Genomic DNA, 576,716 nt, shown 5'->3' on the forward strand with positions numbered 1-576,716 from the left:
TCACTCCCATATGAGGTCCTGCATATTCTTCACCAATGTACTACAGGGACCATTAGCAGAAAACTGAAGCTATTTATGGAAGTCTGTATTCTGTCAATACTATTGGCAGGTTGTTGCAATACACTGAACAGTCACTACATTAGGAACACCTACTCAATAATGGGTCGGTCTACTTTTTGGGTGTTAACAGCTTTCAGATACCAGGGAACAGATTTCACAAGGTGAAGAATATATTTCATACTCAACTTGACCAATGCCCACTGCAGCAGCTCCGTCAGTTGGTGCATATTTGGGGGATAAGTGGGAGCAAATTTCATAGCCATTTTTAGCATATCCCAAACATGTTTACTGGGGTTACAGTCTGGTGGGTTTGTGGGCCATGGCAGTGTAGATAATTCATTGTTGTGTTCCTCCAACCACTCCCTAGTGATCTGAAATTACAAACCCTGCTTAATATTGAGGTGGGTGGCTGCTTAGTGTTTATTCCTGCACAGAAAAGTAGATACAGGGTGTTAGAGCACATGGTATATGTAGTGTACCATGCAGGCTTACAACCTATTAGTGACGCCTTTTCTGAAACCAGTGGGTTGCCCTGCACCACAAAGGTGAACCACACTAGGCTTCCGCAGCATTCAAAGCCGCAGTGCATGTTATAGGGACCCACAATAAGCAAGAACCCGTAACAAGGGTTGTGGGCTCACGTATTTTGGCCAGAATATCAACTAATACCTCACATTTATAAGTATTTTCTGTGGATGTCTGTCCATGGTTTAACAAGTCTTGATGCACTCTTGATACCGTGGTTCAGGTATAGTCAACAAACAAGTGTGACTGAGGCAGCATACCTCCGGGCACCAACAATCTGCCAGTGGTCAATCACCTTACGAACCTTTGCCTAAAAGCAGAGTTATTGCCTCGATAAAGGCGGCCCCACTGTCTTCTTCTACTGACCTGACTATCCCTGATCAGGGAGCTGGAGAGATGCACTAAATACAAACAAGGGAACCTAAAATAGAATTCAGACTGGACATGCTGACGTAAACACCAACTGGACAGAGAACTGCATACTGTGGACTGGACTCACGGACAGACATAATATAGGAAAAATGGCCAAAAGACTCACCAAACATCCCCGCATATAAAAACGAGGGATGCGTTTGTACATTGGCCAATGAACTTTAGCCGCAAGGCCGCGATCAAGGCTTCTCATGTCTGGTGGTCCCTACTCTAACAAGACACATGATCCAGCAGCACCAGACACAGTTCACACAGCAAGCTGGAAAAGTACAGGCAACAGGATACAAGTCACATAGCAAGCTGCAACACAGAAGGAAACATGACTGCTCACCCTGGAGACCAAACAGACACTGACAGGAGCTTGGTATATATGTGAGCAAAGACCCAGGGGATTGGCTAGCAGGAGGTCACCACACCCAGCCAGCATAATCATGCCACACCTGTGGAAATGTGCTCCTAGAAACCATAGTACTACAGGTCCCAGCAGCACAACCTAACAGTTACCTTATATCAAATATATCATTATTTTGGTGGAGTTTCATTTTCACGGTCCTATGTAGATAATGGAAAATAACAAGGAGTTAGGGAGGGGGAGTATAATTCATTGCACTTACCAACTGGCCTTATATTTAGGACACAGCACAATTAGACAGCGTTGGATTGCTGCTAGAGTATCAATCTGGACCAGTAGCAGGGATAGTGGAGGGAAGAACAAACTGGTATACAATATTGCTGACTCAACAAATGTAGAATCAATTGAAGGATCCAGATACTGGTGTTCATAGAAGAATATTTTTACTCAAGAGTGACCACTGTGCATTTCCAAACTTTGGCCGTCTTCACAGGATTATATGCACAATTGCGCACACCTTAGCGCATTTTGTTCTGCTATGAACAAGGCTTTTTTGCAGGTGTGTTGATGTATTTCACTGTACTTTTTTGGCCTGCAGAGCATGCTTTTTGTGCGCGGGACATAAAAACACACTGATTGAAATGACTATTTCCTCTAATGAGTTTCAGGTTTTTTTCATGCGCAATTACGCAGTGTTTTACACATCTTGTTGTGTATTGCACGCAGATTTGCACACCCCTCATTGACTACTATAGGAACCTTTGGTGCACAAATATGGAGAAAGATAGGGCATGTTCTATCTTTTCTGGCGTGACCAAAAAGCGCTAGCTGAAATATGCAAATGTGAACAAATCTATTGAAATGAATGGTTTCTATTCTCTGCGTATTGCGCCTGCAAATACGTCCGTGCGAAGCCGCCCTTAGGGTTCCTTCACACGGGCATATGCGCATTTCCCAAACCTCAGCGCAGAGTTTTTGCAAAACGAGGCTTTATTTTCTGTATGTATCGGAGTATTTTACTGTACTTTTTCGCCTACGACTCGTGTTCATTTGGGCGCAGAAAACAAGATGCGCCACTTGAAATGCTGATTAGTCCCAGATGTGTTATTTCTCCAGTCGAATTACACAGCGTTCTCATTTGTGCACCTCCCACTGACTTCTAGTTGCACCTTTGGTGCCCAAATGCTCTGGAGAATAGAGCATACTGGGTGGAGGGTTTTTTTGCGCGACTGTAATGTGCAGGAAAACACCCGCATGTGAAGGTACCTACTGAAATCCATGGGTCCTATTCTTTGTATATTGTGGCATAAATTTTACGTATGCAAATATGCCTGTGTGGAGGAGCCCTTAGGGCGGTTTCAGACGGCCATATGCGCAATTACGCTCGCCGGTATAGGACGTAGTTGTGCATAAACAATGTTTTTTTTTCCTTCCTGGGCTTTTTAAACTCCGGACCACAGCGCAGGAGTTTAAAAAAAACTGCGGGAATATAGGTGCTGCCCTATGTTTCCCACAAGTAGTTAATACTAGATAGGGCAGGTCCTATCTTTTCTCACTTGTAGTGTTAACCGGCAAGAATGCCGATAGTGAAAAAAAAACACTGAAATCCATTGAAATCAATGGTTTCGTTTTGTCCCGTTATGCGGTTATCGGTATTACGGTCACGTAATGGGAGAAAATACTCCCGTCTGTTTAAGCAATAAAAGGAAGCTATGTCATGAAAAAAATATACCTTCTTTCACATGACTACAATGCTACAGCATATTTTGTGCCCATGGAATACAGTGTGCCAATTTGCTGATCACACATATTGCGCAAAAGAAAAGTGCAATAAAGATCATAGTATGTTTGTCTGGTTTATATTATGCGTGCACACATGAAAATGGTGCATGACAATCGGAGGCTGTGACATGCAGTGAATTATGCTCGTGTGCAGCTCGCCACAGGGCTCCTTCAGACAAGGATAGTAGCAGACACGTTCACGATAGTGCGACTTTTTGCACTGTGAAAGTTTCGCTATCGCATGCATATCTATGCTGTTTACTTACTTGCTGTGCTGCCGGGAACTGTTTTGCAATTTTGCGCGGATCGGATTTGCGCACCGCCATAGACAACTATAGAGCCTTTGGGCTCCAGAACACGGGCGCATTTGTGTGCATATTTGCAGCTGCAAAATCTGCAAAAGTGAGAATAAACCCACTAAAAAAAGTGGGTTCTATTCTCTACGCAACGCACGCGCATATTTTACATGTGCAAACTTACTTGTGTGATTCAGCCCTTAAAGGGGCAGTCCCAGTTGACAAAGTTCATTTACAAATACCTTATTAGGCCGGTTTCACATAAGTCTATTGTAGTCCATTATATTAATGTGTTTCGGATGAAACTGGAAGTTATCAGTATTTGATTTGTATTTGCTGTCATTGGCTTTATTTTCTATCATGCAAATACCAATCCATATTCGCCCAACTAAAATATTACCATGTAATACAATATTACCATTGAGCTTATTCAGACAACCGCATTTACGCAGGCATTTCGCTGCGTAAAAGAAAAAAATCACCTTAAAACGCAACCAATGCGAAGCATTAGATTCCAATGGGTTCATTCAGACAAACCTTTTTTTGCCGCATAAAAAAGTTGTGCCTGGAAAGATACGACATACGTGACCATTTTCGGTTGCCTTTTTTAGATGGCATGTGAAAAGATAAGTCTTGCCCTATCTTTCGCCGAATACGTAGCAAACTTCCATAGACTTCAATGGGAGCTGCAAAAAAGGGAGGGGAAGGGAGCTTCCCTGTGTACAACGCAGGAAAAAAAAAGACATTAGGCATTTCATTGCCATTCTAATCCATGGGAAGGGTGTTACATGCCAGCGGACGAATAGGCATTTTGATTGCCAAAATCGGCACGTGACTCTAGATTCTCCCATGATCAGATCAGCAGAGACAAGGGTACTTGCATTCTACCAGTAGGCCATTTAAAGGGGTTGTCTGAGACTTTTTTGATTTTTTTGTATTAATGACCAGCTCGGATCCCTGCTGATTAGATGATTACCAACACTACTGTCACTATGGAAAGTGCAGAAAGCACATTGCGCCAACCATTGTACAGTGGCCAGGTGCAGCTCCCATTAAATTCATTGGGAAATACGCATGCAATACCAACCTGGGCTGCAATTCAATGTTAGCTATGCCTGTAATACCAACCTGAGCTACTCTGCAATGCACTTCTTGCCTTTTTGCATAGTGATAGCAGCACCAGTAAGTAGTCAGCTGATCAGTGGGGATCCAAGTGGCAGAGCCCCACCGATCAACTATTGATGACCTGTGATGAAGTCATCAGTAAAAAAGAGGGCAGATAACCCCTTTAACTGCTTCAATTTATACTGGACAAGTTGGTGATGTGTAATCACTAAGTACCTGCTTTGTTCTCTTGCTTTACGTTAGCATTTTTATACTATATTTCAATACAACCTTTGGTTGGCATTACCAGCCATGGCATGTGCCATCAAGTGCCTTAACTTTTTCCATTTGATAATGCTCTCTGTACTGCTTAAGATTTCTGTTAGCATAATTGGAAATCTAAACTGTATCAGGCTTCTAACTAGACACTAGCAAGATAAATCTCTTCTGTAGCTAAAAGTAGCAAGCAAGTCTCGTATCATAATGACCTTTTAATTCTTCAGTGCTCGCAAGCTATTTGTCCTGTGCGAAGAACAGCAAAAAGTGTCTGAGAGCTTGTGCAGAATGCATCCACCACTTGCAAATTTCAGACACTTGAGTCTATACTTATCGGTGTCTTGCACAGGTGTTATTGGCTCCTCCATTTGGTAGTCAGCTACCTGCATGGTGAGAGGAGGATGCATCTATATGCACTCCTCAGTCAGTAAGTAACGGCCATTTTTCTGTGATTGTTTTTAATTCTTGATTTCCCCTTCTGTGATGCATATACTGTACAAGAGCATTGCACCTTTGAAGATGATTGAATGTCTGCAAAACTTCCTTACATCAATTTTAAATATTAGTTAATAGTATGCGTAAATTAGGGACAGTGAAAAAGAGAGAAAACGGAAAAAATGAAGAGAGAAAACAACTCCACAACCAACACTGTACAACTCTACATTTAATCAACTAATTGGAGGGAATGCCTCGCCATGCCCTGAAAAGCATATAGATGTCATAGAGGGAAGTCTCCCCCAACCCGATTTAGGCTTCCTTCTAAGTGCCAGAATGGAAAGTACAAACGGATCACAGGTGTTAAAGTAATCACTTAATTTAGGTGATACTCAAGGGGTATCATAGCCTTAGTAATCAGCTATGCCTAATTATTATTCGATGCATCAGAGTGAAAATGTGAAACGATCGAGTGATGTTTTCAAGCTCTTCTGTTTTATTGTCGCAGTGCAAGAGGTTATACAGTGTGGCATCCCCCCAAAAATCATCAAGTCAGCAATTCAAAGTCTACAGCATGTGTGATACTTCTCTCTTAGTATAATATTACAAAGGTTAATTATGACAAAGCTGCATGCTCAGCGTCTGAGACCCTGTTAGTGAAATTTCACTACAATGCGTCTTTTGCATGCATATTTCTTGCTATGCGTACGACACAAATATTATGTACAGATCTAAGTTAACCTTAAAATACACTAGCCTACCAAAAGTATTTGGAAACCCCTATCAGTAGAATGGATTATGTCTTATTAGCATGTCACATGTCCTAAACCATGATGCAGACCCTTGGATGTGTCAACCATAGTTTGTGTTGGGAACCACATACTATTGGTTATACAGGTTATGTCATTGCACACAAGCCATCCATCATGAAGTACAATGTATCAGTGTATCTACAGTGTTGTAAGAAGCGTCATTGGAGAGTTGAGTAATGGAAGTACGTGCTATGCAGTGATGAATCACGCTCCTCCATCTTCAAATCAGATGGATTCCTGGGTGTGAAGGAGCCTGGGGAACGTCTTTTGCCTGAGTGTGTTATGCCAACAGTTAAGTATATTGTAGTTTCCATTATGGTCTGGGGATGTTTTACGTGGCATGGTCTTGGTCCGTTGGTTGTAATGTAAAGAAGCATAGAGGAGTATTTTGACATTCTAGACAATAATGTGCTGCTGACAATGTGGCAATACTCTGGGAATGGTCATTACTACTAATTCCAACAAGACAATGTGCCTGGTAATAAATCCAATGTTGTTTTACATTAGTTTGAGTATATGAATGCTCCATGATTAGACTGCTCTGCAGAGAGACCCAACCAGAACCCTAATGAACATCTTTGGGAGAACATTGAGTCAGAAAATATGAACATCATCCAACCTATTTGAGATAACTCAAGACATTTGCAGGATGAATGGAGGGAAATACCAACTGAAGTGTATCACACATTAGTAGAAAGTATACTACAGAGAGTATCAGATGTCATTAGGGCCAAAGGAGGCACCTGTAACTATTAACACATTTAAATAAATACTACTTCTGATTCCCCACTCTGGTGTCCAATTACCTTTTGTAGGCTAGTGTATATCTTTAAGACAAAGTACAATCTACATAGGCTGCTCTGCATCATGCCGAGTTGCCTTGTTTATTTTGCTCTTGGCAATAAATGTAAGCTCATATTGGCGTGAAAGCAATCCGGTGTCCTTCCTGAGAGAGGGAGATCGATCTGATCATCTATTATCAGCAGCCTCTGTGTAGGAGAATCTGTATATTATATCACTTTGGAGTAGACAGCAGACGCCTCTCTGTATGCACAAAGCTGATTGTTAATTGCATATGTGTAATTGTCTTCCAATAAACCTACTTCCCTATGGGATAGAGGATGAAACATACCCTGGCTTTCCTGTTCCTCCCATGATAAGAGCAAGCCCTCAGACAATGCACACACAAGGCGGCCTTTGCCTTTATTGTACAGCAGCAGCTCAGTATTAGCACTATGCATAGTATTCCTCCTCCTCATTCATCTCCTAAAGGGTTAATAAAAAAATTTCCATTACATATAAAAAACACGCATTACAATTGGACAAATTCTACAATGGTGTGATACTTACTACAAAATACATTTTCCAGCATGCAGATCACATTAGCTTTATGCTAATATTTTATACAGTAGTAAGATTATTTTAGTCTTCGATAATCCCGCTCTGGAGGGAGATCATACAGCTACTTACAGTAAAAGCCATACACTGCATGCACTCTGAGCCAGGAGATGTCCATGGTGCTGAAAGCATGAGTGGCCGGTGGCTGCCTAGCACCTACAAATAACCTAAAACTTAAAGGGGTTGTCCATTTATAAACTATCGATGGTCAATCCTCAGGGTAGGTCATCAATAGTAGATCAGGGTTCTGGCACCTGGAATCTCCAGCGATCAGTTGTTTGCCCGGCCAGTGCGTTCGTGGACTCTGATTTATGCAGGAAGCAGATAGTGCTGTTCTCATTGCAGTGGCCCGACTTGGTATTACAGGCACAGCCCTTATTGAAATGAATAGGAACTTAGCCTGCAATGACATGCCTGGCCACTGTGGGGGAAACAGAGCTGTTTATTTCTTGCAGAAATCAGCTTAGTGCATGAATGCACTGGCGTGGCAAATGGCTGATTGGTGGAAATTCCTGGTGACAGAACCTCACTGATCTACTATTGATGACATATAATGAGGATAGGCCATTGATAGTTTACAAATGCAAAACCTCTTTAACTGAAGATGTCTCACTGGGTCCCCTGTGGTGTAAAATAACAAAGCAGCAGAAACGCACCTCTGCCCAATCTTCAATTTTCCCCCACCACTGGCGTATCCACTGTGTTTGTTTACAGGCTGCCTATGAAGGCAATGACAATCTCAGCAATCAGTGATGTTGGTCTTCTATTCCTCCAATCCACTGGTTTCAGGCCTTCTAACTACTAATGCACACTGTACACTGCTGTCTGATGGCCAGTGCTGATCACATAAACAGCGCTGACCAATAAGAATGTAGTGCACATGTATTGGATTAAGTAGTTGGAAGATTATGGCAGACATCTTGAATAATGGAAAACGGGGTGCATAACCAGCGATTGGGAGCCTGGATTGCAGTAGTCTGGCTTGAAGACTGAGTGTCACATCTATCCAGACCTTTCAAGGTAACCAACCAACAGATACAGAAACAGAGGTCAGAGGCAGGCTGAATGACGTGTAGAACAAGGGGGGGGGGGGGGTTGGGTTGCTGGAAGTCCGAGACAAAAAAACAATAGTGGTACAAAAAGAGAAAATGTCTAAAATCTTTCCCTTATCTGCTAGAACAAGTAGACCTAACAGGAAAGCGGAGCACTCACCCTGAGAATAGGAAACCCCACTTCTGGTACCTCCCTAGGTGTAGTATGGAGGAAAGTCACTGGCGTAACTATAGAGGATGCAGGGGATGCAGTTGCACCCGGCCCCAGGAGCCTTAGGGGGCCCATAAGGCCTCCCTTCTCCATCTAGGGAGCCTAGTACTATGAATAAAGCATTATAGTTGGGGGCCCGGTGACAGGTTTTGCATAGGGCCCAGGAGCTTTAAGTTACGCCTATGAGGAGAGTGTATATACGAGGACAGAGCAGGTTGGAACTGACAAGTAAAGCAGCCGAGGTCAGAGTTTGAGAGCGACACAAATCAGAGAGTGAGGCTTTATTCACACGAGCGCATATACGCACCTATGTCGTTGCGTTTTCACGCCCGCCCAATATATGCGACCATCTGAGCCAATGGCTTCTAATGCATTTGTTTACATGAGCGAATTTACATTAAAATGTTGCACCGTGAAAAAATAGAACATACGCAACCGAAATACGCACCAGCTATTATACGCTGGGTAAAACGATAGTTCTGGTTCTGTCTCTTGACCAATGTACAGTGGCAGCTCTCATAGATTCCTATAGGAGCTGCGGAAAAAGGGAGGGGAAGGGAGTTTAGTAGCGTCAAATGCTGCGAAAAGCTTACAAATGCCTCTATTTAGGCTTTTGAAGTCATTCCAAGGATTTATGCTGAGCAAGGGATTCCCGGGCAGCAACATATTTTTCGCTTAAACATCGCGCCCGGCCATAATTTCTGGCTGTCATTGCGTAAAATCGTCCATTAATGCGAATTTATGGCACGGACAACAGAACATAAAAACGCATACGCTCGTGTGAAGGAGCCCTGAAGAAAACAGACAAAGTCTGGAGTCAAAAGGAAGGCACTGAAAGAAACTGCAAATACCCAAAACAAGCCCCTGATAGGCTGGCTGGACAAACGGCAGCTTAGCTAGCCTATCAGAGCTACAATAGGACAGAAATGTTCTCCCTCAGCGTCCAGCGACAAATGCCTCTGTAGACACATTATATGTACCTTGCGGGTTCAGGGAATCACTTGTATACTATTCTGTGTTGTCCCATTTTGGGTAGAGCAAATACTAGATGAATAATCAGGTAATGAAGCAGATCTCTTCATCTGGTCGCAGTTAAAGGCCACTCCCGTGAAAGCACATTTTTCCATGCCTGCCCCTCTCACCCATTTGCCTGTCACACAGGTCACCTCTGTGTACTGCAGCCACTTCCATGCAGTGCAGCCTCCTTTCTGATGCTTATCAGGTACCATCTTGAGACTCGGATTTTTTAACTTTTAGTTTCACATCTATCCCATCATGCATCACCACAGCATTAGCTGAAGCTATACCATTTTTCTCTGCAGGGATGATAGTTTTAATTATCATTTCCTTGTATATCCATCTAAATAAGCTATGAACCATAATTATACAATCAAGAGGCTAAGCTGTGATCTCCTCTATTATACCTGTTTGTCATGAGCTATGTGATCATCCGTAACTGTGACAGGTATACCTGTGTCCTCCTCTAGGATGTTTATGTGGTAGGGTTCATGTAACAGCATCACACAGACTGAGAAACTGACTAGAAAATGAATCCATGTACAGTAGATGTGAGCTGGTCAGAACGGAGATCACATGACCATCTGAGGAGAAAGAGACTGGAGGCTTCAGATACACAGGAATAACTAACCAAGGTAAGACTAGCCCATATATATATATATATATATATATATATATATATATATATATATATATATACTGGTGGGATAGTTACATGGTGAATGAATTTTAAAAAGTCACTGGAGTGACCCTTTAAGACCGGGCATAATCTTAGGACCCCTATGAATATATCTTAAATATTTTATTATCATTAAGGAGCGTTCCACTTGTAATATGTGGGAGCTTCGGGAATAGAAAGGTCCTGTCTATAAAATAGTAGGGCATTATAATTGTAGGTTCATATTGCCAACTCCCTTTGTTGGCAGTGGAGGTGGTGAGAGAAGTGATCGGGGCAGAGTTAATCCTGGGTCATGCCATGTGTAATGCTGCCATATTCTGCACTGATAGGGTGAGATAATTAGTTATCGATCAATAAAACGGATTCCACCTTTTGTTATTCCAGCCTTGGGGCTTATTCACACGACCGCATTTACGCAGGTATTTCACCGCGACATAAAATAATCGCTCCGAGAAAAATAGAACATAAGTGACCGTTTTTGGTCACTGCTTTTATATGCCGCGTGAAAAGATAGCTCTTTTGACGTGATGCGAAGCAAACTCCCATACACTTCTATGGAAGCTGGAAACAAGGGAGGGAGAGGGAGTTACTCTGTGTACAACGCTGGAAAAAGAAGACAGCTGGCCCTAATTAAGCATTATTGGTCATTCCGAGGATTTTCCACGGATCATTGCTTGCCATCGCTTCTGCATATTTTTTAACATTCACGCAACGGCGCCCCGTGTAAATGGCTTGAAATACGTGACTAAAGATTGGGAGATGAGCGCGTCAAATCTTCATTCATGCGAATATACGGTGCGTATGGGTGAACATAAAAACACATACGGTTGTGTGAAGGAGGCCTTAGAGTCACCATTACAAACTCGCCTTCTGTACACATAGCACTGCTTGTCTCGCACATGTAGCAGAGCTGATATGATCAGTGCTCGGCTTCCTTCCTGCATGTGATGACTCCTTAGTCCCAGTTTCATATGCAATCTTATGAAAGAGCACATACTGTAATACTAAGGCCAGATTCACACGAGTGTATGCATATTTGCACATGCATGAGCGTAGCGTTTTTGTGAAACGAACAATGCTTTTATGCACGCATCCGCGTACTTTACTGTCATTTTTTCACGCGCAAGGCATGTGCATTTGCGCGCGGCAAAAAAATTTGCACTGATTGAAATGGCTAGGTAGCCTAATGAATACCTGCGCAGGCACCAGTCATTCACGTGGGAGGGGTAATTACTGTGCCCTGATTTAAATGGCTTATTTGACTAATGTGGTGCGGTGATCGAGCATACCCGTGTGTGCAGATGTTTTGTACATACCATTGCATGCAGATGTGCAGGTTTGTGCACCTCCCATAGACCTCTATAGGGCTCTTTGGTGCTCAAATACACACACATTGGGTCAGTCCTATTTTTTTGTGCCCACAACAATCAGTAACTCATGTTGCTAGCACTGGTTAATCAAAGCAGGTGTAGTGTCTTAAGGTACCTTTACATGGGACGACTGTCAGGCGTATAAGTGCCCAACAGCCATCGCATGGACTGCCGCCAAACTATCGCTCCTGTGATTAAACAGAGGTGATAGTCATTCACATTAATGGACGCAGAAAGATCCATTCATGGTAGACAGGAGTCGCTCAAGCATTGAGCAGTTCCTGTTTACACTGGAAGATAGTCGCTTAGTTTTAAGCTTTCTTAAAAATCAAGACTTTGACAAGAGAGAGATTTCTCATTCAGAGCCGTGTTGGTGGCCACATGCACACGAGATGATTATCACCTGTTTTCGCTGTTTCTCGCAATATTTCGGGCAATGATCGTTCAAAGTGCCCATTAGGTTAGTGATGCATACTAATGAAAAATGCGCATCTGGTAGTCAGAGAAGCATCAACAAGCCCAAAGGTTTGGTACACAACAACTTTGGGCTTGCCAAGCATCACATTATAGCCCTGCAGCACTGCAAACTACTAGAAGTGAATGTGGCCGCGTTGCACGTTTTACTGTAAGTTGCTTCAACCATGACCTGACAGCTGCTAGAAGCCTAAACTGGCTGGACTTCTTGCAATTGTCAGGTTGCATTCGCAGCAACTTGCAAGTCCCAAAGTGACTGCATTCACTTACAACAATACTGCGATCTTTGGCTGCATGACCTGTGTCTTGGCCGAAGGTCAGCCTTAGCCTAAATCGGAATGCCTAGACTGCCCCGTAGTCTATCAATGTGTATTACAATGCAGAGCCCTGTGCCTGTTGAGGCATTCATAGTGCCACCCTAGATATCAAACATTTCCCACCCACAGAGTGATTCTAATAACTGCACCACTTTGAGGCATTGCCAGTCAAGCAATTGTCTAATATACACTGGTAGCGGTTATAATTATTCCCATTATCAAAATGTATAACGTGATTGCAATTTATAGAAATATCTCATTATTTTATGGCCCATGTATAAGAAAAAATAATGCAATCATTTCTATAAAGTTATAACTCCTGCAGAACATCTTTGACTAGAACATTCGTTAAGCATGGTAACTTCTTGCACTTGCCAGGTTGCAACTGGGCAGTCACATTGCAATAATGGCATGCACATAGCTAACCCCTTGTCAGATTGCCTTTTAGATGGCATTTTCCTCACTATGCTAAGAATGAGATGTGCCAGCTGCACACAAGGGGATCTCATATAGAGGAGGGGGCTGCTGCAATAAGGGAGCCATGCTCTTCCCGCTGCCATGGTGCCTCCTATAGAGGCTGCGCTGTGCCTGCCTCTCCCCTCCTCCTCCTCCTCCTCCTCTCATAACATCACAAGCTGTGCCTGAGGCTCTGGAGGTGAGGAGGGGAAGGACAGAGACCCTCACAGTCCCTGCTTCAGGGGGGAGGGGGGGCTCCAACACCTGCATGTGTACTAGGGTCCCACCACTCCAGGACCCCCTTGTGCAGCATCCCTGGACTCCATTGTTCAGTACAGAATGCTTGGTGGAGAAGAAGAGATGCTTCACATGATGCAGTGACAGCTCAGGAGACAGCATTGTGCACAGTTGGGAAACTGAATTCCACTCAGTTCCAAAAATGCCTGTAAGAAGAGGACATGTGGCCCCACAAAACACATTTCTGGGAACCATTATCAGGAAATTTGAAGGGCAGAGTGAGTATATTTTTCCTTGTACATTATAAGCTTATTACAGGCTAGTGTGTTATTCCATGTGCATCATCTGCTACTGTTACCAAAACACAATATAGGGACGTATACTGTTACTTGGGGGCACAGTGAGGCTTTTATGCTACATTGATATCTTGCATGGAGCTTTAGAAGATACAATGTGTCAACTTTATAATGACACTTTAGGACACACATGACAACATGCAAGACACTGTAGATACAGTACTATATGTGCACGTTGTAATTGTAGCAGCCAGTAGAGGAGTGGGATTTGCTGTGTTATATGTATATATTCATATAGGTGATTACCTTGGCTTTGAAGTCTTTTCTCAAGTATTGCAGGTCCATGAATGAATGAGGAAGGTGGTGTATATACTGTACCGTATACATTGTACTCCAGGTGTGCTCAGCAGAAGTGTAATGTAATATACAGTACTGTAGCATCCCTGTTGCATGGGTTATGTAATGATGCACTAGGAGAAATCTACAGAATATTTATTTGTCTATTTATATTTACACTTAGTTATTTATAAATACATTTATATATATATATATATATATATATATATATATATAAATAAATAAATATATATTTATACACACATACATGTAAATATAAACAGCATATATTTATATACACAGTATATATTTATTATTACTTTTAGCCATCTCCAAAGTACTGGAATTACCAGAAGTCACCTATCTCAGGTCAGGTTAAGATGGCTTAGAATGTGTATTTGACCTTTTGATAAGATCCTGCAAATTCAAAGCCTACAGGTTCGGGTATAATTACAAGGGTGATTTTCACGCACCATTTCTGCGCGCTGTGAAAAATCGCACATGAAAAGAAACCGTTATTTTAAAAGGGTTCATTTACATGTGCAAATTTTCTATGAGACCGAGAGTCCGAGATGGAAAAATTGCAGCATGTCCTCTTATGGAGCGATATATAACCCATTATTTTCTATGGAACTGAAAAGAAAATTGCATCACATTCGATGTGCGTGCAAGTACGATGCGATTTTTCTATTTCTTATTGTTGAAGCAACGTGCAAAAATCACATGTGCAGCAATGTGATTCATTTTTCTGGCAAGACGCATCAAACTCACATAATAAAAATGGCAGCTTTGCAAGTGTGATATCGGTCTAAGTTTCTCGGACCGATATCGCAGTAACCCGTGCAAGTACAGCCTTGCCTGAGAGTAACACTATATTAAGCCCATGTATATGCAAAAGGAACATATGAGTTGTAGCAATAGCAGAGCTGAGTTTGTAAAATGTAGCAAAGTTGGGTATATTCTATGGAATAGTTTATTACAGTATCACAATATTTTGTTATCTGCGGACTCGGCATAAACTTTGCCAAATTCAGCCTTACTACTTCTTAATGTGTAAGGGTACATTCACACAAATATTTTTTTTTGTTTCGCTTTTTGGAATTCTTCTAAATGGCTATATTCACACTGGTGATATTTTAATTGGATGAACAGTCAGGGCAAGAATACAATTGCAGTGTGCCTTATTTTGTTGCGACCTTCGCATGAAAATCGGTTATTCAAGTCCGTGGGTGCGTTTACCAAAAAATAGTTTGCACTCATTTGATGTGATTGTGATCTGTTTTTATCGCATGTAACCATGGCAACCTTAAAAAAATGTACAGAACCAGGAAGTGGGCAGAACCTACAGTGTGTTTTTATTTATACCTATAAAAATTAGATGCAAGACATGTCAAAAGAAATCGCCGAAACACGTAAAGATCGCATAAAAACTGGTCCAGTTTATCAAGGCTAAGAAAAGAAAAAAAAAACACCCGCATAATATGCCCTTAATTTTATTGACACACTATAGTGGCCAGTATAAAGTAACCCAGCAGATAAAAGCTCCAGATGAGGCAGACCTGATAGTCAACATACAAAGCCCATAAATACAAGCACTAGTGGCTTTTTCCAGAGGGATGCTGTGCTAAAAAGTCACTGAGCAATTGGATGTCTTCAAAGACAGGTTTCAAGATTAGGAGATTCCAGGCAGCATCCAGCAGTGTCTGTGTATAGGTCATTAAAGAGCAGTGTATGTCACATACAATACGGGGACTTCATAGAAGTTTGCATTACAATAGGTTATGTTTTTTTAAATGCCATGTAAATAACACTCAGGTACTTGTGACAGCAGCATCTTATAAGAGCTCCACTCCTGCAGAACAGCACAGGCCTGACACATTTTACATTAATTAGGCTTCAGGTAATTATGTACTGTATGTCTCATTAATTTTATGAAATTGTCTTAATTGTTAAGTTGCTGAGTACTATCACTTCATCATATATTGCCACATACTGGAACTAATGAATGGGCAGAAACACAGTATGAAATAAAAAGGCACTTATTTTCACCAACTTATCTCTGGGTGTCAAATTATCAAATATTCTGGAAGTCATGGAAATGCATATGAGACTTGTTTGTAAAGGTAGAGAAGAAAGATGCAAAAATTGTATCATGAATTTTGCTAAAAACTATGCTTGTTTCACTTTTCCTCCTTAATTATACAGTATATTGAAAATTATAGAAATGACAGAATATCTATCTATTCATTTTCTATCTATCTTAAAGCTATATCCTGTATATTTCATATCTATTTATCTAATATCATCTATCTCCTATCCATCTATCTATCTCTTATCTATCTATCTATCTATCTATCTATCTATCTATCTATCTATCTATCTATCTATCTATCTATCTATCTATCTATCTATCTCATATCTACCCATTTATCTATTTCATATCTATCTATCTATCTATCATCTCATATCTGCACATTTATCTATCTCATATCTATCTATCCATCTATCTCATATCTACCCATTTATCTATCTCACATCTATCTATCTATCTCATATCTACGCATTTATCTATCTCATATCTGTCCATCTATCTTCTATCTATCTATCTATCTATCTATCTATCTATCTCATATCTACCAATTTATCTATATCATATCTATCCATCTATCTCATATCTATCTATCTATCTATCTATCTATCTATCTATCTATCTTATATCTACCCATTTATCTATCTCATATCTACCCATTTATCTATCTCATATCTACGCATTTATCTATCTCATATCTGTACATCTATCTTCTATCTATCTATCTCATATCTGTCCATCTATCTTCTATCTATCTATCTTATATCTACCCATTTATCTATCTCATATCTATCCATCTATCTATCTATCTTCTATCTATCTATCTATCTATCTATCTATCTATCTATCTATCTATCTATCTTCTATCTATCTATCTATCTATCTATCTATCTATCTATCTATCTATCTTTCTTTCTCATATCTATCTATCTCATATCTATATATCTGTCTGTCTATCTATCCATATTCTAAACATATTCATATATCACCAATGTTTTTTATATCTGTGTTCTTTAACATATCACAGAAGAATTCACATAAAACTACCCCAAGACTGTGATCTAAAGGCCCCAAATGCTATACCGCTGATAATAGTAGTGCCAGACAACTCTCTAATGTGTATAAGGCAGGCTTAGCTCTCCCCTGTCAGATAATGTCAGGAAAAAGTAGGATCGGGGGTCATTAAATTTCAAATTCCTTTTGTTCTTCGGGACATAAGCTGCCACCAAAGGTGTCCAACTGCAGCTTAAAGGAAACCTGTCACCTCCTATAAGCACTATAAACTAGGTTCTGGAGTTTACAAGCTGAGTGTCATGGAATCCGGGGCTGTAATTTTTATACTTACCCGGCTCCCCACTCCCACACTGTCACCCCAGCAAGTCTGCATGTAGTCTTTCAGCATTCTCCATGGATGCCAAACTCCCGGGGTGACGGGGAGTCCTTCAAGTATAGCAGGACCTGTCCTGTAAGCACCATAACTATTCTACCTTTATAGTGTTCTCTTAAAGGTGCAGCATGAGCACAGATTGAGTATGTTGCGTAAGCGAGCTACTGAGGTAATGAGCTGCACTGAGCCTTCAAGAATGGCGCTGCTACATGTATACCAGGCTACAGATTACCACCAGTAACGTGGACTCCAAGTACAGTAATATATATATATGACTCAGAGCCTAGATAGTCAATGCTACCCTGCATATTTATCAGTGATTAGCAGATTGTTTTCTGTTCTACAGTGCGTAGATTGTTGGAATTTTTTAAAAAAATGCTATTTAAATCCAAGATGTAGTCTGTGCTACTGTAATAGACCAAATAAAGAGGTTATAGTCCCACCTTTTGCTGGTCAGCTTCTCCCAGTTCCATTCACAGGTATACTCACAAGTAGTTATCTGTGATCAAGCACATTTTTTACTAATAAAACAGGATTTGTGCACTCAAGTATTTTGTTCTCGATCATGGATTTATCTCGTAATACACCAAAGCCTTGGAGCCTTAAAGAGAATATATCACCATTTTGTTTAATTAGCTAAAAAAAACCTGATGGAATGGAAGCAAACAGAAGCCTTTTGGGTTTTTTTAAAAATCCCATTGAAATCAACAGCATTCATCATTTTATATGAGTTTCTCTCCTTCAAAATCAGAACAGAGGGAAGAAAAGCCTGAACTGCGCCGTAATGCAGTCTATATCTGTGAGGGGCTAACGCAGGTGTAAAAGCAGCCTAATCCTACCTGTGATGTTATGGAAAGCTGGTAGTAGTGTAATATGTCGCCACCAAAAGAATAGGTGAGGACATGGGTTGGCCGGCCTCAGTTAAAGGGAACGCCCACAGCTGCTGATTGGTTGCACGAGACATTCAGCACTTGGCACTAACCCTGGTTAGCTGCTGAGCTGCCTCTCCTGCCACTGCGTCTGACACGGCTTGCGCTCTCCACAAGCTGCATCCCTGCGCCCCTGGCCAGCTAGCTGGCCGAGGGTCCTCCCACACGCCCCCGTTGCTGCCACCAGACATGAACACATACCGCTGAAAGTGGCTGCAACTCATGGCTGGCCAGCTCCTAGAATTGGCTCCCTCCGGCAGTCCTGCTGTGCCCACTCCTGCTCCTAGTTGCCCAGCTCTTGGAAGCACCTCTGACAGTCCCACTGCGGCCACTCCTGCTCCTAGCCGCCCAGCTCCTGGAAGTGCTTCCGGCAGTCCCACTGCGCCCACTCCTGCTCCTAGCCGCCCAGCTCCAGGAAGCATCTCCCTTCAGCAATCCCACTGTGGTTGCTCCTGCTCCTACTCCTAGCTGTCCAGCTCCTGGAAGCGCTTCCGGCAGTCCCACTGCGCCCGCTCCTGCTCTTAGCCCCCCCCCCAGCTCCTGGAAGCGGCTTCATCCGGCAGGCCCACTATGACCGATCTTGCTCCTACTCACCCAGCTCCTGGAAGCGGCTCCCTCCGGCAGTCCCACTATGACTGCTCTTGCTCTTTTACTCGCCCAGCTCCTCCAGCTATGGGACTCCCCACCGCCGACGAACACATACTGCTGGAAAGCTCCTTCTCCTCTCAACCCTCACCGCTGACAGACGGGAGCCAATCCGGAGCTGTTGGGCATTACCAGGACTAACTGTAACTCAGTAGGTCTCCACCCATACTTCCGGTGGAGACATATTGCACTAATTACCTGCAAAGCTTTCTCTACAGATCAGGAAGTGGCAGACTGGTATTGGGCTTTGTGGTCAGTGTGAAAAATGCTAAATTCTAGGATTTTTTAAAATACAGATTGTGACTAAAATGTAGAAAAAAAAATTACTAAAAATTCTAAAAAAAATATGTTGAACACAAAAATGTGATTTATATAATACGTCATTTTCTGATGACACATTCCCTTTAAATTTAGCATGAAATTTCACATGCAAAACCGACCCTGAAACACCGTGCTGGTTACACATGATAACCGCCAGAGCGCTGTAAAGTTGGTTATTCACAGCTCATCACTGTATTTGTGCACATTCTTGAGTGCATACAATTTGTGTGCATATTGCGCAGAGAATAGAACACATTGTTTTCAATGGCCTAGTTTTCACTTCTGCTTATGTGCCTGCAAAAAAAACCCCGCAACATCCTTCATAGGAAGAACCAAAGGCACCATTGGAGTCTTTGGAGGTCGTGCACACGACCCCCGCAAAATTGCGCAATTAACTACACAATTTTGTGGGGAAATTAATAACACCATTGACTTCTGAGGCTGCACAGTCTTTTAAATGTGAACAATCCCCGGTACCGCAGAAAGTCCAGTATACAACGCTGATAGGCGAGTGATAGCTCGACCTTCACAGCGCAAAAATTCACGCTACCACGAGCGTTTTTGTGCTTTTGCTCGTCCGAAGCTGCTGGTATACTGGGAGACTGCAAGGATTTCTAGCAGAGCCAGATTTAAAGAGAGAGTGACTTCCGTGGGAACCACCGTACGGTGCCGTATAGGAAACGGCGGTGCACAGTGGATATATTTATGTGAACACGCCGTGATGCTACATAATCAAGTTGTCAAAACATCATCTACGAATAAGTGTTTCTGCTTCATGAAACGGAAGTGGATTAAGCTGTTTTTATCATTTGTGTCATTAGGAGGCTATCTTTGCACGAGTTACTATTAACATGTCTACTCTTCTAATATCTATTTCTATGTCACCTCACTCAGACATATCATATTGGTTTGTACCTGACCGCCGAGACCCCCACCGATGATGCCTCTGTTTAAAGTGATAGGCGGTCATGCATGCACATTGCCTTGAAGTAATATGAGATCATTTTTGGGTTTGTGTAACATTCCACGGATTTCGATAACAAGAGAACTTAAATACATGGTGAGCCCTACACAATGAGGACTACACCCCATCAAACTGCTGTCGCCGGCCCCATTGAAAACATTGGGTGATATTGCAAAAAGAAAGGACATGCTGATTTTTTTGCTGCAAAGTTGTGCGCAATATGCAAGGAGATGTGCAATACCCTGCGCAATTCCACTGGAAAAAAAACACATTTGGAACTCATTAGACTAAATAGCCATATATGTCGGGGTGTTTTGTCTGCCACGCACAAAGGAACATGCTCTGCAGGTGCAAAGAGTGCAATAAAATGCACCAATACGTGTGCAAAAAAAATCATCATTCCTTCCGCAAAAATGCAGCTGAGGTGCTTGCAAATACGTGTACGGTAAAACGTGAAAGAGCGCTTACAGTTGGTTGTCTCACTTAGTGCATTTATCACGTATATACATAATAGGTTATAGATGTGTGATTGCTGGTAGCCCAACCACCGGGAACCCAAGAGATGATGAGAACGGTACACCCTAGTGAGTAGAGCGGCAGTGCGCAGACATGACCGCCAGTCCGGTCACTTGTGTGGGACTGACAAAGATAGCCAAATGCCTTGCTCACCATCTCCATATACAGTGAATGGATTAGTGGTTATACATACACATTGCACCATTCACTGGGGTGGGGTGGGGGTGCTGTTGTCATGGGGGTCCCAGTGCTCAGATTCCCAGTGATCGCACTTGTCCTGTGTACAGGTGATGAATGTGTTGAGTAGGAAAACTTATCGACCCTCACCAGTTTGCCATATCTAACATTTCAGACGGATACGCCGTGTATGAAGCTTCGAAGAAAACATCTTTAATTATTCAAGATCTTCCTCCACCTTTGAACACATTTTCCGGCTTGCATACACTGTAGATATAGTTTACATAAAAAGTAGAGTAACTTTGCATACAATTTGCTTTACTGGCTGTATACTGATCCTTAGTTACAGCCCATTTTCCTCCAAAGTCACATTCACAAAGCTACAGTACCAGCTGTTTAGTGCCCGTGTAATGCCAATCTTTAAAGTGGCACATATATACCTGATGTAGTTAAAACTAACTCTTCCTTGCCTGGCTTGGGAAGGGCTATTATTACGGCTTTTACATTTTCTTCTGGGATCGTGCCTTTAGTCATAGCCGGGTTGAAAAAAATGCATATATGTGGGAGTAGAAAACAGAGTGGAATGATCTCATGTACTCATTAGAAAGTCCATCAGGACGTGGGGCCTTCTCTAGTTTTGACTTCTGGATAGCCAAGATATTTCTTGTTCGGAGATTGGCTTATTGAGTGACTGTAGTTGCGTTTGTGTTAGGCTAGGAAGGTTTAACCCTTTATTAATGCCCGACACCTCAAACCTGGTTAAAGCCAACTTTCCTCACCTAATAAATCCAATACAACAAGAACTGGACAGACTAGCTTCCTTGGAGTTGGGATTGATGAGCAGGATTATACTATATAAGATGCTTAAACTCCCTAAAATCCTCTACTTTCTAAGGACTCTCCCTAAAACCATCCCGATCACAATCTTTGCCTCCCTCCACAAACAGGTGAACTCGTTTATCTGGCAAAAAGCAATATCCCGAGTAGACTTCTCTGCTATGACCAAAAATAAAAAACACGGTGGCCTAAGTGTACCTAACCTCCAAAACTACCATTACTCATTTTTGATAGATCAAATTAAACACCTATGTGCTACTCATCCCGACAAAGCATGGCCATCACTAGATCCTCACTCTACACAAAGCTCAGACTGGCCCTCTCTAGCCTCCCCACTCACTTGTCCTCTCCATACACTCTCCCACAGCGGGCGACCATACCAGGATGGAGAGCTTGCTTCAAAAAAGACCTCCTTTTCCAAGATAGTCAGATCACTCCAATCTCCCTATCAACATGACAATTGTTCATCCCTGAAATCTCCCTCGATGTATGGTCAAACACTGGGATTAAATCGGTAGCAGACTTTTACTATAACCGACAACTGCTACCATTCTCTTCAATTCAGGAAAATTATAAAATTCCCTCTTCTGAGTTTTATATATTCCTCCAAGCAAGAAAACATCTTCGTATGCACCCAGCGAAGTAAATCAATACTCCAACAATATTAAGACCAAGTATCTAATACCCTTAAAGGGGTTTTGTCATTGAAAAAAAAATCAATACTTACATATTGCTTCCCCGTCAGTCTTCTTACCGGATCTTTTCCTCCCCGTTCTTCTACTGTCTCCTGCAGTCATCCAAGTCACCTCACCACAAGCTGTCCGGATCCTCTTCTTCCTGTTTTGGAGCATCCACTAGCTGCAGTTCACTTTCTGCAGGGCAGTGAACTCTATGAGTGAAGTAGTGTTCACTGCCTAGCAGGAAATGCCAAAATCCCAGCAGCATGCTTTAGCACGCATGTGCGATATCTTGCTTCTAGTTTTGATATAATATATGAAACACTAGCAACGAGACATCGCGCATGCGCAGTCACCCTAAGACAGGCTGCTGAGGATTCGGCATTCCCTGCTAGGCAGTGAACGCTAGTGACTGGGTGCCTTGACCTGCAGGAAGCAGAATGCCGGCAATGTACGCTTTATCACAGGAAGAAGAGGATCCGGACAGCTGGAGGTGACATGACCCGGGGGACTGGAGGAGCCAGGAGAAGATCGGCGGGGAGAAGATACGGTAAGAAGACTGCCAGGGGAGGAATAGGTAAGTATAGAATTTTTTTTTTAATGACAGAACCCCTTTAACCAATACAAGAATCATACTAAACAAATCTATGAATTTTTATCTGACGACATTTTTTTAAAAACAACACTACAGTTCCTGAAATGGAAAACAGACCTCTTAAGTCAATTCTCCTTACAAGCATGGTAAGCTGCCCTAAAATGGGCCGTAAAATCGACATCATGCGCATCCCACCACGAACAGTACTATACATTATTGGTTACATGGTACTATACTCCATTAAGACTCTCATACATCTATAGCAGCGCATCCCCTAAATGTTAGAGAAACTGCGGACAAATGGGGTAATTGCTCTATATTTTCTGGTGTCGGCCCCCTAATCGCCACAAATGCTAAAAATACTGCACCCCTTCGCAACTAAAAACAAACCTGGTTTGGCGCTTCTACTGTTAGGGATAGATCATTTCCTATTGGAAGTTATCTGCCATATACTACACACAACCTGTCTTACAATAGCACGCAACTGGAACAGCTCTGAAGTCTCTTCCCTATAAGAAATAGTCTCATCTAACTGCACCTATAAAAAATGCTGGCAGTCCAAAATGGAATATTTGATCCCTTTATATCCAAATGGAACATTTGGCTGACAAATCATCCCTCAATTAACTAACATACAAATTCCTTCACAAACCAACCTTCCAAATATCTCCATGTCTTAAACCCTCCTCCTTTCCCTAACAGATCCTTGCCATAAGGTAAAAGCCTTCAAGTGGCACAAATAAGTTTCTAGTTTCTGGTTCCTAGTTGATATCAAGTACTCAAGTGATGAACTGCATTAACCTGGCAACTATTTCCTTTTTTTGTAAGAAGGTACATTAGTGTCTTTACTATTCAACAACGCATTGCATGTTTAAGATATTCGTGTCACAACACAGACATTGTATTCTAACACCACAAATATGTCAACTTTGTTATTCGTTGTTTACTGGAAAATCCAATAAAATTACTGAGAAAAAATAAATAAACTAACTAACTCATCACAATGCACCTCGGTTTGACCCTGACCAATCACAACATCTTTATAGAGTTCCTATGGATTTCATACTCCAAAAACATACTGATAGGTTAACCCCTTAGTGACAGGTCTATTTTTTACCTTAAGGATGAAGCACTTTTCATTGTTGCATTGCAAGAGCCATAACTCGTTGGTATAGCCGTAGGATGGCTTGCTTCCCGTGGGACGAGTTGTATTTTTCAATGGCAACACTCTGGGGCACAAATGATGCGTTGTAGAAGTTTTATATTTTTTTTTTGGATATGAGATGGAAAGAAATGCCACAGAAATTCTACCATTTTTGTGTGTGTGCGGAGGGGCGGGGGGGGGGGGGGGGAGGGGAAGGAGACAAACAAAAGAAAAATAGCAATTCTGGTGTTAGTTTTTTTTTTATAATTTTCTGACGTTTACCATTGTCTGGGTCATTGCAGATGCGGTAATACCTATTATGTATTGCTTTTAGGAAATTTTATTTTATCCATTAAAAAAGAGGTAAAAATTTCTATTTTTGACTTAAACTAGATTTTATTTCTTTCAACTATATTTTATTGAACTTTTTATGCTATTTTTTAGTCCCTCAAGGGAATTTGAAGATGCCATTGTTCGATAGCTAGGATAGTACACTGCATTACCTATGTATTGTATTATACTAAGCCTATGATAGCAGCCTATTAGACTGTGCTGGAGGCAGGGTCTAATAGGCTGAGTTACATGGCAGATGCAGAGACCTTTGTGAGGCTTTGGCTGCCATGGGAACCCATTGGTACCTTGCAATCACACTATGGGCTGACAAAGCGTGATAGAGTGCATTGCTAATTTTTGTGATTCATAAAACATTTCTATAATATTCTGCATACATTAGAGATGCACATAGCCCGAGTTAGGTTATCCAATATTTCTGTAGTATCTTCTTACTGCTTATCTATTTATGGAAGCTTCTTTTCCCAACTTATTTGCTATGAGATAGATAGATAGATAGATAGATAGATAGATAGATAGATAGATAGATAGATAGATAGATAGATAGATAGATAGATAGATTTGTAAGCCTGGTGTCCACATTGTACTCTGGTTTTATGTCGCCTGCCTATACTGCAACACATTAATGATATGGTCTTTTTAGAGTATGCTACAGATGATTTTCTCTCACTTTCTGTGTTTCGTGTAATAGACCTCATTAGCTTACAGAGTCAATTCGGTTGCAGAGAGGGTAAATAGGGCAATTGTCCCAGTGCTTAACCCAGTGATGCCTTCACCACCTCCTATTTAAATATAATTCCAAATTACTTAGACTATAATGGTGCCAAAATGTTATTTATTTTCATTATTTAATGTTCTTCAAATGAGAAGCCCTGGCCTACAGATATATTAATGTTTATATTCCCATCTCTTTTCTTACAATGAGGGCGGGTCCCATCTAAGGCTTTGACCAGGGGCCTCTACCAAGGGCTGGCATTTAGGGGTGTCAGTAATTGCCCAAGGCCTCCATTATCTAGCCGACCCCCAAGGATTAGAACCTCAGAAATAATATAAAACCACCCAGAATTATTTAGCAGTACATAGTAGTATTATTTCAAAATATAATTGCAGTATTATGTGAGAAGTATATGGCAGTACTGTGTGGCTCTTAAGTGAGTAGTATTATTATGATGGTATATTTTGGTAGTATTATAGTATTAGCACTGTATAGTTGGTATTATTTGGGATGAAATTATGAGAACAATTAGGACCAGGCACAGTAAATATACGGCACCTGGACCCAGGTTAAAGCCCAGCCGTCTGTAAAATTACGACAAGGATTTAAGCCTCCTGCTCTGCCATCAATCAGTAACAGCTGATAACCCGCAGGAGAAGGCAGGAGGGGTTTTTAACCCTTTCTGCCTTTTCCTTCCCCGAGTACACAGTGCTCATTGAGCACTGTGTACTGAAAAGTGAAAGTGTAACTTTCACTACGAGAGCTGGGGGGGTCATGTGACCGCTGGGATTCCCTGCTATAGCAGAGCTGCAGGTTCGTACTAGACCCTGACCAGCTCTGTTAGTGACTAATGTGGATGCCCCAGGTACAGTGGGAAATAAAAACATGTGAATGTCCCCTAGAGGGCTTCCATGATGTCATGGGGAACATAGTAAAAAAAAATCAGTACATAATTAAATAAAACAAAATAACAGAATAAAACAATATATACATAAGAAAGAAAATAACCCCAAACCGTGCCCTGTAATCCAAAACGATACATATTATATATCAAAACGTCCTAAACAAAATGAGGAACCCATTGCCATACTTTATTTTAGCGTAAATATGCTAATTTAAAGAAAAAAAATTTGAAATGTAAAAAAAAAATCATTTTTTTAGCTTTTTACACCCAATAAAAACTAAAAAACTGAAAAAAAAAGTCTGTGAAAAAGATATTTAAAAAATAGTCCTATATGCCAAGGAAAAAAAAAACTGAAAAAATAATTTTGGTAGCTAAAGGAAAAAAAATAGGGCAGTAAAACCCCCACATGGGTAAAATCCATAAAAAGTATCTGGTCCATAAGTTACAAAATAGCCTGGTCCTTGAGGGGTTAAAAATGGCAAATGGAGACCCTACGTTGCTTGTCAAACTTGTCCTGATGAGAACTCAGGATATTTCATTGTGTTTAGTGTGAATAAAGATTCTTTTATGCATTACTTTCTGGACGTATGTATTGAATTGAACATGTGTTCATGGAAATTACATTGTCACAGAGGTTAAAAAAGAGCATGGGTCCATCAAGTACAACCTTTTTGATACATTCTACATCAAAAAATTAATTAGAATTCTCCATATCATTTGTTTCTATACTAGTATATAGTTCTTTTTTTAAATGCTGACATATTATCTGCCATTAGTACCTTTTCAGGTAGGGCATTCCTTGTTTCTTGAAATGGATAGCCATCATCACTTTTGTCCTGTGTAATGAGTGAGTGTGTGTGTGTGTATCACGTTTCATTCATTGAACTATACAGGAGTTTTCAATTAACCTTACATTCAGTACAACGTCCCCTGACTCCAGAGTATCATGTACATGGCAGGGCCTATACACTATCCTATTAAAAGTTATTGGACACCTGAGCAAGATTCAAAAGTAGTATTTATTTACATATGTTAATACTTAATGGAGCTCCTTTGGCCCTAAGGATACTCTCCATGGCATACTTTCTACCAATGTCTGTTATACTTCAGCTGGTATTTCCGTCCATACATCCTGCAAACGTCTGGAGAGTTCTCTCAAAGAAGATGGATGCTGTTAATGTTTCCTGACCTGACGTTCCAGTTCCTCCCACAGATGTTCAGTAGGTTCAGGTCGGGACACTGTGCAGCCGGTGGAGTCGTGGAACATCCTTACCTCAAACTAACATGAAATAGTGTTGAATTTGGGAAAAGGCGCGTTGTCTTGTTGGACGTACTGCTGACTATTCCCAGAGTATTGCCACGTTGTCAGCAGCACATTAGTGTCTGGAATGTTAGGGTACACCGCTGTCTTCATGGTGCTTACCACTACAACCAACGGACCGAGACCATGCCATGTAAAATATCCTCAGACTATAATAGAACTCCCGCCTCACTTAACTGTTGGCGCAACACACTCAGGTAAAAGGTGTTCACCAGGTATCTGCCCCATCCACGTACAGCCATCTGATTTGAAGATGGAATAGTGTGATTCGTCTCTCCATAAAACATTCTTCCATTGGTCAACAGTCCAATGACGATGGTCCTTGCACCATTGTAGAAGAAACTATACTTAGTGCTTTGTGATGGACGGCTTGTGTGCAGCGGCATAACCCGTGTATCCAGTAGCGTGCAATTCCCATCACAAGTGTCTGTATCTTATGTAGCATGGTTAACGACACGTGGTATGCTAATACAGCACCATTCATTCTACTGATAAGGGTGTCCAAACACCTATAGTAGGGAAGTGTATATGTTGGCACACCAAATCCCTATATCTCTATACCACACAGCTGTTTATACCTATATTACAAATACAAGGCTGGAGCCTTTAAACACAGCCAGACTGACGCAATGGATAGCACCCATGAAGTAGACCACAACTTAAAGGGATATTCCGGTTCAATTAGGTTTAATTTTCCCCCTCTCCAAAAGTTATAAAACTCACCAATGTAATCCACACTAATATTACGTAACTCTCTGTTCTCTAGGGAGCACGACAAGACATATTTGGTGATGCGCAAGCGCATCTCCGCTCCACCACCGACGCAGCGAGTGAGGCGGAGGAGGAGTGGGTGCACATGCCTCCCCAAACGGGCAGACACGTGAGGGCAGACATTAATGCTGCAGTTATTAAGCTAGCAGGGATACCCGGCGTTGCCTGGAATTAAAACTTGAATGAAAGACACATTAACATGGATTGAGATTTTAAAGAAAATCTCTGTTGCCTGTAGCAACCAATCACAGCACAGCATTAAGTATACCCCAGCAGTATCAGAAATACCAACCAATCACAGCGCAGCTTTTATTTTACCTCCGCTGTGTAAAAAATGGTTTCTTTTTGATAATCGTAATTCCTTTCTATTTTTTGGTCTTCTTCTAATATGCCGTGAGAGTCAGATCTAGCGCATCACTCTAGCAGAGCTTCAGCTGCGAAGATGACTGGAACCCAAGAATCTGATGACCCCACTGAAGCAAGAAGGCATCAAGAAGCTGAAAGACAAGCTGCTCTTAGAGCAGTAGAGACCTCGGAGCGGCCTGAGGCCCGTCGGACTTTAGATTATGAGCGTCACGCGTCTTTTAAAGCTACAGAGACATTGGAGCAGTCTCAGGTCCGCCGAACCCTCGATGCTGACCGTTAATATACAGCAAAACACAGATTAGATTAAAAAAATACAAATTTCGTGCGGCTAAAGCCGCGGCTAATAAGTTAGTTAACTATAAGTTTTCCATGAGTCCTCTAAAAACTCTGTACCTTCTACGTGCACTTTGCTAATTGTTACCTTCTCTCTTCTGTTGGTTCCGTGGCCCGCACAGTTGTTCAGTAGCCCCAGTGTATAACATGCTTTATGCATTGGATCAAACATGCATATTTGGCTTAATTGCTCTGCTAAGGTGCCTTCACACCTACCAGAATTTTCTGCAAAACGCTGCGGAATATTCCATAGTGCGGAAAAATCCTCATGTCTACCATTTCTGCATAAAAATCTACATTTAAGCCGGCTTCACAGAAATGTATCGTATTTGCGCGTACCTGAGCACTATGTTTTAGCGAAGCGAATATTGCTTTTTTGCGCACGCATCGGCGTATTTTACTGTACCTTTTGCGCTTACGAGTTGTGTGAAATTGCACGTACAAAAAAAATACTCACCGGTGCTCCTAGCCATTGAAATGGCTAATTAGTCGAATCAGTTGTGTTCTTCTTCTTGCGCAATTATGTAGCGCTTCATGCATCTCTTAGCTTATTAAGCACACATTTGCGCACTGCCACGTTTGTTTGTGTTTTTTTGCCATTCAAACTCTGTGCCATAGCGCAAGTTTTAAAAAACAACTGCGGGAAATAGGTCCTGACTAGAGATGAGCGAGCGTACTCGGAAAAGCACTACTCGCTCGAGTAATTTGCTTTATCCGAGTATCGCTGTGCTCGTCCCTGAAGATTCGGGTGCCGGCACGGAGCGGGGAGCTGCAGGGGAGAGCGGGGAGGAACGGAGGTAAGATCTTTCTCTCCTTCTCTCCCGCCCGCTCTCCCCTGCTCCCCGCTCGACTCACCTGTCAGCCGCAGCGGCACCCGAATCTTCAGGGACGAGCACAGCGATACTCGGATAAAGCAAATTACTCGAGCGAGTAGTGCTTTTCCGAGTACGCTCGCTCATCCCTAGTCCTGACCTATCTTTCCCACACGTAGCATTAACTATTTGCTGGTAAGATAGGGCAAGTCCTATCTTTTTTTGCTCGGGCAACAATACCGCCAACGAAAATGAAAACATTGAAATCAATGCGTTTTTGCAGTTCCGCTCATCTGAAGGAGCCCTTTGACAGGTGGATTTGGGGATGGACAGCAGTATATCCCACAGCATCTTGCTGCATATTTTGGTACATGTGAAGGAACCCTTACAATTGAGAATTTACAGCAGAGAATTCTGAGACTTGCAGTATATAGTCACGCGGCCGCTGCTAGAACGCACGCCACTATCTCGCCAGAGTAGAGAATAGAGGACTGCGGGCGCCGGATATTTCCTTTATGTTATTTTACTTCTTTTTGGAATTATAATAATTTTATTTAAGAAGAAAAAATGTTTTACCTACTTTTGTAACAGAACAGAATGACTCTGCCAAAGTGATTTATATCTATTGACACAGTGAAGAAGCGAGAACAAGCCCGCTGATTGTGATAGAACATTACAATTATTCATATGGAAATTGATCCATTCTATTGTGGAGCGTAGAAACTTTATCACAGTCTTGATTCTATTCCAGCACAACCTGGCGACTGCGACAATCACTAATTCTCTCGCTAAGTCATATTAACACAAGTGACATTGGAAAATGAATGCAGACAGATGATCTAATTAGCTTTATATAACCAAATGCATTGGGGAAAGACTATTTATTTTAATAAACGAGCAGCAAGAAAATCTTTCTGGGAAAATATTCTATGAGGTTATTTATCAGCAAAGTCGAATTCCTGAGGCTACATTCGCAAGAGCGCAAATCTTGCGCGAGTTCTGTGCCTTTTGCGAGACGCACAGAATTTGTCACTTGAGTGATGTTTTTCCCCACAGGGTAAAAAATCACTGCATGTCCTATTTTTTGTGTCCCTTGAAAAGCATCCCCCCTTGTTTTCAATGGGACAGAAAAAAAACAACATTGTATGCTGGTGATATTCACGCGAGTTCGATGTTATTCCTCCCATTGAAATCAATGGGAAACAATTTCTGCTCTCTGACGCGAGTGACGCAAAAAGTGATGCGAGGCAGTTTTACATGAGGAGCGCCTCGCATACGCAGGTAAAATACAGATTTCTCGGACAGATATCGCGCTCGCCCATGTGAATGTAGCCTTACAAACAAAAGAAAAAAATCCCCGAAACAGTTTATCAGTTAACCTTTTATTTATGGGGGAAAGTTACGTAATGCTGCCATCACAACATCCGTGGGAGTTGGAAGAGGTGAATATAAGTTTATTTGTTATGTTACTGTATTGTAAATGCATTTGTTACATCTGTTTCTTACATGAACTGCAAAAACTGCAAAACAGACTCGATCCATGTGGACAGACATAAACCAATGATTGACAAATGCTCAAAACACTCACCTGCATATCTGCACACATAGTCAGATGGCATAACTGTTAGATGTACAAGGTATTCGCTTGTATTTTGGCCAAGATACTTAAGCCCACATGCCCACTTCAAGGGTCCTCATTGTCTCACGGATCTCTACTCTAATGAGCCAACTAACCGCAGGAAACCTGCCTGCAAGCAGGCTGATCGTCCCAATGGGGACAGCCCCGTGCTGGAACCTAAGGACCTAACTCGTCCTAGATGGTATATCATTCAAGCAGCACAGGACATAGTTCACACTAACACAGCATGAAATGCATACACAACTGAACAGGACTGTTCACACCACATATCTGGAAACCAGCTCAGTCACACAGAACACATTGCAGCTCACACCTACAGGGCAACAAGCATGAATGCAAACACAGGAATACCAGTTCCCTCCAGCCAAAGGGCTGATATTTGTATGCAAAAGAACGGTGATGATTGGCTGGCAGGAGAGCACCACACCCAGCCAGCTCAATCATGCCACACTTGTGGAAATGTGCTCCAGGAAACAGGTCCCAGAAGCACAACGAAACAGGATTATACACAGAATCTATAACTTGGGCAACCCCTTTAATAATTATGATACCACACATCAAATTTTGTCTACTATCATGCAGTAAGACACAGTGGTATGTCATACTCTTGATTTGTGACTCATAGTTAGAGATAGGTGGTACCAAAATTTGATTTGCTCATCACTAATCCTGAACACTGGTGTAGAACACAGTCTAAGACCCATGGAAGCCCTATATAATACTCTAAATGTGTTATACAGGACTTGTATGACTCATAGACAATGTTATACACTAGTTTTAGGAGTTTTGTTGAACTTCCAGTTGAGTTTCAGCTAATTCTGACAGAGCTGATCTTTTTGCAAAAGTTTAGCAAACTGGCCTAACCCAACTTTTCAAAAGTTCACTCACCATTATTCTTCAGGATTGGCAGTTTTATGGGTGCTGTGTATCTCTACAAGCACCCTACAGCCTGTTATGCTGCATTTAGATGTAACATAATTATCGTTCAAACAATTGTTAAAACCAGCGATTTTGGAATGTGAAACATTAAACGAGAAGTGAATAATTCTCAACAATGATCTGGCTGTCTAAACAGGCCAAACAAGTGTGAATGATCTAGCAGTGATATCACTCACTTATTCGCTTGTTCAAATGAGAATTGGCTCATCTAAAAGTGGCATTAGTGTTCAGCGAAGGGTGGGTTGCATAGTATCACCTCCCTTGTTTACACCCGTGAGTAGAGAGGCAGTTCTGCTGATTCCATTGTTTGTTGGTAGGGTGTGTAGAGTAAAATGATACTACAGAAGATGGATACTGGTGTATCTTATCTCCACTGGAAGAATGGGTGGAGACATGGGTTGGCCTGGTTGAGTTGTAGGGAAGGGCTTGTTGACGCCCACCACAGCAGTTCCATCTCCCCTGTCAAAGATGCTGCTTTCAGTGTCTCGCCTCCCAACTGCCATGCCTACCCCACGTTATCCTGCTGCTGCTGTGAGTCTCCTGTGTCAAACCTGCTGCCTGTGCTCCCTGGGCCATGGTAACTTCAGCTGCCATCGGCTGTCTATCGCTTCCTCTGCCCTGGTGTCCCCACTCGCATCTCCATTGTCACTATGATCCTCCACCACCGCCCCGCTGTCAATCTATCCCACATCGCCATGTGACGATGCCACACTCCTTAACTGTCCTCCCCTCCGTGCTTCCGGCTACACTGTCAGTGTCCTCCCTGGTCGCCACTGCCAGTCTCCTCTCCAGGCGCCCGCACTTCCTCCTCACTCTGCTCTGGCGCTCTGTGCATCCAGCTGCCACCCGCTATCAGTCTCCTCTCCGGGAACTGCACTAAGGCAGAGAGCGGGGCCACCTTCTGGGGTGTGAGGACGGCATGCCATATTGCAGGGAGGCCAGTGGCAGTACAATTACAGCCGGGCCCATTGTAGGGAGGCCGTCGGAGAAGCCGCTTGAAGCTGAGACCGGAGGTTATCGCACAGCCCAGCCAATAAGCAGCTGTGGTTGTACCCTATACCTCCCACAGCACAATCCTAGGTCTCCACTCATTTTTGTGGTGGAGACAAGATACACCAGTACCCAGAAGATGTCGTTTAACCAAATTTTAATTGTATTCAACAATGTTAAATTCCTTCTAACTGTAATCTATGTTCCTTTTACAGATAAAAAATTCATTATTGCAAATGCCAGAGTGCAGAACTGTGCGATTATTTACTGCAATGACGGATTCTGCGAGATGACAGGATTCTCAAGGCCAGATGTCATGCAGAAACCATGCACTTGTGACTTCTTACACGGTCCGGAGACCAAAAGACACGACATTGCCCAAATAGCTCAAGCCTTGCTTGGGTCAGAGGAACGGAAAGTCGAGCTCACCTATTATCATAAAGATGGTAAGGCCTGCAAACAAGATTTCTTAAGTCAACATCTATATTTAGAATCCTATTGATCAATCTATATAAATCTGTCATTAGCTTCTTCCAGCAATGTGTTTTAATGTGCCTTTTATGGCTGTTGTGTTTAAAGTCATCCTGAGGGACTGACTATAGGACAGGATTTAAGGGAAGCGTATCTATAGAGGTCAAATTACTTTGAGCGCATTATTTATTAGGACTAGGAAGGGTTTCAAAAATGTTTGTTGCACCTAACTGAGGTCTGTGCCGCAACTTTGTACATATAACGCTTTTCCCATTGCATGTGAACATTGAACAGCAATTGTATGTTGCGTCCATGGTATGATTTTACTACTTCAAGAAGTATTGCCCGATTCTCCGCCCCAAAGGGTCCCATGAAAACAAGCTGATGAAAGGTTCTCCTACTGCTGGGACCTCCAGCTATGAGTTATTATCTTTGTGGGGGATTGTTTAAGAGTTCAGTTTCTCCACACTGCCACCACAGGCCAAAAGATAAATTACACTTTACTTATTGAAATCAATTGTGTATCTTTGTGTTGACCCCTCCAAGTTTCTTTTGTATTCTGATATTGTCTTTATTGTTTTTGTGTTAGCAAAATTCTCTTGAAAATGACATAATTGGGTCAATTATGCAGGACTGTTCATTCTATATTGTAAAGTATGTATTTTTGCTGCAGCTACATAATATTAAAGGATGCATTCTTAATTGTTAATTTTCAATATTCTCTTGTGTGGTGACATGTGCATTCATAACCATTATGTCATGATGCCACTGGCTGCTTCCAGGTTTCGGGGGCTAGTCCTGGATAAGATCACAATGCCAGCTCTGAACCATGTGATGCTCTGAGGGAGTAACAGCTCCCTTTGGGTGTAGCACTGATAGGCTGGCTGAGTTGATGGATAGCTCAGTCAACCAGTGTCACTTTTGTGGCATTTAAACTGATTGCTTCTTGCAGAGGATGCCAGTTATACTATGTGTATACTGCTCAGTGGTTCGTGCTGTGAGCTATATGTACTTTGTGTAACTAGGTTATGGACTGTAGTGTCTCAGGGTGTGATTTGTCTTTAGTTTTGCTATCTTCTATTAGTTTGTTTTCCTGCATTTCTGTTATGTTCCTCTCTGACTTTGGTCCTTGCTGCTTTCAAGCAGTGAGATTGCCCTTTTCAGGGCGGGTGCTCCACTTTGAGGCAGATCCAGTCAGTGTTGTTCAAGGGGAATTGTTAAGTATTACATTTGGCTGTTTATCCCTGTTAGGGTGACATTTCTTTCGTCCAACTATTATAAATTCCCCATTCACACGTTACCCTGTCTGTCTCTGTCGTGGTATCTAGTTCCATAGGTTTTGCCACTGTTACGCTGACAGACCAGGGCACACAATAATTAGATAGGACAGAGATGGAAATACTAATGTGGTGTTAAGAGAAAATAAGACCACTACAAAATCAAGTTTGGTAGTTTAACTGGCCAAGCAAAACTAGTCCATTAGTAGGGTAGTTTAGTGGTTAGTACCGTTGCTCATAGTGCTGGGGTCATCAGTTCAAATCCAATGGAGGGCAACATCTGCATAGATTTCATATGCTCCCCCATGTCTACATTAGGGTTACAAAAACATACTGATAGGTTAATTGATTTTTAATGAAATTGTTCCTAGTGCGTATTTATGTTTCTGAGAACTTTTACGTGATTTCAAGATGGAACTTCACATTAAATAGGAACTCTTAGATGTAACATATTTTGGAGCTAAGTTTAAAAAGGTTTATCAACTACATTATAATCATTGGTGGTTATAGATATGTCATTAATGTTTTAACCATCAGGGCCCTTAGCAATACCTGGAGCAAATCATACGCCACCCCTTTGTTCTAGCCATCGGTATGCGCTCCAACAGTCAGATCCCTATCATGTAGTCCAAGGGTGGCCATACATGTTAGATCTAAATCAGCTGAACCCACCAATTTAAGCATGACTGGATAATCATATAATATATATAGCAGTCTCATGATTCTTCCTCTATGGCAGATGTTGGGGGAGATGAGAATCAGGTAGTTGGATTGCAGCTGCCATAAGGATCCGACAGCAACTTCCTTCCCTGTCTGCATTAAGAACACATGCACATTCAGCTGAGCTGAGCATGTGTACAGATGTAGCAAACATTAGCTTGACATGTAACAAGTTGTGATAGCTTAGAGGGTGTTTTTCAGGCAATTGTTATTGATGAGCTATCCTCAGGATAGGTCATCCATAGTTTATCACCTAGGAACCACTGTCTGGGACCCCAAACAATCACTTCTTCGTGTGACTACTGTGAATGCCACAAATACACAGGGTATGGAGCTCCAACCCTTGCGTAGTGGCTGGCACTGGTAATTGCAGATATAGCTCCTATTAAAGTCAATGAGAGCTGCGCTTGCATTTACCAGCGCTAACCACTACACGGGTCAGAGCAATCTGCTTCCTCTCCGTATCCAGTGTTTTGTCTGTGACAGTGGGCGTCCAAACAGCTGGTCGGTTGGGGTCACAGTCAATCAGCTCTTGATGACCTATCCTGAGGAAAGCTCATCAGTAACAATTGCCAGGAAGACCCTTACTACAGTGTACTCCACTGCTATAAATTAAGTTATCATGTTGCACCAGTCATCGTAACAATTACTACAGCTCTTCAGGGGTTCGGAGAAATAGCCGTTGGCCAACAGTTGTCTAACAAGAAAGGGCAGCCCAAGACCTGGTTCCCCATCTGCGTTGGAACCTCCAGTTGGAGGTTACATCACAGATCTGGCTCAAAATACCTGAGTGGAAACCGAATGGTCTCCATTATAATCAATGGGGTCCCTTCATCACTGTTTGGTTCCATCCTGAGACAGAGCCATTTGGCCGCAGGGATTTCCATTTCCTGCTCCACTAACAGAGGAGGAAAGCAGAACCCCAAGCGCAGATGTGAAACCACCACAAGTCCATCAATGTCTAGCGTATGGTGAAAAACCTCTTCAATACTTTCTACTGACTTTGTAAACTCATTTAACTGGAGGTGTCATATTTAGATGAGTCCGGTATGCCTTATAATAAATTATTTGCAGAATGATTTATAGATTTGGAAAATGATGGTAATTTATAACTCGGCGGTAGAAAAAAAATACTTATATTTGTTAAATCAAGAGCTGCTTTAATGTGAGCCCCAGGCAGTATTTTCCTCTGGAGATCTCAATGGTAATCTAGCTTTGCTGACTAATCACTTAACAAAATTTGACACAGTGGACTTTGTGTTGTTCGTGTTTGCTATTCTGCCTCTGCGCTTTCATTTTTCTCTGTGGCTATTTTTTAAACCCGACATTATAATAATTCTTACGTAAAATATATTGTGTTGTCAAATATCTAGTTCACGGCACGGAAATAAATGGAGCACTTTGTGTCAGTTTAATATTTCCTTTATATCGAACAATGATGCTTAAAACAGAATTGCCTATTTATTCAAGTAGTGGTAATAGCTCAAATCTGTTCCTATGTAGAGCTACCAAGTGCGTTAGCTTTACTAAGAGTGCTGTAAGTGAGTCTAGTGAAGGCAAACAGCTGACTGGGTGACAAGGAAATTTAAAGGGGTTGTCTAGGAATAGAAATAAAGGGGTTTTTTTTCCCCAAAAGCAGCACATTTGCCCATGGGCCATATATGATATGATTCAAGTGAATGGGGCTGCACTGCAATACCAGAAAAAGTCTATAAGACAGATTTGGCGCTGTTTCCAGGGGGGAAAAAGCACACAGTTTTTGCTGTTTTTGAACAACCCCTTTAAATTTCTGTCCCTCAACCATGACCACTCATACATTAAAGGGTTTTTCTAGGAAAATCAACTGGGGTCCACCACTTGGGACTCCGGACGATCAGCTGTTCGGGCACCCACTGTCAGCGCCACAACACAGAGTAGGAAGCGGAAGCAGCACGCTCCGACCTTTGTGTAGTGGCAGGCACTGGTAATTGCAGGCACAGCTCTTACTGATTTTAATGGGAGCTCGGTCTGCAATTGCCAGCGTTGAATACTACACAAGGGTCAGAGCTTTCTGCTTTCACTTCATACTATGTGTTGTGGAGCTAAAAGCAGAAACCTGGTGTCCCAGGTGGTGGACCCCTGCCGATCAATTATTGATGACCTATCCAAAAGATAGGTCATCAATAGTATATGCCCAGAAAACGTTTAAAGGTGTTGTCTCAAGTTTTAAACTTCTCAAACTTTTTCACAGCTTAGGAGAAAAGTGTCTGATCAGTCGGTGTATGGCTGTTGGTATCCCCATCGATCATGACAGTGGGAGTCCTGTGTTTCCTCAAATGACTAGAGTTGCGGCCGAGCATGTGCACTTTGGGCTGCAGTAGATATCTGAACCCTGTGCTCGGCTTCTCTTTAGCAGTCCTATAGACAGAGCGCGTTCTTAGCAACCATTATTCCTGTTTCCAGCTAGGGAGAGTCAGGGTCACCCTAGGTTTCTGACATGGGGTTGCCCTCATCAGCGCGAGGGTTCCACTATATATTCATCCCTTTGGGACAATATTTTACGTCCGAACCAGATGAGGTGTTTTCCTTCCAGCTCAGATGTAACATTTCTATTTGATTTCAGGCTAATGAATGAGTTGGCACATGAAGAAGAAATTACCTGCATAAGTCATTCACAATCTGCTCCCAGGTTCTTGCCTGCTAACACTGAAGATAGTAGTAGCATGGAGGCATGGAGCCGATAAGCGTAAGATTGGTACGATGGACTCCACAGTTAGTCTAGTTCTGCCAGGACTACTGGAAATATTGGTCTACTGTAAAGCTGAGGTCATGGGTGTTCAGATAGTGTTGAGACTATGGGCACTTACATTAGTATCTTTTAGTCAACCAGTGTTGTCTGTAGGGCATAACCAAGAAAGTGCCCGGATCGTGCATGTAAAAATAGATCCAGGCAATTAGTATAAGGCTGACATCTCTTTGTGCATGTCTTCTATAAATTCATATTTTATAAGCTGCCATGGAAAAGTAAAGTTCTAATTCGATGCATGTTGTTTAGCATTGATGGGAAGATGAAAGCTTTGTGACTTGTTAGTTTGGACATGTGAGCTGCTTGACATTTTACACCATAAGTAAAAAAGGAAAACTCCATTTTCTTAACCCATCCTAGCAGCTATATATAGCTCCGGCAGAACAATCTTTGGCATGGCATGCTGGATCTATTTTTAATTAAATATGTCAAAGCCAGCTGGGGAAATCTGTTAAGCTAATCTTTAATTAACAAATATTGCCATAAATGCATCAGTGCTGGAGGCAAAAAAATGCTACCCGGCTATTTCTGTTCCTAGATGACTCTTGGCTTTTCTTCTGGCATATGGTGCGGATGTCAGATTTTGCAACCTGACTTGTCAACGTAGTCTACACAAGGCAGCAAAGTACAAATACACAGTGTTGTTTTATGGTGTCTACACGTGATACGCGGTTGATCTTGTCAGATGAGTTTTCCGTCAATATAACATTGGACATTATTACAGACTAGCAATAAAGCCTGTTGGGCTCCAGAAAAATGGTGTTGGCCATTTATTTAATTTTTTAATGAAATATTACTAGAGATGAGCGAGCATACTCGCTAAGGACAATTACTCGATCGAGCATTGTCCTTAGCGAGTATTTTCCCGCTCGGAAAAAAAGGTTCGGCTGCCGGCGCGGGTGAGAGGTGAGTTGCGGCAGTGAGCTGGGGGGAGAGTGGGGGAGAAAGGGAGAGAGAGATCTCCCCTCAGTTCCTCCCCCCTCTACCCCGCAGCTCCCCGCCTGCCGCCGGCAGCCGAATCTTTTCTTCCGAGCGGGCAGGTACTCGCTAAGGGCAATGCTCGATCATCTCTAAATATTAACCCTTTAGGGACACGGCCTATTTTGGCCATAGAGACGCCACATTTTTTCAGGTGATTTTTATCTCCACTTTTTAAGAGCCATAACTTTTTTATTTTTCTGTCGACACATGGCCATATGAGGGCTTGTTTTTGCGTGGCGAGCTGTAGTTTTTTTTTTACTGGTACAACTTTTGGTACATATAATGTATTGTAAAACTTTTCTTAATTTTTTTGGAGGGCAGAGAGAAAACACATCAATTCTGCTATTGTTTGTTTTGTTTTTTTACAGCATAAATGACATGATACATTCTTTCTGTGGGTTCGTATAATTACGACAATACCAAAAATATTATTTTTTTAGATTTTGCACAATAAGCATTTTTTTTGGAGCTTAGTATTTTTTTTTTAATTGTTGCATTCAACATCCCATATCTTTTTTAATTTTTCCATGGGCGGAGCTCTGTGAGGGATTGTTTTTTGCAAGATGAGCTGTAGTTTTTATTGATATCATTTTGGGGTACATACATCTATTTTGATCACTTTTATAGCATTTTTCGGTTGGCAAAATGAACAGAATAAGCATTTTTTTTCCTTTGTTTTTTTAGGGGATTTTTTTACATGTTTTTTTTCTTGATAGGATATGTAAAGAAAAATGTTTTTTTAACACTATTTTTATATTGTCCTTGTAGGGAACTTAAACCATAAAACTCTGATTGCTGTGATAATGCATTGAAGTACTTCTGTACTGCAATGCCTTATCGCTTACAATAATGATCACAATGTATGGCCATCGGCCTTTCATGATTACTTTAGCCTCTGTGAACCCTTTACATGCCATGATGTAGATTGATCATGGCATGGAAGCAGTTAACATTGGGGATCACTCTTCTCCTCTATCAAGCTGCTATCAGTCACAGCCGGTGATCAATGGTTTCTACGGCTATGATCTTTGGGGCTCCTGCGAAAGGCCTTTAATTACACGTCAAAATGAATCTCCCTGGCCGGCATGTATCATGGTAAATCTCATTTGCTCTTCCTCATTGGATTTACTTTATACAGCCAGCAAGATAAACCAGGATACACTTTGAAATGTGCGACGTTATGTTCCTACTCATGAGTGGCAGCTCCATGGGCCCAGAACTCAATCGGAGAAGCTTCACGTTACATCACCCTTGTATCTTGACGTTCAACTACATGTTCTTACATTACTCGCTTCCTAGAAATAGTCCTCTCGAGTGTCATGTTTACATCTTCGGTATAGCCGAACGCCTGCATCTGATCACAATTACCCCACAAAGTCAAAGTTTACAGGGGCTAAATGTCTTAAATTTGCAGTATGACCCGAGTAATAGAAGCTTTAACAGTTCATTGGAAATATCCCATCTCCGTGCAGGTGTAATTCAGCCGTTTCAGTTTCTTCTTCCCCGGGGTATATTTTTAATCTGAGCATCATTCTGTCCTGAACTTTATTCTGAATTGAGGTAGATATCAATTAACGTATAGTATAATTTTCTTAACTTCATTATTTATAAAAGCTGTACCGTGGTTGATTCTTTCATTCTTAAGAAGGTCATGTAATATTGTGATATCAAGTGTTTATGGTGAAAGTATATTTTTTTAACTGTAAACTGCAAAATTCTGCACTTGTTTAAATTTCTAATATATCTTTATAGTGGTCATAGCTATGATTTTCTGGTACAGAGTTCAAAATAGCATGAAATGAGATGATTCAGACTGCTGGCAGCTGCCACTAAGGGGAGATTAGGAGTTTACTGCATACAGTTTTATTATCAAGTTCAGTGTAAATGGTGTCAATAAATTCCTAAACTCCATCTAGACAATCATGGACCTGGAAAAAGGAAGTAGAAGTACTCCGTTAATAATGGGTATAGTTAAAACATGAGCTTTAACATGTCCAAGGTTAAAACAAAATCTGGACTACCCGAAAGAGGGAAAAAAATGAACCCAGGCCTTCTACAGATGGGTGATTTTGCACGCAATTTTAAATGCAGAAAATTGGCTGTGGAAACCACAACCATTAAAACTAGAGATGAGCGAACACCAAAATGTTCGGGTGTTCGTTATTCGTAACGAACTTCCCGTGATGCTCGAGGGTTCGTTTCGAACAACGAACCCCATTGAAGTCAATGGGCGACCAGAACATTTTTGTATTTCGCCGATGCTCGCTAAGGTTTTCATGTGTGAAAATCTGGGCAATTCAGGAAAGTGATGGGAATGACACAGTGACGGATAGGGCAGGCGAGGGGCTACATGTTGGGCTGCATCTCAAGTTCACAGGTCCCACTATTAAGCCACAATAGCGGCAAGAGTGGGCCCCCCCCCCCCCAACAACTTTTACTTCTGAAAAGCCCTCATTAGCATGGCATACCTTTGCTAAGCACCACACTACCTCCAACAAAGCACAATCACTGCCTGCATGACACTCCACTGACACTTCTCCTGTGTTACATGCTGCCCAACCGCCCCCCCTCCCCCCCACAGCGCACACCAAACTGTCCCTGCGCAGCCTTCAGCTGCCCTCATGCCACACCACCCTCATGTCTATTTAGAAGTGCGTCTGCCACGACGAGGGACCGCAGGCACACACTGCACAGGGTTGGCACGGCTAGGTAGCGACCCTCTTTAATAGGGGCGGGGCGATAGCCCACAATGCTGTACAGAAGCAATGAGAAATAGAATCCTGTGCCACCGCCATCAGGAGCTGCACACGTGGGCATAGCAATGGGGAACCTATGTGCCACACACTATTCATTCTGTCAAGGTGTCTGCATGCCCCAGTCAGACTGGTTATATGCACCTTAACAGTAACCGCGTTGGTGGTAATGTGGTGGTGACTGCGGACCTAGTACCACGGTTGTATTTTGTTGGTTTTCGGAATGTGGCCAGGATTAAGTGGGCCGTGGCGGGGGGATGGTGGGGGGGCTCTCTTGTAGTGTCGGTAAAGGTGAAATTCTTGGACTGCCACCAGACGAACCAATGCAAAGGCATTTGCCAACAATGTTTTCCCTGTTGGAGGAGGAGGGGGATGTTTTTGAGGCACTACGTGTCCTCTCCACGTGTCCGTGGTTATATGCACCTTAACAGTAACCGCGTTGGTGGTAATGTGGTGGTGACTGCGGACCTAGTACCACGGTTGTATTTTGTTGGTTTTCGGAATGTGGCCAGGATTAAGTGGGCCGTGGCGGGGGGATGGTGGGGGGGCTCTCTTGTAGTGTCGGTAAAGGTGAAATTCTTGGACTGCCACCAGACGAACCAATGCAAAGGCATTTGCCAACAATGTTTTCCCTGTTGGAGGAGGAGGGGGATGTTTTTGAGGCACTACGTGTCCTCTCCACGTGTCCGTTCCATGTCAGCAATAGTAGCACTCAAGACAGGCCCCAGTAACAATTCTGAAGCAGCAGTATAGCGGGAGCGCAGTCTTCGTTCCATGTAAGCAATAGTAGCACTCAAGACAGGCCCCAGTAACAATTCTGAAGCAGCAGTATAGCGGGAGCGCAGTCTTCGTTCCATGTAAGCAATAGTAGCACTCAAGACAGGCCCCAGTAACAATTCTGAAGCAGCAGTATAGCGGGAGCGCAGTCTTCGTTCCATGTAAGCAATAGTAGCACTCAAGACAGGCCCCAGTAACAATTCTGAAGCAGCAGTATAGCGGGAGCGCAGTCTTCGTTCCATGTAAGCAATAGTAGCACTCAAGACAGGCCCCAGTAACAATTCTGAAGCAGCAGTATAGCGGGAGCGCAGTCTTCGTTCCATGTAAGCAATGGTTAATGTGGCTTAAGTGGTAACTAGGCCTGTAGGCAGCCCAGTGTAACGAAAAATTGGTTCAAGTTAAAGTTCCAACGCTTTTAAGCGCATTGAAACTTATAAAAATTGTTAAGAAAAATTATTTGAGTGAGCCTTGTGGCCCTAAGAAAAATTGCCCGTTCAGCGTGATTACGTGAGGTTTCAGGAGGAGGAGCAGGAGGAGGAGGAGGAATATTAGACACAGATTGATGAAGCAGAAATGTCCCCGTTTTGGATGGTGAGAGAGAACGTAGCTTCCATCCGCGGGTGCAGCCTACGTATTGCTTACGTATCGCTGCTGTCCGCTGGTGGAGAACAGAAGTCTGGGGAAATCCAGCCTTTGTTCATCTTGATGAGTGTTAGCCTGTCGGCACTGTTGGTTGACAAGCGGCTACGCTTATCTGTGATGATTCCCCCAGCCGCACTAAACACCCTTTCCGACAAGACGCTAGCCGCAGGACAAGCAAGCACCTCCAGGGCATACAGCGCGAGTTCAGGCCACGTGTCCAGCTTCGACACCCAGTAGTTGTAGGGGGCAGAGGCGTCACCAAGGATGGTCGTGCGATCCGCTACGTACTCCCTCACCATCCTTTTACAGTGCTCCCGCCGACTCAGCCGTGACTGGGCAGCGGTGACATAGTCTTGGTGGGGAGCCGTAAAGCTGGCCAGGCCCTTAAAGACTGTTGCACTGCCTGGGATGTACATGCTGCTAGATCTCCGCACCTCCCCTGCTACCTTGCCCTCGGTACTGCGCCTTCTGCCACTAGCGCTGTCGGCTGGGAATTTTACCATCAGCTTGTCCGCAAGGGTCCTGTGGTATAGCAACACTCTCGAACCCCTTTCCTCTTCGGGAATCAGAGTGGGCAGGTTCTCCTTATACCGTGGATCGAGCAGTGTGTACACCCAGTAATCCGTCGTGGCCAGAATGCGTGCAACGCGAGGGTCACGAGAAAGGCATCCTAACATGAAGTCAGCCATGTGTGCCAGGGTACCTGTACGCAACACATGGCTGTCTTCACTAGGAAGATCACTTTCAGGATCCTCCTCCTCCTCCTCCTCCTCCTCCTCAGGCCATACACGCTGAAAGGATGACAGGCAATCAGCCGGTGTACCGTCAGCAGCGGCCCAAGCTGTCTCTTCCCCCTCCTCCTCATCTTCCTCATGCTCCTCCTCCTCCTCCTGTACGCGCTGAGAAATAGACAGGAGGGTGCCCTGACTATCCAGCGGCATACTGTCTTCCCCCGCCCCCGTTTCCGAGCGCAAAGCAGCTGCCTTTATGGTTTGCAGGGAATTTCTCAAGATGCATAGCAGAGGAATGGTGACGCTAATGATTGTAGCATCGCCGCTCACCACCTGGGTAGACTCCTCAAAATTACCAAGGACATGGCAGATGTCTGCCAACCAGGCCCACTCTTCTGAAAGGAATTGAGGAGGCTGACTCCCACTGCGCCGGCCATGTTGGAGTTGGTATTCGACTATAGCTCTACGTTGTTCATAGAGCCTGGCCAACATGTGGAGCGTAGAGTTCCACCGTGTGGGCACGTCGCACAGCAGTCGGTGCACTGGCAGCTTAAAGTGATGTTGCAGGGTGCGCAGGGTGGCAGCGTCCGTGTGGGACTTGCGGAAATGTGCGCAGAGCCGGCGCGCCTTTACGAGCAGGTCTGACAAGCGTGGGTAGCTTTTCAGAAAGCGCTGAACCACCAAATTAAAGACGTGGGCCAGGCATGGCACGTGCGTGAGGCTGCCGAGCTGCAGAGCCGCCACCAGGTTACGGCCGTTGTCACACACGACCATGCCCGGTTGGAGGCTCAGCGGCGCAAGCCAGCGGTCGGTCTGCTGTGTCAGACCCTGCAGCAGTTCGTGGGCCGTGTGCCTCTTATCGCCTAAGCTGAGTAGTTTCAGCACGGCCTGCTGACGCTTGCCCACCGCTGTGCTGCCACACCGCGCGACACCGACTGCTGGCGACATGCTGCTGCTAACACATCTTGATTGCGAGACAGAGGAGGAGGAGGAGGAGGGTGCTTTAGTGGAGGAAGCATACACCTCCGCAGATACCAGCACCGAGCTGGGGCCCGCAATTCTGGGGGTGGGTAGGACGTGAGCGGTCCCAGGCTCTGACTCTGTCCCAGCCTCCACTAAATTCACCCAATGTGCCGTCAGGGAGATGTAGTGGCCCTGCCCGCCTGTGCTTGTCCACGTGTCCGTAGTTAAGTGGACCGTGGCAGTAACCGCGTTGGTGAGGGCGCGTACAATGTTGCGGGAGACGTGGTCGTGCAGGGCTGGGACGGCACATCGGGAAAAGTAGTGGCGACTGGGAACTGAGTAGCGCGGGGCCGCCGCCTCCATGATACTTTTGAAGGACTCCGTTTCCACAACCCTATACGGCAGCATCTCAAGGCTGATGAATTTTGCGATGCGGACGGTTAACGTTTGAGCGTGCGGGTGCGTGGCGGCGTACTTGCGCTTGCGCTCCAACAGTTGCGCTAGCGACGGCTGGACTGTGCGGTGCGAGACATTGGAGGATGGGGCCGAGGACAGCGGAGGTGAGGGTGTGGGTGCAGGCCATGAGACGGTCGTGCCTGTGTCCTGAGAGGGGGTTGCATCTCAGTGGCAGGTTGGGGCACAGGGGGAGAGGCAGGGGTGCAAACCGGAGGCGGTGAACGGCCTTCGTCCCACCTTGTGGGGTGCTTGGCCATCATATGCCTGCGCATGGTGGTGGTGGTGAGGCTGTTGGTGTTGGCTCCCCGGCTGAGCTTTGCGCGACAAAGGTTGCACACCACAGTTCGTCGGTCGTCAGGCGTCTCTGTGAAAAACTGCCAGACCTTAGAGCACCTCGGCCTCTGCAGGGTGGCATGGCGCGAGGGGGCGCTTTGGGAAACACTTGGTGGATTATTCGGTCTGGCCCTGCCTCTACCCCTGGCCACCGCACTGCCTCTTGCAACCTGCCCTGCTGATGCCCTTGACTCCCCCTCTGAAGACCTGTCCTCCTGAGTAAGCGTTGCACACCAGGTGGGGTCAGTCACCTCATCGTCCTGCTGCTCTTCCTCCGAATCCTCTGTGCGCTGCTCCCTCGGACTTACTGCCCTTACTACTACCTCACTGCAAGACAACTGTGTCTGATCGTCATCGTCCTCCTCACCCACAGAAAGTTGTTGAGACAGTTGGCGGAAGTCCCCAGCCTCATCCCCCGGACCCCGGGAACTTTCGAATGGTTGGGCATCAGTGACTATAAACTCCTCTGGTGGGAGAGGAACCGCTGCTGCCCAATCTGAGCAGGGGCCCGAGAACAGTTCCTGGGAGTGTTCCCGCTCCTGAGCAGGTGTCATTGTAGTGGAGTGAGGAGGCTGGGAGGAAGGAGGAGCAGCAGACAGAGGATTCGGATTTGCAGCAGTGGACAGCGCAGAACTGCGTGTTGACGATAGGTTGCTCGAAGCACTTTCTGCCATCCAGGACAGGACCTGCTCACACTGCTCATTTTCTAATAACCGTCTCCCGCGTGGACCCATTAATTGGGCGATGAATGTGGGGACGCCAGAAACGTGCCTCTCTCCTAATCGCGCAGCAGTCGGCTGCGACACACCGGGATCCGGAGCTCGGCCTGTGCCCACACCCTGACTTGGCCCTCCGCGTCCTCGGCCGCGTCCACGTCCTCTAGGCCTACCCCTACCCCTCAGCATGCTGTATTACCAGTGATTTGATTTCACAGGCAGGAAATAAATTGGCGCAAGACTGCAGGCCAAATATTATTTTTGCACTTTTTGGAAAACGAACGGCCCCACTGCCTTTAGTGAATGAATAATCTAAGTTTAATAACTGTGCTGTGTCCCTGCTAATGTGTCACAGAACGTGAGGGTAGCAGAGTTATTATAACTCTGGCAGAGCAGGTATTTTTTTTCCCAATTAAGGAAAGCAAATGGCGAAGCCAGCAGTAAAGCGTAGCTGGGTGCGTATGATTTAGCACTGTTCTTCACGCAGCTCACACGTCTCCACCGCCCGTAAGGACGGACAGAGGCTGGACAAATAGATTTGTTTTCAGTTTTTTCCCACCAAAAGGCAGCACTGCGTATATTCAATGAACATGAGAAGTTTAATAACTGTGCTGTGTCCCTGCTTATGTGTCACAGAACGTGAGGGTAGCAGAGTTATTATAACTCTGGCAGAGCAGGTATTTTTTTTCCCAATTAAGGAAAGCAAATGGCGAAGCCAGCAGTAAAGCGTAGCTGGGTGCGTATGATTTAGCACTGTTCTTCACGCAGCTCACACGTCTCCACCGCCCGTAAGGACGGACAGAGGCTGGACAAATAGATTTGTTTTCAGTTTTTTCCCACCAAAAGGCAGCACTGCGTATATTCAATGAACATGAGAAGTTTAATAACTGTGCTGTGTCCCTGCTTATGTGTCACAGAACGTGAGGGTAGCAGAGTTATTATAACTCTGGCAGAGCAGGTATTTTTTTTCCCAATTAAGGAAAGCAAATGGCGAAGCCAGCAGTAAAGCGTAGCTGGGTGCGTATGATTTAGCACTGTTCTTCACGCAGCTCACACGTCTCCACCGCCCGTAAGGACGGACAGAGGCTGGACAAATAGATTTGTTTTCAGTTTTTTCCCACCAAAAGGCAGCACTGCGTATATTCAATGAACATGAGAAGTTTAATAACTGTGCTGTGTCCCTGCTTATGTGTCACAGAACGTGAGGGTAGCAGAGTTATTATAACTCTGGCAGAGCAGGTATTTTTTTTCCCAATTAAGGAAAGCAAATGGCGAAGCCAGCAGTAAAGCGTAGCTGGGTGCGTATGATTTAGCACTGTTCTTCACGCAGCTCACACGTCTCCACCGCCCGTAAGGACGGACAGAGGCTGGACAAATAGATTTGTTTTCAGTTTTTTCCCACCAAAAGGCAGCACTGCGTATATTCAATGAACATGAGAAGTTTAATAACTGTGCTGTGTCCCTGCTTATGTGTCACAGAACGTGAGGGTAGCAGAGTTATTATAACTCTGGCAGAGCAGGTATTTTTTTTTCCCAATTAAGGAAAGCAAATGGCGAAGCCAGCAGTAAAGCGTAGCTGGGTGCGTATGATTTAGCAATGTTTTTCACGCAGCTCACACGTGTCCACAGGCGTTAGGACGGACAGAGGCTGGACAAATTGATTTGTTTTCAGTTTTTTCCCACCAAAAGGCAGCACTGCGTATATTCTATGAATAATAACTGTGTTGTGGCCCTGCCTATACAATTCTTTCCCTGCAGTATCAATGGAGGGTGGAATGCTCTGCAGAGGCGATTTTGAGAAGCCCAAAAAAAATGCAGCACAGCCAACAGCAGCCTGGACAGTACTGCACACGGATAAATATGGCCCTAGAAAGGACCGTTGAGGTTCTTGAAGGCTACACTCACTCCTAACACTCTCCCTGCCTATGCAGCACTTCTGTCCCTAATGCCAGGTGCAACGGTCTGCAGAGGCGATTTTGAGAAAAAAAAAAATGCCACTGCTAACAGCAGCCAACACACAGCTATCAGTGGCCCTAATAAGGACCTTTGGGGGGTCTTGAAGCCTACACTAACTACCAATTCTTTCCCTACAGCAGCTCCGGTATAAACAGCACTGTCCCTCATCTAACTCACACCGCATCTGAGGCGAGCCGCGGGAGGGGCCGACTTTTATATTAGGCGAACACCTGATCTCCCCAGCCACTCACAGCAGGGGGGTGGTATAGGGCTTAAACGTTGCAGGGGGAAGTTGTAATGCCTTCCCTGTCTTTCAATTGGCCAGAAAAGCGCGCAAACGTCTCAGGGAAGGAAGTGAAAGTAACCAGAACACCGCATGGTGTTCGTTACGAATAACGAACATCCCGAACACCCTAATATTCGCACGAATATCAAGCTCGGACGAACGCGTTCGCTCATCTCTAATTAAAACCCATTGGTTTCAATGGGTTCCCTCACATGGAGCATTTGTGCGCCAACATTTCTGGTGAGCTTAAAAAAAACGCAACATGCTTTATTTTTCTGTGCATTTGCACAGCCAAGGCTCAATAGGATTTTTTGGGCCAGCTTTGTGATAATTAACCTTTGTAATATTTTACTAAGAGAGAAGTATCCCACATGCTGTAGACTTTGAATTGTTGACTTTGTGGGGGATGCTATACTATATAACCTCTTGCACTGGAACAATAAAACAGAAAACCTTGGAAACATCACTTGAGTGTTTCTCCTTTTCTTCTCCGATGCATCTAATAATACTTAGGCATACCTGATTACTAAGGCTATGATAACCCTTGAGTATCACCTAAATTAAGTGATTACTTCAACACTTATGATGAAACCTAATGGATCCCCAATGACCATAATGGAGTCTGTGCAACTTCTGGCCAGCAGTCTGGCATTTTGCCGGAAGCTGCAGGACTAAATAATGCAGCTTTCTGCGCTATTTTGGCTCGTATTCTAGCGCAAATTAGCGACAGAGGTTCCGAATGGAACCTCTAACGCTGATGTGAACAAGACCTAAGACCAGAAAGTCATACAGAAAAGTAGATCATTAACTTGGATAAAACACATTTTGCAGCCGCACAAGCTCTTTCATCAGGTATCTGGCACGACTCCAAAATGCGATGTTTGACCATTTACACAAAGAGATCTACTTTTCTAAGTGACTGCCTCGCCCTGTATTCTTCTCGGGAGCAGTGTCTTTATTGTGATCTCTTATTTTTAGTGTCTATCAGCTTTTGTCAAGGTTTAATTCCCAGCAGGTGTCTTTTCTTTACCGACTTCTAGATAATGTCATATCTTTTGCCAGCAGATTTGTATATTTAAGAAATAGACTATCTGAACTCCATGGCTGGTATTTGCATGTGTTTGCTTTGTGATGGAAGGCTGAAGAAGAACCTTATTCAACAAGTGTCATGTGTCACAGACAATATAGCAGACAATTCCATGTTTTGCTAAAGAGCCATTCAGCATATAAGTGAATGCTTGAGGATGTTAGATGTCCGTAGTGATGATGTCTATGAATCATCCATGCCCCGTGCAAATCCATCTCTCTCTGGTGCCTCCTATAATATCCCTTGGATTGCATCTGAAGACAGAATACGCCGTTCCTTTCAGATTGATACAGATCATGTTTTTCAATGAACTGTAAAACTACTAGTAGCTTCAAGTGAGGAAAACTACACATAATTACATAGTGGGAGCAATTCATCAAATGCTGTGCGGGTTCAGTGCTACTGCATCATTCATTGTACCTGTTTCTCTATACTGAACATTGCCCTGACAAGGAACATCAAGAGCGTTTCCTTGCAAATAAAAAAATCACCACTAAATCTAAGTTCTTGTTCTCCTTTCTGACACAGTGTTCACTTCCCTCTTCAGATATTTCTTATGTAGCTCTAAGATAGCTTGTTGATAACTAATATAGTGACCAATACATCTCCTGGGGTGGTTGTCAGTCTCCCAATTTTCTCCATGTCCTACATGACAGTTCAGCTAGTTTTGCAAACCTCCAATTAATTAAAAGGGTTTCCAGGCATTTACTGTTCATGACCTATAGTCTAGTCTACTGTTCAGGATCCTTGTCAATCCTTCGACCTGCTATCAGTACAGCCAAGCTGGATGATTGCATTAGGCTCAGAGCCAGAAGTGTAATAGAATGCTTTACTCCCATTGAAATCACTGGGAATCAAGCCTTCTATTACACGTCTAGTTCCAACCCCGATAAGGGTGTCCAGCTTTGCTGCACAGACAGTGAGCCCAAGAATCAGCATTCCAGATCCCGAGCAATGGAACCCTGTTGACCAACTATTGATGACCTATCCTGAGAATTGGTGATAATAGTAAATGTCCCGAAACCCCCTTTAAAGAAACCTGCTAATGAAGAGTCATTGCCTGTGTTGGAGCCTTAGTGCCCATTCAGACAGGCATATATGAGTTGCATCTAAGATTCCATGTGCTGTCCGAGAGGTGGGGTAGTGGACAATGCATTACTCTCATCTGTGAGCAAACCAAGACAAGTTCACGACAGCAAAGAACATGCTTCGGATTAGTTAAGGGTGGTTTCACATCTACAGCAGGGATTCGTCTTTTCTGCCCCATTCAGGAAGCGACAGAACCGAAAAACATTACACAGACCCCATTGACTATAATGGGGTCCATCTGCTTTCCGTCTAGCTGCCTGAATTTTCAACAAAAGAAAAGGTATTTTCAGCCAAATCTGGGACGGAATCTCCGGCCAGAGGTTTCGATACAGATGTGAAACGGGCCTAAATATGTGCAGGTTAATTCACCTCATACATTTCTCCAGATGTATGTTACATGTAGATTTAGACTTGATCCATGGCAAACCCATGGCAAATTTGCATCAAAATCCACATGTAACACACATGGATTTTGCAGCCCCTCCTCTCAGAGGATGTCGGTTATTCCTCTGTAAGGTGGAGATCTGGCCTGGTCCATGGACTTCTATTCTTCCCTCTATCAAGATAAGTCCCCAATCTTTATATTGTGTACTGGGTGTTATACATCTGCTACCTAGTTCTGCTCTGATTATTACTATTTGCATGTGTACTTTGACAATCCCTTGTACAGTTTAGGAAGCGCCTGGGTTCCGAAAGTGGGACCACCCTCATCAGAGTGATCAGTCTGCTTTTAGGCACCGTTTTTCCTGTTTTTAGACCGCTTTCACACGGGCGACAAAATCGCGCAATGTTCTCGCAGTGCGACAGCGCTACAAATTCCATGTATGTGAAGCCCATGCTCTCTAATGGTTCCTTCACATTAGCAATGTTTTGTAGGCCGCTATATTGCGAGTTAAAAAATATTGCATCATGCTGAATATTGCCATGATTTGCTCTGTTTTGTAGCCCATGTTTTTCTATGGAGCCTTCGTTTGTGCTGCATCGCATTGCACGAAATTGCAGTATTTGTGTTGTGCGATGCAACTTTTACAGTAGGAAGTCCTACTGTTTGTCCCTAAAATAAGCCCTAGCTACATTAAAAAAAACCCAAAACAATACATTACCTAACAGGTGCTGTCCACTCCGCCGCACCTCTCCTCGGGCAGCTCTGACGCACTTGCTTGTAGTCTTTAGCTGACGCATCCCGGTCAGGGGGTTCAAAAACTCCGCCTCCAGGAAGCACTGACTCTGATTTGCTCTCAAATGCTGCAGTGATTGGCTGAGACACAGTATTTAAAAAACCAATCAGAGCCAGCGCTTTCTGGAGGCAGAATTTTTTTAACCCCCTGACCAGGAAGCACTGGCTGAAGACTGCAGACAAGTGTGCCGGATGAGTCAATCACAGCCATTCAATGAATGACATAATTAAATGGCTGTGATCGGCTCATTGAGCAATGGCTTTGATTGTCTGAGGCCGCAATCCTGAGCCAATCACATTAATCTCTTGCTGGAGGCGGCGTATTCAACCCATGTTACCAGGAAGAGAATGCTCTGTCACATTGAGGATGACACGGAAGACTGACGGAGTGCCTGGAGAACAGCGAGAGGTAACGGGACAGCATTTGTGAGGTTTTTTTTTTTCATGTAGTGTAGCTAGGGTTTAATTTTGGGGGAGGGCTTTTATATCAAGCTCCGAAAATCAGGGTAGGACTTACGGGAATAGGTTTTATTTTCGGGTAAACACGATAGCAGCCTACAAAACATCATTAATGTGAAGGAACCCATTGGAGAGCATGGGCTTCACATATATGTGATTTGTAGCACTGACGCATCGCAAGAAAATCGCACGATTTTGTCGCCCATGTGAAAGCGGTCTAATAGTTTTGTTATTTTAACTATGTGTATATCAGTCCTTTTAAACAAGTATTACATCTGATCCAGATGAGGCGATTTGGTGCCCGTCTGAGAAGTAACACCATCTGAATGAGGTTTAGGCCTCATGTCCACGGGGAAAATCAGATCCGCTGCAGATTCTACATGTAGAATCTGCAGCGGGTCCCTCCTGCCCCGCGGACATGAGCGCTGAAAATAGCAATTTAAAAGCATTTACCTATCCGTAGCGGGCGGCGAAGCTCTGCTCTTCCTCACGGCCGGATCTTCATTTTCGGCCGGCGGATGAATTCCTGACGCCGGCGGCACGTCGCCGGCACGTCGTCGACGTGCCGCGCGCATGCGCCGGGCACATCCGCCGAGCCGAAGCAAGGGAGATGCGGCCGTGAGGAAGAGCAGAGCTTCGCGGCCCGCTGTGGGTGAGTAAATGCTTTAAATTCCTATTTTAGGTCTCCCGCGGATCCGGACGGCTTCCATAGGCTTCAATAGAAGCCCGCGGGAGCCGTCCCCGCGGGAGACCCGCATGAAAATGGAGCATGGTCCAGATTTTTTCATGCTCCATTTTTTTTAAAATCACTTTTATTGACGATCCGCGGGTATTTATCTACCCGCGGGTGGTCAATGCATCCCTATGGGGTGCGGATCCGCGCGCGGGAGATCCGCTGCGGATTTTAAATCTCATTTTGCCCGTGGACATGAGCCCTTAAGGGTTACTGAAAGACCCCCTAATAAATGATTACAATGGGAAACTCCAGCTTTCACCAGCAGATAGAATACCTCAGTATTAAATAGACTGCAGCCTGTTGATGTATTGAGAGCTATAGACACTGGAAATGTCATGACCAATAATAGTAATGCCCTGCTTCACAATGAGCTGATAAGCAGCTTCCTATTTAATATTACTGAAGCCCACATATTAGCTGCTTCTTTTGTGCATTTTACCGACATGGGTTTGTTTGATCTGTCATAATATTTCATACTCTATAATATTATAATGTATTATTCCATTTTATATAACTTCAAAATTGCTGCGAACGTGCGTGACTCATCGCTACATTGCTACCATATAGGAGAAATGCAAAATAAAAATATCATTCCATTGCAATCTGCAGTGAGATATGATCCCCGCTGCTTGTCGCCTCCTGATCTGTACTTGTTTTATGACGTGGAAAATATGAACTTAAATTGCTTTATGGTAATCATCACGAGAAAGCTATAAAACAAGTACTTAATATAAATGATCAGAGCTTATTCTTGTCTCATTGTTTCCAAGTGTTATTAGTTTCAATGGCGTTTTAAATGAAATCTTACCATCTAAATAAAAGTGATATTATGAAATGGACTATAAGTCATAAAGCGCTATCAGAGCTAGCCTTAGATTGGATGCTCTACCATCTATTGATACTCTCCTCTTGGAGTGTATTACATCATTGCCAAATTGTTCCATCATACACTGTACACATAGACATACCAAATAATGTCCAAATAACATTGCTGTAAGGTGCTTAATGCTGTTGAGCGAACTGAACCAGTAGAACCCTATTTCGAGTTGAACATTGCCTAAAGTTTGGTGCAGCACAAACCAAACTTTGAGCAAAGTTCTACACTAAACAGGGTTCTGCTAGGTCAGTTTGCTCAAAACTAGTCCTGAACACTGGTAGAGTGGATATAAAAAGTCTACACACCCCTGTTAAAATGTTTTTGGCATCCTAACAATTCTCACAGAGATGAATCATTTCGGGTTTATTTCCACCTTTATCTGTACAGCTCCATTGAAAGACAAACTGAAATCAGTTAGGTTGGAAAAATAACCAAACTAAAATATTGTGGTTGCATAAATAGACACACCCTAAAACTAATTCGTTGTTGACTTTATGACAGCATTCAGTCTGCTTGGGTAGTTGTCTACCAGCATGGCACATCTTGACTTGGCCATCTTTGCCCACTGTTCCCTGTAAAAGTGTTCCAAATCTGTTAAATTGCGAGGGCATCTCATGTGTAGCGCCCTCTTCAGGTCACTCACAGATCTTAAATGGGAGGGATTCAGGTCTGGGCTCTGGCTGGGCCATTCCAAAACTTTAATCTTCTTCTGGTGAAGCTAAGCTTTTGTTGATTTGGAGGTGGGCTTTGAGTCGTTGTTCTGCTGAAAGGTCTTCATCTTCAGCTTTTTAGCGGAGACCTGAAGGTTTTGTACTACAATGGACTGATATTTGGAACTGTTCATAATTCTCTCCACCTTGACGAAAGCCCCAGTTGCAGCAGCAGAAAAACAGCCCTAAGGCACAATGCTGCCTCCATCTTCATTGGGGATATGGGGTCCTTTTGGTGATGCGCAGTGTTGGCTTTGTGCCAAACATACCTTTTGGAATTATAGTAAAAAACCTGGTCTCATTAGTCCATAACAGGTTCTCCACAGACTTTTGGCAGACTTGATGTAGGTTTTGGCAAAACATAGCTGGGCTCGGATGTGCTTTTTTGTTAGAAAAGGCTTCCATCTTGCTCCCTACTCCACAGTCCAGACATATGTAAAATAGGGGAGATAGTTGTCACATGCACTACACAACCAGTACTTGCCATAAACTCCTGCAGCTCCTTTAGTGTTGCTGTCAGGCTCTTGGGAGCCTCCAGCAACACGGAACAATTTTTTTCTGGTCTTCTCATTAATTTTTAAGGGACGTCCATTTCTTGGTAATGTCACTGTTGTGCCAGATTTAATCCACTGCCACTGCCTTCACTGAGATTAGGTGGGAGATGAATGGAGAAGATAGGCTGTGGCCTGGAGATTACGTGATATGGGGAGGTATCAGGGAATCAGGTCAGCAATGTATGGACGGAACAGGTTATGGATGGGCTTCTAGGTTAATATTAATATTTTGAACTGTGTTCTTTGGGCAATGAGTAGCAAGTGAAGGGATAGGTGGAAGCTAGAGACAAAGGAGTAACAAAAGGAAAGCTGGATTAGCCAAACAGCAGAGTTCATTGTAGGGTTGCAAGAGCATTAAATTTGGGGCCGTGATGAGAGCATGCACTAACATTTTTGTTGACTAGAAATTGTGGTAAAACTGGATTTGAGAAATGTTTTTGAGTTGGATGTTGCAAAAGGTAGTATTAAATTATATGAAAATCTTTACTACGTGTGCAAATTAGATACCATTAGGGTCGGAATTGCCCACCAGGGTACCATTAAGTCCTCCTTTGGCATTCAGGTTCTGATGCAATATTGAGTCTTAAAGTTCAACAGAAGAAATGGCTTTTGTGATGTTGATGGAGAAAATCACTAGCCACTAGGGTCTATTTCTTATGAGTTGAATCAGAAATGACCTATACCAATAATCTAAGTTTATAATGCAATTAAAGTAGACCTGAACATATACTGCATTGATTGGGGCTCGGAATTATTTCCTCTAGTGGACCAAAGGAACCCCAATCCAGCATTGCAGACCATTTCATTTTTTATTGAAGTGTCATCCTTTGCCAAATAAAACCCAAAGTATCTCGTAGTGGAAGTTTGTTTAGTGCAGAAGATGATAACAGGCTGGGAAGTGAGAGTCACAGCTTCAGAAAGCAATGCCTTTACCAATGGTGAATTAAGTACATCTCGGGCTCTTTGCAGAACTTGGCTCCCCGTAACTTTGCCTGCCCCTAAGGTAAGAGCCTGTGCTGTGCCCACACAACGTAATAGAGCCCACACTGTCCTATCACAAGTTAATAGAGCTTCTGCTCTCACCCGCTATATAATGGAGCCCACGCTGTGCCCACACAAAGTTACAAATAGTGAGGACACAGAATGGACTGTAACACAGCCCCTCTGTGCTCCCACAATGCTATACCATCTCCCCTATACTTCCTCCACTTTCACAGCCCTTCTCTGCCTCCTCAATTCCACAGCCTGGGGAGCCCACACCTCCTAAATTCAAGCCAGTACTTCAAGATAAACCTCCCTCCAGATGCTGTAGTCTCATTGCATCTGGTCCATGTAGAGCCTGCTCCTCCGTCTCCTGCTGCACATTCTCTACTGAGATAAGAAAGGGAAGGAGTGGGCTCTGCAAGGACCAACTGTTAAGAGACTGCAGTGTCTGGAGTTATATGGCCTTCTGAAATTTTTGTAAAGAGGTGGTCAGTTTGGCCAGCCACAGGTCCTCCGGGAACCTTGGGCCCAAGGCAGTCACTAAAGTTGTCCTTATGATAATCTACCATTGTTTCTTACGTGTCTCTATTTGGATATACGTAGTAGAGCTGCTGATTGTTAGTGGTGCTTGGATTCAGCTGAGAAAAACTCACTGGGTAGAAACTCTCACCTGGGGATGTTCTATTCCTTTGTGTAGTCATGTAAATGCCATGATTACTGAAATTTATTGTTCAATTACTAATGTTTATCATGCAACTGTGTAAGATGGTTGTTATTATAGGTACTGCTGTGGCCGACTTATGGCCATTATGTGTGTGGTCTCAATACCAATCACTTTGGGCATTCTAAGGTTTCCATAAGCAGTCACTATGCTGGCATGTATGTCTGTTGATGAATGGAAGGGCACTTCTGATCCCACATGAATGTGCATGTGTTTGGTATAAATGGCAGGGTATGGCATAAGTGTAATCTATGGCCTTATAGCAGAGCAAGGCCAAGTAAAGTTGGCCATTGTAGTGAAGTGCACCACCAAAATGAAGTGGGCCACAGAGCTAAAGTGAACCACCAAGTAAAGTTAGCTGCTGTAGTCGAATAAACTGCTGTGAAAAGTGAACAGCTGAATCAAGTGCATCATTGTGTCAAGTAAGCGACTCTACCAGATTTTGTAAAAGGGGATGGGTATAAACAAAAATTAGCAGAGTGAGCTTTTGTACCAAAGAGACTGTGAGTTCATATGTTCTGTGTGCCTTATGTTTATTCCCCAAGCGCAATAAGAGACCAGCTGTGTTCTAAAAGAGACAGTAACTTCACTCCTTACAGGCGGAAAGGCTATTACTGCTTTGCCAAGTTCTAAAGACTGTGCACCAAATTTGAAAAACTTTGTTACCAAGTTTGGAAGACTGTGCTGCCACTCAGCTGCTCGAATAAAGACTGCTTACTGCAACTTGTACTTCCTCGTCTCATTATCTACCTGCCTGTGGGGGTCCCACAAATCTTCTATAACTTTTGGGTCATTTACATTGTTTATAAAATTCCTCCTCATAATTTTCGCTTTAAGAATCAAGGCTTTGTCTTTAAACATTCCCCACTGGCTAGGGCAGTTTTTAGAAACAGTATGACACTTACTCCATGGCATCCATGGATTCTAAGAAAAATTGATGGACTGTATTATTACAAACGGATGCGTCTACGGTATGTAGGCGACAAGTGCAGGTTTTTGCAGCTCGCAACCCTACTGACTTTGAAATTGCTTCTTTTCATTTTCAGGGGTTTTATAAAGCATTCTTAGGAAGTACAATACTTTTGTTAAAACTTTCACTTAGGAAACTGAAAACCGGTGTGCACAGCTTGCCCTGTCAAGATTTACTGGCTACCTAATTACTCAAGAACTGACATTCTTTTCTCCTTCAGCTTGCTTTATATATTAAAACTACATTATTACACTCATCTAGTGTCAATTCTATTTAACAGGAAACTGAACTTTAGATAAACGGTATTCTCACATGTAGCTGATACGATATGGATTTCTGACTGAATTTGGAAGCGAAAAATCTGCAACATATTACAGTAGTAGCAAAGTGGGAGAGTTTTTTTTAACAAATCATTACAGATTTAGCTGACAATTCATAACTAGAGATGAGCGAGCACGCTCGAATAATGCAGGTACTTGAGCGGGCATCGCTCTTCTCGAGTAACTGCATTCTCGTCCGAGCAGGCTCAGGGGGGTGGCGGTGGATAGCAAGGGGGGGGGGGGGGGGGACGGGGAGAGAGACCTCTCACACTTTCCCCCCGCTCCCACCCGCTACCCCCCGCTACCTCCCAGAGCCTGCTCGGTCGAGAATGCAGTTATTCATTAGACCACGGGGTATTTGGGTGTTGCAGACATTATAAGGACCCTAAATTGCAACTGTATTACAGCTCTGTTAAACCAGCTCGAGGGTATGTACACAACTACTGTACTAATTTTCAATTGGGAATTTTGTTTTGAATAGAGATGAGTGAGCACTCTCGGATAATGCAGGTACTCGAGCGAGCATCGCTCTTCTCGAGTAACTGCATTTTCATCCGAGCAGGCTCGGGGGGGGGGGAGGGGGGGCGGCGGTGAGTAGTGGGGGGGGGGGAGAGGGAGACCTCTCTCATTCTCCCCCCCGTTCCCACCCGCCACCCCCCTGAGCCTGCTCGGTTTAACAGAGTTGTAATACAGTTGCAATTTAGGGTCCTTATAATGTCTGCAACACCCAAATACCCCGTGGTCTAATGAACTGAACTTAGATCACCATAAGGTTCTTTGGTAATTAGAAACTAATGGTGGCCATACATGTAAAAGAGCAGTTGACTGACAGCTATCTCACCCAACACCCTAATACACATGACCACTTGGGTTAGCCAAACTGATTTCATATGAACTTTTGGGGTATATAGTTAGGATAATAGTATAATAAATTGTTAAAAATGAGAGTACAGTGCACCCTATCTGCTACTAATTGTGTTGAAGGCATTTCCAGCTGTATGCTGTTGATAACCTATTCCTAGGCATAGTGTTCAGTGAACCGAACCAGTAGAACCCTATTTCGGATAGAACTTGGTTTGGTTTAGCATGAACACAAACCAAGCTTTTAGTAAAGTTCTGCCTGAAACAGGGTTCTGTTGGTTCTAGTCCTGAACACTGGTGTATAACACTGTCTAAAAGACATAACACCTTGTATGACACTGTGAGAGTGTTATAAATGACTTTTACGGCTTTTGGGCAGTGCTGTACATGAGTTGTGTTTTTTTTTTTGTGAACTTCGGTTCAGTGGACTAGCCAAAGTAAACTTTTCAAAAGTTTGTTCATCACTATTTAAGATAGGTCATCAATAGTTGATTGGCAGATGTCAACCCCCACCGATCAGCTGATTGCCTTGCCACTATGTTAGCATACAGAGACCATGTGTTGCTGGAAACACACAGCTCCATGCACACTGAAGCAGTCCGTTATAGTATTGCAGGCAGTTCTCATTCACTTGGGAATGCTGCCTACAATATTATGTCGAACTACTGCAGAATGTACAGAGCTGTGTGTTTCCAGTAACACATCGGCTCCCATATGGCCCACTGATCAACTCAGGATAGGTCATCAATAGTGTAGAGCTGGAAAGCCCCTCTAACTATTTTGCGTCTTTTGTAATAGTGCACCATGATCTCCAATTTCAGTGGGATAGAGCTCTTTGATTTTTGGCTGTAAGACCTTGTGTACATGAATTATTGTAATGCCATATGAACAGGTTTCTGCATAAATGCATCCTTGATGAGATGTGTGGAGTCATTTAAGTGTTATTTGTACAAAGAGGAGCCACTAATGGAGAGAGATAATCTGATTCAGCTGTCATAACAAATCAGGAGTTTGCATAGAAAGAAGGATGATTGATTTTTGACTGGATATAGAAGCTAAATAAGTAAAAGTGCTATTGGGAAAATACGCATCTACTGGGACTGATCGAGTTCTATGGTACTTAGGAGAACTGGAAAAAAAGCAACTGGAGGAGATGATTCTGAGGGTCAACTTCCATCTGTACAGAACCTGTGCACATCTACTGTTTATTACAATGTAAACTTTGCTGCTACCATTGTACACACAGGGCATATCATCAGAAAATCTTTGTCATGTGTCCTGGACTGCTGACAAAACCATGGGGTGATTTGGTACCGAAGTAGTCAGGACTCGTGGGGCACTCTGAACCCCTGTGGCAGAACCCCCCTCAAAGCAGAGCACCCGTCCCAAAAGGGACAACCCCACTACTTGCATGAAGCCAGGTCCAGAGTCAGAGGACAACCGGAATACAGAAACCAGGAACAAAGAGTAACATAACAAATAAAAATCGAGAATACATAGGATACAAAACAAACAGGAACAAAGGGAACTAACCATAAGACAGGAGCCAGAAACAGACAGGAGAACTGAGCAAGATGACTTGACCAGAAATACTAGAATATAACCTGCACTTCCAGACAGGAAGAGCTGGATTATATAGGATAAGGGGAGAACAGAGAGTGAAGAGGAGCTAAATGCAGTACTGACGAGACTAGGGTCGGGGCTAGTCTGGGATTGGGAGGTTATTTCCTGCCGGATGTCATCAATTTTCTTTTTGAAGTACGCAGACAGCTCTTCAGCACTGAGATCTGTCACTGGGTCTGCAGTTTTGGGCTGAGAAGGCAGTGGAAATGGACTGTAGTGGCAAGTAATGAGCTGTAATTATTTTCTGCTGGACCCTTGGGTTTATGTCATATTAGGAGCCCATTATTATTTTATCCCCATGTATATGTTATAGAAAAAGAAATGGGATTGGATACAGTTATTCAAAATAAGGGCGATAAGAAAATAATTTCTATGACTGGCTGTTGTATATTTGCACTTTCAGTCAATGAAAGTCTTGGGTTGTCTTCCACTATTTCTGGTTTATAGAGCAATGGGTCAAGAGGGTCCAGGACTATTTCATGTTCCCTTCTTTTATGCATGATAAAAGAAAAGGGCAGTATGACCTTTGCACCAGTTATTTTCCCCTATTAAGAAATAGGTGGCGAAGACATGAACTATTACTCTTTTAAATAATGGAGAATTATAAGAGGGGAATGTTGGGTGTCTGCCCAGAGCCTGACAGTCCCCGGGGGATCCATGGCAACCCAAACCACAACTCTATCTTTATAGGCTACCAGTCACTCACACATGAAGAGCTGTACTCCAGACACTGCAATCTCATTACAGAGTATCCACAGCAAGGTGCAGGCTGTATATGAGGGACTTTGTAATGAGAAAGCCGCATTAGAAAGGACTGGGAAGGGGCTGTGGATTGGAGGCCAGACAGAGGCGGCTGTATTACTTTGGTGGCACAGAGGGGGTTCAACTACTTAGTTGGGGTACAGAAGAGATTGTATTACTTTTGGGGGGCACAGAGGAGACTATTACTTTGTGGGGGCACAGAGGGGACTTTATAACTTTATGGGGGCAAAGAGAGGGTTCTATTACTTTGTGGGACTCGGAGGCAGCTGTATTACTTTATTGATGGCACAAAAGTGGCTATATTACTTTGTTGCTTGACAGAGAAGGGCTTTATTACTTTGTGGTGGCATTAAGAGGCCACGTATTACTTTCTCGAGGCAGGTAGGAGGCTCTACTACTTTGTGGGGGCATCGATAGCGATTTGTAACTTTGTGGGGGCACATAATGGGCTCTATTACTTATCCAGGGCAAGCAGAAAGCATTGCTACCTTGTGAAGGAGGCTCAAAGGTGAATTATGTGAATTACTGTACGTGAAATGGCACTATTACTGTGGAACACAAAGGAGGCATTATTTCTTGTTGCAGACACTATGGGGGAATTATTACTGTGTGGGTGTACTATAACCTTAAGTGGTGTTAGGGCACTTTGGGGCACAAAGGGGAGCACTGTTATTACTGTGGGAAGGCACTGAGAGGAGTAGTGTGAGGAGCAGCTGCATGAGAAAAGTGTGCAGAGATAAGTCAAGCAAGGAGGACCAGAGCAGCTGGGCACAGAAAAAGTGGCGTCGCTGACTATAGTTATGGGTCATGCGTAGTGGTGGTGGGGGACACGTTTTGTGCATACACAGGGCCTAAGGTCTTCTTAATCTGCCACTGCTCTTAAAAAGAAAAATATAATGATGCCTATTTTAAGTCCAGTGTGAATTTAATTTCCCATGGGGAAGGGAATGGGACAAACTGAAGGAGACTTTTATGGGAGCCTTTTCATCAAATGCTGGAAAAACAACAGATTCCCTTTTTGTTATGTAGCAGCTTGATAACTATCATACCACTTATACTGTATAACAGTCACATGTCAGCAGTTGATGGGAGAAATGTTCTAGGAAAGTTCAAAAACGCGCAACGCAATCTCGATACAATTTGTACTAATGACTAATGTCACATGTACCTTCACAGTTTCAGTGATAGACATAAGTGTTGCAGTAAACTTTTTCTCTCTTTAATTTCCTTATTTTTAAACTCTCCACTTTCTCATTTTTCTTGTCTTCATTTATTTTCTTCTGATTATACATATGTCATTGGAATGGGAATGTATAAAGAATATGTTATTTTAAACGAGATGTCCAGTTGTAATCTTTTGATGGCCTATGTTACTATACTGATTTCTGCACAAAGACGACAGCTCTGTACCCAATGCAATGGCCCAACTTGATATTAAAGGTAAAGTTCACACTAAAAGGGATGAAAACTCCGCCTGAAATACCATATTCGGCCAATGCAGTGAAAATGGAACTGTATGCTTCTAAATAAATCAGCTCAGTGCACAAGTGCAGCTACCCAGAGAATGACTGATGGGCCATGGGTCCTGACTGTGGACCCAACCAGTCTGCAATATAAGACCTGTCAGGAGGAGACATTTAAAAAAATCTAATGAAATTTGTTTTTTTTAAATTCACAGTAATCTTGCCTCCAAAATTATTTCTATAACTACCATAATACAAAATTAATGAAATGATTATTGCAAGGGCATACAAGCCATAAAAGAAGACCATGCAACTACCATTGTAGATAAAGTGCCCACTTAGCCCTGATTAGTATCATCTCCTTTATTACTGCCTTATAAGAGCATATGCTGAATACCCCACTACAGTGGAAGTGCATGGTTGTCAAAGAGGTGGCAGATTGGGCAATGGATATAGAATGGATAAAAGCATAGAGATGAAAACAAACACCAGACCCTTCTGTGTTCAGTGACAAAACCCAACAGAATAATGAGACATTTTTGCTAGAGACGAGCAGACTGAACCTGTAGAACCTGAATTCAGGTCAAACTTTGCTAAATTTTTGGTTAATCGACAAACCAAACTTTAGGCAGTTTATTTCTGCTGAACCAGAAGGTCATAAAAGCCACTGAAACTAGTATTGAACACTGTGTAAGTGCCCTGAAACTGTAGTGGTGGTTGTGGTGGTTCAATGGATGTAGTTCAGTGGATGGCACTGTTGCCTTGCAGTGATGGAGTCCTAGGTTAAAATCTTACTTTTTCCAATTCAATTCAGATGTTGTCCTTTGTCAGATTTGAGAACACTGCTAACCGCCAAGCTACATCCATACCATTCTCCCCAGTCAGTGTTCTATACTATTTTTAGGGGTTTTCATGAACTTTCAGTGCGGTTTGAACTGATTTTGACCGAACTGAACTTTTTGATGAAATTCAGTAGATTGCCATAACCAAACTTTTGAAAAGGCTCTTCATTTCTATTCATTGCTATTAGGCCTTTTCTATTCTATAATAACCCATGGTGGTCGGTTCGGTTGAAAGATCATTGAAATAACTGATATCACTGTATTACAATGACTAGTATGCTGAGCAGCTGATTCTAATTACAGTAGGAGAAAACATTTCTGATCTTGTTTGTGCAAAATACACCTGCAGATGGGCGGAAATTCTGCGGCGGGATTTCCTGCGGGATTTCCGCCACTGAAAGCCTGCATAAGATTGCGTTAACAAACGCAGTCCTATGCAGACGGCCGCGGTTTGGTCACGCGAAATCTCGCGCGGCAACCAAACTGTGGCATGTCGAGCCCCGCACAGAAACGTCACTCACCCGCCGCCGGCTCCAGACGGCCTTTGGTAGAGGGGTGAAAAATATGTGCATACAATGCGGTATAAAGGAATTATATTGTTATTAAAGACATAGATGAGTGCTAATAAAGTGTTCCTTCAAGATTGTGTCTATATCAGAACTAATCGGTTGTTTGAAGAGCCCATGGAACAAAGCTGTCATATTCAGCACAACCAATTCCAAATGTACAACAGGCTTACAGAACAATATAAACAATGAAGAGGCCGCAGTATTCGCCCAAGTATGATAGGCCTTCAAAAAGCTGATCAGAGGTCAGAACCCCATCATTCTGATTTCGATGGCCTACTTTAAAAAGATACAATCAGTTTTATTACCAAAATCCATACCAATTTGCACAACGTGTGACCACACCCTTAAAGTGGCTGTCCTTGATTAGAAAAATTTGGCAATTTTTTCAAAAGCAGTTATACATGGCCACAGTTTTGTTTGGTAGAGTAACAAAGCTCCATTCACTTCAATGTAGCTGAGCTACAATACAGACACAAACCATGGACAGCAGCCATTTTTTCTAATCCCAAATAAGGGAGATGGAATAATACCTCCACAGTGCCAACGATTGGAAGGCAGCATCCCTTGAAGTCAAAGTTAGACTCTTTATACAACCCCTGTAACAATGACCAGGAATTGAAAGCAAAGCCAGACTTCAAGGAATGCTGCCTTCCAATAGGTGGCACTGTTGAGGTATTATTCCATCTCCCTTATTTGCATATTACCCAGAGGAGCATAAATGACCTTTTGAGTCTCCTCACTCACCATCTAGATGCTCTCCCTGAGGAGAAAAGATAGTGTTTCTAATCCTAAACACCCCTCCTAAGGGTTTATGGGATGTGGCAAAGCAACTATAAATGCCCTATATCTACTATCATATTCTTCTACAGTTTGTTGACTGATTATAGGAGAACTACTTCAACGTTTTAATATCAAAGGATATACAACCTGTATACCGATTTACCCTTACCGCATTATATTTCCCAGCTATTAGTAGTAACATTTGTACACACTGAACATACGTAAACATTTGTACATACTGAAGATACGTCGTCTATATATCTATTGCTTAGTTCTATTTTTTACATTTAGAAATAAATGAAAAGAAACTTGTCTGGTAGAACAAGTACAGAGATCTGCTTTAAGAAGATTAGCTATATCTTAAACGTTCAGCAGGAAACCTCTCATGTGATAACAGTTAAATCTTTAAGCAATTTGGTTTAGCAGAGGAAGCAGTGACAAATGTAGTTATCCCGGTGAAGAGTAATATAAAAGAATCAGACGCAGGACTAAAGCGCTTGTTATGTGGTGTGGGAGAGTGTGAGATGAGAACTTAATATTACATTTTATCTCATTGCGTATAGCAAATATTAATCAAGTCATCACACTGTTTGTAACTGTGTCACCTCAAGCCGATGACAAACCACACTGATCTACAAAGAATAGGCCATAGCATTCTTCACTCATTCAGGCCATTGAAACATCACTTGTCACAGCTATTTGCGGAATCAAATTTGGATACTTTAGACTACCCTAATAATGTTGACGATGAGCATTCATAGGTGGCGACCCCATAGTCATGTATAACGTTTACTGACTTTGATAGAAGCTTTTAATATCATCTCTCCTTGTAAATCTTTTTGTTGTTCTTTGTTTCTTTTAGTACTTTGTTATTCTGCTTTTATTGCAAAATGAAGATTGTTAGATGAGCTGTTTTTGCACAGACAAAACATGTGGTGTTGTGATCAAGGGTCTTCTACTGTGGAGACATCTCCTTCCCAAACTAGTGAAGTACTTTACCACCACAATTAGGCCTCATGTCCACGGCTGGGTCGGATTCCGACTGCGAAATCTCGCAGAGGAACCAGACTTAGTGCCAGCTAGAGACCCTATACTCACCTGTCTGGATCTGCGCGAGTGTCTCACCTGACGCGCATGCGCAGTGCAGGGCATGATGCTGCCGGAGCGCCAGCGATGATGCGGATCCGCAGCGACTTAAAAATTGACATTTTGGAATCGCTGCAAATAGAGATGAGCGAGCGTACTCGCTAAGGGCAAATACTCGAGCGAGTATTGCCTTTTGCAAGTACCTGCCCGCTCGTCTCAAAAGATTCAGGTACCGGCGGGGGTGATCGGTGAGTTGCGGGAGTGAGCAAGTAGGAGCAGGGAGGAAGGTGGGGTGGGGGGAAAGAAAGAGAAAGATCTCCCGCTCGTTCCTCCTCCGCCCCCTTCCGGCACCTGAATCTTTTGAGACGAGTGGGCAGGTACTCGCAAAAGGCAATACTCGCTCGAGTATTTGCCCTTAGCGAGTACGCTTGCTCATCTCTAGCTGCAAATCAGATGGCTTCCATTGACTACAACGGAAGCCGTCCATGTGATTTTCCGCACACAATAAAGATTGCTGCGATTCTTCCCCGCGAGTAGAAAATCGCATTGATTTCCGCTCATGGCCATGGAAAAATCTTTCAACATGGCATGCTATGGACACTGCTGTGGAATTTACGTCTGGCTGCGAATTCTGCAGTGATAATCCGTCCGTGGCCATTGAGACTTAGGTATGCCATTCAATTGTGTTCTTTAGCAGCAAACTTGTGATTCATAAGTTGCATTGTCAAACTTAAAAGAGGTCAATTATAATATTGATGATTAGCCCTTAGGATAGGTCAGCAGTATCAGATCAGTGGGAGACCAATTTATGACACCCCATCAATCAATTGACTGAAGGGCACTTGAGCTCGGCTCTCTCCATCAGTGCCATAGAAGTGCTTGTATGTGTACTAACAATCCATTCATGCAGGAAACACAAAGACTATCATTCTCTTGAACAGTGGGGTCTTAAGATGCTTTTACACGGAGCAAATATCATTCAAAACAATTTTTGAAAATGCAGGATTTTTTGAATTTGAACAATAATTGAATGAACAATGAACAATAATTTCTTAATAATTTGTTAATTATTTGTTAAAAATGATTGTTGGCTCATTTGCTAATGATTTGGTTTAAGCCCCGGTTGTTCAGACTTTCTCATTCACTGGTGCAGCAGACTGAACAATCTTGTTTAAAAAAAGAAAAAAAAAACGATTTATCTTTGTGTTTAAACTGACTGCCCAAGCGAACAAAACAAACTGTGTCAGGTGAACGATTTCTCACTACGTGTAAAAGTACCCTTAGCGGTCAGACCCCCACAGATGATACATTTATGACTTAACCTGTGGATAGATGATAAATGTTGTTTATGGCTAAATCTCATTAATACATCAGCAGCAGCTGTAGGCATCTCTCTGCTTGTTTGCTACAATGTATCAAACTGCAGTCCAAGCATTAGTTGAATTGATACAATTACATCCACTTCTCAGCAGAGAGCAGGACTAGGTATGTGCAGGGTTTACTGAATGTAAACGAGAGTGTTCTCATTCAAGGACATACAGATGTAGCAACATCATCCTTGAAGGATGGCGGGCTACATTTCTAGTGTAGATCCCCAGCCATCACAATTAGTGCAAGCCACAATTGCATTTTTCAGCAGCACGGTAACACGAGCAGCATTAACACGCTTCCCGAAAATAAGACCCTGTCTTATATAAATTTTTACTACAAAAGAAGCACTGAGTCTTATTTTCGGGGGATATCTTATAACAGCAGCAATTTTACTTTCGGCTTTGGAGGCAGCGTTCCTGCCTCTGACAGCGGCTTTAGAACACCCCTTTCATTGATGAGGTGCACTAAACGCAAAAAATAGAACAGACGGCGCTCAAAAATCGTGTTTGAGCGCATGTCTGCGAGGCTTCCATTGAAATTAATGGGAGAGTTATACCACAATGACCACGATGTTCAATACTCAGCGGGGGAAAAAAAGTCTGTGTGCTACTTACTTAGCACCGTCCGGGTCCCTCCCTCTGGTCTACAGAGTATCAGCAGCTTGCTTGCAGTCGCCGATAGAACATCGCTTCCTGGTAATGGAGTTCATAAACCCCGCCTCTGGGAAGCGATGTCTCTGATTGGTTCTTGAGCGCCGCAGCTCAGTCAGTTAATGCAGCGCTTGATGGACCAATCACAACCATGGCATTGAATGGCTGTGATTGGTTAATCGAGCGCTGTATGGATTGTCTTAGCCTCAGTGCTCGAGAACCAATCAGAGCCATCACTTTGTAGAGGCAGGGTTTACGAACTTGATTATCAGGAAGCAATGTTTTATCGGCTGCTGAGGACTACAAGTAAGCTGCCAGAACTCCGCAGAGCGGCGTGAGGGACCCGGACGGCACCTGTTAGATAAGTATTGCTTTTCTTTCTCGTGTAGTGTAGCTACGTATTATTTTCAGAGCAGGTCTTATTTTCGGGGAAACACAGTAGCACTGCTGCATCAGTATCAAGAAAATAGAGAAGAATTGAAACAAAGTATATCAAAAACTTTCAGAACTTTTCATTTTATAGTGATTATTAAGCCTTATTTGCCACACAGAAAGCTTCTTTTTCTACCTTCAATCAACCAGAAGAGGTTTTCTTGAGCTATAGAGAACAACACACAGGTACTTTTAATAGCATACTCACCTGCTCATTTACTTAGAAATCTAGCATCAAAGCTCCAGTGGTCCCCTACCGATTTCTGTTAATAAGCGGACAGCAATGATGTTTCTTACTGGCTGGGACCACTTCAGCTAATCCATGACCTCAGTGGTCATGCACTGTACTTTTGGCATCGTGGCCTTTATTGCTGAGCATTGATGCCAGTAGTAAGGCACGTGACTACTGATACCACTGATTGGTTACAGCAGCCACATGCTGCCCGCTTGTAAATAAAGTGTGGGAGAACCTCTGTAGTGTCAGAGTTGGATTGGCCAGGATAAAGAAGTGGCGAATAGTATTCCTTTTTATGCCTTAGAAGATTTAGCGATGTTGTTTTACATTGTCATAACACCTTTAACTCTACTGCAGTCATTACATATGCAGGAAATATCAGTTGGGGTATAATATTTTTTATCCTAACTCTAAAAATAATTGATAATTACCAGCACCTGGATCACTTCATCATGTCAGAGCCTGGGCCTAATTATGAATCCTTTGGTCCACTTCACCATTGTTGGACTACGGCATAACCTTATGGTGAAAGTCAACTCAGACAAGAGTCAATAGTGTACATAAGAACAATGGGTGAACATATAGTAATATGATTAGCATTCTGGTCCAAAGAAGCAGAATAAGAAGAGACCCTGATGGGCCAGCAGTGGAGATTCCAATGGCTGAAGGTCAGGAGATTTGGGATGTATCCCTGAGGAGGTGTGTTTTTAAGACGCGTCTGAAATTTTGTGCATCGGGAAGTGCATTATATCCATGTTCAGTACTATACAATATGTCTGTTCAATGAGCAGGAAATTCACACATGCAGAGGTGTACAACGTATAGTTGTGTTGTGGCTATTTTCAATCAGACATTTATTTTACCTGTACTGTATGTGCTTGGGTAGTCCTAAGCAATGAATGGATCGCAGCACACGTGTCACCTGTCAAACTGCAGGGAAGATATTCCTCTCCAGGGGGTGCTCGCTCTTGCAGGTCCTGGATCCTGGACCGTATTCCAATAGCGAAAAAAGAGTAAGCAAGAGCAGCACTCAGGGGTTGATTCCAAAAAACCAAAACTTTATTGCCCACAACGTTTCAACTCTTGCTCAGAGAGTCTTTGTCAAGTGCTTGAGCACTTGACAAAGACTCTCTGAGCAAGAGTTGAAACGTTGTGGGCAATAAAGTTTTGGTTTTTTGGAATCAACCCCTGAGTGCTGCTCTTGCTTACTCTTTTTTCGTATGTGCTTGGGTAGTTATGCTTTCTTCACCAAGTACTCCATGTACCATTGGTAAGTTCATAATGTTAGATGTAAACCAGCTTGTGATTCAAATCATACAGAATCAATGTTGCTGCAGAAAACTTCCAAAGCAAATTACAGTATAGCACCTAATGTTAGCTTGTGACTTTCAAAATAGGACATTAAGGTATCCTGTCTGCTAGCAGAGTCTTGCCATAATGGATAGAGGTCATATGGGCTGCCAGTTTAGAAGCTTGTAAGGACTATTGATGTGCCTCATCTACACAAGTTGCTTTTTATGCCTTATATCATTTGTAGATGTGGTTTTACATTTTTCTCATTTCTCGGATAGCCCATTTAACTCTACCGCAGTCATTACATATGCAGGAAATAACGGTAGGGACTAATATTTTTTTATATTAACTCTAAAAAAAGTGATAAATACCAGCACCTGAATCACTTCACCATGTCAAAGCCTGGGCCCAATGATGAATCCTCTAGTTTCCTACTTCAATCCTGATGAAGAGGAAATTAAAATGCTAGGACAATGGTGCGACCTTTTGGTGATTGTTGACAGTTGTACATAAAATCAATAATGTCTTATTTAAAACCAGCGGTAAGGCATTCTAAGGTTCAGAGACCGCTTCACCAGACAGCTGGGTGAGCAGGGCCCTTTTACACATGCTGATAACCATGTGATCCAATGAGAATCTGAACAGTTATCGTCCATTGTAAACGCATTCCCAGACTGAACGTTGAGAAAGAAAACGCAGCCCTGGAATCAGTAAAGAGTTGGCTGAAAAGGTATGCGGGTGTGAGAGGACATATGACAGATACTTTTTAAGGGATTTGCAGGTTTAAAGAACCTACTCTCCTTTCAGTACGACCGTATGTGTATTGCATCCAAGGCGATCAGGCGCAACTTGCATCAAACAGCACACAAACCCCCATCCATGTGCTTTCCAATCTTCACTGACCCTGTACATTGTATATCCTAGTCTAGTCTGTAAAAATTGGAGGAGAATATGACATGTAGTCATTTTTACCACGTGGCCATGTGAATAGGCTGTTATGGGATCATGTGCTGTTTGTGCAGTACATGGACAGCATATGGCCCAAATATAAAGTAGTGTGAAGGTGTCTTTAATAGTGGGATCCCTCATTCAGAAGCTTCATCAATTAGACAGGGTAGAAGGTCGCTAAAATAGCAACTCTCTATCTCTGCATAGCACAGACAGTCTATAGATTTCAATGCTTTTTCATTGTGGTAAGACTGCAGGTTATTAAGGCAGTTGCTACTGGGTGCTACCACAGCTTACACCTGAATATTAGGGTATGCTCTGTGATCAGCATATTTTTGTGGGACTTTTCTAACAAAAAGAGGATGTAAAAAGTAGATAAACCTACTTTTACATTGTTCTCCATTTTATAGAAAACTCTTCTTCTCAATACCTTGTGGTTTAACTATAAAAGTAGATGTGTGTAACATAGTATTTAGGGCTGAAAAAAGACACACATACACCCAGTTCAGCCTATTACCCTCCAATATTGATACAGAGGAAGGCAAATAACGGCAATGAGGAAAAGGCCAATTTTCCCCATTTAAGGAAAAAAAATCCTTCCCGACTCCATTCTGGCAATTGGAATAATCCCCGGATCACCGACCCTTCTGAAGTAATTAGGGATTATAACATATAATATTGTAACGCTCAAGAAAGGCATCCAAGACCCTCTTGTACTCTTTTATCGAATTCACCATCAGCACATCCTCAGGCAGAGAGTTCATAGTCTCACTGCTCTTACAGTAAAGAACCCCCTTCTATGTCAGTGTAGAAACCTTCTTTCCTCTAGACGTAGAGGGCATCCCCTTGTTACAGTCACAGTCCTGGGTATAAATAGTAGGCTCTAATATCTGCTATTAACCACTTAATGATTACTCTACGCTTTCTAAAGACCTATTAATTCCTATAAATTCCCTCTAGAGCATGATGGCTGCCTCCTGTATATAGAAGTGGTTGCAGATCATTTCCCTTGTGCAGCAAGGCTCGCTGTGCGCTGGATTTCAGGTGGTGTTTCTCAGTGGATCTGTTCACGCGATGTTCTTATGATGTGTATGGGATTTCCCGGAGGACCAGCAATATTTTTTCTTGCTCTGCTTCACTGAAGACTGTTCGGAGATATGTTTCTCAGGCACTCTGACTACTTTATTAGTTGTTACTAGCGAGGCTATTGTTCATTTGTCAGTAGAAGAGCAGAATTATCGGAGAGGGGATTCTACTTGTTATTTCTGACATTCGCAGCAGGAAGTAATGGAAACAGATTGATCGCTGTGACTTTTACTTGTCGGCCTGTGAGGTTTTAAGGGGGTAATGATAAGACATAGAATGCCCCTCCTTATTTCAATACAATTAATTGAATAATTATTTCTACTTAACTCTTTAAGTACCATAATTGATTCAGTTGAATTTAGGGGCAGTTTAATACTATGAGGAAATATGTCCCTTATGTTTTATTCTCATTTGCAATGTTTTCAATGTAATCTCGCATTGCAAAGAAGAATGGGCGATATCGCCCATTGGTGTCAATGGGGCCAGCGGCAGCAGTGCTAGCCCCATTGAAAACATAGGGAGAACATTGCGCTCCCCTGACACAGCTGTGACAGCTATGGCAGGGGATTCCTTCACCCCCTGCCGGGACCGTGGGGATGAAGAAATCCTCTGCCTCAGCTATCACAGCTGTGGCAGAAGCACGTAATGCATTTCTTTCAATGGGGCTGGGCCGGCACAGCGCTCAGCCAATCAGAGGCTGTACTCAGCTGTCATTCAATGGCGGCTGGGCACTGCCTCTGATTGGCCACAGCGCTCAGCCAATCAGAGGCAGCGCTTTCCGGTGGCGGGAATATTTCGATTCCGGAGCTCCAGAACAGAGAAGAAGACTGCCGGGGCTGGAGAGAAGAGCCGGATGGCTCTACTAGGTGAGTTAAACTTTTTTTTTTACAGCTTGCTATGATTTTCAGGGAAGAACTTATATTTCAAGCCCTTCAACGAAAATCATTGCTGCAAACCCACTGCTTTCAATGGGGCTGCAGCAGTGCTGACCCCAGTGAAAGAAATGGGATAGCATCACAGGCTTCTGCCACAGCTGTGGCAGAGGATTGCTTCATCCCTGCGGTCTCCGCAGGGGTGAAGGAATCCCCTGCCATAGCTGTCACAGCTGTTTCAGGGGAGCGCAATGTTCTTCCTATGTTTTCAATGGGGCTAGCGCTGCTGCTGCTGGCCCCATTGAAAGCAATGAGCAATATCGCTGATTCTTCTTTGCGATGCGAGGTTACATTGAAAACATCGAAAATGAGAATGAAACCATTGAAAATCATTGGTTTCATTATCATGAATTTTCACTCACTCTCGCATCGCAAGGCTATCGTATAGCAAGTGGGTGTCCACCCTACGTCCTCAAAAGGGTAAACCTGCTACCCTCATCATTTTCAATACAGGTGGAGGAGACTGTAGTATATAAACTGGTATGTATTTGAACACATATGTGTTAGATTTAGAGATTTAAATGAATATAGGACTTAAAGGGATTGTACCAGGATCACAAGTTTTTCCCTATGCACAGGGTAGGGGATTACTTGTTGATCAGTGAAGTTCCAAAGCAATCTTAAGAACAGGGCTCCCATGTCCCCTGTCTTGGTGGGGGGGCAATAACCCCACAGTGAGGAATAGACTAAATGAAAAATTGGTCATGCAAACATGCTGGAGCTCTATTCACTTTCAATGGGACTGTTGGAGATAGCCAGATGACAAACGCTCGGGTATTTCCAGTTTCCCCATTAAATTGAATGTAGCGCTGACCGTGCATGTTCAACCAGTACTCATTCATAATGATGGCACTGCAGGGGAGGAATTAACCACAAAGTGACAGGCAGAGGGAACAAGGACCAATATTCTCGACTTCAGCAGGGATCCCAGCAGTAAGACCCCCACGATCACCAAATGATCTCATTTCCTGTGGATAGGGTATAACTTGTAATCCTAGTACAACTGCTTTGAAACAATTGCCAGACAATATTTAAAGCTTAGGTGCAAATACCCTGCTTCCCCAGAAAATAGGACAGTGTCTTATAATAATTTATGACCCAAAAGATTTCACTTTTTTACATGTATAGCTGCCTGGAGACTATTTAAATTGCCTTTTTTTATTAACTGTAACTAGGGCTTAATTTTGGAGCAGGGCTTATTGTTCAAGCATTCTCAAAACTCCTGAAAAATCATTCTGCATCCTCCAAAATCCTGAAAATCTGTACTAGAGCTTATTTTCAGGGAAACAGGGTATGTTAAAATAACAAACGCAGCAGTATTTACCCGTCCTCTTCACCAGCGATGCTATCTTGCAGTCCTGCCGTTGTGCTGGGCTTTACTTAGGAATGGATACCAGTCAGAGGCCGCAGTGGTCAGATCTCGTTCTCCTGGCTTCATGGCTCCTAGCATTTGAGTAGTGATGCCAGGAGAATAGCACCTGACAGCTGCGGCCTCTGATTGGCTGCAGTGGTCAGGTGCTACCTGTATCTAAGCAAAGACAACGGAGCTGCAGCGCTGGGTCACTGGGTAAGAGGACTGGTAATTACCACTGCATTTGCTATTTTAACAAGTTTGCAGCTATGCGTTAAAAATCATCCGGAAACTGAACAACCCCTTTAAAAGAGTAAACAAAGTAATATAGTATGCAAGGCTGAAAAAATACAAATGTCCATCCAGTTCATCCTGTTTCCACCCCCCATGTTGATCCAGAGGAAGGCAAAAAAATCCCAATGAGGTAGAAGCCAATTTACCCCATTTTAGGGGGAAAAAATCTTTCCTGACTCCATAATGGCAGTCAGAATAATCCCTGGATCAACGCTCTTCAGAGAAAAGTTCCTTCATGACTCCAAGTCCTGCAGTCGGAATATCCCCAGATCCACAACCCTCCTGACTATTTAATGTCTATATCCTGTAATATCATGGTGCTCTAGAAAGACATCTAGTCCCCTCTTAAACTCCTCTATGGATTTTTTCATCACCACGTCCTCAGGCAGAGAGTTCCACAGTCTCACTGCTCTTACAGTAAAGAACCCCCTTCAGTGTTGGTGATGAAACCTTTATGTAGTTATACACAGTTATTTGGCCACCCCTTAACTGGTATCCTCATCTTAGTTCTTTATGGTGTGTCCACAGGATATGTCACGAATGTCTGATAGGTCTCACCTCTTGGAGACTCCTACCTATGGGAGAATTGGAGTTGGTGAAATAAACAGATGAATGGAGGGGTGATGGTTTGGATCTCTTCACTCACACCCATAGAAGTTGTGGAAACAGTATAATCGTGGGTATGGTTATAGTTGGACCACTAGATCTTTTCAAACTAAATCCTATGTTTCATGACCATAGACTGAACTATAGAGATCACAGCCCCACCCTGATCTAAATGGTTATAAAGCCTAATGAGGTCCCGGTGTGTTATGTTCCTGACGTGTTTACGCAGCATATTGCACTTCACACTGTGTATTGTGTGTGCATTTGCAGACCTCCTATAGACTTCTATGGGGTCCTTTGCTGTGCAATACATAGAAAGATAGAGCAGGTCTTATTTTTTTGCACACGCATGAAATGTGCACGCAAAATATGTTCATGAGAATGAATCCATTGACATAAAACATGCGCAAATACGGCCATCAGAAGAAGCCCTTAGGTGCATCTTGCAGAAATATTCTGTATGTGTGAAAGGTCCCGAAAATTCCAAAATCAATCGAACAATTTATTATCTGAGCTTCTCATAAAACCTCCATAGACCGCCGCACAGTGGCAATCGCTGTGTCTAATGCATGAAGACAGAGCAATCATACATGTCTTATCGGTACACAGAATGGAATATTGACCACTTTTTGCTTTGCCTAAAATGTGATTTTTCTCCCGGAATCATTCAGCCATCTGTATTGAGCACTTTAGCTTTGCCTGTGTCATCCCTCATTTGCCTGCTATTACCCAAAATCTTATGCAAAGCAGGCAACGCTGTTCATTATGAAAATGTAGTGAGAGATTGATCTCATGGTCTGCCTGAAGTAAGCAAATGAGAACATGGTGCGTTTCACTGTGTTTGTAAAGTGGAGGCCATTTGTCACTTTTATCATCTGCATTGCTACTTCTGATGTGACTGATTTAATCCATTTAACTGACTTCACAAATAAGAGGGTGAAGTTATTACAGTGAGTGATTTCTCCTTTGAGACTACATATTTGCATATATTAACTAACCAGTCGTTGCCACATTGTAAATACTGCTCACCATGTAAATATGGGAAGAAATTGATTTTATGCCCAGCACTTACCATGTAAATCAGCCGCTCTCGCACGCCATGTACGCTGCAAGTGCTGATAATTTTCCTACTGTAGGTTGGAAATGTAGAAACTATATAAAAAGTGGGACTAATGCTAAGTACTAGGAACATAGTAATGTAGCATGCTATACCGAAGAAAGAATACGTCCATTCAGTTCAGCTTATTACCCCTCAATGTTGATCCAGAGGAAGACAAAAAAAAAAACAATGATGTAGAAGCCAATTTTCCCCATTTAAGGAAAAAAATTCCTTCCCGTCTCTATTCTGGCAATTGGAATAATCCCTGGATCATCAAGCGGTACTATTGTATCTTGTCACCACCAGGAAGCTATGGGTTTGACAGGGCTTGCATGGAGGAACGCTCCTGTCATGACCCTAGCTCACGATTGGCTGATTTCGTGAAGGTCCTTGAAGGTCCTAGCAGCATCTACATTGATTTTAGCCTGGGCGGAAGGGTTAGGGTTAGTTTTCCAGTTAGGCTTACATTATTAGCTGTAAATGCTGCCATGTTACACCTGTAACATGGAAGCATTTATAGCAAATAATCTAAGATCCTGGCCTCTTTTTCCTCGGATTGAAATGTGATCACAATTCTAACCAGCTTAGTTCTACTTGGGGTTATGCTATCTGAAAATAGTCAATTTCACAGTCTGTGCAATGCTATTACATGGAACCTACCATAGAAACTACCTAAAGGGGGACATAGACCCTGTCACAGTTACTGATAATCATAACACAGTTCCTGTCACACAGGTATAATAGAGGAGATCACAGCTCATCCTCCTGAATGTATATTTATGGTGTACTTATTAAGGTTAATATAGAAGATAATGATAATAAAACTGTCCCCTACGCACGGGGCAGAAATGATATCAGCATGTAGTTATGCTATGCTGATGCGTCATGGGATAGATTTAAGGCCTTAGTCACACGGGCGTTTTTTCACGCGATTTGCGGATCGCATGACGGATGCGCATCCGCAAATCGCGTTACCGGTGCGCGCAAGTCGCCCGCAAATCGCCCGAAAATCTGCTCCTAGCCGCGTTTCATTAGAAACGGGCCGGAGCTGTCCAGCGCATTGCATTCAATGGAAACGGCAATAGAGCCGGCTCCATTTAAAGCAATGCGCTGCGGGCGAGCCCGGGATGAATTGTCGGGAAGGGCTTAAATATATAAGCCCTTCCCTGCAGTTCATCCTAAAATGTGTAAAAATAAAAAATATATATATACTTACCTTCTCCCGGCAGCCGGAGCTCCGCGCGGCCGTCCTGCAGTGGGTGTGAAGGGGGTGTGAGTCAGACCTGCCCCCTGATTGGCTCAGCGCTGAGCCAATCAGAGGCATGTCTCACTCACACCCATTCATGAATTCATGAATGGATGTGAGTCAGACCTGCCCCTGATTGGCTCAGCGCTGAGAGGCAGCAGTCACTCACCCATTCATGAATTCATGAATGGGTGTGTGAGTGAAACCTGCCTCTGATTGGTCAGGGCTGTGACCAATCAGAGGCAGATCATTCAGCAGGCGGGGATTTTAAAGCCCCGCCGGCTGAATGGTACCGAGAAGCAGTTCAGGAGAACTGACAGCGGCCGCGGCTGGACTCCGGCTGCAGCGGAAAGGTGAGTATACAATTTTTTTTTATTTTAACACATTTTAGGATGAATTGCAGGGAAGGGCTTATATATTTAAGCCCTTCCCGACAATTCACCCCGCGCACGCCGGCAGCCCATTGCTTTCAATGGAGCGGCTGTATTGCCGGCTCCATTGAATTCAATGGGAAAACATCGTTCTTCTCTGTCACAGCTGTTACAGCTGTGGCAGAGAAGAATGATTTGTCTTCTATATGTTCTCAATGGGGTCGGCGCTGCTGCCGCCGGCCCCATTGAGCGCATATAGAGAAGAGAACAGGAATCGCAGATCGCACATAGGTGCGATCTGCGATTTCTGTTCTATAATTTATCGGACGAGCGCATAAAAAGCGCTCATGTGTCCGATACCATTGCAAAGCAATGGTTTTATAAAATCGCGGCTAAAAACGCCCGTCTGACTAAGGCCTAAAAGTGAAAGTTAAATCACTCTCAAAATGGTTTCTGATAAATATCAGACTGCACTGCATGGAAGTGGCTACAATACACAGAGGAGACCTCCAGATTGTGACAGGCAGTCAGGTTAGGGAGCCAGGCTTGGAAAAATGTGTTTTCGCTAGAGTGGCCCTTTAATGTTCAAATTCATTTTTTCACACCCCCTTTGACTTCAATGGGAGTTTTAAATTACATCAGTTGGGTCACCTTTTATTTTTCTTGATGCTTGTAAAAAAACAGATGATACTTGGATGCAGTTGTATGAAAGTGAACAAATAAAATAAAAATAAAAAGTGAACAAAAACTGATGTAATGGCACATTCAAATGGGCATATTACCCATCTGTGTGCTGTCTCTTTCATGGCCCCCAATGACCCATGTTAAAAAAAACGCAGCATGTCCTATTCTGGCCTATAGTATGGACAAAAATCAGATATGCTTTACCCACTGAACCAAGGGCTTAGATGGCACACGGACATGTGTTTGTTGTCTTTCTGATATTGATGTGCTATCTTAAGGATAGATTGTCAATATTACAGTGCAGAAAAACCCCTCTAATGACAGTTATTGACCCATAGAAACATTGTTTCTAGGAGAGAACATTGTGTTTTATGGAGGCATCATTAGTGGTACAAGAATTGCCTATGGCTTCATAATTTGCAGTCATAGAGCCTCTCCTTGCCACCATACAGGCTTCATACATAGGGCTATGTGCATTAGACCTTATTCTCCAGGCTAAAACCCTAACTGATCATATGTATATATATATATATATATATATATATATATATATATATATATATATATATATATATATTATATATGGTACGGCTGGTATGACCCACTCATCTTATGTGGCACAGTGCTCAGAAGGAGACTAGCATTTCTTCTTGAGACTTTGATCTTCTAGTTCCATGGTCCCAAACCAGTAGCTCAGGGGCAACATGTTGGGTTACCTGCTTTTATTCTAGGTGTGTGGCTAAATTTTTGAGCCCTGAGTTAGAACCGTATTGGCTATGATGTAACATTCTCATTGGTATTTTAAGCTCCGAACAGTGACTATTAGATAGTATAATACCAGGTTTCTATATGTACTACCAAGTTGATTAACCCTAAACTTCAGTCCTAATATTTTATTCAATGGTCTATACAGAATATAACGGCGGACCAGTAAAGCTCACATACAATCTTATCCAGGAACATTAGGGTTATTTATTAAGATAACTTTCCACGCCATTTTTTTGCCTTTTTACAATAGATTTTCAATGGCTTAAGAGTTGCAGAAAGTTATCACGATGAAGTTAAAGTTTGCTACATCTGTACTGCCAGACCTATCATTCTTCATATCACTGTGCAGTAGCCAACCCAATACTCCCGATAGTGTTAATGAACCCAGACTCAAGCACGTCACAAGGATCGAGGCTGATCTGGCTGAGGGTTAATGCTCAGTTCCATTTAAGTCGCAGCGTCACTGATGTTCTGTAGTGGAACGCATATGCATTCCATCAGGAGAAAAGAATGGAACACATGATTACGTGTTGCGTCATCAGCAAACGCCCCGACATATTGATGATGTGGGTTATTTTGCCCTCATAGTGACGAAAGGAAGGACGTGGTGCCCTTAACATCACTACATTCTCAGATAGAACGCATAATGCGTTCCATTGGAAGGGAAGGACGTCACATGTGAGACACGTGTGTCGTCATCAATAGACACCCCGGTCCCGAAACTCTGATGAGACATGCCTTTGAATTCCGCCCGGTACCTAATTAAGATGTATGTGTGTATATATACACAATGGTCTCTTTTTTCAGTATGAAAGAGGCTTTATGTAAGCCAAAACGCGTTGCAAGAGTGTTTGAATGAAAGGACTTGTTTTTGAACTCTGTGAAGTCTGCTACCATCTCGTATGCCGTCTACTCTCAGGTGGATATTAGGGTGTTACTAAATTAGGGGTGCCCTCATCTAAGGCACTCCTGTGAAGTAAGTTCTTCACCTCTCACGCTAAATTATATGATCTGGAGCAGTGGGGTTTTTATAGGTTTTACCTATTCTATTATGTTTATTCTTCTTCCGATAATTCTGGCTTCGGATTCCCATTGATGATCTCCCAAGTGGATGTAGTGTGGACCAGTACATACAATAAATTTACCTGCCTACCAGGATTGGGGATGTACCAGAGCATCCTCACCCAAGGGTGACTCTGTTAATCCGGGTGAGTCCAACTAATATCGTTACACCTCTAATTATATCATCTAATTTCTGGGGCGCTCCATTTAGATTTTATTACTGCCAGACTTAGCTTCAGTGGCAGTAAATCTGGACTGATGACTGACCTCAGTGGGCATAATGGCTCATAATAATGAAGACTAGTATGATATGGGGTAGACATGGGACTCACTGTGATTCTTACCCACCTACACCTAGAAATGGCTCTGCCTACTACAATACAAGTCCTAACAACCCACCAAAAATACTGTAATCCAGATACTGTAGGGTTAATTCATTTATTACATTAGAGAGCAATTTACCAAAAGTTTGATGTTTGTAGGTTCAATGACTTTGTATTTCCTAATAACATAGATATATTATCTGCTCATTATAACAGTATTTAAAGGTCACAAGTAATATCTTCAGGCAAATACACTATATATTGTGGTATATATTCCTGTCTGCTTCAGCCTTTATGACTATGTGGCGCTAAGCAAAGGACTAATTAGTTGGTCTTGGAAAATGTTATTTCAGTGTTGTACAATATAGTTTACTTCTAATACAAAGTACTGATTTACTGTATTATAGGCTGTTCTTCAGCTTGTAGGCTGTTGAATAATATAATAGCTTTCTGCAGGACTAATAAAACATTTATTATAAAATGTATTTATTATAGTGTAAATTATTATATATTTGTCTTTTTTAAATTTTATGTATGATTTACCATATACATACTGTAAAATCGTCAAATATGTCTTCCTTACTAGCGACTAGAGCACACACAATAGGCTGACATCTCCTGTTTTCAGTTTCAACTTTTTTAGCTTTACCGTGTAGACTGAGTTTAAAACAGAGTTTTTTCATTATCATAAAATGGCAAAGACTCTATTGAGAGCTTTTCTATATGGCTGGAGAAATAGATAAAAAAGGAAATCAACACTATGTATATTACACATAGATATGCCATATCATAGTCTTTAAAGGAGGGACCAAACTCTATTACTTCCTAGCGGTTGTTTCACTAACCATTAATTTCCATTCACTGTTTCATTAAAAATAAAAATTACTTGAATATTGTTTCTCTTTATCATATTTACATAAAAAGGACAACTCCTTAAAAAAAATAAACATTTTCCATTCTATCCCCCACTCCCACACTTGTCTGTTACACTCTGATTGTCTCTGATTGAAGTCACTTCCATGCCTCTTGTCTGATGCTTATCAGGCACCATCTTAATGTTGCTTTCACTTTGACTATTTTGTGCTATCAATTCCATGATGTGTCAGCACAGCATTACATGATCAGCTAGAGGGCTCTTTCCCACGAGCGTGTATCGACCACCATTTTCGTGGCCAGCCAATATACACTACGATCTGATGCATTGGATTCCAATGCATCAGATCACATGGCCAATATTCCCGCGGCTTAAAAGCGCCCGGCCGGGTCAATATAGTGCCGAGCGCTTTCACGCCGTGCTGGAGAGATGGTCCTGGAACTATCTTTCTGGACGCAATACGTCAGCCACTGCATGAGCTCTTATGGGAGCCAATGACAGCGGCTGGAGAAGGGAGGTAGTTTAGCAGCGTGACTGCTAAACTCCCTCCCTCTTGTCTCCTCCTCTCTCCTCCCCTCCAGCTGTTTGCAATGAGAGAGAGCAGGATGGGGCGGGGCTAAGCTGTCTGTGGACAAGGGGCAGGGAGGGGTGGGTGCTTAGCTCTGCCCCATCCCGCCCACTCTCTTTGCAAACAGGTTGAGGGAAGGAGAGAGGAGGTAAGCCGACGAGGGGTAGGGAAGGGAAGTCAATGGCATTGCAGCCTCAGTGTATATGCGCTGGGGCCCATGCCGTTTGAACAGGTGCACAAACATTAGATTTGTGCGCCCATCCACGCGTTTTTACAATGCCAGCAGGCACATGTAAAAACGCCTATGGCCATGTGAAAGAGGCCAGAGGCTGTACCAATGCTATCTTGCAGAGAGGACAATTTGATAATCACCTTCTATATTCTTCTAATGAAGCTACAGACATAATATATGGTCAGGAGGATGAGCTGTGATATCGTTCATCATAACTCTGTGACAGGAGCTGTGTGGTCATCATCAGTAACTGTGATAGGAGGGTCCATGTCCCTCTCTGAAGAGCATGTGTGGTAGATTCCATCACAGGGATTATGCTTACTGGAAACTGACTAGTTAGAGAATACATGAACCCAAGTAAATTTGAGCTTGTCAGTATTGAGATCACATGACTCATGTGAGGGAAGGACTCCAGGAGTTTTAGATAAGAAGGAATAATTAACTAAAAGAGTGCAAAAATTGGATTCCACTTAATGAAAAAACATTGACTGCTCTGATGGATCCAGATTTTTGTTGCACCGTGCAGTTTTTGGAACAAGCAGCATAAATCAATCATGAATCCTGTTGGGTATCAACAGTTATGGGTCCTCTGATACCTGTGGATGGCCCTTACAGCAAATCGCTGTGGTTCTGAAGGCCAAAGGAGGTTAAACACGCTACTAGATGGGTTAGTCCAATAAAGTGGCCATTAACTGTTTATATAGTATATTTATATGATGCATACTTAAACAATAGCCTTTATGACTTTGAGCTGTTACAACTGTATACAAGTGCATTTATGGGCTAATGCTATAAAGGAGAAGCTCTTGTAATAGACTTTTTTTGTTGGGCGATTAGGAGGCATCATAGCGAATTCCAATAATACTCATTAAATTTTCATCCTAATTCTAGTTGACTCGTTATTTTATTTCCCCCACACCTGAATCTTGATCTAATTATTTACTTTCACATTTCCTGAACACTTTCCTTCTACATTTGTACCAGATCCAAGTATTGATTTCATGTTAATGAAGCCTTGATGACCTTTTCAAATATAATAACGCTAAATGCTTAAGTTATGTTCCATGCTGTAAATTCAAGTGTGCAAAAATTAACAACAACATTTCATTTTCGACGTGACAGAAATTATGAACTGTAAAACTCTACAGAAGGACCTGACAGGGAGAAATATTAGATGACGAAGAGCATGCTGGTTCATGTAAGGTAACAAGGCGACTTCTGCAGTAAAGTCCTCTGTCGCTATCCACTTCTCTTTGGGAAGAAGTAACCTATTTCTTTCAAGAGTATACATTTATGTTAGAGTAATTCGATTTTTATGTAAATATGCTACACTGGCTGGGATTTAATTCTCTTAAAGTAAGTCTGCGATATAATATCTACATTCACAGAATTCCAGGTGAGCATGCATTGCTGCAATAGGGTTGACTTTGGAAACAGAGTTCAATTCTTCTCTTGCTCACTAAGGGCTGACACCCACTGACATTTTTTTCTTCATTGCGCTGCGAGAGCAAATGAAAACACTCGCCTCGCAGCGCAAGAAAAAAGCTGAGATAATGACGGGATATCGCCAGCCTTTTCAATGGGGCCAGCGGCAGCAGTGCCAGCCCCATTGAAAAGATAGGGAGAATACCGCGGACTTCTGCCACAGATGTGACAGCTATGGCAGAAGTGCAGCATGCTATCCCATTGCATTCAATGGGATCGGCACTCCTGCCACTCCCATTGAAAAAAGTGGTTTGTGGCAAACCCTGCAGTATGATTTTCAGGTAAGGGCTTGAAATATAAGCCCTTCCCTGAAAATCATCATTAAGTGATAAAAAAAGAAAAAAAAATTCTCACCTCTCTGCCGCTCAGACGCGTACTCCGGCTGGCTCCCCGACACTGCTGTCCAGTACTTTCAGCAGGTGGAGATTTAAAAATCCCCGCCTCCTGATAGGGCTGTGCTGATTGGCTGAGCGCTCAGCCAATTACAGCTAGTGCTTAGCTATTCATGAAGAGCAGCACAGCCCTTTTAGGAGATGGGGATTTTTAAATCCCTGACTACTGAAAGTGCTGGACAGCAGTGTCGGGGAGCCAGTCAGAGGACGTGTCTGAGCGGCGGAGAAGTGAGTAATTTTTTTTCTTTTTTTACCACTTAATGATGATTTTCAGGGAAGGGCTTATATTTCAATCCTTTCCCCGAAAATTGTACTGCAGGGTTTGCCACAAACCACTGCTTTTAATGGGAGTGGCAGCAGTGCCGATCCCATTGAAAGCAATGGGATAGCATGCTGCTCTTCTACCACAGCTGTAGCAGAGGATTCCTTCATTCCTGCGGTCCCCGTGGGGATGAAGGAAACTCCTGCCACAGCTGTGACAGCTGTGGCAGAAGTCTGCGGTATTCTCTCTATCTTTTCAATGGGGCTGGCGCTGCTGCCGCTGGCCCCATTGAAAAGACTGGTGATATCCTGGCATCATCCCGGCTTTTTTCTCGCACTGCGAGGCGAGTGTTTTCACTTGCTCTCGCAGCGCAATAGAGAAAAAAACGCCAGTGGGTGTCAGCTCTAAGGTTGGTTAAACATCTGCTCTCGCACCTGTGTGTCGAGGTTCCATCACTGATCTGGCACAAAATACCGGAAGAAAAAGTGCTACATTCTGCGCTTTTTCTTCTGGTGAAAGTCTGGGCAATTGAGGGGATACCAAACGGACCCCAATATAGTCAATGGGTCTATTTCATGCTGTTTGGTTCCGTCATAAGATGGATCTGTTCGGCCAAAGGATTCCCCTTTCCTGTTCCTCGAATGAAGCAGGAAAATGATAGCCCTGAGTGCAGGTCTGAAAGCAGCCTGAGGGCTCCTTCACTTGGGCATATTTGTGCACACAGTAATAGAACTCATTTATTTCAATGGGTTCATTCATATGCGCATATTTTGACTGTTCATTTACAGGCACGCAAAAAAAGATAGAGCATTCTCTATTTTTCTGCACATTTGGGAAAAAACGGTTCCCACAGAAGTCAATGGGGGGCACACAAATGTGTTTTGAATATGCAAGGAGATGCATGAAACATTGCGGAATTCTGCTGGAAAAAGAATACATTGGGAACTAAATAGCTTCTTCAATCGGTGCATATGTTTGCACAAATGAACACAGCCTGCGAGCAGAAAAAGTACAATAAAGTAAAATACACCAATACATGAGCAATAAAGCCTCGTTCATAGCGCTAAATAGTTACGCTAAGGCATGCGCAATTGTGCTTACACCCGTGTGAAGCCGACCTATTGAACTATGTCAGTCTGTGTAGGGACGCACCCACAACTGGTAATACTCAGTTGTCAAGTTATTCATACTTTTCTAGGAGGAATAACAGAGGAATGGAATATTTAAAGGAGGTTGTATGGTTAGAAAATCACTTTTTAAATTTAATGCCAAATCATGTAAAACAGCAAAAGAAACAGGTACTTACCCCCTCAGCCCTGGCTATCTAGCAAGGCACCCCCACTGTTCTCTCAAACTCTGTTGAAAGCAGAAGTTAGGTGACCACTACCTTCCATTCAGGGGCAACAGCGTCACCACCCATTCTCCTGGCATCTGCACTCACATCCTGGGCGCCATGATGCTAGGAGTTCCAAACGGTGGTGCTGTGGCCTCTGATTGTCCAGCAGTGGTCACCTAACTTCTGCTGTGAACAAAGACTGGGTGTATTGGAGGGCTGCAATGCAGGATTGCTGGGGCTGATGAGAGTAAATACCCATTTGTTTCGATGTTTTAATTTATTTGGCTCTATGTTTAAAATTTGATTTACTAACTAGACCACCCCTTTAAGAAAAGATGCTCCAGCATTGTTATATTATAGGGAATGCAAATATTTACTAAAACGGACACGTCAGAAGACTTGATAGTTCCTCTGTAATAAAGGTAATCCCCTGCTCAGAAACCTCATTTATGATCCAACCTCAATTCCAACAAAGTTGGGGCACTGTGTAAAATGTAAAGAAAAAAGAATGCAACGATTTTGAAATCTCATATAACCATATTTTATTCACAATAGAACATAGAACATATATCAGAAGGTGAAAGTGATACATTTTCCATTTCATTTAAAAAAATGAACTCGTTTAGAAATTGATGGCAGCAACACATCTCACAAAAGTTAGTACAGGGGTGGCAAAAAGCCAGGAAAGTAAGTGGTCCTAATGGAAACTAGCTGGAAGGTTAATTTTCTACTAAGTCACATGACTGTATATAAAAAGAGCATGATGAAGAGGCAGAGTCTCTCGGAAGCAAAGATGGTCAGAGGTTCACCGATCTGTGAGAGACTGCATCTAAAAATTGTGGAACAATTTCAGAAAAATGTTCCTCAATGTAAAATTGAGAAAACTTTAAATATCCCACCATCTACAGTGCAGAATATCATCAAAAAATTCTGAGAAACTGAGAAAATGCATGTGCACAAGGGACAAAGACAATAGTCAGTTGGATGTTTGAGATCTACAAGTCCCCAGGCAGCACTGCATTAAAAACAGGCATGATTGTGTAATTCAAATCATTGCATGAGATCAGAAACACTTCCAGAAATCATTGTCTGTGAAGATAGTTCGCCATGCAATGCACAAATACAAGTTAAAAGTGCATCATGTAAAGAAGAAGCCATGTATCAACAGAATCCAGAAACACCAGCATCTTCTCTGGGCCAAAGCTCATTTAAAATGGACTGAAGCAAAATGGAAAACTATTCTGTAGTCAGATGCATTGAAATTTGTTCAAAACCCTGCATCTCTGATGGTATGGGGTTGCATTATTGCCTTTTGCATGAGCAGTAACGTATCTTGACAGGCACTATCAATGCTAATCAGTATATAAAGGTTTTAGAACATATGTTCCCATCCAGACAATGTTTTTCAGGGAAGGCCTTGCATATTTCAGCAAGACAGTGCTAAACCACATACTGCATCCATCACAACAGTATGGCTTCGTAGAAGTAGAGTCCGGGTGCTGGATTGCCCACCTGCAGTCAAGACCTTCCACTAATAGAAAACATTATGAAATGAAAACTCCAAAAAAGACGACCCAGGACTGCTGAGCAACTAGAATCTGACATCAGACAAGAATGGGACAACATTCCTCTCCCAAGTCTCTAGGAATTCACTTCCCAGATGTTTACAGACTGTTGTAAAAAGAAGAGGAGATGCTACACAATGGTAGGCACGGCCCTGCCCTAACTTTTTTGAGATGTGTTGCTGCCATCAATTTCCAAATGAGTTAATGTTTTCAAATGAAATGGAAAAATGTCTGCCTTTCACCTTCTGATGTGTTCTATTGTGACTAAACTATGGTCATATGAGATTTCCAAATCATTGCATTGATTTTTTCTTAACATGTATTTACATTTTACGCAGCATCCCAACTTTTTTAGAATTGGGGTTGTAAAAGACAGCTTTAATTTGGAATTTTCCAGGAGTATTTATGAATGGTTTATACTTTAAAGAAACCTGTCATTTTGTATGTGCAATCCTATCTGTAGGCATCATGTTATAGAGCAGGATTTGCTGAGCAGATTGCTAAATAGTTTTATGGATAAGATTTGGTAGAACTTATTTTATTCATGTAAATCCTTGCTCTTTCTATGCTTAAAAGCTCAGTGGGCGGTCCCACCCAGGAGTTCAGTGGGCGGTCCGAGTTAGTGATTGACTGCTTCCTCTGGACAGGTATAGAAGAAGGGATGTCAATCCAGGATGTTAAAGTAGGCTGTGTGGGCCCAAGTAAGCAGTCTCAAGTAACTAAATGGCTCAAATGTGTCACTTATTGATCACATCATGTAATCATACTGACCATGCCATATATTCTGTATCTGCCCTTCAGTTGATTATTGGGTATAGTCCCTTTAAATAACAGTTCTAAAGTCAACGTTTTTGAGTTAGAAGAATTTGTTCAAAATATGTTTCCTTGGAACAAGTTAATAACAACTGTTACATCAAATGCTTCTGATATTATCACACTTGAACTTTAGAGAAAACAGCTCTCTGCTATCAGATCAGTATGTAATCGAGGAAATGTGAACATTAAGCCCAAGATGTTTAGAGATGTAACTGTCAGAAAAGCTAAAAAGCCAGAATTCAGGAAGTTGTCTGGGGTTAAAGAAAAGTTCTTATTTCCCTCAACAAGTAGAATATAGAAATATATTATACCTCCCAATATTTGAATCTCCATTTACAGGACATTTTAAGCCCCACAACACTGATCCAACCAGGAACACTCATGAAGCCTCCTTGAAATGTCAATATTGGTACATTTGCATAATCCTCCCTTCCTTTGACATCTGTATACACTAGGCTGGCATCAGCAACCATCAACCCCGGGCAGGTGCCAGGGCCCAAAGAGCCTTGGGGAGGAAGTCCACTCAGGGGTAGGATAAATCCAGAACTAGTTCTTTTAAATTAATTACCTTTGTGTTCTAAAGATGTGGACACAATTGACTATGACAACGGCAATGCGGGAAGCCATCTGGTGCCTTCTGTATCACATGTGGCACAATGAGGCCATTGCACTGCCTGTATTTTTCCACCGATCATGGCCAGAAGAGGCCAAGACAGAGGATGAAGGATGTTTGGGGGCACAATGGAGGTAAGTGAATGTATTATTTTATTTCGATGGTGAGGGATTAAACTGGTGAATATGTAGTGACCTGAAGTGTAGCACTACAGTATAAAAGTACTTAACTGCAAGTCAAGAGCAATTGTCCTAATTCCAGCTCATCAGAGATCTTCCAGATGCACAGAGTGGGTACTGGAGAACTTTAGCGCGTGTTTCAGGTTGGAAAAAAATCTTAGTAGGGTCGATAGGGGTTTTCATTTCTCGTCAGTCTCTCTGTAGCTTCCTTTATTTCAGGTGCTGCCTCCTCAGGGCTTATCTAACCATGTATCGAGGTTTAAATTGTGTTTATGCAAGTTCTACTGTCTAAAATGTTTGCGGACTGCCACGTTCTACAGTAAATGGAGTGCCTGCAGTTTACTCAAATTCATGTGCTAGTCTTATTTCTCTACCAAGACCTTTTAAGTCAGGCACTGGCATCACATTCAGTTAATTCCATTAGTCGTCCATATCCTGTTGTTTACCTTCATCTGTGCGCAAGATTACACAGAGCATGCTGTACTTATCACCACTGTGAGACTCGGCTCCACATCTACCCCAGAGAGTGCGGACCTTTTCCCCAATATAGATTCTTTTTTTTTTACTCTTAGAACATTTCCTGCCAAAAAAAAGTTATCTCAAACAAACCTCTTAATGTAATTCTGTGGCAACATGATTGAGTTGTCACAATGTTAACAGATAGATACTCAATGTGCCATACAACTGTAGCATTGTTCCTCATACTGCCAACTTTGCATACTGGGTTTCTTTCACATCTGCATTTCCCTATTCTGTTGTTCAGCTCCATAGTAGAAGCCGGACAAGGAGAATAGCAGAAATGCCAGATCTTGCACATACCAGACCTGAACAGTCCCCGATGGACCCCACTGACTACAAAGGGGATCGTTGGGCTTCCAGAAAGCCATCAAGCATTTTCCCAGATGAAATAGTGAGTGCAACATGCTGCTTTATTTCATCCAGGGTTCTGCGGCCTAACACATAGAAAGAATAAGCTCTGTACTCAATCCTCAAATAGCTTCAACAAAGCTGCCTGATGTGAATATACAGCCGTTCTTTAAGTAATCACCATGTATTTCATATGTACTTGCTACGTAACTGAAAACCGTGTTGCAAAAGCAGTGCAATTTGGTGTAAAAGCATATGCGATTTTGTCCACATGGCAAAAAACACTACATGTACAGGCACCCTACGCTGCTAAAACACTCAGAGTCTGAATATTACTATTCATCAGCAGCCCTCTCTAATTGATTGTTTTCCTGTTTTGATGGCTTCACTGGATGCAAGGTCAAACTAAACCCTGTCAAATAATCAAACTCTTGTCAATGGGGCAATGTAATACTGACCAGAGCTAAGAAATAACAGTCACCTAAAAATTACTCTCCACTTCCTTAACTTCTTCAAGTCTGGAAATAATAATCAAACATCAATATATTAGTAGTGAGGTAGGAGGACGTGTGTGTATATATATATATATATATATATATATATATATATATATTATAGGGTTTTAGAATCATCATTAGTCTTTTAAATCTAGAAATCTAGAATCAAGGACATAAAGGAAGATTTGGGAGCAGAGGAGACAGAAGATTAATCGAGAAATTTATAATCCTAAATTTTCTAATTTTGGCTTGAAGGATCAATATTTATCACCTATCCTGGGACCCTCACCAACCATGAGAATGGGTGTCCTGTCGAAAGTGAGGAGGAGCTTGAATGGAGGGATCGAGAAAGTGTCTGCTCCTGTCCATTCAGCTCTATGCGACTGTTACTGTAGGGTTCAGGTCCAGGAATAGGCTCAGGAATTGGCTCCATTTAGCCCGTGGTGACGGGCCTACCTATGGTGCTGGAATGTGCAGGGGTCTACAGCCAGCCGGAATCCACATATGCTCCCTCGGTGGAAGCAGTATTCTTTGCTCCCTCACCTGAACCTCGACCTCCGCAGTAGGGTGAAGGAACCCACACAGGTTCCACATCTTTACTTCAATGTATTTATTAGAACTTTTTTCTATTATGAACAACTACAATTTCGGTTGAATTCACTGGGGCGTTACTCTTTAAATGGGGGAACAGGTCGTTGCAAACAATAAAAGTCTTTAGTGTAAATAGCTCTGGTTTAGGGTGACTACCCACTACAGTTTTTTTTGTAATGTTAAAATCGCGATCACGCAAAATCACAATTTACCACGATTTTAACATTACAAGTCCCATAGACCCTTGCAGAAAAAAAAATGCTGCGAATTTCGCAGTGAAAAAAAACTGTAGTGGGTAGTCACCCTTAGGCCAGTTTCATATCTGCGTCGGAACCTCCAGTCATAGGTTCCATCACAGATCTGGCTCAAAATACTGGAAGAAAAAGTGCTACATGTAGCGCTTTTTTTTCATCTAAAAGCTGGGCCACTGAGCAGAAATTTGAATAGACCCCATTATAGTCAACGTGGTCCGTTGAGTGCTGTTTGGTTCCATCCTAAGATTGAGCCGTTCGCCCACGGGGATTCCCCTTTCCTACTCTCCTGACGGAGCAGGAATGTAGAACCCTGGGTGCAGGTGTGAAACCATCCTTAGCTTACTGGAAGAAAAGTTCAGTCTTTCCTTGAAGAAGACACACCAAGGCACAGGAGTGCGGAAAAAGAGTGACTGATTGCCCTTTCTAATCCATCTATCTGCCATTGCTCTTCTCTTCTTTGCAGCACAGACTGAGTCCACTTGTTGACATATCTGCCCCATAGAAGCAGCTGAGACTCACACTACTATAAATTAGTGCTCACTCCAATTCTGTTTCCTCCGCATCCAGGGTTCCCTCCCCACTTAAAGCACATATAGTAAAATACCAAAACATTATTAAAAGAACAATATCATATGGAAAGCCCCAGTATGCGTACCCTATATGACTGCCATTGGAACAGCAAAGCTGTAAACACATTTCCAATATAGACATCCCACTTTTAATGTCATGCCCTTTGTATGTCTCCCATCTTGTCTTTGTTTTCTTCATTAAATGTAAATTAACCACTTAGGTATTCATTGTTATGAGCTTGAAAAGTTCACTTATTTCATTAACCATCCATTACAGGGGTTTCCTGCATTCAGTATTTCGATTGCTCTGAAAACACTTAACAATTACAATAGGAGGCTGTTAAAACACGAGGTGCTGGATCCCAGTCTAATGCATTTGGAATCAGTTCTTATTACATAAGAGGCTGCATCGGTAATGATTTTAGTTTTGGTCAATATGACATTATAGAATTTTCTACTCTTTCAAGGCCATTATCCTCTCGAAGGAAAAAGAAAACCAGCTGTGTTTCAAAATTAGCCATTTTTGTAACCCGAAGAATTTCAAAATGCATGTTGGGGCAATGCTATATTGAAAATTACGCTTCTCTAAAGATCAGCCCATAATGCACCTAATAAGGCTGTGTTCGAATCAGAGAAATGGGCTTCCAATTATATCAGAAGGCATGGTGTGTTGCTAGATGCACCTTATTGACTTATAATGGGGTCTTTTGGAGTTTCATCAAGGTGTCCATGGGCTTAATGGTAAGAATAGAACTGCATGCTGGGACATAACCTCTGTAGGGTTATTTATGAATTGTAACCCATCCTAGTCTCTTTTATATGGAATAATATGGGCTTTCTATATCATTATTTGTTCTCTATAGTCAAAATGACAATATGATAGTCCACCAATCAACAGTGTTATTTCTAAAACACTATGATAGTTATCATGACTTGGGTTTCTAATATATTTATTATTTTTCATTTTCTTGACAAATTATAGGCTATTAGGACATATAGAAGGTAACAGAATGCATGGAGATACTGAGTACTCCAGAGTGAGAACTGCTCTTTGTAACCCTCTTGCCAATACATGAGGATGCTCAATTGGAGAAGAAAGAATCTGGGGTAGCTTCCTTTGGTCTCAGTCACACGGGCTAAATATTGTCAAATGTACTTTGGATTTTTCTGACATGGATCTGAGGTTCAGTCTCAGAGTTCTGGAATGGAGTTTAAATTGGATCAACATGTATGTTTAGCCCCAGTCAATGGAGCAAATCCATGTGTGGCCACCCGATGCCGTCTCCTCACAGATTTCACATAGAATCAACATCAAGAATTTTTTTTTCATGGAAAGCAGATTTCAGAATTTGCATGTGGATAAATCTGTACCATCTGAACTACAGCACTGATTTTCAAAGCATTCAATAAAATGTTAAAATGATGCAGATTTGGATACAAAATCTAAGCCTAAAACCATGGCAACACTCTGCCATGTGAACAAGGGCTTACAGGTATCCCAATGACACAAATTAGATAATAGAAAAAACTTTCTGACAGTGAGGGTGATCAATGAGTGGAACAGGTTACCACAGGAGGTGGTGAGTTCTCCTTCAATGGACGTGTTCAAACAAAGGCTGGACAGACATCTGTTTGGGATGATTTAGTGAATCCTGCACTGAGCAGAGGATTGGACCCGATGACCCTGGAGGTCCATTCCATCTCTACCATTCTATGATTTTATGACTCCTGTGATTCATAAATGACATAACATATGAACATAGATAAGCAAACTTTTGAAAAATTTAGTTCTGCCAGTTTTGTCAAAAAGTTTAGTTCTGTCCGTCAAATTATTTTGAACCAAACTGGAAGTTCTTAAGAATGTGGTGGTACAATGGTTGTGGCTCAGTGGTTAGCACTGCTGCTGTGGAGTACTGGGGTCCTAGGTTCAAATATGACGAAGGACAAGATCTGTATGGAGTCTTTATTTTCTCCCTGTGTTTATTCTTCTTATTGTTGTTCTCATCCTCCTCCAGAGGAGGAAGGAGGAGGAAGACGAAGCAGAAAGCAACAGAAGCATGGTGGTTCTGCATGGTTGCCCTGTAGTGCTGGAGTCCTAACTTCAAATCTGGCTTAAGACAACATCTGTATGGAGTCTATATGTTCTATTTGTGTTTCTTGTTCTTCTCCCCCTCCGGAGAAAGAAAAACAAGTGTGGTGACTCCATGCAGATGTTGTCCTTGGTAGGATGTGAAACTAGGACCACAGCGATGCATAGCTGCAGTTCTAACCACTGAGTTACATGCATTTTAGGGCCACCACCGACCTCCCTCTCTAAAACCAGTTCACTACTTGCAGGTCGCCTGAGGTTCATGTTCTTGCCAAACCAAAGTTTTAGCAAAGTTTGACCTGAATTTGCATTCTGCAGGTCTCACATGACTGGATTTGAATTGTGGATTCCGCAATTATCGTCCGCAAGGATGATCCGTCTATCCCTTTGCCCCAAAAGAGGAGACAAAAACTGTCACTGAGATATAATTGGAGGCTTCATTACTAAATTTGCATTGGGAGCAGTTTGCATTCACCTTTGCTTTACACCCTTGGAAAGATAACTACATATGTTGTTTTAATGGTTTTTTAGTAGTAGTGAAATTTGAGAATGTTCTACGGTAGAAGAGTGACAATGTCTGATCTGCGGGATATCATAAGGATCTACCAATGTACGGTATTTAAAACCTCTCAGTATAAAGCTATGTAATTGCATTTTTGCAGCATAATTATGCAGATTTGGATGTGTTGTAGTAGTTATAGAGTCCTACTGTGACAAACAGTGTTTTCATTGTGATTATGAACTGAGAGTTTGGAAAATCATTTCCATGCCTGTTTATCTAACTCATACACTAATTATCTTTGCTGCGCTAAATGCTTTCTGTTTAATCTGCTTTGTTTGCGTTGTTTGTAAGTATATATAACTTGATATAATGGATGAATACGTTTATGGTGGTGGCTGCCGAGAGCGCTATTCTTTACATGTATGACTCATTTATAGCCATTCCAGATATTGTATACAGCAGAATGACATGGGAAGATTGGAGGACTGTCTTACACAATGAGATTTGCACTCAAGGCGGTGATACTCATATGTTTGGCAGTTCTTCTTTATTTTCTTTAACAATTGTTACTTTGTGTCAAGTGCTCCCTGAGATATTGCAATTATTATGCATTCATTGGTGGAACTACTAGGCAAGCAGGTATAGACCCAGCGCCTGTTTTATGGCAGTTTTAGTGCCTTTTTTGTTTGCGCCAAAGCCAGTAATGGATATATAAAGGATGGGAAATATGAGGGAAGGACTTCCACTTTTTCCAGTTTGTGTTTTCAGCCTAACTCTCATGTTGTCAAAGGAATTTAATAGACACCATAGAATATGTGTGAACCAAAAATATAACAGATGAGCAGGCTAAGTGGCTCAACAGATCACAGTAACAGCTTTTAGCTGCCACTGCCAGCCGGTGACTTAAATGGTTGAAATGTTGCCATGGAGTTGGACTATGGCTTGTGCCAAAAAATTATGCCAAATTTTGACGCATTGGAAGTGAGCATGCTCAGTAGGAACCTTTAAGAGATTAGAGGCTTGGTTATAAAAGGGATCTTTTTGTGATGAGTCACAGTAGTGAGACAGTGCCGAGCAAAGTGAGCTGGAGGCGCTGCTGAAGCTGGACTTGAGAGAGCTGAGGAGCTGCTTTCTGTGAGGGGAAGCTGCTGTAGAGTTACTGAACATTGCCTTTTTCTAAAAGAGAGAGAGAGAGAGAGAGAGAGAGAGAGAGAAAGCCAGTATTGTATTTTGCAGGCCAGCAGGACAGTAAAAAAGATCTATGGAAACTGTGGAGTCTGGGTCAGTCAAAGTGAGTGCTCACATGTGACTTATTGTAAGTGAGCCCAGCCTCAATCTGACAATAAATGTGCACACCAAAGAAAAGGTTAAAGGGGTTGTCCAGTTACATGACTTCCTTTTTATGGGGCGTTCAGCATTAAAATAACAAACAGAGCATTACTTACCTCTCCTCTGCTGCAAGGATCTAGCGCTGTGGTCCAGGCACTTGTTTTGACAGTGGCTGTCAGAGTAAGTCAGGTGACTACTGCAGCTAATTAGAGGCTGTTGGTATTTTAATTCTAGACAACCCCTTTTATGACTCTGTGTTAGAAGGTCTGCTGTAGGAGATAGGGCCCATATTGTGGACATTAACATCGTGCAATTTTCCAGCACTCAAACTGGGTTTATGAACTGTGTAATTTAAAGGGACATTCTATATGATATTGATCTGAGAAACTCGGACCGATACAATGCTTGTAAAATTGTGATTCTGAATGCAAGCACAATGCGTTTTTGCTTATAAAAAGCATGCCATTTATGTAATTGCGATTTTCACGTGTGTGAATAAATTGTAGTTACTTCCAATAGTTTTCAATGGTAATCGTATCTTGCTCGCATGTGAATCCCATAGCATGTGAGTCCGATGCAATTTCTTTTTTTAAAGATCCCATAGGAAATAACGAGCGATTCCTTAACAGCTCAGCTGTTTCCCAGTAGGCTGAAGACAGATGAGTATGATCTCTTTATTTTATGGCATGCCCAGCTATTTTTTTTTTTGGGGGGGGGGGGGAGGAATCTCCTTTAATATGGTTCTTAAAAAAAAAAGTAATAGAAGAAAGGCTCATCACTGGTTATATATTCAACTAAAACACCTTGCTGCACTCACTTCCACATATGAGATTGCTCACTTACTGAAGTGCATCTAAAGTGAATTAGGTACAATAAAATTGATCATAAGCCAGTAAAACTTTCAGAAGGGATCAGGAATAACCACTTTTCATGTAGAATATACTGTACATTTAGAAGTAACTTCATCTGTGGTGCTAATGGATATACTATTGGTAATCGTTCCAGCAAGTGAATCACAAGTTCATGAAACCTTTTTCGACTCTGAGTTTTATGTACTGAACTGCATGTACTTAATATTTTACAAGGAGTGAGGATGCGCCACGTTTTATGAATGTTATTTGAAAGCTTCTGGGTAATTATGTTCTGTGCAGTCTACAAAATCATGTTAGATTTTAAGCTAGACACAAGCAATATCTTCCTTGGCTGTCTAACATGTAATATTTTGTGCAGGATTAATCAATTCTGTAAAGGTTGCCAGTTACTTATGGGAGGTTTAAATCAAGTACCTTGAAAGAGATGTTTTTTTGCAAAACTTGGCATGCAGTTAGATCTCAGGTAGATATACAAGTGATTAGAGTTGTGGTGTGATTAGATGAACGGTCTTGCTACCTGAAGCCCTAAAAGTGGTGCCACCCTTGACCTACAAAAAGACTCCTAGATGCTACTTGTGTGGAGTGATCCCTTTGTGTAGAGCTTGTTGACCACTAGACGCCTCTATGATGCAATTGAAGAACTTATGCCCAGTTACAGAGTTTAAGAGGAGGAGCAATATTGGAATGTGATTAGCTAGCGATTATTAGCCGTCCCCTTGACCATTCAGACTAGACTGTTAGAAAGTGTTTGGACCAGTGGATGCATGAAGGCACACAAGGTGACCGGGCTTAGGATGCACTTGACAAACCACCAGTAGAGAAGATCATCTGATCGTCCGACAAGAACGAGCAGCGGAGACTGTTTCATTGTCCATACAGTGATAGGTGGTGCCATCGTTACAGGCCCAAGTGTCTGTCAGAACCATTTCCAGGTGCTTGGGTTTAGAACATTTGGTCTCACAGTGCCCATTAAGTACTACTTTTAACACCCACCCACCATTGCATCCATTTGCAGTGGTGTTGTGAGCGTTGAAACTGACCTGCTTTGGAATGGAAACTGGTTGTCTTCAGTGACAAACCCAGTATAGTTTGGGCACTCACAATGGCCGTGTTCATATCTGAAGACCTAAGAGTGAGCGCCTCAATCCTGCCTTTGCTGCGGAGCAGCACACTGCCCCCACTGCTGGTGTGATGGTCTGGAGGTCCATCGTATATGACAGTTAGTCGCCCTTAGTAGTGGTGCGAGGGACAATGACAGCACAGTGATATGTTCAGGAGATCCTGTAGACTTATGTGTTCCTCTCATGGCAGCTTCCAAGAGGCATTTTCAGCAGGATAATGCTCAGCCGCACACAACAGGGGTGTCTCCCAACATTGTCACACTTCTGTGGCTACCCGGTCGCGAGATTACCATCAATAGAACATGTATGGGACCATTTGGGATGCCACCTTCGACAACCTACAAGTTTGCACAATCTATAGGCTCAGTTACAGCAAATGTGGAGCGATATACCACAGGATAACATATGTGACCTGTCTGCTTTCCTCTCATATCATATCTTGTATCCCATCTTGTCTTCAAGCTATCCTCCCCTCAGCTTCAAGTTATGCCTCTGCGTTAAAGTGTTTAAGAGAAGTTGGGGGGACTCAAGATAAACTTTTGCACCCGGGCCCATGAGCCTCTAGCTACGACCCTGTGTGAGCCCACAACCCACGTCACGGGTCCTCGCTTCTTGTGGCCTGCATGGTGCACTACAGGTATCATCTGGTGTGACATCCTGTATTGACTTTCTTGTGCAGAAATTTACACTTAGCAACCACTCCCCTCATCATAAAAAGGGTTTGTGAGTGGTTGTCTCATCAGTGTCCTCACATGTGTCTGTTTTTTGCTCTTCCATATAGCAGTCTAGCCCCTGTATGTTTGAGGAATATGTGATTCATATGCCTGCCCTCTTGTATCAGTAAATATGGCCGCTTTCTGTGATTTTTGTCCATGTAAATGCTATGAATGCACATCAGCGTGTTTACATAACATAAGCACTTGCCACGTTCTCACTCATTAACAATGCAAAGACTATACATTATGCCGTTAACACACGTCAGTATCTGTTAACAAGTCCCAGGCAGATGGAAGCTGCATCCAAATGGGATTGCTCTTTTTAGCTTTTCCATTTGACTGCTAACTTAATCAACTTTATATCAATTGTTTTGCATTGCGTCTGGGGGATGATTTACCCTTAGCTGACAACAGGCACAGCTTCTGCTTTGGGTGAATAGGTGAAATAATGATTTGATAAAGTCATAGGCTGTTCTCTTTGTGGTCCTTTAATGAATGGAGATTGTGCTTATGAAGGGTGATTCAAATAGAATGGTGCAAAAGTTCAGCTGTTAAGCTGATTTCTTCATACATTAAGTGACATAAAGCAACCAGAATAACGTGAAAAGATAAAGAACTCTTCAAGCTTTTATTGCACCTTACAGATGTTTGATGTGCGCCATTGTTGACACTGAACAACTTAAAACAACGCATCTCCACGGCAGTGGAATTGATAGCAAAGGATATGTCAAGATTAGAGATGAGCGAACGCGCTTCTTTAGAGCAATTACTCCATCGAGCATCGCTTTTTTTGAGTAACTGCCTAATGGGGCGGTAAGTTTCGGGGGGCGCCAGGGGTGAGCAGGGGGTTGCGGGGGAGAGTGGGGGGTTAAAAGAGAGAGAGAGCTCCCCCCTGCTACGCCACGCTCCACCCCGCTGCCCCCGGCGTCCCCCGAATCTTTTTGCCCGATTAGGCAGTTACTCGAAAAAAGTGATGCTCGATCTAGTAATTGTCCTAAACGAGCACGTTCGCTCATCTCTAGTCAAGATGTGTCTGGTTAGAACTGGACTACCAACTTGAGAACTGCCGTGTCACCAATGGCACCCACATCGAACGTCTGTAAGTTGCAGTAAAGACTTGAAGAGTTCTTCTGTTTGTTAATGTCATTCTGGCTGTTGTATGTCACTTCATGTATGAAGAAATCAGCGTTGCTTTCCACCATTCGTTTTGAAGCACTCTGTACTTCAGGAAACTACTCTTCTGCTGGGAAGATATGGCATAGCTTGGCTTTTGGTAAAATATATATTTGATATAGTATGAGTTATAATCCCATTTAATTTAAAGCAGGCATTTTGTATGGTGTTTCCATATTTTTGTCCACCCCTGTACATCATTATTCCATTGGATTGGCATAGTTTCTTTGCTCCATCATCCCTTATGTAATTATGCCTAGTAGAGATGGACAGTTTCGAGACATGGATGAACTCATTCGCTTTGCGCCATATGATGTGTTATTTTCTGCTGTATCAAAATAGGGGATTTTAGTTTCGCAGACATCTCCAACAGCACCTTATGCTTTACTGATTGTGTTTGTGGCATTGCAAGAGAAAAAAAAAACAACAGCCCGTACTTGACAATCTGTTCGCAAGTGTGGATATCTCCGCAAGATCCCAACATGCTGCTTCCCTCAGTGATGCGCGGAGTTACCAGAAGACGCTTGTTGGATACGGATTTAGGATTTAACGCAAAATCAGATATTCCTTCCCACTCGATTGGCTCTGACTCGGGAAAGCAGTCATGCAGACATTATCCTAGATGCTATTATTATTAATACAATGTGCTGCCAAGATGGTTTTGACTCCTGGCGACCGCATGAATACAGCATCTTCAGATTACCGTTTCTTCTGTTTAGTCGTTAAGGTTTCCCAATGACATGGTCATGATTTCCGTCATTATCTCCATCCACTTTGTCTCTGGTCGTCCTACTCCTTTTGTGATTGAATGAGATGTTCATATAATATATCCAAAATTACATAAAGCCTGAGTTCTTCACTTAGGGGGGAAGTTAAAGGGCTTTCCAGGATTAGAAAAAATGGTCTCTTTCTAGAAGCAGTGCCCCTTCTGTCAATGGCTTTGTCTAGTATTGCAACTCATTCTTATTTAGCCGCTTAACTCAACTTCACAGAATGTACAGTTATATCATGGGAGTTTTTAGTTATACTTGTGGTGGCAAACCTATGGCACACATACCAGAGGAGGCCTCCTTTCAGTGGGCACAAGCTCTGTCGCCTCAGCACAGACGACAGTCAGGTAAATGACTGCATGCTCGCTGACATCACTGCTAAGCGATAATCGTCCCATGCAAATGGTCGTTTTGGCACTTTGCAATGAATACGTGGATTTTGGGTTGCAGTTTGGGCAACTGGCCGTGTGTGGAGCGAGCTTGGTCACAATCCCGCTGGGGTGCAAAGAGGATACAAAACAACTTAATGCCGATAATATACATTTCAGTCTACTGGGGAAAAGTCCCAAAGACAGGCATTTGTATGCCAGGCATTAGTAACAGTAGACTCACGCATGATGCGTCAAATGTATTAAGAGCCACAAGAAATGTGGCGCACCTCCAGTCAGTCCGTGAGCCAAAGCTAGCATAGATTTACAGTATAATTTACTCCAGTTTCTAGTGTAAATGATAGTAAATCTCTTGTGTTTTAAGAGGCCATGTCCCCCCAGCTAAGTGCGCCCACTTTTCATTAAAGTGGCGAGCTCCGAGCAAAAAGAAATAAGTCACAAATGTTGTGCAAATGCTGCATGCTATGAAATTGGCAACTTTTTTCCACCCGAATTCTGGCACAGATGTGTAAATAGATTCCCTCTCTGTTTTTTATTTTCATTTATTCATTTTCTGTAAGCAAATTTATTTCTATTGCCCCAGTGTGTCTAGTTTGCAAATAGGCATGACATTTGTTTCTACAGCTCCTATGCAGTCCTGTGCATCTCCATGGTAACAGACAACAAACAAACCCTTTGTAGCCTGATTTTGTAGCCACACTCTCATTCATTTGGCAAGTCCTATCTTTTCTTGTGTCTAATATTAATGCACAAGAATCCCAATAGTCAAAACAAAACAATTGAAATCAATGGTTTTGTTTCATCTGATTTTGCAGCCGTGATTTCCACTGCCGCATAATGGGACTAAAACACGTCCATGTGTTTAATGCCTTCTATGTGGGCAGTATATGCCCGAGTGAGTGAGCCCTTACTAAGCTACCAAATAGTGAGCAAAATGTATGGGGTAGATAAAAGAGCCCGCATGGAATCCGACCCTGCCTGCGGCTAGCGACCTTGCTTACCTGTCTGGGTCTTCTTTTTTCTGTACTGCGGATATTTGCGGAAGCGACAGCCGGCATGCTGGCACACATGTGCAGTAGAGGATTTTTTTTTTCAAACTCCTGCATTCCCTTGGAATCTGTGGCCCATCCGCAATGTCATTTGCGGACGGGCCACGGATCAGACGGCTTCCATTGACTTCAATGGAAGCCGTCCGTGCGAGAACCGCAGCGAAATGGATCATGCTGGGATTTGTTTTCTGCGCCAAGAGGTCCACAAAACAAATCTGCATGCTTTAGTTCAACTGTGGGCACCCATACTTCCCTATGGGTGGCTTGAGTTTCAGGGCACCCACGCGGATTTTGCATATACATTTATGGAATATCCACAGAATTGGATTTGACCAGTATAAATTTCTTTTTTGTATCCTGACACTTCAAAGAGTACAAGTGCCTGGCTATCTCCGGCTCCAGTTGATCTCTGCGGTTGCAGTGAGACCGCAGTGACAAGGAGAGAAAGACACAGGGCTCCTGTTCCTAGGATAAGTGGGGGGTCTCGGTGGAGAGACCGCTACCAATCAGACTGTTATCACCTATCCTATGGATAATTGATAAAAGTTGATTTTGGTACAACTCCCTTAAAAAAAAGGGTATTCCAGTTTCAGCCAATCAAGCTAATTCCTTGTGTAATTACAAAATATACCCTTTTTCATTATACTTTTTGTATCAATTTATTAAAAGTGTTTCAGACAAACCCCCTTGCAGAAATTGGCACCCAGGAAGAGCAACCGATTGTCCTGGGACCTACTCCAGGTACCCGTGGCAAACAGTTGATCTTGCCAGGGAAAACTGGGGTCAGCCTGACCTTTATATTGCATAACAGGGCATATGGATACAGGTTGACTTATTGGCTCAACTCCTCTAAGGGTTTTTAATATCTCTGCTTGCTATCATGTAGAAATACTACAGGGTGTTTCAAAAACATGCATCCACTTTCAAATCAGTATACTTCATGATTGGAACATGTTATGACACAAAACAAGGAGGAGGAATTTGGTGGCTCAGTGGTTAGCACTTTTTCTTGCTGAGCTGCGATTGTAGGTTCAAATCTGATAAACGTCAACATCTGCATGGAATTCATATGTCTTGTTTGTATATCTTCTTGTCCTTCTCCTCCTCAGAAGGAGGAAGAGCTAGCATGGTGGCTCAGTTGTTAGGGATGTTTCCTTGCAGCATTGGCGTTCTAGGTTCAGATGTTGTCCTTGGTCAGATTTGAACCTAGGACCCCAGCACTGCAAGGCAGCAGTGCTAACCACTGAGCCACATTCATTGAAGAGGCACCACCAATTGTGGTGCAGAAGGGCAACATCTACTGTTGGGTTTGCTCATCTCTACCAGACTGCACAAGAAAATGGATCCTTTTTCAATACTGTGACAAGGAAATAAATAAAAAGTATTCTATCCAGTTTTTGGATAGATCTGTTTTATAAATCCGCCAAAATTACGAAAGAAATGCTTCCTGTTTTGCTGTCATCCATTTTTAGTAATGCTGGATCAGTCAACATGATGCTAGTGTTACCGCAACCTTATCAAGTTCTACTAACCATTTTATAACTGTTCTATGTGCCCACCACCTGCTGTTTGTTAGAGGTATAGCGCTTTCAGGGCTTAAACACACAGGCGTGATTTTGTCCCGTCATGCAGCCGTGAAAATCACAGCCGCATAACAGGACAAAATGAAACCATTGATTGAAATGGTTTTGTTTCCACTATCCGGATTCTCGGGTGTTAACCCTTTGCAATCCAATTTTGGATTCAAGGGGTTTTCTCTTTCTGCCATTATACAATGGCGTCATCTGCTGGCTAGAGCCATTACTGCGGTATGGGACATGCTGGAGAGGCCCCCCGACAACAGAGGGCCAGTAATATACAATAAGAATACCCTGCGGGACGTCTTCTGACATCGGAGCTGTACAGCCTTCAATCAGAATGTCTGAAGATGTCAGACAGTGGATTGGAAGGGGTTAATACTATGCATGATAAAGATAGGGCAGGACCTATCTTCCTATTTTTTTTTTCAAACTTGCACGGAATAGCGTGGAGTATGAAGGGTTAAAAAAAAAAAGATATTTTTACCTTCTTCATGCGCAACTACACTCTGTAGAGGGGAGCATAGTTGCGCATACGCCCGTGTGAAGGAGCTCTCTAATTGGGTCCATCTTTTTGAGACACCCTGCATTATCAGAGCTCTGGCTTGTATGTGATGGATCTTAGCTGTTATACCGCATGAATCAAAACGTGCAGATACATTCAAAGTACAGTAGAAATCAGCCGTCAATTGAAAGCAGCTTTGGATGCAAACTAAAGTCTCAGACATCACATAACTCATCAGTGTAAAATAAGTAACGCCATTACCCTTTTTTATCTTGGTAAATGTGGCGGTGTCCTTTAAGTCTCCTACAGGATGTGTGTTCGTAAATGAGCATCTTTTTCCAGCAAACCTTAGGCAGCCCACCCTTTTGTGTGAATTGTTGGGGTGTGCACATCAGCACCACCTTTACCAAATGTAGAAGTTGTTTTTTACGGAATTGGATCCAGCGGTATTTTCAGACGTTGACTCAGTATGTAGATAACTTACTATTTTTGTTGTTGTGTTACTAGCTATGGTTACCGTTTGGCAGGAAATTATACACTGTGCCCGCTCGGCTCGTGACTCCCAGCGTGTGCAATCTGTACAAGTACACAGTTATTGCAAATGAACTTCCTGATTTGAAACACTCAAAGCTCACTTTAATGACACTCAGATACATGTATTTGATATCACTGGAAACAGAAACTCAAAAAGTTTTGTTGCACAACATCAAAAATGTTTTCCGCATCAGAGGCGATCACTGCGACCCCCTTTGTCAAGCTTATAGTCAAGTTCCTGCCATACATGTTGTAGCGTATCACAACTGACTGATGCAATGGCTTTTGTGATGCGTATTCACAGATCACACATGGTGGGTGGTAAGGGGGCATGTAGACGCATGTACCCCAGGATCAGGGATAGCTTGCTGATCGACCCCTGCCGATCTCAAGAACGGAGGTCTCATGTCTCCTATCCTCCTGACTGCAAGTTTACTGCACCCCCTGCAGTGAAGAGGAGACAGACTTAAGTGTCGGTCGTGCAAGTACACCAGCGCGCCATTCTCTTTCAGTGGGACTGGCAAAATTTCCATCAGCCCTACTGAAATGAATGGAGTGCTGACCGCACATGTACAGCCATCACTCCATTCAGCGTGACCTCACTGAGAGATGAGAAACGACATCCGCAGTAACAGGACTTCCATTCTCAAGATCTGTGTGGGTCTCAGCAGAGGCTCTGAGACGCAGCTTCCCACTGTTCACCCATTATATGTTGCGATCTATGTTGATCATGACATGTACAAGAGTGCTCCTTCTGTAACATCATCGGCTCTGGCAACTGGACTTTAGTCAGTGGTGTTTGGATCTGCCATGGCTTGCAATAGGGCAGGAAGGCACTGGTGCATCTTGTTTCCACTATAAGAGGTGGAGACATGGGTTGGGCTGGATCAGAGACAGGGAGTGAGGATGCCATCCACCCAGCTGTGGTAGGGAATTCTTTATTCCCCGCAGGGATGAAGAATTCTTTTGCCGCATCTGTCACAGATGTGGTAGGTGCAACAGGGAATTCTTTTTCCATGCGGCAAATGTGTTCTTCATCCCCTGCTGACTCAGCAGTGGCAGACAGGTAAGTATTTTTTTTTGTACACTAAAATTCGTGTTTTTCAGGGAAGGGCTTATATGTTAAGCTCTTCCCTGAAAAACAATTCAGGAGTGTCAGCAGACCATTGCCTTCAATGGAACCGCCGGCAGCAGCCATGGGGCTCATTGAAGACAATGCGTGCATTCCCTATGGTGCACGTATGTCCTATCTTTACAGGCACGCACCTGTAAAACGTGAACACACCATAGGAAATGCATTGGTTGTGAAGCCCCCTTACATATTATGTTATATAGCCGCAGGCTGTACTGAGCTATGAAGAAAAACAGCAGATTGTTATAAGTCCATTGTACTCGTGAGGGGAGCACTTTAAGACCCTGCGTAAACCCATCAATCACATTTCTGAACAGAAGGTAAATCTAAATCCTCTATGTCATGCTCGTTCATATGCAATGGCTTCAGTTCCCTTTTTCGTACAATTGTTCTCTAGCGTAACATGTGGCATTCACAGAATTTCTTGCTCATCAAAAAAAGTGCTGTCACCTTGAAATTCCCTAAGTGATTTACAAATCTTTTTTTACAAGGCTAAGATGAAATGGCATCTACAGCGGATGTGAGATCTGTGCACCACGCTGCAAGTAGGAAAAAGCATCAAAGAAAATACAAGGCGCTGTCATTGTGCTGAGACTCCCTGGCACCTTCCTTTGGAAAACACCAGCAGAACATTCCAGTATCTAATGATACTAATGATATTTTTATTGAGGGATTGACTATTTCTAACGTGGCCTGGGATCTCAGAAGTCCAGTAAGATCAGATCATGATGTCCCTTCTGATTTATTTTTGAATTAGTTGAAATGGCAGCAAAAATTGTTTTTGAAATGTCTAAATATTAACCCTTTCCAATCCAATTTGTATTCTGGTTTTCCTAGGGGGCCTACTCTTTTTTTGTTGTTATACAATGGCGCTATATGCTGGCTAAAGCCAGTACTGCATGAGGTGACACGTTGGATAGGCTCTGACAGCAGGGAGACTGGCAATATACAGTAAGAGAACGCCGACGGACATCTTCCAACATCGGAGCTGTACAGCCTTAAATCATAATGTCTTTAGACGTCAGACAGTGGATTGGAGAGGGTTAAGGCCAGCTTCACATGGGCAATCCTCATAAACCCTTGAGGGGAGTAAAACTGTGCTATCGCATTAGTTTGAAAGCCATTCCAACCCCAACGTAGCACTTGATGCGATAGCCAACCCATTCTCCCTTATTTGCTAATTATAATATGAATTGCTTGTCAAGGGTTTCTAGTCTTTACCATCCTTTAAGCATCTAAAAGTCATTTAAAAAGCAAATTGATGTTTGATAGTACTGTAGGGTAATTCAAAATGGCCGCCATGTACTGTTTGATTATCAGAGCCTAATATGGACCTCATACTCAGTTTATTTTGGTAAATTGCCTTGAACTCTTCATATTGCAGGTTAATAGATCTGCGGCCTTTCTCAGTCCCAGTGCACCTCACATACTAAAACTGAATTTTCTACTTAAGAATAAAGAAATTGTACATTAGGCTTTGCCAATAAGAAAAAAATAACAAATAGCCTCCAGTGTAAGAAAGTCCCCAAATATAAAAGTTCTCATGTAAGAGAAATGTGCAGAACATTACATAGTCCTGGGCCCCCGGCGATGGCGGAATGATTACACTATGAAGTGAATGGGACAATGGGGGAAAGATTCAGGGAGGAGAAGCAATCAGAAGGTTCTCTATTCTGTTATCTGCTTTGGTGCTGAAGCTTTTTCAGCTTTTAATGGTTTTATTTATACAGAGAAGATACAGGAACATGACTGATGTTGGGATTTAGCAAATTCACTGTATAATGTACACCAGTTTGTGCAAAAAGGGCATAGAATAATATAGCATGCAAAATCAAAATGTTCCTCCATGCAACCCACTGCACATTTGTGCAAAATAATAGGTTGATTCATTTCTTAACTCAACTTTATAAAGTTATGTTTTTCTTGCAAAAAAAGTGCCAAATATGAGCCTCTGTCAAGCCAAATCTATAAGGTGCAAAAGCCCTTTCTTTTAGGTAGCAGATATACTTAAAGGAGTTTTCCTAAAATTAAACGACCACTGAGACCCCCACCAATCATGATAAGAGGGCCTCATGTCACGTATATATAAGGAGCAGCGATGAATCAACTTTAAAGCAACCCTCCGGCTTTGGGAAAAAATTTTGTTCTGGGACTCGTAGGGTATATTACCTGCAGTTGTTCTTCTCTGCCGCCCCTTAAATCTACCGTTATAAGGCTCAGTTGTTAGCCATCCAAGATGGCTTCAGCAGTTTTTTAAGTACCTGAAACACACAGTACACTGCTCTCTGATTGGCCAGTGCGGATCACATGAGCAGATCTGGCCAATCATAGAGCAGGCATAGTGCATTGGTTGTCTGTGATTAGGTAGTCTGAAGATTGGGTCAGCCATCTTGGATAGCCAATAGCAGGACCTTGAACCAAAGGATCAGAGGGACAACAGAGAAAATTAACTGCAGGTGATATACCCCCCCACCCCACCCCACCTTTAGTCCCAGGACAGAATTTTGTCCTGAAACCGAAAAGGTCACTTTAAATTTTGTGATAACCCTACAATACATAATACAGTTGAGCAGTAGCTTCCTGTGAACATTAGGACAAGCACCATATGCATCCCTCAGTCTTGTCAGTAGTGTCACGGTGAATAAAACAACTTCCTTATGTTGTATATGGTAAATAGCACTTTTTTGACACTTTAACAACATTCATATATCATCATGAGGAAGAGCTGGAAATAATATACCAAAAATACTGGAAGATGAATCACCATCCCAAGAGTTTACTTATTTAGGTCAAGGCACCAGTCCAGAATACGTGAGCAATTATATCACAGAATTGTTTTGTTACACTTAGTGGGTCTCATGTATCAAAACTGTCTGGGAGAAAAAACGGTGTTGCCCATAGCATGCTGTACTGTATATGCTTAACTTTTCCAGTTCACCTTCGGAAGCAAAAGTTGATGTTTTGCCAGATCTCCTGCTGTCTTTGTGATAGAGATCTGAAACAAGCCGGCGTTACATGGAGAGACAGTATCTGGTCTAGCAATCAGAACTTTTCAATTTATGTACAGTATATAACTGCATTTGCTTAAAGGCTATGGACACATTTTAGGGAGCATTTTTTTCACTTATATACATGTATTTTGGGCCAATAATTGTGTTTTCAATAGGGTTTGATAAAGAATTTTGCACCATTTATCTTCTGCAGCTTCTGCCTACTACTGTATATAGACACTAAAGTCTAAGTCTCAATAGGAATCATAGAATGGTAGATTTGGAAGAGACTTCCAGGGTCATCTGGTCCAAATCCCTGCTCAATCCAGGATCACTAAATCATCCCAGACAGATGTCTGTCCAGTCTCTGTTTGAAGACTTCCATTGAAGGACAACTCACCACCTCCCGTGGAAACCTGTTCCACTCATTGATCTCCCTTACTGTTTAATATCAAATCTGTGCCTCCTCCCTTCCAGTTTCATCCCATTGCTTCTAGTCTTTCCTTGTTCTAGGTCTATTAGTGTGCTGGACTAACTGCTTAAGGTGCCTTTTACACAGAGCGAATATGACCCGATTTATCACTGGAAACAGCCAATTTGGGCAATAGTCATTCTGTGTATAAGTGGCCAGCGACAGGGCTCTGTGCGAGAAATCGCTCATTTGTCAGTAGCTTACTTTTTAGCTCACTATCAAGCCATGTAAACAGGAGTCGTTTAATCTCAGAGCAACTATATTTTTACTGTGAATGTAGGCGAGCGGGTTGGAAAAATTCTTTACTGTGGTCATAAGTTAGCTAATGAGAACATACAGGAGAGGAGTGAGCAGATGGAAACTAAGGGCACTTTTACACAGGTTGACAGACTCTTGAGTAATCGCTAAAAAGAGCGATTAAATGCGACTGTGGTCCCATGTGAACACGGGACCAGACAGGGTAGGTGAGTGAGAGTCGCTCATTTGTCAGAGTTGATTGGATTTCAGTTCACCTAAAAACCAAGCGACTGTTGGCCTGTTTAAACAGACAGTCATTCATTTATTGTTGACTGCCTGTATACTTTAGATGGAGGCAGACGGCAGGAAAAGATCTCCAGCGCACTCTGTTTCCATTCGTGAACGATCGTCACTTCAGGAACGCTAATTACTGGAACTACTGTCGGGTGCTAAAGTGTAAAGAGTGTACAGTGCTGTGCCTGGTATAGACTGAAGTGGCGGCGGCACTCACCTGATCGCCACTGTCACTTCAATCAGATGATTGGTGGGGATCCTGATCGGCGGTTACCCACTGATCAATGGTTTACACCTGGAAAAGTTAGATGAAGGTTTAAAGTGTACCTCTTGTCAAAACAGAAAATGAATCCTTAGACAAATACCCAGAATGGGGTTTTGTTTGGCCCAGATCTCTTGAAATGCACTTCGAGTTCTCCTTAAGAAGCCACAGAGCTGCCTTGTAGTAACATGGATATGAAACAGATATAATTATTCTGGAAATTATTTTCCAGTTCACAGTGTTGCTGATCCAAATACTTAAGCAAGTTGAACAACTGTTGTGTGTATTGATTTTCTTATATAACAAGCCTACTAGAGCTGAATGGAAGCAAGATGGACCGAAGATAAAATATCATTATTTCCAATGACTCAATAAAAAGTACTTTCTGCTTCTCCATTTGCAAACCTAATCCACTCATTGTAACAGGGCTGATTCTTCTTGCGATAATTTAGTGTTTGTAGGCTTTGTCATACTGGATTTATGTATATAACTATGGCTCTTGGCTTCTGAATTATTGCTTAATCTATTTTATGTTACATATGGCTCTCTAGCTGAGTTTTGTAACATTTCCAAATCTACTAATTAAGTATAATAAGTGAATATCCGGCCTCTTAATGTGGTCATTGTTCCTACTCCTTCTTGTCAATCATTTTTACCTAGCTATGCATTCAAGTGCTTCAAAAGAAAAACTTAATGTTAATACATGGAATTTTCATCTCACAAGTCATGAAAACAGTGTAGCTCGCAGCGCTAAACTGTGCATGTAACTCCCATTCACTTGTATGGTAGTTACAGGGACAGAGTACTATAGCCTATGTAGGAGGGTGGCAGGCTGCCTCTGCTTCAATAAGTGTAAAACTAGACCTATCAACATCAATTGACAGACTGCAGTATTAAAGTTGGCCATTAGTTGGAGCTCCAATACGGGCAATGACTTTGGTCAATTGCAATTAATTGAGACATTATATTCTATGGAGCTTACAGAGCATTCTCAATAGGAATGTGCTGGAGTGGACATATCCAGAAGAAGGATCTGAGGAACTATGTAAGGAGGCTGAGTAGAGTGGTTGTGGTTGTTGCTGGTGGAGAGTTCAGGGAAGACAGTTCTGCAGTGCTAATTGAGCTATAGCTGGTTGGTTTAATAAGATGATGGATTCTGAGTTGTTTGCCTACTACAGAAGGCGACTCCTGGTAACTACCCATGAGGGTAGTAATCAGGTTGAGGCCGGCAATTAAGAGACTGGTCTCTGACAAGCTAGTGTGCGCACATTAATAGAAACGATTACTTTATGGACTTTCACATAAGGGATCTCATTACTCTGGACTGAGACAAGTTAGCGGAGTAGCTCCTCAAAAAACTGTAGCTAACATACTGATTGAACTGCGAACTGTGTTATTTGTGGCCACTAATACTACACTTAGACGTAATATCATTCAAAAAAATTATTCAAATGAGCGAAATTGAGAAATTGAACGGGAATAGTTTGTTTTAACCCTTTCCAATTCCACTGTCTGACTTCTGATTGAAGTCTGTACAGCTCCGATGTCGGAAGACGTCCAGCAGGGTATTCTTACTGTAGATTACTGGTTGTTCTGCTGTCGGGGGCCTCTTCAGCATGTCATATAGTGCAGTACTGGCTGTAGCCAGCAGATAGCGACATTGTATAATGGCAAAAAGAGAAAGCCCCCTAGGAAACCCTAAATCCAAAATTGGATTGCAAAGGGTTAAAAGTGAGCCAACGAATGAACAACGAACGAGAATCATTCACTTTCCGTTGGTCGGTAATTTTATGCAGGCATAAAAATCATTGTTGGCTCGTTCGCTTTTCGTTCGGTTAAAACAGTAATTCTGAACAATTCTCATTTAAACAAGCCAACAATGCCTCTGCGTGTCTAAATAGAATGAGGCAGCGGTGACATCACTCACCTGTTCAAACGAGAATTGGCTCCTCTAAAAGGAGCATAAGTTGCAGACTTAGGGCGCCCACCCACTGGCGTTTTTTTACCTGCGTTTTGCGTTTTGCGTTTTTCCTGCACAGGCATAGAGATAACATGTGTTCCTGTCCACTGGCGTTTTTTTTGCGTTGCGTTTGCGTTTTTAACATAGGAACTGTCAGTTGCATATGTGTCCTTATTTTTCTCCTAATGCACCCATGAATGTCAATGGAAATTAACGGAAAAGCCGTGAAAACGCTGCGAAAAACGCGCGGTAAACGCGGCGAAAACGCTGCGTTTTTTCCCGCGGAAAAAGCAAACGCCAGTGGGTGGGCGCCCTTACTCAGCAATTTAATAGTTATTATGTTGATATATTTAATTTCTATGTTGATGTTTTGATGTGTGACATTTGTTTGTGAATACAATACCCATTGTTAATGTGAGGTTATTGCTGAGTCTAGAGTCAAGGCCCTTTTAAACCCTGGACGATTATAGTTAGTTGCTCCTCAAAACCCTGCGCTCCCGTGAAGTTTTGGACGATAGTTGTCCCATGTAAATGCATGCAGAGGCTGAGCAAGAGTCATCCAGTCATTCAGTTTCAGCATTCTTGAAAACCGAACGACAAGTCGTTCAGTGTTAACCGCAGTCGTTCAGTACTGAAGGACTGCGGCTTACAGTGAATGGAGGCGGGCAGAAGAAGAGCACTCTCCGACCGCGCCGGCTCCATGCTGGCCGCACTGTGAAAGATCCAGCAATACTCACTCCTGTGTAACAGTGCAGGAGCGAGCATCACAGGGATGAGTGTCGGGCATCATTTGCCCATTACTCGTTCCATGTAAATGGGCCTTTAGAGAGATGTACCAGTAGCTGGTAGTCAGTAAACTGAATTAGTCATACTATTTGTTTATTTCGTTGGTGTGAACTGTTCCCTACTGTCTATTCTCAAGTAAATACATTTTTATTTGGTTCCTATGTCTCCTTATTGCATGTCGTATCCTGAAGGGACCCAGGTGCCTTACCTATAACACCCGTTCAGCTGTTTTCATAATCCCAGCCATTTCAAACAGCTTAGGTGAGATAGGACAGGTAAGGAGAGAAGAGCAGATTTAGGGATTATTCACAGGAGTGCTCATTGCGCACAAAATAGCGCCCAATGTTTTCAGTAGGTTCATTTCCACTATCGCTTTTGCATGCACAAAAAAACATGGTATTCTCTACACCCAAATGCACACCCGTTCCTATAAAATTCCGCAATTTTGCAGTGAAATCATTAACACCGGGGACTAATTAGGATGCAGAGTCTTTTCAATCATGGCACAGGTGTGTCCCTCGTCGATGTGAACAGTCCTTGGCAGCACCGAAAGTATGGTTAAAAGCACCGATAGAGTGACATTCACAGCGCAGAAAGTCACACTAACGCGGGCGTATCTACGCCTATGCTCATTTTAGGAGAGATAAGTGTGGATCCCCGAGGATGGACTCATATCTATCAGACAATTATGACATATCCTGTATGTCATAAATATTTGAGTTGGGAATAACTCTTTAATTTAGTGTTACCATATAGTCCCAGCCTTAAAGGGTCTTTTTACCTCTGAACTACTGACAACTTATCCTTAGGTTTGGTCACCAGTTGATCAGCGGAGGTCTGCCGTCTGTGACCCTAGCCGAAAAGCTGTTTTTCCAGTTGATATTGTAGTGTACTGAGCTAATCTGTTACAGGAAGCTCAAAACTCCATCCTCCTTGCAGTGGTCAGATTTGGTATTGCGGGCAAAGTTCCCATTGAAGCGAACAGGAACTTGACCTGCAATATCAAACCGGCTGTATGTTTCCTGAGACATATCAACTCCATACATTGATAGTGCACTCAGCAAGTAGCTGATTGGCCGGGGTCCCAGGGGTAAAATGCGTCATAGAGGTTTATTGCTATATCCACTTTAGTCCTTTCGGTAAACTCTTTGGATTAAGTATCCATTGCTTTCCTCTTTACCCATGAAGTGGGTCTACAAGTGATCCTGGAATACAGGGTGGGTGATGGGGGCCATCTTGTGCTCCCACGTACCACCCTGGCGAAATAAGTGTTTTGTCTTATGCTATACACATTATACTATTGTTGGTCTCAGGATATCCCTAGAACTCTATCTATTTCTCTTCTGTCCTTCTGGTTTAAATGTACTTTGGCACTGAAGGTAATTGCTGTGATTTGCAATGGAAATGATTCAGATCATATATAGTTAATATTTTTATGCAATCTTTGGATCTTCCTTAATGTACTTGGAAAAGCAAAAACGTCAAACTTTCTAGTGTTGTGATTTCTCTTCTCCAGTCCCGGTGAGTTACCGTTGACCTTGTCATCCACCAGTGTTACTTTCTGTCATCAAAACTGAAAATTCATTTTATAGTACAATATCTGCCAAACGCATGGGAAGTTGTCTATCAGGAAAGCTCTATGTATTTGTGCCATTAGGACAAAGCTACCCAGGGGAGATATACGTGGAGATCTCAGGATCACACTTTACTTTTTGCAAACCACTCATATTTTTGGATAGAAGAAAATGCTGCTGAAAATGGAAATATATCTCTGTTCCCTTGACAACTGGGTAAAAAATAAACATTGTGTCGATAACAATTTAAATGAATGTAACATGTTCAGAAGTGGAGTTCTATTTGTAGAGGAAACAAATGAAAGAATGTTTCATACCAAGAAATGTAGGCTATGCTCACTTCTATGCTAAGAACCTCCATTAGGAGGTTCCATCACAGATTCGGCATAAAATCCCGGACAAAAAAGTCCTGCGTGAAGGACTTTTTGGTTGGTAAATTGTTGGATTTTTGAACAGAAATTGAAGACACCACAATATAGTTCATTGAGGTGGAGCACAATGGAGATCTCTTCTGGCCGCCCACCTTCTTTTGGAGTAAACAGGTAGTAGTTAGATGAACAACTAATTATCATTCATTGTTCACATGTTTGTTGTGTTTGCACTAAACGATTTATCATTCTGTTTTACATCATCCAGCAATTAACTGAATGATAATGGCCCTGCGTAAAAGGGCTGTGAGGGTATGCTCAGACAGCTGAAACCATGTCAGGTGATGAGTCTAATCAGTATGGGTCATTGAGGCCCCCACTGATCCAATGAACGGGGGTCCTGTGTCTTCCTCTTTTCCTCACTGTGGGCTAATTGCACCCACCCATAGTGACATCAGATTGAATGGAGCAATGGTCATACATGGGTGGGGCTGCCTCATTCAGTTCATTCGGGCTGACAAAAATAGCCAAGTACAAGCACTTGGCTGTCTCTGGCATTTCCATTGAAGATGAATGGAGTGGCACTGTGCATGCACAACCGCCACTCTATTCAGTCTCCTCTTCACTGTGGGACGTACAGTGAGCCTACAGTGAAGAGGAGAGGGTGACACAGGACCCCCGTTCTCAGGATCGGTGGGGGTTTTAGCAGTGAGACTCCCATTAATCAAACTTTTATCACCATCATCATATGGATAGGTAATAAAATTGTATTCTAGTTGTTGTTAGCTGTTTAGTAATCCACGACCCTCAGTGACCCTAAAGGCGAGCTCCCTCCATGTTTTTCGGTTTTGCACTGCTTCTTTCAGTTGTGTGATATCCATGCCAGTATCCGCTCTGACAGTATCAGTTGTCGTGTCCTTTGGTGGACGGGTCTTCTTTTGCCACTAATCTGTCCAAGCATTATAGATTTTTCTATTGACTCTGCTCGCATTACATGGCCAAAATACGTGAGTCTGAGTTTGGCTATCTTCCCCTCCAGTAATATATCGGGTCTTATACGGCTCAGGACTTCTCTCTTTGTTACTCTTGCCATCCAGGGTATACGCAGCAGCTTTCACCAGCACCACAGCTCAAACGCATCAATCCTCCTATCAGCTTTTTTCGCAGTCCAGCTTTCACATCCATACATGGCTATGGGGAAAAGGGTGGTTTGTACTATACTGCATTTAGTTGCTATATCAATATCCCTACTTTTCCAGATTTTGCCCATGTTTAGCATCACGATTCACCCCAATGATGTCCTATGATTTATGTTTGGCATTGATTCTCCAGTCTGTTCCATTTTCAAACCAAGGAAGATGAAGTCTCGCATGCATTCTATGACCTCATTGTCAATTTAGATTTGAATTTGGTGCAATCCTTTTAACTGTTACTGAGTAAGAAAGCCTAGCAGGAAATGAGGCCAGACTTTTTTGAGAGTCGTGGAGTGTTATTTTTGCAGCAACCATTTCTCATGAAATGTCTAACAAATCTAGTTTGACAGGTGACTCGGCATTCTTTAGCTGTATTATGGGAATCATAAATATTATAGAACGAGTCACTTGACTGGCAGAAATGATAAAGATTTAGAGGCCGACAAATAGTGGATTAAATATTCTTTACCCCTCAAACTTTTTGAAAAAAAAAAAGTTAACCCAACACGACTCCCATTTGGTTTTCTGTTAAGAGAAAGAGTTCCAGCCAAACGTAAGGTCAAGATATGTTTTGCTCAAAACACTTACCCGAAGCACATGGACCCCAAAAGAAAACTCAGAACCTTGTTTATTGACCCATATATCAATATGTCTTTTCTTTTCAGTATAACTATGGTAGTTTCAAGTCAGCAGTTCTAGGCAGTAATTTCTGAATCAGTAGGCAGACTCGTGCTGCACTTATACGTGTCATAACATTTAACTGTATTACCGCACGCAGTGTCAATGCACAGGCAGTATTGTATTGCTGTAGGTTATAATGTTCTTTTTTCTCTATACGAATTGAAACACCCTCGAGAACTTATTATTATCTTTTTCCTTTTTGCCTTTCTGCATTAGTCTGTGCGCTGAGTGAATAAGGGCTCGTTCACATCAGCATTTTTATTTTCCGTTCCGCTGTTCCATTAGAGGAGTTGCCAGACAGAATAAACATTGTTCTGTTTTATTTCCCTTTGATTTCCGTGGGATTTTCTGAGCTTCAGTTATGTTAAGTTTGGTTACTTTCTTTGTGCTTTTTTTTTTTTTTCAAATAGAAAAAAAAATGTACTTTTTTTTCTGCTGAAAAAGCAAAAAGCTAACAAAAATGTTCTTTACTTCTTTTTTTAAAAAATTATTGTCAATAGGCGACGGAACTGAATGGAAGGGTTTCCATTGGGTTCTGTTTTTATTGTTAATTTAATAGATCAATTTTTAAATGAGCATTAGTAGAAGGGAAGAAGGACAAAAGAAGACAAAATGGTACCATTAAAAATGAATACAAAACAAAGCAATATAGAAACAAACTGATAAAAATGGTCATTTTTTTTAGATGCCCAGATCTGTATACTAGATCAGTTAAAAAAAAACTGAAATTACTGATTGGTTTTGGTTTATTTCTGTTTTAATTACATTTTGCTATACATTTCATTGAAAAAAAAATAATGATCCTGCGCCATACTATTATTTTATTTCACAGCAGGAAGTTATCCCTGCAAAGCAATTTAATTCTATGTTGATGGGGGCTCAGGAGTCTTGGAGCCCACACGAATGTCTCTGATCGAGGATAACTCTGATCCCAGCTAGAGATGAGCGAGTATACTCGCTAAGGCACATTACTCGAGCGAGTAGTGCCTTAGCCGAGTATCTCCCTGCTCGTCTCTAAAGATTCGGGGGCCGGTGGCGGGCGGGGAGCGGCGTGGGAGAAATGGAGGGGAGATCTCTCTCCCTCCCTTCCCCTGCTCGCCCCTGCTCCCTGCTGCAACTCACCTGTCACCCGCGCTGGCCCCCGAATCTTTAGAGACGAGCGGGAAGATACTCGGCTAAGGCACTACTCGCTCGAGTAATGTGCCTTAGCGAGTATACTCGCTCATCTCTAATCCCAGCATTTAGGCCTTTAAATGCTGCAGTCAGTGCTGACCACAGCAGCTAAGGGATTAACAGGGGAATGTAACTCCCTCTGTCATCCCATTGGCCCCCTGCATTGCCATCTCAGAAGGCATATGGGTTGCCATGGCAACCCAAGTCCTCACAGTGGCCTGCAGCCCTGCCATGGTTGTCAAAAGTAAAAGAATAAATACATCAAAACAAAGCCAAAAAGCAGTTTTTGTTTGTCCACTTCCAAAAAACGCAATAAAAAGAGTTCACAAAGTCCTGAAAAAAACATCAATTGACAATACAAATTGGCCTGCAAAAACAAAGCTCTCACACAGCTCCCTGGACGGAAAAATAAAACGTTATGCATCCTTGAATGCAAAGATGCCAAAAATAAACTATTTTTCAATCTAAAGGTTTTTGCTGTGCACAAATAGAAAAACCTAAAAAACATTATCCAATTTTGTAATCGTAAGCTGAACTATCCGCAGAAAATAGTAATTGTGGTATTTATTCTGCATGAGGAGCGCCGTTCAAGAAAAAAAAAAAACAATGGTGGAATTTCTGTGTTCTTCCACCCCACCACTGCCCCCCCCCCTCCCTCTGAAAAAATAAGAAAAGTTATGCAGTACATTATATGTACCTCATAATTGTTCCATTAAAACTACAGCTCACTCTGCAAAAAACAAGCCCTCATATGGGTAAGCCAATGGAAAAATAAAAGCTACGGCTTTTGAAATGATAACAAAACTAGATCGCGTCATTAGGGTGTTAAAGAAATAAAACGGCAGTCATTGAGTGTGTGGGACTGCAGAGGCAGGATGATTAAGAGAAGGCACACATATTGCGATAAAAAGTAACAGTCTTTACCTGGCAGCAGAATTAGCGGTCTTTGTAACTTGGCACACAGTTTCAGAGCTTTGCAACACCATTCCTGAACTTGGCAACACTATCACATTCTTCCAGCCCTTGCGAGAACAAGTTTCAGTCTCTTTAAATACACAGAAGACCTGGCGTGGCTCTAAATACACACTTGATAGTTCACATAGTAGGCACTCACAGTCTCTATCTTGTATACTCTTCAACTCTCTTAGCAATAATGCATTGGTCAATGATGCAGAGGATCTAGAGCTCTCTCTTAGCTCTATGCTTTCCACTGCAACCAATCTTTCAGGCTCCACAGATTTTTTAGTGCTCATGACTACAGGCCGCACCCAACTGCTTTTATAGACCACTTATACTTGCTTACGCACTTCACCACAGTGACAACTACTCCTTGTGTGCAACAGTGCATCGTTTGCACCACATGCATTCATCACTCTACATATGAGACGTGCCCTACCTTACATTTGATAGGCTCACATGTCCCATCCAGTACAGTGACCAATTATGTAGAATGGCCAATGAACGAGGACCAAAACCGCACACAACATACAAAAGGGTCCACATCAGTGTCTGTTACACTTATCCGATCAAACAGTAGCTATTATACAATAAACCTCACTAGCTATTGCATTTACCCAACTACACAAACTTAATATTTTCATTCCCCTTACAAGTGGACATTCACTTTAAAGGGGCATTCCAATTAAAAGATGTTTTTTCATGCTTTTACTCATTCATTAAATGGGTGAAAACTGATATATCAGTGGGGCCAACTGTCATGATCCCCACCAGTCCCAAGAATGTAGGACCTATTTTCCCATTTTCCTCACCACAGCTCCCACAGACAGGAGAAGAGTGAATGGAGTGGCGGTCACGCATGCATAGTTCCACTCCATTCATTTTCAATGGGACTGCTGGAGATAGCCAAGTGCAAAGTCCTTGGCTATTTCCATCAGCCTAATCAAAATGAATAGAGCAGCAACCGTGCAAGGGGAAATGGGACCCATGTTCTCAGGGTCAATTGAGGTCCCAGCTGCAGAACTGGTAGATGGGTGAACGCTTGAAAAGATGTTCCATAATCAGAATATTCTTTTAAGCCTTACCTCTGCATCTTATGTTGGCAGTTTCCTGTATGAATCTCTACATTCATTTGAATGCAGAATAGAAACCAAGTACTGTGTATTTTTATAAAAACATTTTTGGCACTCAGCACTTCCACCGGCAAACTCCACAAATCTGCAAACTTTGAGGTTAAGTCTTAGAATACATATAGTAAGAATGTAACGATTCCTATTTCATTTAGCATACAAGTAGGGTTACAGGTACATGCATTACTGGAGATACCGTAAGACTTGAGAGCATACCAGGGTTAATATTAATGCAACTTTGCAAAAGACTTGTATCCTATGCAGGGTTATGTCTAAGTAATTTCCATTTGACATTTGTAATAGCGAGTGCAGCATCAGTGAAAGCGCAGGAATACGGTGTAGGCTTCGGTGAACATCAGATTGGCTTAGAAAAAGCTGAGTCATACAGAAGGTTGCAGATTTTGGAACGAATTGCTAAAAGCTGGGAGGATTTTTAATGGATTTTTTAGTAGTGTGAAGTTATCTGTGGTTAGAGTATTAGCTGTAAGAATCCCGATACTTTGATGCTTGTAATATTAGCACAGAAGCAGGAAATCTTCTTAAGGCTTTTGGCTCGTTGTACAGAGGGGTTTGTGACAGACTTGGACTTTGTAACGTTTGGTTCAATATAAATGCGTCGTACATGTAAATGTAAAGAAATTTTCATTAAAGCAATAGTAGTGTATGTGCCACGTCCACCCAGGACGTACTGGATCCGTAACTCGCAGATCTCACACAAAAACACACAAACTGTGTCAAAACAATAATAAACTAAAACAAGGGAACTCTTTCCCTATCTAAATAACCTCAGGGATGGAGACCGGCCTACACACAGGCAATTCACCCTGACAAGGACGTACTTGATGTCATATCTTGGTTCTTAGTTAAACTTATGTGGGACAGGGGAATAACATAAGAAACACAAACTTAGCTTTCCGATACAGCAGGCAAATGATAGGTCCAGAACCAATCTCTGACTGAGACCACAGTCAGAGCTAGACTGAAGATTCAACAGCAATTCAGTCCAGCATCAGCCAGACTAAATAGCTGTGACAATTATCCAAAGGTGTAGTTAAGCATGTCTCACCTAATACCACACCCACCAGGGCCAGAAGATAGAGAACCGCATGCAAAACCTGTGCAAGGCTATCAGCATGGCAGCAATCCCAGAACTGCTGCAGTAGTATGTCAGTTTAAATCTGTGGATGGCCAAAGTATTATGGGCGCGGCACCCAGAATGTCACGTTTAAGGTCAACATTGAAGATAAAAGATGCAGGGGGTAAAAGTTGAGACTCCCACAAGATGCACGGAGAGATAGAGGGAAGAGCAATAAATCAACAATCGATACCTAGACAAGTAAGAGTGGACCCTGCGTGCCACCTCACAAAACAACTGATTACTGCTGAAGCTGTTCTGTTCCATATAAACGTGTTAAGCTGCGGCAGAGGGTTAATTTTCCTGCTGCATTCAGGGTGCAGGAAAGGAGAATCCACTGGACGAACAGATTTGTCTTAGAATGGAACCAAATAGCACTGAACGGACCCCATTGACTATAATGGGGTCCGTCTGGTTTAGGCTTAGCTGCCCGGCATTTTATTCAGCACTATTTCTATTTCTGTGGCGTGCCGCGATTTTCCGCAATGAACCTATCATTAATGCGGAAATCCACTGCGGAATAAATGCTACGCCTGTGGACAGGGGGCCTTAATCACTACCAGATTTACATGTTGGAAATCTGTTGCCATAAATTGGTGCCTTAACATGCCCATACCCTTTCAATAACTGCCTGGTGATGGTTCATTCAATACCTGTTTCCCCTGCCCCTTCCCCATACACATAAACAGTCAACTCAGCTGAACATTCATGTGTTTAGGGGGGTAAGCTGCAGCCAAACATCTCTGATGGTTGCCTATCCCCCAGGAAACAAAAGAGTTGGACATTGAAATTCAGTGTCCCCGTTCGTTCTTTCCCCCAACATCAACAATTAGGGAAAAGTTGAAGAGACCGCATACAAATTGGAGAGTTGTCCAGCCCTGCTCTTATCGGTGGGTTCAGGGGATTAAATTCTAATATGTATGGGGGCCTAAGACTCTGCACATGAGTACCTTGGCCATACCTTAAAGGGCTTGTGCCAAGGTTGAAAGCTATCACCCTATCCACAAAATAGAGGCTAACTATCTGGTGGGACCCAACTACTAGTTTGACCACTGATCACGACAACAGGGTTTGCTGGGTGTTCCTCTGTGTGAATGGAGTGGCAGTGGAGTATAAGCACTGTCACTTATTTCAGTGGGATTGCAGAATATACAATATTTAGGTGCTTGAACTAAGCTATCTCTGGCAGTCCTATTGAAATAATGGACTGCAGCATGCATACTCAACTGCTGCTTCACTCATTGATTTTCATGATCAATGAAGGTCCCAGTGATCAAATATGCCTATAGATATGGGATAACTTTTAATTTTGACACAATCCACTAGTTATGGCACACTGGCCACAACTCAGAATCGGGCCCAGGGCGACGTCATGACTTCAGCCCCAGCCCATGTGATCGTAGCGCAGCTGCAAGTGCCCTGTGTTTTAGCACTGGGCGCCATCATGAACACTAATATCTGCTGGTGTGGAGTATGGTTTGTTGACAGGGAGGTGGTCCCCCTAGCCTGCCAATCAACCATTATTGTAGTGTATGTATTACAGTCTCTTCTCTCAGAGGATTCCTGGTGGAGTTCTGGTCAGCAAAAAGTCCTCCTAGTGTTAGCATACCACCAGAGAAATCTGCAGTATTCTAGCTCATTGTTTGGTTTGGTTACTTCAGTTCCATTTTGCTGCTATGTTAATTGTTATCACCTAGGTTCATTCAAATTTGCCCCTGGTTCCGGACATAGGTCCGCTTTCGTCAGGGCGATCACCCTGCTCTTAGGTAGGGTTTCCTCCTATTAGTCTGTGAGGGCAAGCTTTTCCTCCCCCCCCCCCCCCTTTTTAGTTTTGTTATTTCATACTTTTGTACTCCACATTATTGTGTGTGAGGTTGTCCATTTAGGACAATTGTTACGTCCGATCTGAGCGAGGTGTTTGACTTCCTGCTCAGACATAAGACACTTAAAGTTATTTAGGGCTTTAAAATGTCTGTCTTTCCAGGTTCCAGCAAAAGTGTGGGTTGAGGGGTCCAAGCTCCAAATGACAAGTTCATTAGAGGCAGAGGTGCCCTCTCCATGACTGACAAGCACTGTGCCCTCATACAGGTCGTACACCCCAAAGGCCACTCCTGTGCACATCCATTACTCATTAACGAGATTCCAAATCATGCATAGTGAATGCCTTCGTCTTGCTACATCATCTATAGTAATTTAGCATGTCTTTAAGTCTTGCTCGACTAGAACATCAGCAGCATTTGTCACTTGGGTTGATATGTTTTGAATTATTTAGGCCACTGTTGGAGTTTGCTTTTTTTCTGCAGCGGCTGATGTTGTAAAACCTACATCAAATGCACACTTATTTACCAAACCGATCTGTCAATCATTTCTTCTTCTTCTTGAATCTAAGACCCTTAAAAATATAACTTGAGGAAGTAAAATAAAACTTTGGCTGCTTCTCTAGAATAAAGTAGACAAAACATGTATACAGATAAGGTGGGGGCATCACCAGTTCAGGACAACCTCCTATCTAGATAACAATCCGCTCTTGCTCTATCAGACTTGTTTTGGCAATCTATGATACGGTTGCCCATACTATGACCACTGCAGGGGAAATTTATGGTTGGCCACAACTTTTTTTGCTGATATCAAATGTTTACTGGAGAAGTGAAATCTGGACCTGCACTGATCGTTTGGTTTCTGGGTTGGTTTCATTGTGAGAGAATTCCTTTAATCTTGAGTTTCTCTTTGATGTAATTTGGGCAATCCTCTTATGTTCTATACCTGCTTTATCAAATATTCCCAGTTTCAGAACCTGAACTATCTGAATGCAGTTTCAAGGTAGCTGCAAGGGTGCAAAAGCCCTTCCTTGGTCCGTGTCCTTCAAGGTGTAGACTGTCGGCAGCGGTTTACTTCAGCTTTTCATTGACTGATACAGTAACAATAACAGACACTGTAGTTTGACTAAGGGGCTATTACAGCAAATACAGTCCTATTTTAATCAGTGCTAACAGTAAAATTATGCAACACACATTAAAATTATTCAAACCTCATTACTATTTCAACATCCTCCCTTCCCCATACTCCAACAGCTTGTGGTTCGATACTATACATGGTTTTGCTAGAGGTGACAATGACTTTATGTGTTTTTTGTTGTATATTCCATAAAAAACCCATTTCATATATCCATAATACTGCTGCATTTTAGAGTCTGTATTATGAATGCAACATCTGAACTCCCCTAGTTCAGTAGAACCAAGCTTGGATCACCATAAGGGGTATATGGGAACTGTCGGTATTGTAATAATAACTTCAGATGTTACATGGACATTAACTTTTCAAGATACTTGTGGTTATATGATAGCCAATGTGATAAGCAAAAATGTTATTTACTTTATTTACCTAAAATAACATTTTTGGGCTGAACAATCACTCTGAAGTGCTGTCTCCTTTCCCCTTACCTTGCTGCCCATTGTCTGCTTTCACATGATTGACAGGGAATGGTAAGACCACAGAGCAGGGGATGTGTAATCCTGCTCATTAAACTGTACACAGAGAGGAGGGGAAGGGAGAGACAATTACACACACAGACGTGAATGCTAGAGCTAATGCTGAGATATCTGCATCTCTTTATAAACATGTACACTACTAAATCTTGCTGTACACTCCTAAATGATGATGCATTGTGTGAGTGTGTGTAACAGATAGAGACCAGAATCTCTGCAGTTCTCTGTGTACAGTCTACAGAACACAGCACAGCTGCCAGTCTCCTCCCACCAGTTCTGTGAGGAATGAGAATCAGATGTACACCCTGCAGACAGAAAAATGGGGTAAAATACAGACTACTAGTCTTATAATGGCCAGAAAGAATGTTATTCCTCATGAAAACACATGGCAGCTGATTCTGAAAAGTCATCTAAAAACTCAGGGACTCGTTAAATGCAGCAGTACTAGGGTTTGTGACCAGCCTTAGGTTTAGTTTGCACGTACTTTGTACTCCATGCTGAAATGAACATAAAATCAATATAAAATTCTCATTCCATCCCTCTCAATGGGAATGTGTACCATAATTCAAACAGCAGAATTTTTTTCACCATGGGTTTTAAAATCCACATTGCAGAAATCACGGTACGGGAAAAAGTGACATGTTGCTTCTTTGACGTGGATTTCACAAGTCTTCCACATGAAATTAGAACTCCTAGCAGAATCCATGGAAAATCCACATGTTAAAAAATAAAAAAACCTGCCTTAAAAAACCATGGTTAAATGTCTGGATTTATGACTCTGAATTTCCTTCAAATTTTGGCCGCATGAACATACATTAAGTGTAAGTTCACACGGTACAAGTTCGCTGTGGATTTTTCATGCGGAATTTCCGGGTTGGAAATCTGTATAGTAGCAGTAAAATGGAGAAGATATAAACAAATCTAATCTACATGCTGTAGAAAAAAATCAGAAGTGTAGAAATTGACACGCGGTATGGATTTTAGATTTGCGACATAGATTTTCACTGTGAATTTCACCTTTTGCAAAGCCAAAGCTGAAATCGGCAGAATGTTTGTAGCATTTATGCAACAAAATCTAAAAATTCCATACTTGGTACAAATTTTTAGTCAGCAGACCCATCTGGTGTGGACCTACCCTTAGGCCTTGCTCACACAGGTGGATGATCTACAGTAAAACGCGAAAATTGAAAGGCACGCATTTTCGATCTTTCTGTTCATACTCGCAGATATGAATTGCGTATCCCACATGGGGAAGAAAAATCACAGCATGCTCTGCTTTGCTGGGGAATCTATGGGGATGGCCTCAATTGATGTCAATGGAGGAGTTCGGTCTACAGCCCATATGCAATTAACATTGCGTATGGGCTACGGTACCCGCGTCATTGCTAAGTAACTGCGCAGGAAATACACATACACTACCGTTCAAAAGTTTGGGGTCACCCAAACAATTTTGTGTTTTCCATGAAAAGTCACACTTATTCACCACCATGCGTTGTGAAATGAATAGAAAATAGAGTCAAGACATTGACAAGGTTAGAAATAATGATTTGTATTTGAAATAACATTGTTTTTACATCAAACTTTGCTTTCGTCAAAGAATCCTCCTTTTGCAGCAATTACAGCATTGCACACCTTTGACATTCTAGCTGTTAATTTGTTGAGGTAAGCTTGAGAACTTGCACCCCACGCTTCTAGAAGCATCTCCCACAAGTTGGATTGGTTGGATGGGCACTTCTGGCGTACCATACGGTCAAGCTGCTCCCACAACAGCTCAATGGGGTTCAGATCTGGTGACTGCGCTGGCCACTCCATTACCGATAGAATACCAGCTGCCTGCTTCTGCTGTAAATAGTTCTTGCACAATTTGGAGGTGTGTTTAGGGTCATTGTCCTGTTGTAGGATGAAATTGGTTCCAATCAAGCGCTGTCCACTGGGTATGGCATGGCGTTGCAAAATGGAGTGATAGCCTTCCTTATTCAGAATCCCTTTTACCCTGTACAAATCTCCCACCTTACCAGCACCAAAGCAACCCCAGACCATCACATTACCTCCACCATGCTTAATAGATGGCGTCAGGCATTCTTCCAGCATCTTTTCATTTGTTCTGCATCTCACAAACGTTCTTCTTTGTGATCCAAACACCTCAAACTTGGATTCATCCGTCCACAACACTTTTTTCCAGTCTTCCTCTGTCCAATGTCTGTGTTCTTTTGCCCATCTTAATCTTTTTCTTTTATTGGCCAGTCTCAGATATGGCTTTTTCTTTGCCACTCTGCCCTGAAGCCCAAAATCCCGCAGCCGCCTCTTCACTGTAGATGTTGACACTGGTGTTTTGCGGGTACTATTTAATGAAGATGCCAGTTGGGTACCTGTGAGGCGTCTGTTTCTCAAACTAGAGACTCTAATGTGCTTATCTTCTTGCTTAGTTGTGCAACGCGGCCTCCCACTTCTTTTTCTACTCTGGTTAGAGCCTGTTTGTGCTGTCCTCTGAAGGGAGTAGTACACACCGTTGTAGGAAATCTTCAATTTCTTAGCAATTTCTCGCATGGAATAGCCTTCATTTCTAAGAACAAGAATAGACTGTCGAGTTTCAGATGAAAGTTCTCTTTTTCTGGCCATTTTGAGCATTTAATTGACCCCACAAATGTGATGCTCCAGAAACTCAATCTGCTCACAGGAAGGTCAGTTTTGTAGCTTCTGTAACGAGCTAGACTGTTTTCAGATGTGTGAACATGATTGCACAAGGGTTTTCTAATCATCAATTAGCCTTCTGAGCCAATGAGCAAACACATTGTACCATTAGAACACTGGAGTGATAGTTGCTGGAAATGGGCCTCTATACACCTTTGTAGATATTGCACAAAAAACCAGACATTTGCAGCTAGAATAGTCATTTACCACATTAGCAATGTATAGAGTGCATTTGTTTAAAGTTAGGACTAGTTTAAAGTTATCTTCATTGAAAAGTACAGTGCTTTTCCTTCAAAAATAAGGACATTTCAATGTGACCCCAAACTTTTGAACGGTAGTGTATATGAAAAAAAAAGTACTGCGCATGACCACCTTTGAGCCTCTGCAGTCATCCACAGTACAATTATAGAAGGTACGCAGGGTCACTGGCCAGGCTCACATCTGGAATCCGCTGTGGGCCACCCGCATGCGAAATCCGACCCGCTCGTATGAGCCCGGCCTTATACTGAATATCACTAAAACTTCCAGCCTGCTTCTCAGCATCAGTCAGTAAGTGTTTTACGTAAGCCTACCCATCGGCAGTGGATGATAGGTTGCACATCAGATCCAAGAAGGTAAACTTTGTATGCAGTGTACTGTCCAAGGTGCTGAACAAATAATAAAAGGCTCGCTAATGTGTTGCCATTAAACATTTGTCTTAGGAAACCCCTTTAAATGGTTGCTTTGAGAGTGATGCAACAGAAAATAAATGTATTCTATTGACCGTATGCGTTCAATGTAATAGAGTCTAATAGAAAGGAAATGTAGTTAAGTTTTCCGTTGAAATAGTTAACCTACAAAAAAGGGATTGTTGTCTTATAGAAGCAATTACAGTGGCGCTGGTGCCATGTAATGAATAGCTTGTACATTTTTTTCCATTTTAATGAGGATTTTTGGAAATACGGTGTGTGATTGGTCGATGTCATTTAAAAGTACTTTGCTGATACAAGCATAATGCGCTAAGCTACATTACCCACTGGGATGCACCAAGTTCCAAAACAAACTTAATTTTCCAGCAGCTGGGAAAGAAATGATTTTGCTTGCTGACAGTCTGTTGACTTTCCTTCCTTCAATATCAAAAGCTTTATATCCAAATGCAAGTACTGCAGGTTGGTTTGGGAAAGCCAATGTATAGACAGGATCAATGTCCGACTCCTTGGAATGGAGTTTTGGCAAAGCACCACATGGATAATGCAAAAGCATTTAAGTGATTGTTGATTGGATGACAACAGGAGTGGTGGAATTGTGAAATGTTAAGGATGAGTCGGTCTTTTATGTACTGGAAGATGAATTGGAATGTCAAGAGTAATGAACAATGTATGCGGCTATTTGAATAAACTGCACTTTTATAAGATGTTCTTTACAAATTACCTATTGAAACAGTAAGCTGGCACTTAGCACCACCAACTCAAACTACATAGACTTACCAGTCTTTGGTTAAAGTTAGTGCATTCCACCAAGATGATGGAGCAGAGGTAAGGATTAACCTTTCCAATCCACTGTCTGATGTCTAAAGACATTCTGACTGTAGGCTGTACAGCTCCGATGTCGTAAGACGTCCAGCAGGGTATTCTTACTGTATATTACTGGCCGATGTGTTGTCGGGGGCTCTCCAGCATGTCCCATACAGCAGTACTGGCTCTAGCCAGCAGATGGCGCCATTGTGTAATGGCAGAAAGAGAAAGCCCCCTAGGAAACCCTGAATCCAAAATTGGATTGCAAAGGATTAATATGTAGCTGTCTATTTATTGGTCATAATCTAAGGAAGCCATGGATCGTCTTTACAGAATGTGAATATAGGCTTTACCTTTAAAGATCAAACTACATAGAGTTGGCAGTCTACCTCGTTGGTTAAAGTTAGTGCATGTCACCAAGATGATGGAGCAGAGGTAAGGATTAACATGTAGCCGTCTATTTGTTGGACATAACCCAAGGAAGCCATGTATCATCTCTACAAAATGTGAATATAGGCTTTACCTTTAAAGATTAGATGTGCTGTATGGTCAGTGCGCAAACTACAAATGTATTCACTTCTAGTTTGAACCGAACCAAAACTTCACCAATATCCCTAAAATAAAACTTCTAGCCAAATGGTGGTGGCTCAGTGGTTAGCACTGTTGTCTTGCAGTGTTGGGGTCCTAGGTTTAAATCCAACAACATCTGCATGGAGTTTATTTGGTCTCCCTGTCTATCATAACCATCACCTTTATTTATACAGCACATACATATTACGCAGAGCCTTACTTGACTTAATAGTTTCTGTCTTCATTTGGATTCACAATCTATATTCACGTATTAGTATGTTTTCAGAGTGTGGGAGGAAACCCACATACAGACAAGGAAAACATGTAAACTCTAGAGATGAGCGAGCGTACTCGGAAAAGCACTACTCGCTCGAGTAATTTGCTTTATCCGAGTATCGCTGTGCTCGTCCCTGAAGATTCGGGTGCCGGCACGGAGCGGGGAGCTGCAGGGGAGAGCGGGGAGGAACGGAGGGGAGATCTTTCTCTCCCTCTCTCCCGCCCGCTCTCCCCTGCTCCCCGCTGCGACTCACCTGTCAGCCGCAGCGGCACCCGAATCTTCAGGGACGAGCACAGCGATACTTGGATAAAGCAAATTACTCGAGCGAGTAGTGCTTTTCCGAGTACGCTCGCTCATCTCTAGTAAACTCCATATAAATGTTGTCTTTGGTCAGATTTGAACCCAGGAACCCAGTGCTACAGTGCTAACCACTGAGCCACCATTATTCCTCCTCATCATCCTTCTCCTCTCCCTCATGATGCAAATCTGCACCAAGAGGCTGATGAATTACAAATGTAGATGTACCCTACTTTGTGATGGGAGTGCATCCTTGCTGACAGATTCTATCAGAGAAATTAATTTTTTGGGTCCTTAGGAAAATATTTGCATAATCTCCATTAATGTAGGTGTTGATCACAGAAGTGAAGAGATCAGGAGAAAAAACCTCTCTCTCTCTCTCTCTCTCTCTCTCTCTCTCTCTCTCTCTCTCTCTCTCTCTCTCTCTCATATATATATATATAGCCTATTTGTCAAGGTGTGAGTAATCTTTCCTGGAAAGATAGTATCTCTATAGTAATTGAGTTTCATTTTACACTCTTTGCAAAGAAAAGAAAATCACACCCCTAGAAGAAGTTGTTGGTTTGCTGCAAAACTCGGCAATCGGTTACATCTCAGGCAGATATGAAAATTATTAGACTTGTGGAATGATGAGATGAACGAACTTGTCCACACTTGGCCTATAAAGAGAATCCCAGAGGCTACTTCTGTGCAGTGGACTCCTTCTTCCGCTTGTGTAGAGCTTGTTGACCACTAGACGCCTCTACGACACAATTAAAGAAATTTCGCCCAGTAAACAGAGTCTGAAATGGGGCGTAATATTGGAATGCGAGAAGCTGCATGGTCGTAAAGACAAATTGCTTGCAACTTGGACCATTCTGACCAGACTATTAGGTGGTGTTGGGACCAGTGAAGTGAGGGCACACAAACAGGGCAAATGGGACCACCAGTAGAGAAGATCGTCTGATCGTCCAACAAGCACGAGCAGCTCCAAATGTTTCATTGTCCGCCATCCAATGTCACAATGACAAAGAGAGTTTCATTCGATTCTGACAACTCCTTCTAGGGAGGGATTGCTTTGACAATGAGTGTATATGTACATTACTATTATAATTATCAAGTGGTGATTTCCTAAATCTTATTCAGTTTGTCACCTAACACTGTAAAGGCCAGACTTTGTATACCGTCTGATAAAACCAATGGAACAATAATGTTCAGTCAAAAATCAGATGCGTCTTGGGCCCCTGCTTGTATATATTTTATGTAAGAGATGAGTGTATTTTTGCATGGAAGAGATCCTCTGAAGATCAAAAAGTTTTTTTTTTATTTTAGACATCAAGCACAGCTTTGAAATATTTTCCTGTAACATAGCACATTTTTTGTGACTGCAAACAAGTAAAGCCAAATAAAGAAGTTTTGATCAGAGTGAACTTTACTCCAGATAACCCAAAACACAAATAAAGCATGCACAAAACTAATGTTTGGCTCGCTAAATACACTTATTTAATGATATTTGCGTCACCATGGACATATAATTACTGCTGGACTTTGCAAATTGCGGAGGTATGGGACATTCACAACATAACACACCGCAAAATGATATCTTAGAAGTGCTAGATCTCTACTAAAACATAAATGAACAATGATACAAAGGACATACTTAGCCTAAATAACATTATTTTACCCTAAAAGTATAAATAACAGTCTGAATAGGTAAGACAGACCTTGCAGATACCTATATATCGTCTTTATCAGTAGTTTGAGGTTGTGGTTGGTGTCACATGGGCCTACGCACATTTACGCATGTATTTGTGCTGTGGGGTTGTGCCATGGGCATTGTATATTTGCGCGCACAAGTGCGTGTTTTACTGTACTTTTTGTGTGTGCAAATTGTGTGCATTTGCACAAGCAAAAAACACACAAGAATGCAGAGGAAAATAGAGCATGCTGTCCATTTTTCTTTCACACAAAGCAAATTTACGCGCAAAATACTCATGTGCGAACGAACCAAACAATGGGCTCTATTCACTGTGTATTGGGCGCGTAAATACGTTCGTGTGACACAGGCCTTATAAGATGTACAATTGTAAGAAACTGTAGCAAGTGTCCATCAGCTTTCTACATGGCAGAAGAGCCTCTTCTCCCGTTAGAATATCTAGGAAGATGGCCTCCACACAGAGTCCCGAGCCGATGTCCATCAGCTGCCTTCATGGGTTCAGGATCTGGCCTCAGCATTAGATCCTGGAACCTTCTGCTTACTTCAGCTACCTCACCCAGCCATAAGTGCTTTGTCTTCTCACAACCCCCTCCCTAACGAACAGCAAAATGGACAGGCATAGACAAACAGTGCAGGCAGGTCCATGACGCCCTATGCCGTGCCACACACGGTAAATGGTTTTGACTCATGTCAGTCTGCCAGGGCTATTCATTTAGTAAGTCTACAACAATGCCACAACCGCTCCCGCGTTGACCGTATGCCCGGAGAGTAAGATGAGGACAATAGTGAATCATGGTGTGAAGAACGGGGCAGACACTCCGAGTGTAGTAGATGGAGGGAAAACATAGCATCAATCAAATAACAGATCTGTAATAGTAATAAAATGAACATAAAGCATCATCACAACCTCTCCTCTCCTATAATAAGTGAGACGCCCATGTGGCCTAGACAAACTTCTGGCCATCTCACTAGCAGTCCAGAAGTAATGTTTCTTCCTTTGTTTAGGTATGGACCTGTAACATTACTTACTACAAAGTCACAAAGACATTCCGCACCAGATAGAGTTTCATCGTTGTCTATATGGGACAAAAATGTCCCATTGACTATTTTAAGTATTACCATTTTTATTAAACTATGCATTTGAGTGTGGCGATTTTTCTTCCAAAATGGACTATTCAAAGAAATATTAAAAGTAAGAAACCCACTCTTTCCCCCAAAAAAAATTAAAAGAGAGGCGTTTAACTTTTGAAATAGGCAAAAATGTCATGTTGGCCCTTTTTAAATGGGTTATGCAGGCAAAAAAAATACTTTGATACTGCTCACTATGGTAGAAAAACATTAAAGAAGACATACTTTACCTGATCCCCTTCTGACTTTGCCCAATACACCGAGGCTCTTGATTATTTGCTACGTAACTTATGATGGCCCAAAAACTGGGCACATGACTGCTGCAGGAAATCACTGCTCAAGGTGATCCAGTGCTTGGCTGCAATAGTCATATGTCTCTGGTGTCGGTGAAGTAATCACTACTGCAAGAAGTGGAGAGCAATGAGGAACCCGGCACCAGCTGGAGCAGCGGGAGATCAAGTCAGGTGAGTATGCCTCTTTTATGTTGTTCTACCACGGTAGAACCTTTCGATTTTTTTGTTTGCCTGGATAACCCCAACTTTGTATGGTGGCTCAAAGTATTGCGGGCAACACTTAGGTCCTGGGTTTGAATCTAATTAAGTGCAACATTTGCATGAAGTTTGTATGTACATTTAATGTGGGTTTCCCCCAAAACCTCAAAAACAAACTTAGGGTTCATTCAAATGTAGTGGATTTTGGTGTTGATACACACCAAAATCGGCACCATTTGGTGCCGATTATGGTGCAGACTTTGGCACAGATCCACAGAAGATTTCACCCTTCCAGTGGAAAGAATAAAGTCTTCTGCGGATCTACATCAAAATCCCCACCAGATTTTGTAGTACTTTTTGCTGGTGCAAGTCTTCTACTATGGAAAATCTGCTACTTGCGAACGAACCCTTATAGGTTAATTGGTGTGCCCAATGGGAGGCAGGGAGTGATGTGAATGGTGACAGTCTCTGTGCCGCGCTGTAGAATATGTTGTTGTTTTATACCAATGAGCAATAAATACTAATCTAATATTCTGAGCACTCCACAATGTCACTAGATTGGTTTTTCCTCTTTTTTGTTTTTTTGGTTGGCCACCCGTAACGTGTCTGCCTTTATTATGTATAAGTAATGGGAACGATAAAAGAATTTACGGATTAGTTTCTCTTTGCACGGGAGAATAACTCATACATCAGCTACCAAACTGTGGCTCCAGCTGGCACCTGAAAGCTGTTTTAAATATAGAAGGAAATGCTATGCTTGATTTGAAAGTCAGATGTAACATTTTAACATAGCGAATAATTCACTTGGAACTTCTGCCGTTGTGTTAAGTGCCAGAAGGATATTAGCTCATGTCTTCTTACTTACATAGAACATTTATACGGATGTGAAAAGGTATCGCAGAAATCTGGTCTAAGGGCTTAATCACACATCGGTAAGCCAAAACCAGGAGTGGGTCCAAAATACGGAAAAAATGCAAATTTTCACATTATTCTTTCTCTCCTGGTTTTGGCTTACAAAATACTGATGAAAAATACCAATGTGTGATGGAGCCCTTAACCAGGCTCATATGGGAGGACGATTACCGCGTATTACACGTGCGCCGTACGCCCGTGTGATACGAGGTAACTCATAGGCAATCAATTACATCGCCTTATGCTGTTCCGATCACATTAGTGTGTCAGAGTTGCGTAATATGCGAGTGCAAAAAAGAATGCTGCATGTTCTATTTTGCCGCGCATATATGCGAGATAGAGCCCATTGTTCTCTGTGGGCACCCATGTGCAATTACAATGTGTATGCGCTATTTGGAAATATAAACAAAAAAATTACAGGAGTACTGTGCATGACAGCATGCATGAGATACACTGTCATGTGCAGTACAATTTCACCGCCATACGTAACAGTATGTTGGGTCACCACCGGCTCCAAAGCTGTAAAAAGTTGCGTGAGCCCCGTAGTGTTTTACACATACGGCCATGTGAGTCTGGCCTATGGGTGAGACTTGGCAGATCGAAACCTTTTACACTTGGCATCGATAACATGCTAAAATGCAGATAATGTTGCGGTTTCTTCATCGACATTTCTGATTGTATCAAGATGCTAAAACTGACTGTAGTGATGACAGCCGGCTTTTTCCTGGGGGATCTATTAACGTCTATAAACATGCATGATTGCCTCTATTACTGGCTTGTTTCTCATGTTTCGGAAGATGGTATTGTGACACAGATATAAGATATGATGCAGCAGGAGGCACAAAACAATACAATATTTATGAACAAAGACATGAAAATTAGTAATACACTCTTCGTCACAAAAAATCAAGATCCTAGAAGTTGTCATTTTGCTGCAAAACTCGGCATGCAGGTACATCTGGTCGTATTGACAAATTGCTCACCACCTGGGCCGTTCTGACCAAACTGTTAGAAAGTGTTGGGACCAGTGGATGTGTAAGGGCACACAAGGCGACCGGGCTCAGGATTCCCTCGACAGACCATCAGGAGAGAGGATTGTCTGTTCCAACTGTCTCATTGTCCGCCATCCAGAGAAAGGTGGCACCATCGTTACAGCCCCCCTATATCTATCCGAACCATTTACAGGTGCTTGGCTGAAGGACATTTGGTCTAATAGCGTGCATTACATGTACTGTCTTTGGCACCCATGCACCATTGTCTCTGTTTGCAGTGGTATCATGAACAACTAAACTGGACTGCTACAGAGTGGAAGCAGGTTGTCTTCAGTGACTAATCCAGGTTCAGATTGGGCACTAACGACGGCTGTGTTTATGTCTTGAGACATCGGGGTGAGTGCCGCAATCCTATCTGTCATGCAAAGAGGCACAATGCCCCCACTGCCGGTGTAGACTAGAGAAGCCATCGCATACAAGAGTTAGTCACCCCTAGTAGTGGTACGAGGGACAATGACAGCTCAGCGATATGTTCAGGACATCTTGCAGCCACATGTCTTCCTTTCATCGCAGCTTTCAAGAGGCATTTTCCAGCAAAATAATGCTCGGCTGCACATAGCAAGGGTGACACAGGAATGTCTCTACAACATTACCATACTTCCATGGCTGCCCGGTCACCAGATTAATTTCCAATAAAACATGTATGGGACCATTTGGGATTCTAATTTCGACAGTATGCGAGTTTGCACGATCTAGGACAAAATTCCCCAGAACACAATATGGAACCTGTATGCATCCATGCCCATCCGTATCACATCTTGCTTCCAAGCTAGAGGCGATACAACAGGGTACAAGAGCCTCCATGCCCATCTGTATCACATCTTGTATCCAAGCTAGAGGCTGTACAACAGGGTACAAGAGCCTCCATTCCCGTCTGTATCACATCTTGTATCCAACTTAGAGGTGGTACAACAGGGTACTAGAGCCTTCATGCTCGCCTGTATCACATCTTGTTTCCAACCTAGAGGTGGTACAACAGGGTACTAGAGCCTCCATGCCTGCCTATATTATGACTTGTATCCAAGCTAGAGGTGGTACAACAGAGTACTTGAGCCTTCATGCCTGCCTGTATCACAACTTCTAACCAAGCTAGATGCAGTTCAACAGGGTACTAGAGCCTCCATGCCCACCCGTATCACTTTTTGTATCCAAGCTAGAGGCGGTACAACAGGGTACTAGAGCCTCCATGCCTGCCCGTATCACAACTTCTAACCAAGCTAGAGGCGGTACAACAGGGTACTAGAGCCTCCATGTTGCCCGCATCACATCTTGTACCCAATCTAGAGGCAATACAACAGGCTACTAGAGTCTCCCTTCAAGTGTTCAGTTTTCCACAATAAATTCTCCTTTTGCTCTGATATTGTAATCACTTCCTCATGTCAGCATTACAATCACACAGAGAAAGTTTCATTCAATTATGAGAACTCCTTTTAGGGGAGGGATTGCTTTTTTTTACAATGAGTGAACAATAACATCCCGTTTAACTTTTACCGTTCATTTTCTTAATCCTAACTCCGGCTAACTAAATCCCAGGATTAATACTTTATGAACAACAAGACAAAATAATACTTTGGCTACCATTTGCATGTATAAATCACTTTCTATTACAGACTAATAAAGTATACTGTTACAAAATATATGAAGGACATTTCAATCACTTTACAAGTGGATACAAGCAGTACTCACGGGACCCTATTAACCTAATAAAAATCCATTGGACTCCAGCAAGGTTTCTGTTATTTTTACAAGAAAAATATCTCTGAGTCTCTGATATATGTGAGCGGAGCCTAACGAACCCACATAGTAAATAGAAAACATTGAATTCATCAGTAGTATTCAGTAATGTCCTCAGCATCCTCTGTACAGATCATAAGGCTATGTGATAACCTGCAGTCTGACACTATCTACGAAATCACAATAGTCATTTACATGTACAAAAATAGACAATTCTTAGTAAGATCGCTCAAAGATCTTCATCTATCAATCACAAAACCCCGTAACCCACATTCACAAAGCAGGACAAGATGCTTTGTTACTATGGAGACCATTCAAGTATAGTATATAATTAATCACACTACCGCCGCATAGAGTACAGGTGAGCGAGAATTAATCAGTGGTAGAAATAGACAGTGATACAAGACTGGTCCAATTAAGGCAAGAAAACGTAACACAGTGAACAGATATTTTACAATTAGCTTTTATACATCAGAACCATTATGTTTAAGGTCATGTAAAACCTGACTAATGTTAATATAATGCTGTAGTGACCAAGATTTTTAGCCATTATGTTGTTAGTGAATGTGCTTTCAATGTACGGGTCTGTAATATGTTGCCTATTGCTTGCAATTTACCCCTACTATACTTCTGATTTTAAACAAAAAGACACAATGGATTTTTCCAGCAGTATGTTCCAACAGATGAGGTGTTTTTTTTCCACTAGGTGCATTTTTTTTTTTTGTCGAGAATATAGTGCCTTATACAGAGGCACACACGGTGCCTATTGGTCCATAATACAGACCTATAGAGACTCAACTACAATAAAGATTGTCTACATGACCCTAAAGGCCCCTATAAACATTCAACAAAAGTCTTCCAAACCTGCATGATGGGTCATCAGTCAGATATAAATGGGGGCCTCCCAACTTTTCCCCGAAAGATGACCAAGCACGTCAGATTTCAATGCCCCATCCTTTCATTCTTCCTGGAGATAAGTTGTCACCAGGAGTATCTGGTGTCGTGTCTGTTCACTCCTGTCAAGGAAACTAGCCAACAAATTCAGAACACCGGGGGAAGGGGGGGGGGGGGTAGGTTGCTAGACATATGAGACAACATAACTGATGGTGGTAGAAATGGAGGTAAGGCCTAGGATCTTTTCCTGGACCTGCCAAGAAAATATGGCACCCACCTTGCAAAAGGGCAATACCACAGCTGGGACCTAAAAAGTTTTGCTATACATCCTTGGGTGTGATTTAGAGAAACAGGAATATATGAGGACAGGGTCAGATGGATGGCTGTGAGGTACAATAATCATGCACTGGATCATAGACAGGGCGAGGCTTTTATAGAGCAGGGAGGAGCCAAGACAGGGAACTGGATCAGGGATACGGAAACCAGGCTAAGGTCCAGCAAGGGAGCTGTCCAGAAGGTTCAATGACTCAGCAGGGAGAGCTGCCGACTGGAGTACAGGAGGTCTTGGGTTTGATCCCTGACACCCTTTCTTAGATTAGCATAACATAGTAGTGTTATGTCTGAGCTGGATGCAAAACATTTTGTCCGGATCAGATGTATTTGTTGTCCTTAAAGCACAGATATAAACACTATATACTAACTTAGAGAACACAAAATGTATAACAAAATCAAAGAGTGGGCCAATGAGACATACTAATGCAATGAGATCTACCTAAAAATGGAGCACTCACCTTGATGAAGGTGACGTTATGACATCTTCCAGAACCCGATCTGACATAACTGGCAAACTTTGATAGGCTCATTTTAAACAATATGGTGCTCAATTAATGTCACAACTGCAATTAAAAACTCAAATAAAATAATATTATATATCATTTAATTTAATTATTCAAAGACGCAACTAGCATTTTGCTTAGAAAAATACTATCTCGGAATGTGAGAGCTTTTCTTCAGTGTATTTACAGTCTCTTCATCATCAGTGCACAGTGTAAAAGAGTGTCAAACATTGATATATTGTGTTAAATGGCTGTTTTGGATGGTTTCTGCAATTAGAGACACTATATTAAATGTATGCATCCATTTTTACCAAAGGGCGCAGTGTGCAATACATTATATTTATCTCATAGGGACTAAAGATATTAAAAGTGAAGAATTGTTTTTCCTGGACTTACATGGTTCAGTGTCTTGAGAGTCAGTAGAAGTCAATAAAAAGTACTGGGGATTACTAATCATTTTATTGTTGACAAGTTTGCCCTAATTAGCTGGGATTGGATGCCTGTTTAATATAACTGTGGAATATCAGTTTCGGTATATATATAACATTTGTACAATGGAAGCAACTCATGACAACAGTGTAGATATTTGTTTTAATTGACTGGCCTTGCAAAAGACCAATTAAAGCTGGAGACAGATTGGCTGGACACAAGAGCAGGAACTAATAACAGTGATGGAAACATTTGCTCCAGTTCACAGCTATGGATATATCTTTAAAAGAGCAATTTCACCTTGGATTTTAATTGTAGACCTTTTCCCAATGTAAAGGGTGTAATTTGCAGCAATCCTGTGCTAATTGCGCAACCATTCTGCATACATAACTTCATGTAAAACAGTCAGATTTTGTGTCTGGTTTGTTGGTGTCGGTTTTTATGAGACTTTCTAATAAATAATTACAGTGGGAAAATGTAGTTGTCTCTAAACTTCCACTTAAAGGTTACCTGTCTGTATGTAAATGCTGTTCAACCTGCAGGCATCATGTTATAGAGCAGGAGGAGCTGAGCGGATTGATATATAGGTTTATGGGGAAAGATTCAGTATAACTTGTGTTTTGTTCATTTCTATCTCTGCACATGGTGAGCTGAACAGTCCAATGGGCGGAGCTAACAGTGATTGACTACAATCTAAATGAGTGTACATACAGGAGTAGCTATCAATCACTCATAGAACCGCCCATTGGAAGCTCAAACTGAGCAGAGATGTAATTGAGTAAAACACAAGTTATACTGAACCTTTCCCTATAAAACTATATATCAGTCTGCTCAGCTCCTCCCACTCTATAACATGATGCCTGCAGTTTGGTCAGGATTTTCAAGCCCTTTACATGGTCACCACACTTTGAGACAACTTGTGTTAATGTGATAATTAAGGGCCTTGTGTGGCACAGAGTGTTAGGGCAGCAGAAATGCCATCCTAAGCTCTCACTCATGACCTGAAGGTTGTGGGTACAATCTCCCTGTGGTTCAGATAGCTGATGATACCCTAGGAGCCAGTCATGACTCGGTGCTTGCACCAGGGTACTTTACCTTTACCTATGTGATAATTAGCAAAAGTGCAAATCACTTTACCTAAAATGACTTTTTTTTTAATCCCCTATAAAGTGCTGGTGATTAACGATCTCTCTTCCTTCTAATTTACTGTTCACTGCCTGTTGTCAAATAAAATCCGTCTTTAGTAACAGAGACACGAAGACGGCTAACTTGATGAGAAGCAGATACACAGACATGGCTGCTGCAGCTAGCTGCCTAATCACTTACCGTACAGCTGCTGAAATCACATCTCTAATTCTCAGCACTTCTGTAGCTTTGCACCTTCCTAGACAGACGTTAATACTTCACGTATCTTTCAAAAGTAGTTGCACAACAATTGTCATGTATGTCATCATACTTTTAAGTACTCAATACAGTTTTGTTGTAATAAAAGAAATTAAATTCATAGCACTCTGGTGGCAGCAGTTAGAAACTTTTGAACGTTTTCCCCTATGGTAGTATTCCAGAGCTAGTGTCCTTCGTGATGTTCTTGTTTATGTGTGTATGTTATAGAGTGGTAAAGAGAAGAATCTGTTCTTTTCTCCATGTTCAATGTATAGAACACATCATAGCAGTAGTTTCCTCCAATCAGCTAAGAGAAAATTAAAAATCAAATACACATCCTGCGGAAGGGAAAACTGCAGGATACAAGTTATATAATGCCAGAAATAGTGTTGTCCCTCATGTGCCCACACACACCAGCTTATTCTGAAACGTCAAATGAAAGTGTTGGTATGCTTTAGGGCCCATTCACGTGGACGTTTTTCCTGTCCATATTCTGTCTGTATTTTTACCTCACTGAACACGGACAGCATATGGACCTATTCAAGTAATTTGGTCTAATTACACAGGCATTTTTTACGTGGACTGATGTTCAGTGTAGAAAAAAAATTGCAGCATTTCCTATTCTGGTCCCAGACCAGAATCCACCATGAAAATCTATGGGAATTTTTAGAAAATTCAGTGAATATAGATGTTACATGCATGTGTGCTGCATTTTTTGCGCATGTTGCTGGGATACAGGTAAGAAAATGTGACATTAATTGGGCTGCAATATACAATACACATACACACAGTAAAATCAGTACTTTTTCCATGGACTGATATAGCATACACCAATATGATTGAGTCCTTAAAGGGAACCCGTCACGTACTCAAAGCACCATAAATTAAGTTATGGTGCTGTTAGGGGACATAACAGGAAGCAGGGTGATTTATTGTTTATACTTACCCACTCCTTGGATCTAGCGGTGTCCCCTTCTGAAGTTTGCACCAGCACTACAAAGCTGACTCTTTTCGTAGCACCATGCGTGCGCTTTTCTATACAAGTCTATGGGAAAGCACACGTGGCACGGCAAATAGCTCCGCAAACAGTGTTCTGTGAATAAGCACTAAGAATGCTCCTCGTGCTTCATCCTTAAACCCTGCAAGCAGGGTTTATGGTTAGATTCCCAGGTCAAAGTATCCTGAATAGGCAACTATTGGTGGCAGTAGAGCTGGTGAAGCAGTAGCAAAGTTAGGAAAGAAGTCAAAGGTCATCACCAGGATAGTGCTGAGGATGTGACAAAATAAAGGACAAGATGGGAACATAGTTAGGAGGCAAGGGGTCAAAGCAGAGCCAGGAGTAGAGCAGTTACCAGATGAACAGTACAAACGCAACACAGGTGAGATATCCATGAACAATGTCGAAGTCAACATCAGGGTAGGGTCAATACAGCAAAAGTTAATAAATTAAGACAACCTTACAGTCCCGGGACAAAATTTTCTCCCAAGACCGGAGGGGAGTAGTTTTATATTACCTACCATTGATCCTCTGTGCAGTTGGCCCTCTGATCCACCAGTCCTGGGCCCTATTTTGATTCTTCAAAGATAGCCATCACAAATTTCAGATCATCTAATGCACAATGCACATTGATTTCTGATTGGCCAGTTCTGACCAAGTAAGTAGTGCTGATCTTTCATGTAGAAGAACGTAGGTATTAAATTGTCTGAAGATTGTGTCAGCAATCTTGGATGACCAAAAACAAGACCCAGAACTGGCCGCTTAGAGTGACAATGGCATAGAAGACCAACAACAGATAATATAACTGTCCACTGCCAACTGGAGGGTCGTTTTAATCTGCAAGCAAGGCATAGCAGACCAATTCTGTTTCAAATGCATCTTCAGGCCTAACATCATCTGAGGGCACTGGTTGCCTCTGTAACCCAATGTCACTAGCTTTGATGAGGCGGAGAGTCATGGCTAAACACAGGATCGGAGGAGGAAGCATCTGGTTCCAAACATGGTCAACGGCTTGAGCCACAGGTGGGACTCATCACAGAAGGTGGGTGAAGTGAGTGTAACATTAATTATGCTTCCATATCGCTGTAATTTACATTTCATTTAGGTAACCCTAGAAAGAGTAGCTGGTAATATGGAAACATAATGTAAACTTGACTGAGCTCTGTCACCCAGAATACGCTGACAGGTCTGGGGACTGTTGGTACCAACTGGTAAACCAGCCTTTGGCTAACGTCAGAAATCATGCAATGCTCCTAGGCTGAATTTTACTGCAGGCAATGTTTCAGGCGCTTAAGAGACATCTTATTAACCCTGCTAATCATACGTCTGACATGACTTGAGTCAGGTCCTATGTATGAAATCTTCACATGGTTTATGAGATTACACTATTACAGAGAGTTGAGCTCCATGCCTCTTTAATTATATTATCCTCCTCTAGGAATAAACAATGTTGGAAAATGTAATTTCTCTATTAACATGGATATATAGCTTATTTCATCTGACATACTGAAAGAAAGCAGTAGTAGATGTGTCTCTTCGAAAACATTTATCTGCACTGCTACTTTAGAATGTGAATCGTCCCATTTCCCAACAACACAGAACACATTGACAATGATGTTTGGTTAAATCAGGAGGATCAGAGCTGTAATGTTGGAATATAATTTCCATATTTAAAAAGTTGTATTAGTATTATTTAGCTGGGAGGAAAATATTTTGCGATATACAGAAAATTAGGAAGAGTCTCTTGCCAAATGTAATTGTTAATGAGGAGTATAAATAGCAGAATGTGCATGTTTAATGATAAATATGGGAAGTAGAAGAGATTAATGCAAATTCTAAGAATATATATATATATATATATATATATATATATATATATATATATATCTTACTGCTGATGAATTAATAAGGCTGTAGTAGATTCCTCACTCTCCCAATAATGTCATCATTGCTTTTTGATAGCTAAGGTTTGCTCACGGTCTTTGGTGGTTTCTATATCTTTTAACATCAAGAAAAGAGTTGTTTTATAGCCATAAACACCAGAATTCTGATAAATAGCTGAAAGACCCCAAGTCAGTGGGTCTATCTGGATTCATTGCGATATGTTTATGGAAAGGTCCATCATACCAATCGTGGTGCAGTTAAGAATAGAAGCCATGTCAGTAAAGTGAAGAGAGTCTGAAGGCTCCCATGCATATTAGACCTTAGTCATCCAAAAACATCAATAACGGTTAGGCCGGACAATTCTCTGATGAGTATGGGAGTGGCTCACCTTTCTTTCATGTCACTCTATTTTTGCGTCTCTCCTGTTAGCAGAGATATGGTTGAGTGCCACCTTTCCTTCTACCTGACATCTTACGCTCCATTCACCCTACGCTTGGTCTCCTCCGCTCCCTCTCTTTTCTTCACCAGTAGGATACGTGCTCCATATGACAGGGTCGCGCTTCTGCCCCCTTTCCGAAATGACCAGCATGCTCTTACTAATTCTGTCTCCCATCAATCTCTACACATCTATTGCTATATATGGCACTGTCCCCCTATGGAGGATGCCTATGCAGTTTGGTCTTATACAGCTGATTGTGACAAAGCCCTAATTTGTGTATGTCCTGGTTATGACTCTTTCCTGACTCCAGACTATTCTGACTTCTATGCTTCCTGCCCCAAGCTTTGTATTCTGTACTTTGTTATTGCCTGAAGCCTGTCCTGACCTACAGTCTAGACCTTGTTAATGCTCCTGTGTCGCCAGCCCTGAGTCAAGGCGGTCTTTCAGCTGTTCTTCTGATCAGACCATCAGATAGCACACCCCTGCCTAGTGCAATATCAGAAACAACACTACCGGGACTATTTGGATGGGTAACAGCCTGGGGGACCACACAGCAAAGACCATATCCCACTTGGAGGGTTCAAGGGTGAAAACTGGGGTACCCCAAGTGTTGCCTCCTCAAAGTCAAAGTGGAGTGTTGCAAGGTGAATCCACATCTGCCTGTCTGACCCTTTCCCCTGACAAATATCAGGGAAAATAAGGATTAGGAATGTTGAAATTCAACACCTTCTCTGGGAGATAAACTGGCGTCAGTGGTGTCTGGTTGCAAGTTACCTCCCTAAACACATGAATGGTCATGTGTGTTAAATGTTTATGTGTATGGGGCAGCCAGGAAAGAAAAGGGCTGTTAGATGAACAATCGTTTATCTGACAGTTGATGGTGTATGGGCATCATTACATTGGTTTATACAGAAACCTATGATGTATTCACCAGTCCCAGTGGCTTGTGGCCAGTCTGCAGTGACCCATGCAAATAGTGTCCAGTTCATGATCTTAGTACAGTTGTCTTCGATATCCTAGCAATGTAATGTCTATCTCACTCATACATAGTGGTGTATATAATGACTCCAGTCTTTGAGAACATAGTGGTAAAATGACCCAGTGGTAAATGCTAGACCCACTTTCTAGTAACCCAATGGTATAGCATTTGGGGCACAGGACTTTACTCACTGTGCACTTTGACAAATTATGTCATGAATGTCTTGAACTGATGGGAATGTCAAATGAATTTTGGCTGGGGATTGTGTGCACCTAGTAAAAATAATATTTCTGCAACGTTAATGTGGGCCTTATTTTGCCTAACTGTGATTATATAATGGTTAGGACTAGAGATGAGCGAATCTACTTGGTTCGGGTGGTTTTGAACTCGAGCACCACTTTTTCCGAGTAACTCACTACTCGGACGAAAAGATTCGGGGGGTGCCGGGAATGAGCGGGGGGTTGCAGAGGGGAGTGGGAGAGAGAGAGCTCCCCCCTGTTCCCCACTGCTACCCCCCGCTCCACCACGCCGCCCCCCGAATCTTTTCGTCCGAGTAGTGAGTTACTCAGAAAAAGCAGTGCTCGAGTTCAAAAACACCCGAACCGAGTACGCTCGCTCATCTCTAGTTAGGACCCTATCCGAGCACCCCGAAAGCAGCGCCACTTTTTCTTTTGTTTATTTTTCTACTCACTCTCCATTCTCAAATGATTCGGTAGTATAGTGTCAAAACTGTAGTGATCTAGAAATATAGGGGGAAATAAATCTAGACTAGTATTTAAAGATACCTTTACACAACACGATCATTGCGCGCATAATCGCTGAAAACCAATAGTGCAGTGAGCAAGAAATCTCTCACTTGTTGGAGTTACTCAGTTTTTAGCTCACCTAAAAACCAAGCAACTATTGACTTGCGTAAGCAGGGTCATTGGTCTATGTATGACTGCCTGTTTGCAGGGAATGAAGGTGGGTGGCCGGAAAAGATCTCCGGCACATGCTGTTACCATTCACTGAAGCACCGAAAGCATATGAGCAATAGTTATTGGGACGGCTGTCGGGTGCTGATATACCGGACCGTCATCCTGTGTAAAGGTACTTTTATACAGCGGCCTAAGTAAACAATGCCTCAGGGTGAAGCGCAACAAGTTTATTAAATATTAAAATGAACCATTATGATCACCACTGCAATTTCAAATGTACTTGTAATGGGCTGGAGTCAAAATAACTGTAACAGTTCTGGGTCGTAAGAGGCAGAGGTCAGTAATGGAGGGACTAGACAAAGTTCGGTACACGACTCCTTTCAAACAACAGTCTGCAGTGTTCCGTCCAAAGTTTTTGTCCGGAGGACCTTCAGCAAAGACCTTGGATACATACTGTTGATGGGTGCTACTCAATGGCGTCCATTATCTATTGGGTGCCAACATTAAGAGAGTAAACCACATGGTACATGTTTATTCTACTGGATGCTTTTGTTTGAAATAGTGCAGAATACTGCGCTATTCCATGCAGTTAATACAAAGCGGTATTCCACACATACTGGAATACTCTGTTGGCATCCAACAGTATAATGGGAGCATATGGGTATGTTAAGTAAACACACCAGCAACTTTCCTGGCACATACGGCAAATGTTCAGGCAAAACATTGTATGAGAGGAACCTTATGTGATTCCAAGCATTGTAAAACAAAGCTAATAGTTTCTTCTCTGTAAAAGAGGCTTAACTTTAGTGCAACTCTCAGCAGTTTAAGTAATTGATAATAAAGTCAGTTGACTGTTCATTGAGTTTCTTAGTGGCCTTAGTGCAGGAATTACCTCCCTATTGGGCCATTATTTCCCCCTGAGAAACATCTGTAACTAATGAAACCATAATCTTTTCTTGTATTGCAACCCCCCAGCCATCTACTGGAGGCTTGGCTTATACCCAGCATTGGCCATCATCATCACCCTATTGTATTTACTTGCTAAAAACTAGAGAGAAACTTTCGGATACCTTTTCCTTATTTTACTCCCATTCTGAGATTTCAAAAATACAGCAACATCGAGGACCACAAGAATTCCTTTGCATATTTAGGAAATTTGATTGCCTTCATGCATTAAAGATGAACTGTTATGAGATGAACTCAGTGGGTCTGGCTGCATGGCTCTACAGCTGTGGCCCTCCTGACTCTATCTCCGATTTATGCTCTCTTTGCCTGTATGGGATTTTTTAGGTTTGCCCCCAGAGTTCTCAATGTGCCAAATGCGCAGTCCTCACTACTAACTCTCAATGGGTGATGTCAAACTGTCAACCAGGTCTAATGTCACCCACTGAGATTGAGCAGTGATGACTACCCACTTGATACATTGAGAGCGCCTAGAATACATTAAGAGCATGCTGGAGCTAAGAAGAGCTCATCCAGGAATGGGGAGGTAAGCATGGAAAAAAAACTGGCTCTAGGTCAGCAGGACTGTGGCTGCAGCTCCATTTGACTTTATCCAATGACAGGTCCTCTTTAAGTTTGCAAAAACTTAAAAGGGGTTTTCCCACTATAAAAAAAATTCTAAAAGCTTGCAAGGTATAAAATAAAAAATACACAATACTCACATCTCTTCAGGCCCCCAGGGAACAGGTGTATGACCCCAACAGCTCTGGATCCCATTATGTACATCCGATTCAAGTCAGATGACTGCTGCAGCAAATCTGAGGCTGCCGCATTACCATCCAAACTCCTAGCATCAGCATCACCTAAAATATTGCTGCTAACGAAAGTTTAAATTGCTTTCTATAGATTTTAATCTGGGATTAAAAAAAGGCATTGTCATAGAGCACTCATTGTTCCCTAGGCAGCTGTCTACTATGCCTACACATCATTCCTGCTGTGATGTAAGTAATAGTACTCCTTCCAGGCTACTGCAGAAATGAATGTGGCACCGTGAGTGGCCTAACAGGTGTAATTGCATTTTCAGATGACTCTTCAGTATAAGGTGCTAAATATCTGTATATGAACAATACTATTCCTGGCCATTATATAACTTGTATCCTGCATTTATCTTTAGTTTTCCGGTTTGCAGGCTGTATCTGTAGTTTTTAATTAGCTCTAGCAGCACATCTGTATGTGTTACTGCCTCTCTCTCTCTTCCTTCCCCCCTCCTCTGCTCTACATAGATGTCTATGGGCAACATGAGTCATGACCTTGCTTCAATTCTTATGTTCCATCTTGTTATGTCTATTACTAGAGACAGATTTCAAGTGTCAACAGGCAGTGAACAACAAATTAGAAGGAAGGGAGACTCCAAGTGGTCAGTACTTTGTAAGGATTTTTTCAGCAGATAAAACAACATTTTAGGTAAATAAACGAAAAAAGGAGAGTGTTTTGGTAAAATTGCTAAATACAAAATGCCTGGCAAGACATTTATATAAATATAGATAGAAAAACCGTGAATTACAGTGCAGAGATCCAAAAAGATCGATGTAACTGTGATCCATAGCAATCAGGAACCGGAATTTTTCCAATCGTATTGTTGTTTTTTCTTAATTGATCAAGGAAAATAAATAGGACAAACGTCCACAAACAAAACCCAAATGGGATTAGAAAAACTCTGCTGATTCCTGTTTACTACGGATCACAGTTACCTTGGTCTTTTTGGATTACTGCACTAGTATTCCCAATGTTCAACATTCCTGCATTTCACAATTGTGTTTAATCTTTTATCCTGAGGGTTTGGGTGCCTTTAGGTAAATAAAGGGATTTACAAGTTTTCCTGTTATCACATTGACTGTCAAAATTAACATAAATTGTCTCAAAATACAGTGACCATTTAAGTAGAGTTGTGCCGATCCCAGACTGAGTTCTTCCAGTACTGTAGTAAGGTTTACAGTAGCTTTATTTGTAAGCATTACTATTGTCATACTATGTATTTGCATTGAAGAAACGACAATTGATTGCACTGGTCCCCCCAGGGAAATTAAAGTCTCCACTGTCATCCACGCTGGAAAAAAGCGGAAGTTGCTACGGTAACAAGTATTGATTTAAAAGGGAAGAAATACATATCCCAGCAGATTATAGGATTACTGCTGGAGACCATGTAGAGACTCGAGTCATTTGTTACAGAATGAGATTTCAGGACCCAACTATTGTAGCGATCATAACATCAGAAGTCATGGAAAATGTTTGAAGATTCAGTCAGTGATGCAAGGTATAAGTAGAGCTAAAAAGGAAGAAACAAAACAAATTACAATTATTATAATTAATATGCAAATCTATATATACTGTATATACAGTGCTTTGCAAAAGTATTCAATCCCTGAAAATTATTGCAAAGCAGTGCCGTCCTTACATAGATTGGACGCTTTACCGGGTGGCCTTACAAGTGTGCGTTTGGGCGGACTCACACGGGCGTGATTGTGCGCATATTTGTGAGCGCAATACGCCGAGAATAGAACCCATTGATTGTAATCGGTTCGCTTAGACTACTCATTTTTGCGTGCATTAAGAAAAACGCAACATTCTCTATTTTAAGTGCACATTTGCACACAAAGAAGTTCATGGGAGGTTTGTAAATGCACACTTAATACCCATGTGATTGCGCAATATGTTGCGCAATTTCACAGGGAAAAGAACACATCTGGAAGTTATTAGGCTAATTAGCCAGAGTGCGGCTGTGTCCTGTACCCATGGGAAAAGGCCCTGCAAACACAAAAAGTACAGTTATATGGACAAAAACGCATGCAAAAGCGTGTCGTTCACAACGCAAACTCGCTGCGATTATGTGAGCGCTTTTGCATATATGCTTACCAGAAGCACAGAAGCGTATTTTTAGTCCATGTGCTGTCCAAATCTGCAATGGACTAGACTCGTATAGCACACGGACCCATATTAGTCAATGTGCCAAATCACACACAACATGTTTTCACACGGACTCTAATTTTATTTCCAATGGACTCATATGGATTCTTTCCGCTGCCTCGCTCTTCTCAGACGGGAGCTGTTCGCTGCATTGTGAGCATATGCTTATTGTTAACATTGGAAGCGGTTTCTCTTCTATTATCTGAATCTAAAATTTCCAATAAAAGTGTCAGTTGGAAAAAAAGCAGCTATACTGATCCGATTGGCAGATGAGACTCTCCCATTCAAGTCAATGATCAAGAAGAAGTAGAAGGCAGCTTCCAAAATATGGTATCAAAAGAGCATGATGCTCGGAAAGGCTACGTTCAGCCGGAACATCGCACCTGCTTTAATGCTCTTTTGATATCACATTTTGGAAGTTACCTTCTATCTGATGATCTAGGAGGCGTGCATCCATGCTCTTCATACGTTTGACATGCTGTTCGGCTTGTTTTATGGATCCATTCAAGTCAATGGGGATGCAAAAAAAGGTGGCATAACTTAATTGCCATCTGTGTGTATCCATATTTGAAGAATCTGTTGCTGAGAAATGCAGAAAAAAATAGGGACTATTTTATTTTTTTCATTTTTTTTACAAACCTGGATGAAATTGGGCACATGAACCACGTACAAATTCTATATGGAACTGCACTAGGTTGAAAAAATAGTCTGTTTTTTGCCGATGCAACATGAATGAGTTTTTATATGCTCACGTGTCTTTGGCATTAAAGGGTTGTACCACAACAGACTTTTTTATCCTATCCTTAGGATAGGGGATACAAATTGATCTGAGAGGGTGTCACCGCTAAGATCCCTCCCAATCCTGAGAACAGGGGTCCTCTGTCCCACTCTCACTGCAAGCAACCGCAAAGACGTAAAATTGAATGGACTGGTTGTTGCGTATGCACCGTGCTGCTTCATTCAATTCAGTGGGGCTAACAGAAATGGCCGACTAACTGCCATTTTAAATGAACAGAGCAGGACCGCATTTCCATACAATCTCTTCCTCACTGCAGGGGTTGCAGAAGTTGCAGTGAGAAGAAGAAGGGGAGATGGACCCCCATCCTCAGGATCAGCAGGGGTCTCAGACTTTTATCACCTATCCTATGTTCCAGAGTCTCTGCAGCCTTTGATGTAGTGGCTCTTTCCGGCAATACTTGAAATTGGACTTCACACTCTTCCATTGTTTCTGGTGGCCTTGACGCACTGGCTCTTCCCTTCTCTTTTTGAATTTGAATCTCATAATGTTCTAAGTTCTCTGCAGGCTTTAATGTTCTGGCTCTTTCCCTCTCTTTTTGAATTCGGACCTCATACTGTTCTGAGGTCTCTGAAGCCCTTGATGTCCTGGCTCTTTCCTACTGATTCTTAAGTGATTGGTCATGCTGTTCGCTGTTTTCATTTACTCACAGTGATTTTGCTTTCTTTGGTTTTGGCTGGACTTGTCCAATGGGTTTCTGTTTTTTCACAGGCATTCAGGATCCACCACACACCACACTGAATTACACAGTATCTTATTTTACAATAAATTATACATTTGGCCTCATTTATTGAAACTGTGTAAAAATCTGTGTTTATTGCACATAACAACCAATTATAATTCCTTAAGCTGCTCTAGTAAAAGGAAATCTGTGTTGTGATTGCTTGTTATAAGCAGCAAACAGGTAAAACCCTTCAGTATTTTTAGTGGAATCATGGAGAGTATGTGTGCCAAATTGGCAATTGAGAACCATCAAGGCATTTCGGAGGCTATGAAAAACAAACTAATATACAAACTAATTTTCACACACACAAATCAAAGTATTAATAACCACTTGTCTATGAGTGAGTGTCTTACATGCTCCGCCCCTGATCACATGACACTGATGTCATGAAAGGTCCTTCATTGAGAGAGTAAGTTACATGCTCTGCCCTGACTACATAGTGCTGATGTCATCATAGGTCCTTCATCTCAGCCACAATTTCACCACAGTAAGCAGCTGAATCACTATAGCTCTGAGCTCTACCGCTGATCACATGTTGGTGACAGCATCACAGGTCCTTCAGTATTTTGACCAACTCCAACTGTCATTGCAGGTCCTTCAGTGAGTTACATGTGATGATGTCATTTACTATATTTATTATATTATAAGCGGCACATTATGCCTCCAGAAACACTGGTACTATAAATAATACTAATGACAAGTGTATATATATATATATATATATAGATAGATAGATAGATAGATAGATAGATAGATAGATAGATAGATAGATATCTGTGACTCTATAGCTAGAAGGAACCTGCAGCTTTAGGCCTTAGTCAGACGGGCGTTTTTAGCCGCGATTTGCGCATGCGCATGCGTCCGGCGATTTTATAAAACCATTGCTTCGCAATGGTATCGGACACATGAGCGCTTTTTATGCACTCGTCCGATAAATTATAGAACAAAAAATCGCAGATCGCACCTATCTGCAATCTGCGATTCCTGTTCTCTTCTCTATATGCGCTCAATGGGGCCGGCGGTAGCAGCGCCGACCCCATTGAGAACATATAGAAGACAAATCATTCTTCTCTGCCACAGCTGAAACAGCTGTGACAGAGAAGAACGATGTTTGCCCATTGAATTCAATGGAGCGGCAATACAGCCGCTCCATTGAAAGCAATGGGCTGCCGGCATGCGCGGGGTAAATTGTCGGGAAGGGGTTAAATATATAAACCCTTCCCTGCAATTCATCCTAAAATGTGTTAAAATAAAAAAAAAATTGTATTCTCACCTTTCCGCTGCAGCCGGTGTCCAGCCGCGGCCGCTGTCAGTTCTCCTGAACTGCTTCTTGGCACTATTCAGCCGGCGGGGCTTTAAAATCCCCGCCTGCTGAATGGTCTGCCTCTGATTGGTCACAGCCCTGACCAATCAGAGGCAGGTTTCACTCACACACCCATTCATGAATTCATGAATGGGTGAGTGACTGCTGCCTCTCAGCGCTGAGCCAATCAGGGGCAGGTCTGACTCACATCCATTCATGAATTCATGAATGGGTGTAAGTGAGGCATGCCTCTGATTGGCTCAGCGCTGAGCCAATCAGGGGGCAGGTCTTACTCACACCCCCTTCACACCCACTGCAGGACGGCCGCACGGAGCTCCGGCTGCCGGCAGAAGGTGAGTATACAATTTTTTTTTATTTTAACACATTTTAGGATGCATTGCAGGGAAGGGCTTATATATTTAAGCCCTTACCGACAATTCATCCCGGGCTCGCCCGCAGCGCATTGCTTTAAATGGAGTCGGCTCTATTGCCGTCTCCATTGAATGCAATGCGCTGGACAGCTCCGGCCCGTTTCTAATGAAACGCGGCTAGGAGCAGATTTTCGGGCGATTTGCGAGCGACTTGCGCATCCGTCATGCGATCCGCAAATCGCGCGAAAAATCGCCCGTCTGACTAAGGCCTCAGTCAGTTACAACACTCCTACATACATTTAGAAGCACTGATATATATATATATATAAATATATATATATATATATAAATAAATATATATATATATATATATATATATATATATATATATATATATATATACACACACACACACTGTATATGTGTTACGGATTAGAGCATTGACTAATGTGCTCTACAGATTTACCAGTCTGCATCCCTGGAGGCTACCCTTCCAACACCTGCTCCATAGCACTGTCCTAAGTAATAATGAAAGAAAAGGCCAAGTCATTACATTCGTGCAAGCCAAGGGAGCAATTGCCCTCTGTCACCACCAGCTATCATAGACGGCAAGGTCCAAATTACAGTAAGGAATGATGATAACTAAACTTATGAAGCCTTCATAAATTTAAATTGACAGTGAAGACCCTAATACTCAACCGTATATGTGAATAATGAGGTGTATTATAATAAGGTCATATGAATTTCTATCTGGGTGCTTTAAAAATTTAAAGCAGTGATGGGGCCCTGTGATCATCAGTTATTCTGCCATGTAGAGGACTTTGAAAGTCATCAACGCAACACTGAGCTGTGTTATTAATAGCCGAGCTTTACATTTCTGAAGACATTGCCTTGATTCGCAGCATAACTAGAGGAGGCCTTCTGCAGGTTTTTAGAGCATATGTTAAAAAATATGTATCACAAATATGACACCTGGTTAGTTTGAAGTGCATGTCCACCTTCAGATGTTTCCCTTATCTAAATAGGTCAAAAATTATGTTTCGATTAATTCAATTGGACCTTAAAAAAACTCAGTGGTCATGTGTGCATGACCACTAAGGCCAGTGATGAAGTGCACATGTGCGTAATGAATGTGACATCATTGCTTCTTCTTTAGTGGGCACCGTAGCGGAAAAGATAAGGTTAGTAGTGCTGGGCTAAAGGCACAGTAACAAAGAAGGATGGGCGCAAAAAAACAATACGTGGAATGCAACCACAGAGTGTCTGAAAATCAATTGCTATACCCATAAATCAAGACCGACCCACAAAAAACATGGCACACTCTCAAATAAAGACAATGGACAAAAATATTCTACTAAATATTCATAAGACACAAAAACATTTAGGATAGAGTAAAAAACATTTAAAATATACAAACAAACAACTCAACTCCTAAAATAATGGGTGTAGGGGAACAACAATACTCAGGTTCAATACTTCATAAGGGATGGTGACAATAACTGCAAATATAGTGGTCAAGAACTCAAAGTCCTATAATATAAACATACCCTAATGCTGTCATGCCATAAAACAAGCAATGTGATATGTGGAGCAGTGGACAGAAAAAGAGGTGGAAGACCAAGACAAAAAGCAGAAAGTCAGAAAAAAATCATTACGCAGAAATACACCCATCCATGGTATTGTGTAAGAGGAATACACAGGTATTCTGGGTATGGTTGATTTCCTACACCCCATTATTGTGGGGGTTGGATTGGTTTTTATATATTTTAAAATGTTTTTAATTTGACTTTTATGTTTCTGTCTAATGAATGTTTCAAAAAATATTGCCTATTGTCTACATTTGGGAGTACATCAAATTTTTTGTAGATATGTCTTGATTTTTGGGTGAGACCGAAGGCACAGTGTGAGGCCTTAGTCAGACGGGCGTTTTTAGCCGCGATTTGCGCATGCGTCCGGCGATTTTTTAAAACCATTGCTTTGCAATGGTATCGGACACATGAGCGCTTTTTATGCGCTCGTCCTATAAATTATAGAACAAAAAATCGCAGATCGCACCTATCTGCGATCTGCGATTCCTGTTCTCTTCTGTATATGCGCTCAATGGGGCCGGCGGCAGCAGCGCCGACCCCATTGAGAACATATAGCAGACAAATCATTCTTCTCTGCCACAGCTGTAACAGCTGTGGCAGAGAAGAACAATGTTTGCCCATTGAATTCAATGGAGCTGGCAATACAGCCGCTCCATTGAAAGCAATGGGCTGCCGGCGTGCGCGGGGTGAATTGTCGGGAAGGGGTTAAATATATAAGCCGTTCCCTGCAATTCATCCTAAAATGTGTTAAAATAAAAAAAAATTGTATACTCACCTTTCCGCTGCAGCCGGAGTCCAGCCGCGGCCGCTGTCAGTTCTCCTGAACTGCTTCTTGGCACTATTCAGCCTGCGGGGCTTTAAAATCCCCGCCTGCTGAATGATCTGCCTCTGATTGGTCACAGCCCTGACCAATCAGAGGCTGAAAATACTCACACACCCATTCATGAATGGGTGAGTGACTGCTGCCTCTCAGCGCTGAGCCAATCAGGGGCAGGTCTGACTCACATCCATTCATGAATTCATGAATGGGTGTGAGTGAGGCATGCCTCTGATTGGCTCAGCGCTGAGCCAATCAGGGGGCAGGTCTGACTCACACCCCCTTCACACCCACTGCAGGACGGCCGTGCGGATCTCCGGCTGCCGGGAGAAGGTGAGTACATATATATTTTTTATTTTTACACATTTTAGGATGAATTGCAGGAAAGGGCTTATATATTTAAGCCCTTACCGACAATTCATCCCGGGCTCGCCCGCAGCGCATTGCTTTCAATGGAGACGGCTGTATTGCCGTCTCCATTGAATGCAATGCGCTGGACAGCTCCGGCCCGTTTCTAATGAAACGCGGCTAGGAGCAGATTTTCGGGCGATTTGCGGGCGACTTGCGCGCACCGGTCACGCGATTTGCGGATGCGCATCCGTCATGCGATCCGCAAATCGCGCGAAAAAACGCCCGTCTGACTAAGGCCTTAGGGTGAGTAACGGTTATTCTATCTTTTCATGCTATTCTCTACCCATGGGCAAATTTTTTCTTAAAGGCCAGAAACCCCCTTTTATGTAATTTTATATAATAGATTCTTCTTTTTCTAATACTGATCTTCAAATCCTGTGTATAGCCATAAAATTGAAATTTTAGCTACCTCCATTCACTACTATGGGGTGCTCAGGAGCTAACTACATATTGTTCATATCATATATTGAGCTCAATAATAAAATATCAGGAATCTCTTGAGGAGGGGTGGGATCTAGCTGGTTCTCCTCACTTTGGATGACTTGGCTGTTGAAATCACCAGCGGTTCACCGAATCGGGGAGAAGCAGTTCTGGTCCTGTTGTAACTGTTGAGAGCAGTGCATTGCCATCTGGTACCGCTCCCGTCCGTGCTGTTGTGACGCTCATTCAGTGAGGAGAGGAAACAGTGTGGAGTATGCAACTAGACTGTCTCCTCCTCCTCCCAAGGCTTTGCATGGTCACCACCATATGTTGTACTAGTATGGCCCCTTTCAATAGGGAAAGCCAGTTGTTGATGGAAATTTGAATCCCACCACTTCTCCTAGGTTCCTTCTACTGTTGGTCTCATTGCAGTATTCTTTGTCATATAGAACATCATAAGATACAATCTTAAGGCCAGAATGTTCACAACTGTGGTCTTCCCCTTTATTTATGTCTGATGTATGTAGTCTACTTTATTGCAACCATGGTAGCACATATGGCAAGTGTCAGCTTTGCAACCTGTATTCATGAGCTGAATTAGCAGAATCCTAACGAGAAAAAAAGTTTTGTGAAACACATTTCTGTTAGTATTGTGTTGGCTTGCCAGTTAGATGTTAGAAGACATAAAGAACAGGCTTTGATCTGCTAAATTTACACAGGTATATAAAAACAGATAAACATTATGTGAAATAAGTGTAAGAAATATTGAGGGTCATTTTTATTCACTTTATGACCCTGAAGTACTCTACAACTGGTAGAATATTAAGCGGCAGATTGCATAATCTATTATAACATTAGTAAATACCCATCCTTCGGCAACCCTGATGTAACTGAGCTTGTTGGTATGCACGTTGTTATTCTTCTCAACAGCTAGAAAAGAAAAGAGTGCATGGTGTTAGCTAGATAAAAGATAAAGTCCCCTGGTGCAAGCATCGAGTTGTAACCGACTCCTAGGGTGACATCATATCGTGACGTTTTCGTGGGGTGGTTTGCCATTGCCTTCCCCAGTCATCTTTACCCCTCTACCCTATCTTTGGAATATATGATTATAGATGTTCGGTCTCTCTTTTTTTCTTTACTTTGTGGAGCAATATTTTGTTCTTACTTATATACTGTATCTACATGTACTTCATGGCCTTTCGTGTGATTGTACTCAGTAAGAGAAACCAAATAATCTTGTAGATATGATACCTTTTAATGGCTAACAAAAATACATGATGTTATAGCAAGCTTTCGAACCTGCACAGAGTTCTACCTCAGGCTTATAATGGAACAAATCTTAAGACATATTTACTGTAACACATAATCACATGGGTGGGCACGAACATGGTGATCTTAATTTGCACTAGATAAATACCTGGGACAGAGGGTAAGAGGGCACAGACATGTTGGGATAAATAGCATTTAGATAAATACCAGGGAGGGATGACCATAACAGTAAATAATTAGTCTAGTAACAAGGAATGTGAAAGGAATGTGAATCTCTACTTTAGACCTGCAAACAAGGGAAATGGAACAATAACTCTGTAGGGTCACCTATTTGATGGCATCATTCCTTCAAATTAATATATGAGTTTTTACAAAGTCTGTAAAACAATGATTGGGAATAGCACCCCCTCTGGGTGCTCTCCTTAGGGAGAGACAATGCTAGACAATCCCTCAGCCCACTCAGCTCCCAGGTGTCTCCACCCACTTTGAGGTTCATTCCATTCTAGAGGGTATCAAAAATGGCCATAAATTTATATCCTACTTGATTTATCTTACTGAGAACAATCACATTTTGCTCTACTGGCTAACATGATACCAATCCACCCCCCCCACCCCCACCCCCGTCCCCCTTTTTTCACCTTATGGCCTTTCTACACACTGCCATTCTCTTTCTTTTCAAGAATGAAATCAGTTGACATAGTAGGTAAAAATGATCAATTTCATGAAGTCAGGGTTCCAATTACAAATTAGTTAATATTCCAAGTAAAAATTCATTTTGATGACTTTTTTGTTGTAAAAACTGTTTGAAAAATTCTTATTTTAAGGCATAGAATAGGAGCAACTGTGACTGTGAACTCTACTTCTGGTCTTCTGTTCACAATGATTCTTTTCCACAAGTATAGCAGAATTAATAGAAAGGCCCCATGTCTACTTCTGGATAAAAAGAAGAGTCTTTTTATAACTCTGGACGACCACATTAAGCTACAGAAACTCATCAGAAGAATGTGTTTTAACTTCTTTGGACACTTAATGGTGTATTAAATTGGATGAGGGAGATATCCCTCAAAACACCAGATTCCATTTTCTAATTTCTATGTCTAGCTTTGTTAAGAGAGAAATTTGAACTTTGTTTGCTACAACTTTCTTGACAGTGAAGTTGACTTTCAAGGGGAAGATATTACAGAAATCCTCTGCCGATGTGGATCTGGGAGTTTTATGATCACATAGATACTGTGCCTAAATGTGTTACAAACTGATAGATACAGTGGAAAAATCCATTCTCTTTCTAACCTGTGGCACCATGTACAAAACTGACAATACAAACGCATATACAGTGTAACGAGATAAAGGGACAACCGCTGTAAAGGAACTGGTCCTCTGAGATTGCTGAAGACAATAGGAGCAAGGACACAAATCAATGAGGACAGAGAATTTAGACAAGTGCACAAACCTCGGCTAAAGCATTAATATGTTTGGAGAGTATAATAAACAATTCGGAAGAAGCTCAATGCGTTTCAGGCACAGAAATAAATCTGAAAGAAAATGGTGTCTCCGGGCGACGGCTTTACAATTATTTTAACACTTTATTTATTACAGGCTGGGATAAATAGTTTTTTTTTTACTGAGGTTAAAAATTGCTCAGAAGATTTGTTAGGCACCTATGGTAAGGGCAGGCTATAAAACTGTTCATTGGGGGAATACAGATTGTTCCATAGCAGCTGTTCTCTATTGGTTGATGCGTCATTTTACAATATAGTTATATCAAATTAAGATATTAAACATTCGCAAAGTGTGAACAGTTTAGACCTGCAGAAAGAGTAACGATGAATGTTTCTTGCTTTTTTTCTTTTTACACTTTAATCCTTGGGCGGTAAAGGTTGTACATGTATGCCCTTCGCCGGGTTCTATAGCGCAAGCACAGCCCCTACATAGTGGATGCTAGTTGACTTTGACAGCTGACACCCACACGCGACATCTACGATCAACATTCACGTTGATCGTGACTGTTAGCCCTTTAAATGCAGCTATCAATTCTGACAGTGGCATTTCAATGCCCCATTTTAAGTTAGGGGGTCCTAAATGGCCCATGCACAATGAGATGGCAAGATGCTGTTTGGTTGTCATATCAGTTCAGGGCCTCCTGAAGACCCCCATGGCTGCCTTGTATTTCTGCCTATTAAGATTGCTATTGTTAATTTAGATTAACTGTTTTTATTCAATGTCTGCAAAAATACCATATACTGCAATGCTGAAATATTGCAGTGTATGGTATAAGCAATTAAGCGAACACCAAGTCAAGTGGCCAATGAAGACTAAAATAAAAGGGAAGACACAAATAATTTTTAAAAAGTTTATTTTTTGTTATTTTAAAAAAATCAAGGATATTAAAAGTCAAATAAACTTTTCTCATATTTATAATGAAAAAACATATTTGGTATCACAGCACAAAACCGCGCGCCCACGTACGTGCACAAACATGCGTGAATGCAGGTCCATGCCTATTGCCTTCAATCGGGGCCGCGGCTGCTGCCGGCGGTCCCATTGAAAGTAATGGGATGCCGGCAACCCCTGCATTGATTTTTGAGGAAGGGCTTGCAGTATAAGACCTTCCCTGAAAATTATTCCTGGTTTGTGTAAAAAAAAAAAAAAAATATATATATATATATATATATATATACACACACACACACACACTCACCTCCGCCGCTGCCGTGCAGATATTCCCCACGGGAAGTCTCCTTGTCACTGAACACTGTGACAGCACTCGGAAGTGACTGGGGAGTGACGAGGGGACTCCCCGCGGGGCTGAAGAATTCTCCTTGCACAGCTGTGACAGTTGTGGCAGCTGTGGCAGAGGATCACGATATTCTCCCATTGCTTTCAATGGGATGGCGCTTCTGCAGCCCCATTGAAAGGAATGGGCTGCCGGCAAGTCCTGCAGAGATTTTCGGGGTAGGGCTTTAAATATAAGCCTTTCCCTCCTGCTGGGGAATATTGACGTGCACCACCTATGGTGCACGCATGTCCTATGTTATGCAGGTACGCACGTTTGCACGCCCGTAAAATATGGGCATGTGAATACACCATAGGGAGCCAATGGTTAAAATAGACGTGTGGTTTTGTGCTCACCTATTTACGCTCGTCTGAAAGCACGCTAAAAGTCCAATCTGTTAAATAACACATTATTTATCTTCCACGGTGAATATCATCAGAGAAAAAGAAAACACAGTCCCAGAATTGCGATTTTTTTGGTTTCCCCTTCTCCACCAAAAAAAAAAATAATAAAAAGCAAATAAAAAGTTGTATGTACTCCAAAATAGTACCAATGGAAACCACAGTTGGTCCCACGAGGAACAAGCGCCCATACAGCGTCATCAACGGAAAGATAAAAATGTTATTGCAGTTAGAAGATGGCAACAGAAAATTATTTTTTTAAAGCTATTTTATATTCTAAAAGTAGTACAGCAAAAACAAACTAAATACATTTGGTATGATTGTAATTGTGACTCACAGAATAAAGTTATCATGTCATTTTTGCTGTAGTGTGTACACCGTAAAAACAATACCTTCCCAAAAATGGCAAAATTGTATTTTTTTGCTATTTCACACCACTTTAGAATTTTTTTCCGTACATTATTTGGTACATTAACTAGTATCATAATAAGAAAAACACAATTCGTCCTGTAAAAAAACAAACTCTCAGACAGTTACATCGATGGATAAATAAGAGAGTTATAATTTTTTGTAAGTGGAGAGAAAAGCAAAAATACAAAAAAAAGGGCCACATCCTTAAGGGGTTAATATTTAGAGTTGGCACCAATGGTTACCCTTGGAAACAGATGACATTAATTGCAGCAGAATTTTTTTTCTTTTTAGTTAAAGGGGTTGTTTCATCTAGACAACCTCTTTATAATTGAAGCCTTCCAAGTTTTCATCTGATTGCTATGGCTTTGTCTTCGCAAACTACCGATGATCAGCTAATATTGTCAGCCGGCCAATCCACAGCAGTAGCTGATTTAAATCAAAAGTTGGCCTCTTAATACATATATGACTGGATGTGCCAGAGTAAGAGCTGCATGGAAGAGCAAAATGCACGTGACTGAAGCTCATGCCACTGGAGCAACTGTGCTTGTAGAAGCGCAGCTGCTCCACGAAGGTCCCTTCATCACTGAGCAGTGTTCAGTGATGAGGGGACTGCAGCGGGGACGAAAGATTCTCCTGCCACAGCTGTGGTAGAGGATCGCGATGTTCTCCCATTGCTTTCAATGGGGCCGGGGCTGCTGCATGTCCTATTTTTGGACGAGTCTCACATGAGAATAGTACATACAAACAAGTGGTGTCCTACATATTGTACAAAACACAGACGCGGAGAATCTCAGACTCAACTCTCTATCAGTCGTGTAAATACAGTCTTGTTTTTTTATTGACTCGTAAAAATCTTTTAAATATTCAGCTACAGCATAAGGGATTTCCATCTTTGTACAAAATAATGGTCTATCAAAAATATACATTTTCTAGTGGCTTATAGACAGTGTACATTTCCAGTCCATTACTAGATGTAATGTGCATACTTTATAGAGCCATACCCTATTGACTCTATAACTATCAGGCCCTTAGATTCACTTCGCTTCTCTGCCTTCACACCGTCGTGAGGATCGCTCCGCTTCCACTCACAACAAACAGGCAGTTTTTCATAGATGAACGACTGCCTGTTTACACAGGCCGATCATTGTTTGATTTTTATGTCTGCAGCAACTGAGCAATGAACAAACAAATTGTTTGTTGTTCAGTCACTGCCAGCATTTCTACTGAACGATCAGGTTCCCACGTTTCAGCAAGAATCTGTAGGATTATCCTTTAGTGTAAAAAGGCCCTTACTCATGCATTTCCAGGAAGAATAACAGAGGACCTGCACAATACAGAGTTCTTAGAAAAGACACCTTGTAGTCGAAGGCATCATTGTAACATTTAGAATTGCATTGCAGATAGTACCAGCAACTTAAAGTAAACTTGTCATGTCGGCTGCATAACTTTTTGCTCTGTCTTTTTTTTACACCCCCATTTTTCCCTATTGTTTCTACTTAGATTTGCCTCAGGTGCCCTGATCAAGTGGGATGTTCCCAAAGCTTACTGCCAATGATCGAGGTCAGATTTGATTGACAGTAAGTAGTAGAGACCGCTCACTCGACACATTCAGAGCTCTGGTAGCCAAATCTAAGAAGAGCCCAATGGTCCAATAAAGTCATCTTTGGGAATTACTCCAAAGTTAGTTTTATTAGACCATTTCCTGTTCAATATCCATCAAAGATCATACAGGAGAATGGCGGAGAGCATAAAGAAAAGAAATATATTGTTAGAGCCAGCTGGGCTGTTATGTAGCTGGCCCACTGACATAGGGCATGAGAGGTCCACTTAAACAGCATTTCCTAGTCTGTAATGTAGACTTACTGAGCACGGCAAGCCTTCTTGATTTTACATTTTGACCAAATCGGGAGGAACACTTAAAGCTAGTTAGAAGAAAGATGACTTCATAATGACTCTTATCTCTCCTTTTGCTGGTCCCAGTGTTGTGATTATATTGAAATGATGTCTCTTTGCCTTATAAAGTGTGACTGGAAGGAGAAAAGGGAAAGACTTCTAAGGGCACTTACAGTTATATTATTTTTATGATATTCCTGCTTATCTCTTGTGCAATAAAATGATATCACCATTAGCTGAAATGTACAATGTTGTGTATCTGTAGGAGAACATTAAATTAACTAAACGCGAAAGAAAGCAGATGGAAGCATTTCTTATTAGTTACCCTTCACCAACTCAGAATTCTTTCATAAAGTACTACACTAATATGTTGTAATATGAACATGCCCTACAGAGAAAACAGACCAGCCGCAATCAATTAGCTTGGTACTGAATAGGACAGGGTTTTCGTATTTATACTTAATTTAGGGGTTGGAATGTAGATTTTGCGCTTATTAACGAAGCCACGATACTGTGACAGATGTCCAAGTGGTCACTGGTAGACCCCATTGATGTTAATGGGGTCTGATGGGGTTTTAATATTAATTTAATAGTATTGTAATAGTCCATAGGAAATGTGTTTCTGAAGTATATTGCGTTAAAGGGCTTGTACTAGGATTTCAAGTTATTTCCTATCCACAGCGGTGAGACCCTGACTAATCAGCAAGTTATCATTAATCCACAACAGTAGTAGGGATCACTCACTTGACACATTCAGAGCTTCAGTAGCCAAATCTAAGAAGACAGTTATCACTAATCCACAGCAGTGGGGCCCCAACTGATCAGCACATTATCACCTATCCTATGGATAGGGGATAACTTGAAATTTTGTACAACCCCTTTAAATCAGCAGTGCCCGATCCTCTGCCACTCTCTACTTCCTGTTGCAATGATGACATCACCAACACTAGGGACACATGACGGCTGTAGCTAATTCCTGACCAATTTCAGCTAGAGAATAGCTGCAGAATTCACACGTCTTCTTGTCAAGACATCACAATTGCTTCAGCGAAAAGTAGAGATGAAAGCCGGACGCCGGCCCCGTGTCCGCTGGCCCCATGTCTGCGGGCAGAGAATCATTGCATATCTCCGCTCGCGGCCAGCAATTTGCAGCATGCTGCGAATTGCCCCGATTCTCCACGGTCAGCCTATCTGTCAGATAGGCTGACCTGCAGAAAACCGTCTGCGGGCTCCGGCTCCTGGACGGCAACTCCTGCGGCGGAGATCTGCCGCAGGATACCGCAACGCCTGTTGACAGGGGGCCTAAGGGAGGTGAGAATTACTGAGTATTGTTTCTTTTATGTTTCTCCGCTACCCTGAGCAGATTTTTTTTTTAAATTGGGGGCCCAGATAACTCCTTTAAATGAAAAAGTTTTTACTGCATGCTGCGACCATTAGATGAAACTTAGTACATATTTATTATTGAGTTTAGTGTATAAACAGTAAGTTCCTAAGTAGTGATGAGTGAACTTTTGAAGAGTTCAGGTTCTGCTAATTCGCCGAACTTTTGCCTAATTAGTTTGAATTGAATCGGAAGTTCACCAAAACCCCTAAAACTGGCGTATAACACTGTTTAAGAGCCATAAAAGTCCTGTATAATATTCTGAGAGTAATATACAGAGCTTTTAGGGCTCTTAGACAGCATTATACACTAATGCTGAGGACTTTGGTGTTGAGTAGAGATGAGCGAACGTACTCGGATAAGCACTACTCGTCCGAGTAATGTGCTTTATCCGAGTACCGCTGTACTCGGGGCTAAAGATTCGGGGAGCGCCGCTGCTGACAGGTGAGTTGCGGCGGGGAGCAGGGGAGAGCGGGCGGGAGAGAAGGAGAGAAAGATCTCCCCTCCGTTCCTTCCCGCTCTCCCCTGCAGCTCCCCGCTCCGCGGCGCTCCCCGAATCTTTAGCCCCGAGTACAGCGATACTCGGATAAAGCACATTACTCGGACGAGTAGTGCTTATCCGAGTACGTTCGCTCATCTCTAGTGTTGAGTGAACCAAACCAGTAGAACCCTGTTTTGTGTAGAACTTTTGCTAAAAGCTCGGTTTGGGTTTGTAACAAATAGAGATTAGCAAGTGTACTCGCTAAGGCACATTACTCGATCGAGTAGTACCTTAGCCGAGCATCTCCCCACTCGTCTCTAAAGATTCGGGGGCCGGCGGGGGGCGGGAAGCGGCGGGGGAGAGCGGAGAGTAACGGAGGGGAGATCTCCCGCCCGCTCCCCCCGCCCCCCGCCGCAACTCACCTGTCACCCGCGGCGGCCCCCGAATCTTTAGAGACAAGCGGGGAGATACTCGGCTAAGGCACTACTCGCTCAAGTAATGGGCCTTAGCGCGTATACTCGCTCATCTCTAGTAACAAACCAAACTTTTAGAAAAGTTGAAACAAGGTTTTATTGGTTCGGTTTACTCAACAAACCGAACCAATAGAATCAACAGCTCCGCCTAGTGGTTGCTGCTTACAGACAGAATTTCTTCTTTTACTCTTATGCCTATGTATAGGGGGCATGGGATTAGAAAGAAGAGCTGCGACCACTATGAAGATAAATATATATAAATATATATATATATATATAGATAGATATAGTGTGTGTGTAAGAGAAGATGATAATTACTTTTACATAACTAACATAAGTTGATTTTTGTGTAATTATTCAAAAGGTTGCTTTATTGGACCATTTCCTGTTCAATATCCATCAAACTTGGGGCCTGTTAACCTGTACCAAGAGAACAGTGCAAGTTATTTGACCACTAAAATCAATTAACTAGTGTAGAAATAGACCAGAAGAACCAATCGATACAGCATATATGAAAATGGAAAATGATGCCAAACTCTGCATCTACAGTAAAGTTAGCTTTCTGTGTCCCTTAACCCCTTAAGGACCAGGGTGTTTTGGTCTTAAAGGACCAAACACTTTTTAGGAATTTTACCCATGTGCGGGTTTTACTCCCCTATGTTTTTTACTTATTTTTGTAACTATTTTTCTAACATCTGTGTCCCCCATGATGTCATATAATACCTGTAGGGGTCATTCATATTGTTTCGTTTTTCTTTTTAATTTCACACTTTTTAACTGTATATGGGGCATCCACAGGAGTCCCAGTTACAGGGGCAAACACCCCCCTGTAGGGAGAGTAGTCACTAACAGAGCTCCTCTGGGTCTGATAGGCCCCCTACAGCTCTGCCATGGCAGGTCACGTGATTGCCAGGTCAAATAGCAGAAGTGACACTTCCACTTTCTCTCTTCACTAAATAGTGCTCATTAAGCTCCTTCTCCTTTGTGACTAACAGCCGAGCACCTAACCTGCTCCTGCTACATTGTAAAAGCTTTAATCCAGTGCCATATTTTTACCATCAGCTGGGGTTAAAGCCCAGGACCGTAAATTTATGATGCTTGGTCCTTAAGTGGTTAAAGGGAATCTGTCACCCGGAAAACGCTGTCCAAACTGCAAGCAGAATGTTAGAGAGCAGGAAGAGATGAGCAGAGTGATATTTAGTTTTAGGGCTCATTCACACAAGGGACCTAATCGCACAAAAATTCTATGTGCAAAAAATCGCGTGAAAGGACAATTTTACTCGATCGAGTCCCAAGCCTCATTAGCATGAAAATTGCTCATGCTCACGATCTGGAGCTGCATGTTGCAGAAAAAAAGCGCTGCTGTTCTGAATTTCCTCGGTCGGTAGAAATCCTCCTTATGAGGATTTAAATACAGGCACCTGTCTTCTTTTCCGGGTGCTGAACGCAGCTGAACTACCTTCCCCTTCCTTTTTTTGCAGCTCCTATAGGAGTCAATGGATACTTCTGCGCATCGCGCACCAAAAATAGGTCAAGTTCTATATTTTCATGCAGCAAGGAATTTCAGTCACTAATGTCCTTTGTTTTAGGTGCCTCTTTTTATTTGTGCGCCTAAAATTCCGTAGTCTGAATGTTTCCATAGGAAACCATTGGTTCTAATAGATGTGATTTTTTTTTTTTTGCGGCTAATTTAGCTGCGCAAATTCCCTCATGTGAACAAGCCCTTATGGGGAAAAATTTTGTATAACTTGTATTTTATTCATTTAACCTTCTGCACATTCTGAGCTGAACAGTCCAATGGGCGGAGCTATCTGTGATGGACAACATTGGACTGTTCAGCTCAGAATAAGAAGAGGTTTAAATGAAGATCTACTGAATCTTTCCTCATAAAACTATATAACAATCAGCTCCTCCTGCTCTATACCATGATGCTTGAACTTCACATAGCATGTTCAAACTGACAGAATCCCTTTAAGGCCTCGGTCAGGCGAGGAATTTTTTAGCGCATGAATAGCCACTCTGAAAAAAGAAATCACACATCACATGTAGAAAAATCGGTGAACGTGCTGAAGAAAATTGCTTGTCTTACCGAGCCCTAAGGCCACATTCAGACGAGCATGTGTTTTGCGCATGCATAATGCACGCTTCTAAAAGAAGCAATGGGTTCCTATAGGAGCGTTCATATGCGTGGAATTTGAAGTGCAAAACACACCAAAAAAAAGATAGGACATCCGTGTGCATTTTGCAAGAGTTTCCATTGACTCCTATGGGAGCAGGAGTTAATGAAAACTTCTGGCCAGAAGCACCTTTTAATTGTCCCGCTGTTAACCCTTTAGTCCCTGCAGGTTCCATTAATCTCCATGGGGAGTCTCCTCATCACTGAACACTGTGACAGCATTGTCCCAGCGTTCAGTGATGAGGGGACTGCAGCAGGAATAAAAGAATCCCCTGCCACAGCTGTGGCAGAGAACTGCGATGCTATCCCATTGCTTTCAATGAGGCTGGTGCTTCATTGAAAGCAATGGGATGAAGGCAACCCCCGCAATGATGATTTTCGGGGGGTGGCTGAAATATAAGCCTTACCCCGAAAATCATCCCTAGCTGTAGCAGAAAAAAAAAGTTAACTCACCTAGAAGCACTGTCCAGCTCTTCTCCCCATCTCCAGTAGTCTTCTGTATTTCTGGTGGGCAGGAATTGAAAAATCCCCGCCTCCAGAAAGTGCTACCTCTGATTGGTCACAGCGCTCAGCCAATCAGAGGCAGTGCTCAGCCATTTATTGCCGGGGACGGGGAGGAGAGCTGGACAGTGCTTCTAGGTGAGTTCACTTTTTTTTCTACAGCTAGTGATGATTTTCGGGGTAGGGCTGTAATTTCAACACCCGCCCTCCCCCTCCAAAAAAAAGTAATCGCTGCGGGGGTTGCCTTCATCCCATTGCATTCAATGGGGTGGCAGCAGTGGCAGGGGATTCTTTCATGCCTGTGGGGAGTCCCATCACCAATGAACACTCTGACAATGCTGTCACAGTGTTCAGTGAGGAAGGGACCTTCATGAAGCAGCTACTCCAGTGAACAGGCAAAGTTTCATGCACCAACATTGCCCATTCACGTGTTTTCCGCATAAGCGAGGAGTGCATTTTTTCCCGTGCAATAGGCTCCCAAAAAACAGGCTCGTCTGAATAAGGTCTTAGGGCTCAATCAGATGAGTGGGTTTTTTTGAGCACCTATATGCGTAAACAAAAAGCGCTCCATGGATGTGCAAGATGCGTGTGACCAAAGCTCTGTGCTCTGTGTGACCAAAGCTCTGCTCAAAATAGTGTGTGCAAAGTTGCAGATGTCCGTTGACCAGAGCAGCTGTGCTTGTAGAAGCACAGCTGCTCCACAAAGGTCCCCTCATCACTGAACGCTGTGACAGTACTGTCAGCATTTAGTAATGATGGGACTCCCCGGGGGGATGAAGGAATCCCCTTCCACAGCTGTCACAGCTGTGGCAGAGGACCGCAATGCTATCCCATTGCTTTCAATGGTACCAGCATTGCTGCCGCCCCTCATCCCCGCTGCAGAGGGAGGGAGTGTAGTGACATAGTAGGATCACATGACTACAGTTGCCGAGGGGACGGACGCCTCCAATCCAAGCACCGAATACCACAAGCCAGAAAGCATGTCTATGGTACAAGCGTCAGGTCCACGTGACCGCGGTTGCTGAGGAGACAGATGCCTATGATGCATGCTTGGATCCATCAAGCCAGTCATGTGACTTGGTCACATGACCTTACATCATGTCATGAATCACATGTTCTCCGTTGGAACATGGTATAGTCCCACGGGGTCTACGTAGCTTTGGCAGAGGACCGCAATGCTATCCCATTGCTTTCATTGGTACCGGTGTTGCTGCCGCCCCTCATCCCCACTGCAGAACCCTCATCACTGAACACGATGTCTTTATGCACAGCCCGGACCTTACTGGTGTGCATTATAGGCATGCATGTCCTATCTTTTGCAGGTGCGAGTATTCTGCTACTCTAAAAAAAAACACGTGAGCATCTCATAGGAAACCAATGGTTCTAATAGACGCATTTTTTTTTTGCGCATAGAGGCACACAAAAATAATTGCTTGTCTGACTGCGGCCTTACAGTAAAAAAAAAATCACTTGTGCATATGATACATATTGTACATTACTTTACATCACTTGATATTATGGGTCCTGTCCCAGTTGGGACTCACAATTTTTTAAAATTCACCTATTAGTATGAAACAAACCAGAGCACCCAAAGGAAACCTCAGCAAACACAGGAAGAACATGCAAACATCATGCCAATGTTGTCTTTCAATCTAGCACCCCAACACGTTAAGGCAACAGTGCTAACCACTGAACCACCATGCTACCCAGCCCAGGCAAAAAAAAACATGTTGTTTTTAGCTAGCCCAACAGTATTTATATTTTATGCTTTTACAAACATAAAATACGGCATATTCATTTAGCAATAAGCGGTTTATGAGATTTGAGCTTATACCAGTGGCAAGTGCCAATAGAAGACTTAATTCATTGATTCCTAGTTGTTATGGTGCCAATGTTGGTTGCCACCCAGCCCTTATAACTGAAAAATGGCCAAGTAGAATTTAGGAACTTGTCACAAGAACTGGGACTCTACTGCCAACCAACCTCACCATAAATTGGTTTGGGTATGGAAAATTAAAATATTGTCATTCACTGTTCATATTCATTGAAGCAGCAATCACATAATGTGAACCGGACGAATAAGTCTAAGTTTTGATCTGTATGTTTGGAAGATCTTTTCATTGCATTTATATGATTCCATTTTCATTCGTATTGTTTAAACTTGACAAAATGCCCGATGTGGGCACAAAACCTATTGTTTTTTTGCTAGCACAAAGACATTTTATATGTTATGCTTTTACATGGAATATTCATATAGCAAAAAGTGATTCCAAACTTTCTTGTGGCCATTGTGGTTTCCACTCAGCCATAAAGAGAACTAAATATGGCCAAGTAGAATTTTTGAACTTGATCAAAGAGGAGGACAGAATAACCTTCATTTCATGGTAATTATTTAACATTTATGCTTATACGCTGGGATACGCTTATTCCTGGTCTGTAACAGGATGGTATCACATATTTCTATCTCTAATATTGTTTTCCTTGTTTAAAACTTTTTCCCAATAGGACCTCTAAAAAATATTGTGTTCAAGATTGGGTTATACCATTAAAACTTCTCAAGAGTATAATTTCATTAGATTGCTGGTTGTTCACTGAAAAAAAAATGTCCATATTTAATTAGGGTTTATTCCACGTCTTTGCTTCATCTCATTAAAGGTTGCATATGGTAAGTATTTTCTGAGATTAGTATAACTGTATCTTACTGCTGTCATTTTATGCCGGGTAATGAAGACCATTCTCTAGACAATTAAATTGTGCCCATTTTGGTTATGTTTTCCATTTGATTCCTTTTATATTACCCTTCGGTATGGCTCCTGCGTTGGCAATTTCATGATTTGTACGGTAATTAAAACTCATAATTTTAATAAAATATATGGGAAAGTTGTGACTCCTGCTTTATTGTAGAAATAAGATGGCAACTTTTTCTAGACTTCAGCATTAAAGTGTAATGTAATTGCGTTCTCATCAGAGTTTCTGGAAGAAGATATCTCAGTAAAAATATTTTACGTTTTTATGTGTCTCTGGAGGTTTGATTATAAACTGTATTTGTATATTTTCTATGTTTTCCATTAGTGCTTACCATCTGAGCAGAGAAAACAACAAAGTAACATTGAAACCATTTTTAATTGATGGGTTTGCAGTGTACTAGTACGTCACTGGCAATAGCTACCAGCAATTGGAGGCTAAACTCTATAATGGCATTGGCCACTATTATTTCTATATTATAGATTGTTCTTGGTTGAATAAGGCTGGTTTCAAAACAAGCGTATTTTAGCTGCATTTATGCATCTGTTAAATGGAAGACTGTACCAGCCTGACCACAGGTGTAGTGACCTAAACAGAGAACATCATATGGATCTATGAGGGTCTGAGTTTGGGTCACTAGACTTCTTGTTGGGCTGGGACACCCACCCATATTACGGATGCATAAATGAAACCAGCCTGAGGGATCCAAAGCTTTGGATCAGAAAAACAAAAAAACTCTGACTATTCTAAGGATATAATAAAAGGTTAAACAGTACAATACTTTGGACCCATTTACATTTAAAAAATTAAAGCATACACACATTTTCAGGTGACTTTAAAGAAATAACCCTATACCTGGCCATTAGTTGAACTCTATTCAGCATTTTTAACCAGTTTTCCCCTCTGCAGGCTATATCTATAAATCTCAGTCTTCCCTGAGCCGGTGAGTGGAGACTAGCATCTACTGTGCACACAGAAGGGCAGAATTTCTTCTCTAACATAAGTATCAGAATCAGAGAGGACATAATGCAGCACTACTGAGCAGTGAAGATGTGATTCCAGTAGCTGTAAGACATCAATCACTTATGAGCTGATGATTTTTTGAGAAATAAGAAATAACATTATATCTGGGAATTAAATGACTTGCATTCTGCATTTTTTTACTAGTTTTTCCCTCTGCAGGCTGTATCTATAATTCTCAGTCTTCCCTGAACTGGTGGGTGTAGACTAGATATGGTGAACAGAGAAGAGTATCTTCTTTAACTATTTGTAGCATACCCATTTAAGTATCACCATTAGGTAGTACAGTATCAGCAGTACTGAGCAGTATAGATGTGATTCCAATAGCTGTAAGCAGTAAAGATTTACTAATTAGCTGATGACTTTTAACAAACAAGAAATAACACTATATCTAGGCATTATAGGTCTTCCATTCTAAATTTTTCACTGGTTTTCCCCTCTGCAGGTTGTGTCTATAATTTTCAGTTTTTAGACTAGGTGCTATGATGGCTCCAGATGCTGTGCACAGATAAGAGCAGAGTTTCTTCTTCTTTAACTATACGTACCATGCTCTCATAAGTATCAGATTTTTTTTTGTAACTGTGTAGCACACGCTCATAAGTATCAACATTAAGGAAGATATTATACAGCAATACTGAGTAGTGTAGATGTGATTCCAGTAGTTGTAAGACAGTAAACACTTACTAGTTAGCTTCTTCAGCACATCTGTGTGAGTCTCTCTGACTCTCTTCCTCTTCCAGCAAGTTTCTTTCTCCTCTCCATAGACATCTATGGGCAGTATAAGACTACCCCACCTCCACTTAGTGTGATCCCTCTTGTTATCTCTGTTATTAGAGACAGATTTCAGTTGACACCAGCTAATAGGCAGCAAATTAGATGGAAATAGGACCCCTAGTAGCCAGCACATTAGATTAATATTTCAGCAGAAAAATGTCATTTTAAGTAAAGGGATTTGTGCTTTTTCTTGTTATCATAGCACCAGTTGTGTCAAAGTGCAGTGACCAGTTAATGGTTTCCAAGGATGAGCATTCAGTTTAAATGCTGCAGCCCCATTGAAATGAATGGAGCGCTGACTGCGCATGCTCAGCAAGCTCTCCATTCACAGTGAGATCACTGCAGGGGGAGAAGTGACCCTCGCAATGACAGGCAGAGTGGGGCACGGGAGTCCTGTTCTTGGGATCGGCAGAGGTCTTAATAGTGAGACCCCTACCAATCAGCAAGTTATCACCTATTCTTTGGATGACACCAGTTGTCTCAAAGTGCAGTGACCATTTAATGGTGTCCAAGGATGGTATTCAGATTAAAGGGGTTGCACCACAATTACAAGTTATCCCCTTTAATGTAAAGCTCCAGAATTGAACTCAGCTTGTTTTTTCTCTCTTTAGCATCAGGACTGTTTTTAGCAAGACAATTCCAATTGTATTAAAGGGGTTTTCTGGATAGAACCTCAAGACAGGTCATCAATGGTTGTTTGGAGGTGGCCTGCTGATCAGGATCCCCGTCAATCAGCTGATCCTTCGGCTGCTGCCAGTGCAGCCAAGCTAGCGTCCACATCAGTAGTCAGAACCAGAAGTAAAATAGAAAGGCTTTTCTCACATTAAAATCAATGGGAGTGATGCCTTCCATTACACTTCTGGCTCCTCATTGCGGTCAGAACCTGAAGTATAATAGAAGGCATCATTTACATTGATTTCAATGGGAGTAAAGCCTTTCTATCACACTTCTAGCTCTGACCACCAATGTGGACATCCAGCTTGACCACACTGACAGCAACCAGGGGATCAGCTGAGTGGCAGGGATCCCAAGCAGTAGACTCCCGCCAATCAACTATTGAAGATCTAGCACAAGGATCGGTCATCAATAGTATATGCCTGCAAAACCCCTTTAATTAAAAGGGGAACTGTAATCAAATTGTTGTTGATCATGTTTTTGGAGTCTGTAATCTCAACCCCCCCTGATTTCCAGAATGAAAAGTTTCTCTAAAGCTAAAATCTATTTGGTACTGCCTATAGCATTCACTTTTATCATGGATAGCCAAATGTAGTATTATACGGTGGGGTTTAATTCTGATGGGATCACCCCTTTAAATCATTTTGCCCGGCATCTCTGTATAGTTGCATAATGTATAATAAAAAATTTCCATTATTTCAGCATTCAATCTGCAGTAACTTTTATTCCACTGTCACTTTGCTTCGTCTGGGTCGTTTTTGTGACACATTACACAAATAATACAAAGGCTTTTTTTTCAGCAGCAGCAAATTGTACATCCTACTCATCGCTCTACTTACATTGGGCGATCGCTGCTATTCCAACAGAAGTTTTAGAGCTGATGTGTTAACATGCTCTCCTTATTACTGTATAAATAAATGATGCAGTGGATGGAATATTTTAATGTGTCCAACAGCTTGTAATGTCACAAATGCAAAGGGACCAGGAGAAATGTCTCATTGGGGGAGATCAACATGAATCAACATTTGGCTATGAAAGGAAATATAAATATTATACACGAATGCTGATTTTTTGGCACGTGTTTCTTGGCACACGTCACATTTTGCAGATTCAGATATACTACTGAAACACAGAGTACATCATAATATTAATGCTTTTTGACAGTTTCTAAAATTATCTCCCTACTGTACAGATGCAGCAAAGGTTAACTTGACATTTAACATGTTATGACAACTGCAATATACTACAATGCTGTAAATCAACTGATCACAAAGTACCAGTCATGTTATCAACTGCTACATTTGTGAGTTACAAGGTTAGCAGAAGTCACAGAGGAGCTTCATGTATATATACTATATGTACAGGTCATGGAACTCCAAAATGACTTCTCAGATTCTTTAGCAATGATAATACATTAAGCCTTATAAAACACATTTCGGCTGCTGCAGAACCCATTTTTCAAGATGAAGGGGAAATTCCATCAGTTAATAAGTGTTTGGCACAGAAGAAGCAACTTCCCAAAAAATAATCTTCTACAGACATCTACTGCAGGAAGAGATATGTAATTCCTTATCGGGTTTGCCCTCAGGCATGGCCTGATAGGCAGATGCCTCTAGCGGACCTGGGGGCCTTTGCATGCTGACAGAGGGAGCCGCCTCTCTCTGTCAAAACACTGAACTGATGTAGTCGCTATTGACTACGGTATCTGATGGGTTAAATGGCAAGGTAACACCAAACCTGGCTTTTCCAGCTGAATGTTGGATGTATATTAGAGCTGGAACGCAAGTTGTGCCCATGCCATCCACTAGACGCCATCTACTGGACATGCCATTACTTCCTATTGTGGTAGGAATATTGTATGGACATAAAAATAAGTCAATTTGTATAAGGGGGTATTTAGGAGAAAACTAAAGTTTTTTCAAGTTTTCACCCATCCGCTGGACCCCAACCGATCCTGAGAATAGGGGTCTGGTTGGACTCCAACGAAACAAAGGTTGCAGAAGTGCACAGAAACTTCATATTAATATCATTGAAGGACAGTTTAGGGTTGTTTTATTCTACTTGGCAAAAAGTCTCTCTGTCTCCATCTTTGCTGCTTTTTACACATTATTTTTTTTTTCCTTATAGGTTTTTAGTGCTTTTTTGCTGCCTTCTTGTTTTAGTAGTTGAAATGCTTTCTTTTTGCTGTTTATTACACACACTACATCTTTATTAAGCCACATTGGTTTTCTCCTATTCCTAATTCCTTTATTCCTGTAAAGTATGAAATGCTCACAGTAAGTATTTAAGATGTTTTTTAAAATGTCCAATTTACTGTCTGTAGGTTTTGGGCTGTTTTTTAAGGACATTGCCCCAAGTCAATAAGGTTAAGGGCGTCTCTGGTCTGTTGGTTTATATTAAAGGTTTTTTGTTTTTTTTTCAACCCCCCCCCCCCCCGTTCGGCACGAGACAACCCCGATGCAGGGACGTAAAAAAAAAACCGCTCAGCGCTTACCTTAATCCCCGCGCTCCGGTGACTTCTTACTTACCGGTTGAAGATGGCCGCCGGGATCCTCTTCCTCCGTGGACCGCAGGGCTTCTGTGCGGTCCATTGCCGATTCCAGCCTCCTGATTGGCTGGAATCGGCACGTGACGGGGCGGAGCTACACGGAGCCGGCATTCTGCACGAGCGGCCCCATTGAAGACAGGAGAAGACCCGGACTGCGCAAGCGCGGCTAATTTGGCCTTTGGAGGGCGAAAATTAGTCGGCTCCATGGGAACGAGGACGCCAGCAACGGAGCAGGTAAGTAAAAAACTTTTTATAACTTCTGTATGGCTCATAATTAATGCACAATGTACATTACAAAGTGCATTAATATGGCCATACAGAAGTGTATAGACCCACTTGCTGCCGCGGGACAACCCCTTTAAGTTCAAATTGGCCGTCCCTCTAGTTTGGTCCTGTACAAGTTGGGTAAGGTAATTCTTTAGTTATTGATGGAAACTTTTTACCTTTCTGAGATCTACAGGTTTCAGCTTCACAGTTTATAGTTAAAGTCCCTCATAATAACGACCTCATTGTAATTTACTGCTTCATCTATATGCTTTGGTTATAGATTTTCAGTAGCTTCTGTTATATTTTGTGGCCTAAAGAGAATTCCTATTAGTATTTTAATATTGTTTTTCCATCCATGTATTTCTACCCATATAGACTACACATGTTCATCTGCCTCACGTATATCTTCCAGTAATGTGGGCTTTCAACAGGATTTTATGTAAAAACAAACCCCTCCCCCTTTCTGTTTTTTCTTTACAATCCCTTTTGAACAGACTGTAACTGTTTAAGATCACCACCCAGTCACAGTTTTCATCCAACCAGGTTTCCAGTATTCCTGCTATATCATAGTTTTTCTCAGAGATTTTTACTTCCAGTTCATCAACCTTATTGTAGCAGATTGCCATGTCTGTCCCCCTTATAATTGAATCTCCCACTACCAGGACCTGTCTGTCCTGCCCTACGCTCCTATTCCCCTTCTTACTAGAGCAGATATCCCCCTGGCAGTCAGTGACCATGTTGTGCTGCAGTAGTGCTAATCCTGTAATGTTGTTGGGTCTGCCAGTTCAGAACTAGCCTCCCTGGATCTCTTTCCTCTACCCCAGCTAGCTGTCTGATCATCCTTCACTTCTAAACTATCATCTACCCCCACATCTACCACGCTGAGTGCCTGCTCAGTGAGCAGCAAATTCCTTTCCATGTTGTTAATGGATCTCAGTGTTGCAAACTCCGCATTTAGATCCAGTATCTGGGTTTCCAAATGCACAACGTACTCGCATCTCGCACAGAAGTGTGCACCCTTAGACCACTGTTCAAGGACAGCATACATGGCACAAGATGTACACTGGACGGCATTGTCAATCATGGAGGACATTCTGAATGGGGATCATACAGATAGATTAGATAAAAGTAATATACCGTATATACTCAAGTATAAGCCGAGTTTTTCACACTAAGAAAAAGTGCTGAAAAAGCCCCCTTCAGCTGATTCTCGAGTGAGGTAAAAAAAAAACAAAAAAAACTCAATACTCACCTATCAGCCGGCGTCTGTGTCCCTGGCGCGATGCTCTCCCCGGCGGTGCGGCCAGCTGCTGCAGTCTTCTCCCCGCTATTTTCTTCCTGGCTTGCTTTTGAAATCCCCGCCGTTAGCGCTGTGATTGGGAAAGGTCCGACATGGATTAAAATGCTGCCGCTGCTGAACTGCTGTGAATTCCATTTATGTATGCTATTGGAACCACAATGGTTTAAAGTTCCTTTTTATGCAAAAATCTGCCGTTGATGCTGCCTCTGACTTTATGGACTATCTAGCGCTGTGATTGGATCAAGCACCGGCCAGTCACAGCCGGCGCTCGATAACCCAATCACAGCTATTCAAAATGACATCACTGAATGATGTCATTTTGAATGGCTGTGATTGGTTTATTGAGCGCCGGTTGTGATTGGCTGGCGCTTGATCCAATCACAGTGCTGACGGCGGGGATTTCAAAAGCAAGCCAGGGAGAAGACAGCGGGGAGAAGACTGCAGCAGCTGGCCGCACCGCCGGGGAGAGGATCGTGCCGGGGACACAGACGCCGGCTGATAGGTGAGTATTGTTTTTTGTTTTTTTACCTACTATATACTCAAGTATAGCTCAGCTTATACTTGAGTCAATAAGTTTTACCAATTTTTTGTGGTAAAATATATTGACTCGGCTTATACTCGGGTCGGCTAATACTCAAATATATACAGTATGTAAAAATTAAAATAGATAAGCAGTAAATAAGTACAAGTGACTCTTCCAAAGTACCTGAATCTAAAGTCACTAATCCCAAGTCACACACTTAAGAAACAGCACACTTATAATACAGACACACTCGTTCAACTCTCTCACTTATGTTTGCTTTATATAGCTCTTACCTGTAATTCTTCTGCTCCTACTCCTCTCATTCATTTCATTTCATTTCATTTCCAGAAAAGTCCTTTGAGTTATATACTATAGATGTTTTCCACTAGTAAGGGTCCTTTTAATCAAAATTACTCTCAAGGTAAAGGATTGCTAATGTTCATTATTGTGTTAATAATATTTTCTAGAACTTTGTACAAAAAGCTTAACCCCTTAAGGAACAAGTGCGTTAAATATATGGCGCTTCGTATTTGGGCTTTAATCCCCACCAATAGCAAAAATATGGCGCAGGATTAAAACCTCTGGTCCTGCAATCAAGTAGAAGCAGGTCAGGTTCTCAACTGTTAGTCACAGCTGAAAACGCAGAGGAGAAAGGAGAAGCGGTTTTTAACCGCTTCTACCTTCTCCTTTTCTTAGGTACATAGCGCTCAATGCGCTTCTTTAAAGAAATACGTAAAAAAAAATTACAGAATAAAATAAAAATATATACATGAAAAAGAAAATGACCCGACGCCAAGCAAAACCATCGCTATATGCACCCTCTAATCCAAAATATACATATTGTATATCAAAACATCCGAACAAAATTAGGAACCCGTTCCCATACTTTATTTTAGCGTAAATATACTAATTTTAAAAAATGTAAGATAATTTTTTTCAGCTTTTTAAAACTAAGAAACAAAACAAGGCAGTGAAAAAATATATTAAAAAATATCTCTATATGTTACAGAAAAAAAAAACTGCAACAATAATTTTGGTAGCGGAAGGAAAAAAAATAGGGTAGTAACCACCACAAGGGTAAAATCCCTAAAAAGTGTCTGTTTTTTTAGGTACAAAACAGCCTGGTCCTTAAGGGGTTAAAGAGAACTTGTCAGCTATCTGGACATGCTTGTTGTAGTAAACAGTTACATTCCCCATGAAATAATTCTGGAGGATGTTTTCTTAGAGTGCTGTGTACTGCTCATTATTATTGGAATACCATTTAAAGGGGTTTCCAGGGAAATACCATTAATGACCTTTTCTCAGGATCATCAATAGTTGCATCAATACTTGATCAGCTGTCCTCTACCGCTCAGGACTCCAGCTGATCAGTTGTTTGGGTGCCCGCTGTCAGTGCCACAACACATAGTGTAGGAAGCGGAAGCCGTTAGCTCTGACCCCTGTGTATCGGTTGGTGTTCGGAACTGCAGGTGCAGTTCTCATTAAAATCAGTGAGCTGTGCCTGCAATTATGAGTTCCGGTCACTACACAGGAGTCAGTTGGAGCTGACTACTTCTGTGCTATATACTTTGTGACTGTGGATGCCTGATCAGCTGATCGGTCCAGAGTTCTGAGCAGTAAACCGCAGCTAATCAACTATTGATGACATATCTTAAGGACAGATTATCAACAGTATCTGTGCAGTATTTGCCTAGAAAACACCTTAAATGTATCAAATAATGTACTGAAGAACTTTTTAAGTGGAGTGAAATGGGAAAAGAATGCAATTGCACCATTATTCTTTGGGTAAAGTTCTTATGATGTTCCTGGTTCAGTAAAAATGACTTGTCAACTTTTTTCTGTGGGTCAATATGACAACAGTGATACCAAATTTATATCCCTTTTTTGTTTTACTACTTTTTATTTTTCTGTCAATGGGGTTGCTTGTTTTTCTGTGGATCAAGCTGTAGTTTCTGTTGGTACCATTTTGGGGAATGTACATGGGAGCCCTAGCATGAGGCAACCTGAGACTGCTGCCTCAGGCAACAGTTTGCAGGACTTCAGAGGGGCAGCAGGTTGACACCCAGCTAGTAATTATTTTTGACTGGCCATAATGGTGGTCACTACTACTGGGGCTACTATGGGGGTCACTATTAGTGGCACAACAATTAGGGACACTATTACTACTGGGGCAATTATAAGGGTCACTAATATTACTGGAGCTACTATGGGGGACACTATTACTACTGGGGCCACTATGGGAGACATGAATATTACTGGGGCTCTTAATGGGGTCACTATTTGTACTGAGGCCACTGTGGGGGTCACTATTACTACTAGGGCTACTAATGGGGTCACTATTTATACTGGGGCTACTAACGGGTCACTATTAATGCTAGGGCCACTAACGGGGTCACTATTACTATTGAGGTCACTAATAGGGCACTATTACTACTGGGACCACTATGGTATTTACTATTACTATTAGGGCCACTAAGGATTTCACTATTACTACTGAGACCACTATGGTGGTCATTATTACTACTGGGACCACTATGGAGGTCATTATTACTACTACGACCACTATGGTGATCATTATTACTACTGAGACCACTATGGGGGTCATTATTACTACTACGACCACTATGGGGGTCACTAATACTACTGGGACCACTAACAGGGTCACTAATACTACCAGGGCTATTAAGGAGGGTACTATTACTATTGGGGACACTACTAGGGGCACTATTATTCTGGCACTGCAGCCCTAGGTATATAAGACACTTTGATAACTTTATTACATTTTTTTTAGTATGTATGACCAAAAAATACAATTCTTGCATTCTGTATTCTTTTTCTTTTGCTGCATTCACCGCCCGGCATAAGCAATGTTGTATTTTAAAAGCTTGGACTTTTACAGATCCAGTGATACCAACTATCTTTACATTATTCGTTGTTTACATTTTTTGGGCAAAACAAAAAATATTAATAAAGAGTACTTCTGTGTCTTCATGTCTGCAACGGCCAGCTGGATAGCTTTGCAGGCACGGCCCTGCTGACTCCATCGATGTATTTCTTTCATTTATGCTTACCCCATTCCCTGCTAAGTCTCTTCTTTTAAGTCCTCTGCTGTGGATATGTCAGGTGGTGCGTCCTACCGCTCTCTGTCAATCACGTCTGACATCACCTATTAACAATGAGCAGTGGAGACCACTCACTTAACACATGAACAGCACCGGAAGCGAGCTGGTGCATAGGAGAAGGGGTGAGTATAAGCAAAAGAAAGACATATTTGCAGTCAGTAGGGCCTTGGCTGCGAAACCTTGCCGCTAGTCTTGCTGATATTAAGACATGACAGTTTGTCTTAAATTTAAAATGTTTACCCTTTTTCCCACTAGGGGACTTGAGCATGTGATCATTTGATTGCTTGCATAATATACTGCAATACACCTGCATTGCATTATATACAGCTTTTCAAGCTAGCAGATTGCCACAGCTTACATCTACAGGGTACAAAGCGGACTTGGCTTCTGAGGGTGTACATGATAATAATATGGGGTTAATAATAATATGTTTCTACCCAATATGTGTACATTCCTATTAGAGTTATGTGCCCAAAGGTTATAACATTTATGTCCCATTTCCAGTTAATTTTAATTAAAGAAGTCACTCTTGCCTTTAATGTCTTGTCTTCTGTCATTTGTTGTAGTCACTAAAGAAGCTCTCGGCAGTGGATAAATAATGCCTTAAGCCTAATACTGACCCATATACTATGTGCATTCATGTGATTCATGCAGCCCAAGATGGTAAATTGAGATCTCCTTTCTAATTACAGTTGAAGATTGTATAGGGCATCTCTGGTGTTGGCGAAAAGTAAGCAAAAAATTAAAAAGTTGGACCGTCTTAAGAAGAGAAAGCAAAAAGTTCTAAATCAGTGTAATGTACTGGAAAAATGCAGCAACACTGCAGTGACATTAGATAACTGCTCTCGTACTACATTGAAGGACTTCTAAGCTTTAAACAGGCCCTTTTTGTTAGAAGGGTTCCCCCTAAAAATAAAATGATCTCAAGGTGTTGTCTTGCAGGGGCTCCTGCCTCCTAATGATCAGCTGTAACCTGGCAGCCAGTGTTAGACGATAAAAGTCTGATCAATGGGGGTCTCACCACTAAGACTCCCACTGATCCAGAGAATGGGAGTCCTATGTCACTGCAGGGTTACTTCACCACCCGCAGTGACATCAGAATGGTGACGCACGTCTGCCTCTCCATTCATTTCAATGGGACTGACGGAAATACCCAAGCGCTTGTACTCACTATCTCCAGCAGGCCTATTAAAAATAAATGAAGCAGCACCAAACATGCGCAGTCACAGCTCCAATCACTCTCCGTCTCACTGTTGGGGGGTAAACGAACCTACAGAGAGGAGGATTGAGAAACGGGACCCCTGTCTTCTTGATCAGTGGGGGGCTCAGCAGTGAGACCCCCACCAATCAGGCTTTAACTCCTTAAGGACACGGCCCTTTTTTTTCTCCATTTTTGTTTTTTCCTCTGCCCTTTTAAAATATCGTAACTCCTTTATTTATCCATTGATGTAGCTGTAGGAGGGCTTGTATTTTTGCAGGACGAGTTGTATTTCTCAATGATACTATTTAATGTACCTTATAATGTACTGAAAAACTTAAAGAAAATTCTAAGTGGAGTAAAATGAAGGAAAACAATGACATTCCGACATCTTTCAATGCGTCTTGTTTCTACAGCGCACAAACTGCAACAACAATGACCTGATAACTTTATTTTATCGGTCAGTACAATTACTACGATACCAAACTTGAGTAGTTTTTTTGCTTTTGCTGTACTACTTTTTTTTTTTTCAAAGACATTTAATATATAAAGTTATCTTTTGCCGCCATATCTGCGCACAATAACTTTTTTATTTTTCCATCTACGTAGTTGTGCGCGGGCTCATTTTTTGCAAGGGTATTTGAAAATGGATTTCCTAAAACACACAGTGAATTTTATTTCCAAGTCGCTTTGAGGTTAAACTTCTTCAGCTGATTCATATAATAATATACATTTTCTCTAAAGGTCAGAGTTCTGGTCTTCTGATCCAGAACTCTAAATCGAGTTATATACACATTATAATTAAAAAATCCTCGCCGCTTGCAGTCAACACCATGGAGACCTTAAAAGTTGACGGAATACTATTTAAGTTTTTTTACTTAACCCTTTAACTATCTGACTTTTTTTTTTAATTTTTGCTTTTGTTTTTTTTACTCTTACCTTTCATGAGACATAACTGTAGGGGAACGTGTTCTGGTCTGATGACACCAATGTTGAGCTTTTTAGCATTAATTCCAAAAGGTATGTTTGGTGCCAAGCCAACACTGCGCATCAGAAGACCACCAACCCGCAGTGAGGATGATGGAGGCAGCATTATACTTTGGGGCTGTTTTTCTGCTGCTGGAACTGACACTTCAGTGAAAGTGGTGGGAGCTATGAACAGTTCCAAATATCAGTCCATTTTGGCACCAAACCTTTAGGGCTCTGCTAAAAAGCTGAAGAGGAATTTCACCTTTGAGCACAACAATGACTCAAAGTATATCTCCAAAGCAACAAAAGACACACTTCGCCAGAAGAAGATCAAAGTTTAGGAATGGCCCTGCCAGATCTCAGACTCGAGTCCCACTGAAGATCCTGGGGTAACCTGAAGAGGGTGCTACACATGAGATGCCCTCGCAAAGATTACCAAGTCAAGATGTGCCATGCTGATAGACACTTGCCCAAAAAGACTGAATGCTGTCATAAAGTCAAAACATATATCAACCAAGCATTAGCTTTATGGTGTGTATATTTATGCAACCGCATTATTTGAGGTTTCTATATCAATTTTTCCACTTTTAAACTTTTAATTGTTTTTTCAATGGAATTGTACAGATAACGGGTCACACTGAAGGTGGAAATCAATCAGAAATGATTCATTTCGGCTGAATTTTTTAACATAACAAAAGCATGGCATTTTAACAGGGGGGTGTAGACTATTTTTTAATAACTATTTCTTTATTGAAAATATTTTGAAATGATTAACATAGCAAAACAAACTTGAGCAGTAACAGCCCCGGGTCTAAAACAAAGGCTCAGTAGGCATATTACAATATGGGAACAATGGGTGATAAAGAGAATGAGTAAAGATTAAAAATATTAATAATAGGTGTTAAGTGTCCACCACCACTGAGTACCATAGAAAGGAGAAAGAAACAGAAAGAAGCAGGGGTTGAACAGATCATAAGAAAACAATAGACCTTATTGTCTCCCATGGCATACAGGCCTGGCAAAGGCAATCTCTGAAAAAAGAAAAATGTTGGTAATATGTACATTATGGGGGTGGGGAGTAGCCAAATATTACATCCTAGGTGGCCAAGGAGAAAATGAGGAGGTTTAGTAACATTTCTATAAGAATATAGTTCTTTCAAATGATATGTAGGATTAATGGAATTAATAATTTCGTAATTTCATTCAAACAAGGTGCATCTGAAGATTACCATTTTTTGCCAATTGCCAGGCAAGATGCAAAAAGATATGGGAGATAATAACTAAATAAAAAGACGGAGGTTTATCTGTAGACAATATGTGAATATACATACGGTTTTTTGTTTCTAAAAACAGTGCCACTCTTGTCCACAGGCTGTGTCTGGTATTGCATCTCAGCCTGATTAAAAACTTTTTCTAACCTGAACCCCCCCCCTAAAACATAATTCTTTCCTTTTCTGAGCATGATACCCTTTAGGGTGTAAGCTTTAACTGTCATCTGTGTACATTTATGTATCAGTTACCCAACAACTCTATTTATAATGTAGATGCTTTTATTCTGTAACTTTATCCCCACAAATTATACTCGTTATGTAAACTTTGACGAGAAGTATATTTAATTAAATTGTACCTATGCATTCATTATAGTTTAAAAAGCAAGGTTCAATTTTCCCAAGGTAGCTATGATACGGCAATAGCCTTTTTACTGCTTCTCTTGATGGAAAATGCTGTTGTCTTTGCCATCTGCTACAGAATACCCTTCAACTTAATGTCCCCTATATAAGTATTCAGAGATTCCCTCTTGACACACTGGTGTAAAATAAATGTACCGATATAAACAGCTTATGACTTCTTCGTGATGTAATATTTGCAAGATCCTCAGCCTAGCGGCTTTATTTCACCATTACCGATTTATCACCTCAGAATCTACAATTTGTACTATTTACCACTCCGAACAATGGCCGTCTAAAAATATACACGCATCACTGTAAAAAAGGTAAATTGGCCAAAAAAGAGACTTTAATCAAAAGGGGCCTAATGGGACATAAAATTTAGGCTGTATGGGGTTAAAACATGAAATAATAAAAATGACTATATACCTACCTTAGTGATTACCTACCTTATAATGCCATCTCTTGCTACCAGTACTAGTTTCTCCCTATTTACAAACTGAACACAGTGACAAAATAATTCTAATCCCATGAATAGGTAAAATTTTTAATACAGTTCCCCCTTCATTAAAGGGGTCTTGCCATCACAGAAAGTGTCGGCATATTGCTAAGACTGTCGAGACCGAAATCGATCTTGGGAATGTGGCAGCATTGCAACCTCTTCAAAGTTCTTTCCCATACTACATCACTCCAGGCCACCGGCTGTGTAGTGTATTGCACTGTAACCCCTTTACTCTTAGGATCAGTGTTTATTTCGGCAGTTGGAACTACACCAATCAGAAAGTGATTCAGTATGCTAATGATGTGCCACTATTTTCTATGGTGGGAGAGTGCATCTTAAGAAAAGATGTTCTGTCATAACTACTTTGAGAAATATGATGTTTAGGTAGACTGTAAAATTTATGTAGCCCTTGCTCCAATTTTGGGGGGAAAAGTTTTAGAGTGTGTCTCATTTCTATGAATTTTCCAATACTTTTCTACCATAGATGAATCTATTCAACACTCCACTATGGGAGTGACTGACACAAAATAGGGATCATATTTTTAAATTTCGCCAAATTAGTTTTATCTCAATTACCTCCAATTCTGTAATGCGGGTTTTAAAAGAACAATTATTTGGTACTGGGGCAATAAGGTAGTGCACCAGTCAATAGAATAGATTGCATTCCACCCCAATAATGGCTTTTAACATTTAGTAACAATGACTCCTCACACCGAATGGCATCATCAGTGTGTGGTGACATCACCAGGGCTAGTGGTAGGCATGTGTGTCCTCCGATTGGCTGATTTGTAGAGTGCATCATCTGTCACAACTGAAGGGTTTGGGCACATAAAACTTGCTTCCCCCATTCTCACACTTCAAGGAATAAAAATATCCAGTACTGAAGAGATCTTTTAATGTCAAATATATTTTTTATTGGGCAGCTTAAAAGTCTACACATGGGTCACGCTGCACCTTTCTACTTACACATTTCATATTTAAAGAGTCACTCCACTGAAATGTTTTTTTTTTTATACATTATGTAGTTAGCCCCCAAATTTAAGTCTGCTAGTATTACCTTGTTTAGATTTTTCTTTCTATCTGAAACTCCTAGAGTCCTTTTCCTCATGTCAGGATTATGTGATCTCATTCTGCACACCCGAGATTTACTTGGCTTCATGTTCTCTCAAAAAAGTCAGTTTTTCAGTCAGCTTAATTCCTGTGTGATGGACCCTACTACATAAGCTAGAAAGAAACATATCTTATAGTTACTGCTGCTGATTAGAGGCTCCTGTCACACAGTTATAATGAAGTAGATGATAGTTCAGCCTCCTGACTGTGTACTTATGGTCTCTAGTTTATTTAGAAGAATATACAGACTAGTGAAAATCACACTATCCTCCCTGCAGGCAGAGATGGTGCAGGCTCTAGCTGCTCATGTGATGCTGTGTTGACACAGCAAGTGATCGATAGTACAGAATAGTGAAATTGAAAGCAGGGAGAAATTTCAGCATCAAGATTAGTGGCTGATAAGTATCATATAGATGGCCGCACTGCATGGAAGTCACTGCTATATACATAGGAGACATTCAGTGTGTGACAGACAATCATGTGAGGAGGAACAGGGATGGAAAAATGCATTTTTGTCTTAGTGGCCCCTTAAAGGGATTTTCCATCAGAGACAAGCCCTTTCAGAATGTGGCTCCCAAGGTGATCAACTCATTACCCTGGGTTCCTTCTCAGCTAATTTTCCTGGGGTAAAGCCAATGATCGCCAGACATTTCCGAAAATGTAGTATTACATGACACCCATTTCAATGACTGGCTATTCTTGCAATAAAAGGGTGGCTCAAAGTCCACCAGAACAGAAGATATATGGAATGTGTATTCACTGGACCAACCAACCAAGTTGAGACCTATCCTAGAGTGGTAGGCAGCTGACTCCTCAGGTAAAGGGACTGTAGCCAGGAATTCAAAACAAACTCAGATACAGGAATAAAGATAGAACTCAGACCACATATAAAGAACGCAGAGAGCGGGACAGAACTGAGACAGCACAAACAGAGCTAAAACAGAAGCAGTATACAGACAGAACTCAGAACAGAGAGACGGGTTACATACTTGCAGACAGACAGCCAGAAACCCAAAACACTCACCAGCACACCCACATGAATAAACAGATGGAATTACTATAATAAGTATAAGGAATTAGTTTGTGGATTGGCCAAGTCACTTAAGCCGCAAGCCTACTTCAAGGGTCCTTGTTGTCTTGCAGTCCCTACTCTAACGAGACAACTAACCTCAGGATACCTGCCTGCAAGCAGGGTGATTGCCCTGATATGGATGACCCTGCAGTAGAACCTAAGGACCTAAGTTGCCCTAGATGGTAAATGATCCAAGAAGCACAGGACACAGTTCACATTAAGACAGAGCAACAATACAGACACAGAATCAGAACTGATAATGTGTGAAAATGCTAGTACAGGCAGATCAGAAGGCCTACAACAGACCCAGCACAGAGACACATACAGATATGGAAACAAAACTGGCAACCATGCCAGCATAGACAGATCAGAAAGCCTAAAAGAAGCAGGAACACTAGACTGCTCACACTGCAAGAGGAAAACTAGTAGACACTGACCAAGGAGATGGTATACATAAACAACAGACCTGAGAGGTTGGCTCACTGGAGCAAACCACACTGAGCCAGCACAATAAACCACTCCTGTGAAGCTGAGCTGCTGGGAAAACATGTAGAATGACAGATCCTAGCAGCAAACTCTAACAGTACCTCCCCCTTAAAGGGGTCCCTCTGGAGAGAAGGGCACCTAACACACAGTGGTCTGGAGCAAAAGGACAGACATAAGAACAGGAATCAGACAGAACCAAACGAAACTGGCAAAACTCAAGATACGGAAAATATAGACAGACTACGGAAAATGAGAAACAGACTTCACACACAGGGGTCTGGAGCAAAGGGTAGAAATGCAGAACACGAAAATACTGCGACTAGAAGACTAGATACCGGGACTGACCACGGAACAGATTGTGAACAGCACCAGAAGGCTAGACGCAGAACTAACAGACAACTGAACAACAAGGCTGACAAAAGACATATAGGACTTATCCATATGGGCCTAGCACTGCACCAGAGGACACACCGGAGCATGCACACAGCACACAGCGAATGTACATACAGCACACAGTGAATAAGCATACAACGAATATGAATGACAGATAAGAGAGGGAACAGAACTAAGGCACAACTCACACACAGGGAAGCAAAACAAATGCTCTGATGAAACACATCTCCTACCTAAGTCGTATTCGCTCTGTTATGTCTTTCTCAGACAAGGAGATCAGCGGGATCCATGGGCTTAGAATACTGTTATGGATTATACAGAATGTGTATCCACTGAACCAACCAACCAGGCTGAGACCTGTCCTGGAGTGGTTGGCAGCTGACTCCGTGGATAGAAGGATTGTTGCCAGGAAAAGGGAGACTGACTCTTGGCTGCAGAAAGAACAGCAGACCCCTATGTACATGTGAGGCGATCGCCCTGATAAGGATGGCCCTGCGCTGGAGCCTCGGGTCTGACTTTCAATGATAGGGTAGCAAACGCAAGGACTGGCAGCAGACAAAGGAGCACACAGATGCAGGACAGAGTAAGGGCAAACCATAAATAGGAATGGGAACTGACAGAAAACAAATGTACAGACAGATCAGATATGCAAGAAGTCTCAGATAAAGTAGAAGGCCTGAAACAGACCTAACACAGGGAGGCTGACAAGACACAGATCAGACAGAACTCAGAGAACAGGGCAGAACTGCGACAGAACAGGCAGTACTCAGACAGAAGCAGATGACCAAAGAAAGCAGAGTGTCAGAACCTAAGACACACCTATTCTGAGGCAAAGGGGAAGTGCCACAACCCACCTTGAATAGAGGAGTAATGCCTATTAATCCCACAGGTGAGGTGAGAGCCAGAGACCTAGTTAACCCCCTCAGATCCAGATAAAAGTAGACAGGGAGAGCAGAGGGACGCTTGCAACTGCCCAGAACCGCATGAGGGTGGTAGACACGAGTAACGACCTTACAAGTAGACCCTACTCTATGATGTCCATATGCCCTAGCAGGAGTTGTCTTCTTAGGACAACCTCTTTTATTGTCCATATTCATAGTATATGAATATAATTATAGTAAGTTAACCTGTTCTCACACTTGGTGTCCAAACCCATGGAAAGGCAGCTATATTCTCTTGTTTCTTCATTGAACAGTGCTGTTTTGGATAATGTACAGTAATGCTATTTGAGCACCGAAAGTGGATTGTACATGCTTCTTTGTCACAGTTTTAAGAAAAAAAAAAGGAGCAGATATGCCGCAGTGCACCGTATTTTCTCATGTGAGACAGCAGTCTAGGCTTAACAAAGGTGAAATGTACACCTAGCAGCCTCCGTTATACAGCAACAGAACAGACTGTGCTCAATTGTATTTTAATGAACAGATGCTTTCCATAGTCGGCTGTGGTGAGCATGCATCTTGGCTAAGGGAGCGCAATAATGAAGGCAGTGGGGTTTCCCTATTTTGGCTTACTTTTCCCATATCAGGTTATAAAGGTCATACACACGCAGACTGGAACTGTAGGACATAGGAGATTTTGACAGTGAATCATGAACCGGAGCCAGCAAGCTATAAACAGATGGCACAAAAGTGCTGACAATACAAAGAAATTGAATATTTAGAAAAATGAAATGTCATACGGCAGGCAGAGGCATAGCAAAATTCTTGAAAAGGTAACGCTATTTAAGTGTGGAAATTTCTCAAGTGGTAAATGCTGTTCAGCTTGCTTAGAAAATGAATTGGGAACATTTCGGTCCCGCTTTGTGTATCTTTGGAAAACACATTTCCAGTGGGATTAATAGATTTGTTACGATTTTGTTCATTGCCGGATATTTACCAAAACTGTAAAATCACTATCCACATGAATGGGCTTAGATGCTGTAAACCTAGCATAGGAAAACACGCACTAAATCCGTACAAACCCAAGCAAGTGCCCTGCTAAAGCATTAAGAAGCACATGTAACAAGATAGCAGCATACAATATCCGTGGCAGTGGTGTTGTTGAAGGTGTATTCCTATGTTAAATGTATGTTGTTAGGTTATGCCATAATGTTCTAATGGATGGGATCCGACTTTTGGGACCCCCATGATCCATAAAATTAAGTGAAAGATTACTTACTGCAATTATCTTGCATAGTACCCAAGTGAATGGATCTGTATAGTATCCAGGCCTGTGGAGTTAGATTCTCTTTTGGGCAAAGTCGGAATCAGTAAAATCGACTCCAACTCCAAAATAAAAATAATAAATATTATGTATGCCATGATGTTGCCTTTCTAGCACAGTAAACGTATTATTATTATTATTATTATTATACGTGAGCTATTATGAGGTAGTCAGAGTCAAAGTGTAGAAAAATAGAGAAGTCAGAAGTTTAACTTACCAACTTCACAGCCCTGGTAGTAGGACTGTGTACAGGCAATAGCCAAGAGTGTCACCATGCAGAGAAAATCACTGAAAGAGTTTAAAGGGGTTAACTGAGTTTTTTAAAATCGATGGCCTATCCTCAAAACAGGCCATCAAAATCTTATTGGTGGCAGTCCGCTGCATAGAAAAAGTGCATAGTGCAGGTTGAAGGCCCACATCAGCAGTACAGAGCAAATAGAGAGGCAGCAGTACTTAAAGCCACCACCTTCAGTACAGGACTTGAAAACCTGGATTGTAAATTACTTTTGCTTTCATCATCTGTAGGCTGAATAAAAGTGGGCTCTTTTCCACTGGTGGTATCACATTAGATGGATACATCACAGCAGGGAGCTAAGACCAGCTCTTACCCCAATCTTTCACTGTAGGGTAACCGGGTGGGAGAGGAATGTATACCATAACTGCCACTGTGAACATTACCTCCCATCCGGGCACACTACATTAGAAGAGAAATAAATACTAGCAGAAGAGAATAAATGCTGGCAGGTGCTGATTCATGTAGAGAGATTTTCTTTGCTAAACAAGAACATTTTAGCTTTTTTTTAAAGCCTCCCGTGCCCAGACTGGTAAACAACAATGCTACCTGCATTCCTTTTTCCATTAAAACACAAGACGGTCGCTGTAGGTGAATGTTGTCTGGTACCATTTGAGAAGGCCGTTAAATAATTAACCATAAGACGATCAAATAAAACACAAGCTACTGCGGCTCGACCACTGAGGCACATCCCTGATAGCTCCAACGTGTTCACCCAATCCTCTGACTTATATTTTTTTAATGGTTTTGCAAAGTTCATTTGTGTAAAAGGTCAACGCAGAACAGCATTGCAGGTTGTGGTCCATTTACGTATGTTGATGGAAGATAAGATGCGCTGGCTGTTTTACATGGCTTCCATTACCACTCTTGACAGATGCTAATCATGCGTGAGTATAAGGTTCTCGTTGCTGAGCTTCGCAATGTTTGCATAGCGAGAGGGAATGTCATCACTTATATATCACATATCTAGTGACACAAGCAGTGAAACTGTATTTACAGCGACTGTGGACACTGTGAATGAATATTCAGTGTATTCCAATTACTAAGTCTATTTTTTCCTGACTACTCGCTTCCTACTTCAACATTTCTTTCTTAACCCTTTGAAGCCAGGCTAGTTTGGGCCTTACCGGAGTTATCAAGTTTCGAAAATCCATTTTAATGTATGCAGTTAGGGAAATCTCAGTTAAAGGGGTTGTACCACAATTGCAAGTTAGGAGATAACTTGCTGATCAGAGGGGCTCTCACCCCTGAGACCTCTGCTGATTTCAAGAACAGGGTTCCAGTGCCCCCACTTCTCCCTATTTCAAGGGTACTGCACCCCTCTCCCCTGCTCTGCCCACCAGAGTGAGGAGGAGACTGAATGGAGCACTCAATTCACTTTCAATGGACTGCAGAGATACCCAAGTGGGGGCCACTTGGCTATTTCCGTCAGCCCCAATAAAATGAATGGACCGCTGACTGGGCATGCTCACCCGCTCCCACGATCTGGTAGTGTCCTCCTCTGAAGTCGCTGTGCGGCACAAAAATGTGACTCTTTTCTGAGTCCCGTGCACACGTTTTGCAGTAGACTTGTATAGACTCATTGATGTGGTTCATTTTAAACAAGTTGTCTACTTATTAGAAGTGTCCCATGACACTAAGCTGATTATAAAGTGTCCCCTTACTAGGATAAATGATCCAAAAAACATAAATAATGTAACAGATTTATAAAACAAGTTACACCACAGCATTCCTACTCGCAAAATGCAGGCAGAGAAATGCTGATTGTGGTCAGCTTTCAAATTTGTCACAGCGATAGAACTGATGAGTCGAGGTGCCGGCTGCAATCAGCGTAGTTCTGCTTGTGTTTTGCAGATGCTGCATGTAATAGCAGCCAGTGGGCCATTTCACACCTGCGTTATGGTTCAGTTCAGGGTTTCCATGTCTCTGCTCCGTTTTGGGGGGATATAAAACTGAAATGAACTGATCAGTTTTTTCCCAATTGATTTCAATGGGTTTTCCAAAAAAATTGAAGGCTTTCAGTTTGCTTCAGTTCTGTTTTGCTTTAGTTTTTTTGTCTGGAACAAGGATGCAGACATCCAAACGTTGCGTACACAATACGCAGAGACTAGAAGCTATAGATATCAATGAGTTCATTGACATTTACGTATTTTGTATGTGCATATCACTTGCGCCAAAAAAATAATAGAACATGCTCTATTTTTCTGCATACTTATGCACTAAATAAGAAGTGAATGGGGTTGCAATAAGTAAAGACATGCATGGAACCCTGTGTCATTTCACAGGAAAAAGAATTTGGAACTAATTCCCCATTTCAGTCGGTCCCGTGTGCAGATGAGCATGCCTTGGGGGCACTAAAAGTACAGTAAAATACATTGATACGCACATAAAAAAGTGTTGTTCATTCCATAATTACGCAGTGCTTAGGTACGTGCAAATGAGCTTATGCCTGTGTGAAGTCAGCATTAGGGCTTATTCAGACGAACGTATATAGGCCGTGTATTCACGCCGGCCGATATATGGCATCCCTTTCTGCAGCGGGAGGAGGCTGCACTATCTCCGCCCCTCTGCACTATTTGCAATGAGGGGAGGCGGGACAGAGGGTGGAGCTAATTCCCGAAACTTAGCCCAGTCCCTGTCCCGCCTCCTCTCATTGCAAATAGTGCAGAGGGGCGGAGAGGGAGTGGAGAGGAGGCAGGAGCTCAGAGCTTTGCTCCCGACTCTTCCAGCCTCCTTCCCCTGCAGAGAGAGACGCCGTATATCGGCCGGTGTGAATACCCGGCCGATATAGGGTCGTCTGAATAAGCCCTGTGGGTGCATTTACACTAGTCATTTTAACGCACAATTTCTGTGTGTTGCAAGATGCCTAGAAATTGCCCATGGAAAAAAAAATATTATTTTAAAGGGATTATTTAGATGAGTGATATTTCCCTCGCAGCATTGCTGTGAGATAGAGATTGCAGCACGTCCAATTTTTAGATGATTCTGTTCAAGAATCGGCCATTATTCCCTATGGAAGCAAAAGAAAAATCACATTGCACTTGCATGTAAATGTGAGTTTCACGCAACTGCAATGCAATTTTCTGTTTATGCTATTGGAACATCACGTGATGTGATTCCACTTATGTTTTTCACATGCCTGACCATCGCAAGTGCAAGGATGCAAGTCATTTTTCTTGCAAAGTGCATCGCAACTTATAAGTGCGATCGAGTAAATGGTGATTCCAACACAGTATGTGTCTATTATTTGTTGGTTTGTAACCCTTGTATAATAAATAATGTGTGAAATGTAAAAATATTGTTCATATTTATTTATTTACTTTGGTCGGTTATTTTAATCATTTTTAACATTTTTTTCCTAGGTTTGGATATAGCTCGGATCATAGGGTATCTGTGAGATGCAATCATAGGCAGATCCACTTTGCTTTTCTCTTGTATGCAGCAACCAGTTTTGATTGCAGCACAGCAGCATACAAGATCAGAGGTTTCACTGTCGTTAAGACCGCTTTCAGACGAGCGCATTTGTACTCCATATTTGGTCTGTGTTTTACGGACTGCAGTATGGAGCTAATATAAATCTATGAGTCTATTCACATAACTGTAATATTTATGGGCGTGTTTTAAGAACGCAGCGGGCTCTTCTTTTTTCCGTTTTTGCCTCTAGATTTGCGTTCATTGCTATTACTTTCTACTGGACAAGCACAGGTAAGTATTTACCCCGTAGAAAATAAAACCAAGTTAATCAATACACATACCGATCAATCAATGCTGAAATACTGATGAGGTACAGTTGTAAGGTCATCTGTAATACCCCGTGTTATAGATCCATATTACAGACATGTAACAATCTTCTCACGTCAAACTTGCCTGAGGCGTCCCGCACACAGACGATTTTTTCAGCTAAACGCTGTCAGAGCCTTCCATTGTTCTCAATGGAGCCGCTCAGGCAGCCACTCGAAAGCGCCGCAATTTTCGAGCGGAGTCTGTTCAAGTATCAGTAATGAGGAGTGCTAAAAGCTGGTGTCTGCCCAGCGATGCTGCGGCCGAAAACTTGAGTAAAATGCGGCAAAGTGCCGCGATTTAAATTCTGACTCTTTGCTGCGTTCATAATTTTTATTGGGCTTTGTAATAAACAAAGAATAACAGAATAAAGTCTGCTTTCAAACAGTGAGGCATATTTATTCAAAGCTCTATTCTGGCTATGGGACTTTTTTTCAGTTTTTACCCTACCACCGGATGGATAAAAACTGATAGATTGGTGGGGGTCCGACAGCTCGGACCCCCACTCATCTCGAGAATGTGACTCCATTCCCCACTACACTACACTACAGAAATGTGAGACGGTAACTCCAACTATAATATAGAGAAGACATGGGTTCTCCATTCTTGGGATCGGTGAGGGTCTCAGCAGCTGGACCCCCACTGATCTAACAGTTTTTACCCATCTAGTAGATGGGTGAAAACTGAAAAAAAGTCCCATCGCTAAAATACCGCCATTTTATACACCAATCTAAGTAAAGGTTGCACTGGCAAGACGTGCGACTTTTTAAGGCTAAAATTCTGGTACAAGCTTGATAATAAATGTACCCCAATGTTTTTGTTTTTCATGGAGTTTCTTATGGAGTTTTTCGTTAATCAAAAATACTGCGGCCAGATGCTGCTTTAAGGCTGCGTTCACACGGAACTGAAATCCCATGGAATGACTGCACGGAAATACAGTAAGATTTTCACAGGAGAAATGCAGCTTTCAAAACCCGCTGCCTTTTTACCGTGGATTTTGGAGCGGCTTCGTCGCCTGCATTCTACTGCCTGCATTCTACTGCCATCTCTCCACATAGAGAGTTCAATCTCGTCCACTTTGCTGGCTAATCCCGGGGGTTAAAGTTGCAGGCGGAATTTCCGTGCAGAAAGTGTGCACGGAAATTCCGTGGCAATTATGCCCCGTGTGAACCCAGCCTAACTCTTCAATTGATTGTTCTCAGTAAGAGAAACCAAGTAATCTTGTAGATATGATAGCTTTTAATTGCTAACAAAAATAGAACCCTCAGTAGGTTGGAAAGCTCACATTAACATCATGTATTTTTGTTAGCCATTAAAAGGTATCATATCTACAAGATTACTTGGTTTCTCTTACTGAGAACAATCACATTTGTCTCTACTGGCTAACACCGTACCAAACGTTTTGTTTTCACCCTTCAGTGACTGCTTATTTTATGACTTAAAGACCAAGTTATTTTCTTAGTTCTTTCATCATCATATTGAAAGTGCTGAAACTTAGGGGAATACTATAAATACCTACAAATTCATCATTTCTTGGTTCCCCACAAACCCTCAGTGTTTTGTGGTTACCTGCATATATTTAAGATGTTTTCAAGAGGAATCAAAGGGTTGAAACCTATATATACTTTACTCCATGACCGTGGAAAACGTATCCATTAGGAGAATGGGAGAGGCAGTTAGCACAAGAAGCTATTGATGGGGAGAAGAAGCAAACTTTTCACTTGCCACATAAAGCTCTCAAATGTTGTTCACATGTCGAGACAATAATGAAAATAATGTTGTGATGGCATTACACATCAGTTCGTTTAGCCCAAATGTACCCTAATTGTGAGGCTGACTGTTGGAGGAGTTGCGCTAGCCGAAGTACATTGCTTCATATACTGTGGAGCTGCCCCATTCTTCAGCAGTATTGGGACTATATTGTTTCTGCTCTTGTCCTCTTTGGTTAGATATTATTTATTTATTTATATTTAGCCTGGGAATGTAAACAAACAATAAAAAACTTCTATCCTTAGGCCTTGATGAATATAGGGTCACGTGTAATTCCATCGAAATATTGAATTTGGAGACTTAATAGCTGTCTACAAATATCTGAAGGGCTGTCACAGTGCAGAGGGATCAGCCCTATTCTCATTTGTACAAGGAAAGACTAGAAGCAATGAGAGGAAACTGAAAGGGAGGAGACAGATTAGATATTAAAAAGTGAGGGTGATCAATGAGTGGAACAGGTCACTACAGGAGGTGGTGAGTTCCCCTTCAATGGAAGTCTTCAGAGGCTGGACAGACATTTGTCTGGGATGACTCAGTGAATCCTGCATTAAGCACAGGGTTGGACCCGATGACCCTGGAGGTCCCTTCCAACTCTACCATTCTTGGATTCTATTGGGATTCTATAAGTGTACACATTCCCAATGTAGGAGAAACGATAATTCTGATAAATCAGACTTAAAGTTATAAGAAAATGTTCCCATTAATGACTTTACTCTTTCTAAATGTAACCCTATACGGTCAGCTTAGACATCTAGTAGCTACTGCATATCGAGACGATTGTATATCCCTGTTTTCACTGTGCGACCTCTATTCAATTGACAACTACTTAGAGCTTTGACTGACTGTTTCAACTTTTCTGATTATCTGGTAATTACCTCCCACTTTTTATCTGTTTTAAAGTTTATTGGTAAAGTACCTTTTATTACATTACTCCATCATTGTAGGATTCGTACTTATGCCAGTTAATGTGCTATAATGGTCTAATCTATGAACATGCCGGATGAGCACTCAATCCACTGTATCTTGTTTTGAAAATAAAAAACCCAATAAAACCATTAAAACAAAAGAAAGTGCCTAACTTTTTTATTTCTTTTTTGTTGACATAGCTATATGAGGGCTTGTTTTTTTTGTGGGATAAGTTATATTTTTTATTAGCACCACTTTGTGGTGTGTATAATGTATAGTAAAAGTTTTGCTCATTTTTTTGGGGGGGGGGGGCTGTAAAAAAAAAAGCTGACGTTTCAACATTTATTTTTGGGTTATGTTTTATTGCGTTTACTGCGCATGATAATGGCGATTCCAAGTTGATGTAGTTTTTTTTATATGCTACTACTTTTGCTTACTAAAAACATTTAGAAAACAAAATACAATTGTTACTGTGTTGCCGCATCACCACAAGACCCAGAACATTTTTATTTCTTCATCAAAAGAGATGTATGAGGCCTCGATCCGCCGAAAAATCTGCAGCTAGCAGCGTTTTCGGCAAAACGGCCCAGCGCTGCCCGCTATCCTCTGCCATCGTTGTGTCCTATAATTTATCGCACATCCGCATAAAAAACGGAAGCATTGGGTCTATATATGCGCAGATCCCTTGCACAAATCGCGGGAAAAACGCCCGTCTGATCGAGGCCTAAGGCTGCCTTCACACGGGCGTCAGAATTGTGTGAGATTTGTACGTTGTAATATGTACCCCATTCTTTTGAATGGGATCATTCATACACATGCGATGCAATGCAGGAAACAAATCGCAGCATGTTCTATCTTAGGCGTGCTCTCGCATCACAGCGCTCATTGTTTTTAATGGAGTCGACGGCAGCATTGCACCATGTTGAAGCAGTGGGAGAAACTACGTGTCACCCGCGGCGGAGGATCCCTTCTTCCTCGAAATGATGCAAGGCTATTTTGATAAAGAAACGCCTCACATTCTCTGGGATTTCACATGGATGGCAAGCATGATATGGAGGCGGAATTTGCGGCCCCATATCGCGCTCACCAGTGTGAAGTTAGCCTCAAGGCTTATTTTTTGTGAGAAAACCAACCAATGACTTTTTGAACACTTTTTATTCTGCTCTTTGGGAGGTAATGGTAACAAAAACAGCAATTCTAGAATACATTTTTAGTTATTTTTTTTTCTTTTATGGCATTTACTGCGTGGCATAAGCAATCTTTTCCCTTCATTCTGCAGGTCAAAACGATTATAGGGATAGCAAATTTATGTAGTTGTTAAATAATTTTTACTACTTTTACTCAATAAAACATTTTTTTTAATTAAAATTGAATTTGCATTGCCGCATACCAAGTCCCATAACATTTTTATTTTTCTACCTCTAGAGCCATGTCAGGTCTTGTTTTATGCAAGAAGAGTTGTACTTCTCATTCTTCTGAGGTACATGCAGCTTTTTGATCTCTTCTTTGTTTTTTTTTGCAAGGTGAACTGATAAAAAATATCAATTCTGACATTTTTGAATGATTTTTTTACATTGTTCACCATGTGGGATGAATAACTAAATATTTCAATTATTTGGATTGTTATGGGTGTGGCAGTACCTATTCTGTGTATTTTTTTATTGTTTTGTGCTGGATAAATGTTTTTTTTTATTTTACAGTTGATTGTTTTCTACTAAATTCTGTGATACTTTTTGGGACATTATTTTTTGATAGCTCGAGTAGTTACTTCACTTCTGTACTACGAATATTCCATCAGCCTATCAGACTCTGCCAGAGGAAGGGTCTGAGAAGTTGAGATACCTGGCAGACTAGTAAGCCTTTGTCTGGACTCTTTCTGCCATGGTAACCTATCAGCACCTCACAATCACATTACCGATGGGTAACAAGGGAATCCCCCACTTCCATGCCACAATAGCTATTGATTGAGACATGGTAGGGGAGATGCAGTTGGGAACAGAGGTTTTTTCACTCCCAGCAGTTACAGTAGGAACTTGGCTGTCATCAGCTGACCACCCAACCTGCTCATGCTAGATTGTAGGATCAGGAACTCCAAACCCAGGCCATACATTTACTATAGCGTGCGTCTAAAAGCCTAAGACCAAGCGTTCACTAAAGGGTTAAAGTATATAGAGAACTATAAAACTTACTGCACACAAAATGTTTTGGTTTGTGGCATTTTTTGGTCCAGTGGTATTGTGGTACGAGGACTGTCGTATAACAGTGTTTTTTTTACTGGCATTTTTCCCATAGACTTCTTTAGAGGAAGAGAATAATGTCAGGGAAAGTGCCTGTAACTAAAATTTTTAATAAAAGTGCCACCAAAAACATGAAAAACACTGTAAAAAAATGCCATGAAAAATTCAAGGTGCTTTTCAAAAATGCTAAAAAAAGTTGTGTGTGTAAGGAGTCCTAAAACAGGACTGCTCCTGATCATATGGGCACAGTGGCAGTGCCCATGTGAGCAGCGTTATATAGTACTATGCCACAGGACCTGAGAAGCTGTCCTGCCTTGGCGGTACGGTTACAGCACAGCTTCTCAAAGGATTCCTTATGAGAAAGGTGGAGAGGAGAAAGTGTTTCTGGTTGGAAAACCCCTCATTACTGTACAATAAAAGTGGATTTCTGATTGGTTACTAAGGGCAGCGACTCCAAGACTATTCTGCTACATAAGAGCGATTGTGTTTTGTCTTCGCGGTTCGGCGCGTTCTTGATAAATTTGCATGATTTATTTATTTATTTTTAGCCTGGGAATGTAAACAAACAATAGAAAAGCCATTTATAAACGCTGACGCCAGCACAAGAGGCGAAATATCACGGCTGTACGTTTGGATGAAAAATCCTCTCTCCGCTAAGACAGCTTTATGGAACATTATTCATTTGCCTAAAGACTGCTATTCTCCGATGGTGAAAGCTATAGTGCTTATTTAATAAGTCTGAGCCGGCCGAGCTGCCTGTCCCACAGCACGGCTATTTTTAGTATTTGTGGAACAATCCTAAATTGCTTATTTTCTGTTTACTAAAGTCATTTTGTTTGTTTCCATGGGAACTAAAGCGAGTGCCGTGGTGTAACTGTTTCAGGAGAAGCTTTGAAGACACAATGGATAAAACTTCAACGGTGCGATCATAACAAATTGATGAGGCATACTGAACGAGAGGAAGTCACAGGCTGTTAAAGGGGGTATAGACTGTGGAAAAACACATTTTCATTTTAATATACTTTTCCTAGCTTATTTGTGACAATAATGTCCTGGTAGGGGCAGACGACAAAGGAATCGGAATGAAGTTGACACCCAGTTTACAAAAATGTATATTTTTTATTTGATTAAATAAACTTGGAGATTAGATAATTTAACTGGCAGGCCTGAGTTTAAGTCACTACCCGTGTGCACACGTCGGGCCTTTTTCTGAGGGCCAACCTCACTTACCTAACATATCTCCAGCGTTTTCGATACTGTAATGTAGGTGATGCGTCTTTGGACGTCTGTTGGGGGACCCTGATTTGCAGAGCTGCAGGATGGTGAATCCTTTATAGAAGTCTTTCTAACTGTATTCCTTGCAGCTTTGTTCTCTCAGTCTTGTCTGTTCTGATGTATTATGGAGCTGCGCTTTTCAAACAATCGCTGCCCCCTTTCTTATGCTATTGTCCCTCTAACAAGCACAGATTCTCCAGGGTACGTTCTCCATGGCTCCACAAGTCCTCACTTGTTTGGCAGCTCCCTCTCTCGGCAATGAAGTCTCTTTTAAGGCTCAGTACCACTGGATTTGCTCTTCAGTTTGCAGAGTTCTTTAATATCAAGTCCTCCAGATCTCCCACCTGACCTCTGCAGCCAATGGGAAGTTGAATACAACACTCCAAAGAGAAATACACAATACTGTAATAATGTATAACAGCCAAAAGAGGTTACCCTTATACCATCTAAATTTCATAACGGTGGGAAACATGATAGAGCTTGTTACAGCACAAACTCAAACCTGGGCTCCCTCCTTACAATAACACATTTAGTGGGGAAGGGGCAGTATGTTTTTTGGTAAGGAAGAGATTATCTTGGGCTCAAAGACATTCATATTAGAGAGGTGCCCCAGAGGAAAGCTCAAACTAGGCCGTCCATTATGCTGCTGGGTTTCACCACCCTTCATAGAAGGATGTACTGTGTTGTCTCTTCCACATGCTTTCCATGAGCCTTAGGCTTATAATGTAGTTGCTCTAAAAATGGGAGTCCTGCAGATGTTCTCATCCCCCAATAGAAATGGCAATGGGGCCAACCTACTATGGGCACTCTGTTTCCATAGATCGTCGAACCATCTAGGTGTGACGAAATTAAGAAAGTATGAAAGAGGCCGGAGAACTAGAAAGATGCTAAAAATGTCTATACCTATCCTCGTTAACTGATTTTACAGGTGTGTCCTAAATATGACTTTTCTGAAATAAATGACACCTGTCATAAAAGGCTGATCAGTGGTGACCTGCCTTATTAAGATCAGATACATGAACAGACCAATTTCAGTCATTCCTTTCAGTGGTCAGGAATGCTATATGGGAGTCATTCTTCACTGAAATAAATGGGGGTTAAAGGGATTTTCTAGTTTTGAAAACTCATTATCATATTCCCTATTTAAGAATTAATGACAGAGATCCTCTGTGTAGGACCCTTATCTCTAGGCGAAAGTGGAGAGCTGCTACAAAAAGCATCTCTAGCTCTGGAAGACCTGTGCTGTCCTGCATTACAGACAGATCATTGATTTCAAGGAGTTCTGTGTAATGCTTAAAGGAGTATTTCCATAATGGGACTTTTTCAAGTTTTCATCATCCACTGGATGTGAGAAAACTAATAGATCAGTGGGGGTCTAACTGCTGGGACCCCCATCAACCCTAAGAACAGGGAGTTCCGTTTGCCCCACTTCTGGTCACAGTAGTATCACTGCTCCAACTGGAGTGAATGGAGAGCTGGCCGCACATTGCCACTGCACTCATTTCAATAGGGCTGATGGCAAAAGCAGAGTGCTATACTCAGCTATTTCAGCAGCCCCTTTGAAATGTATGGAGTGGCATGTGCAGCCATTCAAAGTGATGTCACTCTGGTCATAGCTGCGAGGCAGAAGCAGCCGGAGTGAGGCAAATGGGACCCTCATTCTCCCGATTGGTGGTGGTCCCAGTGGTCAGACCCCCACTAATAGATAGTTGTCCCAAATCCTGCGTTACCAGAATACCCCTTGAATTTCCCTTGTGATAGTGCTGCAAGGAAATTGAAAGTTTACCGCCACTTGTAAAGGAAAAAATCACCGCGCTCTGGAATCCAGAAGGATCACCCATAGACCCGTATGTTCTTAGGGTTGGTTTATCCATGCAACGCGTTTCGGCAATCACAACTTGCCTTTCTCAAGCATATAATACATAAAACACATAAAACATATCTATCTATCTATCTATCTATATATATATATATATATATATATATATATATATATATATATATATATATATGAATTATAATCCACTCACATATCCCTGGCTCGTGGTGGACGCCGCTGCAGGGGCAATCCCAGCATCATCAAGTGGGAAGTGCTTCCTACTCAGGTGACTGAATATGTCATTCTCTTCTCACGATGGAACGTAATGTGCATTTCATCACCCTTTTCATATATAAAACCAACTTCTACTACAGCGGATTATATGCTGTCATTATGAGTGCAAACATCATTTTATCACTGCAGCGGCTTCCACATAATTTCTCAAAAGGAGAATTAATAGAATCTAAAAGTAATGATTACTAGAACTGGTGATAAAATGTAGAGACGTTTATATATAAAATGAAGCGATATAACTATTTATTCTACAGATATGATTTCTTTCTTTTAAAATTATGAGTATTTCATGTTTTAAAGTGGATTGTTGATAAAAATGAACATTTTAATGTGTTTTAATATTTCTTGAACGATATGAATTAATACTATGCATATATGTGCTAAATGAGTTTTAGATTGTAGAAATGATGTGGAAGCCATTGCAGTGATCACATGATGTCTGCACCCATAATGACAGCATATAATCCACTTGATGATGCTGGGATTGCCCCTGCACCGGTGTCCACCACGAGCTAGGGAGATGTGAGTGGATTATTATATACATATATATATATATATATATATATATATATATATATATATATATATATATATGTGTGTGTGTGTTATATATTATATGCTTGAGAAAGGCAAGTTGTGATTGCCGAAACGCGTTGCATGAATAAACCAACACTAAGAACAAACAGGTCTATGGGTGATCCTTCTGGATTCCAGAGCGCGGGGATTTTTTCCTTTACAAGTTGTACTAGTTCCAGCCCCCAGCAGGATGCATTCCCCAATACAACTCTCCAGGGAGCTACGTTCTGAACCAGAGGTGGATGATTAAGGAGATCGGGGATACAGGTACCGGTGGATTCTCCATCCAGAGAAGTCCACCAAGCACCAGGTTAGTGCATAGATATTCATTCACCATTTTTTGTAATTTTTATCCGAATGAGGCACTGATCAATTCAAATGTTTACCGTCAAAGTCTCCCAACAATTTAACTTGTTTTCAAATGAAACTAACAAGTAGAGATTGTCCAAAGTGGATGACCCTTAAGGAAACCTTAAAGGGGTTGTCTGATTTCTAGGCCCAGTGTAAAACCCATTCCTCAGACAGTAACATAACAAATAGGCGTATACTCACCTCTGACCAGTCCGCAATCAATCACTGAGCTCTGTTATTGGCTGCAGCACTAGTGACACCCTCTAAACAGGTTGGGGCAGCCTCTAAATATGTCGTCAGAGGGGAGACCCAGAGCAGTGCCATGGGACACAGCAGTAGCGGGAGAGGTGAGTATTAGCCTATTTGTTATATTACTGCCTGGGGAATGGGTTTTACACTGGATCTAGGACTCGGACAACCCCTCTAATTAAAAAGAGAGTCATGGGGGGGCGTGGCCTGACCGATGGAGGGTTAAGACGTGTGTTGCCCGCGCTCCGTCTTCCCCGCGGCAAATAAAGCCATAAAAAGAGGCATCCAACCACTTGAAGACTCCCCAAACGCAGCCATGGGAAGGAGAAGAGGGGGAACCAGCACTAGCAGGTCCAGGGAGGAAGATTTCGGGCCCCTGGACCGCTACATGACCGCCGGCGGCGAGTGCCGCATGAAGAGGGGAGAGGGAGCGATCGCAATAGACCCAGAAGGAGCCGCGGAAGAGAGGGGGAGAAGACGCCGAACAGAAGATGCGGCAGGTCGGGACGTAGAGGACGGCTCCCCATCAAGAGGAGAAGATCCCACAAGCCCACAACGTACAGCGGACCGAGCGGTGGGAACGGAGGAAGGCAAGATGGCGCCGGAAGAAAGCGCGCGAACACCCCGCGCGCCAGGTACACAGGCAGACCCGGGGACCCTCCCGGCAGTGACTCCAGACCTCCGCCCACATCCGGAGTTTCACCTACCAGCAGCGGAGAAGAACCGGGAGCCGAAGCCGAGAGAGCGGAGAGCCGCGCCGGAAGTCAGGGTCCGGCGGCCATCTTCCATAACCTCCGAACCGGAAGTGGAGGTTCACAGAGGCCTGCAGACGCGGAGAGACGCGGCGGGAGCCCAGGAGTCACGGTGGGGGACAGAAAGCAATACAGGTACTGGGGAGGGACCGCATATTAGCCCCCCCACCACCAGAAAGGCCAGCCCAAGACCCCACAGTGCAAGGGGGGGATAAAGAGGGTAGTACAGAAAGGTCACCCTCACCCAGGGACCATACCTGGGAGGAAGAGGAGGAGTGGGCAACCACACCTGGACCCTCACCCATACCCCCTGGAAGGGGAGAGAATAAAGGCAAGATAAGCCCCCAGGCCACCACACAAAGCCCAATGAGGCAGCCAGATTCCCCAGCCAGGGGCCCATCAAGAGGGGCAGAAAAGAGCAACAGCCCACCGCAACCAAGCAGGCGCAACATAGATAAAGATAAACACAGCTATGCCAAACTTCCAGCTGATGCCAAGAACCCACAAAGCACACAGAAAACAGACACACAGACTCCAATTATGAACCAAGACCAGGCAGAGAAGAGAAATCCCAAACAAACTAAAGAAAACACCACAGATGAATGGGACTGGAAGGAACACCTCAGATCAATCCCCACCAAGGCGGACCTAGACAATCACTTTGCACAGTTCGCTTCCTCACAAAGGACCGCGCTGGAATCCTTGCAGAAAGAAATTCAGCATATGGGCCATCGCCTGCAGGAAACGGAAGAAACACAAGAACAAATGTTTCAATATATAAATGAACACCACGATATTTTAAGCGAACACGCCAACCAAATTGCAGAACTAGCTACCCAGCTAGACGATATTGAGAACCGTCACAGACGAAATAATATTAGAATCCGAGGTTTAAGTGAAGAAATTGAAAATAAACATCTTGAGAACTGGGCTACCAAATGCTTCGGTGAACTCCTTAGCAGACCCCTGAACGATATAATAGAAATCGGTAGGATCCACAGGGCCTTGAGCCCAAAATCCATAGACCCAGGGAAGCCACGAGACGTGGTTTGCCGAATCCATTTTTTCAAAGAGAAAGAGGAGATATTACGTCAGATCAGAAACAATGGACTGATCAAATTCCGCGGAAGAAATCTGCTGTTTCTATCCGACCTCTCCAGAAAAACGTTACAGCAACGCAGAGCTCTTAGACCATTGCTCGCACTCCTAAAAGAGAGGGAGATTCCCTACCGCTGGGGATATCCATTCCAACTAGTCGCGGGAAGAGGAAGTGAGACAGCCACCTTCAGATCTCTTGGAGACCTCCCTAAATTCCTTACGGTCCTCAAACTGCCAATGGTCACACTTCCGGAATGGCAGAAAACGAGTCACCCCACAATCACCCCACCTAAGGGGCAGTGGCAAGTGGTGGACACTAACCGCAGAAGACCAAGTGAGACCGACAGAGACCAACAACCAAGAGCCCACAGACAATGTACCCCAAACAGGATACTCCCCGAATAGAGAAAGCAAACAGGACACGAAACAACCTAAAGGAAAGCAGAGAATCACCGACTCACTATCCCACGATGGACTCAATCCTAAGATAACTTAAAAGATTTCCGATCGGACCCAAAGACCAAGAGACCCATTACGGGAATAGAAGGTCCTCTAAGAGCAAGGTGTCCCCGATAAAACACGGACATTTTACTCCCGAAATCTACACTGCATCGCCTTCCGTGTCTCCGGAACCGGGCACAGATTCCAACTGACAAAGTGGGGCGCCCGCCCCTCTCTCTGCTCTTAATTCGCCCCTCTCATCTATATCCCCTATATTTTTCCCTCTCCCCCCCCCCCTCTTCTTCTTCTCTCTTTTACCCTCATGCTACCTAAGTGATTTATAGGATTGGATGCCCTACACCCTCCGTGGGGAGGGTGGACGAGGCCCGGACCCAGACCCGACCGGACTCAGTCACTCCCCCGCTAGGGACCGCAGCAATGCGTTGCTGCAAAGACATTAGTTGAATGTTGAGAGCTAGTTTAGAACCACACGTTATGCCAGAAATGACAAGATTTCAAAATGTTACAAGTGGATATATGTTCCCCTTATCTTCCCCCTCCCCCTTACCCTCGTGTTTGACCCTTCCTCCCCCCCAATCTAGGTTGTGTCCCGAAAGAAGAAGATTCCAACCAGGGGTACTCGCTGACCCACAATACCACCTCCCCACATGACAGGATGGAGAGAATAAACGTATGCTCCTTTAACACAAAGGGGCTCAACAGTCCTAACAAAAGGAACCAGGTGCTGTACAGGCTCCACAGGAAACGGGTCACGATAGCCATGCTGCAAGAAACACACTTCCCACGTACTGGAACTCCGGAATGTGGAAAAAACAAATTCTACCCCTTATGGGTTCATGCCACACACCCGGAGAATAAAACCTGTGGAGTCTCCATAGCATTTCACAAATCCATAACACCTGTCATCCTATCTCAAGAGATAGGAACAGATGGGAGATATATATTTCTTAAGATATCAATCGATAACAGGATTCTCACAATTGCTAACTTTTATTTTCCTAATCAAGGACAGGTGGCTTTTGCCTCCAGAGCTCTTCGGGGACTAGCGGACTTCGCAGAGGGGACCCAGATTATACTGGGAGGTGATTTCAACATGTGTATGGACCCCCGACTAGACTCCTCCACGGGACGCTCGGCACTCACCAGATCAGCCATCCGTAGGGTTCAGAAAACGTTAGTGAGTATGAACCTGATTGACCTGTGGCGCACTCTCCACCCGGGTAAGCGCGATTACAGTTTCCATTCCATGGCACACAATTCTTACAGTAGAATTGATTACATATTTGTATCACATAGTTTACTCGACAGGGACCCTCAGTGTTCCTTAGACATAGCTCTATGGTCAGATCACTCCTCGGTGTTTGCATCCATGGGTCCTAGGGGTATAGAAAAGAAGCTACCCACATGGCGCCTTAACGATCATTTGCTTAAAGACACGGCCTGCCTAAACGAAATAAAACAAACAATAGAAAATTTCAAGCTAGACCATGCCAACGACCCCACATCCGCCCCGATAAAATGGGAAACTCTGAAATGCGTGTTGAGAGGGGTGTTCATATCTCATCGAGCGAGAATCAAAAAAGACCAGACAGCAAGACTGACCCAGCTAATAAAGGACCTAAATGCTAAGGAAACGTCAAATAAGTCCCAAGCGACCCTGGCCCTACAAACAGAAATATCAGAACTCCGGCATAAAATATTAGACATCTTGGATCAAAAAGCCCTAGATAGAAGAGATAGAATCAAAGCCGGCTACTATGAATATGGTGACAAAAGCGGCAGATGGCTGGTCAGAGCATTACACCCTAGATCGGCCCCTCCACACATACATTCCATCAATTCCTCATCAGGGAAACGAATCCAATCCCCACGGGAAATAATGGAGGAATTCCGTCTATTTTACTCCACACTGTATAACATCCCCGAAGCACAGAGGGAATCAGACATCCAACATAAACGAAAGATAGAGGAGTACCTAGGGCTCCATGTAACGAGACACCTTTCTACGGAGGAGTCCCAGGCCATGGAGGGGGATTTTGAGGAGGAAGAGCTCACTCAGGTACTGAAAGGAATCAAAAAGGGGAAGAGCCCAGGTCCGGACGGGTTCTCCCCGGGATTCTATAAGGCATGTGGGAGCTTGGTCTCTGACATGATCTTGAGGGCCTTCAATGCGGTGTCTCAGAGCTGCCCCTTCCCTCCACAGGCCCTGCAAGCACACATAGTCCTAATCCCCAAACCGGGAAAAGACCCACTAGCGTGTGGCAACTACCGCCCGATATCGCTCATAGACTGCGACTTAAAAATTTTCTCCAAAATCATAGCAAACAGGCTGAGCACCTTGATACCCCGACTTATACACAAGGATCAGGTTGGCTTCGTACCGGGAAGGGAGGCAAGAGACAACGCCGTCAGGACCTTGTCCCTGATAGATTGGGCAAAGAGAAGGAAAACACCACTATGCTTGCTCTCTGTTGACGCAGAAAAAGCGTTTGACAGGGTAAACTGGAGATTCTTGGAGGCGACACTCCAGAAAGTTGGAATGGGACCCAGGACATTAGCTTGGATTATGGCACTATATAGAGGCCCCTCGGCACAGGTCAGGGTCAATGGTAACCTATCTGACCCCTTTGAGATCAAGAACGGTACGCGCCAGGGGTGCCCCCTGTCCCCTACCCTTTATATATTAGTGATGGAAACACTAGCTAATGCCATCGGGAGCAATCCGTCGATTAAAGGAATAAGGGTGGGAGGGGAAGAACACAAAACCTAACTTTTTGCGGACGACCTCCTAATCTACGTGGCCGAACCCCGAATAGGCCTTCCAAACATCATGCAGGAATTTACAATATTTGGCAAACTCAGCAACTATAAAATCAATGCTCAGAAGTCAGTGATACTCAACATAACGATTCCCGGAAGGGAGCCTAGCGGCGGGTTTCCCATTCCTCTGGAAATACAAGTCATTCAAATACCAGGGGGTCCATATCCCATCAGATCTATCCCAGATATATGAGCTTAACTATAAATCTATTCTAACAACCCTGAAAGGGGATCTGGAGAGATGGACGGGTGCCCCTTTATCATGGTTTGGCAGAATGAACAAAATTAAGATGGATATTCTTCCAAGATTGCTATATATCTTCCAAACTGCACCATGTAACCCCCCGAGTAGCTTCTTCAACAGCCTGAGAAGTCAACTGCTCAGGTTCATATTGAAGGGAGGGTCCAAAAGACTCAGTTACAAGAGTCTCACAAAACAGAAGGGAAAAGGGGGGGTGGGACTCCCAGACTTGCGCTTATACCATAAAGCGACCATAGGCACCTTAATTCTAGATTTATTCCACCACAAGACAGACAAACTCTGGGTGCAGATAGAGACTGAAAACAATATTGTTGAGATAAGGGGGGTTTTCTGGATTCCAGGAAATACTAATTGGGAGAAGGCAGACGCATCAAGCATGATACGAACAATGCTGGGAGCGTGGAGGGGAGGATGCAGGATGGTGGTTCCGGGGCCTCTCACACCATTAGTTGGGAACCCTCAACTCCCGGCGACACTATCAACGCGCAGACTGGGGTTCACACCAGTAGGAAGTGAGGCTAGGGTGGGAGAAGTGGTAGAGCCCGGAGGCATGCGAGATCTAGTGTCCATGGGGGGAACACGGGGGGTCCCCCCGGGCTCATGGATGCAATACCTTCAAATACGTAGCTACCTAATAAAGATTAAACCGAGCTCGGGATGGAACACGAGCTATACTCCCTTCGAGAAACTATGCTGTGCCACGGAAACCCCTAGACACACAGTCTCAATACTCTACAATCAGTTACTGGATGAGAACCTGGAAAGTCATCAACCCAGGTGGATAAGAGCCTGGGAGGAGACGCTGGGCAGGCCGGTCCCCGAGGAGCTCTGGGGCAGGGCATTCCAACGCACACATAAAATGTCTGTCTCCAGTAGGCTTCAAGAGCTAAATTTTAAGATCATATCACGATGGTACATGACTCCAGAGGAGCTACTTGCATTGCTCCCCTCATCCCCGAACGTATGCTGGCGTTGCCGGGCAGGAGCCGGCTCAATGTTACACATTTGGTGGGAGTGCCCTATGGTGGCACCCATTTGGCAAGACATGGAGCGCCTGTTCGTAGCAGTAAGCAGAGAACCACTCACATTAACACCTAAACTGGCGCTTCTATCCATTTCATCAGGTGACGCTCCATCACTCCAAAAAGGTTTATTGAGATTCTTCATCATGGCTATAAGGCAAGTGATACCGAGATTCTGGAAACAGAGCTCAGGTATGCCCAGAAGCGCTTGGGTGGGGGCGATGGATGAGATAGAACGCATGGAGAGACTTAGGCTAGCGGAGGAGGTGACAGGATATGACCAGTTCTACCGAACGTGGGCAGCTTGGATAGATATACGCAACACGCCTAGATTCCTGAGGTGGCTAAATACGGGTTCATGTGAGTGACAAGGATAAACCATGAGTACCTACGACAAAACAACGTACACAACCTAGTGCCCCGGCACTAACCCTGGCCTCCCCCTGTTTGTCTTCCCCTCTCCCTCCTACCCCACTAACCCCGTCCCCTATTGCAAAAGTTAACTACAAGTTACAACACAGACGAAAGAAATTGGATGTTATAGAAAGTTTATTATTTGAAGCATACAGGTATACTGCAGTTTAATCTTCATAAATTGTATTTTCATAGCGGTATCCAAGTCATGACGATATTTGAAATAATTGTATAAGTGATGTTAACAAAAAAGCAATTAAAATACTTTGAAAGAAAAATAAAAAAAAATAAAAAAGAGTCATGCCACAGAGCTCACTTTGTTTGCCCAGTGACTGCCAGATTAGTTGTGTTTTTACTCCTTAGGGCGCCCACCCACTGGCGATTTTTTTTCCCTGCAAAATTCGCAGCATTTTTTTCTCTGCAGGGGTCTATGGGACTTGTAATGTTAATGTTAAAATCGCGATCGCGCAAAATCGCAATTTACCGCGAAATTTTGCGCGATCGCGATTTTAACATTACAAGTCCCATAGACCCCTGCAGAGAAAAAAATGCTGCGAATTTCGCAGGGAAAAAAAAATCGCCAGTGGGTGGGCGCCCTTAAGCGTCTTCTATTACATGATTTTTTTTTCCCTCCAGTTTGACAGTCTTTCAGATATGCAGGAAATCATTCTTAGTCAGCAAAAATGCCTTACCTCTGTAAAGAAGCTTTGTAAATTAACTAGAGCATCTGCACTGTCTATTAATGCACTAATCAATATGAGAAGATTTACCGTTACACATTAAAGGCGAAGCTAAAAGTAGAAGCTACAGAACTTTTAATTAAGCATTACAGTAGTTATATTTTTAACTTTCTATTAGACTATGCATGTAAATTAGGATCAGGCTGCTTGTCGCACAGCAGTAGGGAAATTTAATATAGAAATTCTTCTGTTCATGCATAAAGTTCCATGGGACTTTTTATGTTTATTCTTCTAATATTTTTTTCTATTTTATGATAACTGTTTTATATTATGATTATACTTTAGAGATAAAATATAGCTTGAAGCTTTGGCATGCCAATGCTAAATTTGTAACCGGGCCACTGACAAAAGAAAATAATGTACTAAGAAGGAATTGTTGGACTCACATGAAACTTCATATGTGTGAATGTAACGATGATATAAATACGTGATAACGATATCTGAGCAGAAGGATACATTTATTGGAGAAAACTGTACAGTTCAAAGGAGGCTCTAGTACCCTGTTAGGCCATTTCTAGCCTGGATACATGATGAGATATGGTCGAGCATGGAGGCATACAGGCTAAGTATGTTACCCTGTGGCACATTTGCCCACAAATGTTGCAACATGACCCCTAGATCCTGCACACTTATAGGCACCAAAGTTGGTCCCATAATTGCTTGATCGTCGATAAATCTGCCAACTGTGCAGGTCAACCAGGTGGAAGCATTGCTTGGAAACCTTTTTCGTGTGTGGGATTGCATTATCCTGTTGGAAAATGCTTGTTGGAAGCCCTACCATGAGAGACAAACATGTTACAGATCTGTTAGTGTCCCTATCATATGCGATGGCTCCCTAGATCATCATACCAGCAGTTGGGCAGTGTGTCACTCCACAACAAAGGCAGGATTGAAGCGCTCACCCCGAGGTCTCCATACTCAAATACGAGTTGTTGGCTCCAAAAAAGAAATTGGATTAATTGCTAAAGATGATACAGTTCAAGTCGTACAAGTTTTTAATTCACTGTAATGAAGGTGCCCCTTGTGTCTGGATGGTTGACAAAAACTGTTGGATCTGTTCATACTTATCAGTGTATCGAACAATCATGCCACTGGTGGTCTGTCTGGGCCATTCTGAGTCATGTGGTAGAATAAAGATAGAAGAAAAAGCTCTGCGTTCTGGGACTAAAAATGATTTCCAAAGCGGGAACTTTGATTGTAAGTTACCTATAGAAATGTGCTTGAAAAAGGCGCTTGAAGTGCTCCGAAACGCGTTGCATTAGTAAATCTAATGAAGTAAGGTTATTATAGCAATTAGGTTTTGAAATCACTCTTAGTCCCGGAGTGCAGAGCTTTTTCTTCTATCTTTATTCTACTGTATGGCTGTAAGCTCTTGGATGCCAGAGAGCTTCTAATCTCCGAGATGTCTCTCCCGAATCTGGATAGAGGACCGAGGGTGATATTGACACATGAATTTGGACATTAGGTACCAGTGGGATTCCTTCATAGGAGCCCCACCGCGTACCAGGTAAGTGTCCTTTATTTATATTTAGCAAAACTATGGGGCGTTGGCATATGTCTACATACTCTTCTTGCATTCTGAGTCATGTGTGCATGTTCTCACGTAACCACTGCTCCAAACACCTCCTAACAGCTCGGCTGGAATGGCCTAGATAGCGGGCAATTTATTGATACAATGATCCTGCTTCTTGGATTCCAGTAATGCACCCTCTTTCAAAGTCTGTTAAAAGAAGTCTGTCAGGAGAAATTAGCCCTACTAACTACTAACTGTGCCAGATCAGCACTCAGATGTGTGGGGGCACCATGCCATGACTTCTTCTGGTAACAAGTCTTTCATAAAAAAATCTTTGCTGTATGCAAATGAGCCTGAGACCATCCGATGGGCTCGGCTCAGACTCTTCGCATGCTTCTAGAAGCCCTTGGTCTTCCTCAGCCCCTTCCCTTGCTTAATGGTTGAAAACTTCGTTCTATAACAGCAGAGAAGATAAGCACAGGACAAGTCTGAGCTGAGAGGCCTGCTCAATGTTCTTGAGCTCTTTTGCATACAGTGTGCGGGGCAAAACAATGAAGAATTCTCCATGATGGAAGTGCTACCAGAAGAAATTAATGGTATGATGCGCCTCATATCTGAGCGCTGATCTAGCAGTTCTAAGAGTTAGTAGGGCTAATTTCACCTGACAGTCTTCCTTAACTGGGCAAAATGACTTTAAGTACATCTTAAGACATGTCTAGTGGTCAATGATCTCTTAAGAAGTACACTACACAAAAGTAGCTTCTGAGAGCCTTTTTATAGGGCAAAGGAGAAAGCACGTTTACAGCTCCAGGTGACACGACCTGGTGTCTAATCAGACCACAAATGTAATCTTTTACATATCTTCCGGAGACATAACGGCAGGCCAGGTTTTGCAGTAATCAAACATTTTTATCTATGTGCATTTTTTTGTCAATGAGTGTACTTGTGTTTTCTTATGTGGCAGTGGAGTCTTTAAGCTGCACCACAGCTGAATGTGTTTCACTATCTCTGCACCCCCTGTGGTTACACCCCCTGAAATATACCCAACGTGTTTGTTCTTTTTATTTAGGTTGAAGTGAAACCTAACAATCCTCTAGGTCAGTGGTGGCGAACCTATGGCACGCGTGCCAGAGGCGGCACGCAGAGCCCTCCCTGCTGGCACCCGTCACCATTGGCTGCTCACCACATTAGTGAATGCCAGCAGAGGCCGCGGCTCCCCTGCTGGCATTCACTCAGCAGCGCTGCTATCTGCGCTGATCCGTCGCACACTTACGTCAGTGGCAGCCGGGATCCTGCTCCTCCGACGTCTCCTATTTGGTTCCGCGAGAGCAGGGGGAGGAGGCGTCCGGCAGGCATATTAACTTTTCTTCTGCACTTCTGCCCTAATCAGCAATTCCAGCAACCTGATTGGTTGTTTGGGTTGACTGATTCACCAAACAAACAAACAATCAGGTTGCTGGAATTGCTGATTAGGGCAGAAGTGGGAAAGCAAAAAGTTAATATGCGTCCGGCAGCACACTGACTGCAGTGTGCACCAGTGATCAGGCAGAAGAGGAGCGGCATTTCTAAGGAGGAGGGGTAAGTATGTGGGTCTCGGGGGGGGGGGGGCGGGGGTGAAATTATTACTGCCTGGAGCCGTCACTATTATTACTGCTGGGGGGACCGCCGGCGGTGTCACTATTATTACTGCTGGGGGGTGTCACTATTATAACTGCTGGGGGGGGGCGCTCTGGGGGGGTGTCACTATTATTACTGCTGTGGGGGCCGCTCTGGGGAGGTGTCACTATTATTACTGCTGGGGGGGGGGGCGCTCTGGGGGGGTGTCACTATTATTACTGCTGGGTGGCCGCTCTGGGGGAGGTGTCACTATTATTACTGCTGGGCGGGTCACTATTATACTGGGGGCCACTGTGGGATGTCACTATTATCGCTGGGGGGTGACTATTATCACTGGGTGGTCACTATTATCATTGGGGCTGCTGTGGGGTGTCACTATTACACTGGGGCCGCTGGAGGGGGTCACTATTATCTTTGGGGGGTGTCACTATTATCGTTGGGGGGGTGTCACTATTATCGCCGGTGTATGTTTACATGTGGTGGAAATGGGCAGGGCTGTTTCAAAATACACAGGGTACAGATTTTGACAACTTTTTGGATGCGGAAATGCTGCAGAATTTTCCAGATAAATTTCCGCTGAGGACATTCTGCAGTATTTCCGCATCTAAAAAGCAGTCAAAATCTGCACCCTTCTATTTTGAAGCGGCCCTGTCCTTTTTACAATGATGGGGGTAAAATCATACGTCGTGACTCGTGACATGTTGGCACTTTGCGATAAGTAAGTGGGTTTTGGGTTTCAGTTTGGGCACTCTGTCTCTAAAAGGTTCGCCATCACTGCTCTAGGTAGTGAGAAGCCTATGTATAGATTCTCTCACTCCATCCCAAGTTGAAACACAATTTAACCAATGCCAACTACCCTCCTAAGATCTATGTGTTGTAGGAATTAAAAAATGAAAATTGATATGAATGTTAAGAGTAATATGTTGAATTGATTAATTTTAGTTATTTTTCTTTTTTCCAGGATCAACGTTCATCTGCAGCACACATGTCATACCAGTAAAGAACCAGGAAGGTGTAGCAATGATGTTTATCATTAATTTCGAGCACATGACAAAGGTTGAAAGCCCAAGTTCCCCGGATAAATTAAGCCAAATTCTTCCGATAAGGGCAGAAAATCGTAAGTTAATAATGAAGCTTTAGTAATGTTCTCACTAGCATGACTTCTTCAAAGCCACCTTCAAGTCCCTGAACCGAATTTGTCCCAAGACTGGAGGTGGAAGACTAATATTACCTGGTCCTCTTCCTTTGCACCTTTGTCCCTCAAATCTGCCAGTTCCAATCAATAAGAGGCATGTCGCGCTATTCTGATTGGTCAGCACTGTTCACGTGACCAGTGCTGGCCAATCAGAGCAGCACATAGGGTCTAAGATTACTAGTGCACCACCAGCACATTGGCTAGTCTAAAAAGCTATCTTGAATTAAACAAAGATGGGCACTGGGAAACAGTAGATCTGAGGGACAACAGCACAAAAGAAAAGTGCCATGTAATATTACTTTCCCCTATTTTTCTGGGACTAGGGGGCTATCTTTAAGCAGCTTTGTAAATTTATGTTGCCTACTGTGGGTGTGTAAATATGAAGTATGCACATATAGCAAACTCAGAAAAGTAAGCATGAAATTAAATACTTTCTTTGAAGTTTTGGGAAACTTTGTGGGATCAGCTTATCTTTAGAGGAGCCTTCTAAAAAAAACAATGTCAGAAACTAAAACTGTTTAGCGTAGTATTTGAAGTATAGGGTTCCAGTAACTCATTGGAAATGTTATTGTAAATTGTCTGAAGAACAAATAATGCATATCTGCATTTCTCCATTATTCCATTCATGTTTTTAGCTTATTAGTGAAGTCCTTGCTTGCACTTAGTATGGTGTTAATTTCATGGTGTTGTACCTTAGAGGTTGACCTATATTTGCACTTGCTGCTTGGTTTGAGTACAGGCATTGTTAGACAGAATTCTGGTTTCTTTGTTCTCTATGCTTCCAATTACTAGTTTTTATGTAAGATCAGCATGCACTTTACAGTATATCTTGCAGTCAAAATTATTTCCAAGTGAATGTCAATTGCTGACAGAGCACTTTTTCATTTTAACACATCTGACTATGCAGCGTACAGATGATTTTTCTTCCTCAAGTGTCCAGGACAAACCGAGAACTGGTTGTTTGTATGGGTGCCACTTGTGTGTCTTGATGATTCTTTTGACAGTTGGCTGACTTATACAATGCTTCTGGTGCTTTTCTGTGGACTCTTCGTAAAAACCACTAGCACAGCTGTCGACATCTGAAACACTGCCTGGACAATCAGTTCTTAGTTTGTCCTGGATGCTAGCAGTTTCTCTGAACTTCTGAATCTATTTCTTGATAGTTTTTGCACCCACTGGCTGTCTACCTGGGTGGACGTGATTGAAAAATATTGGGGATCTAGATACACTATCCAAAATTGTAATCACCACCAAGGTACACATACAAAAACTGAAGTGGTGGTAGGTTACACAATTAAAACAAAGCTTTTGTAAGGATAATTAGAATAAGAGTACCATTGTAGTTCAGTAAGTGATGTGCATGCATAAATACCTGGCCTGAAAAAACAGAGCTGATTCTGCAGGCAAAGCACACAACGGAGAGAAATCTCAAGAGTGAAATAATAGAATCATTAAATGGTGGAGTTGGAAGGGACCTCCAGGGTCGTTGAGTCCAACCCCCATGCTCAATGCAGGATCACTAAATCATCCCACACAGATATTTGTCCAGCCTTTGGACTTTCATTGAAGGAGAACTCACAACCTCCCGTGGAAGCCTGTTCTACTCATTGATCACCCTCACTGGCAAAACGTTTTTTCAAGTAACTACTCTCTGTCTCCTCCCTTACAGTTTCATTCCATTGCTTCTATTCTTTCCTTGTGCAAATGAGAATAGGGCTGATCCCTCTGCACTGTGACAGCCATTCAGATATTTGTAGACAGCCATTAAGTGTCATCTCAGCCTTCTTTTTTGCAAGCTAAACATTCCCAGATCCTTTAACCATTCCTCATAGAACATGATTTGCAGACCGCTCACCATCCTAGTAGCTCTTCTCTGAACTTGCTCCAGTTTTTCAATGTCTTTTTTAAATTGGGGTGCCCAGAACTGGACACAGTATTCCAGATGAGGTCTGACCAATGAAGAGTAAAGGGGAATATTTACCTCACGTGATCTAGACTTTATGATTCTCTTAATACATCCCAGAATTGTGTTTGCCTTTTTTGCTGCTGCATCACATTGTTGACTCATGTTCAGTCTGTGATCTATTAGTATACCCAAGTTTTTTTCACATGTGCTGCTACTTCACCCAACTCCTCCCATTCTGTATGTGTTTTTTATTCATTTTTCTTGTTCAGATGTAGGACATTGAATTTGCCCCTGTTAAATACCATTCTGTTAGTCGCCACCCACTGTTCAAGCTTGTCAAGATCTTTTTGAATCCTCTCTGTTCTTCAGTATTAGCTATCCCTTCTAACTTTGTGTCATCTATACATTTGATCATTTGCCCCTTGATTCCTTAATCAAGATCATTCCTAAAAATGTTGAACACCACTGGGCCCATGACAGAGACTTGTGGTACCCCACTTAAGACATTCTTCAAATTGTATGTGCAGCCATTTATGACCACTCTTTAAGTATAATCACTCATCCAATTGTGAATCGACCTAACAGTTGTCTTGTCAATCCCATATTTGGTAATTTTTTTCAATGAGGTTGGTATGAGATACTTTGTCAAATGTTTTACTAAAGTCAAGATATACTGGACCAGATTCCACGGAAAGACGAAAGTGACTGCCGCAGGGATAACCATAGGAGCATCTGGATACCTAGTTTTGGCTGTGGCTGGTCGTGAGTAAAACCGTACTGCAATACCTCAGCTTCTTGGATAGAGAATGACCCATAAAGGACAGTGTCCATCCTCAGGCATTGTGTCTGCATGTTAGTGTGTGGATAAGGGCTATCCCTAAGGAGATCATATATACATGCTAAGAGTTAGGAAGTTACTATACTGACAGCATCTACTAGGAACTGCTTAAGGTGACAGCAGAGACTTTAGGAGCATACCGCTAGTATACTAAAGGAGCTACCCATCAAAGGAAATTTGGATTCAGTATATCTTACTATACCTGTCCTGGGTGGATATATTGGCCATTATTACATGATGGTGCACACCTATTATTGCAGGTACCTACTTTTAAAGGAATTATTCTTAAAGGGAGTTTTTGAAATATTTCATTTCAGCACTAGAAAACTGTTCACATTGTTTGTAATTGTGAGTGTACAAGTAATTTTTGATATTGCTTCATTATCCAATTTTCAGTTAAAATGCCAGTCCAGTGATTTTTTTTATTCATGAAGTAGTTATCCCCTCAATATATATAAGTTGTCTAGTGTTACCCTGGTTACTTATTCCTTTCCATCTGAAACTCTTGGTCTCCTTCTCCTCAGATGGTCATGTGATCTCAATTCTGACCAGTTCAGATTTACTTGGGTTTATGTGTTTAGTTTTAAGTCACTTTCTCAGCTGTGTAATACTACTACATGGACCCTACCACAGAAACTGTGTAGAGGGGGACACAGACACTCTTATTACAGTTACTGATGATGATCGCACAGCTGTATAATTATAATCTGTAGTTTATTTTGGTATATATAGAAGGTAATGATAATTACACTGTCCCCCTATCATGAAGAAATGGTAGAGCCTCTAGTTAATTCTGAGCTTACGTGTCATGGGGTTGATGTGAGAGCAAAACTCTTACTGTCCAGATGGTGCCTGATAAGCATCCAACAGGGGGCTGCACTGCATGGAAGAGACTGCAAATACATAGCTGGCCTCCACAGTAGGACAAGCAATCCGGTGGGGGGCAGGGATGGAAAAATGTGTTTTCGCCAGAGGGCCCTTTAAGTATTGTCATTGTTATAAACCTGTGTGAAGTCGTTCTATAAATTTACACCGCTCCTTTTTTTTTTTAAACCTGGAAAATTCCTTTAACATAATGCAGTATCATTTTGTTTCTTTTAAAACATGCTGTCTGAAACAGCAGCTTTAGTTTGTCTCAGTAGGAAAATTAAGTCATCTAACAATGTAAATGTTTGCAGGTTCCAGATAGAAATACAGAGAAGATGCAGTTGAATATGTGCTTGTGACATTCTGAACCTCACGCTACAGTCAGGGTGCAGGAATAGCAGCTTTGTGACCTTATGTGGGAGGTGTGATTACATTGCTATACAGTGTATGCAGCTTCTATGCTAACACTTCAGAAGAAACAGAGAATCTAAACAAACAATACAAGAACCTGCGACCTCCAGGAATGAAACACTGGTTTATAAAGCCTAATAAAGAATGAATGCTATCCCGCTACTTGCCCCTGTTATGAATGCCTATTTACTGTGCTAGACTGAAGCTGGTCGTATGATAGTGATTTCTGAACACTTTGTAGCAAGGTCGGCTCCAGGTTTACATGGGCCCTTGGGAGACAGACTCTCAGCGGGACCCTTTTCAGTGTGTCACAACACATGCAGCAGTAAATCTGCAGCAATGCATACAGTGACTATATAAAGATAGATACCAGCTCTACACAGATGTCTTACAGACTAAGGAACTACAGTACAGTTATATCCAGTAATTACAGGTGATGTCCTCTCTGACTGGAGTCATTCAGTTTTCCTTTTCTTCTGTATCCAGCCCAGACTGCTATGACCACTTCTCCCGGCCTCAACTTGCCTCTGCTGAATTTGACACACAATTATATCCTCTTTTGAGTGCAGATACAATGTTATTGTTACGTCCACTGGGCGCACTATAGCACCACTCCTCAGCATGGACGCAAGATTGCGTCTATTTAAAACCGCAAACGCTCTCACAGCATTTGCACTGACAAAACTAAACCTCTCCAGGCAATGATGCAAGGACTCCTGTCTAGAGATGAGCGAGCCTACTCGGTAAGACAGTTACTCGAGAGAGCATCGCTCTTCTCAAGTAACTTCTTAGTTATCCGAGCAGGCTCGGGTAGGCTGCGGGGGTGAGCGAGGGAGAGCGGAGGGAAGCAGGGGTAAGAGAGAGAGATCTCTCTCGCTCAAGTAACTGCCTTACCGAGTAGGCTTGCTCATCTCTACTCCTGTCCCTTACTAATCAGGGAAAGTGGGGAACCAGTGCCCAAAATTGGGGTACTCATTCTGATAAGATCGGCCCCACTGTCTTCATCTGGGACCTAGCTACCGCTGATCAGAAACCTGGAGAGATGCACTAAACATGGGACAGGACTGCACATGTAGCACATGTCTGGCCACTTCCACAGACAAACAAAACACATCGCTGTTCAAACCAACATACAGAGTATTGCACACCACACAGAACAAGGCTGCACATAAAGCACATGTCTGGCCACCTGTACAGACATACCACACACGTCGCTGTTCACACCTACATACCAGGTTGTGCATGCAACATATAACGTGTACCCCACCCAGAGCTCACATGCATACATATGTTAAATCATAGCCAGTCCGTGTGTCCTTTCACCAGGGGAATAGAGAGTCAGCCACCGTGCTGACATGGGGAACAGTGTCAGGCATCACCCATCTGACACATACATGACAAAAGACGTCTGGGGCCACACCTGCCCAGGGATAGGGAGAAACCTGTGGACTGCCTGCACCTGTGTGGTCACCGTACCAAACTTTACACAATGCATGCACCCCAGAACATAAAGAGGGGAGGGACAACAGGTGTCCAGACTGTCCTCAGAGGAGGAAAGAGACACACTACAGACAAGCATGCAACCACGAACTCTGAGTGGGATTTACACAAAGATACAATGAAGCACTAAAATGACCAGTAATCTCTCACAAGAGTTTGCTGCTATTTATCTGCAGCAGATGAGGGGGATTGGCTGGTGGAGAATATCACACCCAGCCAGCTGAATTGGCCCCTACCTGTGAAGGTGTGCACAAGGAAACCTGTAGAACAACAGGTCCCAGAAGCACAACCTTAACAACTATGATTTTGACACACAGACATCTTTGGCTACTTGCTTTTCAATAGCCCTTCCTACACTATCTACATCTTTACACAATTCCCCCTCTTCTACCTCCACTTGGTATTAATGCCCCTTAGTCCTCATTTACTTATAATACCCCTTTTTATAAATAATGCCCCCCTTTGCCCCTTTTCAGAAATAATGCATGTTTGCCTCTTTTTAAAAAATAATGCTGCTTTTCAGAAAAACATGCTCTCAATGACCCCCTGTATTTAATAAAATAACTAACAGTCCATACTCACTTCCTGTGTTGCCCCACAGCAGCTGTAAAGGGCGCCGTTGTCCCCCGCTAACGTCTTCTGCATTGTGCAATCGTGATGACATTCCCCTGACTCAACTAAGGCTGCTTCCACATGGAGAAAATCACAGCAATATCGGACTTTTGGTCCATGCAATATTGCTGTATTTTCTCGCAGCGATATCGCGATTTTGTATCACTACAAAGTCTCATGAAGTGCTACAAAGTTGCGCAACTTTGTAGTACCACGTGTGAGGATTTTGTTTTTTGGGGGGGAGGTGGGGGTGTGCTTGAAATATAAGCCCTACCCCAAAAATAAGCCCTAGCTGCATAAAAAAAACTACGAAAAAAACATACATCACATAAAAAGCGCTGTCAGCTCCGCCATGTCTTCTTCCTGGTCCTCGGGAGTTGTCTTCGGGCATCAATTCTGATCTGGGATTGGAAAATCACCACCTCCAGGAAGAGCTGCCATGGTGCTCAGCCAATCAGAGCCAGTGCTTGATGAACCAATCACAGGCATTCAATGAATCAATGGCTGTGATTGGTTCATTGAGTGCTGCCTCTGATTGGCTGAGCCACGGCGCTCGAGAACCAATCACAGCCCGTCCTTCTTGGAGGCAGGAATTTGGATCCTCCAATCCAGGAGGACAAGTACCGGAAGTGAAGAAGAGATGTGCGCCGGAGATGACAGGTGCCTCTTAGGTGATGTATTATTTTTTGTTGTTTTTTATACAGCTAGGGCTTAGTTTAGGGCTTTTACAGTAGGATTTCATACTGTAAAAGTTGCATTGCAATGCACAAAAACCGCGATTTTGTGTGATGTGATACAACAGAGAGGAAGGCTCCATAGGGAAACATGGGCTACAAAAAAAGAAAAAACGCAAATCGCGGCTGTATAGAGCATGCCATGATTTTGTAGTCTTGCAATGTCACAGGCTACAAAACATCGGTCGTGTGGAAGAACCCATAGGAAAGCATGGGCTCTACATACATGCGACTTGTAGCACTGTCACATCGCGACAAAATCGTGCGCTGAAGTCGCCCATGTGGAAGCGCCCTAATGCTGAAGATGGGAATCGGCTACAGTAATCATGTTATTGTCACATGGTTGCATAATACGGAGCTAAAAGTCGGCAGGAGACAACAGTGCCTTTTCTCAGCTGCCGGGGAGTGACACAGGGGATAAGTACGGTATAAAAGTTTTTTTTATTAAACCCACTTTAAATTACAATCATAGGGGACTGACTGTTGGGTTGGACCCCGCAGCCCGGACCTCAGTGACCCATCTCTTGTCAGCAAGTGGGACCCGCTCTGGTTTAGTGCACCCTGGCATTTGCCCGAGTTTGCTGGGTGCTGACGCTGGGTCTGTTTAGTGGGGTATTACAGTTGCAGCAAATAAAGCTTATATAGTACATTATATAGTAAAAAGTTATACAATTTTCCAGTATACTTTCTTTATGAGTTTCTCGCAGTTTGCTAGATCTCTGCTTACAGTCATTGAAATAGGTTTTAATGAAATAGGACTTAGGCATTTCAAAAAGGCATTTCTGGAATTATTTGTGGATGTTCCTGAAAGGATCCACTTTGGCTTTCAGTGACCTACAGGCGGGGATTCAACGTCTGGAGGTTATGCTTTTCATAGTACATTGAAAAATAATTTTTACTACAGCTATAATACCTCTTCAAGCAATAAGTGAGGTAATGTAATGATTGTTGCAGTTTTCTCTCTCCTTCTATCATCTTACATTCTATCTTTATTGATTGCTCAAACAGTGGGAATAGGAGCCTTTAGCTGCTAGGCGCTATAACAGTTCCCAGGCCTGTATCCAAGGGAGGCTGGTGGAGCTTATACCATAGGGTGCCAGGAGCAGTGCCAACACATCACTCTGCCTTCGCCAATGTATTTAGATACAGAGTAAAGACAGAGAACTAAATCTTTGCCAAGGGTGAAGTGAAACCTTGCTATGACCCTGGCAATTGCTATGCTTGCTACGTTTCTTGTTGCCTATCTATCTATCTATCTATCTATCTATCTATCTATCTAGGGGCCTAGCTAAAGGTTCATGGGCCTGGGTGCAAAAGTTTATCTTCGGGCCCTCCAACATCTCTTAACCCCTTAACACAGAGGCGTAACTTGAAGCTTCTGGGCCCCAATGCAAAACTTGTAACAGGGCCCCCAACTATAATGCTTTATTCATAGTACTGGGCTCCCTATGTGGAGAAGAGAGTCCTTATGGGCGCCCTAAGGCTCCTGGGCCTGGGTGCAACTGGATAGCCTATAGTTACGCCATTCTATCTATCTATCTGTGTATAGTATATAATAAATTACAATAATTAGCAGAGATGGTAAAGCTTCTTGTCCTCCTTTGCAGGGCGCACTGACAACTACTGCATTATAAATGTATAAAAGTGACAGTTCAGATATCAAAGACTTATCTGATAAACAGAAAAGAAAAAACTGCAGCAGAGATAAAAGGCGCAGTTATAGCCGGATGATACTTCAGTGATTTGTGACGATCTTAGGAAAAGAAAGTCTTCTCTGGACTGTTTTTGAAGATTTGAGGGAAGGAACTATCACATCCTGTATCTTACTGAAAGCGAGAGATCTTCTCTTTGATTGCCTGTGAAAGGCAGTGACTGGAGCCAGTGTAATTTCTGCAGTAGTCTCTCTTTTAAAGCTTGAGTGAATACCATCTGGTTGTGTAGAGTTAGTAAATTACGCCCTCGGGATTGCTAAAATGTTTTCTTTTCAATGGTCTGGTAAATGGCTCCCAGTGCATTAGGTTTTGACACTGCCTCTTAAATAGTAAAAACGACATCCCTGAAGGCTGCATCTTGAGTATTGCAAGCAGTCTTTGCCTACAGCTCAGAATGTCACTGTTGTAAAATGCCGTATTACAGTATTCCTTGTTATGTCACTTTAACATTTAAAGATGTAGTACTGCTTAAAGCGACTCTCCGGTCCTGGACAAATAAAGATGGCTGAATCGCGTCTTTGACTACCTGATGCACACAGTGTATTAGTATACATCATTAGTAAAAGATGCTACACGAAGCTTTGATTGGCCAATGCTGTCCGCATGAGCAGTGTTGGACAGTCAGAGCAGTTTGTAGTATCTACTGATGTATGCCATGCACAGTGTGCATCACTTAGTCACAGAAACGGTGCAGCCATCTTTGTTTGTCCAAGCCTAGAGGGTCATAGAATCATAGGATCGTAGAGTTGGAAGGGACTCCAAGGTCATCTGGTCAAACCCCCTTTCTCAATGCAGGATTCATTAAATCATTCCAGACAAATGTCTGTCCAGCCTCTGTGTGAAGACTTCCATTGAAGGAGAACTCACCACCTCCCGTGGTAACCTGTTCCACTTATTGATCACCCTCGCTGTCTAATATCTAATCTGTGTCTCCTCCCTTTCAGTTTCATTCCATTGCTTCTATTCTTTTCTTGTGCAAATGAGAATAGGGCTGATCCCTCTGCACTGCGACTGCCCTTCAGATATTTGTAGATGGCTATTGAGTCTCCTCTGAGGCTTCTGTTTTCCAAGCTAAACATTCCTAGATCCTTTAACTATCCTCATAACTTTTCTCTGAACTTGCTCTAGTTTGTCTATGTGTTTTTTAAATTGTGGTGCCCAGAACTGGACACAGTATTCCAGATGAGGTCTGACTAAGGAAGAGTAGAGGGGAATAATTACCTCATGTGATCTAGACTCTATGCTTCTCCTAATACATCCCAGAATTGTGTTTGCCTTTTTGGCTGCTGCATCACATTGTGGACAAATGTTCAGTCTGTGATCTATTAGTATACCCGAGTCTTTCACATGTGCTGCTTCTTAGTTCAACTCCTCCTATTCTGTATGTGATTTTTTTCATTTTTCTTGCCCAGATGTAGGACTTTGTATTTCTCCTTGTAAGTAGCCACCTGCTGTTCAAGCTTTTCTAGATCATTTTTATCTTCTCTGTTCTGCAGTCTTCGCTATTCCTCCTAGCTTTGTGTCATCTTCAAACTTCATCTGTTTCCCTTCAATTACCTCCTCCAGATCATATATAAAGATGTTGAACAACACCGGGTTTAGGACAGAGCCTTGTGGTACCCCACTTGACACATTCTTCCACTTGGATGTGCGGCCATTTATGACCACTCTTTGAATACGACCACTCAGCCAGTTGTGAATCCACCTAACAGTTGCCTTGTCAATCCCATATTTGGTCATTCTTCCAATAAGCATTGTATGAGATACTTTGTCAAATGCTTTACAAAAGCATTTTCCTGATCAACCCAGTTGGTGATTCTGTCATAGAAGTAAATTAGATTACTCTGCCATGACTTGTTTGTTAAAAACCCATGTTGGCTCTGGTTAATTATTCCATTCTCATCCAAGTACTTATATATATGCTATTTAATAATTTCCCGGTATGGAAGTGGATCCACCTTCTTCCCTTTGTCAGGATAGAGACAATATTTGCCTTTTTCCAATCTTCTGGGACTTTTCCTGTTCTCCAACAATTTTTAAAGATTATGGTGAGTGGTTCAGAAATAACCTCTGCTGTTTCCTTTAGTATCCAATGATGTAATTCATCTAGACCTAGAGACTTGAATTTTAAGCTAGCCAAGTGTTCCCTCAGCATCTCTGCTTATAGATAGCTTGCAATTTTGTACTCTTTCAATAGAACAGGGAAGATCCGTTGATGTTCCATCTACTTTCTGAGAAAAAAAAGATACAAAACAGGAATGTAAAAGTTTGGCCTTCTCAATATTATTCTTAGCCAATTTACCATTTCCATCCTGTAAATATCCTATTGCAGCTTTGACCTTTCTTGGTCTTTCTTGCAAGCCTCAATTCATTATTAGTTTTTCTGACAGTTGCCCTACATTTTCTGCATTATATTCTCTTTTTTAGATATTCCCCCCTCTTTCCATTGGATAAGCATAGTTTTCTTCCTTTTTAGCGTGTATATCATCCATCCTGGTCACTTTAAATGCTGCCCATTCTTCCTTCTTTTAGGGATTGTTAACGATTGTGATTTGAGAATCTCATTTCGTAATATTTCCAACCTTCTTGGACATTTCTGTCATTAAGAACATCCAGCCATTGGACCCTTTCTACTCTTTTTCTTGGTTCATTAAAATGTGTTTCTGAAATCCAACCTTGAGGTCTAAGTTTTCTCAGATCTTCCTGACTTTTTTATCCAGAATTTAAGGATAGCATGATCACTGCCTCCTAAGGACCCAGACACTCTTACTTCCTCAACCATTTCCTTCTTATTGGTAAAGGTCCTACTCGCAAAGATAATCTTTCAAAAGGCCTAAAGATTGAAAGATTTAGTGATTTATTGGCATAATGTGTTAATGGTTTTAATGGATATTAACACTTTAGTTATTTTCATTTTCAAGCAAAAGGACATTATTTTCCCTTAAGGAGTTGTTTGCTGAGCTGGACAAGTGTTTAAACACATGCCCAGCTAAGTAAACATCTGCTGGCAGATTCCATTGTTCTCCTCCTGGCAGAGTACACAGTGTACTGATTATGTATGCATAGCAAAATACAATGAATACACTGTGTACCCTGCAGTCTTTTGAAGGATGAGTAAAATGCATTCAAATGGAATGTATTTGGTCAGTCTTTCAGTAGCTGAATGATGGATTTTATGCAGAGCTAAAATCTATCATTCAAACAAAAAGTGCACAATGCCAGTGTTTACATATAACAAAATTATCACTCATTTCCGGCTGTTTGGATAGATTTTGAGCGATAATCATTGCATATATAAGGGCCTTAAGTATTACGTCCAAGATAGCAGATTTACTTGTTTTCTCTTTTTACCTTTTGGAAGATAAAGTTGTCTGCAAGAGCAGATAAGAATTTGTTCAACCCATCACTTTTGCCTGAAAGAGATTCCCAACAAATGTCTAGAAATCTAAAATCTTCCATAATGACTGTCATGCTTTTTTGAGAACTCGGCCATCTGATGTAGTAAGAGTTCATCCATATCTTCTGCTCGTCCAGGTGGCCTATAATAAATGCCCACAATAATGTCCTTTCTGTTCTTCTCTCCTTGTATTCTTACCCAAACAGTTTCTACAGAACTATCATATTCTGAAGCTTGAATCTCTGTGGAGATGTATGCTTTTCTAACATACAACGCAATACCTCCTCCCATTTTATTAGGTCTGTTTCTTATAAAAAGGTTATATCCTTCAAGCCTTGTATTCCAATTATGTGTATCATTCCACCATGTTTCCGTGATGTCTATGACATCATATTTCTCTTGTTTGTTTCCCATGCTCTGTGCATTTGTGCAGAAACATTTTAGTTTGTGATCGGTGTCTCTTGCTCCTTCACTTTCCTTCTGATTTTTTGTCTCTGTTCTTTCTTTTCACTTCCAATATCAAGGTTCTCAAGTGTATTAATTAGCTGTATATTTTTAACTGGCCTTTCACTTCCCTTTCCATATTGTTCTAGTTTAAAGGTCTCCTAATGAGTTAAGCAAGGCGCCCACCAAATATATGCTTACCTGTCTTTGTAAGGTGCAATCCGTCCCTAGCAAGCAGTCCATCATAAAGGTAATTCACTCCATGGTCTAGAAATCCAAATATTTGCTGATGGCACCATAAACGTAGCGAGTTGTTCACTTCTAGAATCCTGTTCCATCTTCTTATTCCATGGCCATCCACTTGAAGGATGGATGAGAAGACCACCTGTGCTCCTAGTTTCTTCACCTTCTTTGAGTTTTTCAAAGTCTCTGCAGATAGTTGCAAGGTCCTTTTTTACAGTGTCATTGGTCTCTACATGTATTAGTTGGCATGGGTCGTGTTCTGTAGGTCTGAAGAGTCTTGACAACCTATCAGACACATCTTTGATTTGTGTCCCTGGAAGACAACACACCTCTCATGACGTGTCGGGACTGCAGACGGCGGCCTCTGTTTCTCTCAATAGGGAATCCCCCACAACCACCACTCTCCTCCTCTTCTTTATAACAGCACTTTTTCTCCATCCAAGAGGATTCGGAGTGCTTACTACACTGTACTTTGTGGGTAGAGTCATTTCTTGCTGTACCTTTTTTGTTGTTCTCCTGTGTGAGAACCTGATACTGATTCCTGAGCAGTATAGGTGCTGACTGACTCCTGATCCTCCTGCTTCTTTGGGTCACATGCTTCCATTCCTCGGCTTCTGCAGGTACACTGAAAATTTATTTTTCTTCAATATTCTGAAGAGTCATTTCTGCCCTGTCAAGGAAATCCTCATCTTCCCTAATGAGTTTCTATGTAGCTATTCTAACTAGAGATGAGCGAGCACCAAAATGCTCGGGTGCTCGTTGCTCGAGTCGAACTTTCCGCGATGCTCGAGGGTTCGTTTCGAGTAACGAACCCCATTGAAGTCAATGGGCGACTCGAGCATTTTTGTATATCGCCGATGCTCGCTAAGGTTTTCATTTGTGAAAATCTGGGAAATTCAAGAAAGTGATGGGAACGACACAGAAACGGATAGGGCAGACGAGGGGCTACATGTTGGGCTGCATCTCAAGTTCCCAGGTCCCACTATTAAGCCACAATAGCGGCAAGAGTGGGCCCCCCCCCCCCCCCCAACAATTTTTACTTCTGAAAAACCCTCATTAGCAAGGCATACCTTAGCTAAGCACCACACTACCTCCAACAAAGCACAATCACTGCCTGCATGACACTCCGCTGCCACTTCTCCTGGGTTACATGCTGCCCAACCCCCCCCCCCCCCGTACGACCCAGTGTCCACAGCGCACACCAAAGTGTCCCTGCGCAGCCTTCAGCTGCCCTCATGCCGCACGCTGGCCTCATATTTTTATAAATAGTCACAGGCAGGAACAACTCCGCAATGGGAATTCCGTGTGCACCCACAGCATGGGTGGGTCCCAGAAAGCCGCCGGCGGTACATAAATAATTCCCATTACATTGCCCAGCACAGCTGAGGTAACTTCAGATGAAATGCATGTGGGCTTCGGCCCACACTGCATGCCCCAGTCAGACCGGGGTTTTTTATAAATAGTCACAGGCAGGTACAACTCCGCAATGGGAATTACGTGTGCACCCACAGCATGGGTGGCTCCCTGGAACCCACCGGCGGTACATAAACAAATCCCATTGTAGTGCCCAGCACAGCTGTGGTAACGTCACATTAAGTGCAGGTGGACTTCGGCCCACACTGCATGCCCCAGTCAGACTGGGGTTCTTTATAAGTAGACACATGCAGTTACAACTCCGTGTGGACCGACAGCATAGCTGGGTCCCAGGAAGCCACCGGCGGTACATAAATAATTCCCATTGCATTGCCCAGGACAGCTGAGGTAACGTCAGATGAAATGCAGGTGGGCTTTGGCCCACACTGCATGCCCCACTCAGACTGGGGTTCTTTATAAGTAGACACATGCAGTTACAACTCCGTGTGGACCGACAGCATAGGTGGGTCCAAGGAAGCCACCGGCGTTACATAAATAAATCCCATTGCATTACCCAGCACAGCTGAGGTAACATCAGATTAAATGCAGGTGGGCTTCGGCCCACACTGCATGTCCCAGTCTGACCGGGGATTTTAATACATAGACACTGGCAGGTACAAATCACTAATGTGAAGTCCCTGTGGACCCACAGCATGGGTGGCTCCCTGGAACCCATCGGCGGTACATAAATGTATCCCATTGCAGTGCCCTGCTCAGCAGAGCTAACATCACATACAATACAGGTGGGCTTCGGCCCACAGTGCATGCCCCAGTCAGACTGGTAATATGTACCTTAACAGTAACCGCGTTCGTGGGAAATGGCCTCGCCACCATCATGTCTTTGGGAAGCCTCCGTTTCCACACCACAGTAACATAGCATTAGCAGCGGTATAGTCAGAGCCCAGAATTAGTAACATTTCAGCGGTAGCATTAGGGACAGGCCCCAGTAACATATCACTAGCAGCAGTATAGGGGGAGCACAGTCTTAGTTCCATTTCAGTAGTAGTAGCAGTCAAGACAGGCCACAGTAACTTTCCCGTTGCAGCAGTTTAGGGAGATAACAGTCTCTTTCACATTTCAGTAGTAGCAGTATAGACAAGGCCCCAGTTACATTTATGTAGCAAAAGTGTAGGCCAACCCCACACACCTTGCTGTACCATGAGTGCAGGTGAAGCCCATAAAAATTACTAGGATTACACTGTAAGCGAGGGCCCAAAAAAATTGGTGTACCAACAGTACTAATGTACCTCAGAAAAATTGCCCATGCCCAACCAAGAGGGCAGGTGAAACCCATTAATCGCTTTGGTTACTGTGGCTTAATTTGTAACTAGGCCTGGAGGCAGCCCAGTTAAAATAAAAATTGGTTCAGGTGCAAGTTTCAACGCTTTAATGAGAATTGAAACGTATAAACATTGTTTACAAAAGTTATATGACTGAGCCTTGTGGGCCTAAGAAAAATTGCCCATTCGGCGTGATTACGTGAGGTTTCAGGAGGAGGAGGATGAATAGAATACACAGATTGATGAAGCTAAAAGGTCCCCGTTTTTTATGGTGATAGAGAACTATGCTTCCATCCGCGGGTGCAGCCTATGTATTGTTTAGGTACTGCTGCTGTCCGCTGGTGGAGAAGAGAAGTCTAGGGAAATCCAGGCTTTGTTCATCTTTATGAGTGTAAGCCTCTCGGCACTGTTAGTTGACAGGCGGCTACGCTTATACATGTTGATTCCCCCAGCCGCACTAAACACCCTCTCTGACAAGACGCTGACGGAGCGGTGACACAGTCTTGCTGGGGAGACATAAAGCTGGCAAAGGTCTTGGAGAGTGTTCCCCTGCCTGCGCTGTACATGCTGCCTGATCTCCGCGCCTCCCCTGCTACCTGGCCCTCGGAACTGTGCCTTCTGCCACTAGCGCTGTCGGATGGGAATTTTACCATCAGTTTGTCCACCAGGGTCCTGTGGTATAGCATCACTCTCGAACCCCTTTCCTCTTCGGGTATGAGAGTGGAAAGGTTCTCCTTATACCGTGGGTCAAGCAGTGTGTACACCCAGTAATCCGTAGTGGCCAGAATGCGTGTAATGCGAGGGTCACGAGAAAGGCATCCTAACATGAAGTCCGCCATGTGTGCCAGGGTACCTGTACGCAACACATGACTGTCCTCACTAGGAAGATCACTTTCAGGATCCTCCTCCTCCTCCTCTGCCCATACACGCTGAAAGGATGACAGGCAAGCAGCATGGGTACCCTCAGCAGTGGGCCAAGCTGTCTCTTCCCCCTCCTCCTCATACTCCTCCCCCTCCTCCTCAACGAGCTGAGATATAGACATGAGGGTGCTCTGACTATCCAGCGACATACTGTCTTCCCCCGCCTTCGTTTCTGAGCGCAAAGCGTCTGCCTGTATGCTTTGCAGGGAACTTCTCAAGAGGCATAGCAGAGGAATGGTGACACTAATGATTGCAGCATCGCCGCTCTTCATCTGGGTATACTCCTCAAAGTTTCCAAGGACCTGGCAGATGTCTGCCAACCAGGCCCACTCTTCTGTAAAGAATTGAGGAGCCTGACTCCCACTACGCCGCCCATGTTCCACTATAGCTCTACGCTGCTCATAGAGCCTGGCCAACATGTGGAGCGTAGAGTTCCACCGTGTGGGCACGTCGCACAGCAGTCGGTGCACTGGCAGATTATACCGATGTTGCAGGGTTCGCAGGGTGGCAGCGTCTGTGTTGGACTTGCGGAAATGTGCACTGACCCGGCGCATCTTTCTGAGCAGGTCTGACAAGCATGGGTAGCTTTTCAGAAACTGCTGAACCACCAAATTAAAGACGTGGGCCAGGCATGGCATGTGCGTGAGGCTGCCGAGCTGCAGAGCCGCCACCAGGTTACGGCCGTTGTCACACATGACCATGCCCGGTTGGAGGCTCAGTGGCAAAAGCCAGCGGTCGGTCTGCTCTGTCAGACCCTGCAGCAGTTCGTGGGCCGTGTGCCTCTTATCTCCTAAGCTGAGTAGTTTCAGCACGGCCTGCTGACGCTTGCCCACCGCTGTGCTGCCGTGCCGCATGACACCGACTGCTGGCGACGTGCTGCTGCTGACACATCTTGATTGCGAGACAGAGGATGCATAGGAGGAGGAGGAGGAGGAGGGTGGTTTAGTGGAGGAAGCATACACCGCCGCAGATACCACCACCGAGCTGGGCCCCGCAATTCTGGGGGTAGGTAGGACGTGAGCGGTCCCAGGCTCTGACTCTGTCCCAGCCTCCACTAAATTCACCCAATGTGAATTTCGTGAGGTGAAAAACCAGAGACACCACATGCTACTGTTTCCCTGTGGCGGGATGACGGCGGTCATGTAACGGGCGCAGCAGAGCCAGGAAACAATTATGCGCAAGCCTGTAGTCAGACCTAGGTGCATATGACTCAGCTGCTGCAATTCACAGCGCAGAACCGGTGAAGTGGACAAAGCCCAGTGGTCGGCCTTAAGTATTTTGCCTCAATTTTTTAAAATGGTGAGGTGAAAAACCAGAGACACCGCATGCAGCGGATATAATGTGTACTGTTTCCCTGTGGCGGGATGACGGCGGTCATGTAACGGGCGCTGCAGAGCCAGGAAACAATTATGCGCAAGCCTGCTGTAACGCTTAGCTGGGTATTAATTAGCAACTACTACCCCCAGCAGACACGCAGTAAATTGAAGACAGTCATAGGCAGCCCATATATAGTATTTTTCCCCAATTTTTTTGAAAAAGCCCACTGCCTATATAGCCAGTATACCTCTTTCCCTGTACCACTGTCCCTGCCTCACCAGTACTGCCCCTATACTGAGTAAAATGACTGCAGACTGAGGACGCTATGGTCTGCACGCCCGATATACAAAAAAGAAATAAAAAGTGCAACACTGCGAAAAGCAGCCTAAACAGTACTGCACACGGTCAGATGTGGCCCTAAGAAGGACCGTTGGGGTTCTTGAAGACGAATATAACACCTAACACTCTCCCTATAGCAGCTACAGAAAGACAGCACTTTCCCTGATCTCTCTCAGCGTGCATCTGTGGTGAGCCGCGGGCGGGGCAGATTTAAATACTCCGGTGTCATCTGATCTCCCAGCCACTCACTGCAGGGGGGTGGGATAGGGCTGGAACTTCACAGGAGGAAGTTGTAATGCCTTCTCTGTGCTTCTTTTGGCCAGAAAAGCACGCAAATTTATCAGGGAAGGAAATGTAAAGGAGTCGAGCACCGCGTGGTGCTCGTCTCGAGTAACGAGCATCTCGAACACCCTAATACTCGAACGAGTATCAAGCTCAGACGAGTACGCTCGCTCATCTCTAATTCTAACTGAAGACTTTTCATCTTTTCTTCCAATAGAGACACAAGCTTGCATTTCTGGCAGGTGAAGTTTGACTTTTCCTCTGGTAGATCTGTAAACATACAGCATACATTGCAGTTCATCATATGGCTACTCCTTCCTTCCATGTTTATGCCCACTTCCAAACTTCTAAAAATCCTAAATTTTTGTGATGATACTAAGTGTAAAACTTGACAGCGCGTGGTCTGGCTATGTGCTCTGAGCATCTAGACCTGGCTTCCATACATTGTGCAGTGGTCCAAGTTGGTACTGCAGACTGAGTCCTATAGAAATGAATGGAGGCAAAAAGCAAAATCCAGGTTATGCTGCATTTTTAAAAAATAGCTGTTGAAAATACCACTATGTGAAGAGCCGGTACAAAAAATGCTGCTATACATATCTGTTCTTGATTAGTGAACATCATCATTCATTTTTTTCCAACACATACAATACTGTGCAAAGTTTTTAGGCATGTGCTGCAAAGTAAGAATGCTTTCAAAAATAGAAGCTAGCTCTTAATTAGAGATGAGCGAACACCAAAATGTTCGGGTGTTCGTTATTCGAAACGAACTTCCCGCGATGTTCGAGGGTTCGTTTCGAATAACGAACCCCATTGAAGTCAATGGGCGACCAGAGCATTTTTGTATTTCGCCGATGCTCGCTAAGGTTTTCATGTGTGAAAATCTGGGCAATTCAACAAAGTGATGGGAACGACACAGCAACGGATAGGGCAGGCGAGGGGCTACGTGTTGGGCTGCATCTCAAGTTCACAGGTCCCACTATTAAGCCACAAACTTTTACTTCTGAAAAGCCCTCATTAGCATGGCATACCTTTGCTAAGCACCACACTAGCTACAACAAAGCACAATCACTGCCTGGATGACACTCCGCTGCCACTTCTCCTGGGTTACATGCTGACCAACCGCCCCCCTCCCCCCCACAGCGCACACCAAAGTGTCCCTGCGCAGCCTTCAGCTGCCCTCATGCCACACCACGCTCATGTCTATTTAGAAGTGCGTCTGCCATGAGGAGGAACCGCAGGCACACACTGCAGAGGGTTGGCACGGCTAGGCAGCGACCCTCTTTAAAAGGGGCGGGGCGATAGCCCACAATGCTGTACAGAAGCAATGAGAAATAGAATCCTGTGCCACCGCCATCAGGAGCTGCACACGTGGGCATAGCAATGGGGAACCAATGTGCCACACACTATTCATTCTGTCAAGGTGTCTGCATGCCCCAGTCAGACTGGTAATATGTACCTTAACAGTAACCGCGTTGGTGGTAATGTGGTGGTGACTGCGGACCTAGTAGCGCGGTTTTATTTTGTTGGTTTTCGGAATGTGGCCAGGATTAAGTGGGCCGTGGCGGGGGGATGGTGGGGGGGCTCTCTTGTAGTGTCGGTAAAGGTGAAATTCTTGGACTGCCACCAGACGAACCAATGCAAAGGCATTTGCCAAGAATGTTTTCCCTGTTGGAGGAGGAGGGGGATGTTTTTGAGGCACTACGTGTCCTCTCCACATGTCCGTGGTTATATGCACCTTAACAGTAACCGCGTTGGTGGGAAATGGCCTCGCCGCCATCATGTCTTTGGGAAGCCTCTGTTACCACACCCCAGAGACATACCATTAGCAGCGGTATAGGCAGAGCCCAGAATTCGTAACATTTCAGCCGTAGCATTAGGACAGGCCCCACTAACATATCACTAGCAGCATTATAGGAGGAGCGCAGTCTTCGTTCCATGTCAGCAATAGTAGCACTCAAGACAGGCCCCAGTAACAATTCCGAAGCAGCAGTATAGCGGAAGCGCAGTCTTCGTTCCATGTCAGCAATAGTAGCACTCAAGACAGGCCCCAGTAACAATTCCGAAGCAGCAGTATAGCGGGAGCGTAGTCTTCGTTCCATGTCAGCAATAGTAGCACTCAAGACAGGCCCATTAATCACTTTGGTTAATGTGGCTTAAGTGGTAACTAGGCCTGGAGGCAGCCCAGTTTAACGAAAAATTGGTTCAAGTTAAAGTTTCAACGCTTTTAAGAGCATTGAAACATATAAAAATTGTTTAGAAAAATTAGATGAGTGAGCCTTGTGGCCCTAAGAAAAATTGCCTGTTCAGCGTGATTACGTGAGGTTTCAGGAGGAGGAGCAGGAGGAGGAGGAGGAATATTAGACACAGATTGATGAAGCAGAAATGTCCCCGTTTTGGATGGTGAGAGAGAACGTAGCTTCCATCCGCGGGTGCAGCCTACGTAATGCTTACGTATCGCTGCTGTCCGCTGGTGGAGAAGAGAAGTCTGGGGAAATCCAGGCTTTGTTCATCTTGATGAGTGTTAGCCTGTCGGCACTGTCGGTTGACAGGCGGGTACGCTTATCTGTGATGATTCCCCCAGCCGCACTAAACACCCTTTCCGACAAGACGCTAGCCGCAGGACAAGCAAGCACCTCCAGGGCATACAGCGCTAGTTCAGGCCACGTGTCCAGCTTCGACACCCAGTAGTTGTAGGTGGCAGAGGCGTCACGGAGGACGGTCGTGCGATCGGCTACGTACTCCCTCACCATCCTTTTACAGTGCTCCCGCCGACTCAGCCTTGACTGGGGAGTGGTGACACAGTCTTGGTGGGGAGCCATAAAGCTGTCCAGGCCCTTAAAGACTGTTGCACTGCCTGGGATGTACATGCTGCTCGATCTCCGCACCTCCCCTGCTACCTTGCCCTCGGTACTGCGCCTTCTGCCACTAGCGCTGTCGGCTGGGAATTTTACCATCAGCTTGTCCGCAAGGGTCCTGTGGTATAGCAACACTCTCGAACCCCTTTCCTCTTCGGGAATGAGAGTGGGCAGGTTCTCCTTATAGCGTGGGTCGAGCAGTGTGTACACCCAGTAATCCGTTGTGGCCAGAATGCGTGCAACGCGAGGGTCACGAGAAAGGCATCCTAACATGAAGTCAGCCATGTGTGCCAGGGTACCAGTACGCAACACATGGCTGTCTTCACTAGGAAGATCACTTTCAGGATCCTCCTCCTCCTCCTCCTCCTCCTCAGGCCATACACGCTGAAAGGATGACAGGCAATCAGCCGGTGTACCGTCAGCAGCGGGCCAAGCTGTCTCTTCCCCCTCCTCCTCATCCTCCTCATGCTCCTCCTCCTCCTCCTGTACGCGCTGAGAAATAGACAGGAGGGTGCCCTGACTATCCAGCGGCATACTGTCTTCCACAGCCCCCGTTTCCGAGCGCAAAGCAGCTGCCTTTATGCTTTGCAGGGAATTTCTCAAGATGCATAGCAGAGGAATGGTGACGCTAATGATTGTAGCATCGCCGCTAACCACCTGGGTAGACTCCTCAAAATTACCAAGGACATGGCAGATGTCTGCCAACCAGGCCCACTCTTCTGAAAGGAATTGAGGAGGCTGACTCCCACTGCGCCGCCCATGTTGGAGTTGGTATTCGACTATAGCTCTACGCTGTTCATAGAGCCTGGCCAACATGTGGAGCGTAGAGTTCCACCGTGTGGGCACGTCGCACAGCAGTCGGTGCACTGGCAGCTTAAAGTGATGTTGCAGGGTGCGCAGGGTGGCAGCGTCCGTGTGGGACTTGCGGAAATGTGCGCAGAGCCGGCGTGCCTTTACGAGCAGGTCTGACAAGCGTGGGTAGCTTTTCATAAAGCGCTGAACCACCAAATTAAAGACGTGGGCCAGGCATGGCACGTGCGTGAGGCTGCCGAGCTGCAGAGCCGCCACCAGGTTACGGCCGTTGTCACACACGACCATGCCCGGTTGGAGGCTCAGCGGCGCAAGCCAACGGTCGGTCTGCTGTGTCAGACCCTGCAGCAGTTCGTGGGCCGTGTGCCTCTTATCGCCTAAGCTGAGTAGTTTCAGCACGGCCTGCTGACACTTGCCCACCGCTGTGCTGCCACACCGCGCGACACCGACTGCTGGCGACATGCTGCTGCTAACACATCTTGATTGCGAGACAGAGGAGGAGGAGGAGGAGGGTGCTTTAGTGGAGGAAGCATACACCTCCGCAGATACCACCACCGAGCTGGGGCCCGCAATTCTGGGGGTGGGTAGGACGTGAGCGGTCCCAGGCTCTGACTCTGTCCCAGCCTCCACTAAATTCACCCAATGTGCCGTCAGGGAGATGTAGTGGCCCTGCCCGCCTGTGCTTGTCCACGTGTCCGTTGTTAAGTGGACCGTGGCAGTAACCGCGTTGGTGAGGGTGCGTACAATGTTGCGGGAGACGTGGTCGTGCAGGGCTGGGACGGCACATCGGGAAAAGTAGTGGCGACTGGGAACTGAGTAGCGCGGGGCCGCCGCCTCCATGATACTTTTGAAGGACTCAGTTTCCACAACCCTATACGGCAGCATCTCAAGGCTGATGAATTTTGCTATGCGGACGGTTAACGTTTGAGCGTGCGGGTGCGTGGCGGCGTACTTGCGCTTGCGCTCCAACAGTTGCGCAAGCGACGGCTGGACGGTGCGCTGAACTACACTGCTGGATGGGGCCGAGGACAGCGGAGATGAGGGTGTGGGTGCAGGCCATGAGGCGGTAGTGCCTGTGTCCTGAGAGGGGGGTTGCATCTCAGTGGCAGGTTGGGGCACAGGGGGAGAGGCAGGGGTGCAAACCGGAGGCGCTGAACGGCCTTCGTCCCACCTTGTGGGGTGCTTGGCCATCATATGTCTGCGCATGGTGGTGGTGGTGAGGCTGTTGGTGTTGGCTCCCCGGCTGAGCTTTGCTCGACAAAGGTTGCACACCACTGTTCGTCGGTCGTCAGGCGTCTCTGTGAAAAACTGCCAGACCTTAGAGCACCTCGGCCTCTGCAGGGTGGCATGGCGCGAGGGGGCGCTTTGGGAAACAGTTGGTGGATTATTCGGTCTGGCCCTGCCTCTACCCCTGGCCACCGCACTGCCTCTTGCAACCTGCCCTGCTGCTGCCCGTGCCTCCCCCTCTGAAGACCTGTCCTGTGTAGGCGTTGCACACCAGGTGGGGTCAGTCACCTCATCGTCCTGCTGCTCTTCCTCCGAATCCTCTGTGCGCTGCTCCCTCGGACTTACTGCCCTTACTACTACCTCACTGCAAGACAACTGTGTCTGATCGTCATCGTCCTCCTCACCCACAGAAAGTTGTTGAGACAGTTGGCGGAAGTCCCCAGCCTCTTCCCCCGGACCCCGGGAACTTTCGAATGGTTGGGCATCAGTGACGATAAACTCCTCTGGTGGGAGAGGAACCGCTGCTGCCCAATCTAAGCAGGGGCCCGAGAACAGTTCCTGGGAGTGTTCCCGCTCCTGAGCAGGTGTCATTGTAGTGGAGTGAGGAGGCTGGGAGGAAGGAGGAGCAGCAGACAGAGGATTCGGATTTGCAGCAGTGGACGGCGCAGAACTGCGTGTTGACGATAGGTTGCTCGAAGCACTTTCTGCCATCCAGGACAGGACCTGCTCACACTGCTCATTTTCTAATAACCGTCTCCCGCGTGGACCCATTAATTGGGCGATGAATGTGGGGACGCCAGAAACGTGCCTCTCTCCTAATCGCGCAGCAGTCGGCTGCGACACACCTGGATCAGGAGCTCGGCCTGTGCCCACACCCTGACTTGGCCCTCCGCGTCCTCGGCCGCGTCCACGTCCTCTAGGCCTACCCCTACCCCTCAGCATGCTGTATTACCAGTGATTTGATTTCACAGGCAGGAAATAAATTGGCGCAAGACTGCAGGCCAAATATAATTTTTTCCCTTTTTTGAAAACGAAAGGCCCCACTGCCTCTAGTGAATGAATAATCTAAGTTTAATAACTGTGCTGTGGCCCTGCTAATGTGTCACAGAACGTGAGGGTAGCAGAGTTATTATAACTCTGGCAGAGCAGGTATTTTTTTTCCAAATTAAGGAAAGCAAATGGCGAAGCCAGGAGTAAAACGTAGCTGGGTGCGTCTGATTTTTAAACGTTGCACACGCAGCCGACACGTGTCCACCGCCCTTAGGATGGACAGAGGCAGGACAAATAGAATTTTTTTCAGTTTTTTTCCACCAAAAGGCAGCACTGCGTATATTCAATGAACATGAGAAGTTTAATAACTGTGCTGTGGCCCTGCTAATGTGGCACAGAACTTGAGGGTAGCAGAGTTATTAACTCTGGCAGAGCAGGTATTTTTTTTCCCAATTAAGGAAAGCAAATGGCGAAGCCAGCAGTAAACCGTAGCTGGGTGCGTCTGATTTTTAAACGTTGCACACGCAGCCGACACGTGTCCACCGCCCTTAGGATGGACAGAGGCAGGACAAATAGAATTTTTTTCAGTTTTTTTCCACCAAAAGGCAGCACTGCGTATATTCAATGAACATGAGAAGTTTAATAACTGTGCTGTGGCCCTGCTAATGTGGCACAGAACTTGAGGGTAGCAGAGTTATTAACTCTGGCAGAGCAGGTAATTTTTTTCCCAATTAAGGAAAGCAAATGGCGAAGCCAGCAGTAAACCGTAGCTGGGTGCGTCTGATTTTTAAACGTTGCACACGCAGCCGACACGTACACACAGCCCTTAGGACGGACAGAGGCAGGTCAAATAGAATTTTTTTCACTTGTTTTACAAGCAAAAGGCCGCACTGCGTATTTTCAATGAATAATAACTGTGTTGTGGCCCTGCCTACACAATTCTTTCCCTGCAGTATCAATGGAGGGTGCAATGCTCTGCAGAGGCGATTTTGAGAAGAAAAAAAATATGCAGCACAGCTAACAGCAGCCAGCACAGTACTGCACACGGTTAAACACTCTCCCTGCCTATGCAACACTTCTGTCCCTAATGCCGGGTGCAACGCTCTGCAGAGGCGATTTTGAGAAAAAAAAAAATTGCCACTGCTAACAGCAGCCAACACACAGCTATCAGTGGCCCTAATAAGGACCTTTGGGGGTCTTGAAGCCTACACTAACTACAAATTTGTTCCCTACAGCAGCTCCGGTACAAACAGCACTGTCCCTCATCTAACTCACAAGGCATCTGAGGCGAGCCGCGGGAGGGGCCGACTTTTATATTCGGCGGACACCTGATCTCGCCAGCCACTCACAGCAGGGGGGTGGTATAGGGCTGGAACAACACAGGAGGAAGTTGTAATGCCTTCCCTGTCTTTCAATTGGCCAGAAAAGCGCACTAACGTCTCAGGGAAGGAAATGAAAGTAACCCGAACACCGCATGGTGTTCGTTACGAATAACGAACATCCCGAACACCCTAATATCCGCACGGATATCAAGCTCGGAAGAACACGTTCGCTCATCTCTACTCTTAATGTATGTTTGGGGTCATTGTTCTGCTGCAGAATAAATATTGAGCCAATCAGACGCCTCCTTAATGGCATCGCATGATGGATAATTATCTGCATGTATTTCTCAGCCTTGAGGATACCTCTAAGGCTTTAGTATGACGAGCGCATAACGGCCCTCATTTTCACGGCTGGCCGATATATGCTACATTGGGAGTGGAAAATCTGGTGAACGGGCGCACAAATCAAATGTTTGTGTCCATTTAGATGGCCTAGTGAGCCCAGCGCAAATGCGCCGAGCTCACCAGGGCATCACCCATTTCCGCTCCCTCCCCATCGCAGGCTCACCTCTGTTCCTCCTCGCTCCTTCTGTGCAATAGGAGGGGGCGGGAGGGGTGGAGCTAAGCACCGGTCTGCCCCGCCTCCTCCCATTGATGGCTACGAACAAGGGGTGGGGAGATGGTGGGTGTTTAGCTCCGCCCATGTCCCGCCCCTTGTACATAGCCATCAATGAGAGGAGGTGGGGTGGGTTGACGCTTAGCTCCACCCCGTTCCGCCACCTCCCATTGCACAGAATACATCACAGAAGGGGAAATATAAAAACAAAAACAATCACAGAAAACGGCCATATACTTACTGACCAAGGATTGCATATAGCTGCATCCTCTCACCATGCAGGTAGCAGACTACCAATTGAGGGAGCGAATTACACCTGTGAGGGACACCGATGAGACAGCCACTCACACAGCCTCTTAATATAGAGGGGGTTAGCTGCTTGGTGTATACTCCCACAGAGAGTGGATACAGAGTGGCAGACCTTCTGATACATTTAGTGCACCATGCAGGCCAGCAACCTATTAATGATGCCACAATAGTTCAGTGGGTTGACCTGCACTTCAAATAGTAAACCACATTGGCACTGCCACCCTGGGCTCCCCCTGGAGTTTTAGAGCCACACTGCATGTAAATGATAGATAATAAATGCAATGCAGTAGTTGGATTTTGGCCAAGATAAATGAGCCCACTAACCACGTCAAGGTTTCTTGCATGTAGTGGGTCCCTATACTGCTATAAATACATCACAGAAGGGGAAATATAAAAACATAAAAACAATCACAGAAAACAGCCATATACTTACTGACTAAGGATTGCATATAAATACACCCATGTGATCTGATGCATTGGAATCCAATGCATCAGATCACAGCGCATATCGGCCGACCACCATGATTCACTACTGCCTGCAGACACGCATTATAGTAGCGCTCTCCACCATGCTTCACTGTTCCCTGCAGACACTCATTTTACCGCTCTCCACCATACTTTACTGTTGCCTGTAGATGCTCACTATTGTGCCACGCTCCATTATGCTTTACTGTTCCCTGTAGACATGAGCTGAACTTTTGCACCCGGGCCCCTGAGCCTTTAGGTATGTCCCTGCTTTGAATGGATACTGTGTAAAGCTTGATTTCCCCTGTGGTGGCACTGCAGGGAAATTGAACACTTACTACTATGTGCTGTGATCTGATGCATTGGGTGCCAATGCATCAGATCACATGGGCGTATTTCTGAGACGTAAAAACACATGGGCAAGCCAATATAGCGCCGGGCATTTTTACGACGAGCCCAAAACATATTCCTGGAATTGTTTTGGGCCGAGAATATTCAGCCAATGCATGGGTTCCTATGGGAGCCCATGGCAGCGGCCGTAGGTGGGAGGGAGTTAAGCAGCGTGGCTGCTAAACTCACTCCCTCTGTTCGCCTTTCTCCCTCCACACCGACCCCCCGTGCAGGTTCCCCTCCGTTCCTCCCCACTCGTTCTGTGCAATGGGAGGGGGTGGTACGTGGGCAGAGCTAAGTGCCCACCCTCTTCCTGGCCCTTGTCCATAGCCATCAATGGGAGGAGGTGGGGTGGACCGGCGCTTAGCTTCACCCACTCCCATTGCACAGAACGAGCGGGGAGGAACAAAAGATTAGCGTGCGATCGGGAGGGAGGGGAAATCAGCGATGGCCTGGTAGGCTCGGCGCATTTACGTCGGCCTCACCAGGTCATATGAACTGGTGCCCGAATATTTGATTTGTGCGCCCGTTCACCAGGTTTTTCACCAACAACGTAGCGTATATCGTCCGGCTGTGAAAACGGCCGGCCGATATGCGCTCGTATTAAAGAAGCCTTATACTGCTTTCAAAGAGGGGTGCAACAAGATGTTGACATAGTCATTTTTAACAGAACGGAGGCCAAAACTAATCTCAACTGATAAAATTTAGCAAATTGATGACTTTTTACATTTTATGAGTAGAAAAGTACAAAATCTACATATTTTATTGTATCAGACACTAAGCTTACGCCACGGCATACAAACTCTGCCATCACTGAAGATGGATGAATAAGAGCATGCTAAAGAGTTAACAGCCCTCCATCGCTAGCAATAACGGGATGACCTAGTAAAAAACTGTCTGAAACTTTCAGCGGTAATTTCCTATTCTTTCTTGATGGCGCAGGTATGTCTCTAGTGAGATAACTTTAGCGTTTCCATGGTTACAATTCATACAAGAAGGCTGACTTGTATTGTTGCAAAGTTCCAGCATAGGAGTTTGGTGCTATACAAACAACCTATTTCAGCTGCACACAAGCACTTGATACATTTTCAATTCCATTGAAAATTGCAGATATGGCAGCAAATAAGATCCTACCGAGAATATTTCCACTGTAATGCCTTTGGGTGCCTTATGTGTCGTACAGACGGCTTGGGAAGCTTTTATATCAGGACTCAGGAGTTGCATTTCAATCACATCAGCGCGCAGAGAATGTTGCCTAGATGCCAACTTTTTATGATTTCCAGGTACTGTGCCATGTTTTACAGATTGGTTCTTGCTGGACATGATTGACCTTGATTAGACTAATTTCATTATTGATTGAACATATGGTCTAATGCCTAATATTTTGCAGGATTTCACAATGCGGGCTTTGATCACACTAGTGTCATGACTTCCATGTATACCGGAGTCGTGAGAGTGGTCGGATCCATTTTCAAACAGATATTGATAAACGTAGATGGACTCTATTGAGTTTAATGGGGTCCTTTGCAGTTTTGCTATTTTTGACAGCCAGGATGTGTACTGTGTTTCTCTGAAAATAAGACAGTGTTTTATATATTTTTTTGCCCCAAAAGAGGCACCGTGTCTTACTTTCTGGGGGTGTCTTATACTTACCTTCACACTGGTCTCCATCGCTATGGCAGGCTGCTATGTTCTCTTTGCTGACAGTATTCTCTTCCTGGTAACTAATGGGGCTTTGAATGCCCTACCTCCAGCAGGCGAGTGCTGTGATTGGATCATGAGCGCCGCTGGTTCAGCCAATCAGAGCCAGCACTCGATCATTTACAGCCTTTCATTGAATGACATCACTGAATGGCGGTGATTGGTTCATTGAGTGCCGGCTCTGATTGGCTGAGCCAGCAGCGCTCGTGATCCAATCACAGCACTCGCTTGCTGGAGGCAGAGTATTCAAAGCCCCATTACCAGGAAAAAAAGTGCTGTCAGCGCAGAGGACACAGCAGCCTGCCATAGCGCCGGAGACCAGCGTTAGGGACCGGGATGCGGCCGGCTAGGTGAGTATTGCTGTTTTCCTTTTTTTTTAATCCAGTGTAGCTAGGGCTTATTTTCAGGGAATGTCTTATATTTCAAGCCCCCCTGAGTTCTGGAAGCTCATGTGATTCAGCCATGTGCCAGCCTTCTCTGAGATATGGCATGTACTGTGGGGCTGTAATTGGCTGGATGGGGTGAGACCATATTCTGCCACTTTCTTGCTGCAGTAACTTAAAGGGGTTGTCTCGCGGCAGCAAGTGGGGTTATACACTTCTGTATGGCCATATTAATGCACTTTGTAATATACATCGTGCATTAAATATGAGCCATACAGAAGTTATTCACTTACCTGCTCCGTTGCTAGCGTCCCCGTCGCCATGGATCCGTCTAATTCTGATGCCTGCTTGCTTTTTTAGACGCGCTTGCGCTGTGCGGTCTTCTTCCTGGTGAATGGGGACGCTCGTGCCGGAGAGCTGGACCTCGTAGCTCCGCCCCGTCACGTGTGCCGATTCCAGCCAATCAGGAGACTGGAATCGGCAATGGACCGCACAGAGCCCACGGTGCACCATGGGAGAAGACCCGCGGTGCATCGTGGGTGAAGATCCCGGCAGCCATCTTGGTGAAGGAAGAAGAAGGAAGAAGGAAGACGTCGCAGAGCGGGGATTCGGGTAATAAAATTTTTTTTTTTTTAACACATCCTTTGGGGTTGTCCTGCGCCGAACGGGGGGCCTATGGAAAAAAAAAACGTTTCGGCGCGAGACAACCCCTTTAACTTTTATTTTCTTCCACTGGAAATGGACAGCTCCTTGTTCAACAGCTGCCCTCCCACAAGTGAAGAGAACTGGTTCACGGCACAGCTGCAGTGTCCCAGCATTTGGTACAACTCACGGCTTCTAATACTCAGTGATTCAAGACTAGCCTTCATTTTCCAATGTCTGAAACAAGTATAGCTCATCATCAGTTTCATACACACTCATCATTCTCTACTTGTAGCGTTTGTCTGCAACTCTCCCTCCCACTTTGATCATGCCTAAATGGGGCTTATATAACCTCTTGACTCCTCTTTGCTTGCGAGAGTCCAGTTGCCCATGGTGCACCATTTTTCCTAACCCCTTAAAGAAGACACAGCATCCATAACAGGAACACATCTTCCAAATAAAAGTTTGATAACTCAGAAAACACTCTATGAACACTCACCCTTAGGGCGCCTACCCACTGGCGTTTTTTTTTCCTTTGCGTTTTGCGTTTTTTCTGAAGAGCAATTAGTATAGAATGTGTTCTTGTCCACTTGCGTTTTTTTTTTCAATCCGTTGCAATTTTTCACATAGGAACTGTCAGTTGCATATGTGTCCTTATTTTTCTCTTAATGCACCCATGAATGTCAATGGAAATTAACGGAAAACGCACAAAAAAGCCGCAAAAAACGACGCGGAAAACGCGCTGTTTTTCACGCACCAAAATCGGCAACGCCAGTGGATAGGCGCCCTAACTAATAGTACTGCAAAGTGCATTATGGTTGCCATGAAAATACTGAAAAAAAGCCAATAGAGAATCCAACGGTGCTGAAGTGTGCTGCCAAACATAAGCTCTAGGTATATGAAACTGTATGAAACTATGTATGCATTTGTCAGCCATTAACGCTGATGTTAACTGCATGGTAAATGGGTTTTTTTGCATTATCCACGTCAATTTGGCTTTAGGCTAGATCAGCACCTGGGGGCTGCTGGTTTTCACCTTTTAACCCCCGCAATGTGGATCTGGTCTTTGCTGCAGGGGATTCCAGACTCTTACTCCAGAGGTGGTCTTGGTGTGAAGCAAACTGGTCAGGGTTATTGTGACATGGCACCAAAGGAGGAAATAGAGATGTGGTCATAGAACAACATTAAAGTTAGGGCATGTGGAGTTCTTGCATAACAATTAATGAGGTCAAGGGTGTGGGCAGGCAGTGGAACAAGTCAAGGTCAGGAGTGGAGAAGATGGGAAAGTTGAGTGAAACTAGTACAGATCAAAATCAGGAAAGCAGTCAGGACAATATAACACCTTTGCATACTAGAGATACTAATTACTCAGATACCCTATAGTGGGAAAGGTAGCCTTAAATAGAGTAGGACTTGTCAGGATTGGCTGGGGATTATTATTTACAGTGGTAAAGGTACCCTTAAATACAGTAGGACTTGTCAGGATTGGCTGGGGATTAGAAAGCTGGGTTTGTGCACTGGCCCTTAAAGAAGTGGGAAGTGCATGGAAATCCTATGGGCGGCAGTGACAGATAGCCTGTATTGGAGGAAGATGAGTCATTTACTGCCTGTGATGAGTAGGATAGGGACCGCCAGAGGTAGTAGGTATGGTAAAATGACGACTGTGGTCCCAATTCCATACATTTTCCCTTCACTTGCTAATTAATGCCCAGCGAACTCATCCCAAAATGCTGATAATGACATACAAGACTGTTTACAACATATGTTCTACATACACCTCTGCCCTATTCTCCTGATACCTCCCCATAAATAATCTTAGGCCTTTGCAAAATCTTTTCAGCTATCCTCTTGTCTGCTCCTCGCATCATCATGTTAAAGATTTCTCCAGTTTATTCCCCATACTTCAGAATTTGGTACCCCTTTCAGGAGTGATACCATACAGATAACGAGGACTGTAGGGCCAGTGTCATCCTGTGTCTCCTCCCCGACCTCTAATCTACTGTTCTGCTTGCATTGGTGTGTATTAATTTGTATGCTGAAGAGTTTCAAGTAAAGTTTTGCCAGGCCCAGACTATTCCCAGGGACTGAGGTACTAAAGTTAATCATGTGTGTGGATTTGCTTCATTACCTTGCCGAAGATCATTCTGGTGTGTAGGTAATGGTGGTGTCACATGTGACATGTCTACAACCCACCACACATTTATAGGCCATCCCTGTTCCAGGGGTGTCCAGAAGAGGCCTAGTGGTACTTGGGCCGAGATTGCGTGTATCCCTCTGGGGAGAAGTCTGGTAAGCACCACCATGACAAGTGACAGCTCTACGCTCCCAGCTCCTCTGTGTGGGCCTCATGTCCTGAGGGGCCCTCTGGGTCACCATATTACTTCCACCTATTCCACCTTTTTTCTCCCCTGATTATAAGCTGGCATGGTGCATTCTCCCTCTGTACTAGTTTGTCACTCAGTAAATTGTTGTCCCCGGCCAGCTCCTTAGTCACTTATAACCCCATCTGTGCATCCTTAGTTATTTATAGGCCTCATTGTGCCCTTGACCAATTAATAAGGCCCACTGTGACATCTAAGTCATTTATAGGCCCCACTGTGCCCCTCAGCAATTAATATGGCCCTGCGGTGCCCTCTGAGTCATTAACAAGCCCACTGTGCCCTCTGTGTCATTTGTTTGTCCCTTTGTGCCCCATAACAATTAATAAAGTCCCAATGCACCCACTGAGTTATTTCTATGCCCCACTATACCCTAGAAGAATTAGTAATGCCCCATTATGCCCTGGCAATAAAATGAAATAGTAAACTCACTCACCTCCATGACTCTCCCATGGCATTGTTCATTGTTTGCCTTGCTTCTTCTGGCCAGGATTGTTCAGAATAGCGCAAGCGCCGCATTGACATCACTTCGTCTGCGTAATAGAAAAGGCACTGAACATAAGAAATGTCCATGTCTACGTGGAATGCTGCTGTCACAGTGAATTGTAAGCTTTGAGGTGAGGATACAATTGATTTCAAAGAATGAGGTCGATTCCATCCCCAGGCTCAGTGGACCTCGCCACCTACCCAGGTTTGGTGGGTGCTTATGTTGGCCCAGCTGCTGTCTATTATACATATTGTCTCATGTGTAAGCAGGATCCAACAACAAGTATACTTTCACGTTAGGAAGTCAGGCGGCAGCAGAGGCAGATGACGGTAATACAGGGTGGTTTATTGCCAAACTCTCAATCATAAACATAAACAGGCTTTCTCGAGCAAGATAATGTCCATAAGTCACACAAAATAACAGTCCTTGTAACTCTATACAGGGATTCTCATCCAACCCTTCTCCTTAGGGCTTAGCTTCCTTCCACTCTCCAGGTTAATTCCACCTGGCTTTCCAGGGGCTCTGCACAAAGTCTGTCCTCACTCTCTCACTCTGTTCTGGCTGACCACACTCTGCCACCATCTCTCTATTACTGAGCTTTTGCCTGCTACTTTCCCATTAAGGTTTCAGCCGTGCTCCAGGTTCAGGTACTTCCTGGATTGGAGTATACGCGTGACCGGGACAGCCCCTGTCTCATGCAAACTCTGGAGTTATATCCTGGAGTTTAGCAATCTCCGTGGTATATACACACCATCCAGGACTTGACCCCTTACTTCACTACACATGTTATATACTTAAACCCCTCCATTTTTGTTCCGCACAGAGCCAAGGAAGTTAATAGCACTGTTGAAGTTAAGAAAGTTAAAAACTTTTTGGGTTTATCTGGCCATTAAATTACTGTATACGGATATATCGGCATATAGGTCAGGGGCACTGAGGGCAGAGCTCAGGAGCAGTGTGAACACAGCCCTAACCCTTGTGTTACCCGGAAAGACTTTTACAGTTTGAATGAATTCATGAGATTCCTAACATTCATACACCAATTATAATGTCATTTGTCATATATTAATGGTGACAATCTCTTAATGAGAATAAATGAGGTTGTCACACCTCCCCACCCTTGCTTTCATACCTTCACTTAAAGCCAAGCTCCTTTTTAATATTATATTAGAGAATTGTATTATGAAGATTATAATGTTATGGCTGGGATTACTACAGTATAAGGGGCAATTTTGGTAATACGCTTGCATGGCTTGGGGAAATCAGATTTTTCCTCTCTGGCCTGTAGATGATGGCAGGTGTCATTTACAGAAGCTTGAAATGTTAATGTTCTCAGTAAGAGAAGCAAAGTAATGTCGATATGATATATTTTAATGGCTTACAAAAAGGAATGGACGCCACCAATAGAATTCAGAACAACTCAACACAAACATCTCTGTACAGAAAACCTCAAATGGGATAGCTTCCACCCAAAGTACATTAGTCCATTCTGTACAGCCAACCGGATCTGTTCCATGAACATCTATACAATCTCAAATGGACATTTTTTAAATTAGGGCTACCATTCCACCTCAATTGATGATCAAAGTATAAGAGCCACCAGGATACCCAGAAGTCAACTACTCCAAGAAGAAAACAATTGTGCACTTCTGATGGTGACCTACAATCGACAGATAGAGGTTCTAAGGAGAACAGCAAAGAAACCATCATATTTTATATCTTTTTTGAGATACAAAGTTCAAGTTTAAACTCCATTATACCCTACACAAGAATGACTGTCTGAAAACCATATTCCTCATCCTCCCCCCCCCCCCCCCCACACACACACCTTCTGTGTTACAGGCAACCTCCAAGTTTGTGGAACTTTATAGTCAGGAGTGCATTGTCCTCCGACACACAAAAAGGGACTTATCCCTGTATTGTAAGGAGCAGCAAGACCAATCACACATATAAGATTTCATTCGATTCTGACAACTTCTTCTAGGTGCTTGAATTTTTTTTTTAACTATAATTATATGATCCTTTAGATCTACAGTATCTTGTTAGAATCTTGGTGACGAGTCCTAAGTAGTTCTAAAGCTTGCTACGTATAACATCATTATTTTTTGTTAGCCATTGAAAGGTATTAAATCATCAAGATTACATTGCTTCTCTTAGGCCGCCTGCACATAGGTGGATTTGCATTGCGAAATCCGGAACAGGCGTCCACCTCCGAATTCCACAGCAATTGCCGCCAGTAGCATGCAATGGCAAAATACAATATATTGCCCACGAGCGGAAATTGATTGCGATTTTCCACTCACGGAGGAGAAATCGCAGCATGTTGTGATTCTGTGTGGCTTCTGTGTGGACGACTTCCATTGAAGTCAATGGAAGACGTCCACCCTGCGACCCTTCCGCAATCATCATTGCGGAAAGGTCACGGCATCCGCATCATTGCTAGGCGACGGCGTGGTATTATCTGTACTGCACATGTGCACTGACACGCCAGCCGCAGCACAGATATGAAGACGGTGGACCGGTACGTGGGGATCAACAAGTGGGCACAGGGTTGGATTCCGCTGCGGGCAGCCTTACTGAGAATAACATTTTACTCTACTGACTAACACAGTGCCAAACTTTTTTCTTTTACAGAAGCGTAAGTGCGTTGATCTTGCAGGCTGCTGCAAGCTGCTGAACGGTGACAGAATTTTGTGATTTCCCATATTTCTTAAGGGTGATGGCTTTGTATAAAAGCTACTATAGGCCTAAGATCATTGATTGTCACATCATATCCACCAACGTACCTGCAGTATATGATGAGAGAACTTGTCACCAGGACGAATCCCTTTAAATTAGAAATCCTAAATGTTATTATAGAGTTGCTCTTTTGTGCTATTGGAATGTTTTGATCATACAGCATGACAGTCAAGAGAATCAAAATGTTCTACAGCTTACATTTCTGATCATCAGCATAAATCATGTTATATGTTTTTCACAAGTCTATATATTTTCAGATAACTCTTGCTGCTGAAAAGAGTGGTTTTTATGGCAATTTGACAGCAAGTTGAGGAAATGTTATTTTAAGCGTACCTGTACTATTAAGTGGCTTTTCGTAGTAAGCTGCTGTTTGTGTGTACACAAAGATTAATTTTTTGCCATAATATAACTCATACTATGTATGTATCAGTAGTTTTCATTCTCTGCAGGCTCTAGATCAAATTTTCAATTTTCCTGAAACTGGTAGATATAGACTAGCTGCTATGATGTCTCTCATATACTTTGTACACATAGAGGGGAGAAGATTCTGCTCCCCTGATTTCATATATCTCTCATATATACAGAAGTGACAACATTATGGAGGATATTATACAGCAGTACTAAACAGTAGCTATAAGACAGTAAACCACTTACTATTAGCTGCAGCAGCATCTTTGTGTTTCTGTCTGCTTCTCTCTCACTCTGCTTCTCCTTCCCTCTCTTCTCTCCATAAACTACTAGAGATTTTTAGCAATGTTTGAGAGTGAGTGGACAGTTTAGGAGGTAAGAGGGAGGAGGAAAATAACCTGATAAGTGAAGAAAAAGAATTTTTCTCTAATAAAGTGTATTGCAAGGTTTCTTCTTGCATAATTTGCACTATTGTATATGTAAAGTTTGTTAAAAACTCATTGTCCATTATACTTAAATCTAACTTCTAGAATACAGTTACTCTGTGGATCAGCAGACTGCCATGTGTTCAGCTGCTCAAAACTCTGCAACCTACCTCCAGCTTATCAAAAGTAAGACTTCAATACCTTTTCAGGCCAATATCTGATCAAGAGATTGCCTTGGCTACCCAGGGATTGAAACTGAGAAAGTCTCTGGTCCTGACAAACTTTCTAATGAATATATCAAATCTTCCAGCCCAATTCTTCTTCCACACATCTGTGACTTTTAAATCTAGCAATGACCAGAGGCATGTTCCCAGAAGAAAACTTAAAAGCCATAATTGTAGCTCTCCCTAAGCGAGTCAAAGAACCAAACACTCCAAATAATTTTCACCCTATGTACCTTTTGAATTAAGACTTAAAACTTTACGCTAAAATACTAGTAAACAGATTGTCCCTCTTGATGCCCAGCTTGATAAAAGACGACCAGGTGGGCTTCATTATGGGCCAGCCAGCCTCAGACGGCACTAGACACTTAATAGATCTTTTGGACATGGCTGCAAGTCGAAGAATGCTTTCTTTGCTCTTATCTCTAAAGAGAAAGCATTCAACGGGGTTCACTGGAGTTATCTGTTTTAAATGTTACTCTCTTCCCCTTCAGCAACGGTGCTGATCAATGGTCTCACATCGAAACTATTTACCAAATCCAACGGAACAAGACAGGGATGCCCTTTATCACCCCTGATATTTTCCTAAGTCATGGAACCATTGGCAGAGCTTATTAGAAATGACCCAAATATCGAAGGCATAGATGAGGGTTCAACGACACACAAGATAGATCTCTTCACAGACAATGTTATACTAACATTCACAAATCCGGAGCCCTCATTAAAAGTCATCCGTAAACTACTAGACAAATTTGGCCTATAACGCTTTTACAAAGTCAACTGCGCAAAGTCTTTGATAATGGCAGTCAATGTAACAATAGAAATACAACAAATCTTGTCCTCCACATATTCCATTCTAGTGGTCTCCGCGTTCAGTTCCTTACCTAGGTGTATTATTAACCCTGGAAACATCTAATTTAGTAACATTTTTAATCAATTCAAAAAGGACTGGATAGGTTAGCTTCTTTAGAACTGAGATGGATGGGCAGGATCATCCTTTACAAGATGCTTGTACTCCCTAAACTCCTTTATTATTAAGGACACTCCCAATCCCCATACCACCCGTAACTTTCCTTTCCTTCCATAGGCAAAGGAAATTCTTTATCTGGCAAAATGCAAAACCTCGCATTGCCTTTACGATCATGACGAAAAACAGTGGCTCAAGCCTGCCTAATCTCCAAAATTACGATAATGCATTCTTGTTAGATCAAATTAAATTTCTCTGTGCTACAAATTCTGATAAAACATGTCCTTCACTTGAATCCTACCATTCACGCACATTAGATTGGTAGTCATATTCTATGGCTCTATCGAGCCATCTACCCTGTCTACACTCTCCCCCATTTCAGGCGACCATAACAGCATGAAAATCCTGCTTCACAAGAGGTCTTATGTTTCAAGATTTCCAGAGGCCTCCAATCCCAGTGTCAAGACAGTCGGTTGAACACTGATATTAAGCTAATTGCAGAATTTTATCATAATGGACAACTATTGCCATTCTCCACTATTCATAAAAAAATTCAAAATCCCTCGCACCGAGTTTTATACATTCCATCAAATCAGAAAATTCCTTTGCACAAATTCAGCTACATATGCCCAATTTCCATCAATCTTAAAAGATAAATACCTAGAACTCTCAGCCAACACATAAACCACACAAAACCAATCTACGCATTCCTCGCTATTGACCTGCACTTTAAAAAACTGCTCAATTTTTAAAATGGGAGGCTGACTCCCCAAATTCCCTTAAAGGAATGGCAGGTTGCTTTAAACTGAGCCATGAAGCCCACAGTATAAGCCTCTCACTAGAAACGATACTATAAATGACTAGTTAGATGGTACTATACCCCTTTAGAACTTTTACATATCTATACTAACACATCTCCAAACTGATAAAAAAAAATTGCGGCCATATAGGGTCTCCGCTTCATATTTTCTGGAACTGTCCCCATATCTCTACTGTCTAGAAACCTGTGTTCCAACTAGCAAAAAAAATTCCTTTACAACTCAAAACAAGTCCGGTCTTGCTCTCTTATTGTTGGGGATAGATGGTTTCCTGAGGGATTGCAGAACCATTATATGCCACATACTACATGCAACCCGCCTCTCAATCGCTCATAACTGGAAAGGTTCAAAGATTTCATCCATAGAACAAATAATCTCTACAGTATCAACAAACTGCATATATAAAAAGCGGTTGCAATCCAAAACGGAAAATTGAATTCTTATATATCCAAGTGGAATCTATGGCTAAGGGCTCATGTGCACGGGCAGGTTTGAATTGCGGAATCCGCGTCGTGTGCCCATGCGGATGATCCGCAAGTCAAGCTGCCTATAGACAATCATAGGCGCCCATAGCTTAATTAAAGCATGCAGATTTGTTCTACGGACCTTCTGCGGATCCCGCAGGGATGGCTTTCATTGAAGTCAATGAAATCTGTTCGATCTGTGGCACACCCACAACTGTCACTGTAGGCATGCCGCAGATACCATGAGAAAGCAGGAGATTTAGAAAAATACTACATTCCGTATATTCGGGAACATGCCAACTGGCAGGCCCGCCCACATGCCCGAGCACCCACTCACATCCACGAAGGAGAAGACGGATAACCCGCATGGCCACCCAGAGGAACTGAAATGATAAGTAATGTACTGATGCCGCGGGCAGGGTGGAATTCCGTGACCGGGCTCCCACGCACAAAATCTGACCCACCCGTTGACATGAGGCTTAACATGTTTTCCCTTGCCTATATAATACACAACCCCCACCCCCCATCAGTCCTCTCCTTCAAATTTATCCTTGTCTCAAATGTTCCACTCATCTCGAACAATTTTGAACTTCCCTATAGACCTTAAGGTTTTAAAATATGTATTGTATAGTGGTGATTCTAGTTACGGTTTTATACACAAATGACCGCCACTTGTTTATTATTAATTATTGCCAATTTTCTACCGGATCTGAATATATCTATTAGCTCATCCAGATCCAACAAGGTAGCATATGTTCAATAATGGTACAGCATTCTGCTAAACTCGCCTTTTATTATAATTTGTCATTTATTCTGGGTTTTTTTCTGCTGTCTCTTAATTTTTTTTTTCTCTAAATCAATAAAAAATTAATTGAAGGAAACCCCTGCAACCTGCTTAAAGCATATGGACAACAACACATTTCCCCTTCAGCAAAAATATAGCTTTGCATGACACCCAGTGAGATGGATGAACAACAGTGTCATATATAGTTACACCAGGGGGCATATTGCAGTTTGGTCAACTCTGTAGGAAGAATTTCAATTTATTTTAAGTGTCTTTTTTCTTACTGTTCAGTAAGTGCTCACAATAGGCTGACACTTGTTTTGTAGAGATCACTTTGCAGCTTGTATGCTGGATAAAGTCATAACTTGAAACTACTGAGCCCCAATGCAAAATCTTTAACAGGGCTCCCAGATATAATGCTTAATTCATAGTTCTGGTCTCCTCCTATGGGGAAGAGAAACCTTGTGGGCACCCTAAAGTTCCAGGGCTCAGGTGTGACCGCATCCACTAGAGTTATGCCCCTCACGCTGGGGACAAGGTCAGCAGCCATCAAATTATCATCAGAAGGCAAGAGTACAAAATAGTATAACATCTGTCATCAATTTGAAGGCAGATAACACAGAATGACCTCATTGACATTAGGTAATACATGAAGACAGTTGCCTCCTCCCCCTCGCGACACAGTAATCTCTGTAGATGTCATAGAGCATGCTGACAACATTTTCTCATAGATGTTTTAGAAGGGTAGTACACAAAATGGGCTGTATGGGGGGAAACAGGGAGGAGTAGACAGGCATTTGGGTATCTGAAAGGAGGGAAAACACCTCTGAGTGTGGCAGGAAGTAAGATAAAAGTATTAGTTCCTGCCGCACTCAGTGGGAAGCTAGCTGCCTGCCAGAGAGAGAGGCTGCAGGAGCAACATCAGAAAATAGGAGCCTGATGTCCAGCGCGGACCAATTTGGGACCATCACTAGGTCTCATAGAGAAGGACGGCCTCTAGACAGCCTGGATTGGGGATAGTGACAGAGACCCTGCACATGCATGTTCCACACAAATGTTTGCTGTGTATGGGAAATAAAGCTGGTGGAAGCCAGAAGTTCAAGTGATCCAAGTCTCTGGAGCCTTTATACACGTGGTGCCCATTCCCGCTGAAAGGCAAAGATGGCGATCCTATAAGCGAGTAACCCCCAGGCTGCCACAATGTCAATACGTTATTTTCTGATTGTAAATCATATCTCTTGCATTCCTAATAAAATGAAAGATATAGTCAGTTAGTAAAAAAAATTGTATGGCCTTAGAAAAGTATATAAACTTACTTTACAAAGCCCAAGATACAGGTCTTTTATAAAATATTCACCAACTGCTGCACTTTTTTCTTTTTAATTAATCAGAAAATGTTATAATTGCTTCTCTGCCCAGTCTTCCATGTCTGCTTTTGGAAGATTCAGAACATCTTGCAGTTTGCAATTTTACTGTATTTTCATAGAATGAAATGAAGAAATTATAGATTGTTGTCCACATGGTCATTTCAGATGCATGTTTCTCAGTGTGCACTTACTAATGTGCTTTTGAAATGCTGCAGCACGTGGATTAAATGCATGAAAGCTCGTGACTAATTTGCCTCTCATTACAATGTGTTAATGCAGCCAGAAATGATTGATGAAAGCAATACCTCATTGAATGGGAGTTTACACTAGAACAAAACAATTACATAAATACAATGGGTATAAAAAGTCTACACACCCTGTTAAAATGTCATGTTTTTGTCATGTTAAGAAATCTGACAAAGATGAATCATTTCAGATGTATTTCCACCTACAATGTGACCCGTTATCTGTACAATTCCACTGAAAAACAAACTGGAATTTTTTAGGGTGAAAAAATAAGCTAAAATAATGTGTTTACATAAATATACAAACCCTAAGGCCTCATGCCCAGGGCCATGACGGACTCCGCCAGCGGAATATCACACCAGAGTCTGTCACGGCACCTCCCAAAGACCCCATACTCACCTCTCTGGATCCGCGGCTCGAGTCCCACCCACCCCTGGCGCGCATGCACAGCGCATGACGCGCTGGAGGTGGGCGGTGACGTGTAATCACGCGATACTTCTGCTGTGCTCACAGCGAAAGTATTGCGTGACGCCCGTCTTCCGTTGACTACAATGGAAGCTGGCCGCATGTTTTTCTGTGGCAATTAGAACATGCCACGGTTTCTTTAAGGCTGTGGAATCCGCTGTAGAATTCCGCAGCGTGAACATTAAACTATTAGGTTCAATAGAGCCTAATAGCTGCGGGATAATGCAGTGGATTTCCACCGTGTTTCACGTAACAGAAATCCATCCGTGGGCATTAGCCCTAAGGCCTCCTTTGAAAGAGCTCATGTGTATTTGCGTGTGACCAATCACCGGCAGCACTCAGCTGTCATTCAATGAATGGCTGAGCGCTGCCTGTGATTGACTGAGCACCCAGCCAATCAGACTCAGCCCTTTCAGGAGGTGGGGATTTTTAAATTCCCAGCCAGCTGAAATAGATTCAGAGCAGTGCCGACAGGCAAGGAGAAGATGCGTCAGAGCTGTACAGCAGCGGAGAGGTGATGTATATATAATTTTTATTTTTTCCAGCAACTAGGGATGATTTTCAGGGAAGGTCTTATATTTCAAGCCCTTCACTGAAAATCACTGTGGGGGTTGCCTGCATCCCATTGCTTTCAATGGGGCTGGCTCTACTGCAATAGTATGGCATCATGGTCCTTTGCCACAGCTGTGGCAGGGGATTCCTTCATCCCTGCGGGGAGTCCCCTTGTCACTGAACACTGGGACAGTGCTATCACAGTGTTCAGTGATGAGGGGACTCCCTGCGGGGAAACTTTTCATGCAGCATGGACCTTCCCGGAGCATGGATGTCCTATCTTTTGCAGGTGCGAATATTTTGCTCCTGTAAAAGACGGACATGTGAACACTACATAGGAAATCAATGGTTCTATCAGACGTGCTTTTTTTGGTGCACATAGGTGCGCACGAAAAAACACTCATCTGACTTTACCATAAAAATGATAATAATTGATGTGTGGACTGAAGTCTAGAATTGCAATTGCCAACTAAAAAGTCTCTTTCATATTGGATTAATATCTTATTTTTCCTTCTCTTTCAGGTAAATTGTTTGGGTTCCGGTTACCATCGCTGAGACTTTTAAGTTACAGAAAACAGTCCTTACCACAGGAAGATCCAGATGCCGTCATAGTGGACTCGTCCAAGCACAGTGATGACTCTATGGCTATGAAGCACTTTAAATCCCCTACAAAGGAAAGTTGCAGCCCATCGGAAGCAGATGACACAAAAGCGCTGATTGATTCTAACAAGTGTTCACCTTTGGTTAATTTAACTGGACCTCTGGACCATTCTTCACCGAAACGACAATGGGACCAGTTATTTCCAGACGTGATGCATGCAGGGTCTCACTTGTCTCATTCACGGTCCAGAGAAAGCATTTGTAGCATGAGACGAGCATCTTCAGTGCATGATATTGAAGGATTTAGCATTCACCCCAAAAGTGTTTTCAGAGACCGACATGCAAGTGAAGGTATGACGCCCTCTTATTAAACAAGACAACACAGGCTTTACAATCTTAAGATAAGCATGTAGCCAAAATAGCCATTTTCGGAAGGGAAAATGAACGTTAACAGTTTAATCTCAGATCGGGGATCTTCAAGCCATGCTCCTGTTCCAATGGGAATACTCAAAAACAACTTAGGAGTGCTTCTTTTATGCAGATATGATTAACCCCTCCTCTCTGGTGAAGGCAGTATGCTTTACAATTGAAAATCCTTAAAGAGGTTGTGCTGAGATTGAACGTTATCTCCTACTCATCTGATTGGTGAAGATCCTTGAGAATGGGAGTTTTAATTGCCCATCAATGAATGGAGTGTCAGTCAAGCATGTGTATTGCTGCTCTGGTCATTTAAATGGGAGTGCTGGAGATACACTAGTGGAGCTCTTGGCTACATCCAGATGCCTTATTGAAATGAGGTCATCATGCATGCTTGACCTCTGCTCTATTCACACAATGGGAGAGTGGACCCCTTCCGCCCATTGGTAGCATTCCCATCGGTCAGACCCCTACCAATCAAATAATTATCTTCTATCCTGTAGATGGGGGATAACTTTCAATCCTGGCGCAACCCCTTCAAGTTGTTATTATCTGTGAAGATTCAAAAAAGTCAACTGGACATTTCTAAATTATTTCTTTCCAATTTATTATACCCTTACATCCATTTCTGGGAAAGCTTGGTGACAACCATATTACCAGGGTTGCCTGTAATTAGTTATGCAGCAGTAAATGCAATGGGGGGTGTATTACGACTTAATGTTACAGATTTTTTAATTCAAGAGCCTGGGAAAGCTAGTTCACAATATCTTTGAGAGCTGTAATAGCAGATATATTGGTTACTCACTAACAGATTCAGATATACTATAGTGTTTTGAAAACTTGACAAAAAAAGAACAACTGAGCCTGTGGTGATTGGATCTTACAATTACTTTTAGAATTCCCAATATATTATTATTATTAGACCAGGACTGTTTGAGCCCTTACACGGCCTCAACGCCAAAATAGGCCATGTCATTAAGGGGTTAAAGGAGCACTACATCTAGAAATGAATGATAAAAGTAAGCAGAATATACAGGGTGTAGTCAAAAATATAATCCAATGCTATATATCTCAATAACTGCTGACCTATTTTGAATTACAATAGCTGACTTAAATAGAAAGACATGCATGCGCTTCGCAATGGTACGACTCATGAGTACCTGTAGACCCCAAAACATGGATTTAAATTTTGTGTTGTCGCCCCAGTAAAAAAAAGAGCGTAAAAAACAATTGCAAAGTTGAAGAATAGCATGTGAAAAGCATAAATCTGCTTTCCGCATCTCTCAAAGTCTTGTGGGAGCACTGCTATGTCTAAAATAAGGAAACATAAGTTCAAGTAGAACGGCCTATCCGAAAGTGTGCTCAAAGGAGACCCAACATGGATCAGAACCTGAATCTCCTGCAGACAACAGTGGATGACTTCCTGGATGATCTGCCCCTATCGTAGTAAAATGAGGCAACTTCGAGTACACTTTCTTTTTGACTACACCCTCTATACTTGCTCAGATAGTTTGTCAGTCATCAGAATTTTTCCCACCTCTTGGAACAATTTTTCCTAACTCTTCGTGAAATCTTGTAGAGTACAGGGTTCAGTTTCCTCCTAGTCTCTTCCATCCTCAGTTGTCAGACATCTGCGGGGGCTGGATTTAGCAAAGGGGCAGATCTTGACATTGTTAGAAAGAAGGCCATGGCTGATCGACCAGAATACATATAGAAGAATTATATATTTCTGAATTTTGACTACAATATGAGACTAAATAGAATCAGAAGAAATTCGGATCCTAAGGGAGCAGGTGTGGAATTTTTTAAATTTTTGTGCAATTTCTAAGTTTAGTTCCTTTAAATTTGTCCTTCTGTACAAATGATCTGTTGCTGCTCTACACAACACAGCTTGTAGTAGGTAGATGGGGCTATTATAAAGCTCCTTATATATATAGTCTACAATGGGACGTGGGGATAATTTAAAGTAACCTGACTGCTCTGTCCGATTTTCAGATTGCTCCAACCTCAGAAGTTTTGCTTATAAAGTCACCTAATACTTTAGGTAGACCAGAGATGCACTTGAGTTGATGCGCAAATACGCAGGAAAATAGAGGAGGTGCTATTTCGACAGCAATGGCTTCTATTCTCTATGCACATACGATCATCTGAAACCACATTTAGGCTGGATTCACACGAACATATATCGGCTCAGTTTTCACACCGAGCCGATATACGTCGTCTCTTTCTGCGGGGGGGGGGGGGGCTGGAAGAGCCAGGAGCAGGAACTGAGCTCCCGCCCCCTCTCTGCCTCCTCTCCGCCCCTCTCCACTATTGGCAATGGGGAGAGGCAGGACGGGGGCGGGGATAATTTGCGGAACTTAGCCCCGCCCTGTCCCACCTCCTTTCATTGCAAATACTGCAGAGGGGTGGAGAGGGGGTGGAGAGGAGGCAGAGAGGGGGGCGGGAGCTCAGTTCCTGCTCCTGGCTCTTCCATCCTTCCCCCCTGCAGATGAGGACGACGTATATCGGCTCGGTGTGAAAACCCAGCCAATATACGGTCGTGTGAATCCAGCCTTAGGAAGATGTTGGGGAATAATAGAGGGGAGTATGACTGCAGAATCAGACTACATACAGATTGTTTATTGTCTGTTACCATAGAAACACATAGATTTGCGTAGCAGCTGTAAACACAACACAGTAGGAAATGTTTAATAAATACTATTTTCCAGAGTTTAGTTTATTTTGAAAAAATTCCAAATAATGTACTGGTAGGGGCACTTTGGAGCATTATGTTGGTCTTGTTGGCTCAGATGGTATACAAATGGGTAGGTTTCAGGCTTGTTTAATTGACGTTCGTGTGTCTATGTGAAGTTGGAAAACGTATGCCATTAATAACCCAAATAAAAGAGGTGTTCAAATTAAGATATATCACCTAAAATTGTAAAACAGACAACATCAGAAGTATCAATATTGAATACGATGTAAAAGGTTGTATTAGCAGCACTGTTGTAAGGAGTTATTGAAAAAGCCAGAGTCGGAGATGAAGACATCGCAATTTGGAACAGATATTTTTATTGATCGCTTGATCTTAGCTGTGTGCTAGTCAGGGCATCTTTCCAAAACACTTCGCTCCCAAGTGTCTTGCAGAGTTCTGCATTGTATTCCCTTCGAGGTGAGATGAGTAGCAGCAATAATAGATAGTGACCTTAAAACTGAAACTTTTGTATGTCTGTACAACTTTCACTGTTTCCTGCCAGCGTTCATAGTAAGACAGTTAGAGAGTCAATACAATTTACTACAGTCACTGCCAGATCAAACCCTGTGGAGGCTTCTAGGTAGTTGAAATCTCAGGGCCCACTGCGCAAATTATCTGCTAATACAACCAATAATTTTAATAAGGCTGCTTTCACATCTGGGCTACAACCTCCATTCGCAGATCTGGCACGAATCGCGGGAAGAAAAAATCCTGCATGCAGAACTTTTTGGTCCAGTAAAATGATGGTCAGCTGTATGGAAACTGAACGGACTCCATTACAGTCAATGCGGTCCATTCGGCGCTGTTTGGTTTCATCATAAGATGCATCCATTCGGCCATGAGATTCCCCTTTCCTGCTACCCGAACAGAACAGGAAGGAGTTTTATCATTACAAAAAAAAAGTTCCAAGCAGCCGGGCCCATGGTAAAATAAAGAAAAGAGCATACTCACCTCTCCTTGGTTCCCCAGGATGCAGCTGAGTGGCTTTCTCGGCCCTAGCACCGGATTCCTGATATACAGACTGAAGGAAGTCTGGTAACTGCTGCAATCAATCAGGGGCTACAGCGTCACAGTCCTAAACTCCTGGTATCATGGCACCCAGGATGTGAGTGCTGATGCCAGGAGTTCAAACTGTGATGTCGCACCCTCTGATTGGTCATGGCGGTCACTTGACTTTCGTTAGGCTGTACACTAGGAAGCTGTCCCAGGCCCATGGGAGCCACTCAGCTACACCCCAGAGGGCTGAGGACAGGTGAGTATACTTTATTTTGTATTTGAACCCTTGACTTGGCTGCTTGGAATTTGTTTTTTGTAATGATAAAACCCCTTTAAATAAAAAATTTTAAATATTAAACAATATTACACAATTATCAAAAATAGTACTTCTACTCATGAATACTCAACAAAAATCAAGAGGTAACAGAAACTCACAACACACTAACTCACGGAAAGCTTAGTTTCTTGAGGTTTCTCGAGTGTGCTCTAGTAGGATAACACTAAAGTAGTGTAGTGTGCAAATCGGTCGCAAGATGGAGATGACCAGCACTACTGTACTTTACATGTGTGAAGGTTGCACCAAAATTTTATACACACTGACAGCCTACAGAGGATGAGCTTTTAATAGATTAACTGTATTATCAAACTGATATGTTTATATCCTTTTACCCTTCCATGACCAAGGGTCATTGATGTTCAGGTCACGTTCTTCATTTTGAGTATTCCCACTTTCAAAAAATCTCAACTTTTTTACTTTTCGGGTGACATATCTACATACAAGGGCTCGTTTTTTGCGGCACAAGTTATGTTTTTCAATGTTACCATTCAACATAACATATAATGCATTGGAAGACTTTTCTGGAGTTTGTAAAAAATTTCTAATTAGGGCAAAGTGGGAAAAAAACACAATTGCACCATTTTGGGTGTGGTTTATTTTTATGGCATTCATGATGCAGTAAAAATGTCACTGTGATCACAGTAAACTGTATAGGAAAAAAACTGGATATCGCGCTCCTTAGGAAATGCACACCCCGGTCAGCAAGTTGTTCTGTTCCACTACCTTTAATCCTGTACAACGCGTTTCGTCTAGCGACTTTTTCAAGTACATAATAATCATTTAAAACACTGCATCTATATATACATGACAAGCATTGCTGGTTATTACCTTAGCTGATTGCATTCTCGTGGCTCCCGTCCTCCTCCGGCGTCCAGCGGCGTCCCGCCCCCATACACTGCGTACCTGTGTTGAGGGAACATGTGATCCTGACGTCGCAGTGTATGGGGGCGGGACGCCGCTGGACGCCGGAGGAGGACGGGAGCCACGAGAATGCAATCAGCTAAGGTAATAACCAGCAATGCTTGTCATGTATATATAGATGCAGTGTTTTAAATGATTATTATGTACTTGAAAAAGTCGCTAGACGAAACGCGTTGTACAGGATTAAAGGTAGTGGAACAGAACAACTTGCTGACCGGGGTGTGCATTTCCTAAGGAGCGCGATATCCAGTTTTTTTCCTATACAGTTTACTTGATTATTCAGCGGCTCTCTGGATAGAGAGACGGCAGGATTCGCATAGCTCTCCCACAGTCTAGCCCAGTGGGATATAAAGGACCTCCGGCAGGACTTATTTCTCTACAGGCTCAACTGGATCTGGGGTGTTAGTGGAGATCTTAGCCAAGGTCTCTGCTATACACCGGGTAAGTGGAAACACCATCTTAAAGTGCACTTATAACAAGCTGTGTGCATAAGCCTAATTCTCAGGAGCGCCACCCTAATTTTTTCTTTTATTAACTGTGATCACAGTGATACAAAATTTATATATTTTTTATAAAGTAATACCTAAAAAAATAAAAAAATAAAAAAAAGAATTGCGTTGTGCCACCATCTTTTGACACCCCTTAAATTTTTAAAATTTTCATCAGGGTTATATGAAGGCTTGTTTGTTGCGGGGCGACCTGTAGATTGCATTGGTACTCTTTTTAAAAAGTAATGCCCAAAACTAGACTGCAATGGTGCTTAGTAAGTAGCAAAATCGATTAAGTGGTGACATAATACTATCTATTCAAGCCATTCCCTCTCTATCGCATGACGATATTTTGCTAACCTTTGATGCAGCAGGTTGGCATTACATACTGTAAGTTAGTTTATCCTCAGTAATTATCATTATAGTCCTTTCATTGACTTACAGACATGGATGCTACTTCTTATAAACACACATTGACTTAAAAACATGTATATCATATATCACATTTTCCACCATCGGCAACATTTGACTCCATACGTGGTCCCTTTGCAAGCTTAAGGTGGTTGTCACACCAATAGCAGTTTTCTCTTATCCGTAAAATAGGGTATAAACTACAAATCCTTGGAAACTACCACAATGGCAAAAACGGGAGTCTTAAAGCTCCCTGAATAAATTGAGCGATGGCTAAACATGCGTACCCCCACTCCATTCATTTCAGTGCAACTGCCATTGATAACTGAGTTCAAGCACTTGAATATCTCCAGCACTTCTGTTTAAATCAATGAAACCGCAACACCCATGTGCGGCTGCATCTCCCTTCATTCTTGGACACACCAAACCCCTGTTTTTAGTACAAGTGAGGGTCCCAGCAGTTAGATCCCTAGCAATCTGCAAGTCATCCCATATCCAGTGAATAGGGGTTAGCTTTTATAGGTGGAACAACCCCTTTAAAATATGAGGTCAAATGTCAATGGCATAATTTGAAAGTCACAATAAAAGAAGTTACCGTGAAGGATGTTGTCATAACTATTTTTCCGATCGTATTATCCAATATGAAATTACTTGCTTTGATGACTTTTTGCAAACTTTTCTGCATGCCTGATTCAAATGTTATGAGGGTAATCTTTTGGTACAACATGGGGGGGGGGAGTCAGAGTGGATATTACATTGGTTTGATTTTTAAAGCCCAATTAATTAAGTTAGCACAGGAAACTGTCATCGGGTCGCCCATGCCTTAAAGTAAAAAAAAAATCAGTAGTTACTCACCTCTTCCCGCCTCCCCCTTTTTGAGCTTGTCTACAAACAAGCTGCAGCAGCCAATGACAGCTCTCAGCAATCAAGGTTGAGTGTTGTCATTGGCTGCTACAGCAGGTTTATGGAACGTCACAGCTGCCTGTAAACAGACAATGGAGACAGAATGGTGGAACAGGGAGAAGGGGCTGCTGATTTTTATTGTAAGTCATGGGGGACCCAGTGAAAGGAGTTTCCATAACTCGGTCAACCCCTTTAAGTTAAAACTAAGACAAAAATGTAAAAAAAATATTTCCCTCAAGAAATTAATAAAATCAAGTTCTCATATTCTGTCCATCAAGTCATTCAATAGTCGCCTATGAGTAGCATGCAGACAAATTCTAATCCTGAGTCATGGCTTCTAAGAGGGTGTGGTTAGGGGGCCCAAATATTTGAAACTTTATGTGACTTTTTTATTGTTTGATTTTCTTTACCTTTAACCAACAACAGTCCATTTTGTATTTTTGTCTTTTTTAAGTCCAAACCATTTAGAATATTCTCTTTTATATTTCCTTTTGTTCTGCTGAATATCAGACAATGGTCGCGATATCAAAGGTAATGTGTGATTAACAAATGTTTTCTTTGATGCTTAAGCGTGCCACTTTGCCCGGCATGTTAATTTGCCTGTTGCATGACCTATAAAATACGGTGCCCTCTGCTGGCCTGATAATGACCTGGTGCATTATTGAATCTGTGAAATGTGTCTAGCGGCAGCAAACAGTATGGATAAGGCAGATCGAGAATAATACTTGTCAGTATGAAAAAGAAGTCATGCATCTAACCAAAACGTAACTGAACTTCTAACCGCTGATGTATTTATTTTTTAATTTTACAGGGTTGGAGGTACAGTAATGAGATCTAGTAAACTCCTTTGCTGCCAGACACATCGTTATTTATTGCAATATTCATCCTCTGGTAGCAAAGAGGTAAATTTGAAAGAAGCAAAAATTGCATCATATTTTCTTCATTCACTCCTCTTTTGTCTCCTTAAAACTAGTTTCACATTCCTGGATGGCAGGGGGTATGGTTTATTTTTTTAAGTTTAGATATTCATGCATGCCTTATGAACCATGATACCCACAGGAATGGTTTGCCCTGTGCATTTTTGTATTCATTAAGTATATCCAAGCAGGGATCCCCAAACCTCAATTATTTCGGACAGACTGACAATCAAAGAAATAGCTGAATTAGGTTGAAGATACTTTATATGGGGTCCGAGAATGAGAGAACCAGCCATTAAGGAGAAAAACCACTAATGGTTTCCCATTGGTAAAGACACCAAAAAGCTGTTTTCCCATGGCCAGGGCCTTTAGATGTAGGGGTAAAACCGAAAATGGAAACTTTAATCCAGCGGTTGGACTCTAACTTCCTACAACAAGTTCTCCCCTAACCATGAGGCCGTACTGGCACAACATGTGACTGTAGCCACCAGAGAAACTGGTAGGACAGGAGGCAGTCTAGTAACGTACTCTAGTCTGTGTCTTTTCATCACTGAATGGGCGGCAGAGCAGCAGGGAGGAGAATGGGACCAGATTGCAATGCACCACTTGTGCAGTTGCAATGGGATCGGCACTGATTTTCCTTTGACTGTGATTTCAACAACTGGTTCAACCAAAATGTGGAGAACCAGCTAGACTCCAGGTGAAGAAAAGCCTAGCTATAACTCTTAATTAGTTCATGTAAAGTAAAAGCTGATCTGCTAGGTTAAGTGTTCTTCCACATTGTGGAACAGGAAGCTTAGGCCGGCTTTACATGACCGGGTTGGGAACCCACAGTGGATTCAGTCTGTGAAGCCGGCGATCCTGCGTACCTGTGATTTCTGTATTGTGGATGATTGCGGCGGCTCGCCATCGGTCATGCGCAGTACATATTTTTTTTTCAATATTTCTTATTTCTTGCACCATTGCTAAGCAATGATGTGGCTAACCACAGCTTATATGCAGTGTTAATTGCATATGGGCTGCGGGTTGGATGGCCTCCATTGACTTCAATAGAGGTCGTCCGTGTGATGTCCGCAGCAAAATAGAGCATGGACTATTTTTCCTTCTCTTTATTTGTATAGTGCTAACTTATTACGCTGCACTAATACTTAGTGGGGCTCCTAGTAACATCAGATACTCTCCATGGCATACTTTCTACCAATGTCTGATACACTTGAACTGGCATCTCCTTTGGCTCATCATTCAAGTTCTCTCAAAGAAGATGTATTGACCCCAAATGGTGCAAGGAGCATTGTCACATGACAGTTGAGCAATGGAAGAATGTTCTATGGAGTGACGACTCAAGCATCTTCAAATCAGATGAAGATCAATTCAATTCAAACAATTCAAAATCTTTGACAAAAGGTGTTCCTGGGGAATGTACAGTTAAGTACAGTGGAGGTTCTGGGGATGTTCGACATGACATCTCTGCCCATTGCTTGTAGTGTCAAGAAGGAAAGGAATTTGTTATTTGTATAACTTTACTCCACAGGTAATTTATTTATTACCCCCCAGCATGCTGGGTACTCATTTTACTGACTTCAGCAGGATGGAACCCTGAACCTTGCGGGAATTGAGCTCCCAACCTTCAGGTTGTGAGTGAGAGCTTAGGACTGCATACTGCTGCCTTAACACTCTGTGCCTCACAAGGACCCTGAACACTGAGGTGTACCCTGACATTCTAGGCAATAATGTGCTTTTGACAATGTGACATTACTCTGGGAATGGTCGGCAATACTTTCAACAAGACAATGTGCCTTGTCACACATCCAACAATGTTTTATGCTAGTTTGAGGATATGGATGTTCCATGTTTGGACTGGCTACACAGGTTCCAGACCTGAACCCTACTGGACAACTTTGGGATGAAATGGAATGTTGGGTCAAGAGATATGAACAGTGTCCATCTTCCTTGAGCGAACTCACTAGATATTTACAGGATGAATGGAGGGAAATACCAGCTGAGGTATAACAGGCTTATTATTAAAAAGTATGCCACAGAGAGTGTCTAATGTCATTAGGGCCAAAGGAGGTTCCACTCGGTATTAAGATATGTAAATAAATACTCTTTTGATTCTTGCTCAGGTGTCCAATTATTTTCGGTAAAATAGTGTATACCTAACCCTAATAGATGGGTGGCGTAACCTAGAGTTCAAAACCTTTTTGTTTGCTAAGATTCTAAGGTATGTGGAGAGAAGAAACCTTGTGCTTGTCTACAAAACTATGGGGGTCAGTTCCAACCTGACATAAGGGCACTTTTACAATGAACAATTATCATTCAGATCATGCAGGCACAACAATCAAACGACGATCGGCCTGTGTAAATGGGCAGACTGCCTGTTTACTAAGAATGGAGCTGGATGGCGGTAGCGATCTTCGGCGAGCCTCATCTCCATTCATTGAGCAATCGTCGCTCCTATGTAAAACCACAGAAGTGATCATCCCCAGGAGGGCTGTCAGGTGTAGAAGCGCCTGACAGTTATCCCGTGTAAAAGGGCACTGAGCCCAGGAATTCAACTGTTAGAACTACTGTAGTGGATCTTTCTTAAAGCAGAGATTTAAAGGGGTTGTCTACTTTTTTACAGTTTTACAGTTTTTTTTTATAGTTAGTTATACTTAGGTATAGAACAGGAACATCTGTCATGTAACCCACCAATCATAACGAAAAGCTGCTGTGGTAATACTGTATAAAGTCTGTTCTTCAGCAAAATGCTATTCACCTATTAGAAGTCTAATCAGTGTCAGTTGAATATCAAGGTGTTATATGACATGTCTGGTCAAATAGTAATAGTGCCCCCTCTCAGTGGCCCCAATAGTAATAGCGTCCGCCTTCAGTGGTCCCATTGATAATAATGCCCTCTTTAGTGCCCCCAGCAATAATAGGTCCCTCCTTAGCGACCCAACAGTATTAGTGCCCCCTCTTGGTACCCTCCTCTGAACCTCCGCCGGGGCAGCAACCCTGTTATAAAGCGCTATATCTCACAGTCAAGCTTTGGTTGGGATAGGACGCTACTACAGCTCACAGAAGATCCTCACTCCTTTCCCCAGAATCCATGTTCCTGCTTGCACTGTACTCAGCATAGATGCCACAAGGAGTGAAAATCTTTTCTGAGCTGCAGCTCTCGATTTGACTGTGAATTATAGTGCTTTATCACCGCTTGCTGCCTGCTCACACCAGGAGATTATTTGTTACCTTACATTAATATGGCTAATAAAAACTAAATACTGGCACCAGCCTCTAGAGTAAATTACCGGCTGAGCTGGTGGTCAACCGGCTAGGTGGCAACCCTACTGGTAATAAATGTCCTTTTGACATAGCACTTAATTTAGAATATTGAAGATTACCATTAAGATGAAGTCCCTCATATAAAATCTCCTACTTGAATTTGCAGTTGAAGAGAGCAATGATGAAAATTTCAGATTCCCCATAGCTGCTTTTCTGCATAGTAAGAGCTTTATATCCCAGCATGGCCAAACCTAAATCTATAGAATCACATTCTAGAAACCAGTTATATACAAAGCTGCCGGTAACATATACATATAAGTTAATGCAGCTCTGGGGCTCTTTTTTTACGGTGTTGATGTCAATTAATGCCTGCGGCAAACTATTCAGTGTGGTATTTGAGTGCAAAATTGCTGGCTTGCATGCTGTGTATGATTATTATGCTGTAACACATGGTATGCCTACTAACCATTGTGAGTATTTGTTTATTGTTCTCATGGAGTTACTAATCTTCTAAGTGAATGTTTAATGATATGAGACGTGCGTTTTATCCACATGATATGCCGAATCCCCTGTTGTACTACTGAGTGTTAATTTTGACTTATGTGTTTTCCCTGGAGTACTTATCACTCAGATTGTGTACTGTATTTTCTGTATGTAGTATGTGTTTTGTTTTATTTTATTGAGTATTTAGCACTATTATTGTTAATAGATTTTAGCGTTTTAATAACATTAATATTAACTACTTACACAGCGATATGTACACCAAAGTATAAATTCCGTCAGTATGGATTTAAAGGAATTGTCTTATCAAAGCAACCCATGTCCATATGAATTATTAGGACATATGGACATCATTAGGGGTTCCCTCCACTCAGGAGCCCCTTCTATAAGCCCCAATGGAAAGTGATAATTAGTACCGGCTCCAGCTTTGCTACACATAGCTTGGCCATGTATTTTATGGTTGACCTTTTAGTGCAGTCATAACCATATAATACTATATTTTCACTATAGCAGAAATATGTAGCCATATCAGCAATATCAGTTAGCTTTGCGGGGTTCCAGGACTACCCATTCTGTCAACATAGTTTGTGAGGCTCAAGGGGGATGCCAGGTTCGCTTTAAGGTCTAGAAACTCTAAGTAATCTCAAATTTAGTGAAACCTCTTTAAAACAACCATCCCAAATTGTATTGACAAATGATCTTCTAAAGGGGTGTTCCTTGCGAAATAGATGGCATATGAACATATTGTATGATGAAAATGTGAGAATTCTGGACTGGATAAAGGAGGGTCTTCAAGAGGTTTCATTGTAAATGACTACAAATATTATCCTATTTGTTAAAGAGAATTTCTACCCAAAACAGAAAAGTGCAAATATGTTACTAAGTCTTAAGTTAGAGTAATATCCAAGGTTTGATAATTGCGTGCTCTTGACTTACAGACATATTAGCATTTTTCTGTTTTGCTATGAAGGTTATTTTGGAAAAGAGACAAGGACGTGTAGCCATATTTGTTGTCACCTTTGGACAAGCTTCTCAGAAAATGATGGTAAACCAAAATTATTTCAATATGTTCAACCAACAAAGAGACAGTTTTATCATCAGTTTATGGGGAGCTAATTCAAAGGTGACAGCTCATATTGGTATACTTCCTGTTGTCACTTTTTTCACAATGGGCACTACAATAAAACAGAAAAATGACAGTATTTTCTTTGACCCCTTAACACTAAATAGCACACATGTACACCCTCCATTGGGGAGGTTTTTATGCATTTTGATGCTATTGTTAAATTTGACAGTGGCATGTAAATGTCCCGATAGAGGAAGCAAATGTCCTCTGTCGCTCGAACAACCACCATGCAATGAGATAGTTGGGTACCGTTCAGGTGTCATGGCAGCCCAGGGCTTTATGAAGACCCCCATAGCTGCCATATATTTCTACCCATTAAGATGTGCATGTGGCATGTCTTCATGGAATCCTTGTAGAAATATGATAAATTGCAATACTAAAGTACTGCAGTATATTGTATAAGTGATGAGATGATCACCATTTCAGTGACTTAAAAAAAAGGGTAAAAATAAGTTGAATAAAGTTCTTTTTAATTATTACAAAAATATTAAAAATGTTAAATACTCCTTTTACCCTTTTTAACAAAAAAACATTTTTGACATCAATGTGTTCATAAAAGTCTGGTCTATTAAAATAATGCATTATTTATCCTGCACGATGAACACCATAGTAAAAAAGACAATGCCAAAATGTAGCTTTTTGGTCACCCTGTTTCCAAGAAAAAATAGCATAAAAAGCTTTTAAAAAATCATGTAGCATGTGCCACAAAATGAGGACAATAGAAAATACAGGTTTTCCTGCAAAAAAATAAATAACCCTTCACACAACCCGATTAAGGAACAAATAAAAATTTATAGTGGTCAGAAGATGATGACAGAAAGTATTGTAATGTTTTTTTTTTAAAAAACTATTTTATTTTTGAAAGTAGTAGAAGAAGAAAAAATCAGGAATTCGGTATTGCTGTAATTATCCTGACCTACAAAATGAAGTTAATATGCAATTTTTGCTGTACAGTGTATGCTGTAAAAACAAGGCCCCTCTCTCTCCACAAAAATTGAGTTATTTTTCCTTTTTATCCAACTTTTTTTAGTACATTACATAGTACATTAAATGGTGCCATTGAAAAATACAACTTATTGTAATACTATGTATTACAAATCTGTAGGATTGGGGGTTCCACTTCTAGAAAACCCATCAATCATGAAAACAGGGGTTCTGAGTTCCCCATATGAATGGAGTGGCAATCATGAAGGTGCACTACTTCTCCATTTACCTCTATCACACTGCTGGAGATAGCATAGTACAGCACTTGGCCATCTCTTGTGACCGCAGCTCCATTCATATGGGGTACTTGGGATCTCCATTCTCATGATTTGATGTAGTTCCAGAAGTGGTACTCCAAGAAATCAGATACTTATCACCTATCCTGTGGCCAACCCCTTTAAGACACTATTTTACTTAGTAGAATAATAGACTTCCATATGCACAAAGGAAACTGGTCAAAAGTTATTGTTTTTTTCGCACATCGTCTTGAATAATGTTAAGTGAACCAAAACAATAGAACTCTCATTTGGGTCAAACTTTGCTAACAGTCCAGTTCAGCAAGAGCCCAAACCTTGGGTGGTTAGTCTCAGCCGAACCCGCTGAAAGAAGAAGAAAAAGGAAAGAGAAGGAAAAAAGAAGATGGAAAAAGAAAAGAAAGAATAAGAAGCAAAAAGAAGAAAAAAAAGATGGAAAAAGAATCTTTCCTTTTTTTCTTTCTTTTTCTTCGTTAATTTTTCTTTTAAAATTGCTCAAAAGTACTAACATGCACTCCTAGGTGTCCTAAAAGTGTTTTAGAGTGCTTTTATGGCTCTTGGTGTTATACACCAGCTTTAGGGGAAATGGTGAAGTTCCACTTAGGTTCAAACTAATTTCAACCGAACCAACCTTTTTATAAAATTAGGCAAACTGGCCAAATTGAACTTTTCCAAAGTTCGCTCCTCACCAGTCATCAGGACCAACATAATCTTGTCCCATCTGGACAATAAATGTTTCTAGTAAACAATCATTTAGTCAGGACCTTTTATCTGGAAAACCAATGGAACATTCAGGACCCCCTTCTAGTTATGGTTCCTAGATAAGACCCTTATTTTTCTAGCAAGACAGCATTCTAAAACACAAGACCTTAACATGAACCTGTAAATGTTTTATTCATTCAGATTGATGCTACTAAAATCATTTACACATCTGTACCAATCAATTAGACAAATCTCCACTTCTTCAGGATCAATACAACCACAGCTCTTAAATAACGGCTTTCATTGTCAGCTTCAATGTCTTCAATATTTGGTTACGCAAAGTTTTTCGTTTTCCGGCTAATGAAATGTATCCTTCAATTCAATATTTCCATCTAGCTCCAAGACTGATCAAATTGGTGATTTTAGTGAGTCATAAAATTACTCAGAGGGATAGTAATGCTAGATAATTGCAGGGTCTGCACTGTTCGAGTGGAATAAAGCAAACGATCTTTCATACTTCAGGAACATTCTATCTTTTATACGCTTATTGGATTAAATAGAGCACACTGCATCACATGTCAATGACAAGCCGGTTTGAGCAGCCGTAATGTAGTTATTCTTGTTTTCCAAGTTGATCATTTATCCATTTTTTTCTAAAACGCAAAAACAAATAAAAAGAAAAAAATGTAAAAACTCACCATGCGGAGAAATGATAAATTGACAAATGATCATAGCACCTGTTGCATTCAATTCAGTATCCTATGCTTACAGCACATTTTTTTGATAAAAATAATATGAAAAACACAAATTTCTATGAATGATTAATTGATATCAATGGACAAATATGGCTCTGTGACCCCTTTGAATATCCCTTGTGTCATAGATTTAACTGATAGGTCAACTTAGGGTTTGTATGGATTTGTAATACAGTACTTTAAGACGTCTGTGGGACCATACTGTACCTTCATCTGCCAACAATTTCATCTGGAGGTACACAGAGGGTTAAATAGAAAGAAAAATTGTGGCATGTTCCATTTGTGGCCACATTATAATGGCATTTTCCCCATGAACCATAATAAAGTGCTATATGTGGGGATCAAATACAGAGGGGTAACTTGAAGCCCTTGTGTCCTATTGCAAAATCAGTAACTGGGGACTTCACTATCAAGCGTCACTCATATGGGACAGAAGGACCTACTGAGTGCCTACAGCTTCTTAGCACAGAACAGCTGGGGCTATGTAAGGCTTTATGCACTTAGCTGTACATTGTGTATGTGGTCTTACAGTATTTAGATTTATTTTGTCTACTTATATCATAAAGTTAACACTATAGAAGCTCTTGGGTTGACTTATAGCTCCGCAGGGGTGGGGCCACATTCTGTCTCCCATTTCTATGCTTGAGTATTATCAGGTATCACACATTATTTATTATATTGGATACAAAGCTGTCTTATACCAGCCATTAACTTACTTATATTACTAATACACAACTAAGAACTTTGTTGGTCATTTCTATTTGTCATTTAACCTATGGAAGAATCTGTTCTTAGGCACTTATAATCATTTGGTGTTATTGCCATCAACGTGTATTATATTTGTACATTGCTAACTTGTGTTTTTAACTACTTCCAGGCCCTTTTAATCATATCAAATCCAGTCTTTTGGGTTCTACATCAGATTCAAACCTGAACAAATACAGCACAATCAACAAAATTCCACAACTCACTTTGAACTTTTCAGACGTAAAAAGTGAAAAAAAGGCATCATCGCCTCCTTCTTCAGAAAAGGCCATTATAGCACCCAAGGTTAAAGAGCGAACACACAATGTTACAGAAAAAGTTACACAGGTAAGAAAAACTTAGAGAGAACCTATCATATCCTCATGTTAGCAGGGTCGGATGCATAGCTTTGCTGCCATGGCCCTTCAGTCTCCAACAATGTTTATATTTTCCTTCAACTATCTTCTATTTCCCCGTACGAGCTTTTCTTACTAGTGCTGTGAATTTATTAGGTGGGTAATTCCTACTGCCCACTGCCAATCAAGTCTGAGATCACCCATTGACAGTAAACAATTGGGACTTCCCACTAGACACATTCACAGCTGTAGGAACTGAAAGTAAAAACAAACTTTATGGTAGAATAGTAGATGGAAAAGAGTGACATTGTTGCAGTCAGCAGGATTGGAGCTGCAAAGCTATTCAGCCAGCCACGCTGACATGAGGACATAACAGGTCCTCTTTATCAATTTATGTTTTCCATTTTCATTGCAAAATTGCTGAATTGATTGTTGTAGACGATTTGATTGTTTTTTTAATATTGCTGTTATCCGTTTAGCCGTTCACGACCCTAAAGAAGAGCTCCCTGCATATTTTTCGGTTTTGCACTGCTTCTTTTAGTTGTGTGATATCCATGCCAGTATCAGCTTTGACAGTATCAGCCATTGTGTCCTTTGGCGGCCATGTCTTCTTTTACCTCTGATCTGTCCCAGCATTCTAGATTTTTCTAGCGACTCTGCTTGCATTACATGGCCAATATCTGTGAGTCTGAATCTGGTCATCTTGCCCTCCAGTAATATATTGGGTCTTATACAAGTGCATCAAGTGCATCAGACCAGCTTCTGTTTCTGCAAGCAGAGTTATGTCATCTGCGTAACGGAGATTGTTGATGTTTCTGACACCTATTCTCACCCCGGTTTCCAATTCATCTAGGTCCATTTTCCACATGATCACTTCTGCATATAGGTTAAACAAGAAGGGTGAGCGGATGCAGCCCTGTCGGTAACCAATCTGTGTCCCCATACTGTGTTATCACAATGGCTTCTTGATGGGTATAAAGTGATTTTATCAGCTTGACTAGATGTGTCAATATGCTCAGCATTTGTAGGGCCTGCCATAGCTAGTCATGGCCAATGCAATCGAAGGCCATGATGTAGTTGATGAAGCAGATGTAAATATTTTGTTGGTATTGTCGAGCTTTTTCCATGGTCCATTGCAGGTTTGCAATATGGTCTCGGGTGCCGTGCCTACACCGGAATCCTGCCTGCGCATCAGGGAGTGCCGCTTCAACTACTGGTCTCAGTCTTTCCTGTATCATTTTGAGAAGAATCTTGCTTGCATGTGGGATATCGTTCAGTAGTTGGGACAATTCTGGTAGTTGCCTTTCTTTGGTAGAGGGATGAAGACAGATCTTTTCCAGTCCTGTGGCCATTGTGTGGATGCCCATATTGCCTGGCACAGCGCTGTGATGGTTTTCACTGGTACTAACAGCAATAGCTCTGCCGGTATGTTATCAGTGTCTGGCGCTTTATTTTTGGCTAGTATATAATACAATGGATGGAAATGACAATGACAGAAGCATGCATCTTCACATTTGCAGTCTATGCTGTCAAGAAGAGCCACACCTGCTAGATGAGAAACGTAGTATAACATGCAACCATTAATGTGAATAGACAGCTGAAATCCATTAGATTGTGATCCACTGTCCGCTGGGGGTTCTGTTCTCTAGCTTATGAAGGGAGACCCTGTGAGGGAAACCTCTTTTTGTGATGCCCATATGATTTACTAGGGTGCATAGACAGGAGGGTATCCTGATGGGTCAACCCCTTTAGCATAAACTGTAATATATTACAGACTGATTTCATAGAATGGTAGAGTTGGAAGGGACCTCCAGGGTCATCTGATCCAACCCCCAGTTCAGTGCAAGATTCACTAAATCAATATCTAATTTGTGTCTCCTACCTTTCTACACATTTATTATTCAACCAAACCTAATTGTTAAAACTATAGAATTTCTTAAATATAGCTCAGTCTTAAATATCTTAACTTTTTAAATATATTGCCCGGTAACCAGTATTAGCAGCAAACTCAACCTTGTCATCATCTGTAGTTTACATAACTTACAGAAGTCTTGTAGCCAAGAACTTGATGTCCTCCCACTTTCTCGACTTCATTTCATTATTTTTTTTTATGGCCAAATAATTATGTCCGTACTATTTTTGTAGGATAAATCTTCACCAAAAATCTAAAGTTCACATTTGTGTAATTGGTATATTTAAAATGTTATGCTTTATTCAAATGTCACGAGTGGAGATGTAACAACACAGAATTCAAGATACAGCGCAGCAGATGCAGTAACCAAAGTGAACAATATTTATTCAAGAACACTGAAATAAAAAAATGAAAAATTGAGTAATAATTAGTAAAAAAATGGAATTATTGCCTTTGATCATCTAGACACAATCTACTGTTAATTAGAATGTAATAATACCTTATGAACAATATTGATAACACTCTAATACACTCTGTATATGCGAGAGCAGATCTGCTGGGTTCTTAGTACCTGTCCTTATCGGTGTGCACATATAGCCTCTCCTGAGGCTAGCCTCACTTACGGATTGATGCATTGGAATTGCTTCTTCAACTGAGTCCAGTTCCCCAGCAGTGTTTACCGAGGTCAGGAGCGCTACTCTCCACTCCTCTTTCTCAGTGGTTCTGGTTGCAGTTGCAGCAGTTCACTCACTCCTAGCTCATGGGGTGACTTCTCCTCTCTGTTCTGAGTAGCACCATCTCCAGCTTCCTCAGCGCCAGTCCAGCAGCAGCTACCTCAGTCTTCATTACAGTCCCTGCACAGCCTACTATGCAACAAGTAGGTCAGGGCAGCATCCAATCAACCATTGTCCAGTGAGCATACTTAGTTCTGTTGCATAAAAAATTGGCACAAATTTTGGCGCATGCAGCAACTTCAGTGCAGTTTTTGCTGCATTTCGCTAGTGCATCTCAACATTTACCCCTTGTGGTGAGTCACACACATAAAAAATAGTCCAGCTAAGTTGATATTAAGATACTATGTTTCATAAATGCCAGCCTAAAAACATCTTATATGTAGTCTACCCTTTCATCACCGGGGGTACTATATTTTGAGCCTTGATGTCTATAGTATTCTAAAGGTGATTTTTTTTTCTTTTTCATTTCACAGTGTAACCCAAAATTTTTGTATTTTTTTGTGGTACACATAGGACATAATTTAAAAATAAAGTTGGTATCAATAATTTTGTAGGTCTATTCAGAAAAAAAATGATCAGATAGAGTTTGTTCAATGAATAATATTTATCACAAAATCTATCCTTTAATTTTCTTGTGCGTTTTTTTTTTCTTTACAACATTGACATAGTGGAAATATATAGATTTTTTTAAAGAAAAAAATTATTCCCTTCCCTACAAACCCATGCTATCTGTGGGGGGAAAAAAAACAAAAATGTAATTTATCATTATTCAATATTGATTTTTCACTCCAAAATATAATAAATTATTTTTTGGCACCATCAGAATGATTCCATGTCCAGGGGCTTCATGTTGGTAGAACTCCTTTACTTTCCTGTCTCCTGTTCCTTTGGCTCAAAGTTTTTCAAATATGATTATATTATTCACCTTACTCTTGTCTAAATCCATTAGTTATATTGGGAAAATGTTGGACTCTTATATGACATCCAATTTTTTGTAATAACCTTCTCAACCACCAATAACATTCCTAGAATCGTCATTATTTCCCAGGGGCCTCCCTCTAAATCTGTTGTGAATCCTAAGGTACAGGCAAGTGGTTTTACATCCAGAATATAATTATATATTCTATATATAATACCACATTATATCCTCCAAATTCCTCTTTAATTTTAGGAACCACCTTAACAAATGAATAAATCCACATTTTATACTTGGGGCACTTGTCATTTTCCCTTCTCTTCGTTTTAAATAGAATATCGGGAGTGTATGCCAGATCATGAACTGAGTAATGTTATATGATGTGAACATTTTCATTGTAGCATGATTATTGAATGCGTCTATACATTGTGAAACCAATGAAACCTATGTTCCCTTTCCATTTAGATTTAATTTGCCTCAACTTTATGCCATCCAGCCAATCTTTATTTAGTTATGCATAAAGTTTTAAGATAAGACCTTTTCTAGTTTTTACTATTACTAAGAGTGGCCATACATGAGATGGAGATCAGTCAAACCCACCCATTTCAATAGATCTGGCAAATCATCTAATATATATGGCGACCTCTCAACTCTCCCTTGATGTCAGAAATGTGGTTGGATTTCAGCTATCCAATACATTTGTTCTTGGAAGATAAGCCACTGCTAGAGTGTCTGGTGGTGCCTTTCTTCCCTTACTACATATGAAACTAACACACACTTTGCCGAACTTGCATGTGTATAGGAAACTTTGGATAGATAGCTGTTGGCCTACAGTCATCTTGAGTGTGTTCAACCTAACTATTCTAATAAATCTCATTTACTATTTGCTGCATCCTGCTATTTCTCTGCTATTTATGCATAGTGAAGCTGATAATATGTAAATTCATGACTATCAGGGCTCTTCCACATGAGTGTAGGCAATTTTCGTCTGGTCGTGTAACAGCCACAGCACGGCTGAAAATCACGTGAACATGCGTTAAAACTCTGCTGACCATTGGGCAGGGGCAGACAATTTAGCTGTGCTAAACTGCCTCCCACTTTCCGCCCCCACCCCAGCTCTTGGCATGGGAACAGGGCGGGAGCTAGCGTGCTAAGCTCCCGTCCCCTCTCTGACCCTTGTTGGCTGCCAGCAATGTGAGGGGGTGGAGAAGAGGAGGGAAGGGGGTAGGAGTTCAGCAGATATGCTGCTAAACTCCATCCCACCTCCCTTCTCTGGCAGCTCCCATAGGCTCCCATAGGAGTCTATGGGAGAGCCGCTACCTTGTTACGGCTGAAAAATAGCTCCTTATATTAACAGTTCTAGTATCTTTTCTGGCCGGCGTAAGAACGTCTGACCGAAATGCGCATAGTATGTGCTATCTTTGTCGGCCAGGCGTTTTTACACCACGGGAATACGCCCTTCTGAACTGATGCATTGTAAACCAGTGCATTAGATGGGCAGCATATATCGGCCAGGGGTGAAAGCGCGGGTGATATATGTTCACGTGAAAGAGCCCTCAGTCAGTGCAAAAGTGTTTTTCAGAGTAGTCAAAAATTTTCGGTTTGTCATCTTCCAACATTTGACATAGTCTCGTTATCTCCCTAGCAATTCTAAATAGTTTAACTGCTATTTTCTTTCCTCACAGGAGTGACATACTGTGTCAACGTGGTACAAAATCTGTAGAATTCATTTTTTGCTGTGTTTTTACTAAACAACAACCTTTATTTAACATGTAGCTAGTAGAAAATTCATAATCTATCAAAGCATCTAATTCAAAAACATCACTAAATCTCTTTTCCGACCAGCTTTATAACAAAAAACAAGAAACGTAATTGGCGTTCTGAAATCCAGAGTGGTCTATTACCAAAACAGTATAGAACTTTTGTAAAACAATCATTTTTGATACTGATAAAAGTCACAAATTTTGTTCACAATAGCTTTTTGTAACTTTTTTTGACAGAAAAATGGCTCAAGTACCTGGACAAATTCCATCCATCTGTCAATCTGTCAATCTGATTTAAATCATTACAAGCCTATGCTATAAAAACTACTACGCCCAACTTATTATTTGAGTGCTTCCCATCATTGCTCAGTTTCTTGAACCAGTGTGTCTAGTCTAATAAATATTCATTGACATATCATATAATCACACATCTAAAGTCACTGCTCTTCTTTCTGGTAAAAAGTAAACATTGCTAATATATTCAGAATTTAATTGGTTTGCATGATAACATTTAGAAAATGTGGCTTTGCATTTGAATGGGGATTAAAATATATTGCGTGGACTTCTACTTAATAAGTGAGGATACAGAAATAATTAACTCAACCTCCAGTTTTGGGACAAAATTTTGGCCCGATTAAAAAGGCAAGGAGATATATTACCTGCAGTAGTTCTTTTCTGCTAACCCTTCGATCTACTGGTTTTGGGCATCTAAGATGGCTGAAGTAATTTTCTAACTATCTAACTAATGCACTCTGTGCATTGTTTTCTGATCAGCCAGTGCTGATCACATGATCAGCTTCGGCCAATCAGAGCATTAGTATAGTGCATTAGGAGTCCAACACTACCAGTGCACAATGCAGATTAGGTGGTCTGAAGATTGTATCGGCCATCTATGAAAGCCAAAAATAGGACTCAGAAATGGTGGATTGCAGGGACGACAGAAAAGAACAACTACAGGTAATATATCCTTCTCCCCCTCCAGTCCTGGAGCAGAATTTTGTCCCGACACCGGAGGGTTGCTTTAACCTATTTTTAGTACAGCGTACTAAGATAAATAAAACTTAATGGCAGAATATATCACTTCACTATGTTAGACTGAGTTAATTTACAATTATGTCTTTCACTACCCTAGTGTTATATCTTTTGCTTCTAGTTCCTTTGTAAACTAGGGAACTGCACACATGGAACATCAAAAGCAAATGAACTGTGAACTGGACTCAGAGGGAAGACATAACAATGACTGTCAAATGCCCAAAACACTCACCTAGGAATCCCAGCATGCATACACAGATGGAATAAATTAGGTATGAGGTATTGGTTCGTGTTTTGGCCTAAACACTTAAACCCGCGAGCCAGCAACAAGGGTCCTCATTGTCTTGCAGGTCCCTACTCTAACAAGAAAACTAACTCCAGGAAACCTGCCTGCAAGTGGGGCGATTGTCCGAATAGGAACACCTCCACGCTGGAACCAAAGGACCTACCTCACTCTAGATGGTAAATGGTCCAAGCAGCACAGGACACAGTTAACACCACACCAACACACCAGAGATTGCATACCACACAGAACACCATTTACACTGAACAGGACTGTTCATCTCCCATGTCCAGCCACCTGCACGGATACTTAGAACGTATCGCTGTACACACCTTCACAACAACATTCTTTAATGCAAACACCAAGGTAGTAGGAAACCAGCATCCTCTAGACAGAAGGCCTGGTATTTATGTGCAGCAGACCAGTGGGAATTGGCTGGCTGGAGAACACCACACCAGCTCAATTGTCCCACACCTGTTGAAGTGTGCACCTGGAAACCCATAGAATTACAGGTCCCAGCAGCACAACCTGACACCCAGATCACCAGGTATTTTGAAATGTCACAAAAAACTATCTAAGGACTCGTTCATATGGTACTAAATCTAGTTAAGAAAAATCTGTTAGATTTCTGCCACAGATTTGCATTTGCATATGTTACAGATCTGCAAGTGTCTTTCCTGACCCAGATATTCTGCATGAAATTGTGCAGGATAGAAATCTATCCTAAAGTCCAGATTGGAATCCACGTGTTTGTTGCATTACATTAAGTTCAATTAAAATCTGTCCCACATTTCCTACTATTGACATTTTCATGGAATTTGTGATTATGTGAATGAGTCTTAATTGGCAATCAGAAGCCTACATCATGGCTGTACAGGTCACCTTTTTTCAAAAAAGACATTGTTTTTAATATAAACTCTGGAATGCATCAAAATCTATGGCTATTACTTCCATTCTTTTGCCACGCTGCCCACTATATAATACTGTATAGTGCCCAAATAATGCTACCATAGTCTCCCCAAATAATAGTGACGTATATTGCCTAAACAATACCATCATGTAATGCTCACATAATACTGCTATAAAGGCCTAAATAATATTATATAGTCCAAATAATACTGACCTGTAGAGCCTAAATGATGCTACCATATAGTGCCCATATAATACTGACATGTAATACCTACATGTACTGGCATATGGTGCCTAATTAATACTGCCATTATGTGCCTAAAAATACCACTACACAATACTCATGTTCGGTTGGTTTCACATCTGCGTCTGTCCCTCAGTCTTTGTTTTCCATTTTTTTAAATAAAAAAACTGAAGCAAACTGGACCCATTAAGAGCAATACATTTTTTTGCTCTCAGTTTGGGTTCAGCTTGACTTTGTTCCGTTCACTGTCAGTTTTTCTGAATGAAAAAAAAGAACGCAACTTGTAGTGTTATTGTTCCCATCTAAAAAACAGCAAGCGAACAGAAAGCACCTTTCTGTTATGTTCTTTGCATTAAAGTCTATGACAGAGAAAAACAAACTGAGGAGCTTCCATCTGACTTCAGTGTTGAATGAATCCTTTTTATCAGTACACAATAGGTGAAGGGAGAGGAAAGGGAAGAGAAGAGAAAAGAGTCAAAGCCCTGAAAGAGGAGGGGAAGAGAGAAGGAGAAGCCCTGGGAGGAGGAGGGGAGGGAGAAGCCCAGCCAGCACCCACCAGCCAGGAGTGTGCATTGTATGCATTGTGCTGGCTTGGAGAAAGAGCTCTAGCAGACCTCCCAGAGTAAAACCTATGGAATGTGCAAAGACCTGCATATTGAATACTCAGCTGCTCCCCCCCCCCCCCTTCCAAAAGGTATTTGCATGCATGCATCAGTTCTGCTTTAGTTTGTACAGTTCTACATTCAGTTAAAAACTGATCAGTTTTAAAAAGGACTCCAAATGCAGGTGTGAAACCACCCTAATACTGCCATACAGAGCCCACATAATAGTGCTCTGTAGCACACACATATCAGTGCCTAAGTAACAGTGTTGTAGAGTACCTAAATAATATGACAACTGGGACATGATAAAGATTTACGATGACCCCCACTTAGGGAAATTGTGTGTGGGCCATAAGGCCTAAATGATGGAGATAATGACGTAATCAGTTGGTTATCCAAGCAATTTTCAACAGAAACTTTCAAAAAAGTCCAGGTATGTAAATAAAAAATAAGAAGAAGTAATAACTGAAATGTGTATAAAGAGTCAATTTTCTCCCAAACTACAATTTGTCAAGGTAATTCTGCCAAGACGTACAGACTTTCCTTGTCTGTAAGACAGTGATTGTGCCCGAACAACAGCAGGCATAGTGGCAGAACAATCACCAAGAGAAATGGGCACAGTGATTACAGTCATGTAAAAGTCATTCTTTGTCCACACAGGGCATTCAGCGCTTCTCCTAAGGATATAAATGTTTAATGCGCTCTCCTAAAAATAGCAAATCCTTGTATTTATCATCACCCTAATGAATGGCTTCATCATTTCCACCTTCAGAACGTATTGTATAGCGATATTTATATTTTATGTTTTATCTATAGACTATAAGAAATGTGTTACTTTATATATTCACTTACATCGCTTATTAGATTTACTACAATGGTTCATTTTGTACACAGTAAAGATGGCCACAGGTGGCAAGAAGTTTATCAACAGAGACATTGGCCCATTCCCTCACCCCCTCCTATAGTCCTGGCAATGTGGCAGTATTCTGTTCCTTCCTTTTTTTATGAGAGCATGAAAGGATTGTTATTTTCTCTAGTAGATTTACTGCACATTGTAAATGTCCCTTGGGTCACAACAATTACTTTTGATATTTACAAGTGTTCATTAGCACCACCTATAAAGCATGCTTGTTGGATCTGGCAGAAATATTGTCCCAATATTCACCAATGATCATGAGTAGTGTTGAGTGTACCGAAACAGTCATACCCTGTTCCAGGTCGAACTTTGCTTAAAGTTCGGTTCGCCACTAACCCTAACCTCGGGTGGTTAGGGTTAGTGTCAAAACAGTCAAACCCTGTTTCAGGTTGAACTTCGGGTGGTTTGTCTCAGCCAAACCCACTAAAATGGCTTCTTTTTCTTTTTATTCTTGTTCTTCTGTTACATATTAGTTTGAGGGGTATTAGTGAAGTTCAGATTCAGTTCGAAGTAATTCAGACCAAACGCACTTTTGCCCACATTCGGTGAACGAGCCAAACTGAACTTTTGAAAAGTTCCCTCATCACTAATTCTAAGCATCAAAGGCAGTGTCTAATTTAATTCCTTACCACAAAACAGGTCGTTCAACAAAGAACTGATTTTGGGGTCCCACTACTGGTATCCCTTCACAATCAGCAGTAACATTCGGGGAAAGTGGCTTGTGCCATTTATTTTCCCCTGTAAAGCTCAGATGAGCGAAGTCCTAAGAAGGTGAGACACTCTTTATAGAAATGTAACATTAGTCCAATGACAGGCTAGAGTAGATTCACACTGTGTTAAAGCTCTATGTTGAGCTTTCCGACTGGGGGTCCATTTGAATATCCTAAAACGGTATTTAAACAGAGCCCACAAGGTAACTGTTGACTTTAATGAGAAAATTGGGGCCTTAATGTGCAAAGGTGGGATCTCTGTTTGACCTAGTTTCTGTTAATTTCAGACATTTATAAAGAACACAATAATGTAGCCAACTGCATTCTTGTGTGCTCCAAAAGAAGATGGAAACAAATGGAGAGCAGGTCAAATGGAGTCAAAAATGTACACCTTTCAACTCAACTGTTTGTCTCATTAAAGTCAATGATTGTGGGTCCTGTTTAAATACTGTATCCAATGGAAAGGAGAAGATTACCAGAATAATTGTTGAAGTTTCCTTCATTTTGTATGTCCTGTGTATATTTAGTGTTTCACGTCCTTCTGGTGTTTCACTGGTAGTTTTTTTTCTTAGTCATTTACTTCCCTGGGCCTATGATTATAGTACAACTGCTAACCATTATCAATAATGTTGTTATACACTTATTTATGACTAATATGAATGAGGTCATTTTAGAATGAATGACTATGTCCAACCATTCACATTAGCTACTGTTCCAGAACAGAAGGACGTCTACAACGTCCTCCCCCATTGAAGGCAATAGTGATTGATGTAGGCATGAGCGTTTTATCACTGCATCACATCACAAATGAATTTCACACTTTCATGCACATTTGGTTGTTCATTTTCCTCAAGGTTCTCCATGTGACAGTTCTTTCAACATGACAATTAATTCAACCAATGCAGAACGTTCTCATTAAAGTTGTCATGTCAATTAATTAGATATGGCTTCTAATTAGCATATTGTCACAACTGGCTATCAGATCTTCTCTAATATTGTTTAACTAAAGTTTCCTAGGAAGTAATAGAACATTTAGGGTTTGTCCACACTGGATGTAAATTCAATGGGAACATGTGCAGATTTAGCTGTGTATTCTGGATTTTATCCCCAGTCATTGAGGGCTCATTCAGACGGGCGTGTTTGCGCATGGTTTTGCGAACACAAATACTGAATTATACAGCTATTTCTTCCTTTCTCAGAGCAGAAAATAACAGCACTATCTGGAGCACCAATCAGCAGCTGATTAACATACAGTAAGGGCTTAAACAGACAAATGCATATGCACATGTTTTTGCATGAGTGAAATTCATGCCTGTAAAACATGACAAATCAAACCCATTGATTTCAATTCCTCAATTCGATTCCTGCATGTGAGAAAAGATAGGACTTGCCCTATCTTTCTGTGTTTTACAGAAAGATATGGCAAGGTTATGGCAGGTTAAAAAAAAGTAAGGGGAAGGAGTGACTGACGGACAACACAGGTAAAAGAAGACAGCTTATTAGGCTTTAACTAGCTATTCTATTCCATGGAAAGAAAGTATTATGCGTGCGTGTGAGCTGACACTGCGAGCGCGAAATTTACAGTACTATGTGCTGACACGGGTGTATCTGCCTGATTATTGCCCTCTCAAAACCTAGCTCATATGCGAATACGCTCCTTTGCAGCGAGCTTAATTGTACATACATTTGTCTGTCAAAGCCCTAAATCAGCTACTTCTAAACACAGCCCACTCATTTAAGACCATCTTACATAGAGCAATTAATGTTCAAAAAAATCGATCAACCCCTTAATGATGAAGCCTGTTTGCGCCTTAGTGACTGAACCAAATTTGGAAATCTGACGTGTCTCTTTAACATAGAATAACCCTATAAAGGTTTTGCATATCCAAGTGATTCTGACATTATTTTTTCACCACATATTGTAATTCATTTAGGCAATAAAAGTAGACCAATAGAATTTGTGTATATTTATAAAAACACCAAAATTGGGAAAAATTTTGAAAAAAATTGTCATTTTTTTCACATTTTTAATTGCAATATCTCAAATATGTGCAAACATACTGTACAAATTTTTGTTAAGATATATATTTCCATCTGTTTACTTTATTCTGGATGCACATTCGAAAAACTTTAGCTTTTTTGTTAACCATTTAGGAGACATAAAAATGGAACATTGATTATTAACATTTCGAGGAACATTTTGTTTTCCTACACCAAGCCAAGATAGCAAAGACTCGTAGGTGTCAGAATGATAAATACCCCCACAAAGTGGCTTTAATTCCCCCAGCAAGCGTGTGAGGATTGAAGTCTAGCAAGCCGGGATGTAAAAAGGCCATGGGGCTGTCACGAAGGGGTTAAATGAGCAAAAATGAATGGTAAGGGTACAGTGTAAACAAAGCCAATTTGTCAGCTTATCATTCATCGTTAATACAACATGCAAGAAAGATAGGCCAGGACGGTCTTCCCACTTTTGTTTCAAACTCACGCAGAATAGCACAGAGTTTGAAAGATAAAAAAAAATGCTTTACCTCATTCATGTACATATGTGCATATGCTTGTGTGATGAAGCCCTTATATAGTGAGTGTAAATGACTGGACGATTTCTCATTTGAACGAGCCAACGATGTATCTGCCGATATAAACAGGCTGAACAAGCGACCCCCGACATCTTTCGCTCGTTCAATCGATATATCATTTGGTGTAAACGAATCCTAACATACTCTGCATTTTGTAAGGTTAGCCAGAACAGGACAGATACTAGAGAATATGACTGCAGGGTCAGACTACGCTGTGGTATTTGTTGTCTGTTACCATAGAAACACATAGGTCTGTATTTAAGCTATAGAGAAATAAAAAATTTTTAAATTAAAGGGGTTGTCCCGCGAAAGCAAGTGGGGTTCAGCACTTCTGTATGGCCATATTAATGCACTTTGTAATGTACATCGTGCATTAATTATGAGCCATGCAGAAGTTATTCACTTACCTGTTCCGTTGCTAGCGTCCTCGTCTCCATGGTGCCGTCTAATTTCAGCGTCTAATCGCCCGATTAGACGCGCTTGCGCAGTCCGGTCTTCTCCCTTCTAAATGGGGCCGCTCGTGCCGGAGAGCTGCTCCTCGTAGCTCCGCCCCGTCACGTGTGCCGATTCCAGCCAATCAGGAGGCTGGAATCGGCAATGGAACGCACAGAGCCCACGGTGCACCATGGGAGAAGACCTGCGGTCCACCGTGGGTGAAGATCCCGGCGGCCATCTTCGCAAGGTAAGTAAGAAGTCACCGGAGCGCGGGGATTCGGGTAAGTACTATCCTGTTTTTTTTTTTAAACCCCTGCATCGGGTTTGTCTCGCGCCGAACGGGGGGGCTATTGAAAAAAAAAAACCCATTTCGGCGCGGGACAACCCCTTTAAGACTTATTGAAAAACTGCTTCACTTTTCTTTTTAGATTTATTGGGACAATATAAAAGGTCATTTGCGAAGTTGTACGTAGTCTTTAACTTCAAATGGCAAGTCAATTGAAAATGCACAAAGTTTATCCGAGAGAATGATAGGTACGATAATAAAGTAGCAATGCACAAGGGATAAACCTTAAGATGCTAACTTGTTTCTCAGTTTTGAAAGTCATTTAACTTGACTTTGTAACAAAACTCGAGAAAAGAAATTATTCCAGGAGTGTTCAAGGACGGAGGTTTCATTGAACATCAGTTACTTGCTGTATCTAATAACTGAATATTCAGTGTGCCGCATTCCCATCCTGGGACTATTAGGATGCTTGCCATATATTATTTGTCTTGAACATTTTTTATTGGCCCGGAGGGGCATCCAATGTATAACTTTTTGAATGTACCAACTATTGTTCATATACTTTGGATACATTAGAAAGACATTACATCTATTTTGTCAATGTTCCAGTCCACTGAGCTGACCAGTGCCAAATGTCTTATGAAACACTTGTTCGTACCCCTGCTAGGTTCTGGCCAGATTTCAACTAGAAGTGGACAAAGTCCAAGGTACACTTACAGACAAGCTATTTAATAGATTTTTTTTCTCATTGTATCAATGGTTGCCTCTTGACTACAGCATAAAGAAAAATGTGTTGAACGTGGCTGAACAGTACAGATGACCTTGTAATGGGGCAGCTACAGAAATATAAAGACATTTTCCTCTATAAGATGAATAAACCTTTTGCTTCTGTCAAAGGGCATTGAGCAAAACCAGAATAATAAAGAACAATAATGAAAAAGAATCATGCACATCAGTATATATTTAGGTACTTTTTTGTTTTATTGGTTATTAATGTGTTAGAAGCTAAATAGGCGCAGGAGAAGATCTTTGGTTACCACATAATAAAAGCAAGTTAAAGGGGTTGCACCAAAATTACAAATTATCCACTATTCACAGGATAAGGCATAGCTTTTGGATTGGTGGGGGATCACCTCTGGGACGAGCACTGATCTCGAGAACGGGACTCCTGTGTCTTGCTCTGCCTGTCACTGCAAGGGTCCTTGAAAGTGAATAGCGCACCAGTGCACCTGCGAGCCCAGTGCTCCATTCATTTCAGAAGGGCTGATGGAAATACCCGAGTGCAATATCCCATTGGGCATCCCATTGAAAGTGAATGGCGCACTAGTGCACCTGCGAGCCCAGTACTCCATTCAATCTCCACCTCACTGTGGGGGATCCAGTAAGTCCACAGTGAGGAGGACGGAAGACACTGGACCCCAGTTCTTTAGATCGGTGGGGTGAGACCCCAAACTGATCAGACTGATCAGCAAGTCGTCCTCCATCCTGTGGATAGGGGTAACTTGTAATCTTGGTAAATCCCTTTAAGTCTACCACTGTCTCCTCTCTGGCATCTATAGCAGCCATTAATCACTGGTGGAAGAGACAATAGTTAGTTTGTAGAGGCAGAGGGAATCCAGTGTATTTTTTACTAGGCTGTATTGGCCAAATGGCACAATATTTTTGCACTGTTTGACCTAAAAATAAAGTGGACTTGCCCATTTAATGTGTTGCCCTTAAAGAGCACCTATTAGGGCGAGCACCCACTGGCGATTGCGTTTTCCGCGTTTTCGCCGCGTTTCCCGCGATTTTTCCGTGCGTTTTTCGCGGCGTTTTTGCGGCTTTTCCGTTAATTTCCATTGACATTCATGGGTGCATTAGGAGAAAAATAAGGACACATATGCAACTGACAGTTCCTATGTTAAAAACGCAAACGCAACGCAAAAAAAACGCCAGTGGACAGGAACACATGTTATCTCTATGCCTGTGCAGGAAAAACGCAAAACGCAGGTAAAAAAACGCCAGTGGGTGCTCGCCCTTATAGTGTAAAGTTAGCAGGGCTGGCTGCATAGCTTTGCAGCCATGGCCCTGTTGTCTCTATTCCCGATTGTTGTTTATACTCACCTCCGTTTAATGGGCTTTTCTTGAGTCCAGCTCTCTGCACTGTCAATGTGTCATATGGGTGGTCTCCACTGTTCACTCTCAATGGATGACGTTGGACTTAATTGACAGTCCGACTTCACCCATTGACAGTGACGCAACATGTCTAGTTTATTATTTTTATTAGATCATTGTCTTCTTAGTCATCAGATGTGATCATCTCACAACACAGTAGCTAAGGGATGTATTTAGTATGAAAGAATGTGAGATGAGATTGCTGGTCAATAGGCATACTATTGATGCAAAGAAGGTGGGAAGGTGGCATCTAAAGTCCTTTGATTCACATGAAGTTTAGGTCACTAGTTGACAGGTTATAATAAACAATAGTGACTTTTAAAGGGCCATAATTAGCATTTATAGACATTTCATAGACATTGTTAACCTCCATGATGGACAATCCATTGGATTTGCATGTTTGAGCTCTGTATTATATTTATCATAGGGCCTGAGGGGCAATGCATAAAAAAGGGATTCTGTCTTTGATTTTCTTTAAATCCCATTGTTACATACTGCCCCCTCTGGCACAGCACTAGTCATAAGTTTCGCTTAGGCTATTCCATCAATAGCCTGGGTAGAGGAAAAAAGCATTAGAAGTGCACCCCGTGTACTAGGTACAAGAAAAGAAACAATTTTATATTAAAGGGACTCCGTCACCTACTTTTAGCCCTATGAGCTAAGCTTATAGACTGGAAGTAGGTGACCTGCTGACTCCAGGGAAGTAAATTGTATACTTACTTTCTCCCTCATTCGCCTGGTGTCAGCACTGAAAGCTACCACTACCATGCATTGAACAGCGCTGCTAAGTAGACTGCCCATTATAAAATGACCCAGTGGACTGCTTAGCAGCACAGCTCAATGCAGTGGGGGAATAACAGGGAAGGTAAGTATAAAACTTACATCCACGGACTTCACGGATCACCCACTTTAGCTTAGCTTATAGGGTTAAAGTAGGTGAAAGACTTCCTTTAACATCTTTGTACTTTTATACCTACAGTTATTGCTGACATGCATAATTGTAGCCTAATATTTGGCCACTTCATGCTTTGCTGTATAACACAGTGTACATTTAGGAGTGTGCTTTACAGCAAACGCTAACCTACTGGAAAAAAGCCCTTTAAATCAGTTATATAGTTTGGCGGTTAGCGTAACAATGGGAAATTGTTGTAGTAATTTTAGATCCATTGCTGTTTCATGGAGCACTAACCACAAAGTACGTTCCATGAGATAATACATGTTTTCACTTCAAACTCATTTTGCCGTCGGTGTTCCTAACAAATGGCGTTTGCACTCAGCTATTTTATTGTTGTAGGCACATAATTTTAGAAGTTATGCGTTCTACATTTTATATTTTATCATGCAATCTAGAGGTATAAACACTACCAAACACTCTGCAATTTGTTAAAAGCTTACCTTAAGAAGGTCCTTTTCCAGGAACATACACCTGGAAAGAGGTTTAAATGAAAATTTTAACCCTACCCTGTTGGCCTCACATCATTTCCCAAGAACATATTAGGGCTTACTGATAGAGATGAGCGAGCACCAAAATGCTCGGGTGCTCGTTACTCGAGACGAACTTTTCGCGATGCTCGAGGGTTCATTTCGAATAACGAACCCCATTGAAGTCAATGGGCGACCCGAGCATTTTTGTATATCGCCGATGCTCGCTCAGGTTTTCGTTTGTGAAAATCTGGGCAATTCAAGAAAGTGATGGGAACGACACAGCAACAGATAGGGCAGGCGAGGGGCTACATGTTGGGCTGCATCTCAAGTTCCCAGGTCCCACTATTAAGCCACAATAGCGGCAAGAGAGGCCCCCCCCCTCCCAACAACTTTTACTTCTGAAAAGCCCTCATTAGCAATGCATACCTTAGCTAAGCACCACACTACCTCCAACAAAGCACAATCACTGCCTGCATGACACTCCGCTGCCACTTCTCCTGGGTTACATGCTGCCCAACCCCCCCCCCCCACGACCCAGTGTCCACAGCGCACACCAAACTGTCCCTGCCCAGCCTTCAGCTGCCCTCATGCCACGCCACCCTCATGTCTATTTATAAGTGCGTCTGCCAGAGGAACCGCAGGCACACACTGCAGAGGGTTGGCACGGCTAGGCAGCGACCCTCTTTAAAAGGGGCGGGTCGATACTCCACAATGCTGTACATAAGCAATGAGAAATCCAATCCTGTGCCACCTCCATCTGGAGCTGCACACGTGGGCATAGCAATGGGGAACCTATGTGCCACACACTATTCATTCTGTCAAGGTGTCTGCATGCCCCAGTCAGACCGCGGTTTTTTATAAATAGTCACAGGCAGGTACAACTCCGCAATGGGAATTCCGTGTGCACCCACAGCATGGGTGGCTCCCTGGAACCCACCAGCTGTACATAAATGAATCCCATTGCAGTGCCGTGGACAGCAGAGCTAACGTCAGATTAAATGCAGGTGGGCTTCAGCCCACACTGCATGCCCCAACCTGACCGGGGTTTTTAATTCATAGACACAGGCAGGTACAACTCCCTATTGTGAAGTCCCTGTGGACCGACAGCATGGGTGGGTGCCAGGAAGCCACCGGCAGTACATAAATATATCCCATTGCATTGCCCATCACAGCTGAGGTAATGTCATGTTTAATGCAGGTGGGCTTCGGCCCACACTGCATGCCCCAGTCAGACTGGGGTTCTTTAGAAGTGGACACATGCAGTTACAACTCCCTGTGGACCCACAGCATGGGTGGCTCCCTGGAACCCACCGGCGGTACATAAATATATCCCATTGCATTGCCCATCACAGCTGAGGTAATGTAATGTTTAATGCAGGTGGGCTTCGGCCCACACTGCATGCCCCAGTCAGACTGGGGTTCTTTAGAAGTGGACACATGCAGTTACAACTCCCTGTGGACCCACAGCATGGGTGGGTGCCAGGAAGCCACCGGCGGTACATAAATATATCCCATTGCAGTGCCCAACACAGCTGATGTAACGTCAGCTGTAATGCAGGTGGGCTAAAAATTAATTGGATTACACTGTAGGCGAGGGCCCCCAAAAATTGGTGTACCAACAGTACTAATGTACCTGAGAAAAATTGCCCATGCCCAACCAAGAGGGCAGGTGAAACCCATTAATCGCTTTGGTTAATGTGGCTTAATTGGTAACTAGGCCTGGAGGCAGCCCAGTAAAAATAAAAATTGGTTGAGGTGAAAGTTTCAACGCTTTAATGAGCATTGAAACGTATAAAAATTGTTTAGAAAAGTTATATGACTGAGCCTTGTGGGCCTAAGAAAAATTGCCCGTTCGGCGTGATTATGTGAGGTTTCAGGAGGAGGAGCAGGCGGAGGAGGAGGAATATTATACACAGATTGATGAAACAAAAAGGTCCCCGTTTTGGATGGTGATAGAGAACGATGCTTCCATCCGCGGGTGAAGCCTACGTATTGTTTAGGTATCGCTGCTGTCCGCTTGTGGAGAAGAGAAGTCTGGGGAAATCCAGGCTTTGTTCATCTTGATGAGTGTAAGCCTGTCGGCACTGTCGGTTGACAGGTGGGTACGCTTATCCGTGATGATTCCCCCAGCCACACTAAACACACTCTCTGACAAGACACTAGCCGCAGGACAAGCAAGCACCTCCAGGGCATACAGCGCGAGTTCAGGCCACGCGTCCAGCTTCGACACCCAGTAGTTGTAGGGGGCAGAGGCGTCACCGAGGACGGTCGTGCGATCGGCTACGTACTCCCTCACCATCCTTTTACAGTGCTCCCGCCAACTCAGCCTTGACTGGGGACCGGTGACACAGTCTTGCTGGGGAGCCAGAAAGCTGGCAAAGGCCTTGGATAATGGTCCCCTGCCTGCGCTGTACATGCTGCCTGATCTCTGCGCCTCCCCTGCTACCTTGGCCGCGGAAATGCACCTTCGGCCACTAGCGCTGTCGGATGGGAAGTTTACCATCAGTTTGTCCACCAGCGCCCTGTGGTATAGCATCATTCTCGAACCCCTTTCCTCTTCGGGAATGAGAGTGGAAAGGCTCTCCTTATACCGTGGGTCGAGCAGTGTGTACACCCAGTAATCCGTAGTGGCCAGAATGCGTGTAACGCGAGGGTCACGAGAAAGGCATCCTAACATGAAGTCAGCCATGTGTGCCAGGGTACCTGTACGCAACACATGGCTGTCCTCACTCGGAAGATCACTTTCAGGATCCTCCTAGTCCTCCTCCTCTGGCCATACACTCTGAAAGGTTGACAGGCAAGCAGCATGTGTACCCTCAGCAGTGGGCCAAGCTGTCTCTTCCCCCTCCTCCTCATGCTCCTCCCCCTCCTCCTCCTCCTCCTCTGGCCATACACGCTGAAAGGATGACAGGCAAGCAGCATCTGTACCCTCAGCAGTGGGCCAAGCTGTCTCTTCCCCCTCCTCCTCATGCTCCTCCCCCTCCTCCTCCTCCTCAACGCGCTGAGATATAGACATGAGGGTGCTCTGACTATCCAGCAACATACTGTCTTCCCCTGCCTCCGTTTCCGAGTGCAAAGCGTCTGCCTTTATGCTTTGCAGGGAACTTCTCAAGAGGCATAGCAGAGGAATGGTGACGCTAATGATTGCAGCATCCCCGCTCAGCATCTGGGTAGACTCCTCAAAGTTTCCAAGGACCTGGCAGATGGCTGCCAACCAGGCCCACTCTTCTGTAAATAATTGAGGAGGCTGACTCCCACTACGCCGCCCATGTTGGAGTTGGTATTCCGCAATAGCTCTACGCTGCTCATAGAGCCTGGCCCACATGTGGAGCGTAGAGTTCCACTGTATGGGCACGTTGCACAGCAATCGGTGCACTGGCAGATGAAACCGATGTTGCACGGTCCGCAGGGTGGCAGCGTCCGTCTTGGAGTTGCGGAAATGTGCGCTGACCCGGCGCACCTTTCCGAGCAGGTATGAAAAGTGTGGGTAGCTTTTCAGAAAGCGCTGAACCACCAAATTAAAGACATGGGCCAGGCATGGCACGTGCGTGAGGCTGCCGAGCTGCCGAGCCGCCACCAGGTTACGGCCGTTGTCACACACGACCATGCCCGGTTGGAGGCTCAGCGGCGCAAGCCAGCGGTCTGTCTGCTCTGTCAGACGCTGCAGCAGTTCGTGGGCCGTCTGACTCTTCTCTCCTAAGCTGAGTAGTTTCAGCACGGCCTGCTGACGCTTGCCCACCGCTGTGCTGCCACGCCGCGCGACACCGACTGCTGGCGACGTGCTGCTGCTGACACATCTTGATTGCGAGACAGAGGTTGCGTAGGAGGAGGAGGGTGGTTTAGTGGAGGAAGCATACACCGCCGCAGATACCACCACCGAGCTGGGGCACGCAATTCGGGGGGTGGGTAGGACGTGAGCGGTCCCAGGCTCTGACTCTGTCCCAGCCTCCACTAAATTCACCCAATGTGCCGTCAGGGAGATATAGTGGCCCTGCCCGCCTGTGCTTGTCCACGTGTCTGTTGTTAAGTGGACCTTGGCAGTAACCGCGTTGGTGAGGGTGCGTACAATGTTGCGGGAGACGTGGTCGTGCAGGCCTGGGACGGCACATCGGGAAAAGTAGTGGCGACTGGGAACCGAGTAGCGCGGGGCTGCCGCCGCCATCATGCTTTTGAAAGCCTCCGTTTCCACAAGCCTATACGGCAGCATCTCCAGGCTGATCAATTTGGCAATGTGCACGTTTAACGCTTGAGCGTGCGGGTGCGTGGCGGCGTACTTGCGCTCGCGCTCAAACAGTGGCGCTAGCGACGTCTGGACGCTGCGCTGAGAGACATTGCTGGATGGGGCCGAGGACAGCGGAGGTGAGGGTGTGGGTGCAGGCCAGGAGACGGTAGTGCCTGTGTCCTCAGAGGGGGGTTGGATCTCAGTGGCAGGTTGGGGCACAGGGGGAGAGGCAGTGGTGCAAACCGGAGGCGGTGAATGGCCTTCGTCCCACCTTGTGGGGTGCTTGACCATCATATGCCTGCGCTTGCTGGTGGTGGTGCCTCCCCAACTGATCTTGGCGCGACAAAGGTTGCACACCACTGTTCGTCGGTCGTCAGGCGTCTCTGTGAAAAACTGCCACACCGTAGAGCACCTTGACCTCTGCAGGGTGGCATGGCGCGAGGGGGCGCTTTGGGAAACAGTTGGTGGATTATTCGGTCTGGCCCTGCCTCTACCCCGGGCCACCGCACTGGCTCGGCCTGTGCCCACACCCTGACTTGGGCCTCCGCGTCCTCGCCCGTGTCCATGTCCTCTAGGCCTACCCCTACCCATCAGCATGGTGTATTACCAGTAGTGCAGAAACAGAACGCTGTAATTAAATGTGCCGCTTATTGGCCTGTGGTTGGAGGCTGACTTCCCTTACGGAACGCCAGGAAATAATTTTGCGCAAGCCTGCTGTAACACTTAGCTGGCTGCGTATGAATTTGGAGAACTACTACACCCAGCAGAGACCCAGAACACCGAGGACACTCACAGGCAGCCCAAATAGATTTTTTTCCCCAAATTTTTTTGCAAAGGCCCACTGCCTATATTCAATCAATAATCAATATGTCTTCTGTCCCTGCCTAAGCGCTTCTGGCCCTGGAGTATGTCAAAGAACTGCAGAGTGTTGCACTGTGAACTGCAATACAGCGGTGATTTCACAGCCCAGACAGAGCCAGGAAATAATTTTGCGCAAGCCTGCTGTAACACTTAGCTGGCTGCGTATGAATTTGGAGAACTACTACACCCAGCACAGACCCAGAACACTGAGGACAGTGACAGGCAGCCCAAATAGATTTTTTCCCCCAAATTTGTTTGCAAAGGCCCACTGCCTATATTCAATCAATATGTCTTCTGTCCCTGCCTAAGCGCTTCTGGCCCTGGAGTATTACTGCAGGGCGCAATGCTCTGCACGGCCGATATACCAAAAAAAAAAATGTGCAACACTGCAAAAAGCAGCCTCCACAGTACTGCACACGGTTAGATGTGGCCCTAAGAAGGACCGTTGGGGTTTTTGAAGCCTAAAATACTCCTAACACTCTCCCTATAGCAGCTCCACCAAGATACCACTTTCCCTCCTCTATGTCAGAACGCATCTGTGGCGAGCCGCGGGAGGGGCCGATTTTTATACTCGGGTGACACCTGATCTCGCCAGCCACTCACTGCAGGGGGGTGGTATAGGGCTTGAACGTCGCAGGGGGAAATTGTAATGCCTTCCCTGTCTTTCAATTGGCCAGAAAAGCACGCTAACGTCTCAGAGATGAAAGTGAAAGTAACCCAAACATTGCGTGGTACTCGTTACGAGTAACGAGCATCTCGAACACGCTAATACTCGAACGAGTATCGAGCTCGGACGAGTACGTTCGCTCATCTCTACTTACTGACCTTATCTCATGGTGTCACTCTTCTGAAACTGTCCATAGTACAACAGCCAAAACTCCTCTTAATCACTATCTATTTGCATGTGTTAAAGGGGTTGTACCAGGATCACAAGTGGATAAGAGATAACTTGCTGATCGATGGGGGTCTCACTACTGAAATCACCGCCAATATCAAGAACGGGAGTTTCCACAGTGAGGATGAGACTGAAAGGGGGCGCTAGTCATGAAAGCATGCTGACACTCTATTAGCTTTCAATGGAACTGAGGTGATAGCCAAGTGGCAAGGGTTCGGGTATCTCCATCAGCCTCAATGAAATACATGGAGTATCGACTGCGCATGCTCAGCCCACGCTCTATTCATTCTGACATCATCGTGACCAGAGATTGGAGGTCCTGGAAAGTAATTTGCATATTCCTGGTGCATACTAGGAAGATCGAAGAGTCACCGTGAGTGGGACGATTGCTGGGTTTAGCCATGTCTAGCTGCTCAGAGGACATCGCCAGACTGCGCACCGTTTTACACTTAGTAGCATCTTATAGGTTATATACCGTCACAAGAATTCTTGACTTGTAGAGATTCCAAAGTGGATATAAAGAAGGAGGGGGAGAGGAGCCGTATGGTGAGTTGCAATCTATCCTACATGTTTACAGACCTACCAGAGGAAAAGTCAAACTTCACCTGCCAAAAATGCAAGCTTGTGTCTCTACTGGAGGAAAAGGTGCAAAGTCTTCAGGAGAGAATAGCTACATTGAAACTAATTGAGGAAGGTGAGGATTTCCTTGACAGAGTAGAAGAAAGTCTTCAGAATATTGAAGAAAAAGAAATTTTCGGTGTACCTGCAGAAGCAGAGGCATGGGCACATGTGACCCAAAGAAGCAGGAGGATCAGGAGTCAGCCAGCACCCATACTGCTCAGGAACCAGTACTAGGTTCTCATGCAGGAAAATAATGGATAGGTACGTTAAGAAATGACTTTGCCCACAAAGAACAGTCTAGTAAGCACTCGGAATCCTCTTGGATGGAGAAAAAGAAGTGCTGTTGTGAAGAAGAAAAGGAGAGCAATGGTTGTGGGGGATTCCCTATTGAGAGGAACAGAGGCAGCTATCTGCAGACCTGACATAACCTCATGAGAGGTGTGCCGTCTTCCAGGGGCACAAATCAAAGATGTGTCTGGTAGGCTATCACGACTCTTCAGTCCTACAGAACACCACCCAAATGACACTGCAAAAAAGTACCTTGCAACTATCTGCAGAGACTCTGAAGACTTCGGCAGGAAAGTGAAGGAACTAGGAGAACAGGTGGTCTTCCCTTCCATGCTCCCAGTGGATGGCCATGGAATAAGGAGATGAAGCAGGATTCTAGAGGTGAACAACTGGCTACGTTGATGGTGCAGTCAGCAAAAATTTGAATTTTAACATCATTGAGTGAACTACCTATATGATGGCCTCCTTGCTAGAGATGGATTGCACCATCGGGTAAGCATATATTTGGCAGGTACCTTTCTGCACCCCTCAGGAGAGCTTTAAAATAGAACAATATGTGAAGGAAAGTAAAAGGCCATGCAAAGATATACAATTGAGAACCTTGCTATTAGAAGTGGAAAGAAAGATCAAATAAAAACAATTCAGAAGGAAGGTAGAGGAGTTACTATAGAAGATATGGATTTTTTACATCAGATGGCCAAGTTCTAAAAAAAAGAACAACATAGCGATCATGGGAAATAGTAACTATCCAGACATTTGTTGGTAATCGCTTTCAGGCAAAAGTAATGGGTCCAACAAATTCTTAAGCCCCATTTACACGGGACGAATGTCGGGCTGCTGCACAGGAGCAAGTATCATTGGCTCTCTGACAGAGCATCCAGCAGGGAGGCTACTATTTACACTCATCCTTCGGGATCATTGCGCATCGTTTAGGCTGCAAAAACCTCCTGAACGATGAACGATGAGTGTAAATAGCAGCCTTTTAGTACTAAATGGCCACTATGTTAAGTGAATGGAGAGGGGCAGGGGAGAGCGGGGAGAGAAATTTCCTCCAGGCTCCCCACTGTGAGCCAACGATACTTGCTCCTGTGAAACAGCACGGGAGTAAGTACATGCGGGGATGAGTATCGGGCATCATTTCCCTGACATTCGTCCCGTGTAAATGGGGCTTTATCCTCTCTTGCTAGGTAGAAAAGAAAACAAGGGGATCTGTTATCTTAGACCTAATTCTTGCCAATTGCTGAGGAAATAGTTTAGGACATATGGGTGGCTGGGACCTTAGGAAGCAGTGATCTACAGATTTTAATGAACTCAGAAAGAGGGTAGAAAGAATCCAATGGCTAGATGTTCTTAAGGACAGAAATGTCCAAGAAAGTTGGGAAATGTTGCAAAATGAGATTTTCAAAGCAGAATCATTAACAATCCCTAAAAGAAGGAAAAATTGATGCATTTAAAGAGACCAGGATGGATGAACACCGAATTTAAATACATGCTAAAAAGGGGGAAAATATGTTCATCAAATGGAAAAATGGAAAGAGAGGGGGAATCTCTAAAGAAGTATGTAATCTGCAGAAACTGCAGGGCAAGTGTCAGAAATGCTAAAGCTGATAATTAATTGAGGTTTGCAACATAGGCCAAAAGCAATAAAAAAAAGGATTTTGGGGGTATATCAAAAGCAAAAGTAAAGTCAAAGATGCTATAGGATGCTTACATGATGAAAATGGTGAATTGGTTAAAAATGATGTTGAGAAGGACCAACATTTAAATTCCTATTTTGTATCTGTTCTCTCTCAGAAAGTAAATATAACGTCAACTGATCTTCCCTGTGCTATAGAAGAAATAAAATAATGCAGGCTATCTATAAGCAGAGAGATGGTGAGGGAACACTTAGCTAACTTACATGAATTCAAGTCTCTAGATTCAGATGAATTAAATCCTAGGATACTAAAGAAAGCACAGAGGTAATTGCTGAACCACTCGCCATAATCTTTGAAAACTCCTGGAGAACAGGAGAACTCCCAGAAGATTGGAGAAAAGCAAATGTCCCTAGCTTCAAAAAAAGGAAAGATGGTGGATCCAGGAAGCTACAGGCCTGTGAGCCTGACTTCTATACTGGGAAAGATCTTTAAACAAAATGGTATGTATGTAAGTGCTTGGATGAGAATGGAGTAATTAACCAGAGCCAGGATGGGTTTGTAACAAAAAAGTCATGGTAGACCAACCTAATTTCCCTCTATGACAGAATCACGGACTGGGTTGATCAGGGAAATGCAGTAGATATAGCATATCTTGACTTTAATAAAGCATTTGACAAAGTATCTCATACCATCCTTATTGAAAAAATGACCAAATATGGGATTGACAACTATTAGGTGGATTCACAACTGGCTGAGCGATCATACTCAAAGAGTGGTCATAAATGGCTGCACATCCAAGTTGAAGAATGTCTCAAATGGGATACCACAAGGCTCTGTTCTGAGCCCAGTGTTCTTCAACATTTGTATAAATGATCTAGAGGATGGAATTAAGGGGGAACTGATCAAGTTTGCCAAATACACAAAGCTAGAAGAGATGGCTAACACTGGCGAAGAGAGAGCATTCAAAAAGATCTGGACAAATTTGAACAGTAAGTGGCCACTAACAGAATGGTATTAAGCAAGGAGAAATGCAAAGTACTGTATCTGGTCAAAAAGAAAGAAAAATTACATAAAGAACGGGGTGAATTCACTTAAGCAGCAGCACATGTGAAAAATACTTAGGTATACTAATAGATCACAGACTGAACATGAGTCAACAGTGTGATGCAATAGCAAAAGAGGCAAACACAATTCTGGGATGTATCAATAGAAGCATATAGTCTGGATTATGTGATGAAATTGTCCCCCTCTACTCCTGCTTGGTCAGACCTCATCCGGAATATTTTGTCCTGCTCTGGGCACTCCAACTTGAAAAACACATCAGAGAAGAGTTAACAAGATGGTCAGTGGTCTGCAAACCATGTTCCACGAGGAACGGTTAAAAGATTTGGGAATGTTTAGCTTGTAGAAAAGAAGACTGAGATGAGATTTAACAGCCATCTAGAAATATCTGAAGGGCTGTCACAGTGCAGAGGGATCATTCTAATTCTCATTTGCAGAAAGAAAGACTAGAAGCAATGGGATGAAACTGAAAGGGAGGAAACACAGATTAGATATTAGAAAGAACTTTCTGACAGTGAGGCTTCTTTCCCACAAGCATATATCGTCCAGCTGCTTTCACAGCCAATATACGCTGTGATCTGATGCATTGGATTCCATACATCAGATCACATGGCTGTATTCCTGAGACATAAAAGCACCCAGCCAGGCCAACAGGGCGTTTTTACGTCGGGCCCAAAAGATAGTCCTGGAACTATCTTTTTGTCCGGAATATATTGGCTGCTACATGGGCTCCTATGGGAGCCTATGACAGCGGCCGGAGGTAGGAGGGAGTTTAGCAGCGTGGCTGCTAAACTCCCTCCCTCTGCTCTCCTCCTCGCTCGCTCTTTACAATGGGAGGGGGTGGAATGGGGCAGCGGTAAGCTCTGCCCCATCCTATTGCAAAGAGCGAGTGGAGAGGAGAGGAGAGGAGAGGTGAGCCTGCGAGGGGAAGGGAGAGGAAAGGAGCAATGGCATGGTGACCTCGACGTATATGCGCCAGGCCCATGCTGTGTGAACGGTCGCACAAACATTACATTTGTGCGCCCATTCAGGAGCTTTAACTCCCCAGATGGTAGCATATATTGGCTGACCATGAAAACGGCGTCCGGTATACGCTCAAGGGAATATAGTCTGAGGGTGATCAATGAGTGAACAGGTTGCCACAGGAGGTGGTGAGTTCTCTTTCAATGGTAGTGTTCAAACAAAGGCTGGACAAATATCTGTCTGGGTGATCCTGCATTGAACAGGATGTTGGATCCGATGACAGTGGAGGTTCCTTCCAACTCTACCATTCTATGATTTTATTCTATGATTCTATGGAGACTGCTACCACTTGACCGCTGCTGCTATTCAGAGGCTGCAGTGGTCAGATACCATTCTACTTTATAGGTATGTTAACTCTTCAGGAACACGGCCTATTTTGGAGTTGAGGACCAAACGATTTTTAGTAGATTTTCATCTCCATTTTTCAAAAGCCATAACTTTTTCATTTTTCCGTCGATGCGGCTGTATAAGGACTTGTATTTTGCGTGGCGATCTGTAGCTTTTATTGGTTTCATTTTGCGGTACATAGACTATATTGTAAAACTTTTATTATTTTTTTTATGATCGTAGGGAGAGAAAACGCATCAATTCTGCCATAGATTTTTTTTTTAAAGCGTTAATTATTCAGCATAAATGACACTACATTTTTTTCTGCCAGCCGGTACGGTTACAATGATACCAAAATTCTTCTATTTTTTTTAGGTTTTTCCACTTTTGGAAAAAAAATTTTTCTAAATCGCTGCATTCAAAGTCCTATAACTTTTTTATTTTTCCATGGATGGAACTCTGTGATAGCTTATTTTTTGAAAGACGAGCTGAAGTTTTTATTGGTATGATTTTGGGGTACATACTTTTTAAATCACTTTTATCGCGGATGTTGGGAGGCAAAATGATAAAAATTAGCATTTTGCCTCAGTTTTTTAGCATTTTTTTTACACTTTTTGCCACGCAGGATAAAAAGGGATTTTTTTATTTATTTTATGCTAATATGAGAAAAAGCATAAAAAGGGTTTTTTTAAACATTTTTTTACATTTTTTTTTGTACATTATTTTGCTTTTTTTTACACCATCTGTGTCCCTCTGGGGGACTTACACTGTAGCATCGATGATCGCTATGATAAGGCATTGCAGGACTTCTGTCCTGCCATGCCTCATCACTTATACAGCAATCACAGGCTCTCGCAATACAGGACGCCGGTATCTGGCCATAGCAACTAGTCAGGCTCTCTCCGATAACATCGCAAGAGCCGGCTGAAGTCACAGAGGGAGTGCGCTTCCTCTGTGAACCCTTTCATTGCAGCAAGGAAGGGGTTACCAGCAGGGGGCACATCTACGATGCACCCCTGCTGTTGCAGCAGGAGGCCAGCTATCAGTGACAGCCAGCTTCCACTGCCGGATAGTGCGAGATCTGTCATGATCTCGTGCTATCCCTATGACATAAGGGTATGTCATTTTGCGGGAAGTACCCCACTCCCATGAAGTACCCTTACATCATGGGGAGGGAAGGGGTTAAAGGGCGTCTTCTGAGACTAAGATATTGATGACCTATTCTCACTATACGCCAACAATATCAGATGAGTGGGGGTCCACCACTTGAAATCCCCATCGGTTAGCTATTAAAGGCTGCCATGGCACTTAGTTCAGTACTGTGGCCGCTTCAGTGCATACCAAGCATAGTGACTTATGTTGTAGCGCCTCTGTGCCTGGTGGAACAGTTCAATTCTATTCACTTCAATAGAACTGAAGGCCATGTGACTGATGAACACAATGTCATTGCCTGAAAAGAGGCCATGGCACTCCCATTAGCGCTGCGGCCTCTTCACACAGCTGATCAGTCCTGACCCCAAGGATCTGATATTGATGACCTATCCTAAGTCATCAATATTTTAGTCCCGAAGAACCTCTTTAATTCTATATTTGAAGTCACTCATATATCTAGAAGCAAAAACACCTAGATGTCTTAAGACATCTATATTTTGAATATGAGAGACATGAGGAAGCAATAATGGGAAGCAAGGGAGATGTACACAGAGGCTCAGGAAGGGGTCTTTGACCTCTAACAGGATACCTTCAGGACCGATTGATCACTGCCGGCTGACTGATGCAACTATTCTGTATTTTTCCTGTAATTTCTACAAGCTTCATGAAGACTGCAATAAATCTCCATATTTATAAGACATTAATGTGATCTTCCTATTATAACCTGAACAAGATACATTTTACCATCAAACTCGGTGGCTTTGTGATGTGAAGCAGAGGATTCAGAAAAATGGAAATTTAATGACTGTATAGATGTATTAGAAAATAAATGCTACAATGATTATTAGACATGATGTTACAAGTTGGGCACTTTAAGTATGGGGAGGTGTTACCGAGTTTTTAGATATTCAAGATGGGGCAGTATACAGTATGTAAAGTCAACACTTTATGAAGAAGTTTTGTAGCACAACATTCCAGTCTTAAGGGGAGCCTGTCATGTCCCCATAGCACCATAAAGCACCATCAAGTTCTGATGTTGTTAGGAGACATGATAGGGAGTCGGATGATGTATTTTTTATACTCACCTGCCCCCACAATTCAGCAGTGTTCCCCTCTGAAGGTGGCGTGCATTCCATAGAATTCCATAGACTTGCATAGGAGAGCGCATGCCACGTGACGACTTCAGAGGGTGACATCACTGGATCGCTTGAGCGAGTGAGTATAAAAAATACACCACCTAGCTCCCTGTCACATTCCCTAACAGCACCATAACTTACTTCATGATGCTGTGGGCACATGACAAGTTCCCTTTAACTATTGAGCTTAAGTAGCAGTGTTGCGATACATGGTCATACTGTGAGCTGCAAGCAGCTGAGAGCACTTCAAAAAGTTGCAAGTATCACTCACTAGTTAAAGCTGGAAAGTCATGCTATAAAAGTCCCCATGTAGCCCAAGCCTTAAAGAGGTTTTGCTATATGACTTTCGAAGACTGAGGTCCACTGCTTGGGACTCCCTTCTATGAGCTGGCATTGACAGCTGGTCTGTAAGAGTGACTCAAATTCTGGCAAACTTTGAGGCATCCTTTTAATAACTAATATGCTGGTCAAAATCAGGAAACACTGACTGAAAAAGAAACCCCTTCAGACAGAGAGTCAGACAAAACCCAGAATGAAGACAACTAGAAGTATAACCAGCATCCTCTGTGAGGAGGAGCTAGAATAAATACAGACAATGGTGATTGGCTGGTTGGGCTGTCCTACCTCTCAGCCAACCAGTCTTCCCATAAACAGCAGGAGATGTGTCCCTGTCGGCGCCCAGCACTGTAATGACAGTGAATATGCGCTGATGGGATGACATTGTGGATCAGGGTTGGTGGCCTGGCGTCACCCTGGATCTGATCCTCACACCGCAGCTAGTGTCCATAAGAATATGTAATTATTTCAGATATTATCTGAGCAACACATTAACATTATCATGCGGTTGAGCCCGACACAGAGTAGATACATTGCCCATGTATTCAGGTGGATTTCCTGAAGGAATTCTTGGTTGACCAAGACTACAAAATTCTAAAAAAAACTTCAGAAAAACGTTTTGCTTGTTCATTCCACTGACAGCATCGAATAAGATTGCAAAATACGTTTCCTATTAAGAGCTGTGAAATTTACCAGTGATATAGTACAATGAGTAATAAAAAAGCCTGGTTTTATGGTATTACAAGGCGATACATCTTTACTAATTGTCATCTTCAATGATGTGTCTCCACAGGTCCTGTCATTGGGAGCAGATGTCTTGCCGGAATACAAACTTCAAACACCTCGTATGAATAAGTTTACTATATTGCACTATAGTCCGTTCAAAGCCGTATGGGACTGGTTAATTTTGTTGCTTGTTATATACACTGCCATTTTCACACCCTATTCAGCTGCCTTCCTACTTAACGACATAGAAGAGCAGAAGAGGCGTGCGTGTGGATATTCCTGCAACCCTCTGAATGTTGTAGACCTAATTGTAGATATCATGTTTATTATCGATATACTCATAAACTTTCGGACCACGTATGTCAATCGGAATGAAGAAGTCGTCAGCGATCCTGCAAAAATAGCAATTCATTACTTCAAAGGCTGGTTCCTAATAGACATGGTCGCAGCAATACCCTTCGATCTTTTGATTTTTGGATCTGGCTCGGATGAGGTAAGTAAAATTCATCTGAATTCCTAAAGGTATAAAGTTGTTTTATATTTTTTTAAGTCTTGGAAAATGTTAACACTTTGTCCAACCAGGTCAACCCACTTTCATTAGACAGCTCTAATTGGGATCAGTGTTGAAAGCTACAGGTTTCGGTAGTTTGAATATTTTCTGTGTCCTCATGGGTAATGCCCTGGCAAAACCTGATTATATTAATTGGCTTTGTTAATGAGTATTTCTCGTATATGTAAATGAACAAGTATGGGCTTAGACCCCCAAGAACCTCACATTCAGGAGATCTGCTCTCAAGTATTTTTTTGTTAAAATGGAGGATGACTGTTACATGGGCCTGTATTTGCAGCTCAAGCTCCCCTAGGTACTAGGCCTGAATACACCCCTGTTAAAGTCTGAGACTTGATAACACCACCATACCGTGACTGCTAACACTGGCATATCATGATTACTGGGATTGGATAACATCACTATAGAGTGAATACATAAATGCCCCCACACCGTGGCTCTGTACTACCAACATACTCCAAAAAATACTCTAAGAAATCCAAAAGTATTACCATACTGTAAATTAATATTCCCTCCATGCTCCTGGCCCCCTGCCCGAGCAATGAGGGTCTCTCCATGCCCCTAACCCCTCCCCAAGTATTGGTGGTCTCTCCATTCCCCTCACTCCCTCCTAAAGTAAAGGTGGTCCCTCGATGTACTGACCCTGAACCCCTTGTTTTAACCCTCTCCCCACTGGACTTCCTATCAAAATGTTGGTGAGGTGGGGAGACGGTTTGCACAGGTCACATCCACGCTAACATTCACTATCTGTATATTACAGTTTTTCTAATCATTGTGTGCAATTGGATTCCTCCTCCTATCTCCTCCACTCCAACACGCCCCTGAGTTCTGGAGGAACTAATCAGCAGAGTTTAGGCGAGGAGGTATCCAGGTGCATATACTGCGTTCTCCTGCAGCAATGACGGGCTCTTTACAGAAGAGATTAGAAGACCTGTAAGGTACAGATAATGAATGTGTTATGTCCGCTCAGCGCACTATAGCGCCATGCCTCAGTAGGGACGCAAGATGGTGTTCTAATAAAACTGCAAAAACCATCCATAGTATTTGCACTGACAAACTACACCTCTCCAGGCAATGATGAAAAGACACCTGTCCCTTACTTATCAGGCAAAGTAGAGAACCCCTGCCTAAAAGCAGGGTGATTGTCCAGACAAGTATAACCCCACTGTCTTCATCTGGGACCTGGCTATCCCTGATTAGGAACCTGGAGATATGTACAAAACACAGGACACAACACTGGTCACACACACTGAACACAGAACATGACAGTTCACACCTCATGTCTGACCACCTGGACAGACATTCAAAACACATAGCTGTTCACACCAACACACAAGGTTATACATACCATATAGAACAGGACTGCGCATACACCTCATGTCTGGCCACCTGTACAGACATACAGAACATGTCACTGTTCAAACCAACACACAAGGTTTTGCATTCCACATAGAGCAGAAACTCCACCCAGAACTGACATGCATCCAGATAGTAAACTATAGCTAGTCTAAGTGTACTCATTCCCAGGGGATAGAAAGTCGGCCACCATGCTGAGATACAGGGAACAGTTTCAGGCATCACCCACATGACACACACACAAGACACTAGATGTCTGGAGGCCGGACCTGCCAAGGGATAGGGAGAAACCTGTGGATGCATGCACCTGCACGGTCACCGTACCACACACTACTCAGTGTACGCACCCCAGGACGCAAGGAGGGGAGGGACAACAGGTGTCCAGACCATCCTCAGGGAAGGTGAGAGAGACTAACATGCACACACCAGCCCTGAGTGGGATTACAGCAGAGTAAAACAGTGAAGCACTAAAATGACCAGTATCTACTACCAAGAGATGCTGGTATTTATATGCAGCAGGCCAGAGGGGATTGGCTGGAGAAACACCACACCCAGCCAGCTCAATTAACCCTCACCTGTGAAGCTGTGCTCATGACAACCTGTAGAACCACAGTTCCCAGGTGCACAACCTAACAGAATGTTAGCCGTGATCAGTGAAACCAACCCCACCATCCCCACATACTCCACCAAAAATTTTGCTTGGAAGTTGGGCGGAGAGGGGGTTAAAATAAAAAGGAAAAAAATATTTTAAATTAGCTAGCTGGGAGCTGCCCCCTGAAAGGAGCCGTCCTAACTCTATGGGTATATATGGCCCTGGCGCTATGTCTGCGCCGAAGCACACCTAAAAGCTGTCCCAAAGGACAGATATACACACAGTAAAAACTATTAAAGGGGTTGTCCCGCGCCGAAACGGTTTTGTTTTTTTTTAACACCCCCCCCCCCCCCCCCCCGTTCGGCGCGAGACAACCCCGATGCAGGGGTTAAAAAAACAAACCGGGTAGTACTTACCCGAATCCCGGCGGTCCGGCGTCTTCATACTCACCTGCTGAAGATGGCCGCCGGGATCCTCTCTCTCTGTGGACCGCAGGGCTTCTGTGCGGTCCATTGCCGATTCCAGCCTCCTGATTGGCTGGAATCGGCACGTGACGGGGCGGAGCTACACGGAGGCGGCATTCTGCACGAGCGGTCCCATTGAAGACAGCAGAAGACCCGGACTGCGCAAGCGCGGCTAATTTGGCCATTAGAGGCCGAAAATTAGTCGGCTCCATGGAGACGAGGACGCCAGCAACGGAGCAGGTAAGTATAAAACTTTTGATAACTTCTGTATGGCTCATAATTAATGCACAATGTACATTACAAAGTGCATTAATATGGCCATACAGAAGTGTATAGACCCACTTGCTGCCGCGGGACAACCCCTTTAATAATTAGAGATGAGCGAACGTACTCGTCCGAGCTTGATGCTCGGGCGAATATTAGCGTGTTCGGGATGCTCGTTACTCGTAACGAGTACCACGCGATGTTCCGGTTACTTTCAGTTTCCTCTCTGAGACGTTAGCGCGCTTTTCTGGCCAATTGAAAGACAGGGAAGGCATTACAACTTCCCCCTGTGACGTTCAAGCCCTATACCACCAGCCTGCTGTGAGTGGCTGGGGAGATCAGATGTCACCCGAGTATAAAAGTCGGCCCCTCCCGCGGCTCGGCTCAGATGCCTTGTGAGTTAGCTGAGGGACAGTGCTGCTGGTGCCGGAGCTGCTGTAGGGAGAGTGTTAGGAGTGAGTGTAGGCTTCAAGAACCCCAACGGTCCTTCTTAGGGCCACATCTATCTGTGTGCAGTACTGTGGAGGCTGCTGTTAGCAGTGTTGCACTTTTTTTTTTTTTTTTCAAAATCGGCTGTCTGCAGAGCATTGCGCCCTGCAGTAATAGTCCAGGGACAGAAGTGGTGGTTAGGCAGGGAGAGTGTTAGGAGTGAGTGTAGGCTTCAAGAACCCCAACGGTCCTTCTTAGGGCTACATTTAACCGTGTGCAGTACTGTGCAGGCTGCTGTTAGCAGTGTTGCATTTTTTTTTTTTCAAAATCGGCTGTGCAGAGCATTGCGCCCTGCAGTAATACTACAGGGACAGAATTGCTCAGCTGTAGTTAATAACTCTGCAACACTAAAGTTCTGTGACACATTTGCAGGGGCACAACACAGTTATTAAACTTATTATTCATTGAATAGACGCAGTGGGTCTTTCCTTTTAAAAAAAAGGGAAAAAAGTATATTTGGCCTGCCTCTGACAGTCCTCGGGGCTCTGGGTACGTGTGTGCTGCGTGGAGAACGTAAAAAAATCAGACGCAACCAGCTACGTTTTACAGCAGGCTTGCGCCACATTCTTTCCTGCCTGTGAAATTCCTTGCTCAGCTGTAGTTAATAACTCTGCAACACTAAAGTTCTGTGACACATTTGCAGGGGCACAACACAGTTATTAAACTTATTATTCATTGAATAGACGCAGTGGGCCTTTCCTTTAAAAAAAAAAGGGAAAAAAGTATATTTGGCCTGCCTCTGACAGTCCTCGGGGCTCTGGGTACGTGTGTGCTGCGTGGAGAACGTAAAAAAATAAGACGCAACCAGCTACGTTTTACAGCAGGCTTGCGCCACTTTCTTTCCTGCCTGGGAAATCAAATCACTGGTAATACACCATGCTGAGGGGTAGGGGTAGGCCTATAGGACGCGGGTGAGGACGCGGAGGCCCAAGTCAGGGTGTGGGCACAGGCCGAGCCAGTGCGGTGGCCAGGGGTAGAGGCAGGGCCAGACCGAATAATCCACCAACTGGTTCCCAAAGCGCCCCCTCGCGCCATGCCACCCTGCACAGGTCAAGGTGCTCTACGGTGTGGCAGTTTTTCACAGAGACGCCTGACGACCGACGAACAGTGGTGTGCAACCTTTGTCGCGCCAAGATCAGCTGGGGAGGCACCACCAACAGCATGCGCAGGCATATGATGGCCAAGCACCCCACAAGGTGGGACGATGCCCGTTCACCGCCTCCGGTTTGCACCACTGCCTCTCCCCCTGTGCCCCAACCTGCCACTGAGATCCAACCCCCCTCTGAGGACACAGGCACTACCGTCTCCTGGCCTGCACCCACACCCTCACCTCCGCTGTCCTCGGCCCCATCCAGCAATGTCTCTCAGCGTAGCGTCCAGACGTCGCTAGCGCCACAGTTTGAGCGCAAGCGCAAGTACGACGCCACGCACCCGCACGCTCAAGCGTTAAACGTGCACATTGCAAAATTGATCAGCCTAGAGATGCTGCCGTATACGCTTGTGGAAACGGAGGCTTTCAAAAGCATGATGGCGGCAGCGGCCCCGCGCTACTCGGTTCCCAGTCGCCACTACTTTTCCCGATGTGCCGTCCCAGGCCTGCACGACCACGTCTCCCGCAACATTGTACGCGCCCTCACCAACGCGATTACTGCCAAGGTCCACTTAACAACAGACACATGGACAAGCACAGGCGGGCAGGGCCACTATATCTCCCTGACGGCACATTGGGTGAATTTAGTGGAGGCTGGGACAGAGTCAGAGCCTGGGACCGCTCACGTCCTACCCACCCCCCGAATTGCGTGCCCCAGCTCGGTGGTGGTATCTGCGGGGGTGTATGCTTCCTCCACTAAACCACCCTCCTCCTACGCAACCTCTGTCTCGCAATCAAGATGTGTCAGCAGCAGCAGCACGTCACCAGCAGTCGGTGTCACGCGGCTTGGCAGCACAGCGGTGGGCAAGCGTCAGCAGGCCGTGCTGAAACTACTCAGCTTAGGAGAGAAGAGGCACACGGCCCACGAACTGCTGCAGGGTCTGACAGAGCAGACCGACCGCTGGCTTGCGCCGCTGAGCCTCCAACCGGGCATGGTCGTGTGTGACAACGGCCGTAAGCTGGTGGCGGCTCTGCAGCTCGGCAGCCTCACGCACGTGCCATGCCTGGCCCATGTGTTTAATTTGGTGGTTCAGCGCTTTCTGAAAAGCTACCCCCACTTGTCATACCTGCTCGGAAAGGTGCGCCGGATCTGCGCACATTTCCGCAAATCACACACGCACGCTGCCACCCTGCGGACCCTGCAACATCGGTTTAATCTGCCAGTGCACCGACTGCTGTGCGACGTGCCCACACAGTGGAACTCTACGCTCCACATGTTGGCCAGACTCTATGAGCAGCGTAGAGCTATACCAACTTGCGCGGCGCAGTGGGAGTCAGCCTCCTCAATTATTTACAGAAGAGTGGGCCTGGTTGGCAGCCATCTGCCAGGTCCTTGGAAAATTTGAGGAGTCTACCCAGGTGGTGAGTGGCGATGCTGCAATCATTAGCGTCACCATTCCTCTGCTATGCATCTTGAGAAGTTCCCTGCAAAGCATAAAGGCAGACGCTTTGCGCTCGGAAACAGAGCCGGAGGAAGACAGTATGTCAGAGCACCCTCCTGTCTATATCTCAGCGCGTTCAGGAGGAGGAGGAGGAGCATGAGGAGGATGAGGAGGAGGGGGAAGAGACAGCTTGGCCCACTGCTGACGGTACCCATGCTGCTTGCCTGTCATCCTTTCAGCGTGTATGGCCTGAGGAGGAGGAAGAGGAGGAGGAGGAGGATCCTGAAAATGATCTTCCTAGTGAAGACAGCCATGTGTTGCGTACAGGTACCCTGGCACACATGGCTGACTTCATGTTAGGATGACTTTCTCGTGACCCTCGCGTTACACGCATTCTGGCCACTACAGATTACTGGGTGTACACACTGCTCGATCCACGGTATAAGGAGAGCCTTTGCACTCTCATTCCCGAAGAGGAAAGGGGTTCGAGAATGATGCTATACCACAGGGCGCTGGTGGACAAACTGATGGTAAACTTCCCATCCGACAGCGCTAGTGGCAGAAGGCGCAGTTCCGAGGGCCAGGTAGCAGGGGAGGCGCAGAGATCAGGCAGCATGTACAGCGCAGGCAGGGGAACATTCTCCAAGGCCTTTGCCAGCTTTATGGCTCCCCAGCAAGACTGTGTCACCGCTCCCCAGTCAAGGCTGAGTCGGCGGGAGCACTGTAAAAGGATGGTGAGGGAGTACGTAGCCGATCGCACGACCGTCCTCCGTGACGCCTCTGCCACCTACAACTACTGGGTGTCGAAGCTGGACACGTGGCCTGAACTCGCGCTGTATGCCCTGGAGGTGCTTGCTTGTCCTGCGGCTAGCGTCTTGTCAGAGAGTGTGTTTAGTGTGGCTGGGGGAATCATCACGGATAAGCATACCCACCTGTCAAACGACAGTGCCGACAGGCTTACACTCATCAAGATGAACAAAGCCTGGATTTCCCCAGACTTCTCTTCTCCACCAGCGGACAGCAGCGATACCTAAGCAATACGTAGGCTGCACCCGCGGATGGAAGCATCGTTCTCTATCACCATCCAAAACGGGGACATTTCTGCTTCATCAATTTGTGTATAATATTCCTCCTCCTCCTCCTCCTCCTGCTCCTCCTCCTGAAACCTCACGTAATCACGCCGAACGGGCAATTTTTCTTAGGCCCACAAGGCTCACTCATATAATTTTTCTAAACAATTTTTATAAGTTTCAATGCTCTTAAAAGCGTTGAAACTTTAAATTGAAACAATTTTTCGTTAAACTGGCCTGCCTCCAGGCCTAGTTACCACTTAAGCCACATTAACCAAAGCGATTAATGGGTTTCACCTGCCCTCTTGGTTGGCCATGGCCAATTTTTTGGATGTACATTAGTACTGTTGATACAGCAATTTTTGTGGGCCCTCGCCTACAGTGTAATCAAATGAATTTTTAGCCCACCTGCATTACAGCTGACGTTACATCCACTGTGTTGGGCAATGCAATGGGATATATTTATGTACCGCCGGTGGCTTCCTGGCACCCACCCATGCTGTGGGTCCACAGAGAATTATAAATGCATCTGAAACCACATCTAAAGAACCCCAGTCAGACTGGGGCATGCAGTGTGGGCCGAAGCCCACCTGCATTAAGCACGACATTACTACCTCAGCTGTGTTGGGCAATGCAATGGGATATTTTTATGTACCGCCGGTGGGTTCCAGGGAGCCACCCATGCTGTCGGTCCACAGGGACTTCACAATAGGGAGTTGTACCTGCCTGTGTCTATGAATTAAAAACCGCGGTCTGACTGGGGCATGCAGACACCTTGACAGAATGAATAGTGTGTGGCACATAGGTTCCCCATTGCTATGCCCACGTGTGCAGCTCCTGATGGCGGTGGCACAGGATTATATTTCTCATTGCTTCTGTACAGCATTGTGGGCTATCGCCCCGCCCCTTTTAAAGAGGGTCGCTGCCTAGCCGTGCCAACCCTCTGCAGTGTGTGCCTGCGGTTCCTCGTCATGGCAGACGCACTTATAAATAGACATGAGGGTGGTGTGGCATGAGGGCAGCTGAAGGCTGCGCAGGGACACTTTTGTGTGCGCTGTGGACACTGGGTCGTGCAGGGGGGGTTGGGCAGCATGTAACCCAGGAGAAGTGGCAGCGGAGTGTCATGCAGGCAGTGATTGTGCTTTGTTGGAGGTAGTGTGGTGCTTAGCTAAGGTATCCATTGCTAATGAGGGCTTTTCAGAAGTAAAAGTTGTTGGGGGGGGGCCCACTCTTGCCGCTATTGTGGCTTAATAGTGGGACCTGTGAACTTGAGATGCAGCCCACCATGTAGCCCCTCGCCTGCCCTATCCGTTGCTGTGTCGTTCCCATCACTTTCTTGAATTGCCCAGATTTTCACACATGAAAACCTTAGCGAGCATCGGCGATATACAAAAATGCTCGGGTCGCCCATTGACTTCAATGGGGTTCGTTACTCGAAACGAACCCTCGAGCATCGCGATAATTTCGTCCCGAGTAACGAGCACCCGAGCATTTTGGTGCTCGCTCATCTCTATTAATAATGTAAGCACAGATTGAGAAAGGGAAATCTAACCCTAACTAATATGGGACGAGGACCGCCCCACGTCTGGAACATGGAGTCTACCAATACAATCCCTAGGTGAAACGGAGGTAACAAATGTAAAACAATATCCACAGCAGCACTAGGCAGCAGATGTTACACCAAACTAATATGAAGGAGCACCTGACTTATCTGGCAATCAGTAAGTAGCAGAACTCCAGCATAAGGGCTCCTTCACACGGGCACCGCGACCCTTGGTCGGTCGTGTCATAGCTGGAAATCGCATGAGTGTAAGGCAGCCATGACCGGGAATACTGCCGGGCAGAGGGAGAGAGTTTAACTCTACTAAACTTCCTTTCCTCCCTCTCTCCGCCCCTTGCCGGCTGTCAGCAATGGGAGGCGGCAGGAGCTAGTGTGCTAATCTCCCATCGAGTCCCGCCCCCTCCCTTTGCCAACAGCTGGCAAGGGGTCGAGAAGGGGAAGGAAGGGTGAGGGAGTTTAGCAGAGACGCTGATCAACTCCCTTCCACCTCTCTTTCTCAGCAGCCATTATAGGCTCCCATAGGAGTCCATGGGACCAGCCAGCGTATTCTGGTCGAAAAGACCAGTCCAAAACTATCTTTTGTGTCCGGCATAAAAACGGCCAACTTGAATGTGCACCATATGTGCCATCTTTTCCGGAAGACCGTTTTTACACACCCGAAAATCAGCCATCTGAACTGACACATTGGAATCCAATGCATCAGATGGTCGCGTATACTGGCCAGCCGTGAAGATGGGGCTGATATACGCTCGTGTGAATGAGTCCTGAGAGAAATAAATGGTGCCGGAATTTATATACAACAATAAAGGCTGATTGGCCGGTTGAGGAAACAAACTGCCTGCCGACCAATCAAACCTCACAGTGTAAGAGGGGTGTTTGCACATCGGCGCTTAGCGAGAGTTATATATATTCCTTTAGCAGTATCTGGTTTGCTGAATATCCACAAGGAACCATTTTTATGATCCTCAATCCCTGAATGACTAAAATTTTTACTGCAAGGAAATGAATAGTGGAAATAAAATAATGATATGTATAGAGCTATTTCCTGAAAGTATATAAAGAAACCCAGGGCTATATCACTGGTGCTCTACCCTCCACAGTTATTATGTAAAATTGTGATTTAGCATGAGATTTTCATGTTTAAATATGGATGATGGAGTCTCGAGAGATATATTTCATTTCTCATCATTTTTACTCAGTGTATAATTAACAGAAAATATTTAATGTAATACTTTATTTTTAGCCATAACTAAAAATACACTATACATCATAATTCATCTAAAAATTCTGAGTGAAATGTTCTCTAACTGTCTAATATATCTTTTCAATCCTTCATTATTTTTCAAGATCTCTGCTTGCTATCAGTGAATGGAAACCCATAGAACTTTTTACAGCTAAGAGTTTTCTGAAATTGTATCCAATGTAGGCCATCCTCCTTAAGGGTTTATTCAGACGTCCGTATATTGGCCGGGTTTTCACGCCTGGCCGATATATGGTGTCCCTCTCTGCAGGGGAGGATGCTGGAAGGGCCGTGAGCAGTGCACTAAGCTTCTGCACCCTCTCTACCCCTCACCACTATTTGCAATAGGAGGGGTGGAGCTAATTTCTAGACCTTAGCTCCGCCCCTGTCCAGCTCCCTCCTATTGCAAATAGTGACAAGGGACGGGGAGGGGGCGGAAACTCAGTGCACTGCACCTGGCCCTTCCAGCATCCCTCCCCTGCAAAGAGGGACACCGTATATCGGCCGGGCGTGAAAACCCAGCCAATATACGGATGTCTGAAAAGGCCCTGAAGGCTGTGAATACCTTTCACACTGAAAAAGTAATCTGCACATGTTAGTGGTTACCTTGAGTTAAAAAAGTATTGCACTAAGTTTCAATCTGCAGTCTTCATTCCTTCATTCATTTTCAGTGTCCCTGAAGTGCAATTCGCAGTTTACTTCTAGTCTCATACCTTTCTCTTACAACACATGCAGGATGTGTGATCTGTGTGTGGAGGATGCTACTGCCTTCACTAGCTCTCGTATTAGCACAGCTTTATTCTTGTATTGATTTCCACTTCTGAGCCCATGAGAGATGTCTACTTCTTTGTGCTGATAGATACTAATGCTGAGGATAATGTGATCCTTCCCCTTGCCCTTCTCTGCAGAGTTTGCCACAGGTGCTCTACTTTCTCTCTACACCTCTTCACAACCCACGTATTCTTCTCTCACTGCCTTGTATGTGATCTCCTCCCTATCTACAGTCTTAGTGATCTGCCCCTCCTGAAAACTTGGATTCTTTCACCATTTCCACACTCTGACCTACCATTTGCAAATTCTTCCCCATTTTTACTCCTATCTCCAACATTGAGAGAAGGGAGGTGTAAAGTAAAAAGAGGCAACAAGCCAGAACAGCACACTATCCTATCTATGTTAGATTTAGTAGAACAACCAGCTAAGTGGAGGAGTTACCCAGATTCCACAGAAGCAAAATATTTTGAGGTAGACTATTTAAAAAGTTGCTTAATTTTGCATCTAGGAAGCAAATAAATAGTAAAAGTAATTTCAGTGCAAAAGTGTCCATTGCCTTTAAACTAATTAAACTGTCTGCATACTGTCTTAGGCCACTTGCACATCGGTGATGGGATTTCCGTTTTCCTGCCCCATTTGGGGAGCAGAAAAGGGGAATCCCCTGGTTGAATGGATCTGTCTTATTACGGAAACGAATGGCACGGAACAGATTACATTGACTGTAATGGGGTCTGTTTGGTTTCTGCTCAGTGATATTTCTTCCAGTATTTCATGCCAGATGTTAAGGCAGCCATTTCACATCTGTATCGAAAACCTCCGTTTGGAGGTTGTGTCACAGATCTGGCACAAAATACTGGAAGAAAATATTCCACATGCAGCACTTTTTCTTCCATCTAAAAGCCAAGAAGCTGGGTGGAAAGCAGACGGACACCGTTATAGTCAATGGGGTCTGTCCATCACTTTCTGTTCCGTCCAGAGATGGAGGCGTTTGGCCGCAAGGGATTCCCCTTTCCTGCTCTCTAAGTAGCAGGAAAGCGGAATCCCCAGCGCAGGTGTGAAACCACTCTTACCTGTCCGGAGTGTTTGCCTTAATATATCAGTGTTGGGAAAATGTATCAGTCTGGAGCCAAGACTATTTAGCTCACAGCTGATTGCCTAGATACAATTGTAACAAACTGTCACATAACGAAAATTATTACATATGTATCAGTATTCAGTATCTCAATATAAAGAATATTCTTTATTTATTCAGTAACAGTAAATAGTGATCTTGAAAATGGTACAGAATTGAAACAAATGATTGGAATTTTGTATAAGTTTTCATTCTAACATTATTAATGTAATTGCGGCTTATTTACTATTGAAAATTCGACAGTTTTTTTGGGACAAACTGTGCAAGAAAACTGTCAAACATGCTTTACGTCACATTTACTGTGTGTTTTAGATATTTTTTTGCTGTATATGACAAAGGGATGTTCCTTTGTAGAAAAGGGGATGTGGCCTTAATGCAACACCATGTGCCAAAAATGTACCAAAAATGGCACTTTTTTTAACGTAAACTAAGCAAACTAAAAGTAGTATAATGTCAGACTACACAACTTATTATTCAGCAGAGCCATTGTAATAAATCTGTTGCAATATAAGACTTTCTAGTCTAACTTAGACCATATCAGTATATAAGCCCCGTTGTCTCCTGAAGAGATTCCCTTTCCATATGCCCAATTAGGGCTTATGTTCATCATAGAGGAGGGTCTTCCACTCAAGAACTTCATTTATGAGACAGAGCTCTATAGCAGGGTTCCCCAACTCCAGTCCTCAGGGACCACCAACAGGTCATGTTCAGGATCTCCTATAGTAAGAACACCTGTGGCAATGTCTGAGGCATCGACAATAATTACATCACCTGTGCAACACTGAGGACATCCTGAAAACATGACCTGTTAGTGGTCCCTGAGGACTGGATTTGGGGAACACTGCTCTAGAGGACTTGAGCCGTCCATATATAGTTTTATAAAGGACCATTTGCTATATTGTACAAACTGCTATATCAAAAGATAATTAAAACCTGGATGAGAGCAACCTGGAAAGGATTTTCTGTCTCCATTGACCCTAATATAACCCATATTAACCGTCTCTATGGTCTGTATGCCCCAGGAGCTCATAAATTGAGCAACCTCATTCTTCATCATTTCTGTACTGATCAGCATTCTGTATCAGCGGACATCTAACACAACACGTATTCTTGTTATTCCTTACAAAATTAGTCATGTAATCAGAATGTGGGACATGCCTCTGTATAACCCATATCAGCAATAACCACCTTGATCTGAATGAGGACATATAATGAACGGCAGGCATTCTATGGTGTCAGCGTAATGCTGGTACTAAATATGCCGACTACAGCATTTAACCTATCATTAAAAAATAGAAATGCTTTTCTGGTTTCTGGCGTCTTGAGGAGTCGTGATTAAAATACTACTTATTCCTTATATAGCCCTAGAAAGCAGTGTGATAGAGGAAGGTTTCTTCCTAATTAGGGCGCCCACCCACTGGCGATTTTTTTTCCCTGCGAAATTCGCAGCATTTTTTTCTCTGCAGGGGTCTATGGGACTTGTAATGTTAAAATCGCGATCGCGCAAAATCGCGATTTCGCGGTAAATTGCGATTTTGCGCGATCGCGATTTTAACATTCCCATAGACCCCTGCAGAGAAAAAAATGCTGCGAATTTCGCAGGGAAAAAAATCGCCAGTGGGTGGGCGCCCTTAGTCAGGCTGTGTCTATGGCATTTAACAGCTCCCATCTACCTCCTCATTTCAGTCACTTCAGGTTCAGGGCTCTTTCACACGGCTGTGTGCGTTTTTCTGTTTTCTTTGTCGCGCCGTAAAATTGCATGAACCTTTGTTTTTCTCACCCATTCAAATGACCGGGAGCAACATTTTTTAGCGAAAAAATAAGTCGCACCCTGGAAATCCATCGCTCTGCCAAAATCCTCAGGGCGCCTTCCAATGCCTACAAGACTTACCTGTAAGCTTTTTGCAGCATTGGATGCTGCTAAAATGCCTCCTCCTCCCTTTCTTTGTCCAGCTCCCATAGGAGTCTCTGGGAGCCACCGCCATAAATCGGTTCCAGCGCTATCTTTTTGCTCACCGTATATGCGTCGGCACATATTTTGGTCACGTATGTTCCATTTTTCACGGTCCAACGTATTTATGCACAGTATATTCGCCTGTATGAATTGATGCATTGGAAACCAATTATTTAACCGCGCGGATATTGCTCGGCCGTAAAAATGCACCGTTTATGCACTTGTGTGAAAGAGCCCTTATACTGCAAGCATGTAGAATAGATACCTTCAAGTCTCCCTAAAAAATCATCTTTCCCTATACAGTATGCACAGATCCTTCATTTTTGCAGCATTGTAAGCCCTGCCAGCTTCACGCAAAATTTGTGTGTATAGTACCCATAGAGTAAAACCTTTTTATTGCAATGGGTTCGTTCTCATTCCATTTTTTTGCACGTGCAAAACAATAGAACTCTTCTCTATCTTTCTGTGCATTTGCATACCAAAGGTCCCCATTGAAGTCTATGGGGGGTGCGCAAATATGAAGCGGGATGTGCAGTACACAGCGCAATTCCATGAAAAAAAGAACACAGTTGGAACGCATTAGGTAAATAGCCATTTAAGGCTGCCTGTCCACGGGCATTACAGTATCCCGCGGTGGAGATCCGTGGGAGCAGGAGCTGGCAGACGGATCTCTGCTGTTAGCCTATCTGACAGATAGCCTGACCATGGAGAATCACAGCAAATTGCAGCATGCTGCGATTTTCCGGCCGCAAGCGGAAAATCGCAATGATTCTCCGCTCATGGACAGGGGGGAAGCGCTCTCCATAGCAACGCTGTGGAGAGCTTTCACTGCGTTCCCTGCGGCCGGATTATCACTGCGGGGAACGCAATTCAAATCCGCCAGTGGACAAGCAGCCTTAATCAGAGCATGATGGTCTGTTGAATGAGCATGCCCTGCATGCGCAAAAAGTACAATTAAATGTGCTGCTGTGCGCACGAAAATCCTCGTACATATTTGAAATATGTTGCGCTGAGATGAGCACAAAAATACTTACATTCGTGTGAAGGAGCCCTTATATCAAAGTCAGTATACTGTAACATAGTTACCCACAATTCTTTTCCCATGAGTTGGCGTATACTAACTTGTTGTCTCCATAGGCCAGTTGGGAAGTAAAGGCTCCAACTCCCATTGGCGCATGCATACTGCTCTTCACTTTCACAAGGGGAATCCCTGCGGCTGAACTGTTCCGTCTTTGGATAGAACCAAACAGCGTCGACTGTTTGGCTGAAATGCAGCATTTTTTCTTCCAGAGGTTCTAATGCAGATTTGAACCCAGCCTACGAGAAGGGAAGGGGTAGCTATATCATAGGTGCAACAGGTGCTTTAGCGAGCATGATTTTGGGCCGAGTTATCAAGCTTTACAGCCAGTTACCACAAATTGACGAGGATTTATGATGGGTTTTTTGGCCACACAGCTTCTACATCAGAAACAAATTCTTTCAGTTGGTATCACCTGTTGTGTGAGCCTCTTTTACAGGCTATTACAGATTAAGGAATGGCCTGTGTGCCGAACTGTTGCTGTTTTGTGCCTATGCATTGCACAGTAAGGCAATGGAAACCTTGTCTAACGGCACCTTGGACCCTTCTTGTGCATTGAACTTTTTAGTTGGAACAAGGCAGAATTCCTTTACCAAACCTTCGACACATATAATCCAGGATGAAGTTTTGCCGTATGCTGCGCTGTCTCATTTAGAAAAATTCTGGGCAATTTGCCAGAAGCCAGATGGACCCCATTATAGTCAATGAGATTTGCCTGGCGTCATTGAGGGTCAGCATATGTCAGATTTGGCACTTCTAGTTTCTCTGTTGTTTGAGTCCTAGGATAGAGCCAAACCATGGATAGACATAGTCCTGGTGTGAACCCACTCTTAGCTCTCCTCAACCTTACCTGGTAGATTATAATGCAAGATTCTGTAAAAATGGTAGCCATGATATTAGTGTGAACAGACCTCTAGGAAGAAGAATATCCAAAATCATAGTAGAAAAAAACCTTAATATCATAACTAGCGTTGAGCAATCCGGTCCGGCGCAAACCTGAACCAAACTATTAGCCATGTTCCGCCTGAAACATGAGTTCTACTGGCTCTGTTTCCTCAACACTAGTCCTGAACACTGGAGTATAACCCTGTCTAAGAGCCCTAAAAGACCTATACATGGGCGAGTTTCTCATACGAGTTCCATCCGATTGTGATACGGACGAAACTCAGACCAAACCAAAAATTTGGCCAACTGGCCGAACCAAACTTTTCAAAAGTTCGCTCGTAACCATTCATACTGATAGAACTAGTTGTGTAGAGTATTTGTACAGCGTATCCATAAATAAATTGTGTAACTCAGTATGTTTATCTTCACAGACCACCACTCTTATTGGACTTTTAAAGACGGCAAGGTTACTCCGTTTGGTCAGAGTTGCGAGAAAATTGGACAGATATTCAGAATACGGTGCTGCAGTCCTAATGCTGCTCATGTGCATTTTTGCATTAATTGCGCACTGGCTCGCTTGCATCTGGTATGCAATTGGCAACGTGGAACGACCTTACTTAATTCACAAGATTAGTTGGCTGGATGCTTTAGGAGATCAAATAAAGAAACCGTACAACTACAGCGATCCCAGTTCTGGCCCGTCTATCAAGGACAAGTATGTGACAGCCCTTTACTTTACATTCAGCAGTCTGACAAGCGTGGGCTTTGGAAATGTGTCACCCAACACCAACTCGGAGAAAATCTTTTCCATTTGTGTTATGTTGATTGGCTGTAAGTACAAAGAAATCGGCTTATCTGTAATGACTTATTGAAGACAATTAGGGAGGTGCAAAGCGAATACATAGTCCACTGCACCATGTCGGGATGGGGTTATGGAGGGGTTTTGTTTCACACTGAATGGCCACCATCAATTTCTTCTCCATTCATTGAAGCCTGGGCTTCAAATTTCCAGTATTTCTGGCTTTTTTTCACGCCATGTGCAGTTTAAATAATATGTCATCTCTTTTGCATGGATTGTTACAAGTGCTGTGATAAAATATATTTTTTATGATGAGAATTTTTATTTATTTAATGGCTACATTTATTTTATTAAATTTTATTTCACTTATTTTAATGGGTTTTCTGGGCTTTTTCGAAATTGTGACCTGTCTTCCAACCGTTTGGGACCACCATCCATCAGCTGATCATCTAGCCCACTGTCCAGTGCAGCGGGCCAGACATTGTCATCGGTGGACATGGGAGGAAGTGGGGGCACTGGCTTCACTTACATTGAAATCAATGGGAGTGCTGCACTGCTATTCCTCTTCCTGCTCCTGTTACTGACATCCTGTCCTGGGCAGGAAGTGGAATAGCAGCATGACACTCCCATTGATTTCAATAGGAGTGAAGCCGATGCTCCCACTTCCTCCTCTGTCCGCTGATGACAACATCCAGCCTGCTGCACTGGACAACGAACTGGACAATCAGCTGATGGACGGGGGTCCTGAGTGGCGGAAGGATAGGTCACTGGTTGAAATTAGCCCAAACAACCCCTTTAAATTAAGTTAGATAAAATGCAATAAAATATTTGTACCCCTGTCCATGAACTACTGATGGCCTATCCAGAGGATAGGTCATCAGTTGAAAAGAGCCAAGGTAACACCTTTAACTTCTTTTGTCCCCTAAGGGACTAGAAGCTAAGATTCTTTTATACCTTATATAATGCTTTGAAATACTTAATTCCAAAGTATAGTTGCCAGGCAGTGTAAAGAAGACAGGTGAAATATAAGGCCATGCCTCTAGAATGCCTAGTACGCACATGTCTCTGGTAGACTTGGATGTCTTTGTCAAGCCCTTGGCTATCATGGAAACCCAACGGCACAAGGCTGAGGTCAGACGTACAATGGGATACCAGCTGTATATGACAGACAATATCCAATGCTGATGGCATGGGCTTATCTCCTGGGAGAAAGGGGTTAAATAAAAGTGAATAAATCAAACCAACAAAAAAATCCCATAAAAATATACACGTATTTGGTATCCCCTTACTCATAATGACCTAATAAGAGGTGTTTAGAGAAAAAAAATAAAAGTGTTCAGCTGGCTGTACAAACATAAGAAGGCATACTCACCTACCATGTTCTCCCAATGCTCCCCTGTCTCCTTGCTACAGAGCTGATGTCTGGACATGAGGTCACTGCTGTTAATCACTGGCCGAAGCGAGCCGTGATTGGTTGCAGGGCTCACGTGTCTGTGATGTGGGGTAAGTGGAGAATAGTGGTGATCGGGCACAGTTGGAATGTGAGCAGCAGTTTGAGCAGTATTCTTTTCTTTTCCCTCTAGACATCCCCCTAGTGATGTAATATTAGCAAAGTTGTGTTATTTATTAAGACAGAGATTCTTTTTAACACATTCAAACAAATTAAATTCTACGTATAAATGTACTCAAAAATTATGCCTAAGGCCGGTCCCACATGGGCAGATTTGAATAGTGGAATCCACGGTTGGCATCCACACGGATGATCTGAAGCAAACGGCATGCATTGAAAAGTATGTAAAAATCGCTTTATCCTTCACATTCGCGAAAACGAAATGCGATTTCCACTAGCGGAGGAAAAATCGCTGCATGCTCTATTTTGCTGTGGACTCCGCGGGGACGGCCTCCATTGAAATCAATGGAGGCTGTCCAACCCACAGCCCATCCACAATTGACATGGCGGATAGACCGCAAGTACCCTGTTATCACATAGCGATGGCACGGGAAAAACAATTCATTAAAAAAAAATTCTGGACTGCGCATGACCGACGGCGAGTATCCATGGTCATCCACAGTACAGGAAAATAAAGTACACACGGTCACAGCGAGATCACAACCAGATTCTGCTACTGGAACCCACAAATCTAGATCATCCGTGTGAGACCAGCATAAAAGTGAAAAACTTGTAATGCAGAAGAAACAAAAGCTCAAAAAGTTGCCAATGCAAAAAGGAAGCAAAAAAAAATAAAAAATCCTTAAAGGATAAGAGAATGTTCACATGGCAGAATTTTCTGAGCAGATTCCATGTCTAAAAGCATAGCATATATCTGCGTTTATTTTGTCGCTGACTTTGCGTTGCATCCTCTGGTGGACTTAGCCCTATTAGGCCTCAGTCACACGGGCGCATCGGCACCCATACACCGGCACCGATGCGCCCGTGTGACTGCAGGAAGGAGACGGCCGTACCTTAAGACGGACGTCTCTCTGCAGCGCTGATAAAAGAACACATGACCGGCAATGAAGCTGGTCACATGTTCTTTCCTCCAGCGCTGCAGAGAGACGGCCGTCTGCAGGTACGTCCGTCTGCTGGTGTCAGTCACACGGGCGCATCGGCGGTGCCCGTGACTGAGGCCTCAATGTGTAAAATGCACATGCAGAATTTCCAACGCGTTTCCACACGGAATTCTTTTATCAATCCTCTGCACAGATGTTGTTATTGACGAGGCTAAATCCTCAAACGGATCAAAAGTAAAATCCGCTGTAGAATAGCCACAGATTTCTGTCGCTGTACGGTTAAGGTGCAGTGGGAAAATTCTACATGAATTCTGCATCTTTTTGATGCATGTGGAATTTACCCTGTTCGGCCACTTTTACATTGGGAGCTAGGCGCGCAAAAATCACGCGGCTGTTGGAACCAATGAAGGCATCTGAATATTCCCATAGGAAACTATTAATTCTAATAGCTCTGTGTTTTTTAAGCACGGGATTTTTGGCGCCTAGCTCCCCGTGTGAAAGAGCCCTTAATGGACAAAATCCATGAGTGGAATTTCAACGTGGAAAATATCATTTCCATGCGTTTCCACATCAAGAAGTGACAGGTACACGTTGTTTCTGCTTCGAAAGTCTACGTGCGGATATTGTCCATTGACAGGGCAAATTCTGCTTGTGGAAACACGTGAAAATCCACTTAAAAAAGAACGAATTTTACCCTTGGGGTATGTTCAGACTGAATTTTCCACCTGTAAGGGCTTTTACCCACTAGCGTTTCTTTTTTCGCTGCGATTTCGATGTTTGCTCTGCGGTCTCTCTCCCCTCTAAAGGGAGAGATGGCCGCAGCAGAATAAGCCAAGCCAAATGTCTCGGCACTTCAGCTACAGAAATCTCACAGAATTTCCAAGCGGCCCCACTGCGGACATTCAACAAGATTTCCGTCCTGTGTGAACTCAGCCTTAAAACCACAGCAAAATCCACAGCATTTTACCAGATTTGTTTTTGGCGCAGGATTCAGCATGTGAAATTCTGTTGTAGGAATGAGCATTTCAGCATCAAGAAGTGATGTCACTTCTTGGCACGGAAACATGTAGAAATGCAGTTTTCCGTCCCACATGTTGCTTTTGACCATTGACAGGGCTAAATCCAGGGGCTTAACTATAGAGGATGCAGGGGATGCGGTTGCACCCAGGCCCAGGAGCCTTAGGGGGCCCATAAGGCCTCTCTTCCCCATAAAGGGAGCCCAGTACTATGAATAAAGCATTATAGTTGGGGGCCCACCTACAGATTTTACATTGCGGCCCAGTAGCTTCAAGTTACGCCTCTGGCTAAATCTGTTCTCGTATACATGGTGAAAACCTCTGCAAATTGCCGCTGATACTGGCACAGTTTTTATAGGTGGAATTCGCACTGAATATTCCGCCATGTGAACTTGCCCTAAGAGGCAGAAAAATCCACAATGGATTTTGCTGTGTTAACTTACCCTAAAATTACCATAGTCTTTAAGGAGTGAAAAGGGTTTTACCATCTTGCTAAGCAATGGTCTATCACTTGGATATGCTACGGTATCACTTGCCAAGACTCCTTCAGTAGTTTAGCCTGCTCTATTCAAGGGCTTTGCAGAGACCTGCAGCAAGTTATAGTACCATAGTAACATAGTATGTTAGGCTGAAAGGAGACAATGTCCATCTAATTTAGCCTGTTTCCTTCCCCCATTGTTGATCCAGAGGAAGGCAAAAAAAAAACAATTAGGTAGAAGCCAACTTAGCCCTTTTGGGGAAAAAAATTCTTTCTTGACTCCATAATGGCAGTCAGAATAATCCCTGGATCAATATTTGAAAGTTCCTACCTGACTCCAAGACCCGTATCAACAACTCCGCTAGTTATTTAATGTCTATATCCTGTAATATGCTTGCACTCTTGAAAGGCATCTAGTCCCCTCTTAAACTCCTCTATGGATTTTACCAGTAAAGTACGACTTCCATCCAGGAGCCACAGTCCTTCACAAAGCTCCACAGCCCCTTCGTTATAGTAATTGATTGGAGCCCCAGTATAGTAGATGACTGGGTAATAAATACCTTTTTGCTGCCTAGTTCCATTTTTACTTTACATTCAAAAGGGGGGGCATAACATTGATCGGGTGAGTTAGCATTTAACTAGACAGTTGGAACTGAGAAGAAGACAAGTCAATACCGTAATAAAGTACTACAACATTGATTTTCATCCATGTCATTTTGGACAGGAAATTAATTGCAATGGAAGGTTCTGAAACAAGCCCAGAACTCCCACTTTTCTCATTAAAGACTATCAAATTGAAACCAGTTGGCTTCTATCCTTTCAGCGCTTTACAGACTTGTGATGACATCCAACCTTGATAATTGTTGCTTAAGTACAAGAGGGTGATCTATAATTCTCCCCAGTGAGACCTTTAAACCAACTGCTAATTAGCTCTGTCGGGTTTTTAAGGTCTTCATGTCTCTGAAGGTAACTTGCAATGACTAACGATCTAGAAATAGGTTTCATTAGTATAAATATTAGGAGAATAGTACATGTTATACCATAAAAGTTGACATGAGCTTCAGGGAAGATCACACACTGTACACTGAATGTCACAAACAGTTCTACTCTTTGATAAATGTGGATTTGATGTGGTCTAAGCTTTTTCTAAATTCAGTAGAGGAGACTGAGAAGGGTTTTCTCATCTTGTAAGATGATGCCGTATCGCTAAGTTATGCCATCACTTTGTGATTGTGTGGGTACCACCTCCTGAGAATGAAGGGAGTGTTGCATTGGCGTAACACTACGTTCCCTTCAATGTGATTCCATTCACATTAACGCTCCAGCCATGGGTTGTTCATGGAAGTACAGGCCAGTTCTATTTAAGAGGCTGAGCTGGGGAGCTGGGAGTACTGTGCTGGGAAAACTCAGAACGGGGTGCAGTATTAGCCTGATGCAGTTCCTTCATTCTCAAGATCAGTGGAGTTTTCAGAGGTCAGACCTCCACCGGTTATAAAGTGATGACATATCTTAGTAAACATTACAAAATGGGAATGTCATTTAAAGAAGGGATCCTACAGGCTTTGAGGAACAAAGATGGCTAAACTGCTTCTCTGGCTACCTGATGCATGCTGTGTTTTAGTATGCAGCATTAGTCTAAGGACTACACCTCCTTTGATTGACCAGTGCCGCCCTTGTGAACAGCACTAACCAATAGGAGAAGCATGTATTGCCTTAGACTACCGATACATACTGTGCACAATGTGCATCAATGGTAGGAAACAACTTTGGCCACGCTTGTCAAAGCCCAAAAGGGTCACTTTAAAGAAAGTGTATAGTCGGAAAATTATGTATTATTTAAAACAGATTTATATTGACTTTTTTTGACATCATGTTTGGTGGTTTTATTGTGGTTTTTAGCTAATGTTCCCTGTTTCCTGCAAGTTACTTACCAGCTATGCTATGTACACTGGGAACTGGTCAGCAGAGACATCTCAGGGATTCAATGATAGTTGACAGCTCTACTGCACTAATGGAGACACTAAAAAGGCAGTATGGAAGGATACACACCGATAAGGCTCTGTATATAGCTCATCTACCACCCCTTGGTCTCTGGGGAAGGAGTAATATTCAATCCCTCCCTGCAGGCTGTATTAGTGTATGAATACCTCTCTGTCCATAAACTCCTATTTGTCACAGCTGACATCAAGCAAAAAGCCCCAGCTCCTGCTATATACCATTGCCTCCAAATCTATCTACCTATAGATATATCTGAAAAATCCTGAAAAAATATGCTAGGGCTTATTTTTAGGGTAGGTCTTATTTTCAGGGAAACAGGGTGTATATATATATATATATATATACATATATATATATATAGAGAGAGAGATAATAAACTCATGATGCATCCCCTACAGTGATGTACATAGGTTGTGTAGAGTATATATAAGAAAATATTCAATCTTTCATTTTTCATAATTAATTTTTTCAGGTAAGTGTTTCTTTTATCTTATATCTCCAACTTTTTTGTTAGGATATATTAGCATTTATTTGTTGACCTAATATCGTTTTTGTTCTTTTGTTTGTTTGTTTTTTCAATCCAGCATTAATGTATGCAAGTATTTTTGGAAATGTGTCTGCAATAATCCAAAGATTATATTCAGGAACAGCCCGGTACCACATGCAAATGCTCCGAGTAAAAGAATTCATAAGATTTCACCAAATTCCTAATCCTTTACGCCAGAGACTTGAAGAATACTTTCAGCACGCGTGGACCTACACCAATGGAATTGACATGAATATGGTATGCTACTAATCTTTACCGAGTGCAGAACCCAATATTACTCTAATATTGTACTGTATGGTTAGATTACATAGAAGGTTATGATGGCTATTATACTGAAATTGTTTTGTTACATTTTTTACGATAGTTTTACACTGAATGAATGGATTGTTCAAACCTCCCAGAATGTTATGAGACCGTAAACAGCTATTGGAATGTAATGGCATCTGTCTTTGTGAGGCGACCTCTTTAATTTTATATATGGTGACTAAATGCTAGTAAGGAGCTGTTATAATTTTAATTATTTTTAAACTAGGGCAGAGAGCAGGCTGACCATTTGGGTATTGAGGCAATGTCTAGGGTTCTTGGCTATAATGGGCCTACAGATCCTGTGTCAGCCACAACACTCAAAAAACCTGCAAAATATGCAAAAATATTTGAAGTGATAAGTGTGTTTTTTTACATTCAGCTTCATAACCCTAGTCAAGCATATCATGGTTCTACTACTACTATGACTTTCTGTGCTAAGGCTCCATAACCAAGCTTCACCTACTCATACATATTAGATAGAGGTCAACTGAATGCTCATTAGGCTAACAGTTGTCTTGCCCTACACCCTCATACTCAAGCATGCTCAGCTGAGTGTGCATGTGTTCTGAATACAAAGAGGGGAGTATGCCACTGCCATATTGGCCTATCTTCCCAAGTACAAAAAGATCAGGCAGTCGAAACCCAATTGCCTGATCCCTACTTTCCCCAACATTTGTCGTCAGGGCAGAGTCAAGAGGCCCCCATAGACATTAGATGATCGGCCAGATCTGCTAAAATTAATGGGTTCAGCCAATCTACATCTAATGTGCATAGCCAGTCATAGTCTTCCAGTGACGTGAGGCAATGATGCACTTTTTTCAAGCACCAAATTCAGTAACCCATCTGGACATCAAATATTGTGCACAAAGCAGTTTTACTCTTCCGCAGTTTCAGCTGTTTCTTGGGGCAGTGCAGTTAAGAAACCAGAGGTAATATAAAATTTCCTTTTAATCACCATGCTCCTGCAGATTCCTTACATCACTAAACATTACATATTATGTAATTGTGGGATCAATCCTAAAAAATTATGTTTTCTTTCATCTGCATAGTCAAATTTTCAAGTTTAGAGTGTTGTGCAATTGGCTTTCTGTAACAGTTAGAGAATGCCTAACATGATACTAGTGCAAAAGTAGCTGTTTTTTAAGATGATCTTTGTTGTCTTTCCCTCGTTCAAGTTGTTTCTTGTGTATTATAAAGTTGTATTGGGCTGGTTTCACACTTGGCAGATTTGCTGTGGATCATAGCCTCCATCAGAAGCCACCATTAGAGATTCCATTATAGTTCATGTCAAGAATAGCACCATGGCAGAACCCAACAAACCCCATTATTAGGCAGCATCTTTGGTTTCTGTTATACGATGGACATGGGTGTTATTTTATTATTTTCTGCTCTTTTGACAAAGCACATAAAAGGAAAACTTGCCAGAAATGTCAATAGAGCCTTACTTAGAAAGTGATGACCATGTATGAGATGTTCCTAATAAAACATCTAGATTGTAGGCTACTAGAGATGAGCGAGCATACTCGATAAGGCAAACTACTCGAGCGAGTAGTGCCTTATTCGAGTACCTGCCCGCTCGTCTTTAAAGATTCAGGTGCCGGCAGGGGGCGGGGAGCGGCGGGGGAGAGCGGGGAGGAACGGAGGGGAGATCTCTCTCTCCCCCCCGCTCCCCCCTGCTCACCGCCATAACTCACCTCTCACCTGCGCCGGCAGCCGAATCTTTAGAGACAAGCAGGCAGGTACTTGAATAAGGCACTACTTGCTCGAGTAGTTTGCTTTATTAAGTATGCTCGCTCATCTCTATAGGCTACATATGCCTAAAAGACATAATATTGGTTCATAGGGTGCACATATTTATTATTATTATCCTCATATATTAGCATAATGTTTGGACACCTTTTTTGTGGGCAACAGTCCAATATTACTGCAATTCTAAATAGTTTTTATAACAATATAGGTCAAGTCTGTCTACCTATATAGGCCGCAGTGGTCTGACTATGCACTCTGCTTTGTACAGTCTTTGGGGCTCCTGTTCTTCTCCCTTGCCTCATGGAGGGTTGGATTTGGATGCAAGAACACCCCTGATTACATCGACAGAGTGACCCCCAACCACTGAGCAAACAGGAAGAGCGTGGAATAGGAGGATGTCAGAGAACAAGCCAGGCATCATTACAGAGTAATCAAAGTGTAGTGAATTCAGGCACTAAGGTGGATCCTCAGGTGTAATATCCACATGTCTGGAGGGTAGTCAGGGATGAGCCAGGAGTCAGTAATGGAAGGTCTCAGTTTACAGTACAAATCAATGAGGTGGGTAATGTAGTCAGATGGAAAACCAGAGGTCAGCAACGGGAGGTCTCTGTTTAAAGTACAAATGGATGAAGTGGGTAATGTAGTCAGATGAAAAGCCAGAAGTTGGTATCAGAAGGTCTTGTCAAAATAGCAGAGGAGCAGGCAGAAGTGGAGATAGATCAATCAATGCCGGGGAGCAGAATAATCACGCACTGAGGGAGTTGCAGGTCCAGGCTTTTATAGGAAAACAAAAATAAAGGAACAGGGAGGGGCCAATTGGGAACCAGGAGCTAGGGACAAAAACAAGGTTATGCCGGTAAACTTGTACACCAACCTAGAAAGCTCACTTGGAAGAGCTACTGACTGGAGTACAGGAGGTCAAGGGTTGGAGCCCTGACACAGAGGAAAATGCCAAAGTCAAGAATATACAGGAGACAGAATCTGGCAGAAACCAGGTTCACAATCGGGAGAACAACGAAGCACAGCATAGAAGGCAGAAATCCAAAATCAGTCCAAAACAGGCAGAATCAGAAGCACGGATGAGCAAAATAGATCACACCAAATACTAGCAACAGCTGACACCAATGGCAAAGCTATAAGGCCAGGTAGATTAGTAAAGGGTATACAGCTGAAACCTTTGGTGTGTGTGTTAAAGCAGATGATCTAGCACAGCTGATAATTGCTGATTGGTGCATGGTATCTATCTTTTAACCAAAATATGGATTAATAAATCTGAAGAAGCCATGTGGAAGCAACTAACTATAACTAATTGTCATGGGAAAATTCAAGAAATAATAATTAAAGCATGTAAACTGATGCAAGAGCCAGTCCTGCTGATTGACTTTAACTCCAATAACTAACAGGAATGTTATCCACCTTGGCAATAATTGCAGGTGGTCAAAAAGAAAAAGGTGGGACATCTATGTAAAATCCTTAGGTTAAACCTGGCTTGGTTAATTCACTTTATAATGAATTAATTTCATCATATCTGAGAGCAAAGAGGCATAATCCAAGTTTTTACAGACAAATTTAGATTTTTCAGAATTCAGAGTTCAGTCTATATCGAATAAACATCTTCCATATGTAAAGATATATTCCTCTAAAATAAAAATAAATGTTTGGATATATAAGTCAATGAGTTCTGTTTAATTGTTAAGTGAGTTGTCTGAATTTTTATTTTTCAAAAACATATTCCCCATGCAACATCTACTTACCTCTCCCAGCTCCCTGAATTTGCTGCACCACTGCTCGATCCTCCGTGCTTGGTGTTTGTTTACAGGCTGTAGTTAGCTTGTGTGTTGGAAGTCACAGACTGCCGCAGCCAGTTACAGAGTTCAGCGATCAAGCGCTGGGCCCTTTCATTGGCTGCAGCAGCCTGTGATGTTGCATAAACAGGCTGCTGCAGTCACAATTGGAGACCCGGGGCTGTGGCGCTGGACATAGCGGGGAGTCGGGAGAGGTGAGTATATGACTGTTTGTTATCTTGTTGCATGGGGAACATGTTTTAAAAAGAATAAACATCTTAGACAACCCCTTTAAATATTCTACAGCACTTCTGAGCTGTCTTGATCTCCAACATGGAGAACTTAATAATTAACTTACTATCAGTCAACAATGTGATAAATCAAACATAGGTTTGCACCATCTTTAGGCCGCCTGCACAACTGCAGGTCAGTCCCCGCATGCGGAGTTCGACCTGGCCGGTGACCCCTGCGTACTTGTCCGGTGTCTTCTTTCTGCACTACGGATGTGCCAGTAGGCGCCGTCGCTAGGCGATGACGCGGATCCTGCAACCCTTCTGCAGTGCTCACTGTGGAAGTGCCGCTGGATGGACGGCTTCCATTGACTTCAATGGAAGCTGTCTGTGCGTAGCTGGCACAAAATCGCAGGATGCCGATGTCAAACCTTCTAGACTAAGGTAGCTGCAATTAGTGCTTGTTGCTCAGCCATGTGGAAGAAGAGGATCAATAGTCGAATCGCAGAAGACATGTCAAGGACTTGTATCTCTAATTTTAATTTATGGGGAAACATTAACACTGTAATGTTTGGTATAAAAAATAACCCCACCAGCACCATGTTTTTCATAGCATGCCTGTGCTTTGCATGTATATTGACACGTTAGTAGCTATATATGACTAATAAGTGGTCACAAACTAATTTGCATTCTCTTCTATCTTATAGAGGTATAGCTATTTAGAGATGTTTGTGTTGCCTTTATTCTAACATACTTATAATGGATTTATCTCTTTTCTGCCTGCCTCAACCCCTGTCTCCTGGACTAACAACACCACTGGTAAGAACAGGAGGTACTTCATATAACTTTCCTTTAAGTATAATCTTTTTGTGTTTTATTTAAGGGAGGGGGTGATGTGTTATACGGGGTATTTTGCTTCATATTTTTGCATGATCTGGAGTTGTAGAACACAGAAGTAGATTATTTTGAGACTACATTTGAAATATAAAAAAGTCAATAACTTTCTAGGGGCCAGCAGAGCATGGTGGGTGGTGTAGTTCCATGACAACTAAAAGGATTATATAACCATAGCACAGAAAAATAGCTTATTGCTTGCTGCAGTCAGAAATTCTAAATGCACTTTTTGACATGTCAAAGCGACTTTGTTTTTATCAGTGGGGGTCCAGATGCTGAAACCAGGGTTGATCACTGAAATGAAGGGTCTGCAGTGCTCAATCGAGTGCTATACCTTTTTGGCTCTCTTCGTTGCCTATCGATTCCTCTCAGCAGCTCAAGACAGGCGTACATATGTCTATAGAAGTCTATGCCTATGTTTTCAGCTGCTGAGAGGAGACTACATGCAACGAAGGCAGCCAAAGAGACATACTGCTCGAGTGAGCGCTACAGCTCTTTAATTTCAGCGATCAGCGTGGTCTCAGCACCCAGACCTCCACTGATCAAAAAGTTTGACATGTCAAAAGTTTTTTTTTAAAATGCAGCTACTCTTTAACCATGATTTGTACTATGCAATGCCTGGCGCAAATGTGTCTCAAATTCATAGTTTGACTAACCTGTAGAATGAGTCATGTGACTGTCATTGGATGGTTGCACTATAGCTGTATGACTGCATTGAATCGTATGGAGGGCAGTTGTTACAATCCAGAAGTTTGAAAATGCTTAACAGCGGAGACGTAGTTTGAAGCTCCTGCACTCTAATTCTAGATCTGCAAAGGTGCCTTCACACAAACCTTAAATGCTGCAGAATTTCCATGGTGGAAAATTGGCAGCAAATACTTAGCTAATCCACAGTGGCCAAATCTGCACCTAAATGGTGCAACTTTTGGTGTGGATTTGATGCAGGGCTTAGCCTTTGCATTGCAAAGTTTGAAATCTGTAATCAAAATCTGCAGCCTACTGATGGAGGGTATCAGGGTTGAGGTGTGACTGCTACTTCTGCACCCTCTATAGCTAACCCCCCGTCAAAAAGTTGCAATCAACTGTTGTATAGAGTTGCATTGCTGCAATGCAATGCTCTGTTGCATTGCTCAATGCAAGCCTATTGATTAGGCCATACCCACAGTCATGTATGGTTTTAAAATATGTTTCCACTTTTATAGTGTAGAGGGGAATATTGCAGTGCATGTATCATAACATGTAGTAATCTGCAGCCTTCCCTTGCCCTTCCCTGGGGGTCTTCAAATGCTGCTTTTGGATTCCCGATGATCAACTGATGCTCCGACCTCCTGTCAGTTCAGTCAAGGTGACCAGATATTCTCAAGGTCAAAGCAGGACAGAGGGGTGTTGTCAGGGGGTGCAGCATCCGAGGAGCAGGCCCTCAGCTGAAGAGACAGCGGAGTAGAGATGTTAACCTTGTCACGGGGCTCTACCATTTCCTCCCTAAGGGTAGCTCGGGACCCGACCTCGTTACTGCTGGGGGAGATCACAGGGATAGTAACTGGGGGCTACCTTAAGTAGAGGTCACAGCAATGGCTGGAGCAGTCAAATCTCCCTTCTCCATAGCAGGGCAGGACTCCGCAGTTCTCATATCCTCTCTTCAGGTACAGGGGAAGCAGAAGAAATTGTAGGCAGCAAGTCCGGCAGCTCCGGCTCGTCACCCCAGTAGAATCATGGCCTTGGTGGCGGGTACCCAGCCGGAATCCCCTTCAGCACTCCTGTCACCATTTCGCATGCAGGAGTGCTCTCGCTGGTCTTTCGGGTGGCTTCTGGCATCTCCCTCACCAGCACGAGTAGCCCCCCCTGGGTGGCATATCATCGTGACGTATGATTTTACCTCTGTCCTTATAAAAAGTACAGGGCTGGTTCAAAAAAGACAGGGCGCAAATTCCGACGCATTTTTGCATCCAAAAAGTAGTCAAAATCTGTACCATTGCTGCGAACTGTGACTGGAAATCAGCCGCACACCAACAGCTGATTTCATACTATGCGGCCCCCCCCCCCCCCCCCCCCCCAGATTTTGGCAGGTTTTTTAGATGTGGAATTTGCTACGGACATTTTGCAGCATTTCCACCACCATGTGTAAATATCTCCTAGGTCAGCTTGAGGTATGTTACCACATGCGCAGTGGCCCCAGTAGTAATAGTGACCCCAGAAAGTGGCCCCATTAGTAATAGTGCTCCTTTATACCAGCCCCAGCAATAATAGTGACCCCTGCAGTTGCTCCAATAGTATTAGAGCTTCTCTCTACCAGCCCAGCAATAATAGTGACTCCCACAGTAGCCCCATAGTATTAGCGCTCCCCTATTTCAGCACAGCAATAGTAGTGCCCCCCACAGTAGCCCCAGAGTATTATTGCTCCCCTATACCAGCCAAGCAATAATAATGCTCCCCACAGTAGCAGTAGTAGTATTAGTGCTTACCTCTACCAGCCCAGCAATAAAAGTGGCCCCCACAGTAGCCCCATATTATAGTGCTTCCCTCTACCAGCCCAGCAATAATAGTGACCCCCATAGTAGCCTCATTATATTAGTGCTCCCTTCTACCAGCCCAGCAATAATAGTGACTCCCCAGGATCAGCTGATTAGCGGGGATCCTGAATGGCAGACCCCCACCAATCAACTATCGATGATGTATCCGAGGATAGATCATCAATAGTAAATGCCCAGAATACCCCATTAATGCACATTTATGTAGGCATACATTTACCATAAAACTTGACACGCAGCAGGACACTGCAGATTTTTTATATGCAGCATCTGCATAGAAAATTGTGACGTTGTCCATATTCTCCATCAGAAACTCTTTATCAGTGCTTTTGTTGGAAAATATGGTATAATATAGGCATGACTGCAAATGTTTGTATACACCAGACCACAAAATGGGTGGAGTTTATGCAAGTTTTTTTTAGAAGGGTATTCTGAGGAAATTACAATAGGGGTGGAGCTTAAAAACCACCAATATTTGTTGTTTTTTTTATATTGGCAAGCCTATATGGGTGGCTTCACACAGGCATATTGGCGAGCGTTTTCACCTAAACAAAATTTGCAAGCACATTACGCAGATAATAGAAATAATTGATTTCAGTGGGTTTGTAGACATTTCCGAATTTGAAGCGCGCGGAAAAAACACAGCATGCCCTATTTTTATGCACATTTGCGCACCAAAGGCCTCCATAGAAGTCCATGTGGGGGGTGCGCAAAAGCATGAATGAAAAACAAAATAATTTCGTTGGAAAAAGAACACATCTGAAACTCATTGGGCTAAATGCCATTTAAATCAGGGTGTGGTTGTGTCCTGTGTGTAAAAAACCATGTCTTGCGGGCGCAAAAAGTACAAAGAAATCTGCTGATTTGCATGTGGAAAAGCCTTGTTCGTAGTGCAAATACGTTGCACTGATTCACATGCAATTGCGCATATGCCATGTGAAGGTGCCCTATATGGTACACAAAACTAACCCATATGGACTCCAATACAGTGCATGCGGCCTATAAGAACTGTTTGACCGGCTGCTCATACAGACACATTGCTGTTTTCTGTGCGCTAGACTTTTTAACTATCCCTCTCCTTTATGGCTGCCAATATCGCATCTACAATTACCAATCACTGTCAGTCATTTACGCCCCCAAACATGGTACAAATCTAATGTATTCTGTCACTCAACATTGTGAGTGGTTTCCCAGCGCAAAAGTGAAGAATGGACTTGATTTCTTCTCCCTCATCTAAACCTAATCTAAAGCTTTCATCACCGCGTGGGTAGAAATGACCATTATATCCATTCATAAAACGAGACGCAAATTGCAGAGACCATATTTATAATGAATCTCTGATATAGACCACTTTATTATTGCACATGCTACGTTGCACACCCTGCTGCATGATATATGAGACCATGGAGAAATTAAAATACAAGCTTTATAATAAAATAGATAGATAGATAGATAGATAGATAGATAGATAGATAGATAGATAGATACAAGATAAATAGATAGATATGAGATAGATAGATAGATAGATAGATAGATAGATAGATAGATAGGAGATTGATAGATAGATAGATAGAAAGATAGATAGATATGAGATAGATAGATAGATAGATAGATAGATAGATAGATAGATAGATAGATAGATAGATAGATAGGAGATTGATGGATATGAGATAGATAAATATACGTTAAATAGATAGATAGATATGAGATAGATAGATAGATAGATAGATAGATAGATAGATAGATAGATAGATAGATATGAGATAGATAGATAGACAGATATAATAGATATGAGATAGATTGATAGATAGATCAATAGATAGATATGAGATAGACATGAGATAGATAGATATGAGACAGATAAATAGATAAATAGATGTGAGATAAATAGATAGAAGATAAATAGATAGATCGATAGATATAAAAGATAGATAGATATGAGATAGATAGGAGATTAGAATCTACGCAGTGAAAAAGATAGATATGAGATTGACAGATATGATAGAATATGAGATAGATATGTGATACATAGATAGATAGATAGATATGAGATAGATAGATAGATAGATAGATAGATAGATAGATAGATAGATAGATAGATAGATAGATATGAGATAGATAAATAGATATGACATAAATAGATAGATAGATATGAGATAGATAGATAGATAGATATGAGATAGATAGATAGATAGATAGATATGAGATAGATAGATAGATAGATAGATAGATAGATAGATAGATAGATATGAGATAGATAGATAGACAGATATAATAGATATGAGATAGATAGATAGATATGAGATAGATAGATAGATAGATAGATAGATAGATAGATAGATAGATAGATAGATAGATATGAGATAGATAGGTAGATAGATAGATATTAGATAGATAGATAGATAAATACAAGATAAATATATAGATATGAGATAGATAGATAGATATGAGATAGATACATAGATAGATAGATAGATAGATAGATAGATAGATAGATAGATAGATAGATAGATAGATATGGGATAGATAGATAGATATGAGATAGATAGATAGATAGATAGATAGATAGATAGATAGATAGATAGATAGATAGATATGGGATAGATAGATAGATATGAGATAGATAGATAGATAGATAGATAGATAGATAGATAGATAGATAGATAGGAGATAGATAGATAGATAGATAGATAGATAGATAGATAGATAGATAGATAGATAGAAAAAATAAAAACAAGATAGCTGAACCAAAATGATCAGGGTATCTGGACTAGAATGCATAATACTGTACATAAACTCAAACAAGAGCACAACTTGAGACTTGTGGTCAAAGAAATTGGAACTTTGTTAACCTACTGTCACTGTTGCACTAAAGCAGGTAGCGGTAAGGGTATATGTCCTAAGATTTGATTGTGATGCCATTAAAAGTTGAGCTCAGCTTTTGTAGGTGTTATATCTCTATGTGACATAGTTGTTTTCTTTTCCCCCTCCGCAAAATGTTATTATTATAGAATATAATGTTATTAGAATATTACCTGTCAGCAGACATTTTACCGGGGTTGTAATTCTGATTCATGCATCATTAATGAAGCTGAACAAATAGAAGTACAAGTAACTAAGCTCCAGATAAAATAACTATGTCTGTGCTTCAGATCTACTCTCCTAATTATGGAGCTTAGCTGCAAAGATCATTGTAACCTTTGCTGGCATTGTATTGTATAGATTCATTCAACCAAGAGAATTGAAAATACCATTGTAGATGTTTATGCTAAGACAGTTATTTCCCATTCCTGTAACATCAAGGCTTTTGTAAAATGGCCATTTTATTTTATTTTTATATATATATATATTTTTAAGAAGGTTAAGGGTGACCGAATTGCTGTGTACAACTATATCATTGGTTAATACGGAAATCTTCCTAATGAGATTTTATAAAGATGACAAGCAGGCATCCATTACGTCTAGACTGAAGAAGGATTCACCTTTAAGATGGAAGGGACTTTTACTGTAAGAGCAGTGGCACTCTCTGAAAGATGATGTGATGGTTGAGTAATGATTTTTAAGTGATTTTCCATCATGTAGCCCTTAGATTCATCCTTTCCTGCTAATTATTTTATTATATATTTATCCGAGGGTCATGCTGAAATTAAAGGGGTTTTCCAGTTAAAAATACTATTGATAACCTATCAGGATAGGTCATCAATAGTTGATCAGCCAGGATTCACTGCTCACAACCCCAACCGATCAGCTGTTCGGGCACAAGCTGTCAGCGCCGCAATAACAAAGGTTGGAGCGGAAGCGGGGACCCGCTTCTGCTCCAACCTCTCTGTATTTGGAGCAGAAGTCTCTGCGCTGACCTCCCATGCAGTGGCCGCACTGGTAACTGCAGGCATGCCTCTTATTAAAATCAATGAGAGTCGTGCCTGCACTCACAAGTGCCGGTCACTACATGGGTGGTTGGTGCGGAGACCTGGAGTGGAAGCAGGCCCCCGCTTCCGCTCCAACCTCTGTTATTGTGGTGCTGACAGCTTGCGCCTGCACAGCTGATCAGTCGGGGTCTCAAGCGTTGGACCCTGGCCGATCAACTATTGATGACCTATCCTGATGATTATCAATAGTATTTTTGACTGGAAAACCCTTTAAATGCAAAAGTGGTCACAACTTTTTTATTACATGACATAGGTCATTCAAATTGCACATGTTGGTAGAGGAACTCTACCTGTATAGAATAGTATAATAGCACTTTATTGATAGTATAGTATAATAGCACTTCATTGCTGGTAGATAATGGATTCCAAGAAAAGAAAAATGTTGTCATTGAGTTCTTGATGTAGTAAGGGTGCAGGCTGTCTAGAATTCACAGAGGGTTACAAAATGTCTACCCATTTGACACCATTTCCAAGAGTGATCTGCACAGATAGATGAAGAAATTTAAAGAAGAGGAGAATCCAGTATTGAAAACGAACCACATAGCAGGAGACCATCAACTGTGACCACTGACGGAATCATCAGCAAGTGGACGAATTGATTCACACCATGAGATGAGTCACAATCCATGAGCTGGTTGCACAACTGGACTGTGGTCACAATGCTATACAAAGGATGGTGGAAAGCTTAGGTATCGGAAAGTATGTGAAAAGTGGGTACCTCGGCAGATGACATGTTATTTGAAGGAGAGAAGAAATGTGGAAATCTGTTCTGATCTGCAGGAAGCATTTGAAGTCAACGTAGATGCTTTTTTTTTGGACCCAGTGACAGGGTTAAATGTAAGTGTAACTTTATGATATAGAGATAAAGAATAAATCAATGGAACTGTGTCACACCTCTTCTCCAAGGCTTAAGAAGTGCAAGAGCCAGCAATCAGCACAGAAAGTCACGATGACTATTTTTTGGGATGGCAAGGTTGTAATTTTTCTTGATTTTTGGAACATGGATATACTATGACCAGCGAGCAGTATACTGAGACATTCAATAAGTTTACAGAAGCTATAAGAAGGAAGAAAACAAACAAGAATCTGAAAAGAATCCATAATCACCATCACAATGAGCAACCAAACACATTTTTGGCAACAAATCAGGCATTTGCCAAATTGGACTGCTCAATGGCCCCACTTCCACTGTATTGTCCGGATCTGGGACACCCTTACTTCCACCTGTTTGGTCAAAGGGAGGACAGTCTTCACAGACAACGATTTGATGACACAAACAAGGTAAAAGTAGCTGTGAAGAAGTGGGTACAGTGGTGCACACTTGAATTTTTTTCGAGGAGGATTCGTGAGTTGAGTTCAACAATTGCTTAAATGCATCACTTGAGATGGAGTAGTATTCTTGTATAGTAGAAGAGCTCTTATACCAACATATGCAATTTGAATGAGCTATGTCATGTAATAAATAAGTTCTAACCACTTTTGAATTCTTTTCGATACCACCTTGTAGCAATTGGAGCTCTACTTTTCTAAGCTTCCAATTGCCCTCCATCGTTATAGAGTTACATGGGTTGTTTCATTTCTAAATGCTGATGAGTTATCAAAGCTAGGTCACCATTAGCAAAACAGCAGGAGTCCGCCACCAGGGACCTCACAAATCAGATGTTCCCATAGACTACTTTTCACTGTTGTAGTGTACTAGACTGCTATGTTGCTAGAAACGACATTGTGCAGTGGCCCGGAGTTATGCTGTAGGCTGAGTCCCTTTAAAAGTGAATGGAAGTCAGTCTACAGTACCACTTTGGGACACTGCAAACGTATGGAGCTGTCATCTGAGGATAGGTCATCAAGAGTTAGAAATGTGAAAATCCCTTTAAATGATAGCATTACAGCTGCCTACAGCCACCATTAAAGGCTGATTACTGCATACTTTTATTATTGAGTGCTGTAGAGTACATTCAATAAGTGCCTAAGCTTCCTATATTGGCAACTGTGTAGTTCTGTACCAGAAAAAAGAGCTCCAGCCATCATTAAAAAAGAACAATTGAGTGCTCAACCAAGCATTTCCTAAGACATTAATCAGTTTAGAATGTAGCCTGGGAGTTATTTGTAATATATTGTTTGACATGGTTAATAAGCCAGAGATTTATTCTGATTGCTCAGTTAGAACGGAGAATATGATAGGAGGCAATTGACAACTTCCTCATGGGATTGTTTTATGCCTTCCTCAGGATCAACAGTGCAGAATATTAGGTTGAACTTGATGAACTTATAATGTATTTTACTATGTTACTATTTAAGATGCACATAAAAATGTTGAAGGGAACTTTTAAGGAGGCGTCTCATCAAGACAACCTCTGTCTATATGTCTTATTAGGGCATATGAGCATCATAGAGGAAATACGCAGCTTCAATTCTGGTTGTCTCAAGCCAATATTTTACAAATTCATCTGTATGGTTGCCATGTTATACAACCTTACCTTGGATAAATCAGCTGTTTTTCAGGGGTTCTGGAAGTGGAACCTGGGGTCATCAACTGTTCGGTCCAGGTAACGCGTTCATCTATTTAAAGGTGCTCATAGATGAAAAATATATTGGCCAATCCATCCTATGACAAGTGACCTTCTTATATTAATCTTGGCTAATTGTCATAACCAATCAGTGCTTAGCGTTGCTGCCTTGCAGCGCTGGGATCCTAGGTTCAAATCCAGCCAATGGAGTTTGCATGTTCTCCCCGTTTTTGTCTAAGCTTCCTCTGGATGCTTTGGTTTTCTCCCATGCTACAAAAACAGACAAATAGGTTATTTTGGATTTTACATTGTGAGCTGTGATGAATAAGGGCCAACATAAGTGACAATCTGAATATAGTGTTGTGCAATATGTGTATACTATATGAGGGTGAAAAAAAAAACACTTGCGATTTTCTCGCACATTTTTTTCACGCGATTGTCAATGGGACTTTCTAATGTTGAAAATGCATCGCAAGTTGGTACTTTGCAATTTTTGTGCCATGCGTGCAATGAAAAAAACGCACCTATAGCGCGTGAAAAAATGCGCAAGAAAAACGCAAGTGTGCAGGAGACCTGTAAACCAATGCGATTTTTACGTTTCAGAACCATTTTCCTATTGTACCATATATCTTTGCATTTATTTACTTTATGCACATCTAATTGTGGACAAATCTTTTTGCATAACTAATACTATTATTATTTGTTATTTTACTGCATGGGGAAGGAATTGCCCCGAGATCTTAGAACTCCGCCAACTCCTTTAATTAACTAACCATCAGACATCAGATTACATTTCTCACTTAGACCATTATTCATATAGCACATACATATTCCGCAGCACTTTCTAAGCACATGCTAAAGGTTTTGTTGCAATGTCCATTTTGCAGAAATACAGGTTAGCATATTAAAGAATAGAAATGAGTGAACTTTTCAAAAGTTCGGTTCAGCTGGCTTGCCGAATTTCATCAAGAAGTTCAGTTCAGCCCAAATTAGTTTGAACCAAACCAGAAGTTCATAAAGAACTCTAAAATTAGTATTAAATACTGCCAAAAAGTGTGGTTTAGTGATGGTTCAATGGTTAGCACTGTTGCCTTGCAGCACTGGGGTTCAAAATTGACCAAGGATAACATCGGCATGGATTTCATAAAACGTGCAAGGCAACAGTCCTAACCACTGAGCCACCATGTTGCTTCTCCCTTCTCCAGAGGAGAAGAAGAACAAGAAACACAAAGAGAACATACAAACTCTAATCAAAAGTCCTTGGTCAGATTTTAACCTAGGACCCCAGATTGCAAGGTAACAATGCTAATCTCTGAACCACCGAGCTCATTCCTTCTTCTGTTCCTTCTTCTGGAGGAGGAGAAGAAAGAGAACGAGAAAAAGAAAATCTTCGTCTCCCCTTCTCCTTTATCGCTTTCATTTTCTTCTTCTTCTCCTTATCCTCCTCTGGAAGAAGGAAGGAAAAAGAAGCATGGTGACTGAGTGACTACACTTTTGCCTTCCAGTGCTGGGATCTTAGATCCAAATCTTACCAAGGACAACCTCTGCATTGAGTTCACCTGTTCTTTTGTATTTCTTCTAATCTTATTCCTCCTCCTCCTCCAAAGTAGTAAGAAGCAACATGGTGGCTCAGTGATTAGCATTCAGTTCTACAAAGTCCATGGAGATGTTGTCCTTGGTCAGATTTGAACCTACGACCCCAGAGCTGTAAGGCAACAGTCGTTACCACCACTGGGCTCTCAGACAGTGTTCAAAACTAGTTTTATGGGTTTTTATGAACTTCCAATTAGCCTAAAATAAACCACCCAAGGTTTCGACTCTCGTTGAATCAAACATCTAACATGGTTCGACTGGTTCGGTTCACGCAACACTATTAAAGAATTATAGTATCACTAAAGTGCTTAAGTGATGAAATAATGGGACTTGATCTTCTGGATTCTCACATGTTCTTTATTACTAGATGGTTATGTACCGTATGTAAAACTTACTGGTAAAAAGGGACACAAACCCTTTAGATAGACAACCCCAAAATGAAAAGTTCATCTAAATTCTTTGAGCCATCTACAAACTATTGGCCACCATTTGCATAGTTTATATTGTGCCTTTGGGAACAGGAACAATTTAGATAGTGGAATTCTGTTAGAGAACTTATGAATCTCTACGTGGATAATAATGATATTAAATCAATTACATTTTGTTCTGCAGGCTTGAATTGTTCTATCATTAAATGGTATAATTATTCTCTGTTGAGTAACACACTCTGCCAGGCTGTGCTGAAAAAATAAAAGAAGTTAATAGATTGCTAAGGTGAGAATTGTGAGGGAAGATTCAGTCCCTCGTGACATTGATATCTCATATTTAAAGACTATGAGGACACGTCAGGCGCTCTGATAATCTTCTCAGCGATGACTTCAATTCAGAAGATATAAGGAAATCTTTCATTTCGAATGTCCCAAAAGGCGAGCAGATTGTCTGCTACAAGTGTAGTAGTAACCTCAGCAGATGCTCCGTCACAGATCGTTGTTTTTCAGGATAACACAAGGGAAACTCTAACTATTGTTTAGGCATACAGCTATTCAGATTTATATATTTATGTCTTGGCCACCAGCCGTGACCAGCGGGGGCTCCTCTCACCTGTCACTGATCGTTGCCCTCAGCATCCCTGTCTGTTGTTTGGCTAGCGCCACATCATCTCTCCTGTCTCTGCCCGGACCCGTAGGGCGCATGTATGCTCATCCTATCTCTTAAGGGCCAGTTTGTGCACCCAGCTTTCATGTCAGCAACCTATGCCGGGTGGCTGAGCAAAAGGTTCTTAGTGTTCTACACTTCAGTACCTTTTGGCCACTTGAGTCAGCTGTCACCACACTGAGACTTCTCCAGGTGAAATAACTTTGGTGTCCCTTGCAGCAAAAATAATCCTCTCTCTAAAGAAAATGGTTTGTCCCCAATACAGCTTCATCATTGTTGGCAGCACACTCCCCTTTCACACTAGGAATTGTTCCAACGACAACGATGATTTTTTTCGTGATACATAAAAAATGTGATCAAATCGATGAATGAGTGCCTGCATGGTCATCAGATGATCTGCAGCACCTTCATGTGGCCAAATGAATCTAAGAATTTTCTTGCCCAATCATCAGACCATGTAAAATACCCTTTTGAAAAGGACTTAACCCTTTGCAATCCAATTTTTGATTCAGGGTTTCCTAGGGGGCTTACTCTTTCTGCCATTATACAATGGCGCCATCTGCTGGCTAGAGCCAGCACTGCAGTATGGGACATGCTGGAGAGGCCCACGACAACAGAGCGGCCAGTAATCTACAGTAATACCACCCTGTCGGACGTCTTCCGACATCGGAGCTGTACAGCCTTCAATCAGAATGTCTTTAGACGTCAGACAGTGGATTGAAAAGGGTTAACATATGATGGTCTGATTGGACAGAAATTGTTCAGATATATGTAATGATGTAATATGACAATCAGCAATCGTTTAAGGGCCCTTTACTCTGGGAAATTGTCGGGAAACTAAAGGCCCACTTACACACAAAGATAATCTTTCAAATGATTGAAAGATTGAAAGTTTTAGAGATCTTAATGCATAAAGTGTTAATGACCATTAACACTTTATCAACTGCATTTGCATATAAAAGGGCACACAGCTGCATTGTTCTCCTTGCATCTGCCTTCAAATTACAATGTAATCTCCCGACTTCCGCGGAGAACACAGCATGCGGTCTATTGGGAGACACTTTAATTCTCTGAGGTTGAATGATAGATTTTAAGTTCAACTTTAAAAAATCATCGTTCAGACGAAAAGTGCACCATGGCAGCGTTTACACGTAACGATTATCACTCATTTTCGGTCATTTGCACGAATTTTGAGCGATAATTGTTACATGTAAATGGGCCTTAAGGGTTGCATGAAAGACCATTCACAACTTGTTAGCGCACCTGTTGGTTTTCAATATTCTTTACACGAGGGGATGAGCTGTCAACAGGTGGTAATTTGTATTTCTGTCTAAAAGATGTAGACAAACTAATTATTATTGTTTATTGTTGGATTGCTTGTCATGTTTACGTTGGGCAGTTATCAGAAATGACTGTCTGTATAAACAGTTGTTTGCCTGATAAATGTCCCATGTAGAAGGTCTTTAGACTAGGCCATTGATTTTAAAGTCCTGGAAACCCCTTTAAGGCCGCCTGCAGACGGCCGGGTCGGATCCGGCTGCGAGAATTCTCGCAGCGGGACCCGACCCGAGCGTCTGCAGAGAGCAGCGTGACACTCCTCTGCTCCCGCGGCCCCGGCTCTTTCATGTGCATGCGCAGAGTGGAGCCAGCGGCCGGCGAGTGACGTTTCTGTGCGGGGCTCTGTGAGTCCCGCACAGAAATAGAGCATGCCGCGATTTGTTTGCCGCGAGAGATTTTGCGCAGCCAAATCGCTGCCGTCTGCATATGATTGTGTTTGTTAACGCAATCCTATGGCTGCTTCCAGGGGCGGAAATTCCGCGGGAAATCCGCCCGTCTGCAGGTGGCCTAATCCAACATTGTCATTTGTGATCGGTTGCTATGTTTGAGGTTATTAGGACTTGTTAGAAATTGTTAGACAGGCAGATGTAGAACCACCCTGCCATACACCAATTTGACCTTGGACTATTAATGGAGGCATCACCTGGGAAACCCCTCCAGGCGAGATTTGGTCTTTATTGCAGATTCACCAAGCTGTTACTTACAGAAATAGTCTCGGTTGTGTGGCTGCTGACACGGCACAACGCCAAGGTGTGGTACCTGCTGATGTGAACAGAGTCTTGTCTGTCTAACTGTCAGTGGTCAGGGCTGGCAGTACAACTTCAGCAAGAATATCCAGGCATAGGTCAGGGCAGGCAGCGGGCAAATAATGAAGTCCAGTAATGTAGCCAAGGTCAGGAGCACAGAAGTCATGATAGCCAGAAGAATGGGTAGCGGTCAGAACCAGAAAACAACACTAACAGGGGCTTCGTCACAATGGGTAGGAACCAAGTGATTAGGCATCCACCCTAGGGTGTGGATACCTAATATAGCAGGTGCTGTGGAAAGATTGGAGGGGAGACACAAGACAGTCGGCAGGGAACGTAGCACAGTGTACAGCGCGTGGATGACGGTAACGCCCGACCTCAGTCCCAACAGCAAGTGACCTAAGTGGGCGGCGATAGTGCGCCATGACAAAAATTATATATTTTTTATAAATATAATTATTGATTATTTTTTAATTCAAGATAATTATTGATCGTTATTATATAAGATTATGTTGTATCAAAAGATGTTCTACAAAGCAACGTGTGAACAGAGCCCTGCAGTGACATGTATTGGGTAATCTGATGAGTTACATTGACCAAATTGGTTTGGGATTTTCAGTAGACAATCAGTTGATCACAAAGAGTGACACAAGGCAGAAATATTTGGAATCTTGCTATATAATTAGTAACTGTTTATCATGCATTGTTCCCTTTATTGCATTAGCATAATACATGCAAAACAAGAAGTGGTAAAAGCACATAATACGAGGCTCAAATCTACTGTCTATCGAAATGTTCAGAGTTGTTTAACACCCCACACTATAACTTGTTTTACAGATACTTTTAAAAATAGTTAGTAACTTCTAAAATGATTGCATTTGCAAAGAAATTAGCAAAATGAAGCTACGATCTGTGTTAACTGGCTTGTAAAAATAAAAAGTTTATGCAGCAATAGTAACAAAGTGTAAGTAGAAGTTTCCATGGTTCCTGCACAGAATGAATATTTGTTCTCATCTCAAATAATTATATAAAAAGATTGAAATAACTACTTGTCCTAAAAATGGATGGAACATGTACATGAGAATATGGGTGAAGGTCAGCATGTCTGTGTGGGGCACCACAGTATGGTATGTAGTGCTGGGTGAGGTGGTTGGCTGTAAAGAAGGTGTAGGAATGAAGGCAGTTGATGACACAGTGAAGACGTTATTGAGTATCCATGGTCAGAAAAAAAAAATCTACTTTTTTCTTCTACAGACAGCGCCACTCTTGTCCATTGGGCGTGTCTGGTATTGCAGCTTAGTTTCATCGACTTTTATTGGGGAAAAACAGCAGACCATATTTCATATCTGTGTGCAGAGATATGGCCATCAAGAGTGGAGGGGTAGCAGTTGCATTCGGGCCCTGGTGCCTGAGGAGATACAAGAAGGCCATGTTATAGAATTTGCCTAGGAGCTTAGAAGCTTTAAGTTCTGTCTCTGATTATGTATATCCAGTTTGGAAGTTTAAAGGGGTTGTCCAATTGTAAACTATTGAAGACCTATCCACAGGATGTCATCAAAAGTATATTACCAAAGGTCTTCTGCCTGGGACTTTTCTGATCAGCTGTTCACTAGGCCAGTGAGTTTGTGCATTGAGCTGATTTCTGAAGATTGCAGACAGCTCCATTCCCACTGCAGTAGCCAGGTTTGATATTACAAGCATTGAAGTGAATGGAAACTTTGCCTGTAATGCCAAGCCAGTCCACTGCAGTGAGAACGGAGCTGCTTGCTTCCTGCAAAAATCAGGTCAGTGCGTGAGCACAATGGCCCGGTGAACAGCTGATCAGTAAAGGTCCTGGATGGTGAACCCCTGCCTTTTTACTATTGATGACCTATCCTGAGAATAGGCCATCAGTACTTTACAACTGGATAATTCCTTTAAGGGACTATGCAATAAGCTCTGTGACTAGAGTAAGGCAGTTGTAACTTCTCTGCAGCTGCACCCCATAAGCAAGCTATAAAACTTCATGAATGTCAGTCTATAGTGATTAACAACTGTTGGGGTACCATAGGGTAATCTGGTTTCACCACATTACTATGAGTTCCATGATTAAAAGTAAAACATAAGCACACCTCCTACCCCCTTGGATTATGGTAGACTGCCTTGGGCCATGCAGGAAGAAGTGACACACTGGTGAAAAAATTTTTTTGTTTTGACATCTTCATAAACGAAAACGGAATTGAGCTGGACTCAATCACTAATGTGAATATAACCTTTAAAGGGGTTCCAGGAAAATACTACTAATGACCTACCCCCCGTTGGTCGGCTGGGGTCCATCGCTTGGAACCCCGACCGATCAGCTGATTGTGCGCGTGCTGACAGCGCCACAAATACACAGAGGTCAGATTGGAAGCAGCAAAAGTCTCCTCGCCGACCTCTGTGTAGTGGCCGGGGCTTGTAACTGCAGGCATGACTCTCATTGAAAGCAATGCAAGCCTTGCCTATAGGTACAAGTGCCAGCCTTACCCGAGAGACAGACCCTAGCCGATCAACTATTGGTGATCAATAGACTTCTCCCTGGAAAATCCCATTAAGCTGGCCATAGACATGAGCTATCTGCAGACTATTGACAGATCCAGATAAATCTGTTAAGAATCTTATGACTTTGGGTGGCTTTACATGGGACAACTGTCAGGCGTACAAGCGCCCAAAAGTCATCCCAAGACTTATTGTTTCTGTGATTTCACACAAGAGCAATAAATGGAGGGGGAGTGGGCAAGAGATCTCTTCTGGCCATCCACCTCCATTCACTGTGAACAGGTAGTCCCATAAAGATGAATGACTGCCTGTTTACACCGAGTGAGAACTCGCTCACTAGTCACATTGTATCAGTGAGATGAAATTAAGCCACTATAGACTACTGAGCAATTTTCCTTTCGGTCCCTTGTCGGGTCCCTTTTTGAGAAATTCTCGTCTGATAGTTGTCCCGTGTAAAGTTACTCTATGGTGGTCACACAAATAAGATTAACAGCAGCTGTTACTGAATTACCGTAGATCTGTTGGTGATCTGCAGATAAACATCACAGGTCTATGGTGAGCTTTAGACTTTCAGCTTTCCCAGCATAGGGGTCTTGGTATGATTGGTTTAGACTATTTAGACCCCCAACGTTCACTACATTTGTAACATAAAATCCATGAAAATATTCATGACATTTCATCACCTTAAATCCTTAAGTGACCCTTTGGGCATGGACAGTCAAAGATGGCCGCACTGTTTCTCTGACAAGCTGATCCACACTGTGCAGTAATATGCATTGGTAGTCTAAGACACTACATGCTGTTCCTATTAGCAAGTGCTTCTCACATGGGCAGCACTGGTTAATCACAGCAGGTATAGTGTCTTAGACTACCAATACATACTAATACACAGTGTCCACCAGGTAGTCAGAGGAACGGTGCGGCCATCTTTGTTTGCCAAGCCCGGAGGGTAACTTTCACTCCCTGCCAGTGACAAGTAGTTTATTTTGTTGGTTAGCAAATTGCAAGTAGGCATTACTGGACCACTTTGGAGAATCATTAGAACTACACCAATAAGTTTATTGCCAAGTAACAAGAATATGGGTCTTTTTTCAGGGCAATGCATTAGCAGTCTTATTGACAGTATATCATCAATTACAATTTGATGGGCCAACACCTTTACTAGTTAAGTAAAAGTTAGGAGCGGGACTTTGCAAGTGCTATGTTCTTTAAAAGACCCCCCAAAACATCAAGTTGTCCATCATGTCTTAACTTGGGGGGGAGGGGGACAGGATCTTGTCCTGCTTGATAAGAGGTAGGAATGGAGTAGCTTGTCTGAGTTTTTGATTTTCTTGAAATGTTTTGGAGAGTGGGGGATTAACTGTAATGAGGCATTTAAGAGAATTTGGCAGGCAGAAGTGATGGGAGTTAAAGGAGGTGGTTAAAGGAGTTTTTCCAAGACATTAAAAAAATCTAGGGACTTAAAATTCATAAAATAAAGAAAAAATGAATGCTCACCTATTTCAACAGCTCCCAGTCCAGCGCTGCAGTCCTGGTGGCCACCACAAAGAACCTGGAAGAAGCAGCAGGCAGTCATGTGCATTCAGTGTGCACAGGACAGCTGATCCAATCACAGGCTGAAGCAGTAATTCTTTTATGGCCACTGAAGCCCTTGACTGGCTGAGTGGTCAAATGCACAATGAACGGCATGTGACCATCCACCACTTTTTCCGAGTGGCAGGCATCTGGGCTGCAGTGCTGGATGGGAGCCACCAGAATAGGCGACTTTTCATTATTTACACGATTTTAAGCCCCTAGAATATTTTTTTTCTAATGTCCAAGAAAAAAACTTTAATAAAGAGCAATGTTTGTGCCTAGAATCATCAAGATTGTGCTTGGGATAGCTTATACGGGTTAGTGAATGTATGAAGGAGCCAGGTTATAGAGCTTTTTAAGTTGTTGCTAAAGTTTACCTAACTTTTCAGGTGACTTTTCAGAATAAGCTGCTATGTGTGTACCTGAGGAATAACACTATTTCTGCCCATTATGTGACTTGTAACCTATTTTATTTGTCCTGTATTTTGTAAAACTGTCATAATTTTTTCAGTTATTCAAACTTTATAATTATTCCTCTACATGCTGATAGACTATTAGGAAGGTATTGGCTGTGCTGATGGGTGCAGACTAGCTTTATTATTAGCACCCAGCAGCTAACGTACTTCGAGGCCTGTCATCTATCCGTCAAAGAGCTGGAGATAAAACTATGGCTCATACCAGGAAGACGTTGTGTTACCCACAGAGAAAAAAAACATGACCTTATCCAGGTTGACAGGCAGATCCACTATTGGATTTCTATAGTTGCTACAGGAAGATCTGCTTCATTTCCTTTTTATTACATACTAGCTTCTATGCTGTTTCCCTGCACTGCAGACATAGAGAAAATATGATTCTGCTCCTCTATCTCTCTGTAGCACACACTAAGAAGGAGCAGCACCATGGGAAACATTACACAGCAGTACTGAGCAGTGCAGCTGTGAATCCAGCACTGGAATGATAACACTTACTGTTAGTTGCAGCCACATCTTTGTGTGAGTCTCTGCCTTTGTCTTCCTCTAGCAACTCCCTCCTGCTCCCTCCTCTTCATAGAGTTCTATGCATGAAGCAGTAACAGGCAAAGACCTGAAAACCACTTCTTCTGTTTCGGCTCAGTTTTTTTGTTACTTGATACAGATTTCACACACCAACAGGCAGTGGACAGCAAGTTAGAAGGAACTAAAATCCTTTGTGCCTAGAACTTTAGGGTGATTTTTTAGCACAAAAAGAGCATTTTAGACAAATGAAGTGATTCACACTTTTACTAGTTATCACATTAACTATTACATGGGCAGGAGAAACGAATGTCACCAATATACACTAAATGGGGTACTGCTAGGGAAAAGTGATATGGAAAAAGACCTGGGGGTATTAGTGGATTGTAGACTAAACGGGAGTAACCAATGCCAGTAAGCTCCTGCAAAAGCAAATAAAGTCTTGGGGTGCATTAAAAGAGGCATAGGGGCGAAGGACAAGAACATTATTCTACCGCTATATAAGGCCCTTGTCAGGCCTCACATGGAATACTGCGTACAGTTCTGGACATCAGTGCTCAGGAAAGATGTTGCAGTGCTTGAGGGGGTTCCAAGAAGGGCACCCAAATTAATAAACAGAATGGGAGGACTGGAATACCCAGAGAGGCTATCAAAATTGGGATTATTTACCCTGGAAAAATGACGGTTATGGGGTGACCAAATAACTATGTATCAATACATGAGGGGACAATACAAGGATCTCTCCCATGATATGTTTATACCCAGGACTGCGACGGTAACGAGAGGGCATCCGCTACGTCTAAAAGAAAGCAGGTTTTATCACCAACACAGAAGGGGTTCTTTACTGTAAGAGCAGTGAGAAGCAGTTCCACAGTGAGTGTGGAACTCTCTGCCTGAGGACGTAGTGATGGCAAAATCGATAGAGGAGTTTAAGAGGGGACTAGACATCTTTCTAGAGCGCTATTACATTGCAGGATATAGACATTAAATAACCAGCGGGGTTGTTGATCCAGGTCTTGGTGTCAGGTAGGAACTATCAAACATTGATCCAGGGATTATTCTGACTGCCATTATGGAGCCAAATGGGCTACGTTGGCTTCTGCCTCATTGGTTTTTTCTCCCTTTCTCTGGATCAACAAGGGGGGGGGGGGCTGGAAACATGCTGAACTAAATAGACATTGTTGCCTTTAGCCTAACATACTATGTTACTATGTTAAGAACAAATGTGTTGAAAACTTAGTTTAATGTTATGAACTGTAGATGTTGGGTAATTAGCAGTATGTAGAGGAAGTGACAGAAAAGGAACCTGAAGAGCTATAAGACAAGTGTATATTAGTCATGCAAAAGAGACACATATGGATGGAGTAGTGCCACTGCGTCTGATGGCGGACCCCAGAAGATGTTGAAATCTTCCACTTGAAATATAATAATGCAGTAGTATTTTAGTAATATCAGAGGTACAGAAAGGGTGATCCAAATAAATGCTTTTCAAGCTGTAGTTGGCAGCTGGTGGGTAGTGACTGGAGGGGATTATTGTGATACTGTCAATAGTAATTGTTAGACATAGTTCTGCTTAGGAGGCACAGGCGACGGGAAAGTTTCAATCATGATTTGCAGATCTGCTTCCTTTTTAGATGCATTGTGGGCAATAAAGATTAATCGGATGTCAAGATGGAGTCATACTTTAAATCATTGCATAGAAAACATTTTAAAGTTTGAAGGCTCCTTTAACAATATCTTTTTTACAAATGCCAGTTTATTAACTAAAGTCTGATGTTTTTAGATTACTTTTTTAAAACTTGTTTTTATGTATTTGTCAGAAAGACAAATGACATCATGTGCAGAGTAATTGAATTTGGAATTTTATGTATCTAATTGTTTACTGAAGCAAGAAGCAGCAGAAATCGTTATTTCTTTAGGCATTAGGCTATTTTTTCAGCATTGGTAATTGGTACTCTACATTAATCTTTTATTTCTGAAATGTTGTTCCTGCCAATTATTGTGAAATTATGCAGCAATTATCACACTCTATGGTTACATATAATTAAAGGACTGCAGGGAACTTGCTTTAAACTTGCATGTTAGCTGCTAATTTTAAAGGCTATGGACACCTTTGGGGAGCATTTTTTTCACTTAAATGCATGAACTTTGGGCTGATAATCATTTTTTGTGATGGGGTTTAATTAAAAACATTTCACATTTAGTGTACTGCAGCTTCTGCATGCTGCTGACTATAGACACTGCAGTCCAAGGCTGTTTGTTACACGGCCCGATAGTAGGAAGTGATTATAGGTGACTGTCGTCCTGTGTGAACGTGGGACTTGGCAAGTGTGCAAGAATCACGAACTTGTTAGGCCCAATGTTTATTGGTGGGTTTAATTTGCGGAATCTGCAAATCAAGCCGTTCATAGGGAAGATGGGCGTTCGCAAATGATATAAAACATGCAGATCTGATTTGCGGACCTTCTGGTCTGGAAACACATCGCAGTATGCTCCATTTCAGTGCAGATTCTGCATGGATAGCTTCATTGAAGCCAATGGAAGCCGCCCAATCTGTGGCCATTTGCTATTGAATTGTGGATGGGCCGTGGATTCCGCGGGAAAGCAGGAGTTACCAAAAAAAAGAACTGCACATGTGTGCTGGTCAGTGCTTCCACACGCAACAGCAGACCAGGAAATAGAAGACCCGGACAGCATGTAGAAGATCTGAACAAGTAACAGAGAGTCTTTGGACGTGGGCAGGGTCGGATTCCACTGTGGGCTCTTGCATGCGGAATCCGATCCGCCAGTGGACATGAGGCCTTAGAGTTGCTTGCTTTTTAGCTCACCTAAAAATCAAGCAACTTTGGGCTCTTTAAACAGGCAGTCGTTTCTCCATGAATGACTGCCTGTTTACTCTGAATGGAGATGGGCAGCCAGAAGAGATCCCAGCATGCTTCACTAGCACTGAGTGAGCGATCAGCAGCAGCAGCGATAGGATGGTCGTTGCCCGACAGTCGTCCTATGTAGAAGTGCCCTACGTTTCAGTAAGAGATCTGTCAGTGAGGCTGGACTGATGAGTTGATTATATCGCCTCTTCTGCACCTTGTCAGCTAATTTATGACCAGGACAAAGTGTATCATTCGTTGTCCTAAATTAGCTGATAAAAGTGTGGGAGAGGATAAATAATCAGCCCGTCAGTCCAGCCTCACCGACAGATCTCCTACGCAGTCTGGTCTCACACGAATGGGTTGGATTCCGCACGCGGATTTCCGCAGCAAAAGACCTGAGATCATTCATGGAAAGTAATTGCGAATGTTTGCAGAAGATTGTGAATGTGTGCATTTTTCTTGCGGATGTACGCGTATGCCCAGTGTATCATCCGCATGGAAGAAAGATCTCACTCCTCCAGCTGACATTTTGGCTTTTCTATCTATTTTCCTCTAAAGTTGCGAAAGTTTCCAATGCTCATATGCCATGTCAATAGCAAATGAGCGACGGTACACTCGCATCCATTGACATCAATGGTGGCCGTCCACGCTAAAATAGGGCATGCTGCAATTTTTCTTCTGCTCATGGAATATGCATTTTGGACCTACGAGTGGGAATAAAAAATTGAAAATACATGCCTTCCAATGCCCGGGTTTTACAGCGGATCTTGTGGTCACGGATTCCGCAATTAAAATCCGTTCAGGTGCCCTTCCCCTCTGAGACTTATGTGCTTTTTAAATTGGCCAAGTAAGGGGCTCTAACATTTTTACGCTTGTTCATCTGCTAGTCGTATCATTTAGGCAAGCATAAAAATGCTCGCTGGTTTGCTGCACTTCTATCCATGAAAACGAGCAGTCATGCAGCTGATCAATGACGGTTGTAGGGTGACGAATGTTCATATTATAATTGATTGTCCTCATAGAACAGATAATATGCCCACATACTTAAACATGCCCATCGTTAGTCAGTGGTCATGAGCATGGACAGATTATCTGCCCGTCTAAAAGGACCTTTAACTACAGTGTCTATATATAGTGATATGTAGAAGCTGCCGAAGACAAAGGGTGCAACATTTTTAATTACACCCTATTACAAAAATAATTGTTAGCCCAAAATACCTGTTCATGCATTTCAGTGAAAAAAAAGCCCCCCTCCCCCCCCCCCCCCCCCACCCCTTCCCAAAGGAGTCACAGCCTTTACGTTCCTACCAGACTTAACAATGCTCCCTAGCATTGTTGTTGGTTTGGTTCTGGCAAAATCAAGATGAGAAGTCTAAGGAATCCCTTCGCCATCACCCTGCAAAGTGCTTTAGACGTTGTAGCAATATTGTTAGTGATGCCTGAGAGAAGGGAACTGGAGAAGAAGGACCAGGACTGAACCAGCAGACAGGAACAGAACTAAATGGCATGATCAGTCCTCAGAAGAGCAACCAGCTTGGATTTTGATGCAAAATGTAACATTTTTGTAGTGTATTAGCTGGTGAGCAAGTTGGGAGCCAATGGTTGCCACAACAATGGTCACAAGAGCATCAGTAATTCTAGCCAGGTGCTGGTACACAGTACAGTAGAGTCAACAGATCGATCTTTTAATTAGCAGGAGGTAATTATCAATAGTGAAACTGTCAAGACAGAAAGCACTGAGAGATGAGGTGCCAGCCTTCAGATAACCTATGTTTCACCATATCAATACTGTCTTGGGTTGGAATCATTACTCAAGTCAATGACCCTGATTAACAATTACACCTATATTTTTACTACTAGCAAACATGCGTGTGAATAATCCGAGTTCTTCTTCTTTCCGTTACCTACTTTTTCATTATTTCACAAACTGTGTTTAATCTAAGACTTTCAGTATATAATGGTTGAATCCATATCTAGAGATGCGTACATGAACTTTGTTTTACTAATTTTTCAATTAGTTCTGCTAATTTTTCAACTGCATGTTTTTATGGTTCAGTATCTAGTTACATCTAGCTATAAATCCCTATTTACACTGAAAGATGATCGCTCAAAAATTGCTCAAACAATAGTTTGAGTGACAGTTTTGAGCGATCATGTTTGCATAAACTCTTAAGTAGCTAATTAGCTACTTTAGAGTGAAATAAAGATGAGCGAACGTGTCCGTTACGGACACATCCGCACCCGGACACCGGCTTTGCCGAACACTGCAGTGTTTGCGCGTAAAGGTCCGGGTGCCGCCGGGGGGCGGGGAGATGCGCGGCGGCGCGGGCGGCAGTAGCGGAGAACAGGGGGGAGCCCTCTCTCTCTCCCTCTCCCCCCCACTCCCCGCCGCACCCCCCCGCGCTGCCACGGCGGCCCCCGAACTTTTTCGCCCGAACACTGAAGTGTTCGCAAAGTTCGGTGTTCGGGCGAAAAAGGGGCTGGGCCGAACGTGTTCGCTCATCTCTAGAGTGAAATGAAGGCAGAGCGGGATACCGCTGAAAGCTCCAAGAACAGCAGGTGCTTTGTATATGCAAACAGCTGCTTTGTTCTCGGAGCTTTCAGCTGGTATCCTGCTGAGAAGTCCGAGCGGGATATCAGCTGAAAGAATGCTGAGAACTGGGCATGTGGCGCTGAAAACAGTCATCGCTGACTTTTAGCTTGCTAAAAATGAGCAATAAACGAATAGTGCACGATGGCAGCTCTTTTAGACGCAACGGTTATCGCTCAAAAGATGGCTTTTGAGCGAATTTTGAGCGACAATCGTTGTGTCTAAATATGCCTTTAGTCCAGTGTTTCTCATCCAGGTTTCCTAGGCTCTAATAAGGCAACAAAAAGACCTACGGAAGGCTAATTTATTTCAGGCTGCTTTAAGATGCTTTGCATAGTAAACCTAAGGCCCTTTCTTGAATCTAATAATATTACTTTAGAGTCACTGATTACTTCAGAAGGGTTGTTGATCGAGGGATTTCTTCTGATTGCCAGATTTGGAATCGGAAAGGATTTTTTTCCCCCTAAAATTAGGAACATTTGATCAACATTGCAAGATAATAGACTGAACTGGATGGACATATGTCTTTTTTTTCTGTCTTTCATACTGCGTTACTATGTAACCATATGTTACTATCTGAGGCATATTACAGAATGTACATGAATTATAGAAAGCTTCACCTAGCCCTGTACCAAGCTTCTTCCAGACAGGAATTGTACTAAGCATTCCCCAGAAGTGAACTAGTTTTTCGGAGGTTCCCTTCTGGTAATAAGGTTGGGCATCACTGTATCAGGCCCACAATGGGTGTTATTGATGGACCACAGAGCAGGACACGGAAATGTAAAATTGTCATGTCAATGGGCCAGCAAATAAGAACAAGATCAAAGGCATGCCATTTGTAATTGGTAAAGTCCCCTGGTTCAAGCACCGAGTCATGACTCCTTGGGTGATTTAACATTGTGACATTTTCTAGGCAGACTGTTTTTGTGGAGTGGTTTGCCATTGCCTTCCCCAGTCAACTTTTTACCCCCCAGCAAGCTGGGTACTCATTTTACCAACCTTGGAAGGATGAGTTAACCTTGAGCCAGCTACCTGAACCACACAGGGATTGAACCTGCAACTTGCAAGTCGAGAGCGAGAGCTTAGGACCACATTTCTGCTGCCTTAACACTCTGCACACAAAGCCATTTGTAATTAGAACCTCTTCAAGACATGGAGTACAGCTGATGGAGCTGATATGGAAAGCACCTATGGTTTGTATGGCAGAGGGTGTTTGGTAATATGAATCAATACCAGGAGGATAGCCCAATTTCTATTCATTGTTAGCTTTGTATAATTGCACTAAAGGGAGGACATATTAAAGGCATATTCCAGACATTTACTCTTAATAAACTTTCCTCGGGATAGGTCATCAATAGTTAATTGGCAGAAGTCCAGCCCGCTATCAGTGCAGTGAAGTCGGACATTCGTGTCAGAGTGAGATGTCCACATCGGTGCTCAGAGTCGGAAGTGTTATAGAAAGGCTTAACACCCATTGAAATCAATGGAGGTGATGCCTTCTATTACACTTCAGCTCTAACCGCAATGAGGAGCCAGAAGTGTAATGGAAGACATTACTCCCATTGATTTAAATAGGAGAGAAGCCTTTTGATTACACCTCCAACTCTGACCAATAATGCGGATGTCCGGCTCTGCCGCACTGACAACGGACTGGAGGATCAGCTGAGCAGTGGGGATCTTGAGTTGCAGACCCCTGCCAATCAACTACTGAAGACCTATTCTGAGGATTCAAGCCATTAATAGTAAATGCCTGGAAATACTCCTTTATTTCCACACAATAACAAAAAAGCACGCTATTAAAATTGTTAATATTCCGTAATATTTGCAAAACTTAAGAGTTTCAAAACTCCCCTCTCCTTGACCACATTTATGCTTATACAACTTAGCTTTGAAGCGTAGGCTGTACAACAGCATTGGGCCAGAAAACCAGCTCTGCAACAGCTGTTCCATCCTACAGGGAATCAACAGTGAGAGGCTGGTATCTGAGCACCGATGTTAATATTATCCGCTGTTACATCTCTCTTCTAGACTCCTCACATTTATACTGACGTTCTTTTTGGATTTTAATATCAACCTGCTATTGCTTCAACATGGGTGGTCTCTAGAAGTTTTCTAAACATGTCTGCTGTCAACTACTCAAACTAATAGTGAATTCCTTTTTGACTACTTGCCAATAGTTTCCTGTTCCCAAGTGAACCTGCTTCTATGAAGCCAGGAATAAACATATTTCCCAAAGTAAATCCAGGCAGCTTTACATCTTGGAACCTTCTTATAGCTCATGTCTGAAGTTGACTGTTCTCTCATGAGACTGTCTAAAAAAGTATCAATCTGTTTGATCAGTCCAGTTTCCTTATGTCAAGGAAAAGAATGATATAATGCTTTCCGAATCACTGAGAAGCTTAAAAAGTACTTTGAGGGAGGTAGAATAAATATGGCTGCCACTAAAGTGTAGAAATGCAACATTCTGCTTACCCTTCCGACATTCTATGTTTCTCCCAGGTTGTTGAATAATTACTCCTGGAGTCAACTTAGTTTCTGCCCAAGTGCTGCGGAATATGTTGGCGCTATATAAGAAAAGATCATTATTAATGTTATTAACATAAATGTGTTTTTATTGAGTACAGTTAAAGGGGTTGTCTGATCATTTTGTCACCGATAGTCTATCCTCTGGATAAGTTATTAGTAGTTGATGGACAGAGTTCCACCGCTCGTGCCTCTTGTCCATCAGCTGATTGTCCGGCCCATTGTCTAGACATTGACATAAGTGGACAGTGGAGGAAGTTCCAGCATCGGCTTCACTCACATTGAAAGCAATGTGATCTCCTAACCAGGATAGAAGCAGGAAGTGGCCGGAGCAACGTAGCTCTCCCATTGATTTCAATGGGAGTGAAGCCGGTACCAGCACTTCTTCATCTGTCTGCTTATGACAATGTCCAGCTCACTGCACTGGACAGTGGGACAGACGATCAGCTGATGGACAGAACTCCCAAGAGGCAGACCCACAATAATCAACTACTGATGACCTCTTCTAGGTTATCAGTAAAAAAAATGGGCATACAACCCCTTTAATTTCTTAAAACATTTATTAAAGGGAGATGGAGAATGGATGGGAGGGATCAGGGAGGTGAGATTCAGAAAGCAAGAGGAAGGATCAGATAAGTTACATGTCCCGACACAGCCAGAGGTATCTCAGGACAAGCCCTCTGGGCCTCTTCCAGTAGTAATCCATTAAAATGTGCAGGACAATAGTTGCAAGTAGTTGCTTTCAAAAATTGTACAAATATAAATAGTTTGAAAATTCCCAGAAGTCTTGTTAAGACGTTACATTTATCTACTATGGTAACTTGGGTGGTTAGTTATACTCCAACCGTCATCTTTTCCACATTAGATAGGTGGCAGCACAATAGGAACTCACATCTGCAACATAGCTTTTCTTTAAAAACCTGGATTCGGCAGCATTTATTGCTTCACTTTAGCACATCAGAGCAATATTCACACTATTTTACAGTGCATGTCTTACGATTGTGTGAGCATCTAAGCACGGGGCCCATGCGATTGTGACCAAAAGATACACACAAGGGTTTCAGACAACTAGCCCTGAACTACAGGGAGGATGACATGGCCCTAACTAAGCAGGGACATCGCCCCAATAAAGGGCGGCCCAGCAGTCTTCGGAACTGGCCCCTAGCTGCTCCTAGAAACCACGCCACCAGAACAGGTCACACAAACATGCCACATGACAGGGACAAGGGGACAGAACAAGAAGACACACAGAGCCAGAAAACACCACATACAACAGCCAAAATGCAAACACTAATAGCAGATAGTAAAGCTGATTATAAATGCCAAGTATTAGTTGACATTTTGATCAAAATATGGAAGCTAGCGGGCCACGTCACGGCTCCTGGCTATACTGCTAGTCCCTACACTAACCAGGAGTCCAGCGGCACCGCACACAGTTCACACCGTAAGCTGCAACAGCACAGACAACAGGACAAAAGTCACACTGCAAGCTGCAACAGGACCTTTCATGCAGGCACCACACATACTGTAGACAGAGACAACATCAATAAAAAGTAAACATTTGGGAATAAGGCATACCCCGAGAAACATACAAATGCATAGTTACATTAGTTCGATTTCTGTGTTTATTGGTTAACAGCAGAAGTCAAATAAGGGCTTGTATAAAGAGTCTAACACTAACTTGCAGGAATTCTGCCTTCCAATAGGGGACGCTGCAGAGATATTGTTCCATCTTCCATATTTGCACATTATCCAGAAGAGCATGAATGGCCTTATAAGTCTCCTCACTCACTCAGCTTCTTCTAGGTGCTCTCCCTAAGGAGAAAAGATAGCGTTCCTCTACCAGCAGTCTAACGTGTTTCAAGGTGAACCATACTTCTTTATCAGTAATTTCTGGGAACATATACCAGGTGGATCTGCAGCACCTGGACGTAGATTCATGGGAGCAGAGAAGTTGGGAAGTCATACCGTAAAGGTGTCAGCATAAAAGGTGTCCTGCCCTGTCATGCTTCTTGGCAGACATCGTTCATCTCTCTAGATCGCCAGATCACGATGGACTCAGAGCTGAGAAACTCAGCAGTTTTTCTCTAAAAGGCACACTTTACCTCCTAATTAATGTACAGATCCAGCCTTTACCTGCCAGACATACTTTTAACCACTCTGTCATCAAGCCCCCTAGTGGCCACTCATATAACTGCTCTCCTACCTTACCTATTTAAAACTTATTATCAGCAAGTCTAGAACCATATACAAAAAGCAAGAAAATAGTAATTCTTATACATACTCGAAATTAAATTCAGCAAAAACATGAGATACTAAGCAAAGCAACAGAGTCAGTAGACATTCTCATCCAAGTCTGTATACCAAGATCAGACTCCCCCGTAGCGGGCCTGCAAAGCCTCCATACACCGAATGCACCAAGAAGAAGAGCTAGCGTGTTGGGCCCACTAAACTAGAAGACACGGTTCTTCTGGAATGTCGAATTCTTTATTGACTGGGCAACAAGTTTCAGTGCTGAATCAGCACCTTTATCTGGTCATTCAAACAAAGTACAGATTTAATGCAGATTTAAAAAGTTGCAGAAAAAGCGGTATAATATTTATGATCAATGGTGGTCTCAACTGAAAAGTAGGGTCGCTTGTCCTCCTCTTCTTGTCACTGCAGGGTCACTTTTACCACCCACATGTCATACTGAATGGAGTGCTGACCACTCATGCACAGCCATTACTCCAGTCATTTCAGTGGGGCTCACAGAAACTGTTGAGCCCTTTGTATTTGGTTGTCTCCAGCAGTCCTATTGAAAATGAATGAAGAAACAAAACACATACCCAACTGCCATTTTATTCAATCTCCTCATCACTTGGGGGGTACAGTAAACCCACAAGGAGGAGGAAGGAGGACATGGGACCACCGTTATCAAGATTGGTGCGAGTCTCATTGGTGAGAAACCCACCAATCATAAAGTTATCTCCTATCCTGTGAATAACTCTTTTGACCAGTCCTCCATATACAAGAGCCAATTATAAGTGGCCATCAAAGAACTACAGAGCCAGTCCATCAAGGGTTTTGACCAAACAGTCCTGAAGCATGGAGTGGATGCTAGAGCTGTGTAAGGACATGCAGACCCCGATATTATATGTGATTACCTTACCATTGCACTTCAAGCAATGCCTAAGGGTTTGGGAGGTTGTGTGTAGTGTTAATTGGTCTAGTGTAAATGATTGCTCCAGAAACCATGATAAAGCAAGTATATTGTTGAATAATGTGTGCGAGTAGGAAGGTATTTTGATTTTTCTTGTAACCTGTGCTCATTCTGAAGGGTATGCTCTCTTTGAATTTACCCCTTCTGTGAGACCATTGGTCCCAAACTTTGTCTAGATTGGAGTAGTCATCAGATATAAGGAAATAGGTGCAATCATTCCAGAACATCTGAATTGTCGGCAATGTGGATACATGCAGATATACATGCTGTGCTAAATGAAATAAGCCCCAGACCTGCTTTCTTTCAGGACACTTGTTTGGATGCCAACATTTGGACCCCGTTAGTGTTACCTTCTGTCATGCTCAAATATTAGAAGTAGAAAACCTCTTAATTCCATGGATTGATGTTAACATCTTAATGACTTAACTGAGTTACAATGGCAGCTCAGTGGCTAGTAATGCTTCCTTTGAGTACTGAGACCATGGTTTCACATCTAGCAAGGGCAAGATCTGCATAGAGTTGGTTGTTTATGGAGTTTTCTTCTAGGTGTTCCAATCACCTCTCACATCTACTGACGAGAGGCAAGAACGTCGAAACAGAAGGCTGTCTCTGCTTTTGGAGGAGTCTTTGATTTGGCTGATTTATGATAGTTTTCTTCCTTCTGGAGTAGAGCTTATTACATCCTTTTTTCTGTTGACAATAATTTTTTTGGCTGCAGAGGAGAACCGATCAGTATCAGATTTGGGGCACCTTTACATGACCCAATGATCAGGCAAGCAAACATTCATACGAGTGTTCATACCCAACCATTGGACTGTGTAAAAGGGTCTTAAGTCTCCTGAACCTCCTTAGTGATAGTCAGTCTCCTTCTAAGCCTATCACATTCCAAAACAAGCTTGGGTTAATTAGCTTAATGGAAGTGTCTGAGGTAAAATTGTGAGCTCAAGTGAGAACAAGCGCTGCCTGAAATATATTCTGAGTTGGCACTATAGTTGCATTAACAACATTCACTTGATTTGATGCATTTTGTTCTCAGTCCTTCTGAAATAGACACTACAAATGGACGTGGAGGCTGCTGTCTGTTGGGTTATATAAACACCTGACACTTAAGCCAAAGCCAGTAGAAGTAAAATATGTTTTATTTATCATCAGCATATATATCTATATATATATATTCCTTAGCGGGTCACAATGCCTAAAATGCAACTTCATCAAATATGAAAATGCATCTTGTAAAATTCATGAATAAAGAGACTTTGTAAAATTTTAATTAAGTCTTCTTATCTGGGTTTTGCTGACTTATTATAAAATTGTCTATACTACATGGTCCTTTAAAAACCTTCCCATAACTCCAGAAAACCTCTAAAAATGTTGTTGTGTTTTCAATTAACCCCAATATCCTTCTTCCCTTCTACCACAACTCCTGTACAAAGGTCAAGGAGTTATTGGGTGTTTGGTAGGGTTGTCATTGTCAGGACTGGTGGCTCGCGGGTCCTCCGTGCCCTTGCCGCTGGTCCTTTCACTTAGGTAGCTGCCGTGCGGCGCTGGGGAGCCCCGCTCATCGTTACCTCGCCTGGGCGCTGGGCTTCTCCTCTCTGCCGGGTTGCTAGGGACGCGCCACGTCCTCGGCACCATGGCAACCCGGCACGCCTCTCCTACTCTGCCTTCTGCAGGGCTGGGGGTAGGTTCCCCAGCACTGTTGGCTGTACCTGGCCCCTGTCAGACTCCCTGCCCCAATCAGCTGCTGGGGTGGGAGTTCTGACAGGATTTAAACCTGCCTGTGTCTGCAGACCAGTGTTAGTTTGGTTTTCCCCGCTACACCCGCGTACTTCGTGTTTTGCCTCCTGATATTGACTCCCTGCTTTTGGACCCGATGTTGCCTTGCCTGACCCTCTTGTAGTGCGTACCTTCTCATTGCCGACCCAGATAGTCTGACTCGCCTTGGTGTTGTTTGTTCCAGTGTCTGTCTGTTCGTTAGTCTTAGTGTTCCCCTTCCTTAGTGAGTGTAGGGTCCGTCGCCTAGTTGTCGCCCTGGGGCTTAGCCCAGGGGGGCAAGTAGGTAGGGACAGGATTTATGGGTTTTTCAGGGACCTCCAGTTTCCCAGATCCCGAGTCCTGACAGTCACACTGTAATGCTCTTTTAGGTCTTGAAGTAGAGTTTGTCTTGTGCTTCTGTGTAATAATCCTTCTTGGATTGTTTAGGTCAGTCATTGTTCACAAGCTGAAGCTCAAATTACCAATTTGTGGGCCACCGTGTTTACAAAGCAATAATCCTAAAGTTTTTAAACTGCTTCTCGGTTACAAAATATATGACTAGTGAGTGAGGAAACCAGACCTCCGCACTCTTGTGGGTATTTAGAAATATCACCTACATTAATATGTCCTGTAGTAATGTGCGAGCCTATGAAGTTTGGTTAGGCCAGTTCGCCGAATGAAAGCAAAAAGTTTGGTTTGTACTGAATTAGCTAGAGCCAAACCGGAACTTCATCAGTACCGCTAAAACTGGTGTATAACTCTGTCTATAAACGATAACAACTCTGTATAACACTCTTAGGTCACCTTAGGTAACCCTGTCTAAAAACCATAGCACTTTTAGGTCACCTAGGAGTGCATCTAACTACTTTTGGCCTATTTTGAGGCAAAGTTAAGGAAGAAAAAGAAGAAAAGAGGAGGAAAAAGAATAAAAAATAGAAAAGGAAGGAGAAAAATGAGTATAAGAAAAAAGAAGGGAAAATATTATTATTCATTTTTTTTCCCTTCTTTTTTCTTATTTTTCCTCTTCTTCTATTTTCATCTTCTTTTCCTTTTTCCTTCTTTTTCTTTTAGCTGGTTCAGCAAGGATGACCTGCCCAAGTTTCAGATTCTCACCAAACTTTTAGCAAAGTCTGAACCAAAACAAGGTTCTACTATTTTGGCTGGCTCGACGCTAATGTCCTGCATGTCTGGTAGTAGCTGTTAGCTAGCTGAAAATGGTGGACCCGTCACCACTGATGAAAGGGAACTTAATATGTCTCACTATAGAAGTGTATCTTATGGGCTCTTACATAACCTACCAGAATAAGTAATAGTCAAGATATCTACATTACAGAAGTCAAGTATGGAAAAGCTCAGCACAGTAATAATATTGCTATCTAGAGGGGAGATCAAAGGCCAGGCATAATTCTAGGGCTCGAATTACCAATTATAATATGAAAAAAGTGGTACCCGATATACCCGTTGTGCCAGTCTAGGAGCAATATTGCAAAATGTAGCCTAGGGATATTATAATTTTATCAGTAGCAAATCACCAGTATCCTCAGGGTTCAGGCAACTAAGTAAGGTCCATGAGGCACGACGTGTAATACAACTGGTTTTTACATAGATAATGCCCTGTATTCCTTGAAGAAATATTTATATTGACAGTAATGCGTTCTCTATATATCAGCAACCTGTACTGGGGCAAATTATACATTTCTGCAATATGTAGTATGCTAATTAGTGAAGCTGAGAGTAGTAATTACTAAAAAATGCTTATCTGTATAATATAAACAGCGCCCCCTACGATTCAAAAAATTGTGCACCGCATGATTTGTTTAAATGCTGCCAATATGTGGAACTGTTCAATCACTTACTTACAAATGATATTCTAGTTTACACTACTATTTGAAAATCAGTTGTTTTACCCCCAGTTGTCCTGTCACTAGTTGCATCCTGACGTAGCATGTCTGTCTAAGCCATGAAGTTATTACTATTATACGTTATTGCTATTATACATTTTATGTATTCCCAGGTACTCAAGGGATTTCCAGAATGCCTGCAAGCAGATATTTGTCTGCATCTCAATCAAACATTGCTACAGAACTGCAAGGCATTCCAAGGAGCGAGTAAAGGATGTCTACGAGCCTTAGCTATGAAGTTTAAAACCACACATGCGCCCCCTGGAGATACTCTCGTTCATTCAGGAGATGTACTCACGGCATTGTATTTTTTGTCAAGGGGCTCTATTGAGATTCTCAAAGATGATATAGTAGTAGCAATTTTAGGTAAGCTTTTTCTAGGTTTTGTGTGAATCCAGTCAAAATGAGAACAACTAGTATATTTTTTTTAGCAAATTGTCAAGGCAAACGGTAGGACGATCAAACCATCTTATACATTCTTATGGTCCTTGTAGAACACCACCAGTATCTGCTACAGTAAATAAGTTCATCTTTCTCTCTTCTCTTGCTGCATATTTAAAACAGATGAGGATAATGTCTTATTTTCAGGGGTGTCTTATACTTACCTAGCCGGCAGCATCCCAGGCCCTCACGCTTGTCTCCATGCAGACAGCATTCTCTTCCTGGTACCAAACGGGACTTTGAATACCCTGCCTCAAGCAAGCGAGTGCTGTGATTGGATCAGGAACACCACTGGCTCAGCCAATCAGAGCCGGCGCTCGATGAACCAATCACAGCTATTCAGTGATGTCATTCACTGAATTGCTGTAAATGATTGATCACCGGCTGCGATTGGCTGAGCCAGTGGCGCTCAGGATCCAATCACAGCACTCGCTTGCTGGAGGCGGAATATTCAAAGCCCCTTTACCAGGAAGAGAATGCTGTCAGCACGGAGCATACGGCAGCCTGCCGCAGCACCAGAATCCAGCACGAGGGACCGGGATGCCCAGTTGAGTATTGCTGTTTTTTTTTAAATCTATTGTAGCTAGGGCCTATTTTTTGGAGGAGGGCTTATATTTCAAGCCCACCCCACCACCCCTCAAAGAAATCAGGGTAGATCTTAATATTGTTGTAGGCCTTATTTTGGGGGAAACACTGTATATGCAATCAACAGTTTCCTATATGGTGTCCATATCTAGATATCCAGCTTTATAATGTCTGTTTTTTGCATTCCACATTCAACCTTGGTGATCTAGTGGTGATCAGTATTGGTCCATTGATTTAGCTGAATTCCTGGTGGTCTACAGGAATTTCACATTAGGGTTATTTTATTATGTTAATTGTTTTCCTGGGCATTTATATAGCTGTTTTATGATAGAAAATGTAGTCTAAGTGGATTTGATGACCTCGACAACATGCTTGGTGACACATTGTTCATTCACCCTGGTGGGCCAGTGGCCATCTATATTTTTCAATTGGTTTAGTGGATTTATTTTGTAATCTAGTAGTATTTGATATTAGGTTTTAGTCGTTATCCATATCCAGATATCGTGTGGTGTAGTAACTACACATGTTCGACCTTAGTGACCTAGTGGAGATCAATATTGGTCCATGGATTTAGTGGAACTTCCTAGTGATCTAGGAGTATTTCATATTAGTTATTTTAGTATGTTAATCTTTTCACTTGATGTCTAAGTAGCCATTTTATGACTGAACCAAAATGTAGTCTCCCACCTGACTTATTGACTTAGTTGACATGCTTGGTAGTCCACTGGTCATCTATAATGGTCCATTGCTGTAGTAGAATTTCTTGGTAATCTAGTGGTATTTCATCTTATAATTATTATTTCATCTTAAGAATTATTATTTTAAGCATTATTTATTATGTTAACCTTTATACTGAGCATTTTGGTATATACAGTATACATTGATTTTATAACTACGTTACTAGTTACATCACAGAGGAACTGAGTGAATAGGTTGTATACACAAGTACAGTGTTTCAGCTTACAGAATAGTTGAAACCCCAGGTATAACATATAGTGAAGGTATCACATATAGTGCTGCCTTTTAAAAAACTTGTTTTTCTCACCTCAGGAAAGAATGATATTTTTGGAGAGATGGTTCACCTTTACGCCAAACCTGGAAAATCAAATGCTGACGTACGAGCTCTGACGTATTGTGACATGCACAAAATCCAAAGAGAGGACCTTTTGGAAGTTTTGGATATGTATCCAGAATTTTCAGATCAATTTCTCACAAATCTGGAGTTGACTTTTAATTTAAGAGATGAAAGCACAAAGGTTTGTATTGTCTCTTCATTATTAGTAGTAGTTAGAGATGAGCGAGCATACTCATTAAGGGACAATACTCGAGCGAGTATCGTCCTTTTCGAGTACCTGCCTGCTCGTCAGAAAAGATTGCCGGCGGGGGTGAGCGGTGGGTTGCGGGAGTGAGTAGGGGGGAGAGAGAGATCCCCAACCCTGTTCCCCCCCGCACTCCTCGGCCCCCCTCGCCCCCCCCCCCCCCCGCCACCACCCGAATCTTTTCTAACGAGCAGGCAGGTACTCGAAAAGGACGATACTCGCTCGAGTTTTGTCCCTTAACGAGTATGATCGCTCATCTCTATTAGTAGTACTATATCATTATTTTAGTTATATCGGAAATGTATTTCAAATTATCTTTAGAGTTTAGAATAGGATCTCATGCCTTTGATTCGCCAGCAACATCTATCCTTGACCCAACCTATCCAGTAGTCAGTGCTGAGCTAAAGAACTGTGATGCTTGATGATACTGTCAAACCAGTTGCCTATACACACCGTAGATTGGTCAAAAATAGTAAAAAGCCAATACAGGAGACAAGTCTGGTTAAGCTTAGTCTAAAGGGTTATTGATTGGGTTCTCTGGGATTAGAAAAAATGGAACGGGTCTGCTAATGTTTCCAGATCCAGCACTACCATACCCATGGGCTACAGGTCTAATATTGCAGCTTAACCTTATGCAAGTAGATGGCATTGAACTGCCATACCAGCCTGAGACAGTCTATGGATAAGGATGGTGCTGTTTCTGTAAAATCTTGGTCAGTCGTTTTAGCCCACTGGTCCCCTTTCTGTCATTATATACTACAGACATGTTTATTAAACTACTTATTTGCTGGCCATTTGTAGTCTTTTATATACAGTAGTAATCTTATTATGATTCTGAAGCCCATTTCAATATTTAGGCTGAAATTGGCCCAAGAGGAAGGTTAATGAAAGCAATTGCACCAGTTTTAAAGGTCTTGCAACATTTGATAGGACATTTGTCCTTTGTGTTAATAAAATGTGGCATGGCTTTCAAGTCACATCTTGTGAGGATGATTTATTAAAGAGGTTTTCTGGTTTGGACAACCCCTGCCCATGTGAGTAGTTTCCTAATGATGTGCTGATGGCAGGAGTTTGCTCAGCTGCTATTATCTAAGGAAACTGATAGTGAAGATGAATAATTACACAATGGCCACTCAAATGCAATAAAATTGCACTTTGCCTAAGAGTGCCTCTTTTAGCCAGACTGCATTTTTTTAAAGTTCAGCAGGGGTGTAACTGGAGGAGGGACTGGTAGAAAGTGTGTCAAAGGGGTGGTGCTAACAAGCTATTTTGCCTTGTTTGGGGTATTTAGATACAGGACTAGGGAAGTGAACCTAAAGGGGTTATCCTACTTCTAGCTAATGAAGACTTATCCTCAGGATAGATCATCACTAACAAATCAGCAGGGGTTTATTGCTAAGGACCGTAAGCGATCAGCTGTTTTCCCTGTCTGGTGTTTTTGTGTACTGATCTGTTTTTCTGCAGTACATTGTGCAGTGACCTGGGTTAACACTGCAGGATGAGTCCTACTGAAGTGAATGGAACTCAGCCTGCAATACCAATCAAGGCCAATATGGAAACTATGGAGCTATCTGCTTCCTGCAGGAAAACAGTTCAGTACACAAAGACACCAGCCTGGGAAAACAGCTGATCCTTGGGGGCTCCAGTTGGCAGAATGATGACCTATTCTAAGGATAGGTCATCATTAGTTAGAAATGGGACCACCCCTTCAATGTTAACCCTCAGTGTAGGCAGGTCTATCTACAACTTTGGGGTTCAACGTGAGGACCCCCCATCCATTATACCTAGATGCTTCATTTAAAAAACAGTTGTCTTGAGCATCAGCTTTCCAACATCTTTCTAGTCAGAAAAAATACACATACTAGGCAGAGTACAGCCTGGCATTAGTAACTAGCACAAACCATATTTCACTTTGTACTGCACTGCTGTTTCACACTGATGTACTGATTGAGGGCTTTTGATGGAAGCGCTCATTAAGGTGCACAGAAATTTCCCATGTGAGTACCAGTTACATTGTGTAATAAGTCATGTGTTGATGAGCTACATGCATGCAATGGGTTTACTGGTACCATAACATGCTTTCCATTGATAACATAGCTGTACCTATGAGTCATTATCACATGTTTCCTCAACCAGGCTGCACTCCTAAGGTCTCAAGCAGATGCTAACTATGGCCGAGAGAGCTGCAAACTGCGAAGAAGGAAATTGTCTTTTAAAGGAAAATCAGATGAAGGTAATTGCATTTGCTCCAGTTATTAATGTAGACTCGTTTCAGGTTTATGTCTGTTATTCAATCCCATTATTATCCATTTATGGCTTTATATTGATTGGCTGTGACTTCCTGAATAAACGTGATCTAGTATTTGCTATTCAGGCATCGATAGGGTCTAGGTTGGGCTTCGGCTGCATAGTATATCTTGGTAGCCAAATTCATGTGACCTATTAAACCCCATAGTCTGATGGGGACTGAACATTTGCCAGGAGTATTATACTAAACAGAAATCGATGCAATCGTTTTACAGTACGCACATAGACTTCTGTTGGAAAGCCAATCAAGAATATTAAGGCTGGATGGATCATGCTAACTATTCCCAAGGTCAAGCATTTAATAATGTGTCAACCTGGCCATCATTTGCATTAGCTCCTCAGGATGGATGGCCATGTCTACATTGCAGCCTGTTTTCATGCTCAGAAGTTACCATAAAAAAGATTCAAAGGAGATTTTCTGTTAATTGTCTTAATGTTGTATAGTTACAGAATTGTTGCTTTCATCTTGATTGGCGTTTTCACTTGTCAGCATGGGACATCTGAACTCCAGCCAATGGAAGCAGAGACTGGTGAGGGACTATGGACCAACTGATGGGTTATTCCCATCTTGTAAACAGATAGTATTTCACAAGGATATGCCATCACTTTATACTTTACGAAACAGTGAATGGGATGCTGTGCTAAACTAGCACTGCAATACCTTCATTCTCAGGATTGTGGGGGTCACAGAGGTTGGAGCCCCACTGCAAAAATGTTGGGTCTCAGGTCTGGAATTTCAGTGAAGGAGCATCCATAGTCAGATATAACCAGAATTCAGTACACAAAATTGGAGCTCAGTTGTAGTCAGGTATTAGCAGAGTATGGTACACAGTATTGGAGCTCAGTGGTAGTCAGATATAAGCAGACTTTCATGCACAGGGTTGAAGATCAGTCATAGTCAAGTATAATCAGAGTTTCGAGATCAGGAGTAGTCAGATATAAGCAGAGATCAGCAGGGGAGGAGCTAAAGGCTCATGGGCCCTGGTGCAAAAATTTATCTTAGGGGCCATCAACTTCTCTTAACCCCCTTAATGCAGAGGCATAACTTGAAGCTCCTGTGCCCCAATGAAAAACCTGTAACAGGGCCCCCAACTATAATGCTTTATTCATAGTACTGGGCTCCTTATATGGAGAAGAGAGGCCTTATGGGCCCCCTAAGGCTCCTGGGCCCAGGTGCAACCACATCCCCTGCAACCTCTATAGTTATGCCAGTGAAGATTAGTACATAGGGATTGAAGGTCAGTATAATGGTGTTAGGATACGCAAAGCATATAGCTAAAGAAGGCTTTGGATAGCATGATGGTCAAACCTATAACAGAGAAGATCAGGGTTCATCAGTTCCCATCAGCCACCGATCATAAAGTGATAATGTATTCTAGCAATATGCCATCAGTTTTACCAGATGGGAAAACCTCTTTAAGTCATCATTTCATAAGCTATCTCCATCAGTCTAAGGGCTCACACCCACTTGCGTTTTTTTAACGCTGCCATATCGCTGCGTTTATTTAACACAATTGTCAATTTGACTTTCTAATGTTAAAAACGCATCGCACAAAAATTGCAAAGCACAAACTTGCAATGCGTTTTTAACATTAGAAAGTCCCATTGACAATCGCGTTAAAAACTTTTGACTGTTCTTCCATTTATATGGGGGACACAGGACCCCAGTTTTTGTATTTTAAATGGTCGATCCAGACTGAACAGACACATCCTCTATCCTGTGGATACATTTTACATTTGGCACAACCCCCTTCAGCTCCATCTAGTGGCCAATGCAACCAGACAGAATTTTATCATGTAGCTCTAAATCTAAATAGGGGGATTTGGAGTTCTGTATTTAAAAAAAAACTGAGCTTTGACCACCTGAAAACTTTGCAAAAGTTGACCACGTGTGGATGGTTTAAAGTACTACACCGTGGCAGGGAACACTTAGCATAAAAATTCTACTTATAAATTTGTTGTTGAAGAGAAAATAAGCGCTAAAAGGCAGAAGACAGTGAGAAAAGTGCAGTAAAAGCATATCTATTGTAGCCGAGTTTAGATTTCAGCCATATCTCATTATCCATGACCGTTATACACGCAGTGTACCACTCCCTTGACGACTGAAATGTGTCCACTGGTGCTGAAAACTAGAATTCCTGCACATGTTGTGTCACTTTTTATCATCTTTTCCTCTTTTGAGAGAGATGCTGAGAAAAATGTTTAATTAACAACTTGCTGGGTTCTTTTGCTGACCTTTCTCTGGCAGATCCAATGATAGGATTTAGATAGATTTCAGGTGGCATAGCCTCTAGGGTTTTCAATCCACCGGTAAAGCCAAGAATGTATATGATGATGGAACAAGAATGAGGCACCTGCAAGTAATTAGTAACAGAACATAATTGTAGTGTACACATACCTGTATTCTAGAGCTGAACTGTTGATATGAAGACTCGTCAGTAGTTGCTTTAGTTGCTTGTGGTGCAGGATATGAACTGATCCAACTAAAAAGCAATTTCCTAGCATGTATGATATCTAATATTCAGATAACTTCCTCTGTAAGAAATGTGTGAAATAATGTATTAGCATGTTATTGATTTAGTGTAGCACCCACATATTCCACAGCACTGTACAGAGTCATCTATCCCATTGGGGCTCACAATCTAAGTACCAAATTAAAGTGACCCTCTGGTTCTGGGACAGAGGGGTGGAGGCTGTATTGCCTGCAGTTAGTCTACTCTGCCATCATTTTGATCTACCGATTCCTGGTCCTGTTTTGGCCATTTAAGATAGTTGCTGCAATTTTCTAACTACCTACTACATACTGTGCACTGCTCTGATTGGCTAGCACTGATCACATGAGCAGCTCTGACTAATCAGAGAGAAGGTATAAGGCATTAGTAGTCTAACACTACCAATGCACTGTAGGGATTACGTAGTCTAAAGATTGAGTTGGCCATCTTGGTCAGCTATAAACAGGACCCTAAACCAGCAGATCGGAAGACCGGCAGAGAAGAACAACTGCAGTTAATTTATGGCTTCTGAGGAATGTTGGCCAAAAGTTGGAGGGCCAATTTATCAGTATGTTTTTGGAGTGTGGGAGGAAATAAGGCAAACTTTATGCAGATTTCACCCTTGGCCAGAATTGAACTTCAGCACTGTAAGCCACTAGTACTAACCATGGAGCCACTTTGCTGTACATTCACTTTAGCTTGTCTCTAAAGTCATCATATCCTGAAATTTATGGCATGAGATGTTAATCAAAGATGAAGAAAAAATGTCTACGCCCACAAGATGCCTTTATGGATGACAGTAATCAGAATCCATCACCCATCCATTGCTCTTAGGTTCCAATATGTTTCTAACTCGTTGGCTTTGATGGATGTCTCTAACGGATGCCATCCATTGACCATAGAAATAGCACTTAAATACCTCCTGTGTCCATACTACAGCATGAAGATAAATTCTCCTCTCTACTTAACACTTCAACCTGGATAAACACTGGCTGGCACTATGAGAGCAGGAAAAGAAGGATCCACGGAAAAGTAAAATCCATTGTTTATTCAGATGTATTAAAAACATGGAGGTCGTTAGACCCCAAATTTCATAGGATTCAGCGCGTTTTGAACTAGTCATGGCATAAATGTAGTAATGCGATAAAGAACCTATCAAAAATTGGACATTTAGATTATTTTAACATTTAACCCTTGCAGGTCTGAATGGTGAAGTAGATTACAGTAGATAAGTGAAACTCATAGGTACTTGATTTTTGCATCACTGAATACAGACAAATAGTCAAGCACACCCTGCAATTTACAGCTTCCTAGCTCAATTTTCTCTCGGTAAGGTTTAGTACTTATCAGCACCCCATCGTAGATCAGTGCAGGAGATGATGAGGGCTGTGAAGCCGTAACAGGAAAAACTAAGTTTTCCGCCAGAGTTCCAGGTGTCAAGTCATCGAGTGCACCCTTGACAAAGTCAACCCTAGGTTGGATGGTCTCCTGTATGATACCTCTGATGCCCCTTTCTTTTATGATGTATCTGCATGGCGGACTCCTCACATCACACGTTCTTCAGAGGCCGTTCCTGACATGGAAACCTTCAGGATACCTCTCCTCTTCTTCCATCACTTCACCACATGAGGGTTGGAGGTTTCCCATGTGGCCGGCACTCTCATTTCTTTCTCAACCGTTGAAGATGACAGAAAACCACACCTAACTCTCAAGCACTCATACATATAGGGCACAGACATCACATGACTAGACAGCTATTGATACATTTCCAGACATATCCCAGCTACTTTCAGACAGTAACCTCTCATATGCTGCAGCTGTGCAATACACATAACAGCAGACAAGACACTTTGCACAGTGCATCCACTTTAAAGACATGACATGTATGACATTTATGGACGGGCCAGATATATACACTTCGGGCCCCTACAGTCCCGCTACTCATAAGATGATGAGCAATATTCCATCACTTTACAAAATGCGGATGCCCCTTTAGGTTGCTGTTGTAAGTTTACATCAAGACAAACATATTCAATCCTGTTGGGTGTTTTTTCTCTGCTTCACTATTTATATGCTCGCAGTTTGTTGAATTGATAACATATGGTGTTCAACTCAAGAAAAAACTTCTTCTTGGGTTTGTGCAAAATACGATACATTTTATTTTGCTAGATGATGTTAAAAATATCAGGAGAAGATAACAGTCATCTTAGTCATATCTGGAAGAGATATCGCTTTAATCATCTACAATATCAGCAGAAAATGAGTAAAAATGTGAATTCTAAAAATGTTCTTTGAATGCAAATGAATAAGTAGCATATGGAAGGCAGCCGCTGAAATCTGCTACCTGTCCCAGCAAGAAGCGCTAATAATCTGCCAAATGGTACTGGCTTCTGTTAGCACACTGCCACCTGGAGGCTGACACAGAAAAGGTGTCTTTAAATCTAAAAGCCAATGGGGCACATGTACCAAAGCACTATTGTTGCCGCTTTTTAGCAATTTGTGGCTTGGTGGAGCAATAATAGGGCTAGGATGGATATGCCTGACAGGTTGTGACTAGGCTTCCTTTACCTAAAAATATCAATGTGAAAAGTCAATGTTTTTAGCTGGTACGTATGTTTTTACAGGCATTTTGGGATGCTTTTTTATTGATACTTTTTTATGTTTTATGAGAGTATGCTCACACAGGCACAAGGGATTACTCAGAAGTCAAGCTGACAGCTCAATCCGTGGCAAAAGTCCGACACTCAGGCATGGATTTTCATGTGGATTCGAGTCTATGGGGCAGATCCATGTGTGGCCACCTGACGAAGCTTCTGCATGAAAACGTCACCAAGAATTCATATCTGCATATGGAAAAATCATCAGCGTAGTTCATATAGCAAGGATTTGCATAGCATTCATTAGAATGCTAAAATGATGCGGATTTTGCTGTAGATTTGGGTGCGGAATCTGATGAGATTCTACCACCCTGGAAAAAAGATGGCTATGGGGCGACCAAATAACTATGTATAAATACATGAGGGGACGATACAAGGATCTCTCCCAGGATCTGTTTATACCCAGGACTGCGACAGTAACAAGAGGGCATCCTCTACGTCTAGAAAAAAAGCAGGTTTCATCACCAACACAGAAGGGGGGTTCTTTACTGTAAGAGCAGTGAGACTGTGGAACTCTCTGCCTGAAGACGTGGTGATAGCAAAATCAATAGAGTTTAAGAGGGGACTAGACGTCTTTCTCGAGCGGAAAGGTATTACAGGATATAGACATTAGGTGAGCAGCGGGTTTGTAGTTCCAGGTCTTACAATCGGGTAATAACTATCAAAGGTTGATCCAGGGATTATTCTGATTGCCATTACGGAATCGGGAAGGAATTTTCCCCCAAGTGGGCTATTTGGCTTCTGCCTCTTGGGGTTTTTGCCTTCCTCTGGATCAACTAGGGTGTTGAAACAGGCTGAACTAGATGGATATTGTCTTCATTCAGCCTGACATACTATGTAACTATATTACCATGTGAATGAGACCTAAGGAAACCTATGCAAAATGCCAGTAAAATGCCAAATCCACAGCCTGCCTCGAATGCAATAAAAGACAAAAAAATACATGACAAGTAAAAAAAACACCAACTGCCCTACAGCTTATATCTGGCTGCAGCATTATTTTCTTATAAGCAACATAGCAAAAAAAAAAACAACAACAAAGAAATGCCACAATAAAAACACAGCTTTTTTACCTAAGAACACCAGATTTATGAAAACTGTTTAACAGGAAGACTGTCTTTGTTGCCCATAGCAACCAATCATAATTCAGTTTTCATTTCTGCTCTGGAAAAATGAAAGCTGAGCACTGGGTGGTTGCTATGAGCAACAAGGACAGTCTTACTGTTAGAGGGTTTTAATAAATGAGGCCAACTCTGTGTGAAATGCTGCAACAACGCCCCCTTGAGTTGTCTCATGCACAGAGGCGACATTTATTAAATGATTTATGACAGAATTCTAGAGTAGAAAAGTCACACATTTTTGCAACTTTCCTGCTTTCTGCGATGGCCTTGCCACTCTTCTAGAAAGTAGGCAGAGCTTGTTGGGAGGGGCATAGCCATCCAGACCAACAGGTTTATAATGTATGTCAGAAACTGGTATAAATTATGCCAGTCAGACCTGGCATATATTTCCATGTAGGCACATGGAGGCGCCGACATACATCTAGTTCATGATGTGGCGTGTGCCTGGGGAATGTATAGTAAGACCGGTGCTGTAGGTCAGTAGGGAAATATTAAATGTGCAAATTGGAAGATGGAACAATGCCTCTACTGCACCACCTATTGGAAGGCAGCATTGCTGCAAGTCAATGTCAGGCCTTTTAACAAGCCTTGTAACAATGACTGGGAATTACGAGCCAAAACCAGTCTTTCCTCCAGAAGGCGAATACAACCATTGTTACAAGACCTGCTAAGAGGTCTGACATTGATTTACAGGAATGCTGCCTTCCAATAGGTGGTGCTAAGGTGGCATTGTTCCATCTTCCTATTTGCATATTTCCCAGAGGAGCATAGAATGCCTTATAAGTCTCCTCACACCTTCTAGGTGCTCTCCCTAAGGAGAAAAAAAAACCTTATGGACCTACACAAATATGAAATGCACTACAAACAATGCATTTTTCTGGTGGCATGTTTTTTTTTTTCATTTGTTGTGCATTTTAAGTCCCAACAGTTACATTCAGGAAGCCCTCAAAAATGTGAAGAAATGCGACAGTTTCATAGAACTTAGCATAAACCCACCCCCTGTAACTGTCCAGTTCATGGTACTGCCCCTCAAAAACCCTGACTGTTGGTAAGTATACTCCATATAAGTGTGATCACAGTGCAGATTCAGACACCGTAGAAGATTTGCATCTGCTACAAGCTCACAATATATATACTATAATATGTACCTCGATGGTTCATCTGTTTTCCTTTGATTTTGTAGATATCAGTAAAGACAACAGCCAAAATGGTTCAAGCAATTCAATAGATAATCTCAGAAACTATTCCTATAACAAGACAAATGCAGATAAAAGGAGAAGTGGATCATCTTCATTGGTCTCCTCAGTCAATGAGCAGAAGCCATTATTTGTGGAACTTGGTGGCTTTAACTCTACTTTCCCTAAACCTTCAACACCTCAGTTTGAAGAAGCTGTGTGTCCTTCTGATAAGATAACCCTTACAAAAAGAAGTCTGTCTTATCGAGGTGAGAAATATTTCTATACATATAACTTGTAATACATTATATAGTAGTGGAAGATACATTTACCTAACACGTCCTCTGTGTATCAGTGAGATTCTTTCTTCTTATAGGACCATTCTATAAAAATGTGCAGTGGTTGTCTATGTCTGGCCAGTAGCAATGTGTGAACTTTGGAAAAGTTTGGTTTGGTCCAAATTAGTTTGAACCAAACGGGAAGTTCACCCAAACCCCTAAAACTTGTGTATAACACTGACTAAGAGCCATAAAAGCCCTGTATAACGCTCAGAGTTATAAAAGGCTTTTATTGCTCTTACACAGTGCGATACGCCAGTATTCAAGACTAGTGTTGAATGAACTGAAACAGTAGAACCCTATTTCAGGTAGAACTTTGCCAAAAGTCTAGTTTGGGTTCATGCTGAACCAAATTTTAAGCAAAGTTTGACCAGAAACAGGGTTCTACTGGTTCAGTTTGCTCCACACCAATTGCCAGGACAAGATGAAACCAAATATATTACGTTGCACTTTTATTCATTTGTTTCCCCTACATGCAAAATTAAACACTTTTCTAAATAGTCTTTATTAAACATTTCCTATCATTTTCGGTTGTAGAGTGTGTGTAACTCCTTCACCTAACTGGCTTTCCCGCTGAATGTGACATAGAACCTATGTGGCCTCTTTGTAATCTGACCCTTTATCTAGCAGTTATGTACCTGGATTTTGTTCCTCTTGTAGTTGCCCGCAGACAGTTTTGTGCTTATGGAGCTACTGTATCATTTACTCACAAAATCATCCAGATTCATACATATACATAAATCTTGCTCTCTTTTGTTCAATTTATTTGATATCAGTTTTAGGGCTCAGTCAGACGAGCGTGGTTTACACGCTGCTAAGCAACATGTAAACCACGCTGCTGAGATGCAGGGATTGTGCGTGTGAACGGGCTGCCTCTAGCTCCGTGGAGCAGCCCATTTACATGTCTGTGGTGCAGGCAGCCTGCTTCTACAGCTCCCATAGGAGCCAGTGGTAAGCACCCTGGACAGCACGCACCACGGAGCTGACAGGCAAGTCGGCCCTCCCTGTCCATTCTTTTTTAGAAGTGCAGATTCTGCGCTTCCAAAAAGGGTCCATGTGAGCGCTTCCATAGCAACCTATTGGTTGATATAGGAGCATGGTTTTACACACTGCTGTAGCAGCGTGTAAAACACGCTCGTCTCCCTGAGCACTTAGAGTGGTTTCAGATGGCTGTATGCACAACTACACTAGCTGGTATGTAGCGTAGTTGTGCATGAATGAGTTTTTTTTATTCCTCTCCGGCTGTTCAGATTCCCGGCTATAGCGCAGGAGTTTGAAAAAAATTGCAGGAAGATAGTTCTTGCCCTATCTTTCCCGTACATAGTTCCTCCTATGTGTGGGAAAGATAGGGCAGGTCCTATCTTTTCTCGCCTCTACAATTAACAGGCAAGAATCCCAATAGTGAAAATAAAACTACTGAAATTAATTGAAATCTATGGTTTTGTTTTGCCCCATTATGTGGCTACATAATGGGACTAAATCATGTTTGTCCGTTTAGGCCTTTAGGGTGTAGATGGTGTTTTTGACATCTTATGTCTGCATTACCATGTATGCCATACAGACCTTTCATGGTTTGCCTCATGACAATAGCCCCTGACCAAATGCTCTATCATTATGACACATGGAAGTTATAGAGGGGCATTTAGCTTTGGCACCCCCTTCCATCCCTTTAAAAGCTCTTTCCTGGAATACACATTGGGGGTCTATTTTTTGGATAGACCATTAATTTTTTTTTTACCTCTGGGACTCCCATGATCAAGAGAATCAAAGGCTTCCTAAAACATCTTCTCTGGCATAGTGCTATAACTGTACATTTGAGGGAACATGGCCAGAATTCTGACCCATATTGCTCATTCATTGATGGGATGGCCTATTCTATGTATAGACTATCAATGTGTATTCCCAGAATACCCCATAAGCATGGCTTCACACACAGCATTTATTGGACAGACTCTGACATTTTTTGAGCCAAAGCCAGAAGTGGATTCAAGAGGAATTGGAAATAAGAAAGAAGGACTTATTGCTCAATCTAATTCTACCTTTGCTCACAAAACTTCATAAGAAACTGCAGTGGTATTTTTGCAAAAATCTGTGTGAAATCAGGCTGGAAACAGATATCCAAGTTTTTTAAACCAACCCCAGAAATGGATCTAGCGGGCAGGAGAAATATACGTTTTTCCTCTATACTTCTACTTAATTCATTTCTGGGTTTGGCTAAAAAAAATTGCATGAAAAACTGCAAGTGTGACAGTAGCCTTAAACAACAGCCTGTATTCTGCTAATTACATTGTCTTTTGATAGTGTTTCCAACTTTTTATCCTTAGAGCACCCCTAGGATTTTTTTTAGCCTTGAGGGACACTTACCAAATATTTTTTTTTACAAAAAACAACTAAAACCCCCTCTCCCTTGCAGTATAATTACATTTTGAGCTTCATCATCCCTCCCCATTAGAATCCATCCAGCACTTCAACAACTCTCAAACCTCTCTCTTCCCCACCGTAACATACGTGTATGTGTGGCCAAGTATATATGTGGCCAAACCTTGTCCCTCCCATCCTCTGCAATATATGTTTGCTAAAACCCCTCTCCCTCCCCAGAGAGAGGTTTGAGCTTCAGTAAGCAGACATGTCAACTCACTCAGTTTTACAGGGAATCACCATATTTTTCACCAAGTCACTCAGTAGTATATAGTTTTCAACCAGAAGGAGGCCAAACACTGAGGTACCACTAGGGGGTCGCAATTGCAACCCGGACGTTTAGTGAACAGAGGCCCACGGGCCCTTTACCATATGCAGTTTCACTGCCGCGGCCGACAAGTTATCTGTGGGTGGCACTGAAGGAGGGGAGGGCCATTACTGGGGAGCTGCCAGCCAATTACAGGCTGCAGATTCCCGAGTGTGTGCTCCTACTTTCCATTGAGAAACTGCAGTTGTGATTGGTCCCTGCTAGCCGCGTGATTTTCTCCCATTGGAAGTTTCTACCTTTGCTTTTGAAAACAATGGGCGATGCGAAGGCACACCCAAAGATAGAATCTTTCTTTCTTTCTCTTTCTTTCTTTCTTTCTTTCTTTCTTTCTTTCTTTCTTTCTTTCTTTCTTTCTTTCTCTCTTTCTTTCCCTCATCTTTTTTCTTAATTTCCATTTCTCTTTCTTTCTTTTCCTTTTTTTCTCTCTTATTCCTTATTTCTTTTTTACTCTTGTTCTCTTTCTTTCTCTTTTTTCTCTTTCTGTCTTTCTCTCTCTCTCTCTCTCTCTCTCTCTCTCTCTCTTTCTCCCTCTCTCGCAAGAGCTTCTTTTTCCAAACTTGTCATGAACGACTTTTCCAACTGAAAGATTTCTTTGCAGGGACTTATTCAGGATGAAGCTTTTTGTGTCCCTGCAGCCATAGCAACTCTTACCAAGGCAACCCACTGCAGATTTTAGTCTGTGCTAAATTTAGAAAGTCTGCAAAAAAAGTCAGCATTTTCATCAAGTCTGTGGATGATCCAAATCTGTCTTTTTGTAATATGCGGCATGTTTTATTTATGTTTTTTTTTTTGCTTTCCGATTTAAAAACTACGTCTGGGCAGAATACATAAATTCAAGACCTGATAATAGCCAAATAATACAATAAAGCTTAACATAGACGACTTTCATTGAAACACGATGAGGATTTATTTTTGGCTGAAGTCTCTTAGTAAATTGTATGCTTCTAGTCTAATGCTATCGATTGCTTTATATAGTAGAGGAATCCAATTACAGCAAGTCTGAAGTTGTTATCAGATTTATAATTATTGTATTCCTTGAGAAGCTTCTAAGCACAAAGAGAAAACAGTTTCTTATTGGTAAAAATGTGTCCCCTGTGACTTAATAACGGCGTGCTCAGAGAATCGTATAATAACCGTGGAAAACATAATTATTCTTATCAAGTCTAGACATATAGATCCGAGAGAAAGAGAGTGTCTTCTTCCTTGTTTCATCAAGCAATTCCTGGAAAATATGTCAAACACGAGAAAGATCATATCCCACTTACATATCGCACAACACTACTATTTTCTTAATAGAATTGCCCAAAATAGCGCAATTTGCCGTTTCGAAGGTTTCTGTTGCGTTCATGCAGGATGCAAGTACGACAACCCTCATGGACATCACCAACATGTCAAACCAAGATGTGATTATGTCCATAATAGACCAACTCATTCATGCATTTTAACACCTAAACAAGGGAAACACAAATATAGGGGAGGGAGCACTACACCTATCCTTGTCCGGCTTGGCGGAACCTGCCTAAACGCAGGGTGATCGCCCAGATAGGGATGGCCTCACATCTTGAACCTAAGAAATATAGTCCACACCTAGATGGAAGATAGGGAAGGATATACATTTAGCTGATGGAAATGCTAAAAGGGCTAGACAAAGGAACATAAGTAATAGGAGACCGCTGCCACATCAAGCAACATAGACAGACAAGGGTATAGGTATCCGACAAACGATTGGATTGAGGGGAACTATGCAGGATGGTTCAGGTGTCCAGGGAATAGGAAGGACTAGACCCAGGCATCCAACCACCATTAGATTGGTGGTTCAAACAAGATACAACTAAGGCATCCAATCACCATTGGAGGGGTGACTCAAACAGGACAGGACTAAGATCAAACAAATGGAGCTCCACCCAGCATGTATGCACACAAGAGAATAACCAGCACCCAAGTGAGGCCGGGACCGGAATAAATACACACCAGTTACGGCTGATTGGTTGCATAGGGGAAACACTTCCCTGTCAGCCAATTAGTCCACGCACCACAGGAGAAGTTGAAAGAGCGAAAAGTAGGAGGGAACTGGCTTTCCAGGTGGACAGCAAGGGAACTGAGAGATAGGTGAGTATAAAAAGCAAACCCCTGACCTCAGTAGCCTCGATCTTATGAGCACATACATTTAGTTTATGAAGCTCATAGGTCCTGACAGGTTCCCTTTAACAGTATGATAACCCATCAGATTAAAATCCAATATGTATTTTGCAGCAGAAATCCTAGGCTGACCCACAGATTTTTGCCATTGATGTGTAGTTTGCGAATCTGGACAATGATCAGCCTCATTAGGATTCGCTGGAACCAAATCTATAGCTATAAATACTGCCGTATACTATTTATTTTCATGGCAGATATTTTTTCTGAAGTAGTGCCAATTATATGCACAGAAGTGTTTTTTTGCATATGAACACAGTTGCGAAAATCACATTCACATGTGTGGGATGTGGATTGTCATCACATAAACGTGAACTTCCCCTTAACTTGTAAGAGGATCATATACACTCAATGACAAAAGAATAATGCACCAAGAAGTAGTTGTCAGAATTGAATGAAACTACACATGTGTGATTGTAATGAGGATGTAAGTGAGTACAATATGAAAGCTAATGGAAAAGTTAAGGGAAAACTGTGCAATACAAAGGAGGCGCTAGTACCCTGTTGGGCCGCCTCTAGCCTAAATACATGATGAGATACGGTCAGGCATGGAGGCATACAGGTTCTTATTCTGCGGCACCATATCACTGAGCTGTTATGCCTGGTTTAGACACAACGATTCTCACTCAAAAGACATCATTTGAGCGATAATCGTTGTGTGCATTTACACGGCAAGATGAACACTCAAAATTTGCTCAAACGACTGTTTGAGTGACAGTTTTCAGTGTTCACTTTATGAAGGCTCACGCTGTATGTAGAAGACAAGCAGGACCGCTATCTTCTGCCTACAGCTGTTGTCTTCTCGGAGCGCTCAGCTGGTATACAGCTGAACGCTCCGAGCAGGATATGCAGAAGACAAGCTGGGCCGCTTGTCTTTTGTATACAGCTGCTGTGTTCTCGGAGCGCTCAGCTGGTATACAACTGTGCACTCCGTGCGAGGTATGCAGAACACAGCTGTAATGCTGTGTTCTTCATACTCCGGCTGTGTTCACGGAGCAGGATACCAGCTGAAACAATAGTATTAATGGTATCGCGCTGTGAACTCAGTGCGCAGCACTGATAAGGCTCATCATTCTCTTTCAGCTAGCTGAAAGACAACGATGGACAACTCGTTAACGAAAACTGCACGATGTCCATGCAGTTAGACCCAACGATTCTCACTCAAAAGATGGCTTTGAGTGATTTTTGAGTGAGAATCATTGAGTCTAAATGGGCCTTTAGGCCTCATGTCCACTTGAAAAATACAATCCCCGCAGAATCTGCCGCGGATTTCCGCAGCGGATTCCGCGCGAATTTGCTTTAAATGGTATTTTTTTTGCATGCAGATATCCGCACACATTGCTATCAATGTGATAGCAATGTTGCCGATCCGCCGCAGATTGGAGCATGCTGCGTTTTTTTCTCCCGCACGTGAAAAACACAATTCTTTTAAAATGCCATCCGTGGGTGCAAAAATCAATTTAATGGACCGCGGATGGCCAATGATTCCCTATGGGTAAAATCCGCTGTGGATTCCACGGCGGGAATCTGCAATTCCATTTAGCTAGTGGACATGAGGCCTTAGTGTCCCTTGATCACTACTAGGGGTTACCAACTGTTTTATGGGATAGCTCTCTTGATCATCATTGGGGCATGGTTTTGCTCCACAGCAAAAGCAGGATTGAAGCGCTCGCCACAAGGTCTCCATACTCATTGTCAGCTCCCAAACAGAAGCTGGATTCATTGCTAAAGACAATACGGTTCCAGTCCATAGTAGTTCTAGTTTCTTGCTCACAACACCAGTGTTAATGACAGGACATGTAGTGAACACCAGATTTCCTTCCTGTTATGCACCTGGAAAATGTTCAGGCAGAGACAGGGGTCTGTAATGAAGGTGCCTCCTGTGTCTGGATGGTGGACAATGAAACTGTTGGATCTCCTCATGCTTGTTGGCAGATCAAACAATCCTCTCTACTGATGATCTGTCTGGGCCGTGCGGAGACTGATCACCATGTGCCTTCTCTTCCATAACCACTGCTTCCTAAGAGCTTGGTCAGAACAGCCCAGATGGCGGGAAATTCGTCAAAAGGACCATCCTGCTCCTCTCATTCCAATGATGCACCCCTCTCAAAGTCTATTAACTAGGCAAAATCTTTTCAAGGCATGTCTAGCCAGCAACAATCTCTCAGAAAGAGGTAGTCTAAACAAAAGTAGATTCTGAGAGCCTTTTTATAGGGGGAAGCACTTTTACGGCCTCTGATAGACTCAATGTCTATTCAGACCACAACTGTAGCAATCTTGCAGCAATCCGACATTTATATCTATTTGCATTATTCTTTTGTCATTGACTTTACCAACCCCACCGTGGTCGACATGTACATCAGGTGTCTTCTGCATTGTTACTTCGGAACTGTATAAGCCTTCTTATTGAGCACCAAATAACACTTACCGTGGCACTGTATGGCACTATAGGACAGTTTAGTGTGAGGACTGAAATTTAGTGCTATTTTGCACTTATAGCAGCATTATTTAGGCACTGGACTATTATTATTAGCATTATGCCACTATTATTCTATATTTCCTATCCTGTTAAAAACCACGGCAGTTGCTATGTTTGCTCTTTGGTCACAGATTTTGATCCAACCTTGCTTGTTCTTTCTCATATGTTGCAGATTTGATACACTGATTTATGCAGTTGTTCCATAGATCTGAATCGGGTTTGTTACAAATGCTGCAAAAACAACCCATTCGGATACATTGAATTGACTTTCAGGTGCTGAATTTGTCCACAACAAATTTGCCACGTGTGAATATACCCTTAGGCCTAATGCACACGTCCAGAGTTCCGTGGCGTGTCACTGCAGCTATTAGGTTCTATTGAACCTAATAGCTCAATGTATATGCTGCGGAATTCCACCGCGGAATGTCCTATTTGCTGCGGGTATACGCGCTGACAGCTTCCATTGTAGTCAATGGAAGCCGCCCGTCATATTATACTTCAGCTGTAGCACAGCGGAAGTATAGCGTGAATATGCACCGCGCCCACCGCAGGCGCATCATATGACGCAGCCGGTGGGTTATGTGACACTGCCGGTATATCATGAGCTGTACTGCAAATGCGCGCCGGAGCATCATGCGGGACTTCGGGCAGCGGATCAGGAGGTAAGTATTGGGTCTTTGGGGGGGGGGGGGGCGCTTGTAGACCCCATCACGGCCGTGTGCATAAGGCCTTAGACTATTTCGTTTGTTGAGGCAGCAGTTTGTGCTCCAGAGCTGTGTAGCTTAGTATAAATTAGGGAAAGAAGCTACAATGACTTTAGCTTTTTTGGTGTCTATGGGTAGTTGTTTTAGGTCACTGAACATGCATACAAGTGTGCACAGACTGTTCATTCTGCTTCCCTTCACTGTCCATGTCTACCATTTATGTGTATGTTACTTCCATCAGTATACCCCTGTGCCTGTTTGGAACAGTAATAAGATATGGTAAGACATTCAAGTAAATATATGTATCTATAGTAGGAGTACTCAACTGGTGGGACACGGCCTGAATCCATGCCGTAAACTCCCACTGTGCATACCCTGTAATGCATCTATGTCAGCATGTCTGCCATGAGAAACTACCCTCACACCTGTTAGTGTCAGGACCTTGTGTGTGGCGAAGCCTGGAAGTGAAGCCGACCAGGGATGGATAAGTATTAATGCGTTCTGATTAATTCTAGCAGTCTAGTCTGGAGTCTGACTTAATTTTATGGGTCTGGTCTGGAGTCTGAGACCAAATCCCAGTTACATAGTAACATAGTATGTAAGGCCGAAAAAAGACATATGTCCATCCAGTTAACCCTAGCCCCCCACCCCCATGTTGATCTAGAGGGAGGCAAAAAAAACCAATGAGGTAGAAGCCGATTCTTGCCATTTATGGGGAAAAAATTCCTTCCTGACTCCAATCTGGCAGTGAAAATAATCCCTAGATCAACAACCCTTCTGAAGTTATTAATGACTATAACATATAATATTGTATGGCTCAAGAAAGAGCGATTCTTGTATCAAATTTGCCATCACCACATCCTCAGGCTGAGAGTTCCATTGTCTCACTGCTCTAACTGTAAAGAACCCCCTTCTATGTCGGTGTAGAAACCTTCATTCCTCTAGACGTAGAGGGCACCCACTTATTACAGTCCTGGATATAATAGATGATGGTAGAGATCTTTGTATTGTCTCCTGATGTATTTATACATAGCTATTAGGTCGCCCCTCAGACGTCTTTTTTCCAAACTAAATAATCCCAATTTTGATAACCTCTCTGGGTATTGTAGTCATTTGGAGGAGTTAAAGATGTAAAACAGGTGTTACGTCTGCGTGTGTGGAACCATTGTGTTGGCCCTCCAGGCAGGTGGAAAACACCCAGCAGATGCTCACTTCTCAGTGCATGGCTTGGTATGAGACAAAATAGAACTGAGCTAGCCCTAAGCTGGTGAGGAATAGGAAGTCCCTGCCTAACATAAGCAGAGCAATTGTCCTGACAAGGACGGCCCAAAGCAGGAACCTGGGCGCTGAATAACCCTGTCCAAGCCCTACAACAGGGGAAGCTATATAGTGGAGTGAATGGCAAACAGCCTTCAGGTGGGTGGAGGAGTAAGGAAGTGTTAACTCCGTATATGCTGGAGTAAAATAAATGCAAACTCAGATAACAGACAGGGCAGAGCAGCAGACCTGTCTGCTATAGCTATCAACAGCGTTACCCAAATACTGTCTCCTCAGATAGGCCAAAGTCAAACCAGTGTGTGGCAAGGCAGATCCACATCTACCTGCTTGACAAGTTTATTTTAGATCTAAACTGGGGTCTAAAATAATTTTAGACATCAGGGTTGTGGTCTGAAATAAGGATTGAGGTAAAGAGTCAGAAGATATTTTAGGGGTCTGATTTTAGATCTAAATAAATGTAGGGGCTTGATCTGGGGTCTTACTAAGTTTAGGAATTGGGGTCTTAATTAATTTTGGGGTCTGGCCTGAATTAATGTACGGGTCCTAATGTGGTTTCCAACTGAAAGAAAACTTTAAAGTGAATCTGTCATTTGGTTAAGCAAGCGGGACTGGCTGCATAGCTCTGCAACTGCGGATCTACTGATTTTATCGCTACATCTCTTGATACTCATCCCCATTGACCTGTATGACCTTTTCTTAAATCAGGCTCCTGATACTGTATATGTGTCAAGTGCGTGGTCCCAACCACTCACTGTCAATGGGTGATGTCTGATTTGATTGACAGTCTGTCCTCACCCATTGACAATGAGTGGTGGGGATGACTCACATGATAGATTCACAATGCTGGATCTATTACGAGTCCTTTCATGTTAACAGGGGTGAGTAACAAGAAAAATGGTGATAGAGTTAGTAAAGTTGCAGCTGCAGAGCTATGCAGCCAGACCCAATGAATTTACCACAGCACAGATCCACTTTCATGGAGCTTTCCTGGGAAATATTATTAATGACCTAGCTTCAGGATAGGCCATCAATAGTTGATCAGCTGGGGCCCGCTGCTTGGGAGCCTGGCTGATCAGCTGATCCGTACTCGCTGTCAGTGCCACAACACACAGGGGTACAGAGCTGAAGCTGTTGCTCCGACCCCTATATAGTGGCCGCACTTGTAACTGCAGGCGCATCTCTCATTGTTGTTAATGAGATCTGTGCCTGCAATTACAGGTGTCAGACACTACACATGGGTCTAAGCAGTAGCTTCCACTCCATATCCCTGTGTATTGCAGTGCTGACAATGAGCCCCTATGAGCTGATCAGCCAGGCTCCCAAGCGTCGGACCCCAGCCAATAGATAATGACTTATCCTGGACATAGGTCATCAATAGTATTTCCCTGGAAAACCCCTTTAAGTAAATACTTCTAGAAAGTTTCAGAGATATCACCAAGATGACCTTTTCAAACTTTAGTGCTTAAACTTTTATGTGAGCGCAGAACTAGGTAAAGGGAAGCTTGCTTAAACTAGTTGAGAAGCTCAGAGCTAGTGTTTTATTAGTGCACTGAAACTAATAACTCTATATAAAGTAATATGTGTACTTTGGGTTTTATTAAATAATACAAGATTGAGATACTCTATGATAATCTTCAATGAGGCACTTCCATGTATTACTGCCGTCTGCCCTGGGAACATTCGAGGACTGGCGCTTTGACACCCTTTGAGAATATCTCAGAGCTTCTCTTACTTAACGCAGCCAAATAAGGCCCCTGATGGTTACATTGATGCCCTCTCTTTGCAGACTGCTGTTGCTCTGTGTTCAGGTCTTGCTGGGACCTGTCTTGATTTCTCTATAGTCTTTGCAAGTTTAGGCTTGAATAGAGAATCCCTAATCTGTAATAATGGTAATAGGCAATAGACAAAGCTGTAACCCTACACCTTGACAGGTTGGATGGATCGCGCTTTCCATTAGTGTGATAAACACCCCAGATGATCAACCCAAGACTTTGCAGTTACGGTACATAATACTGGAGATACACAATGTACACAGCCACCTGCCTCCAAGCTTCTTATATCAATACCAGTTTTGTTTTATTAGTGCTCTTTGTAGATTTAAGATGGCATCAAAGGAATCACTTCTTGCGTCTGTCTGGTAACCAGCCTGCTCCGCATACTAACTGAGGAAATTAGGCCATGGGGAAAAGTATATACTAAGAGGGTAAATTGAAAGGTGCCCCGGGCACCAGTGTTAATCGGGGCAGACATCGTAATGGGACTACTGAATGTTCAACTTGTCTACTTGTCCTTTTTTTCAGCCAACCTGGCCATACATGGGTCAAGTTATCATCTGTCCAACTGACTTTCCGATATTTTAAACTAGTAGTATGCTGGGCATTAAATGGGCATACATTTCATGTGGCATCAGATAAGACCATTGGTTGGAACCACTTGTTATAACTTGATAAGTATAAGGATAATTGCTGCCAGCGTTATTTTACAGAACGGTCAGATTGTTCTCTTCTGGTCATTTGTTTATGGCTAGCTACTGATGTAGTCAAGCCAAGTTCACTTGTCTCGGGCATTTCTGTAGAAAACCACCAATATCATTGATAAGCACTTTTCAGCAGCTATCTGCCCTTGCTAATAGAAGAGCGGCTACACAACAGTCTAGATTTGTAGTCTCGAGTCTGTGTGTAGTTTGACCCTGTTGTCCTGTGTTACTATGTCACTTCTGCCATGTCTTTGTTAGTTAGCAAGTAAAAAGAGCAGAAGTCAGAGTAACTTGTGACAGTGAAATGGGTTGCAGATGCGGAATATGATGCCAGTTATGGAGAGGTTTCAGTTAAACAAACAATACTCTGCTGAATGTATGGTAAAGGATAATATGGCAATAACACACAATGGTATTATTTGGATACAATGCAGACAGTTTACTAATATTCAATTTATACTTTAAATGCACTTGGTCCATACCCTACGAATGAGGTATGCTTATTGTGTATGCAATATAGAATTATCACAGTCAATAAATGATTTACCCTGACCAGGGGCAAATAGCTCTACAGATGATGGTTGAAAATAGGAGTCACTGTACCCTGACTAAATTATTAGCACAGGACCTTTGGGGGGCTGCACAGGAATGAAATTAGAATAATCCGTTTTACTTGTGAAGATCATAGGTGATGGTACTCACAACTACACACCACTGAAACCTAAGCATCCAGATACTGTCTGTCACTCTATCTGATCTTGCTGGTGGTCTTTCTCACAGTGACGGCTCTGCACTTGCCATCAGTAATTGCAGCTGACGTTTCTTTGGATAATTGGTAGCTCCCTCCAGGAAACCGAGTTGTGTTCTTTCTCTCTTGTACAGGAAAACTTAGGCTCTCCAGCAGCAATGGGGCCGCTCACTCCTCTCAAGGCTCTCGGCAAAAGCTGCTGAGTCACATCAAGACCTGCCTAGCCCATCAGTCAATCAATGAGCAGCTCATTACCTGTTAATCGGCAGCAGCAGAGTTAGAGTAAAAAAAAATTGTGAAGGTTCTAGAAAGAACATATATAAAGACCAGCAATTATATATGTGTGTGTATTTAAATGCTTACAGCTGCAGAAAACTGATTATACAGAGTTTATTTGTGGTCAGCAAGCATGGAGACACATAAAACCGCACGGGAGTTGTATAAACAAAACATTATATTTTTAATCAAGATTGTCTAAAAACTTGCTTCATTTTTTTCTTCTGTCTCCATTGGAACAATGCTGCAGTGTTTCAGTATATTCAGTATGGTTCTGGAAATATTCTGCTGTGAGCTCTGTTATCAGTATGTCCCAAAATGTACTCTAGGTGACATGTCCATTGCAGCAGTGTCACTACAAACCCCAGCTATATCTAGGACAAAGATTAATGTACTAACATTTTTTTCTTTTTGTGACAGATATAGCAAATCCAAGATGCTGGGAGAGAGAAAGCGTCAGGATACACCAGAATGTAACCAATGATGCAGCACTGAACAGCGTAGCCTGGGGAATCAGTGAGGGCGACAATGAACTGACGTATGGAGAAGTGGAGCACAGGTTAGATCTAATGCAGGAGCAGATGAACAGGTAAGAGAAGTGGCTCAAATGTAATTAATGGGGACACACATCTCCAGCAAGTTCTCATCCCTGTGCAAACTGCTTCTCTTGTATAAAACTGTAGATAAGTATATTCAGATCAGGGACATATATAAATCACTGAGCAACACATCTGGCTGAGAACTGGCATTCATAGACTGTAATGAATGCAGTGCATTGCTTATGACTAATACTTATTCAGATCACATTTTCATTCACCTTTCCATGAGTCCTCTCACAATTTTCCAGTAGAAATATATATATATATAACTTTGTTCATCCTGAGCCTCTTGGTTCATGAATAAATATTAGAAACACAGATTTGCTAGAACTATTTTGATGCTCACAAGCTGAGTGATGGGGTAGAGGTTGTAACCTTGCATAACAATGCAGTTATAGTACTCACCATTTAGTCTGGGGAATGCTTGGTGGCATCACCTATTCAGCAGTCACTATACAGCAGCCACCACTAGGGGGAGCACAGGAACTTACTGCATGCTATTTATATGCTAAACTCAATAATAACAGTATACAGTAAAGTCTTAAGCTCCCTCTAGTGGTGACTGTAGGCAGCCAGAATTTCATGATTAAAAGGGGTTTTTCAGTGGCACAAAACTAATCAACATTGATTTTATTACATGAAAACAAAGCACTTACTAATTTAGTTGTTGTCATGGTTTGCCGTCGTGTCAGAGGATTGGGACAGGAGTGATAACACAGCATCAGGTCCTGGTCCACATGATCCTTACGCTGGCACATGCTGTCATTTTGGTACTGAACGCTGACAAGAACACTTCAGCATTATTATGCATACAATTATGCTGGCTCCTCCTCACAGAGGGCACTGGTCATACTCCCAGTTTGTAGGTGTTTCTAGTCCAGTTGGAGGCTCACAGTTTTAGCCCATTGTGATAAGTTTATCTGGAGTCATGTATTTTTGGGGTGTTGTTGTATCTTGTTCCCTGTATCTCTGTGCTTCTTATTTTTGTATAACATTTAAGTGTTTCCACATTCCCTCTTGCCATCTTAGGGAGAGTCAGGGTTGCCTCATGTTCCTGATGTGGGGTTGCCCTTATCAGGGTGAGTACTTTGTTTTAGGTATGGATTCCTCCTATCAGTAGATTAGGGTCAGTTTCCCTGTTCTTTCTAGTTTCCTTATAAATATTTATTGTTCTCCATGTTTGTACCAAGTGTATATAAGCATTCTTCATGGAACCAAGTTTACGTTCAGCTCGGATGCAACAGTTATGTTGTGAAAAATGTGCAGATTCACCGTTCCACTGCTCAGTCTTGTGGTAAAGGAATTTCTGTAGTTTCTTCCCACTGTTAGGTTGTGCATCTGGGACCTGTTGTTCTAAAGGTTCTCTTGTGCATACCTTTACAAGTGGGCATTAATTGAGCTGGCCGTGTGTGGTATTCTCCACCAGCTAATCCCCTTTAGTCTGCAGCATATAAAAATCAGCATGTCTCAGTAGCTGATGCTGGTTTTACTGCTTGGATATAACTGTCTTGTGCCCACTCAGAGCTGTGTTTGCATGTCTGTCTGTGTCTCTCTGCTTCCCTAAAGACAGTTTGGACACCTATAGTCCTTGTCTGTAGCATATGCAGACCCCTCTTCCCTTCCCCTGACAGTTGTGGCCTCCAGACGTCTGATGTCTCGTTTGTGTGCCAGATGGTTGAGGGCTGACTCAGTTCCCTATGTCATCATGGTGGCTGACTGTCTATCCCCCTGGTGTGAGGACACTTAGACTTGCTGTGGTATCTCATCTGTTTGCATGTGAGCTCCGTGTGGGGTTCCTGTTGTATGCACTATCTGTGGTACGATTGGTGTGAACAGCGACGTGTTTGATGTGTCTGTGCTGGTTGCCAGACATGTTCCGTATGTCCAGTCCTGTTCTGTGTTTGGTGTGTCAGTGCAGTGTTGGGTCCTGTGTGTCTGTTTAATGCATCTCTCCAGCTCACTGATCAGGGATAGCCAGGTCACTAGAAGATGACAGTGGGGCCACCTTTATCGAGACGATAACATCGCTTTTAGGCAGGGATGCCCCTCTTTCCCTAATCAGTTAGGGACAGTTGTCCATTCAGTTTCCTGGTGAAATGCAATTGGTCCGTACAAGTATTATATGTGTGTGCTTGCGGTTTTTGTTTGCATCCCACCTGTGGAGTGGCACTTTAGTGTGCCCAGCGGACGTAACACCCGATCTATGACGTATCGACACAGTTCTGTCTCCCCTTTCCAATACAAATCAGCACATCACATGTGACCAAAAGGGGGTTGAATAGAGTGAGACTTACAGTCACATGATTGCTGATGTGGCAAGATAGGTTAGTGGGAGAAGGCCAGGAGTCTGCTTGAAGGTAACAACTGAGATGCCAAAGAAAAAGGAGATTGGAAATCAGCATATCATCACTGCAAGTACATGTGATGATATACTGACATTCAATCTCCTTTTTCTATGGTGCTATGAAGGCCTTGTTCACACGGGCGACAAAGCATTGCCGCAAGAAAATCACAGCGATATCACATCTCTGGTGTGTGCGATATCACTGCGGTTTCTCGCCGTGATTCTGCGACTTTGTAGCACTACATGCAAGGATTTTCAGGGGGGGGGGGGGGCTTGAAATATAAGCCCTTCCCCGAAAATAAGCTATAGCTAAAGAAGAAAAAAATAAAAAATACACATACATCACCTTAGAAGCGCTGTCAGCCTGGCCGCATCTTCTCCCCGGGTCCCCGGCACCGATTTTTTTCTCTTCTGGCCAGGGATTGAAAAATCCCCGCCTCCTTGAAGCACTGGCTGTGATTGGCTGACTCCTGGAGCTGCAAGCTGGATTAGTGGGATGCCTGTAGGGATGCTGTCCCTATTACTATTGGGGTCACTATTACTACTGAGACCACTATGGGGGTCACTATTATTATACAGTCTTACAATTACAATCAGCCCTTTGAAGGCAAGCATAAGGCTGATGTGGCCCTCGGTGACAATGAGTTTGACACTTCTGGGCTAGGAGATGAACAAGGAAGAGACAGTGACAGAGGCTAGATTGGGTAGGAAAGATGTGCAGACAGGAAAGAAGGGTATATTGAAGATCCCGTTTTGAAGTGGTTTTGACATATGATCTGTAACTGCAAGTCCCAAACTTAGAGGTGGAAATAAAAGAGATGATTCACAGCAATCTCGGGTGTCAGTGAGTAACAGAAAAAGTGAATTTTTGTAAGGTGTATAAAACTACTTTGAGTTTTGTTTTCTATTTTGTGCTACTGGAGCCTCTGCTCATTCATCTCCATTCAATAAGACCACTAGACATAGCCAAGTACTTGAACTCAGCAGCCTCTAGTTTGGATACAAGATGTGATACAGGTAGGCATGGAGGCTCTAATACCCTATTGTACCACCTCTAGCTTGGATACAAAATCTGATATGGGCGGGCATGGAGGCTCTAGTACCCTGTTGGTCTGCCACTAGCTTGGATACAAGATGTGATACGGGCGGGCATGGAGGCTCTAGTATCCTGTTGAGCTGCCTCTAGCTTGGATACAAGATGTGATACGGGTGAGCAGGGGGCTATAGTACCCTGTTGGGCAGCTTCTAGCTTGGATACAAGATATGATATGGGTAGGCATGGAGGCTCCAGTATCCTGTTAGGCTGCCTCTAGCTTGGATACAAGCTGTGATACGGGTGGGCATGGAGGCTATAGTATCCTGTTGCGCTGCCACTAGCTCGGATGTAATATGTGATACGGGCAGACTTGGAGGCTCTAGTACCCTGTTCAGCCACCTCTAGCTTGGATACAAGATGTGGTACGGGTGGGCATGGAGGCTCTAGTACCCTGTTGTACTGCCTCTAGCTTGTATACAAGATGTGGTACGGGTGGGCATGGAGGGATACAGTTTCCGTATGGTATCCTGCGGCAAATCACTCCACATTTGCTGTAACTGAGCCTCTAGATCAGTAATAATGAATCTTTTAGAGACCGAGTGCCCAAACTGCAAGCCAAAACCCACATATTTATCACAAAGTGCCAACATGTCAGGGGGCGGGGCTTATCACGACATATGATTTAACCCCCGTCCTAAAAAGGACAGGGCAGCTTCAAAATAGACCGGGTGCAGATTTTGACTGCTTTTTGGATGCGGAAATGCTGCAGAATGTCCTCAGCGGAACTTTCTGTGGAAAATTCTGCAGGATTTCCCCATCCAAAAAGCAGTCAAAACCTGCATGCTGTCTATTTTGAAGCAGCCCCCAGTATAATAGCGACATGCCACAGTGGCCCCAGTGTAATAGCGACAACCCACAGCGGCCCCCAGTGTAATAGTGACACCCCACAGCGGCCCCCTGTGTAATAGTGAAATCCCACAGCAGCCTCCAGTGTACAAGCAGCCCCACGTAGTAATAGGGACATCCCATAGCGGCCCCCAGTAGTAATAGGGACATCCCATAGCGGCCCCCAGTAGTTATAGTGACATCCCATAGCAGCCCCCAGTAGTAGTAGGGACATCCCATAGCGGCCCCCAGTAGTAAGAGTGACATCCCATAGCAGCCCCCAGTAGTAATAGTGACATCCCATAGCGGCCCCCAGTAGTAATAGTGACATCCCATAGCGGCCCCCAGTAGTAATAGTGACATCCCATAGTGGCCCCCTCTCACTCACTCACCCACAGCCTTGCCGCAGTCCTCCTCCCCCAGCCAATCAGAAGCTGGGGGCGTGAATCACTTGGGTGACAGGTGTATTATGTCGCCACTCCTTACTTCTGGTGGCGACATAATACACCAGTACCAAGAAGACATCGGGGGAGGAGGATCCCGGCTGCACACTGACGTCACAGTGTGCGCCAGGACTGGCGCTGCTAGCACCACAACTGAGTGAATGCTGGTAGGGGAGCCGCGGCCCCTACCCACATTCACATGTGGTGAGCGGCCTATGGCGTGCGTGCCAGTAGGGAGGGCTCTGCGTGCCATAGGTTCGCCACCACTGCTCTACATCATGCAAACTCATAGGCTGTTGAAATTGGCATCCGAGATGGTCCCATACATGTTCTACTAGTGATAAATATGGTACCCGGGTAGGCTACGGAAGTGTGACAATATTGTGTAGGCATTCCTTAGCTGCCTCCTGTGTGCGGCTGAACATTATCCTGCTGAATAATGCCTCTTGGAAGCCGCCATAAGAGGAGCACATGTGGATGCAAGATGTCCTGCACATATTGCTGAGCTGTCATTGTCCCTCGTACCACTACTAAGGGTGATCAATTGTCGTATTGATGGCACCCCAGACCATCACACCAGCAGTGGGCAGTGTACCGCTCCACAGCAAAATAAGGATTGAGGTGCTCATTCCTAGGTCTCCTCATATGAACACAGCTGACATCAGTGCCCAAACTAACCCTGGATTAATTGCTCAAGATAACCCGGCACCATGAGATTAAATGTTCTTTAACCAAGTGCCTGAAAATGGTTCCAACAGACACAGGGCCTGTAACAATGGTGCCACTTGTCTCTGAATGGTGGACACTGAAACTGTCGAAGCTGCTCGTGCTTGTCGGACGATCAGAGGCTCCCTCTACTAGTGGTCTGTTGAGGACGTCCTGAGCCCGGTCGCCTTATATGCCCTCACACATCCACTGGTCCCATCACCTCCTAACAGTCTGGTCAGAACGGCCCAGGTGGTGGCAATTCGTCAATACGACCATCCAGCTTCTTACATTCCAATTATGCGCCCTTCCAAAACTCTGCTAACGGGGTGAAATCTCTTGAATTGGATTGTAGAGGCGTCAAGTGGTCAACAAGCTCTACACAAGTGTAAAAAGAGGTCACTATGAACAAGGAGCCTCTGTGAGCCTTTTTTTTAGGCCAAGTGAGGAACCACTTCTATGCCCTCAGGTGGCAGGACCTTTCATCTAATTATACCACAACTCAAATAATTATAATTCTATAATTATAATTTGCATATCTGTCTGACATCTAACCTAGCATACCTTTTAGGGGCTTGATGTAGATTTTTAAAAAAAGTTTTACTACTTTAGCACAATAAAGTATTTCTTTTGAAAGAAAATGCATCAGATCACATGGGCATATTCCTGTGGTGTAAAAGCGCCCGGCCACCAATATAGCGCCAGGCACACTTACGCCAGCCAGGGAAGATAGTCCTGGAACTATCTTTCTGGCCGGAATACGTTGGCGGCTGCATACACTCCTATGGGAGCCTATGGAAGCTGCCAGAGAAAGGAGGTGGGAGGGAGTTTAGTAGCGTAACTGCTAAACTCCCACCACCTTCCCTCCTCCTCTCCGCCCCTTGCTGGCTTTATTGCAATGGGAAGGGCGGGGCTAGTTGCTAAGCTCCCGCCTCCCCTCACATTGTTGGCTGCTGACAAGAGGCGGTGAGAGGGTGGGAGCTTAGAGCTGGCGAGGGGGAGGGAAGGGGAAGACAGCTTAGCAGAGCTAAACTGTCTGCTTTCCACCAACGCATTGCGGGCTCGCTGTATATGCGCCGGGCCCTGGCCATCCGAAGGACGCACGAATATTAAGTCCGTTCTTTTGAATGGACTTATTCACATGATCATTTTCTTTCCCCTCACAGGGATGCTGCGAGGTTAAAAATCGCTGCATGTCCTATCTTTTAACGTTCCCTCGGAACACATCATCCATTGTTTTCAATGGAACCTAAAGACATTACATGGCACTTGCGATGTGCATGCCAGTGTTATGTTTCTTGTTGAAATTGGCACACACTGGAGGATCGCAATTTCACAGAAGTGATGCGAGGAGTTTTTGAATGAAAAACGCCTCATATCGGTGTGTAAAACACATGTCGGAAAGCAGGATATTGGGCCAAGTTTTTTGGCCCGATATCTCCTTTGCCACGTGAATGTAGCCTAAGCCTATGACACAAACATATTAAACTTTGCAGCAGGCAGGGTCTAATAGGCTGAGTTACATGGCATTCACGGAGGCCTTTGTCAGACCTCTGGCTACCAAGGGAACCCATTGATATCTTACAATCACGTTGTGGGTTGCTGATGGGTGACAAAAGGAGCCCTTTCCCCATTATTTGCTATTGATTATGGGATGTAAGGAGTTAAGCGTCCAGGATCTAAGGTTTCTTCACTACTGATGGTTAGAGACAGAGTCTGGCTGTCAGTAGTCAGCTAAGCCATGGCCTTTAAAAGATGCATGTGCAGGTTTGAAGGCAGTAAAAAGGTGCATTGGCCGTCACTGAGGGCTTAAGAAATGAATTGGCACAAAATGTTAGATCTAAAGAGGTCATGGTGGTAAAAAGTGGACATCCACTTGCTATGAAAGCTATATATCTTGTGTTCCAATCATAAGACCTCATGCACACAGCTGTCGTATAGCTCTGTGTTGTAAATATCGGTAATACGTATCTCTTAGTCTTCTATGGGCCCATATTGTACAATGCATGCCTCCGATTCTACATGGATTCCATATGAACCGTCAAGAAAAGACTTGGCGCACTCCTTGATGTGGCGCATAGTAGAAATCTTGCTTCTCATGCTCTTGCAGCGATGTCCTGCCGAGCGGTCTCCATTTTTTGGTGTGATGAGCTTGAGGGGGTTTGCCTTGTCTGTATGATAGTGGCTAATGCTCCATGTGACTATGTACTTTACCACCCAGCTCTAGCTGGCCACAAGCCTCGGCGGGCGCCTTGGGCCTTCATTTTGGAGCTGGATTTTAAAAAAAAGAAGCGAAGAATGTCATATACATGGACGATTATCTCAAGTGGCGAGAGTTAGAGAAAATGGGACAATGTCACCTTAGATTTTCTGCCTCACATGATGACTGCAGAAATAATTGAATCTGGAAGAAATTGCCAGAACTTTTCTTTAAGAGACCTAATTACTTCTCTTATTCATAACTGAACATCCTCCAAGTATCTCACTAATACCGAACGCGTTCTTAATCGTCTCTGTACTAATAATACTGCCTTGTATCCGGTATGAGTTTGTCATTGTAGAAGAGCCAAGGTTTAGCGTAGTTATTTTAAAGGGATTGTCTGAGATTGGCCATCAGTATAGAATCATCAGTGGGGTGCTGTGTAGAGGGCTGAGCTATTGTAATAAGCAGAGCCACACACACAATTATGGCGCCGAGCATAGATAAACAGTGCAATTACTTTATTCTACTGACTGGTGGTGTTCCTGGAAGCCAGATCTGCTCCGATCATACATTGATCGTCAATGATAAGGATAGACCATCACGTGAAAGTGCTGGAAAACTCATTTAACCCACGAGTTAATCTTAAACCAAGAAGAGGCTGTTAAAAGAGAAACTTAAAGGGGATCTGGCATTAAAAAAAAAAAATTCTATACTTACTTATTCTTCCCCCGTCAGTCTACTTACCAGAGCTTCACCTCACTGATCTTCTCCTGTCTCCTGCAGTCCTTGGGGATGTCACCTCACCTCCAGCTGGCTAATTCCTCTCCTTCCTGTGACGTTACATACATTGGTTGGCAATCGCTTTCCTGTCAGCCAATTTACATTACATCACAGCTCACAAGCCAGCAGGGGGAGTGCCGATCTACTTCAAAGACTGCTCATGCAAGCTGTCTCGGCAATAGATTAGAATTCCTTCCTAGCCAGTGAACGCTACAGCACAGAACCTGACCTTCACTGACTCAGCTGGAAGGAATGTGAGGAATGCCAGCTTCATAACAAGCCAGGCCAGCTTGTGGTAAGCTGACCCGGGGCACTACAGAAGGTCAGCCAGTAGAAGATGCGGTAAGGAGACTAACGGGGAAGAAATAGGGGAGTATAATATGTTTTTTTTATGACAAAACCCCTTTAAGTCTACAAGATAGATAGATATTAGATAGCTATGAGATAGATATGAGATTGATATTAGATAGATAGATAGATAGATAGATATGAGATAGATAGATAGATATGAGATAGATAGATAGATAGATAGATATGAGATTGATATTAGATAGATAGATGGATAGATATGAGATTGATATTGGATAGATAGATAGATAACAAAAAGTAATTGGATACCTGACAAGAATAAAGAGTAGCACTTACTTCCATATGGTAATACCTAGTGGGGCTCCTTTGGCTCTAATAACATCAGATACTCTCTGTGGAATACTTTCTACTAATGTCTGATACACTTCAGCTAGTATTTCCCTCCATTCATCCTGTAAACATCTAGTGAATTCTGTCAAAAAAAGGATGCTGTTCACATTTCCTGACCCAACATTCCAGTTCCTCCCAGAGATGTTCAGTAGGTTCAGGTCAGGACTCTGTGCAGCCGGTCCAATCATGGCGCATTCATATCCTCAAACCAATGTAAAACAGCATTGGATTTGTGACGAGGTATGTTGTCTTGTTGGAAGTATGGCCGACCATTCCCAGAGTATTGCCACATTGTCAGCAGCACATTATTTTATAAGTTGTCCGGGTCATCTCCGTGTTCATGGTTCTTGCCACTACAACCAATGGACCGAGACCATGCCATGTAAAACATCCCCAGACCATAACGGAACCTCCGCTGTACTTAACACAGGGTGTACCTGGGTGTAGGTGTAGCCTGGCACCACACACTCAGGCAGAAGGTGTTTCCCAGGCTCCTCTACACCCAGGTACACCCATCTGATTGGAAGGTAGAGTAGTGTGATTCATGACTCAATAGAATGTTCTTCCACTGCTCAACTATCCAATGATGTTGCTCTTTGCCCCATTGTATACGGGCTGATCATAGACATACCATTAGGGGTTGCAATGGTGACCGGGCCCCTGTGGTGAGGGGGCCTGGAGCCATATACATATTCACAATCAGTGCATTACCGGTTGGTCGCACTGTCGGCAGCACCGCACCGATCACGCAGCCCACAGTGCGACCAGCCGGAGAGGAAGCATAGAAGAGGAATCAGGAGGAGTGAGGCAGCCGCACGACCTGGCACGGTGTGGAGCAAGATGATTATGTCACAATCGTACTGCTCCTGCCTCCTGCTGTACGGCGGCTTCGGCTGCCAGCCCTGCTGCACTTCCCACACGGAAAAGTGCTCCGGGCCCTGGGGTATGTATGTGTGTGTGTATGTATGTGTAATTATGTATATATGTGTGTATGTATGTATGTGGCCGATGCATTACACTTCGTGATGGATGGCTTGTGTGCAGCAAAATAACCCCTATATCCAGTAGCGTGCAGTTCCCATCACAAACTATGGATGACACCTTCAAGAGTCTACATCTTATGTTGCATGGTTTAGAACACAATCCATTTTATTAATAGAGATGTCCAAATGCTTCTGGTGGGACAGGATAGATAGATAGATAGATAGATAGATAGATAGATAGATAGATAGATAGATAGATAGATAGATAGATAGATAGATAGATAGATAGATAGATAGATAGATAGATAGATAGATAGATAGATAGATAGATAGATAGATAGATAGATAGATAGGAGATAGATATGAGATAGCTAGATAGATATGATAGATGAGATAGATGAGATAGATAGATAGATAGATAGATAGATAGATAGATAGATAGATAGATAGATAGATAGATAGATAGATAGATAGATAGATAGATAGTAGAGATGAGCGAACGCGTTCGTCCGAGCTTGCTATTCGTGCGAATATTAGGGTGTTCGGGATGTTCGTTATTCGTAACGAACACCATGCGGTGTTCTGGTAAATTAAACTTTCTTCCCTGAGACGTTAGCGCTTTTTTTTGGCCAATATAAAGACAGGGAAGGCATTACAACTTCCCCCTGCAACGTTTAAGCCCTATACCACCCCCCTGCTGTGAGTGGCTGGGGAGATAAGGTGTCACCCGAGTATTGAAATCTGCCCCTCCCGCTGCTCGCTATGGATGCATTCTATATGCGCTCAATGGGGCCAGCGGCAGCAGCGCTGACCCCATTGAGAACATATAGAAGACAAATCCTTCTTCTCTGGCACAGCTGTAACAGCTGTAGCAGAGAAGAACGATGTTTGCCCATTGAATTCAATGGAACCGGCAATACAGCCGACTCCACTGAATGCAATGGGCTGCCGGCGATCGCAGGATGAATGGTCGGAAAGGGGTTAAATATATAACCCCTTTCCTGCAATTCATCCAGAAATGTGTTACACTAAAAATATATACCGGCGTATAAGGCGACCGGGCGTATAAGACGACCCCCCCAACTGTCACCTTATACGCCGGTAATACAGTGGAGCAAAGAATAAAAAGCATTACTTACGTTTTTAGATGATCTGCGGCGCTCCTGCAGGCTGTCACTCCCTCCTGGTCCACGGCAGACAAGCTTTCTCCACGAAAGACTTTAAATCCCTGCCTCCAGAAGCACATGTGCCTTCAGCCAATCACAGCCAATGACAATGATGTCATTGAATGGCTGTGATTGGCTGTGTTTCTGGAGGCGGGGATTTCAAGCCTTGAAATCCCCGCCTCCAGAAACACAGCCAATCACAGCCATTCAATGACATCATTGTCATTGGCTGTGATTGGCTGAAGGCACATGTGCTTCTGGAGGCAGGGATTTAAAGTCTTTCGTGGAGAAAGCTTGTCTGCCGTGGACCAGGAGGGAGTGACAGCCTGCAGGAGCGCCGCAGATCATCTAAAAACGTAAGTAATGCTTTTTATTCTTTGCTCCACTGTATTACCGGCGTATAAGGTGACAGTTGGGGGGTCGTCTTATACGCCCGGTCGCCTTATACGCCGGTATATATTTTTAGTGTAACACATTTCTGGATGAATTGCAGGAAAGGGGGTTATATATTTAACCCCTTTCCGACCATTCATCCTGCGATCGCCGGCAGCCCATTGCATTCAGTGGAACATGCTGTATTGCCGCTCCATTGAATTCAATGGGCAAACATCGTTCTTCTCTGCTACAGCTGTTACAGCTGTGCCAGAGGAGGACGATCTTTATGCTGACAGTGGGGGGGGGGGGGGGGGCACTCTTGCCGCTATTGTGGCTTAATAGTGGGACCTGTGAACTTGAGATGCAGCCCACCATGTAGCCCCTCGCCTGCCCTATCCGTCACTGTGTCATTCCCATCACTTTCCTGAATTGCCCAGATTTTCACACATGAAAACCTTAGCGAGCATCGGCGAAATACAAAAATGTTCCGGTCGCCCATTGACTTCAATGGGGTTCGTTGTTCGAAACGAACCCTCGAGCATCACGGGAAGTTCGTTACGAATAACGAACACCCGAACATTTTGGTGTTCGCTCATCTCTAATAGATAGATATAGATTTGAGACAGGTGACTACATAAATATTACTCTGCAGCTTTGTTCAAGTACTATCAAACATGACTTGCAATAGAAGCAAATCATATTACTTTGTCTACACTGATTTCTCACGTCATATGAAATTTATACATTTGCTAAAGAGCCTGCAAACCTAATTTTCCCAATATTAATTTAAAACTTAATACACAGAGCCGAATGGTGATGCTTCTTGTTTCTGATCCAGGAGTTAGATAACGGCTAGAGGTGCAAAGTGCTATGCAAGTTCGCCCTCTGCTGGACGTTAGAGGAACAATCTGGAAAAGTTTTGTCATGCTCTGAAGTTTCTTGAAGAGCTATTTCCTCCTATAATAAAGTAAATGTACCTCCGGGTTCTCTGTTACCACTTTTTCCATGGTCTCATTCAACGCGATCTTGCAGGCTATTGCCGTGGTTATGCCACCTGAATAATATTATTAATATTTATGTTTTGAAGAAATAAAAAGAGCTTATGAAATAATTAGTGGTTTTTTTATGCATATGTATAGGTGAAACATTTCTGAAACTAATTTTTAAAAATGGTGACAGATAACCCATAGGTCCACAAGTAAAAAATCATTGATTTGTCCTCACATGTGAAGCTTGCTAATATTCTGGTTCTCTTTAGGGTGCAATTACGTGTCACTGTAGTTTTACCAGTCCATGATTTGATTTTCAGCCACACGGCTTGATCAGGTGATTTCATGCTTTCATATGTACAAGCTGAATGGTTTAAAGCCACATTGCAAATCTGCAGCAATTCGCTTTAAGACCTTACGTGGTTTTGTTGCATGCTTACTGGTTGTGTGGCACGTTGTACTTAGAAATGTACTTTTTAAAATTTTCTAACATATTTTCTTGGGTTTGGAGTTTTATCTTTCACTCATACAGCTCAAAATCTCCTGCAGATAATAGATGTAAAACTTTGGATTCCTATAGTTACCACTAGGGGGAGCTCTGCATACATGGATCGATATCGGCTGCTCTAGAACTCGGTGAAAACTGTCCACATCTCTTTGCAGTGACCTCCCTCTGGTGGTTTCAGGAATGCTCTGCCCCTATGCTAACCACTGATGTCCCCACTTTATTATTACCCATTAGGCTTACAGCCTGAAGGTGGCCCAGCATGCAGCTCTCTGATAACCCTATTTTAATGAGATATGGGCCAAGATAAAAAGTGAGAATAATAACTGCTGGAATAAGACAAACTTCTCCAGCATCTTCGCTGAGGATAATAAAAACTGTAGATGATTTTTACCATCTGCATTAATTTATCGTTAATTTCTAATTGCAGGTTAGAATCACAAATGACTGCTGATATCCAAGCTATTCTTCAACTCCTGCAGAGATCGTCGTCACTCGTCCCGCCAGCCTACAGCATGGTAACCGCCAATACAGAATATCAAAGGCCGGCGGTCAGGCAAGTGCAGAGTCAACATCCCCGAGCATCTATCAAAACCGACCGGAGCTTTTCCCCATCATCACAGGCAAGTGCATCGCCGAAACATGGTGCAAAGACGTGTAATCTGCGTCCAGACATGTAATAATCGTATTTAATTACATAACGACAACATATCCCGCAGCAAATGGGAGGATACACGTACAGACAGGAATCGGCTAGATGAGGGAATATGGTAGGCTTCCCTAAAGAAATGTTTTTAGGGCATGCTTAAGGCAAGCCTCCGGTCCTGGACAAACAAAGATGGGCGCACCAGCTTCTTTGACTACCTGAAGCACACCGTGCATTAGTATGCATCATTAGCCTTAGACACTACGTGCTGATCCGACTGGCCAGAAATGCTTGTGTGGGCAGTACTGGTCAGTCGTAGCTGGTACATTCACAATGCGTCTTTACGGTGGTAGCATCGCAGGAGAAAATCGCATCAAAGAAGAATAGCTGCGATCAAGTCTCCAAAAATATGCTGCAGCACTGCATCCTGTCGGTTGGCAGAAATCCTCGGAATGACTGCTAATGCTTAACTAAAGCCAGCTGTCTTCTTTCACAGGTAAACTCTCACCCCTCCCTTTTTCTTCAGCCAGCGTTTTTCGTCAAAAGATAGGGCAAGACCTATCGCCCATGTGACCAGAGGTGTCAAACGCATTTTCACCAACGATCTTGAGCTTGACATCTGTGGACTAGACCTCATTTTGGGGTTCATAACAAAGAGGGTGAATACATATGAACTCAAATTTTCAGTTTTTTCTTTTATAAGCAAGATACTTTGTTTCGTTCCACTGTAACAATTTGGACAGTTTTGTCAGGTCCATTACATACAATCTAAATTAAAGTCCATTTTAATTCCAGGTTGTAATGCAATAAAACACCAAGAGGGTGAATACTTTTGCAAGGCAGTGAATATAATACTTCAACATGGCAGTATACATTGTTACATATAGCAGTGTACCATGTTCCCCTCAAAATAAGACAGCGTCTTTATTCATTTTTGGCCCAACAGATGTGCTAGGGCTTATTTTCAGGGAATGTCTTATTTTCATGCAGGTCAGCCGATTCCTTTACCCAGCAGTCTCGGTCCAGGTCCTTCACGCTGCTGTCCAGAGCCCGGAGCGGTTCCCACAGTCTTCACCCACCAAACAGGATCACTTGCTGGTTACGGAATTCATAAATCCCGCCTACACAAAACAATGACTGTGATTGGTTCTTCAGATGCTGCATTGTTTGGCTAAGCAGCGCTTGAAGAACCAATCACACCTTCGTGGAGGTGGGATTTATGAATTGTCTGAGTTGAGGCTGTGATTGATTCTTCGAGCGTTGCTCAGCCAATCAATGCAGAGCTTAAAGTACCAATCACAGTCATCGCTTTGTGGAGGTGGGATTTATGAATCCTGTAACCAGCAAGTGATCCTGTGTGGGCAGCTGAGGACTGTGGGATCTGCGCCGGGGAGAGCAGTGGGGAGGACCTGTACTGAGCTTGCTGGGTAAGTGACTTGGTTGACCTGCGTGAAAAGCGTTGTAAAAATGCAGCAATTATGTTTTTTCAGCCCTTCTCACTCACCTAATGCATTCCTATTGACTTTTTAAAAAAAATAAAACTAGGGCTTATTTTGGGGATGAGCTTACATTTCAAGCCTCCCCAAAAATCTTGAAAAATTGTGCTAGGGCTTATTTTCGGGGTAGGTCTTATTTTTAGGGAATCATGCTACTAAAAATAGCAATAGAAGCCAAAATTAATCCAATCAATACTCACATGTCAAGGTGAGGGCCGCCAAGGAGTGTTCCTCGACACGCGTTCCAGTCAAAGAATGTCAGATTGTAATATACAATAATTCTTTTTCTACAGAGCCCTGAATTTGTAGACTTTGAAAAGCCCACACCAAAACCCAAAGAATCCGTCTCTAGTGCAATCCATCTCAACGCCGCATCTGAGGACAACCTGACGTCACTCCTGGATCCCGAGCACCAGTCCCCTCCGCTAGAGCTACAGCCGCGGCAATGTACATCATATCTCAACCCAATGAGACATACATCTCTACCAGATTCTTCCATGCACCACAAAGGGAATATGTCCCTGCACAGACACGAATCTGACCCTGGTCTTCCTGGAAAGTAATCCAAAAGCGTTCATTTTATAAGTACCTTCAAATAAATTGTAAGTGCTTTTAATGGCTGTTTTCCTCTTTGTATGTAAAATCCTCTTTACTTGACTCAGGGGCAAAAAAATGGATATCTAATATGCAAAAGTACTGTATATTTTGATACATTTGACGCTTATTAAAAGGTACGTTTGAGAAGTCATGATGTAATATCATGTATAGACTGTATGCTTCAAAACATAAAACTGCCAGCATCACAAGGCACCTTATATTTTTTTATTTTCGATTTTTTTAACACTCGCATGTTACAAAGTCGTTTTTTTATCGCATGAAGAATGACATTAAATTATTTCTCAAGAGACGTAATATTATCGTGTGAATACTTTTCAACTGGACAGAAATCAGAGACACCGTTTTTAATTCTTCCAGATTGTATGATGTTTAAAGCCTAAGTAACTGCACACACATTGTAACATTAGCATTCCATACTATGGCATAGCCTGAGTTATTACTCCGCTCGCTGTACTCTGCAGGTTGTGGTAGGTCAGGTTGCATAGCATCCACTTGTCTTCCTGTCGGAGTGATCACTGTTTCAGTATATACGCTGCATGTCATGAACTGATCGCAGGAAGCTGTATAGGAGACTGCTACTGAGTACTGCACAGACTTGTTCTAACTCCCATCTACTAAGGAAACAGGAGAACGCACCAAAAGAAATCAAGCACAAAGTTTATGTGCTCTGTTATGTGTTGAGTTGTGTTAAAAGTGACATAGGCTTTAAAGTGAAGTTGCACCCTTAAGTATCATTTATTAATCTTAAAAGGGTAAACTATTGATGGCTTATCAGCAGGATAGGTCATCAATAGTAGATTTGCAGGGGTCTTTTGTATGGTACCCCTGCCAATCAGCTCTTTGCTGGGTCTGTGTGCTCCTGCACAGAGCTGATTTCTGCAGGAAGCAGACAACTCCGTTCTCACTGCAGTGGCCAGGTTTGATATTGCAGGCCAAGCTTGCATTGAAGTAAATGGAAACTTAGCCTGCAATACCAAGCCTTGCCACTGCTGAGAGAACGGAGCTGTCTGCTTCCTGCAGAAATCAGCTCATTGTACGAACACACTGCCCCGGCAAACAGCTGATCGGCAGGGATCCCTGGCGGCAGACCCCCGCCAATCTATTATTAATGGATTATTCTACGGATAGGTCATAAGTAGTTTACAACTGGACAACCCCTTTATCGGTTCAGATAAACAAGGAGTAGACACCATGGATTTTACGCAGCAGAATTTCATGCAAAAAAATTTTGCAGTGTTTCAACAAATCCAGTTGACATGCTGCACGGAATCTGCAGCAACACTGACCTGCAGTGCGGATTTTAAATTCACATGTCAATTGTTTGGGTTTTACACTATGAAATTGACTCCTCTCCATGAGCAGGGTGAAGCCCACTGAAAATCTGCAGCAAAATTCACATGTAGAATTAGAGCTTTTTCACACAGCCGTATTGCATATTTCAGTGCGTGAATACGCAGCGCATTCACAGACTGAAATACGCTGATTCCATACCTGCACAGTACTTCGGAACTTTTTGCCCTTTCTGCATTGTCTTGTCACTTTCCCAGAGAGGTTAGGAAATATGACCTCCTGCATTTAGTCTAATTTACTCTGGAAACTTGTGTAAACTATAGAGCAAACCTACATCAGCTTATAGATTTGCATTTTGGCGCATAGACAACCAGAGATACACCAAATTAATTAAGGGGCGTGTACCTCTTTACAAATATGTTACATCTCTACCCTGCTTACCGTTAAAAACTGGAGTAAGATCACCAGTGTTCAGGAAATACCCCCGAAGAATGAAATAATAACATTTTAGATGCCTGTTGCCACCACTAGGGGGAGTTACGAGTCTACTGCATACTGCTTATATAAGGGCTTGGTAGCTCTGTATGGAAAATAATAAAACTACAACCAATACAAAAATGCATAAAACAAGTAACCAGCACAGAACGTTAGGACAAAAAAAAAACATGGTATTAAAAGGTGGACATTCCCTTTAAAGAGGTTACCACCAACTCCCCTTTAATTGGCTTCTGTATTAAAATAATAAAGTGAACTATACTTACCACTCCATGGCTACCGGGACTCAGTTCTGTATCACCCGCTGTGATCTTGTTGTGACAGATAATGTGACATGAAATCATGTGACTACTTTAGCCAATCAGAGGCTGCAGATTCACATTCCCAAACTACTGATATTATGGAGCTCAGGATGTGAGTGCCAATACCTGGAGAACAAGCGGTGCTGCTGCAGGCTCTCATTGACTGTAGTGGTCACCTTATTTCCTGTGACATCATTTGTCACAACAATCAATGGGACCACAGCGGGATTGCAGCGCTGGATCCCAACTGCCATGGAGGGGTGAGTATATCTCAGTTTATTATTTTAATGCAGGCAGCCCTATTGGAGCTAGTATGTCTGGTTACAGGACAATCCCTTTTAGATACATATGTAGTACCAACTGCTGCTATTGCAAGTAGAGGAGTATATCTCCATACATTTCCCACTAGTCAGTTGAATTGCATTAGCATGATGGGAGAAGTAGGCCCAGTGATAATGCTACAGGTTGTCTATGATTTGACTAGACCAAGCAAAGTCATGCTGGGTCAACTACGTGTTACAGAACTACCGCTGCCACCATAGGCTTCTGTTCTGAACCGCTACAGATCGTCTACCTCAGCCAAATATTCTAAACTCTCAGCCATTACCCCATAGTAGCATCAAAGTAACATTCGTGATTGAGAGCAGAAAGTGAATTGGTTTGGTAAACCCTCATAACATCATTTGCTCGTTTGTATGCAATAACGGTTGGTTAGTGCATAGCTGATATTCATATCCTCAGCATCAAGTGACTAGACTAGAAGCAGACTTCTGCTAAACTTATCTCTAGACAATATATGGTTAAAGGTTTTCTCCACTTTGGACAATCCCTATTTGTTAGAAGGGTCCCTTGAGCATAAGCTGATCACAAAGTATCCCTCCCCCACACCCCGTGCTCAGCTGTATTTATGCAGAAGCCTGACCTTAAGTGTTTAATTTTCCTGCAGCGCCACCACAGGGGAAATAAAGCATTGCACAGAACCCATTCATAGCAATGGTTTGTCTGTACAATGCAGGACAGGACAGGTCCTCCAGAGTGAGAGACACTCTTTGTTAACCGTTCTGACCAATAGAGAAGGTCCCATATGCTAGAATAGAAGGTATTTGTGAGACCCCTTAAAAATATCGTGCATGTTTATTAAAGTTTTTCCACCAGTTTCTGGCATTAAAAAGTTGCAAATTTTTGTGCAAACGTGTGCAATTTTCTCCTGCCTGTGCCGATCCTGCCACTTTTTTAAAAAGTGGGCAGGGCTTATTAGGAGGTGGTGCCCAGACCGCCAGATTTCTTAATACTTTACACGCCTAGGTACATGGAGCTGCTGGGGAAATTGGCATGCACCTCTTCATGTATTCAGCGCACCATGCGTCCAAGGAAATCGTACTAAGCCCGGCGCAGGAAATGCAGGCTTAGTAATTTTTTGGTCCATGTTTTCAAAGGCATGTCCATAAATCTTCAGTGTTTTTATATGTTTTTTTATACTTCTAGGTAAGAACTAGTGACTTTCTGATTGGAGCGACGGAGTGACTAACTTTTGGGTTCCTTACAACAATCAGGTCATAAGGCAGTATTCTCCTGCAGAGCTGTGTTAGCCTCTGCAGAGTGATTGGCAAGTCTCAGTTTTCCTTCCTCTTCCCTGTACTTTCAGTCCCCGGGGCAATTAGTAGGTTTCCAGAACATTTTCTTCTGTTAATTCTCGGCGCGGAGAGTCCTGAGTATTTGCATACAGATGAGCAGCACCTGAGGGAACATGCGGAATATAGCTGCCTAGTGACTAGAATATCCCTTTACAAATCTGTATGGCAAAGTAAGCAAATATTTCTGTTGTGATTGGCGTAATTACCTGCACGGATAACTTACTGCTGAAGGAATAAACTGACAAACTATGGGACCCTTTTGCACGGAACATCGTTAAAAAAAATCGTTGGATCGTGCCAATTTGAACGATAACCGTAAACACGGCCAATGAACGTGCGACAAATGAGAATTCGTTAACTTTTTGCTCGTCCTTCATTTTATGCAGGCATTAAAATAATCGTTCGCACATCGTTGAATGAGAATTGCGATCATTTAGTCATTCACCGCTACAGGGAATATGAATAATGGAATGGTATGCGAACGCATTTGCGAACTATATTTCTGCCTGTATAAATGGGCATCGTTTGGTTTTGTGAACTCTGTCATCGCTCCGTGTAAAAGCAGGCTGACTGGTACCACTAGGGGGCGGTTGCAGTGACTACTGTATATCACATTGTAGGGCCCTTTTACATGGGATGACCTGTTTGGCGCAGATGTCCAGTAGGTTGTCCCAGCGATAATCGTTCCTGGCTTCTACACAGCAACGAGCTCAGTGAGTGGAGGCGGAGTGGGCCAGGGATCGTTCTAGTCCACCCATCTTCATTCACAGTAAGCAGGCAGTTGTTTGTAAGTGAATGGTGGCCTGTTTACACGGTCGATTCGTCATTCAGTTTTCTGCATGCGGAAACTGAATGAGAAGCAAATTAATTCATGCATTTGCACCAGATGATAATCATTCAGATTCTCACGGGGTGTTGGAACCTGACCGATTTATCGGCCCGTGTAAAAGGGCCATTAGGTTAAATGGTCAGTGATACGTTACCATAAATAATCAGCATAACCACGCCCACTCAATACTACACAGCTATTACTCATCCTCTCCTTGAGTAGCTACAGAACTGTTCCCCCTTACTGCTGATGAAAGCAAAAAAATTCATCAAGAGTGAATTACAGCCCTCTGTAATAGTAGCTTTCTCTGCTCTGATCTCCGCCATCCCCCCAGCACTGTCATACAGCCCTCTGTAATAGTAGCTTTCTCTGCTCTGTTCTCCGCCATCCCCCCAGCACTGTCATACAGCCCTCTGTAATAGTAGCTTTCTCTGCTCTGATCTCCGCCATCCCCCCAGCACTGTCATACAGCTCTCTGTAATAGTAGCTTTCATTGCTCTTTGTCTTCCTGATCTCCTCCACTATCTCTGTCGCTTTTATAGTTCCTTCTGTAATAGTAGTTTTCTCTGCTCTCTATCCTGCTCCTCTCCACCATCCCTGTTGTTTTTATGCAGCCCTCTGTAATAGCTCAGTGGAAAGACATTGAGTGCAGGCTCACAACAGGGGATGTGGCCAGGGAAGGAGCTGAGAATCAACCAGTCAGTTTACACTGACTGACAGAATTTGTTGAGGTTTTCAGTCCTCCAGCCTGCAGTGCCTTGGAAAACATACAAGCCTAGAAGTTAAACAATCAGAAATTGCTAATGCAAACCAATTACAAAATGTCTTCAATTCCAAAAACACATTTATTAAAATGAAAAATATACATAAATGTGTACATGGTCGTTAAGTTGCATCTTTGCATAAGGTGGTGGACTAAGATTTCCATAAGGAGAGCTTCTTGCCCATTAGGACCTGTAACATGCTATCCCATTCTTCAGTTCAGTCGTACAATATGGTTCAGTATGGATGCATGTAAAGTATAAAACACAGCCATCACAGTGGGGAGGTAACACCAGTCGTCATGGGTAATTGTGGCCCCTGTACTGTATCTACATCCAAAAATATAGCGAACACCATTGTCATCTCATTCCATAGAGCTTCATCATGAAAACCTGGGATGAGTCGGGAAGGGTATCCTTAAGGAGAGTACCCAAAAGCTGTGTGAGGAGACTTATAAGGCCATCCATGCTCCTCTGGGAAATATGCAGATAAGGAAGATGGGACAATACCTCTGCAGCGCCAACTATTGGAAGAGAGCATTCCTGCAAGTCAATGTGAGACTCTTTATACAGGTCTTTATAACAATGATTGTGAATTGAAAACCAAGTCAGAATCCATACACAGACAGCTGTTTCTGGGTTTTTGCCCTTAATCAGTCTGCTGTAGGTTTCTGGCTTGGTTAGTGAGAGGCCTGTGACGTGGGTTGGAGAAATGATACCCTTCCCGGCCCACATCATGGGTCTCTCACTAACCACAAAACCCCAAATCTGTGCATGTATTCTGTCTTGGTTTTCAATCCCCAGTTATTATTATAAGTCTTATCTAACATTGATTTGCAGGAATGCTGCTTTCCAATAGGTGGCGCTGCAGAGGTATTGTTCCATACTGTTTATTTGCTTAATTTGGGATAAGTATTATCAATCCCTAAATCTGCCGCACCTGTCCATGATATGTAAGGCACCTGTTATACAGTCTGCAGTGGTCACACGGACTCTGTATGCAGAATAACACATAGCCCGATTATAACTAATATTTAAATGTTCATTTATATTTTTGAGTTTATTTTTTGAGATTTTATACCTATACACATGACCAAGCACATTAAATGTAAGTGCCGAGGAATGCCTGTAGATGGATTGTGGTGCTGTGATGTGATAGAAACAATAACAATTTGAAAGCAATATTTATGTATTTGCATGGAGTTTTATGCCGAGTGAAATAGGGACATTTATGTTCTTCATGTTCGTTCCAAGCAGGATTCTGCGGCCACTAGGGGCAGTACTACTAAAGTTCAAGTTACTTTACTGAAAGGAGGAAAAACATGGCGGCTTTCTTCATAACAGCACCACTCCTGTTAATGGGTTGTGCCTGGTATTGCAGATCAGCTCCAGTAAGGTGAATGGGGTAAAGCTGCCGATGTCCACGTACGCTGCGGATAGGTGTGCTGCTGTTTTTGGAATAAAGCAAACATGTTTGTCTTATGCCATATTCACATGAGCGTATGTGCATTTGCGCCACATTTTTGCGCATCGGGCATTGCTTATTTGCGTACGCAACAGTGTTTTTACTGTACTTTTTGCACGTGCAAGTCGTGCACAATTGTGTGCGCAAAAAAACATTTACCAATGCACTCAGACATTGAAATGGCCAATTAGTATAAAGAGTTCAAGATCGGTTATTTTTCTGGTAGCATGCTTTCGCCCTAAGAGGTTTTGCGGAATCAATTATGCTTTTTTTTTGCACGTGCATCAGTGTATTTTATAGCACCTTTTGCGCCTGCACGGCATGGTCATGTGCACGTGGCAAACAGAGACGTACCCATTGAAATGGCTAATTAGTTCCAGACGTGTTCTTTTTCCAGCAAAATTACACCGTGTTTGACGCATCCACTTGCGTATTGTGCGCACATTTGCACACCCCACATTGATTTTTTTATGGTGCACAAATACGCAAAAAAATAGAACCCCTTCTATTTATTTTTTTTGCGCGATTGAAATGCAAGCGCAAAATATGGAAATGTGAATTCACCCATTGTAAAGCCGACCTTAAGGTACCTTTACATATACGCCGTTCCACAGACTATCGCTCCTGTGCTCTTATAAAGGAATGATGGACATCCAGAGTAGGCTTCTATAGGTCTAGTACAGCAATGGCCGCCTTTCTAGACTACTTGCTAGGTTCCATCTAGGTGGCAGTCTGATTGGATATTAATATCTCCGATGGTATATAGTTGGGATTCGCCACCCACAGCTGTTCATACACTACACTATTGTGCTCAGTAGGCTCAGATATCACGGCATCCTTTGAAATGACTGTTTGCAGTTAGCTATCATGTGACCTGTCACTGTCCCTTTAAATGTGGGTGCTGATCCAGAAATGTCCCTGTTAAGTAGGGAGTGCAGTCAGGCGTAATCACTGCTGCATTCAGAAGTTCCTGCTGACCAGACAAGTCATTGTGCCATTCACAATCACGCCTATTGTGCTGTAATGAGACGCTATACCTGCCCGCTCCGCTAATGGCTTATTTTCCAACTATATATTTCCATTCATATATCTGGCCTTCGCTATAAATAATGAGTTGGAATCTATCACTATCTAATTAACAGCAACACCGCCCAGGAGGACATTTACAGAATTCTGCTGTAGAAAAGTTGTAAATGTTTGCACAAGTTCCACTTGCACAAAAAATGTTGCAACTTTGTTCTTTCGGCACCGCCCCATTCCTTTTGTTAAAAAAAAGTAGGAGGGGCTTCTAGGAGGGGGCATGGCCTGACACGTTCTATGCATTATTTATACCAGAAAATGACAAATTTGACCAGAAATCTACGATAGCTCCTAGGTGGCGTCGATTTCTGTGTCGGCACATAGAGATGCCGAGATGTGCCTAATATAGGAAGAGTCGTGCGCCTCTTCATATATTAGTCGCATCTTGTGTCGGGGGAAATTATAATAATACCGCTATTTGAAACGTCGGGTTTAGTAAATGGTCGCCCAAGTATCAAAATTAAGGTACCATGCACACAGCCGTGCCGTCTGCCTGCGCCTGTACAACCTCCATCGGCCGTGGCTTGGGGTGTGCCATTCATCCTATTCCGTCCCGTGTGAAAGGTCCCTAAAAGTATTACAAAACCGGTTCTAAAGTAGAAAGTAAGATAATAATCAAGCTCATCCAGAGATCTGAAGCTGATAAGACAGTCCAAAGATCTCCGAGGTGTGGTGGCCCACGCAGTCACATTTCTTCTGGTCATAAAAGCCATAAAGGTTTACGGGGTGTTGTTCCTTCTTACATTGCAGTACTTGGTAGACTAAGGCTGGTGACACTACCGTGTTACGGCCGCTAATCCGCATCTGTAATATGGAAGTGCGTTCCGGCCTGACCACGATTCGCCTCACCCAAACTCTTGAGCATTAGACATTTATATGATGCTCAGGGTTCGGATCAGACCGGCGGTCAGGATGCACGTCTATATTATAGAAGCAGAAACGTTGCAGTGTGACCTGCTTTAGTCCGGATCCACAGGGGTGTAATGAGGCTGCATCTTAGACTGCAGGCTGTAAGATGATGATGAGCTGTGCCGAGCGCCAAACTCCACTTTCCCTATGAGACAGAAGAATATCCCTTCTAGAATCAGGCAGTTTAGTGGTTATTCACAGCAGACAATGCCTTTTTGTGTTGAAGGATCCCCTGAGATTAAACTGATCACAGGGAATCCCACCAAGCAGCAGAATTTGTGGAGGAATCCACCAAAAAGTCTTCCATTTCCCTGCAGGACCACCACAGGAAAAATTAGGTATTACGGAGATCTCACTTAAAGCAATGGACTGTCCAATGCATGTTGGGGCCCTTGGAAAGCAATGTGATGTTTGAAGCCACTCTCCCCTCTCTGCCCAATCTGCTTTTTATTGCGGCTGCTTACAATTTTTATAGTACACACGTCCGGGTCTTAAAAGGTTCACCAGGTTCATAAAGTTGGACTCTGATCTGAGCTCTGAATCATGGAGATGGGCCATGCTGGCTTCACCCTGCTCACATCAGGCAGACTGACAGCTCTCTCCTCTTTTTATGTATAGGGAGCGCTGTCACTCTACATGCTGCGGGAGGGTAGGTGGAGCTGCCACCTCTGCGACTCAGAGCTCAACTCAGAGTCTAACTTCATGAGACTAATGACAGAATCTCTTCAAACCAAACTTTCTACTTAAAACTGCCTAACACCCGAATGTATGTTTAGGTTGCGAAAATTCTACAAATCTGCGCATGCGTGATGAATCTATTTATGCTTTAAAGCTTCTAATTTATTTAAATATATTTCTTTATGGCTTTTAGGTCAAATCCATCGATATAATGTGTATTTGACTCATAAATTTGGGTAAATGTTCGGTGTAGTTTTCATCCTTTTCCAAATATCTTATTTATCAAACCTATTGGGAAGAATTGGTCTTGCTGCCCCTAGCAACCAATTAGAGCTCAGCTTTCAAAATAAAAGATGTCCTTGGTTGCTATGGGCAACAAAGCTAGTTTTGATAAATGAGGCCTGCTGTCCCCGTCGCCCCAAAGCAATCCCAGTGCAGCTTTCATTTTTCAGGGCAGTTTGGAGGGGTTGTATATACATAGACATCATCGAGGGGCGGGGGAATCCCTGTTTAGAACCTCTTCTCTATGAGGTGGTAAAGAAAGTCATTGTGCTAGAGCACCATCTATTTTGATGTTCTGATGCTTGAGAAATAATATGTTGCCCCCACAGCGCCATTGTAGGGGAAAACTCTGGCTGATGACAGCAGCAGCTGCTTATTTTTAAAAGTAGTCTCTGCTGAGGCCGCCCCTTTAAGGCTTTGTGCACACTATGTATTTTCACGCAGATTTTGTCATAGAATTTGCACCCCCACTTTTCTTTTTAAGGGCTCATTCACATGAGTTTTAGTTGTGCAAATACAGAGTTTTTTTGTGCGCGCAAATAAACCACATATTTGGCCACAGAGAAAGGTATGCAGGTTTTCTATACTTCATGTGCATTTACGCATGCCTATTGCTTTCAATGGGCTCTTGTGGTGCGCCAATCACATGAAAATATACGCTCAGGTGAACACACCTGATGTAATCAATGGATTCTATTCATTGGGTAATATGCTCTGAAAATACGACCATGTGAACGAGCCCTTAATCATACTGCATAGATTTTACCCCTGTGGGTTTCTGCATTCCACATTAGATAATGGGCTGCAGTTGGGGGGGGGGGGGGGGGGGGGGGTGTAAAAAAATAAAAATAAAAAATAAAAAAAAAAAACCATAAAAAAGTGCAGCCAATGTGAGAAAGGGGAAGAAGAGGAGAGGGGGAAAAAAAAAAAGCAGTACATTTTATAACTGCCCATTTCACTTTTACTACCCCCTTTCCGTTTTCCTAAAAAACAGTAGGGCACAGTAACTATCCAAAATCCATCAGTCTTCTAGCGCAAAATGTACCAAAAAATAATCTTGCATGCTTTGTACCACATATACTACATTTGCAGGCACTTTGAAACTTTGTTTTGCCCAAAAAGAAGGGCTTAATTTGTCCCGAAAATTGCACCAAAATTTTAATGCAATTTTTAGTGTCAACTAGATCAACTAATGGTATAAACTTAGTCCTAAAGTTAGACAGATTTACCATGCGGAATCTGGCGCCTTTTAAAACTAACATTTAGACCGTATTAGTCGCCCGTGTGCGAAACCACCCCAAGGTGACAGCTGAGCCACGAATGGTCGCTACGGGCAACATAGGCAGTTTTCCCCCAACAAACCGTTTTGACCGCGGTTTTAGCTCACGCATTTTATTAGTCCCATTTGAGAGTTTCTGGTTCACTTTTTCAATAGAAAAATCTGTCACCGTCCCACAAATCAAAAACAGCCGCGTCACGTTTTCTACTGGACACACACGGACCGCAGAAACATAATCATGTGATTAGTGTGCGCATGTTTAGCAACCATGTAAGGAATCCACATGTAATGTATATTTTGTAGGGTAATTTACCCAAGCTGCGGGCGAGTCCCGCCTGGGTACGGACGGCATGCACTTGATTTTACAAGTATATAACTGTATGTACATATTGTAAAGTAGCACATTTTAGTGAATGTATACGTTATAAATAGCCCCCCCGAAAAATAAGTTAGGATTTCTATATTGCTTGCGGTATAAAATTTTGAAAACATTTTACAATGTGTAAATATGGAAATGTATAATTCACTGTAAAATATTTGCAAAATGATTTAGTATTTAGAAAAAAATATATGCATTGTTATGATAATAAAAACAGTAGTTTCTACAATATTAAAGGCCTGCTTCCTTATTGTGTGCAAATAAAGAATATTTTTATAAAGGCGCAAACATTTGAATCTTTGTGTGAGAGGTGGGGCCCATTTGGGGTCAATACAGAGGAAAAAAAAAATGTCTTCTTGATCTCTAGCCCTTTTTTTAGTATTCAAAGTCACTTCTAACCATATTTTAATGAGTGCTATAATTAAAAAAGTTTATTATGTACAACATACAGCCCATGGGCAAGCATGGCGCCGGTACAGGCAACAGGAGAAATAAAAATAAAAGTTTGACTCCTTCCACGGTCAGTAAAATGAGTACCCAGCTTGGTGGTGGATAAATAAGCTGGCACTATATAAATAAGATTTGATTTTCTGCTCCTTGACAATCACATGCACGCATCCTTTAGAACTTTTTTTATTTTTTTTTTATTTTGTCTATTTTTTTGTTAAAACATTTTTCCTTTGGCTCCCTCCCCTCTATATAAAAAAAAAATTTAAAAAAATCCTAGCTGCGATTGACAAAGAATACCATTACATGGTAAAGGCTTATTTCATATGCCCATATATCAGCTGGGTTTTTACGCCTGGACGATATACGGTTTCCCATTCTGCAAGGGGAGGAGGCAGGGCGGAAGCAGAGCACTGAGCTCTCACCCCCTCTCCGCCCCTCACCACTGTTTGCAATTGGAGGGGTGGGAGAGGCAGAGCTAAGTTCCACCCCCATCCTGCCCCCTCCCATTGCAAATAGTATCAAGGGGCAGAGAGTGTGTCAAGGGGCGGAGAGTGTGTGGGAACTCAGTGCACTGCTCCCGGCCCACCTCCTCCCCCTGCAGAAAGGAACGCTGTATATCGGCCGGGTGTGAAAACCTGGCCGATATATGGACGTGTGAAAGGCATAAAAACACCCCAGTGAGGTAGAAGCCAATTATCCTTATTTAAGGGGGAAAAAAAAATCCTTCCTGACTCCAGTCTGGCAATTGGAATAATCCCTGAATCAACAACCCTACTGAAGTAATATTGTAACGCTCAAGAAAGGGCTCCAGACCCATCTTAAACTCTTATTAAACTTGCCATCACCATGTCCTCTAAAAAACATTGACCCCCCAAAAACACAGTAATGGAAGAGTGGGGAAAACAAAAACATTTCCCTAATTTTTGTAGGGAGATTCGTAATTTATGATCTATAGCAAACATCTAGGACGCATACCAGGGGGGAAAAAAAAAAACTTGACAAAAAAAAAAAAAAAATGCAGCGAAATAAGAATGCTTTCAAAAATAGACCCATAATAGTGTTAATAGTTTACTTTTCTCAATGACAAAAAAGGGCCTTCCACAGTCATATCCATTAAACGTACTTTGTCCAGAGATTAATGGAAACGTTGTGTTTCATGGATCCATAGGTTATAACTGTTTGACTCTGTTTAACCTAGCTCTTTTTTTCCCAATGCTACAGGGAAAAAAAACAAAAACGTATCATACTAGGTTCTTTTGTCCCACAAAGAGTTTGTTTGTAATTACAGAAAATTTAAAAAAAAAAAAAAACTCGCCTACCCCACCCCCATGTACACTTTCCGCATACATGAAAGTACCAGTGAGGACGGCCCCAACAAAAAACGCACAGTGAATGAACAAAAAATAAATCTAAAAATCAAAATATTTGGAGTGGCAGCCCTTTGTCTCCAAAACTGTATCAGTTCTTCCAGGTATACTGGCACCAATTCAGGAATTTAGTAGGATTATAGTCAGATGTATTAACCTATTATACCACACAGGTAATTGTATATCCACCTACATATGGAAATGATGATCACAATCATTAACTGAAACAGCTGTGTAGGAGGCTTAAAACTGGGTCAAGAACAGCCAAACTGTTATAGAAGAGGAGGTTGTGGAAGACCGTTTGTTACAGGTCAAACACCACAGCAAGACTGAGCAAAATAAAAAAATAAAAAAAAGCACAAACATCAGAAGTCACCTCTTAGGTTTTTACTCTCCCTTCTTTACAAACCGAATACAATGATCTGTATAGATGACCACCAGACAGGTATTGTTAGTCCCACACAGATTCACTACCCACAAAAAGAATAAATAAATATAAACACACACACCCCCCCTCCCTCCTCCTCCTTTCTCCAAAAAGCAGAGCTTATGCTATCTCCAGCTCTACAGATTGAAGAATCGCTGTGGTTAGTCTCCTTATATAGCATTGAGGGCTTATTTACATAAGCGTATAGCCAACCGGCCTTTTTTCACAGGCCGGCCGATATACACTTCGGAGCAGTTTCCTCCTTCCCTCCCCCTCTTTGGCTGTCTGCCTCTCTCCTCCAATCCGGCGTTTGCAATGGGTCGGGGCAGGGCTAAGCTGCACTCAGGGAGGGGGTGGGAGCTTAGCTCCACCCCTGTCCCATCCACTCCCATTGAAAAGAGTCGGAGGGGAGGAGAGAGCCAGTGAGGGGGGGATAGAAGGGACGGACAACTGCTCAGATCGAAGCGTATGTCGGCAGGCCGTGAAAACGTCGACCGATATACGCTCGTGTAAATAAGCCCTAAGCCTAACAAAAATTATCCTCCTCCAACATCAAGCAATAGATCCTACTCCCTTATGAGCCCTGTGTGGTTTAACCACCCTTTCCTCAACTGTCTCGTTAGCAGCATAAAGCAGGATAAAGCAGAGAAAAAGACAACGTCCAGCCCTGACGGTGGACTAAGGACCATAGGAGAGATGTGCAGGGCTGAAGATAGCATAAACTTTACTTTTGGAGAAACAGAGGTGTTTAGGCTGCCTGTCCACGGGCATAGGGATACCCTGCGGCAGATCTTTGCCGCGGGAGCCGCCGCCGGGGAGCGCTGACGGTTCTCCGAACGGAGCCTGACAGATAGGCTCACCGTGGAGAATCGCAGCAAATTACAGCATGATGCGATTCACCTCCCGCGAGCAGAGAATCACTACGATTCTCTGCTTGCTGACAGGAGGGCTGCACTTTCCATAGCAATGCTATGGAAAGCGTTCACTGCTTTCCCTACGGCCGGATTATCGCCACGAGGAATGCAATGAAAATTCACCCGTGGACAGGCAGCCTTAGTTTTTCTATTTTTTTCGTGGACAGGCAATCTGTGGAGAACTATTCATACTAGTAGGTTAGTTGGCTCAAAAAAAAGTGTGAAGCTATCCTGAGAGTCCTTTATGATGGAAAGCTTCACAATGGACAAATGCCATGTCTAACAGGTGGATTTTGCTAAGGAACTGCTAAGGGCGAAAAATGTAAGACATGCAGATTTTTTTAGTGGCGGAATATTCTGCCATGTCTGAAAGGACCCTACGGCCCCATAAGGCCTACAGGTTACACTGTCCCTACTCTAAACAGACATTAGTTCTGGTTTTGCAATGATGAGTGCTACCAATATCTAAAAAGTTGTATACAAAATTATGGAAGCCATTTTTGAAATTCACTAGCTTTATTTATACAAACAATGGTGTTAACAAAAAAACCTAAATAATAAAATACATGGACTTGATAGCACAAGTACAAACGTATGTATGTATGGTTCTTGCAAAATAACTTGGAAGGTTAAAATATGAAATGGAGTAACCAGTAAAGATTCACAGTATATAGTGCAGTATGGCAAGAAATGTACAGACAAGCAGAAGGTTGATTATATCATAAGCCGGGACTGGGAAGCAATTCCTACTCATTTGGCAAATATCTGTAGAAAAAAAAAAAAAAAGCATTTGAAATGTTCAAAAGGCAAGTGCTTGTCGGTAAAGCCTGGTTTACATTGGGCAAGTAACTGGGCCCAGTTAATAAGGTCAATTTGTGTCTTGCCCTCATATTCCTGCTTGCGTTTGCATTTGTCAGGTAATTGGCCCTAGTGAACTGGGCCCAGAAAAAAAAAAACAAAAAAAAAAACGACAACACACACTCCATCCTTCTGCTGCTACTCTACTTACCTACACACTGTTCTGTGCACTTTCCAGTCTGTTTCCACAAGGAGAGTGTACAGCAGAGTTGGGGAGTCGAGGGCAAGTAACTGTCGTCTGCTCTACCATCAACTCTCCCCAGTGCTTGGCTGTTTACTGCCTGCGCCACCAAAGTGTTTACACTGGTCATGCTTTTACTAGCACACACAACCATCTACTAGATCAATGTAAATCAGGCCTAAGGCCTAGTATACATTATTTAATTAACTTGATTTAGTTAACTAGGTCCAGTAACGGGTCAGTATTCAACTTGCCATCAAATTTTTCTGTAAAGTGTTTCCATTAGTCATGTAACTTGGCCTACACAGGAGGAGTGGCAATAGAGTTCATAGTAGAGCGGTGGAAGGGGAGGGCAAGTGGTCAATCTGCTATGCAGTCCACTCTACCCACTTGGTCAAACAGTACAGTAAACGGGTTGCAATGGTCAAGTGTGCACACGCTTCCTGACTTGCCTCTCTACTTGATCATTTACTAGGCTAATGTAAACTAGGCCTTACAGCTGGGGCTTTCTTAAAGGGCATGTTCACAAAGCTGTGTGCAGGAGGCTGTATGAAGTCCCTATGACTCTGTACTATGAAGACCTAGGCATTCTGTGTGCTTCTGAATGATGCCACCACTTGGCTGGTTGAAAGCCAATATGGCTGCCAAAAGGTTTGTTAACTGTCTTTACCAAAGTCAGGGGTCAAACCTGGTTCCTTACGCAGCAATGTGACATAAATCACTTTGGAATAATGCAGATTTAGGGCTCATTCATACAGGCGTATTTTCAGTCCCACTAATTTGCAATTTGCAGTCAAATATGTGGAGTTTATTTATTTATTTTAATTTTATGAACATTTAAAAATATAATAAATGAATAATAATGGAAAAAAAATCTCAGCATGTCCTATATTGGTCTGTATTTGCAAACCAAAAATCACCCATTAAAGTGATCGCGCATAAAACCCCCCCCCCAAAACACAGTTGCCTGTGTATTCACTGTGTTTTTACGCATGATGGCAGTAGACAGTTTAAAAAAAATTGGGACTTCTTGCGTAGGTTTTCTTTTTGCGCGTCGCAAAACCCACCCCTCAAAAAAAAAAAGAAACGCCACATACGCTTCAAACATGCATATGTACATGCAGTAAAAACGCTGCGCATTTCACAGACCAAAATACCCATAAGCCCGTGCGAATGAGCCCTTAATGCGAACGCAGGAATGGCTCCTCCAGAAAAGGCTGGCCTTGTTGTAAACGGCAACTAATCGCAGAGCAGCTTTGACTCCTCCACGTAGAAGTAGATCTCCCGGTTTGAAAATTTTCACAACTGAGGGCCACCATGTTGTCATAAAGGTGAAAACACCTAAAAAAAATGATACTTTTTTTTTTTTATTAGCAGAATTTATTAGTTCTATTGAAGGGCTGTCTATCAGTTTGTCAATACATAGATAAAAAAAAATATAGGAGAAGAGAAAAAAAAAACAAAACCGACACACCCCAATAGAAAAGGAGGGATGTGACTTGGCGGCAATTTCCCTTCTACTCTAATGAGAGAACTACATTGGTTGCATAACGTATTACAAGCAGGCACTTTATATGCTTAAAATAGATTAAATGGCTTTTATACCCATCACGGGAAGAGGAGGGGAAAAAAAAAAAAAAAAAGATCTGCAAGGTTGACATTACGTTTTATTACAGTGACCCCTGTATCCTAGTATACAAATACAAAATAAGTTAATGCATTAGGCTTCAGCACTTAAGTCATATAGAAGTAATTGGCTTGATTGGTAAAACAGAGCTACTAAATTATACAACAGATACACTTGCTTCCTTCCTAGTAGAATTCACATGTTGGGTTTTGTGTTGATGTTCTTCATGGAAATTCAGATGGCCATGGTGCACTGCAAAAACTGCCGGAGAGAGGAGGACAAACATCAAAGGTAACGAAGAACCGGAGGAAAAGTCAAGCAGCGCAGAAGTAACTGGTCCCTCGGACAGGAGGCTGGTAGAAGCGGATAATTAAAGGGCCTCCGTCATCATCTCTTGGCCTGTAGACTACGTTACGGGGCTCAAATTGTCAAAGGTGGGGGGATGGAGAGCTACTTTGTCTCCTTACTGGGTGCCCTGGTAACTTTTCATAAAGTTGTGTGCGTGCGCCGATTCCTCGGCTGGAACAAAGCATTTGGCGAGTATAAAAAGCAGCTCCCCAGACCCGTCCCCTCACCTTGGATCCTCATAATGTAGTTTAAGTCTCCACTAAACATATACACTGAGGTGTACATGTTAAGCGGATGGCATTCAGCGGCGTCTGCAACAAATGGGGTTCTACGTTTAATGTATACTTTTTGCTGGATACCGCTGCATGGAATAGAGCAGCCTACTGAACGATTCCATTCTGTTCCTAATGGTAAACGGACATACACCGACCAGACGGAGGCCAAAAGTACATTCGCTTGGTCTCCGGCAGCCTAAAATAACCCTATGGACATTTTTAGCTTGTACCTCCCGAATTTTCCCTGCGCGAGTGCCAAGCATACATGATAGTAGTGTTGGGAACCTAGTCTAGGCCTTCCACTCCTGGGACCAGTTTCTGTTTTTGACAAGCACAAATATTTTTAATTTTAGAATATGAGCGGGAATGTTATGCAATTTATATTATTTTTAATCAATTTTATATCGCACATTCGAACAACACTTTAGGGCAATTTTACACACAAACCCGAATATTTTGCAAGACGCTGCGGAATGTTCCGCTGTGCAAAAAGATCCACAAGTCTGACTTGCAGATCTTGGCACAGAAATGAAAATGGTTTAATTCTGCTGGCAACTTCACATCAAAATCTGCATTTACAAATGTGAATCTGACAGCGAAATATTGCGCAATGCACTGCGGAAGATTCTGGTGTGTGAAAGCTCGCTCACAGGCGGACGCCTTCAAGGACTTTTGCATAAAAGTGTAACAGCTGATCACACTGGCTTTATTTGGACATAGGGGTCGTCTTTCTAAGACAACACCCTTAAAGGGCCACTCTGGCGAAAACACATTTTTCCATCCCTGCGCCCGCACCTCATCGTCTGTCACACTTTGGAGATCTTCTGTGTGTTGCAGCCCCCTGTCTGATATTAAGTAGGGACCAGTTTCAAGGGGAGATGTTTTTATTTTCACATCTATCCCATGAAGCAGCAGCACCACATAAGCTGAGGCTGTACCATTTCTGCCTGCTGGGTGTACAGTTTAATCCTCATTAGCTCTTATATTCGCCTAAATAGGCTATAGACCATAGTATACAGTCAGGAGAATGAGCTGTGATTTCCTCCATTATGGCTGTACGATCATCAGTAGTAACTGACAGGAGTGCCTGTGTCCCCCTCTAGGCTGTTTGTGTGATGCTGTTACATGGAACCCACCGCATAGACTAGAAATTAAACACATAACCCCAAGTAGATGTGAGCTGGTGAGAACAGAGATCAAATGACCATCTGAAGAGGAAAAGGCAGAGAGTTTCCTATAGAAAGGAATAACTAACCAAGGTAACACTAGCCCACTTATATATAAACCGAGGGATAGCTACATAGTGAATGAAAAAAAAGATGATCATCAATAACTGGAGTGGCCCTTTAATAATTGGTTACCAATTTGTAACTATTTTAAATCAACTTGGACTAAAGATATCAAAGGTTTACAGTACAGATACTTACATCATCATACATGAAGTTCACTATTCCCTGCTGCATACTGTCTCTTCGCCGAAAGACATCTGTGTGGACAAGGATAAAAAAAACAGGTTCATTGTTAGTGAACTCAATTCTTCAAATTATAAATCTAAGAAAAATTACAGATACACCATTGTTTACAGAGAAGGTTGCCTGAGGTCCAGTCATTTGCCTAATCGTTGGGCTGTGTAAAGGGGCCAACAACCAGCTGACAAACAAGCCAACGGTCGTCCGGTCATCGGCTTGTTAATGAAAGCTGGTTGGCTGCATATCTTCCCATGTGAACAGCAGGAGGAGACTGAGAATTGTGTGTGATGATCGATCACATTCACGATTGTTCCCCCCTATACTGCAAATAATCTTCGAGTATTAAAAGAAATACTAAAGAAACGGAATAAGTGCTGACCGACATGTTCATTAGCACAGGCAGACCATCTGCCCATATAAAAGGGGGGAAAGAAACAAACAAAACAAATACACACTTGGGTTCCAAATTCTAAACATTTTCATGTTTCACATGTACTTATACCCAGATCCACTACAGTCAGGCAGTATAATCCTAGAATAGTAGAGTTGGAAGGGACCTCCAGGGTCATCGGGTGCAACCCCCTGCTCAGTGCAGGATTCACTAAATCATCCCACACAGATGTCTGTCCAGCCTTTGTTTGAACACTTCAATTGAAGGAGAACTCACCACCACCCGTGGCAACCTGTTCCACTCATTGATCACCCTCACTGTCTAATACCTAATCTGTGTCCCCTCCCTTTCACTAGCCATGGAACCCCATGGTATCAGCAATGACATCACAGGGATTTCTATCATCATTTACACCAGTCTGAAGTGTAAAAGCTACCTTTACATGAGATTACTGACAGGCGCTTGCCATCCCAGGGATTCTCTCTTCTGCACTTTCACACAGGAGTGATCGTCGGTCTGTGAATGGAGGTGGACTGGCCAGACTCTTCCAGCTACCCTCCTCCATTAACGGCAAACAGTCTGTTTTTAGATTAGCAAAAAAACAAGGGATTCCAACAAGTGAGTGATTTGTCAATCAGTAGCCCGTCTGTGGCCGGGGTCCAACCATCACCTAAACTTGCTGTTTCCAGCGATTGGGGTGACATTTGTCCCGTGTAAAGATACATTAAATCCTAGTAAACCAGATGGGCAGTAGGAGGTGTGTCTGTGTTTTGTGTATGGATACAGAGTCCAGTTTTCCATGTGATGACAGTCAGTGTATAGATGACTACTGGTGAGGATTAGGCAAGAGTCCTGTCACTCGAGTATGGATGGTGCTGAGATATCATGGGATTGATAGTATAGCACAGAAGGGACAGGATGACATTAACGATCGCATCTGATGAAACGAGGACAGGATGCTGGACTGCAGGTAAAAAAGTTCCAATGATAAACTGATCACTAGGTCTCCTGCTGCTGGGACTCACTCGGATTAGCCGTAATCTGCAGTAAGTATTAGTTTTCCCTACAGTGCCCCACAGGTGAAATTAGGTATTGCGCTGAGACCACCAATTTCAGTAGTCTTGTAATGTAGACTCTCACCAGAATGAAGGATACCCCTCTAAAATTTTGAAGTCCCTAAAAGGGAAAAATTACCAGTAGTAAATTATATTAAAGGGCTTGTACCACAATTGCAACTTTTTCCCTAACCATTCAGTCTCCCCCTCACAGCTGGAGAGGCAATAACCCCACAGTGAAGAAGTGGACAGGAAAATGGTCTGAAGATTGGGAACTCGGGACCCCCACCGATCAGCACTATGGGTATGGATAACCTGCAACTGTGGTACAACCCCTTTAATATTTTACAAGTGGTTTAATGAATGCATTAATCCTTACCTGTTAAAGCCCGGAGCTTGACACAGCATGCGACATAGTCGTCAAAGTATATCCGGCCGCTCTTACTGTAACGCTTCACTATAGCACTCAAGGTGGATGGGTTTAACCTGTACCCTAGAATAAAAGGGACAAAGATCTGTAAACCAAGGTCACTTTTTTAGATTTCATACTGAAGGAGTAGGTTCACACATACAGGCACCACAGAACACATACATAACTCTCGGGGTTGTCTTCACTAACAGCACCTGGCCATCATTCTGTGCAGAAAAGACCTGTGACCTTTCACACAGGATTTCATCTTTCTGTAACCTGCAGTGAAGTTCGCCGCTGCAGAAATCTGCACTAAAGTCTACGGTTTAGACTGGTGGATTTTAATGCGTCATTTTTTTGCAGTACGGCAAATTCCGCTGTGCCCTTTGGAACAAGTCTGTCCGGTGTGAAAGGTCCCTTTAGTTTATCTGTAGGAGACAGGGGCATTGTACGAGCCGGATACCAGAATATACCTCAACCAGAAGCATTGAGAAAGGACGGACGTTACCAGCCCAAAACCTGCAATGCACTCTGGGAAATACTTCAACACGCTTCCTCTTTAACCCTGTGTGGATCGTAGGGCAGCCTCAGTTTTTGAGTTGTAACTTCAAGTTCCAGCATAGAAGATATTAAAAGTGTTTTTCAGGACTACATGACTGATGATGTATCCCCCAGGATAGGTCACAAGACAATCGGCGGGGGTTGGATGGTCAGAACCAACCCCCGAGCCCCCGATCAGCTGACTGAAGCGACAGCACTCAGGTGAGCGCCACCATCTCTTCAGTCCATACATTGTATCATATGGCAGCACAGTCCCGTTCCCTTGTAACAGCTGAATGTGACATTACAGGCCTGGGCAGAGGCTGCCGTGCTCAACCAAATGTGATGGACCCCGACTTTTAAATATGGAGGACCTATCCCGAGGTTAAACCATTAATATTTTAGCCTCTGCAAACCCCTTTACATTTTTTCTTTTGTACACTAATAGCCCTTCTGGTCACTCAGACATGTTTCAATGCAGTTTACAACTGCTCTGAGGAAATGACACATGGGATTTCTGCTGTGCTATCATCAGTCAACTGCAATTCAAAAAAAAAAAAAAACTCCAGTGACTTTTTTGCCATCGGTCACGCAGTTGCGGTGCAGCTCTGTCACACCATATAGTACCTGTGCAACCACTCCTAAGAGGACTCCGCACAGGCTACAAGATCTGTACATTTCCATAAATAAGACTGACCAGAGGATTCTTATCTACTAGGGGTTGTCGGCCCTCTTTATCTTAAGGGATAGCCTATCCTCTAGATGGATCATCAGTAGTTGGACGGGTCCCGGGGGCAGTCTCTGGGGACCCCAGCTGATCGTCCAGCTCGTTGCAGATGTCATAAGCAGACAGAACTGGAAGTGCAGGTGTAGTCTTCACGGCTATTGAAATCAGTGGGAGAACAGCGCTGCTGCAGAGAAGCAGGAGGTACAGCAGGTCAGATGTCACATCCAGTCCTGACCAGGAGAGGAGCAGGAAGTGCCATTGATTTCAATAGCAGTGAAGGTGCAACCGCAGTTCCTCCGTCTGCTTAAGACAACATCCAGCCTTCTGAACTGAGGTCCTAAACGGCGGACCCCCTTGTCCAACTACTGAGGATCTAATCCAGAGGATAGGACAAAATTAAGAGGGGGGGGGGGGGGGGGGGGGGGAGACACAAAAACCCCTCAATACAATCAATAAAAGTCATAACTAAAAATACTGATATCAGGTTACTGTTTATTTTCATATTTGGCTTATAACAGGCATGACTGATGAGTAACCGGCCCAAACACAAGCTGTTTATAACGGTTGGTCTCCACACTGCAGACACTGGTTGTTGTGATGTCCTGATCAAAAAAGCATTGAAAGCCTACAAGCTGCTGTAAATAACAGTCTGTATTCTGACGACAACCCCCAAAAGCCCATATACACGTAACGACTATCGCTCAAAATTTGAGTGATAATAGTTCAGTGTAATGCAAGAGAAAAACAAGAAGAAAAAAAAAAAAGGAAGAAGAATTTAAAAAATGCTCACTATTCGTTCGTGGTTGTTTATAGCCGACTAAGTCAGCAAAAAAAAAACAAAAAAAAAAACTGTCGCTGGCTTCTCGTTCCGTGTAAACGCTCCCCCCTCAGCGCTTCACATAGAAGGTGAAGTGCTGAGCAAGAAGCTAGTAATGTCTTTCAGTCTACAAAAACTGCTGATGACTTTAGCGGTGAGGTCAGCGCTCATGCAGTTGTTTAAACAACTGTTGGCCCGAGAAAAAGGGCCAAAAGACTCTGCAGGTTGTAATCTGATAGACCTGGCTTGCAAAAAGTGGAGATTTTTCACAGTAACTTTATACAAAAAAGGAGTTGCTAATCTTTAAAAGGGATTACCCCAATACATTAACTTTTCTACTATTCACATGATATGGGATAGTTGTCCTGATTGGTGGAGTCATGAGAGTGGGGGTCCCGTGTCCCACAGTATAAATGAAATGGCAGTGGAGCATGCACCCACTGCTGGTCCATTCATCTCTATAGGACTGCCAGAGATTGCCAAGTACTGCACTGGTTCAGTCCCATTAAGATGAATGGAGGAAGAACAGCAGTGAATATACTCAGCTGCTGCTCCATTCACAGACGTGGGATCCCCATTTTCATGACTGTTAGAGTGTCCCAGCTGTTGGATCCCCATTTTCATGCACTTATATGTTAATGTCTTAGGGTTTCACATTAAACAGTCACTTACCCATAGACAGAATAGCCTGATTCATCTCATGAGGCTCCACAGTTCCACTTCTGTCACGATCAATTGCACAGAAGTTTTGTTTCCAGGCGCTCAATGCAGCCCAGAGCTCTTTAAATTCATTGAATCCCATTTTGCCAGTATAGTCCATCTGGTTTTGGTTTGTGAAGGAGTTGGTCAGACACTTAATCTTACAATATACTTTAAGGGCACAAAATAATTCACTAATAGGCCTGACTGCATACACCGCAAAGGCATTAGACACTCCTCCAGGTCTTCCGCTATTGTTTTAGTTTATTCCTGCTGCTAACTAAAGAAATGCAGATAATCGCTCCTTCAGGTCGTAGTCACACTGCAGCATTTATTGCGGATTTTTAGAATGGATTTAATAGGGATTTTCTGAAACATTTCTGCAGATCCCCACTCCCCCAGATTTGTTGCAATGTAATGTGTGTGGGTTCAATTATTTCAAGGCTACAGGTCCCAATAAGGAAAGTCCATGCGTAATGGAATCTGCAACAAATACATAACAATGCAAGTGAATGAGACTCAACAAGTCCCATTCACTCACAGCGGAAGGAACCTGCAGGAGAAACCACCAGAAATAAGATCAAAAGTTGATCAAAAGTCGTTTGGCGAAAAGTCAGTTGTTCATATGGGAATGAATTTGCATGGAGGTCCTCTATGAAGGATATCTCTGCAAACAACTAAAGAACAATCATCGCGCCATGTAAAAGCCAACGAATGACTGTTGTTCTGACCCTTAAACGACTTTTCAGTGCGAATAGCTGAAAGACAGTTGTTCTCTGTAAAGATACCTTTACAAGGGACGACTGGCACATAAGCAGCCAACACCAATTATAACTCAAAGCCTTCACACAGGAGCGATAGGAGAATGGAGACAAAGCGGCCATGGATCTCTTCCGGCCTCCATCCACTCAGATGAATGGCTGTCTGTCACACGGGACGATCAGCGCTTGTTTTTTTTAATTTAGTTGAGCTTAATACCAAGCTACACCGACAAGTGAGCAATTTCTCGCCCAGTGCCCCGTCAGTTGCCCAAATGTGCTGTTTCCAGTAAATAGTCTGACGACAATCGCCCCATGTAACGGTACCTTAACAATACACTGCGCTGCTACTACTAGAGTACTACTGTGAGGCCATGGCTGGAGCAGCTCTTCTCCCAGGCTTCCTGTGATACCAAGCTCTTGACTAAGCCATGTTCTAACCTTGTAGTATGCCTTTAATAGTTATAAGTGTGTTGCAGTGAGATTTATGGCCGTACACGGAGATTCCTTTCTCACAGCATCTGCCAATCCCAAGTCTCTAGACCTTCAATATGAACACTGCAGTGGATGAATGGTCAAGAACCTTCGTGTCACTTCTCATTTTATGTAACATTTTGCCTTTTCCAAAGGATACATCCAACATACCAATCATAACCCGACACGTCTCTAGGCTGAAGGCTAAAAGAAAGAAAATGTAAAAAAAGTTAAATATAAAACATTACAGTTAGTAGATTTACTTCAATAAACACACACACTCTAACCTATCCAACTGGTTTCCCATGATTTCAGAAACAATATTACATTTACAGATGTGACAATCGTTACATTTCACCTCTACTGTATTTTCAGCTGTTTCCTTGATTTTCAGGACACGAGGCTTTATTATTATTTACATTGGAGGGGATATTCATTTTCTATTAATATTTACCCCCAAAATTAATCCTCTAGTTCTGCCGTGTATAACATTACATACATGTACATTGCAGAATGGAGGATGTTGCAATAGTGGCAACCATAGAAACCCTATTGTAGGCATTTAACTTCCTTTTCTTAGGCCAGGCTCACACGGCTGTACGCAGAATCGGCGTGCGGAGGCCCGCAGCAGGGCCCAGCCGAGAGCCCGTCTGTGACCCTGCGATTGCATATCGGCTGCGGGTATATCTGCGACCACAGAAAACAATGAGCTTCATGTCAGATATCCGTGCCAAAATAGAACATGCTGTGTTCTATCGTCCGTGAGCGGATAATGCTATTGTGAATCGCTAATGTGAGTGGAATTGTGTAATCCAATGTATTTGATTGTGGGTTTCCCCAAGCAATTCCTATCTGGTCATGTAAAACAGGCCTTAGTTTTAGTCACAGCCTCATGGAATCATCCATGTATAGGAATAAATTTTGGTATGCAAGATTGGAGAGGTGTTTTTTTTTTTTACCCCATTTAGGAGGAAGGCAACATTTTTTGTACATTTTCCATCTTTCTTATATTTTAGTTTAATTTAAATTTTTTTCTTCTCTTTTTCATTATGGTGGAACAAGTTAGCAAGCAGCACATTACCTATGTGTTCCCCACTGTCCCCACATACAGATCTGTAGTCACAGATTCCTTCTGCATGCCTGCAAGCCCCGGTGTGCAGAAGGAATCTCTGGGGTATCATTGCTGACGTTACAGGGATTTCCTAGCAACCACTGGAATAAGGGAGCGGCACTTCCTCATTCAGGAGTTTAGGTCAGACTTATCCCACGCTGCAGGAACAACGCGATCGGTGCGTCCCTGCAGCACAAAAGCCATCATCAGCGGTCACAATAAGTAACAGTGAGAACAGGTCCCAATGTTATTGTGACAGCTGATCACTCCTGCGCTGCAAGGACCTGGCGATCGTAGTGTTCTTGCAGCATGGGATGAGTTAAACCACGTGTTCAACCCCCAGCCTGCATGCGACCCAGAATGGCTTTGAACGGAGTCCAAAAGGGAGGTCCTCACTGTTCCTATGGAGTATGGAGGTGAGGGCTAGAGATTGTGGTCTCATCTTTGCCAGCGAACACTGCGTGCTCCTCTCCTGGAAACTGACCCGGGGCCACGAACTGCATGGGAGCCTGGGTAGGTATCGGTGTCCAACCTCGCATGCAGGACTCCAGTCTGGAGACCATATGGCAAGGCGGCAGGACGTATTTGAAAGATCATGGGGATTTTTTTAGAGGACTGGGAAGGACAATGCTCAACAACATTAGTGTCTGTGTATTTAACGTGTGGCCAAAGACAACTCCTCTTCTTCCAATGTGGGCCAAAGACACCAAAAGGTTGGACATCCCTGGGTTCTGTTGGAGGAGCCCCAATCAGGTCTGACCAGAGGCGGTTAGTTACAGCCATAGCTGGAACTTGCATGAAGCCAGCTGTAGGTGTGTTTGGACGAAACGATTGTCGCTCAAAAATAGTTAAAATGAACAAAAAGAATTAGAATCAATCATTCCGTTTAAACACAAGTGGAATGATGAATGAGAAAGGTCCACTTCTCGTTAGTCATTCAGGTTCAGCCGACTGTCAATGAATCGGCCAGTCTAAGCAGGCTGCCCGAGTGCAAATGAGCCAAAGACTGTCACCGTCTCATTCGCTATGGCTGAGGACCGTAAATGTATAGCACTACAGCAAACTGTCACTGCTGGCTGCTGTATATTTACTTGAGACAGTCATTAAGGGGTTAATTGCTACATCTGTACATGGAGGTAATTGTACGTATTGTAAGTACACCCGCCGTACTCCTAAACCAGCGCACATTATTATCTCTGTCAACAATTTTAAAGGGAAAGTGTACAAAGACACAAAGTTCTCGATTTCAGAAGGTGGCGAGATCGGTAATGAATGCCTCTGACATGCAGATAACCCGAGACCCCAGTGCCTACTGCTTACTAGTGCTTTACAGACCTTCCTTAGACAGTCACCTCCACCCTGTTCAAGTGTTACATTAATCGCTAACCATGATGAGTGTCACTAGCGCCATCAGATGGGTGGATAGAGTACATAACATACAGATAAAAGCAACGGGGTGGACTTAACATGTAATTCTGGCAGCAAAGTGCCGCAATCTTGACGAAAGTGTCAAAATTGTAACCAAATATGTTGTGCATGCCACCTTTTCAAAGTGTGGGTGGCACCTCTTTGGGGGCATGTCCACGTGAAGATCACCACTTTTACTAGAACCAAAACCCTATTCCAGCTCCTAGTTGGCGCACAGAAGAGCTGCCACATGAAACAAGATGTATAATGATGCTTATTACATCATCGCTGACAGACGGGTGCAGGACTTAGACTGGGGTGTAAAACACTGACCTCCGTAAATCTGCCAGCCAACTACACAGGGGTCGGAAGCAGGCTGCATCCACTCCCAACCCTGGTGGATTGTGGCACTGACAGCAGACTCCCAATTAGCTGACCGGCCGGGGTCTTAAGCTGCAGACCCTAACCGCAGCCACCACTAGGGGGACAGATACTGTGCGCGCTCCATGGTGGTGGCTGCAGTCGCCAGGGTTAGATCCTTTTACTCTAAGCTTGTGTGAAGGGAAGCAGGAAGGGACTGAAGAGTTTTGATCCTGTAAAGATACATTATCAGGTTAAATTGGAATAGAATTTCAGATCCATTAAGAAATAAATGGTGCACTTTACAATAGAAGATTTATTCTCCATTTATAAAAACCGGAAGTGCTGCCTCGTGCGCTCGCCATACCGGAGTCTCGTAAGTTATAATAGTCTCAGGATGCAATATTTTTAGCATAAGTCTTTCCTGTAATTTGAAGCCAGATTCAGCGTACACTGTAATGTCACCGACAGTCCGGCAATATACTTTACTGGAAAATCCAGCCAATTGGCATGTCACTGGTGCATTACTGAGGTTCCTGCACTGACTGTCTAGTGGCGCCTCCTACAGTATCCAGTATGGTACTACACGTTCTGTACTGCCCTTTACCTGTACCAGGAGGAGTGGATTCTTTGGACCCAGCTGAGGGCGGCTCCATCTTATTTTTCTGATACACCGTACATTCTGTACAGGCCCTAAAAAGGTTCCTGTCTTCTACTTAGGAAGTGATTTACAGTTTCCCGCAGCCATTTCTAACCTTTTTATATGACTGGCTTCATCCGTATTAAGCCAGTTGTAGATGAGCACACGGTCACAAGTCCATAATACGGACGTGTTACAGACGACATTACACCAAATGTCATCAGTATTTTATTTCATCTATATTTGCCGCCATTGGTTTTATTTTCTACTGGGCAAATACCGATGCATTTTCGCCCAACAGAAAATAACGCCAATGAATGCAAATATAGAGGCAAAAATCAGATGAAAGTAACGCAACATGCTTTGTTTTTACAGCACAGCTGTGAAAAATATGGCCATGTGAACAGATATGTAGACATACATTAACAGTAAGATAAACTAAACATGGAGCTGATAGGACCGCCCGTTGGACTGTTCAGCTAACAACGTGTAGAATACTGAATCTTTCCCCATATAACTCTATAAACAATCTGCTCAGCTCCTCCTGCTCTACAACACGATGCCTGTGGCTTTGATACCATGGGTGAGCTGACATGACACATGTATAAACAGAGTACTGGGATAGAACGGACTTACGTGTATAGGTCCCGTGGATGCCAGCCTGTGTTAAACATCTCTGTAGTTCTTCAGCATCTATTTCCCCATCCTGCAGAACAGCAGTTATTTACTACACATACAGAAAGTACCAGCTAAATACTAGCTTATTAAATACATCTGATCATCTAAAGCGGAAGAATAAAGAGTTTCTTTTCAGACATTTCCAATCTGCATCCGTTGCAAGAAAAGCTGGTCAGAAACCAACTCTGATTCTAAAGGCCCCTTAAAGGGGTTGTCCCGCGGCAGCAAGTGGGTCTATACACTTCTGTATGGCCATATTAATGCACTTTGTAATATACATTGTGCATTAATTATGAGCCATACAGAAGTTATAAAAAGTTTTATACTTACCTGCTCCGTTGCTGGCGTCCTCGTCTCCATGGTGCCGACTAATTTTCGGCCTCTGATGGCCAAATTAGCCGCGCTTGCGCAGTCCGGGTCTTCTGCTTTCTTCTATGGAGCCTCTCGTGCAGGATGCCGGCTCCGTGTAGCTCCACCAATCAGGAGGCTGGAATCGGCAATGGACCGCACAGAAGAGCTGCGGTCCACGGAGGAAGAGGATCCCGGCGGCCATCTTCACCGGTAAGTATAGAAGTCACCGGAGCGTGGGGATTAAGGTAAGCGCTCCGGTAAGCTTTCTTTACGTCCCTGCATCGGTGTTGTCTCGCGCCGAACGGGGGGGGGGGTTTGAAAAAAAAAAACAAAAACCGTTTCGGCGCGGGACAACCCCTTTAACACGGCTAGATGCAGTGGACGGAGCATGCGATGAGCGGTGATCGCATATCGTTCACTTGGCAGGCATTTACACTGAAATCAGGTAGTTTTGATGGTTCGTTGGAACAGAACCGCCTCTCGTCAACCATCTACTCTGCTTTCTATTCAGCAAAGAGTTATGATGGCCATTTACACAGAAGCATTTGCAGCAGACAAACGATTTTTAGGTCTGCATGAAAGATCCAATGAGTGATAATCTAATGATTTCACCGCTGATCGTTTGGTTGCTGCACACATTTTCTAACAATTATCATGCAAACAATTTGATCTAACGATTTGCATAATAATTGTATCACGTAGAAGGGCCTTAAAGCTTTGCAGGAGTTACAGTGGCAGCCATGTTTGTTGTCTATTGGCTAAATTCTATAGGAAGTTGGGGCTATTTTTTTGTTCTGCCTAGTGCAGAGCCTAAAGAAGAGCGGTTCCTACCTTTAAAGCAACCCATCGGTCCCAGGGCAAAATGCTTTCCAAAGACAGGAGGGGAATGTTAGATTATTCGCCGTTGGCATTTGGACAGACGTTTTGTGGATCCTTAGGTTCTGGCCCCCGTTTTCAGTCACCTAAAGTGATCATGCTTCGCCATGTTTTGACTGCCTAATCCATTGGTAGTGCGTTAAGACTACGGGTGCACTATGCCTGTGCGGCTTGTGTCAGCGCTGGCGAGTCGGAGAGCAGCATGGAATGCCTCAGACTACCGATGCACAGTGAACATAAGGTAGTCATAAAATTGCGATGGCCATCTTGAAGGAGGTGTGAAAAACAAGATCTGTGCAACATTGGTGCAGAAGACCAGCAGCATGTAATATACCAAACACCAGAGGGTCGGTTTTTGCATCTGAGTCATGGTCCGCAGGCCTTGCAGCAGGCATCGGCTTGTCCTACAGATCTCATGTGTAATGCACTTACGGTAAGGTGCTTTGAGCAACACTACAATTTCCTCACATAGGAAATGCTGTAATAACGTTACACTGGTTATCAGTTAGCAGCACAGGAATTTCCATTGTAAAAGTTTAAAAAATAAATAAAACACACGACGACTCTGGATTCTTGTGAAAGGATATAATAGATAGAACCGGATCAGGTCGGCTTTAACAGGAACTAAAATACACTGCACCAAAGCTTCTACAATGGGAGTGCAGACAGGTTTAGGGAACCGGTCACGTAATACCGTAATTCCCCATTGTGAAGTTCCTAGCAGAACTGCTCTAAGTCTGGAGCAGGGGAGACAGAAAACTCCTGCAGCCTCCAACTGTGTAGAAAGCGTCAATTCTAGCCAGAAAAACAAACAAAACAGCATTTCCTAAGGGAGCTGTCAGTAGGACAGAGATAGGTTGTGCAGTCCACTTACCTGGCCAGCCACCGCTGTGAAGTATCCCCACATGGGGTCTCCTGCAGCATACTGGGGTTGTCCATAGAAGCCTCCATGTAGATTTGGTGCCATGCTCTGCCCCATCATGGGCATCTGTGGATTCATGTTTCCGTACGGCTGCAAAAGGGGGGAGAAAAGCAACAAAAAAAAAAAAAATTATTCCAATTGATTTTAACTTTTGTAACTGTATAAACAACAAACTAGCGACTCCCCAACTATTACCACCACTGGCACCCATCATGTAACAGCGCCCAGATACCGTTAGACGGAGGGGATATTTACAGGGGTGGTTTTATAGCAGGAGTTGTGTGTTGCCAGCATATTCCCTATCGAAACATTCAATCTTAATACGAGTGAACAATCAGGTGTACCGCGAGGAGTTTACAAGCACAACGTTCATCACTAAGGCCTCCTTCCCACGAGCGTGACGGGCTCCGCAGCGTAATATTCCGCTGTGAAGCCCGTCACGGCGCCCCCCAGAGCCCCTATACTTACCTGCGGGAGATAGCGTGAAATCGCTTCCCCGCCCACCACCGCCGCGTCACCGCTCGTCACCGCTCGTCACCGCCCACCGCTCTCGCGTCACCAGCCGTGTCACGTGACGCGGCCGGACCGCGTCATTTGGCGTCATATGACGCTCGGCGGTGGGCGGGAAAGCGTTTTTTCACGCTATCTCCCGCTGGTTACAGCGGGAGATAGCGTGAATGGACGGCTTCCATTGACTGCAATGGAAGCCGTCAGTGCGTACAGCCCGTCCTCACCCGCAGAAAATAGAGCATGCTGCGGGTGAGGACGGGAGAAATCGCGGTGCGTAATTCCGCGGTGGAATTACGCATCGTGAGCATGGAGCTATTAGGTTCAATAGAACCTAATAGCTGCGTGCAACGCAGCGGATTTTCGCCGCGAATTACGCGGCGGAAATCCGTTCGTGGGAAGGAGGCCTAAGACAGATATCGCGCTCGCCTGGGGAAATCTGGCCTCAATTAGACAAAAACGGACTGTTTCAACTGAAACAATCGGTCGCCGAGTGAACTATAACGACGAACGATTGTTTCAGCCGACTGATGGCAGCACGTCACTAACTGGAAATAAGACAGCTTGGACACCAGATGATTGGCGCTCACGAGGGCAGCGAGGCTCACAAGAACGTATTTGCATTGCATATTAAGTCAAGTCAGTGGCAGTACCTTGTCGTTCATCGTTCCACTCACACTTGTGTTTATTGCATATATTATGCATTACAAAAAAAAAAAAAAGCCGACAGAATGTTTTATTTTACCGTGCATTAGGCACGTAAAAACCCTATGCTCTATGGGTGCGTTCAAAACGATTACATTGCATATGTGCGGCGTCTTTTTCACGCAATTTGCTAGGAGATAGAAACCATGAAGCCGGTGCAGGACATTATAAAATACACTGTCCATGCACAGGCTTATGCAAGTAAAAACGTGGCACTACGTGGTTCCCTATGCCGGTAAAACACAGTGATGTTCACGCAGCGTATTACCGTACGGTCGCGGGAGCCCGAATTACACTATTCTGTGGCATCAGATATTTTGTATGGCATTTGGAAGGGCCGTTTCAGACAGTTACAGACTGGAGTTGGTGGAAAGGACACAAATGTTGATGTTTTTGTAACCTGAAACAAAAAGTTGATTGACTTGAGGAAGCAGCCCGGCGGGCGCTACAAGAGCGGCGCAGCCTGTGACTATATAGACGGCCGCAGGCGACATGGACTGTTATTTTTAGTATACAGATAAAGTTGTAGCTGCCGGAAGGGACGACGCATCCGTGATGCAAGGAAGGTCATATAAGGAGAACTCAAGTGTGACGACCAGAGTACAAGTGGGCAAGTCCTGCAATGTGTCACGCTGGAGGGACCACGCCTTGGAGGCAGTAACAAGAAAACACAAGCACCGCAGAACCAAATTAGGGCTCACCTGGTGTAGACGGCCGGGCCCGGGGGACTGCAGTCCATTATACCCAACAGGCAGCCAGAACCCAGGAGAGATCAGGGAGGTCCAAAACCCACAGAGCAAGTTCAGAATAAAAGAACAGATGTGTTTGTAAGAAGAATCCTGCGCTCACAAGAACGTGCAAACTGAACAGTACAACGGCGCTTACTGGAAGGGGGGCCAGACAAAATTATAAAAAGTCACCTGGAATTCTTAAAAAAATATGTTTAAAGGCCCATTTAGACAACGATTATCGCTCAAAATTTGTTCAAAAGCCGCCTTCTGAGCGATAATCATTGTGTCTAACTGCACTGCAATCTTGCAGTTTTCGTTAGGACCCTGTCCACGGCAGTGATTCCGCCGGTGGTAAACCGCCGGCGAGTCCCGCCGGCTGAAGCTTTCCATAGCATTGCTATGGAAAGCGCCGGCCCGTGTCCATGAGCGGAGAATCATTGCGATTCGCCGCTCGCGGCGGGCAATTCGCAGCGTGCTGCGAATCGCCCCGATTCTCCGCGGTCAGCCTATCTCTTAGATTAGGCTGACCAGCGGAGATTAGTCTGCGGCTCCTGCTCCCGAGCGGCGGCTCCCACGGCAGAGCTCCGCCGTGGGATACCGCAACACCCGTGGACAGGGGGCCTTAAGCAGTCGCTGATCTTTCAGCATGCTTAAAGATCAGCCATCAGCTATCAGGAATTCACATTGGGATACAGCTGATACTATTGTTTCAGCTGTATCCCGCTCCCTGAAGAAATGCAGGGTGTGAAGAACACAGCGCTCAGAGCGGGGAACAGATGGATGCAGAAGGCAAGTGGCCCCGCTTGTCTTCTGCATCCCCTGCTCGGAGCGCAGGGTGATCACTCACCGTTTGAGCGATCACCTTGCACTGTAAATGGACACAACAATTATCGCTCAAAAGACATTGTTATGTCTAAATGGGCCTTAACATAAAAACTATTTCTACAAGAAACCTAATTTTCTGATGACACATTCCCTTTAAAGAAGGGCCTGAATGAAGGTCAAAAGGTAGCACTTATCTACTATTAAAGAATAAAACTTTGGAGAACTTTTTCATCTACATATGCTGCCACAAGTCTTGATTTAAAGGGAACCTGTCAGCAGGAACAGCTGTCCAACCTGCAGGCATCATGTAATAGAGCGGGAGGAGCCGAGCAGATGGATGAATAGCTATATGGGGAAAGATTCAGTGTAACTTCTATTATATTCATTTATATCTCTGCACATTCGAACAGTCCAATGGGTGGCGCTATCAGTGACTGACAGCTGTGAATGACTGTACATACAGAAGCTGTCAGTCACTGATAGCTCCGCCCATTGGACTGTTCAGCTCAGAATGTGAGGAGATATAAATGAATATAATACGACGTCTACTGAATCTTTCCCCATAAAACTATGTATCAGTCTTCTCCGCTCCCCTGACTCTGTAGCTTCATGTCTGCAGGTAGGACAGCGTGTTCCAGCTGACATGTTCCCTTGAAGGCCAGTGCTCACCTATTTGTGTTGCGATGGGTCACAATTCGAGATGAGCGAACGTACTCGGCCACGCCCCTTTTCGCCCGAGTACCGCGATTTTCGAGTACTTCCGTACTCGGGCGAAAAGATTCAGGGGGTGCCGTGGGTTGCAGCGGGGAGTGGGAGGGAGAGAGGGCTCCCCCCTGTTCCCCGCTGCTACCCCCCGCGCTGCCACGCCTCCCCCCCCCCCCCCCCCGAATCTTTTCACCAGAGTACTGAAGTACTCTAAAATAGCGGTGCTCGATCGAGTAATTACTCGAAACGAGTAGGTTCGCTCATCTCTAGTCACAATCACTGAATGAGCAAAGATAGTTCAGCTGGGCGATTCGTCAAATTAATTTGATTTGCCACTTTAATGCCACACAATTCAAAGTTCCATCTGAATCGCAAAATAGTCATTAGCCCCGGGGCCAATATCAGGCCGGGAACGGGGGATGTAGGATACACAGCCTGCGATGGGGGCCGGCTGAGTAGGGGCAGCCTTTAACGTGTCTAGAATGGAGCGGCTGGTGGTCAATCTACCTGGAGCGCCTCCATCAGAGTCCGTTCAGTAGTGAAATGTCTAAAGTGTATTGGTGGAAGGGAGGACCTGCCAGAGCAACTCCAGTGACCTGTCAGCAGAATGTAACGTACTGACGCAAGCCAAGAACAATGAAGTCAGTGTGTTGATAAAACTGTACCTTATTATTCAGTTTAAAATATTCCTGTGCGGCATGTAAATGAGGTAGAGCGGACTAGTAGACATGCCGGACCCCCCTGCTAGCAGCCTGTCCGGCTCCAAAGTCCTCTCTTTTCACCCCCTCTGACATGGATGGCACATTAGGCATTATCCATGTAGCAATGCCAAGTTTGCCGCGCCTGCCCTGCCTCTCCTTTATTTCAATGGGGCAGGCAGAGAGCCGTGCACAGCGCTCGTCTATTTCCATCTGTCCCACTGAAATGAATGGAGTGGAAGCGCCAAATTAATTTCAGTGGGACTAACGAGAATAGGCTATCTGCACCATTCAAACCCACACTGATCAACTATCGACCTATGCCTAAGGCAGGTCCGGTATAGTAAAGTCCCAGACACCCCCTTTAAAAGAGTAGCTGCACTTTCAGCTAACTTTTGACATGTCATAGACACATGTCAAGAGTATTGATCAGCAGAAGGGGGGGTCCTGCTGACGAGACCCCCGCTGATCACTTACCCAAGCACTGTGCCCCCTCAGCGGTCTTCACTGCTTTTCAGCATCTGCTTTCTATACACCTCTATGCGGGCAGTCCTCAGCCACCAGAGGCAGCACAGCTGTTGGGTTATGGCTGCAGCCCCATCATTCTGGTGAGCAGGGGAGGTCTCAGGACCCCCACTGATCAATACTTCTGACATCTCCATGTCATGTCAAAAAAGTTGGCTGAAAGTAAAGCTTAAGCATTGCCGACATGTTTTGTGGCCGCTTCATCTCCTTCCCCATTAAAGACTTTCTTGAACTCACGCTGGTAGCGCTCGCCTCCGGGTATTTCTGCAAAGAGGCCCCGCTGGTTGTATCCAGGCGTATAATGCGGTACTTCCTGGGTGACCGTCACACGTGGACATAAAGTCCAAAAAGTCCTTTTGTGAATAGGAACATTGTAACCTTTACTTTATAAAGGGAACCATTAAACAGGAAGATCTGGACATCAGACTGCTACAAATGGTTACAATTAGCACAAAGCACCGACCCTCCTCCGCTATACAGGCTCCTTAAGATGCCAAGATGACAACTTTTTATGCCGCTGAAAAATAGTGTGTGACCTTTGTGGGGGGCATAAGATTCAGCGGGTGCACGGCGGTAGAAGTCACATGGCGCAAGGAAGGCAAGACCAGCGGGCACCAGCAGAACGGGAATATATCTTTTGCATTGGTAATGCAAGCTGAGCTGGTTTGTGAAAAACACTCCCCAGGTGACCCCATAACTACGGACACACTTGTAGAGCAAACTTTTTTTTCCCCCCAACTTAAAAGGCGCTACATTTTGCCTGACCGTTTGTCTTCTGCAGCTTCTACAGATCGCTGTATATAGAAACTGCAGTCTACGTCTCAGTAGGAGATCCGTCAGGGAGGCTGGACGTTTAATCGCTTGTCAGTCTTCCTAATTAAAAACGATCGCCAGTCAAAAAAATACATGGATCTAAGTGGGGAAAGAAAAAGCTTGCATCCATACCCAGTGCATGCAGGAATACCTGCGCTACGGCCAGTAGGCAACCGGGGATGGAATAACAGCTATTGTCACCGACTGCATGTAGGGAGATATGGGTGGGGGAGAGGTGGCGGAGCCGCTGCCAAACATTTCTGGTAGCAACTCATCTCCAGGAGGATGGCAGGATCGAGCACGGTCAAATCTTACTTAAAGGGATTGTCCAGGTTCAGAAAAACATTGCACCCCGCCCCCTCCCCTCCGCCCCCATGACCACCTATCCATGGCATGGTAGTTCTTTTTCATGCGTTCACACATCCCATAGCGCGATGCAAAGCCAATCAGATATGGATTACAGCATTAGACTTTTATGCAAAAAGAAAAAAAAAATAAATAAATCTTACAGTTGCCTACGTTCACACGGCAGAATACCTGCAGATCTTCCACAATGAAAATAAAACGTGCAGCAAAATGTACGCCATCCGGTGCAGAACAGGACTTGGATCTGCAGCAGATTTCACCCCTTAAATTGGAGTCTGCATCAAAATCTACATCAAGTCGTGCGGATTTTGAAGCAAACGTTTCTGCTGTGGAAAACCTGCCCCGTGTGAACGCACCCCGAATACATTCTTAGCGGATCCCATCCGTTCCAACCCAGACTGCCCAATAAGCTGTACTGACTAAGGATACGACACGCTAGACTTCAGCCCATCTGGTTGCCCACGGATCAGTGTAGACATGAATCACTTCCAGCCAACGCGATCCCCCCAGCAGCTCTGCAGCCTCCCAGCGGGCTTTACATACAGTCCGAGTCTCCCAGGTACCAGCTGCAGATGGTCTCCGGCGATGCCAGGGCACAAGTTCCCCTCCGAGAAGTCCCGCTCAGGTCTCACGTAGGAAGGCTGTCAGCTACACAGTGTCAGACAGATGACTGGAAGCCTCGGCGGCAGGACGTCGTCTGCACGGTGATAGCGATGGGTGGATGTCCGGAGCGGCTCTTACAACCAGATGAGACGGACTGTAGCATCTACTACAATTCCATCTACTCTGTGAATTAGTGAAGCCCCGGAGGAATCCACCGGCTCCTAAAGCCTCACTAATGTCTCTTGCCAAAGTCATCACTGCAATTAGCGCTTTTGCATAAACCACAAAACTTGTTTACACAAATCCAAGTGTGTGGCGTCTACCGGAAACTGCAAACACCCGGGGATATTAAAGCGGCCGCCGGCTTTATCCATCGCAGGTCCCATTCACATTAGTGTGTAGGCCGGGGAAGCTCCCAAACACATTAAAGAGGTCCCATATACCGCATACTGGTAGGGGACCCTATAGGGGATGATGTCCGTGTGTTGCAACCATTTAACATACACGGGCTACAAAACACATGGATGTGCAGCCCAGGGTTCCCAATGGGGTCTTTGACATGAGATGTTTTGCAGCCTGAAAGAACCCATTGGAAACCACATGTATGCGTAGCTCACGTTTAGTAACCCGTGTGAAAGAGGCCTTAGCCAGATGCCATTACAGCCTGCAGGCGACGGATGTCTAAGGCTGGGTTCCCATTGACTTTCAGCATGGAAATTCCACCTGCAATTTTAATCCCAGGATAAAGCAGCAAAGGGGACGAGAATCGCAAAAATCTCGCCCACACACTACGGAGAAGCCGTTGCGACCAAGCCGCGCTGAAACTGACATGCCGCGTGGAAATCAAAGCAGCGGCATGTCAATTTTCTCGCCGTCTCTGCTGCGGTCATCTCTCCTCTATGGGGAGAAATAGTCACAGCAGACTACAGGCAGCAAAGCTGCTTCAAAAACCCGCGCTGAGTTCGGTGCAAGTTTTAATGCTGCAATTCTGCCGCGGAAATCTTGCGGGATTCCCGTGTGGTCCCGCCGCTGTCATTGCATGAGATTTACGCCCAGTGGGAACCCAACCTAACAATAGCAGCAGTCACCCACAGGCTATAATGATATGGGTGGCGCACGCCGCTGTAATCCATACATCAAGCTCTTTCCCCAAAGTATGCATCCTTACGATTGCCAAGCAAAGGAGCTGGTAATGCCATCACCGGCTGGTTTGCGCTGGTGGGAATTGGGAACTTGTCGTTCCGTGGATCACATTCCTTTATGGAACACAATGAGAAGCCAACAACGCGGCTGAAAATAAACAACGACCAGAAGTGCGCCATTCTCAGTCATTGGCTCACGTTTAATCTGAACGATTATCGTTCCGTCTGAAAACAACTTCAGGATACAGTCACATGGGTGATCGCAATATTAGGCATAGAAATCGCATGTGTTACCTCTATCACTTCGCTGAAGCTTTAGTGTTCGTTTCCCGTGCGTCAGAGGATCGGCAAGAATTTCCCGTTGATTTCAATTTCTTTGACTGTCCCATTGAAAACAATAGGCTATGCGTCCCGGGCATCTCTAGCAACCGGAGATTTTTTTTTGTCCCACAATGTCGCATACTACAACACATCGCTAATGTGAAGGAACCCATAGCAAAGCATGGGCTTCACATACATGCGAATTGTAGCATCGCAAGGAAGACAGCGCGATGTTGTCGCCCGTGTGAAACCGGCCTAGAACTACATTATGGGGCTCAAACGTGATGACAGGTTCCCTTTAGGGTACCTACAGAGAAGAGGCCACCCATGAAAGCATCGGGTCATGACAATAAATCAATAAAAAAGGAAACATATTTGCAGTCCGCTGGCTTGCTGGAGAGCAGATTACTCCACCCAACGGCTGAGTCATTCCATCCATAGCTCACACTTTCCCGGACCACCCAGAAAGTCATCGCCAGCGCTGGAAATCCCCAGAGGGATCACATGTAGTGGTGACCATCCTGAGAATCCTGCGAAGGCGAGAGTAAAGCCAGCAAGAACCTCACATAGTATGCAAGGCCGAAAAGAGACCCACGTCCATCCAGTTCAGCCTATTACCCCCCAACGTTGATCCAGAGGAAGGCAAATAAACCCAATGAGGTAGAAGCCAATTATCTCTATTTAAGGGAAAAAAAATCCTTCCTGACTCGAATCTAGCCGCAACGATCGTTTGCTCAAGCGAACAAGTTGGTGACGCCATCGCCATCGTTTGTGCTTCCTGTTTAGACATCGTTGGGAACTTCTCATTTATTTCTCTATATTCAGTGTTTTAAAGGAACCTCGAGAGGCCAACGAAACGGAATGACAAACAAGAAGCGCACGCTCCTCGGCCGGTTATCGGCTCGCATCTGAGCTGAACGATCAATTTTTTTTTGGAATAATAAATCGGTCTAACCGCATTTCAAGAAGCGAAGCAAAAATAAGTCATGGTGGAAGGCTGAGGTAACAAGACGGGGTAATACCCCCATTACTACTCTCACCTGCAGGCATGGTGTATTAGGACTGGACACAGCATCCGTGGTGATATCACCTGGTGACCCACGCATCCGAACGGGAATTCACACTATAATCAATATGGCGGACATTCTGTAAACGCACGGATTTTTGGTCCAAGTTATAGAGCGGGGGGGGGGGGGGGGGGGGGGTATAGTGTGTCATGTCCATTCCGCTTCAGGTTTTCCCGCACATGGATTAGCTCCAATGAACAAGGCAGATCAACAAATCCACTGCCACAGGATTCCATTGATATTGATTTTTAGGATGCGGATTATATGTCATGTGACCATAGCCTTACGCTGCGTACAGACCGAACGATAACCGGTCGAACACAAGAATGTGATCGATAATCGTTCCGTCTAAATACGAGGCAATGAATGAACGATGCAGGAGACTCGTTGGCTTCATGTTAGCCGTTCAGTTACAGCGCCGGCTCGTTCACTTGCTGTTCCGTTTACATGCCTCTCGTTCAGTGCTTCACATAGGGGCGTCATGCAAACGAGAATGGGGCGATTCCCGTTAAACGTGTACAAATTGTTTCTACGTGAACTGAAAATCCACGGCACAAACATAAAAAAAGAGTAACATGTCAATGAACAATATGTAATCCTCTCTCCAAGTGAGCACATCGCTGCCTAACGCCGGCCTCTCCTCCGCTCGCTGATGCCCCCTTTGCCCTGACGTCAGTGGCACGCAAGCCTCAAAGTAAGATTTCCTGCAAATGCAATAACACTTCCTTTTTGTATACGGTCACGTCTGCCTTGTGTGCATTACGGCGTTTAGTGGTACAACAACAGCAGGAGAACCAGCTACCAGACGACCGTTACAGGGAATCTGAGTAAAATCATTTTTACTAAGTGGGCGAGTACTGCCTCTAGCTTGGATACAAGATGTGATACAGGCGGGCATGGAGGCTCTAGTACCCTGTTGTACTGCCTCTAGCTTGGATACAAGATGTGATACAGGTGGGCATGGAGGCTCTAGTACCCTGTTGTACCACCTCTAGCTTGGATACAAGATGTGATACAGGTGGGCATGGAGGCTCTAGTACCCTGTTGTACCACCTCTAGCTTGGATATAAGATGTGATACAGGTGGGCATGGAGGCTCTAGTACCCTGTTGTACCGCCTCTAGCTTGGATACAAGATGCGATACAGGAGGGCATGGAGGCTCTAGTACCCTGTTGTACCGCCTCTAGCTTGGATACAAGATGTGATACAGGTGGGCATGGAGGCTCTAGTACCCTGTTGTACCACCTCTACCTTGGATATAAGATGTGATACAGGTGGGCATGGAGGCTCTAGTACCCTGTTGTACCACCTCTAGCTTGGATATAAGATGTGATACAGGTGGGCATGGAGGCTCTAGTACCCTGTTGTACCGCCTCTAGCTTGGATACAAGATGCGATACAGGAGGGCATGGAGGCTCTAGTACCCTGTTGTACCGCCTCTAGCTTGGATACAAGATGTGATATGGGCAGGCATGGGGGGCTCTAGTACCCTGTTGTACCGCCTATAGCTTGAATACAAGATGAGATACAAGCGGGCACGGAGGCAGGATCTCATACGGCGGGCATAGAGGCTCTAGTACCCTGTTGTACCACCTCCAGCTTGGATGCAAGATGTAATACAACTGGGCATGGAGGCAATAGTGCCCTATTGTATCGCCTCTAGCTTGAATACAAGATGTAACACGGGCAGGAATGGAGGTTCTAGTCCCCTGTTGTACAGCCTCTACCTTGGCACAGGTGTGCATGGAGGCTCTAGTACCCTGTTGTACCACTTCTAGCTTAGATACTAGAGGTGATACGGACGGGCATGGAGGCTCTAGTACCCTGTTGTACCGCCTCTAGTTTGGATACAAGATGTGATACAGATGGGCATGGAGGCTCTAGTACCCTGTTGTACCACCTCTAGCTTGGATAAAAGATGTGACACAGGCAGATATGGAGGCTCTGGTACCCTGTTGTACCGCCTCTAGCTTGGATACAAGATGTGATACAGGCGGTCATGGAGGCTCTAGTACCCTGTTGTACCGCCTCTAGCTTGGATACAAGATGTGATACAGGCGGGGCATAGAGGCTCTAGTACCTTGTTGGGCCGCCTCTAGCTTGGATACAAGATGTAATACGGGCGGGCATGAAGGCTCTAGTACCCTGTTGTACCGGCTCTAGCTTGGATACAAGATGTAATACGGGCGGGCATGAAGGCTCTAGTACCCTGTTGTACCGCCTCTAGGTTGGATACAAGATGTGATACGGGCGGGCATGGAGGCTCTAGTACCGTGTTGTACTGCCTCTAGCTTGGATACAAGATGTGATACAGGCAGGCATGGAGGCTCTAGTACCCTGTTGTACCGCCTCTAGGTTGGATACAAGATGTGATACGGGGGGCATGGAGGCTCTAGTATCCTGTTGTTCTGCCTCTAGCTTGGATACAAGATGTGATACAGGCGGGGCATAGAGGCTCTAGTACCTTGTTGGGCCACCTCTAGCTTGGATACAAGATGTGATATAGGTGGGCATGGAGGCTCTAGTACCCTGTTGTACTGCCTCTAGCTTGGCTATAAGATGTAATACAGGTGGGCATGGAGGCTCTAGTACCTTGTTGGGCCGCCTCTAGCTTGGATACAAGATGTGATATAGGTGGGCATGGAGGCTCTAGTACCCTGTTGTACTGCCTCTAGCTTGGCTATAAGATGTAATACAGGTGGGCATGGAGGCTCTAGTACCTTGTTGGGCCGCCTCTAGCTTGGATACATGATGGGATACTTATTTATAGGCCGGGCTGGAAGCACTTTTAGGCCCTCAGGCTCATCTAATCACACCATAGAGCTGCCTGAGAGGTCTCTGCATGCCGAGTTTTGCAGTAGCACCACAAGTCCCAGCAGGCCTGGTGGCTCCTGACGCGCTGGGAGTTGCAGTCCCTCCGTGAAGTGACAACACAGACAACTTCTGCCGCTCAGGCGGCCATTTCTGGGAACTCTCCCCTCTCTGCCATATGTTGTCCTGTTCTGGGGGCACCGTGTATATAGGGGTACTATTATACAGGGGGAGTAGATATACGCCGCACTCCGGCCACTAGGGGGCGCCTCCGGGTACACACGAACCTGCTGTACTCCCGCCCGGGAACACGACGAACCATGTGGGCACCTCACCCTCCCCCACGCCACACAACCCCCGCCCAGAGTCACTCACTCCTCCGTAGCCGGGGTACGCCATCCTCAGGACTCTCCGCTGTCCGTTACGTTCAGCCGCACTTACTACGTGTTATCGCCTATCTGGGAAGTGCAAGGAATGTACCACAGCAGCCTTCTGTCAGAGCTCGTCTCTGATTGGTTAACATCCTCCCCCGGGTGCGACCGCGCTTTCTGCGATTGGCTAACTGCCTCCCCTATGGCGTAGACGAGCTTTCCCTAGTGTGGAGCTCCACCCCTCTCCCCGGTGACGTCATTGCCCATCGCTTTCTCACCATCTCACTACCGGCGTAAACTGGTCCTGCAGCTGCCGCTCTGCTATTGGTGGGAAGGGCGTCACGTGATGCCTGTCTGTGAAGTAGAAGGAGTTGTGACTGAGGTGTCCAGTTACTAGAATGCGGGCGGGAGCGGCTGCTGCTGTGGTGACGGCTGTGGCCGCATGCTCGGGGAGAATACCCCTCCAGACATAGACATGAATGTCGTGCCTGACGCCCATGGCGGGATAATGGCCGGGTGCTGTCAGTTCTTGAGAGAAAAATGTGAAAGAAAATAAAGACTATAAACACTTATGTCTGCTTAACACGGGCGCGCACATGGCGGTCCTTAATAAACTGTAAGGCTGGCATCACACGGGCGCACGCATGGCGGTCCTTAATAAACTGTAAGGCTGGCGTCACACGGGCGCGCGCATGGCGGTCCTTAATAAACTGTAAGGCTGGCGTCACACGGGCGCGCGCATGGCGGTCCTTGATAAACTGTAAGGCTGGCATCACACGGGCGCGCGCATGGCGGTCCTTGATAAACTGTAAGGCTGGCGTCACACGGGCGCGCGCAATGGTGGTCCTTAATAAACTGTAAGCCTGGCGTCACACGGGCGCATGCAATGGCAGTCCTTAATAAACTGTAAGGCTGGCGTCACACGGGCGCGCGCATGGCGGTCCTTAATAAACTGTAAGGCTGGCGTCACACGGGCGCGTGCAATGGTGGTCCTTGATAAACTAAGGCTGGCGTCACACGGGCGCGCGCAATGGTGGTCCTTGATAAACTGTAAGGCTGGCGTCACACGGGCGCACGCAATGGTGGTCCTTGATAAACTGTAAGGCTGGCGTCACACGGGCGCGCACAATGGTGGTCCTTGATAAACTGTAAGGCTGGCGTCACACGGGCGCGCACAATGGTGGTCCTTGATAAACTGTAAGGCTGGCGACACACGGGCGCACGCAATGGCAGTCCTTGATAAACTGTAAGGCTGGCGTCACACAGGCGCGCACAATGGTGGTCCTTGATAAACTGTAAGGCTGGCGTCACACGGGCGCGCACAATGGCAGTCCTTAATAAACTGTAAGGCTGGCGTCACACGGGCGCGCGCATGGCGGTCCTTAATAAACTGTAAGGCTGGCGTCACACGGGCGCGCGCATGGCGGTCCTTAATAAACTGTAAGGCTGGCGTCACACGGGCGCGTGCAATGGTGGTCCTTGATAAACTAAGGCTGGCGACACACGGGCGCACGCAATGGCAGTCCTTGATAAACTGTAAGGCTGGCGTCACACAGGCGCGCACAATGGTGGTCCTTGATAAACTGTAAGGCTGGCGTCACACGGGCGCGCACAATGGTGGTCCTTGATAAACTATAAGGCTGGCGTCACACGGGCGCACGCAATGGTGGTCCTTGATAAACTGTAAGGCTGGCGTCACACGGGCGCGCACAATGGTGGTCCTTGATAAACTGTAAGGCTGGCGTCACATGGGCGCGCGCAATGGCGGTCCTTGATAAACTGTAAGGCTGGCGTCACACGGGCGTACGCTATGGCAGTCCTTGATAAACTGTAAGGCTGGCGTCACACGGGCGTACGCTATGGCAGTCCTTGATAAACTGTAAGGCTGGCGTCACACGGGCGCACGCAATGGCGGTCCTTGATAAACTGTGTAAGGCTGGCGTCACACGGGCGCACGCAATGGCGGTCCTTGATAAACTGTAAGGCTGGCGTCACACGGGCGTATCTGCGTGCGCAAAATGTATGCGCAATACACCGAGAATAGAGCCCATTGGTTTCAAGGGGGTTGGTCACATTTACGTATTTTGCGTGCGCATTTCAGTCATACACAAAATAAAAAATGGTATACGCTATTTTAATGTGAACACTAAAAGTCACCATAGAAGTCAATGGGGAGTGCGCAAATGTGCACGAAGATGCGAGATACGCTGCGTAATGCCGCTTGAGGCAGAACACCTCTGCAAGTCATCAGACTAATTAGCCATTTGCAATGGGCGCGTCTTTGTCTGCTGCACGCAAATACACACGCCCTGCGGGCGCTAAAAGTACAGCAACATATGCCAATACACGATGCGAAGCCAGCCTCAGGCCTCGTGTCCACGGGCGTATGCGCAAGACGTATCTCCGCTTATCATATCTCTTTTTTTTCCTGTGTATGATCGTATATGAGGGGGGGGGGGGGGGGGGGGTGCACGGTGTCTCAGTGCACGTGCAAAAGTAACGCAGTGACAGTTGCCTGTTTCATCACTTCATCGCGTGTATCCTAGCAACATCCATTTCAATGGTTGCGTTTGCACTGCGCATTCACACGAGATCAATAGGGCTGTACCATGTGATAGTAAAGTAGAGCATGCTGCGTCGTCCCCCCCCCCCCCCCCCCCCCCCACGTATTGACACATAATGTTTTTACGCACATGTGCAGGGATCAGGAACAATCCAGTGACTTCCATTGAGTCCATTCACCACGTATCCCGCCGCCGTGCAATACGCGGTGAAAAAACCGCTGTGGACATGCGGCCTGAGTGTGTGTTGCATGCGGTTTTGTTGCGTACATGCACTGTTTTTTTTACCTCTGTGTGTTATCTGTTTTTCAAGCATTTAAGAAATGCGAAAGGGCCCAATTAATGTCACTTTTTTTGCATTCACTGTCTCCTGGCAAGATGTGTAAAATCACATAACATCTGTGTTCGCTGCGATGTTTTACACTTCCATAGACTTTCGTGGGTGATTTTGGTTCATGGATGCCGACCAACATTGGATATGCTGCGAGTTGTTTTTTCTAAGCGCAGCATTGGTCTACATAAAAAGCGCATGTCTGAATACGCTAATTTACTTTAATGGGTCTCTGTGTATTCAGTCAGTGAAAAATACGGACAGCACATGGACAGAAAATACGAATGTCAAGGGGCGCTTAGGCCTCTGTCACACGAGCGTACATGTATCTGGGCGTGCATGAATGTAGCATTTTTGCAGAACACACAGAGTGTTAAGGCAGCAGTATGTAGTCCTAAGCTCTCGCTCACGACCTGAAGGTTGCTGGTTCAATCCCCGCTTGGTTCAGGTAGACGGCTCAAGGTTGACTCAGCTTCTATCCTTCTGAGGTTGGTAAAATCAGTATCCGGCTCGTTGGGGGGGGTAATGAATAAATTATCTGAAAGCCCTCTGGAATAAGTTGGCGCTATACAAATAACGAGTCCTTTTTTTGTGCATCAGCGTATTTTACTGTCCTTTTTTCGCACGCAAGGGCATGTACATTTGCCCGCGGCATAAAAATACGTACCGATTGAAATAGCTAATGAGCTTTAGATGTGTTCTTTTTTACGTAGTGTTTCATGCATCTCCTAGCATATTATGCGCACATTTGTGCATCTACATTGTCTTCCAAGGGGACTTTTACGGTAATGCGTGCTGCATTTTTTTTTTGCGCGCGACTTAAATGCACAGGAAAATTACGCACATGTGAATGAACCCATTGAAATCAATGTGTTTTATTCCCTGCATATTGCGCATGCAAATACGTCCGTGTGAAACCGGCCTTATGCTAATTGAGCACAGGCTTAGAAAAGCTCATCCGTGTTGCGTTCCCAAGCAATGGATGTTTTTTTCCCTACATGTGCAGTTCCGTATGTCTCCTGTATGCAGTCAGTGTGTCCGTTTTTTTTTCACTTTTGTATGTTGTTCAATTTTCACATCTGCCAAAAAAAAACTGAAACAGATGCACTCCTTTTTTTCGACATCTCTTATACATTACGGACCGCAGACGAGTAGCATCCGTTTTTTAATCCCTATTGACTTGAATGGTTGAATCTCATCTGCAAATCGCATCAGAATAGTGCATGCAATGAGTTCTTCCTTGTGATCCATGGGTCCATGTGAAAAAAACTGATGCGTTTCTTGCCACTTTCTCTAACATCGGGCTGTGTTCTTTCAATCTGGTCCGTTTTTTACTTGGACAGCGCACGGATTGAAATAACGCCACTAGTGTGCCAGTAGACTTGGGCATTGTTCACGCTGTGTTTGCACTGTATGTTTGCCGAATGCACAGGAACTCGTCCAACCTGGTCTTGACAGAAGCTAAAAGCGTGTCCTTATGGCTTCTGAGAGGCTGCTATGACTTTGCATATGATTTTCCTACTGTGTAGGAAAACGTAGCTTGCTGCGCAACCTATAGAGTTGGGCAAAGCTAGTGCTACACAGCAACTCTGGTCGTGTGCCATGAAGATTGCAGTGCACTGCGGCATCACATCTAATGATTGTCAAAGGGTCTGTATTGCAATCTGATACCACTGTGACATGTCAGTCGAAAAAAATCCCAAACTTGGCTTTTTGGTCACATGACTTTGCCAACATGGGCTGCAATGCAAATCGTATGCGACTGTTGCCCAACTGCAATTCGACTTATAACAACCCAATTGCAGCTCACGGGTTGGAAAGGGTGTCATCTCTTCTTAAGGACTTACAAGGTCATGCATGTTCTTCTGGGTAATATATGGAAATAAGGAAGATGGAACAATACCTCTGCAGCGCCACCTATTGGACAGCAGCATTCCTTCAAATCAATGTATGACTCTTTAAACAAGTCTTTAAAACAATGATTGGGAATAGGTTTTCTGGCTTAATTTCCGATTCCCAATAATTGTTTTAAAGACTTGTTTAAAGAGTCGTACATTGATTTGCAGGAATGCTGCCATCCAATAGGTGGCGCTGCAGAGGTATTGTTCCATCTTCCTTATTTGCAATTGCAGCTCTAAAACACTTGCTCGACAACAAAATGTTTGGTCATGCTGCCAAAGTCGCCGTCTGTGACCTTAGCCTAAATCACAAAATGTGCTTTTTAACAAAAGTGACTTATGAGTGATGTATGAAACTGCATGACTTACAGCTGTGCATGTCAGAGGTGGCCATCGGCAGTACATGTCAAGCCCGTCCTGTCTCATCATGACCGTGCACTCAACGAGTGCTGTGACCCCTATGTTCTGCTGATGTGTGGGGTCCGGAAGTCAGGCCTCCACTGATCACACATTGATGGCTGATATCAAGGATAGGCCATTAACCCCTTAATAATATATAATATTATATAAGCCATCAATGTGATATATTATAATAGGCCATGTCCTTAAGGGGTTAAAGTGACCCTCTGGTTTCTGGACAAAATTTTGTTCTGGGACTGGAAGGGGTATATTACCAGTAGATGATCTTCTCTGCTATCCCTCCATTCTAGTGGTTCTATTAGGCCTAATTCCCACGAGCGGATTTCCGCTGCGTATCACACGGCGGAAATCCACGGCGTTGCCCCGCAGCTATTAGGTTCTATTGAACCTAATAGCGCAGTGCTCACAGTGCGGAATTCCACCCCGTGAAATCACCCGTAATCACCTGCGGCATGTTGTATTTGCCGCGGACGTACGCGCAGACGGCTTCCATTGCAGTCAATGGAAGCCGTCAGTCACACTATTTTCCGCTGTAGCACAGCGGTAGATAGCATGAAGACACTTTCCCGCCCACCGAAGCCCGCGTCAAATGACGCTGCCGGCGCGTCATGCGCTGTACTGCGCATGCGCGCCAGCACGGGATGTGGGACATCGGGCAGTGGATCCGGAGGCGAGTATGGCGTCTCTGGGGGGTGCCGTGATGGACTCCGCTGCGGAATTCCGCTTGCAGAGCCCGTCATGGCTGTGGGCTCTAGGCCTTAGACTACCTAATCACCCATAGTGCATTGCACAGTGTGTATGAGGTTGTCAGAAAATCCCAACGGTCATCTTGGCAGCACAAAAATGGAGCCTGAATCGGTGAAATGGACATACAGCAGAGAAGATCAACTACAGATAATATACCCTTCGGTCTCAGGACAGCATTTTGTCCTGAAACTGGATGGTCTCACGTTAAGGGTGCAAAACCTATTGATGACTTAGCCTAAGGATAGGTCATAAATAAATAATCACCAGGGATCCGCTGCTCAGGATCCCCAGAGATGAGCTGATCACCTGACCTGCTGTCAATGCAGCGGGGTCATATGTGCGTCATAGGAAATGGGAAGGCAAGCGCCCTAACTGGCTTCACTGCCACTGAAATCGATTGGATCTAAAGTGGCTAGTACACTTCCATGTTGGTCCCCGGTGTCAGAGGCGGAAGTGCCTGTTGATTTCAATGGGAGTGAAGCCAGCTAGGGCACGTCCCCTCCCATCCCCTATGAGGACATTCGGCTCTGCCGCACTGACAGAGGGCCAGGTGATCAGCTCATTGCTGTGGGTCTGAGCAGTGCACCCCTGATGATTAACTATTGATGACCTATGCTGAGGATAGGTCATCAATAGTTTTTGCCTGGAAAACTCCTTTAGGCCTCCTTCCCATGAGCGTGACGGGGTCCGCCGTGTAATATTACGCAGTGAAGCCCGTCACGGCGCCCCCCAGAGCCCCTATACTTACCTGCGGGAGATAGCGTGAAATCGCTTCCCCGCCCACCGCCGCCGCGTCACCGCCCGTCACCGCCCACAGCCGCCGCGTCACCGGCCGTGTCACGTGACGCGGCCGGCCGCGTCATATGGCGTCATATGACGCGCGGCGGTGGGCGGGAAAGCGTTTTTTCACGCTATCTCCCGCTGGTTACAGCGGGAGATAGCGTGAACGGACGGCTTCCATTGACTGCAATGGAAGCCGTCAGTGCGTACAGCCCGTCCTCACCCGCAGAAAATAGAGCATGCTGCGGGTGAGGACGGGAGAAATCGCGGTGCGTAATTCCGCGGTGGAATTACGCATCGTGAGCATTGTGCTATTAGGTTCAATAGAACCTAATAGCTGCGGGCAACGCAGCGGATTTTCGCCGCGAATTACGCGGCGGAAATCCGTTCGTGGGAAGGAGGCCTAATGTAAGTTTCTAAAGAACTCTTTAATCTGCGCCCTTTCTTCTCAAACCAATAAACTGTTGAAGAGAACACCTGTGTGGCCAAAAAGTACCTACTTGATGTTTCTTTTATGACCCGCAGCTCCAAAGCTGCTCTGTTTATGTATAAATGTATCAAATGACCTTCAGTAGTGGGATTAGCTGTGTATTGGTTACACTTTATTCCTATTTTCTGATTATCACAACAGTAAAAGCCGTTGCCTATCCCGCTATAGAACAGCTATGAGTCACACAATAAACCTACACGCTTCATGTGTGTCTTTGGAGTGTTCCCATACTTCAACGTTTACCATCGCTTTACTATGGCTTTGCCGTCAGACTGGTTCAGCCAGTTGTTATGTGAATGTCTGACCCATAAGGAAAAGGAGAACTTTAGAAAATTATTTGGTGGCATTTGGCAGCACACCAGTCCTCATTACTTTCCTTTGCCACTACTGTGTCTAAATACGGGGTTTATGCGTATTGTGTTTCAATGAAATATCAAGGCTGACAGAACCAAGAAGAAGGGATAAACCATATAAATAGTCACTCAAGCAGAGACTATCATAGAGGAACTAAATTGGTGAAAATATTATAAAAGAGACTTACATATTACCAGTCCCTGAAGCTTCCTTAAAGGGGCACTAACGTTTCAGACAACTAAGGCTCATCTAATAGCCTGTGTGTGTGTCTTCAATCTTGTAATATACTTTCACTAAAAATAGTTGTTTCACCACTCTAAATCTAGTTTGAAGTAGCTGCCACTAGCGGTTTCCCTTCCAGCTCCTCTGCAATTCACTGCAAGTTGTTAGGTGTTGAGCCTCTGTAGTTACTGGGACATTTTCTTATCTGTGGGAGGAGGGGCTATCTTAACTGTATGCTCCCTCTGAAACCTGGGACCTCCTGTGCTCAGGACAGGTTCTCTTTCCACAGAGCTATCCAGCTTGCTGGGCAAGCTCCTCTGCTGATCATAGCATTGTCCTTGCTCCTGATCTAGTCCTGCCTCTCTGTCCTGGCCCCACCCTGCTGCTAATTAGCACTTCCTATAAAAGCCTAGCCCTGCCACTCCCTCAGTGCGAGATTATTGTGCTCCACAGCCCTTGATCTAGCTTCTCTCCTCCTTCTCCACTACAAGTGACTTAAAGACTTCCTGGTAACGACTCCTGGCTTCCCTCCCAACAATGCTACCCACCTCACCCTTTGTACTGCATACCGAGACCAACCGTTGCTGACTTTCCATCGGACTACGTTACTTGCCTCATCCTTCTGTACTGCATATCGAGACCACCCATTGCTGACTTTTGGCTTTCAATCGGACTACGTTACCCACCTCATTCTTCTGTACTGCATACCGAGACCACCTGTTGTTGCCTCCTGGCTCATCCCTGATTAACCTCTCCAGATCTGCAAGGCTAGTACACCTGTGGCTCTTACCCAGCATGGCTAAGATGCTACACCTGCACTCACAGGCTGACATATTGTACATTTAGATAATGCCTCCCTGCTGATTGTACCAGGGACAGAGCAATTCAGCAGTGAGGAAGTGGGGGAAAGGAAGTAAAGGACAGTGAACTACTAGCAGAATGGTGGGCTTGCAACATGCCCTCTGCCTGAAAGCTGATAGCAGGACAGCAGAACAGCAGAAAAATGACCACTTGAAAATGAGAACCTAAAAACATGAATCAGGGTGCAAACAGCAGCAAATGAGAGGATAAAGAGAACCTGTTATATTTTAGAAAACTGTCACGTCTGTCTCTTGAGGTCTGCTGTACTGCAGGTTTTCTAGAGCCTTTCTGCTCAGGTGTGGGGGATTCTGCTGGCTGGGCGTGCGTGTGTCTCCAGTCAGTCAATCACTCTAATTCAGTACACATAAAAGCTCTCTTCCCAGGTGTGGGTGTGTTCAGCTTTCTCTGTTCTCATTCTGTCTCTGTGTTATGTGAGCAGGTTCTACATGTGGTGACTGCAAGAAAGGTTTGTGTTTTGTGGTTTTGTTAGCTTATGTCACTGGACTCCTGATTAGTATAGGGACTAGCGGTATTGTCGAGAGCCATGATGTGATCCGCTAGCTTCCATATTTTGGCCAAAATGTCAACAAATACCTGGCATTTATAGCTTTAACATATGCTACTAGTGTTTGCATATTGGCCTGCTGTATTGTATGATTTTGGCTCTGTGTGTTTCTTATCCTGTCCAGTTGTCCCTGTCGATAGTGGGATGTGTATGTGTCCTAGCCAGGGTGCATGGGTTCCTAGGGGCAGCAAGGGCCCAAATCGGAAGACTGCTCGACCATGCCCTATTAGGGCGATATCCCCGCTCATGTAGGTCCTTGGTCACCTCCCTTTGTAGAGAATAGGTGTTAATCAATGGTTGTTTCACCTGCTGTTCCCTATCCTTGGTAATGTTTGTGTGGGACTGGTGCTCACTAGCCCGCATAAACATAACAAAAACATTTTGAAAACTCAAGTGCGCTTTAATAAAATTACTCTGCCTACTTCATAGAAGTTGGAGAAAAACACAATTATTTATTAAATACTCTCAGCACATTTTGGGGGGCCAGAATACTATGCCCTCATTCTCAGAAGTCAGTTAGCATACTGAGGAATAGTCTTTCTCAATGGGCAGATCACTGGGGAATAACATTTTTGTTGCATCCATAAAAACACTTGTTCTTACTTAATTTGAGTGTGCTGATCTCAAATCTGAAATTATTTTTTCTCCGTAAGCTATAAGTTTTTTTTGCAATTCAAGATTTTAGGTTTTCATCTTAATGTAAAATTTTCAACATTTAGTTTAACATAATGAAGTAGAATGTCTTCTTGGGAATCATCCTGGTGAGACTATAATAATTTATATAATACAGTAAATACACTAAAACATATAATTGCATCAGAATTTGTCTACAATTTTGAAATAGAACAAATTAATCACACTTATTTTAAGCATAAAATTTGCGCAAAACTCATTCAGATTCTATTCAGGCAAGAATTTGCGTTTGTAGCTCTTGCGTTTGTGTACTTGCTGAGGACAATCTCGTTTGATGCTCCAGCAGTAGTCTGCCATCATATTCCTGTCCCAGCGCCCCTGATAACGCTCTTCCATAGTCTTCAGATCTTGATTTAAGCATTCTCCCTGCTCATCATTAACAGTTCCAAAGTTTTCGGGAACTTATCAAGGTGACTGTTCAAGAAGTGAATCTTAACGCTGATGTTACATCCAATGTCGCAGAAAGCCAACAGCATCCTTTGAACCAGAAGTTCATAGTTTTCTGCTTTTTTGTTGCCAAGGAAGTGCTTTGTAACTGCCACAAAAGACAGCCATGCTGCTTTCTCATCCTTATTCATCTTCTTGGCAAATTCTTTGTCACGTATGAGGGTTCAAATTTGAGGTCCATTGAACATACCAGATTTTATCTTCTCGAAAGACAAGGCAGGAAAAGCAGAAACAATATGTTGAAAGCACTCACTTTCTCTATTCAAAGCCTTAACAAACTGCTTCATTAAGCCAAGTTTGATGTGAAGCGGGGGGGGGGGGGGGGGGGGGGAGGGGGGATGATGCTGTCTCGACTAACTATAGGTTCATTCACAATATTTGGCAACCCTGCTTCCAGAGCTTCACGTTTCGGCCACTCTTTCTGTGTCCAGTGTTTCTCCCGAGCTCAGCTGTCCCACAAACACAGAAAGCAAGGGAGGAACTTTACCATTTTAAGATCCACACAAATGATCCGGTTATGCTCCTGATACTTCAGTAAGTTGAGGACAATTTTTATGTAATTATAATCTTCTCGCAGATTAACTGAATGACCAATTGGAACCGCTGCATAAACATTCCCGTTGTGTAAGAGAACACATTTTAGACTCTGTTTAGAGCGATCAAGAAATAGCCACCATTCTGTTGGACTGTAAGTGATAACACCTATCTGTCTGAGAAGACTACTGATATCATGACAGCAAACAAAGTGTTTGTCTTCGGAAAAGAAGTCCACAAAAATTTGTCCACGCTTCCTGAAATGGGATACTTTAGCTACCCGGTGAAGTACATTCTTTTTTTGAAACCTGGAAGCTAATAACTCTTGCAGCTTTCTTTGATAGGCCCAAATCCCTTACTAAGTCATTCAATTCCGGTTGGCTAAACTGCTGAGGGGTTAATGACTGCTTGGCATCAGAAGAAGATCCTTCAGATTCTACAACCATTTCCTCATGCATCTTATCAAAATCCCCTTAATCACCATGTTCACTTTCTTCATTCATAGAAGGGACACAACCATTGAAAACTGGAACCAGGAGTGTCTCAGAGTGTGGCATAGGTCGCATTGCTGAAGGAATATTAGGATATGTGATCATATGCCATTTTTTCTTGCCGATGCCCTTTGTATTGGTCAGACAGGAATAACAGTCACTGCTGTGGTCCTTGGGTTCACGCCAAACCATGGGAATACCAAAAGGTATGGCTTTGCGTTTTCCTTTTGTCCAGTCATTAAGCATTTTTTCACAAATATGAGGAGCTCAATTCTTGTCTTGATCACCAAGTGGAACTTGAAAATAGGCAATATATGCTTGTGTCACAAATGATGAAATACTGCGCCTTTGATGTTAAAATGTGTAGCAGCCACATATATAACAGAAGGTGTCAGGACTCTTCTTACATTTAGGGCTCCTTCCCACGGACGGATTTCCGACGCGTTGCCTGCAGCTATTAGGTTCTATTGAACCTAATAGCTCAATGCTCACGGTGCGGAATTCCATCGTGGAATTCTGCACCGTGAAATCACCCGACCTCACCCGCAGCATGCTCTATTTGCCGCGGGTGTACGAGTGGACGGCTTCCATTGCAGTCAATGGAAGCCGTCCGTCACGCCATCTTCTGCTGTAGCACAGCAGAAGATAGCGTGAAACCGCTTCCCTGCCCACTGCCAGCCACGTCATATGACGCGGCTGGCGCGTCATGTGACGCTGTGGGTGCGTCATATGACGCGGCCGGCACGTCACGCGCTCTATTGTGCATGCGTGCCGAAGTGTGATGCGGGACGGAAGACTCTGGATCCGGAGGTAAGTATTGGGGTCTCTGGGGGTGCCGTGACAGGCTCCGCCGCGGAATTCCGCGGCGGAGCCCGTCACGGCCGTGTGCAGCCGGCCTTATGCCTACTCGAAGAAGCCATGATTCAAGTTAAAATAAATAAATAAATAACAGGGTGTTTTTATCAGATAATGTTTTTTTTACATTTAAAAACCACAACAATTATGTAAAAGTGATGTTTGTAAAACATTAATTAACTGCAGTTATGTTCAATCTGAGCGTCATTGCTCTTTAGCTGTAATTTAAAACCCAATGAGTGCCATTAACTGTAACAAAAATGAATTAAAACTGCATGAAAACTAGAGCATGCACAAAAAAACGGATTTCAGATTTGGAATAAGCGATGCAGAAATATATGGAAATAGTTCTAAAACATCATGCAATAGAAAACGAAAAAAAAATTGTTCCCCGGAAAATGAAAAATATCTGCCAGTGCAAATGACTGACATTGTGGACATGGGCAGACTATCTTCCCTATGCAGACAACCAATCGTTTACAGTTGTTCGTCCCCCATACAGCTGTCATCGATTGGCTGCATGTCTCCATATTTAAATAAAGGATTGTGCGCCTGAGCATTTTTATGCTCACATAAAGAAGCCGATCAGCCAACGAGCAAGCATTTGCTCATTCATGGGCTGATGGCTAGTCCCTTTACATGGCCCAGTTGTTGGGTAAACAAAAATTCGGAGGAATGCTCGGGCTCGATAATAAATCAGTCAGTGTAAAAGGACCATAAGTACAACACATCAGGTACATGTTATGTCAAACCTGGACGTGCTGGATCTGTCACCTGCAGATCTCCCACAACTGTAAACAAACCGTGACAAAACAAAACCAAAATATGGGAAACTCTGTCCCTATATAACTAAACACAGAGGGGGACCTGCCTGAAAGCAGGGCGATCATCCCGATAAGGATGGCGCTGATCGCTTACCTCGGTCCCTAGTTGAGCCTACATGGGAAACAGGAATAACACAAGAAACCAAAAATAAGAATGCAAATAAGTGCAGTACTTAGCTTAGAGATGCACAGGTAACTGAGAGATCCAGGACCAAGCTCTGATTGCTAGCCCAGCCAGAGGGATACTGAAAATTCAACAGCAATTCAGCTCAGTATCAGACGAAGCTAAATAGCCCTGATAATTACCCACAGGTGCAAAGAACAGATAGAGCGCATCGTCTGAAGCTAATAGACTAGATGTGTGGGTTCTAATAGGACAGCCAGACAAATTTCCTGTGATTTGCCTGCCAACCAGTCCAATTTACAGACAAAACCTTCTCTGTTTGTTTGCATGAATTTAAGGGCAGCTACGGTGTATTAAAGGGGTTGTCCCGAGCCAAACCCGCAAAATTTTAAATCTGCACATTCCCCCAGTCACCCCCTGGCATAAAGCAGCCCTTTAAACCGTTTTAAAACCGCTTCCTACTTACTGTTGAGATGAAATAATAACATAAAGTTCAGCAGCTAAGATGGCGCCTGTGTTGTCCCATCCCACGGTGCATCGCGCTTCCAGGAGGCCTTCATGCGGTCCAGCAACAGCGGTGTTCTGGCTCCGCCCCCTTGTACGCGTCATCGCGTAGCTCCGCCCCCGTCACATGTGCCGATTCCAGCCTCCTGATTTGCTGGAATCGGCACATGTGACGGGGTGGAGCTACGCGATGATGCGTGCAAGGGGGCGGGGCCAGAATGCCGGCTCGTGCCGGAGCGAAGAGATGGCAGAAGACCCTTCTGCGCAAGCGCGTCTAATCAGGAGATTAGACGCTGAAATTAGACGGCACCATGGAGACGGGGACGCTAGCAACGGAGCAGGTAAGTGAATAACTTCTGTATGGCACATATTTAATGCACGATGTATATTACAAAGTGCATTAATATGGCCATACAGAAGTATATAACCCCACTTGCTTTCACGGGACAACCCCTTTAAAAAATCCCATGACTACCCCACAGTGCTGAACATGCCACAGTTGTAAGTACAAGTGCAGCCCAACAAGTAGCAGACATTCATGTGTGGTGACCACTGCTTGGCCACAAAGTGTACGGACACCCTTAGAGGGGTTGTATTATCAAATACTACCCACTTCAGAGTAAAGCTGAGGATTCAGGAGCTGGAACACCTGATGGACGAGGCTGTTTTGTTTTGAGGAGAGTCTATTCAGATAGCACACCCCACTTGGCCATTACAGAGAAGAGGGCAGGCTTAATTATTAAGATGAAATGAACATCTAGCGCCCTGTGATGGGACAGAGAGGCTCCATACTACATGATCCAGTGTCGGAACCGGGTCAACAGTTGAGGTCTTGTCACCGCAGGTTTGAGTATGGATTTTGCCCCCCCCCCCCCCCCCCGAACACCTCTTTCAAATACAATATACTAGGAATAACTGTTCATGCCAAATCCTAATATTCATTGTCGCACATTTGCAAAAGCGGTTGTATTACTTATGATTGTAACACTTGTTACAAAACAGTCCAGACTGATCACAGAGATGCTGCTTCTGCCTAACACCCCTCCCTTAAGAATCTTATAAGTGGCACAATCCTGCGGCTAGTGTTCATTTCAACTGCTGAAGAATTTCACATGGCCCGTTGAAATCAATAAGCTGTCAGTGTAAAGTTTCATGCAGACAACAGTATGAAAAATTGGTACAGATGTAGCCGAGTTTAAGTTCAGTGCGATAACTTTCTGCAACAAGTTATCTTATATTGAGCCATTGAAAAGCTATTAGTCTCATACCAGCAAATCAACTGATACGCAATTGAAAGTGGGAAATAAACTGTGGTACAGAAAGTTTTCAGAATGTGCTACGAGCCAAATTAAAGGTAACCTGTCATCAGTCTTTTTTTACATAATGTTAATCACTTAATCTAGGTGATATTCAAGGGTTATGGTAGCCTTATCAATCAGGTATGCATAATTATTATTGAATGCATTGGAGAAGAGAACAATGACAAACACCCAAGTGATGTTTTCAGGCTCTTCTCTTTTATTGTTACAATGCAAAAAGTTATACAGTGTGGCATCCCCCACAAAATCATCAAGTCAACAATTCAAAGTCTGCAGCATGTGTGATACTTCTCTCTTAGTACAACATTACAAAGGTTAATTATGACAAAGCTGCATGCTCAGCATCTGAGACCCTGTTAGTAAAATTTTGCACACATACTTCTTGCAATGCACACGGCACAAATATGCACATGACACTGCTGCATAAAATTAATTTAATATTTTCACAATAGTAAACCAACTACACTGCGTAATCCTTTCATGGCCAAGGGTCATTGATGCTCCTGTGTCCAGGTCACATACTACAGTTCTAGTAATCCTACTTTCAAAAAAATGGTAATGACACGGAGAACAACTCCATGTCACTGGCACAGGAAGGAGGGTGTTTGGGGAGGTATGCAAGGCATCAGAGTCAGTCTGGCCAACCCTTAATTTGCATCTGAAAACTAAAACCCTGCATTTTAAAGATATGCTTGCAACAGCATTTACAACAAAGTAACAGTGCCCATCACTGTTTAAGAGGTGTAGGAGGTTTACCATGTAAAAAAGTGACGACAGGTTATCTTTAAACTTGGCTACATCTGTACCATAGATGCAAAAATTACACTTGTTCAAGGTCTACATGGTACCATATATTTTAGTGCATGCTGTTTCACACTTGCACTATATGAGTTCCTTGATTCCATATAGTGTTCTGTACAGGTACGGAATGCATTCAAGTGTATTTTCTACTTCCAATCATCCTTGCCAGTAGTTTATGTAAAAAACTTTTTATACAGCTCCAGCTACATACTGTAGATGCAGTTTTTCAGTATTCATTGACTTCTTTGGATAAAATTGACCCTCACATGGCATCCAATGACATCTGGCACTATGTCCTTTTATACTGTGGCATGTGGAATACATACTGTGAGGGATTAGCGTTTAGGATCGGTAGCAACCTGGGCATAAGTAGTCAGAGACAGTGACACTTGCGATAAAGTCTTTAGTCCAGGCTTTGCCTGGGTTTATTTCCAAGCAAACAAAACAAAATACAGGCCTTAACATCAGGCAAACACAAAGTAAATCCTGCTCGTCTGAGCACTTACTATACAGGTAGCGTCCCTGTCTACGTACTGGTGAACAAATGGCTCCTGCACACAGCCAGCCAGGACTCTCAGACCTGCAGAGGTCTCAGCTCTCACTCTAGGCCCTGTAGGCCCAGGCTTTATATGGCCTGGTACCAGCCCCACCTGGTACGTGGGAGTGACCATCCCACCCTTCACTTTGGTCACTCCAGAAAAGCCGGCCTGGATTATGCGGCTTGGAGCCACTTACTTGCTACAACGTGTCAGTAACTTAATGCTACTGACACAATACTGCCGGCTTCCTCCACCGAGCCCAGGCTGCTCGGTGGCACGTACCTGGCCAAGTGCTCCCCAAAGCCTCATAGGAGAGCATCCTAGGCGAAATATATATGCCCTCCAGCACTTTGCCGGTCACCTTCTCACATACCCTCCCCCTCTGTTCGAGCCTGTGGGGTCGGACACCTTTAGCCGCCATACAATGCGTCCTTGACAAGGCATCGGCATTGTCCTGTAGTTTTCCTGCCCTGCGTTTTATGACACCAGTACGCCCTGGTATATCGGAGAACACAGCTGAATTACGTCGTATAAATTCTCTAGACTCTTGCTGTTGGGATCTGGACAGGGACCCTGATACACACACCTCTGGGACCTCACCATGGGGGGTGTTCACTGCAGTCAGGGCTTCTCTGTCCTTCCATGGCTTAATTAGGTTTACATGGTACAACTGTTCTGGTTTCCGCCTACCTGGCTGGTATACCTTATAATTTACCTCTCCGACTTTCTCAATTATTTCATAGGGCCCTTGCCATTTTGCTAGGAATTTACTTTCTAGGGTGGGCACCAACACTAGTACCCGATCCCCAGGGTTGAAGGTTCTCACTTGGGCGGACCTGGTATATACCCGGCTTTGGGCTTCTTGAGCCTGCTGTAAATGTTCTCTAACAATGGGCATAGGAGCTGTTATTTGACACTCCGGGCACGACTTACAGTAACGTTTTACATCACCATGTACCCCCGGCCAGAAAAAACGCTGAAGGATGCGTTCCCTCGTCTTTTCGCTCCCGAGATGACCTCACAGCACATGCTTGTGCGCCAGGTCTAAGACCATCCTACGATAGGCCTGAGGTACCACCAGCTGTTCCACAACCTCCCCACGGACCATGTCAACCTGATACAACAATTCTTGGTTGACTGCAAGGTGTGGAAACACAGTATCAGCCCCTGGGAATTGAGGCTCCCCATTTATCACTTTAACATTTTCCCTAGCTTTTACTAAGGTGGGGTCTCGGAGCTGCTCAGTTCCGAAATTGGCACGTGAGACCTCTAAGTCAGGCATAGCAACCACTTCATCCTGTACCTCCGTCTCACCCGCCAATACTGTTAAGGGAAAGTTATCCCCATCTTCTTGGGTCACCCCTACTGCTGGAACCGTACCCTCAGGGTCAAACGGTTCGGGACACACATCATACACATTTGCATCGCCATGAACCTTATTTGCAGACGACCCTCGGTGTCGCCACAAGTCCCAAAATAGGGGAAAGTCTTTCCCGAGGATCACGGTGTGCATTAAGGATTTTACAACGCCCACCTCATGGGTGGCAAGTCCACACGGAGTATCAAGTCTTACAAGGGCAATAGGATACTCCTTGGTGTCCCCATGCACACAAACAACCCCCATGCGACGGCCGGTGACGGTTGTGGGATCGACCAGGCTGGAGTGCACCAGCGTAACCAAGCTCCCTGAGTCCAGTAGAGCTGTCACCGCAAAGTCATTCACCTTTAGGTGACATAATGGTCGATCAGTCTCTGACACAGTCTCTGCAGAACATACTGGCCGTGCGAACATCGACCTCCGCCGGGCAGAGTCACAGTCCATGGGTTCCACGGTAAGTGGACAGTTGGCGGCAATATGCCCGGGCTCACGACAGCGCCAACATAGTATGGGGCCCCGGTCCCCTTGGGGTTCTACCCGGGACCGGACTGTCCAGTTGGGACTCCTCTTCTGTCCCAAATGATCCCCCTCTGAGCCGCCTCCCCTTGGGACACTTTTGACACCCCCTACATACGGAACAGTCTTACCAGGTGCTCCGGCCGACTTGCTGTTCCCGGGGTTGGAACGTGGAGGAGGCACGGCTTGCAGTAAGTCCTCCGTGGCTTTATACCTCTTGACGAGGCTCACGAGTTGGTCCACGTCCTGGGGACCCCATTGTCCCACCCAGCGCTGGATTGCGGGGGGCAACGAGCATATAAACTTATCCAGAACCACTTTCTGTACGATCTCTGCCAGGGACGACTCCTCCGGCTGCAGCCACTTTCTCACCAAGTGGAACAGGTCGTACATCTGGGAGCGAGCTGGTAGGTCGTCCGTGAAAGTCCAGGCGTGTACGCGTCGGGCCCGCACATGGGTATCCACGCCCAAGCGTGCCAGGATCTCACCTTTGAGTTTATTATAGTTCTTGGCATCCTCCTCACCGAGGTCAAAGTAGGCCTTTTGGGGGTTCTCCCGTCAGGAAAGGCGCTATTACCTCAGCCCACTGAGGCGCCGGTAACTTCTCCCTCTCGGCCACTCTCTCAAAGACCGCGAGATAGGCCTCGATGTCATCGGTGGGTGTCATCTTTTGTAAGGCCGCCTGTACCGCGGTACGGGTAGTGGGGGGCGAACCAGCCAATCTCTGCACACTTTGCGCCACCGCCAGGAGTTGCTCTTGCAGCTGCTGGTTAACCCGCTGTTGCTCAGCAAACGCTTGTTGTTGTTGCATGGTAACTTGCACCAGCTGCTTTATCAGTTCTTCCATCTTGGCAGTGTCTAGTTGCTGTGCCGTTGCAGCTTTCACCCAGGACATGGGGGTTACAGCACTCTCCAGTCAATCTCTCTTGGGCGGTTGCCCTTAGCAACGGCTCTCCAGCTGCTGCAGCAAAATGTCCATTAATTGGTGTATGTCTCTTTAAGACCGCTGCCCGCATCCAAACACCATATGTGAGGGATTAGCGTTTAGGATCGGTAGCAACCTGGGCATAAGCAGTCAGAGACAGTGACACTTGCGATAAAGTCTTTAGTCCAGGCTTTGCCTGGGTTTATTTCCAAGCAAACAAAACAAAATACAGGCCTTAACATCAGGCAAACACAAAGTAAATCCTGCTCGTCTGAGCACTTACTAAACATGTAGCATCCCTGTCTACGCACTGGTGAACAAATGGCTCCTGCACACAGCCAGCCAGGACTCTCAGACCTGCAGAGGTCTCAGCTCTCACTCTAGGCCCTGTAGGCCCAGGCTTTATATGGCCTGGTACCAGCCCCACCTGGTACGTGGGAGTGACCATCCCACCCTTCACTTTGGTCACTCCAGAAAAGCCGGCCCGGATTATGCGGCTTGGAGCCACTTACTTGCTACAACGTGTCAGTAACTTAATGCTACTGACACAATACTGCCGGCTTCCTCCACCGAGCCCAGGCTGCTCGGTGGCACGTACCTGGCCAAGTGCTCCCCAAAGCCTCATAGGAGAGCATCCTAGGCGAAATATATATGCCCTCCAGCACTTTGCCGGTCACCTTCTCACAATACACAAAAAGTTGATGGAGGTAAAGAGGCATAATGTACAGTTGTGCCGGGTTACTCAGAGAAATAGTGGAGGGGCCTACAAAGAGACCCTCATTATCTACTACCCAGAATACCCAAATTGGACATTAAATACACATACCCCATCTGTTGATTCCGGCAACGGTGCTAAGTGTTGGTCTGGCGAACACTGCTGTAAGGTCATCATGATCAGTCTGGAATTTCCTTACCTTCAATGACTTGTTTCTCATGTCAGATAAGGTGATGCATTTCAGGTGTACATGTCTGACATGCCAAACTTTCTTTGAGGATACCGCCATTTTTCATTTTTGTTTTATCTCCCGCTTTAAAAAACTCCTAACTTCAATTGAGATGGTTTTTGTAGGAATAGCCAACCACGAACGTGTCACGGGCAAGTCATTTGGGTCACTGAGGGAGCCTCGTCCCTCTATCCAGCCATTTAAATGCCACTGTCAAAATTGACAGCAACATCTAAATAGCTAACAGCCGCGATCAAAGTTGTCTTCAATTGCACCCGCTGAGGCCAGGTGTCGGCTGTCAAAGGAACCCCAAGTTTGCTCCATACAATCCATACAATCCCTGCGCATAGGTTGAGGGTTTATTCACACAAGCATTTTTATGCGGCTACGTAGCTGCGTTTTGACGCCCAGCCAAAAAAAATTTGAGGCTCGTAAAAATGTTGCACCATAAAAAATAGAGCATACGCAACTGAAATCGGTGGGCGCTTTTACGCATGTACGGAAAAGATAGTTCTGGATCTATCTTTCGACTGATATACGCAGGTGGCTCCCATAGACTCCTATAAGAGCTGGAAAAAAGGGAGGGGGAGGCAGTTTAGCAGCGGCCAATGCAGGCAAAAGCTTACAGGTGCCTCTATTTAGGCATTAGAATTAATTCCGAGGATTTAAGCCAAACGAGGGATTTTTTCGCTAATACATCACATCCAGCCGTGTGAATGGACGAGAAAAATTAATTAAACTCGGGACTGATTAAACTGATTAAACTCGGTACTTGATTGCAGAAAATCGTCCATTTATGCAAATTTACGTCGCGTCCGAGTGAACATAAGAACTCATTCGCTTATGTGAAGGAGCCCTGAAAGTGTACACATATTCCATATACAATGATCAGAGACCTGTGGGTGATCATACAACATCATTGTTTAATTACTACTAAATCTCTGAATCTGTAGATTGCTCCTCCAGAGAATTAGCCTCCAAAGGACCACTTACAAAAACAAAAATTTACCTACCTGACATTTTCATTTCCTGGAGTCTGCAGGCAGCATACAGATCCCCAAGGTACAATCAGAAGAGACAGGTTAATTAGCAATGGATCACACTTAATTAAACTATACTCATATAATCAAATTATTGAGAAGCATTGTATTTTGATGCAGCAATAACAAATCTATTAAAAGGAAGAAAGTTACTCTGTCTAAAAACTCCAGGTAATGAAAATATCAGGTAGTGTCATTTTTTTTATCCTTGATCATCCTACAGCAGCACACAAATGGAATTTGGAAAGCAATAACTTGAAGGGAGTCTACAGAAGACACCTTTTCGGGCACTGTTTTGCCAAATTGGAACCCTCTACTGTGAACTATTCTATAGTTCAACTTATGCGTAGATGCTATAGATGTACAGAACCGCCGGAGCCGGAAGCCCGCAGGGCGATAGGCGGGAGGCGGCATGAAAGGGTGAACGGGGAGGAGTGACGTCATCAGGTGCAGTGGGTTCTGGGAGGGGGCGGGGCCTCAGTCGGGAGGCACTATATAAGGGGGAGCAAGCACGGGAGAGGCTCAGAGCGGCGAAAGAAGAAGTGGAGAACAAGCAAGAGAGTGAAGACTACAAGAAGAGGAACGAGGAGAAGAATAGCGGAGTTAGGAGAGCGGCGAGTGGAGAAAGTAGATCGGGAGCACGGAAGGCGGCGCGGCGAGCGCGGAAGGGGACCGAGGTGCGCTGAAGCAGGAGCGGTCGGGTGGAAAGAGAGTGGCAGGCGCTGAAGAGGACCGGTGTGCGCTGTAGCAGGTGCGGTCGGGTGGAGCGGGAGCGGCAGGCGCTGAAGAGGACCAGGCGCGCTGAAGCAGGAGTGGTCGGGTGGAGCGAGAGCGGCGGGCGCTGAGCACTATCGCGGAGCGCTGAAGGAGGAGACGTGTGGGCAAGAAGAAGAGCGTGGAACCGAGCGCTGAAGAAGGGGAGCGGCTTATCCAAAAGGACCGGAAGTCACGTGGGGGCCCTGCACGGCGGCAAAACAGAAAAACTCCTTGCGGAGCAGGAAGAGGACAGAGCAACCGGCTGCAAAAGAACCAAGGAAGCGCCCGAAGATCGCACTGCTTGAAGGGATGGAAGCGGTCCTTGCAAGAATCCGGGCAGCGGCGGAGGAAAGAGGTCTTGAGTGGCTATTAGAGCTCTCAGACGAAGCACTCAGCACAGCGGCTGGCTCATCATCCAGGGCTGCCGACATAGCAGCAACACAAGAGGTGGCGGCAAGGAGCTTGGAGGCAGCAGTAGCAATTCCTATGGAGGAGAGCAGTTTGGCGAGGGGTGTGGGGCCGACGGCGGCAGCACCAGCGGGGCACACAAAAGAGCTAAGGCCGCGGAGGGCCCGTGCACCAGAAAGGTTAAGCCCCGAGCACGGTCCCTCGCGGAGGCAAAGGAGGCGGAGTATCTCCCCAGCCCCCCCACAGAGCAGGCTCCCCCCGGCAACACCAACAGGCAGGGGGAGCAAGGCAGGGAGAACTCCTGCGAAGCGAAGGAGTGCGGCGAGCAGCGCTAGGTCCCGTGCTGAGAGGGGGGCGGGGCCGAACGCTAATCAGCAGGCAAAGAGCAGAGGGAGAGGAGGAAGCGGCTCTGCAGAGCAAGAGCAGCCCTGCAGTGGGTCAGGAGTGGAGCGGCCCGGAACATCTATGGGTCAGACGGCAAGCACATCAGGAAGGTGGGGGACGACTACAGAGGTGACCCACGGTCAAGCGGGGCCAAGAAGAGCGGAGGCGGTTGCAGGGCCGGCAGAGCGGTCGCAGCGCGGCAGAGGGCAGGAAGGAGCTCATTCGGGAGGTTCGGCGGCTGGTGGGTCCACAGCCCCTACGCAGCCAGGTGAGTCAGGCTCTATGTACAGTATGTCTAGCAATTTTAATCGTGCAGAACATGTGGGGGATATATACACTATGTCTAGCAATGTTAATCGTGCAGAACATGTGGGGGATATATACACTATGTCTAGCAATGTTAATCGTCGAGAACATGTGGGGGATATGTATGGGATGTCTAGCAATGTTAACCGTACGATACATGGCGGGGATAGTATTGCGCAAGGAGCCGGGGGTAGCGCAGCGACAGGAGCCACACCAGGCGTAGGCAGCGAAGCAACTGCGCTGTTGGGCTTCATGATAGATTTCCTGAGACGGCAGGGGGGGGGTTATAATCCGTCGCCTGTCACAGCATGGAGCTCGCCGTGCAGTGCGTCATCCAACATAGAGGCGGGTCGGTTAGAACCCCTTGCTGGGGGGACTGGGGTAGGACAGGCGGTGGGAACCACGCAAACCCCTCTGTTGGTAGAACGGGTACCCACGGTGACATCACTAGTCACCGGGGAAAGCCTCCAAACGGGGGCGATAGCGAGTGCTACAGAGGTGGGTACAGCAGCAGGCGTCACGGTAGCAGTACAGACGGAAAAGGACGGGGAGGGTATAAGGTTAGACGACAAAGCGAAGGGCGAAGTATACGTCTGTTTTGAGGGACCTCTGGGGGCCCATCTCAAAAAAGAGGTGAGGGAAAAGATTTGGAAGGATGAATATGTCGAGATATTCTCCCTCCTCCCCTTGGAAAAATTCAATTTGGACAAGGGGAAAAGAACGGAGTTTAAAAAAGAGGAGGAGGAGAAGAGGAGATGGCGCTTGATTCCCCAGACTTTCGCTAATTGGCTGCAAGCGTTCGCCATTTTAGCGAGTGTAATAGGCGAAAAGGCACCGGACAATTGTTCTGGACTTTTTTGCTACTTGGACTCAATAGGGGAGGCGTATAGGGTATACGGGGGGCAGACCTGGCTGCGCTACGATGAGCAGTTCAGGCAGCGTAAGGCGGTGCGTCCATCTATCAGATGGGAGCACAAAGATATAGGTCTATGGTTGAGGGTGATGGCCCCCGCGCGATTCGGACAGCCCTTTCAGGGCAGTGCCGGGTCATTCGGCCTGGCCTCTAGTTCAGCAGGGGGCCAAGGGAGCTCAGCGGGGGGTAGCAGGCCCGGGTACTGTTGGCAGTACAATGAGGGGCAGTGCAAGTTCGGTGCAACGTGCAAGTTTCGCCATGCCTGCTCCCATTGCAGTGCAGGGTCCCACGGGGCAGCAAGATGTTTTAAAAAAGGAAAGGGAAAGGGTCCCGGCGGTTTTACAAAAAGGGATGACCCCGGTGATTCTGGAAGAGATGGTACCTCATCTAAGTAGGTACCCTGATAGAGAGAAGGCGGAGTTGCTGTTTAAGGGTTTTAGGGATGGTTTTCACATCCCGCCCCCGTTACATGGGGTCCCCTTTTCGTTAAAAAACTTACGATCGGCGTTAGAGTATCCGGAAGTGGTGACGGAGAAGCTAAAAAAGGAAGTGACTTTGGGGCGCATGGCGGGGCCGTTTAAAGAACCGCCGGTGCAAGATTTCGTGGTGTCACCTTTGGGGGTGGTCCCAAAGAAGGAGCCGAATAAATTTCGGCTTATAGACCACTTATCTTATCCAAAGGGCGCATCGGTGAACGACGGAATAGACCCTGAGCTTTGTTCGGTGGTGTATACGTCGTTCGATGCGGCACTTCAATGGATTAGAAAGTACGGGAAGGGAGCGTTGATGGCGAAGGCTGACGTGGAGTCGGCCTTTCGCCTACTCCCGGTATCACAGGAAAGTGTGAGGTTGTTGGGGTGTTTTTGGGAAGGGGATTATTTTGCGGATCGGTGTTTGCCCATGGGATGTTCCATCTCGTGCGCATACTTCGAGGCATTCAGTTCTTTTTTAGAATGGGTGGTGAACGATACGGCTGCGGTGCAGTCGATCATTCATTACTTAGATGATTTTTTGTGTGTGGGGCCCGGGGGATCGCCAATTTGTGCGAGCTTGTTGGGCACCTTACAATGGGTGGCGAAGCGGTTCGGGGTGCCGTTAGCACCTGATAAGACGGAGGGGCCCACTACTTGTTTAAGCTTTCTGGGCATCACCATTGACTCAGTGGCAATGGTGTGTCGTCTACCAAAGGATAAATTGGATGACTTGCGAGAGGAAGTACGCGCGGCACTAGGAAGTAAAAAAATCACACTAAGAGGGCTGCAGTCACTGTTAGGCAAGCTGAACTTTGCCTGCAGGATCATGCCCATGGGCCGGGTGTTTTGTAGACGGCTGGCGTCAGCAACAGCGGGGATTCATGCACCCCACCATTTTATCCGTTTGGTGACCAGTCACAAGGCAGACCTGGCAGTATGGTCCACCTTCCTGAAAAAATATAATGGCAGGTCGGTAATCATGGGCGAGGTTAGCAATAATGTGGACTGGGAGTTATATACTGACGCGGCAGGCAGCGCAGGGTTCGGGGCCTATTTCCAAGGGAAATGGTGCGCGGGGGAGTGGCCGGAGAGGTGGAAACAGGAAGGCTTGATACGGAATTTAGTGCTATTGGAGTTATTCCCAATAGTGGTGGCCATCATGCTGTGGGGGGACCAGTTCCGGGACAGAAAAGTAAAATTTCACTGCGATAATTTGGGGGTGGTGCAAGTAATTAACAGCCTTTCGGCATCATCCCCCCCGGTGGTAAACTTGCTGCGTCACTTAGTGCTCGAAGCGTTGTCACTAAACATGTGGGTGGTTGCGGCTCACGTTCCTGGTGTTGAAAATTCAATTGCGGATGCTCTCTCTCGATTTCAGTGGGAGCGGTTCCGGACACTGGCGCCGGGTGCAGAGATGGTGGGGAGCAAATGCCCGGGTCAAATCTGGAGCGTGGTAAGCGAGCAGTGGGGGGCCTGATAGAGCGGTCATTGGCTCGGCGAACCAGGGCAGCGTATGGCGCAGCGTGGAACGAGTGGGAAGACTGGGTGAGGCAAGAGGGGGGCGCGCACTCAGAAGACGACAGAGTAGGTCTGCTGCTGAGTTGGTTGGGAAGAAGTGCGGAAGGGGGTAGGTCAGTGGCACAAGTAAACCAATTTATAGCAGGAATAGCATTTGGATTTAAGTTAAGGGGGGTGGGGGATGTGACAAAGAATTTTTTAGTGAAGCAGGCACTGAAGGGTTTAAGAAGAGGTAGGGGGAGGGTAGACACTAGGCGACCGGTTTCCTTTGACGTTTTGGAGAAATTGGGTAGAGCAGTGGACATTGTGTGCGGAAGCGAATTTGAGAGGCGGTTGTTCAGAGTGGCGTTTTCTCTGGCGTTTTTCGGAGCATTCAGGATAAATGAGTTGGTGTCTCCCAGCAAAACTTCCGGGGGTGGTTTGCAGACAGAGGACGTGAAGATAGTCGAAGGGAGGTTGGAATTGCGGATCCGTAGGTCTAAGACGGATCAGCAAGGGCGGGGTAAGTTAATTCGTTTAGGCGAGGTGCCAGGGGCCCTTATGTGCCCTAGGAGGACATGGGAGCAGTATAGGGGAGGGTTAGAATCTCGGACAGGCCCCTTGTTGTGCCATGAGAATGGCCAATTTTTATCCCGTTTTCAATTTATCACGATATTTAAGCGGGCACTGGAGGTTGCGGGGTTTGATAAAGAGCAGTTTGGGTCTCACTCGTTTAGGGTGGGAGCAGCGACGGAGGTGTCAGTAAGAGGCATGGTGGTGGAAGCAATAAAGAGAATAGGTCGTTGGGAGTTGGGACGTTTTGGATCCTATGTACGCCCTCACCTGCTTTAAGGCTAGGGGTGAGGGTGGGGGTGGGGAGAGAAAAAATAGGGGCGCCTGTTAATAAATTATACCGTTGTTTTGTTTTGCAGATGGTCATCCAGCTTTAGTGTGGATCTTGGGCCATTCTTATGTCTTCTGGGGGGCTGAGAGAGCGGGGGTGCGGCCCAATGGCAGACAATTAAGGTTCCCTAAAAGTGAAGCACTGATAAGGTGGCTGGGGATTAGAGGCATGTCATGGGGCACTGTTTTGGAGGAGGTGGAAAGGAGGGTGAGATGGGACAGAGCACCGGATGTATTGGTCATACATGCGGGGGGGAATGACTTGGGTAAGAGGAGATTTAGGGACTTATCACGAGACATTCGGTATGACTTCCTTAGGTTACAGGGGTCATACCCGGGGGTAGTGGTGGTTTGGTCAGAACTAGTACCAAGGAAAGTATGGAGGGGAGCGCGCTCAGAAAAGGGTTTGAACAGAGCGAGAGTGAAGCTGAATAAAGAAGTTTCACGATTTGTGGGGGGAAAAGGGGGCATAGCAGTGCGGCACATAGATCTAGAAAAAGGCACAGGTAATTATTGGAGGTCTGATGGCGTTCATTTGAATGACATCGGGATGGACTTATGGATGGAAGGTTTGCAAGAGGGCATTGAGCGGGCGCTGGTGGTGTGGAGGGCGGCGCAGGGTCAAGGTGGTCGACCCTCGCTTGCGGTGGCGGGGGAGGGAGAGGGACCCTTGGAGCCCGTATAGAAGGTAGTGGGGGGAATGGCAGGGGCTACATAGCCCCCCCTGTTCCTCTCCTTTGTTGGAATTTGGGACCTGTCGCCTCCAGGGTTATAGGGCGGAGCCCTAATGGTCGGTGGGAGAGGCTAGCCAGGACTGGCTAGCCGGCCTCGGGGTCGGTAAGAGATGGCGGCCGGAGGTTAATGGGGAGTGTCGTTGGGCTCCCGAGTCTGCCGACCTGTGGCGGGAGGAAAAAGTTAGAAAAGTTCTTGGGGATAGCGTCGCCTGAGTCAGCCAAGTTGCGGCGGGTGACCGGGACAGCTATCTCCTTGTAGGGGTGAGGCGGCAGTATGTGGTAAATACAGGGGGTGGGCTCCAAGGTCCTTTTCCAGGTACATTTGGGGGATATTGTTATCATTAAGGTTGGGGTGAAATAAGTTGAAATGTATTCATGTTGTTTGTGTTAATAAATGGCTGCTGTGGCCAAATTTATCCAACAGATGGTGTCGGTGTTTGTTCGGCGAATGGTATGTGGGGAAAAGGGGAGGTAAGGTCTTAGCAGCAACGACTCCGTTATACCCGGGTCATGCAGCAGTTCTGGGATTGCTGTCATGCTGATAGTCTGGTGCAAGTTTTGCAGGTGGTTTTCCAACTTTTGACCCTGATGGGTGTGGTATTAGGTAAGACATGTTTAACAGCACCTGTGGGTAATTGTCACGGCTGTTTAGTCTGGCTGATGCTGGAGTGATTTGCCATTGAATCTTCAGTCTAGCACTGACTGTGGTCTTAGTCAGAGCTTGGTGCTGGACCTATCATTTGCCTGCTGCATCTCAAAGCTAATTTTCTGTTTCTTTTCTTTTGTGTTTCTAATGTTTTTCCCTAGCTCACGTAGGGTTTACAAAAGACCGAGGTACGAGGTCAGGTACGTCCTTGTCAGGGCAAATTGTCTCCGTGTAGACAGGTCCCCATCCCTGAGGTTATTTAGATAAGGAAAGAGTTCCCATGTTTTAGTTTATTATTGTTTTGACGCAGTTTATGTGTTTTTGTGCGAGATCTGTGGGTTACGGATCCAGCACATCCTGAGTGGACTTGACACAAGGGCTGCTATGTATATCTAGTCCAAAGGGACCTAACCCAACTCTACCCAAGATGTAGCTGTTGATTTTCCCCTATATGCAAATGGGATTTAAGGACACTTTCTGCATAACATTCCTCTTCTACCAAGGTAGTTTTGCTTACCCTGAAACCTTTATTAGGCCCTTGATACTGAAGAAGGCTGCTATGTTTCTGAAGAATTCTGTTCTTTGAATGCAAATCAACGCTGGTCTTTTGATGTCTAGGGTATACCAATGTCTCTGATCTTCATCCTGAAGTTTTGATAACAAAACAGGTAAGTAAATTTACTGCTTAATGTTTTTTCAGGAAGCCATTTTAGGAAGAAGACTTGGCATGGTGGACAATATCAAACAGTTGTTTGATAAGGCATTTTGAAAGACAAGGCTGGTAGTTCATTGATATGCCTTACTGAAATAAAGGCTACTAAAAAAAGTCTTAGATTTGAGGAACATGATAGATAGTGTTGCATAATTTTTTTTACTTAGAGCTGCTAGATCTAACTATAAGTCCCAGGATGGTAACACAGTATGGAATACAGGATTAATTTTTTTTAATGCTGTAAAGAATACTTTAGTTGGTTGGAGGACTTGCCCTGTGATTATGCATTTATGGCAGAGAAATTAACTTTGAATGTGTTTGAGACCTTTTTTGAAGTCATCTTACAAGGACTGAAGAATGGAATTGAGAGTCTCCAACACCTGGGAGTTTTGAACACAACATATATGACATTTTTTTTCCAAAAAAATCAGTTGTCAGGTTTTATTGCTCAGCCCTCAAGCTATTCGATGCAGCCTGTGGAGATGTGGATGGAGGGTCCGTTTTTGAGATAGAAGATCTGCTCTTACCGGTAAATTTCAGAATTGGTCATTATAGAGCAGAACGGCAGAATGGCTTTTACTTCTGCTTAATCATCCAAGATGTTCTTAAGGATCCTTGGTACTCGGGTCAGTTGTGGAAAAACATAAACTAGCTTCTCTTTCTAACAGGTCATCAGTTGTTTGAAAATGATAAAACCAGTATAAAGAACAAAACTGTTTAACCTTTGTGTTCTTCTCTATTACTTTTGCATTAGAACCATATTTTCCATTTTCTCCACCATTCTAGCGAAAGCAGAGGGGTTGAGACTCCACTCTTCTGTCTGGAAGGTTTTGTTGCTGAGGTAATCTACTTTCTCAATCAGGCTACCCCTAGAATGGAGAGCAGAAATCCCCCTTCCTTTTTAGAAAACTGGCAAATGGGGAAAGGCCCACAAATGGCTAATTTTGGTTTAGCTCTGGTGTGCGTTAAATTTTTCAACTTTAAAAGTCGAAGTAAACAATTTGGTAAATGTGTCCCTTCCTCTTTAGGCCGCCTGCACACAGTCAGATTTGCATTGCGGAATTCAGAGCGATGTCCGCCTCCGGATTCCGCAGCAAATACCTGCCATAGCATGCTATGGAAAAACACTTTGTTCTGCCTACGACCGGAAATCAATTGCGATTTTCCGTTCACAGGGGAAAAATCGCAGCATGATCTATTTTTGTGCGGGCTATGCAAGGATGGCTTCCATTGAAGTCAATGGAAGCAGTCTGAGTCGCAGCCCTTCCACAATCATCATTGTGAAAAGGCCACAGGATCTCCATCATCGCTTAGCAATGTCAGATCTGTACTGCACATGTGTGCCAGCGCGCCGTCCGGCACATCCGCAGCACAGAAGAAAAGGCTGCGAACAGGTACGCAGGGGTCACTGGCCAGGCATCGGGTCGGATTCTGCTGCAGGATCCGACCCGGTCGTGTGCATGCGGCCTCCGTTTTAGAACATAAAGCAAAAAGATGAACTTTGAACATCCTTATCAGATTCCATTGCGTCTTCCACCACTTTTTGGCCATATTTACACAGCCGATATTCTGTGTAATACGCAAGAAAATACAATCCAGTATTTACAATGGTTGTAATTACAAGAGCAATATTTCTCTTGGCGTGATACTATAAGGTAGAAGGATCGCAGCGTGTCCAATTTTCGTACTAGTATCACATGAGAATAGACTTGCGATGCGAGTTGCGCCCGAGAATCTCAGACACAACTTGCTCTAGGTCGTGTAGATACGGCCTTAACAGGTTATGTAGCTTGTTACACAAGACATAATATTCCCCAGGGTCATCAGGGCCAGAATCATCCGTTGCAATCGCCCCTTCAGATGTAGAAGTTGAAGCAGATGACGTATATAACTGCTAAAGTGGGGAATTCTTGCTGTCTTACATCTATGTGGAACTTTTTCTCCTTCAAACACAGCAGACAACTAATCCAAGATAAGAATTTTCTAGTTCCAGACGGTAGAGAAGTATATTCAGGAGATAAGCAGGCTTCACAGGAACCAGTGTCCATTACATAGCATAAGGATTGTTGACTCTACCCGCTATATCTGTACTTTGTTTAAAGCCTCCAGAATCATACTGCCCTCTACTGGTTAGATAAGGATTTACAAGCAATATATTTCTCGTCTCAGGCGTCCCACAATGTTTTCCCAATTTCACACACAGATACAAGGACTATTTTCATAAGAAGCTAATGCACCTAATGGCCCTTTTATATGGGACGATTCTATAGTTCAGAATCATTCAGATTCCCACCGTCCTGCGGGAATATGAATGATAACCGCCCCATGTAAACGCCTGCAGCAACCTAACAAAAATTGTTGAGTCATTCAGTTTCTGCATGCAAAAAACAGAATAATGCGCCGTTCAGTGTAAACAGCAGTCGGTCACTCCTGAACAACTGTCTGCTCACTGTGAATAGAGGCAGACGGGGAGAGAATGTTCTCCGGACCGCTCCGCCTCTCTTCCGGCAGCGCTGTGAGCGATACTCGCTCCTGTGTAACAGCAGAGATGCAGGTATCACAGGGACGAGCTGCCAGGCATAGTTTGCCCGACAGCTCGTCCCGTGTAAATGGACCATAATCGTCCTTTTAGATGAGGCGATTATCATTTGAACAAGCGAGTTTCCTCACTGCCGGCTCATAAGCTCTAGTTCAGCCTGTTTACACAGGGAAATACATTGTTGGCTCATTCAAATGAGAATCATTCAGTTTTTCCCATTCGCTGTATAAGTGAATGAGAGATGGAACGAGCACCATTTACACTGAACGATAAGTGAACGAGCCAACAATGGTTTTTATGCTGCATAAATGAATTAACTCGTTTGAACAATTTTTCATTCTGACTAAAAGCACCTTAAGGGCTCCCACCCACTAGCGTTTTTTTTCACTGCGAAATTCGCACGTTTTTTTTTCTACAGGGGGTCTATGGGACTTGTATTGTTAAAATCGCGATCGCGCAAAATCGCGATTTACCACGAAATCGCGATTTTGCGCAATCGTGATTTTAGCTTTACAACTCCCATAGCCCAAAGACCCCTGCAGAAAAAAAAAACGCTGCGAATTTTGCAGTAAAAAAACGCTAGTGGGTGGGAGCCCTAAGGCTGCGGTCAGGTAAGAATTTATTTTATTGAGCGCCTATGTGTGCAAAAAAAATTCCGTCTGTTTGAACCATTGGTTCCCTATGAAGTGTTCACATCTCTGTTTTTTAGAGGCGCAAAATACTCGTATCTGCAAAAGATAGGACATGTGTACCTGTACGGTCCGTGCTGCGCAGATGTTACAGAGGTGACAGGGGATGAGGGGGGGGGGGCTCTTGAAGGTTTCCGCTAATCCTCGCGGGGAGTCCCATCATTACTGAACACTGTCACAGTGCTGTCACAGTGTTCAGTGACAAGGGGACTCACCGTGAGGATGAAGTAATTCCCTGCCACAGCTGTCACAGCTGTGGCAGCGGACTGCAATGCCATCCCACTGCTTTCAAAAGGGGCCGGTGCTGCTGCCGCCCCATTAAAAGTAATGGTATGAAGTCAACCCCTGCAGCAATGATTTTTGGGAGGGGGTGGGGCTTAAAATATAAGCTCTACCCTGAAAATCATTCCTAGCTGTAAAAAAAAAAAAAAATTTAATCACCTAGAAGCGCTGTCCACCTCTTCTCCCCGTCCCCAGCAGTTTTCACCAACCAAAGGCACCTGTATTCTGGTGGCTGGGGATTGAAAAATCCCCGCCTCCAGAAAGCGCTGCCTCTGATTGGCTGAGTGCTGTGACCAACCAGAGGCAGCGCTCAGCCATTCATTGAATTCAAAGAAGAGCCGGGAGAAGAGCTGGACAGCGCTTCTAGGGGAGTAAAATTTTTATTTATTTTTTAACAGCTAGGGATGATTTACAGGGTAGGGCTTATATTTCAATCCCCCCACCCCCCGAAAATCATTGTTGCAGGGATTGCCTCCATTCCGTTACTTTCAATGGGGTGGCAGCAGCGCCGGCCCCATTGAAAGCGATGGTATAGCACTGCGGTCCTCATCCCAGCGGAAAGTCCCCTCATCACTGAACACTGTGACAGCGCTGTCACAGTGTTCAGTGATGAGGGGACCTTCGTGGAGCAGCTGCGCTTCTACAAGCACAGCTGCTCCACACACATGTAAAAAACAGCATGGAGCCTTGGTCATGCGCATTTTGCACATCCGTGGAACGCAAATTCTTGTGCACATAGGTGCGCAAAAGAAAACGCCCGTCTGATTGCGGCCTAAGAAAGCTTTCAGTTTTCAGGAAAATAGAGTAATCAAACACAAAAGAAGCAAACACTGTGTTGTACCAGTATCAAATTGGGGTACCTTAGTCCCACCTGACGAAATTATTCTGAGGGTCTAATCTGTAACTATACGGAATATGTACTCATCTACTTTTATTTACATTACAATCTTTGTTGTCATCGTGGCTCACACAGGACATCTGAGTAAAGTCAATTCCAAATAGGGTTGTCTTCAACTAGAACTTCAGGGCCTATTATTGTATAAGAAGCTGGGCCCATTGAAGGATTATCTGATACTGGTGAGCCAGTCAAACCATGTCCAGGTTTCTAATACAGTATTTTTAACCTCTGAGAACCATGCAATTTATGAAAAATCTGTCTTGGCATATGGACTCCAACCCTAGCCTCCTTGTACTCACATGGCAGATCCTTCACTTGAAAAAGTACTGATAGGTGGTGCGTACCAGTTCAACATTGGACCTGACTCTTTTGAAATGTGGAATCAGTGATGGGATCAGTTCCAGCACAACAATGGCTGGGGCCTTCTTGGGTCTTGAGGCCAGGGAGGGGATCGATACCAACGCAATGATGAGGACCTGGTATTAGAATGGCTCAGGTAGGTCCTCATCCTCAGCTGCCCACCTTGTATGGAACCATCAGTCGCAGGGGCGCTGCGGCATCATGCGGGACAATGGAGTGGATTGCTTCTGACACCACATTGCTTTTTGCAAATAAACTCTACTTGAACAATAACACATTTTCTAGGGGCTCATTCACACAGCTGTGATTTTGGCATGTATTATGCAAGTGATTCATGGATGCATGATATGCGATGAATGGAGTCCATGAAAGTACCTGGACTTTCAGTAATCCATTCATATCAAACATTGCATGTAGATATGCACTTGAAGAAAATCACAACATGCTCTATTTCATGGTGTATTACACATACAAAGCCCTATTGTTCTTTATGGGCAGTGTATTCAAAAGTCACGTACGTGAGATATACTGTCATGCATAGTGCACTTGCTGCCATATGCGGCGATAGCCAGCTCATCAGCCCTCACGCAAAAAAACCGCAGTGTTTTACCTCTATGGCTATTTGAATGAGTCCTTATAGATATATGCACCACAGCAGTTCTCCCCTCGTTGGTGGCAGCAAGATACACTAGGGTGGGCACTTCAGCAGTCCCAGTTTACTTCTCACAACTGAGCCATATATTTCCTTCTGCAGCTGACACCACAACCTGACCTCCGCAGAATCCCTACAGCATACATGCACCAGCAATTAAATCTTTCCTCTCACCTCTTTCTACTTTCCATTTCTCCACTTTTCACTCAGTGTATCGTGTTCGACCTGAACGTAATGCACACCATGCCCAGGATGAACGCGAATAGAAAGCTGCAGGCAAAGGATTGGGACAGGGGAACGTGCATACACGCGGAAGGCCATAACAAAGTGAACTGGAAACGGAACTTGCCAGCAGACATCCAACAACGACTGACAAACACCAAAACACTTACCTCAAATACCCACATGCATAAGCGGATGAAATAGCTAAAAGTACGTATGAGGAATTGGTTCGTAGTTTAGGCCCAGATACTTAAGCTCAAGAGCCCACGACAAGGGTCCTTGTTGTCTCGTGAGTCCCTACTCCAACAAGACAACTTAACCCCAGAAGTCCTGCCTACAAGTCCCAATAGGGACAGCCCCATGCTGGAATCTAGGGACCCGGCTCACCGTAAATGGTTTGAGACAGGACAATGTTCACACACAGCAACAAATAAGGGACATCCATCTTGAAGAGGTAACTGTTCACACCAAATGTCTAGTCACATCACTTTACACACCAACAACAGACAAGGAACCCCATTCAGAAAACTTATTCATACTAAAAACAATAGCCAGTCCAAGAATCCTGACAACAAGGGGAAAGACCGAACTGACCAAAAGGGAACAGTGTCAGGCATCACCCACTTGACAACATGCATGACATCGGAAGGCTGCATCTGTCAAACGGAGATCATGCATAATACCCAGCTCGGAGTGGGAATAAGATAGGATGAATAAATGACCGACACCCTCTAGTGAGAGGGGCTGGTATTTATATGCAGCAGACCAGTGGTAATTGGCTGGCTGGAGAACTACACATGATCAGCCGGCCATATCAACCACACCTGCAGCAGTGTGCTTGCGGAAACACAACAGAACTACAGGTCCCAGGAGCACAACATGACACAGGGTTTCTTTTTCTTAGGTACTCAATCATGGAGCTCTTTTTCTCTCTTTGGTTTTTAACAGGCCTCACGTTCTCCCAATCATTCACGGGAGCGCACTCATTCTTTTTGCTCTCCGTGTCTCATTACTTTCTCTCACAGCTATATGCTCCATCTTGGCACTCTGGCCCCTCAGAGTAAGGGTCTTCTATATCTCCCCCCCACCATGTCACTCTCCATACCTTGTTGAGCGATAATACATGATGGGACCATTTTTTTAAAGAAACCCAATAACATTTATGAAACACTCCTCACACACTCATGGCTCATCCACTGGAATTATTGCAGCCCCAGGTAACCTGTGACATCTTGAACAGGGATTCTGACAAAATTGCACAATACAAAGGATTAAATCCTTTGTGGGGGGAGTGAAAAAAATTTTTTTTGAGTCTCAATAAGATAATGCATGATAGAGTTACTACAACCCCCTCATCAGATCTTAGTGACAATAGACCAAAGCTGCAGGCTCCCATAAATTAATGCAGCAATGAAGTTGTTTTGTCTCCATACAATGTGACACCCTTATATTTATAGTCACAATAATAACCGGAATGAGGAAGATTGTTCGGATCAAAACGTTACATACCCATGAATGAATTAATTCCTTGTAGCTCACACACAATAGGGATATTGTGCTCCTCTACATTGGCCTTGTTGATTTCTTGACAATCATATCACTGTTGTAACCATAAAGTTTATTTTTGCTGTATAGCATATAGTAAGCAGTCATTAGTTAGGAATGGCTATTTGTGGAAGATGTATGATCCATGGAAGCCCTACCTCACAACTTACAGGGCTTAAAGAATCTTCTTCTTGGTGGTAGATACCATAGGATGTCTTCAAAGTTCTTGTGAAGCGCATGCTTCGAGGGGTCATAGCTGTTATGGCAGCAGGAGAGGGACCGACACAATTTAAGGCAGGTGGTTTAATGTTATACCTCATCGATTTACATCCCAATGATACATTACACTCCCCTCCCACTATACTGTTTACCCCAAGCTCTGTTCCTTCAAAAGGAAAAAGGGCATAAGAGTTATGGACAAACAGACCTCGTTTTACTACCAATGACTGTAGCTCCGGGCTTTTGGTTTCAATTTAAAGCCAAGGTTCTTGGTTTTAAAATTATAGCAAAAGCTTGTCCATAGCACCAAAAGGATTGGAGCTTCACCCCACCCCCTTATCAATCAGAGAACATATTTGCTCTCTGATTGTTACATACGGGGGTATTTTTTTCTCAGAAAAGGAGTGACATGAACATTTGCTCATCTAATCACCCCTCTATGCTCTTAATCCCGTGGATGCCAGGATAATTGCTGTCTGTTTCATCTAAAGGTACTTTTACTCAGTAAGGGCGTATTAGGCGTTTTTACGTGTGCCCACTGGCTCCGTAAAACCGCGTAAACGGGTGCACAAAATTAACGTTTGTGTGTTCATTCAGACGGCACAGACCCGGTTCATATATGCCGATCCCACATTGCCGTTGGGCAGAGGGGAGACAGTTCAGCTCTGCTAAGCTGTCTCCCCCTTCCCTCCCCCTCGCGGGCTCATTGCAAGAGGAGGAGGCAGGACAAGGTGGAAGCTAGTGTGCTAAGCTCCCGCCCCCTCTCTGCCCATTGTCGGCAGCCAGCAATGGAAGGGGGCAGGAGCTTAGCAACTAGCTCCGCCCCGGTCCCGCACCCTCTCACTGCAAACAGCCGGCAAGGGGCGGAGAGGATAGAAGGAGGAGGGATTTTAGCAGTCATGCTGCTAAACTCCCTCCCACCTCCCTTCTTCGGCCGCTGCCATTGGCGAGCGATTTGTTGCTCAGTGCCCTGTCAGCGGTCGCTTGTAAATGGGACAACTATTGACTAAATTTGCTGTTTCCAGCGATAATTCATGCAATAATTGCCCTGCATAAAGGTAGTTTCAGTACTCAATAAAGATGTTTTTTTTTTCTCTTGCTTTACATATTTTTGAAAAATACACATAATTGGTATTACTATATATCACAGAAAGGGAATATAAAAACAAACAATCACTGAAAACGGCCATATACTTACTGACACAGGACATGTGCACCACCTCAGCATGCAGGCAGCCATATGCCAAATGAGGAAGCCAATTAATTGGCTCCCTCATTTGGCAGAATGGCTGCCTGCATGCTGAGGTGGTGCACATGTTTGCCCCCCTGTACCAATAAGTATATGGCCATTTTCAGTGATTCATTGGTATCACTACATGCTTAGAAACCCATACTATGAATTATATATCTAGCACAATAAATTCTATTTAAAAAAATGCAAAAATAGTTGTTTTTTGTTCATTTTGTTTTCCGAAAATAGAAATGCGAAGTAATCAAAAAGTTGTGTATACCTCAAAATGATACCAATAAAAACTATAAGTTGTTCCACAAAAAAACCAGCCCTCATTCAGCTATGTCTACAGATAAATAAAAATGCTCTGGTCTTGGAACGTGCTGCCACAAAAAGTTTTAAAAAAGGAAAAAAATTGTTTATGTTGTTCAAAATTAGTAAACCATAATGAAACCCAAAAATGATGTGTTGTTATAATCGTAATGACCCATAGAATAAAGGTAACATAATATTTATACCACTTGGTAATTACTTTTTTTCCATTGTTCCCAGCAAAACATTAATAAAACTTATTAAATATGAACCCTTTTCAGGTACACATAACATAGAAAAGCTAGAGCTTGACCCGCAATATAGAAGGTCTCAAACAGCTACATTGATGGAAAAGTAAAAAGGTTATGACTGCTGGAACACAAAAGGGAAAATACTGCTTAAAGGGGTTTCTAAGGAAAATACTATTGTTGACCTATCCTTAGGATAGGTCAGCAATAGTTCATCAGCCAGGGTCCGTCACTTGGGACTCCGACTCATCAGCTGATTGTGCGCCCACTCAAGCTCTCTATACTCACCGCTCTGCAGCTACCGGCCCTCAGCCGCGTCCAGCTGGCTCTTTTCCTGCACTGCTCTTAGTATTCAGCAGGCGGGGATTGTCACAGCTGCAGCAGTGGATAGCGGGCAGCCCTCTTTTGGAGCATCAAAACACCCGTGTGACCAAGTCTTTTTGAGCGGATAAACGCTACTAGCAGCATTTTTACGGCCGAGACGCCCACTTAGGTCACGTGAATTTTTGAACGCACCAGTTATGCGTTCAAAAATTTGTGCATCAAAACACCCGTGTGACTGAGCGCAGAGGTGGGAGCACAGACTTCTGCTCCGACCTCTGTGTAATTGTGGTGCTGTCAACGGGGGCGCACAATCAGCTGATTGGTCGGGGTCCCAAGCTGATCAACTATTGCTGAGGATAGGTCATCAATAGTGTTTTCCCTAGAAAACTCCTTTAAGGCTAGAATTAGTTATTTCACTTAGTGGTTAAAAATGGGCTTGAAGGGATACAGTTACCACGGAACAGCACCATAAACTCAGTTTTGTTGCTGTTCTGGGTCATGGCAGGGATTTCTTTTTGTATACTCAGTTTGAGGTCGGTCTGAAAATTTGACTCTTCTCAGACCACTGTGCACACCACTGAAAAGAGTCAAGTTTTTAAACCAAGTGTAGACGAGGACACTGCGGGAATGGGGAGCGAGCGAGTATACAAAGATATATCTCCCGCCTCTCCGACACCACCCAGAATAGCGCCAAAACCCAGCTGATAGTGCTGTTCCGTGGTGACAGTATCCCCGTTAAAGCAAGTAAGTTCTGTGCCAAATTTATTTATAGGAAACATAAATTTAAAATCTACAATAAAAATTTTTTCCAATTTTAGTGTGACTGTTAGGCCTCCGGTGCTCTAGCTTTTCTTTTTTATCCGCGTGTCATCTATCTTTATCCCGTCCAACACACGGACAGCATACGGACCTCTATTATTCAATGATGCAGCACACACTACCATCGTATTGCATGCAGACATAGACTGCATGAAAAAACTCATCGCATGACCTATTCTTGTCTGGATCACGGACGACAATTCGGGCTTGCAAATGCACGTGAATTTGCTGGCCTTTCATATATCAGACATCTGTGTGGTGTCCGAGGCGGGTTATGCCTGACCCTCGCAGGTGCAACTGGGGAAAACGACAAGTGAGTGGGAAGCCTTAGGGGAAATAAAATCTTGCACAGTAACATCAATGGGTCTCAAAATTAATTTCATGAGTTGTTCGGCCTTAGAAAACAGGGTCTTATTTTTCCATAAACAGTGTACCCTCATCTATGGGCTGTGTATGTTGTTGCAGGACAGCCTTATTCACTGGAACGACACAAGTGGGCAAGAATGGCGCTGTTTCTGGGGGAAAAAAAGCTAAACCCTTTTTACTATTTCTGAAGAGCACCTTTAATTGTCAGCGCTACCTGATATCCTATTATGGGTAGAGTAATGTGTTAGCAAGACAGTATTGTGTGCCAGTGCCTGATAGACGGCAGCTTGTCCCCAGCATGCCCCTTTTCTTGAAGAATCCGAATACAACGCAAGATGTATTGAATGTACGCAGCAGGACAATTTCACATCTCAGCAGTGTATATAATTAACTACTGCGTATAATTATCGGACTAGATAACTCTGCTCCACTGCTTTCTTTATATACTTTACAGCTCCACCAAACAAATGTCAAAAGGCAGAAACCATCAAGGCCTGCAATGCAAAAAAAAACACAGCACCGATTGATCCTCTTGGTCTCTGTTTATAAACAGTTAGCATGTGGCTGCTGTAGCCAATAAGTGGACACCGCTATCATACGTCATACACCTGGCATCATGGCTCCCATTGCCTAGTGCTGGTGGCAGTCATATGACATATCTGCTGCAGTATGCTAGATGGGAGTGGATCATAAGAGTGGTAGTTATCTTAAAGTATATTACAGCAGCTATCACTCACCCAAAGAGCAGCGGTAAACTGATAAGTGGGCTGATAATTTGTCGTGACGCCAGTGCTATACAGTACAGTTGTGAGAGAAGCAATCAGGCAGAGACTGAGGGTTGGAGCCGTGGTTTGTGTAAAACTAGGGCCTCCTGCATACTAAATAAGGAATAAATGCCCTTTAGTGAAAAAGGGGGCTTCCATGGCTGTGGAGACTATGGCACTGGCCTCTGTGTACTCCCTCCTGAACGGATTAAAGGGGTTGTCCCGCGGCAGCAAGTGGGTCTATACACTTCTGTATGGCCATATTAATGCACTTTGTAATGTACATTGTGCATTAATTATGAGCCATACAGAAGTTATAAAAAGTTTTTCACTTACCTGCTCCGTTGCTGGCGTCCTCGTCTCCATGGTTGCCGTCTAATTTTCGCCGTCTAATGGCCAAATTAGACGCGCTTGCGCAGTCCGGGTCTTCTTCTCTTCTCAATGGGGCTCCGTGTAGCTCCGTGTAGCTCCGCCCCGTCACGTGCCGATTCCAGCCAATCAGGAGGCTGGAATCGGCAATGGACCGCACAGAAGAGCTGCGGTCCACGGAGGAAGAAGATCCCGGCGGCCATCTTCAACCGGTAAGTATAGAAGTCACCGGAGCGCGGGGATTCAGGTAAGCGCTGTGCTGTTTTTTTTTTAAGTCCCTGCATCGGGGTTGTCTCGCGCCGAACGGGGGGGGGGTTGAAAAAAAAAAAACCCGTTTCGGCGCGGGACAACCCCTTTAAGGCACTAGATGCTGTGCTGACTCACTCACCCAGGGGACTGGACCAGGCCTAAGGCACTTGGGCGCACTCACAGTCACAGGCTCACTCGTGAATCCAGCGGAAAGAAGGGCCTCTCTGGACTCCTTCATCACCCATACCAGGCCTTCTTCATGCTCCGCTCTTTGTTCTGCTTCATCTCTTCGGCTTCTTCTCACTACTCTCTCTCTCTTACTGAACATACATCTGCTCTGCTTACTTTCCCTAGAAAGACTCCCCAGTCCGTTGCCCACTTCTGGTTTTCCTTTGCGGGACCTTTTCCCATCTCCCTCCTCTGACCAATCACGGGCTCCCACTCTCTGTCACACCGCTATCTATCAGCCAAAAACCTTCTCATAGGGCAGACTAGCCAATGGGAAATAGGGCTGCCAGCAACCAATAGCAAGGGTCTATTGGACCCTGTTATTCAAATTTCCCTTCACTTATTGGGCACTACATTTAACCTGTTGTTGGACATGCCTGAACCACCGCACCACAGTGACAGCTTTGTGTAGGACCCCTCAGGATCACTACACTGCCACTGTTTGACTGCAGCGGTTATGTGCTTGCATAGACTGGAAGGCGCACCAGAGCTTCACTGCAGGATTGTCGGCTGAAAAGAGAGTTGATTAGAACGTTTGCAGCTTAAAAAAAGAGATCACAAATTAGAAAACGCCTTTAAAGTTGCGCAGCACATGCAATAATGTAGCAATATCACCGTGACTCACACATCACCAAAGGACCTGCATGAGCCTAGTTTTATATGGTTTCTTTTTGTATATGCTGTGAGTTGGTGACAGGGAAAGTAGATGCTACTCTTCTCTCAGGTTCCTCTCTTAGGGACCTTTCACACTGGCGCGATATCCCTGCATTCCGCAGCTAGAAAATTCCACACTAAATTCTGCATGTACACATGTGGGTAATGGGTATGGATATCTGCAGCAAAATATGGAAATATCCCGCCTGTGTGAAAGGGTTCTTACGTGGCCTACAGCTCAGAAAAGATGGGTGGACGTCAGAAAAGCTGGGTTCTTTTAGCAATGGACAGAAAGTCTGAGTAAAGAAAAAATTGCAGCATATCCTATTTTTGATTCAAAATGGCATACGTACATGTGCGGTGTCGCACTCATCAGACTGCACATGGATAATCTGTGTGCTGTGCAATGCCAGATACGCCCGAGAATATTGCACACATCTTATTCCAGCGGCCATATGCATATAGCCTAAATCACATCAATATTGGGTGTGATCACCCTTTGCCTTCAAAACAGCATCAATTCTTCTAGGTCCACTTGCACACAGTTTTTGAAGGAACTATCCAAGAACCAACCACAGATCTTCTATGGATCTAGCTTACTCAAATCCTTCCATCTCTTCATGTAATCCCAGACAGACTAGATGATGGTGACATCAGAGCTCTGTGGGGCCGTATCATCACTTCCGGGACTTCTCCTTCTTCTTTAGGCCGCTCTCACTCATCGTTTTTACCGCTATTAGTGTGGCATCCCGAGAGCCGCGCTAACTGCAGTACAATGTCATCATTGATTTCAATGGGGCCTCACAGACCCGTACACGAACTTGGCATTTTTAACAGCGTGATTTTCAATTTTAGCCCTTTTTTAATGCACTTCATCACCCATGAAAGTGATGGGGTGTGTTGAAAAACGCTGTGAACCACATTCAAAAAAGCTGTGTGGAATCACGGTAAAATGCCACGGCGTTTTCTGATCGAATGTGTGAGAGCAGCCTTACACTGAAGATAGTCCTTAATGACATTGGCTGGATGTTGGGGTCATTGTTCTGCTGCACAATATATTTGTAGCCAATCAGATACCTTCTTTCAAAAAAATTCTTACTTTGAAGCATTTTTTCCCACACCTGCCTGAAACATTTACACAGTGCTGTATGTATATATATATATGTCTGCCATGTCTCTTTGAAGTACAGCATAGCTTCCCATTGAACTCAATGAAAGGCTGAAATGACAGATTTCAGCAAGGAATCTGCGCAAATAATACTCCTTAAGACAGGCACGTAAAATAACTTTCTTAATAAATCCAGGCAATGTATCCTGAAAGCCTTTTTTATGCTACACTTTTTTTTTTTTTAAAGCCTCATTCCTTTTGTTATTCGTCACAGTTTTTTCCCTAGTGACTTTGATAAAAGAGATCGTTTAACATACATAAAACCATAACTGCGGCTCGCACATTCCGTACCTCAATACAATTTTGAGAACATTGTCATCTGTCGGCACTTTTCAGGGACAGATTAGGTTTACGGATCCCAAGGTACTTCTTTTACTGTTTGTAAACTATACAAAAAGTCTGTTAAAAACTATACAAAGAGTCTGTTAGCTGCAACTTCTGCAGTTCTTGGCCATCTTCAACATAGTAGAAATACTGCAGAATCTGTGCTGCAGGACCTATTGTGGAATTTCCGCAGCATTTACAGTACAACCATGTGGGGGGGGGGGGGGGGATTTAAAAAATCTCCTTCACATGGTGTGGAAAATTTCCACAACGGATCCGCAGTGTTTTTTAAAAATGCTGCGGATTTTAAATCTGCCGCGTGTCTATTTATGCTATGGATTTCAACCCTTGTAATATAAGGACACAGGGCGACTAATCTGCGTACTGGCTGTGTGCATCTCTTGCAGGCAGCACGCTGTGACATATGTCCATGTGAGCCCAGCATTAGTTTGGGCTGCTCAGAAGAAAATATACTAATCTCTGTGGCTCCAGCTCCCACCACCCCTAAAAAACAGCTAATTTTACTGGGAGAATGGCGAGAAAATAGTAGTATAAAATGGTGGTCATTTCGATGAAAGGAAATCCACGTGTGATATTAGTGACCCAGGACTGACGTATTAGGAGTCATTCCTGAAGACAGTGAAGATTTGATGCAGAAAGTTTCATTGGAGCATTATATAAAGTTATATTAGAGCATCTATTATAAAAAAGCCTAAAGGCTTTTTCTTGCACCACACTTTGACCCCTTTGCGTGACCTTTAGTGGATGATTTTGGTGTCATTAGATTTGTGACATCCTCCCCACATTAAGTGACTGTCAGGCAACGTCAAAGTTCCGATGTTAAGTCTAGCGGCGCTGTTGTGCTTCAGCCAACAGCGCTGCTAGGTAAAGTCAGAGCTCCTTCACACTGGCGAAAGCAATATTGCCCTCGCAATCCATGTGAAAAACCTTGGATACAAAGTGTTTTCACATGCAAACAGCCTCGCCACCCTGCGGAGCTGAAGGAATCCCATGCCGCTGCTGTCACAGGGGATTGCAATGTTCTACCATTGTTTTCAATGGGGCCGGCACTGCTGCTTCCGTCCGCGTTGCACAGAATGGGCGATATTGCAAATAGAAAGGACATGCTGTGATTTCCCCCCCCCCCCCTGCATATCATCGCAACGCTGTGACATGCAGGGGAACATCACAAATGTGAATGAGCCCATTTTATGTTCGCGTAGCAAACATCGTGTCAATCTACATGTATAAAGTTATACTAGAGCATTGCATAAAGTATATTAGAGCATTGTGTAAAGTATATTAGAGCATTGTATAAAGTATATTAGAGCATTGTATAAAGTATAGTATACCATTGTATAAGGTTATATTAGAGCATTGTATAAAGTATATTAGAGCATTGTGTAAAGTATATTAAAGCATTGTATAAAGTATAGTATACCATTGTATAAGGTTATATTAGAGCATTGTATAAAGTATATTAGAGCATTGTTTAAAGTATATTAGAGCATTGTATAAAGTATATTAGAGCATTGTTTAAAGTATATTAGAGCATTGTATAAAGTATAGTATACCATTGTATAAGGTTATATTAGAGCATTGTATAAAGTATATTAGAGCATTGTATAAAGTATATTAGAGCATTGTATAAAGTATAGTATACCATTGTATAAGGTTATATTAGAGCATTGTATAAAGTATATTAGAGCATTGTATAAAGTATAGTATACCATTGTATAAGGTTATATTAGAGCATTGTATAAAGTATAGTATACCATTGTATAAGGTTATATTAGAACATTGTATAAGGTTATATTAGAGCATTGTATAAAGTATATTAGAGCATTGTTTAAAGTATATTAGAGCATTGTATAAGGTTATATTAGAGCATTGTATAAAGTATATTAGAGCATTGTATAAAGTATAGTATACATTGTATAAGGTTATATTAGAGCATTGTATAAAGTATATTAGAGCATTGTATAAAGTATAGTATACCATTGTATAAGGTTATATTAGAACATTGTATAAGGTTATATTAGAGCATTGTATAAAGTATATTAGAGCATTGTATAAAGTATAGTATACCATTGTATAAAGTATAGTATACCATTGTATAAGGTTATATTAGAGCATTGTATAAAGTATATTAGAGCATTGTATAAAGTATAGTATACCATTGTATAAGGTTATATTAGAGCATTGTATAAGGTTATATTAGAGCATTGTATAAAGTATATTAGAGCATTGTATAAAGTATATTAGAGCATTGTATAAAGTATAGTATACCATTGTATAAGGTTATATTAGAGCATTGTGTAAAGTATATTAGAGCATTGTATAAAGTATATTAGAGCATTGTATAAAGTATAGTATACCATTGTATAAGGTTATATTAGAGCATTGTATAAAGTATATTAGAGCATTGTTTAAAGTATATTAGAGCATTATTTAAAGTATATTAGAGCATTGTATAAAGTATAGTATACCATTGTATAAGGTTATATTAGAGCATTGTATAAAGTATATTAGAGCATTGTTTAAAGTATATTAGAGCATTGTATAAAGTATAGTATACCATTGTATAAGGTTATATTAGAGCATTGTATAAAGTATATTAGAGCATTGTATAAAGTATAGTATACATTGTATAAGGTTATATTAGAGCATTGTATAAAGTATAGTATACCATTGTATAAAGTATAGTATACCATTGTATAAGGTTATATTAGAGCATTGTATAAAGTATAGTATACCATTGTATAAGGTTATATTAGAGCATTGTATAAAGTATATTAGAGCATTGTATAAAGTATAGTATACCATTGTATAAAGTTATATTAGAGCATTGTATAAGGTTATATTAGAGCATTGTATAAAGTATATTAGAGCATTGTATAAAGTATAGTATACCATTGTATAAAGTATAGTATACCATTGTATAAGGTTATATTAGAGCATTGTATAAAGTATATTAGAGCATTGTATAAAGTATAGTATACCATTGTATAAGGTTATATTAGAGCATTGTATAAGGTTATATTAGAGCATTGTATAAAGTATATTAGAGCATTGTATAAAGTATATTAGAGCATTGTATAAAGTATAGTATACCATTGTATAAGGTTATATTAGAGCATTGTGTAAAGTATATTAGAGCATTGTATAAAGTATAGTATACCATTGTATAAGGTTATATTAGAGCATTGTATAAAGTATATTAGAGCATTGTATAAAGTATATTAGAGCATTGTATAAAGTATAGTATACCATTGTATAAGGTTATATTAGAGCATTGTGTAAAGTATATTAAAGCATTGTATAAAGTATAGTATACCATTGTATAAGGTTATATTAGAGCATTGTATAAAGTATATTAGAGCATTGTTTAAAGTATATTAGAGCATTGTATAAAGTATATTAGAGCATTGTTTAAAGTATATTAGAGCATTGTATAAAGTATAGTATACCATTGTATAAGGTTATATTAGAGCATTGTATAAAGTATATTAGAGCATTGTTTAAAGTATATTAGAGCATTGTATAAAGTATAGTATACCATTGTATAAGGTTATATTAGAGCATTGTATAAAGTATATTAGAGCATTGTATAAAGTATAGTATACATTGTATAAGGTTATATTAGAGCACTGTATAAAGTATAGTATACCATTGTATAAGGTTATATTAGAGCATTGTATAAAGTATATTAGAGCATTGTATAAAGTATAGTATACCATTGTATAAAGTTATATTAGAGCATTGTATAAGGTTATATTAGAGCATTGTATAAAGTATATTAGAGCATTGTATAAAGTATATTAGAGCATTGTATAAAGTATAGCATACCATTGTATAAGGTTATATTAGAGCATTGTATAAAGTATATTAGAGCATTGTATAAAGTATAGTATACCATTGTATAAGGTTATATTAGAGCATTGTATAAGGTTATATTAGAGCATTGTATAAAGTATATTAGAGCATTGTATAAAGTATATTAGAGCATTGTATAAAGTATAGTATACCATTGTATAAGGTTATATTAGAGCATTGTATAAAGTATATTAGAGCATTGTATAAAGTATAGTATACCATTGTATAAGGTTATATTAGAGCATTGTATAAAGTTTATTAGAGCATTGTGTAAAGTTATATTAACTCAGCCATGTTGTTGGCAACAACAGCACGCTGGTCCCAAGCCCGGATAAATGGGGATGGGTGGGGAAAACAATGGTCAAACCAAATGCATTCAAAAATGGTGCTGGAAGGCAGGCCCATCAAGCCACCATGGAAGAACAAGGACAAAACTGAAATAACTTGGGCATTAATAATGCAGGCAGAACAAAGCCATTTGGGCGCCGGTCTGCTGATGCAGCTCCAAGCGAAAGGTTTCATTTGCGTTTCTCAAAGATTCACAACATTGGCACTTGGAAAGTCCGTGGCATAAACACTGGCGAATTGGAAATCCTACAAAATGAAATGGAACGGCTTAACATCAACCTGTTGGGTATCAGCGAGCTTCACTGGTCAGGCGACTTTTTTTTCAATAACGATGATTACACCGTTTTTTACTCCGGCAATGACACCATCAAACGAGATGGAATGGCATTCATCACAGACAAGGCAGTCACTAAAGCTGTCCATTGTTTCAATGCCATAAACGATAGCATCATATCCATACGCATTAATGGAAATCCTCGCTCGATCACAATTCTGCAAGTTTATGCACCCACAACCGATGCAACAGATGAGGACATTGAAAAATTATGTCAATCTCCAGCAAGCAATCCATCAGACCCCTGCCTATCACTTTTATAACAGGGAATTTCAATGGAAAAACCGGCTCTGTAGAAGACCTACCAGTAGTTGGCAAATTCGGATTGGGTGAGCAGAATAATGTAGGTGACCGTATGGTCCAATATTGCACTGCCTATTGATCATGAACACATAGTCTGAGCAGCTGAAACGCCATTTGTAGATGTGGACCAAATGCCGTGCACCGAAACCAAATTGACTACTTCCTATTTCAACTGCGTTGGAAAAGCTCAATTCTGGCCATGAGAACACTTCCAGGTGTAGACTGCATCTCCGATCATCAGCTACTAGTCGCAAAAATCAAGCTCAGTTTCAGCAACAGGTCACCAGCAATACACAAGCAATCAGACAGACAACCCGTTGGATCACGTACATCAAGTAGAACAAGAACCGGGCATTCTGGAGGAAGAAGTCACATGGGTTCTGAAACAACTACCAAACGGGAAAGCTCCGGGCATTGATCCCATACCAGCCAACCTGCTCAAACCAGTGTCAGTCAAGATCCTAACCTTCTGCAAAGGTTGTGGCACCAAAGACCAAATCGTTAACCTGCACTGGATCATGGAGAAGATCCGGGAGTATCAAAAGCACGTGAACATGTGCGTCATTGACTACAACAAGGCATTTGATTGTGTCGAACATGACAAGCTTTGGAAGTGTCTGAAGCAAATGGGCGTCCCAGAACATATTGAACAGCTTATAAGGTTGCTTTACAACCAAGAAGCAACAGTCAGGACAGCTTAGGGAAACACAGATTTGTTCAGAAATCGAGAAAGGCGTATGGCAAGGCTTCTATCACCAGTCCTTTTCAATCGGTATGCAGAAATGATCATGAGGCGATGCAACTTGGACGAATTAGTAATCGGAGTCAAACATTGGTGGCAGAAATGTCAACAACCTTCGATATGCAAATGACACCACCCTGCTTGCGGAAAGTGAAAGGGACCTGGAATACCTTATCCAAGGAGTGCAAAAGGAAAGCGAATGCATGGGACTGTACCTCAACAGCAAGAAAACTAAAGTCATGACTGCGGTAAGCAACGGTAGAGTGAAAATAAAAATTAACAACAAAAACGTCAAGTCGGTCCAAGAGTTCATCCTCCTTGGATCCAAAATAGACTGCAACGGCCAATCTGGACCTGAGATAAAGAGACGGATTACACTCAGTAGGAATGAAATACAAGAAATGGAAAAGATCTGGAAAAGCAAGGGTATTAGCATTTCAACAAAACCAGACTGGTCAATGCAATCGTCTTTCCCATATCGATGTATGGTTGTGAAAGTCGGACGCTCAGGAAAACAGACAGAATAATTGATGTGTTCAAACTATGGGGCTGGAGGAGAATGCTACGGATACCTTGGACTGCCATGACAATGTACAAGGTAGTGTTAGATTGCGTCAAACCGAAAATATCACCAAAGGCCAAAATCATCAAACAGCGACTCTCCTTTTTAATACAATGCTTCATACAATGCTCTAATATAACTTTGTACAATATTTTACTATATTTTAGACAATGCTCTAATATACTTTATACAATGCTCGAATATACTTTAATATATATTATATAACTTTATAGAATGTTCTAATATACTTTATACAATGCTCGAATATACTTTAATATATATTATATAACTTTATACAATGTTCTAATATACTTTATACAATGTTTTATTATATTTATACAATGTTGGAATATACTTTATACAATGTTTTAATATAGCTTTATACAATGCTCTAATATAACTTTATACAATGTTCTAATATACTTTATACAATGCTCTAATATACTTTAATATATATTATATAACTTTATACAATGTTCTAATATACTTTATAAAATATTCTACTATACTTTATACAATGCTCTAATTAACTTTATACAATGTTCTAATATACTTTATTTTATATTAAATAACTTTATACAATGTTCTACTATACTTTATACAATGCTCTAATATATCTTTTGTACAGTGTTCTACTATCCCCACCAGTGGCCTCAGTAGTAATAGCATCCCCTACAGTGGCCTCAGTAGTAATAGCATCCCCTACAGTGGCCTCAGTAGTAATAGCATCCCCTACAGTGGCCTCAGTAGTAATAGCATCCCCTACAGTGGCCTCAGTAGTAATAGCGACCCTCACAGTGGCCTCAGTAGTAATAGCGACCCCCACAGTGGCCTCAGTAGTATTAGTGACACTCCACAGTGGCCTCAGCAGCAATAGTGACGCCCCATCGTGGCCTCAGTAGTAATAGCGTACCTCACAGTGGCCTCAGTAGTAATAGTGTCCCCCACAGTGGCCTCAGTAGTAATGGCGTCCCCTACAGTGGCCTTAGTAGTAATAGCGTCACCCACAGTGGCCTCAGTAGTAATAGCATCTCCCACAGTGGCCTCAGTAGTAATAGCATCTCCCACAGTGGTCTCAGTAGTAATAGCGTCCCCCACAGTGGCCTCAGTAGTAATGGTGTCCCCTACAGTGGCCTTAGTAGTAATAGCGTCACCCACAGTGGCCTCAGTAGTAATAGCATCTCCCACAGTGGTCTCAGTAGTAATAGCGTCCCCCACAGTGGCCTCAGTAGTAATAGCGTCACCCACAGTGGCCTCAGTAGTAATAGCATCTCCCACAGTGGCCTCAGTAGTAATAGCATCTCCCACAGTGGTCTCAGTAGTAATAGCGTCCCCCACAGTGGCCTCAGTAGTAATGGTGTCCCCTACAGTGGCCTTAGTAGTAATAGCATCACCCACAGTGGCCTCAGTAGTAATAGCATCTCCCACAGTGGTCTCAGTAGTAATAGCGTCCCCCACAGTGGCCTCAGTAGTAATAGCGTCACCCACGGTGGCCTCAGTAGTAATAGTGACCCCCACAGTGGATTAACCCCCTAAGTAATATTAACTCCACAGTAATAGTATTAATACCCTCAGTAATATTAACCCCACAGAAATAATACTAACCCCCTCAGTGACACACGTGCCATAGGTTAGCCACCACAGAGACCCTCAGTCGAAGCCCTGACTGTCGCTCGCAGAGCCACAAGGGCTTCACGCGCGGAATACAGTTTGGGAACCACTGGTATAAAGTATATTAGAGCATTGTATAAAGTTATATTAGAGTATTGTATAAAGTCTATTAGAGCATTGTATAAGGGCTCCTGTGCACGCACAGATTTGCAGTGCGGAGTCCGGTGCGGGATTCCAAGCAAATCCAGCCCATAGCATGCATTGTAAAAATGCAATATCCTGCCCACGAGCGGAAATCAATTGCGATTTTCTGCTCACGGAGAAGAAATCAAAGCATGCTGCGATTTTGTGCTGGCTACACACGGTTGGCTTCCATTGAAGACAGTAGAAGCTGTCCGTCCCGCGGTCATTCTGCAATCATCATTGCGGAATCGCCGTAGGAGCCACGTCATCACCATAGTGACGGCGCTGCTTCCTCTGTACTGCACATATGTGCCGGAGCGCAGGCAGGCACATCCGCAGCACAGAGAAGAAGACGCCAGACACGTACGCTGGGGTCACCGGCTGGGAACCAGGTCGAACTCTGCTGCGGGATTCTGCATTTGTGGTTCGACCCGCCGTGGACAGGAGCCCTAAAGTATATTATAGCACTGTACAAAGTTATATTAGAGCATTGTATAAAGTTATAGAGCATTGTATAAAGTATATTGGAATATTGTATAGTTATACTAGAGCACTGTATAAAGTTATATTAGAGCATTGTATAAAGTATGGTAGAACATTGTGTAAAGTATATTAGAACATTGTATAAAGTATGGTAGAACATTGTGTAAAGTATATTAGAACATTGTATACAGTTATATTAGAGCATTGTATAAAGTATGGTAGAGCATTGTGTAAAGTATATTAGAATATTGTATAAAGTATATTAGAATATTGTATAAAGTATGGTAGAGCATTATATAAAGTATATTAGAGCATTGTATACAGTATATTACAGTATATCATTGTATAAAGTATATTAGAGCATTGTATACAGTATATTACAGTATATCATTGTATAAAGTATATTAGAGCATTGTATACAGTATATTACAGTATATCATTGTATAAAGTTATATTAGAACACTGTATAAAGTTATATAATAGTATTGTATAAAGTTTCATTTTCTGCACCGGTAATATTACGTTCAGGAATCACAACTGAAAGCCCTTTCTTCCCGACGCCCAGAGATACTTTGTTTCCTGCTTGTGACGCTGCAGTCAGTGAATCCCCATCTGGAAGCTCCGGCCGGACTGCTGCGAGCAGCAGAGAAACGAAACTGAAAATGTAGCTTCCTTCCGTGTATATAAGCTGGGGGCTGGGAGAGCAGGAACAGACGGCGACATTGTAGCGGCTGCTGAGCACGCAGAAGCCCCTGCAGTCCCTGAGCCACACACTAACAACCATGGAGCCAGACAGCAGCGAGGAGGCCAACCTGTTCATGATCGCCACCTTCAGGCCCCGGATCTGCCACAACCTGCAGGTGGCGCCAGTGCTGGACTACATGGTCGGGCTGGACAGAGAGTTTAAAGAAGTATTAAAAGCCAGAGCTGCTGTGGAGAACGAGCAGGCGGCCAGAATGCTGCTAGATCGCTTACTGCAAGGGCCCAGATGGCTTGGTTGGTTTGGAGAGTTTGTCACAGCTCTCCAGGAAGCAGCATGTACCCAGGCTGCACTGTATGTAGGGGTTGAAGACCTACCACCCACCCAGGTGGAAGCCAAGAATGACGACTGCGAGCGGCTGATTGAATTACTATTCCCAAAACTGATTGAATCCCTGGAACCCAAGGAGACAGTAGGAAAGTGCTATAGTAAAGAAATAATCAGCGAGGAGGACATGGACATTGTGAGTTTTTGTAACTTCTTTTCAAATGGGGAAAGGGGATTTCTGGGAATTCTATAATATATGCTAAGGAGTGATGGGGGGGGGGGGGGGTCTGACTCTCACCTGCGATAAAATAAATCTTGTTTAGAGATGAGCGAGTATACTCGCTAAAGGCAATTGCTCAAGCGAGCATTGCCCTTAGCGAGTACCTGCCCGCTCGAGACTGAAGGTTCGGGTGCCGGCGGTGGGCAGGGAGAGCGGGGAGGAACGGAGGGGAGATCTCTCTCTCTCCCTCTCCCCGCTCCCTCCTGCTGACAGCTGCTACTCACCGCTCGCCCGCCGCAGCGGCACCCAAACCTTCAGTCTTGAGCAGGCAGGTACTTGCTAAAGGCAATGCTCGCTCGAGCAATTGCCTTTAGCGAATATACTCGCTCATCTCTAATCTTGTTATTTATATAGCACCAACTTATTCCACAGCGCTTTCAGGTAATTTATTTCCCCCCCCCCCCACCAAGCTAAGTACCCCTTTTACCGCACTCGGAAGGATGGAAGGCTGAGTCAACCTTGAGCTGGCTACCTGAACCATGCGTGGTTTGAACTCGCAACCTTTAGGTCATGAACGAGAGCTTAGGACTGCATTGCTGCTGCATCAGCTGATTGAAGCACTTAGGCAAGCGCTGCAGTCTTTTCATTGTATACCAGGTACAGTATGAGGCCGGTCTCACACGGGCGGGATTGGATTCTGCATGCGAGATTCTGGCTCTGTTCCTGGCTGGTGACCCTGCGTACCTCTGCTTTTCTGTATTGCCGATGACTGGGCGCTTGCTGTCGGTCATGCACAGCACAGATTTTTTTATTTTTGTTTTTCCCACACCGTCGCAAGGTGATGATGCAGATGGGCTGATCGCTTCTATTGAAGCCATCTATGTGGATTCCACACAAAAATAAAACATGCGATTTATTTATTTATGTTTTTTTAATCCACTCACGGAAATCGCTATGTTCTAGTCTTTTAATGACGATTGCGAATTCCTCAATTTAAATCTGTTTGTGTAAAATCGGCCTAAGAATGAGCTGCAGAAAGACCATGCCACTGATGAAGAGGTGATGCGCTCTCCTAGGCACTACAGTGCCTATAGCCCCTTAAAGGGGTTGTCCCGCGCCGAAACGGTTTTTTTTTTTTTCAATAGCCCCCCCGTTCGGCGCGAGACAAACCCGATGCATGTGTTAAAAAAAAAACGGATAGTACTTACCCGAATCCCCGCGCTCCGGTGACTTCTTACTTACCTTGCGAAGATGGCCGCCGGGATCTTCTCCCTCGGTGGACCGCAGCTCTTCTGTGCGGTCCATTGCCGATTCCAGCCTCCTGATTGGCTGGAATCGGCACACGTGACGGGGCGGAGCTACGAGGAGCAGCTCTCCGGCACGAGCGGCCCCATTCAGAAGAAAGAAGACCGGACTGCGCAAGCGCGTCTTATCGGGCGATTAGACGCTGAAAATTAGACGGCACCATGGAGACGAGGACGCTAGCAACGGAACAGGTAAGTGAATAACTTCTGTATGGCTCATAATTAATGCACGATGATGTATATTACAAAGTGCATTAATATGGCCATACAGAAGTGTATAACCCCACTTGCTGCCGCGGGACAACCCCTTTAAGGACCAAGTGCAGTCAATAAACAGGGGTTGGTCCTGGGTTTTAATCCCAGCAGAAGTACAGCGTGGGATTAAAGCTTCTACTCTTGCAATCAAGCATGTCGGGTCCTCTGCTGTCAGACAGAGCCAAAGACCCTGACGAGATGGGAGAAGCAGTTTTTTACCTGCTGCTTTCTCCTTTCCAGACTACATAGTTCTCAATGAGCGCGATGTGCTAAAGAGTGAAAGCAGAAGTGTTAGTTTCACTATGCAACACGGCAATCTCATGACTGCTGGGTGCCACCAGCCACAGCAGAGCTGCAGGGTCCTAGCCAACCCTGATCAGCTCTGCCAGTGACTAATGTCACTACAGGGGAATGTTTTCCCTTGTAACTGGGGCTCCTATGGATGCCTCAGCTACAAGTGTAGGTTGTTTTTTTTTCCTTATGTGAATGACCTATGGGGGTCATTATTTCAATGTGAATGACCCCCATAGGTCTTATGACATCATGGGGGACATAGATGGTAAAAAAAAAAATTGTTAAAAAATAAGTTTCTAAAAATTACAGAATAAAATAAATAATATACATAAAAAAATAGCCCTATGTGTCATGGAAAAAAAAACATGGCAAAAATAATTTCAGTAGCTGAAGAAATAAAAAATAGGGCAGTAAAACCATCACATGGATAAAATCCCTAAGTGTCTGGTCCTCCTAGGACTAAAACACCCTGGTCCTTAATGGGTCATATAGCTGATTGGTAGGTATGTCAGGAATTGGAACCCACTGATCAGATGCTGATGACCTATCCTGAGGATTTTTAAAGGGGTCCGATATTTAAAGGGACGCTGTCTCCACCAAACAGCACCATAAACTAAGTGATGTTATGAGAAGTGACGGGGACCTGGGAGTTGGGACATTTTTCAGACTGTGATGCACTCTCCCATAGAAGTTTATAAAAATGTATTTAAAAAATACATCACCCCTGCTCCCCATCACCTCATCAAACAGCGCCATAACTTAGTTTACGGTGCTGTTTGGTAACCCCTTACCTTTAAGTGTCAACAAAAGACCTTTAGGGTATATTTAGACCAGAAATCTTCTGCACGTTGGAAGATGTGCAGAAATCACATTATTTTTAATGGGTGCATTTACATGTCCAAGATTTTTTTTCTCGCAACGCTGCAAGAAATATATCGCATATACATGTGAGTTTCATGATGCGATGGATGTGGTTTTCTCCTATAAGTAGTAATGGGCGATTTTCACACGTGTGGAAATTGCAAGTGCAGCTACGTTATTGTGATACGGTTTTCTCACAAACGCATCACACATGGAAAATGTGGGTTATTTAAATGCGATATTGGTCCAAGTTTATTCGACCAATAGTACATTCGCCATTGTAACCATGGGAACCATACATTTCAAAAAGGAAAAGCCGGAAGCGTTTTTTTATTTTAAATGTGAAAAACGTGTGCAAAGCAGATGAGGATTTGCCTATGTCAATCATTAAAACGCAGGCAGATCACACAAAAAAATCAATCGGGGCAGAAAAAAAATGCTCGCGTGCGTACAGCCTTAGGCCAGGCAGATTTTAATTGCGGAATCCATGATCGCAAAGAAGATCCACGGTCATTGAAAGGCGTGCATTTTTTATTTTTCTTTCACACTTGCTGATTCAAATTGCGTATTTTGCAAGCAGAAGCAAAATCGTAGCATGCTCTATATTAGCGTGGATTCTGCACGAAGTCAATGGATGCAAGTGTTCTGTGGCCCATATGCAATAACCTTACGTATAAGCAGCCGAAACGCTTGCAACTTCAGAGGAATGTAGATAGAAAAGCCTGCTGGAGCGGAGAGAGTTCCTTCTTCCGTGCGGACAATACGCTGCGCGAGAAAGAGAGAGTAACCGTCTTTAATCCGATAAGGACCAAGCGGCATAAATTGTGAACTTAAAATCCGCACCGTGAACGTGATCCGCAAATACAGATTTGTTACGGCTCAGTGCGACCAGGAAGTACCAACTCACAACACGTTCCGCAGCAGAACATCTGCAAACGCAGCTGCCTGTACAAAATCTGCACCAAAAACGAGGCGAATTCCGCAGAGCTTGTTAATCTACCGTTCTGCGGAAACGCAACATAAATTCCGCAGCAGATTTTCCGCAGCTCCAACATCCTGTGTGAAGGTACCCTTAAACTTCCATCGCTGGACTCGGCGTGTCGGCTCATTTGAGCCTGTGAGCTTAAAGGGCCGAAAGTAGCTGACAGATTCCTTTTAAGGCCGCCTGCACACAGGCGGATTTGCATTGCGGAATCTGGAGCGGGTGTCCGACTCCGGATTCCGCAGCAGATGCCGCCATAGCATGCTAAGGCAAAACACGATTTCCTCTACATGAGCAGAAATTGATTGCGATTTTTCCATTTGCAGAGGAGAAATCGCAGCATCACTGCGATTCTGGGCGGATTCCGCACGGACGGCTTCCATTGAAGTCAGTCGACATCGTCCGACCTGCAGCTCTTCCGCAATCATCATTGTTAAAGACTGTGGACAGATACGTGGGGGTCACCAGCTGGGGGATCCCACATACAGAATCCGACCCGTCCGTATGTAGGCGGCCTAAGAGTGGACTAGTAGAGGGAGGAAGTAACCAATGGTTTTCAATGGTTTCCTTAACATTTGCGATGTTTTCACTCATGCGATGTTGAGAGGAAAATAAATAAATCACAGCATGCCCTATCTTTCTGCGTTTTGCGTTTTTTTTCTTCCCATGTTTCCCTGCGGAGCCTCCTTTTTATTGCATCGCAAAGCACGAACTTGTGATTTTCGTGTGTGTTTTTAACATTAGAAAGTCCTATTGACTCTTGCACTAAATAATCGTGGCAAAATCGCATGAAGAAAAACGAACAAGACAATCGCAAGTGGCCGTGATATTTTTGTGAGAAAAAGCAGCGCTGACGCTCAAAAATTGTGGGAAAAACTTAATGATTTTGCCACGATATCACGATTGCCCATGTGAAACTAGCCTAAGTTGTGTTTTTTTGGGGGGGTGTACGATTAACTGCATTACCGACAATGCCCAGCAGATGTCGCTATTTGCAAATAGATTTGGCTTTCTGCAATTTTGCATTTGTAATTTGTATTAGCCTTTCAAGCCTGACATTAACCCATTGAAGGGGTTGTCCGGCCGTGACAAGTGCATTACTTTGTAATATAGCGTGTGCCTTGCAAATGAGCCATACAGAAGTTATATACTTACCTGAATGGGTGCACCCCTAACCCCCCCCCCCCCCCCCTCTTCATGCTTACCACTCCGTCGTCCCTGGTTACAACAAATTCTCCTCTTCTGGTCGTGGTAGCGTGTGTCGGCTTGTTGGCTCTCGTGAATGCGCGTCTAATTCTTTGCGCATGCGCAGTTCACTTCTTGCTCCGAAGTCCGCTCTGAGGGCGGACACCCACTGGCGTTTTTTTTCTCCACTGTGCTGCGAGAGCAAGTGAAAACTCTCGCCTCACAGTGCGAGAGGGGGGGAATAAGGGTGACGCCAAGATATTGCCAGTCCTTTCAATGGGGCCAGCGGCAGCAGCGCTAGCCCCGGTGAAAAGATATGGAGAATACCGCGGACTTCTGCCACAGCTGTAACAGCTATTACGACTGGAGCAACTATTGGGGGTTACGGTTACTACTGGGGCAGCTATCGGGGGTTACGGTTACTACTGGGGCAGCTATTGGGGGTCCCTATCACTGCTTAACTCACAGAAAAAGCAGCCAGATACACGATATATACTACAGGAAACCCTTGATCGCCATTTAACCTGGTAGCATGCAGCAAGCCAGACTGCAATATAGAGGAGCAAAAATGTTCATGTGCCGACTGATGGGCAGCCACTCTACTAAACCAAAGGTATTGGAGGGGTGACTGCTAACCCAGTCCACACAATATGAACCGATACCAAGATGACCGCCATAGATGGGTGCGCCACACATGCAGGGGTACAGCCCACACTGACTAAGCAGTGGATTACCCTGCATAAATAAGTGTGCCACACTGGCATGCCATCCTGGGCTCCTCCAGCATCTATAGCAAACCACCATCCACTTGGTCAGTGTGGGTTATACCCCTGTATGTGTGGCGCACCCATCTGTGGTGGTCATCTTGGTATCGGTTCATATTGTGCGGACTGGGTTTATTAGCAGTCTGCACAGAGCGACTGAGCACTGCGCTAGGGTCCCGGGGGGCTCTGTGAGGTATTAACTTTTTTTTTTTTTTTTTGCTACCACTGATAATGCTGCCTATTCATTGCAATGGGCGGGGCCAGGAGAGACTGATGAGTTCAATGGAGGTGGGCGGGCCAGGAGAGACTACCTAAGGAGTGCAATAGAGGTGGGCAGACCTAAGCAAGAGCTGTCCAGGGACAGGAGAGACTACTTTTTTGTGCAATGCATCCTGCTGTCTCCGGGAGCGCACAGGGCATTGTGGGATTGCAGCACAACGGCGCCATCTTTGAAAGCTTTCAACAGCAGATTACAAAGTAAGAAGCAGACATTACAGCTGATATGCCGGGCGCTTTGAGCCCCTGTATGCTGTGTGTTAGAACGTTTGGTGAAAGCAAAGCAATATTATTATAAAAAAGTGTCATCCTGCATGGCCGGACAACCCCTTTAAGGGCACGCCTATTTTGGCAATGAGAACGCAATGATTTGGGGGAATTTTCATTTCCACTTTTCAAAAGCCATAACCTTTTTTTTATTTTTCCGTGGATATAGCCACATGAGGGCTTGTTTTTTTGTGTGGCGAGTTTTTATTTGTGTTTGTTCTTAGAGCCGGGAGAGAAAATGCATCAATCCTGCCATGTGGTTTCTTTTTTTAACAGCGTTAACCATGCAGCATAAATGACATGATACAATTTTTTTTTTCTGCAGGTTGGTATGATTATGACCAAAAATACTATATTTTCCCCACGTTTGCACAAAATGTTTTGGAAATTTTTGCTATTTTTACATTGCTCTAAGTCCCATACCTTTTTTTTAAAAATTTTTCCGTGTGTGTGTGTGGTTTTTTTTTTTTGTTTTTTTTTTTTGCTTAATGAGCTGTAGTTTTTATTTGTACCATTTTTGGGAGGCAAAATAAACAAAACAAGCAGTTTGCCTCGTTTTTTTTTTTAGGGATTTTTGTCGTGCAGGATAAATGGTGTGTTCAATTTATTGCACAGGTCATTACGGACACGATGATACTAAGGGCTTATTTACACAAGCATATATCGGCTGGCGTTTTCATGCCCGGCCAATATACACTTCTATCTGAGCAGTTCACCCTTCCCTCCCCCTCACCGACTCTGTGTCTCTCCTCCACTCCGGTATTTGCAATGGGAGGAGACGGGACAGGGGTGGAGCTAAACTCCTCTTCCCCACCCACTCGCATTGCTGGCTGCGGACAAGGGGAGGGGGTGGGAGCTTAGCTCCGCCCCTGTCCTGCCCCCTCTCCTGATAACGCATATACGCTTGTGTAAATAAGCCCTAAATATGTAGAGTGTTTTGTTTTGTTACACTTTTTATATCTCTATAGGGGTCTTTAACCATAACAGCCATGATCATGCATTGCAAGACTTTCAGGAGTTTCAGCGGATGCATTCAGGAAAGCCAGCCCCTGAGATGTCAGGTGGCCATCCTGGAAGGAGCGGGCAATTGTTGGGACTAGAAGCCAGGAGCTCCTGTGTTCCAGGTGGCAGCACTACCTGTCCAGCCTTTTGGACAGCTCCCCTGCTGAATCATAGCCTAGTCCTTGCTCCTATGATTCCAGTTCCTGATTTGCTTCGCCGTTCTCCCTTGATTGGACTTCCTATATACACCTGTCCTGTCCCTCACTCCTTGTGTGATTTATTGTGCTCCCAACCAATAGTCAAGCTTCACCTCCTGCCTGCTCCTTTGTACCATAACAGATATTACCCGTTACCGACCTCTGGCTTCCGCTGACTACGCTTTCTATCCACTTGGGTTACAACAAAAGGCTCAGAACCCACACCAGACCCTTTACAGTAACACAGGTTTCACATCTGTGCTGGAACCATTACAGATCCAACTCAAAATACTGGGAGACAAGCGCTACATGTGGCGCTCTCCACAAATGGAAATCGCAATCGCTGTCCGCTCATGTGAGCGGACATGGCGAATGTTCTATCTTCTAAATGCATGCGGAATACCGCGGATAGTCCATGCAGGTGACGATCGCAGATTCCGCAATGCAAATCTAGTCATGTGAGAGCGGATTAACAATCATGTGCCCTTGTACAAGCATTTTTATTGCTCTAGTGCGGTGGTGGGGAACCTATGGCACTCGTGCCATAGGCAGCATGCAGAGCCCTCCCTGCCGGCACGCGCCGCCGTCGGGCATGTGCCACGGCTCCCCTGCCAGTATTCACTCAGCTGCGCCGCTAGCTGCTCTGATCCTGGCGCACACTGTGACGTCAGTGTGCAGCCAGGATCCTCCCCCCCCCCCCCCCCCATCCCCTGACGTCTCCTCCATGGTTCCGCGAGAGCAGGGGGAGGAGCTGTCCAGCAGCAAACTGATGTCACAGTGTGCACCTGGGATCAGCGCTGCTAGCAGCACCGAGCAGAGGTGCAGCGGCACTTCCACGAGGAAGAGGGGGTAAGTATATGGGTCTCAGAGGGGCACTATTGCTTCTGGGGCTCCTGCGGAATGGCACTGTTACTACTGGGGGCCGCTGTGGGGTGTCACTGTTACTACTGGGGGCTGCTGTGGGATTTCACTATTACTGCAGTGGGATGCCACTGTTAGCGCTGGGGCCGCAGTGGGATGCCACCATTAGCACTGGGGCCACTGTGGGGGGGTCACTGTTACCGCTGGGGTATGTTTACATGTGGTGGAAATGCTGTATATATCAATCTGCTCAGCCTCTTCTACTCCTATAGCAAACTGCCTGCAGAAAGGACCGCACAATCATCACGTCAGGTTCCCTTTAATGGTGGTTTCACATGGTCGAGAAAACCACAAGATTTTCGCCTGATGCGAGAGCCTGTAAAAAAAAGCAGATTATGAAACCAATGATTTTCAATGGTTTCCTTCCCATTGGAGATGGGGGCTGATGTGCAACAGAATGTCCGCAGCAGAAAGCCTGCCTCAAAACCCACACCATTGGGTGCAGGTTTTATCGTGTATTCCTGTGTCAATTTCCGCACGGGTTTTCTTCAGATTATTTCCATAACTTGTGGATAAGATTTTCAGAGTCTCATCCGCTTTGCTGCTACTGTAAATCTAGCGCAATTTCTGTGCAGAAAGTCCGCATGGAAATTTGGCAGCAAATTCATCCCGTGTGAACCCAGCCTAAAGGTTCTCTGTAACCCCAGCCATTGGCTAAAATAGATAGATGAAGAAAGTTCTTGTGTTCTCTGGGATTGAAATATTTCTGTAATTTATTGCAGATAAACCAAAAACAAAGCAAATATGAAGCCAATCGGGAACTTCTGCACAGGATGACCAAGAAGAAGGATTGGTTTAAGCTTTTTGTGGAAGTGCTCCATGAGATGGAAAGTGAGGAGCTTCTGAAGGAACTAACGGGAATGACGTATGAAGAATATATGGGTAACAGGATTTTGTGCTGTTTTTCTCACCTCCATCAATCTATAACCATTTCAGAATACAATAAGCCACATCCGCTATTGACCATCATCCTGAGCAGAAACACCCTTAGGGTAGGTCCACACGGGCGAGATAGTTGCACGATTTTTGCCTGCTGCGATAGTCAGTAAAAAAGCAGAATATGATTTACAATGGTTTACTCCCCATCTGCGATGTTTTCACTGATGCGATGTTGAAGACGATAACATTACAAAGTTCTATTGACTCTTGCAATACAAAATCACGCAATTTTCTTGCAGGTGACAGAAATGCATTGCGAGTTTGTTCTCCAAAAAAAGCATAGCTGATGCTCACAAATCGCAGCAAAATCGCAAGCGCCCGCGTGGAATTACCCTTAGCATATGTTCCATTGAGGCATTTTGCCGCAGACTTGACATGGAATCCACACCGACTCCAGGGCAAATCCGCATGCTATTACTTTTAATGGGAATCCACACTGTAATCTATACAGCATGGATTTTTTTTTCCCAAACGCAGAAGAAAAAAGTGAAAAAGGTGACCTGTCACTTCTTGGCATGGATTATATGCCGTATCTGCACGGAATCGTTTCTGATGCAGATTTGCCCGTTGAAAAGGGCCCCAAATCGCGCTCACCAACTTGCATTTTCAGGCGATGCAAGGCATTTTTCGGGCATCGCTGAGCTACATGATCGGCTGTCAGATATGCGCAGTACAGATTTTTTCTTTTTAAACTCATGCCGATTGAGAAAGAGCTGTGGTTTCCGCTTACATGCAGGAAGAATTACTTTTCCATAGCATGCTATGGGTGGTATTTGCTGCAGAATCCACAGGCGGGCGGCCGCTCCAGATTCTGCAATGTAAATCCGTCCGTGTGCAGCCGGCCTAACCCTTGTACTTGAAGAGTTGAATTCCACACAATCATGAATTTGGGATGCCATGTCCCCCAGTTGCATTGAGTGACAATCAAGCATGTCCACTGCCAATCTTTTCACCTCTATGATGGCCAAGCACTGTACTCGGCAGTCCTAGAGAGTGGAATGGAGCATCAGTGGACATGCATGACTGCCGTTCTATGCAACTGGGGACAGTTTAATAATTTAGGTGGGTGTTTTTTTTAGTAGATGCTGAGAGATAGGAAAAACTATGTAAGATGCCATACTTGCAATAAATGGAAATCTGTGTATAGGAAATTACCAATTCTTCCAATAAATTTATGATGCATGACGTATGGTGCAGGATGTTTCCACCTAGGGTTGCCTTCCATGAATTCGGCTTCTAAACTTAGTTCTATAAATGGCTTGATAACTAGTAAGGTAAATAGATACTGCACAAATACTGTATCTGAATATTGGGGAAATACATGCAGGACGGATGTGACGGTGCATAAGATTGCCACCAGCTGGTACTTACACCGTGGCCGTAAAACATTGTTATTGGCAATAGCCAATGCTGGTAATTCTGTCTAATAGCCAAGGTACCTCCTGTTCGGATTGTCCTCTTCCCTCTCCTAGTGAAAGGGAAGATCAGGAGAGATAGCTGTTGGGCTGACTAGTATCTCATACGCATGGCTAGTTTCATATGTGACTTGATCTGATTGTCTACAAGCCCTTAATAGATATATTGTGTCCTTAACAGCTGGGCTTCAGGAAATGGAAGTTACCCTTGCAAATCAGAAAAGCAAGTGTCCGGATGACTGTGTCAGTTCTGAATTGACAGACCCGCAGAGCGAAAGCCGCAATGTGACAAGCGAGAGCCGCGTGTTTGAAACATCACACTCTGAATGTCCTAATCAGTCAGGTAAGTCGTGTCCACCACTACACTTTTATTGTTCTACTAAAGGCTCATGTGCACGGGCGGTTTTTTTCACCGCGTAATATGCGTGCATTGACCGGTCGCGTGATACATGGTGAATGGAGTCAATGAAGTAAATAGACTTTCGTTGATTCATGCACATGAGCATGTACACGGTCCTGTTGTATCTTGTCTCCACCGGAACTAGGGGCAGAGACAAGGGTTGGGCTGGCTTAGTGACCGGCAAGGGAAAAGTGACGCTCCCAGCGGTGTATTGGCAGCTGGTTGTGTGTAATCTGGTCCAGGAGAACAGCTGTCGGCATGTAATGTCCCTGCTGGCTTACCCCAGCACAGCGCCAGAGGTACAACAGCACATGAAAGAGTGGCTGGGTAAGTGACAGAAGGCGCAAAGGGAAATTATGGTAGTACGACGAGACGGTGACATTTACAGGAGCCGGGAGGGGAGGGTTTGCCACACCAATAGCGGGGACAGTTACAGAAGCTGGAAAGGGGGACCTTATGCTGCACCGCCAGGGTAATTTACAGGGGTCTCACCACTGTTGATTGTACAGCCGGCCGAGGAGGCAAGCTAACATACCAAACAGGGCAGACAAGAGGGTGGCCAATCACTGGTTGTGGGCACACCCTTTACCTCCCACAGCACTACTCCAGCTAAACCACTTATTTTTGTGGTGGAGACAAGATACAACAGTACGCATAGATACATGCAAGAAATAGTTCGCAGCATGCTCTATTTCTTGGCGTACCACGCAACGTGAGCCCTATACTTTTGTATGGGTAGTGTATGCAAATGCTGTCCATACACAATACATTGCATATGAGCGACAATTTGTATGCAAGCCCGCTATTAAACAGAGCGCGAAATAAAAAAACAAAAACGGTCACACTTCGTATAACCATGTGCATTAGATATATGGGCATGCGCAGTACACTCGCTGTCAAAACGCAGTCTCTGTCAGCAGAGTCGGCATCACAAACACTGGTAGAATACTGCGGGAACACCCACACCATTTTACTGATCCGCCCATGAAGATGAGCCCTAATGATCATGGGCACTTGTACAAACAGTTGTGCTCTAGTGCATCTAAAATACAAAATGAAAATATTCTACAAATGGTCTTGATTACAAATGTCCTACAGTTTTGTGTGTACAGCCCCGGTGCACAGAGTAGACTGAGGGAGAAAAAGGGAAGAGGGAGGCAGACAGAAAGAAGAAACTCATGTGTCTTCATGGCCTTATTTCCTCCTGTAACATATATAAAGATTTCCATCATGTCCCCCTCTCCCTTCTCTCCTCCTGTAACATATATAAAGGTTTCCATCATGTTCTCCTCTCCCTTCTCTCCTCCTGTAACATATATAAAGGTTTCCATCATGTCCCCCCTTTCTCTCCTCCTGTAACATATATGAAAGTTTCCATCGTGACCCCTCTCTATTTTTCTCCTCCTATAACATTTCCACTTCTTTATCAGATGGCCAAGCTCTCAAAAAAGTAGAACATAGTGATCATGGGAGATTTTAACTTCCCAGACATTTGTTGGGAATCTCTCTCAGGCAAAGGTAATGAGTCCAATAAATTTTTGCAAAATTCTTCCAAAAGGTAGAAGAGAAAACAAGGGGATCTGCTATCTTGGACCTAATTATTACCAACCGGGAGGAAATGGTTGAGGAAGTAAGGGTGGCTGGGACCTTGGGAGGCAGTGATCATGCTATCCTTCAATTCTGCATAAAAAGGGGAGGAAGGCCTGAGAAAACTCAGACCTCAAGGTTGGATTTCAGAAAGGCAGATTTTAATGAACTCAGAAAGAGGTTTGGAAGAATCCAATGGCTGGATGTTCTCAAGGACAGAAATGTCCAAGAAGGTTGGGAAATATTGCGAAATGAGTTTCTCCAAGCACAATCATTAACAATCCCTAAAAGAAGGAAGAATGGGAAGCATTTAAAGAGTCCAGGATGTATGAACACTGAACTTCTAAAAAGGAAGAAAATGTCTGTCAAATGGAAAGAAGGGGGAATATCTAAAGAAGAATATAATGTGGTTTGCAGAAACTGTAGGGCAAGTGTCAGAAAAGATAAAGCTAATGAATGGAGGCTTGCAACAGAGGCCAAAGCAATAAAAAAGGATTTGGAGGTATGTCAAAAGCAAAAAAAAGGTCAAAAGATATTATTGGATTCTTACAAGATGAAAATGGTGAATTGGTTAAGAATGATGTCGAAGACCGAACTTTTAAATTCCTATTTTGTATCTGTTTTCTCTCAGAAAGTAGATAGAACATCAACTGATCTTCCTTATGCTATTGGGGGAATAAAATAATGCAGGCTATCTGTAAGCAGAGAGATGGTGAGGGAACACTTAGATAATTTAAGTAAATTCAAGTTTCAAGGTGCAGATGAATTACATCCTAGGATAGTGAAGCAGCAGAGGTAATTGCTGAAACCTTTGCCATAATCTTTGAAAATTCCCAGAGAACAGGGTAAGTACTAGAAGATTGGAAAAAGGCAAGTGTCTGAATCTTCAAAAAAGGGAAAAAGATGGATCCAGGAAACTACAGGTCTGTGAGCCTGACTTCTATACCCGGAAAGATCTTTGAGCAAATTGTTAAAAAGCATGTATGCAAGTACTTGGATAAGAATGGAGTAATTAACCATGGCCAGCATGGGTTTGTAACAAACAAATCATGTCAGACGAATCTAATTTCCTTCTATGACAGAATCACCGACTGCGTTGATCAAGAAAATGCGGTAAACATAGTACATATTGACTTTATTAAAGCATTTGACAAAGTATCTCATACCATACTTATTGAAAAAGGATGGTATGAGGTAGGTGGATTCACAATTGGCTGACTTATTGTACTCAAAGAGTGGTCATAAATAGCTGCACATCCAAGTGGAAGCATGTATCCAGTGGCGTAAAGCTAGGAAGGATAGCTAACACTAGAGAAGAGAAAGAGAGGATTAAAAAAAAATGGAAAAGCTTGAACAGTGAGCAGCGATTAACAGAATGGTATTTAACAAGAAGAAATGCATCCTACATCTGAAGTCGTACATCTGGGCAAGAAAAATGAAAAAAGCACATACAGAATGGGAGTAATTGGGTTAAGCAGCAGCACATGTGGAAAAGAATTGGGTATACTAATAGATCATAGACTGAACATGAGTCAGCAATGTGACGCAGCAGCCAAAAAGGCAAACACAATTCTGGGATGTATTAAGAGAAGCATAGAATCTAGATCACGTGAGGTAATTATCCCCCTCTACTCTTCTTTAGTCAGACCTCATCGGGAATACTGTGTCCAGTTCTGGGCACCCCACTTTAAAAAAGACAAACTGGAGCAAGTTAAGAGAAGAGTTACCAGGATGCTGAGCAATCTGCAAATCATGTCCTATGAGGAACGGTTAAAGGATCTGGGAATGTTTGGCTTGCAGGAGAGTGGGCTGAGGGGATACTTAATAACTGTCTACAAATATCTGAAGGGTTGTCACAGTGCAGAGGATAAAGGCTTGATAAAGGCTAATGTTTAGCTGAAACGCCTTGCACGCTTTGAATAAACAACCCTTCCTCGTCACCATCTGGACAAGACTCCATTTCTACGAGCTGACTAGGATTTCCAGGGCGTGTCATTTCTACTGACACCCCTGCTAAGTAAGTCCTTCTTTCCATTTTACTTTGCCTATCCAGTTACTGGAGCACTGGGTTTTTTTTTTTAAAGTTTAATATATACTTCTTCTTGCTGCCTCTGGTATAATTTTTACCTAGAGTTACCCTGCGATGCTCTCCCTCATTGGGATGTCATTCTGACCAGTAATCAGGACCTATTGATGACATCATATAACCAACTGTGGGTATTATCTGCCTCCCAGGACCATTAGACGAACCATGACCTTCCATAGGGTCCGGTTACGTCTGAGTTCTATTGGACTTCTTTTTCCTCTTCTCTCTTTTTTTCGTCATTTTCTCCACCTCATATTGGAGTGCTAATCTCATCTTTTTACTCATTTGTACAAAGAGAGACTACAAGCAATGGGATGAAACTAAAATGGAGGAGACAAAAATGAGATATTAGACAGTGAGGGTGATCAATGAGTGGAACAGGTTGCCACAGGAGGTGGTGAGTTCTCCTTCAATGGAAGTGTTCAAACAAAGGCTGGACAGACATCTGTCTGGGATGATTTAGTGAATCCTGCACTGAGCAGGGGGTTGGACCCGATGACCCTGGAGGACCCTTCCAACTCTACAATTCTATGATATATAAAGGTTTCCCTTCTTCCACTTCTTTCCGCCTATCAAATACACTTCCACTTCTTTCCTCCTATGACACCTAGCAGAAATCAGGGCTGGCGTTATAAACGCAATAACAAGGTCCAAACAGAAGGTCAAGGCAGATAGCAAGCAATAATGTAGTCCTGAAATCAGAGCCGAGGTCAGGGAGCTCAGACACCAGAGTAGTTGAGGGTCAGGCAGGGTTCAAAACTAGGATATACACAAACAGTGGCTTTATCACAAATGGCAGTAGATCAATTGCTTAGGTATCCACCCTAGGGTATACAGGGACAGGATCAGAGGGGGACAGATTTAGGGAGCACTTGCGAGCCCTACAGGTAGAGACCAGGAATACAGAGGAGAACAGAGGATGGCGTTCCATGACCGGTAGGGCAGGGGAGCAGCAACAGTGCACCCTAATGGGTATTACTACTATCTTGTGCCCCCACAAAGTAATAATGTGTCCTTATTGTCCTTTTTGTTCCCTCTTTGTGCCCCTACAAAGTAACAATGCCCCTTTTATACCCTCTACAAGTTTAAAATGCCCCCCATGTTTTAATAGTGCCATCACAAAGCAATAATGCCCCTAATTGTTCCTTTTGCACCCTTTACAAGGTTAAAATGCCCCCTATGTTGTAATAGTGCCATCACAAAGTAATAATTTCTCCTTTATTGTCCCTTCTGTGCCTTCATAAAATAGTAATGCCCTCTTTGTACACCCACAAAATAACAGTGCCTCTTTTGTACCCTCTACAAAGTCCTAATGCCCCCCCCCCCCATCCCATGATGTAAGCGTGCTATTGCTAAGTTATGTCCTCTTGTCTCTTTTTATGCCTTCTCCAAGTGCATTTTTTTACATTTGGAAACATTGAATTGCAGTTTTCATGGTTTCGAGCATTTATGCAGTAGGGCTAAATCGTTCTCAATGTTCAAAGCACCACCAGGAGTATCGACCCTACTACAGACTTTTGTGCCATCAGCAAATAGACAAATCTTGCCCATTAAGCAGACTCACGAGCTGCATACTTAAAACGGTAGGATTTTACAAAGTTGGTTCATTGTTTTTATTCTTGATGCACTGAAGCAACTTTTTAAAAAGTTTGTGAAAGTTTACCTGCAGAAGCCTGGAAGCAGATACCTGGGGGCTTGTGGAATAAATTATAATTGCTTGAAGCTACACTTCAGAGATTTGAACCTTGCAATCCTTGCCACACATGTTTCAACAACTTTATTTGAGAGTCATCTGATTTTAAGGGAACTTTAACACAAAATGGAATTGTTCTGCAACATGCAGTGAAATTTAGCGCTGCGGAAATCCATACCAAAATCTACATGCACCAAAATCCGCACGTCTAAGGCCTCATGTCCACGAGCAAAAGAAGAATTAAAATACGCAGCGGATTTTACCTCTTCTCCTGCACACGGATCCGCATCCCATAGGGATGCATTGACCACCCGCGGGTAGATAAATACCTGCGGATGGTCAATAAAAGTGATTTTTTTTTTTTTTTTTTTTAAATGGAGCATGAAAAAATCTGGACCATGCTCCATTTTCGTGCGGGTCTCCCGCGGGGACGGCTCCCGCAGGCTTCTATTGAAGCCTATGAAAGCCGTCCGGATCCGCGGGAGACAAAATTCGGAATTTACTCACGCGCTCCGGTTCTTCCCATTGCTGCGGCTCCATCTTCTCTCCGTCGCGGCCGGATCTTTTTTTTTTCGGGACGGCGCATGCGCGGGGCACGTCACCGACGTGCCATGCGCATCCGCCGGGCCGAAGAAAAAAGATCCGGCCGCAACGCAGAGAACATGACGCCGCGGCAAAGGGAAGATCCGGAGCGGGCGAGAGGTAAGTTTCTTCTTTTTAGCGCTCATGTCCGCGGGGCAGGAGGGACCCCCTACGGATTCTCTATGGAGAATCCGTAGCGGGCCTGATTTTCCCCGTGGACATGAGGCCTAACTGAGGCTTTTGGTACGGAATTGATGGCAGAATTAAGCCATTTTCCATGCTGTATCAAAATCCGCACATTAGGTTGATTTGGGGGCAAGATTCTCTCCATGATGTCAAATTCCACTGCCAATTCTGTCCCATGTGAATGATCCCTTAGCCATTTTGTCCCTTCAGCCAGTCTTCAGTAGAAGAGAATTGCAAATCACTGATCTACAGCATCATTTAATATTCTCCGTTTTGTCATTGATTCAACATAGCAGTTATGGAAACTGCCAAGGGAGCAAGCTTCCTTTTGCAGAGAACACCATTCACATGATTGGTTTGGGTCCCAGTAGATAGCACCCCAGCCACCCCCCCAAATTGATCAGGCATTTATGGCACATTACACTTGTTACCATAACTTACACGGCAAACCTCTAAGTAAATTACTGTAATGCTACAGAAGCGGGAATTATTGAAAATTGTGGAAAAGTATGGATACTAGCTAACAAAATGTGAAGTAGAATGTGATGAATCCAGAATGCACCAGCAGGTGGTGCTATTTCCAAGCTTTTTAAGGTAGGAGCTTTGATCAGAAAGTGTAGTTCCAATAAGATTAGTCGGTAACAGAAAAACCTCTATATATCGGAGGCAGCATACAGAGGTACAGTATGGTAGATTGCAATGGGCGTCGTATTTCGGCCCAGCAATATACAGTAAATAGGAGCTTGTATAGAGCTGTTGTGTTTTTTTCATATTCACGCTGCTTGCCATACATTGAAAAGTATCTGTAGAGCGCACTCAGTTCCCTGTCCCTGTATGAAGCTTGTAAAAATACAATTACATCAGGATCACAAGATCAGCACCTGACTACCAAACTTTACCAATGTATTCCAGAAGAAGTTAGAACTTTGTTACTCCAGCACTACTTGCTAAATTCTGTAGCAGACACTTAAATCTTCAGTAAGCAAGATGGTTACAGTGAGGAGGGGTAAAAGAAACCAAATATCCCCCCTCTTGCATAAGAAAAACTGACTTATGTGCTTCACGTCAGATTTATCATGAATTTTTAGATACTTTTTATACCCTACTTGACAAGGTGGCGTGATGTAGATGATGAAGGGTGGCTTAGCAGAAAGGGCGATGGCTTAAATGCTCCAATGAGTGCCAAAATTTTGGCGAAAACAAACTTGCTTACTTCAAAGCCAACCAAGAGGGGACAAAAAGTTAGAAAAGTTGCAAAATGTAACTGTTCATCTGCAAATGCCCTTAAGGCTCATTCACATGGGCATAGGCATGTACGGTCCACAAAATACTCTGTTTTTACTGCATATGTGCATATTTAGGGTGTATTTTGTCCTTTTTACAATTAGTTTTTTGGCATTTTATATTTCACTGCATTCTTCACATGTGCAAAAAAATGCGAGAAGAACCAATTGATCCATCCTGGTTTCATGCCTTTTTTTAACGCTCCCATACACTTACAGAGGGATTTTGGTCTGTAATAGCCCTCCTGCAGATGGCCGGGTCGGATCCCACTGCGATAATTCTTGCAGCGGGATGCGACCCATACCCAAGGAGTGACCCGCCACTTACCTCCCCCCTGCGTCTTTTCTGCTTTGCTATGTGCTGGCTGCCGCCCAGCCGGCACATGTGCAGGTCCGAGCTGGCGTGTCAGCCGTGATGTTTCTGTGCGGGCCTCAGCAAGGCTCGCACAGAAATAGGACATGCCGTGCCTGGTTTATCACGCGAGATTCCACGCAGTCAAATCGCAGCTGTCTGCATAGGATTTCATTATCTAATGCAATCCTATGGCAGTGGGTACGGGCAGAAATTCTACGGGAAATCCCGCCGTGGAATTTCCGCCCTTGTGCAGGAGGCCATATACTCATGTTTGAATACCCCAATGAGGTTCAGGCTGTCCATATTATACGTGTAAAAAATCTGTGTGTAATTCGGACCGAAAATGCGCCCATGTGACTGAGCCCTTACACCTGGAAAAATGGGTAGGCATTTATTTTTTGTGTCTTTTTAAAAAGAATGTTTCCAATTATTTCTCATATTCTTCTTTTAGAATTAAAAATGCCTATTTACTAGAGATGAGCCAGCGTACTCGTTTAGGCAAATTACTTGAGCGAGTATGGACATTTTCGAGTACATGCCTGCTTGCCCGAAAAGATTCGGGGGCCGGCGGGGGTGAGCGGTGAGTTGCGGGGGGGAGAAAGAGTTCTCCCCCGCCGCCCCCCCGAATCTTTTCCCTTAACGAGTACGCTCGCTCATCTCTACTATTTACGCTTTCTTTAGCGTAGCTTCTGTTCCATTGCTTTTTTTAAACATTAGATTTTTATTGAGAAAAGGGAAGATACATACATCCAAACAATACATAAGCTTAGTTAACCGCTAAACACAGTAGTTTTAGATACTTGCTGTACTTGCATGTCAAACTCCCTCTTCACTTTTTTTTAAAATTTTTTTAGCTTAAAACTACACCACCTCTCAGATTCATTAAATGCACTATGTGACTGGCTTTATATTTGTTCACTTTGTTATAACGACATATACTGTAGATAATTCGCATAGAGTCGACTTATAAGACCGCAATAAAGCCACAGCACAAAACGAGAAACAGCGAAATAAGGCAGCGTTAAACAGTTCAAAATATAAACACAGGCAACATCTAATTTGATTACTGTACGAAAATTATGTATGGTCCCTCCACATGCTCCACATCTCCTCGTGTTTAGCCATATTATTCTCCCTGAATGCCAGCCATCTTTCGTATATCCTCTGTTCCGCCATCAGAGAAATAAATTCCTTAGCCTGTGGGGACGAGGTTTCCCTCCAGTGCCTCGCTATCAAGGTCTTTGCGGACATCAAAGCGTGTCCTACCATTAGCCTAATTGGGAAGGGGAAGACCTCCAAGCCCAGGAGTAATAGTATCTGTCTTGCGTCTCTTTGGACACGAATTCTCAGATTTCTGTCTATCAAATTAAGAATGTCATGCCAATAATTGTCAAGTTTAGGACATGACCAGAAAACATGTAAGAGTGTGCCCCTCTCCCCACACTCCCTCCAACACATACCATCTCCTTTCCGAAATCTGGAACAAAGGAGAGCGGGGGTGTAATACCATCTCAGGTTCACCTTTACCTGCACCTCCAGAACACCCATACCTTTAGTTGCTCTCTTCGCCAATTTGAAGGCGCTTATCCATGATTCTAACGGGACAGCTATTTTCATCTCTTTTTCCCAATTTAACATGTGTACTTTTTTGTTCGGGATGTTGTTTCCCGACAGAGTGTCATAGTAAACCCTTGTCTCAGATTTTTCCACATTGGATGGAGATGAAAGCCTTTTTATAATTTCTGATGGTATTTTTATCCTGTGTAATTGGGATCTAGACAAGAAGTGCCGGATCCTAGCGAATTTAAATGAGTCTCCTTGGTATAGGATGTGCATGGCGCAAAGGTCCTCAAAAGTTTTCAGTTCTCTACCTGACATTAGGTCGGACACGTTCAGCACCCCTCTTTTGCTCCACTCTCTCATATCTAAATCTTGCACGAACAGGCTCACAGTTTCTAGGGGAATTTGAGGGAGCTCCAAACTATCATAAGTTGCTATCTTTACTGTCAATTCCTTCCATACCACACAAGACGCTAACGAGGTGGGAGAGAGGGACCCCGCATCCAACCTCAGGGTTGTTTTTGAAATTGGGAGCTCTGACATGGCCTCCAAAGAAGCCGCTAAGAGGAGCGGTCTACACGAATCTAGTTTCGCAAGGCTGCTCTCCATGCCTACCCAGCCCAGCTTATCCTCCCGTAGGAGCCATCGTTTAGTTTGATTCAGGAGGGAGGCTCCATAGTAATTTGCTATATCTGGGATGTCTGCTCCTCCCCCAGACCGCCTCATTGCCAAGATAGACAATGCCACTCGGGGCTTTTTCCCCTCCCAAATATAATCCGATAATTGTCTCTGTAATTTAGATAGTGTGGCCTTTGAGATGGTTATTGGAAGAACTCTGAACAAGTATAAAATTTTGGGAAGTAGCTTCATTTTATACGTCATAATTCTGCCGTACCATGTCAAATTGAGCTTGGCTAGGTGTTCTAATTCCTTCTGTACAGAGTCCAACAACAGTGGGTAGTTGATTTTTTCTAGATCGGCCAGATTGGGGGACAGGTGAATTCCCAAGTATGGGATAACATCATTTCTCCATTCAAACGGGAACTCTTTTTTAATCGCATCTCTCAGGTCATTTGGTGCGTTCACACCCATAATCATGGATTTGTTTATATTGAGTTTGTATTGTGAGACCTCACTAAAACCTTGCAGAATTTTTTGGGCTGCTCGCAAAGAGCTTAGCGGGTGTGTTAAAGTGAGAATCACATCGTCCGCGAAAAGGCCAATTTTATGCTGACGAAGATTTAACGAGATCCCTCTAACCTCAGGTGAAGACCTGATGCATTCTGCCAGAGGTTCAACCGCGAGGACGTACAGGATGGGGGATAATGGGCACCCCTGTCTCGTACCATTTGAAATTTTAAAGGGTTCCGACAAAATTCCATCCACCAGCGTCCTAGCCGATGGTGCGGAGTATAGGGCGCGAACGGCTCGTAGTAGACCCTCTCCTATACCAAATCTTTCTAATGTTTTGAATGCATACTCCCAATGGACACGGTCGAAAGCCTTCTCGGCATCAAGTGCAAGCATTACCGTCTGAGATCGGGAATGCTTCAGGGAGTGCAAAAGATTTATTATCCTACGTGTACCATCAGAGGCCTGCCTCCCCTTCACAAACCCGACCTGGTCGGAATGGATGATTTCAGGGAGAATCCCTAGGAGCCTCCTTGCAAGGGTCTTAGAGTAAATCTTGAGATCAGTATTCAGTAGAGATATTGGTCTAAAGTTCGAGGGTTCGTCGGGGGACTTGCCTTGTTTTGGTAGAACCACGATGGTCGCTTGGAGCGACTCACCCGGGAACATTCCCCGTTGCATGGCTGTGTTAAAGTTTTGTACTAAGTATGCTGACATCGACCCTTGAAAAAGCTTATAATATTCGGCCGAGAAGCCGTCAGGGCCAGGGGCTTTTTGGTTTTTTAGGGTAGCGATTGTGTCAGCTACCTCCTCGACCGACATCCTCCTATCTAATTCTTCTGCTTGTGATCTGGAGATTTTTGGAAGGTTTAATTTGTTTAGGAATTCTGCTATCGCATTACTCTTTGGTTGGACTACGGAGGGATCATCTTTTAGATTGTACAAGCCGTAATAGTATTCGCGGAATTTTTCTGCAATTTTATCCGGGTGCACTATTTTAAATTCTTTCTTGTTTGAGTTCCACAGGAAAGGGATTTTAGCTCTAATCGTCTTTTTTTTGACTAGGTTAGCCATCCATTTGGATGGCTTGTTCAGTGAGGAGTAAATATTGGCTCTCCGAGCAGTAATTTCTTTATCGAAATCATTTTGTAAAATGTTCCGAAGTTCGAGGCGAGCTTTAAGTAATTTATCATGAGTGAGTGCAGACGGGGTTTTTTGTAGGTCACGTTCCAGAAGGTGGATATTGGACACCAGGAGCTCTGTTTTTTTGAATTTCTCTTTTTTATACCTAGCACCCAATTTTATAAGGACCCCACGCATAAAAGCCTTATGGGCATTCCACAGAACACCTGGGTCCACATCCGGAGTGTCATTTAATGCAAAGAATTCTTCAAGGTTATTTTTTATTTCTTTTTTGTACTCAGGATGATTCAGCAGGTATGTATTATTCCTCCATGCACCAGGCGTTCGACTGGGACTCCCCAGGGCTAGAGATGTTACCGTTGGAGCATGATCTGACCATGTGGCCGTGCCGATTTCGGCTTTTTTTACTGCGGAGATTAGATACCTATCGACCAAACATAGGTCAATACGGGAGAACGACTTGTGGCGCGGTGAGTAGAATGTGTATTCTCTTGCCCCCGCATTAAGGCAACGGAAAGTGTCCAGAAGGGCATTCCTCCGAAGCCAATTTCCAAGAGAGGGGGTCCTCTTTGAAGGAATATGGGTGGAGTCAATATCGCACTCTGGTATTAAATTGAAGTCCCCGCAGTAAATCTGCTGACCCTTTGCTATTTTCGAGATTTTTTTTGTAAGCTTATTCAGAAAGTGAATTTGTTTTGTATTTGGGGCGTAAATATTAATTAATGTAATTTGTGTTCCATTCAGAGAGCCCACCATTACTATATAACGACCTCTAGGATCACACAATTGTTTTTCAACACTGAACGTGGTGGAATCTCTGACTGCAACCATAACGCCCGCTCGCTTCCCCGGGGCACATGCATATGTGACATGAGGAAATTTCTTGTGTGACATGCGTGTACAATCTGTGTCAAGCAGGTGCGATTCCTGGATACATACAATATCTGCGTCGCATCGAATGGCTTCCTTCCATACGGAACTTCTTTTATGTGGGGAATTCAACCCATTGGCATTCAGGGATAGTATTTTCAATGCCATGGCAGATGAAACGGCTCTGCGGAGCTAGGAGCAAGGAACCTCCGGTAGCAAGTGATGCCTGAAAACACAAAACTACAAACACAACTCACATAACATTTGTTGGTCTGATAGAAAACCATGCAGCTGAAAATTGAACAAAACCAGCTCAGGTGAGCAATGTAAATGCGACGCAAGCTGCGTAGCATTATGAGGTAAAATAGGCACGCTAAAGCATGCATACTCATTTGGGGGGGATGAAAGTTCGCAGGAGTACGAAGGCGCGCAACCTTCACGTCTGCTAGACCTTATCACGGTAGGGCTTGATGGAAGAAAGTAAATGGTTCAAGTGTCCATGCGTGGAAGGGGCGTCTCGGTGGCTCTCGCCCGGGTACCTTCAGAACGACCCTCTGCACGGGCGGGTAAAGAGTCGCTCATCTTTATGCCCCATATTTTTAACGTAGCTTTTGCTGCCAAGGGGTCATGGAAAACATGCACGGAATTATCTCTTGAAACTATCACTTTTGTGGGAAAGCCCCACCTGTATGGGATTTTCGCCTCTCTCAGGGCTAGTGTGACATTAGCAAAATTGCGTCTCGCCTCCATGGTGGCCTGAGAGAGGTCAATGTACAGGCGGATCTCAGAGTAGGGACTTGGCAAAACTTTCAGTTTTCTTGCTGCGGACATAAGAGCCTCTTTTGTACTGTAATGATGTAAACATGCTATAATGTCTCTTGGACTAGATTCTTTCAGGAAGTTCGGTAATGGCAGTCTATGCGCTCTGTCTATCTGGAGCTCGTGCTCCGGGATATTTGGAAGGATTCTCTGTACCAGGCGTTTAACATAATCGTGAATTTCAGTGTTGGTAATTTGCTCGGGGACGCCTCTTATTTTAATATTGTTGCGCCTATTTCTATCTTCGAGATCTGTTAGTTTACTCTGCAGCTTGATAACAGTATTCTCTAAATCGTAGTGCGCGTCAATAAGCTTGTTGTGGGATTTTACTAATTCCTCCATTTTGTTTTCTGTAGTATTTAATCTGTTGTTAACCCCTGAAATTGAGGAGTCGACATGCTGAGTTAAACTTTTCAGATCCGCCTGGATCGTATTTCTCAGGGCCAATATAGCCTCTTTAATGTAGAGTTCAGAGGCTGGCTTCTCTGTTGCAGTTAGAGTGCTTATTTCTCCTTCCCCCACACTATATGAAAAGGGTGGCTCAGGATTCTCCCCCTCCGTATCACCAGACATTTTCTGCCGCTGTTTAGCTGGGCTGTTGGAGGCAGATACAAGGGGACCTCCTTGTAGCGTGGCCGCGGCCATTTTGTTTTTTATGTTACGGCCCGGGGGGATATTAGCTTTCTTTTTAACTTCTCCTTCTTTTACTCTCTCCCCTTGTTGTAGTCCTCCCGCTGCCTCACCTTTATTGTCTGTCACAGCGCTATGTTCAGGGAGCGGGACGGGGGGGATGAGAGAGTTCCTTACCCGGTCGCTGGATACATGCGCTGGTGTGTCGTCTGCCGCCATTTCCGGGAGCGGAGCGCGCGGGCTGAAAAACTCCTCCAGACGGGACGGGGTGGCTTTGGAAGTCTTTCTCCTTGATGCCGCCATGTGCTGTAAGGCTTCTCCCAGCGATATGTCCGGAAAGAAAGTGCCCTCCGATGCTGTGTGAGTTGCTGAAGGTCGCACCGAGCGGAGCCTATGTAGACACGGCCGTCTCGGTCACGTACCAAGCCACGCCCCCTGTTCCATTGCTTTTCATGAATCTTCCCCAAAGACTATCTCATGCCAGGCCGTACTGCTCTTTACTCTTTTTTTTGTATTTTTGCTTTCAGATTTGGGTGCAGCTTGCAGCACGTCATCTGAAAACCTCGACTACCACAAAAAATCAGGTAAAACCTTGACTTTCCAATGTTTACCATTTCAAATGAATGTCCTATAAAAGCCATGAAAGTTCACAGTTCTGCAAGATTGACCTACATGGAGCAATAAGGCAATAAGCTTTCCCCATTGAGTTAGAATTCTACCCATTATCAGGGTTGTAGTTGCCGGACTATAAAATGGGCCAGATCACCGCTGTACAAGGAAACCTTGCAAGGGGGCTGTTGAGCTTAGTTACTGCTGCAGCCCCTTAATTTTAAAGATTGTGTGATTCTGGGGAGTCGGACCCCACAGATGTTCACATCTGGTTCATAGGCTCCATTAGGAACCTCCATTGCAGATTCTATCATGTATGCCGAGAAGAACAGCTCAACATCCAGTGTTATTCCTCTCGGCAAAATGACACCATGATGAAACCCAACAACCCCTTATAGGTCAGTGCGGTCCATTGGGCGCAGTTGGTGTCTGTCATGAGATTGATCTGGCACTTTAATGGAAACCACAACTCGCATGCCTGGCAGTGCTGCCATTGTGTTTTTAACTATTTTTGTGTTTTGTTTTTTTTTCTTTTAGATTTGGATGCCAGTTGTGCAAACCTCTCTAAAAACCTTGATTGCGGCACAGAGTCAGGTAAAAGTTTGACTAGCTATTGCTTGCTATTAGGAATTAAGATCATAAGAAAGGAGTGAAGGTCTAGAATTATCCATGCTTGATCTACATGGACCCCACTGAAGTTTACATCTGTGTTATAGGCTCCAGTAGGAAGAGAAGAACTGAGCATACAACACTGTTCTGAGTCAAAATGACACTATAACAGAACTAAATGACTCCTTTATAAGTCTGCAGTGTGCTGCTAGGGGCTATCATGCAATGGATCTGGTACTTTAACCCTTTCCAATCCACTGTCTGACGTCTGAAGACCTTCTGATTGAAGGCTGTACAGCTCCGATGTCGGAAGCCGTCCAGCAGGGTATTCTTACTGTATATCACTGGCCGCTCTGTTGTGGGGGGCCTCTCCAGCATGTCCCATACCGCAGTACTGGCTCTAGCCAGCAGACGGCACCATTGGTTAATGGCAAAAAGAGAAAGCTCCTTAGGAAACCCTGAATCCAAAATTGGATTGCAAAGGGTTAATGCAAACTACAAATCTGATGTGATCAGAGCCTAAGGGATGCCATAGTCTTGTAATAAGCCATCACTTAGTATTGTGAAAAAAAAAAATCCTTCTAAAGGGGTTTACGAAATGTAAAAAATAAAGGTCGTTTTTCAAGAAACGGCGTCACAACATTGGCTGCGTCTAGTACTGCAGCTTCCTGCCCTAGTCATGTGAAAGGACGGACATGCGATATTAAATGCATGCTACAGATAAGAGGGGCGCTATTTGTTTAAAAAAAGAAAAACCATCCCTATTTTCTAATATTCTAAAACCCCTTAGAGAGGTTTTCCTACTAATGACATTTATTCCCTATCCACAGGTTAGGGAATAAGGCGGGTTTCACACAGGCGACAAAATCGTGTTATTTTCTCTCGATGTGACATTGCTACAAATCACATGTATGTGAAGCCCGTGCTTTCCTATGGGTTCCTTCACATCAGCAATGCTTTGTAGGCTGCTACATTGGGAGAAAAAAAAAATCGTGGGTTGCTGAATATTGACGCGATTTGTGAGGTTTTACAGCCCATGTTTCCCGATGGAGCCTTCCTTTCTGTTGCATCGCACGAAAACACGCTTTTCATGCCATGCAACTTTTGCAGTAGAAAGTCCTACTGTAAAAGCCCTAAAATAAGGCCTAACAGCTGCTGTCAGGTCCGCTGCGCGTCTCCTCTTTTTCTCCAGCAGCCTTGCTTGTAGTTTTCAGCAAGCGCTTCCTGGCTTCGAGGTTAAAAATCCCTGCCTCCATGAAGCGCTGGCTGTGATTTGCTAAGCCGCGGCGCTCGAGAGTCAATCAGAGTCAGCACTCAATGAAACAATCACAGCCATTGAATGTCTGTGATTGGTTCATTGAGCACTGCCTCTAATTGGCTGAGAACAAATTACAGCCGGCGCTTCCTGGAGGCAGGGATTTTGAACCTCCAAGCCCGGAAGTGCTTGCTGAAAATTACAAGCAGGTCTGTTGGAGATGAAGAGACGTGCTACGGACCTGACGGTGGCTGTTAGGAAATGTAGTTTTCTTTCACTGCAGATAGGGCTTATTTTCAGGGTAGGGCTTATATTTCAAACCACCCCCCACCCCCTGAATATCCTGCCAAAAGTGTGTTACTAAATTGTGCAACTTTGTAGTGCAACGCACGACTTTGTAGCGACACAAAATTGCGATATCACCTTGAGAAAACGCAGCGATATCGCACAGAATACAGATGCGATATCGCTGAGATTTTCTTGCAGCGATATCTGTCGCCCCGTGTGAAAGAGGCCTAAATGTCTGATCTCTGAGCGTCCGACTGCTAGGACCTACCGCAAATTCTGTACCACAAGTGCCCCATGTTAATGAGGCAGCAGTGCGCATGCTTGAGAATTGCTCCATTAACTTAACTTCTATGGGACAGAGAAAGATAGCCAAGTCCATCAATCTCCCTCACTCCCATGGAGGTGAATGGAGTGGTGGTCAAGCATGCATACCGTCACTCCATTCATATGGGGTATTCGGGGTGTGCAGATGTCAAGATCACTGGGAGTCTCGGGGGTTGGACCCTCAGCGATCATAAGTTTTAGTCATTAGTGGGAAAACGCCTTTACACCAAGCTAACAATAGTGCTGCTCTACTCCCTACATATACTTATTGGAGATCGCCTTGTGTAACCTGGTCCTTACTTGTTTGTTTTCTTTTGTGCCATCAGATTAACCTCTGATATGACATATCCGTCCGTACTAGGGATGATTCTGTATCCTAAGTATCCAGGCATGTAGGAATGGAAAGATTGCCTAATTCTGTAAATCACTCCTCCACATAGTGTTCTAGGCAAATGATAGCTTTGTATTTGAAAAGAATGCTCATCATAATAAGAGAAGAACATTTGTAACTCTCTAAATGGTTCCAAATCTTCCCGCAGCTGAGGATGTACTGCCGTCTTACAGATGAGCTACACTGGGCCATAAATCTTTGTAGGCGGTTGGTAATGCAACATGATCCATGACAGCCGTGACGCAATGTTTTCCGCTAGATTTTTCGACTAGCAGTAAATTATCTCGAATGACCCTATTGTGAAGAAACACATTTTAGTCTTGAGCTTAATGTCATTTCTAACTTTATTGTATGTCATTGATGTAAACATTAAAGTTTGTCTACCCTTACAAAAGGGAGCTTAAAAATCAATTTTTAGTCAGATGCATCAACAGATGTAGCAGCCCCAACATGGACGTTTGTTGCGCTACATCTCTTGCACTGACCGCCCCTTAGATTGCAGTTAGATGCAATTCAGTCAGAAATGGTGTCAGGGGGCTGGGGTCCAGGTAACTGGAAGTCCCTGAAAACTACCCGCAACCCCTGTCCCTACCTGCTTGCTCCCCTAGGCTAGGCCCTAGGGTGACAACTCGGCGCCAGTCCCTAACCTTGCTAAGGATGCGGGGCAGGAGTCAGACTTACAGACAAACAAGGTAAACACAAAGGCAGGTCAGGCAATCTGGGTCAGCAACAGGAGATCACGCAGTACAAGGGGTCAGGCAAAAGCAAGGTCAGGTCCGAAGCAAGTGGGTCAAAAGCTGGGAATCCAATAATGTGGGTGTAGCCTGGAGACAAACATACACTGGCAAGGAACAGGAGAAACTGAGGAGTTTAAATGCTGTCAGAACTACTGCCCCAGCAGCTGATTTGGGTGTGGAGTCTGACAGCAGCAGGACCAAATTAGACACTGGGAGAAACAGCCCCTGGCACCTGCAGAGACAGAGCAGAGCAAAAGTGCCCAAGACTGCGGCGGCCAGGGGAGATCACCCAGACCGGGGTTCTCTTGCACCGCACCCCAGCAGCCCGGGTGATAGCACTGGCAGTGCGGGCACGGAGACCCCGAGAACCGCCGGTCCTAACACACGGTTCATTTACCCTCTTTCTATACTTGCTAAATGGGCATTCTCTTCCTGCTGTGATGCAAGAGCTGTATTCTCTGAACCTATCTCACATCCTCTTTTGCTGCTCCTTCTCCCCTCTCACAGCATGCAGTCTCAGACACCGATTGAGGGAGAGATACTGCAGCTGTATCACCCATCCTCTCTAGGGACTGCGCTTGGGCTTCCCCAGTTTTCATCCTTTATCCCCACCAACCTCAGAAATAATCTTAGTTAAGAGGCAGCTGATGCAACTAGATCAGGTTTACTGTAACGTGGTACCAAAGGGTATAGAAAAAGATGTGGTCGAAGAGCAGAGCCAAGCTCAGGACAGATGGAATACTTTCATAATCACAAATCAGGCCAACGTTGAGGAAAGACAGGAGACAGAGTAAACATGGTTAATAAGCTGAAATCCGGAGAGGAGAAGTCGGAAAAACTTGAGTGGAACAGGCATAGATCAAAACCAGGAAAACAAACTGAACACTCCTTTGCATGCTAGGAGACTAATTGCTTGGTAGCCTCCAGTGGGAGAAGGTGCCTTTAAAATAAACAGGAGCATCTCTGGATTGGCTCGGGACTGGAAAACGGTGTGTTCACTGGCCCTTTAAGAGGCAGGCGGAGCGGACACATTCACCCTTTAGGTGGTAGTGACAGCATTTCTAGGACAATGAAAGATGCAGCATCACCCACAGATGAGATTGGAAGAGTGAAGGGGGCTTCTGGCCCCAGTGGGAAGAGATGAGGGAAGACGATGGTCGCGATCCTGACAGGCTAAAGGGGCTATGCCAAATTTTAACTTGCCTCCTATCCTGTGGAAAGGGGATATCTTTTTGGTGGGGTCCGACTGCTGGGACCCCTGCCAATCATGAAAATGGGGGGTGCCATGTCCTGCCTTTTTGAATAGAGGTCCGGTCGCAAATGCCCACTGCAGTTCCATTCATCTCTGCTCCACTCCAACAGGACACAAGACACCTCCCCTCCCCCTTGTTGTCATGATTGGCAGGGTTCCCAGTAGTCAGACCCTCACCAATCAAACACAAAACTTTGACGTCCTGGCACTACCCTTTTAAGTACACATCAACCCATCAGATTACTCAGGTATTTAGTTTATACCCAGATTGGCGTAGATCTTTCTCTTTATTTCTATCTATTCTTGTGAGTGGGTACTGTGTAATGCTTACTCTCTCCTGTGGTGGCGCTGCAGAGAAATTGAACAGGTTTCCCCACAGATTACAAATGATCACTGAGGATTTCAGCAAGGGGACACTTTGTAAGTAGCATATAGTTAAAGCACCCTCTAACAAGTAGATGGTGTCTAAAGTGGAGAACCCTTTAAGCAGATCATTATCTAGCAATGTGAAATAGACTGAGGTCTCGACAAGCAGTGCAGTTAGGTTATGTTTGGCCTACATATGAATAAAAAACACAATCCATGACTAAGTATTGAGTCTGTTTAGTAGTGCAGAACACTATTAGGATTCATGTGCTTGTATGACTCATTTCATGTTTAGAATACAGTATGTAATGTGGGGGTGATAATTCCAACCCAGCATCTCTGTCCACGTGAGTTCTTTGCAAAGTTAATGTCAATGCACAATGGAGAACAGAACAGCTTCAGCGTAAAAGATCATACAGTCAACAGATTAGTTTATGATCTTTTTGCCCTTGTCAATGCTTAGCAACAGCAACACTTCAAACTACTGGACAGGTGCAAACGTCAGATCTAAGTTTTTAGCTCTTCGCTAAAAATGAGTAGAAGCTATGAAGTGTTCAACTCTATTTTTCAATGTATTTTGGTTGCTAATAAGCAAGTACCCCTAAAGTAACTAAAATCACCACAAAAATGTAAATTAAGTATTTTCGCAAAATTTCTTGGCTGCACCTGCTTTTGCTAATATTTTAGATTATATTGGGCTGTCAAGAGTCTTCCAAAATGGCGGATAACAAATCTGTCATGGTATCTAATAATACAAGAGGAGGTGGTATATATCATCATATGACCAGACAGATTATCATTCAGATTAAGACGAGGGCTCACAAGAGTATCATATCTCGCCGTGTGACGCCCGCGAGAGATACACGTAGCAAGTGTGCAATGACATTGCATACTTGCTGCGGGCCGACGATCGCCTTGCACTATCTTGGCATGTATACGCACCAAGATAGAACATGGTGCAATTTTTCTTGCATCCGTATTTCATGGGAGTACAGTGTATTCCGCGACCAAATTTCGCATGTGGAATACACTGTAGAAACACACTCGTGTGAGAAAGCCCTAACTGAGGTTGGGAAGAGTATAGTTTCTCCTTAGAGTGAGCACCTATGGGCCTCGTGTGGCACAGAGGGTTAAGGCAGCAGAAATGCAGTCCTAACCTCAATCCCTGCATGGTTCAGGCAGCCAGCTCAAGGTTGACTCAAGGTTGATACAAATAACAAGTTCCCCTTTCCCCTCCCCGTTCCCTAGTATGGTATAATATCTCTATGGAGCCACGTATTAGCATTCCTGCAAGTCAATGTCTGACCTTTTAACAGACCAGAAATATAAACCAAGAATCTTCAGAAGGAAAGCATAACTATGTATGGATAGCTGTTTCAGGGTTTTTGCCCTTCATCAGAAACTATACCCCTCTTGAACCCACGTTATAAGCCACTCACCCAGCCAGCCAACAACCTACTGTACATTGATGAGGGGCATATACCCTGAAACAGCTGACTGTACATGGTTATCTTTTTTCCTTCTGGAGAAGACTCTGGTTTTGGCTTATATTCCCAGTCATGTTACAAGGCCTGTTAAAAGGTCTGACATTGACTTAAAGACATTCTACCATCTCCTATTTGCATATCAGATTAACTGTTTTGTCTGGGAAGAAACAGAAGAACCCAAACCCACTTGATCATGGTAAATCATGGATGGGTTTTTGAGGTCTTCATTTTTATGCGGTTGCCTGACTACAGAAGCTTTGGACAGGATGAGGTTAATTTGGTTAGGAGGAGGATGCAAATGGTGAGGTCAGGTCAGATGGCTTTTTCAGAGAGCATATAGTCCCGTAGAGAAGACTTGGGTCCTAGTTTTTACCACGCATCACCCCCTTGTGCCCTGTTGGAGAGCAGTACCGTTGGTTCCATAGGGTATACCCTACAGTCTACTCATATAGTTCTCATCTGTTTTTGAGTTTAGTGAATTGGACCATAAGCTCCACTAGCTAAATGACATACTTTTAAGGCAGGGGTGTCAAACTCATTTTCACCAAGGGCTAAATTAGCTTTATGGTTGCCTTTAAAGGGCTGATTATAATTGTAAGGATGTACAGTAATAGTGACCACCATAGTTGCTGCAGTGATAATAAGGGTTCCAGCAGTAATAGTACTATTAGTGACCCCCCCCCCCCAGTCACCCCAGTAGTAATAGTGACCCCCACAGTGACCGTAGTAGTAAGTGTCCTCTATAGCGGTGGCCCCATTAGTAATGGTGCCCCAAATAGTGGCTTCAGAAGTAATAGCAACTTCCCTATTGACCCCTGGCTGGGCAGCATCCCACTGACCTCAGCGCACACAGACACCGGAGAGGAGAGGTCAGCAGTCGCAGGCTCTGTACGGCCACCGCTAGACATTTGTTGCAGGCTAGGTGAGTGGAATGCCTGTTAGGTTCATTCACGGCTAGCGAGCCACATAAAATGATGTGGCGGGGCTGATTCGGCCCGCGGACCTTGTGTTTGACGTGTTCTGTAAGGGATACATGGCATAATGACATAATGGTATACCCTTTTTCAGGTATGATCAACATTTTAGTGTAGCCTATGCTGCATCACCAATGGGTGCATGTTGGTTGGGTAATGTGGTGCCTGCTACTAAATAACATTAGGTTGTACCTAATGCTATTTATTCTATTTCTTAATAGAAAAGTGATGGGAAAACATTACTAAATCAGCCACTTCTAGTCCAACCTCCAGCCACAGTCCTCTTTACTGACACAAATGCCAACTGATTTCAGAAGGGCCGTGATGCCCCATCTCTGTTCTTGGCTGGTGGACTCTCACCATCAATGTCTTTCAACTGGTCCATGTCTAAAGATGTCCTTTAATTTCAGATTGGTAATGGAATTCAGATATTGTATGTGTATGGTGACCTGCAACCCTGCACACGCAGTGTTGTCATTTATTACAAAGAACCATGGAGAATGGCTACCTCAACCTTTAAACTTTATAACATTGAATTTCATTTACAGTAGAACATGAGCCCAGTAGGAGCAGAGACAAAGCCTCTCCAGCCCGTGAAATGACACTTCGCGATTACCAGATGGAAGTGGCCAAACCAGCTTTGGATGGAGAGAACATCATTATATGTTTGCCTACAGGAAGTGGGAAAACCAGGGTAGCGGTGTACATTGCAAGAAACCATCTTGACGAAAGAAAACGAAAAGGCTTGCCGGCAAAAGTTATTGTCTTGGTCAACAAGGTATAGAATGTGCCTATTAATTATATGTCTTGTTGTTTATGATACATGGGAAAGTTGAATTAAAAAGAGATCACGATGGATATTATCACTAATATCATGACTGTGCCATAAACATGAGATGCTGAAGACCCAAACCTCAAAAGGTTGTCTTTTTGGCAGGTTCCTTTGGTGGACCAGCATTTCCGTAGTGAGTTCCATCCATACCTGAAGGATCGCTATCGTGTCACCAAAATAAGTGGAGATTCCCAGTTGAAGATTTCATTCCCTAGAGTCGTGATGGAGAATGATGTTATTATCTGCACAGCCCAAATACTGGAAAATTCCTTAATGCAGGCAGAAGAAGATGCAGAAGAAGGGGTTAATCTGTCAGGTATGGTGGCAACATTATTAGGGTTGTCAAAAGATTAAAACTGCTCTCCTAGTCACAGGATAGGTTATAAGTGTCTGATCGGTGGGTTTTCGGTGAGGCAGAGAGTTGTGCTGGATGCAGTTGTCAACTTAGGCCAATAGAGTGGGACTTCACATGTCCTTTAAAGGGATTGCCACATGAAAACAACCTCTTTCCATATACAGAGTGAGGATAAAGTCTGAACATACATGTATAATGGCTCATGCCTACGAGCGTCGCAGGATACGCCCGTGGATTTACGCTGCGGGAGTACCACGTTAAAAACAAAACACGCCCACTGGTGAACACTGAAAAATGCACGTTTTCCCGCAGTCTTCATTAATGATATATTAATGGAGACCCCCCGCAGCATAAATCCGTGGAAAGTAAAACATGCCGCGTTTTTTTACCGCTTCCGGAAATCTGAAGTGGAATTCTGCATTGGCTGCCAGAAAGCTATTAGGTTCAATAGAACCTTATAGCTGCGGCATTCACGCATGGATTTACACCACGGTACATGCGGGACTCACGCAGTAGATCTGGAGCTGAGTATGGGGGCGCCGTGACGGACTCCGCTGCAGTATTTTGCTTGCGAAGCCCGCCGTGGGCATGAGCCCTAAACATTTAATCTAGTCTTTGTGTACATACTGAGGAACTGCAGGTGATATTTCTTCACAGCACTTTAGGATTGCAGGTGAACCATATTACATTTTGTTTCGGCATGCACAAGGGACTTCAAATGGCCCCAGAGTTAAAAATCCAAAGGCATTAAGTCCAGTTACCTTGGTAGACTTTCTACTACTTACGCCCAATTCAGTGCCCAGCAAATTGCACATCCAGCCATCTGCGTACATGCGCAGCAGAGTGTGGAGGTGGACCATCCTGTTGAAAGTAATGTGGGAACTTACTGTTCTCATTGAGCATAGATGGGAATATGGTAACCTGTAACATATTGATGTATCTCACCGTTAAGTGATTCATCAATGGAAAAAAGACCCTGGACCACTTACTTATATCAATGTTACAATCACACAGTTTCATTCCATTCCATTCCATTCCAACAACTCTTTCTAGGTGCTTGATCTTCTTTTTTTTTTTTAATTTTTCCTTGGCAATTGGTGTACTTGCTTTCGAGGCGACAGCAACAGCTGTAGTGTAGTACACAGACTCCCGACTTGGCTCCATGTAGCCATTTAGGAGGAACATTTGATAGCATAAGCTTGAAGCTTACTAATTCAATAGGAATAATATTGATACTACTACTAAACTGATGAGAGACAATGGTTTCAGTAAAGAAATGGTAAACAATAAAAAATGGTACCCCCCCCCTCTAGGCTGGGGTGTGTTACTGCAATGTTTTCAAGAATTTATAGCTTGAAGCCTTTCTCACAGGCGACAGCGATAGGAGGAATGGCTGTGATTGGTTCTCGAGCGCTCGATGAACCAATCAGAGCCTACTCTTCCTGGAGGTGGGCCTTTTGAACCTCCACACTAGGAAGCCCTGGCTGAAGACTACAGACAAGTGTGCTGGAGCTTTGGGAGAGGTGCATCGGAGCAGACAGCGCTGTTAGGTAATGTATTGTGTTTTTTGTTTGTTTGTTTTTTTTTAAAATGTAGGCAGGGCTTATTTTAGGGGCAAACCGTAGGACTTCCTACTGTGAAAATTGCATTGCACCGCACGAAAACCGCGTATTTGTGCGATGCCATGCAACAGGAAGGAAGGCTCCATAGGGAAACATGGGCTACAAAACAGCGCAAATCATGGCAATATTGAGCATGCTGCGATTTATTTATTTATTTTCCTCTCTCCCAATATATCAGCCTAAAAAACATCGCTAATGTGAAGAAACCAATTGGAAAGCACGGGCTTCACATACATGTGATTCATAGCGCTGTCGCATTGGCAAGAAAATCGCACGGTTTTGTCACCTGTGTGAAAGCGGCCTTAAAAGGGGAGATTTATTGAGACTGGGGTTTAATACACCAGTCCTAAACTAAAGTTCATCAGAGTGAACTGTGTCAGACTCTGGTGACTTGGTGAAATCTCTTCTCTGCATCGTAGAGGCGTCTAGTGGTCAACAAGCTCTACACAAGCTGAAGAAGAGGTCTACTACACACAAGGAGCCTCCAAGAGCCTCTTATAGGCCAAGGGGGAAACCACTTCTAGGGCCCCAGGTGACAAGACCATTCATCTGAGCACACCACAACTCTAATCACTTGTATATCTGCCTGAGATGTAACTGCATGCCGAGTTTTCCAGCTAAACAACAACTCCTTCTAGGGGCTTGTTTTGGGGTTTTTTTGTGGACAAAGAGTGTACGTCTATAGGTGCTGCGGTGCACTTTATATTACATTCGTTGATTTTAAGCTTTGTGTTTCAGATTTTTCCCTCCTCATCATTGATGAATGTCACCACACTCATAAGGGTGCAGTCTATAATAACATAATGGTACGGTACATAAAACAGAAGAAGAGAATTAAAAAGTTACAGAAGTCGGAAAAGTCAGTAGTCTCACTTCCCCAAATCCTGGGACTGACCGCATCACCAGGTGTGGGAGGAGCCAGCAACAGTAAGAAAGCCGAAGAGCACATCCTAAAAGTAAGTATTTCTCAGTCTAAAGGGTGTGTGAGGTTTGAATCCATATAACACATTGAATAGGTTTGTAAATCGTAGCATTAAATATTTAGCGTTATTACTGAACTACAGACTTAGTTCACAGCTGCTTTCAGAATTCTTTATAGGCTTCAGAGTGGAAATCTCGTAGCTTTGTTTTCTTGTTTTGTTCATTGTGTATTTAGCTTTGGCTATTTACTTTCTGGAGAGTATAGTCTTTGAACTATTTTTTTTTTTTTTTCTTTGTGGATTTTCACAACCGATCTCAACACTTTCACTGTAGAGGGGTGAAATCTATAGCAAAATCCGTGGTTGATTTGCAGCAGAGAAATGCACCCTCTATAGACCTCCCCTTAGGCCTCACATGTTCCCCCAAACTGTCAAGAACTGCAGGTTGCTCTGATTTCATTTTTTCTATTAGTTGCATGCATCCATTCCAAAAAAGTCTTCTACTCAGGTTATTGTGAAATTATTTGCTGATAGGGTCTGTTAGGTGGTGCGATTGTGCATCAGGTACAACTTCCCTGCCACGATGTCCCAACAGAAGGCCGCTTCCGCATGGGCGACAACAATACAGACGCGAGAAAATTGCAGCGATATCGCATCTGTGTTCTGTGCAATATCGCTGTGGTTTCTCACGGCAAAATCACAGGTTTTTTTGTGTTGCTACAAAGTTGGACGACTTTGTGGTGCTCTTTTGCCGGGAGGTTTTGGGGGGCTTGTCATATAAGTTCTACCCCGAAAATAAGCTCTATATGCATTGAAAAAAAAAATAAATTTTGATTATTGGCCTTGATTGGTTCTCGAGTGCTGGCTCAGCCAGCGCTTCCTGGAGGCAGGGATTTTAATCCTCCAATCCAGGAAGGGCTGCCTGTTGTCTACAGAAAAGTGTCCCAGAGCTTCAAGGGAAATGCGTGCCGGAGATGACAGCGCCTGATAGGGGTGTGTGTGTGTGTGTGTGTATGTGCACACACACACACACACACACACACACCAATCAGGCGCTGTCATCTCCGGCACGCATTTCCCTTGAAGCTCTGGGACACTTTTCTGTAGACAACAGGCAGCCCTTCTTGGATTGGACAATTAAAATCCCTGCCTCCAGGAAGCGCTGGCTGAGCCAGCACTCGAGAACCAATCAAGGCCAGTGCTCAATGAACTAATCACAGCCATGCAATGAATGATTGGTTCATCGAGTGCCGGCTCTGATTGGCTGAGCCACTGCGCTCGAGAATCAATCACAGCCAGCTCTTCCTGGAGGCAGGGATTTTAACCCTCCAATCCAGGAGGGGCTATCTGCTGTCTACAGAAAAGTGTCCCAGAGCTTCAGGGGAGACGCACACCGGAGATGACAGTGCCTGATAGGTGATGTGTAATTTTCCTTTTTTTTTTTTTTTGGATGCATGTAGGGCTTATTTTAGGGCTTTGACAGTAGAATTTCCTACTGTGAAAGTTGCATCGCACTGCACAAAAAACACGTTTTCATCCAATGCGATGCAACACAAAGGAAGAGTCCATAGGGAAACATGGGCTACCAAAAAAAAAAATTGCAAATCTTTGCAGTATAGAGCATGCTGTGATTTTGTAGTCTCGCAGTGTCTCAGGCTACAAAACATCGCTTGTGTGGAAGAACCCATAGGAAAGCATGGGCTCTACATACATGCAATTTGTAGCACTGTTGTATTGTGACAAAATCGCCCATGTGGAAGCAGCCTAAAGGCTCACACTACCAATGGATAACACAGATTAAATACATACTATATATAATAAGCAGATAATGCACAGTTGATAGTTAAAGTCACATAAAATATGGAAGGTAGAAGTATGTACAGTCTTGACTAGAGAGGAGCGAGTATACTCGCTAAGGCACATTACTCGCTCGTCTCTAAAGATTCGGGGGGCGGGGAGCGGCGGAGGAGAGCAGGGAGGAACAGAGGGGAGATCTCTCTCTCCCTTCTCCCACCCCCCCCCCCCCTCCCGCTCCCGCTCCCCGCAGCAACTCACCTGTCACCCGCGCCAGCCCCCGAATCTTTAGAGACGAGCGGGGAGATACTCTGCTAAGGCACTACTCGCTCGAGTAATGTGCCTTAGCGAGTATACTCGCTCATCTCTAGTCTTGACCCATAGCCTTGTGTGTATAGGTGATACATGCATTGCATATACACCAGCCCTATCATGATTGGAGCTTCCCTGTATGGAAATTAGACCTGTGAACCCAGAGCGCAGCATGAAATCAAGTGACAAGTTTTCCGTGGATCAGTTTAAGTGTGAATCCACATTAGAATGGGAAAATTCTGCGGTCTAAGCAACTTCCAATAAGGCCTGGTCATCTGTTGTAGACTAGCTGGGGCCAATATTTTAAAACTGTGAATAATGTGAAAGGGGATCCTGTAGATGTAAGAAACCCATTGATGAAAGGGATTACAGGAGGATATAAAATAAATTGTTCTGACAAACTGGGTTCACAGTCAAAAACTCACAGCCGACTAAAATGCTGGTGCTACAACTAACGTATCCAAAGGTATAATTGCAAAACTTTAAATACTCATAATTTCTGAAACCTCTAATCTGCAGGTTACGTGTGCCACACACAGCACTAACTGACCTCCATAGTTCTGCCATTTTTTTATTTTTTATTTTACACCCGTTTATAAATTAGCTGTAATATATTGGTCAAGATTAGAGATGAGCGAGTATACTCGCTAAGGCCCATTACTCGAGCGAGTAGTGCCTTAGCCGAGTATCTCCCTGCTCGTCTCTAAAGATTCAGGGGCTGGCGCGGCTGACGGGTGAGCTGCGGCGGGGGGGGGGGGGGGGGAGAGGGAGAGAGAGATCTCCCCACTCTCCCCCACTGCTCCCCGCCCCCGCCGGCCCCTGAATCTTTAGAGACAAGCGGGGAGATACTCGGCTAAGGCACTACTCGCTCGAGTAATGTGCCTTAGCGAGTATACTTTCTCATCTTTAGTCAAGATACATATTATATTATAATTTTCTTCTTTTAGATATGTGCTAATCTTGATTCCAAGATCAAGACCGTGCAAGACAACACTAGGCAGTTACAAGACCAAGTGAAACATCCTACCAAGAGAATTGAGACTGCAGAAGATAACAATAAGGTAATCCTATGTTTCTTGCTTTCCAAATAATGTTATAGATGCACATAGCTACATAGAGATTTGGGATGATAGTTATGACTCAACTATTTCATCCAGAGGAAAGCAAAAGAGAATCCCATGACTGCCAATTTGGCCTCATAGTGGAAAAAACCCTTTCTGACCCAAAAGGACATTTTCTTGATCAATGTTTCCCTTAAAGGGGTTGTCCCGCGCCGAAACGGGGTTTTTTGTTTTTTTTAATCCCCAATGCAGGGGTTAAAAAAGGTCACCGGACAGCGCTTACCTGAATCCCCGCGCTCCGGTGACTTCTTACTTACCCGGTGAAGATGGCCGCCGGCATCTTCTCCCTCCATGGACCGCAGGGCTTCTGTGCGGTCCATTGCCGATTCCAGCCTCCTGATTGGCTGGAATCGGCACGTGATGGGGCGGAGCTACACGGAGCTACACGGAGCCCCATTGAGAAGATAAGAAGACCCGGACTGCGCAAGCGCGTCTAATTTGGCCATTAGACGGCGAAAATTAGACGGCAACCATGGAGACGAGGACGCCAGCAACGGAGCAGGTAAGTGAAAAACTTTTTATAACTTCTGTATGGCTCATAATTAATGCACGATGTACATTACAAAGGGCATTAATATGGCCATACAGAAGTGTATAGACCCACTTGCTGCCGCGGGACAACCCCTTTAATGCTTATAACTCAAAATACATTTAGTATTTACAGTAAACTTGTTATGTTCTCCATTTCTTTGTATTTCTTTACAGAGCCCATTTGGTGATCAGATTAAAGATATGATGAAAAAAATTGAAGGTTTCAGTTTGCTGTACCCGCCAAACGATCATGGGTCCCAATCTTACGAACAATGGGTAGTTCAGATGGAAAAAACAGGTATGACTAAGTGTTGTAGAGTGAGAGTGAAGATCTGAAAGTTCATCCATGCACATACTCCTTTATATGAACGTAAATGAGCGCAAACATAACATGTTTCAAAAGTGGTGGCTGTGAACTTCTAAATCTGCTTGGTTAGCTGATTATTTAGAATGTCACTTTGTATTTAGAGCAGATATCTAATATAAAAAACGCCTATAGGTCTCTCTTTTTGTCTGTCTGTCTATCTCTCTCTTTCTGTCTCTGTATCGCTCTCTTTCATTCTTTTTCTGTCTCTCACTCTCTTTCTGTTTGTATCGCTCTCTCTGTCTCTATTGCGCGCTCGCTCGCTCTCTCTCTGTTTCTCTATCGCTGTCTCACTCTGTCTTTCTATTTCTCGCTCTCTTGCTCTTGGTTGGGCAGTGTATGGTGCAGCGTAGCAGTGTATGCTGTGTTGCTTAGCAACACTTCACTCATTCCAGCGCATGCCTGAAGCTCAGCAGCGCCACCCATAGACTTAACATTGTAACTTTCAACCCACCTGAGAGGTCCCTAAATGTATTAAGCTCCCATATGATGATTTTACGGCACTGGTGAGCATGTGTGTCATCTAATGACACCAACATCCTACACCAAAGTTACAGAAAAGGGGTCAAAGTGTGGTGCAAGAACAAGCATGTAGGCTTATTTATATATTAGATTCTACCACCCACACCTGTTTTTGTAGATTATTTTTAATTTTAAATTAGTAGCTTGCTAATTTTAATATATTTCCCACATTGTCGATTTTTGGAAATGAACAAAAGAAGCCGCTCTAGTTTGTCTGGACTATGGATTTATATTGGCCAATGACCATGCTCTGTCCTCATGCACATCGTTTACAACTAAATTGAGACTTGATTTCCTTAAATTTTTCTCTCCTCAAAGTATCCCCCCTTAGCAGCGATCACAACAGTGCAAACACAGGGCATTCTGTTGGTCAACTTGTCTAAAGTTTCGTCTATTTTCTTGTAACAACTCCCAAAGTTGATTTTGGTTTGTCTCAAACGTATGGGTCCAGATGATCCCAATATATATTATATACAGTATGTTTAAGTAAATACCAGAATTATTGCTAAACACTGCTCCAAATTTTAATTTTGACTATTGCGCTGACGTTTTATTCAAAGTGATCCCTCTTTTTGCCCGGGACTAGAAGAGAAAACTGTTACCTGGTGCTCTCCCTATCTGCTGTTGACCCCTGGATCTGCTAGTTTCTAGATCTCTTCATTCTTCCAACATAGCTGCTCTTTTCAGACTGTCAGGTGCACATTGTGTATTGGTAGTGGAACAGTAGTCTTAGACACTGCATGCTCCCTCTGATTAACCAGTCAGAATTGGGTGAAGTGCCTAAGATACCGATGCACAGTGTGAACCAGGTAGTAATGAGCAGTGCAGCCATCTTGGAAAAACAAAGTCCACGAGAATCGGCAGATCTAGGGGGCAACAAGTCAGTAAGTGGAGATGGAACCATGGTGCCACACACTAGCTCTGAGGAATCTAATGCTACAATAGGCCAGGATGTAGCACCGGAGAATAGAGTCCTAGTCAGGAGAGTCCAAAATGAAGGCAGGCAATGTATACCTCAGCACCTGGTACAGTCAAGAGGTCAGGGCCCACAGAGTAGATTCAGCACTATGTAAAGAAGCTCTGTCAGTTCCGGCATGTCTTCTCACCGGTCCCCAGCAGTCATCTTCAGGCATTTCTCCCTGGACAGAGATTTGTAAATCCCCGCCTCCAGGAAGCGCTGCCTCTGATTGGTTGAGTGCCATGGCGCTCAACCGATCAGAACCAGTGCTCGATGAACCAATCACAGGCATTCACAAAAAAATGAATAAAGGTTTTACAACACGCTATATCTAATCACAACTGATAACAATAAAAACTACAGTTTGCCATGCTAAAAACAAGCCCTCATACCCCTCCGTTGACAGATCCATGAAAAAAAGGTCTGGCTTTTGAAAAGTGGAGATGAAAATCTCCCAAAATCCATTGCATCCTTATGGCTAAAATAAGCTGTGTACTTTAGGCTGCCTGCAGACGACCGGGTCGGATCCGGCATGCGCAGAGTGGAGCCGGCGGCCGGTGAGTGACGTTTCTGTGCGGGGCTCTGCGAGCCCTGCACAGAATTAGAGCATGCCGCGGTTTGTTTGCTGCGCGTGATTTCGCGCAGACAAACCGCGGCCATCTGCATAGGATTGCGTGCTGTAATGCAATCCTATGCAGGCGTCCAGGGGCGGAAATTCTGCGGGGAATCCTGCAGCAGAATTTCTGCCCGTCTGCAGGCGGCCTTAGGAGTTAAAAAGTTCTTATAATTGTGAAAACTGCACAATGCAATAACAAGGTCACTTATCCTGCTATCTCAACCTTGTTTCCAGCTGCCAAGCAAGGGAACCGTAAACAGCATGTCTGTGCGCAGCATCTAAAGAAGTACAATGATGCCCTGCAGATCTATGATACGACCCGCATGAACGACGCCTTAACCCATCTTATGAAATTCTATGATGAAGAGAAGAAAAGGGCAATCGCTCTGACCGAGTCTGATGGCGCCCCCCTGTCTCATAAAATTGATGAGACTGATAGATTTCTGACTGACCTATTCTTTGGTAAGCATTGATCCGTCCGTTTGATATAAATTAAAATAAAAAATACAATAGCCAGTCAAAAGGAACATTGTGAGGATTTCAGCATATTTGGCTAATACCGTCCTCAAGAGGGGAACTGGTGAAAAATGCAGGATGCAAGTCATGTAATGGCCAGAAATAGGGTTATGCCTCATGGCAGATAATACTGAAAACGCAGAACAAAGGGAATGCATTCTGAGAACAGACCACCCGCTGTTCTCTGAATACAGCTCCCAGTGGTTCACAGGCATTAATAAGCTACTTATTGGCATTAGTACCAATTAGTAGTTTATGTAAAATGATCGCTCAAAAGCCATCTTTTGAGCAATCTTCTTTGTGTGTAAAAGGGCCTTAACTAGAGATGAGCGAATATACTCGCTAAGGCACATTACTCGAACGAGTAGTGCCTTAGCCGAGTATCTCCCCGCTCGTCTCTAAAGATTCGGGGGAGAGCGGGGAGTAACGGAGGGGGGAGATCTCTCCCTCTCCCTCTCCCTCCAACTCACCTGTCACCCGTGCCGGCCCCCGAATCTTTAGAGATGAGCGGGGAGATACTCAGCTAAGGCACTACTCGCTTGAGTAATGTGCCTTAGCGAGTATACTCGCTCACCTCTAGCCTTAACCCTCACTCTGAAGGATCCAGCATGTCGGTGCATTAGTGCAATGCTTCATTTTTCCTGTGGAGCCACTGCAGGAAAATGGAATACTTTCTTTCATACTCCACCACAGATCATTGCTGTTTCCTAGGGGTCTCACCAGCAGGACACCATGTAATCAGCTTAAAGGGGTTGTCCCGCGAAAGCAAGTGGGGTTAAGCACTTCTGTATGTCCATATAAATGCACTTTGTAATATACATCGTGCATTAAATATTGGCCATACAGAAGTTATATACTTACCCCCTCCGGTGTTGGCGTCCCCGTCTCCATGGCGCCGACCGAAGCCGCCTTCTGCCTGGATTAGACGCGCTTGCACTGTCTGCTTCTTCTGTCCTGCTGAAGGGGCCGCTCCGGCGTGCTCGCGCCGCACAGGCCTCTGCGGCGCGAGCACGCCGGAGCGGGACAGAAGAGGGCAGACAGCACAAGCGCGTGTAATCCGGGTAGAAGAAGGCTTCGGTCGGCGCCATGGAGACGGGGACGCCAACACCGGAGGGGGTAAGTGTATAACTTCTGTATGGCCAATATTTAACGCACGATGTATATTACAAAGTGCATTTATATGGCCATACAGAAGTGCTGAACCCCACTTGCTGCCGCGGGACAAACCCTTTAAGCCTTTTAATGGGAGCTCTGTTAATCTAGCAAATAATACTTACTGTATATTTATGCAGGATGCAAGGAAGAACTTGAGCGACTGGCTGAGAATGAAGAGTATGAAAATGAACAGCTCACTAAACTAAGAAGAGCCATAATGGAAGCGTTTACCACGAATAACAAAGCCAGAGGCATTGTATTCACCAAGACTCGGCAAAGTGCTGTTGCTCTGTGCCAGTGGATCGATGACAATGAAAAGTTTAAAGAAGAGGGCATCCGTGCCCATTACATCATTGGAGCCGGGAGCAGCAGTGACTTTAAATCTATGACTCAGGTACTGGTCTAATAAGGCAACGTTCAGCTCATTTTCAATGTGCCACGTACAAGAAGGGACATGCCAACCACTCTTAATGTACTAACAGTTTAGATCAGGGAACATTTACAGGCCTGTTCTCAAAATGACTAATTATGAGCCTGGGAAACCTGAATGATAACTCCTAACAGTAATGGCGCCCATTCTGGGTTATTATTCAGCTTTTCCAGAAACTGTTATATATAAGAGACAACTGATTTTTTTTTTTTTTTTATTAGGGACACTAACTTTACAGACACTTTATTCTCATTTAACCCTTTCTAATTTAATTTTCCTGCCACCCCGCACACTCCCCAGCTCTTTTTTTTATTTTGGGTGGGAAAGCACATAGTGGATTCCTTGGAATTACGCCACAGAAGCACATAAAGATGAACTTTCAGGATGATTTTATTAGCAATTTTTAAAATTACCGTATTTTCCAGGGTATATTTTCCAGGGTATAAGACGACTTTTTAATGCAGGAAAATCTTCTCCAAAGTCGGGGGTCGTTTTATACGCCGGACTAACTACCTGTAAAGAAAGAAAAAAAAATTAATACTCTCCTCCCGCGGCGTTCTGCGGTGCTGCTGCAGGCTGTTGCTCCCTCCTCCATGCTGACAGAGCATTGCTTATTGGATGCGGGGCTTGAATGCCCCACCTCCAGAAAGCCAATGCTCTAATTGAATAACCCAGCGCTGTGTCAGCCAATGAAAACCAATCAGAGCATTAGCTTTCTGGAGGCGGGGCATTCAAAGCAATGCTCTGTTGGCGTGGAGGAGGGAGTGACAGCCTGCAGTAGCTCCGCAGGAGGTGAATATTGATTTTTTTTTTTCTACAGCGTATTCCCGGTGTATAAGACAACAGGTAGTTAGTTTCCCCATTGGAAAAGTTGGGGGTCGTCTTACATGCCAGAAAATATGGTAACCCTTTCTAATTCAGTGTCGGCCCTTGTCTGACTTTTAGGATTTTCCTGCATAGCTCTGATGTCGGATGAGGGCTGACATATTTTTCTAACAGTATACAGGACAGCGCTCCGATGTTGAAGGCTGTTCTGCATTTGCATGCTACAGTATACAGGACATCAGAGCGCTGTCCTGCATTACTGTTAGAAGCATGTGTTGGCCATCCTCCGATATTTGAGCTTTGCCGTAAAATCTTAATGTCTGATGAGGGCCAGCTGACTACCCGGAGGAGTCAGGAAGAGGGTTTTAACCCTTTCTGCCTTCTCCTTTTCCTAGTACACAGTGCTCAATGAGCGCTATGTACTAAAGAGTGAAAGTGGAAGTAGAACTTTCACTACACGAGCCGGCAGGTGACCTCTGGCACAGCAGAGCTGCAGAGTCCTAGCAGACACTGATCAGCTCTGCCAGTGTCACTACAGGGGATGTTTTTCCCTGTAACTGGGGCTCTTATGGATGCCCAGCTACAGTGGTAAAGTGTCATGGGGGACATAGATGTTTAAAAAAGAAAATTACATAAATAAGTAACAATTTACAGAATAAAATAAAAATGTATACATAAAGAAAATAACCCAAAGTTGACGCCAACCAACTTTAGCCGTATATGCCCTGTAATCCAAAACCATACATATTATATATCAAACCGTCCGAAACAAAATAAGGAACCCGTTCCTATACTTTATTTTAGCGTAAATATACAAATTAAAAAAAATTACTATAAATGTTGAATTTTTTATTTTTTTTTTCCTTAGCTTTTGACCACCAATAAAGCTAAAAAACAGAAAAAAGTCATTGAAAAAGATATAAAACAATAGCCCTTTATGTGACAGAAAAAAGCGCAGCAAAAATAATTTTGGTAGCTAAAGGGAAAAAAATAGGGCAGTAAAACCGCTACATGGATAAAATCCCTAAAAAGTGTCTGGTCCTTAAGGAGATAAACCCAACTGCAACTAATAAGAATAAGGAGGGGGTCTCAGACTAACAGATTTTAATGGCGGAATCTGCGATAGTTGTCAGTGCGGAAGATCTGCAGTAAAAAGTAGGGATTGAAAGGCATTTATTTTTGGTTTTTCATTCACACTTTCGGGTACAAAGTGTATATTCCACGAACGGAAGAAAAATTGCAGCGTTCTCTATTTTAACGCGGACGTCCCTCATTGAAGTCAAGGGATCTGATTGCCCTGTCGCCCATAACATTGCATACGAGCTGTGGAAACGCTCACAACTTCAAAGGAAAAACTGTACATAGCGTATATCAGAGCGGAAAAACGTTAGCATTTTTGATCTTCCACAATTACTTTTTGCAAATGCTTGGAGGTCTAAATCCGCATGCGCAATCCGAAGCGTTTATGGGAGTCCGTTGTTAAGCCTCAGCCCCCCTTGAGAATATGTGTAACTGTCACGGTTTTATTTTTAGAATGAACAGAAGAAGGTGCTTCAAAAATTTAAAACTGGAGAACTTAACCTGCTGATTGCAACAAGTGTGGCAGAGGAAGGCCTGGATATCCAGGAGTGCAACATTGTGATCCTATATGGCTTAATCATGAATGAAATAGCAATGGTGCAGGTAATTGTTGGTGTATGCATACATGTATTGTTTGCATGCCTGTCTATATACTCTTATAAGTCTATCTATCTCATATCCATCTCTCTATCTCATATCTATTGCTCCATCCATCCATCCATCCATCCATCTCATATCCATCTACTATCGCCACAATCATAATGACCCATCCCATAAAACTAATATATTATTTATCCTACACATTGAACACCATAAACAAATTAAAGATCTATGCCAGAATTGCTATAGTTCGACCCAGCTGCTAAATAAAAAGTGCTAAAAATGTTGTATGCATTAGGACTAGAGATGAGCGAACCTACTCGTTTCGAGTAATTACTCGATTGAGCACCGCGATTTTCGAGTACTTCCGTACTCGGGTGAAAAGATTCGGGGGGCGGGGGGAGGCGTGGCGGAGCGGGGGGTAGCAGCGGGGAACAGGGGGAGCCCTCTCCCTCTCCCCTCCCCCCCCTCCACTCCCCGCTGCAGCCCCCCACTCACCCACGGCGCCCCTCGAATCTTTTCGCCCGAGTACGGAAGTACTCGAAAATCGCGGCGCTCGGGCGAAAAAGGGGCGTGGCCGAGTACGCTCGCTCATCTCTAATTAGGACTCAGTCACACGGGCGCCGATCCACCCGTGATTCTGCACGATAAGACAGCCGCATCGCGTGCTTACCACTTTCTGCATGACCGGCTCTATTGCCGGCCATGTGTTCTTTCTTCCGGCTGGTGCGGAGACTCATCCGCACCTCAAGTGCAGCGGCCTTAACCTGCAGAAACACAGGCTGATCAGTGCCCGTGTGACTGAGCCCTTAATGAAAACTTCAACTGCTTCTGCAAAAAGCAAGCCTTCACAGAGAAATGTTAGAAAAATATAAAAGTTATGACTTCCATGATGCAACAACACAGAAAAAGTATCAGCAATGCTTTTTTTAGAATAATCTCGAATCGCATTGCTGCCACGTGTTAAAATTGCTCATTTTTTTGTCGCTAAGGTCAGTGGGACTTTCTAATGTTAAAATCACTACGCAAGTTTGTGCATTGCGATGTGATAAAAAGGAGGCTCAATACGGAAACATGGGAGATAAAAAATCTCACTCTCGCATTGCACGAAAATCAAACTATTTTATTGCCTGTGTGAAACCACCCTTAGGTTTCCATCTGAGTAGAGTTCTGCTCTTTTCCACCATTTGTGCCAGAAGGAATAACTTGGTTTGCGCAGGTTTCAGCAGTGTAAGCTTAGAGCTCCCTCAAGGTTTCGTCTCCATGCCTTGTTCCGTGAACCAGACAGAAACCTTTGACAGAACCCAACCGCAGAGAAAAAACCAAATGTGAACAAGTCCTTAGCATGTCACTTATACGGAATGTCCTAAAACAAAACTCAGACACAATGACGGAATCTCATTTTTTTATATACCCTATCCAAAACAAAATTACAATACATTATATATACATTTACTTCTGTCATGGAATAACATAACTTTTTTGTTTTCCTTGTGACCACTAGGCCCGTGGCCGAGCCAGAGCTGAAGAAAGCACTGTAGTGTTGGTGGCTACTAGGTCATCCGGGGCTATTGACCATGACAGTGTTAATGTGTACAGAGAAGGCTTGATGCATAAAGCTATCCAAAAGGTGCAAACTATGGACCCCAAAGTCTTTGCTGACAAGGTAATTCAGCTTTTGTAAAAGTGCCGCCTGTTGACTATGTAAGGAATTCCACAACGGCTGCTGTTACAGGGGAAACCCTTCATGACCATGTTGTCTTCATGTTGATTTTTTGGGGGTTTCCTATTGTTCTGTAGGTCCAAGAGTTTCAGAATCAAACCATTGTTGAGAGAAAAGTAAAGAAGAAGAAGGACTTGCAGAAAGTTTACCAGAAGAACCCTGCCAAAATTACCTTCCTGTGTAGAAAGTGTCAGCGTCTCGTTTGCTCTGGACTTGACATTCATGTGATAGAAGGCATGCATCATGTTGTGCCCAACCCAAAGTTCAAGTATGTAGTATCCACCATTGTATGTTCTTTTGTGCTGAGTGGTAATTTCATTATCAGTTAAAGTATTGTTCTACACAATTTCCTGTTCTCTTTACGGTAAAATCCTCTTATCTCGTGAAATATTTACTTTGCCGTTCCAGAGCGCAGCAGATAGCATTGGTTTTCTCATTGGCTTCCAAATCAGAACGTTTCTGGTTTTGACGCCTTCCCAACCGCACAACGTAAATATCATGCAGTCGCAAAGAGTGTGTGTATTGGGCTCAAGAGCCAAACGTGCTCCATACCCAGCAAATGTCAGCTGTTTTCAACAGCTAACAGTCACTACCAATGGCCATGATTGAAGGTGACTGTGATCGCGGTCATTGAATATTAAGATGTCGTAGTTAAATCTGACCATGCATTTAGGCAACCAGCCAGAATGCTCCCTCTTGCTACCTATTCCCCCCACACACACATCATGATCATTGTATGCCGATTTGTTAGCATGGTAGCCGTGGCCTAGTGAAGGCTCTCAGGACTGCCATGCAGTAGTACTATATGCTGCAATAGTGAAGTACTGCAGTATCATGGTGTCTGGGGTTTTCGACCTTATTCTGTATATTTTTGTGCCGCTGATTCCGAAAATACCATCAATTTCGTTCTAGGAGCTCTAGTTTTTGAGCTATAACAAAAATAGATAATGACATCAGGAATATTTCCTTTATTTTTCCTGCCGGCATTTGCTTACTGTTAGTATATAGAGTTCATATTGCCACCACTGCACATCAAACTTAGTTTGGTGAAACAATGCGTATAGACATTTTTAGAGAAATGGAATGTGTTTTTGCTACAAATATAGAAGATTTCCTGCGATGAGTACGGAGAAGCTAAAAGTAGTTAAATTCGATGGACCACAAATCCAGGAACTCATGAAAGACCGGCGTTTCCAAGATTCAGTGGACAACTTTGAGGCTCGTGCTCGGTTGTTATCTCGTATGGTTGTAAAGCATTTCCTTGGGATCTATAAGGCTGCTAACTGCGGAGAACTTTGTGGAGAATACGCTCACTTCGGTTTCTGAACATTTGATTTTAACAGGAGCGTCAAATTGCAGGAACTGCGGTTATTTTGGATTAACTCCAGATTGCCTTGGTGATGTAAGTGATGAACAGGGTGAAGGATTTCACCAGGAAATAAGGACCGTGGAAAAACAGAACTACAGACAATGGGATACACATATGATGGCGGACTACTGGTGACTGCGGAGGAACAAGACTGCAAACGATGGAGTACTCATAGGATGGTGGACTACTGGTGACCGTGGAGGAACAAGACTGCGAATGATGGGGTACACATATGATGGCGGACTACTGGTGACCGTGGAGGAACAGGACTGCGGGCAATGGGATAGGCATATGATAGCTGACTACTGGTGACTTTGGAAGAACAAGACTGCGGACGATGGGATATGCATATTATGGCGGACTATTGGTGTCTGTGGAGGAACAAGACTGTGAATGATAGAGTACGCATATGATGGCGGACTACTAGTTACCATGGAGGAACAGGACTGCGAACGATGGGGTACGCATATGATGGCGGACTACTGGTGACCGTGGAGGAACAGGACTGCGAACGATAGGGTACGCATATAATGGCAGAATACTGGTGACCGTGGAGGAACAAGACTGCGAATGATAGGCTACGCATATGATGGCGGACTACTGGTGACCGTGGAGGAACACGATTGCAAACGATAGGGTACGCATATGATGGCGGACTACTGGTGACCGTGGAGGAATAGGACTGCGAACGATTGGGTGCGCATATGATGGCGGACTACTAGTGACCGTGGAGGAATAGGACTGCGAACAATGGGGTACGCATATGATGGGGGACCACTGGTGACCGTGGAGGAACAAGACTGCGAACGGTGGGGTACGCATATGATGGCGGACTACTGGTGAAACATCCAGCGCGAATGTCCAGGAATATCTCATCGCCGGAAACCACAAAAATGTAGTTTCATCGACATCTCAATGAGGAAACTTTAGTTTAATTCGTGTTCTAGGCTTCTTGGGATTCATCTTTGTACCTTTTTGATTTGCAGTTGTTACATGTATAATACAATATGTGTACACGTATACATTCATGTGGACACGTGCAATGTCTTGATAAGCAGACCTGATGGAGAATAACTAATGTCATTTTCAGAATCTATGACCTCAAAATACCCCCAAAAGTTCTAACATCTCAGTCACCAAAAATAGGTTAATACTTCCTGTTCTTGGGAGAAAACGGTTCAGCTGTGATCTCATTATCACGACATGCAGAATTACAATTAGAGGTAACACCTATATAGGTTACACGGGTTACACCATTCACAATAGGTGATGGTTACAGTTTATCTACTCCATCTACCTACACAGGTGACAGAGCATACCTAGAACAGTCTTCCATAGAAGTTAATGGCTCAGCTCCTAGCTATTGTGTGAATGCCCCATGAGGCTGCTGTAAATGCTATTAAACGTATCTCAAGCAAGATGGCCACTCCCATAGTCGCATACGGAAAATAGTATAAAACCTCTACAATCAGAAAATAAAAATAGATTAGAAAAATAGAAATTTTTTCTATTTCTGGTTTAATTAGCAAAGAAAATCTAATAAGTAATACAAGCCCTTTAAAATTTCACATAGTAAGCGGCCAACCCCTCTAAGTGTTCCCTTGTTTGTTAGAGCGGTGTATCTTGACACCACCCGAAGTGGTGGGTGTAGCCAAGTGTTCGGCTGCTTGACAGATAATGCTCCAATATCCTGATTGGCTATACTCACCACTCCGGGGCTGATTGGCTGGACTCACCCCTCCGCTGCTGTTTTTTGTGCTGGGCTCCTGAGACTGCTGTCGGGCGGCTGCGGTGAGTAATCCTGCTGCAGTGACGGCGCTTCTCGTCGGCTCCTTCTCATATCGATTCCGTCTGTAACGCTGCGGCATGTGGGCTCCTGTGTCGGCAACTGTAGCAGCTGCGGGGGTTCACAATCCAGGGAAGACTACACACTGCTGCAGCGCCGGCACTTCTCATTCTCCAGGGATGACATATGCAGCACTGGTGGTGGGGGTTCACACTCTAGGGGAGACTACACACAGGAGCCTACGTCCTAGCGGCAACTGCTGCTGTGGGGGGAGTTGGGTTCAGACACACGCGGCTAAGGAGCGTGGAAGGAGTTTGTGGTGGGATGGAGGGTTAGGGGTAATTTTACACTTAGGCTTAACAACCCCTAAACGTAACTCTCCATCCCAGCACTAACTCCTTCTACGCTCAGGCAATCAGGAGCTTTGCAGCCAATCAGACACGGGGGCATGAGCCAGTGTCAAACAACCTAACAGTTGACTACACCCACCACTTCCAGTGGCGTCAAGATACACAAGATGGCACTTGCTGTTTTGCTCTCTCTAAAGTTTCAGAATGTTCTTGTAGAAGTAAACGGATTAAAACTGAAACCTTTTTTAGGGCCCGTTTTAGTGCGGGTCTCCCGCGGGGACGGCTCCCACAGGCTTCTATTGAAGCCCATGGAAGCCGTCTGGATCCGCGGCACACCCGCAGCTGAATTCCTGCTGTCCGGCGCAGGAGAGCAGGAGTTTAACAAAAAAAAAGTGCACGGCACACTGCCGGCGTGCCGAGCTCATCAGCCGGGCCAAAGAAAGAAGACTTAGGGCAGATCCGCAGCATCCGGACAGAAAAAGTAAATTCTTATTTTTAGGCCTCATGTCCGCGGGAAAGGAGGGACCCACTGCGGGATTCTGCATGAGGAATCCGTGGACATGAGGCCTTAATCTAACAGAATCTGGATAATGTTTTTTTTTGTTTGTTTTTTTTTATTTATTTCATTTCATTTTTTTTTTTTTTTTAAGAAATCGCTTCAAAAAAGGAGAAAACAAAACGCTTCAAGAGAAGTTTGCCGATTACCAAACAAATGGCGAAATCTTTTGCAATGGTTGTGGCCGGGTAAGTTTTACTTTTATCGCTTTTATTTTGACTAGTATGAAGGATGTTTGATGATTATTACTGTTAGGCCCAATGTCCACCGTGTGGCTCCCACGCGGGAGATCTGCAGATCTAGATGCCCATAGGAATGCGTTGGCATCAGCAGGGCAATTTAATGCATGCGAATGCATTAAATTATATATTTTTTTTTTCCCTGGATCGCACGCGCGAGAAGAAATCGCAGCATGCTTCATTCTCCTGTGGATCCCGCAGTGACTGCTTCCATTGAAGTCAATGGAAGCTTCCATATCCACGGCACACCCGCAGCTGTCACTGCAGACGTGCCACGGATCCGCAGAAGAGCGGGGGGGGGGGGGGGAAATCCGCCAGGCAGAAGAATGAAAATTTTTATTGGTACCATTTTGGGGTACAAATGACTTTATTGATTGCTTTTATAACTTTTTTGAGAGGTAAAATGAAATGGAAAAGCATTTCGACTCTTGTTTGCTATATTTTTTATAACATGCAGGATAAAAAATTGGAGTTGTGCAAAAAAGGTTTTCTTTATTTGATTTTTTTACCTTTTTATATGTCTCTGTAGGAGTCTTGAACCTGCAATCCTATCATACTCAAATAAGAGCCCTTTAGTACTGCATTATATTATCTCTTATCTTTACCACCACAAGCCATGGCAGACCCCCAAGGCCATTATCAGGCACCCAGGTACCATGGCAGCTCACTGGCCCTCCACAATTGGATGGTGGCACAGAGGAAACTCCCTCCCTTTAACTGCTTACATTCTGAAATCAACATTGACTGCAGCATGTATGGGGTTAATGGTGGGGATCGGAGTTCTCTCTGATTCTGTCCATTACAATGGGACCCTTGCTGTCTCTATCCTGTACATATACAGAATTTTGCACTAACTACTTCTCTTCCATGATCTCATACATGTACCTCATGGTGTGGGAAGGGTTTAAATTACTCGTCCACCTGTGAGTAATTGTGTGTATGTGTGTGTATATGTGTGTGTATATATACATTCACACATTCACATTCAGTACTTATATACTGATTCTGAGTTATAAGCTCAGTATTATACCTCAGAGCTGCATTCACAAGGCCTCGGAGCTGAACTCCCCCACTAGAGGTGTAAATTTAAGGGGGTTGACCTATCAAAAGACGTTCTCTCCTATCCACAGGATGGGGGATAACTGATTGTTGGGCCCCTCAGGAGAATGGGGGTCTCTAAAGTCCTCAAGTGAATTTGGGAGCGGTTGATCATGCACACTGCCGCTCCATTGATTTCAATTATTGGATCCACTGGTTAGTTAATTATTCCCTATCCTAAGAAGAGGGAATAACCTCTTTCATGAGATAGCCCCTTTAAAGCTTTTGGGCACTAGTGTGAAATCTGACAGGTCTTCCCACCTACCATGTGCTAATTATAATACTGTATAATACTGGTGTCTTCTTATGTGGCACTTGTGGGCATATTGTTTACACTATACAGGGTTATTCAAAAGGAAGGAGCAGATTTGGGGATTTAACTACGATAGACAGGTACACAATCCGCACATCAGTGAAAAGAGGAAGGTTCAAAGTTTGATATGACATACCAGTAAGTTCCATTTTCTGCCACATTGCAGTACTGAGCACCTCTAATATGCTGCACATTTTTATGAGACGAGTGTGGGTGATCAGTGCTTTTTCTGTTTGTGTATGCAAGCAAGTTCAACAAATTTGCTTGTGGGGAGGCGGCTGTTTTTGAAATCTGCGCTAAAATTCATGTTGCACTTGGAACAATGGATTCACACTTTACAAACTCAAGGACACAAGATGATTTCTCCTGTGATGCTGCCATTTTCCTACAAACTGTAAACAACAAAAAACAGCGCCCCGGTGTGGCAGAAAATGGAACTTACTGGTATGTCATATGAAACTTTGAACCTTCCTCTTTTCAGTGATGTGAGGATTGCGTACCTGTCTTCTGTAGTATGCTTGTAATTCAGTCTCCAAATCTGCTTCTTTTGAATAACCCTGTCGTAGGGCAAATCTGTTTAACCTTGTGAATAACGATACCAAGTTTTATACATTAATTCAGATTTGCACCCAGCACATTATTATATCAGATATCAATTGACAGACTTTAATTGTCCAAGCAGTGGCTTCTGAGGGTGGCCTACTGTATATCCTCTTCTTGTTTATAACTTTCTATAATCCCTTCCCCCTCTGTGATGTACATGTATGGGTTGGGTATGAAGTGGGGGCGGGAGCTAGGCCCGCCATATACCCGGTGGGTGTCAACAGCCAACATACACTACAAACAGCCATGATGAGAGCTACAACAAAAAAATCAAACAATAAAAAAATAAATAGAATTGGTATGGCTGCATCCAGAAGAGCCTGACCTATCTAGATATTACATTATTTACCTCACACGGTGAACGCTGTCAAGAAAGAACATAATGCCAGAAGTGTGTTTTCCAGTTTCCCAGTCTTTCAATGAAAATTAAATAGAAAGGGATCAAAAAAGTGATGTGTACCCAAAAATAGTAAGCAATATAAGTTCACCCAGCAAGACCGGGGCCCCACATTGCTAGAAAAAAAGTTATGGGGCTCTGAATATGATAACAAAACTTTTTTTTTTAAGGGTTTTTTATGTTTGAAAGTAGTAACACATAAAAAAAATCTCTAAACCTAGTATTGTCATAATGTTACTGACCACAGAATGAGGCCGCTTTCACACAGCCGAAAAAAATCAAGCAAGAGTTATCCATTGCGAGACGCAGAAATCTCACACGAATATGAACCCCATTCTCTTGAATGGAGTCTTTTTTTTTTTTTTTGCAGCATGTCCTATCTTTGGGCGTTCTCTCAGAACACCTCCCCCATTGTTTTCAATGGGGCTGGCAAAAGCATCGTTCCGTGTACGAGGTGCACGCAAGTGTGATGCTTCCCATCATTTTCAACCTTCCCATTGAAAACAATCACTTAGGTTTGCTACTTCCCTGAAGAGATGGGAGACAAACCTGCCTGAAATCCGCTGGGACGTTGCATGTTGGTGAGCGCAATATCGGGCACAGTTTTACAGCTCGTTATCGTACTCACTTGTGTGAAATTGGCCTTAGCATGCCGTCTTTATGCATCATGAACCCCACAAAGGCAACCCCCTCTAAAAAAAAAAAGGCAAACTTGTGGGTTTTTTTGTTTTTTCCTCCCATTTTAGCCAACTTTTCCAAAATGGTACCATAAAAAAAATAGAGCTTGTCCAGCAAAAAAAAAACAACCCTCATATGTCTAGGAAATGAAAAAAATTAAAAAACTATAGCTTTTGGAATGCAGGGATGAAAAAAAAGAGTGTGCTAGTGAAAGGGATGATGTTCTCATTCTTCTTCTTCCGCAGACATGGGGAACTATAATGGTGCACAGGGGCTCTGAACTACCCTGCCTGAAAATCTATAACTTTGTCATCAAGTATGAGGATGGGCAGATGACCAAGGAAACCTTGGACGCTTGGAGAGACCTCCCAATAAAGTTCCAACCGTTTACTTATCTGTCTGACGATGACAGCGACGATGACTGAAAGCAATATCTTGCTGAAACTCAAGACTGCTAAATCTCTGGCTGTATTAATTTATGCACAAGCGGGACTGTTCGCTGGACAGTATTATATATTGTAGGTGATGGATTGCCGTAATTTTATGGGGCTTGAAATGATTGGGAGGAGGGAGCCTGTTTGGCCAGGAGCCGCATGAATATATGGTGTGAGGTGACATCAGTAACACCAGCTGTGCTCAACGTGGTTTTAGCGTTTCCACAGCGAAATCATTTATTTATGGCATTTTTAGATGTGATTTGAGGGGTTGGCACGCAATTACACCAACCACTGTGCAACCACTAATAAAAAACAGCACTGTTAGGGTTAACCTTAGCAATTACTCTTCTGCCAGCCCGTTTCTAAAACCTATCCTGTGATATAAGAAGTCGTGATGGAAAATTGTATTACGTGATTAATTAAGTCTTTCTTTTATCTGTCTACATCTTCTGCCAATGGAACAAATGCATTCTGCTCTATGGAACGTGTGTCATTTCTAACGTAATGTAAATCCGTTTAGACATAAGAAACGCCACATAAAACTAATATATTACGGAGACCACCATTCAAATTCCTTTTGTCCCGGAGCAATAGTATGAAAAAGTGTCTTTCTTAAAAGTTTAGTCTTAAACTTTATTTAGTTTCATTAACTAGAGGCAAGTCTGCAGAAGAGAGATATTGGGGCACATTTATTTACTGGTGTTACATGGGAATTCTGCTGGAAGTTCTGCCTTTTTTTGTCAACTTACACAAATTTACAATTGACTCACAACAAAAGCAATATATGTTAGGCCTCTCACTCCACTTTTCAAAAGTCTGTTGAAGAAGGGGTGGGGTGTGAATGCAGGGAGGTCAAATTTAAGAATTGGGACTCCTTAAAAAGTCGCCATCTCACTCTAGAAGCTGGATGCTGTGCAAAGTAGGTCCACATTTCTAGAACTATTTAAAGAACTGACAGATTTTATTAATTTGTTGCCTTTTAAACTGAAGACGGGAAAAAAAGTTCCCAGAAAAGTGACATCAAAAATTCCCTGGATGATAAATCCCCCCCAATGTGTTTTTTTTAGGGTTGGCCATTTTAGAGACACACATGAATGGGATTTTATAGAAAGAAAACTAATTCACTATTTACAATATTCAATAACGGACACAGTACTGCTCCTTCTCCCACACCTCCCTGGACACCATGGAGTAACAGAAAAAGCTGCAAATACAGCTTTAGCTGTTTGTACATTGTGTAATATTGCTTCCTTGCTTTAGTTAAGCCTCCAGCAATACAATAGAGCTGTCTTTAACTTCCCTACTCTTTTATGATGATGAGATGACTCTGTCCCAGTCTACACAACAAAGCTACACCTAGAGCTGCAGAAACATACAAAATACAATTTTGTTATGTGTGCTTCACTGCAAACACTTGAGAATTAATTGTTTTCCAAGTATATGATCAGAACAGTCTGCGTAGTAAATTTTATGTTTTAGTAGACTTTACCTTTAAATTTTTTATACCCTCCTGTTAGCTATAGACAGTCCACCATCCAGAGTGTTATTAAATACTTTGCAGTACACTAAAACCATAATGGAAGTGTTTACCTCCACGAACTGGGCCACACATAATACCTGGGGTCCATTCAGTTCCATCCTGAGACAGAGCTGTTTGGCCACAAGGATTCCCTTTTCCTGCTTCCCGTACAGGGCAGGAAAGTGGGAACATCGATGCAGGTGTGAAATTGACCTTCCTTTTGGGTTGCAGTCCTTGTATGTTAACCATTGGATATAATATATTGCACAATTATATAATGTTAGATACATACACATAGGGCAGATACTGTATCTCCTCTGACACTCTCATAAACATATATACTTGGATTAGCCAAGAGGAGGGATAAGCTATTGCAAGACACCAATAGCAACACTGCATCTGGGGGGGATCAAAGACAATCAACATACCCTATTCTAGCTTCTCTTAATGACAGTCCAGCTGGCCTTCACCCAATGGCAATGAATGTTTTCCCCAAATGAAAAGCTCTGCAGTGAATGGAAGCCTTTCATCCTCTTCTGCCAAGTTGTTGAACCATCTGATTGGTTATCATCTCTCAGTTCGAGCCAGCTTTCCCTGACCTGCTTATAAAATTACATAGTGAGTTAACCTTTTATAATTAGCCACCTCAGATGTTCTAGAAGTAAGCAAAAACCACCCTTGAATTCCATGGACCAAAATCGTGCTAAAGTAGAAAAATTCCTTCCCAACTCCTCCTGCCAGTTTGACAGAATTCCTTCTGGGGAAAAAGTGCAATGCCAGAATTGCACTTTTTTGGCTACCTTGTCTACAAGACAAAACTGAGTAAAAAATGAACAAAAAGTCATATGTACCTTTAAAATACTACCAATAAAAACTATCACAAATATAGATCCGCGCCACCACACAAAGAAACCGAACTAAAGGGGATTTTTACTCACCTGGTGCACAGCGGGATTCTTCGTGGACGCAAAGAACCCGCTTGCACCAATGATCCCCGTTAGCCTGTAGGACTAAAGATGTTTCTTCTTGCAAAAAAATCCCCAATAATCCTTGAAGGAGATGCAGCAGTAGGAAAAACCCCAGTAGGTGATAACACCTTGCAATGGGGAAAATACAATCTGTAGAAGACAAGAAAAAAATCCTCCTGCACTCTTTTTTTGGGGCTTTTTGCAATCCAAAATAGGAACTTCCAGATCACCGAAATATACAATTAAGTATATTTTTATACATACAATAAAACTATGTCAGTCTTGCAACGCGTTTCGACGCTATTCAGAGCGCCATTTTTCAAGCATCAATGCTATGAATAAAAATATACTTAATTGTATATTTCGGTGATCTGGAAGTTCCTATTTTGGATTGCAAAAAGCCCCAAAAAAAGAGCGCAGGAGGATTTTTTTCTTGTCTTCTACAGACCAATAAAAACTAATTATAAGTTACTCCACAGAAAACAAGCTTTCACACAGCTGCATCAATGGAAAATTAAAGTTCAATGTGTCAAGAGGTTTTTCAATACATTGTATGGTACATTAAGCATTACCAGCGAAAAATACAACTTGTTCCACAAAAGAACAAGCCCTCATGTAGCTGTGTCACTGGAAAAATAAAAAAAAAGTTAGAGGTTTTGGAAAGTGGGGGGAGGAATAGGAAAAACAAATAGGGCTTATTAATAAAAATATATAAAATAAAATCAATACACAATATGATATAATAATAAACCAGTAAATATAAGCCTAAAGAAATGCTAGTGCACGTGTGTCAGAGATAAAGCAGATGCCTTTTTCAAAAACAGATGGTTTTCTACCCTTCAAGGCCAGATCATTTTTTACACTGTCCAAGAACCAGTTTAACCAGAAATACCATTTTTTAAAATAATTTTGAGTCATTAAAGGGGTATTCTGTGCTCAGACTTTATTGTACATCTACAAGATAAACCATTAAATTCGGGATGTCCTGTTCTGGCTCCCAGTACTTCTGGTCACCTTGAATGCGATGGTCGGGGATGGGCAGGAGGACAGTAATAGCTGAGTGCTCTAGGGAGTTCCAGAAACACGATAGCTCGCTGTGCTACGCTGTTTGTATAACTTTCATTGACTTGCATGGGACTTATAGAAACAGCGTAGCTCAGCCGAGCTTTCTGTTTTTGACAGCCTGGCCACCTTGTACTCAGCGGTGTTCACTTCCTGGCTGATATAAAGGGCAATATCACTTTAAATTAATTGTGTTTTTCATGTATTTAATGGCTCCCTATTCCTATGCATTCCAGAAGTTTACTTTGTTGGAAAGAATAAGTAGTAGCAACTTGAACTCATCCCCACTTCGATCTTGCCCCTTGGTTATGTTCACAATGCCATCTCTATACTACATAGTGGTGCTCCTAGCCCCGTTCTTTTAAAGAGATAGAGGGAAGTTCTCATTCAACATCTTATCAATTTCTGAGATCAGAGAGTGGCTACAAAAGGTATTTCTGATTCTGGGGGACTGTGCACGTCCATGATATATATATGTGTGTGTGTGTGTGTGTGTGTGTGTGTGGCAGACAAATAGGAAAAATCCCCGCGCTCTTGGATCCCAAGGATGAAATATAGACTTTGCAGTCCGTATCAACCTTCTTTAATCGCAAATGCAACGCGTTTCGGCAAATTACATAGTTTGCCCTTCTCAAGCATGACACAAATTAAAACTACTCACATTTATATATGCTAAAACATTACAAAGCACTACTCACATCACCCACGATGCACGCCACTATCGGGGTCATCTTGGCATCACGTGTGCAAACGTCATTTCCTAACCTTGTAAAATGACGTTTGCACACGTGATGCCAAGATGGCCCCGATAGCGGCGTGCATCGTGGGTGATGTGAGTAGTGCTTTGTAATGTTTTAGCATATATAAATGTGACTAGTTTTAATTTGTGTCATGCTTGAGAAGGGCAAACTATGTAATTTGCCGAACCGCGTTGCATATACGAATAAAGAAGGTTGATACGGACCGCAAAGTCTATGTTTCATCCTTGGGATCCAAGAGCGCGGGGATTTTTCCTATTTGTCTGCTACATTGTACTACAGCCCTGGGAGGGCTGCATCCCAGAGACGACTCTCCGGTTATCCGGATCAGGAACCCAGGCTGGTTATACCAGGCGATCGTGGATATCGGGTGCCAGTGGGTTCTCAGGTTCGAGAGTCCCACTGAGCACCAGGTGAGTTGGCTTAACATTCACCTGCATTTAATTCTTGATAAGTATGAGGCGCTGATACCAAATTTTTTTATATATATATATATGTACACACACCCCATTAATTTCAGTGGACATTGTGTTATTTTTTAATACCTAAAGGCATTACAGGGGGGTCCAAATTGCAGAGGAACAGAAAGCATAAGGGGAATAATACCACTTACTTAGCGGGTGGAGCAGAAAACCGCTACTTTACCCCCCTAATGAAATCCAGAATGACCCAGGATAAATATCTTTGATGTTCTGTTTCTATGCAATTTTGGATTTCATTAGGGGGTATAGTCGTGGTTTTCTGCTCACCCCGCTAAGCAAATGGTATTATTCTCCTTACGCTTCCTATTCCTCTGGAATCTGGTACCCTCTCCTGCTTCTTGTTATTCTGTTTTGCTTACTGACTCTATACCAAGACCCCTGAGGACCTTTGTGTTTATGGTGAGCGCTCTCCCTGATGGATGTCATAGATGGTGAGGAAAGATGAATTACATCCTAGGATACTAAAGAAAGCAGCAGAGGTAATTCCTGAACTACTTGCTGTAATCTTTGAAAATTCCTGGAGGAAGAAGAGACATTCCAGAACATTGGCAAATGTTGTCCCTATCTTCACAAAAGGGGAAGAAGGGGGACCCAGGAAACTACAAGCCTGTGAGCCTGACTTTTAGACCGGGAAAGATCTTTGAACAAATTATTAAATAGCATGTATGCAAGTACTTACATGAGAATGGAGTAATTAACCAGAGCCAGCATGGGTTTGTAACAAAGAAGTCATGCCAGACGAATCTAATTTCCTGCTATGTCAGAATCACCGACTGGGTTGATCAGAGAATTGCAATAGATCTAGTATATCTTGACTTTAGTCAAGCATTTGACAAAGTATCTCTTGCCATCCTTATTGAAAAAATGACCAAATATGGGGTTGACAAGGCAACCGTTAGGTGGATTCATAGTACTCAAAGAGTGATCATAAATGACTGCACGGCCAAGTGGAAGAATGTATCAAGTGGGGTACCACAAGGCTCTGTCCTAGGCCCAGTGTTGTTCAACATTTTTATAAATGATCTGGAGGAGGGCATTGATGGGAAACTGATCAAATTTGCCAACAACACAATGCTAGGAGGGATAGCTAACACAAGGAAAAAGAGGGAGAGTATTCAAAAATGATCTAGCAAAGGTTGAACAGTGGGCAGCGACTCACAGAATGGTATTTAACAAAGAAAAATGCAAAGTCCTATATCTGGGTAAGAAAAATGAAAAAAAAAAAGCACATACAGAATGGGAGGACTTGGGCTAAGCAGCAGCACATGTAAAAAAAAAAAGACTGGGGTATACTAATAGATCATAGACTATGAGGGGGATGACACGTGAGGTACACATACTTGTTCTGTACATTGGTTCAGCCTTCTGCCAATAACTACATATGAACATAAGTGCTTTCGTATGTATGGGGTGAGTGGGATCCCTGTGATCAGATTAACACAAAGAGTGTAGAAAGGATGGATGGGTACGAGTCCGATTAGGGATGTGATATGCTTCCCTAAACAGATGTGTTTTTTAGGACACACTTAAAATTGGGTATTGAGGATTAACGTGATTAGTGTAGCGCATTCTTGAAAACGAGGGGCTCAGGAAAAGTCTTGAAGACAGAAACAAGAGGTTCATATTACACCAGAACTAAGTCTGAGCTCATTGGGAGAATGGAGCGCACGGGTAGGGTGGTAGACAGACATGAGCAAAGGGATGTAGGGCAGTGTAGCCATGCGGAGAGCTTAATGGATGAGTGTGATGAGTATGGATTGAATTCTATAGTGCGCGGGTAAGGCTGCCTGTCCAAGGGTGTTTTTAAATTGCGTTCTCCGCGGCAATAATCCGGCCGCGGGAAACACAGTGAATGCTTTCCATAGCGTTGCTATGGAAAGCGCAGCCCCCCTATCCACGAGCGGAGAATCATAGCGATTCTCCACTCGTGGCCGAATAATCGCAGAATGCTGCGAATTGCCATGATTCTCCGTGGCGAGCCTATCTGTCAGGTAGACTCACCACGAAGATCCGTCTGCTGGCTCTTGCTCCCGTGGCGGAGATTCACCGCGGGATTTTGCTACGCCAGTGGACAGGCAGCCTTACTAATGGAGTAATTGGCAGAGGGTGGATTCACTAGTGAAGCGGTTGGACAAAAAGATGAGCCTGACTGCTGCATTCAGGATGGGTTGGAAAGGAGAGTTTAGTGAGGGGAAGACCGAATAGTAGTAATCAAGCTGAGAATGGATCAGGGCAACAATAAGAGTTTTAGCCATCTTGTGAGATAAGGATGGATTCTGGAGATGTTTTTGAGGTGCAGGAGACATGAGTCAGTGATTGAATATAGGGAGCAAAGGAGAGGTTGTAATGAAACATGAGCCCAAGACAGTGGGAATGCTACTGAGGAGTTATGCTGGTGCTACACACAGAGAGGGAAATATCGGGATTAAGTAAATTAGAAGGTGGAAACACAAGTTGTTCGGTTTTAGAAAGAGTTTGTGACTGAACTCTAAAGAACCCTAACAGCAATGGAAAGAGGAAGAGAAGTAGAGCCCAAGAATGATACACTGAATGAGCGCCCTGAGAGGTAGGAGGAAATCCAGGAGAGAACAGGCACATGGAATACTGAGGAGTTGATGATCTATGGTATTACAAGCTTCAAAGAGATCCACGAGGATCAGTAGAGAGTAGTTGTCATTAGATTTAGCTGTCAGAAGGTCATTTGACACTGTTGTGAAGGCAGGTTCTGTAGAATGTAGAGTACGATAACCAGACTGTGAGGGGTTAAGAGTTTGCAGAGAGTTAGGTGATTAGATGAGAGTAGACCAGATGTTCCAGGAGTTTGGAGATTAAGTGGAGATTAGAGACCGGTCAGTAGTTGGCAGCACAAGACGAGTCAAGAGTTGTTTTTTTTAGTAATGGCGAAATAACTGCATGTTTGTAGGAGGAGTGAAAGATATCAAAGGAAAGAGAGAGGTTAGACAGTGTAGTGAGATGACTAATGGCAGCTGGGCGAGAGATTGGACAATGTTTAAGGGAATAGGGTTGCTAATCAGTGGCGTTGGTATAGGGTTTGCAAGGGTCGCAATTGCAACCTGGACCGTATGCTAGGGGGCCCACTTTCACCACATTTAGATGACCGCACAAATTAAAGGGGTTTTCTAGCTCTGCCGTGAAACACCGGGATCGGAGCGAAAGCTGCTACTCCAACCCCTGTGTAGAGGCTGTTGCTCGTGATTGCAGGCGCAGCTCTCATTGAAATCAATGGGAACTGTATTCATAATTGTAGGCTGGGGTCCCATTGATTACAATATATAGTAATATGAACCATGCTGGTTTAATCTGGGCATCTCGAGCATATAATTATATATGCACAGGTGGTATAAGTTATACATCTCCTGTATACAGTGATATGGAGCATGCTGGTATTACCTAGGTATCTCCTGTATATAATTACATATGTACAGCTGGTATGTGTTATACATTCTGTATATAGAGATATGAACCATGCTGGTATAACCTGGGTATCGCCTGTCTATAATTATATATGTATAGCTGTTATAAGTTATACATCTCCTGTATATAGTGATATGAACCATGCTGGTATAATGCGGGTATCGCCTGTATATAATTATATATGTACAGCTGTTATAAGTTATACATCTCCTGTATATATTGATATGAACCATGCTGGTATAACCTGGGGATCTTCTGTATACTATTATATATGTACAGTGGGTATAAGTTATACATCTCCAGTATATAGTGATATGGAGCATGCTGGTATAAACTGGGTATCTCCTGTATATAATTATATATGTACAGTGGGTATAAGTTATACATCTCCAGTATATAGTGATATGGAGCATGCTGGTATAAACTGGGTATCTCCTGTATATAATTATATATGTACAGCTGGTGTTTTGGTAAATTGACCATATTTGTATAATCTGGGCATCTCCTGTATATAATTGTACACTTTACATACAATTAAAAAGCGCATCAAAAACCTGCATGCAGTTGTCATAAATATACTGTTTAAACCCACAAGCGTTTTTAATAGCGTATGCAATTTCTTAGAAGCATTTGTGGTTTTTGAATACCGCATGCTGTTTTTTGATGTGTTTTTTAATTGTGGATCAAAAATGCAACAAAAACATGAACACAGTCTACAAACTAATTCTCATTTAATTCAGGAAGCGAGTCATGTTTGTAAAGCTTATGCCAAGGGGCCAGATCATGTATGTGAATATGATTTACAGCTGTCAACAGCACAGTTTAGGTATGCGTACAAGTGCAGATGACTGCAGGCTGTATGCTTTAGCTATGGGAAGAGGCGTAGCTAAAGGCTCATGGGCCCGGGTGCAAAAGTTTATCTTGGGGCCCCACAAGTTCTCTTAACCCCTTAACGCAGAGGCTTAACTTAAAGCTCCTGGGCCCCGATGCAAAGCCTGTAACAGGGTCCCCAACTAATGCTTTATTCATAGTACTGGGCTCCCTATATGGAGAAGAGTGGCATTATGGGCCCCCTAAGGCTCCTGAGCATGGGTTATACCGCATCCCCTATAGTTATGCCAATGGCTATGGGTATAGGTACAGATGACTGCAGGCTGCATGGTTTATGTATAGGTACAGATGACTACAGGCTGTATGGTACAGGTGCAGATGAATGCAGGCTGTATGGTTTAGGTATGGCTACAGGTACAGATGACTGCAGGCAGTATGGTGAAGTTATGGGTACAGGTGCAGGTGACTGAAGGCTGCATGGTTTAGATATAGGTACAGGTAGAGATGACTGCAGGCTATTTGGTTTAGGTATGGATACAGGTGCAGATGACTTCAGGCTGTATAGTTTAGGTATGAGTCCTGATGACTGCAGTCTGTTTGGTTTAGGTATGTGTACAGGTGCAGATGACTGCAGGCTGTATGGTTTAGGTATGGGTATAGGTACAGATGACTACAAGCTGTATGGTTTAGATATGTGTACAGGTGCAGATGACTGCAGGCTGTATGGTTTAGCTATGGGTACAGGTGCAGATGACTGCAGGCTGTATGATTTAAGTATAGGGACTGATGCAGGTGACTGGCAGCTATATGGTTTAGGTATGGGGATAGGACTGCAGGCTGTTAAGTTTAGATATGCATACAGGGGCAGATGACTGCAGGCTGTATATTTTAGATATGTGTACAGGTGCAGATGACTGCATGCTGTATGGTTTAGGTATGGGTACAGGTGCAGATGACTACAGGCTGTATGGTTTAGATATGTGTACAGGTGCAGATGGCTGCAGGCTGTATGGTTTAGCTATGGATACTGGTGCAGATGACTACAGGCTGTATGGTTTAGGTATAGATACAGGTACAGATGACTGCAGGCTGTATAGTTCAGATATGCATACAGGTGCAGATGACTGCAGGCTGTATGGTTTAGATATGGGTACAGGTACAGGTATGCAAACCCAAAGCTACACTTCCCGACTTCTTTTCTGGCGACCGGAAGGAGTTTTTTTACTTTCCGTAAAGGATGTAGATTATACTTCAGTTTGCGTCTACACTCTTCTGGGTCAGATTACCAGAAGGTGGGAATTGTTATTTCTCATTTAAGGGATGATCCACAAAATTGGCCTTTTCATTGCCACCTGAATCACCCTCTCGTCAGACCGTGGATGCTTTCCTCGCAGCTTTTGGTCAGATGTATGATGAACCAGACTGAGCAGGCTATGCTGTATCTAAGTTGTTAAGTCTCCATCAGGGCAAAAGTTCAGCCGAAGATTTTTGTTCTCAGTTCCGACAGTTTTGTGTAGATTGAGTGGAATGACCGGGCCTTAAAAGATTTATTTCTCACCGGGTTGTCTGAGGCAGTAAAGGACCTGCTGTTGTCTCATCCTGAGCCTAAGACATTAGAGACTGCCATGACTTTAGCAGTTAGGGCTGACCGTCGTCTTAGGGCCAGACTTAACCCTAGATCTATTAGTTCCTCCCCCGCACTGAAGGAGCAGAATTCCGTTCTACCCAGCAACTATACTGAAGCCATGGAACTGGGGTACATGTCATCTCCAGATCGTAAGGCATTCCGCCTAAAGAACGGGCTGTGTTTCTCCTGCAGGGATCCTGGACATCGGGTCGCAACCTGTGACAAGAATTTGAAATTAAAGGTTCCCGCATTGAAACTGGCTCCGTGATTTGTGGGAACTTTTCCAGTCACTAGAATTGTCAATCCCGTGGTTTATGAATTGGCATTACCGGACTCTTGGAAGATTCATAGAGTTTTTCATAAATCTTTGTTGAAAAGATACGTCCCTCCTGTGGTACAGTGCAGAGTAGGGACCACCGCCCTGTTGTCACCCTGGGGTTAGCCCAGGAGGGCAAATAGGCAGGAACAGGAGAGAGGGCAGGCGTAGGGACTTCCGTTTCCCCTGGTTTCTAGCCAGTCCTGACATAAGTATAGTTGCAGATAACTGCAGGTTGTATGGTTTAGGTATGGTTAGAGGTACAGATGACTGCAGGCTGTATTGTTTAGGTACAGGTACAGAGGACTACAGGCTGTATGGTTTAGGTTTGGGTACAGGTACAGATGAGTGCAGGCTGTATAGTTTAAATATACGTACAGGTACAGATGACTGAAGGTGTATGTTTATATATAGGTACAAGTGCAAATGACTGCAGGCTCTATGATTTAGATATGGGTACAGATATCTGCAGACTGTATGGTTTAGGTATGGGTACAAGTACAGATGACTGCAGGCTGTATGGTTTAGGTATGGATGGATACAGGTGCAGATGACTGCAGCCTGTATGGTTTAGGTATGGGTACAGGTGCACATGACTACAGGCTGTATGGTTTAGGCACAGTTAGTTACA

The 576,716-nt window shown here is 43.4% G+C and overlaps 3 protein-coding genes across 5 annotated transcripts; 2 read left to right on the forward strand and 1 right to left on the reverse strand.

Moving 5' to 3' along the window:
- The first annotated feature begins 13,269 nt into the window (after window positions 1–13,269).
- KCNH7 (potassium voltage-gated channel subfamily H member 7) lies at window positions 13,270–411,139 on the forward strand. Of its 2 annotated transcripts, XM_066575930.1 has the most exons (17): window positions 13,270–13,563; window positions 33,555–33,785; window positions 216,141–216,296; window positions 259,144–259,572; window positions 266,942–266,962; window positions 267,405–267,428; window positions 275,812–276,026; window positions 307,285–307,710; window positions 323,605–324,004; window positions 330,560–330,759; window positions 369,260–369,512; window positions 371,223–371,428; window positions 373,628–373,724; window positions 381,252–381,512; window positions 394,905–395,073; window positions 408,627–408,819; window positions 410,632–411,139. In XM_066575930.1, exons 1-17 carry the CDS (start codon window positions 13,488–13,490, stop codon window positions 410,899–410,901), a joined length of 3,627 nt encoding a protein of 1,208 aa, XP_066432027.1. In that variant the 5' UTR covers window positions 13,270–13,487; the 3' UTR covers window positions 410,902–411,139. The 2 variants fall into 2 exon arrangements, with proteins under 2 accessions (XP_066432027.1, XP_066432028.1); XM_066575931.1 differs by lacking the exons at window positions 266,942–266,962; window positions 267,405–267,428.
- A 17,046-nt stretch (window positions 411,140–428,185) lies between these two features.
- On the reverse strand, window positions 428,186–454,823 carry GCA (grancalcin). The gene is made up of 8 exons (XM_066575932.1): window positions 454,665–454,823; window positions 442,423–442,560; window positions 440,280–440,349; window positions 436,286–436,329; window positions 434,867–435,014; window positions 432,081–432,194; window positions 430,214–430,272; window positions 428,186–428,424 (listed from the first exon to the last, which is right to left on the reverse strand). Exons 1-8 carry the CDS (start codon window positions 454,686–454,688, stop codon window positions 428,398–428,400), a joined length of 624 nt encoding a protein of 207 aa, XP_066432029.1. The 5' UTR covers window positions 454,689–454,823; the 3' UTR covers window positions 428,186–428,397.
- Window positions 454,824–507,072: 52,249 nt separating this feature from the next.
- IFIH1 (interferon induced with helicase C domain 1) lies at window positions 507,073–565,646 on the forward strand. 2 transcript variants are annotated; one of them, XM_066575933.1, is made up of 17 exons: window positions 507,073–507,682; window positions 516,737–516,896; window positions 518,550–518,711; window positions 533,221–533,277; window positions 533,840–533,896; window positions 541,534–541,763; window positions 541,923–542,133; window positions 544,533–544,750; window positions 547,768–547,881; window positions 548,647–548,770; window positions 551,167–551,394; window positions 552,741–552,997; window positions 555,392–555,541; window positions 557,043–557,204; window positions 557,339–557,529; window positions 561,417–561,510; window positions 564,896–565,646. In XM_066575933.1, exons 1-17 carry the CDS (start codon window positions 507,242–507,244, stop codon window positions 565,073–565,075), a joined length of 3,036 nt encoding a protein of 1,011 aa, XP_066432030.1. In that variant the 5' UTR covers window positions 507,073–507,241; the 3' UTR covers window positions 565,076–565,646. The 2 variants fall into 2 exon arrangements, with proteins under 2 accessions (XP_066432030.1, XP_066432031.1); XM_066575934.1 differs by having other exon boundaries at window positions 541,537–541,763.
- Window positions 565,647–576,716: the final 11,070 nt, after the last annotated feature.

The sequence above is a fragment of the Eleutherodactylus coqui genome, chromosome 8, assembly GCF_035609145.1.
Source record: "Eleutherodactylus coqui strain aEleCoq1 chromosome 8, aEleCoq1.hap1, whole genome shotgun sequence".
NCBI classification, from domain to species: domain Eukaryota; kingdom Metazoa; phylum Chordata; class Amphibia; order Anura; family Eleutherodactylidae; genus Eleutherodactylus; species Eleutherodactylus coqui.

What these genes read in the sequence shown, in the direction of transcription:
- KCNH7 (XM_066575930.1), top strand. Translation starts at nt 13,488, where the DNA reads ATGCCTGTAAGAAGAGGACATGTGGCCCCACAAAACACATTTCTGGGA. An exon ending in TCCGATAAGGGCAGAAAATC is followed by an intron (nt 216,297 to 259,143) that starts GTAAGTTAATAA and finishes CTTCTCTTTCAG; the next exon opens with GTAAATTGTTTGGGTTCCGG. An exon ending in AAGAAGTCTGTCTTATCGAG is followed by an intron (nt 381,513 to 394,904) that starts GTGAGAAATATT and finishes TTTTTGTGACAG; the next exon opens with ATATAGCAAATCCAAGATGC.
- GCA (XM_066575932.1), bottom strand. Translation starts at nt 454,688, where the DNA reads ATGGCGTACCCCGGCTACGGAGGA. An exon ending in CATCCACGGGACCTATACAC is followed by an intron (nt 436,330 to 440,279) that starts GTAAGTCCGTTC and finishes TCTTTCTTTTAG; the next exon opens with CCTTCAGCCTAGAGACGTGT. An exon ending in TCAGGCTATTCTGTCTATGG is followed by an intron (nt 432,195 to 434,866) that starts GTAAGTGACTGT and finishes CTTTTATTCTAG; the next exon opens with GGTACAGGTTAAACCCATCC.
- IFIH1 (XM_066575933.1), top strand. Translation starts at nt 507,242, where the DNA reads ATGGAGCCAGACAGCAGCGAGGAGGCCAACCTGTTCATGATCGCCACC. An exon ending in TGAATGTCCTAATCAGTCAG is followed by an intron (nt 518,712 to 533,220) that starts GTAAGTCGTGTC and finishes TTTTGCTTTCAG; the next exon opens with ATTTGGGTGCAGCTTGCAGC. An exon ending in TTTGCAATGGTTGTGGCCGG is followed by an intron (nt 561,511 to 564,895) that starts GTAAGTTTTACT and finishes CTTCTTCCGCAG; the next exon opens with ACATGGGGAACTATAATGGT.